The following is a 552,724-nucleotide window of genomic DNA, read 5'->3' as shown; positions in this document are numbered from 1 at the left end:
TCTTTAGTGATTTTACGGGCAAAGCACTGTTATGGTCAAATTTTTCTTCAAAAATGATGAAAAAAAAAGTAAATGAAAAAAAAAAAATTAACGGGGTAAATGTCAAGGTACACTACATGAAAAGAAATGATCTTTGGTTTTATAACCCTTTAAATACAAGTTGGGTCTGTTTTGTCCATTTCTTTCATAACCCCTCATCTTAGCTTACGTTATATCCTTTAAAAATTTATTTTGATTGAATGTGAATACTGAAATTAGAGAATAATGAATTGAACTAAGACAGGTTTACCAGTGAATTGTTTGGGATTTTGATCCAAATGTTACTAATAAATTGATGGTAAAAGAGAAATAAAAAGATAAAAAGAAAAAGATGTGTAAAAAAAATACAAAGAAAAGAGAAAAAAAAGAAAACTTAAACTAAAAACCTAAAAAAGCGGTTTAAGTAAAAATAAAAACTTGAAAAGATAACTTCATGTGGGGATCCCATGAATAAAGATGATATTGATGAAATGTGTTTTTGAAAGATGCTTCTAAATTGGAGTTTAAAATTATCTGAACAGTTATTATTTTGGATGTTGATATCCTATTTATACAATTACAGCATTTTGTTTTCATTTATCTTTGAATTATTCTTGACTATACTTTTTTTGATAATGAAGAACCATTTTTCTTATTCTTCACCCAATGTACATCCCCTAAATGAATCGAGAAATTGTATCATGTTTATCATGAATTTGAATGATGATTAGTGAATGAATGATGATGTTTATAAAAGATTTTTCATTCTTTTAAAAGAAATTTAAGATGACAGAAACTTGAGAAAATGATGTGGAAAGGGTGAATAACGTGATCCGAGGATAAATACAATGATTGATCAACATAACCTGTGAGTTAGGACTGGATGAAAAAAATAATATGGATCAAATGATGGGATTTGCTTTGAGATCGTTAATATTGAAAAGCTAAGAAAGAATATATAAGATGGTGGAGTCTTGAGAACCTTGTTACCATAATTGAAATTTCATGGCATTGATTTAGTAATATTTACATTACATGCATTGTGTTTAAATCCATGATAATCGCATTTGCATCATGATTAGAGCATGCATGTGGAGCACATTTGAATCATTGTCTGACACTTGCATTTGCATCATTTAGTGAGAATTTGGATTGTTGCATATAGAAGGTATTTGCATTATTAGCATGACATTTGTTTTGTTGGGAGAAAATATTTCACCTTTGATTCTTCAAATGAGGAAAATCTTTCCTTTTTAAACAAGGAAAAATTTCCAAACTTTTAAAGTTCTAGAACCTTGGTTTAAAGGAGCTTTTTGAATGTGAATCCAAAAATTTTTTTAAGTGAGAATCTTTGAAACTTTGGATGGGAATTCCTAAAATTTTTCAGATGAAAATTTTTAAAATTTTGGTTGTGAAATGTTAAAGTTTATGAAGGTGAATTTTGAAATTTTCGATGTGAATCTCTCTTTTAAATAAAAATCTTTAACTTTTGAATGTGAATTTATAAAATTTTCAAATATAAATTTTGGATGTGAATCCTTAAAATTTTCAAATAAAATCTTTAACTTTTGGGTGTGAATTTAAAAAATTTTCGAATAAGAATCTTTGAATTTTGGAGGTGTGCCCTGAAATTTTTGATGTGAATCCATAAATTTGTTTTTATGAAACTTTAAATCTTTTGAATGCAAATCTTTGAATATTGTATGTTAATTACAATTTACGAATCTTTACAATGATAAAAATTCTTGCGAAACATAAATTCTTACGAACCTGAAGTTCTTGTTAATTTGAAATTCTTATGAACCTTAAATTATTACGAACTTGAAACTTTTCCGAATATGAAATTCTTACAAACCTAAAACTCTTACGAATATATAGTTTTTATGAATTTGAAGTTCTTACAAATCTGAAACCCTTACGAATTTCTTATGAATATTTGAATTCTTACAAACTTGAAACTATTGTGAAAATTAGAATTCTTGTAAACTTTTGTGAATCTTGACCTTTTGTGAATTTTAAAATTTTTGTGAATTTTTTGTAAAACTTGAAATTCTTGCAAACATTTATGAATCCTGACTTTTTGCGAATTTTGAAATCTTTGTGAATTTTTTGCGAAACTTAAAATCTTTCAACTTTGTTATGGAACCTTGCAAATCTATGAATTTTCAAATTGTGAATCTTTAGATTTCAAGCTGAAATTTAATTTTTTGACCTGTAGTTTAATCTTGGTTCAATCTGGATCATTTATTTTTTTGATGTACGGTTCAATCCCCTTTACTTATCTTCGATCTTGGTTCAATCTACATCATTTATTTTTCTAATTCGTGGTTCAATCTTGACATTCATCTTCAATCTTGATTCAATCCAAATCATTTATTTTTTGACTCGCGGTTCATTTTTAGTCACTTGCTTCTAATCTCGGCTCGGTCCAGATGATTTTATTTTTCTGATACATTGTTCTTTCCTGGTCACTCATTTTTTATCTTGGCTCAGTCCAAATCATTTTATTTTTCTGACTCATGGTTCGATCTCGGTCACTCATTTTTAACCTCGAATTGGTTCAGATCATTTTTATTTTTTGACTTACGGATCAATCCTGGTCAATCACTTATTATCTTGTTCAATCTAGACCATTAAATTTTTTGACTTGTGGTTCAATCTTGGCCATTTTCATTTTTGTATTTTGACATACCTCAATTATTTTTTACGTTGACTTAGTTTAGCTATTTTCACATCCTGATTCGACTTCTGTTTTCAGGCCCAAATAAAAATGATGTCTAGATCTTTGTATCATCTCTGTTTTATAGGAAAGTGCAAAGAGAGGCAACTATAGACACTCGTTTTTATCCAAGATGTGATCAATTTTTTGAGTAGCTACAGGCCCCATTTTTGCCTGAGGTGAGATTTATTTGGCCCAATTATTATTATTATTATTATTATTATTATTATTATTATTATTATGTTTGTTTTTACTTTTAATTTTATTTTTCTTTTATTTCTTTCTTTCATTTACTTTCTAAGAAAGAAACTGAAGGAATAGAAAAAAAAGAAAAATCAAATCAATTTTCTGGAATTGGGTAACAAATGTTTTGGGATCTATTTATGTAAATTTAGGAACCAAATCAAATAAGATTTAAGCCTAAGATCAATCGCCCAAATCAAGCAGAGTAAATCCTAGGATTCAAACCTAGATTAAATCTATTTAGACCCTAAAATTATTGCTGAAACAAGCAATAAATTGAACGTTAATTCACAGGGGAAGGGGAGGTGTTTTTTTTTTTTTTTTTTATCTTTCTGGGTTTGGGTTCTTACCACGATTGAGAATAGTTTGGGTTTCTGGTATTTGAATTGTTAGGATTCTCATGTTTAGGTTTATGGAAATCTATTGCAATTGGTTGAAGTTCTGGATGAATTCTAGGAAATTTTAATTTTAAAAAATTTTTTGGGTTAGAGTTTGAATTTTTCAACCAAGGTCACGGTGGTCGGAGGGTGTCTAAGGTGGTCAAAATCTAGGTTCATCATTATTTCTGAAAAATTTTAAAGATTTCGACAGTCAATTGAATTTTTTGATACCAGAATCTAGGAAATTTGGTTAGTGTTTTTGGCTAGTTGAATTTTTTGTTGAATTCTAGAGAGAAGCTAGAGAAAACTTCAGCTAAAGAGAGGGGGGCTGAGGCAGGTCTGAGAAAAAACATAGGACCTTGCCTTTTATACCTATGCAAAATGATGCCGTTTTGAAAAAGCTTTAACCCACGTTCGACCCATGTGTATGCCCGCCTTTGAATCTGACCCTATCATAGGTTTTTCTTTTTTCATTTTATTTTTCATTTATTTTATATATTTTAGATTTTCTTTTATTTTACCTATTATTATTATTTATTTATTTATTTTTAATTATTATGTTAATTTCCTTTTGAATTTTATTTTATTTATTTATTTTATAAAGAAATGCTTTTAAAATAAATTCATGAATCCTATCAAACTATTAGAGGATTTTTCATGAATTTAAACTTTTATGAATTTTACCAAATTATTAGAGAATTTCATAAATCGATTTTATAAAAAGTTATTACTAATAAAATATTTTCTTTTGATCTTATCAAACTATTAAAAAATTTGCATCTTAAATTAAATCTTACCAAACTATTGGAAGATTTAATACATTTTTTAAAAATGAATCTACAAGGAAATCTCACGAAATTATTAGAAAATTTACATCAAAATAAATCTTACTAAATTATTGAAAGATTTTACTAATTATTTTCTTGAATAAAAATATGTTAATGAATCTGACGACGGAGCTATTGGGATAGTTCACATATGAGTAAAGAATCTCAAATCACTAGAAAATGTGAATGAGATGTCTTATATATACATGGAGAATCCAAGAACCTAATAGTTTAAGCTTTTGAGCTCAAATGATGTCTAACATGTATGTATGGGTCTTCTAGTGTGCTCCTGTAGGCTCTAAGTGTGACTTATCTCCCCATCAACTAGTATTAGAGTGAAGGTTTGACTTAGACGCAATGAATGTGTGGAATCAAAACACCTTAGAAGGCAATGTACTGAGTCAATCTGTGATAGAGTGCAAGGTTAAGGTCGTGATTAATTGCCAAGCTTGAAAGACACTAAGACAACGTAGGTAGTAAGGTTGTGTGTTATTATTAAGTCCACGCTTGAGAGGCACTGAGACAACCTAGGCAGCAAAGTTGTGTGTTATGATTGAGTTTAAGCTTAAGGGGTATTAAGACAACCTAGATCCACATAAAGGCAAGGTTGAATGCTAGGCTTAAGGTGCACTGAGACCATCAAGATGTGAGGTTGCTTAATCCAAAAAGAAGTGTTGCTAGGACTTACTTGCATAGGGGAGCTAAGGTGAAACTTAATTAGAACTCACAAGTGAATGGGAGAGATTGTTGGGATAGTTCACATGTAAGTAAATAATCCTATATCATTAGAAAATGTGAATGAGATGTCTTATATATACATAGAGGACCTAAAAATCTAATAGCTTAAGCTTTTGAGCTCAAATGATGTCCAACATATATGTATGGGCTCTCTAGTGTGCTCCCACGGCTTCAAGTGTGGCAAATCTCTCAACAACTAGTATTAGAACCAAAGCCATGGGTTTGAGTCCCAGTAGTGTTACTGAAGGAGAAATTATTGGTAGATCGAAAGTTGACTACATCCATCAACGTCATGTGCTCGAACACCATTATCAGAATGAAAGGTTTGACTTGGATGCAACGAATATATGATAATCTGCAAAAGCGAAACACCCAAGTGGACGATGTATTGAGTCAACCTGAAGTGCAGGCTTGAAGAGGCACTGAGACAACGTAAGTTGTAAGGTTGAATGTTGGGCCTAAGGTGCATTGAGACCATCCAAGACGTGAGGTTGCTTGACCCAAAAGGAAATGTTGCTAGGACTTACTTGCACAGGAGAATTGAGGTGAGACTTGATCAAAACTCACAAGTGAAAGGGGGAGATTGTTGGGATGGTTCACATATGAGTAAATAATCCCACATCACTAGAAAATGTGAATAAGATGTTCTATATATACATAAAGAACCTAAAAACCTAATAGCTTAAACTTTTGGGTTTAAATAGTGTCCAACATGTATGTATAAGCTCTCTAGTGTGCTTCCATAGCTCAAAGTGTGACAAATCTCCTATTCAGAATGGGACACTAATCTCCATAAATACTTTTAAAGTGAGAATATTATCTTAAATTGCTACCAAACTATTGAAGTAATTTTAAGATCAATTTTTAATATTAAATATTTTGATAAATTATAAATATGATTAAGGTTTAGATAATTTGAAATCAAACTGGTACCATCCTTTGGATGAGCATGCTACAACTAGGGTGGGCAAAATCACCCGAACCCGTCGGGTTTCGACCCGACCCCTTAGGGTCGATTTTTTTTTTTGAAAATCGAGTATCGGATCGGGTAGGGTCGGGTAGAGTAAAAAAATTTTTGGGTTCGGGTCGGGGTCGGGTTTTGAGCAAACCCGACCCTACCCGACCCGATATATATAAAAAAATTATTTTTTTAATTTTATATTTAATTATATATATTTTTATATATATTTAATTTTATATTTATATTTAAAATAATATTTTATTAATTTCGGGTCGGGTCGGGTCGAATTTGATTTTATACAATGTCGGGTCGGGTCGGGTATTAAAAATGAAAAAATTATCGGGTCGGGTACAGGTTCGGATATTGCATATTTAAAATCGGGTCGGGTTCGGGGCGAGCAAAAACCCGCCCCGCCCCGACCCGTTGCCATCACTAGCTACAACCTTCTTAATACGTAACTGTACTCTCAAATTTAAAATATAGTTTCGTGGACTAAAATATACTATTTAAAGATACCTAAATCAATTTTGAGACTGCTTTTTAAATAAGATAAATTCAATCAGGTGACTAATCACACCTTAATAAAAAAGATTGATGGTGACTTCCTAAAATCTATGTTTAGTGATAAATCAACGGATCTATACGTTATAACAGCTACAATAATTAAATTATTAATATACTTCTATATAGGAGCCAAATATGGTTGAAGTTTATTAACAAGCTAGCACCTATACTTTGGCAGGCTACAATCAATAGTTATATAAGCATTTCCAGGGTTTTAGAGAGGTGAACTTAGGCCGTTGCTGTTTGAATTATTTGTCATTTCCTGTACTCTTCCATGCAATGGGAACAAGAGAAAATACTGTTTAGTGTTATTTTTACAACGGGCTGCCCGATAGGACAGCTCATTTATATATATAGGATTAACAATTGAACATAACTCCTGAATTTTTGTCCATCCCAGTAGATGGTAAGTGCAGCTAGTATAATTTCTTGATGGAACCAGCTGTAGGTTTCACAATCTTTTAAGGGCCAGCATATCTGATAACAAATAAGAACCAGCACACTACAAATGGAAGGTACTGGAGAAACTGGAATTTCACATTTCATCAGCAGTCATCATCACTCAGCTATTCAATGCTATTAGATGCAAATTTACATATATTGATTCTGAATCTGATAGTTGAGTAGCGTGCAATAATTATATGCCTTCTGTCAATATAATTATATTAGTAAAGTTAAAACTTGTTGTTAGAACTGTCAGCTTTTGACAAGAATCACTTGTTTATAATCTTCTGTTTGGATTAATGTGGGAAACATTAGACATAGATGGAATTCCTTTAATCATTTTCATTAATGTTTTCAATAAACCCTAGAATATCACCGTTTGAGGATCTAGATCATAGAATCCCCTATGATTATATCATTTACCTCAAAGTTTGTTTCCTTGAAAATTATAGCAACATTATATCTATTTCTTACTCTTCTATCTATAAAATGCTGCTATAAAATTTAAATCAACTTTTTTTTCCTTGAAAAGTGCTATACATCATTATTATTTGAACCATAATATTTTGCATATTATCAAACCAAGGAAAAAAAGACAGTTCCAAAGAAACATGCATAATTTGTTACTCTATATATGATGACGTACAATTCAAGAGAAACTCTAGTTATTGTACTCTATATTGAGACGCATTTCAGACACCCATACAAATTTTTACATTTTTTTTTTGTTTCACTTGCTTTTAATTGAGTTTGAAGCAGATATATGGATACTGGACAAGAACAAAATATAGCAAGGATGTCAAATCTCTATTGCAAAACCTGGCTTTATCTTACAACGAGTGTTTGAAATGTTATTTGTTACAAATAAATTGAAAAAAAAAAAAAGAAGAAAAGAACGTTCACCAATATTTCAATGTTCTTTGTTGCACATAAATTCCTGTTATATATTTGGAAATAAGATTTGAGAAGAAGAAGATGCCATTGCAAAACACATAATCAAATATATCACTAGAATTTGATAACTCAACTCTGAACAGGTAAACACTAAATAAATGAAGAAATTGGAAAAAATAATAATACAATCATAAAATGTTTATGACTAAATATTAATATGCATAATCATCATCCAACAATTAAAAAAAATAACAAAGGGAGGAAAAAAATAAGTACCATGATATTTTTTTGAAGTTAAAAGAACTTTATGGTAGTCATTGTTGGCGATGAATCCTGAGGTTCAGAACCCAGTCTAAGTTCAAGGTCCAACTCCGACCCTGATGAGCCCTGCCTTGACGACAAGCCTTTTTCACTGCCCCCTTGAACTTGACTGCTTGGATTTTGATCTGTTATTGATGGTTTTTTATCAAACAAAGGCAGTTGCCTGATTTCTGATCCAACAAGGCAGGTTTTGTCTCTTTCTTTAACATCATCATCCTGAATAACCCAAGGCCACTTTCCGGAACTATTTCTTTCTTGACTAGACTTAGAATCCGCTATAGGCTGTGTTGTGGAGCTCCGATGATTCGGAGAATACGAGGGGATAATCATAGGGATGTCCAAAGATTGTTGAGTAGTTTCAGTTGGTGAAGCTTGTTTGGACTTGGCTTTGTCTCTACGATGAATATTCATGTGGCCTCCCAGGGCTTGTGAATTGGAGAAACCTCTCTTGCAAAAAGTGCAGTCATAGGACCTTGCAGCTGCAGGGCTTGTTCCTTGTTCATCGGAGGATACCTGGTTTGGGTTTTCCGGTGCAGGCTGATCAGTCTCCATTCAATTTAGCCCCTTGTAAGAAAGATAGGGAGAGACGTGGTCAACTGGAAGATAGTGAAGGCGTTTTTATATATAGAGGCCTGCTATTCCCTGGAACTACAACTGAAATGATCTGTAACTTCCTGGATTTGGACAACAATACCAAAATACAAACGTAAAATAATTTTTTTTTATATATTTTATCTTGGAAGGAAAGATTGGGCAGCGGTTAGTCTTTCTTTAATAAATTTGTTTAGACAATATCTTTTTGGGACTATTTCAATTATATTTTGAACAACATGATTTATATATCGGTGGATAAACCTGAGAGATATTCGTTATATAAGATTGGTCCAATAACTTGAGAATCCAAGCAATGTTTGACTAGCTGCTACTACATTTTTATGGTAAAGAATCTATGATGATTTTGTTGCGAGTTGAAAACGAGTTGGAATTATGATATGTTACAATTTTGATTAATTAATATATAATTTAAAAAAAAAGAATTATAAATTTAAAGAACATATATATATATATAAATCAAAGTAATGCAGTCACTGACAAATTAAATATGGAGATGTGATTTTGGCTACCAATATTGGGTTGCCATTATAAAATTTTCTATTTTCATGATAGAAGATGACGATTATGGCTGCATTTGAAATTAACAATAACTCTCGTTGCAATTGAAATTTATGTCAATCTATACGTAAATATCTTTTTGGATTGCACTGAACGGTTCAAATGGTGTTGTATGTCGGCCATTTGTTCATTTTTTCTTTCACGTTTTTTTCTTTTAATTTTTATTGTAAATACAAAAATACTCTTACACTTTAATATTTTTATTTTTTTATTAAATTTTAATTATTTACTATTATAATTATTTTTTATTATAAAATTAATTGAATAAAATTTTAATTATTTATTAATTTTATAAATATTAAATAACTTGAAATTTATATATATAATTTTTAATCTAATATTTTTAATGAATTCTTTTCATTGTAATTTATTAATTAACACAATTACTTTTACATTTAAATATGTATTTTTTTATTAATTTTAATTTTATTATTATAATAACTAATTTTATTTTTATTATTATTTTAAATTTTATCAAATTATCGTTCATCCAAATAAAGTAATCTTATTATTCATCGCATTAATTTTTCTATTTCCACGGTATGTAGAAGATGACGATGCTTTTCTTACATTAATTACTTGTCAGGATAGGAACTATTGACGTTCTTTCTCTTTTCTTTTTCTTTTCTGCTCAAATAAAATACTATTTTCCACAAAAAAAATTCCTTCTCATTGGCACCAAACAAGCTTTTGTTGGCTACATGAATTTGAACAATTCAACATTTTTTCTTGCATAATTAAATTTGGCCTTTCGTGTTGCCAATGCATACGTATGTGCTTACCCTTGTTTGGATAGAGCAACAGCCAACATAGATGGAAGCAGCTGGCTGAGGTAAGATTAATCTATAAAACCATCCGTTCTCTCTTTGCCATGTGGATACCTGAGAGGTCACCTATGTTATGTATATCCAATTTGCAACGGCTAAATTCATAAAAAATGAGCAAATAAAAGAGTGATCATTTTGCTAATGAGAAAGTATATTAAGAATTTTACAAAAAATCATATTACGAATATTTATTCTTGAATTAAAGAGTGTTTAATTTTCTTCAATAAAACCTCCAAGTTTTATTTCTATATATGTTTTTCATGTATTATGTCCTGAGGGATGACATTTAGAAAGACATCAAGTAAACTCCAAATATGCACCTCCTTTGTGTGACCAAGACTTTATTTTAAGGATAGTGGAACTGTCACGTTGACTTGGTAAGTTTAGTTGAAAAACATCTGCCAAACAACATTTTGTAATATGAGAAAGTCAAATAAAAGAAGAACAGCCAAGTTTATTTTGTTGGTAGTACACTAGTACTGTTATATATATGATCAAGGATATATAGAAGCAAATAAGAATGGTCTATGGAGCAGCAGCTCCAATGCTCCAATGGAAGAAATACAAAGTAAATTACGATCAAAATCTTTGTTCTTATGCAGATTATTTGTCTTTTCCTAGACTGGTGTCTTGATGTTCAAAATTTGCATTATCAGTTTTGTAAGTGTCAAAAGATACATCCTTTTCAAATAAAGGAAGAACACCCAAAACCCGTTTTTATTTCCTTTAAACCCCAGCTTAACACATTACAGGAGATTAGGTTTTTAGTGAGATTTTTTTTTCATATTTAGTAGTGTTTATAAACGTTACTAAAAGATTAACGAAAAATGTCAGTAAGAGTGTCAGCTATACTTGTATTGTGAAAAATAGTGACATTTTTAGAAAAATATTGCTAAATTAGTGATGTTTTTATTATAAAATACTGTTAAATTTAGTGGTGTTTATAATAAAAAGTATCGCTACATTAGCATTTAGTGATGTTTTTAAGCACAAACGCTACTAAATTAATAAATTTATTTTTTAAATTTTTTTTTTAATATTGATTATTATCATTGAATAAAAATATTAAAAGAAATAAAAACAAACTTAAATTTATAAACTGAATATTATAAATACATAATTTATTTCGATATGGCTGGAATACAAAGTTTAATACATGCAATAACATTCAAATTATTTTAGTATATTAACCAAAATTCTAAAATGAATGGAATTGATGACTACATAGATTTGAAACAATACTATTTGATGAAAGATTTTTTTCACCTTGGTCACTAGCGTGCTCAAGAACCTATTGACTTAATCTTCACTTTTGCATCAAACTTTTATCCATTTAATACTTACTACATTATCAGACCGAAATTATATAATTAAATTAGATGTCAATGAACTGTAACATATTTAATTATACTAAGTATTAAATAAAAAATAATAACAAGATGATATCAGAGATAACCTATTACAATGCAAAAAAAAAACGTATTGCGCGTCATGCATTGATATCATGTTTTTTAAACAATGCAAAAAAAGAATAGAGATAACATCAACAAAAAATTTATATAAATTTTAATCGAATATTCATACATCTAGAAACCTACAATGTAACAGAGGAAGATTAAGTATGTGACAAATACTTTACTTTACAGTATTCACAAATGACTATAAATGCCTTTTTTTGGTTCTCTATCTTCTGTTGTTGATGATTTTTATTACATCGAATCTTTTCAAGTAAGATTAAGTCGTTTTATCAAACATTATAATCTAGAAAAACAAACAAAACAAATGTCAAGATAAGATAAAAAAAACATAATAGATTATTTCAGAATGGTTTCCTAAGTATCTTGAATGATCAACAAATTCATATTAACAAGTAACAAGTTTTTAGTAATGTCAAAAATATTCTGTTGAAAAAAAAATTAAACTTAAAATTTCATTCGTGTTTATAACTAAATTCAATATTCAATTTCAAGTTTTTCAGAGAAAAATCTTATTTCTTTCACTTTTTGTTTTATCTTGAATTTTTCTCACCAACAAAATAAAACCAAACTTAAAACTGCAATAACAAAATAAATTGGCAAAAAAAGAAAAAAAATGGCCAAACATTGACAATTGCCAATATTGAAATGGTGCTTATCAATGGAGCTTGAACGGTGGCAAAAACGCAACAAATTAGATAGAAAGTTTAAGGATTTGACCCAAAATACAAAAAAGCTAACTTGAAATTTGCAAAAACGAAAGGAAAGAAGATGGAATTGACCCCAAAATCACTAAAACTTAAGCAAAAAATGAGAAGAAAGTGACTCAAAATGAGCAGAAATAAAAGAAATGAGTAGTAGAAAGAAAAGCAAAAAAGGGGTCTCGCAGCTTTAAGAAAAATTTAACAGTGAAAAAGTGTAATTATTCAAGGCATTTTTTTACCAAAAACGCATTCAATAATCCCTTTAAATTTTTTTTTAGGATTATTCAAAGCATTTTTGAAAAAAAAAAACGCCTTCAATAATCTCCACCAAATTTTTTTTGGATTATTTAAAGTGTTTTTGGCTAAAAACACTTTTAATAATCCTTTTTAATTTTTTTAGGGGATTATGCGAGGCGTTTTTAGCCAAAAATATATTGAATAATCTCCTTTCATTTTTTTGTGATTTTTCAATACGTTTTTTTTTTTATCAAAAACACCTTCAATAATCTCCTCTAATTTTTTTAGAATTATTTAAGAAATATAATGGCGTTTAGGTTAACAAACATAGTGACATTTTTAAATCTAAATGCCGTTATATAAAAATTTAGTGGTATTTTATAAAAAAATACCTCTAATATTATAAAAATACGGAACTTTGTAGTGTTTATTTAAAAAAAAAATGCCACTAAAAAACAGCCACTAAATCTCCATTTTCGTGTGGTTCCTCTCTTTTCAAACCCAAAATTTCCTTTTCAATTCGCTTGGGTGGTCTGATCTGTTTTATGCATTGAACCTTGGTACATCAGAACATCCTTCGTTGAACAAGTAATTTTCTTTTTCTCTCAGATCTTTTTTATAGTTTGCACTGAGTCCTGATTGTATTTTCACAGTAATACAGCTGGATTATGATTGTGATAGGCAATGACTTCCATTCTTTAGCGTAATAGCTTACATGCTTGTTTCCCTATTTAATATCTACTGTATTGTTAGATTGTTTTAAGTTAACATGCATAGCACCAACAGAGGTTTCATCCTTGGTGGCATTCCTTTGCCTGCCTGCATCATCTTACATAACCGGGTCAGATTATTTGTGTTGATGGTGACATGTCTGTAAATGGTTTCTACCAAAAAAATTACTAGAAACCGCCAGTTAGCCTAACATGTTTAGTTTGTCTTGTTCCTCTCTATCTTCCTATTTTATGTCAAACCAACCGCTGTTAAATTTAAAATTAAAAAGCTTCACATTATCCTGATTTCCACTGGATTTTGTTGGCAATCCCTTGCTCATTCTTTCACATTTGAACAAGAACTTCTACCCTTCTAAACTTTCTTGTGCTATAATAGTTTTTGGCTTTCCTTAGCTTATCACTTGTTTTTCTTTCACTGGTATAACATAATTTCCTTCAGTTTTCTTATTTGGATTATAGCCACTGTTGTGTAATCATAATGGCATGGGTAAATTCTTTCAAAATTCTGCCATGGAAATGGCTATTTGACCGGCATAGAAGATGTGTTATTTCCCATGTTTGCATTTGCGTCCTAGCTGTCTCTTTTTCTTTTTATTGAATTCTTCCCTAAGCGTTCTCTTTCCCTCACTTATTTTTTGGATATATTAGCTTGAAATGATTATATTAGATATTTAATCTCAAGTGTGGATAATTACCATAAAAAAATTAAATTTCAAAATGTTTGGTAAGTATTATTATAAGTAGAATGGATTTAAACCCTTACTATTAGACACCAATAATTGAAACCTAACTTTGAATTAGTAATCTCTAATTATAAAGTTTAATGGATAAAAATAAGTTATTGTTATGTGTCTATTAAAAACTAGTAAAATTCATTCAAAATTTAGAAACTAATGTGATCCATTGTGTGGAGAGGATGAGTTTTTATACTCTTAATGAGTTTAAAATGTATAAAGCAATGAGATATAATGGAAACTCCATTTATATAAATATAGAAGTGGTGTCGCTTCAACAAGAAGAATTAGAGTTTCTTTTGTAAATATTTATGAATAGGATAAGCACATGGTCATAATAATGCTAAAAGTGGTTATAAACCTCTGACAGAAGAATAAATAAGTATTATGTGTGTTATATCTTTAATTTTAATACTAAGAGTTAATGTTTAATCTGTGGACACCATCAATTTCATTAGAATTTTAAGATATATATGCTAATTGAAGGTTTAAATCGAGAGATACATTTTTGTATTCATAATATTTATTTGTGTGAAAGGTAAAAATTAAGCACCAACATTTCAAACTAGTGGAAGACTGTTGGTAGTTTAGAATATAACGTATCCACATTGGATAGAAAATTTAATTATTGATGAATAAAATTAATTTTTATATTAATTTTATTCATATTTTAAATAATTATGTTCGAATAGAAACAAGTATCATATGAAAAATGATCTTAATTATTTGAATATAAATAAATTATTATTCATGAAAGTCATGATTATGCAGAAAGTCATAATCATCTGAATAAAAATTTATATTTGTTCATTCATTATAAACAAAATTTTCAGTATAACTATTTTCACTAATTTTGATTTGAGAGTTTGAGACTTTGTTGTATCTTAAATAATAATTACCTTTAAGAAAATGTTCTTCACGTTTCAAAACTAAAATTCTTTTCTATTTTTTCTCTTCTCTTATTTAGTTTTTCTATCATATTTCACATCTCCGCTCCAAATGCATCAGCACTTACATCAATTGCTTCTACCCCAATGCATACAAAGATGTAATACAACACAGAATCTTGCCCTCACATTTTGGCATCATGTATACATATATATATATATATATATATATATATAAAGTAATGAACGCAATCCCCGCTCGAGCAAATGATCTTAATTATGTAGGTTTCTACCAACTCATTATTAATATTAAGGAGTGGCAGGGCAAAATAAAGAACCCCTCTAACCCTCTCCCCTCCAATAATTGAAGCCAATAGATCAAAAGAAGGAAGGGCTAACTAGGTAGAAAAAACAAGTAAGAACAGCTGAGGCAACAGATGGAAGGAGTAGCAGGAAAAACAGATGGTCACTTCATGGTATGACTGCTCTTGTCACTGGTGGAACCAAAGGAATAGGGTAATACGTGGTTTCTCCTTCTCTCTCTTTTTCATGTTATTATGGTTTTGTGAAATATTACAAAATTCAAATCTCAAACATTTACAAGTTTATAAAGAAAAAATCTTCAAACTCAAATATTGTAATGTACGCTGCTAATGATCTACCATAAGAAAAATAAATTAACAAGAAATTAAATTAGAATGATACAAAAATGATAAAAACTAAATTATATACTAAAACCAAGACAACCAGAAAGGACTTTGACTCTAGAGGAAGTTGATAATTTGACTGATCATAAAAACTGCAATGATCAGGTATGCTATGGTAGAGGAATTAGCTGAACTTGGCGCAAGAATACACACATGCTCCAGGACTGAAACTGACCTCAATAAATGCCTACTTGACTGGGAAGCAAAGGGTTTCCAGGTTACTGGTTCAGTCTGTAATGTATAATCTAAGGCCCAAAAAAAGAAGCTAATAAACACTGTCTTCTCTGAATTTGATCGAATCTTAACATCCTTGTGAGTTAACATATCAATTATGTTTCTTTCTTCTGTACTGACTAATAACTGCTATTTTGCATTAACTCCTAGAGTTTTCTGTAAGTAAGTGAGTTATTATTAATTTATGATTTTAATTTAATAAAATTGATTGATAGATTTAGTCATAATACAAGATAAGTATAAGAGCTCAATTAATTTAATATGATTATTTAAGTGTGAGTTTTACATATCTAGTTTAGTGTGGTATAACAGTTGTGTAGGCTTTTAACTTGATAAGCTTTTAATGGAGAGATTACTATGGTTATTTAATTAATAAGGTTAAAGTCCCTTCTTCACTTCTCATATACAGTAATTACCTATTAAGAAACTGCTAACAAGAAAAAAGCGAAGGGAAAGACCATAGTCAATTCAGAAATCACATTGTTTCCACGATTTCACAATTATTGCCCAAATATGTAAACCTAATCTCTTTTATTCATATATGGTGTTTTAATTTTCATACAATGATCTTAGGTTAGGACTTACATTAATGCATCCCGAGTTGTTGCTAATGAGAAACTTATGGTTCCAATACGCCAAATTGAAATGGTGTGGCTTTAAATTAACAATGTGGGGACAACTTTCTTGAAGCCGACTTCAGAAGTGACAAATGAAGATTTCTCATTTCTCATGGGGACCAATTTTGAGTCTGCTTACAACTTCTGCCAACTTGCATATCCTCTTTTGAAAGCTTCTGGGGCTGGAAACATTGTGTTTCTGTCTTCAGTTGCTGGCGTGGTATCACTAAATGTTGGATCTGTATATGGAGCAACAATAGGTATAGTATTCTTTTGTTCTAGCCAAATAAAACCTCTACTGCATGCATACTTGAGTGATTTTTACTTTGAAGATTGAATTGAGATGTGATTAGTTCCATTGTTTTCAGTAGCCATGAAACAAGTTGCAAAATACTTGGCATATGAGTGGGCAAAGGACAATATAAGGGTTAACTCTGTTGCACCTTGGTTCATCCGAACTCCCCTTACAGAATCTGTAAAAATATTTGTTTCGCCATGTTTTCTCTATGTTTATATCAGCATGATACCATTCAGATCAATGATCAACAAGGATATTCAAAGAGAATATTGATTGTTTATATTTTAAGATAATTAAAAGGTACATATTTTGGACCACTATGGCAAGATTCCATAAATAAATTGCATAGGTTACAATTCATTAGAGCATGCAATTCTGTTCCCCAAACTGTATAATACTTTCAATGTTGCAAGTAATTGTTTTCCTCTGGTTGAAATATCTCAGTTATTGTTGGTTTCATTCTCCTTTCTTGCAGTTCATTGAGAATTTCTAGGAAGCTATCATCTCCCGAACTCCGATGGGACGGGTTGGAGAGCCAGAGGAAATCTCATCCTTGGTGGGATTCCTGTGCCTAACAGCGGCTTCTTTTATGACAGGGCAGACTATTTGCATCGATGAGGGGATGACAGTGAATTGCTTCCTCTATCCTGGAATGTTTCAAGAAAACAGCACCCAGGCCCATTCCCAATCTTAAAATGATGCATAAGATCACTTCGGCAAAAATAAATAAATAAATAGAAATGATGCATAAGGCACCTCAACTACATGGTCAGCCTCTTCATAACAGGACAGATTATTTGTGTTGACGGAGGGGTGACAGTGAATAGCATCTCCTTCCAAAGAACATGATAAACCATGCATTACAAGGCTGAATTATTGTCCAGGTGGACAGCTTTAACACTTGTCTCTATAAATCATGTTGTCATTTTCAAGTTTGAGAGACCTGTATTTTCCCATTCAACATGTACAACAGGGTTGATATAGTGCTTGGAACATTGAGATCATATTCTGCTATGTGGATTTAACAGAGGAAATCTATCAATCTGTTCTCTTGCAGTGTTCGGTGAAATTATTGAAAACGAATTTGAGTTGATCTCTCTCTTTTATCTTCTAGCCACCTAATGCATTAATATTCGTTTTCTTTAGCTACTTGAGCTGTGTTGAAAACTTGGAATAAAAGTAACCAAATCTTTAACCCTTCAAATAGGACAAAAAGAAATGGATTTACATGACAACTCGCACATAAAAACCTGAAAATACGGATCTAGATGTTTTCAGTACACATGAAAGTTTGCGTGTTGAAAAAAAAGAACCTAGCTAATAGTTGTATACGAATGTACATTCTTAATTTTAATGATTAAAATTTTAATTTTAATAATTTATATAAATTTTTTTTAAATTTTAAATAATTTATTAATAAAATATTAATTTTTTAATTTTAATAATAAATTTTAAATTATAATACTTGCAAATAAAAAATTACTTGTATACAAAAATCTATTAATACTGATAAAATTTTGAAAATCCATTTAAATTCGACTAGCATTAATTTCAACATAACAACTCAAATACGGGCCAGAACTAAAATTTTTTATTAGCATTCATTTCGACATGACAACACTATCAAGGACGAAACTACAATTTTTAGTTGGGGGTGAAAGTCTGACGTAAATTAAAGATTAAATAAATTTTTTAATAAACAGAGTAAAAAACAAATGATAAACAATAGTGACAACCATTAATATGTTAATTAAAAAAGTCGATGATCAAATGATGAAAACCATGAAATTCAATTCCCAATTTAACAAGAAAGAACAGAAAATATTTTGCTTAAAAATTGCAATTAAATTGGGGGTGACATTATAATCTTGGTCTTTCCTTATCCCTAGCTCTGTCCTTGTGGACTATACATGAAACTTAAATTTGATTAATTGCAATTATAAAACATTATTTTCTTTTTTATATTATTATTATTTGATTTCTACAATGAATATTAATAAAATTTATTTGATTTAATTCTGTAAATCATAGTATATTAATTCAAAGCTTAACGAATATCACCGATTAACAGGTGAAAGTCATAAAAAATGAAAGTCATCAATTTAAAAAAAAAAAAAAAGCATTTTGGTTACTATACATAAAAACAAGTGAAATATCAATACATATTTACTTTGAGGACAATGTAACAATTTACTATCATAATTGTAATTTAATTTCATGGAATGATATTTATAAAATTATTATTATTTAATTGCAAGAAATAACAAAGAAAAAGGACGACTTGACTATTAAACATCATAGAAGTCAAAATAAAAAATTTAAATTTTTAGTGGAAATAAATGAAAAGCAACAGCTTGAATGAGTTGAAAGACAATTGATTACCCCAAAATTCATAAAATTGAAGACCAATATTACTTAATTCTAAATAAAAAATCAAAATAGAAGGATTAGATATTTATTTCTCTTTTGGACCTTTATTTTTAGATTTTTTTATATTGGTTTGCTTTTTGAATTTTAGTTTAGCTTTTCAATTTAATTTAATATCATGACTATTATTTTATTTTTATAATTATTAAAAATATAATAATAATAATAATAATTTCATTATATTATAATGCACATATATTAAAAGGAGGAAAGAGATAACATAACTAATAAGATTAAAATATATAAAATACAATCTATTTTACAACTATAAAAACATATAATTGATGATTTTAACTATCATAACTTTGGGTCTTCACAAGAAAAAAACTATCAATTTTTTTTGGATAATTAAGAGTCCATTTAGATAGATAGAGAGATTAATTCTGGTTAGATTAAAATAACAGTGAAAATAATATTTATTATTGTAATAGTAAAATTAAAATTAATGGTAAAATATATATATTTGAATATAAAAATAGATGTGACAATGAAGTGAATTATTATGAGAAAAAATTACTATTAAAAATATTAGATTAAAATTTTGATATCATAAATTTATTTAAACTTTGAAAAATAATAACTTTTATATTTAATGTTCTTAATAATCATTAAAGTAAAGTTATTTACTCATATTAAATTAAAAATTAACAGTATTTATGTACTTTATTATTTATTTAGTTATTTATTTTAATTAATCACTTAATTATAAACATGCTTATTTATTAATTTGTTGTAATAAAATTTATTTATTATATTAAAAATCATTAAAATTAATTAAAAAATTTTTAATAAAAAAGAAAAAAGAAAAAATATAAAATAAACCAAGTACACTATACATTAAGCATAAAAAAAGTATGAGTAATACTGGAAAATATGGCTATGGTGGAAAATTTAATCTAAAAGCTCTAGTGACAAGATAAGTTTTGACGCAATAAAAGTAAGGTCCATTTGGATTGACGATGAGATTAGCTCCGATGAGATTAAAAATTGTAGTGGTAATGAGATTAGTTATTATAGCGATGAAATTGAGTACTGTAACGGTGAGATTAAAATCAATGGTAAGATATGTGTTTGGATGCAAAAGTAGTAGTAACGGTGAGATGAAGTATAATAAAAATATTTATGTACTTTATTATTTATTTAGTTATTTATTTTAATTAATCACTTAATTATAAACATGCTTATTTATTAATTTGTTGTAATAAAATTTATTTATTACATTAAAAATCATTAAAATTAATTAAAAAAATTTTAATAAAAAAGAAAAAATATAAAATATAAAATAAACCAAGTACACTATACATTAAGCATAAAAAAAGTATGAGTAATACCAGAAAATATGACTATGGTGGAAAATTTAATCTAAAAGCTCTAGTGACAAGATAGGTTTTGACGCAATAGAAGGAGGGTCCATTTGAATTGGCGGTGAGATTGGCTCCGATGAGATTAAAAATTGTAGTGGTAATGAGATTAGTTACTATAGATGTGAGATTGAGTACTGTAACGGTGAGATTAAAATCAATGGTGAGATATATGTTTGGATGCAAAAGCAGTAGTAATGGTGAGATGAAGTATAATAAAAATAAAAAATTACCATTAAGGACATTATATTAAAATTTATGTATAACAAATTTATAATATATGTTTAATATTTTTAAATTAATAAATAATTACAAAAATTTAATTATTTAATATCAAATAATATTTTTGTTAATAAGTTAAAAATTAGTAAAGCTATTTTTATATCAAATAATACTTTGATTATTAAATATTGAGAAATATTGTTATGTATATATGTTAATGTTATTTAACATTTAAAATCTAAAAATTTTATTTAATAAATAGCAAATTTTTTTTGAGATTAAAATAGTATATTAAAGTTAAGAAATATTAAAATTATTATTAAAATTTGCTCTAAATTGATGTATTTATATACACTTTCAATATCATATTTATAATAATGATTTTATTTCTCAAATGTTTTACTACAATTAAGAAATTTGATTACATAAACATAATTATTTATTAAAATTTGAAATAAATACTAAAATGAAGAAAAAAAAATTAGAAATCATCATTTAAAAATTCCAATTTATAAAACAATGGACTTGCAACATAATGACGGCTCATTTTCAATTTATAAAAGTCTAAAAATATATAAAATATTACAAAAAAAATCCATTTCCTTTTTTCATGTATAAGTGAAAATTTATCTTGAATATTTATGTAATTATAGCAAGTCAAGAAAACAACAAAGATTACTACAAAAGTACAACCATTAAAATATTTTTAGAGTTTTACTTGAATAGTTTTTCTAATATAATAAAACAAATTAACTTTATAAAACATACAAAGTTTTATTAGAATTATGTCATAGACTAGGGTGCATGGGAAGACAAACCCATTAGACTAGCGCTATTCTTTCTTTTAACATTGTAATTTCATGATCACTTTCTCTACAATTAACAAAACTAGATTCACCTTGATCAAAATTATTTGTAAAAGTTGGCATGTTAGGCATAATGTCAAATTCTCTAAAATCTTCATCACTTGATCCAGCTTGTCTTTGAATATAATTATGCAAAGCCATTGTTGCATTTACGATTAGAACTTGCTTCTCAAATGAATAACTTGGAATATCTTGCAAAATTGGCCATTTTTTCTTCCATACTCCAAATGTTCGTTCAATCATAAAACATAATGAAAAATGTGCATGATTAAAAATTTCTTTTTTATTTGATATACAACGATTACCTCGACGAAAATCAGGCAAATGATATCATTCCCCTTTGTATGGTCTTAAAAAACCAACCATTTGTGGATATCCTATATCCACAAGATAATATTTACCTACAAAAAATGCCAATTACAAAAATTATATATATTTTAAACAAAAATAAATTTGAACATAAAATTATATACAAAAATAATATAAATTTATTTTAAGTAATTGGTAAATAATATAAAACATTTAACCAGGTGGAAGGTATGGAAAATTCAAGTTTTGCCTTTTAAGTGCTTGAAAAAAAAATTCGACTATCATGTGTTGTACCTTTCCAACTAGGATATGAAAAAATGAAGCACTTATTAAAGTCACAAGCTGCCATAATATTTTGTGTTGGTTCACCTTTCCGACAATGTAAGGTATTTGTTGGGATGGAGAAATACAAGTTTTTATATGAGTTCCATCTATAACTCCAATGCAATCCTACAATCAAATAGAAATAATAAGAATAAAATCATTAATAGCTTTTATCTCAAATTTATTTCAAATCTCTAAATTTTACTTTAAAGTGTGGCCAATATCTATATCATTTCGAATGTGAGATGGTACTTTCACAAGTTAACCTTCAATTGGTTTAATCATATCTATTCCTATTTGAGCATATATATTCAACATATAAGAAAAAATTCGACTAATAGTTTCACCAGATCGTTGAAATTGCTCTCTTATGTTAAAATTTGTTTGCCTATGTCCAAGAATGCATAATGATAATGCTAAACTTCTCTAGTACAGATATATTCCCATGTTTCAAACCATAACTTATTAGCAAATCATGCAACAAACTATAAAATCTATTCTTTAGTATCCTAAAACTGGTCATACAACCATTATTATGCCCATTTAATATCTCTCTCACGCATTTTTCTCCAATAAAATTTGAATTCATACATGGTTGTTTTGTAAAATAAGTTTCATGATGCACCACTATGCCACAATTCCATTATCTTCCACACCATAATAATTATTTTGCTCAACTTGTGCAACAATTGTGGTTATTCTTTGTTGATGATCTTCATTTAATTCAATGTTATCATGATTCATCACAAAATTCTCATACAAATTATTAAAGTCATCCATAACCTAAAAAAAAAACATATTCACATATTATAACATTGCATCATAAATAACCCATAATATGACATATATACACTAATATATAATATAAGATACCTTAACAAAAGCAAATTACCACGTTTCATTTGGGTTCAAGTTAAAGTAACCATACATCAAAAGAAACATACAACATACTTATACATACATATATTCACAATAACTCAAAATATCATAATACCATATTTTGATAGTTCTTAAACCAAAGAATATAATCACTTGCTTTAATTTCACAGTAATGACCCATGAGAACCAGATGAATATGGTAGTGGTGGTAGATGTGTTTGTTGGAATGGTTGAAAGCCACATGAAGGTGTTGTTAGCAAGGAAGAAAAACGTGCAGTAGCATTTTGTTCATTATACTCACATTGAAGCCACCAAGCCCTAAGATTTGGATCTAAATTCAAGAGCACCTCTTGCTTTACCGAAACTTGAAATATTTTGGTGCCAAAAACATATAGATAACTATTTCTTGGATTTCATTTTTCATAGCTCATAATGTATCCATTACATCTGAAATAGAATATGGGGAATGAGGAAAGATAATTTTATTTACTGATCTTCTTTGGTTACTCATATTATCACATAATTTTGTCAATTTGAGTAGTCAATGTCTTTTCTATAGATGTTTTCATTAGAACTTATTTTTTACCTTTATTTTGTACTATTCTAAGAACCCGTTTGCCTCAATTAGAAGTGTCAAAAAAGGTATTTTCATCTATGTCATCATCGGTTGCAACCTCAATATCATGTTCATCTGAATCTCCAGCCCTTTTATAGGTGTAGCATCCTCCCTGAAAGCTCCACCTGGAAAAACATCTGATGAAAGTGCCTATACATGCTTTCCAGTGGCCATAGTGTCACCAAACATTTGCCACATCAATTCATTCAATTGTGGCTCAATTCCTCTCTTCTTAAATACTTTATAATTGTTAGTTTCTTACATAATTTTCTAATGTCTAAAGGTTATCTCCAAAATTTCAAAGATGACTATCAATAAGAATTTTAACTAACTTAATGCATTATAATATTGAAATAAGTAACACTAACCTGCATTTTTTTCAGCCCACCATTCCTCAGTTGCATCAATTGTTTTCTTAAAAGGACACCATCCTAAACCTAAAGAATTTTTAAGTAACTCAGTATATAATCTCCACTTTTTTTTAATGTGTCCTATTTATTTTTTAATTGAGATTTTCCATAACTTTTTTGTGTCCTAGATCTAAAAAAGGAAATAACATTTTCCTACCCTTTAGATTTCAGATGAGTTGTTAATCTATTACTAGTATTTACTTCATTCACACAAAGTTCACAAAATATCATTGTGAGCTCGTCATCCCAAGTAGCTTTGGTTACTAAGATAGTATCACCCTTGACATTGTTTCTTCTCTTCACCATCTATTATTATTTCAAATTTAATAAATTATTGATCAAAGTATTTCAAACATAATATATTAGTAGGAAATAAACTAATATCAAGTTCAAAAAAGAAAGATAGAACCAACATATAATGAAAAAAGTGGTTTATATTCATAAAGTAAAGAGAACACTTTTTTTAATGCATTCATAAAAACAAAAGCAACATAAGAAGAACTTTGAACTATATTCTTTCTACTGCTGGTTGGGATAAATTTTGCATTTCGATTTGTTCTTTATTTGTTGCAGGGGATGGTTTTTTGTGCTATGTTTTATTCTAGTTTGGCTTTTCAAAATCAAGTTGTATCTTGGTTTGATGATTGGGATGAGACTAAGAATATATACTCTATTCCATGTGTTATAATCTCCTAATGAATAAAATTTTGGTTTTAATGATTAACAATACTTATTTGATTTTGAAATATTTTAAATCCTATGAAATTTCAGATTTTAATCGAGTTACAATTTAGTCTTGCTCATATAAAAAAATAAGCAAAATAATTAAATTAAATTTATTCATGAAAGATCTTGACGTTTCATCTTTTTCTTATGCTACAAAATATAGATGATAAAATATTTGAATGCAAAAATAGTGGACAGTGGTATTTCGTGAACAAACAAAACCTAATTGAGATAAATAGATAATAAAAAGTAGCAGAGAGCAATAAAAAACCAAGAAGATATACATAATGATACTTTTTTATCTCTCTGATTAGGATTTACTTAGTTTAAAATGTCTTAGTAAAGGAAATAAGTTTAAAAGTACCTTTTTTTGGTAAAAAAGTTTTTAAATTATTCTTGTTTAGGAAAAAACTCTTACACTAAATATTCATATTTCTTAAAAAGTATAAAACTCTTTTTCACTGATAGAATTAAATAAAAAAATCGAAAGCAATCTTGATTTTAGGTAAAAAAGCAAAAGAATCATACCTTTCAATGCTTACAACCCTGTTCGTCAAACAGCTTGAAACCAACTACAGTTTCGATGGAAGTTTAAAGAGGCAAGAAAACGGAACAAGTGATAGAGGCAAGGGGAAATGGAGCAAGTGACAATAGCAAAGGGTGGCAATATGAAAGAGGAGGCAATTTATGGTTAAAAATTTAGGATGGTGACAAAAAATGAAAAGAGAGAAAAATAAGTGAGAAAAAACATATTTTAAGTTTTTTTTTTAAATAAAAACTCATTTAAAGGCATGATAGGAATGTAAAAAAAAATAATGGGGATAAAAAAGACTTGTTGAGATATCAGTTATCCACTGAACCCCTAAAAGTCCAGTCTTCAACTGATGTATCAATGTGATTCAGGCTAGCAAACTCATCATCATTGATGTTATCCAAATAAGAATCATGGTGAGATTGAAGGGAAAAAGTAATAAAACGTAACACACTGGAGCTTTAATTAAATCCAAATGAGGCTGTAGTCCATCCATGCCTTACTGTTTGGTCATTTGGATTTTACCTTGATTTTTTGATGGCTTTTTAGTTGCTAATTGCATATTGGCATCAAAATCAAGCCTGAAAGCTTTATTCCCCAAATCCATAGAAGTCAAATGAGTGGTTAACAGTTATGGTAACAACAGAGGTTTCATCATTGGTGGCAATCCTTTGCTGGCCCGCATCATCTTGCATAATCAAGTCAAATTATTTATCTTAATGGTGAAATGTCTTGTTCTTTTCTATCTTCTTATTTTATGTCAAACCAATCGTTGTTAAATTTAAAATTAAAAATTTTCACATTATCTTGATTTCCACTAGATTTTGTTGGCAATCCCCTACTCATTCTTTCATGTTTGAACAAGAACTTTTACCCTGCTAAAATTTCTTGTGCTATAATAGTTTTTGGCTTTCCTTAGCTTATCACTTGTTTTTCTTTCATGGTTCTAACATAATTTCCTTTAGTATTCTTATTTGGATTATAGCCATTGTCGTGTAATCATAATGACATGGGTAACTTCTTTCAAAATTCTACCATGGAAATGGCTATTTGATCAGCATAGAAAAGGAGTTATTTCCCATGTTTGCATTTGTGTATTGTCTCCATTTCTTGTTATTGAATTATTCCTTAATAGTGTGTTCGGATTGAGGAGAAAGGAAAGAAAAAAAAGTAAAGTAATGAAAAGTAAAAGAAACAAAACCTTCTCTTTTTGTTTACATAAATTTTTAATTTAAAGAAAGTGAAAGAGGTGAAAACCAAATAATCTTTGGTTTCTCTTATAAATCCAATTTTTTTAATATCTCAATTTAGAGGAAAAGCAAGGGAAAGGAAAGTTAAAAAAAAAAATTATAAAAAGATTATTATATCCATCTTTTTATTAATATTAAAAAATTAATAAAAAAATCTAACTAGATTACAATCATCCTATAATTTTTTTAAAGCCATCTCTTTTTTCAAATAAGTTTCATATATCTCTTTCACTATAAAAATTTTTTATAATTTTTTGGTAATTTGATTTTGATGAGTGATTGAATATGAATAAATATATTTTTTTGGTTTATGAAATGTTAGACTAACTCAAAATTTTTTATTTTTTATATGTAGTATATTATAATTATAATTTAAGTATATTATATAAAACACCTTTCTATTTCACTTAATTAAAAACAATTGATATAGTAGCAATTGTGAGATCAGATAAGATAACAAATATATTATAGTTTATAAGTATTCTAAAATTACAAGTAATGAAAAGTTATAGTTAAAAAAATTATTATAATGAATCATTTTTTTTTTACTTTTTATCCAAATAAAAATTTTTAAAATTTTTTTATTAATTTTAATTATCCAAATAATAGTTACTGTATTATTTTTTTTCTTTAAAAATTTTTTCTTTATTAATATTTGTCCAAATATGATGTAAGCATTCGCTTTCCTTACTTGTTATTTGTTTTCCAATACTTTGAAATTTTATTGGCTCTTGACAAAAAATAGGCCTATTGAATCCAAATGAATCGGTTGATTTTTTGTTTTTTTTATTAAGTAAATTTTGTGAGAAAGAATTAATTGAGGTATTTACGAGTCATAATTGAGATCCAACAATTCTTGTTATCTACTTTTTTTTGCATACCTCAAGCTTTTGGCCCGAGAGAGAGAGAGAGAGAGAGAGAGAGAGAGAGTTATCATGGCAAGGGATGCAACTTCAAGTTTAAGGCAATGGTCTCTCAAAGGAGCAACTGCTCTTATTACTGGTGGAACCAAAAGAATCGGGTAAGGGGACTTTACTTCCCCTCTCTGTATAGTTCATGAGATTGTTCTTTCACTTAAAATGTTTCTGTTAATTTTTGCAATATATATATTTTTTGTTGTTAAATTGTGTTTTAGGCTTGCTGTTGTGGAAGAATTGGCAGCACTTGTGGCAATAGTTTATACATGTTCGCGCAACGAAGATCAGCTGAATGAGTGCTTGAAAGAATGGAAGATGAAGGGTTTACAAGTTCTTGGTTCAGTCTGTGATGTAACCTCTCCAGCTGAAAGACAAAGGCTGATGAACAAAGTTTCCTCTCTGTTCAGTGGGAAACTTAACATTCTTGTAAGTTTCGTTATCTCTGGTAGGAAGCATCAATTTGTGTTAAGAAAATGGGATCCAGTCCCATGAAGTGGTTTTGGACCAAGTAAAGGCCATGGGCCTTGATCTTTTATTTTACACAGAGCCCTAGCTATTTAATAAAAAAAAGGTGGAGTTGTTTTAAGTGTGTGTCGAAAACCAAGCAGAGAAAGAAGAAAAGCTAAGAAAAGCAGAGAGAGAAAAATGAGAAGAGATAGTTGGTTGAACGAAAGTCGATCCGTGATCCGATTGAGTTAGAACCTTGTCAGGAGGTTTATGATTCAGAGTTCTACATTCTGAATGGTGAAGATCGGGTTTAAAACTCTCTAGAAACAAATCCAGGTTGTATATGTTGAGTCACTTATTTGATGAGATTTCTTCAATTGTTTTTCTAGTTGTTGATTAGCTCTAGTTTTAGCTAGAGAAGAACTTTGTATAACTATTATTTTGTGGCCCGTGATTTTTTTTGTGGCCCGTGATTTTTTTCCTCTACATTGGAGGGTTTTTCACGTAAATCTTGGTGTGCTTTATTTCTTGTGCGTATTTGATTATTGATTGTTGTCTATTGCTTTTGTATTGTTGTGATTATTGCTTCAGGTGCAACAAGTGGTATCAGAGCCAGCCCTAAACCGTTCGATCCACGCCAAGCACCTCGAGGGAAGTAGGCAGGGTGGCCATCCTCTGTGACGAGGGCGTCACGAGGTTGGGTGCGAGAGAATATCACGGACCTAAGGGGGAGTCCTGAATCCCACATCGAACATAATAGGAGGGTCACTGGGGTATATAAGGGTTCACACCATCTCCGCCTTGTGAGGCACCTTTTGTAGGATAAAATCGTGAGGCCAAAGTGGGCCAGAGCGGACAATACCTCACAAGGGTGTGAACCGTGACGGAAGGTTGATTTGGGATGTCGAAAGGGTGAATTTTCGGGTCTTGGAACCACACGGGTTCAGAGCTTAAGTCTCGACCCGTGACAAGTGGTATCAGAGCCAGCCCTATATCGTTCGATCCACGCCAAGCACCTCGAGGGAGGTAGGCAGTGTGGTTAGCCTCCGTGATGAGGGCATCACAAGATTGGGTGCGGGAGAATGTCACGGACCTAAGGAAGAGTCTTAAATCTCACATCGAACATAATAGGAGAGTCACTGGGGTATAAAAGGATTTACACCACCTCTGCTTATTGAGGCACCTTTTGTAGGATAAAACCGTGAGACCAAAGGGGTCAGAGCGGATAATACCTCACAAGGATGTGAACCGTGACAGAAAGGCTAATCTGGGATACTGAAAGGGTGAATGCCCTAGTCTCGAAACCGCACGAGTTTGGAGCTTAAGTCTCGACCCGTGACAAGTGGTATCAGAGTGAGGGTTATTTTAAGACATCTATACAGAAGTAACCCAGGATAGAAGTAAATTCTGTTTGAGATCATGAAGGGTGATACAGGTTTCATGATAAAATTGACAGCATCGAATTATTCAATTTGAAAACCTATGATGGAGGATCATCTATACTGTAAAGATTTGTATGAGTCAGTATTGGGTGATTCAGCTAAACCAGTAGATATGAAAGATGAAAGCTGAAAGAAGCTAGGTAAAAAGACGCTAGCTATAATCAAAAAATAGGTTGATATCAGCGTGTTCCATCATGTAACGTAGGAGTCAGATGCTCACATTGTTTGAGAAAAATTGGTAACATTGTATGAGAGAAAAACATGTATGAATAAAGTTATGCTTGTTAAAAAGATTACAATTTTACAGTACATGGATGGACGATCTGTTACAGAGCACTTGAGTGATTTTCAAGATATATTTAATCGGATGACTACTATGAAGCTTAAGATGGATGATGAAATGAAGGCGTTATTTTTTTTTGGGTTCATTGTCAGACAGTTGGAATACTCTAGTTGTGACTGTTCTTAATTCAACTCCTGATTATAAGATGACATTGGAGATGGTAAAGGACAATATGTTTAATGAAAAAACAAGGTGAAAAGATGTAGACCCTGGGAATCAAGCTCTAGTCACAGAGAACAGGGGTAGAAACATTGACAGAGGTCAGGACTCAAAAGGTCGTGGTAAGTCTAAACATAGATCCAAGTCTAGAGGTAAAGTGAAGTGTTTCCATTGTGGTAAGACGGGTCATATAAAATGAAACTGTAAAATCTTGAAGCAAGAGCGAAAAGATGAGAAAGGCAAGAGTTCAGATGATAGCAATGTTGCAGCAATGAATTCAGATAGTGATTCAGTTACTTTGATTTGTACACATGGTGATTGCAATCATGTTAGCGATCCCGACATTGAGTGGATAGTTGACACAAGAACGGCATATCATTATGTTCCTAAGAGAGAGTTGTTTACAACTTACAAAGCAGGAGACTTTGGTTGTACCAAAATGGGAAACAAGAATGTGTCGCAGATTGTTGGGATTGGTGATATTATTGTACAAACTAGTACAGGCTGCATGTTGACTTTGAGAGATGTCAAACACATTTCAGATATGAGAATGAACTTGCTTGCTATTAATGTCTTTGATAAGGAGGGTTATGAAAGTCGATAAAAGAATGGACAATAGAAGCTTCTCAAATGATCTATGGTAGTTACAAGGGGAAAACTATGCTGCACAATATATAAGACATAGATGCAATTGAACGGTAACCAGGTAAATACCGTTGAAAATGATGCTTCAGCAAACTTGTGGCACAGGAGGCTGGCACACATGAGTGAAAAAGGGTTACAGGTTTTGGCAAGACAGTCTCTCATTCCCTTGACCAAAGGTATGTCTCTCGATTCATGTAATTATTGTTTGTTTGGTAAGTATTATAAAGTTTATTTTCGTGAAAGTTCTTAGAGAAAAGAAAATAGATTGGAATTAATTTATTCTGACGTATGTGATCCCATTAAGGTTGAGTCATTAGGTGGTAGTAGATATTTTGTTACTTTTATTGATGATATTTCACGTAAGACTTGGGTGTATATGTTGAAATACAAAAGTCAGGTACTACAGTATTTTCAAAAATTTCATGCCATGATTGAGAGGATGACAGGGTTACCCTTGAAGTGTATTCGAACTGATAGTGGTGGGAAATACACATCTAAAGGCTTTTGAAGAGTATTGCTCAAAGCATGGGATCAGGCATGAGAGGACAGAACCTGGAACACCGCAGCATAATGGTATAGCTGAAAGAATGAATCGTACCATTATGGAAAAAGTCAGATGTATGTTGAGAATGGCAAAATTACCAAAGCCATTCTGGGATGAAGCAGTCAACACAACTTCTTATTTACTTAACAGGTCACCATCAGTTCCTTTGGGCTTTGACATTCCAAAAAGAGTGTGGATAGGGAAAGATACTTCATACTCTCACTTAAAAGTTTTTGGGTGTAAAGCATTCATGCATGTGCCGAAAGAGCAGAGATCAAAGCTTGACAGTAAAACTACACAGTGTGTGTTTGTAGGATATGGTGATGAAGAATTTGGCTACAGGGTATGAGATCCAGTAAAGAGAAAGACAGTCAGAAGCAGGGATGTGGTCTTTCATGAAAAAAAAACCATAGCAGACTTTGAGAAAAATGAGAAGACTACAGGTTACTGTTGAGTGTGATGTTTCAACACCAACAGGGATTCCACAGGAAAGAGCCACAGATGGTGAAAATGAGCAAGAAACAAAACTTGAGGATATGAATAAGCCAGCTACAGTTGGTGATGAGCCAGATGCTATTAGTTTTGAGTAGGGAGAGCAATCCTCTCTACCTGAGAGTGTTGAGTAGGAGGAGCTACCTTCGGCATCAAGTGGTGTAGAGTCTCAGCCCAGGAGATCTACTAGAGAGTGCAGGCCATCTACTAGGTATCCAAGTTCAAATTTTATTTTAGTTACTAGTGAAGGGGAGCCAGAAAGCTTTCAAGATGTGCAGGCTACTCCGAATAGAGAGCACTGGTTAAAAGCAATGAAAGAAGAGATAGAGTCATTGCGAAAGAATGGTACTTATGATCTTGTTAAACTTCCTAAGGAAAAGCTTGAGCTTTGCAGTAACTTGGCTGGAATGAGTTCTCTGGCCAAGGTAAGTTCCAAATGAAACTGCTATGGTGATGAATCTCCTCCTAATGGGGCTGGAGAGGGAGATTGTTAGGAAAATGAGGTCCAGTCCCATGTAAGTGATTTTGGACCAAGTAAAGGTCATGGGCCTTGATCTTTTATTTTACACAGAGCCCTAGCTACTTAATAAAAAAGAGGTGGAGTTGTTTTAAGTGTGTGTCGAAAACCAAGCAGAGAAAGAAGAAAAGCCAGGAAAAGCAGATAGAGAAAAAAGAGAAGGGAGAGTTGGTTGAACGGAAGTCGATCCGTGGTCCGATTGAGTTAGAACCTTGTTAGGAGGTTTATGATTTAGAGTTCTACATTCTGAACGGTGAAGATCGGGTTTGAAGCTCTCTAGGAACAAATCCATGGTGTATTTGTTGAGTCATTTATTTGGTGAGATTTCTCCAATTGTTTCTCTAGTTGTTGATTAGCTCTAGTTTTAGCTAGAGAAGAACTTTGCATAACTATTATTTGATAGTGAAAATTTTTCTGGTGGCCCGTGGTTTTTTCCCTCTACACTGGAGGGTTTTTCACGTAAATCTTGGTGTGCTTTATTTTTCCTGCATATTTGATTATTGATTGTTATCTATTGCTTCTGTATTGTTGTGATTATTGCTTCAGGTGCAACAATTTGATCATGATATGATAAAATTATTTTGTATTTTCAACAGAAAACAGAGTAGTCACATGGCTAGAATCTGGTTTCTTTAAAACTTTCAAAGGATATATAGTACTTAACTGAGCAGATGATTGAGTTGAGCTGAACATTTGAAGAATTTTTGTGTAAAAATTTTGATTGTTATAGATAAACAATGTTGGGACAAACGTTTGGAAAGCAACCATCGATTTCACAAGTGAAGAACTATCAAATCTGTTAAGAACCAATTTTGAATCGGCTTTCCACTTCTGCCAACTTGCTTATCCCCTTCTCAAAGCATCAGGAGCTGGAAGCATTGTTTTTGTTTCTTCTGTTGCTGGTGTGCTCTCACTCAATGTTGGATCTATCTATGGGTCAACTAAAGGTACCTATTTAAAAATGATATAAATCTTAGTTATTTTGAATTTTTATGTTACTCCAACTCTTCATTTTTTCTCAAAGTACTTATATCTAACACATTTAACAGACTTGGGTATGGAGTTCTGATCTTTCATATATACAAAAAAAAAAAAAAAAGGCCTTCAAAGAAATTGAACATACCGGTGTTTGGACACACATCCGTATCTCATACTCACCCTGAATCCGAGCAACTTTGTTAAATTTTAATGCTGTTGAAATTTTTTTGGTGGAGAAGTGTAATTAAATTTTGTGCAATATTTTTAAACAGGAGCAATGAACCAATTGACAAAGGATTTGGCATGTGAGTGGGCAAAAGATAATATCAGGAGCAATTGTGTTGCACCTTGGTTCATCAGAACCCCACTTGTTGAACCAGTATCTCTTCAGCATGCTTTTTTTTTGTGAATTATAGTTTCCTCTTGATGAATTAACAAATTCTGAATATATAGTGATATTGAATTACTTTTCCAAATTTTTTTTCAGATTTTAAGTAGCAATAAATTCTTGGAAGCTCTAAACTCTCGAACTCCACTGGGTCGCCCTGGACAGCCAGAAGAGGTTGCGCATTTGGTAGCATTCCTATGCCTTCCAGCGTCCTCTTATATCACGGGCCAAATTATTTGCGTTGATGGTGGGGTGACAGCAAATGGTTTTTTCTTCCCAAGGACAAGACTTTGAAAACTAATGAAAGAAAGAGAAGCACTGTTTGTTTTCTTTCTTTTTAATTTACTGCGTTCCAGAAAGGATTTTAATTTCTTTCAATAATTTGACAAGACATTAATTATATTTTATTTAAACTTCACTTTAATCAATGTCAATCAGCACGAAATAGTATTTTTCTATTTGAGATTGGTTACTCTGTTTAATTAATAGTACCAAACGTATTGTCATTTGTCAAAAGTGTTTTATGTTATTAGTACTACTATATTTTTTTTATTTGGTGCCGGTGGGACCGAGTTATCTTGACGAAGGCTGAAACTTAAAATTACAAAATGGAAAGTCGGTTAATAGCAAAAGTCTTAAGGTTTTTATGGTATTTGTATTTTAATATTTAAATTAGTGCTTGAAAAGAAAATAAAGAAGAAAGAGAATTTGAAAATAGATATAAAAACTGAATTGATTTAATAGTATTTGAGAGAGGCTATTTGTATGGTGAAAGCATTTGGTCTAGATGGACTGAACTTCAAATGACAGAATTAAGATTGATATTATTAGTTCGATCTAAATCAACAGTCAATAACTTAATTAAAAAATAATAAATAATATTTTTATGTGTCTTTTGACTATCAACTAATGTGGAATTTTTTTCTTAGAAACAAGATTTTAAAAATTAAAAAGCGATAGAGAAATACTATTTGTTTTCTTTCTTTCGACTTTTTTAGGCTCCAGAAAAAAGATTTTAATCGTTTTCAGACAATACATTAATTATATTTTTTCTTTAAATATCACTTTAATTCATGTTATTAAACACGATTCAATATTTTTCTATTTGAGATTGGTTACGTTGTTTAAGTAATTACTAGGGTTTAGTTAATGGCACCAAATTGCCATTAATTCAAAGTTATTGTCATTTGTCAAAAAGATTTGAAAGATTGTAAGCTTTTTTATTTTGTACTACTATATATATTTTTATTTGGTGCATATTTGATAAAATCCTTTCGAAATACAACTTATAGGTTTAAGTTATGCAAATTTTATCAGCTTTTTATTTAGCAAATTTTACCCTTTCTTCTCTTTAATTCACCTCCAAAAAGAAAAGAAATTGAATAATAAAAAAGACCAATCTCCTCAGGATATCCTTGAAGAAAATAATGACAATTGTTGTGTTCTTTAGATGCTTACCAACTATTTAATTATATGATATAGACACCCTATTTTATTTGAAAATTTTTAAAATTTATTGAGCTTCAAATTTTAATTTTGATTGTGCAATTAGATCTTAATTGAAAAAGTAAATTTTAGGCTTAAAGATTAAGCCTTAAATTTTATTTGTATTTTATTTTAATTTTTTTAGTCAAAAGAGTCAAAATCAATTGATAAAAAAATTATAAAAAAGGTAAAAATAAAAAAAATACGAGATTTTGCATGAAAAATTTTGCATTCAATTTAACTCTTAGAATCTATATCATATTTTAACTTTAATGGTTGAATAATTTTGGAAAGACTTGAGACTCAATCTATTGAAAAAAGGGAAGATTACATAGAGAATAAAATTTGAAGAGAAATCTTAGATTCAGTTGAATTAATTTCTTCTAAATCGAAAAAATTCAATCCTTATACAAGAACCCTGAATCTCAGATAAAAAAGAGGATGTCACAACAATTCACTTTAAGATCAACTAGAGATTATTGAAAAAGGAGAAAATTTAGGTAAAGTTTTGAACCAACAAGAAAGAAGCAATCAAGCAAGAAAATTTTTGCAAGAATATCTAGTTAAAATTTTTTGAAGGAAGGCTAAGATTGATAGTAGGAAGCATCAATTTTTGAAAGGTAAAAAATTGTCAGAACTTGTGATCTATTGAGGTAATGTTTGCTTTCTTTTTTTTTTTATGATTTTTGCATAACTTTTATATATGTAATTGCATATTTTGCATGGTTTATATATTATTATTTACATGATTGCATTATTTATATATTATTATTTGCATGATTTATGTATTATTTGTTGCACAATTATATATTAATTGCATGTTTATTTGCATGATTAATATATTACTATTTGCATGATTATATATTTAATTGCCTATTTATTTGCATAGTTTATATATTTTTAGTTACATGATTATATATTTAATTGCATGGTTATTAATATTATTATTGCATGATTATATTTTTATTTGCATGTCTAACTATATGATTATTAATTTATTTATTTATATGATTGCATGATTATATATTTAATTGTATATTTATTTACATGGTTTATATATTTAATTGCATGTTTATTTGCATGACTTACGTTGTTAATTGCAATTGTTTATATATTTAATTACATGATTATTAATTTATTTATTTTTGTGATTGTAATGTTATTAATATATTTATGTGCATAGTTATTTATTTATTATTATTATTGTAGATTTATATTTATTGCATGATATGATATTATATGTTATTGCATGATTAATATTATTTTTGAATGATATTTAATTGTATGTTTCTATGTTTATTGTGTGCATAATTGTATGATTATACATAATTACTAATATGATTATATATTTGCATGGTATTTTATATTGTTGCATGGCATTTTATATTATTGTATGATAATTAATATATTTGCATAATATTATATATTTACATGATTGTTATTATTGCATGATAATCAACATATTTGCATGACATTCTTGCATGAATATTTTAGCATGATTTAGGAATGATATTATCACATGACATTTGATATGATTTATAATATATTTACATGATAATTTTTGCATGGTATGATTCAAGATTTATTGCATGATTGCTTGATATTTTGATATAATTTTTGTACCACCATGCTTTGTAAATAAATAAAAGGATTGGAATTAATTTTGATTTACATGATAAAATCATCTTTGATTAAGGCTTAGGCAAGATAACACATAATTAATTTGATACCAATTTTGGGCATAAAAGGGGTGCCAATACCTTTCTTGCATGTAACTGACTTCTGAACCTTAGTTTTATTGATGTAAACCAAAACTTATTCTTTTTAAAGACTCTTAGCTTAGGCTTAAGGTAACTTTAAAAAAGATAGATTCACATAGATGGCCAATCACACCTAGCTAAAAAAGATTAGTGACGACTTTATGATTTTTGTGTCTTATGAGTAGGTTTTTCAATCTAAATATTATGACAGTTTGGCAACTCCATTGGAGATATTAAAGAGTTAAGTCATTAGTTAGTTAATTATTTTCTTCTGCCTTACTTTGATATTTTTTATTATATAATTATTTATGTGGACTAACCTATTTGTTTTTGGTTTCCTATTTGTTTGTTTTGTAGATATTATTTTTTATTCACACCCACCTATTTGATTACTCGGCATGCCCCTTTACACACACCACACTTACATTTTTATATAAGCTTTATACTTGAGCTTTATCCTTTATTAGGAGAGAGCAAGCACCTACACTCTCGTGAGGTGATAACTTTCGTGTGAGTTAGTGAAAACTCTTCTTCAAATTGGACTTTTTCCATTTTATGGCTATAATGGTGGGTGAGGATTAGGGTGCCTTACTATTCTATAATGGACGATGCTGTAAGGAATAATTTGAGAGCCTTTGGATTGTTAAGCCTTTGAACCTAGCATTTACATAAACCCTAAGGATCCAAACCTAGGCTAGAGCCTTACCTTCTTTGTAATTAAAAAAAAAACCTAAATAGGACACACGATGGGATAGTTATTATTGTTATAAATTTATGTTATTCCTTGTATATATTTTTGCATACTAACCTTTTATATTTTGTTATTCCTTCTATATATTATATTATGTTAAATAACCTTTTTTCTCTCTCTATTTTATTGTGCATTCATGCATCATTGAGATTTACATAATGAGTGATTGTCACAAAATAATTTTAACAAAAAAAATTTTAATTACATCCATGAAGAGCTTATCAAAGTTTCTTATGTGCTTGAGAATGAAGTCCAAAGAAGCTCAGCTTAAAGGAGGTGATTGTTTGCCAACCAATTATGTAACTACTCTACCTGCCAAAATCCATCTCAATCTCAAACGAAATGATCTTAGCGATTCGATTAGTATTTGGAACCAATTGAGAGTCACTACCAAGAAGACTTTTCAAAAGAAATTTAGGGATCTTATATTATTTCTTTCAGTCCCTGTTGGTGATTACCTTATTAGGGCTACGATTTAGTTTGGGGATCTTTCATATCACTGCTTTGTGTTCAACGAGATTTATATGGTGCCAACTATTGAAGAATATTCAACTCTCTTCCGTTTGGATCTGTCCAATCTTGATAATGTATATTGAAAAAATAGAAAAGACTGGTTACCAAAAAAAGCTTGCTCAAATGATGGTTGTAGATGTCCAAATAGTTGATAATTGAATAAAAGGAAAAGGAAAAAATGTTGGTGTTCCTTAGTCCATTGTTTGTGACTTTATATATAAATATTTTGGCACTAAAAAAGGAATGGATTTGATGTCATCGGCTCTATATAGGATAATAGTATTTCCAAAAGTAATTGGTTATATTGATGTTACAATGATGGATTTATTTGATCAATTTGATTACCAAATCAACCCTATTCTTGCAATTTTGGCTGAAACTATTCAATCTTTAAATCATTATCACCGAATGGAAAGGATTGTTCTACTGGATGTGTTTGATTGTTAACCATTTAGATGAAAAGTCATATAAAAAATAGTGGTGATAAATTTTGCAAGTTATATTTCACTGTAAGTTCTCCTATCAAAGAATTTTGCAAAAATGAAAAGCCTACCCAAAAATCCAAGGAAGTATGGATTTTATTTCTATACAAGCTCACTAGCCAAGATGTGATATGTAAAACTTTTTGGATGCTTTATGGACCAATGTTGTATGGTTATGAAGATAAGCTTTGGGTTTCTCACTTAGGCCTTTGGGGTGCAGTGAGTTATTCTCCCATCATGGTACAAAGATAATATGGTTATAAATAGTTTATCCAACCACTTTTAGACTTAGTAAAATGGAGTTCTCATATGTTAAAATTGATGCCTCCATAAAGATAGCCAAAGCACTACAAGCTTGGAATTTACTTCAAAGGGAATATAAGAGGAAATGTTCAAATAAGGTTACCTTGAGTACTTTGTATGGCACATTGGGTAAGATAAAAGCATTAGAATCCTTGAAGAAGCAATTCCAAATGGCTCAATGAAAACACCCCATTTTGATTTCCTATTGGTAGTGAAAACTGTTAAAAGAAAGCTTCAAGTTGAAAAAGATGAATTGGAGCTAAAAAACAAAAGGCTAAAAAGAAAGCTAAAAGGAAGAATGAACCAAAAGGTTCAAGCACTTAGACAAGAAAGAGATGAATGAAAGAATCTTTTTTCTGATCTCAGCATCACACAGTCATCCACTAATCATTTTTTAACTTAAACGTCATAGTAGTTTGGTAATTCTACTGGGGATATTAAAGAGTCAAGTCATTAGTTAGTTATCTTAAGCCTTACTTTGATAGTTTTTTATTATGTAATTATTTGTGTGAACTAACCTATTTGTTTGTGGTTTCTTAGTTATTTATTTTACAGATATTATTTTTTATTCACACATATCTATTTGATTACTCGACATGTCCTTTTACACACACCACACTTGCTTTTTTGCATAAGCTTTGTACCTAAACTTTATCTTTTATTAGGAGAGAGCAAGTACTTATACTCTTGTGAGGTGATAACTCCCACTCAAATTGGACCACTTCTATTTGATGGCTATAATGATGTGAGGATTAGGGTGCCTTACTAGTCTATAACAGAAGATAATGTAAAGAACAATTTGAGAGCCTTTGGATTGTCAAGCCTTGTAACCCAGCATACACATAAACCTTAAAGATCCAAACCTAGGCTAGAGCCCTGTCTTCTTTTTAGTTAAAAAAAAAAAAAAAACCTAAATAGGACATATGATGGGATAGTTATTATTCTTATAAATTATGTTATTCCTTGTATATATTTTTGCATACTAACCTTTTATATTTTGTTATTCCTTCTATATATTATATTATGTTAACTAGCATTTTTTTTTCTTTTTACTTTATTGTGCATACATGTATCATTAAGATTTACATAAAGAGTGATTGTCACAAAACAATCTTAACAAAAAAAATATTAATTACATCCATGAAGAGCTTACTAAAGCTTCCTATGTGCCTAAGAATAAAGTCTGAAGAAACTCGACATAAAGAAGGTGATTGTTTGCCAACCAATTATGTAACTACACTGCCTACCAAAATCTATCTCAATCTCAAATGAAATGATCTTAGCAATTTGATCAGTATTTGGAATCAATTGTGTGTCACTGCTAAGAAGACTTCCCAAAAGAAGTTTAGGGATCTTGCATTGTTTCTTTCAGTCCCTGTTGATGATTACCTTATTAAGGCCATGATTTAGTTTAGGGATCCTACATATCACTGCTTTGTGTTCAATGAGATTAATATGGTACCAACTATTGAAGAATATTTAACTTTCTTTCGTTTGGATCTCTCCAATCCTAATAAGGTATATTGGAAAAATAAAAAGGCTAGTTACCAAAAAAAGTTTGCTCAAATGATGGTCGTAGATGTCTAAATAGTTGATAATTGGGTAAAAGGAAAAGGTGAAACTATTCCTATTCCTTGGTCCATTATTTGCGACTTTATATACAAATATTTTGGCATTAAAGAAAGAATGGATTTAAGAGCATTGGCTCTATATGAGATAATGGTATTTCCAAAAGTAATTGGTTATATTAATGTTACAATGGTAGATTTCTTTGATAACTTGATTACCAAATCAACCCTATTCCTACAATTTTGGCTGAGACTATTAAATCTTTAAATCATTATCATCAAAATAGAGAGAGTCGTTTTACTATATGTGCTCTTTTGTTAACCAATTAGATGAAAAGTAATATAAAAAAAATGGTGGTAAATTTTGCATGTCATATTTCACTATAAGCACTCCCATTAAGGAATTCAATGAAAATGAACAGCCTACATAAAAATCCAAGGAAGCATGAATTTTATTTCTACACAAGCTTACTAGCTAATATGTGATATGAAAAACTCTTTGGATGCTTTATGGACCAGTGTTGTATGGTTGTGAAGATAAGTTTTGGGTTCCTCACTTAAGCCTTTGGGGTGCAATGAGTTATTCTTCCATCATGGTGTAAAGATAATATGGCTATAAATAGTTTATTTCAGCCATTTTCAGACTTAGTAAAATTAAATTCTCATATGTTGAAATTGATGCCTTCATAAAGATAGCTAAAGCCCTACAAGCTTGGAATTTACTTCAAAGGGAATATAGGATGAGACACTCAAATGAGGTTACCCCTGAGTACTTTGTATAGTACATTAGGTAAGGTAAAGACATTAGAATCTCTAAAGAAACAACTCCAAATGGCCCAATGAAAACAACCCCTCTTGATTTCTTATTGGTAGTGGAAACCACTAAAAAAAAGCTTCAAGTTGAAAAAGATGCATTGGAGCTTGAAAATAAAAGGCTAAAAAAAGAGCTAAGGAAGAAGGAACCAAATGGTTTAAGTATTCAAACAACATAGGGATGAATGGAAGGATATTTTTTCTGATCTTAACATCACATAGTCATCTACCAATCGTGAGTTAGCTTGATTTTTGAAAGAAAATAGATAATTACCAGTAAAGATGCAAGAAAAACCTAAAGCACTCACCAAAACACAAAAGTACATCTAAATGCTCAATAGGGTAGTGGTCAAAATTGAAACACAAATAGGTGTTCTGAATGAAGAGGGTGAACAAGCCAAGGAAGCATATGTGAGAAAGCATAACTAATTGGAGTGTATACTTGACCAACTCACTATAGCTATCTATAAAGCTAATGACATGGTAAAAAGTTGAAAAATAGAAGACAAAGGTACCACTAGTGGGAACACATAGCCAAGAGCTATTAGTTTTCCTTAACGAAGTGCAAGTCCAATATCGATAAATTAAAGATTTCTTTTCACAATAAATTTTAGATTTTTTATGGATGTAATATTGGATTTGGTTATAAATAACTTTTAATTCAATAAAGATTTTATTTGTTAACAATTGTTATGTGGTGAATCCTCCTTATTGAATTCATACATAAATATCTTTCCAAGTGCATGATAATAAGTCATCATAATTCTTAAAACTTGTGAAAAATCAAGGTTTAAGGATAGTTCAATCTTTAAAATAATTTAAGGCACTACAATACTAGATATTAAGCATGGATCATGGAAGAAGAAACACTCTTTGCCTCCAAAAGCTAGAAAAAGTACAAGAAAAATTAAAAGAGTAGTTGAAAACTATTACTGAGTTGCTAAAGAACATGAACAAAGGAAATAAAGTGGTGGAAAAGGTATTGATAAAAAATAAGATCGATCCATTATATCCCTTTGGTTTTGATCCATATTTAGCACATACATCTTAAGAAGCCCAGCACTAAATACCATTTATTACAAACTATCCTTATATGTAGATTGATATGCCAACAACTACTACTTTTGTTGCTATTACCCCTATTCTTGACATCAAAACATTTAATTCTACATAAGTTTCAAATCTTGATGATCCTAAAGAGTAAGAAAAACTGAAGATTAGCCTTGTTGAAACTAAAAAAAGCTTTGAAACCCAAAAGATGGATAACATTTAAGAAAGGTTTAAAAGCTATTGAAGGGGTAGATTTTTAGGAGTCAATGGATGCTACTAGACTCTACTTAATCCCTGATGTGGTGATTTTATCAAAGTTTAAAGTGCCTATATTTGAGAAGTATGATGGGACCAAATACCCTATTACACATGTTAAGATGTATAGTCATAAAATCGTTGCATATGGCGATAATAAGAAGTTACTCATCCATGTTTTTTAAGATAGTCTTATTAATTTAGCAGCTAAGTGGTATATGTAACTAGATAAATCTCGTGTCCATAGATGAAGAGAACTTGTAAGGGCTTTCATTGTACAATACAAACACATTATAGATTTGACACCAAATTGTATGTCTCTACAAAGCATAGAAAAAAAGATGCTGAAAGTTTCAAAGAATATGCCTAGAGATGGAGGGATATTACTACCTAAGATCAACCACTACTCACTAAAAATGATACCACAATCCTGTTTGTTAATACTCTCAAAGCTCCTTACTATGAAATGATAATTGAAAATGCAATTAAAAATTTCAATGATATGATAATTTTTAAAAAGATCATTAAAAATGCCATCAATAATGGAAAACTTGAAGGTGGTGATACAAAGAAAAGGGTTATGCTAAAAAAAAAGAAGAAAATACTTAAGCAATAATTCATGAAGGGCAATAGGTTAAAGGCTTCACCCTATATTCTCTTTACCCAATGTACAACCTTATTATCCAACCATCAACAACGTCTCCCCAAGTCCTTATGCTCATCAACTAGTCATATAATTACCTAACTCTTGGTCAGTTGCTTAACCTAAAAATTTGGTGAAAAAAAAAAGAGCTTTTATAGATCTAATTCCTATGATATATTCTAAGCTACTCTCTTAACTTATTGAAAACTATTTGGTTGTACCAATTTATTCAGAACCTATGAAGCTTTTTTACCTCAAATAGTATGATGCTAATGCTACTTGTGACTATCATATTGGGATGCTGACTATTCTATAAAAAATTACACAGTATTAAAGTATAAAGCATAAAGTTTGGTAAAAAATAAATTGGTGAATTTTGATCAAAAAACAGGGATATGTGTCATTAAGAACCTTTTGCTTAACCATACTAAGACATAATTTTGAAGGATTTTTTATAGATGTCTGTCATCTTAGGAACTTTAAAAAATAATGTAAGTTTGGAACATTTGAGTCTTTTATATTAATTTTTTATTTATCTTTCATCATTTTAATAAAGTAACAAATGCATTTTCATTACATTTTCTCATTTGTTTCATTGCTTTTATACACATGCCTTTCATATTTTACCCACTACCATGTTTTAAATAATGAATATTCAGACAATCATGATAATAATTTAAGATTCAATTTTGAAAGCATCACTCATATTGATGGAATTGATAAGTTAAGACTCTTAATTTGTTGAGATCATTGAAGAAAAAGAAGACAAATTTCACGAAATGAAACTAATATGGGATTTTGCTTATTCATAAACAAAAGTGATGTAATGTGTGGTTTTTTTATGATGGTTCGCTTACAAGTTTGCTTTTAGTCAATAAATTTTTTTCATTAAGAGTATTCATATTTGAAATGAGAAATGACCATATTTCTTCTACCTTTCACACAAAGAGTAAAATTATCCATTTGCTATCCCATTTGACCTTATTAAATTTTTTTTGGAAAAAATTCTAACAAAGGATCACTTTCCACACTAGCGACAAAGTTTGAAAAAAGCTTGATCACAAAGAAAAAAACAAAGAAAAAGAAAGTAAAGGTCCATAATGACTTCAGGGGCAAAAAAAAAAACCCTCTTTGGTACTTAGATCTTTTCTAAAAAAGGATGAAAAGTGCAAATAAAAAAATGTAAAGAAAAAAAAAAACAAAGAGAGAATTAATGAAGAATGAGGAAAAAAACCAAGTTGCTCTATATGATAATAAATTATCTTTTGGTTTATAACCTTTGGAATTAATTTTGGGCCTACTTTATCCATTTTTTTTCATAATCCCTCACCCTAGCCTATGTTACGTCCTTTAAAAGTTTATTTTAATTAAATATGAATGCCCAAAATAAAGAATCATAAATTGAACTAAAACAAATTTGTAATGAAAATATTAAAAATTTTGATTAAAATGTCACTGATAGATTAAGGGGAAAATAGAAACAAAAAGGAAAGAATGTGAAAAAAATGTGCAAAAAAATAAAAACAAAAAAAAACAAAAAGAAGGTAGAAGAAAAACTTTAACTGAAAACTCAAAAGGGTGATTTAAGTAACAAAAAGAAATTTGAAAAGACAATTTTAATGAAGATTCCCAAGAAATGGGATAATGCTTAAATTGATGAAAGATCAAGAAAATCAATAAAATGAGCTTTTTAAAAAGAATTTAGAATTAATTTATTAGCTTAGATGTTACTTACCCTTCCCAGTATTTATCTTGATAATTCATCATGAAATGATTTCTTTACCTATTTATTCTTTACTAGAGTTGTTCTTATAATAAACACCCTTTCTTTGATTTTGCTTATTCCTCAGCATTTATTTCTTCCCATTTTGAATTAAAGAAATGTGATGGATTACATTTGGCATTGAATTGAAATGATGATGAACAAATAAATGACTGTTATGAAATATCTTTATATTATTTTGAAAAAGTTGAAAATGACTGGGGCATATTGAAAATGAAATGTGAAAGATGAAATAAGTTTAAAATGATGTTTATTCTTGTGGCCTACAAATGAAAAGAAACATTCCAAATGTTGAAATCAAATGATAAAGCTAATGAAGAGGAATTTTGGGTCATAAATTAGTTGATACATTTGTTGGCTAGTTCCAAAGAAGTTGAAGAAAAACATGATAAGAAGTAAAAAAGAAAACATGAAAAAAAGTCTCAAGATCCCATTGAAAAAAAGAAACTTTGGATTGTGATGATATAATGGATGAGATTACTTGATGAGGTATGATAACTCATGTTGAAAACCATAAGTGTTGATGAGTTAAAAGGAGTGAGAAGATAAATCAAGAGTTTTGAGAACCCTTTGATTTATGACAATTGAAAAGATAAATGAATTGCATAGCATACATTGCATTCACCATATACATTACATGCATGCATTATACTGAGAATATTGCACTCATTCATGGCATTCATCATGCATATTTGAAAAAAAAAAAGTCTAAAGCTTGAAATTGGGTAGGAATTTGAATTCATGCGTTGTATTCACTACATTCATTACATGTTGCATATATCATAGCATTTATTGCACTCATGCACTTCATGTTTGGAAAAGAAGGATCAAAGTTTAGCTTGTGAAATTAGGATAGAATTTTGAAAAATATTTAGCTCATGCATTCATTGTATGTATACATTGTGTTTATCATATTTATCCCATGCATCATGCATGTTTGAAAGGAAAAAAAATTAAAGTTTGAATCTTGAAATTGAATTTGAGAATTGTGAAAAATCTTTTCATTCATTGCATATGTTTGGAAAGCAAAAAGAAAAAACTAGATGAAAAAATAATTTTGAGAAGAGACATTAGAAGGTAATCAATGATAATTCAGAAGAGATACATAAACTTAATTTAAGGTAGAATTTTTTAAAGTTTCAATGCCTATTAGGGAAGAGCTTTTTCGAAGGTAAGAATGATATTATTTTATTTTTTCAAAGTTTCAAATCCTCGATTATGGGGGAGCATTTTATTTTTCAAAGTTTCAAAGTCTCAGTTGTGGGGTAGCATTTTATTTTTCAAAAGTTCTAAGTTGAAGCCTCGGTGGATGAGTTTTTTATTTTTTCAAAGTTGAAGCCTTGGTGGATAAGTACTTTATTTTTCAAAGTTGAAGCTTTGGTGAAGGAGTTCTTTATTTTTCAAGTTGAAACCTTGGTGAAGGAGTTCTTTATTTTTCAAAGTTGAAGCCTTGGTGGAGGAATACTTTATTTTCTCAAGTTTAAGCTTCGATAGAGGGGTACTTTTATTTAAAGTTTCAAAACCTCAGTTGTGAGTTAGCATTTTTCAAAAAATAAAAAAAGTTTCAAACCTTTGAGGAAGAGCTTTTGCAATTTTCATTTTTGATTTTTCTAAACTTAGACAAAATGGATGCCTTTTGTTTTTGTCTATTTTATAACAAATGCACAAAGAGGGACAATTGTAAACATCTTATTTTGTTTGAGGTTTTTTTAAAATTCATTAGGTTTCAAATTTTAATTTTGATTGTACAATTACGCTTTAATTGGAAGAATTAATTTTTGGCTCAAAGATTAAGCACTAAATTTTATTTGTATTTAAATTTTTTAGTTTAATTTTTGGTTTAATTTTTTATTTTTTTATTCAAAAAAGTAAAAGTCAATTGATAAAAAAATTTAAAAAAAGGGTAAAAATAAAAAAGAAAAAAATATGGGATTTTGCATGAAAAATCTTGGATTCAATTCAACTCTTGGATTCTATATCAGATTTTTAACTTTATAGTTGAATAATTTTGAAAAGACTTGGTGTTCAATTTATTCATAAAAAGAAGATTACATAGAGAATAAAATTTGGAGAGAAATTCTAAATTTGGTTGAATTAATTTCTTCCAAATCGAAAGAGATTCAATCCCTATATAAAGACCTTGAATCTAAAATCAAAAGGGGGGGCCTCATAGCAATTAACTTCAAGATCAAATAAAGATTATCGAAAAGAGAGAAAATTTGGGCAAAGTTTTGAACTAATAAGGAAGAACCAATCAAGCAAAAAAATTTTGCAAGAAGATCTAGTCGGAGTTTTTAAAAGTAAGGATAAGATTTATAGTAGGAAATATCAGTTTTTAAAAGGTGAAAAATTGTTGGAACTTGTGATCCATTAAGGTAATGTTTGGTTTCTCTTTTTTTTTTTTTTTGCATAACTTTTATATATTTAATTGCACATGTTGTATGGTTTATATATTATTAGTTACATGATTGTCTGATTTATATATTATTATTTGCATGATTTATGTATTATTAGTTGCATGATTATATATTTAATTGCATGGTTTATATATTTTTGTTGCATACTTATATATTTAGTTGCATGTTTATTTGTATGATTATTAATATCATTAATTACATGATTATATATTTAATTGCTTGTCTAATTGCGTGATTATTAATTTATTTATTTGTGTGATTGCATGATTATATATTTAATTGTATATTTATTTACATGGTTTATATATTTAATTGTATTTTATTTGCATGGTTTATATATTTAATTACATGTTTATTTGCATGATTTACATTGTTAATTGCATGATTATATATTTAATTACATGATTATTAATTTTTTTATTTATGTGATTGTATGATTATTAATATATTTATTCGCATAGTTATTTATTTATTTATTATTGTTGCATGATTTTATATTTATTGTATGATATGATATTATATATTATTGCATGATTAATATTATATTTCTTGAAGCCACTTCAAAGTGATAAATGAAAATCTCTCATTTCTCGTAGGGACCAATTTTGAGTCTGCTTACAACTTCTGCCAACTTGCATATCCTCTTTTGAAAGCTTCTAGGGCTAGAAACATTGTGTTTCTGTCTTCAGCTGTGGTGTGGTATCACTAAATGTTGGATCTATATATAGAGCAACAAAAGGTATAGTATTCTTTTGTTCTAGCCAAATAAAACCTTTACTGCATACATATAGTTGAGTGATTTTATCTTTGAAGATTGATTTGAGATGTGATTAATTCCATTACTTGCAAGAGCCATGAACCAACTTGCAAAATACTTGGCATCTGAGTAGGCAAAAGATAATATAAGGGTTAACTCTGTTGCACCTTGATTCATCTGATCTCCCATTGCAGAACCTATAAAAATATACTTTTCCCCATGTTTACTCTCTTTATGTTTATATCAACATGATACCATTTAGATCAGTGATCAATAAGGATATTCAAAGAGAATATTGATTGTTTATATTTTTAGATAATTAAAAAATATATATTTATGACCATTATGGCAAGATTCCATAAATAAATTGCAAAGATTACAATGCATTAGAGCACGCAATTCTATTCCCCAAAATGTATAATACTTTCAATGTTGCAAGTAATTGTTTTTCTTGGGTTGAAATATCTTAGTTATTGTTGGTTTCATTCTCTTTTCTTGCAGTTCACTGAGAATTTCTTGAAAGCTATCATTTCTCAAACTCCGTTGGGATTATTAAGAATAGTGACTCAAATCTCATAACATATTTATTTGAGATTAGCTAGATATTACTTAATAGACAATAAGATTTACAGAAAAAGAATTTTAAAAGGAAAAAGATTCTTGATAGGCAAGTTTGTATGGTTATAAATAGGTGAAGTGTCTACATGATTAGGTATGAGAAAAAGATGTAATAGAGTTGTAGGATTTTATGGAATAGACACCTCATAGGAGTACTGAAAATTTAAGTCTTATGAGTGTGTATGATTGAATATTTGTGAGTGGACTAAAAGAGACTAGGATAGTCCATATAGATATGATACATGAGAGAAACTATGTATGAGTTTGTTTGGGTCAAGAATACTCCATAGGACTATAGGAGATTAAAAGGGTCTATGAGTATTGGTTATAAGTGAGATTGATTTGATGTATATTTGTAATTTTTTATAACTAGTGAATCTTATTTCTTATCTGTAGATGTAGGTCGATTGGATCGAATCACGTTAAATTACTATCTCTTATGTGATTGATTGATTATTTGATTTCGTTTCCGTTGATGTGATTGGATTGAAGCTATTTGGCCTAACAAGTGATATCAGAGCTGAAGGTTCAAGATATCGAAAGAGCTAAAGATTCAAGATATAAGAAGAGGCAAGTCTAAAAGAGCTCGACTCAAGGAAAAAGTTCAAGTTCGTGTTTTAAAGATTGATTTGCGTGAAGCGTGAAAACATATAAGAGAAGATGATTGTGATACTTTCATTACAGGTGAAGCCAAGCATGTCTAGCATGAAGACCAATGATTTAATAAAATTTGAGTCAAGGTAAAAGATTGTTAAAAATAGTAACTCAAATCCTATAACAGATTTATTTAGGATTTGCTAGATATTACTTAATTGACAAAAAAACTTATAGGAAATGAATTCTAAGAAGAAAAGGATTCTTGATAGGTAAGTTTGTATGGTTATAAACAGATAACGTCTTTATATGATTAAATATGTCAAGGTGAAGATAGTTGAGAATAGTAACTCAAATCCCATAATAAATTTGCTTGAGATTGGCTAGATATTACTTGATGGATTAAAAGACTTGCAAAAGAAGAATTATAAGAAGAAAAAGATTATAGGAAAGTTTTTGTGGTTATAAATAGGTGAAATCTCTACATGATTAGGGTCCACATAGTTATGGTGTATGTGAGTGGACTAAAAGAGATTGAGATGGTCCACATAGATATGATGCATGAGTGCATATGGGTATATGTTTGTTTGAATCGAGAATACTCTATAGGACTAGAGAAAATTGAGAAGGTCTATGGGTATTGGTTATGAGTGAGATTGATTTTATATATGTTTGTAATTCTCTACAATTAATAGACCTTATTTCTCATATGTGGACATAGGTTTATTGTACCAAACCATATTAAATTATTGTCTTTTGTATGATTGATTGATTATTTGATTTAACTTCTTTTGATGTGATTGGATTGTGACTATTTAGCCTAACAGGGACAGATTGGAGAGCCACAGGAAGTCTCATCCTTGGTAGGATTCCTGTTCCTACCAGCAGCTTCTTGTATGAGAGCGCAAACTATTTGCATTGATGGGGGGATGACAGTGAATCGCTTCCTTTTTCCTGGCATGTTCAGCACCCACGCCCATTCCCAATCTTAAAATGATGCATAAGTTCACTTCGGCAAAAATAAATTAATTAATTAATAGAAATGATGCATAAGGCACCTCAACTACATGGTCAGCCTCTTTCATAACAGGGCAGATTATTTCCTTCCAAAGAACGTGCATGATAAACCATGCATTACAAAGGCTGAATTACTGTCCAGGTGGACAGCTTTAATACTTGTCTCTATATACCATGTTCTCATTTTCAAGTTTGAGAGACCTGTTTTTTCCCATTCAACATGTATGATAGGGTTGATACAGTGCTTGGAACATGGAGATCATATTCTTCTATATGGATTTAACAGAGGAAATCTATCAATCTGTTCTTTTGCAGTGTTCTGTGAAATTATTGAAAACGAATTTGAATTGATCTCTCTTTTATCTTCTGGCTACCTAATGCATTAATATTCGTTTTCATTAGCTGCGGCAGAAAATGTTATAATTTGAGATGGAAGATGCTGTGTTTAAACAAAAGTAACATAATCTTTAACCCTTCAAATAGGACAAAAAGAATTCGATTTACATGACAACTTGCACACGAAAAAGGATAAGATTTTCAATTACAGTAATCAAAATTTGAATTATGATAATATCAAATACAAAAAGTTATTTGTTTTCGAAAGCTTGCAAATACCGATAAGATTTTGAGAATTCATTTGAATTCGACTAGCATTAATTTCAACGTGACAACTCAAATATGGGCTACCAAGGAAGGAACTAGAATTTTTAGTGAGCAGTCATTTCAACATGACAACACTATCGAGTACGAAACAAGAAATTTTAGTTGGGCGTGAAAATCTGACGTAAATTAAAGATTAATTTTTAATAAACAAGGTAAAAAACAAATGATAAACGATGATGATAATCATTAATATATTAATTTAAAAAGTCGTATGATGAAATGATGAAAACCATGAAATTTCAATTCTCAATTTAACAAGAAAGAACAGAAAACATTTTGCTTACAAATTGCAATTAAATTTGGGGTGTCAAATTATAATCTTGTTCTTTCCTTATCCCTAGCTCTGTCCTCCTGGACTATATGTACATGAAACTTAAATTTGATTAATTTCAATTCAAAAACATCATCTTCATTTTTATATTGTTATTTGCTTTCTACAATAAATACTAATAAATTTATTTGATTTAATTCTGAAAATCATTGTATATTAATTCAAAGCATAACGAATATCAATAATAAAGAGGTGAAAGTCATAAAAAATGAAAGTCATCGATTAAAAAAAAAAGCATTTTAATTACTTTACATAAAACAAGTGAAATATCAATATGAATTAAGTACTTTGAAGACAATGTAACAATTTATTAACATAATTTTAATTTAATTTCATGGAATGATATTTACAAAATTATTTTATTTAATTGCAAGAAACAACAAAGAAAAAGGACAACCTTGACTATTACAACAAAGAAAAAAAGACAATCAATTACCTCAAAAATTAATAAAATTGAAGATCAATATATCTTAATTCTAAATAAAAAAATAGAAGGGTTAGATATTTATTTCTCTTTTGGAACTTTATTTTCAGATTTTTTATATTTATCTGCTTTTTGAATTTTAGTTTAGCTTTTCAATTTAATTTAATATCATGACTATTATTTTATTTCTATAATAATAATAATAATAATAATAATAATAATAATAATAATAATAATAATTTTATTATATTATAACGCACATGTCATTAAAAGAAAGAAAGAGATAACATAAGTAATAAGATTAAAATATATAAAATACAATCTATTTTACATCTATAAAAACATATAATTGATGATTTAAACTATCATAACTTTAGGTCTTTACAAGAAAAACATTATTAATTTTTTTAGATAATTAAGAGTCAATTTGAATATTCAATGAAATTAATTTTGATGAAATTAAAAATAACAATAAAAATGATATTCATTATTGCAATGGTGAAATTTAAACTAATGGTAAAATATATTTTGGATATAAAAATAGAGGTGATGATGAAATGATTTGTTATAAGAAAAAAATTATTATTAAAAATATTAGATTAAAATTTTGATATAATAAATTTATTTAAACTTTAAAAAAATATAATGTAAACCAAGAACACTGTACATTAAGCATAAAAAAAGTGTGAGTAATATTCGAAAATATGACTACGGTGGAAAATTTAATCTAAAAGCTCTAGTGACAAGATAAGTTTCGACGCAATAGATGTAGTCTAACCATACCTCTCGTTTGGTCATTTGAATTTTACCTTGATTTTTTGGTGGCTTTTTGGTTGCTAATTATACCTCGGCATCAAAATCAAGCCTGAAAGCTTTTTTCCCCAAATCCCAAGAAGTCAAACGAGTTAGCTAAAAAAATAATAACAGCAAGACAGCCAAAAAGAAATAATGAAGACGTACAGTAATGAAGACAAGCCCACTTGATCATTTATGGTAATTGTGGAGGTTTCAACCAACTCATTATTAATATTGAGTGACGGGGCAAAATAAAAAACCCCTCCAACCCCCTCCCCTCCAATAACTGAAGCCAACAGATCAAGAGAAGGGAGAACTAACTAGGTAGAAAAAACCGGTGAGAATGGCCGAGGCAGCAGATAGAAGGAGTAGCAGGAAAAACAGATGGTCACTTCATGGCATGACTGCTCTTGTCACTGGTGGAACCAAAGGAATCGGGTAATACTTTGTTTCTCCTTCTCTCTCTTTTTTTCATGTTATTATGGTTTTCTGAAATTAAGTGTTCGATACGATTTGATTAAATTGACATCTTAATAATCTTGATTCTCATCAAACCACAATATAATTTATATTAAAATTAAATATTACAAAATTCAAATCACAAACATTTAAAAAACTGCAATGATCAGGTATGCTATCGTAGAGGAATTAGCTGAACTTGGCGCAAGAATACACACATGCTCCAGGACTGAAACTGAACTCAACAAATGCTTACTTGACTGGGAAGCAAAAGGTTTCCAGGTTACTGGTTCAGTCTGTGATGTATCATCCAAGGCCCAAAGAGAGAAGCTAATAAACACTGTTTCGTCTGAATTTGATGGGAAACTCAACATCCTTGTAAGTAAAAATATCCATTATGTTTCTTTCTTCTGGTAATGACTAATAACTGCCAAACCGCACTAATATGCACTGAGTTTTTGCTAATGAGAAATTTATGGTTCTAATACGCCAAATTGAAATGGAGTGGTTCTAGATTAACAATGTGGGGACAACTTTCTCGAAGCCGACTTCAGAGGTGACAAATGAAGATTTCTCATTTCTCATGGGGACAAATTTTGAGTCTGCTTACAACTTCTGCCAACTTGCATATCCTCTTTTGAAAGCTTCTGGGGCAGGAAATATTGTTTTTCTGTCTTCAGTTGCTGGTGTGGTATCAGTAAATATTGGATCTGTATATGGAGCAACAAAAGGTGTAGTATTCTTTTATTCTTGTCAAATAAAACCTTTACTGCATGCATATAGTTGAGTGATTTTATCTTTGAAGATTGATTTGAGATGTGATTAATTCCATTGTTTTCAGGAGCCATGAACCAACTTGCAAAATACTTGGCATGTGAGTGGGCAAAGGACAATATAAGGGTTAACTCTGTTGCACCTTGGTGCATCCGAACTCCCCTTGCAGAACCTGTAAAAATATATATATTTTTTCCCCATGTTTACTCTCTTTATGTTTATATCAGCATTATCATACCATTCAGATCAGTGATCAACAAGGATATTCAAAGCGAATATTGATTGTTTATATTTTCAGATAATTAAAAAGTATATATTTAGGACCACTATGGCTAGATTCCATAAATAAATTGGAAAGGTTACAATCCATTAAAGCATGCAATTCTGTTCCTCAAACTGTAAAATACTCACTGTTATAAGTAATTGTTTTCCTCGGTTTGAAATATCTCAGTTATTGTTGGTTTCATTCTCCTTTCTTGCAGCTCATTGAGAATTTCTCGGAAGCTATCATCGCCCGAACTCCGATGGGACGGGTTGGAAAGCCAGAAGAAGTCTCATCCTTGGTGGGATTCCTGTGCCTACCAGCAGCCTCTTATATGACAGGGCAGACTATTTGCATTGATGGGGGGATGACAGTGAATTGCTTCCTCTATCCTGGAATGTTCAGCACCCACGCCCATTCCCAATCTTAAAATGATGCATAAGATCACTTAGGCAAAATTAAATAAATAAATAGAAATGAAGCATAAGGCACCTCAACTACATGGTCAGCTTCCTAGTTGTTGGTCGTCTTTCTCTTTCTTTCCCCTCTTAATTTTCCGTCTAAAAAACTCCAAATTGCTGCCCTTGCTTGAATATGGATTTTATTTCTGTTGTCTACCAAAATAAACCAAAAGCAGCTTCTTGATTTTGGCTATAACATTTCAACTATTCTTATCATCACAAGTTGATATTAACAACAAAAATAGCCTATTAGTAGTATACGATTAAATCCAAAGATAAATAAGAAATCAATCAAAAAATTAAAACAAGTGAAGTACTAATGTTTTAGATTGATCTTCCAAGCTAGTAATTTACAATCTAAGCATACAACCTTCACCAACTACATGGGCAGTTGTTTTAATACAAAATGAGCAACCAACATTCAAAGCTCCAAAAATGCAATGTTTGCGTCTGCATGGGCACGCAGTAAGATACGAAATGCCCATATGACCGGTTCGTACAAAAATCAAATTATTAATTACACAGGAAGTATGGAATGATTAATATTTATTTCAGTAAGTTGATTAATTATTTTAATAATAATCAACTGACTTAAGAAAGCATAAATATATGTCATGATTTAAATAAAATATTGACATGCGGAGTAATAGTTTCAAAATTTCTCGTGAGAATTAACGACAAAGAATTTTGAGAGTAAATTATTTTTGCATGCAATTATATTGTATGTTGTGCTATATACAATAGCGAATCTAAGATTTTAAGTCACGAGATTAAATTAAACAACAACTGTAATTTGAAACTTTTCATGTAGCATATAATATGTTATTATTTGATTAAAAGTTACAAAAGTTGCAGGTGAAATATGATATTTCATAATGTAACTATAAATAGGAGACATAAAAAATTCAAATATTGAAATAAAAAATATATAACTATTAAAATAAGTAGAAACTCAAATAATTTTATTTCAAAGTGTGTACGACAGTCTTTCATATTAGACTAGAAAGTTTTAACAAATTTTCTCTTAATGTAGAAAAAAGATTAAGATTTTCTCTTAATAAATATTGATAATTTTTTTAAAATTTAAAATTAAAAAAACTTATAATTTAATATTAATAACTTCAAACTTAGAAGACAAAAATGCAATGGTCTTATTATGAAAGAAATTTTAATTATCCTTTGTACTATATTGAAATTGGCTCTCTACAAAAACAAGAATAGACCTTTTGTAATAACTATAAAAATTTGGTGCTGGTTTAAGTTTTTGAAGAATAAGATATAATGGTGAGTTCAGATTTTTAGGGAATAATATTTGTCTCTTTTTGTTTTAGTAATCTCACCATTTTTATTTTTTTGTTCAACTTTTTTTAATAATTATAACATTTTAATATGGGTCATATTTAAAAAATACATTTATTTTTTTATTTTTTAATGAAAATTAAACTATAAATTTTAATGCTTTTACAAATGAATTGGACTTTGAGATTTGAATGTTTTATCTTAATTTTTTTAAAATTAAAAATACAAATTATAATAATAATCAAGTATTACATAATTGAATAATCAAATAAATAAACTAATTAACAAATTTGAGAATAACTAAATAAATCTAATATAAAATTAAAATAAATTTATATGTTTGAACTTAAAATCTTGAGATTCTAAATATTTATAATCACAAAAAATAATAATTTAAGGGGTCATTTATACTTGTCATGGCAGTATTTGACTGAAGAAATAATTTTGAGCGATATGTACAATTGGAAAGCTTGAGCTTTGGTCAAATTGAATTCACGTGCCTTGCATTTAATTATTTAATTATAATTAAAAGTTTTTTATTTTTTGTTCGACATGCACAAGCATCTTTAAATAATAAATTTTAATTTATAAAAAAAATTTTGTCATCATATTCATTTAAAGTTTATTTAAAAAAATAATTAATAAAATTTTTTAATAATATGATAAGATTTTATTTTGATATATATCTCTCAATAATTTGATAAATTTTTTTTATAAATTTATTTTTTAAAAAAATTTAAATTTTTAATAATTTGATAAAATTTAAATTAAAATACAAATTTTTTAATAGTTTGATAAAATCAAAATAAAATAAAAAAAATTATAAAAATTGATTTATAGGATTCTTCAATAATTTGATAAAATATATAAAAATTAATTTATAGGATTCTTCAATAATTTGATAAAATATATAAAAATTTAAATTTATAAAAAAAATTTTAATAATTTGATAAGATTCATGAATCTATTTAAAAAAAATTTTTATTTTATATTTTACTTTTAAATAAATAAAATAAAATTCATACAATAATGTATTTACTTCATTTAAAATAATAAATAATAATAAAAGATAAAATAATACTAAACAAAAGAAAGATATATACATAATAATAAAATGAAAATAAAATCAAAAATTAAAATCAAAATAGAAAATAAAATAAAATAAAATTATTTGTGATCAGGTGGGGTTATGCAAGTGGATCATGTGCAGATTCAAGGCAGGTTCAAGCGGGTCCTGTATTGCACGAAACGGCGTCGTAAGCAATTTGTTTTTTCCTCGTATTGCCGGAACCCTTTCTCTCTTGGTTTTTTCTTTGCCTTCTCTCTAGAGGCAAATGAACTTCGGCCAACTGATTCATCGGATTCTGGGAATCTCCACCAGAATCTAGGTTATGCGTCGAAAACTTCAATCTTTGGCTGAGAAAATCAACGAAAAATTTAAATATTCAACCTAATTTTTCATATTTTCCCAAAATTTTTCAAAAAATCAGAACTTCTTCAAAGAACAAAAAAAATACCGAAAATCAAACAAATCAGGACACAATTACAGAAGCATATTCTTTACCACAAAAAAAAATCCCATCCCAAATCTCTTCCAAAGCGAAAATCCCATCAAACTTTTCATGCAAAGAAAATCCCAGAACAAAAAAAGTGTCACGCCAGAAAAAAAATCCTCCTCCCATACCAAAAAACTTTCACGCCAAAAAAAAACTGAAAAACTCCTCTTTTCTGAGTGATTTAGGGTTTTAACCTATGATTTTGTTTCCCAATTCAACTTCCAGCGAGCATGATTTCAAGGTTGACCCAAAAAACTGATTTCATTCCCTTATCCTTTTTTGTTTTTTATTACCCATCAATTTCTTTCATCTTTATTAAAACAATAAAATAAAAATAAACACTAAATGGACCAAATTTGGACTAAAGCCCAAAATCGATTTAACATCCAGCCAAAATGACCCAATTTAAAAACTAATAGGCCTTTCGAAAGCCCACCAATTCCAAGAAAATCAGAACTGAGAACTTGCATGCCTAGAACGAAATGGGATGTCCACACCTATGTTATGTATATGCAATTTGCAACTGCTAAATTCATCAAAAATTAACAAATAAAAGAGTGATTTTGCTAATGAGAAAATATATTAAAAATTTTAAAAAAAATTATATAATGATTATTTATTCTTGAATTAAGCAGTATTTAATTTTCTTAAATAAAACTTCCAAAGTTTTATTTCTATGTATGTTTTCATGTATCATGTCCTGAGGGGTGACATTAGGAAAGACATCAAGTAAACTCCAAATATGCACCTCCTTTCTGTGACCAAGATTTTATTTTAAGGATAACGGACTATCACGTTGACTTGGTAAATTTAGTTGAAAACATCTGCCAAACAACATTTTTGTAATATGAAAAAGTCAAATAAAGGAAGAACAGCCAAGTTTATTTTGTTGGTAGTACTGTTATATGTATGATCAAGTATATATAGAAGCAAATAAGAATGGCCTATGCAGCAGCAGCTTCAATGGAAGAAATACAAAATAAATTATGATGGAAATCTTTGTTCTTATGCAGATTGTTTGTCTTTTGCTAGACTGGTGTCTTGATTTTCAAATTTTGCGTTATGGGTTTTGTAAGTGTCATGCAAAAGATGCATCCTTTTCAAATAAAGGAAGAACACCCAAAACCCTTTTTTGTTTCATTTAAACCCCAGCTTAACACCCATTTAATCCTCTCTTTCAAACCCATAACTTCCTTTTCAATTCACTTGGGTGGTCTGATGTGTTTTTATGCATTGAACCTTGGTACATCAGAACCTATCCTTCGTTGAACAAGTAATTTACTTTTTCTCACAGATCTTTTTTATAGTTTGCACCGAGTTCTGATTGTATTTTCACAGTGATGCAGCTGGATTATGGTTGTGATAGGCAATGACTTCCATTCTCTAGCATAATAGCATATATGCTTGTTTCCCATGTTTATCATCTACTTTATTATTAGATTGTTTTAAGTTAACATTTATGGTAACAACAGAGGTTTCATCCTTGGTGGCATTCCTTTGCCTGCCTGCATCATCTTACATAACCGGGTCAGATTATTTATCTTGATGGTGACATGTCTTGTTCCTCTCTATCTTCCTATTTTATGTCAAACCAACTGCTGTTAAATTTAAAATTAAAAAATTTCACATTATCTGATTTCCACTAGATTTTGTTGGCAATCCCCTGCTCATTCTTTCATATTTGAACAAGAACTTCTACCCTGCTACAATTTATTGTGCTATAATAGTTTCTGGCTTTCCTTAGCTTATCACTTGTTTTTCTTTCACTGTTCTAACATAATTTCCTTCAGTATTCTTATTTGGATTATAGCCATTGTTGTGTAATCATAATGACATGGGTAACTTCTTTCAAAATTCTGCCATGGAAATCGCTATTTGACCAGCATAGAAGAGGAGTCATTTCCCATGTTTGCATTTGTGTACTAGCTGTCTCCATTTCTTGCTATTGAATTCTTCCCTAAGCATTCTCTCTCCCTTACTTGTTATTTGTTTTCCAGTACTTTGAGATTTTATTGGCTCTTGACTAAAAATAGACCTATTGAATCCAAATGAATCGCTTGATTTTTTGTTTTTATTTTTTATTAAATAAATTTTGTGAGAAAAAATTAATTGAAGTATTTACGTGTCACTCTAAGATCCAACATTCCTTGTTATGGACTTTTTTTCCATACCTCAAGCTTTTGGCCCTTGAGAGAGTGAATTACAGAGAAAGAGAGTTATCGTGGCAAGGGATGCAACTTCAAGTTTAAGGCAATGGTCTTTCAAAGAAGCAACTGCTCTTGTTACCGATGGAACCAAAGGAATCGGGTAAGGTAACTATACTTCCCTTCTCCGTATGGTTCATCAGATTGTTCTTTCACTTAAAATGTTTCTGTTAATTTCTGCAATATATATATATATATATATTTTTTTTTGGTTAAATTGTGTTTTAGGCTTGCTGTTGTGGAAGAATTGGCAGCACTTGGGGCAACAGTTTATACATGCTTGCGCAACGAAGATCAGCTGAATGAGTGCTTGAAAGAATGGAAGATGAAGGGTTTACAAGTTCTTGGTTCAGTCTGTGATGTAGCCTCTCCAGCTGAAAGACAAAGGCTGATGAACAAAGTTTCCTCTCTGTTCAGTGGGAAACTTAACATTCTTGTAAGTTTCATTATCTTTGGTAGGAAGAAGCATCAATTTTATCATGATATTAATAAAATTATTTTGTATTTTCATCAGAAATCAGAGTAATCACATGGCTGAAATTATAGAATCTGGTTTCTTTAAAACTTTCAAAGGATATATAGTCCTTAACTGAGCAGATGATTGAGTTGAGCTGAGCATTTGAAGAATTTTTGTGTTAAAAATTTTGATTGTTAGAGATAAACAATATTGGGACAAACGTTTGGAAAGCAACCATCGATTGCACGAGTGAAGAACTGTCAAATCTGATAAGAACCAATTTTGAATCGGCTTTCCACTTCTGCCAACTTGCTTATCCCCTTCTCAAAGCATCAGGAGCTGGAAGCATTGTTTTTGTTTCTTCTGTTGCCTGTGTGCTCTCACTCAATGTTGGATCTATCTATGGGTCAACTAAAGGTACCTATTTGAAAGTGATAAAAATCTTAGTTAATTTGAATTTTTATGTTACTCCAACTCTTCATTTTTTCTCAAAGTACTTATATCTAACACATATTTAACAGACTTGGGTATGGAGTTCTGATCTTTCATATATACCAAAAAAAAGCCTTCAAAAAATTTGAACATATCCGTGTTTGGACACACATCCGTATCTCTTACTTACCCTGAATCCGAGTAACTTCGTTAAATTTTAGTGCTGTTGAAATTTTTTTGGTGTAGAAGTGTAATTAAATTTGGTGCAATATTTTTAAACAGGGGCAATGAACCAATTGACAAAGGATTTGGCATGCGAGTGGGCAAAAGATAATATCAGAAGCAATTGTGTAGCACCTTGGTTCATCAGAACCCCCACCTGTTGAACCAGTATCTCTTCAGCATGCCTTCTTTTTTTTTTTTTTTTGTGAATTATAGTTTCCTCCTGATGATTTAACAAATTCTGAATGTACAGTGATATTGAATTTCTCAGTAGCAATAAATTCTTGGAAGCTCTAAACTCTCGAACTCCACTGGGTCGCCCTGGACAGCCAGAAGAGGTTGCCCATTTGATAGCATTCCTATGTCCTCTTACATAACGGGCCAAATTATTCGTGTTGATGGTGGGGTGACAGCAAATGGGATTTTTTCCGAAGAACAAGACTTTGAAAACTAATGAAAGAAAGAGGAACACTGTTTGTTATCTTTCTTTTTAATCTACTGGGTTCCAGAAAGTATTTTTAATTTTTAATTTCTTTCAATAATTTGACAAGACATTAATTATATTTTATTTAAATATCACTTTAATCAATGTTACTCAGTACGATTTAGTATTTTTCTATTTGAGATTGGTTACTCTGTTTAACTAATTACTAGGGTTTAATTAATGGTACCATTGTCATTTGTCAAAAGGGTTCTATGTTATTTTGTACTAATATATTTTTTATTTGGTGCTGGTCGAACCGAGTTATCTTGATGAAGGCCGAAGCTTAAAATTACAAAGTGGAAAGTCGGTTAATAGCAAAAGTCTAAGGTTTTTTTGGTATTTGCATTTTAATAATTATATTAGTGCTTGAAAAGAAAGTTAAAAAAGAGAAAATTTGAAAGTAGATATGAAAACTGAACTGATTTAATAGTATTCGAGAGAGGTTATTTGTACAGTGAAAGCATTAAGTCCATATGATTCGAATTTCAAATGACAATTAAGATTAACATTATTAATTTGATCTAAGCTAACAGTCAATAATTTAATTAAAAAATAATAAATCAATATTTTTGTGTGTCGATCAACTAATGTGGAATTTTCTTCCCAAGAACAAGACTTTAAAAACTAAAAAACGATAGAAAAACTTTGTTTATTTTCTTTTTTCCTAGTTTATTAGGCTCGATGAAAGATTTTAATTGTTTTCAGACAATACATTAATTATATTTTTTCTTTAAATATCACTTTAATTCATATTATTAAACATGATTTAATATTTTTCTATTTGAGATTGGTTACGTTGTTTAACTAATTACTAAGTAATTACTAGGGTTTTGTTAATGGTACCAAATTGCCATTAATTCAAAGGTATTGTCATTTGTCAAAAAGATTTGAAAGATTGAAAGCTATTTTATTTTGTACTACTATATCTATTTTTATTTGGTGCATATTTGATAAAATCCTTTCAAATTATCGCTTATAAGTTTAAGTTATGTAATTTTTGTCAGCTTTTTATTCAGCAAATTTTACCCTTTCTTCTCTTTATCTCATCACCGAAAAGAAAAGAAATTGAATAATTAAAAAGAACAATCTCTCGAGGATATCCTTGAAGAAAATAATGACAATTGTTGTAATCTTTAGGTGTTCACCAAGTATTTAATTATATGGTGTAGATACATTATTTTGTTAAGAGATTTTTTTAAATTTATTGGGTTTTGAATTTTAATTTTAATTGTGTAATTAGATGTTAATTGAAAAGGTGAATTTTGGGTTCAAAGATTAAGCTTTAAATTATGTTTATATTTTATTTTTTTAGTTTAATTTTTTATTTATTTTTTATTTTTTTATTTATAAGAGTCAAAATCAATTGGTAAAAAAATTTTAAAAAAAGGTAAAAATAAAAAAAAATTTTGCATGAAAAATCTTAGATTCAATTCAACTATTGAATTCTATATTAGATTTTAACTTTAATGGTTGAATAATTTTAAAAAGATTTGAGAATCAATCTATTAAAAAAAGAAAAATTACATAGAGAATAAATTTTGAAGAGAAATCTTAAATTTGATTGAATTAATTTCTTCCAAATCAAAAGAAATTCAATCCCTATAAAAGAACCTTGAATCTAAAATCAAAAGGGGGCCTCACAGCAATTCATTTCAAAATCAAATAGAAATTATTGAAAAGAGAAAAAATTTGAGTAAAGTTTTGAACCAACAAGGAATAAGCAAATAGGCAAAAATTTTTGCAAGAAGATCAAATTAAAGGTTTTGGAAGGAAGGCTACGTTTATAATAGGAAGCATTAGTTTTTGAAAGGTGAAAAATTATTGGAACCCGTGATCCATTGAGGTAATTTTTTCTTTTCCTTTTTTGTGATTTTTGCATAACTTTTATATATTTAATTGTATATTTTGCATGGTTTCTATATTATTATTATTTACATGATTGCATGATTTATATATTATTATTTGCATGATTTATGTATTATTAGTTGCATGATTATATATTTAATTTCATGTTTATTCGCATGATTAATATATTACTATTTGCATGATTATATATTTATTGCATATTTATTTGCATGGTTTATATATTTTTAGTTGCATGATTATATATTTAATTGCATGTTTATTTGCATGATTATTAATATTATTATTGCATGATTATATATTTAATTGCATGTCTAATTATATGATTATTAATTTATTTATTTGTGTGATTGCATGATTACATATTTAATTGTATATTTATTTACATGGTTTATACATTTAATTACATGTTTATTTGCATGATTTATGCTGTTAATTGCATGATTATATATTTAATTACATGATTATTAATTTATTTATTTGTGTGATTGTATTATTATTAATATATTTATTTGCATAGTTATTTATTTATTTATTATTATTGTACGATTTATATTTATTGCATGATATGATATTATATGTTATTGCATGATTAATATTATGTTTGAATGATATTTAATTGTATGTTTCTATATTTATTGTGTGCATAATTGCATGATTATACATAATTACTTATATATTTGTGTGATTATATTGATTTCATAATTATATATTTGCATGGTATTTTATATTGTCGCATGGCATTTTATATTATTGCATGATAATTAATATATTTGCATAATAATATTATATATTTACATTATTGTTATTATTGCATGATTATTAACATATTTGCATGACATTCTTGCATGAATATTTTAGCATGATCTAGGCATGATATTATCACATGACATTTGGTATGGTTTATAATATATTTACATGATAATTTTTGCATGGTATGATTTAAGATTTATTACATGATTGCATGATTGCTTGATATTTTGATAAAATTTTTGTACCACCATGTTTTGTAAATAAATAAAAAGGATTTGAATTGATTTTGATTTACATGACAAAATCATCTTTGATTAAGGCTTAGGGAAGATAACACATAATTAATTTAATATTAATTTTGGGCGTAAAGGGGTGCTAATACCTTCCCTGCACGTAATCGACTTTTGAATCTTAGTTCTGTTGATATAAATCATAACCTATTCTTTTTAAAGACTCTTAACTTAGGCTTAGCATAACATTAAAAAGGATAGATTCACATAGGTGGCCAATCACACCTAACTAAAAAATATTAGTGGTGACTCCATTATTTTTGTGTCAAATGGGTAGGTTTTCCAACCTAAACGTTATAACAGTTTGACAACTTCACTGGGGATATTAGAAAGTCAAGTCATTACTTAGTTATGTGTTATCTTTAGCCTTACTTTGATAGTTTTTTATTATATAATTATTTATATGGACTAACCTATTTGTTTGTGGTTTCTTATTTGTTTATTTTGCAGATATTATTTTTTATTTACACCTATCTGTTTGATTACTCAACATGTCCCTTTACACACACCATACTTGCATTTCTGTATATGCTCTATACCTAAGCTTTATCCTTTATTAAGAGAAAGTAAGTACCTACTCTCTCGTGAGGTGATAACCTCTATGTAAGCTAACGAAAACTCTTATTCAAATTGGACGTTTTCTATTTGATGGCTATAATGATAGATGAGGATTGAGATGCCTTACTAGTCTATAATGGATGATGATATAATGAACAATTTGAGAGCCTTTGGATTGTTAAGCCTTTGAACTCAACATATACATAAACCCTAAGAATCAAAACCTAAGCTAGAGCCCTACCTTTTTTTTAATTAAAAAAAAACCTAAATAGGACACATGATGGGATAATTATTATTCTTATAAATTTATGTTATTCTTTATATATATTTTTGCATACCAACCTTTTATATTTTGTTATTCCTTCTATATATTATATTATTTTAAATAACATTTTTTCTTTCTCTACTTTATTGTGCATCCATGCATCATTGAGATTTACATAATGAGTGATTGTCACAAAATAATCTTAGTAAAAAGAATCCTAATTACATCTATGAAGAGCTTATGAAGTTTCTTATATGCCTGAGAATAAAGTCTGAAGAAGCTCGACTTAAATGAGGTGATTGTTTGCCAACCAATTATGTAACTACTATATCTGTCAAAATCCATCTCAATCTCAAACGAAATGATCTTAGCAATTTGATTAGTATTTGGAACCAATTGTGTGTCACTACTAAGAAGACTTTCCAAAAGAAGTTTGAGGATCTTGCATTATTTTTTTCAGTCCCTATAGATGATTACCTTATTAGGGCCATGATTTAGTTTGGGGACCCTTTATATCATTATTTTGTGTTCAATAAGGTTGTCATGGTGCCAACTATTGAAGAATATTCAACTCTTCTTCATTTAGATCTCCTCAATCTTAATAAGGTATATTAGAAAAATAAAACGACTAGTTAACAAAAAAAGCTTACTCAAATGATAGTCGTAAATGTTCAAACAGTTGATAATTGGGTAAAAGGAAAAGGTGAAAGTGTTGGTATTCTTTGGTCCATTTTTTGTGACTTTATATATAAATATTTTGGCACTAAAAGAAGCATGGATTTTATGGCATCGGCTCTATATGGCATAATAGTACTTTTAAAAGTAATTGGTTATATTGATGTTATAGTGGTGGATTTTTTTGATCAACTTGATTACCAAATCAACCCTATTCCTATAATTTTAGCTGAGACTATTAGATCTTTAAATCATTGTCGCGTAAATGGAGAGGAGTCGTTTTACTGGATATGCTCAATTATTAACCATTTGGATGAAAAGTCATATAAAAAATAGTGGTGGTAAATTTTGCAAGTCATATTTCATTACAAGCACTCTCATTAAAAAATTATGTGAAAATGAATGGCCTACACAAAAATTCAAAGAAGTACAGATTTTATTTCTACGCTAGCTCACTAGCCAAGATGTGATATAGAAAACTCCTTGGATGCTTTATGGATCAATGTTGTATGGTTGTGAAGATAAGCTTTGGGTTTCTCACTTAGGCCTTTGGGGTATAATGAGTTATTCTCCCATCATGGTGCAAAAATTATATGGCTATAAACAGTTTATCCAGCCACTTTCAAACTTAGTAAAATGGAGTTCTCATATGTTTAAATTGATGCCTCCATAAAGATAGCCAAAATCCTGTAAGCTTGAAATTTACTTCAAAAAGAATATAAGAGGAGACGCTCAAATGAGGTTACCCTTAAATACTTTATGTGGCACATTAGGCAAGGTAAAAACATTAGCATCCCTGAAGAAGCAACTCCAAATGACCCAATGAAATCATCTTTTTTTATTTTTTATTGGTAGTGAAAACTGCTAAAAGAAAGCTCAAAGTTGAAAAAGATGAATTTGAGCTAGAAAACAAAAAGCTAAAAAAATAGCTAAAGGGAAGAATAAACCAAAAGATTCAAGCACTTAGATAAGAAAAGGATGAATGGAAGAATATTTTTTCTGATCTCAACACACACAGTCATCCACCAATCATTTCCTAACCTAAACATTATGATAGTTTGGCAATTTCACTAGGATATTAGAAAATCAAGTCATTAGTTAGTTATGTGTTATCTTAAGCCTTATTTTGATAATTTTTTATTATGTAAATTATTTATGTGGACTAACCTATTTGTTTATGATTTCTTATTTCTTATTTGATTGTTTTGTAAATATTATTTTTTATTCACACCTATCTATTTGATTACTCGGCATGTCCCTTTACACACACCACACTTGCATTTCTGCATAAGTTTTATACCCAAACTTTATCCTTTATTAGGAGAGAGTAAGTACCTACACTCTCATGAGTTGATAACTCTTACTCAAATTAGACCATTTCCATTTGATGGCTATAATGACAGTGATGATTGAGGTGCTTTACTAGTCTATAATGGATTATGATGTAATGAATAATTTGAGAGCCTTTAGATTGTCAAACCTTTTAACCCAGCATATACATAAACCCTAACATCCAAATCTAGGCTAGAGCTCTACCTTCTTTTTAATTAGAAAAAAAAATCTAAATAAGACACATGATGGGATAATTATTAGTCTTATAAATTATGTTATTCCTTGTATATATTTTTGCATACTAACATTTTATATTTTGTTATTCCTTCTATATACTATATTATGTTAACTAACTTTTTTTTCTCTCTTTACTTTATTGTGCATGCATGCATTATTGAGATTTACATAAAGGGTGATTTTCATAAAACACTCTTAATAAAAAGAATCTTAATTACATCCATAGAGAGCCTATCAAAGTTTGCTATGTGCCTAAAAATAAAGTTCAAAGAAGCTTGGCTTAAAAGAGGTGATTGTTTGCCAACCAATTATATAACTACTCTACCTACCAAAATCCATCTCAATCTCAAACGAAATGATCTAGTGATTTGATCAATATTTGGAACCATTGTGTGTCACTGACAAGAAGACTTTCTAAAAAAAGTTTGGGGATTTTGCATTATTTATTTTCAGTCCTTGTTGATAATTAGCTTATTAGGGTCATGATTTAGTTTGAGGATCCTTCATATCACTACTTTGTGTTTAATAAGATTGACATGGTGCCAATTATTGAAGAATATTCAACTCTCATTTGCTTGGATCTCTCTAATCTTAATAAGGTATATTGGAAAAATAAAAAGGTTGATTATTGAAAAAAGCTTGCTTAAATGATGATCATATATGTCTAAACAATTAATAATTGGGTAAAAGGAAAAGGTGAAAATATTCATATTCCTTGGTCCATTGTTTGTGAATTTATATACAAATATTTTGGCACTAAAAAAAAATGGATTTGATGGCATTATCTCTATAAGGGATAATGATATTTCCAAAACTAATTGGTTATATTGATATTACAGTGGTGGATTTCTTTGATCAACTTGATTACCAAATCAACCCTATTCCTACTATTTTGGTTGAGACTATTAGATCTTTAAATCATTGTCATCAAAATGGAGAGGGCCGTTTTACTGGATGAGCTCAATTGTTAACCATTTAGATGAAAAGTCAAATAAAAAATAGTGGCGATAAATTTTGCAAGCCATATTTCACTACAAGCACTCATATTAAAGAATTCTGTGAAAATGAATGGCCTACATAAAAATCCAAGGAAGCATAGATTTTATTTCTACACAAGCTCACTAGCCAAGATATGATATGGAGAGCTCTTTGGATGCTTTATGGACCAATGTTGTATGATTGTGAAGATAAACTTTAGGTTCATCACTTAAGCTTTTGGGGTGTAGTAGTGAGTTATTCTCTCATCATTGTGCAAAGATAATATAGCTATAAATAGTTTATCCCTACCACTTTCAAACTTAGTAAAATGGAATTCTCATATGTTGAAATTGATGCCTTCATACAGATAGCCAAAGCCCCGTAAGCTTGGAATTTACTTCAAATTGAATATAAGATGAGATGCTCAAATGAGGTTACCCCTAAGTACTTTGTGTGACACATTAGGTAAGGTAAAGACATTAGAATCCCTGAAGAAGCAACTCCAAATGGCCCAATGAAAACACCCTATCTTGATTTCCTATTAGTAATGAAAAATGCTAAAAGAAAGCTCCAAGTTGAAAAAGATGTATTAGAGCTTGAAAACAAAAGGTAAAAAGGGAGCTAAGGGAAGAATGAACCAAAAGGTTCAAGCACTCAGACAAGAAAAAGATGAATGGAAAAAAAAATTTTATCTTAACGTCACACAGTCATCCACCAATAATGAATTAGCCCGATTTTTGAAAAAAAATTAACAATTGTAAGTAAACATGTAAGAAAAAGATAAAGCACTCACCGAAACACAAAAGCACATCCAAATGCTCAATTGGGTAGTGGTCAAAATTGAAACACAAATGGGTGTTATGAATGAAAAAGGTGAACAAGCCAATGAAGCATATGTGAGAAAGCATAACTAATTGGAGTGTATACTTGATCAAATCATTGTGGCTACCTATAAAGCTAAGGACATGGTAGAAAAAGTTGAAGAATGGAAGACAAAGATAACACTAGTGGGAACACATAGCCAAGAGCTATTAGTTTTCCTTAATGAAGTGCAAGTTCAATATTGATAAATTAAAAAAAACATTTCACGATAAATTTTAGATTTTTCATAAACGTAATAGTGGATTTAATTAGAAATAACTTTTAATTTAATAAAGATTTTATTTGTTAACAATTGTTATGTGGTGAATCCTCTTTATTGCATTCAAACATCCATGCATTCATATATAAATATCTTTCAAGTGCATGATAATAAGTCATCCTAATTCTTAAAACTTGTGAAAAATCAAAGTTTGTGGATAGCTCAATCTAAAAACAATTTGAGGTGCTACAACACTAGATATCAAGCATGGATCATGGAAGAAAAAAACACTCTTCGCCTCTAAAAGCTAGAAAAAGTACAAAAAAAATTGAAGGAACAGCTAGAAACTATTACTGAGTTGCTAAAGAACATGAACAAAGGAAAAAAATAGCAGAAAAGGTAGTGATAAAAAATGAGATTGATCCATTATATCCTCTTGGTTTTGATCCATATTCAACATACATCTCAAGAAGCCCAACACCAAATACCATTCATTGTAAACTATTCTTATATGCAGACTAATATGCTAACAATTGCTACTTCTGCTCCTATTACCCCTGTTCTTGACATCAAAATATTTAATTCTACATAAGTTTCAAATCTTGAAGATCCTAAAAAGTAAAAAAAATTGAAGATTAGCATTGTTGAAACTAAAGAAAGCTCTGAAACCTAAAATATGGATATCATTTAAGAAAAGTTTAGAGCTATTGATGGGACAGATTTTTATGAGTCAATGAATGCTACTAGACTCTACTTAGTCCCTGATATGGTGATTCCATCAAAATTTAAAGTGCATGTGTTCAAGAAGTATGATGGGACCAAATACCCTATTACACATGTTAAGATGGATAGTCGCAGAATGGTTGCATATGGCTATAATAAGAAGTTACTCATCCATATTTTTCAAGATAGTATTATTGGTTCAACAGCTAGGTGGTATATGTAACTAGATAAATCTCGTGTCCGTAGATAAAAAAAATTTGCAAGGGCTTTCATTGTACAACACAAACACATTATAGATCTAGCACCAGATTGCATGTTTTTATAAAGTATAAAAAAATGATACTAAAAGTTTCAAAGAATATGCCCAGAGATGGAAGGATATTACTACTTAAGTTCAACCACTATTCACTAAAAATGAAACCATAATCTAATTTTTCAATACTCTCAAAGCTCCTTACTATGAAATGATAATTAAAAATGCCACTAAAAATTTCAATGATATGGTAATTTTTAAAGAGATCATTAAAAATGCCATTAAGAATGGAAAGCTTAAAAGTGGTGATGTAAAAAAAATGGTTGTGCTAAAAAAAAAAGATACTCAAGCTATAATTCATGAGGGGCAATAGGTTAGAGGCTTTACCCTATATTCTCCTTACCCAATGTACAACCTTACCACTTAAACATCAACAATGTCTCATCAAGTCCTTATACTCATTAACAAGTCATACGATCACTTAACTTTTGGCCAGTTGCTTAACCTAAAAATCGAGTGAAAAGAGAAAGAGCTCCTATAGATTTAATTCCTATGATATATACTGAGCTACTCCTTTAATTTGTTGAGAACTATTTGATCGTACCAAATTTAGAACCTATGAAGCCTCTTTACTCGAAGTAGTATAATGCTAATGCTACTTATGACTATCATTTTGGGATTGCTGGCTATTCTATAAAAAATTAAATAGCATTAAAGTACAAAATGCAAAGTTTGGTAAAAAAATGGATTAGTGAATTTTGATAAAAAAAACAAGGATATATGTCATTAAGAACCCTTTGCTTAACCATACTAGGACATGATTTTGAAGAAGTTTTTATAGATGTTTGTCACCTTAGAAACTTTAAAAAATAATGCAAGTTTTGAACATTTGAGTCTTTTATATCAGTATTTTATTTATCTTTCATTATTTCAATAAAATGACAAACGCATTTTCATTATATTTTCTCATTTGTTTCATTGCTTTTATATACATGCCTTTTATATTTCACCCACTACCACGTTCTGAATAGTGAATGTTCGGACAATCATAACAATAATTCAAGATTCAATTTTGAAAGCATCATTCATATTGAAAGAATTGATAAGTTAAGACTTCTAATCTATTAGGATCATTGAAGTAAAAGAAGATAAGTTTCATGAAATGAAACTAACATGGGATTTTACTTATTCATAGATAGAAATGATGTAATGTGTAGTTTTTTATGATGGTTCGCTTACAAGTTTGCTTTTAGTCAATAAATTTTTTTCATTGAGAGTATTCATATTTAAAATAAAAAATGACAATATTTCTTCTACTTTTCACACAATGAGTAAAATTATCCATTTACTATCCCATTTAAAAAAATTTTTTGAAAGAAATCTTAACCAAAGATCACCTTCTACACTAGCAACAAAGTTTGAAAAAAGCTTGATCACAGAGAGAAAAACAAAGAAAAAAGAAAGTAAAGGTCCATAATAACTTCAAGGGTAAAAAAAAAAAAAAAAACCTTATTTGGTACTCAAATCTTTCCTAAAAAATGATGAATAGTACAAATCAAAAAAATGTGAAGAAAAAAAAAAAGAGAATTGATGAAGAATGGGGTAAAAAACTAAGTTGTTTTATATGATAATAAATTATCTTTTGGTTTATAACACTTCGAATTCATTTTAGGCCAACTTTATCCATTTCTTTCATAATTCCTTACCATAGCCTACGTTACATTCTTTAAAAGTCCATTTTGATTGAATGTAAATGCCCGAAGCAGAGAATCATGAATTGGACTAAAACAAATTTGTAATGAAAATGTTGAAAAATTTTATCGAAATGTTATTGATGGATTAAGAGAAAAATAGAAATAAGAAGGAAAGTATGTGCAAAAAAATGTGCAAAAAAAAGCAAAAAATAAAAACAAAAAGAAGGAAGAAGAAAAACTTTAACTAAAAACTTGAAAGACGATTTAAGTAAAAAAAAAAACTTGAAAAAACAACTTTAGTGAAAATCCCCAAGAAATAGAGATAATGTTTAAATTGATTAAAGATAAAAAAAAAAATCAATGAAATGAGCTTTTGAAAAAGAATTTAGAATTAATTTATCTAGAATTATCTGAATATTCATTATCTTAGACGTTACTTACCCTTCTCAGTATTTATCTTGATAATTCATCCTGAAATTATTTCTTTACTAATTTATTCTTTACCAAACTTGTTCTTATAATAATTATCTTTTTTTTTATTTTTCTTATTCCTCACCATTTATTTCTTCCCATGATGAATTAAAGAAATGCAATGGATTACATTTGGCATTAAATTGAAATAATGATGAACAAATAAATGCCTGTTATGAAAAGAAATGGCGTTGTATTCACTACTTTAATTACATGTTGCATATATCATGGCATTTATTGCACTCATGCACTTCATGTTTAGAAAAGAAAGATCAAAGTTTAGCTTGTGAAATTATGATAGAATTTTGAAAAATCTTTAGCTCATGCATTCATTGTTTGCATACATTACATTTATCATATTTATCTCATGCATCATGCATGTTTGAAAGAAAGAAAAATTAAAGTTCGAATCTTGAAATTGAATTTGAGAATTGTGAAAAGTCTTTTCATTCATTGCATGTATTCATTACATATGTTTGGAAAGCAAAAAAGAAAAACTAGATGAGGAAATAATTTCGAGAAGAGACATTGGAAGATAGTCAATGATGATTAAGAAAAGATGCAGAAACTTAATTTTAGGTAGAATTTTTTAAAGTTTCAATACCTCTATCAGGGAAGAGCTTTTTTCAAGGTAAAAATGATTTCATTTTATTTTTTCAAAGTTTCAAATCCTCAATTATGGGGCAGCATTTTATTTTTTAAAGTTTTAAAGTCTCAGTTGTGGGGTAGCATTTTATTTTTCAAAAGTTCAAAGTTAAAGCCTCAGTGGATGAGTTTTTTATTTTTTCAAAGTTGAAGCCTCGATGGAGGAGTACTTTATTTTTCAAAGTTAAAGCTTCGGTGGAGAAGTTCTTTATTTTTCAAGTTGAAGCCTTGGTGAAGAAGTTCTTTATTTTTCAAAGTTGAAATCTCGGTGAAGGAGTACTTTATTTTCTCAAAGTTAAAGGGGTACTTTTATTTAAAGTTTCAAAACCTCAGTTGTAGGGGAGTATTTTTCAAAAAAAAAAAAAAAGTTTCAAACCTTTGAGGAAGAGCTTTTGCAATTTTCTTTTTAGATTTTTCTAAACTCAGACAAAATGGATGCCTTTTGTCTTTGTACAATTCCTATTTCACAAAAAATGCATAAAAAAGGGCAACCGTAAACATTTTATTTTGTTTGCGGATTTTTGAAATTCATTGGGTTTCAAATTTTAATTTTGATTGTGTAATTAGGCCTTAATTGGGAAAGTTAATTTTGGGCTCAAAGATTATGCCCTAAATTTTATTTGTATTTTAATTTTTTTAGTTTAATTTTTGGTTTAATTTTTTTTTGTCAAAAGAGTCAAAGTCTATTAATAAAAAAAAAAATTTAAAAAGGGTAAAAATAAAAAGGAAAAAAATAGGATTTTGCATGAAAAATCTTATATTCAATTCAACTCTTGGATTATACATCAGATTTTTAACTTTAATGGTTGAATAATTTTGAAAAGACTTGGGGCTCAATTTATTAATAAAAGGGATATTACACAGAGAATAAAATTTAGAGAGAAATCTTAATTTGGTTGAATTAATTTCTTCCAAATCGAAAGAGATTTAATCCCTATATAAGGACCTTGAATCAAAAATCAAAAGAGGGCCTCATAGCAATTAACTTCAAGATCAAATAAAGATTATCGAAAATAGAGAAAATTTGGGCAAAGTTTTGAACTAATAAGGAATAAGCAATCAAGCAAAAAAATTTTCCAAGAAGATCCAGTTGGAGTTTTTAGAAGAAAAGCTAAGATTTGTAGTAAGAAATATCAGTTTTTGAAAGGTGAAAAATTGTTAGAACCTGTGATCCATTAAAGTAATGTTTGCTTTCTTTTTTTTTTATGATTTTTGCATAACTTTTATATATTTAATTGCATATGTTGCATGGTTTATATATTATTAGTTACATGATTGCATGATTTATATATTATTATTTGCATGATTTATGTATTATTAGTTGCATGATTATATATTTAATTGCATGTTTATTTGCATGATTAATATATTACTATTGGCATGATTATATATTTAATTGCATATTTATTTGCATGGTATATATATTTTTTGTTGCATACTTACATATTTAGTTACATGTTTATTTGTATGATTATTAATAATATTATTTTCATGATTATATATTTAATTGCTTGTCTAATTGCATGATTATTAATTTATTTATTTCTATGATTGCATGATTATATATTTAATTGTATATTTACTTGCATGGTTTATATATTTAATTACATGTTTATCTGCATGATTTACATTGTTAATTGCATGATTATATATTTAATTACATGATTATTAATTTTTTTATTTATGTGATTATATGATTATTAATATATTTATTTGCATAGTTATTTATTTATTTATTATTTTGCATAATTTTATATTTATTGCATGATATGATATTATATATTATTGCATGACTAATATTACATTTCTTGAAGTTGACTTCAAAAGTGACAAATGAAGATTTCTCATTTCTCATGGGGACCAATTTTGAGTCTACTTACAATTTCTACCAACTTGCATATCCTCTTTTGAAAGCTTCTAGGGCTAGAAACATTGTTTCTGTCTTTAGTTGCTAATGTGGTATCACTAAATGTTGGATCTATATATGGAGCAACAAAAGGTATAGTATTCTTTTGTTCTAGCCAAATAAAACCTCTACTGCATGCATACTTGAGTGATTTTATCTTTGAAGATTGAATTGAGATATGATTAGTTCCATTGTTTTCAAGAGCCATGAACCAACTTGCAAAATACTTGGAATGTGAGTGGGCAAAGGACAATATAAAGGTTAACTCTGTTGCACCTTGGTTCATCCGAACTCCTCTTACAGAATATGTAAAAATATTTTTTTCACCATGTTTACTCTCTTTATGTTTATATCAGCATGATACCATTCAAATCAATGATCAACAAGGATATTTAAAGAGAATATTGATTGTTTATATTTTCAGATAATTAAAAAATATATATTTAGGACTACTATGGCAAGATTCCATAAATAAATTGCAAAGATTACAATGCATTAGAGCATGCAATTCTGTTCCCCAAACTGTATAATACTTTTAATGTTGCAAGTAATTGTTTTCCTTGGGTTAGAATATCTTAGTTATTGTTTGTTTCATTCTCTTTTCTTGCAGTTCATTGAGAATTTCTTAGAAGCTATCATTTCTCAAACTCCGATGGGACTATTAAGAATAGTGATTCAAATCTCATAACATATTTGTTTGGAATTGGCTAGATATTACTTATGGACAAAAAGACTTGCAGAAAAAAATTTCTAAGAGAAAAAAAATTCGTAATAGGCAAGTTTGTATGGTTATAAAGAGGTAAAGTCTCCACATGATTAGGTATGAGAAAAAAATGTAAGAGAATTGTAAGATTTTATGAGATAGACACCCCATAGGAGTACTGAAGATTTACTTGTTATGAGTGTGTATGATTAAATGTTTGTGAGTGGACTAGAAGAGATTAAGAGGGTCCACATAGTTATGATGCATGTGAATGGACTAAAAGAGACTGAAATGGTCCACATAAGTATGATGCATGGGTGTATATGGGTATGAGTTTGTTTGAGTTGAGAATACTCCATAGGAATAGAAGAAATTAAAAGTGTTTATGAGTATTGGTTATGAGTGAGATTCATTTTATATATATTTGTAATTCTTTATAACTAGTGGATCTTATTTCTCATCCATAAATATAAATCGATTGGATCAAATCACGTTAAATTATTGTCTCTTATATAATTGATTGATTATTTTGCGTTTGCATGGGCACCCACTAAGATACAAAATGCCCACATGGTCGAGTCATACAAAAATCAAATTATTTATTGTACATTTAAGAAAGTATATAATGATTAGTATTTATTTCAGTAGGTTCATTAATTATTTTAATAATAATCAACTGACTTAACAAAGCATAAATATATCTCATGATTTAAATAAAATATTGACACATGGAGCATGGTTTAAAAGTCCTCGTGAGAATGATAAAGAATTTTGAGAGTAAAATATTTTTGCATGCAATTATATACAATGGCGGGGAATTCAAGATTTTAAGTCATGGGATCAAATTAAATAATAACTATAATTTAAAAATTTTTTATTTAGCATATAATATGTCATTATTTGATTAAAAGTTATAAAAATTTTAGGTAAAGTATGGTATTTCATAATATAATCATAAATAAGATATATGAAAAATTCAAATATTGAAATAAAAAATATATAACTATTAAAAATAAAAGAAACTCAAATAATTTTATTTAAAAATGTGAAAATTATTAAATTGGAAAGTTTTAACAAATTTTCTCTTAGTTTAGAGAATAAAATTAAGATTTTCTTTTGATAAATATTAATAATTTTTTATTTAAAATTCAAAAAAACTTATAATTTACTATTAATGATTTAAAAATCAAAAGATAAAGATGAAATGGTCTTATTATGGAAGAAGTTTTAATTATCTTTCGTACCATCCTTGTAATTAACTCTTTGAGAAAATAAGAATAGACCTTTTATAGTAACTACAACGATTTTGTGTTGGTTTAAGCTTTTAAAGAATAAGACTTGATAGTAGGTTTAGACTTTTAGGAAATAATATTTGTGCCTCTTTTTGATCTATTAACTCATCTTTTTTTTTTTTTGTTAAATTTTTTTGAATAGTTTTGACATTTTAATATGAGTCATATTTAAATAATACATTTATTTTTAATTTGTTAATAAGAACTAAACTATAAGTTTTAATACTTTTACAAATGAATTGAACTTTGAGATTTGAATTTTTTGTCTTAAATTTTTTTTAAATTACAAATATAAATTATAATCATAATCAAATATTACATAACTGAATAATTAAATAAATAAATTGATTAATAAATTTGAGTATAACTAAATAAATCTAATATAAATTTGAAATAAATTCATATACAATAAAACTTGAACATAAATCTTGAGATTCTAAATATTTATAATCACAAAAAAAAAATTTAAAATTTTTTTAGAGGGGTCACTTCTACTTCTTAAAAGGAATACTTGTACATTATATACCTTATGTACATGTAGAGGGCTTGAAAAATCTTGGGGTATGCGCCCTCTGGTTCCAACGTCGCTCCACCACTGGCTATATATGTGGTAGGACTAGTCAGGTTCTGTCCATTGCCACAATGATTTCGTATCGGATAAACATTAGTCACCAATGGCCTATATGGGGAGGAATATATCATCCACATACACAAAATATCTGTAAATGGCAGCAGAGAGAGAGAGAGAGAGGCTGAGGCAGAGAAGTGAGAATATGGCTCAAGCAGATAACTCTTACAGATGGAGTCTTCAAGGCATGACTGCACTTGTTACTGGTGGAACCAAAGGAATCGGGTAATTTTTCCTCTCTCTTTCTTTTTTGGCCTTCAATTAATTATCTGCAACTTGTTACCATCTGCTTTTGCAAATTTGATAATCTAATATTAAAAAAAGATTTTGTACTTTTCCAAATTTGACACCAATTACTGCAATTAGGCATGCTGTCGTAGAGGAATTGGCAGGACTAGGAGCTAGAGTACATACATGCTCCCGAACTGAAACTGACCTCAACAAATGCTTACTTGAATGGAAAGCAAGGGGTTTCCAAGTTACAGGTTCGGTCTGTGATGTTTCATCTCAGGCCCAAAGGGAGAAGCTACTGAACACAGTCTCCTCTGAATTTGAGGGGAAACTTAACATCTTGGTAAGCAACATCGACTTAGGTAATGTGAAATTCATGTTTCTGATAATCGTTGGTACTGCAGATAAACAATGTTGGGACGAATGTTGTGAAACTGGTTTCGGAGTACACAGCGGAAGAATTTTCATTTCTTATGAGTACCAATTATGAGTCAGCTCATTACGTGAGCCTACTTGCACATCCTCTTTTGAAAGCTTCAGAAGCAGGAAGCATTGTGTTTCTCTCTTCGGTTGGTGGCCTAACTCCAGTAAGATTTGCGTCTATATACGGAGCAACAAAAGGTAACGTTACTTCAAGTATATTGAAGATTGACATTAGCGCTTACCCCAAAAAACAAAAATCTTATACCATTTTGTTTCAGGGGCCATGAACCAGCTTGCAAAACTCTTGGCATGTGAATGGGCTGGAGATAATATTCGGGTTAATGTTGTTGCACCATGGGTGATCAGAACTCGCCTCAGTGAAAGCGTAAAAATTTTCCTTAACAGCGTTCAGCATGATCATAATTGGGCTTAGCCATCATGAATACTGTTATAACATTCATGTTTTCATTCTCCTTAAATTGCAGGTTTTTCAATATGAAAAATCAATTGAGGCTGTCATCAATCTAACTCCGATGGGACGCACTGGAGAGCCAAAGGAAGTGTCGGCGATGGTGGCATTCCTGTGTTTACCTGCAGCTTCTTATATAACAGGGCAGATTATTTATGTTGATGGAGGGATGACATTGAACGGCGTCTTCTTCCCAACACTGAAAACACATCTGTTCCCACGTCCCAACCCAAAATTGTAGTTTTGTAATGTAAAGGTTTCATGGACTGGGCCAAGATGGGCTATGGCTCGAGCCTTGGAAGCTAGTCAAGCCCACTTATAAGCCCAAACTTTGGTAATAATAATAGCACTTTTTTATATACTGTGAGTAAAATTTTATTTAATTAAATTAAAATATATTACTTATTTAACCATATAAAATCTTATACCTTAGGCTTTGCTTCAAATAATGAAAAAGTAGAATTAAATTAAAATATATTACTTCTTTAACAAATCAAAAGAATCCTTGATGATTTTGAGCTAAGTCGGTGCCTCATCGTTCTTTGATGGGGCCAATGGAGGGGGAACCCAGACTGTATCTGCTCCTTAAAAGTTGAAAGAGATCATTCAGCTGTTCACATGTTCCACCATTTTTAGGGCAACATGATGATGCTGTCTGAGCTCAGAAAGTGACCATTCCAGTTTCATAGAATAGAATATGAGAAGGATTAACATTAAACGCCAGACACAAAGTAATTCTAAAATTTGACATGCTGGAAGAAATCTGATTAGGAAAGGAAAACCTAACCAAACCAGAAACTTGGTGCCATGTCACACACGCAAGAAACAGATCACTTGTCCAATAAATGATGGTTGAAAAATTGAATCCTGTGACGATAAACCTCGTGCCACTTTGGATCCACTTTGGATAAGATAGGCCACTCTCCGGGGCTGTTTCTTTCTGGACTAGACCTAGAATCCGCTATAGGCCGTGTTATGGAGCTCGGATGATTCGGAGATGATTCGGAGAATACGAGGGGATAATCATAGGGATGTCCAAAGATTGTTGAATAGCTTCAGTTGGTGAAGCTTTTTTGGACTTGGCTTTGTCTCTACGATGAATAATCATGTGGCCTTCCGGAGCTTGTGCATTGGAGAAACCTCTCTTGCAAATGATGAATTTTAAGAAGAAGAAAGAACTATAGGATCTCACTGAGTTTTTTGTGAGTCCTTAAAAACTTGTCATTCCTTTATATAGAAAATATACTACAACACAAATGTTAGTTTCCTTGATAGAATTGGAAACTATGATAAAGAATTAAATATAATATATGTGAGTTTACAATAATCAAGGGATGTGAAATCTGTCCTGAGGACCTTTAGGCTACTATTGCTCCATTTATTTTGTTGACCGTTGGACATGAGAGCTCCATCTTTGGCTACTGTTTGTCTTGATTGTTTGTTGAATATTATGCTCTGTTTCCTCCTTCCACACTTTATTATTTGAGTTAATTGGGGCAGAGATGATGGGAGTATCTCTTTCTACACTCCCCCTCAAATTGGACACGGGAAGACTCCATAGTCCAAGTTGGACTCACAAATCCTCGAAAGAGGCTCGAGAGAAAGGCTTAGTAAAAATGTCTGCTACTTGCTTGCTTGAAGAAACAAACCGGGTTACAAGAGAGCCTAATGCCACCTTCTCACGTAGAAAGTGATTATCAATCTCAATATGTTTCCTCCGAGCATGAAAGACAGGATTAATAGTCATATGAAGCGCTGACATATTGTCACACAAGAGTGTTGCTGGTTGTTGCATGTAAAGACCAGTATCTCGAAGAATAAAAGAAATCCAAGTTCAGCGCTAGTGCAGGCTAAAGCGCGATATTCTGCTTCTGCACTAGAACGAGCCACCCTAGGTTGTTTTTTTGAACTCCGAGTAATGCAATTTCCACTAAGAAAAGTACAATATCCAAAAGATGATCGCCTAGTAAGTCGACAGCCTGCCCAATCAGCATCAGAAAAAGCATACAGTTCAAGTGTAGTAGCAGATAAAAGTCGAATACCAAATGTAATAGTTCCTTTGACATAACGTAAAATTCTTTTAACAAGCTGGAAGTGAAACTTTGTGGGAGAATGCATGAATTGTGAGACATAATTGACACTATAGGTGATGTCTGGCCTAGTAAATGTCAAGTATTGTAAGCCACCAACAATGCTACGATAATGATGAGCATCTTGAAATAGTTAATCGGAAGCTGTACGAAGCTTAGCAACCATAGGGGTGGATATTGGCTTGCAATCAATCATTTTTTCCTTTTCAAGCAACTCAGTTGCATATTTTGCTTGGTTGAGAAAAAAGGCTTGAGAGAATCGATGTTGAGCGAAAAGTCTCCAATCCAATTATATCAGCGAAAGTAAAATCAAATAATAAATCAAACACACAAGAGATAATAATTTAATATGGTGCGGTCTAACTGATCTATATCTACGGATGAAAAACAAGATCCACTAGTTGTAGAGAATTACAAACTTACATTAAATCATCAATCTCACTTAACAATCAATACTCATAACAAACTTTCAATCTCCTCTAGTCTTATGAAGTATTACAATCCAAACAAACACAAACTCAAACCCTTATGCACCCTTTCAACATAACCAAATACATACCCATATGCTCCCATACATCGTATCTATATAGATTCTCTCAGTCTCCTCTAGTCCATTCACAAACAAACATACACATCCATAAGACATAGAGCTCCAATCTCCTATGAGGTGTCTATCTCATAAAATCTTACAACTCTCTTACATTTTTTTCTCATACCTAATCCTGTAAAGACTTCACATATTTATAATCATATTTTGCTACTGTTACTGGTGGAACCAAAGGAATCGGGTGAGGGGACTATACTTCCCTTCTCTGTATGGTTCATGAGATTGTTCTTTCACTTAAAATGTTTCTGTTAATTTCTGCAATATATATATTTCTTGTTGTTAAATTGTGTTGTAGGCTTGCTGTTGTGGAAGAATTGGCAGTACTTGGGGCAACAGTTTATACATGCTCGCGCAACGAAGATCAGCTGAACGAGTGCTTGAAAGAATGGAGGATGAAGGGTTTACAAGTTCTTGGTTCAGTCTGTGATGTAACCTCCCCAGCTGAAAGACAAAGGCTGGTGAACAAAGTTTCCTGTCTGTTCAGTGGGAAACTTAACATTCTTGTAAGTTTCATTATCTTTGGTAGGAAGCATCAATTTTATCACGATATTAATAAAATTATTTTGTACTTTCATCAGAAAACAGAGTAGTCACATGGCTGAAATTATAGAATCTGGTTTCTTTTAAACTTTCAAAGGATATGTAGTCCTCAACTGAGCAGATGATTGAGTTGAGCCGAACATTTGAAGAATTTTTGTGTAAATTGTTATAGATAAACAATGTTGGGACAAACGTTTGGAAAGCAACCATCGATTTCACAAGTGAAGAACTGTCAAATCTGATAAGAACCAATTTTGAATCGGCTTTCCACTTCTGCCAACTTGCTTATCCCCTTCTCAAAGCATCAGGAGCTGGAAGCATTGTTTTTGTTTCTTCTGTTGCCGGTGTGCTCTCACTCAATGTTGGATCTATCTATGGGTCAACTAAAGGTACCTATTTGAAAATGATATAAATCTTAGTTATTTTGAATTTTTATGTTCCTCAAACTCTGCTTTTTTTTTTTTTTTTCTGAATGTACTTATATCTAACACATATTTATCGGATATGGGTATGAAATTTTGATCTTTCATATATACAAAAAAGATTGAACATAACAGTGTTTGGACACCCACTTGTATCTCATACTCACTCCGGATCCGAGTAATTATGTTAAATTTTAATAGTGTTAAAAATTTTGTGGTGGAGAACTGTAATTAAATTTTATGCAATATTTTTAAACAGGAGCAATGAACCAATTGACAAAGGATTTGGCATGTGAGTGGGCAAAAGACAATATCAGGAGCAATTGTGTTGCACCTTGGTTCATCAGAACCCCACTTGTTGAACCAGTATCTCTTCAGCATGCTTCTTTTTTTTTTTTTTTTGTGAATTATAGTTTCCTCTCGATGAATTAACAAATTCTGAAAGTACTCTGATATTGAATTCTTTTTCCTATTTTTTTTTCAGATTCTCAGTAGCAATAAATTCTTGGAAGCTCTAAACTTTCGAACTCCACTGGGTCGCCCTGGACAGCCGGAAGAGGTTGCCCATTTGGTAGCATTCCTATGCCTTCCAGCGTCCTCTTACATAACGGGCCAAATTATTTGCGTTGATGGTGGGGTGACAGCAAATGGGTTTTTCTTCCCAAGAACAAGACTTTGAAAACTAATGAAAGAAAGAGAAACAGTGTTTGTTTTCTTTCTTCCTACTTTATTGGATTCGAGAAAAGATTCTAATTGCTTTCACCAATATGACAAGACATTAATTATATTTTATTTAAATATCACTTTAATCAATGTTATTAAGCACGATTCAGTTATTTTCTATTAATGGAAACTTGGTACCCTTTAAAACAGAATTATTTTCTATTTAAACTAACAGTCAATAATCCAATAAAAAAATAATAAATTAATATTTTTATATCCTAGTTGATAATCAATCAAGAAGGATTTTTTTTTCAAGATTTTGAAAACTAAAGAAGGTAAGAGAAACTTTGTTTGTTTTCTTTTTTTTTTTTTTGTTTTATTGGGTTGGAGAAAATATTTTAATTATTTTCATCAATTTGACAATACATTAATTATATTTTTTTAAATATCACTTTAATTAATATTATTAAACTTGATTTAATATTTTTCTATTAGAGATTGTTTACGTTATTTAACTAATTACTAGGGTTTAGTTAATGGTACCAAATTGCCGTTAATTGAAAGCTATTGTCATTTGTCAAAAAGATTTGAAAGGTTGTAAGCTATTTTATTTTGTACTACTATATATATATATTTTTTATTTGGTGCATATTTGATAAACTCCTCTCAAAATACTGCTTATAAGTTTAAGTTATGCAAATTTTATCAGCTTTTTATTCAGCAAAATTTACCCTTTCTTCTCTTTAATTCATCACCAAAAAGAAAAGAAATTGAATAATAAAAAAGAACAGTCTCTTGAGGATATCCTTGAAGAAAATAATGACAATTCTTGTATTGTTTAGATGCTCACCAAGCGTTTAATTATATGGCCCCATTGCCAAGTCTTCCAAATATTATAACGTGAAGCAATAATATAATAGAGGAATAGAAGATTTAAAGGGAGATTTCGTGGGAACAATGGAAGCTCCAATCGCAGTTGTTAAGTAAAACCAGGAAACGCTTATGCTAATTATTAGAAAATAATTTTGTTTTTCCTTGATGATAATATCATTATTATGATATAATCGATTAAAAATTACAATCTATTGAATAATATGAATAACCATGTTTAATTACCTAAAACTTGCAAATGCGCAAGCACTTACATCAACTGCTTCAATTTTTATTTCTTTGATTTTTGACGCCTCTACACCAGAAGCTTCAAGCTTTTGTTCTTTTCTTTCCTTGTGGTGGCCTTGGGTTTTTCATCTTCCTGTCTTTTCTTTCTTCTCCAAAACTGATGAACAAAGATTTTACTTTCCCGATGAACTTTTTGGTGATCATTTTCGGGTTCATAGCACTCGATTGCAGGAAATTTCAGCAGTAGGCTTGCTGTCTGTGCTTTAGCTTTGGGACAAATAACAGTCTTTCTAACTATTATCACTTCATTTTTCATGTAGGTATGCCATTGTAGAGGAATTGGCAACGTTTGGGAGCAGAATACATACATGCTCTCGAAATGAAACCCAGCTTAAACAATGTTTAAGTGAATGGGAGAAGAAGGGCTTCGAAGTCACTGGCTCAGTCATTGATGTATCATCCCCAGCCGAACGAGAAAAGCTAGTGAACACAGACTCCTCTCTTTTCAGTCACAAACTTGACATTCTTGTAAGTCCAACTAGATCGATTTGCTCAGATAGTTAAAAAAAAAAACCATTTACATGATGGAATTAGATACTTGTGTGCCTAATTTCTGACTCTAGGTAAACAACGTCGGAGTAAATTTATGGAAGCCAACCGTGGAATTCACTGCTGAAGAGTTCTCAACTCTAACGACTACAAATTTCGAATCTGCATATCATCTTTGCCAACTTTCACATCTATTTAGAAAGCTTCGGGTCCAGGAAACATTGTTTTCATATCTTCAGTTGCTGGGATTGTATCAGTAAATATAGGTGGATCCTCGTATAGTGCATATAAAGGTGATTTTTTTTTCCTTACACATCATAATTTTACACCTGCTATCGAAAAAAAATGCCTTAAAATGATGTGATCTTTGGTTTCATATATTTGCATTGAACCAACTGACAAAGAGTTTGGCATGCGAATGGGCAAAAGACAATATAAGGACTAATTCTGTTGCGCCTGGTTTCATCAGAACTATTGAGATTTGCTTTGAATCTTATAATCCCATTGAAAGTTATAAGAGCTTTGAGTTTGTTTTGTATCCCACATCGAGATTTTAGTAAAGGTATAAGTGGTTTCACCCTTATAAATAAGATATTTTGGTTTTGGTTTGATAGTCTCAGACAGTTAGACACCAAGAGAATAGCTAGGTGAGTAAGTTATTAAAATGGTGTAATTGAATTTTGTGTTAAGTTTTGAGTAAGGAGTTTTTGGAGGTTTTTCTCATTCTAAAAGTCTCACAGTTGTAAAGTTTTATTTGTTATTGGATTGGGTTTGAAGTATGTCATTTTGAGTTGGGCCGACACAAATATATTTGTGTTTGATTTGAGTTGACTATTTTGTGTGTGGATGCTGCATGTGCGTGTTGATTTTTTCAACAAGTGGTATCAGAGCGAGGTTCAAGATTTAAGGTTCATGGGCCCAAGAGATCATGAAGCAGTGTTTGAAGATGTCTGAAGAAGATATGTCTTAAGTTTGAGATTTTGTTATTTGATGGAAAGAGTCATTTCATATTATGGTAAAGTACGATTCAAGATCTGTTAGTACAACAAGGGTTGGATTAGGCATTAGAGAGTAGTAAGCCTGAGAGAATGTCTGACGCTAATTGGAATAAGATTCAGAAGAGAGCTGTTAGTAATATTAGATTAACACTAGCTCCAGAGGTAAAGTACAGTGTGTTGACTAAGAGTACTTCGAAGAGTTTGTGGGATAAGCTTGAAGGTATTTATGCTTTGAAGTCGTTGACTAATATATTATGTTTGAAGATAGATCTGTATTCTCTGAAGATGGAAGAAGGTATGAATCTTTATAATCACCTGAATAAATTTAATAGATTGGTTTTTCAATTATTGGTAATTTCTGTTGATGAGTTAAAAGATAAAGAGAAGGCTTTAATTTTGTTGTCATCTTTGCCTAAGTCTTATACACCTTTAGTTCAGACTTTATTGGTGGGTAAGTCTACTTTGAAGTTGAATGATATGATTATCCTGTTACGTGAGAACAAAAGGTTTATGGGAGCACATTACTCATCACTTGGGGAGAGTACATTAGGTGCAGAGAGTTTTTTCGAGAAAGGACTAAAAAAAAATTAATGGATCAAGAGAGAGATCTAAGTCAAGAAACAAAAATTACAATGGCATAAAATGTTATTATTGTGGTAAAAAAAGACATATCCAAGTGCGCTGTAGGAAGCTGAAAAGGGATATGACTGCTTTCAAAAAGGCAAATGATGAGAAAAAATCAGATGAAGAAAAGAGTGATACTGCTGCCATCATGTTTGATGATGATGATGTTTTGACAACTTGTGTGGATGAGACTCAGATTTTTAAAGATGATAAAGGTTGAATTTTAGATTCAATTGCTACAGTTCATGTTTGCAATATAGGAGTTATTTTGTAGAGTTGGATGAGAATGAGAAGTATGAAGATATTGTAGTTGCCAACAACAAAAAGATACAGATTCAAGACATTGGGAGTATTCACCTTAGATCTCACAATAATTTTGTTAGGATGCTTCGTCATGTAAGATATGTACCGAGTTATAGAAACAATTTAATTACTTTGGGTGAATTAGCTTCTTGAAGGTACACATATTATGATAATAATGATTGGTTGAAAGTGTACAAGAATGGTAGTGTGATTTTAAAAGAGAATAGGATCAAAAATCACTTGTACATGCTTGATGGAGGCTCAGTTGCTGGGATCCCTGCAATGAAAGAAAAGAAGAAAGGTAAGCGTGTTAGCTTGATAAATACTATTGAAATAATTGTAGATTCAAGTCAAGGAAGGATTTGTTGGGATTTATCTTGAATCTTATAATCCCACATTGAAAGTTATAAGAGCTTTGAGTTTGTCTTGTATCCCACATCAAGAGTTTAGTAAAGGTATAAGGGGTTTCACCCTTATAAATAAGATATTTTAGTTTTAATTTGATAATCTCAGACAGTTAGATACCAAGAAAATAGCTAGGTGAGTAGGCTATTAAAATGGTATAGTTTGGTTTTAGGTTAAGTTTTGTGTAAGGAGTTTTTGGAAACTTTTCTCATTCTAAAAATCTCTCACAGTTGTAAATATTTATTTGTTATTGGATTGAGTTTGGAGTAGGTTATTTTGAGTTGAGCCGAAACAAATATATTTGTGTGTTTTTATATTTGATTTGAGCTTATTATTTTATGTGTGGATGCTGCGTGTGTGTATTGATTTTTTCAACAAGAACTCCTCTTACTGAAGTTGTAAGATCATTTTTCTAACGTCTATGAAGCATAAATCAGGCTATTATTATTTAGCTATAATCATAATTTTGTTTTTCTTCCTCGCAGGATTTTCAAGAAGAAAATTTGTTGAAAGCTGTCATCTCACGAACTCTTTTGGGACGTAGATGAGAGCCTGAAGAAATCTCTTCCTTGGTGGCATTCCTATGCCTGCTGTCAGCCTCGTTCATTACAAGACATATTATTTGTGTTGATGGAAGGGTGACAGTGAATAGCTTCTCGTTCCAAAGAACATGATAAACTATGCATTACAAGGCTGAATTATTGTCCAGGGGGACAACTTTAATACCTATCTCTATATATCATGTTCTCATTTTCAAGTTTGAGCGACCAAGTTTTTCCCATTCAACATGTATAATAGGGTTGATATAGTGCCTAGATCATTGAGATCGTATTCTTCTAACTGGATTTAACAGAGGAAATCTATCAATCTGTTCACTTGCAGTGTTCTGTGAAATTATTGAAAACGAATTTGAATTGATCTCTCTCTTAATGCGTTAATATTCGTTTTCTTTAGCTACGGAAGAAAATGTTATAATTTGATATGGAAGATGCTGTATTGAAATAAAAGTACCCAAATCTTTAAACCTTCAAATAGGACAAAAAGAATTAGATTTACATGACAACTTGTACATAAAAACCTGAAAACACTAATAAGATTTTGCCATTTTAGATTATCTAGATGTTTTAATTTTACATGGAAGTTTCTGTGTTGAAATAATAGAACTAGCCAACAGCTGTGTACTCGTTTGATACTGTTAGGATATGTTCAATGTATAGGATCATGATAAGATATAATAAAATGATATTACGAATAAAATTAAATTAAATAATATTATTTTATCTTGTATTTAATACATGTAAGGATTAAAATATAATAATTTTATTTATTGATCAAAATTATTTTTTTTAAGTTTATATAATTTAAATTATTGATATAATTTTTAAAGGTATAATGAGACATGTAAATTCAATTCTATAGATTAAAAATAATTCTCTCCACTTAAAAAAAATTAGATCATCCTATACTAAAAAGATGATTTATCCTTTTCACAATCATATCATTTTTTTTAGATAGAAATCAAAAATGATACAAAATAATTATAATTATATCCTATTTACCATCCTCTGCATCAAAAATGATTTTAAACTTTTAATTTCAGTAATCAATATTTAAATTCTAACAATTTCGAATATAATAAAAATCAAAATTTTAATGATTTAATGACAAAGTATTAAATTTTTAATTTCAGTTATCAAAATTCAAATTATGAGTACTTCAAATATAAAACATTTGCACAAGAAAACCAAAATATACCTATAAGATTTTGCCAATCTATTTGAATTCAACTAGCATTAATAGCAAAGTCTTCCAAATATTATAAGGCGAAGCAATAATATAATAGAGGAAGATTTAAAAGGGAGATGTCTTGGGTACAACAAAAACTCTGATAGCGGTTGTTAAGAAAAACGAGAACACACTTATACTAATTATTAGAAAATATTTTTATTTTTCCTTAACAATAATACCATTAATATGATATAATCAATTATTTTTCTACTTCAATGTAGTAAACATTTTATGATGAAATGATATGCGGAAATATAACTTGGGCTATAAATGATCTGAATATGAATAAACAAACATATATTTATGATTTATTCATTTATTTTTAGAAGTGTTGGGACTCGATTCGTATTATTGTGTCTACCAGCAGGTTCTTATATGACAGGGCAGACTATTTGGATCGATGGGGGATGACAGTGAATTGCTTACTCTATCCTGCAATGGTCAGCACCCACGCCATTCCCAATCTTAAAATGATGCATAAGATCACTTCGGCAAAATTAAATAAATAAATAGAAATGATGCATAAGGCACCTCAACTACATGGTCAACTTCCTAGTTGTTGGTCGTCTTTCTCTTTCTTTCCCCTCTTAATTTGTCACTCTGAAAAACTCTAAATTGCAGCTCTTGCTTGAATATGGATTTTATTTCTGTTGTCTACCAAAATAAACTAAAAAATGCTTCTTGATTTTGGCTGCAAAATTTCTGCTATTCTTGTCATCACTAGTTGATATTAAGAACAAAAATGGCCTATTAGTAGTATACGATTAAATCCAAAGATAAATAAGAAATCAATCGAAAAATTAAAACAAGTGAAGTACAAATGTTTTAGATTGATCTTCCAAGCTAGTAATTTACAATATAAGCATGCAACATTCACCAACCACATGGGCAATTGTTTTAATACAAAATGAGTAACCAACATTCAAAGCTCCAAAAATGCAGTGTTTGCGTTTGCATGGGCACCCACTAAGATACAACATGCCCATATGGCCGGGTCATACAAAAATCAAATTATTTGTTACACATTTAAGAAAGCATCTAATGATTAGTATTTATTTCAGTAAGTTCATTAATTATTTTAATAATAATCAACTGACTTAACAAAACATAAATATATCTCATGATTTAAATAAAATATTGACACGTGGAGTAATAGTTTATAAATCCTCGTGAGAATGATAAAGAATTTTGAGAGTAAAATATTTTTGCATGCAGTTATATACAATGGGGTGGAATTCAAGATTTTAAGTCATGGGATCAAATTAAATAATAACTATAATTTAAAATTTTTTATTTAACATATAATATGTTATTATTTGATTAAAAGTTATAAAAACTTTAGGTAAAATATGGTATTTCATAATATAACCATAAATAAGATAAATGAAAAATTCAAATATTGAAATAAAAAATATATAATTATTAAAAATAAAAGAAACTCAAATAATTTTATTTAAAAATGTGCACAATGATCTTTCATAAAAAAAAATTATTAAATTGAAAAGTTTTAACAAATTTTCTCTTAGTGTAGAGAATAAAATTAAGATTTTCTTTTGATAAATATTAATAATTTTTTTATTTAAAATTAAAAAAATATATAATTTATTATTAATGATTTCAAAATCAAAAGACAAAGATGAATGGTCTCCTTGTAACATCATTGTAATTAACTCTATGAGAAAATAAGAATAAACCTTTTATAGTAGCTATAACGATTTTGTGTTGGTTTAAGCTTTTAAAGGATAAGACTTAATAGTGGGTTTAGACTTTTAAGAAATAATATTTGTGTCTTTTTTTGTTCTATTAACTCTTTTTTTTTTTTTGGTTAAATTTTTTTGAATAGTTTTGACATTTTAATATGAGTCATATTTAAATAATACATTTATTTTTAATTTGTTAATAAGAACTAAACTATAAATTTTAATACTTTTATAAATGAATTGAACTTTGAGATTTGAATTTTTTGTATTAAAATTTTTTTAAAATTATAAATACAAATTATGATCATAATCAAGTATTACATAATTGAATAATCAAATAATAAATTAAATAACAAATTTGAGTATAACTAAATAAATCTAATATAAAATTAAAATAAATTCGTATATAATAAAACTTGAACATAAATATTGAGATTTTAAATATTTATAATCACAAAAAATTATTTATCAAATTTTTTTTTAGAGGGGTCACTTTTACTTCGTTAAAGGAATACTTATAAATTAGATGCATTATGTACATGTAGAGGGCTGGAAAAATCTTGGGGTAGGCCCCCTTTTGTTCCAACGTGGCTCCACCACTGGCTATATATGTGGTAGAACTAATCAAGGCTGTCCTTTTCCACAATAATTTCGTATCGGATCAACATTAGTCACCAGTGGCCTAGATGGGGACGAGTATATCATCCACATACACAAAATATATCTAAATGGCAGCAGAGAGAGAGAGAGAGAGAGAGGCTGAGGCAGAGAAGTGAGAATATGGCTCAAGCAGATAACTCTAACAGATGGAGACTTCATGGCATGACTGCACTTGTTACTGGTGGAACCAAAGGAATCGGGTAATTTTTCCTCTCTTCTTCTTCTCCCTCTTTCTCTCTTGCTCATTTTTTTAGCCTGTAATTAATTATCTGCTTTTGTAAATTTGATAATCTAATATTAGAAAAAGATTTTGTACTTTTCCAAATTTGACACCTATTACTGCAATTAGGCATGCTATCGTAGAGGAATTGGCAGGACTAGGAGCTAGAGTTCATACATGCTCCCGAACTGAAACTGACCTCAACAAATGCTTACTTGAATGGAAAGCAAAGGGTTTCCAAGTTACAGGTTCGGTCTGTGATGTTTCATTTCAGGCCCAAAGGGAGAAGCTACTAAACACAGTCTCCTCTGAATTTGAGGGGAAACTTAACATCTGGTAAGCAACATCGACTTAGGTAATGTGAAACTCATGTTTTTGATCATCGTTGGTACTGCAGATAAACAATGTTGGGACGAATGTTATGAAACTGGTTTCGGAGTACACAGCGGAAGAATTTTCATTTCTTATGAGTACCAATTATGAGTCAGCTCATTACGTGAGCCTACTTGCACATCCTCTTTTGAAAGCTTCAGGAGCAGGAAGCATTGTGTTTCTCTCTTCAGTTGCTGGCCTAACTCCAGTAAGATATGCGTCTATATATGGAGCCGCAAAAGGTAACTTTACTTCAAGTATATTGAAGATTGACATTAACTCTTACCCCAAAAAACAAAAATCTAGTACCATTTTGTTTCAGGGGCCATAAACCAGCTTGCAAAACTCTTGGCATGTGAATGGGCTGGAGATAATATTCGGGTTAATGTTGTTGCGCCATTTGTGATCAGAACTCCCCTCACTGAAAGTGTAAAAATTTTCCTTTAACAGCTTTCAGCATGATCATAATTGGGCTTAGCCATCATGAATAGTATTATATTATTCACGTTTTCGTTCTTCTCAATTTGCAGGTTATTCAAGATGAAAAATCAATTGAGGCCATCATCAATCTAATTCCGATGGGACGCATTGCAGAGCCAAAGGATGCGTCGGCGACGGTGGCATTCCTGTGCTTACCTGCAGCTTCTTATATAACAGGGCAGATTATTTGCGTTGATGGAGGGGTGACATTGAGAGGCGTCTTCTTCCCAAGAAACATACCCTGAAAACACAACTGTTCCCAAGTCCCAGCCCAAATTTGTAGTTTTGCAACGCATAAGACACTTTTGAACTAGAGGTTGCATGGACTGGGCCAAGATGGGCTATGGCTCGAGCCTCGGGAAGCTAGTGAGCCCATTTACAAGCCCAAACTTTGGTAATAATAATAGCACTTTTTTATATATTGTGAGTAAATTTTAATTTAATTAAATTAATATATATTACTTATTTAACCATATAAAATCTTATATCTTAGGCTTTGCTTCAAATAGTGAAAAAGTAGAATTAAATTAAAATATATTAGTTGTTTAACAAATCACGGGAATCCTTGATGATTTCGAGCTAAGTGGGTGCCTTATCGTGTTCTTTGATGGGGTCCAATGGAGGGGGAACCCGATTGTCTCTGTTCCTTAAAAGTTGAAAGAGATCATTCAGCTGTTCACATGTTCCACCATTTTTAGGACAACATGGATGACGCTGTCTGAGCTCAGAAAGTGACTATTTGACGTGGAAACTTGTAATCCAGTTTCATAGAATAAAATATGAGAAGGATTAAAGTTAAACGCCAGACAAAATGTAATTCTAAAATTTGACATCCTGGAAGAAATCTGACTAGGAAAGGAAAACCTGACCAAACCAGAAACTTGGTACCATGTAACACACGCAATAAACAGATCACTTGTCCAATCCTGGATTGTGACTCTTGAGGTGTTTGTGCTGGTTTTAAACCGAATCTCTCTGACTTGAGAATTTGTTAACAAGAATTAACATCTGTTTGATGGGGAGTGGTGTTGGATAGACAAACAAACCAAACTCTTAACAGCCAAGTTTTCCATATTTCTCATACCATAAAACCCAATCAAAATAGGAAAATATTATAATCTATAGACAAATCAGTAGAGAACAAAATGTTGGTTGAAAAATTGAATCGTGTGACGATGAACCTCGTGCCATTCATCAATATATGACCAAATATAGTATTAGGCAAGACTGAAAAAATCAAAATCGAGGAATACCTTGATTCCAATCTCCAAATATTTCTCAAATATTAATTATGAACAGGGTAATAAGATGATTCATGTGATATTTTATCACGTTGATTAATAAATTTATACATAAATTGAGTTATTTATCCGGTTCATAAATTTAATCCTATTCAAATAGATAAAAATTTTTGGATTTAATATGAGATTATTAAATTTTAATAAAAATATTTTTTAATTAAAAAATAAAATTGATATATTTTTCAAAATATAATATTTTTCGATCTAACAAACTAAATTCAATCTTAAACAACGCTTCTAAAAGATTACTCGAACCTAACCCCACTTTATCAAGACACTTATATTAATGAAATACTAATAATTAATGACTATATAAGCTTTTTGTTTTTTTGGCTTGAAAAGATGTAAATTGATTAAGTAGTGATATAAGTTGAATTCGGCTCCAAACCTTTAATTTAATAATTAAAAATATTTAAAAATATATTAAAATTTTGAATTTAAATCAATTTTTTTTTATTAAAATTTTATTTTTTATGTAACTTTTAAAAAAATATACATAAGTTGGATCCATTTTAACAATGCTAGTACGTTCTTAAATTATCTTGATGTAAGTGTCATGAATCTAAAAAAAAATTTTGAATCTTACATTGAACATAATAAGATGATCATTGAGATATAAAATGATTCACATACACTTTTATCTTGTGAGATGATTTTTATAAGATAAAATTATGATATCATAAATCATGATATCAAAAATTAAAACGAACAATACCTTATAAGAATATGAATCGTGATAAAAAATTGATTTAAAATATTACATGAATAAATATTCAAATCTTAAAATCGTATAAATTCAAAGTTTAAATTTCAACACGTGACATAAAAACTCATCACTTTCGCAAGAAAATCATTAACATACCTTTCGGGTACATAAAATATTCATTCGGATTTGCTCTTTCACGAAGTATTACATTAATTAATTAAGCGTTTAGCATCGTTCAGTCCAAAACTCCAAAATCCACATTCCAAATGCATGATCACATCTCACAGAAAAGTGTAATTAATGAACAGAAACATTAGATAAAATTAGTAGTATATTTTACTTTTAGCACTTTTTTGAATAAAATAATTAATTAAAATTTTGTCCATAAGTCCTTTTTTCTCCTTATTCTTTCTCGTGATTGTATGAAGCTTGGTAAGTGCAGCTTTGCCTACTAAAAGGGGAAAAAAGACAAACACCATTTCTTTAAAAGTCCAAGAGAAAAAGTGTCATTAGTCATTACTACCATCAATATATGATCTCAAAACACTAATTTCCTTGACCTTTAAACTCTGATAAATTAAAAAAAAAAATCAAAATCCTCTAATCCCTTTAACTTAAATCCCCTGTTATAGGCTGCCAAGATACAACCTGCAACCAGACTTAGGTGTCAATTGGAAACCATCTTTTTCTGGAAACTTAAATCCCCTGTTCTACCCATGCGTGGTTATGTCACCGCGCCTAATGTAATCAAAACCATGCACTGAAAACCACGCCCACACGCAATCTGCCCAACATGCACTAAAACACCGTCACCACGTAGCCTGCCCCCCTCCCCTTGAATTTCCCTTACTTCAACCGGTCAAATTTCTTTTTTTTTTTTTTTAATCAAACCAAACATCCCATACCTGCCCCCTTTTTCCGTTTCCGCCCTATACGTGTCATGTTCGTCAATCCACGTACCCATTGCCCTTTACCCTTTTGGCCACGCGTCACTTCTATACGTTCCCCAAGAGAAAGAAGCATCTCGTTTTCGACACCCGATCCTTTACAGGAAACAATTTCCTTTCTTTCTCTCCCTTTCCTCCGTTGTGGATTGTGGCCCTGGTTTCCTTCAAATGGAAAAAGAGTTTGGTAGTGTTTCATTTCCAAAGCAGAAGAAGATCAAGATGAAACGAAAACCAACCTAACTAACCAGACATTCCACAACTCCGGTTAAAGCAGTCTAGTCTGGTCCTCAATTTTCACTAGCCTTTAGTTTTTATCACTCCCAAAAATCACGTGGCAACCTTAACCTTTTTTTCCTCCGATGTGTCGGCTGCATACAACCCCCGTCGGTTACTACAAGTTTTGCTTGCCAGCATGATTTTACACGTGTACCTTTCTCTACGGGGTCTGTCACCCGTGGCCCCACTTTTCCCGTACTTTCCTATCAGTCAATTCAGAGTTGTCCAATATAACAAATCCACGTGTCCTGCAGAATCCAGTCCGTGTGATTTTGTTGCTGCTTACCTGAAAATATGCTCTTCCCTTTCATAATTGTGTACGGTAAAGGGCCTAGAGGGGCCTTCAGCTTCCTTGGGGGGCCAAACTGTAAAAATAATAAATTTTGTGGGGCAATGTTTTAAATTAATGTCCAGCGACGGATTACCTGACTCGGGTCCGATTAGACACGTGTTCCAGAGTGAGGACCGAGGGACTCTGGATATATTTTCTATTTATAAGTGTCAACGATGTGGGCGTGGAGACCCACAAGTGAGTAATTGATACGTAGACGAATTTGATTGGGCCACGATACCTTAAGCAGAATAATTTTGAAATTTTAAGATGGAAAAAAAATTGTGGCGTAATCTCGTATTCCACGTTAGACACGTGGACAACAACTCGAAAAAAAAAAAGGAAAATGTTTTTTCCTTTTTTTTTCTCATTTCAAAAATAGTTCAAAATAATTAAAAAAAACAACAACCTGCGGGTGGACCACATGCGTGTCAGGAAAGGAAGTCCCTCCTATAGCGGTGTTGAAATCTGATTGGATCACGTAAGAGGGAACCTGACTAGAGGAAACACGTGGTGGATATGCAAGGGAAGAGAGATGTGAGATTAACGGTGGAGATGAGTTTATTTTGATAATTTTAAACACAAAATTAACATCATTTAAATTTTTAATAAAAGATATTTTATGATTATATATATACTAATTTTTATGTAATATTTTTTTTATTTTTATTTATTTAATATGATAGAAATAAAATAAAATATAAATATAAATATTATCACAATTAATTTAAAAAAAAGCACCACATTCGATGGTACAAATAGAGTACTACATTGAACTAAAAAATCGATTTAAAATGGTAACATTATGTTTGGATTAATTTGTTTATATTCCATTCGGTTTTGATTATATTTAATATTTTAATTTGATAATCATGAATAAAAATAAAATATTTTAATCAACTTAAAATTTTTTTATTATTATATATTAAAAATTATATAAAAATGTTAATAAAAATTAAAAAATATTTTTTTAAAAAAAGGTAAATTGAACGAAATGAAATCGATAAAATCCGATGAATTCGATTTCGAAATTAATTTTCAAAATTCAAAATATCACAAATTAATCGAATTAACTAAAATGAATTTTATCACTAGTACTAGACGGGCAGCCTGCCCGTTGCGACCTAGAAAAGAGCATCCCGAACCGAAAACTACTTCATTTTAAAAGCCTCATTAGACGGAGCGCGCGAGCGGTTGTTATTTTCATTTCATTTTCGTATTTGATTGTGCAGTTTTTTTATTACATTTTAAGTTACGACTTTAAGAGTGTTAAAGATTTATTTCTGGAAATTTTGATGATATTAATCGGGTGGTTTTGTTGTTGTGACGGCGGAGATCTACTGCGGAGTGGTGAGCGAAGGTGAAGAATCAACACCGTGCGAGCCGAGTTCGCGTGCAGCCGGGAGATGTAGAATGGAGTTTAGACGAATTAAATTCGTGGACGTGGCTCCATCGGAGGCTGAGAACGGCCGGAAACGCCAGAAGCTCCAAGTTTACGCAGACTCATTTGCTCTAGACTGTAAAAGAGAAGAAGATAATTCTGTCTCCGTTGAAGAGGGGAACAAACTAACGGTAAAACTTAAAAATGGTAGATCGAAAAAGAAAGGAACCATAGTGAAAAACCATTCGAGTCCATCGCTTTTGATTCCTGTAATCGATTCAGAGTTGTATCCTAAATTCGGCATCTCTTCGGTTTGTGGAAGGCGAAGAGACATGGAAGACGCCGTCGCTATTTACCCGTCCTTTCACCGCCAAGGCCATGACTCTGCCGCCATTGGCTTCCATTATTTTGGCGTCTACGATGGCCACGGTTGCTCTCACGTACGAATCTTAAAATTTTAAAATAAAAATAAAGATCAGCTATTCCTTATCTTATCTGAAGAAATTGAAAATTTTTTGGCGGTTTTGGTTGTTACTGTTTGTTAGGTGGCGATGAGGTGCAGGGAGCGGTTACATGAGCTGGTGAAAGAAGAATTGGAGAGTGAGGAAGAAGCATGGAAAGGTGCGATGGAGCGTAGCTTCACGCGCATGGATAAGGAAGTGATCAAGTGGAACGAGAGCGTGGTTGGAGCTAATTGCCGATGCGAGTTACAGACTCCCGAGTGCGATGCCGTTGGATCTACCGCCGTTGTCGCTGTCATAACGCCTGATAAAATTGTTGTTGCTAACTGTGGTGATTCGAGAGCTGTTTTGTGTCGTAATGGCAAGCCCGTTCCTTTATCGTCTGATCACAAGGTTAGCACTTCGTTGTTAGTTCTCTCTTATTTAAGGAAAAAAATTACGATTGTTTGTAGCCTGTTTGGCTCCTGAGACAATGCTGCCAACAAAAGAGAAAATGTTCGTTTTATCTTTTACCATATTTCTTAATCATGTGATTTGTTTTTGGCCAATTAATCATTTGATTAATCGGTTTGGTGCATTTCTTCATGCATATCATGTGGAAACGATGAGATCATCTGAATCCAACGGCTGAGACTTGTTTTGGCGGCTTTAATAACGATGTTTTGAAAATAAATTTTTGAATATCTTTTATTAATACCATGATAAAAAAAAATTAAGCTCCTCGTGTGTTTTTTTTTTTTTTTTTAAATTTTTGAAACATGTTAACAGCCGGATCGTCCGGATGAGCTGAACCGGATCCAAGAAGCGGGTGGTCGGGTCATTTACTGGGACGGACCTCGGGTCCTCGGAGTCCTCGCAATGTCCAGAGCGATAGGTAAAATTCGAAACACTGAACTAAACTTAACACTCTCTTTCTCAAACGGAGCATGATAGCACCATCTCCTTATCCTACGTCGCTTACTTGAAAACATTTGTCTACGCCACAGGTGATAACTACTTGAAACCTTATGTGAGCTGTGAGCCGGAGGTTACAATTTCGGATCGGACTGCAGACGACGAATGTTTGATTTTGGCGAGTGACGGTTTATGGGACGTGGTGTCAAATGATACCGCGTGCGTGGTGGCGCGCACGTGTTTGAGGGGAAAGGGTGATATACAGGCGCCGACACGTACGCCGCCGAAAGGAATGGTAGCAGAGGCGGTCGTAGGGTCCACGACGGGACGGGGCGTAGGAGAGATCTCGGACACGGCGTGCACTGACGCGTCCGTGTTGCTGACAAAGCTGGCGTTGGCCAGGCATAGTACGGACAATGTTAGTGTAGTGGTGGTGGATTTAAGGAGAGCCGCGTAGGCATTTAAGTTTCAATCTTGTTCTCTCTCTATTCTCTTCTTATTGGTTTTTTAACAAGGCTAGCTAGTTTATGGGGGGCGTGAAAACTGAAAAAAAATTGGGTTTTTTCGATATTTTATTTTTAGCCCTTTTTTGAAGGAGAACAGAGAGAGGGATGAAAGTAGTGGGGGTGAAAAATGGGGAAATTTGAATACAAAAATATACAGTCAAAATGAACATTAGACCAGCTTTCGTTGGTTGGTTCGTTTTCAAGAAATGAAAATCTTTTACCATACTTAACGAAAAGAGTTTAAGAATAGGACAGCAACTTCATTCATGCATGGTATGAAACAGAAGGGTGGCAAAATTGTCCAAAGAAATCTTTCCAATGATTCCACATTAGCACATGCTATAAAGCATGAACCATCAATTAAACACGAAAATGGTGGACTGCTGCCCCAAGATGCAAGGATATAATGAGACCTATTCAAACATCCCGTTTTATCAGGATCCAAACTAATTTCCTCCATTATGTCAAAGCCCTCCAACCTAATTTCCTCCGTTATGTTTGCTTGGCGTCATCTTCGACTCCTTTGTGCTTTAAGTGCTTTCAATTTTCTATAGCCCTTATCAGTTCCAAATATCCTGAGAGAATTTACACGGTGGTCACCCGTAGTCGGTATGACGGGAAAGAATATCCATATAAATTCATCTGCTTCTCAAAATGTCACATATTTAGTGGCAACCACTATAACCTACAACCTGACCATGGAAAACATGCTAATCTTCAAAAAATAAATGTCAAAAACTCACCAGTCCATGTAAACAAACGTAGATGAGTAGTTGCCAGATTTGGTATAAAGCAATCGATGATGATAGTCATGAAAATCAGAACTGGAACAGTGAAAATATGAACGATTACTTCACCGCTGATGGATGTAAGATAAATATAGAACTACATAGACTCATGAAGCAAAGCAATAAGTGAATTCGGAACTTACCCCCCATATAAAGGTAGAAAGTTTGAGAGGCTCCATGGAAAATGGTAACCACAATGTGCCTCAACTGTCTCCAGGACTCTAAGAACCATCCACAACCAGAGAGTAATCAGATGTGGGCCCGTGACGGCAGGACCAATAATTGTAGCAAAGCCAAGGAACAATATCTCAGTAGGGTGAGCATACTCAGATGTCAGTCCAAATGGTGTAGCATATCTGTATAATATATATGATTAACAGATAAGCACATACAAAAGAACCTAGCAAGAACAGCATTGTTCATAGTTTTAACTAGTAAAAGCACCTAATATTAAGACTTACTCATGATGGACATTGTGCACATGCTTGTACAGCCATTTTGTATGTAAAATACGATGTCCCCAGTAAAACACAAAATCCTCCAGGATGAAGTAGAATATTATTTGTGATAGAACCACTTTCCTGCAGAACCAAAAAAAAGATATACCTAATTAGAGCTCCAAAATAAAGAATTTAATTGCATGCAGGTAAATCTATGGAGGATATATTCCAGATTAAGTAATATAATACAAGGCTATTATGTCAGAATGGGGTAAAAATGGAGGAAAACAAGCTCTAGCATATAAAGGACCTGAAAATACCAGGATGGCAATGGTAGACTACTTTTCATGCCCATGAATCTGAAGACAGGATAAGAGACAATCATAAGCGGTAGGTTGACACTAATATGATACAGAAGTAGGTGGGTGATACATTTTTCCTGTGCAGCAGGGCTGTTGTTTTTTGTCTGCATAGAAACATAAATTACAAATGAAACTAATTTACTATGAATTCTGCTAGACAAAGGCACAGAAAGGATATTTTTTCCATCACTAACACCCCTCCCTCCCTCTCTCCCTCCCTCCTGCCAAATTTTATGTTAACAAAGTAATAACAGTTGATAACAATAACGGCAAAAAAGATGTAGTCAACCTGAATCTTGTATTTGCTCAGCAATCCAGCTCTTTCCAGATATATAAATGGAAGTCCGGATAAGAAAAAAACACTTTCATGAAGAAAGAAACTTCCCAGACTTGCTAGTTGGAAGTCACTGAAATGTGTGATCAGACACTGCATGGTGGACAAAGAAGGATTTCAGGGTGAATATCTTATATCTCATGATAAAACTATGCATCCAGAGGTGAAATCAATAAATAAAATTAGATAAATTTTCCTTCACTTTGAAAAAGGGAAAAGGGTTGAAAAAACAATTCAAAGATTCGTTGAAGATCCTTTGCCAGAGACCAATAAAATATAGGATGATCACTTGCAAGCAACACATACTCAACATTGGCAAACAAGGTGCTCTAGTCTGGATTCCATTTTCAGGTATTTGTTAATGTAAACCAATTCTCTTCATGAGCTAATGAAGTAGCCCAATCTAACAAAAACCTATAGTGAAGCAGTAACGTGGATTCGAAACCCAAACCAATCTCTATTCTGCCGCTACCATCATCCCATTTATGAAACCACAACAGTCATTTGCAAGACTTAGAAACAAAATCTGTTAAAATATTCAAACTATGCAGGCAAAATGCATTTCAGTTTTTAACAAAGAGCATTATTCAATCAAATCATGCTTTGTAAAAATCAAATATCATCCAGTCATCCAGTCATCCATCATCTACAATCTAAATTTACCTTGAATGTCACCATCCGAAGAAAAACAGCTAAAAAACTAAAACTTTCAAATAAAATAACCATCACCCAACCAACCCAAACTTGAAACAGATCCAAAACAAGCAATGGGCAGTTCCTAAAAAACTCAAAAAGGAACAAGAAATAACAAAAAGAAAGGAACTTTACCAGCCAGCCAGATTCAATAATGGAAGCCATGAGAGCTTGGAAATGAAAAGAAGCTATTGATCTACACAACGGTTTTTTAATGAAAACAAAATCTTTTGAGCGGTTGGGGGAGAGAGTGAAGTGAAGAGATGGAGAGTGAGTATTTAGAGAAGCAAAGGCCACGAGATGAGTATACACTGTCAAAAGGAATCTGGGCTTCATCAATGGGCCCCTTTTTCATACCAATTCATCAGCAGTAAAAACTAACTAAATATATAGGGAAAAAAACTAAAAAAAATGAGAGCTTTGCAAAAAACGCCAACTGGCGGAGCGGAGAAATTTTCAACTTTTAATTGCCATTGAAAAAAACACATTTTTTTTTTTAGTTTTCACCCATTAGCTGAGCCACAACAATTAGGCCAAAAAATTAAATACTACTACTATATAGGCTTTTTTCAAGTTGGGGTTTTGGAATTTCAAAATGGGTAAAATATCTTTAATAAATTTTAATATATCTTGCATAAGTCTAATTGATTGCATTTACTCATGACTAATCCAAAAAAAAAACTCTTTCATGGGCAAATTGAGCATATGAGCAATGAACTTCATGAATATTGAAGATTAAAAGTTTTTGAGAAAAAATCTTTCAAGCAACATACAATTTCCAGCGAAAATAATTTAACAATGGGACTCCTACCACCATGTAAATGATTAATTTAGAAATAAAATTAATTTTTATAAATAAATAAATCAATTAAATACGAATATGACACAACTGTCAAATATATGAAATATTAAAATTTATAAAAAAAATATATTTACATAGCAATATAGATGAAAATAAAATAAATTATACTTACAAATATAAAGTTAAAACTTTTAACTTGATTTATTGATTTAAAATACAACTTTCTTTCTATCAAGAAGAATGTTGTAGAGTACTAACCTTTGTATATTGTTGTGTATAACATCAACCCGAATATTGATATCTGTAGGCAAACCGAAAGTACACTTTTCATTAAAGAAATGATAGTGACTCACACTATCATCATGTAACGTGTTGGTCCATCTAATAGTATAAACAAATGATAGTGCTTAATACTATCATTGTGTTATTACACCTTTCATTAGGTAATACTAGTATCTCAGGCAACATGTGGTGCAGAGGAATATGATCCCATGAAATTTGAGTTGTTTTGTGCTTGGTCTTCTCTTTTATCTTTGACAGGTTTCACTACCAGACATTGAGAGGGTCTAGAGAGTCACTCAAGTATCAGTTTCTTAGACCCTGTACGAAGTTCAATTTCCAAACTGACGATTGAATCAAGAAAATGCAGATTCCAACCAATGGCACGGCAGAATCAAACAAACAAAGGTATGTTTTGATCTTGGAATGTGAAAATGAAACATCAACCACCTTACACCCTTCACTAAGATGACATTAAGAAATCGATAATTCATATTTGGTAATGTTTGGTGAATTATTTTAAACATGGACAGTTTGTAATGAGCTCTCGATTTAGGCAGTAAGAGGTGGACTTTCTACCAAAATATACTCCTATTTCGTCTATTTATTAACCATTTGAGGTAATTTCCCCGAGCTGAAGATATCTCTCTCCCTTTTCCATTATCTCTTTTTCTTATGGAGGGTCTCATTCCTTTCATATACAGGGTCATCATTCAGTATAGAAATGGTGAGCAGCCAACCACAGAAGGATCCTTGTTCAATGAACCACATCCTGGACCGTACGCAAGACTTCCTGGTGATTCAGGACGTTTCAAAGTGCCACCAGAAAATGGCTCTTCCTTCTCCATGAATAGTCCTTCCACCAGCTCTCACCTCATTGTCTCCAAAGGTATCAGATCCCCACTTCACCTTTCTGCTCCTCGCCCATATTTTTGTGATGAGAACAATGTCACCAGTGCTTTAATGACTAGACAGAACACAAGACTTCACCAATGTATTTCTGGCCAAAGAAACTGCATCAAAAACTAGCCCTGTATTCTGTTGTTACAAGTAGTTCTATGAATAAGAGCAAGCCGCCAAAAGGAGCTTGCGCTTTTGTGCAATTGATGCAATAGCTGACAAAAAAGTACAAGAATTTTAATGAAAATTTTAAAATGAAATTTAAGTATTTTATGTTCATACATAAAAGTAAAATTAATATATTGCTATTAACATTATATTAATTAATTTCAAATATCATAATTGTTTATTGTTAAAACGTTAATTAAAGTTATATAAACTGGTTGATTGATTACATTTATAAACTACTAAGTTAGTCTTCATGTTAAGACATCTTCAGTTAATGTCAAAATGATCTACTAGTATATCTTTCTCTCCCTTTTCTATACCTTTCTCATGGAGGGTCTCATTCCTTATACAGGGTCATCAACCAGTCTAGAACTGGTGAGCGGCCAACCACCGAAGCATCTGCACCTTATGCAAAAATTCTTGGTGATTCAGGACGTTTCAAACTGACACCAGAAAACGGCTCTTCCTTCTCCATGAATTGTCCTTCCACCAGCTCTCACCTCAACTGTCCCTAAAGGTATCAGATCCCCCCACCACACCTTTCTGCTCCTCTCCATATTTTTGGGATGAAGAATGATGCCACCAGAGCATTTCAGACTGAAGAAACTCCATCAAACTAGCCCTGTTTTATGTTCTTACTAGTAGTTTTTATGACTTACAGCAAGCCACCAAAGGGGTTTGCACTTTTGTGCAGTTGATGCAATAGCTGACAAAGAGTAAATCACTTTATTGAAAATAACATCGACTTCCTGGAAAAATTGATTCCCAGAAAAGCTATAATGAGCTTTCACTAAACTAGATAGATCGCAATCTATGGTCCAAGATTAACTTGAAGAGAAATATGAACAGGTGAAAAGAATAACAACTGCATTATCAAATCAAAGCCAATAGTAAATGCTAACCACATCATATTAGATAAGAAAAAGAAGAATACACAGCAAGTCAGATACAATTAGAAGTTAGCTAACTAGAACACAAAATCTTAAACAGGCATGGATATATCTAAGGAAATCTAAACATTGAAAGGATCAAGAACCGGCCAAAATTTTTATTTAGTAATAAAACCTAAATTAAAAACACAATCTAGTTTGTCCTAGGTGTAGCCCATTCAACTCTCAAGATGAGATTGTCATAACCATAGCCATTCAGTTTGTTTATAGCCCTCTGGGCATCTTCCTTGTTCACAAAGTTAACAAAACCAAAACCTCTACTCATGCCTGTCTTCTGATCAACAGCAACATAAACTCGACTTACTGCACCAAATGGCCGGAAAAGCTCAAGCAAGTCAGGTTCCCGAGTATCCTCAGAGAGGTTAGTGACTCGGACCGAGTTCTCATCATTTCTGCGTCTCATATCAGTTCCACTTCTCTCCGCTCCTGCTCTCATACCTGGAGGAACATATGTACTCTTGCCTGAGCCAGTAGCAGCAGTTGCAGTTTCAGATACTGCAGGCTTATCGAGGAATCCCTCAGCCTGTGGAGCAAGATCCTTGTATGGGCACCTTGATGTCCAGTGATCACCCTTCTTACCACATGTCCTACACACCATAAGAACTGCACCGCCTTTCCCTAGTTGAGCCAAGGAATCTCCAGAAACCTTTGTTTCTTCTACTTTGCTACCTGTAGGCAGCTCCAAAATTGATCTTAGTAAGAACAATTGCCGTAATAAAACTAAACAAGGCATTTTACCCCCAACTAATTTGTTCAAATGATTCTAAGCTATGAACAAGCCAATTTTTTTTACAAAAAATTTCATAAATTAAGCTCAATTTTGATTCACCAATTCACAAACACCCAAGTTATCATAGCCAAAAATAGAAAAGACTCAAACTTTAATCTTTTCAACTACCCAAAATTCCATACAATTCAGTAATTCAAATAAAAAAATTAGGCAAAATGTTTTTTTACATAAACTGAAATAAAATACAATTTATAAACACCAAAATTAACAAAGAAAATATTCGTAAATTTAAAAGAGAAAAACATATATTTAAACAAAAACACAAAATTTCATCTTTTCAACCACATATGATCCCATAAATTTAGTAAAAAAAATCCAAATTTTTCCCAAAAAAATTAAGAGAAAACCCAGAAAAAGAAACAAACCAGGGGCTCTAGGTCGTTCAAGAAGGATCTCTTCAGTGGAAACCATAGTGAGTCGGCTACCAACATCTTCCCTCACAGCATCCCCAAACTTGGGCCAAGACCTTCGCTCCACCGCTCGTTTACTGAGTCGAGCATTGGCGAGCTTTCGGACCCGGGTAGTCGTCGTAATTTTAACCTTGTTTCCCTCATCGTTGAACTTGTACTCTATCACTTTCTTGATCCCGTTCTCGTCGGGTCCGATTACTTGCTTTGGTGGTAACAAGAAATCTAAATCCCCCGTGTCGTCTTCGTCTAATTCCCCCCATCGTAGCTTCGTTTGCTGAGTCGGATTCTGGGTCGCTCCGGTGGCCATCGTACTCGAATTACCAAAAATAAAAAATAATAATTTAGGGTTTACACTATGCGGGAAAGAGGAACATAAATAGGGAAAAAAAAAGTTCAGGCGGTGATTGAGACGGCGTCGTTTAAATGAAGAGTATTTTGAGAACGACGTAGTGTAGTGTTTTTTTTTGACATACTTACCATAGTCCATATATTATTATAATTTCTTTTTTTCAGCGATTGCTAAAAAGAGTAATAATAAAGGCTTAAAAAAAATTAAAAAAATTCTTTGTATTTTGTTGAAAATTAATTATAGAAAAAATAACATGATATAAAGTTTATATTTTTCATGAATAATTGAAACGAGACTTAATTTAATTAATTTGTATATTAATTTTTAAAAAATAATAGTAAATAAATTTAAAATTAAATCTCAATTTTTGCATTCTTTTTCATTATCTTTAAATTAAAACTTTTTTATATTAAAAAATTACAAATCAATATTAACATTTTATATTAGGATAATTTATTATAAAAAGGCCTAAATTTAAGTGTTAAATTTTAGTACCTCTGCGCTTTTCTCAATAATAATTTAATAATATTACAATTAACATTTCAGTAAAAAAATTAATTTGAATCCCCTTTTTTCCAAAATATAAAATTTAAATTTTAAAAAAATTTTTTGAGTTGAAAAATTTTAAAAGCATTTCATCATTACATGTACAAAGTCTTGTATTCAACATTCTTTATTTGATGCCATTGCATTAGTTCTCATTTAAAAAGTAATATTTTTCCAAAAATTATTGCTTTATTCAATGTAATTAAATTATATCAAAACTATGATAATTTAAAACACGATAAAAATGATATCTTCGCACGCATACACTCTTGTTAATTGTCACTCTCAAAACCCAATAGGTTCAACCACTAGAATACTTGCCAATAACTTTGGCCCATGATATGGGGCAATGGGGCAAAGCAAATGACACCAGAACCAGACTGAACAAGTTGGAGGTGCCATTGCCAACCACAGAAGCCAACCTGCAACACCTTCCTTATCAAGCAAAAGGTTCCTTTCCCCACTAACTTATTCGACTATATAATATAATTTATTTTTTTCTTTCGTTAGTTACATCAAATAATCATTCGAGATAATGTTTAATAAATATAAAATTTAAATTTCAAAATCTGCAACTTTTTACCTATCCAAAGAAGAAAATATTTTAGAAAAAGCTCAAACGGTTGTGAATCTTATTTTTAAACAAGAAATAATACACACAAAAGGCAAATAAAAACCAGTAATGCAAACACAGGTGTCGACTAGTCTGCAAAGCTTCACCAAGCTGTAGACAGATTCCACCAAAAACACCAAAAATATAAAGATGAAAATCCATCAACAAAGTAAACAAAAAACAGCTCTCCATCCCACTTGCATACAAGATAAAAATCAGTATGAGAAGATGGCCAAAAGCCAAAAACAATATACCAGCTGCTTTCAATAGTATCAGCCACCACCATCCCCTCCACCGCCGCCACCTCCATGAGAACTACCACAACCACTTCCTTCCATGGCAGAGGCATGTGCTACTGTAGCACCCACCGCTACAGCAGCAGCCATTCCAGCATCAGCACTGGCCGTTGTAGCAGTAGTAGCAGTAGTAGCAGCACCCTGATTGCTCCCTTGATCAGCGTCATCTACATGATCTCCTTTCTTTTTCCCACTCCGATGAGACTTTTTATGGGATTTTTCTTTGTTAGAAGAACTATCTGAATCTTCTTTCTTGGCTTCTTTCTTTGATCCTGGGATGCAAAAACAAAAGCTTCTGCAGCTCATGGCTGCAAAAACAAACCCTCAAATCAAACTATTGACTTGAGTATACCTGAGCAAGGAAAATATAAGAACTGGCAACACACCCAATCATTATTTATTTAGCTTTGATTCCTTAGCTAACAAGTATTTTCAAGATACAAACACCGTACAAACGAATCGAGTGTTTATCACCACTTTTTCTTTTTCTTTTTCTTTACTTATTATTGGGTCATATGCCTTTTCATGAGTATAAAGCCACAGATAAATATCTAAAATAGGATTTTATACGAGGTTGATTGAAAAATCAGAAAAGCAAAGCTGTAAAGCTTGGGATATTGGGTGTCATATCTATGAATAATAACCAAGGTAGAGATTCCTTTTAATCCTATGGTAGAAAATTAACCCATAATTCATCCGTTTTAAACTGATATAAGAAGCATTTTAGACTATAGAGAAGGCTTATATCACGGAAAATTAACTATTGCTGATTGATAGAATGCAAAATCCATGAATGGAAAATGAAGTTACATCAATAATTTATAGACAGGCTGTTGGCAAATCATCATAGCCCATCATTCTTTTTCTACCTTAAATATGGAGAGAGGTCAGTCTTGCCACTTGAGCTCAGGACAAGAGGAATTTAGCTTTTTACTTAAACAAAATTGAAGTGGTTTTTTCACATGGAGTATAGCATGTGTTTTAAATTACCTCTTCATCTGTTACATCTGAAGGATTGACATTGAAAGAAATTAAAAGATGTCTGGATATGGGTTCAGACCGGGGGCCTCCAGTGTGTGAGACTACCGTGATAACCAACTACACCACCCAGACAACAATTCCTTGTTCTTTGAGATTCACAAGAAATTTATTATGAAAATTTACTCAGTTTTTTTGGATGCCCTCCAATTTCTTTTGAAGAACCGTTAAAGATTTCCTTTCATTCTTCACATAGCAATAATTCTCTGCTTTCAAGGAAAACAAATAAAAATAAAGCAGAAAGATTATCACAAAAGACCACCTACTATTTCTAACGTTAACCTCAATTAAAAAAAAAAAAAATTATCCAAAGCACTCTTTTATCTGCTTCATTTGCTGCAATATACTCATCTTTTGTGCTTAATAAAACAACACACGTCTGCAGTTTAAACGACCAAAATACAGCTCTCTCGCAAAAGTGAATAAATATATTAAAGTAAAATTTTTACTATTAGAATCACCTGTCATATCTGCATCACTTAACCCTTCTAAAATTGATCATGTAATTCGATAACTCAACCACATCTATGAAATAGTCAAATATCTGAAGATACATTTTCATTGCAGTGAATGCAATGAAATGAAATATAAAATGAAAGCAGTGACTTCACTGTGCAATGAATGCAATGAGCAATTTTGTGTGGTGTGATTTGCTTATGAATTCTGCGGCACCAGTTCTTGCGCAGAGTTTAGTTTCTGCAGGCATTTTTACTTATTTGAAATGATTGCTAAAGTGAAAATCGAGTAGTTTGTGTACCATTGTAATCGAGAGTTGAACTTTGAGGCCTTTGGAATCAATTCTACCAGAATTGGTGATCAAGAACAGCTATTCTTTATTTCACAACAAAGTCGATAAATAAAATTTGTCTTTTGCAGAAAGTTTGGACAACTAGGAAAGCCCTGGTCATGACTTGTGAGTTGAAGCAAAAAAGGAAAATTTAATGCCAATGTAAAGCAAATATGTTATCCGAATTCATAGTATAAAATTATGGGAAAAAGACATAACAATGAAAAACCAATTAAACTTGGTTTCTGTACATCTGTGAATATCTCTATGGTCTTATGATAAAAGATTATTTCCCCCAAAGTCCTATTTTCCAAAACTTAAAATGACAAGAAAGGGGGGGGGGGGGGGTTCATATTACTACCAATAATCCCCACAAGAACAAACTCCATTCTGGAAATGGTGAATGCGATTCACATCACGAACCAGAATCTCTTTGTTTGCAAACTTGGAAATGAACTTTGTAAATGAATGGCAGTCTTCACATAACCGCAAATTCTTTGTTATCCGAATGGTCTCCCCTTTATTAGCATTGATAAGTCCAAATGCTAATGCACGTTTTTCACTGTGACCCAATAGAATCTGTTCCTTCTCTCCTTCATCGAGATCATAGAGCACAACTTTAGTTTGCGGCATATATCCCTTCTCCTTCATCTCAGCAGACAGTTTAATCAAGAAAGATTGGATCTGTTCGACCTGAGGGTTGAGCTCTTCAACAGAAACAAATGAATAGATTTTCCTTTTGAGTTCGATCCAACTTCTGCCCGGAATTTTTTGCAGCGAGCGAGTTTCTAGCAGCTTCCTCACTCTCTTTACCTCATCCCACATCTTAGCTTCTGCATAAATATCAGCCAGAAGTACATAATTCCCAGCATTTGTGGGTTCAAGTTGGAATAGCCTACTGCTAGCTCTCTCTGCTAACTCTACGTTACAATGAATCCTACATGAGCCAAGAAGTGAACCCCAAACCTTAGCTCCAGGTTCAATCCGCATTTCATCTATAATCTTAGCAGCCTCTTCTAACCTATTGGCACGACCAAGAAGATCAACCATACAAGCATAGTGCTCAACACTAGGATATATTCCATGTTCTTTACGCATTGACTCAAACAACCTTTTCCCCTCTTCAACGAGACCTGCATGGCTGCAAGCTCCTAAAACACTGACAAAAGTTACAGGACTTGGCGAAACACCTTGATCAATCATCTCTTGGAAAATTTGCATTGCTTTCTTCCCAAATCCATGAACACCATAACTCGAAATCAACGAATTCCATGACACAACATCTCTTTTCTCCATCCGATAAAAAATCCGTTGCCCCAATTCAAGTTTACCACATCGCGAATACATTGTAATAAGAGTATTTATAACTGGCAAAACTGAATCAAGCCCTCTCCTAAGAATATAAGCATGAATCAACTTCCCTTGCTCCAAAGCAGCCAGAGCTGCACAAGCTTGAAGAACACTAACCATAGTAACCGAATTTGGAAAGGAATCATGAGTCTCAACCATCATGTCCCTAAAAAGCTCCAATGCCTCAAACGCCTTCCCATTTTTGGCATAACACGCAATCATTGCACTCCAAGAAACCACATTCCTGACAGGCATCTTCCCAAAAACAAAACTCGCATGTGAAACGCAACCAAACATGGCATACATATTCACCAAAGTAGTCATAATATAAACATGTGCTTCGAACCCATGTCTTAAAATATGAGCATGAATCTCTTTTCCTTTCTTTAAAAGCGAAACTAAACACTCAGAAGCAACACAAGCTTTAAGCACGTAAGTATAAGTAAATCTATCCGACGGGATTCCAGTTCTATTCATTTTTCTATATAAACCAAAAACTTCTTCTCCAGAACTAGCCAAAGTAAGCGCTCGAAAAAGCGCATTCCAGACGAAAATCGTTCTCTTACGCGTTTTATCGAACACCTTGCGAGCATCGTCAAGGGAATCCAAAGCAGCATACATAGAAATTAGTTTGGTAGCCAAGAAAGGATCTTGGTCAAACCCATTTTCGGATATATGGGAATGAAGGGATTGGGCAAGGGAGAGGGAGTTTTGGTGGGCGCAAGAAAGTATAAGGAGTTCGTAGGTTCTTTGAGAAGGGTCGGGTTCTTGGGAAAGGAGCTTGAAGGCTTGTTTAAAGTTGCCTTGTTTGCATAAGGATTGGATTAGTTGATTGTTGTTGTGCGTTGAGGTGGAGATCGAGGGGTTTAAGGTAAGAGAAGAGGAAGGGAGCTTAGGAGGAGTACGAGGCGGGTTGAACAGTGACGGTGGTTGCGTTGGCGGGGGAGTGTTAAACGCCCACATCGGTCACAAACGAAAGCACACTTCACTTCTATTTGTCTTTTGGGAACTGATCTCAGATTGATGTCTGGTTGTTGAACTTCCATGTTCTCCTTTTAAAGTCAGATTTTTTGTCTCACGTGCATAGCACGTGCCAATTTTGTACAAAAATTTTCTCGAATTAGTTCTTTTTTTAATTAAAAAGATTCAAATCTCTACAATTTTAAATATATATCTAAAAAATATTCCTAAATTATTATAACACAAATGTACCAAACCCGATATGTAGTTCGACAGCAAAATTCATGTCCATGGAAATATATACAAGAGAACCATACAACAGTTACAAGGTAGTGGGAAACAAAAATTTCCATGAAACAGAACATATCCCACATCTGACTAAGCTGTTGTGGGATCATTGATCACACCTAAGAAATCGTCCTTTATGGTACCAATACATAACTGCAAGGAAAATATCATTAATATTAGGTGAGACGGATGAAATGAAAAGTTTTAAACCTTAACAAGTAAAAAGAACACAGAGTAGCCTGATTTTCTAATATTGACTTGAATTTTGATAATCTTTCATCTCATAACCACAGCTCAACCATATACAGATGTGAATTTTCACAATGCATAACACGGGTTTTAAATCATACGGTTCTAAAAGCGCGTAATAAGAGGCTTACAAAGTAAAGAATAAAGATCAATAATAAGATTGCGATAATTGCATCACTAAGAAACTTGATTGCCAATGCAATCTAGTGAAAGGGAGAGCCTGTTTAATGGTCCATGAACCGGAAACATAACTCCCCCTAGCACCAACTATCCTCTAGGCAACTTATTATTTGACTGCTCACCAGTTCCAATAATCAGTTACTGGTTGCATTAAGGAATGCTTGAAATTCCTAGTGAAAACAGCTCTTCATCAGCTTGGTATCTAAATCTCAAAGTGAATCAAACCCTTAAGCTGACAAGATTGTGATTCATTATTCTATTATGATATTCTATTCAAATAGGAAGAAGTGACACAAATAATTATAAAACTATGAGTGAGATAGTAATTGGGAGGAAGAAAGGGTCAAGTTTATACTATTTCAGTAGTATCAACTCGAGTTCCAATTATCTTCAACCGTACTTTGCTATCCTTATGAATCTTAACCAGTAAAAACATAAATGATAAAGTCAAAAACAAAACTTCTACAACAGAAAATTAACAATTACTTGCCTTAAAATGAACTGGAGTATACCGATCCATCAGAGGTAGTATAATTTGGCATATCTCCAGACTGAAACTCCATATCATCTGGAATCAACTGGAAAACACAAAATTTCTATTACACACTAGCAAGAGATATAATAAAAAAGGGAATTTATGAGCCAATCCAGTAATTCAAAATGATAGAATATGGCAAAGATACTATTTTTGACAAAGAAACTTCACCACAATTAGCAAGTCAAATATGCAAATATGTAATCAAGTATAAATACCACCAATATACAAAAGTTTCCAAAATTTGATTGAAGTCATTCGTGAAACATATCCAAGCAGGCATGCTTACAGTAAAGCAGCCACTTCTTCCTCTCTCACCCATTAATTGTCACCCAGATTGCTAACGTGGAAGACAAAGAATCTCAAAAAAGAAAACTCAAGTTCTCTCCTATGTGTCATCAAAATAGAAAATCTCTCCCTGACAAAGAAAATAGATCAGTAAAGCCAATCAAATAGGATAACTTCAATTCTTCTTGTTCAAATACAGAAAATGCTAGATTAAATCATTTAAATACTTTACATTTCTTATAATCTCTACTTTATCTTAAGATGCAAAAATATAATTTATCAAATAATTATGCCGACCACATAACTTCCAGAGAGAAAGGAAAATTTGAACTTTGGAAACATTGTATACAAGAAAATACAATCAAAGCCAAGCTACATGTAGGACAGAATTCTAAAAGGGATTACGTTAAACAATTCCATGATAAACAGCGATGGATCTTGACATTTGGCTTTGGGAGGGCTAACTAAAACTATATTTATTTATTCATTTAAGGTATCTCATTATATTTATATTAAAACAATATACTCCTAAAAAATAACAAGCTCATATAATTATAAGTTTTATCAATTTATAAACATTAGTATAAAGAAACAAAATACATCAAATAAATAAATAAGAGGCTTTCAAAATTTTTGGCCCCTAGGCTCTAACTAGGGTCCACCTCCATAAAAGACATGTAATTCCCTAACAAATGACATAATGTAAAGGAAAAAAGACTTACATGATTAGAAACAAAAATTTAAACAGGCCCAGCTTCCGTAAAGAATCCCATCTGTATGGAAACCACAAATCTAGTTACAAGCATAAAAAATGGCAGAAATCTAATAATCCAATTAACAAAAAAAAATAAGACTGGGTGAAAAAAAGAAAAAGGAGTGCATGCCTCGTTGTAACAAAAGCTTCCAAGATCTCCCCCTTAAGTGGTCTAAACACAACACATTGATACTTCACAGGGAATGTCACAAACCCTGTCCTATCTCGAATCAAAACTTTCCCAATTACCAGTTATCGCCACCACAAAACCATGTCTACCAGTGCAAAGTTACCGATTTACACGATTCAGCCATGTTTGCCCCTAGATTATTTTAGATCCTTTAAACCAATCAACTAATCAAAACCCATTCACCCACTACTACGACTAAGCTTTTAGGAAAGTTAAAGGGAGCCATAGCCCATAGAAGTTAGAACCCCAATCAACTGATGTATAAAACTACAGCTTAAAAAAGCTACCCATTTTAATCTTACATTTTCTGCCTCTTTAAGCTAGAGAATCACCTCAAAAAAATCAAACAAACTTGAATTGAATTAAAAAAAAAAACAGAACCCAAGACAAGCAAGAACATGACTTTTGGTCACAACCCTGTTGAAATTGTGAATGAAACGAAAGAAAAGAAGAACCTGCAAGTGCCCTCAACATCTTCCATGAGCTTGGATACGAGGTTTTCCCGTAGATTACGACCGAAGTGGCGCGGATGCAACTGCATATTCCTCTCCAATACTATGTCAAAAAACATGTCTTTTTTCTCCTTTGGTCTATCCAATGAGATTGAGAACAGAGTTTTCCCTGTCTAAAAGGTCAAGAGGTTGAAGCTGCGAAATGGGATTTGGTTCGTTTCTTTCTTTTCCTTCTTGGGCCTCCAGATGGCTTTGATTTTGGCCTTTAGGGCCCTGGATTCATTTTTTGTTTCATGGGCTTGAGCTAGTTGACCTTTTGCTGGGTTTCCGAATGCCACCATGTTTTGGGCTTTTGGCCTGAAATTTATTCAACTTCTTGTTTTTATAGTTCCACAGGCTCTTCATCTGTAGGATGAAACCGGTAGCCAATGGGCATCGTGATCCCTCCATTTACAACAAAGTTTTGACTTTCCATGCTTAAAAATTATCAGAAACCTCCTCAACCAACTAGCTCAAGCCTTTTATCTTTTACTTCTCTGATCTCTCAAGTCTCAACCAACCAAACTTGATCTAGCTTAGCCGATTGGAATCAAGCAAATCTTCAATGTACATGATGAAGAAGAAACCTTGCAATTCACCCAAAGTGAAGTGCGACCCTTTTGTGTCCTAACCCTTCAAGTTGATGAGGTAAAGATTTTTTGTTACATTTTTGTTTTGGTTACCTGTTTGTGTCAAAACCCTTCAACTTGATCATACATATGGATATGGTTGTTCCTTGTTACCGTAGTGTAATTGCAAGATTTTGGCTTAAAATCAAAGGTTATGCCGACTACAAAGCTTAGAAGTGTGTTTTTAGTCCCCAACTACTAGATTTGTTTGATAATTTTGTTGGTTAGATTTTTGGTTCGGAATGTTATCATTTATCTTTTGACTTTTCCATCTTTTACATCAAGGATAACCTTAAGTTGGTGGTGGAGGGTATCTAGATGGTGGTAGATGGCCTCGAGTGGGTGGCGAGTACTGCCTTGGAGGTGGATGACCTTGAGTAGGTGGAGGGTATAGGGTATCTAGATGGTGGCGTGTACCTTTGTGGTGGTGCGTGGGCTTGAGTAGGTGGTGGTTGACCCTGAGTGGGTGGACCGACTAGGTGGTGGATGACCTCTAGTTGGTGGAGGGTATTGGCTATGTGGTGGACCACGTTGAGTGGGTAGTGGGTATTGGCTTGGAGGAGGATGCCTATGAATAGGTGGTGAATAACCGTGAGAGGATGGTGGATGGCCTTGAGTTGATGGTGGATAACTTTGAGATGGTGGCAGATATCGGATAGTTGGTGGACTTTGAGGAGGCAGACGCACACGAGAGGGTGGGGAATAGCCACCGGAGGGAGGGGCATACTTATACGTTGGCGGTGACTGGCCATAGTCTATTCCCTTTTTCGAGAGTATAGATTCACGAGCAGTGGCATGTTCTGCATTGCCAGGAGCTTGATCTCTAGGATGATCACTGGAAACGGTGGCAAATGAAAGGGCACTGCTCTGAGCTGCGAGCACTAGCAGCAATATTTGTGCAAGCAAAGCAAGCATCCTCACTCTAGTAAATGGAAGAGTGTTTTGGTTCAGTGAAGAGTGGCAAATTCGGTGCATAAATAGCCTCTAGAACTGGCGATACTACCCACCAACAAGCAAATGATCTGTTGGTGTGTCAATTAGCTTCGACGTTTACCCCATATGTTAAAAGCTAATGCATGAACTTTCTAAATATGGTAAAAGCATTGGATTTTAGTCACAGGCAAAGTTCGACATTTAAATATGAAAAAGGGGCGTCATTCGATTGACTCTTTTAACATGGTTTGCTTTGTCTTACTGCTAGGCGTCTGTTTGAGGTTCATCTGCTGACATTATACGAGACAATTGGCACAATTTTGGTTCAAGGAACCGAAATAGATAAATGCTTTGAGGTAGTGAAGCAAGAAATCTATCTCGGGCAACTTTTCATTTGAAACAAAATTCATCAAAATCCATTCAGATTTGAGCAATAAATAAGCTAAAACAACATTTCAAGGGAAAAAAAAGCTACAAGAAGGAAACCCCTTGTGCCCATCCAAAATTCAAGAAATGAAGTTCTTTTATAAGGGAAGTGCAGACATAAACACTAAACAGAACCTTCATTTGCAGTCAAACGAATCTGTTCTGACTTATAGTATTAAGCTGATAATCGGTAAATTACCGGCTCAGACAGGCTGTGAACTTCTATTCAATTCAATTGAAGCAACAAAACTCATCATGCTAGGTTTACAACAACCTCTTGTGATTTAAGAAAGTCCTCCTGTGGAATCCATATTTCACAAAAATCCTGTAAATCTTTAATTGAAAAGAATGATAATGGTGGCCTTTGTTATTATAGCCTAAGATACTCAAAGGTTGTCTCCTAGAATACAACTCATAAAAGGCCCTTGCAGTGGGTCATTTTTTTTCCAGTACGATAGACAAATATTTTTTTGTTTTTCTCTATATTACGAGCACGAGTTATAATTTTTAAGAAACAAATAAAAATTCAATGAATGATAAGAAAACAATAATTCTTTTTTTTTCCTTCTCTTTTTACCTTTAACCCAATTTTTGTGTTTTTAGTTTTATCTTTATTGTCCATTTTTATTATTATTTTTTTCACATTCTTTTTCTTCTTCCTTTTCTCTCCTAATCCCTCATTCTTTCCTTCAACTCTTCTCCCTCTCTCTCCTCACTTCCTAGGTGCCAAAAAATTTTAAATAAAATAAAAGAAAATATCGAAAATGCCTTTGGTACTAAAAAATGGAAAAAAAAAATCAAAGGATGCCATGTGTCAAACATTGGTTGAGCTCAGTGTCAACCACGTCTTGTCTTTTGATTTCATATGGTTATAAATACTTTAAACAGATAACCTGTACCCTTAACATGGTGGAGGAAATGGTTATATCTCTTATCACAGATCTTCAAGGAGCTCCAACACCAGCATCCTAATCTTTGAAGGTTGCTTCTCGAATCCCAAGTGGACTGCAAGAAATATGTCAGAATCAACAAAGACGAAAATAGAAATTAGGTTCACAAATGAGAAAGATAATCAAAAGTTTACAGGGTTAGAAACCAGCAATCATAAAAGTTACCATGGATGTATGGGACAAATGATAAGTCACAAGAAATGATAAAAACAGCTTTTGAAGCCTTTACAAGTTTTAACTAAATATTTCATGCTTGTTAAGACATACTATAAACTGACAAACAACATAAAATATGTGTAAAATTCTATAAGAATTCCCAAAAAAATGTATATAAACACAAGAAATGATGGCTGACGATAAGAAATAAAAATGCACAGTTTGCAACTTGTAAGCATAGGAATCTGTGATCTAGGTGATCTATGTGACAAGTCTTTGTGGGTAGAATTACATAATACAGTTAACAAAATACTGAAAGGAACACAAAATTTCGGGTCCATTAACATTTCCCTGCTACAAAATAGGATGAGCAGATATAATTAAAGCTCAAGGGCTCTCAGCATGTCCATAACCAGAAAAAATAATGTCTAAACCAAAATTATGAAAACATAACAATTCAGCATTTAACCTATAACATTGGTTTAATCATCATTAAAAACTGAGTACGTAACCACCGATGCAGAGGTGGTAGTTTCATGCTAGAGATTGTAAAATCATCATTAAAACTAAGTAAAACAGAGTCGACTTATGCTACAATGATGATATTTTCTGTACTTGGGTAAACTATGGAAGCTTTTCTTCACTGACATATTTTGCTTCACCACTAAATCAGTAGTAAAACAGAGTCGACTTATGCTACAATGATGATATTTTCTGTACTTGGGTAAACTATGGAAGCTTTTCTTCACTGACATATTTTGCTTCACCACTAAATCAGTACTTACTTTAATGCGGGTTTCTTCTCAAATCACTAGTTAAAGTTTCAAAGAAGAAGAAGTGATAGAGGGCAAGTCATGATGCTAATTAAAGCACAAAGGTCAAAGTCAAAATTCAATGTTGTTCCATAGGATGAATTTAACTCAAATCTGTGTCTAGACTGGATGAATAGGTGATTTTGTTTCTTGAACGTAACTTATTTATGTGCACAGTTTTACAAATTACAATGTTTCTCTCATGAGGTCTCTAAGAGTTCCACAAATTACAAAAACCAGGTCTATTAGAATCCATCCAGCAGAACTCAGTTGTCTGTGATAATACTTTGCACCAAAACTGTTTTTCCTTTTTAACATTTTGGTTCATGTAGAGTCAAATCAGAGGAAACTATGGCAATCCCTAAAACAATTTCAACATAAACAAATGAAAATCAGCAACAACCAACATAAAGAACAACATTTCAAACTCTCTAAAATAGATCATTAACCATACTATGGTTACCAGGTTATGTAATAAAAGTGATGGATTAGAACTTACATAGGCAATTCAAAATAGGAACAGAGGCATCAGTCATCATGTCCCTCAAATGAACTTGGACCTTTTATCTGCTGGCTTAAGAATTTGGAAAGAGCACATTAAGCTTTCATCAACACTCATCATTGCCCCAGCATTATCAAATTCACCACAATAATTGGGAGCAGAAAATATTGTAACAAGCTTTCTGTCAGCAAAGAACTCATATCCATCTTCAACAACCTGAAAGAAGCATTTGTTAGCTGCTAAGCTTACACACTCACACACTAAAGAAGGGGAAAAAAAAAGAGCAAATGACCCTAACCTGATGGGCACGGCAAACAAGGTCCATATCATTTTTCATTAAGAAATCAGAGACTCTATCTGGGCCAAAGGTGAATGACACTCCTCGATCATTCATACCCCAGCCTTTGATATCCCTACCAGGATCTGACCAAAGTAAATCACAAAGCAAACCAGAATCTGGAACATCAGTTGGGCGGGTTAGACTCCTAATTTGATCCAAATTTGTTAGATCAGGGGAAAGGCCACCATGCATGCACAATATTTTGTCATCTATTAGGGCAGCCACTGGAAGACAGTTAAAACAATCAGTAAAAATTTTCCAAAGTCTCACATTGAACCTTCGTTTGCATTCATCATAAAATCCATATATCCGATTAATAGAAGCACATTCATGATTCCCTCTCAAAAGAAAGAAGTTCTCAGGATATTTGATCTTATAGGCTAGCAAAAGGCATATTGTTTCCAGACTTTGCTTGCCACGATCAACATAGTCCCCTAGGAATAAATAATTGGCATTAGGAGGGAAACCCCCATATTCAAAAAGCCGCAGAAGATCAGCGTACTGCCCATGAATGTCGCCTGGAAGAAAAAAAAAACAGAAGAACACAGACTATTGAAATTTCTTTTAAAAAGTTAAAACCAATTGTCAAAATTAGGAAGATAGATTTCCAGAAATAATGTTCAAAATAGTATGTGAGAAATTAAACTGTATTCCATGTTTCTTCACTTCACCATTTTGATATAGTTGCCACCTCCACATAAATTGAAAGTGAAGTTAGTTTAATTAAAACTATGAATAGTTCCAATATGCGGAACTATCAGCAGCATATTTCCAATATTTCTTTAGGTGAGTTGCCTTACCTATTCATAATTGGAATTACCAAGTAGTACCAAAAAAGTATTATTTCATCAGTTTTTGGTACTATGGTGGAAGCAATCTTTTAAAGAAAATTAGGACTAAAATGAATTAAAAAAGAGGAGCAATCACTTAGTTCTATGTACTTATAATAGAATCTGTCACAACATTATAAAGGATTCTTCACCATTGATTTTCATAAAAATTGTATTTAGCTTTCTAACAATATCTAAGAACTTCATAGTTGCTCAATCAAACAACCAATATTAGTTTTCTTATAGAAGCCATTGACAAAGCCCCATGCATATAACATAGAGAAATAAAATGCAACAGAGAAAAACGGAAAATATCAAGCTAGCAAGGGGGATATTCGCATTATTGCATAGAATTGACAAATCTCCAAAGCACAGAAATTCTATAAAGGAAATGTAATTGAATAAGGTGTTTGCTTCCAAGTAGTTATTTTAACTCATTTAAAGGGCATATATTAATCCATTTTGTCCTCCCAAAAAGGGAAACCTGCCCATCAATTTAATCATCCAACCAAATTGATAAAACCTGACAAATATCATGTTTATAGCATAAATCTTAGCAACAATCTTCTCAAACCCTCCCAAGAAAAGAGATTATTCCAGTGAAGAACATCGATGATAACATAACTTTTAACTTATTTTCTTTTCTCAGACCTCATGATTGTGCAAGTCTAAGATAAAGGCTTCCCTTATAGTGAAGGACTGAAGGCTTCAATAATGCTAGGGCTCGTTACTTTTTATGTGGTTCTATCATTTACATGATCTTCTCTTTGTCCATCATCTACAAAGCTACTAATAAATGGTTTCCACTCTAAACAATTAACAATCCTTAGAGTAGTGGTAGATGATTAACATAAATATTCAGCCTTCCCTATCCATTCCTCTGCAATAGCTGACTTTTCTCCACCAAACAGTCTTTCCAGCCAACCCACGGCATCCTCAAGTAACTAAGATAAAAAGAAGCAGCTCACCCAATTTAAAACACCCTTATATCTAGACTGTAGCTCCCCCCACCCCCATCCCCACCCCACCTATAGCATTAAAATCCCACCAAAATCTAAAAGATGCAATGCATCAAGACGGTTACAATTTCATACCATCAATCTCTAGTCAAATTCAGATTATGTGCAATTATGCATACTAGAGTCCATCAATAGCTAAGAAACTACGTACTCAGCCTCATTTTCTATCTATTCTATACCGCAATTAATCCCATACTTTCATTTTTCAAATTAAAAGAAAAAAATATGGATAAGAAACCAACCATACCAAGAACAACAACATCAATTTTCAATCAATTCAATTTAAGCAAGAAATCAAGTATACCCTCAAATTAAATGCAGCAGCAGCCCCTAAGGACATACATAATTAAACAAAAAGCAAAAACAAACATTTCCTTCAAAAATTTTAACTCTTCCATCATCTAATCAAATTCCCAAAGAAAAAAAAGAAAGAACATTTCTTCAACGTTTTCAATTTTTCCCTTATACAATCAAAACTCAAACACCCAAAGCGGAAAACTAGATATCCAAAAACCCAAGACATGAATTTCCAGTATTTTCAATAAAAAAAAATAATATACAAAAATAAAGGCGTACCACAGATCTTGATGGGAGCTTCAAGTTCAAGAAGATTAGGCTGTTGAAGAAAGATTTCTCTTGCAACAGTGCAAAGCTGACGGATCTCACCTTCCATCAGGTGCACTTGCTTCCCTGGCCTGGCTTGCTTAAACTCCAATAAACGACATATTATATCATCCAAAACGGCAGGGTCCATTGAAACAGATCCCATAACTTGGTCAAACAATCAAATCTTTCCAACAAAAAACACTCAAGTTTCCCTCTTCTGGGTTTCTTTAACTGAGTGTTATTTTGGGTTCTTTTAAAAAAAAAGAGGCGGTGAAGAACGTGGCTGGGCTTTTCTTTTGTTCTTTTTTTTTATTTATTAATATTGTTTGTGTGGAACAAAATAATCCTACTAATAATATATAAAAAAGATTAAAAAAACTTAAAAATTTTAAATTAAAGGCGGTGGTGACTGCAACTCCGGTGCGGCGGAGAAGCCTATTTGTTTATATCTATGAATCAAATTTTTCTTGGGTAAATACCACTGTTTTTGTTTTCTTCATCATCATAATAATTAAGTGATAAGGATGAAAATTTGGAGAAGTTTGGAGATGTTTTTATGGCCGTTAACCGAAAAGCCAATTAAACTAACAAGAGCTATCCATCATCAATCTATCCAATTAGAAACGACAAGGACAACAACCAAACAAAAAATCTGAGTGACGCATAAGCTTGGTTTGGGTGGTGAAGGCATTAAGATGGCTTGTCCAAACTTGCTAGGCATGTGCATTAAATGTCAAATCAATGAAATTTATTTTTCTCTCATATGTAAATTTGATATATTTTGAATTTTATTTTCCATTTAAATTTATGCTAAATTTGTGAATTTAAATGTAATAGGAATAGAACATAGTAATACAAGAAATTTTAATGAAAGTAAATTAAAAGAATTTGAATTCTAAAAATTTTATAAAAAAATTATATTTTCAATATAATTTATTGAAAAACAAAATAGAAGACAAAGATAAAAAAATCAAGACAGAGTTTTGATTTTTGTTTATTTTGTTCTTTTATTTTTAACATGTGACAACAGTTTGGTCAACAAAATTCTTTCCAATCGCTTTTGGGCGCGTGCCAATTACACTATCAGAGGAAACGGCGGCGTTCCATCTTCTGTGGAACTGAAAACTCTTGAAACAGAGTAAACACGCTTCTTATAATAAGTTGTCTTTAACGAAGACAGATAAACGCTCAAAATCTGCCGTCTGGTGGGGTGAAAATTTGTTCATAAAAAATACATGGGAAACTCCAAATTATAATTCTTGATATGTTTCCTTGTCTAGATCATAGTGGCTGATTCCCATGTCATATCTATCCCTTTATAAACTTTGACCCAACCCAATTGACGAGGTGATCTCCATTCAAATTCAAAGTTCTCCCTTTTCTATTCTTCCTTCAGCTCTGGTTCTCAGGTAAATTTGTCATTTTTTACTCTTTTCTGCTGTTGTTTTTATGTGTTTTGGGTTTCTGTTGAGGTTTCCTGAAATGGTTATTTGATTTCTTGTGAAAATACGGTGTTTTCTTTTTTCTTGTATTTGAAAAAGGAATACTTTACCCTGAAATGGGTAAATGTATGTGGTGTTAGCTTTATTTAGTAGATTCTGAGTTTTGTGGCCTGCTGCTGTTTGTGCTTTTATACTGAAATGTTGAACTGTCAATGAAGCAATTTTGTGCCTTCAATGTACCAATTTCATGCTTGAGGTTTATCTGAGGTTTGTGCATTGACTTGGGGTTCAATAAATGATTGCTGTTGAGAAGAAGGAGGTTCAGAGGCATCAGAAATCATACAAGAGTAGACAAGAAAATTTTGGGCAGCATTTAGGACTATATGCAACAATTCCCCTTTGGAATTTTGGTTAGCTATGTTGAATAATGAAGACTGCACAAAGAGGAGAAGATGGTCCTCCAGTGTGGTTCTATTATGTTGAGTTGCGAAGTTGAAAGGAGCAATGTTTTAACTAAATTTTACATGGCAAGAGGGATGAATAAGTAACAGCTTCTCCCGGTGAGTATAGACATGGTCGTATCAATATGTTATGATATTTCAAAGGTGTGACTTCTGAAGAATCTGAAGGGTGAAAGTAGATCTGCCGGGCTGATCCCTTGTGCCTTGTAGGTGGATATTGATATCAGTAGCGTTTTCAGTTTAGTTTGTGAACTATCATGTGTAAAGCATGATATATGCCTTTTCGTTTAGAAGAGATATGGGATGATGTATTGTATATTAATTCTTAGGCTGTTCAGTCCTGTTGATTTTAAAGTTTTGGTTGTGCTTTAAGGCAGGAGAAATTGCCCATCTACTCCCAATTTAAAAACTACTGCTGTGTCATGAAAAATGAAAAGCTATGTCCTTGTTTTTTAATTTAAAATCACCATACTCATGTGAATTGAGTGATTGCTCCAAGCTTTTATTGATGCCCTTGATCTTGGCAAGTTAATTTATCACACATGGCCTTTTCTAGCCTAACCCGTAGAACTCCTGATTTGGCTGTTTGAAATTATTGTTTCTTTACGAGGTGTCTTACTCTCATCTGTTTTGTTTGTTTGACTTAATTAATGGTCCTGCTGTCCAGGGAGATGGAACATGACGAAGTCTCCATTTTGAGATCCAAGGATCAGAAGAAAATTGAAATGACAATGCTCTCTAAAGGAAATAATGTCATTTTAATGCCACAGTCAACATGCTGCTCTGTTTGTGCGTTTTCCAGGCAAGAAAATACTATTGTGGAATCAAATCAACGATGGAAGTCACTGACCAAACTTTCGGGGCTCATCATTTTCTACCTTATGGTTATGTTAGTAGAGATTGTTGGTGGAGTGAAAGCCAACAGCCTTGCAGTTATGACAGATGCAGCCCACTTGCTCACTGATGTTGCTGGATTCTCCATATCTCTTTTTACAGTCTGGGCTTCAGCATGGAAGCCAACATCAGACCATTCTTTTGGATTCAATCGTCTTGAAGTCCTTGGTGCTCTTTTATCTGTGCAGCTCATATGGCTTGTATCTGCAGTCTTATTTTATGAAGCACTTGACAGAATTCTACACAAAAAGAAAGAGGTAAATGGAGCACTCATGTTTGCAATTGCTGCATTTGGATTTATTATCAACTTAGTAATGGTCCTTTGGCTGGGTCATGACCACACTCACCATGCTTGTGGGGACATTGACGACGACCACCATCACCACCACCACCACCATCATCATCATCATCATCATCATGACCACGAGAGGAGGAAACCTTGTGATTTAACTGAAGAAGAGGAGACTAGTTTGGTGCCGAGTAGTCTAGAGAAGACCAAGATCTTGAACATAAATCTACAAGGAGCTTACTTGCATGTCATGGCTGACCTAATTCAATCTGTTGGGGTGATGATTGCCGGATCCGTTATTTGGATAAAACCAAAGTGGTTGATAGTTGATCTTCTCTGCACCCTTGTCTTCTCTACTTTTGCTCTGAGCACCACTCTACCTATGCTTAGAGATATTTTTGGCATATTGATGGAAAGGACACCAAGAGACATTAATATTGATGTGCTGGAAAGTGGTATCAAGGGTATCAACGGAGTCCAAAATATTCATGACCTCCATGTATGGGCTATAACTGTTGGGAAACTTGTACTGTCCTGCCATGTAGTAGCTGAGCCTGGAGTCAGCTCTAATGAAATACTTGGTAAGATCCAGGATTACTGTGAAGAAACATACAAAATTCATCACATAACTGTACAAATCGAGTAGTCTTTTACTGATACCTTTATATTTTCTTTTCTACATATTTAAAACATCCAAGATTGCCGACCAACTGTTCTATACCAAATTCATGAACCTTGCTGTTGCTTTGGTACAAATGATATATTATCGAGTCAAATGACATGGAAACGCTCGGCTTGTGTGTGGTCCTGCAATATGCATGCTTATCGGCTACTTGGTTTTATTCCCCTTTAGCAGCTGTCAAAGACAATGGACAGCACGTTCGGGATGGTTATGCCCTGTTTGTTCCTGCAGATACTAACCAAGAAGCAACCTCCAAGTCACCATCTTCCCGGTTTTAATATCCTCCAACATTATACTTTTCTTTGTTGACCTTTTTTATTTCCATTTGAATAAGTTAATTTTCTCGATCTCTCGTTTGGTAACGTACAGGCCCAGATTAACCAGCTATTGAATTCAGACAAAGGCTTATCCGTACCTTTCAATTCTCACAACCAGAAACTTTAAATAAGCCATACATTGTCCTGGCAGACCCAGCCATACTGAAAAGTATAGGAAGAGTAAAAGTCAAAATGGAGACACTTTTATTACAAGTTAGTGGCTGATCAAATAAAACAAATTATGCTTCTCTGTTTCAAATAGCAACTTCCACTTTTAAGCGAAACATGTTAAGAAAAGAGCAAAGTAAAAGCAGACCTTTCCATGCTGCTAACAACATTGTTGTTTAAAATATCACAATCTTCCTTGTCACAATTACAACTAAGTAAAAATACGTATTCTACATGTGTTTCTCTTAGCCAAAAATTGACCAAAAAAAAAAAAGGATGGGAAAAGAAGAGAAAATAAAAAGACAAGTAAAAAGGAAAAAAAAAAAAAAGAAAAAGAAAAGAAAAGGCCTGCATGCTAGCAAATATTATACCTTCTCAAATATAACCTATCACCTTTTTAAGTAGAACAGCATCCTTTTTTAGCGTTCCCTGATGCATCAGCAACGTTAATGGTGGTTCCTTGGCTTGGAAGCGTGGTATTAGCAGCTGCTTCCTGAGCAGCCAATGCCTTTTTGCTTATGATATGGTAGATCTCATTCAATATGGTTTGGAATGCCTTCTCGATGTTGGTTGCTTCCAGCGCTGATGTCTCGAGAAATGAAAGACCTTCCCTCTCAGCCAGAGCATGGCCATCTTCCTCAGAAACAGCTCTGAGATGATTCAAGTCAGATTTATTTCCGGCCATCATGATGACAATGTTAGAATCCGCATGGTCCCTCAATTCGCGCAGCCACCTTTGAACATTATCAAAGGTTTGCCTCTTTGTTATGTCATAGACAAGAAGTGCACCAACAGCTCCTCTGTAGTAAGCACTAGTGATAGCTCGATATCTCTCCTGACCAGCCGTATCCCAAATCTGTGCCTTAACAGTCTTTCCCTCAACCTATATCATATAAAACAATGAAATTAATAACAAAATACAAAACCAACAATTTACCAAACTGCATAACCATGACTGATAATTAACAAAGAATCAAAACAAGGTTCCAATAAATCTAATATGACAAGCTGGCAAACACAAGAAAAGGTTGTTGTTTCATAATCAAATACTCAATTATGTCATGGGCCTATAAAAAAAAAAAAAAGGATGTTCCCTATCATTACAAATGAGACTAGAACAGCCTAATAACAGCTTGGATTAATATAATAACTTAATTTTCAATTCAATAAAATAATCTGCCGACAGACAAGAACCTTCCCATCCTTCCAACTTAGTATCTTTGATAAATAAAATAGTCAGAAACAGGAAAAAAGAAAACCCTTTGAATTGATCAACTTTCCACCATTTCTTACATAACTATATGGTTTTAGTGTTAAGAACTAAAACGAAAGAGCCTTCAACGATCACCACTATCTGATTATCTTTTTTTTCTAACCTCACTATAAACCATTCAAAATGAACTTCCAAGTTAAAATCAGAGTGCAAGAGAAGGCAATCAGATTCGTCATATAATATTATTGAGATGACTTTTTTATACACTAATTATCCAATTAATTAGCAAAAGATTTCACAGACAACTTAATCATGCAAATTTTCCGAAACTAAATCAGATCAGTTTTAAAATATCAAAGGCGAAGAGAATGATCAGATAAAAATTCCAGAAACTTCGAGAACCATTCATTTTCAGCAGAAAAACAAAAGAAAAAAAAAACACATACATAAAGATGAATCAAAGGGGAGTTGATTGAATAGATGAAAAACCTGGAGAGTTCTGGTAGCGAACTCGACGCCAATAGTGGATTTAGATTCCAAACAAAACTCGTTTCTGGTGAACCTAGAGAGAATATTCGATTTTCCAACTCCAGAATCGCCGATCAACACGATCTTGAAAAGGTAATCGTATTCGTGATCTACTCTATGCGCCATTTTCCCCTCTCCTCTCTCAACCTGGAAGATCTAAAAATCAATCAATCAAAATAGAAAAAAAAAAAAAAAGAAAAAAAAAGGGAGAGAGATCTGGAAACGATTGAACTTACCCGAACAGGATAGATCGAGAAGAGAAAATTCCAAAAATGGAAAATCAATAATTTTGGAGAAATTATACGAAAATATTTATAAAAAATTGAATTATCGAATAGAGGAAACGGAGAAAACGATGACTATTGGAAAGGAAGTGGCAAAGGGGGCCGGGGGAGGGGGCTCTGATTTTTATTTTTGAAACGGGCGAGATTATATATAGATTTTCTATTTTATTGCGGTTTTCGACTTTTTGCGGAAAACGGTGTCGGTCGGGTGGCAATTTTGTGAAAAAGACAAATTTAAAAGGTCAAAATATGAGTAGCAGCAGGCTGGCAGGGTGATTGGAGTGACACATGAATATATCATCCCGCATTTGTCCTTTTCTTGAGCTTTAATCTGGTGCGGTCAGAATTACAATCTCCAATATTTTTGTCAATTGCTTCCTGTTATGAACATCGTGCGATTGAATCATGATCGGTTTCATATTTCTGATGTATCGATTCATTGGATGATTTTTGGTCAAACATTGAAAGACGGGTTGTAGAATATAATTTTGTGTCATTATACCCCTACCTTAATTTTTTTTTTGTTTTATTTTAATCATGTGATGAATGGCACAAGATTCTTCTATCATATGATTGGGAAATAAAAAAGAGCTTTAATTTTTAATAGGTCAATATGCAATTATCCTTTTTTGAAAGATGTACTCACTACCATTTTACACCAAATTTATGCCATTCAAAAAATAATTATGCTAAATGGAGGTTTTTTTTTTAAGCCAATTGAGGATTAATTCTATTTAAATTTTAATATTTATTTTTTTTTTATTTTCAAAGTTCAAATTGTGATATTTTTTGTAAAACCAAAATTATATTAATTAATAAAAAATACTATTATTAATAATTTTAAATTTGTTTTTATTTAATCTTGTATGTCAAGGAGTTAATTTTTATATGTGCAAACACACATGCAGACATGTGTGTGTTAATTTATGAAATTAACACCATAATTAGAAGTTTTAATAATTTGCCTTATGATTCCAATGACTAGTTATTTTCATTACCATGGGAAGGCCATTTTTTTTTTTAAGTCAACTATAGCTAGAGTTATCACGAATCAATATCAAATTGAAGTCAATGATAAAATGATTAAAACCATTCTCACCTTTGATTCAAGAAAATTAGATAAATAAAAGTATAAATAATTAAATTTTATATTCGATAAAAAGTTGATATTTAACTTTTAGGATATAATTTATAAAATGAAATCCTTAAACGGTTTTAATTTGGTAATATTAATCCATTTAATAATTAAATATGTTGTTTGCGTTGATTATGTTGATATGTTATCAATAAAAATTTAATTTTAAATTGATTTAAATTATTTGAAATCTAAAATAATTTATTCAAAATAAAGTTTAAATTTTAAAATTTGACTTATGCTGGCATGATGTAAAATCAAAAAAAATATATATATATATATTGTTAATTTCCGATGCGAAGATACTAAATTAGTAAAGCAAATTATTAATATAAATATAATTACATAATAATAATGAATAATGAAGTATGAACTAACATGATAGGCACCATAAAAGGTGCTGGATGATTGCGATTTCCATTACTTGTTGGTAGTATTATGCTTTTTTTTTTCTTATATATTTTTTAAAGTAAAACATAAAAATTTATTGAAAAAAAATTTAATATAAAATAAAAACAAAATTTTAAACCCATAAATGGTAGGATTATTTTCGCGTTTATGAATCATTAATTATAAAAATTTATATTTAATATATATTAATATATAAAATTTATATATCATCATTAAAATAATATAATGTTATCTCATTAATAAAAAATAAAAAAAATTAAATTTTTATATATTCATTTAAAAAATTTATATTTATTTCTCATTAAAATGATATTATACATACGTTAATAATATATAAAATATTTACTTTACCTGGTAAGGATCCGAAATTCGAATAATTAGTCAGCAGTTAGTTTATCCTATCCATGATTCTGCTAAGTTAGGTAGAAGTAAACCCGCTAACCAAACACCTTCCTCCAACGATCTTAGTACGTGCAAAACACGCCCGACAACTGAGAGGATTTTAAATCTAACTCCCCTGAAACTATAAAAAAATGTAAGAAAGGTGAAAAAAACAAAAAAGAAACCGGTTAATACCGAATGAAGAAGTTTCAATTTCCGAAGAAGTCATCATCGGCCCCAAAAACTAGAGCCCAAATTCCTGATAACCGGAAAGTCACCGACAATTGACAAACTCTCTCGCGATCTCACTCAGATTGCAGATAATCGGAGAGAGAAAAAGATGAAGAAAGAAGAAACAGTGAAACTCATCAGCGCTGAAGGGATCGAATTTGTTATTGACAAGGAAGCTGCCATGGTTTCTCAAACTATCCGTAACATGCTTACTTCTCCAGGTGTTTATATCTCTTCGATCTTTTGTTATTCGTTCTTTTTGGAAATTTTGGTTTCTGGGTTTCTCTGGGTTCTTAGTTGTTTTTTGATTGGAAATGTCAATTTTTTTTTGTTTTTTGGTTGATGATGAAGGTGGTTTTGCGGAGACGGAGCATGGTGAGGTGACTTTTCCGGAGATAAGTGCTGTGATTCTTGAGAAGATCTGTCAGTATTTTTATTGGTCTCTTCAATATTCCAGGTTTGTGGATTTTTTATATTTGATTATTCATTCAGTTTTATAACCTGTTTCTTTCAATCAGACTTTGTTTTGTGTCATTTGGAAAGAATTCTATGAATGCTGTGGATATATTTGAAGTTGTAACTGGAATTGTAGCTTTATGAGAGTGAATATGTTGATAAACGGTATGTGAATGAAGCCCATGTTGGTTGTTGTGTTTCTCTAGGAGAGCTCTGTCTGAAGTTTATAATTGCTTACACGCGTACACGTACAAAATAAGTCTTACCTTGAAGAAGAAAGTGAGAGAGTAAGAGAGGGGGATAAACATTTAGTTCATTGCTAAATTCATTTGTTGGAAAGACTTGAAAAAGTAAAAGAACGTTCAACAGAATTTATATCACTGTTCCAAGTAATAGCTTTTCCAGGCACCAAGATGGGTAAGTAATTGGCGAATGATGGTCCTAATGAGGTGAAAGTGGAAGCGAGGCCAACCAAAATCTTCAAATAATAAGATAAAACTTTTTTTAGTAAGGCGTATGTGAGGAACAAGTATAGAATTAACAAGCCTCATGCAAAGATAGAACAGGTAGAAGGAATTTTGGTTTCAGGCTAATTTTTTGGATTTCTTTCATGCTTGAATGGGTTTCAAGAACTGTTTCTCTATGGTTGAATTTGTCAAAAATACTGCTTGAATTTGTCAAGGTACATTTTTTGAAATATTCCGGTTGTTTCATGAACTGTAGTTGGAATCTCTGAGAAAAATTTTTATCATCTGAATATAAGCACTAGTTCTAGATGAAACTAGAATACACTTTGGTGTGAAATTATGGAATGGGCTGTGGGTGTGGGATCATTGGGCATGGTTCTCTCTTCCCATGTGATAGTTTACTCCCACATAGATGAGTATAGATATTAGATACTTGCCAAAAGATAGAGAGTGTTTGGTATATCCTTTTGCTTTGCCATTTGATTTTTTTTACAACTATACAATTTCTCAAACTTATCAAACATATTTTTTATGCGATAACTATCAACCGACTTGTTTACTTTTGTTGATTGCTTGAATCACCACTGTTTCTATGTATGAGTTATGTTTATGAGTTCTTCCTATTTTCGTTTTAGACTGATAAAAAAGTTACTATTTTGGCAGGGGTAAAGATACCGAGTTCCACATTGAACCTGAACTGACTCTGGAGCTGATGATGGCTGCTAATTATCTCCATACTTAGCCAATTACTTTCTTTGCTTATTAGGTGAGATGTTCTGTTCAGAATTTTAAAGCTTTTTGCTACACAAGTATGTGTTATCTCTTTTGATTTTTTTCTTATTTTCTTGTGAGTGTCACTATCAAGTTACCATCTTTCTCTTTTGTGTCTACCTTGCAGAATTACTCCGGGGTGGTATTCTTGCCCAAGAGGAGTATCTGTGTCATGTATTTTAGCTCTCTGCTGCGCTGCATAGTGGTGTATTTACAATAATCTTATGTGATTGTTTTGACTTAGAACATAGACTTGTCTAGGCAAATGAATGCAGTTATTGCAAGATGTATCATTGCTACAATACAGTATGCACTGAAATAACTTGAGCACAATCTTAAAATGCAACTGTTTATGGACTAATTGTAGTTAATTTGATATCTTTCCTTGCATTATCGTAACCTCATATTTCTTCCATAGGATACCAAAAGACCTGTTATATAGTAGAGACCTTTATAATACAACGTTCCAGGACTCTGCTAGCACTAAAGCCTGTTAAAAGTCTGCTAGAACCTGGATATAGAAGATCTTTGCAACTGTGTGTTGCCAAGCTTGCACATTCAGACCTTGTTTTTAGAACCTTTCCACACAGTTGTGCTACAGTGCATGGCTTTATTGCTGCTTGGATTGTGGGGTTAAGGCTTCTGAAAGGTTATAGGGAATTTACCCGCACACTACATGGGGTCACAAACTATACAAAAGGATATGTTGCATTGGGCATGTGACACTAGCCTCGCCATAACAATGCCAGTTATGTGATCAAAATGATATAATTAGCTCAATTAACTGATTCAAGTAATTGTAGGAAGAACCACCTCTGATGCAGAGTGCAACCATCTCCAAATTTTCCAAGCTTAATTTACAAAGCAAAAATCAGCATAAGTTACCAGATCACTATCAGTGTAAGGCCTGATATTCTCTCTTTCAGTTCAAGTTACCAGATCACCATCAGTGTAAGGCCTGATATTCTCTCTTTCAGTTCCTTGCATGAGAAGAAATCTTTTATTGCGACTGTTTCAGGAAGAGAACTGGAAAAAGTGGCATCAGCCTCACTCGTTTGGTCTGATTGTATTCATAGTGTCCATAGCCCTATAATTGTATACACAGAATTAGAATCATCACCTGATAATTAGGTTGTTTATGTTACATTATACCCTAAGCAAGAATAATCTAGCTTCTGCAACTTCAGTTGCTTCAGCTTCCTGTTCAAATCATTAAACTTTTTAATGCCATACTGGCCAAAGGGGGAAAAATATGGCCAAATGGGGGGGCGGGTCAACAAGTTCAGGATTTTGTTTTCTTGGTACATAAAAAATTCAAGATTTTAAATTGACTTACATGGAGCTAATGAAACATCCTAGAGATAAAACAGATTCATATTATAATAAATATACAGACTTAATCCAAGGACACACATGATTATAAAAGAGTTTAAATCGGATTTTACTTTGTGATGTCATACATGTATGTCATGTCTTGTTTCTTTATTTGTTTATCCTTTTGATCAAGTTCAAGGGAATGGCCATCCATACCTGGCTTTTTAAACAGGAAATGCATGCATACATATCTTCATTTTTTCTTTTCTATCTGGCTGGTCTGTACTGCATCCAATGGTATATCAGATATGCTTATCCTGTGAAAACTCAATTGACAGTAGAATGTATATGTTGATAAGTTATGAAAGAATCTTCCTTTTTCGACTTTTACAAGTTGCAACTATTTATGGTATAAAAAATTGATAACAACTTATATCTTGTTTGGTCATTTAAAAACCAGTTTTTCTAGATGAATTGAGGTCACTCAGAAGCTGGAATTTGGTTATCTTGGCTTAAATGGAAAAACTGGCAATTAAAGTTCAGCAATTAGTCAATATACAAGGAGCAAAGCATTCAATGGGAAAAATTATTACAGATACATAATAAGGAATATACCAAAACCCATGCTTTGTACTTTACACAGGAGCATTACATGGATTTTAATTCATAATCTCATATAGCTTCATAATTAATGTTGTGTTTGTCTTTATATCATAACTGCTGCCTGTTCCTCACTCTTTGGTTTCATTGCTTGCCATTACAAAAAAATCTGACAGGTCTTTATTGGAATATCATGTCCCGTATATGTACTTATCCTATGAAAACTGATATTCTACGTTTCCTAGTGAAGTTATGTAATTACAGGAAACTAGTCGACACAGAGGAAGAAAGGAAATCACTTAATATCAGATGTTGAATTATTACAGTTAAAAAGAGTTAAAGACAGGATTTCCCTACAAGGAAGTTAATCAAATTATGATTTATTTGAACATTCACAAGTGACTGCTATCTAAACAAATTTTCCATACTTTTGTATGCATATTTTGGCTATTTACAGATCTTTGATTTGGTAAATTTGATGATTTTGGCTCCTTTGTTAGCTTTGGATGGAGAGCTAGCTTTTGAAAAACCTGAAATTCATCCATTTTTAAATTTTCTTTTACTTATATGGAAGGATATTTCATTCCTTAATTGGCCATAAATTCCCCTTAAGGACATATACTTATTTCTTGTCTGTAGCTCTTAAGATGAGTTGGTATCTTAACATAGAATATCTGGAATACTTAATACCAGTCCTAAACCCATATAAAATAACATCAACCAACCTGCCATTTTATGCATAGAAAATAATGGCCAATTACAGGTTCCTGCTGTTTCTTGACATTTTCCTCATCCTAATGGTTGGCATGAGCCTATCATCCATAGCAACCAACAATGATAGAAATGCAAGTATACTATCTTTGTAGCTTAACAATGAATTTATATGTGAAGAATGATGATTTGTGATTATATATGAAGATAATGATCACAATGGTGATGCAGGCCTACATTGTTTATATGGGATCGCTTCCTGTGGGGGAATATTTACCCACTTCTAACCATCATAGTATACTTCAACAAGTTATCAAGGACAGGTAGTTTTTAACTCTTACTTGACCACAATCTTTGAAAATATCATTTAAAAAAAAAAACTTTCTCTTCAGTTCCACGGCGGATACCTTGATCAGAAGTTACAAAAGGAGTTTCAATGGATTTGTTGCCAAGCTCACTGATGAGGAGGTAAAAAAGCTGGCCAGTAAGTGTTGCAATGTGCTTTTTGCTGCTTTTTTTTATTTTTTATTTTTTTATAGAGGTTATGTTTAAAATGGATTTTAAGACTTGTTTAAGTTAAAACTGCTTGATATATGCAGGCATGAAAGAAGTACTGTCCATTTTTCCTAACCAAATTCTCCACCTTCATACAACAAGATCTTGGGATTTCATGGGTTTTAATAATACTGCTAGACGCAATCCAACCATTGAGAGCAATGTCATTATTGGTGTCATTGACACTGGAATCTGGCCTGAGTCACCAAGCTTTAGTGATGAAGGTTTTGGTCCTGCTCCTAAAAATTGGAAGGGTGCTTGCAGAGGTGGCAAAAATTTCACTTGTAACAAGTAAAAATCCCAGATTTCTCACTTTGTTAGATTCTTCCTTCAGGGATTTGAGAAGCTTGTATAATTATCTTTCATTTTAATGTTATATGAACTGATATTTCATAATTTTGATGCTTCAAATGCTATGATCTTACTGAACATGCTTTGTCCTGCAGCAAGATTATTGGTGCTCGATTTTACCAGTCATCAACATCTTCAGGAGGGTCTGCAAGAGATGAGGTGGGTCATGGAAGCCATACTGCATCTACAGCAGCAGGGAATGAGGTAAAGGATGTTAGTTTCTTTGGACTTGCCCAAGGTACTACAAGAGGAGGGGTTCCCTCTGCAAGGATTGCGGCATATAAAGTTTGTGGTCCGGATCGCACGTGTGCTTCAGCGGATATCTTGGCAGGTTTTGATGATGCTATTGCTGATGGAGTTGATATTTTAACAGTGTCACTTGGAGCAAGTGGATCAGTTGTTTTTTTTAATGATGTCATAGCCATTGGTTCTTTTCATGCAATGGAGAAAGGAATACTTACCCTAAATTCTGCAGGCAATGATGGTGCAGCAGGAGTACTTAGGGTGTCAAGTGTAGCACCATGGATGCTTGCTGTAGCAGCAAGTACCACAGATCGCAAATTTATTGACAAGGTTGTTCTCGGGAATGGCGAGACTCTAACTGTAAGTATCATAAACTCAACCTTGTTTCTTATGAATACCATAGACTTTGTATGTATGCTTGTGCATATGCTTTATGATTCTAGCATATATATATATATATATATATATATATAAATAGATACCTTAACATTTATCTTTGCTCAATATTCTAGTGATTATCTTTGTGCCAACAGGGGTTTTCAGTTAATTCCTTCACTTCCAAGGGAAAAAAGCTGCCTATAGTATATGGAAATGATGTTTCAAGAAACTGTTCTGAACTTTCTGCTGGGTTGGTTCAACGTGACAAACATTTTGATTCATTTGTTCCATATAAAAGAATCAGTGAAATAACCAAAAAGTTCCATTGCTGTTTCCCTTACAGGTTGTGTCTTGAATCATGTGTAGACAGTCATCTAGTGAAAGGAAAGATTACAATGTGTGATCAATTTGTAGGCAATTTTGTAGCTGATGATGCCGGTGCTGGAGGGTCAATTGTGCTAAATGACCAATTTGATAATGTTTCTTTTGTTACGCCACTACCTGCAGTTGCTTTAAATGTTAGAAACTATATTTTGGTCAAGTCCTACGTGAATTCCACCAAGTATGTAGCATGCTACAATATATTTTTAGGTGTGGCTGCAGCCCTTTCAGGCTTGGTTGAATGACTTGATTTCCATATCTTATGTTGTAGGAATCCTGTAGCAGAAATATTGAGTAGTGAAACCATTAAAGATTTGTATTCCCCGGTGGTTGCTCAATTCTCTTCACTTGGGCCAAATTTTATTGCGCCAGATATTCTCAAGGTATGCATTTTCAATAACACTCTGTTCTCTCTTTTTATGCACATGTTTTCCTTATTTCATTTTGTTCATGTACTGCTCTTCCTTCTGCACAGCCAGATATAACTGCCCCAGGAGTCGACATCTTAGCAGCATATTCACCAATTGCTCCACCCAGTGAGACATCTGGAGACAAAAGGCAACTCAAATATAGTGTCTTGTCTGGAACCTCAATGTCTTGCCCTCATGTCGCTGGTGTAGCCGCATATGTCAAAACATTTCACTCTGATTGGTCTCCTTCAGCCATCAAATCTGCTCTCATGACTACTGGTATAATCTTCTTGGTTCACATCCCTGTTTTAATATAGCTGGCTTGGTTAAAAGTAATCTTTCTTTCTAAATCTATATTTCTATCTCACCAAAATTTTCTTTGCCGGTAGCTTGGCCAATGGATAGATCCAAAAACCCAAGTGGTGAAATTTCTTATGGATCTGGGCATGTCAACCCGGTAAAAGCTATTCATCCTGGACTTGTATATGAAGCTTTCAAGGAAGATTACATAAAACTGATGTGCAGCATGGGATACAGCCCAGATAATATTAAACAAGTTTCAGGGGACAACAGCCCTTGCCCCAAAAGTTCTGAAAATGTACCACCTAGGGATCTGAATTATCCTTCACTGACAGCTTCAGTTCCAGCAAACAAGTCCTTCACAGTTAGTTTTCATAGAACAGTAAAAAATGTTGGGCTAGCAAACTCCACTTACAAGGCACGAGTCTCTCCGAACCCAAAATTTAAAGTTAAAGTGGTTCCGGCGGTGCTCTCCTTTAAGGCATTGAAGGAGAAGAAATCTTTTAATTTGACTGTTAGTGGTGGAGGCTTAAAAGAGGAGTCTATATTGTCTACAACATTGATCTGGTCGGATGGCACCCATATTGTAAGAAGTCCAGTTGTTGTACATACGTATCCTAGCATTAGGTTAAATGTTTGAAACTTCAATTAGATTTCTTGTCAGATTGTCATCATGTCGCGTTGAAATAATGATTCTTTTATGAATTCACATTCTACTTCTAATCTGATCATATTTTAATATTTATTTCGAGTCCTGAATCTCGTGATAACTTTTAACCAAGTTGATTTTAAGCACCAATTCCTGATAATAAAACATCCTAGTGATAAAATAATTTCAGATTCATATAATAAATATACAGATTTAATCCACAGATGCACCTGATTTTAAAGAAAGAGTTCTAATTGGATTTAAATTTGCTATGTCATACATGTATGTCATGTCTTGTTTCTATATTTGTTTTTCCTTTTGATCATGAACAACTTAACCCAGAATTTTAAACAGGGAATGCATGCATACAGATACACATCTTCATTTTTTTTCCCCTTTTCTATCTAATTGGTCTGTACTGGATCCAACGGTATATCAGATTCAGGTATACTTGTCCTGTGAAATCTCATGACAATGGCATCTTGTTCATGTTGCCAAGTCAAGAAAGAATCGTACAAGTTAAAACTATTTCTGGTATAACAAATTGAGGGCCATGTTTGGCCATTTAAAAACTAGTTTTTCTAAAATGTAATAAGGGCATGAAAACTTAGGATTTGTACTTAACAAAGGAGCTTTGCATGGATTTTATTTCATAATCTCAAATAGCAATAGTAGTCGAGGTTCTGCATATCTTTATTTCATAACTGCTGCCTGCTCCTCGCTCTTTTGTTTCATTGCCTGGCGTTACATCAAAATCTGATTGGAATATCTTGTCCAATGTATATACTTATCCTATGGAAATCTGAAGGGGGAATCTCTTGATATAGGATGTTGAATTCTTACAGTTAAAAGGAGTTAAAGACAGGATTTGGCTGTAGCAGAATTAATCAAATTATGCTTTATACGAACTTTCACTATTGACTGCTATTTAAACGAATTTATGCGTACTTCTGTAGGCATTTTTTGGCCATTTACAGCAGCAGATCTTTGATTTAATAACCTGATGATTTTGGCTCCTTGGTCAGGTTCGGATAGAGAGCTAGCTGTTCTAAGATATTCATGCGTTTTAGAATTTCTTTTACTTCTATGGAAGGCCATTTCCTTCCTTAACTGGCCATAAATTTCCCTTAACCATCCATTGGATATATACTTAATACTTGGCTGTAGATCTTAAGATGTTGGATATTCACATAGAAAATCTGGGATATTTAATACCAGGATCATGTCCTGAACCCCATATAAACAAATATCAGCCCATCTGCAATATTGTGCATGGAAAACAATGGCCAATTACAGGTCCCTGCTGTTTCTTGACATTTCCTTAATCCTCATGCTTGGCATAAGCCTATCATCCATAGCCACTAACAAAGATAGAAAGGCAAGTACTATCTTTGTAGATTAACAATGGATTTATACGCGATGAATGGTGACCTGTGATTATATAGGATGAAGATAATGATCATAATGGTGATGCAGGCTTACATTGTTTATATGGGATCGCTTCCTGAGGGGGAATATTTACTAACTTCTAACCATCATAGTATACTTCAACAAGTTATCAAGGACAGGTAATATTTTACTTCTGGCTTAGAGATTAGTCTTAACTCTTACTTGACCATATTCTTTTGAAAATTATTTAAAAGAAAAAACTCTTTCTCGTCAGTTCTGTGGCGGATTCCTTGATCAGAAGTTACAAAAGGAGTTTCAATGGATTTGCTGCCAAGCTCACTGATGAGGAGGCAAAAGAACTGGCCAGTAAGTGGTGCAATGTGCTTTTCACTGCTGTTGTTGATACAGGATATGATTGAAATGGATTGTAAGACCTGTTTAAGTTAAAACTACTATGATATCTGCAGGCATGAAAGAAGTAGTCTCCATTTTTCCTAACCGAATTCTCCACCTTCATACAACAAGATCTTGGGATTTTATCGGTTTTAATAATACAGTTAGACACAATCCTACCATTGAGAGCAATGTCATTATTGGTGTCATTGACAGTGGAATCTGGCCTGAGTCACCAAGCTTCAGTGATGAAGGTTTTGGTCCAGCTCCTAAAAAATGGAAGGGTGCTTGCAGAGGTGGCAGAAATTTCACTTGTAACAAGTACATACCCCAGATTTCTTTATTAAATTCTTCCATTAAGGGATTTTAGAAGCTTGTATAATTCTTTTATTTTCATGTAATATTAACTGATAATTTCACAATTTTGATGCTTAAATTGCTATATATGATCTTATTGAACATGCATTATGCTGCAGCAAGATTATTGGCGCTCGGTTTTACCAGTCACCATCATCTTCAAAAGGGTCTGCAAGAGACGAGGTAGGTCATGGAAGCCATACTGCATCTACAGCGGCCGGGAACGAGGTAAAGGATGTTAGTTTCTTTGGACTTGCACAAGGTACTGCAAGAGGAGGGGTTCCCTCTGCAAGGATTGCTGCATATAAGGTTTGTGGTCCAGATGGCGGGTGTGCATCAGTGGACATCTTGGCAGCTTTTGATGATGCTATTGCTGATGGAGTTGATATTTTAACAGTGTCACTTGGAGCAAGTGATTCGTTTGACTTTTTCAATGACGTCATAGCCATCGGTTCTTTTCATGCGATGGAGAAAGGAATACTTACCCTAAATTCTGCAGGCAATGATGGTGCAGCAGGAGTACTTGGGGTGTCAAGTGTAGCACCATGGATGCTTGCTGTAGCAGCAAGTACCACAGATCGCAAATTCCTTAACAAGGTTGTTCTCGGGAATGGAAAGACCTTAACTGTAAGTATCATAAACTCAACCGTGTTTCTTATTAATACCACAGACTATGGGTACTTGTGCATATGCTTTATGATTCTAGCAGATATAAAGATACACCTTAACACATATCTTTGCTCAATATTCTGATGATTATCTTTGTGCCATCAGGGGTTTTCAGTTAATTCCTTCACTTCCAAGGGAAAAAAGCTGCCTATAGTATATGGACGTGATGTTTCAAGAAACTGCTCTGAACTTTCTGCTGGGTTGGTTCAACTTGACAAACATTTTGATTCATTTGTTCCATATAAAAGAATCAGTGAAATAACCAAAAAGTTCCATTGCTGTTTCCCTTACAGGTTGTGTCTTGAATCATGTGTAGACAGTCATCTAGTGAAAGGAAAGATTACAATGTGTGATCAATTTGTAGGCAATTTTGTAGCTGCTAATGCCGGTGCTGGAGGGTCAATTGTGCTAAATGACCAATATGATAATGTTTCTTTTGTTACGCCATTACCTGCAGTTGCTTTAAACGTTAGAAACTATATTTTGGTCAAGTCCTACGTGAATTCCACAAAGTATGTAGCATGCTACAATTTATTTTTAGGTGTGGCTGCAGCCCTTTCAGGCTTGGTTGAATGACTTTCTTTCCATGTCTTATGTTATAGGAATCCTGTAGCAGAAATATTGAGTAGTGAAACCATTATAGATTTGTATTCTCCGGTGGTTGCTCAATTCTCTTCACTTGGGCCAAATTTTATTGTGCCAGATATTCTCAAGGCATGCGTTTTCTATAACACTCAGTTCTCTCTTTTTATGCACATATTTTCTTCATTTTGTTCATGTACTGCTCTTCATTCCGCGCAGCCAGATATAACTGCCCCAGGAGTCGACATCTTAGCAGCATATTCACCAATTGCTCTGCCCAGTGAGACACCTGGAGACAAAAGGCAACTCAAATATAATGTATTGTCTGGAACCTCGATGTCTTGCCCTCATGTCGCTGGTGTAGCCGCATATGTCAAAACATTTCACTCCGATTGGTCTCCTACAGCCATCAAATCTGCTCTCATGACTACTGGTATAATCTTCTTGGAACACATCCCTGTTTTAATATAGCTGGCTTGGTTAAAAGTAATCTGCCTTTCTAAATCTATATTTCTATCACATCAAATCTTTCTTTGCTGGTAGCTTGGCCAATGGATAGATCCAAAAACCCAAGTGGTGAAATTTCGTATGGATCTGGGCATGTCAACCCGGTAAAAGCTATTCATCCTGGACTTGTATATGAAGCTTTCAAGGAAGATTACATAAAACTGATGTGCAGCTTGGGATACAGCCCAGATAATATTAAACAAGTTTCAGGAGACAACAGCTCTTGCCCCAAAAGTTCTGAAAATGTACCCCCTAGGGATCTGAATTATCCTTCACTGACAGCCTCAGTTCTAGCTAACGATTCTTTCACAGTTAGTTTTCATAGAACAGTAAAAAATGTTGGGCTTCCAAACTCCACTTACAAGGCAAAGGTCTCTCGAAACCCAAAACTGGAAGTTAAAGTGCTGCCTGAGGTTTTATCCTTCAAGGCATTGAAGGAGAAGAAATCTTTTACTGTGACTGTTAATGGTGGAGGTTTAAGAAAGGAGTCTATGCTGTCTACAACATTAATCTGGTCGGATGGAACTCATATTGTGAGGAGTCCAATTGTTGTACATACATATCCTAGTATTAGATCCAATGTTCGATACTTTGATTAGATTTCTTGTGGGCTTGTCATCATGTCAGTCTTCAATGCATTGTAATAATGATTCCTTTACGAATTTCACTTTCTAGTTTTGAACATATTCTAGTTCATTTATCTATTGAAATCTTTTAACCAAGATGATTTTAAGCATAAGCCATTATGTTATAACCAACATTTAATTTTTATTAGATCTCATAATTTAAAATATGATATAATGATATAATATAAATGTATTACAAAAATAAAATATAAAAATAATATAATTTAAAATTTTAATAATAATTATATATAAATTTAATAAAATTAAAATTATTTTATTTTATATTTTATATCAATAAAAATTATGACACATAATTTTTATATAAAATATTATACAAATATATAAATTTTAATATTTTATAAAATGTAAATATACGAATTTTCATATCTAAGATATGCAGTTTCCATAGAACACCAGGGAATGAAGGAACTCAATTCCAGTGAATATTATTTTTTAGATGGGAGGCTTATTAGTAAAAAGTATCATTAACCTCAAATAATTTACTTTACATTGAGTTAAAACGCACCGTTTTGTCCCTTGCTTGGATTTCGGAGCATTTTTCTTCACCAAAAGCCCTCCTCATTCTGTTATTCTACCGGCTCTAATGGCTAATCGCGCCTTTTCGAAATCAAAGTTCCCAACTTTAACTTCAGTCCTCCTTCAAAACCTCACAAAAAACCATATAAGGAGGTCCCCATTTCGTCTTAGCCCTCATTCCACCTCTATAACCCGATTCTCATAAACCCATTTCAGGGTTTAAGCAATATCATGATGGGAGGCCAAGGGGTCCCCTTTGGAAAGGTAAAAAGCTGATTGGGAAAGAAGCTCTTTTTGTAATATTGGGTGTAAAGAGATTTAAGGATGATGAAGACAAAATTCAGAAATTTATCAAGACCCATGTTTTAAGGCTATTGAAGATGGATTTGATTGCGGTTCTTTCAGAGCTTGAACGCCAAGAGGAGACTGCTCTGGCTGTAAAGGTACTCGCATTTTCACTGCTGTTAATTCTTTTTAATGTTTGCTCAATTGGGTTTTTCTTAATGTTTTGGATTCTGTGTTTTTGATTGAAATAAAGAGTGAAATCAGTTTGCTTTTGTTTTGTTTGATCAAATGCTTGAAAGGAAATGTTATATCTTGTAGAGCATTGATTTCGGGTACTTAGATTGAGAATCTTAATGGGTTTTCGTGTTAGTAGTTATAAAAGAGAATCATTCAGCTTTGTCCACTGAAATGGTATTTGTCTGAGAGCACTACTATATGGCTGGTTCTAGAGAATGAGAATAGGTCTTGTTAGTGTTACATACAAAGAGAATTAATCTAATTTAGTCCTTAATAAAGTAGATAAGGTTGCTTCTGAGTTGTAATATCTTCTGCTTGATATTTGTATCTTGTTATTTCAGGTTTTCGAGGTGATTCAAAAGTAAAACTGGTATAAGCCTGATGTCTATTTGTATAAGGACTTGATTACTGCATTAGCAAGATGGGCAAAATGGATGAAGCAATGAAGTTATGGGAATCTATGAGAAACTAAGATCTGTTCCCTGATTCTCAGACATACACCGAGATCATTAGAGGCTTTCTGAGGGATGGATCTCCTGCTGATGCAATGAACATATATGAGGATATGATAAAGTCTCCGGATCCACCAGAGGAGTTGCCATTCAGGATTTTATTAAAGGGGCTTCTACCACACCCTCTTTTGAGAAACAGAGTTAAGAAAGATTTTGAGGAGCTCTTTCCGGAAAAGCATGCTTACGATCCTCCAGAAGAAATTTTTGGCAAAAGCTGAGGTTTGCATAGTGAACTTTTTTCTTTCCTCTTTTTCTAGTTTACTTGCTTTTTCCTTCTTTTTTTTTAAAGAAATAACAACAATAGCTAGTGAAAAGGAATTGACATTTTTTTAGCGTAGTTTGGTTCTTGATTAACAAAAGGTTTAGATATGCAAGCAGCTAATTTAACCAAGTCAATTCTGAAATTATCAACTTGAACTTACCAGGGTTTGGCATCAACCATCACCTCTGTTGAACCATTGCTTCTTGTGCACTCAAATGTATTATTAGGCCAATTTTTCTATTATGATGACACTGTGTCCTAGCGCTTGGCTGCATGGATTTTTAAGGATCATCTTGATCTATATCTGTTTCTGTTAGAACCAAAACTTGTGAATTCTGATGTTTCATTCATGGTTTTGTTCGTTAAATGTTATAAATTGATACTTGATGCTTGTAATCATTTGAAAAAGAACTAGTAATGCAGTTTTTCATTTGACAAATAAAGGGATATAGATCAAAACTTGCACAAGAATGAATTGCACTCATTTACTTTATGAAATTTATTTCCTTCTTTAATTCAAACTTCATTATTTCAGGGTTTCAAATGATTGATCTCATTCATGTAGGAGTGATAGAAACTGACAGCGTAAGACAGCAATGTACCTTAAAGAGGAAGCAAGAATGAGCTATTCCATTGGAGAAGATCCTATATTGCAGATAATCTTCCTGTTCAGAGCTTGAATAGTTGGCATTTGCCCATGTTAATGAGGAGTTCTTTCAACTTAGAACTGTAATGTACCTTACTCACTCACATAAAACTAGTTTTACCTGATTCTTAGAGCTTGTTCCACTGTCTAAATTTGTCCGTGATGTATGTGAGGTTGCACAGGGAAGATAATAGGTAAGATTGCTTGATATTGGCTCTTTCTTTTTACCACCATTTCCCTAGCATGTTGCTTAAACAATGATGCCCTTTCAGCATCTTATTACTGCCAATTAATGACCATAAAATCCTGGTATTGCTGTAAATTAAATAAAAGACTTAAAACTTTGTATAAAAATGTATTCTTAATTTAACGAATTCATTATTATCTCGAAAGAAGGGAAAAGAATGCAGAAAAAAGGTGATAAATGGTTCTGGGGGCATGGTATTTCATTAAAATGGATTTATTAGGTTCATGATGACGCAGTAAACAACAAAGTGGGCGTGCCGGAGTGGTTATCGGGCATGACTAGAAATCATGTGGGCTTTGCCCGCGCAGGTTCGAATCCTGCCGCCCACGCTTTTCCTTTTTATACTATAAGTATAGTGTTGTTGTTGTTGTTTTTTTTTATTTTTTATTTTTTTATTTATTAAAATCAAACATATCCACAGAATTTCCCAAATTTGACCATGTATTGTAGTCACATATCTCTGGACATATAGCTTTGTTTTCTATTTATGGACTTTCGTTTTTAGGAATATCAAGAAAAGAAATAAAGGAAAAGGAGGATATGATTCTGAAACTATTATTTTAAACCTTCAACATGTTAAAAAGTAGTTTGTTTCAAGCTACTGCTACTATTATGGATTCCCTAACAAGGCGCACGAATGTTGCTCAATATTGGTGAACTGATTAGGATCAATTTTCATCTTGATTTTACTTAGTATTATCTCACAACTCAGCATTTCACAAATTGGATATATAGTGCATCGACGGATGGATTCCAAAAAAATCGATGGAGTTCAAACATGTAGCAAGAGATAGGACAAATGAGTGATGACACGATCCTTTTCAACATGATGAGACCTAAGAAAGATTCAAGCTCTTATCAAGCAAAATCACAGCATGCTTTCTCAACCATAATTTCCCAAGACGAAATCATCATGTGAAAATGACCACAACATTATCCTAGGATATTTGCCAGGAAAATTTAGTCAAACTATTCGATTGGGTGAGCTGACACTCCAATTTGCTCCACCTCACATGATAGCAAACCCCAATTGGAAACCCATTCCTCGAAAAGCAATGGGATTTGGATAAGTTGAAATGTGGGTAGGAGAGTGTTTATTTCTGATGGAAAAACTCAACCATTTCTCAATTTCTCTTCAGTGAACCCATTTAGTGTCAGACAGCAAAAAAGGAAAGCAGAAGATCAGGGTAAAGGCCAAAGGGTATTCGATGATTCATTTTAGTATCTTCTTCATGACAAAACATAGACAGTATGATCAGCTAGGTAGCTTCAGGCATAATATAAATGGTATCATTTTCATGGTATTTTAGTATCAACTTGGGTATTTGAAAGACAATAATTAAGGTCAACTATTAACGGCACATAAAAGAAAAGAAAAAAAAATGTTGAGTGGGGAAACCACCTTATCTAGTTATCTTGTTGTGGGATCTCTTTCACTCAAACCCTCTTGAAGCTATATCCCAAAGAAAATCATTCCCATGAAGGGTCATTAGCCAAAGGTCAAGAAAAATAGTTAACTCGAGTTTCTTTTTTTTTTTTTTTTGACCCTATAGATCCAAGAGAAGCTGCATTTATCCATTAGAGGACAGATGGCACTGAATGGCGCGCCACTTGGGATGCCAAGTGGACCCCCCGTGGCGCTTATCCGTTATGTTTAGTTGAAAAAGAAGTAAGAGTGTATTATATGCAGGGAACCAAATGTGAATGAGAGGAAACTGCAGAGAAATTTTTCTTCAAATTATCTTTGATTTTAAAAGGAAAAGAGAGAAAAAGAAGAGAAAATTATTACCATAAAATATTGTCATAGGGCACCTTTTTGTTGATGATGATGGGCACATATGCTGCACTGCCAATGGCAATTAAATTTGCGTATATATTTGATGGTTGTTGAGACAGTTTTAGATACATCCTCCCATGTACTGTGATCTTCACGAGCACTCCTGTTTCCCTTTGTATCTTCTCTGCAAATCTTATCTGTTTTTTTTTCTTTTTTAAACTGGGGTAGTCTTTCTTGAAAGGTGTTTATACATAGAATTTGAGTAGTTGTTTGACAAAGAAGAAAAAGGAAATGGAGGATAAGAGACAAGTTGATTCTTCTTCCTCATTTACTGCTGATCTTTTTGGCTCCAAGGAACCATCATCATCATCATCACCATCAAAAGGGATTTTTAGTTCCATTTTTCCTCCTCCATCCATGGTATATACACTGTTTTTATATTGGGACTGCATTTCTTCTGGTTTAATTTTTTCAGCTCCTTTCTTGCTTCTCTTTTTATAGATTGGATTCTGCTGATTGGACATACTTCATTATTTTTTGTTTGGCCAAAGACATACTTTAGTTCATATCTGATGTTTTAATTCAATTTTTATACCACTAGTTTTGTCTAAATAGAGTATGAACTTTTTATAGTGTTTGACATGCTCTAGTATTTTTCCTTTTTCTGAAATATGACTTTTAAAATATAAATCAGAACTCTTTAACCTGAAGCTGAAAAGTGAAAAGTCCCATATCCAACAGCTTTTGTATTTTAGAAATTCAATCAAAGGCTGAAAGTGCCAGTTCTGGTTTGATGATGGATTGACTGTTTCCTACGTATTTATTAGATCTCTTCATTCTGCTCATTACTAAATCTTTTGTTCTGGAACACAAGGAGAAACTGTGGACTAATTTCTTTAATCAGATTTATAATCTGATAGGGAACTTTCTTTATTTGAAATTTCAGGTGGCAGGGAGGAACGCCTCGGGCTCTAAGGTTTTAGAATCTTGGCCAAAACAGCCAGAAGGTTCAGCTTGGAGACATGGAATGCAAGGTTGTTGATCAGAATATTTTGTTTTCTTATAATTTCAGTTCATTTCTTCCCTCAGCCCTTAGGTGAAGACCTTCCATATTGCTTGAATTGTGCAGGAAAACAAATTCCAAGTCTATTTGCTTGTCAACTCAAGTACTTTTGTGTCAATAGGAGCATATCCTCAGAATTTTTCTGTATTCAGTAAGAGTCATCTGAGGACCTATTATCAATTGTTCTTTGCACTGCTTCCTTTGAAGCAGTGTTCATGGACTGTTAATATTGATTTCCCCCATTTTTTCAAAATTATTGTCCTCATTTTGTGAAAAATTTACTACTTCTTGCTTGACAATGTAAAACTAGTGTCCTGATAATATTGTCTGATTAGTTTGTTTTTTTCTTGTTTTGCTCATATAATGTAGCTCCACTTGCCGGGGGTGCAACCTATAACATACCAAACAAGGAGAGGAACTCTGTTTTTCAGGAAGAAAGGGTGGAACCATGCCATTTAAGTTCATCCCTTTACTATGGTGGCCAAGACATATATTCCCATTCCTCGAGTAGCCAAACTTCTACATCATATCCTATTGTGAGTCTTGACTGGTCGACTCTGATACAAAAACTACTTTCTGCTAGATGTATGAAAGTAATTGTTCTATATATTTTGTGAATGAATAGTTTAAGAAAGATGGAGGAGAAGATGACCCAAATGGAAACAATTCACAGGATGCTTCTAGAGGTAATTGGTGGCAAGGTACTGATATTCTAGATGAAGCTTCAAATGGATAATTAATGCAACTATGAATTCAGACTATACCAGTATCTCAAAACTTGACTTGGATTTCTGCAGGTTCGCTTTATTATTAGAGCCTAGCCTTCCAATGCATATGAATTCTCCATCAGTTTTCCAAGGTATTTCATTTACAAAACTTTACTACTTTTCTTTCTTAACCAAACCCTTTCACTGCAATACCTATACAGTTTCTGAAACCAAATTGCATTGTTCCATATGAACCAAGAAACTAGCAAATATAAAAATGATCAAACTTATGATATCTGCATGGCGAAGAAAATGTGCACTTGTTTATCCCAAGACAAGAGTTATAGCATCTGCTATATTTCTTTGAACAAACTTCTGAAGATTTCAGTTCGGTTTCTTATATACTCTTTGTTAATCTCGGCATTTGCAGGAATTCATAAAGCAAGCAAATAATCATGGAAGACATGAATTATAAACAAATTTGTGACATGGACAAAGCCTAATTTGGATTCTGTAATATGATATATTTTTCATGATTTTATCTGGAAATGAAGGTTGAGAAGTCCTCCACTACATCATATACTCTGCTCTTGGACAAGTTTTCTTTGGCTGAGGAGAGTGGAATATGTTTAGATGTTCTCACTCCCCCCTGATGTGTGAAAGGGCTGACAAATGATAGATAATTTAGGCTTTCCTTTTTAAATGTCATTATCGATGCTTGAGATTCTGTATCGAAAATGCCATGTCTTTGCTATGTATGAAAGTTGCACAACAAAAGTTAAAATACAAGCAATATCCTTTTCCACTATCATACATAAGGATTCCCCTTTCAAGGATTAAAAAAAATTAAAAGCAAGATAAGTGCAGTGTAAATAGAATATCAACAGAACTTCCAGTGGCAGTGAGCAAGAAAGCTATTTCCACTGCTATAATTTTACTGACCGTGTCTGGATGCAAAAGCACATGGTTCCAAGTGCAGATATGAGATATCCCATTTTTCTTAAAGATGTTTGCAAATAAATATGTAACGCACGTTGCATACCATCCCACTTGCATTTCTTGCCAAAATTTACCAAGAATTTATAGATCCACAACATGTGGCTGCCAAAAGTAACCATGCTATGAACATGCCATGTGATCTTTGTATGTGTCTAGCTGAAAGAGATTATAGCCATTAAATTCAAAAACCAGAAGAATTTGATTGAAAAGTTTTCCTTAAAATATGTAAATTACCTCCATGTCAGTGACCATTAAGAATCGGCACCTGGAATGATCAGTGATACTATTGTCTTCATCCTGGTAACCCTTGGCTATAACAGCCTTCAGGCAATGAAGCAGTTTGGTTCTGTTCAACTTTCTTGACTTAAGGTGACTTTTGACAGGAACTTTGTTAATTACCTCGCCTGCTGCCGCAATTGCAGAAAGATTTGTTGTACAACTCTTCCCCTGGTCTCAGGACGGTCATAACTATCAATGAGGTAGCGATCAAAGAAATCCACCAAGTCTTAAAAGAGATGCAACATTAACGAGAATATTATTGATTCTTGCACCACTTGCTGTGACCAACATTGCTATGTTAATTAATTGGATTTTGGTATTTACAATATTCTTCCCTTGACATGCAGAGAAATAGTCTTTCATATGCAGTTGTCATTTTGGTGGCGGTGAACAACTGCAACCCTCTTTGTCTAGCAGCCTTGCCTTTCTTCTCCAAAACCTCTCTGCCATCATTCCAAACCCTATAGAGAGCCTTCTTTAAGGATCCCACACTAGGTGAGAAAGTGTAACCCACTTCTGGTCCGATGATTACCGACCCTGTGATGCTGGCAAGTCTTGTAGCCATTACTGGTTTCCCAGTGAGCATTGCTTCTAACAAAGTATGATCCAATCCTTGAGCTCGGAAAGTTGGATTCACAAAAATATCTATTGCATTATAAAACCTTGCTAATTGAGCTTGTTCCAATGAACCTAAAACAAGTATATTTGCCCCAAGATCTCTGTATCTAGCACCCCAAGGACCATCACCAGCAACAAGAACAACAATACCTTCTCGGAATTTGTTGTTTTCCATAAATATTTGCTTCAAAGCTTCAAAAATCAAAGGGTGCCCTTTGTCTTTCACCAGCCTCCCAGCGATTCCCAATATCAAAGATCTACTTTTTAAGATTCCAAACTTCTCTTTAAAATCATTTCCTTGCAAGAAATCAGGTTTGAAAGTCTCTTCATCTACTCCATTAAGAATGATGTGGACTCGTTCTTCTGGGATCATGTAAATCCTTTTCAGGACATCTCCAGCATGATCACTTGTAGCAACATGGTGAGAATATCTAGGAAAAAACCTCACCTCTTCAACAACTTTCATAGCTCTTTCAGTCAGCACGTAAGCCTGTTGTTCTTCAGGAGTCCGCAGAAGCTCTTGAATGATATCAGAATGAATGGTTTCATATGCAATTCCATGCCAAGTAACAGCTAGATTTGTCAGGTTCTTTGCTCGAGTATGCAAAAGTCCAACGCTTTCTGTGTGGACCACATCAAATGGTCTTCCAGTTGAGTTTTGAGTTTGAAATTGCTTCCAGACCACGGCCTGCTCCAGATAACCAGCAGCTGTTGGCTTTGAAAGGTGAAAAATTAAATTGCTAATTGGATATCTTGGAAAAGAGGAATTTGGAGAGGAAGTAGTGAAAATGTGCAGCTCATGACCCCTTTTCGCAAGGGCAAGATGTAGAGTCAAGGCATGCCGTTCAAGTCCTCCTGCATGTGATCGATGAGGCCATTTCTTGACAAAAAGGGCAATTTTAAGGATTTTAGGAGGAGGGTCAGAAGGGAAAGAAAGAAGATTCCAGGCAGAAGGGAATGTTAGTAGATCAATGTCTTCCTTTGGCTTTTGCATCATTATTTGGTTTATGGAATAGCAATTGCTGGAAAAGTGACACCAATAAAAGATTGAGATGAAAGAAAATGCAGAAAGGATTGCAATTATGCAGCAGAAATAATGGAACCTGAAGATAGTAGTAATCTGCTCCCTTGCCATGAAACTCAGAGACTTATTTGGATTACATGAGAACTTTCAACAAAATTTCCCTAGCAAAACCTTTGAATCAAGATGCAGAACATGAGTCTAAAATACCTGGGGATCAGTTTTGACAAGTTATTATACTAAATAGTTTCTGATTCAAGTTACTAGCACATGGTCTTTACTTGCATAAGAGAAGCAAAATCCAGGAAATGAGCCATTTCCAATGGACTGCCTTTTCAAGAGTAAATAAATCAGCTTCAGCAATAGCAAGTTATCATTGAAAAATTCATTGACTCGAGTCTCGATGGGTTAGTTTAACCTATTATCCTAGTTTATAAGTCCTATTATTTCTATAAACAAAAAGGGAATCTGGAAATGTTGCATTGCCAACTGCTCAATCACAGCATTTAATATAAGAAAACCCCAAGTCCCAACACAATCAATTAAAATATTCAACACTGCAAACCTACCAAATTATGCTCCTATGCCACTAGATCGTCTAATGAGTTAGTGTCAAACTGTGAAATAAATTTGTAAGACACATCAGAGACACATGCATGTAGTTTAGATATAATTCAAAGTAGTTGAATTTCCATGTTCTAAGTAAAAGTGAAATTTAAGGCTGAAATGTTTTATTAGTAGCAAAACTCTTGAGAATCTAAATGAAGGACAAAGAATTCCATAATGTTTATACATCCATTATTTCTAGCGAGTGAAGGCATAAAAAACAATACAAACATAGACACCAAGAGCCAAAGGGACCAAAACTACCAAAGGACCAATGGCAGCAAAACTGTAAAGACTCCCACAGCTCAAGTCCCCAACTTAATCTGAACCATAGCTATCAAAGCCATCGTCAAAAACCCATATCCAAAAATCGAACCAAAACCTGAAACCAACGTCCCAACCCTTAAAGCAATCAAGTTCACATCCACAGCACTGGCGCTAACTCCATTCTCTGTCACTTCCTTGCTATCTTTGCTTATTTTTATGGCTTGTTTGATGGCTGATGCAATCAGGCTAGAGAAGAGGAAAGAGCTGAAGGAGTACACGTGGCATGCAATGAGGTTCTCGGCGACGTTGGAGGCAGCCGCGCAGGCAGGGGAGCTGGCGGAGTCTATGAGGGTGGGGGTGGGGTACCATGTAAGGCCAAGGAATAAAGCGAAGGTGAACAGTGAGTTGACGTTGACTATCCCGTCTAGTGCCATCACGTGGATGGTGGTGGTGCCGATCATGTGGCGGTGGACGGAGGATGTCGGCGGAGATGGGGCGGAGGGACGTGGAGGAGAAAAGAGGAATTTCAGCGGAAACATTCTTGGGTTTTGGAACTGACGATTGCTTTGGAGGTTCAAATAAAAATTGAAGGAAAAGTGAAGGAAACTTTTGAGACTTGTTTTTCCGTTTGCGTGGATTTCCCGCCATGGAAAGGTACTTGCAGTTTTGGTAAAAAACAAAGATATAATAAAAACCGCCGTTGCCGGGGATCGAACCCGGGTCGCCCGCGTGACAGGCGGGAATACTCACCACTATACTACAACGACTTGGTTGAAAGGTTAAAGCAAATAATACTACATAACTGTTTGTTGTTATTCGTAAAAACGTTATTCAACATGATCACCTTTGAAGGAGTGTCTTCAACATTTGTCAGCGGTACTAATTAAAAATACTACTGAACATTTGATTACTTGGTTTATAGGTCATGATTCTTAGTACAAGCTAAGCTATAATATGTTAGAACAAACTTTTAAAAATATGAAATTACTGCTTTGATAAATTTGAAATTTGGAGAAAAAGTTTTAAAACGTATAAGAATGTAATTTTTTTAAAATTTTATTTATTTTTATTGTATTATTTATTTAATAAGTGTGTAAAAATGTTACAAGTGATAAATTTTAAGAATATAATGAAATTTACTAATTAATTATATTTTAAATTGATAAAATTAATTCACTAAATAATCATTGACATATTACAAGATTATCGAATTTTTATAAAAAAAATTTTGTAATAAAATTTTAAAAAAAGTTTATGAAGTTTATTGAAGAAGGAAAAGTTTTGAAATTATTTTTTTATTTTTTTAGAAAACCAAAGGAGCTTATATAAACAATTAAGTGCCCTTTTATTTTACAAATATAATTATTTATTTTAAATAAGTAAAAGTTGTTTATTTTTTAACAATCATAACTATCAATTTGAACAGATTCATCTGTTATTTTATACAAACTTAACTAATTATTCTTATTTGTCTATCTATTTTTAGATAAATTTAATTAATCAAATGCTTAAGTAAACTTTAAATTAAAATAAAATAATATTTTATTTATTGTATGTGCCAAGTGTCATTAATTAAAAATTAATAAATATTAATTATTTAATTAATTCAAGACCAACAAAGCTTGAAAATCCAAACTCATAATCCATTAACCATTTAAGTCCAATTATAATAAACTTTTACTCCTTAATTTAAATGATTATCTTATTCGTTTCTTTTTCAATGTAAGACTATTTTCCATCCACTATTTTGAAAATATCTAACATAATCAATAATATTATTTAAGGATAGCAAGTATGCATATCAGATCAAATATTGATCACAATCATTTCATCGATTGTTAATTAATTTAGAAGACAAAATTCATAACATAATTGAAAGACTAAAACCATGGTGTTATAAGTTGTATCTCTAAACACAAATTAAATTAAGTTTCTTTTAAAAATGACCCTTTCATTCATTTTGTGAGGGCATTTAAAATTTTAAATTTCAACACACGTTGAAAATTGAGAGCAAAGAAGTCAGCATCAGTCTCCAATCAACTAATCAGTGCCAATGAACCGTTACCACCATCCTTATTTTGTGCCGTAAATCATGGAGATATAGACTTGGTAGATATACAAATATAGATTCTTCTAGCTAATCCAAAACTAGAGCATACAAATCGTGCTATTAATCTTTATTTTGTCTTTCAATGTCATCCACTTAGACTGCATTGTGCAATTCAAGGGGCTGAGATTCTAGTGGTTTAACTGTGAGATTTTTTGATGGCTGAGATTCATACAATGATCTCTTCATGTTACAGGAATGTTGGAATTGTATCAGCTATAAAAGAGAACCAATTTTAACAGGGAATAAGGCAAAAGAAGCAGTGAAGTAGTGAATTATTTTTAGTTAATTTCACTTCAAACTGTACCAAACTATGGCTGATGAAGTGAAGCTATTTGGCATGTGGGCAAGCCCTTATAGTATCAGGGTTGAACTAGCCCTGAAACTTAAGGGAATACCATACGAATACATGGAAGAAGACCTATCCAACAAGAGTTCGTTGCTTCTCAAGTATAATCCTGTTCATAAAAAAATTCCTGTTCTTGTTCATAATGAAAAGCCAATTGCAGAATCATTAGTCATTCTTGAGTACATCGACGAGACCTGGAGAAACAATCCTGTTTTACCTCAGGATCCTTATGACAGAGCCATGGCTCGCTTCTGGGCTAAGTTTATAGACGAAAAGGTATAGTCAACTCAACCTTCTGTTATTCTCTTTTGAAAATGAATATAATCTGTTTCCGGGGTCCTTTCTTTGCAGCTTTTGGTTACAACAAGGAAGGTCAGTTTTACCGCAGGGAAGGAACAAGAGCAGGCTATTGAAGAAATAACTGAGCAGCTGAAACAGCTAGAGAATGAGCTCCAAGGGAAGGAATTTTTTTCAGGTCATAGTATTGGATACCTGGATATTGTTGCCAATGTTTTGGTATCCTGGTTTGGAAACGTGCAAGAGGCTTTGGGAGTTGATATGTTCACAGAAGAGAAATTTCCGATTTTATTTGATTGGATTGGAAAGGTGGTTAAAATTGATATTGTCAATGAATGCCGGATCCCAAAAGAGAAACATCTTGATTATATCAGAAGCCGCCTGGAAGCCTTGAAGTCTGCATCCAAGTAAAAGCCTTCCGAATGACCCTATCATATGGTATATTCTGCTATAGAAGAGAATAATAACTTTTGTATAAGTGAAAATTTATGTACCTCTGGAAAGTGCAGCTGCAGATAAAATTTGCTGATGAACAAACAAGTGCTGCAAAAGAAAAATCTACATCTATAAAACTATATTTATTCAGGGGTAGATTTGAAGCTAAATGTTCTGAATGAATTTTCATAATTTTAGATCTCCTAATATTTTGTTATAACTCCCACAATTGCATAAGGAATGCTGTATTTTTGCGATATAATTATAACAAAGAGTCATCTGTGTCAACAAGATTAAAACGTTTACATATGTACACAAACAGTTACTTTCATGCGTCCAATTTTCTAGTTAATAGCAAATTCATGGGCATGTTGATTGAGAATAAACGTATACACAAATGGTGTCACCTAGAAAGTATCGAAAGCAGTATGGTAACGACAAATCAAAAAAACTATATCGTATTGGTATCATCTATATGTGTCATTAACTTTGTTACCGTCTGGCTATTCTTGGATGATTGTTAGGTAGTATCTTGTGCAGTCCTAGGTATTGAAAAGTCCAATTTTTGGATGGATGAGGTTTGGAATCATTCAAGGATCGATTTATGCTAAAGGAATATTGAGCTATAAGAGGAACCATGTTAACTGGAAGATGAAGGAAAAGAGTAAACCATTTATCCCATAGCCCTTCAAAACCGCAAAAAACTATGGCCGAAGTGAAGCTATTTGGCTTTTGGGCAAGCCCTTTCTCCCGCAGAGTTGAACTAGCCCTGAAACTCAAAGGAATATCCTATGAATACATTGAAGAAGACCTATCCAATAAGAGTCCTTCAGTTCTTAAGTATAATCCCATCCATAAGAAGGTCCCTATTCTTGTGCACAAGGAAAAACCGCTAGCAGAATCATTAGTAATTCTTGAGTACCTTGACGAGACCTGGAAAAGCAATCCTATTTTGCCTCAAGATCCCTACGAAAGAGCCACGGCTCGCTTCTGGGGTAAATTCATAGACGAAATGGTATACTAAATTCAACCCTTCTGTCATTCTTTTTTGAACAATCAGTTTACCATGATGATGCCACTTTTCTGTTTGCAGCTCTTGCCAACAGCAACGAGGGCTAATCGTAGCACAGGGAAGGAACAAGAGCAGGCTAAAGAAGAAGTTCATCAGCAGCTGAAAATTCTGGAGGATGAGCTCAAGGGGAAGGAATTTTTTTCAGGTCAGAGAATTGGGTACCTGGATATTGTTGCAAATATTTTATTCTGGTTTGAATATCCAGAAGAGGTTACGGTAGGAAAAGTACTAACTCCAGAGAAATTTCCAATTATCTATGAATGGATTCAAAAGCTCAAAAAAGTTGATGTTGTCAATGAATGCCGGGTCCAAAAAGAGAAATATCAAGATTTTATTAAATCTATCTCCGTCGTGAAGCCTTAAATTCTGCTTCCAACTAAAGTCCTGTTGAAACTCCTCTACTACAACAAAGATTATGTGCTTTGAACTTCTGTTTATGATGTATTCCATAAACTTGTTGAGGATAACGTATAACATAGATAAATAAAAGCTCATTTAATTGAACTGAGACTAGTGTACCGTTTGAAAGGTTCTGCTGCAGAGAGATTTGCTGAGAGCAGAAGATTTCTTTGTTTGTAGTTATATAGGTATATTTTTCATGGATAGAAAGTGAATCTAAAGAACTATGTAAGATGTTCTGCATGAATTTCAGGATTCCGCATCTTCCAATATGTTCTATAACTCTCACCACTGCATTTGAACTAAACTGGCACTGGGAACTACTACAGTTTTCATGACTAACCTTGAAATACAATTACATTCAATAGTCGCCTCTAAAGCTATTATCAGTGGTATGCTGATGTTTTTGAATAACTAGAATTGAAGCATTGGTGTTGAAATCTGAAGAAGCCAAAAAATCCCCTACTGTCCCGAGCTCCGGACACTCCTCCCAGTCACTCAAAGTTGTTATTGATGAATGCCGTTGTCCACCCCTTCCTACCATAAATAATGAATACGAGTCCCTTAATTCTCTCAAAGCTGTCACGGTTTCTGCCCCACTGCTAACATGCTTCTCCGTGTAATTAGCTTGACCTGAAGTAATATACCTAATTATGGAACAAAAAACAAAAAGATTGCAATGTCAAATTTGTCCCTCAAATAATCATGGAGGGGGAACAAGAGGAACTGAAAATTTTTATTAATGTAAGGCTACCTGTTGTAGAACTCCACCAGAGAGGTATTGTCTATCACATGCTCAGTACCATTAGTTGGTTCAGCCAACATAACCTCATTGTCCTGGTTATGATTTCTTGAAATCTGTTCACTCACTTGGAGGAATCTGATGAGTGTCAACTTAACTTGAGGATGACTGCTGATCCATTTAGAACATGCCAATGCCTCTCGATCATCGGGGCCTCCAAAGAACAAAATTGCTATATGTTGCACTGAGTTAGAGCAATGTGGTTGCTGGAATCCGGTTACTGTTCGGTCCACTAGGATCCCTAGTGAGCACGGAGCATGGCGAAGAACCCTCTGGTTAGTTGTCCTAATTCCCTCCTTGTCAATCTCCATGTTTCCATCAATGCGTTGATGCTTGTGAAATGGGAGGAATATAATAGATATACGCCTGTCCTCAGCACCAGTACACACATCCTCATACAAGGTTGCAGAAGATGATACAACCTTAACAATGTTGATCAAAATTTTTGTCTCAGATGTAAAGACGTCCACAGCATCATTTATCTCAACAACATCATCTCCACCATAGTCATCTTCGTCACTGTACTGATCACCCTCGGCAAGTTGGTGGTATAACAAATTGGTTTTACGTTTCTCAGGGAGTTCAACCAGGTGCATCAAGTAAGGGGTGACTATTGCTCTTTTTGATCCACTCAAAGCTGAAATTAGCCCGAGAGCTCCTAAGGAATGCCTTGGGAAATACACGCAAGCCAGAATTCGGAGTTCAGACTCCAGATCATGCAATTCAAGTGAGGTTTGTTTGTGAGCTAAGGATTTTTCTTCTCGTTTTACTGTAAAAGCAACTATGATCCCTGCAATAATTGTGTCGAACACCACTATGGACAAGAGCACACTTCGGACACCTGGATTCCACCATAACTGCAGCAATAGTGAAGAAAACAGACAATAAGCCTACCAAAATGCAACAAATTAGTTATTTCTTTTGAGAGTTCAAGCTATAGTCATATCATCAGGTAAAGGAAGTTTACCACGGAGTTTGGTGGTACATTGATAAGTTGAAGATCAAAATGGCCTTTCAAGCTGAGTATCAAAGCGAACATGACTCCTTCATTCAGTGGGATCTTCAAGTAATGGCAAGCTGCCAAGGTGCTAACAAGTTTGCCCCCAAAGTTCAATAGGATCATAACAACAATTGTAACGATGGTAGGAATACTCTTCAAATAATTTATATCAAACTGAAACCCAATATATCCGAAATAAATTGGAAGTAAGAAGTTGTGAACAGGGTAACTGAGTTTGGACAAAAGTGTCCTGCATGTTTTTCCTTTTCTAGGAAACATCAAGCCAACTAAAAAACAAGACAATGTGCTGCTATATCCGCATGATTCAATAACAAATGACAACACCAGAATCAGGAAAAAAATAAATGAAACATACGCGTTGCTCACATATTTGCTTTCCCTGTCTGACTTGTTAATCCATCTGGCCAAGTGCCGGTTTAAAGTAATAAGTGATCCGGTAAGAAGAAATGAAAGAAATAAGTATGAAAAACTTTCCCATGAACTGACAGCGTAAAGCAGAGAAGCTATGAGAACACATGACATTTCATTGACCAAAGAAGTAGTTGCCGCCAATCTTCCTACATCTGAAGTGTCGAGTTTCAAATCTGCCACTAATCGAATTACAACAGGAGACGCTGAGTTTGCTAAGATCATCATGACAACGATTGCAAATTCTACCTTTTTGTCAGGGATTTTCAGTAGTTTGATGAAAAGTGGGGACAAAGCTGCTCCAAGGATGCAATTTAAGATAAAACCACTATAAGCAATAATGCTTGCTACAGACAAGTTGCGGTTTGAAAAAGATATATCCGTCTCCAAACCGATCAAGAACATAAACATAATCTCAAACAAGTGTGAGAAAAACTGATAGTAACCAGCGGAAGTAGGCTGGATGAAGAATTCCCTAATGTCTTCAATACGGGACAGCGACGATGGGCCTAGGACTGCTCCAGCCTGATACATAAGAGATAATAAAACCACATAAAATGTCTAGCTTGAGACATGTTGTAATAACTGAATCCTGCAATTTTTTTTTTCCGGAGGGGTGAAGTTTTCTTACAAGAACTTGTGCAACTGGTCCAGGTTGTCCCACTGGCTTGAGAAGAAGGTGGAAGAAATGGGAAATGGCAAGAATGCAAGATGTTTGCATCAGTGATGTGACCAAAGGGTTGAATGAATAGTTATTAAGGCACCAACGTTTGTGCATGATATCCATGTTGGTTTAAGAATACCAGTAAAGAATAGAATATCAATCAAGTTGAAAGCAGAGAAACATTTAAGGAATGAAAAGAAAGTTAAAAACCAGATTGAAAAGTGTTTTCGAAGTTTAGTCAAAGTGAAACGGTAGAGGTAAGAGAAAATCAGGTTTGACGACCCTTGCTTTTCTCTCTTCCCCTTTATTTCCTTGAAAATCTCTCTCCCACTCTCTTTATCTTTCCCTCCATAACTGCCAGTGGTTTTTTTTTTTTCCTTCTTTTTTTACATTTTAATATTGTTGTGTGTGTGAACATGTTGGATTTGAATCATATTTTCTAATGGAAAAAAACATACACCTTCGAGTGAGTCAATCAAATCAAATGCCTAGTTACGAATGGTTGAAAATGCTAAATGATATGCTTTCATGTATATTCTAGCCATTATTGTTGATAAGTCATGCAAAATATTCCAAATTGCCATTAACAAATTCCGAAATTCTACTGCACGTTAAAATCAAATTAAACCTATTTTTTGTACTAGCAGTTATGAAATTAAGAGTTCAACAATTTACCAACCAAATATAACAAGGGTACACCTTAAATCAAATTTCACAAAATCTTGTAATTGTGGCACCTTTTTAACAAATAATACAAAGGTCAATATTAATTAGTCATTTCTAAAAGTCGAATAATTCTTTGTTTGGTTCTAGTCTTGAAGCAAGGCTTTTTGTGTGTGTGGTATTCAAGCTAAAAAGCCTTACTAATCAAGTCTTTGGATGTCTCGACTAAAAGCTGATAAGCAATCCCAGAAACGCTACACTAAATAGATACATCGTTAGACAGCCTCCTGCTGTTGCTACTTGGAACTTAAGCCAAGGCCTAAACAACTAATTTTGCCATGTTTTGCAGTTACGGCATAACTTCAAGTTGCATGCCTCTTTCCCTATAAACCAGTGCACCAATATCTATCTTCTGCAAGTTCTGCAGCTGTGACCTGCATAGAGAAAACTTATGATTGGTCTTAGATAATTACTTCATTATAAATCCATAACTGAAAAGTATTATTGATGTTATGGCTGCCATTTTGATGTTCTTGCTTTCTTGCCACTTCAAAGAGACAAGTTACAAAATCAGATGTGAATCAGGAAATTCATCATTGGTACAATGCTGCTCATTCCTTTCTGAAACCAAGATTATTTCCAAAAATTTTAAGCCCCCAGAGGATAAATGAAGAAATGATAACAGATGTGATAAAGTTCTTTGAGGTTTAATAAAAGTGTCAGGAACCACAACATAATCCATTGCTATCGGAAATAGTTCAATCAAGTGAAGTAAAAAGTATAAAGGGGAGATAAACCAGAAACCTCCAGTTGCTGTGCACTTAAAAAGTCAGATGGTCAGTAGTCTCTAGTTCACGAAGAAATCAATCACACCATTCAACATTCATAGCTGAAAGGTGGGAGTCATACCTTACTTCTCCTTAGAGACATGCTTGTCCAGAAATGCTTTGGCCAGATTACTGAAGCTTACATTTATAGTTTGAGCTGCAGCATACCTCTCAATGACATCAACCACTTCAGGCTTCAGAATCTCCTCCCTGTTAGACTTGTTACAAAGATAATAAAGGGCCCCCAGAGCATAATTCACCTGACAATCAATTGTCTCTAAGATGTGTATACATGTAACATAGTTAAACACAAGCAGATTTAATATATTGAATTCCCACATTACATCATATAAGGTAAAATAGATGCAGTTCCCTACTATGACCAGGCATCAGGGAGTTCCCTACTCACTTATGTAAAAGTTAGATGCTAGTTCGGTGTGTTATAAGCTAAACTCCCAAGTACCAAGTTCTGTCCTACATATGATCTTTGAGAGGGAGAGAGAGAGAGGTTACATTCAATTGAGTATAATCCATCCCAAGTTCTATCTCTAGGAACTTGAAGCAATTAGAAGGGGGGAAAAAAAAGAAGAAACAACCAAGAATATAAGTTCTCACTCACTGTGTTTCTTACTGGGCTTGATAAACACTGAATGACAAGAGGGATTCCACCACACTGAGTAATAATAGCAGCATTTGCTGGATCTGCAAAGGAAAAAGAAGTACTAATCATGCAAGGGTCAGCATAGAGAAAGAAAACCATAATTTTAGAATTAAAAGCCCATATCACTTACCTACACAAGAATTGCAAACACCTCCGACACCAAATTCCATGAGTTTCTCATTTGATTCTGTTATGCAATCTAGGAAGAGTTCCAACACATTGAGCTGGTTAGAAAGAAATAAGACGTTAATGTGGCAGAAAAGTACATGAAAAACATTATTCAAATTTGAGGACAAATTATTTCACAAAAAATTGGGTTTTGAACCTGGCGCAAAAATGAATAATTATATGAGTCATAAGCAAAGTTTGCCAAGTTTGCAGCAATCTTCTCCTTTGTTTCTGTGGAAACAAGTACCAATCAGTTAAGAAAATTTGAAAACTGACAGAGGTCTTGGTACAATAAAACCAAGTTGGAAGACGCTGAATCAGACAAGTCAGGAATTATTGACATTCTATGCACTTGTACATTCTAAACAAACTATCTAAGCAGCATACAGAAACCAAAAAAAATCAGATTTTGCTTTCACTCATTTCAGAAAAGAAATTAAACCCGAACTCCCCAAGTATGTAACATGACTGAAAAATCTAGTAACATCTCTTACAATAGAGTGAATTAGTCTACACAAAGATTATTAACAAAGGACTTCTCAGATCATTAAAAATATAAGCAATGCAGGAAATAACTTTATTATAAAAGATGCAGCGTACCTTCATCAGTTGTGTTCTGAAACTGACTCACCAGTTCCTAGAGTGAAATGGGTAAACAAGTATTAATGAATTATTCTCCTACATGCTCTTTTAACATGAAATTCTATACCCATAAACCATGGTGTATAAAATACAGATACCCAAAACAAAGTCGGGAAAGAAAAGGGTATAAACATTACCTGAAGATATTGAAGCCTTGAAGTTCCATATTTTCCAGTTCTTTCTGCCTGCCTTTGATCATTGGTAAACATGTGGCCTGCTTATACGAATCTACATACAATGGATTGCAACTTTACATAGAAAAAGGTCAAAGTTGGCCAATTTTTTAACAAGTTGATTTGGAGACGTGGGTAAAAGGGTAAACTCAAAAGGCTCAAAAGATTGAAATTTTGGGGCTTTTTGAGGATGGCTTTGCTGGGTTTTGATTGTCGTAAGATTCCACAAAATTACAAGAAGCGAGATGGGAACGAGAAAAAGAAGGTAGAAGAAAATGCATAAAACAATAATTTTTATTTTTATCCGATGTGGGAATACATAAACCGAGAACAGTAAAGCATAACTAGGGAGTATTATTTAAAAAATAACTTAAGAAGGCATTTTCAATTTTTTTTATTAGTTACTCTCTCCGTGCACTGAAAATATAATCAAATTTATTATTTGAAATAAATATTTATTAAAATAATAAAAATTTATTTTTAATAAAAATAATAATAAATTATTTTAATGTAAAGAGAGTGTATATCAGTAATTATTCATCAATTAATTATTAAAAAAATTAGAAAATTTGAAACAAAAGACTTCTTACATAACCACTAAATATATAAATTATGCTAGTAATTTATAATAAATAAATGTGTGATAAAGATTTCTTAATCCTATTTATAAACTTTAAAATTTTCACTAAGAATATAAACTAAAAAATAATAGTTTATTGTGTTCCTAATAAAATTCCAAAAAAAAAAAGGATATTGAAATTTTATGTAATTATCCCTAAAGTTTGTAACAAAAAGAAATTAATTATTTCTAAAGTTATAATTTTTTTAAGTCAAATTGACTATTTTAGTTTCTTAATTGTACAGATAAAACTTAATTAGATTCATGATAAGCACGACAAGAAACCTAGGAAATTCATGCTAAGGTGTCACCAGGCACTTATTTATCCATAATACAGCTATGAACTATTTGTATTTTGTTCTTTGGTAGGATATGTTATGGACTCATTAGAACAGAAAAAAAAAATTTATAGGTTGCCGACCTTTATTTTATAACCCAATGTTTCCAAGAAATCCTTTCTTAAAATTCAACAATTCCAAACCATTTGCTCCTCATTCCTCCATAAGAGCAGATCTGAAATGGCTGAAGAAGTGAAGTTATTTGGCATGTGGGCAAGTTCTTATAATCTTAGAATTGAACTAGCCCTGAAGCTGAAAGGGATGCCTTATGAATACATTGAAGAAGACCTTTCCAACAAGAGTAACGTGCTTCTACAACTCAATTCTGTCCACGAGAAAATCCCTGTGCTTGTACACAATGGAAAACCAATCATGGAGTCACTTGTTATTCTTGAGTACATAGATGAGACCTGGAAAAATAACCCTCTTTTGCCTCAGGATCCTTATGAAAGAGCCACGGCACGCTTTTGGGCAAAGTTCATAGATGAAAAGGTAGATTGATTTGATTCCGCTGAGTTTCATATTATAATTTCTGATGTGTTTTGTTTCTTGTTTGTAGATCCAGCCAACAGCTAGGAATGTTAACTTGGCTGAAGGGAAGGAACAAGAGGAGGCGGTGGAAGAATGTTGTCAGCAGCTGAAGAGGCTTGAGAATGAGCTCAAAGGGAAGTCTTTCTTTGGAAGTGATACAGTTGGGTACTTGGATATTGCTGCACTTGTTATAGCATTCTGGTTTGAAGTGGTTCGAGAAGTTGTGGGACTAGAGTTGGTCACTGAAGAGAGGTTTCCAATTTTATGCAAATGGATTGGAAAGTTGCAAAATATTGATGCGGTCAATGAATGTGCTGCGGTCAATGAATGCAGACCTCCTAAAGAGGAACATTTCAACAACATTCGAACTCGCTTTGAAGCCGCAAAAGCTGATTCCAAATAAAGACCGAGATGATGATCTGAATCCCATGTTTTGATCTCTTCATTCATCAAATAAATGAGATTGTTTTCCTATATCATAATCTCAACATAATTTGATGAAGATTTGGAAGGATAAAATTCCATATGATCAGAGGGAGTCAATCATATGACACCTTCTTCACTATATTCAAGCTAGTCAGAGTAGCATCTTCTTTATTAAGGCGGCAGACAAACAATTCAACAGGAAATCCCACCAGCCTTTTTCTCTTCCTCCCAAGAACACACAGAATCACAGAAACAAGACTTTAACAGGTTCAGGAGTCCTATAAATAATAATAACAGAAAGCAAAAGTTTGTCATTAAATACAACCATGAACAATGTCCATGTACATACAAAGTTTAATTACAGCAACAACATCGAACTGATCTAAGCAATCTCAGGATCTCAGCAGAACCTGAGAATCAAGATATCCATACATCCCCCTAGAGACACAAGATGACAAGTTATTTTCAAAGATACAATACTTAGCAGAAAACTAAATCAGACTTCCAGATCAAAATCCATGAGCACTAGGGACCTTGACAATTGTTACGGAGCAAGTTGCATTTACCATCACATAGTTGCTCACACTTCCAATCAGTACCCTATTTCAATCAAAATCAGAAACCGTCAATTTGTTTATTTCCCTGTGAATGATTTGAACCAAAATAGTTCACCCTTCAAAAGATAAAGATTTACCTTTGGATGGTGCCAAGGCCTCTGCTACCTATGACCATACAGTCAAGCTTCAAATCTCCAACAGCTTCACATAGTCCGTCCCTGGCATCGCCCCAGTAAATTTTTGCGACAATAGTCACCTGTAATGAGTTTGGGGCAAAATCAGATCCAAGATCAACAAATAATGACCAAAAAGAAAAGGAGAAATACACATAGAACTGCCAGGGAAACCTGCTTCTGCCTGGAAGCAGTATCAACCAAGTCCAAAACCTCAGGATCAAGGTCAACCTCATAATTATGCATCACCTCCTTCTCTCGAAACTCCGCCAAAGGAATCAAAGCTACACAAGCAAGATGATCAAGTCAAACATCGTCGAATACAAATGATCATAGCATAAAATTGGATCACAAATGAAACTGAATTGTGCAGTGACTTACGTGAGCCAGTGGTAGACCAAAGAAGGTTGCGAGACTCATCACCCGGATGGGCCTTGACATGGATGAGATAGAGAGTATCACCTTTGTCTATCAGATGGTCAATTGCCCATTTGAGAGCTAATTTGCTTCCCTTAGAAAAGTCCACAGCTACACCAATTTTCCTATCTTTTGTCATCTTTTTTCTTTAAGAATTCAAACCCAGAAAGAATAATGAAATCTGATCACAGGAACAAGGTCTCTAAGTCCAAGCACACAGTTTCGAGGACACTTACGGGAAGCTATGAGATGTTACTGTTTAACTTAGTTGAAGTTGAGGTAGGCTTAAACTGTAGTTGAACTTTAGGTAGGCCTTTCATATTTCTTTTTCTTTCGTGTTTCTTACATTGTCAAGGCCAACTACTGGCCAAGGCATGGAGTTAAAGTCTCGCGGACATCGAATCTTAAGTTTAAAAGCCGTACGATTTTGAGATTCGAATATTTATTTATTTATTCATTCGATATTTTAAATTAATTTATTTATTATAATTCATATTTTTTTAAGATATTATTCTATTCGAATATAATATAAATTTTTTTATATCTTAATAATTTTTTTTTATGTTTGATATAAGATTCATGATTCGATTCGTAATATTTTTTTTCATCTAATCTCGTAATATTTTCGTCATAAAGACTGATCATCATGTCTATTTTTCTCGATGTACGTACTTAACGTAGATCAAACGATATAAAATTGATTCTGATATCACTTATCACGATTCGAGATTTAAGCTTCGAATCCGTGTGACTCAAATATCCAAACATCTACACATTAGATATTTCAAATCAATATGATCATCACAATTCACATTTTTATGAGATATTATTCATTCTAATCATCTGATCTCATAATTTTATTTTATAAAAAATATTTCATAAAATAAAAATAATATTAATTTTTTTATATCTCAACAATCCTCCGACACGACACGAGATTTAGAAATTCTCTTTAGGTCTTTGACAAAAGATCGTCCCTGCTATTGCTGCCGGGCTCTTTTTCGATTTGGAGAGTTTCGGTTCAGGCGTTAGAATTTGGCCCAAAAATAAACTTCAAGCTTAGGTCTTGACTCTATGATCCAATGCAAGCCTTCCAACTTTTAAAAAACAACCCAATTGAAGCTATTGGGCTGAATAGGAACATGCCAATTAACATTTTTCCTTCTTTACTCAAATGCTTAAGGTAGAGATGAAGTTGACTTAGTTTCGGCCAATCACTAAAATAGCTTTTATTTTTTCTGAGATTAGCATCTGCTTGGGATCTAATATTTGATCTTTTCTCTGTTGTTGGAGAATAATTTATGGAAAAGAAATGTGAGGGGAGGTTTTGATAGCATATCCATACCATTAACATCTGGAAGCTAAAGTTGATTTTCCAAAACAAATATAGTTTCGTTTTCTTTCTGATCATTTCTCAATCATCATTTCGGCTAACTCCAAATTTCAATACCAAAACTATCCAACCAAAATCTAAAATCAGTGCACTACATTCAGTCTCACCCAATCCATTAATCAACTGATTTTTGTTGACTAATAGCTAAACCTTAGGAAAATAAAATAAAGGAGAAAGAACAAATAAAAGCTCAAAAAAATCATAAAATAAACCAACTTTTTTTTAAAACAAAATTCAGTTAGTACAAACTGATCCAGTCTTTTTTTAATGGCTAACTTTTTAATAATCTTTGCCTTTGTTTTAGATGACAAATGGAATAAATGGTTCTGTTAATACTCTTCAATGTCAAGACAGAAGAGAAGTAATCATCAGTCAACCACATTACCCGTTCTTTTCTTCGTGGAAACAACAATCCCTTGAGCTCAAATTTGTACCTTCTTCGACGACTCAAATTTAATTTGCAAAAAACCCCATTTGAACACCAACCCCCTGACTACTCCAATCCTCGAATTGTTAGTTTACCCAGACTGCAACTCCCTAACAAATGGCAGGTGAGTTTGCGTAGCTGGACAAGTGTACGGTCCAACCTACGAGATAGAGCCTACATATAACACAAACACAGAGCCTAAAAAACACTCTACGGGTCTTTCTTAGACCTGGTCATCCATGTCCTCGACTCAGCTTGTCTTGTTTATTTAATCTTTGTCTTGGAAAAAAAAAAAAGAACATATTCCATTGTTCCATTACTTATAACTTCAGTTAAAGTCCCACCGGACTCTCTCTCTCTCTTTTTTTTTTCTTTTGTTTTTGTACATGCGTGAAAGACCAGGTAATAATTGTATCTTGCTGAACCAGCAACATCCATAATAGCAAATCATCAACCCACTTACCTGATTTCTGTTCACTTCACAGTGCAAAGCTTGTAATTTCATTTATGATGGCTGTTGACCTACACAACTGTGAGTTATTGTTTCCGTCTCAGTTTTTCACTCCTCAAGATCGCCTTGATGGTCTTTCAGTGGACAACAGCAACTGCAGTAGCAGCAAAAACAAAGAGAACAAGAACAAACCCATCAACCAAAACGCGTCTTACTTATTTGACTTATCTGATTCTGGTTCCGAGTTTAGTTCACTTATTGGCTCTGATCAGCTGAGTTTAAGCTCAACAGAGAGCAGTGGAGAGGAAGACAATTACATTGGTGAGTTGACTCGCCGGATGGCTCAATACATGCTTCAAGATGAAGATGAACATGAAAAGGTATATTTCCTCTTCTTGATCATGTTAACAAGTATTCAATTTTAGCTTCAGGTTGAAAAAAACTGATCCTTTTTTTTTTTTTTTGCTTTTGGTTTTTAGTCCTGGGGTTTGTCTGGTTCACCAAAATCAACGCTGTGGTCACAGCTTGGCTCGAATCTTGATAGTCCTGTTGGACCATCTAGGGGGCCATCTCCTCCATTAACACCTATGATTGGGAATTTCGAAAAGATGAAGATAAATGAAGAAACAGCCACATATAACCAAGGTGGGAGATTTATAAGTAAATCAACCTCAACCCAAGAATCCAGGATTAACCCGAATGATGGATTTCAATCAAAGCAAGCCCTGATTGATGATAAAATAAGAGTTATCCAGGTAAGCTTGGATATAAACCATTAGTTTTTATTATTTATGACTTATTTACAAAGGAAATTGCACTGATTTTACTTCTTATAATTTATAGTTTTACAGGCTTAAACAAGAGCAAGCTATGAAGCAAATGGAACAAAAGCCAAGGATTAAGCATCATCAAAGCAAAGGAAGAGTCTTTAGTGAGTTTAACAATGGCCAAAAGGTTGCCCCTAACTCTTATAATCCCTGGTATACGCTGCAGCAGCAACAACAACAAAGCAACCAACAAGCTGGTTCAAATATGAGGGCGGTTTTCCTTAATGCATCCGGTTCAAGGAATGGTTCTTGTGGAACCGGTGTGTTCTTGCCTCGTGGAATAGGAACTACATGCGAGTCACGCAAGAAACAAGGTTAAAAAAAGTACCCTTTTCGATTTTTATTTTTTATTTTTGGTTCTAAGAGTAATTGTAAGTTTACTTTTATGTAACTTTGGGGTCGCTTTAGGATTTAGCCATTTAAGCAAAAGTTTGGTTTGGTTTGTTGGGGTGGTTAGGAGTTCAGTGGACGATCAGTTATCCCATATGCCGATTAGGATTGCAGTGTTTGGGTTTCCAAGTTTTGACTCTGGATTCTGGTAAATGGTTTTATTCCCATGTTCCGAGATTCCTTTTCATCAACTAATCTTTTCTCGTTTGCTAGTGTCCAAGATTTGATAAGTGTGAAATGGAATCTTCTCTTTCTCGTGGCCCACCTAGTTTAGTCCATTTGCATGTTGCTTCCAACAGGACTAGTATTTTTATTACCCTGGTAGATTTAGATTTGCTAGTCATTGTATAAAGGTATCCCTTGCCGGATGAGATATTTACCTGGATTCTATTTTGATCAGGATGTGCCACAGTTCTGATTCCTGCAAGAGTGGTTCAGGCCCTGAAGCTCCACTTTGAGAAAACAGGTGTTCCATCAAGGTTCAATAGTGGTTTTCCTCTGGAACATGGTAGTTAACTGATAATCGACCAAAAAATTTTTCTTTCGCTTTTTCGGATTTGTCTTCACCCTTTAGCCTGTCAATTTAAAAACTTTTCCTGATTCCATGCAGATGCTTCTGTGACTGGAAGGAATAGCATGTATTCACAGCAAAAGCGTCAGTCCAGGACGGTGCCGGCTATGAACCATCAAGAAATGGGTCTACCTCAAGAATGGACATATTAAAAAAAGAACCCTCTCTCCAGCACATGGGGTTGTTTGTCACTTCTAATTTTTCAATTAAGCTAAATGGAGGGAAAAATGCAAGTTCAGGGCAGAATAAAGAGGAAGAAAAAGGACAGAGTGTTCAAATTGTAGGGAATCTACAGAGAATATGACAAATTAATACTAAAAAGGTTAAGAATACGTATTTTTCTTTCCTTTTTTTCCTCAATTTTAGGGTTGAAGTTAGATGGGCAAATAAAATAAATGTGCTATGAAAAGATGGGTACAGTCTTTTGTACCTTCCTCTGGCTGGCTGGCTGGCTCAAGTCTTTGTAAGTTTGTTGAGGATGTGTTTTGTAAAATCCTTGTAATAAAATCAGCTATTACTAATATGGACTTCCTTTGGTTTCCATTGCCATCAATGTTTTTTTCCCTATACATATCTAAATCTTTTCATGTCATCAGATTTTGACAAATAATGGAAATTGATTGGTTTTTCATAGGTAAAAGTCTTTGATTTTTCACATCTTAACTGCACAATATTAAGTGGAATAATCATGACATGAATTTCTATTTTCTACCCTTTACTGCAACAATACTGAACTTCTTTGTGTTAGTTCTGCAAGGGATATCAATGAAAATGAATGGCTGAAGATCAAGTGATAAAATTAAGATTAGCCCCTTCTCCCTTTCATAAATGTTCTATTCAAGTTTGTTGTGCACCTTATTTTATAGTTATGAACATTAACTTAATAAAGCTCTAGGGCAGAGAGGGCTACAACAACAACTGCAACAGCCCAGAAACCAAATTCGTGCCTTTCACTCAAATACCATAAAGGAGAAGACCCACTTGGTCCACTTTGGAACCGTACATCAGAGACAAATACGACCAGAAAACTAATCCATTTGGGTCCACTCCATCTCTGTAAGCTTGAAAATTGCTTTAAAGTTTCACCTGATTTTCCAAGCTACTTCGATGAAAAGACTGTCCTTTAGCCTTTTTATGTTCTTGCCAATGGTAAGACAGGGTATTTTTCAGATCTGCCAGCACCCGGAAGCTGCGTGCACCCTTTTGTCTGTTTCGCTGTGTTTTTCGTTTATCTAACGCTCATGGTCTACGCCCTTTAGACTACTCGTGCGGGCGAAGTTGGTTGAGGGACCTTCTTCTCTGAATCTTCCATGTGGAATTATGTGTTTGCTTCGGTTTTGTGGGGGTCAGATTCTTCCATTACAAGATCTAATGACTAGTCCAAATCATGTCCTCTTATATGCTGGATCGAATAACCATGTCGGTATATCACTTTTACTTTTCTAAATATGCTCTTGTTTTTACGGCTGATGTAAAATTAATGGAAGACATGTTTTCTCAAATTTTAAACAAAATTTGCAGTACCAAGAAAAATATAAATGTATTGAAGTGATTCATTCATCATAATTCCGATGAAGTTACTCATTTGTTTTCACATTAAATCAGGCAAAGGAACATGAGAAAGATGAAATTGTTACCTTTCCCCCAAATAATTAGTTTTGCCAAGTGAATCAGTGATCTATTAAACCATTTCTCTTCAGGAAAAATGGATTTGGTGCATTGTTATATTTTGCAATGATGAAAGTGATCGATCGGGCATTCATTTGCTTTTTTCAAGTGCTTTGATCGCTCAAGGAGAGCAAATTTTTATGGCTAATTGTGGATTTTTCCGCTTCAAATATTCCCAGCAAGTTTGGTGATGGGGTTTGATTTGTTATCACTTATCAGCACATATTGATGTATACTGCAAAACAACTTACACAGAGGAAACCTGACCCTTGACTTGTAACCTGGGCTGTATTTTTGTTAAAATTCAATTTCATAGCTAAATTCAATACCGTGCAATTTGGGAACGGAGGGGATTGGTTGAAGAGAGCAGTTAGAAACTTTAGCTTCAGCTTTGATAGTTGTAGTGTTTGTCAACGTCAGGAGAGAAGTAAATGGGGGTAGGCAGCTAGAGGATCGGAAATGAATATTCTTACCAAGTTATGTCCTTGATTGTCTTTGATTTATGACAGTTTTTCTATCAAAAAAATAACATTCAAGCCCATATATTAATCTGTGGACATGGTATTACGCTTACAAATATATTACAAATATATGCATGCAGGATCCATCAAAATAGTGATTGATAGTAACTTTCCTGTTTGAAAAGTCAATGACAACCTAATTCTCCTTGACTACTACTTGGCAATTGACGGGGACGAACTGCAGGCGGAGCAGGAGCCCGTCAATTGGGAAATAACATTACAAACAGTGATTTTTAAGAAGAAAAACAAGGCCCTCCGTGATATCTGGCGGTTTCAGATGCATGTACTTGATGGATGGATACGAGCTGGGATTTCTTGATTAATAGCAGTTTGCACTTTGCACAAGGCAGTAATAATAAAGGGACCACTGCCTCTAATTATGGATATATGGGGACAATAAAACAGGCCAACTGACCCTGGTTGGAAACCTGGAAAGACAGCTGGAAATTGTTCCGGTCTTGTTATCTTAATTGGGAAGAAGCTGAAGAAGATTCTGAGATGACTCAATGGATCTACTGCTAATCCCATGTGCAGATGAGCTATCAAAGTTCTAATTAGATACCAAGCAAAACTACAAGTGGCAGGCAGCAACATGCTCTCAGGTTCCAAGAGAATCCTCCCTTTGTCACAGTCTAGAAATTAAGATAAAAGCTAGTCGATATCTCATTCTCATGGGATCGATTCAAATTCAGATCATCCAATTAGGGCTGTGTAACTTTAGCTTTTTACTTTTGCCTTTCAGTGGTAAATATTCTTTTGGGTATAGTAATTTTATCTTGACCCTGTAATAACCATTTTTGTTTTTTTCTTTTTTTTTTTTGTGAACGATGCACTTTAATTAGGCCTTAATGTCGAATTCAGGGGAATTCTATTAGTCAACGTTAAATACATACTGGAATGAGTTAGACAAAGAGAGGGCAGTCTCTATTTCCAACTTTGATATATCAATTTATTGTTACGAAAATCTAAAATTTAATTAAATTAATTCATATAATTATTATTAAATGATAATATTTAATATTTGTATTCGAATTTCATAATCATTTTTTTTATCTCAAACCGCAATTTTTAATGTAAAAAAAAAATCATTGTCACGGAAAGGCCTAGCTATTTGTTTTACAGGGGCCTACACAAAGTATATATTTCTAAATCTCAGCAAGCTACTTTAGGAGGTAAAGCTGAAAATTCATACTTGTTTATTATACCCTGTAAAATGAGAGAATTTGTAGGATATCAATTACTCTCAAGATTACTGTGTAAAATTAACATATCATTGTATTTTTCATTTATCTATGTAGAGTCCATCTCCAATGGCACCTAAAAAAAAAGCAAGTAACAATATAATATCAGATTTTTTGATGTTTCTGAGATTTTTTTTTTAATATATTTATGAGAAATAATTAATTCATGATTGATTATCCAAATATGCCATTCAAAAGCACCAAAGTCGTAATTCTATTCATGAATGATGAGGGTTCTTTATGTAGATGTTATAATGTGTCGTGGGAGAGAGAGCGAAGAGTAAAAGGAAGATTTTGTGCTCAACTTTTTTCTATGACAAATAACGTATATCAATAGGCCCAAAAGTCCCAACATTTTTTCAAAGAATAAGGGTGAATTCACCTTAATTGAAGCTTGTAGGCCCTATTGGCTATAGTTTTGAGGCTCTTGAACCACCCTGCAAAAGTTGTTGAGCCGTTGTAGAACCTTAAATTCTCCACAATTTGGTTGCCGGCATAAATTAAACCGATGCAATCCGCTGGTGGAGCCTAGACGGAGAACAAAAGGCTAATGCCTAATGAAAAATTTTACTTAAAATAGAGGCTGTTGGGATTGAACTAATAATGCATATATATATATATATATATAATAATTAATACCGTATCCAAAATTTTCAAGGAAAAATAATTTTTGTGGGGACAGAAGCAGATAATGGACCCAAGAAACAAAATTCTTAATTGGCATTGACACCTCTCGAAGGCTAAAATTAATAAATTTAGGTTTACAAGTTATTGTAAAATTTAATTGGTTTTATGATCATGTCTGTCAAAGATGGGCAAAAAAAAAAAAATCATGTCTGTCAATGCTAACTTTACATAAATGGTCACTGTAGGACAAAAGGCAAAGCCCTTGCTTTTGCTGGGAAAAATAATTAATTCCTAGCTCAATCTCATATATGAAGAAAATAGAAAAAAAAATTATTTGATTAAAATGCTTGATTAGGATTCATACTTTGAACATGGTAAATTATGCTCCCAATAAGCCAAACCATTCTATTATTCCTTTTCTTGAGGAACTGAGAAAAGAAAAAAGGATGCAGAATCCAATCCTCATGCAATAGAAAAGAAACATAAAGGTTTTTTTCTTGATAATTTTGGTTCTCAATTGATGACAAAAATCATTCCGTAAGCAACACATAGGAGGAAGATCAGAGGTTTTTTCATAAGACAACATTTCTGTGTTTCTCTTGAAAACCCTATTACCAACAACAAAAGGCCCATGGTATGACCAGCAACGGACACAAGAAACACCAAAGACATGACAGCAAGCATTACCAAATAAGCAAGACCGACCCTCAACGTTTGCACAAGACCAGCTGAGACATTGCTTGATCCTGGTTTGATTAGCCGAGAATAAGAGATCCGTTCAACAAGAAAAGCAAGAACAAAGATGAATATCAAGGCTAATGCATACATGCCGACACGCGTCCTGGGCCAGCCTGAGAAGAGGATCTCGGCGTTCCTCCCCCAGAAGAAGACCATATGCATCATCATCATCATCTTGTGGTGGCGCATCCCAGAGGTGTCATTGGTTTACTGTGGTGGTGGTGGTGGTGGTGCCATGCCTCCATGCCATGATCATGATTCATTGTAGCTATGATAAGTATTGTAAAATTTTATTTTGATGGATATATGATGGAAATTTGTCTCAAGTTTAGATTAAGGTTTTGGGTGGAAATTAGTGTTGGATTTAAGAAGACAATGATGATGATGATTGGGGTTTTTAAATGATTAATTGTATAGTACATTAATCCCCTATTGTACCATTAAAATTTGCACTAATCTTTAATTTTGATTGTCCTGATCCCTACATATATGGCAAGTTCCATTTACAATTTGTTTTTCCAAAGATTAAATCCAAATTAAAAAAAAAATTAAATGATTAAAAATCCATCCTTATATATGCATATTAAGACCATGGCATGAGAAGAAGACTGACAATATTGGAGTTTTCAGCTTTTCTTTTTCTTTTTTTTTTAATCAAGGAATAGTGTCTATTACACATTGTACTGCCCTTAGAAAATGCCAGAAAATGTTTACTTACATGTTATTTATTTAAATTTTTCCTTTTTTTTTTCTCTCTCGACATATATGCCACCATCAAACTAGATTATTTGTTATATATGCTTTTATCTGTTAAAATCGATCCTTCATTTCCCTCGTTTAGAATGCTTTGACATTTTAATCTCTTGTTACTGGCTGCTGTCAATGACGAGTACTGACGACAGATCACATTTATAATGCAATGACAGTCGCCTTAAAGAATGTTGCTCTTACCCAATCATTTTCACTGTTCATGCATATATATAATTCAAATTAATTAATACATATCAATGAGTTATTATTTCAAGATTGAAAGTATGGAATTGGAACTTCAATCATAAGTCAAAAGATTAAAAAAATTAATTAATAAATCTCACAAAATATAGATAGTAATGTAAGTGTCTGTGTGTTTTGAAAACTATTATAAAAAAATATGAATCCGAATTAAATCTAGACCTATCTTAAAACTCATGAAGCAAGCAAAAAAATAAACTCCGTTAATTTTAATTAGCTAGACTCCAATTATTTCACCTTTAAAAATAATTAAATGATTCATCCATTTCCTTTAAAAGCTAGTGGGTTTCAATAAAAAAAAAATTATTTCAACTGCTGGGTTTTAATAATTAATTAAAGGGGCTAACAAATAGCAATTAATATTGGAGCACATAGATTTATGGAATCACTGCTAAAAACCTGACCCTTCCCTCTACTCGAAAGAAAATTAATTGATAATCTAGCACTTCTAAAGAAGTCAACTATCTGGAATTTGGCTTGTCACATAGGCAATGTGTTGTGATCATGCATCAGCCAGAGAGGGATCGAGGAGAGGATGGATACATAGCTAGGAACCATTAATTTTTTGCCTGTTTCTCATATAATGAAAGGCAATAAGGCATGTTCCTTGCCTTCCCTGAGAGAGATTTTTCCATGGGACGTGTGGCTGATAGGGTCAAATATCGTCGCCATCTTATCAATTCTCAAAGTTTCTCTAGAAAATATACAAGTGGAGAAATGTAACCCCTAAAAAAATACAGATGTAAAGATTCTTTATTGATTGCTTTTTCGATATATAGGAAAAGTGGTTTTGATTGATGGGATAGCTTGAAGTACCTTTTTTATTTTCATTTCAGACAGAAATTAGTTTTGCAATTCATATATATTGCGTTGTAAATTGTAATTACTAAGAGACGATGCCATTTGCATGCAAGCTCATATCGGAAGCATGAATAAAGTACAAGTTCATTATGCATCTTCTGCTGAAATTTAAAATTGTGTAAGTATAGGGATTGTCAGAATGAACTTTAAATCACTTGATCAAAGATTTTGATTTTGATCAAATAATATTATTCACATTCATATAAGTTTCATGCAGAACAAAAATCTAACATTTGCATTCAAAAACAAGGAATACCCTACAAATTTTGTACAAATTTCAACAATCTTTTAGAGGAGTTTTACAATACTTTAATACATGACAAGTTTGCAATCATTCCTGTCTAAAAGACAGTACAACTGCATTCCAACTAGAAAACACGCACAGCTAGTAATAATCCAAGGATTGTGGTGGGATGGCCACTGCTAATTGCAAACATCTGTTTGAGAAAGAACTTAAATGGAATTGTGTGAAGGTGAATGGAGAAACAGGGGAATCCACCAGGGCCAAATCCTGGGTGCTTTGTACCCTTTAACAATGACATGACATGCAACTTCCTGGTTGCCTTGATGAAATCACATCCTTAGGAATAAGATTGCAGACTTGTATAGTCAATCATCAAACCCCACATTCATTAGGCATAAATGTTGAATGGACTCTTACATTGTGATTCATAGTACTTAATCTGGTAATAGCCTGGAAAAATCACCAAATTTTCATCCTAATAGGCCAAAAGATATCAACGGGCAAAAAAATCCATATTTTTTCAGCAATCTATAGATTCCATTTTTTGTCAATTGAAAAGCAAATATAGAGCAAAGCATAGATTAAGATTAAGAATCCAACTTGAAGAAAAAAAATAAAACATAAGTTGTACATAGCTTTCAAAGATCACTAGGAACAAGTCCGAACACCAGCAAGAACTGAAATCAAATCTTGTATTCAACAACTCATGGGAGGAAGATCAGATGTTTTTCCAGGAACAGGGGCAGATGATTTCTTGAAAACTCTACTGCCAAATAACAAGAACCCCAGAGCATGCCCAGCCACAGCAGCCAAGAAAACACCTCCATTGAAAGACATGATAGCCAACATCACCAAATATGCAAGACCAACCCTCAAAGCATGCAACAAAGTCTGAACAAGACCAGCAGCCACATGGCGTGTTGAGCCAGGCTTGATCAATTGGGAGTGAGAGATCCATTCAACCATGAAAGCAAGCAGAAAGACAACTATCAGGGCTAAAACGTACATGCCTGTTCTTGTTCCTGGCCACCCTGAGAAGAGAATCTCAGCGTTCTTGCCCCAAAAGAAGGTCATGTGCATCATCATCCTGTGACGGTGCATCATCCCGCCAGATGATTGGTTGTTCATGCCATGCATGTGGTCATGATTCATATTCTCCATGGCTCTTTCCCAATTTCCTCTCCCTCTTGAGTGTGGGTCTGGAAACTGTGGAGTTTAAGTTGTGAAATGTGAGGTTTTTGATGAGGTGGCAACTTCAGAATCTCTAGTATTTTGCTTGGTTTATAATAGGAGGCTGCTGTTGTGGGGAGCTGATAGTACATTGGAAGTTAAGTGTAGTACTTGTCGGACGAAAAACAATAGCACCGCTGTATCTTAAAATTTAATTTGGAAAAAATCAATTAATATTATGTTTTATTTTTTAAAAAATTTATTTTATATAAAAAATTAAAAATTAAAAAAATTATATTAATTTAAAATTTTATATGCATGTTTGATATAAATAAATTATTAAATATAATAATTGATTTGTAAAAATATTAATTTTATAAAAATAATATAAAATAATTTATGTACATCAATATAACTTAATCCTTTCTCAAATATGTATATATATATATAAACAATATACTAATAAAAATAATATACACAAAATTGTAAAATAAAAAATATTACTATGATAATATTAAACTTTTAAAAATAACAAGACTTTTAATAACACAAATTTTTTATTTTTTGATAATTTAAAATTAAAATAAACAAATAAACAAATCAATCTCAAGTAACATTATAATCCTCCTCTATATATATATATACCAAGAAACTTTAATGCTCCATATATTTCAAATTTATAAAAAATGAGATAAAATTGATTGAAAATGTTTTAGATTCATGGAAAATTTTAAAATAAATTTTTTATTTAGAAATTGAAATAAATTTTATTAGAGATTAATTTTTTTAAAAAATTCATAACTTAAGAATAAAAAATTATGAATATTGAAATTTTAAAAAGTCTTAAAAATTAAAAAAAAAATTTACCAAAAAAGAGTATTTTGTTGGGGGGGGGGGTTCAAGACCTGCAATGGAATACAGAAAGAAGAGACAAGCCAGACAATAAGCCAAAGTTAATGCCAATGCTAAAATAAATAATATTAAAAATAAAAATTATAGACAAACTCGTATTTGAGACTCAATTTTATATCGCTGTTAAAAATAACTTTTGTATTTAAAATTTATTATTTAATTTTAATATTAAATAATAAAATATATAACTTTTTAATTAAAAAATCCAACTTACAAAATCAAATAAAAACTCTTTAATAGATACTTTTGGTGTGGATGAAAATACAAATTATATGTACATACTTATTGTTATCCAACAAAATTACTGAGTTATCGAAAGATGACTCTATTAGTATTATGCCACTTGGATGATGCAAAAGTGAGCTAAGATTTGGATAGATATTTATAGTGGCAGCAATGAGTAGGGTATAAATAATTAAAATATTTTTTTATTTTAAATTTTTTTATTATATTTATATTTATATATATTTAATAAATATTTTAAATTTATTTTTACCTTCATCTTTATTTTTTTTATATTTAATCGATATAAATAATTTTCATAATCATAATTTATATAACACTCCATCCAAAAAAGTTTTAAAAAAATCGTATTTTGATCCAAGTATTGAAACCCACAGATGTAGACCCAAATCCATTAGCATGAAACTTTTTTTTTTTCAAGTAAGGAGTGAAAAAGTGCTTTTGTAAATGTGGAATCAAAAGCTTTCGTATTTTAATATATGTATTTAATTTATTCAAAGTGGGATTCACTTTTTAGAGAATATTAGTTGAAGCAACAATAAAAATATTTTGTAAGGATATTTGAAGTTTTGTTATAATATATAAGTAGAAGTTTAAATTTAAATTTATGACATATTTTTTATGAGATAGAATTGTATAATTTTGAGTTAAAACAAATAATAACTCACAGGTTTGATGTAAATCTCTATAAATGGTATCAAAGTTATCACTAATCAAACATGAGATAAATGCTATGTGGTGAGAATCATTTTTAGAATCTTAACATCTGATATTATCTTGGATCTATGTGTACTTTGTGTTGAGCTTACTCAACATTTAATATGATTCAATAGATCTGTGTGTTTGTATTTTATTATTATATATGTAAAAATTTAAACCTAAATTGTGAGGTATCTTTTGAAAGATTAAACCATGAGATTTTCGGATCAAAACAGATAATATCTCGTAGGTTGGATGTAAGTTTTCACAAATGGTATAAGAGTGATCAACAGTCGGACGAGTATTAAGTACTATATCGTAGAAACCACCTCTAAAATCTTATGAAAGTTAATTACTACATGATGAGAATCACTTTTAGAATCTCAATGTCTAGTTTGATGTTGTGATCTATGTATACTTTATGTTGGGTTTACCTAACATTTGGTGTGTTTTGTATTACGTTTGATAGAGACATCAAGCTTTAATAAAGGAGTTTATAACACATTAATCCCACATCAAAATAATTTAAAGTTACGCTGTAATATATATGTTGAGATTTAATTCTAAATTAGTGAGATATTTTTATGAGATAAAATCATAAAATTTTTGAATTAAAACAAATAATACTTCACAAATCGAGTATGAACCTTCACATATTTATATGTAGAACATCTTTGGATTCACTAAAATTTAGTTCACAAAATCGTACTTTTAATAATAGAAATATTTTTATAAGATTAATTTGGATAAAGTAAATTTTGGTTATATATCATCAAAATCAATTTAAGTGCTCCTTTTAATTACAGCTTAGGGGTCTAAATTTCAATTGTAATAATTGTTAATCAAATTTAAATTATTTAACCATATAATAGAAAATTAACTTAATTAATTTATATAATTATTTTTTAAATATAACATCCAATAATTTAAAATAAAAATACCAATACATATACCATATTTGTAAAAAAAAAAAAATTGAATCATTGAAATATAATCTTGACCGTAAAAAATTATTATACTTTTCATACTATTTAAATAGTCATATTTATTTAATATATAATATAAAATTTAAATAACCAAATTTGAATTATAATCTTACAAAAAAAATCAAGAGCACCAAATATCACATGAAAGGTGATAAAATTTAAAGCGAATATATGACATAACCTATAAAGTATTTAGTGAATTATCTTGAAAACAAAGAATAGTAAGAAGAAACCATTGCTTAGCTACAACTAGCAAGTGAAAGAAAGTGTAAGTTTCGGATTTAGATGCTGAATCTAAAGTTGCATTTCTTGATTCCTTAACCATTTCCTTGCCATTAGGCAATTAACTACAAAACACATTTGATTATCATCATTATCATCTTCTTTCATTGAAGATTTGGAATACCTATTTTGTTAGAAAATCAACACATACACGTAGTATACATGAACAAAATAATAAGCTTAAATTAAGAATAAGAACACATAAATATATTTGTTTCAGTCCAACTCAAAATGACCTACTCTAAACTTAATCCACTATCAAATAAATATTTACAATTGAAAAATTTTTGGAATGAAAAAAGTTTAACAAAAACTCCTTACTCAAAACTTAACCCAAAACCTAATTATATCATTTTAATAGCCCACTCTCCTAGCTATTCTCTTGATGTCTAACTATCTGAGATTACTAATAAAACTAAAACATTTTATTCATAAGGGTGAAATTCCTTATATCTTTACTAAACTTTCGGTGTGGGATACAAGATAATTCAAACTCTTATAACTTCACTTTAACTTTTGATGTAAGATTTTCAAGGCAAAACCTAACAAATCCTCCCTTAACTTGAATCTCCAAACACTTTAACTGTATCTGCAAAGTTGACATGCTTGCCTTTTTTTTTTCTTTCGTTATAAGAATCCTAACAATTGAGCCTCCATTAAGCACATACAAGTGATTTTTGAGCCTATTCTCTTATAGAATCACATTATCATTCTTATACACTTTCAATGAATCATTACGACCATAGTATGTGTATCCCCGATAAGTTAACTCGCCTATAGCAATCAAATTATAGCTATAACTCATACATACCTTACATGATGAAGTGTCCTAACAACACCATTGCGAGATCTAAGGTGAACACTCTCAATGCCTTGAATTTGTATCTTTTTGTTGTTGGCAACCATAATAGCCCCACATTTTTCATTCTCTTTTAATTCTATAAAACAACTCCTATCATTGCAAACATGAATTGTAGCAGCTGAATCTAAAACCCAACTTTTATCACCTTTCAAAGTTTGAGTCTTATTCACACAAGTCGTCAAAATGACATTAGCATCATTAGACACGACAATAATAGTATAACTTTTTCCTTTATTCGATTTTTTTTTATCATTCGTCTTTTAAAGTAACCATATCCCTTATCAACTTCTTGCAATGTACTTGGATATATCCCTTTTCACCACAATAATAACATTTTATGTCACTATAATATCTGTATCTTAACTTAGATCTCTTTCTTGATTCATCAATCCTCTTTTGAATCCTCTCTCGATCAAAACCCTCTACAGCTAGTGTATTCCCTCTAGGTGATGAGTTTTGTGTTTCATAAATATTTCGTTCTCATGTAATAGGACAGTCACATCATCTAACTTCAAAGTAAACCTACTCACTAACAAAGTCTGAACTAAAGGCCCATAGGACTTGTGTAAAGATAACAGCAAAATTAAAACTTTCTCTTCATTTTTTAACTCATCAACAGAAATCACCAGCAATTGAGAAACTAATTTATTAAATTCATTCAGGTGATTGTGAAGACTCGTATATTCTTTCATCTTCAGAGAATACAGATCTATTTTCAAACATAATCTATTAATCAACGACTTCAATGCATAAATACCCTCAAGCTTATCCCACAAACTATTTGAAGTACTTTCAGTTAACACACTATACTTTATCTCTGGGACTAACACCAATATAATAATACTAATAACTTTCTTTTAAATTTTATTCTAATTATTACTAGACATTCCTTCAGGCTTACTATTTTCTAATGCCTGATCTAACCCTTGTTATCTAACAAATCTTAAACCGTACTTTGCTATAACATAAAATTATTTCTTTTTATTAAACAACAAAATCTCAAACTTAGGCATAGGCATACTAGATATATCTTTTTCAAACATTTTGAAATACTTACTTTATGATCTCATGGGCCCACCTCTCTTCTTCTCGAAACCTCAAACCTTAAACTTTGTTCTGATACTACTTGTTAAAGATCACCACAACTCTAACACCATTTATTTAAAAATTAACATGCATACGTAGCACACACAAACAAAATAGCAAGCTCAAATCAGGAATAAAAACACACAAATATATTTATTTCGATCGAACTCCAAATGACCTACTTCAAATCTAATTCATTATCAAATAAATCTTTATAATCGAAAAACTTTTAAAACGAAAAAAATCATCAAAAACTTCTTACTCAAAATTTAACTAAAAACTTAATTACATATTTTTAATAGTCTAGTCACCTAATTATTCTCTTAATATCTAATTATATGAGATTATTAAATTAAAATTAAAATATCTTATTTATAAAGATGAAACTTTTTATATATTTATTAAACCTTTGATATGAGATATAAGATAACTTAAATTTTTATAATTTTATTTTAACTGTTGACGCGAAATTATAAAATTTAAAGTAAAACCTAACATGTTTTTCAATGAACATGGAGTTTGAAAACAATGGTGTTTTTTTTTTTTCTTTCTTTTTTTATTTGGCTGATCGTTTTCTACAATTAGAAGAGACCACAGGAAAAAATTGCCGAAAGCCGAAAGTAAGATGGCATTATTGGCAATCGCTGCAGCCATGCCAATCATATCAAACACGCGATGAGGTCTATTTGCCTCTCAAATCAAAGAAGATTTGAGCCGTCATTGACTATAGAAAAATTAAATTGGAAAAACTAGATGAATCCAAGAACGCAGCTTTTATCTGAAAAAGTCAAATTTGACGGCTAAAAACAATCATTTTTATTGTTAATATCCACGCATCTCATCTAAATTCCACTAAATTATCTGACTCCATTGGCCTGGGAGTCTTCAGTTTCATTTTTCTTTAACTTGACCAAGACTTGCTACACCAGAAGTCCGGAGAAGCAGAAAGAGCAATGGCAAAACAACAGAAGTCTGGTCATTTGGTGCTTGTTATGTTTCCATTTCAAGGCCACATAACTCCCATGCTCCAGCTAGCCACTATCTTACACTCCAAAGGCTATACAATCACTATAGTTCACCCTGAATTGAACTCTCCAACCCCTTCAAACCACCCTGAATTCACCTTCATATCAATACCAGATAAGCTAACGGAATCCGAGGTCTTAGATGGAGATGCTGCCAATCTCATGTTGAGTCTCAACAAGAACTGTGCTATACCGTTACAGCAATGCATGAAAAAGATATTGCATCAAAAAGATTCACATGATCATATAATTCATATTACCGCCATCATCTATGATACACTCATGTTTTGTTCTCAAACTATTGCTGATGATCTGAGGCTGCCTGGGATAAATGTGCGTACAAGTTCAGCTGCAACATTGTTACTCTATGCTCTGTTTCCTCATCTTGATGGGAAAGGTATACTTCTTTTCATGTTATGAGTGAATAAATTAATTAATGTTTTTGCTTCTCTCCTTGTGTCACTAACCGCATCAAATTCTATGCATGATGATCATCCTTTGGAAGTTAAAGTTTTTGCTGCACAATACTTTCTTTGGAATAATTTCTATAACATTGTTATTAAGTTATAACACAAGCCTGAAGGCATCACAAGGGTCAATAAGCTTGCACACTAGGAAAAATATATTCAAGTTCAGCAGTACAGCAATTATTCTCAGTGACACATTCAATATCCTATACTCTTTAAATTTGTGTTACAGATTCTACTTTGGAAAATGAGATACCAGAGCTTCAATCCCTTCAGCTTCAGCACATTCGTGCATTACTATCACAGAATCCAACAGATGCGATGCTAGAGGTGAGAAATGCATTCACAGAAGGAGTGAGGAGCTCGTCAGCTGTAATTGTGAACACAATGGACTTCCTAGAACAAGCGGCACTGTCAAAGATCAAAGAACACTTCCCTGCTCCAATTTTCACCATAGGGCCACTTCACAAATTAGCTCCAACCATTTGCAGCTCATTATTAATAGAAGATGCTAAATGTATCTCTTGGCTTAACAAACAAGCCCCGAAATCTGTCATCTACGTAAGCTTTGGTAGCTTGGCCAGCATCGGTGAGCAAGAACTAATTGAGACAGCTTGGGGACTAGCTAACAGTAAACAACCCTTCTTGTGGGTGATTAGGCCTGGTTTGGTTCGTGGTTCGGAATGGATTGAGTCATTGCCAAATGGATTCCAGGAGGGTGTGGGAGAAAGAGGTTTCATTGTGAAATGGGCACCTCAAAAGGAAGTGTTGGCGCATGCTGCAGTGGGTGGATTCTGGAGTCACTGTGGATGGAATTCAACCATTGAGAGTATTTGTGAAGGGGTACCAATTCTATGCAAGCCTTTCTTTGGAGACCAAAACTTGAACTCTAATTATATCTGTAATGTTTGGAAAGTAGGCCTGCAATTGCAGAATAAGTTGGAAAGAGGAAATATAGAAGCAGCTATAAAAAGACTGATAGTGGATATTGAGGGAGAGGAAATCAGAAAGAAAGCTATGGATTTCAAGAAGAAAGCAAGTCTTTGTCTACAGGAGGGCGGATCATCATGCTGTTCTTTCAATGAATTAACAAGGCATATATCATCAGTTTGAATCAAAGACATAAAACTAGGATCCTTGTACCTTCAGTCCATGGTATGGCATCTGTGCCGCTTATTATTAAGCTTGGTGGATAATAAGCATAATGTAGTTCTTTCAAAGGATTGGCGAAGAAGAAATTGTCAGTTATATTGAAACATTTTACATTAGTAGCTAAAACTTTATAATACTACAAACATTTTCTCAACAATCCCAAATTAGGCATAAATCAAATTTTATGTTTTTAACATAGAAGGCGGCCTCTCAAACGTAAGAAACAAAACGCTTTACTACTCTTAACCAGAAATCTCAATGGCTTTGACATCAGGTTTTTTCACTTCCGCCTTAGGAACAGTAACAGTAAGAACCCCATTTTCCATGGAAGCCTTAATCTGATCCGTCTTGGCATTCTCAGGCAATCTGAATATCCTCACGAAATTCCCACTGCTACGTTCAATCCGGTGCCAGGTGTCGTTCTTGTCTTCCTGCTCAACGTGCCTCTTTCCGCTGATTTGAAGCACCCTGTCATCTTCAATCTCCACTTTCACTTCCTCTTTCTTCAGCCCTGGAAGATCAGCCTTGAAGACGTGAGCTTCTGGGGTTTCGTTCCAGTCGATCCGGGTGTTAACAAAAGCAGAGGTTTCTGGGGTATGGGTGGCGAGCGAAGAAGAAGAAGAAAAAGAGAAAGGGAAGTCCTTGAAAGGATCCCAAACGTCAAGACAGAAAGGATCGAAGATGCTGCTCCTTCGGTTGCCAAGGAAACTTGGGATCATCGCCATTTTTCCTTCTTTTTTTCTATAAGAAAAAAAAGATTGATGAAGAATTAGTTCGTCAGAAATCTTTAGTCGCTGACTAGATATTCCAAACTCTGTTACTCTTTCGATGATGCCCATAGAACAGAACATGTTGCGTATATATAAGAAACTGAAGAGCAATATAGCAGTGTCTAGTACTTTGTGATTGGGCCCCGAGAAAACTTTGACTTCTCTCATTGTTCACGAATGTTTGGGAATTTACATGATTGGTCTAGACTCTTTTGCAATCAATTTGACGTCAATGCTAATGAAATGGGATGCACTTTGTTTTCTACGCTCCATTTGGCCTGGTATTCCTAACTCTGCCTTTCTCACCTTGTCAAGTTCCTCAGTTTCATTTTACACAAAAAGAGAACCCCCTCTTATTGTGATTATATATTTTCCATCTATTTATGAAAAAAAATCAAAAATAAAATTAAATAAGAAATATTTGAGAATATAATTCTGCAAATGAGCTATGATTATTCTGCAAGACAAAATGATTTTTTCAAGAATGATAATTAAATGTTATATTAATATTTTTTGTATTTATAGTTGTTAGAGTTTTAATTCTTAATATAAATTGATATTTGATCTCTCACCTAATACCAAATTATAATATTTATTTTGTATAATATAATTTATAATTTTTTTACATAAACGCAAATATAATGTATTTAAATATTCTTAATTCTATCTTTATAATACATGGTTTGAAAATTATTGACGTGAAACAACTCCTAACACAACACTAGTTGTCCATAAAAAAACTAACCTATAAACTGTTGAAAGAATAATTGTTTTCATTAGACTGAAGAAAATTTATTATTCAACATAAAAAAAAAATAAATCCATGCGGCCTAGAGTTGCATAACGTTTAACTTCTTAGAGGTTTCAACCAGGCAATAGCTGGGCCCAATTGGAAGATTACATTTGCAAACACTAGATAGAAGTCCAGATCATTCAAGTTAGTTCTTTAACGTTCGTGAATTACGAAAAAGGTTTTGAGGCCCAAAAGTTTAAAGTTCGAGAAAATACTAGATCTCCTTCAGCCTGCTATAAAATACCCGACATGTCTTAGCTTTGCAGTGTAGGAAGACAGAATCACAACAAACAAACACTTTTAATTTAACTTTTCAAGTGTCTGATTAATCCTGGTTTCATCATAAAAAGGAAATGGCGATGATCCCGAGTTTCTTTGGCAACCGAAGGAGCAGCATCTTCGATCCTTTCTCTCTTGATGTTTGGGACCCATTCAAGGACTTCCCTTTCCCATCTTCATTCACCACGCATACCCCTGAAACCTCAGCTTTTGCCAACACCCGAATTGACTGGAAGGAAACTCCAGAAGCGCATGTCTTCAAGGCTGATCTTCCAGGGCTTAAGAAAGAAGAAGTCAAAGTTGAGGTAGAAGATGACAGGCTACTTCGAATCAGTGGAGAGAGGAAAACAGAAAAGGAAGACAAGAATGACACATGGCACCGTGTGGAGCGGAGTAGTGGGAAGTTTTCGAGGAGGTTTAGGTTGCCTGAGAATGTGAAGATGGATCAAGTTAAAGCTTCCATGGAAAATGGGGTTCTTACTGTTACTGTTCCTAAGGTGGAAGTGAAGAATCCTGATGTCAAAGCCATTGAGATTTCTGGTTAAAGGCTCAAAGAGCTTGAAGGGTTTTGTTGTTAATATGCCAAAGCTGCTTATATGATACTCTCGTCTATCTGCTTGTCTTTTTTTGTGCTTGGTGGATTGATGTTAAAAGTTAAATTTTGGTTTGTAATACTATTAAGTTCTCATCTTGCTGTCCCCCCCCCCCCCCCCCCCAATAAATTGCAGGCATTAAACTGTTCCTTTGTCTTCTTTATTTTCTCTTTCTGGATTCAACTTCTCTTTTCAAGTCATCTCCTTTAACCAATTTCAAAATTCGTTTTGGTAATAAAGGTACATTAAAAAATGCTTCTATTTCTATGTTGCAATTTTGGCATATAAGTCGCAAGAATGATACAATTGTTCGCCTTGGTTTATCTATTTGCAGTTTTCACTATTGGTTGCCTTTCAACATAAAGGATAAACTTTTCATCAGAAAATCTTTAATGGCTGTTTTATGCTCTCATTTCTTATCTGTGCTTAGGAAAAAAAAAAAAAAAAAAACGAAGTCCAGATTTTTTGTTGCCTTAAAAAGCAGATTGGATTTCTTCAGGCAGGTGGATAAGTACTATTGACTTAAGGCTGTTAAGCTACTTTAATTCCAAACAAGTTTTGAATGACTGGTGCTGGTTCCTTGCCCTGGATCCAATGCATTAGCTAGGTATATCATTCATAGTTGGCTCCTCAAACTAACATTGCAATTTGCACACGGCAAATTCAACTCCCCTCTCAAAATTTCCATCGACTTCTCCTTCTGCCAATATCGAACGACCTATTTGATGTTGACTACTCGTTTATGCATTTCTTTCTTTATTAGTATTACTTTGTTTTTTATGGATAAGCTAAACCTTTGCATAGATGTCATATCACAAATGCCCCGTTCAAGATGTCACCAATCAAGATTACAGAAAAGGAGGAAGAGCGTTACCATATGCTTCCTTGTATTTTGCAGACTGTGGCACATCAACTGGAGCTTCCAAGCATTGAGCAACTAGATTAAGGCCATAATATAATGCTAATGTTGAAAGCAGAAGTTAGAAGAGTTTGCTTCAAGACACAGGGTAACAAATCTGACATAGAAGATTGAACTTGCAGTCTTATCCTGCAAAATGCTTAAAACCATCATAGTCATCAGTAGTCAAAATCCCTTTCCACTTCAAGTACATTTTGGTAAATTGTGGCTATTATAGAAATATGAAATATCTCCTTCCAAGGTTAATTATGGGATGTAACTCCAATGAAATTATTGGAGAAAGAGGCTTAATTGTGAAATGAGCACCCCAATAGTGGGGATCGGCTCATAAGGCAATAGGAGGTTTCGGAGCCATTCTGGCTGGAACTCGTCCCCTAAAAAGTATTTGTGCTAGATATGTCAACCGTGTATCGGAGATCAAATAGTGAGTGAAAGACTTGTGACCTATGTCTGGAAAATAGGTATGGAGATGGACAACAGCTTGGAAAGCATAGAGACACAAAAGGCCATACGAAGGCTTATGCTGTTTGTAGAAGGGCATGATTAAGGCGTAGGGTGATCTAGTTGAAAGAGAAAATGGAACTTATGCACCCAGGAAGGTGCTGCTTTCTACAATTTATTGAGTGAGTTGGGTAATGTATCTCATCATGCTAAATGAATAAAGTTAAACCATTAGTAGTTAAAATTCCTTTGAAGTTTCAACTATCCGCAAGATGTTTATAATATTGTGTATGATTCCTGATAATAAACATCTCAACTATCTACTTCCAAACGATATAACTCACTCTTGTCTGACTCTAAAAAATAACCGTTGTAATTGGCAATGGAATATGCTCTAGCCGTAAGGAACAGCGTGCGGGGTCATCTGGCATCAGCTTATAAAAACGACTAAACCAGACTCCGGTTTTGTTCTTTGTCAAGGATAACGGAGTCAACAAAGATCTGAGTTCAGATCCAATATTGCTTCAATAATTAAAAGTATCTATTTACAACTGAAAATCATGTCATGAAAACTCATAAAAGTTCATGCTGCCCAAACCCACATCATAGATGAAACTAGAACCAAGTCAAATTTATAAAGATCCAACCAATTCATAAACAGGGAAGAAGAGTGAACTCATGTATTAACAAGAGTGGTTTTATTTTCTACATAGGAAAGTTCAAAAGCAAACAAACTATATACAAGAATATAGCAGCAGTAATAGTAGTAGTATTACTTATTTAATCTCCCACAGTCATAACAAAACCTCATCTGACAGAGATAAAGACACTCACTTCCTGACTCACAAGCATCTTTTTTATTGAAGTGGTTATTTTGAGTAATCTGTCACCGGAGACAAGACGGCTTAAAAACTCAACTTCGATTTTTTACCCAGAAATCTCAATCGCCTTGACATCAGGCTTTTTCACTTCCAATTTCGGAACAGTCACAGTAAGAACCCCATTTTCCATGGAAGCCTTGATCTGATCCGGCTTGGCGTTCTCAGGCAATCTGAATCTCCTCATGAACTTGCCACTGCTACGTTCCACGCGATGCCAAGTGTCGTTCTTGTCTTCTTTCTCTATGTTACTCTCTCCGCTTATCTGAAGCACCCTGTCATCTTCAACTTCCACTTTCACTTCTTCTTTCTTTAGCCCTGGAACATCTGCCTTGAACACGTGAGCTTCTGGGGTTTCCTTCCAGTCGATTCGAGCGTTGACAAAACCTGAGGTTTCAGGGAAACGTGTGGTAAGTGAAGAAGAAAAAGGGAAGTCCTTGAAAGGATCCCAAATGTCCAGAGAAAAAGGATCAAAGACGTTGCTGCGTCGGTTGCCAAAGAAGCTTGGAATCAGAGACATTTTCAGTAATGAAAAAAGGAATTAGTAGAAAACTTTGGTTGTTGGGAAAACTACGAGAGCTACTCGGATTTTCTATGCTTTGCTAATTAGGGTGTTGAAAGAACCTGGAATGGAATTTTATAGGATTTGTTGATGATTCTAGTATTCGGAAGATTTTTCTAGTTTTTTTTAGATTTAAGTCATTTCCCGGAACCTTATCCAGAGGCTTGTGCGGGGCCAATGACAAAGACACTTCATTCTAGGACACTCCGGAACACTCATAATCTATATGGGCTTTGTACAAAGATAAGTGGACTTAAGGCCCATTGAAAACTGAAGTGGACAAGTTAATAAGAGAATTTCATTCATTTTCATAGTTGATTCATATGATCTCATATGAAATCTACTAAATTGATCGAAGAGGCCAGAAAATTTTGATTGAAGAAAACTTCATGGCATGCTTAGAACATTATGCCTTTGTCATGTCTAATTAACCTACTGGATTTGAGGTTACCTGCCTGATTTACCAAAACCCGAAAGGTAATTACTTGGTGAGATTTTGCTGGTTTTATTATGATTATTGGTCAAAGAATACTTTTGATGATATGAAAACTTACGTATTCATATATAAGCTGTTGAATTATGTGGGAAGAACGAAACTGTGTCCAACTCTTGAAGGGGTAGAAATACCAATTGTTTGTTTTGTTTAAAAGAAGAACCTATATAGATTTTCTTCCCATTGACTGAGCTTCATTTGATTTTGTGCCAAATTTCAGATTGTCATCCGTATCAAAGTCGATAGAAGAGAATCCTGCCATTGGCTGATCCCCTATCATATCCTTGTCCTTACGTCATTTTGATCAGAGATTCTTTGATGAAGCAAGGCTGCAGGAACAGCTAGTCTATCCTTGACTATATTGTGGCCTAACCAGTCTCAAAAGTCACAACCACCTTGAGGGGTATCCTCGACTATTATATATCAGAGCTTCAGACGCAAGTATATTGTGGCCTAACCACTCTCACAAGTCATTACCACCTAGAATGCTGTCCCAATACAATAACAATGCGTATGGACATGTGGCAGGGGCAAGTTTTCACGGATTGCATGAGTTATGGTTTCTCTCATAGGCCTTTGTCTATATTTTGATACTCTGATGAAACTGTTTCTAGAGACGAGCTCTAAATCAAGTACTTATTGCAAATATTAGCCTATTTTTTATTCTGATTTAGTTGACATTGGTCATGTTTACAACACAAGAATTTGCAAGTCCTGAATATCTCAAGTACTTTCCCTTTGCCTCAGATTGCGACTGGCCATAACTATAAAAAGATTATTTAACAACAGTTTATTAAAACAACAACTCACAATTTCATTATTAGAATTCTGATGACTTTATTACATCTTTTTGACCCACATAGTAATTACATTAGTACTATTTATAGTATTTTTCAAGTTTCAGACATTTGAAACTTCAACCAGAAATCTGGATAATCTTAACATCAGGCTTCTTCAATTCAACCTTAGGAACCGTAACGGTGAGAACCCCATTTTCCATAGAAGCTTTAACTTGATCCATCTTCACATTCTCAGGCAACCTAAACCTCCTCGAGAACTTGCCGCTGCTCCTCTCCACGCGATGCCACGTGTCATTCTTGTCTTCCTTCTCAACATTCCTCTCCCCGCTGATTTGAAGAACCCTGTCATCTTCAATCTCCACCTTCACTTCCTCTTTCTTCAGCCCTGGAAGGTCGGCCTTGAACACATGAGCTTCTGGTGTCTCTTTCCAGTCAACACGAGTGTTGACGAAGGCTGAGTTTTCTTCGGAAAGTAATGGGAAATTCTTGAACGGATCCCATACGTCGACAGAGAATGGATCAAAGCCGTTGCCTCGTCGGTTGCCGAAGAAACTTGGGATCAGAGACATTTTCTATTTCAATCTCCTGGAATTGCTTCTAAGTTGGTAGGGATTATGAGAAACAGAGCCTGCTTGTTGTTTTCTTGCTGTGCTTTTTGTATTCCTTGAATCGTGAAGGCGGGGTTAGCATTGGTATTTAAAGGATTCAACGGAAGATTCTAGTACGTTCTGGGGTAAACAGTTTTGGGCCTAGATGGAAGAAGTTTCTAGTAAACTCAAGGGCCTTCAAGGCTTCTCTCGATTTCAAATGGACCGAGCCTAGCCCTCCTACAAGAAGAAATAACACCAAGTGGTGAACGTAATCCCATCAGCAGAACAGCAATAAAATATCAAGCGAGCCCGCTATTTGATCCACAATTTCTTCCCTTCTTTCTGTTCTGCCTTTTGTTTTCTCATAATTTCCTAGTTATCTATAACTAGAACATAGTATTACTTAGTTCATCAAATCAGCCATTGATCAGCACAAGAATCGGCCAGAACGTCCAGAGCAATTGGAGACCACAATGGGATTCTTTTTCTTGGGCCGGTTTTTAGCTTTTGCCAGGGTGACAGTGAGCGGACCATTGTCGATTGCAGTCTTTGTTTGTCTCACATTATCACTTTCTGGCAGAGGGCAGCTCTTAATTTTACGTTCATAGCTTCGACCCTCACGTATTATTGGGTAAATTCTCCTGTCTCTGATCTCTATTTTTACTTCTTCACTCCTCAGCCCGTGCACTGGCGCAGTATTGCAGTAAGCACCAGAGCTGTTTCTTGCCAGTACATCTAAAATTAGTTTAGTATAGCTGAAGGATCAATATAATATTACCCTAGTTAAAACTGTAATAAAAATAACTCTCTTAAGAGGTGGATAAATTACTAACAGTGAAAGAGAATATTGGATTCATAACTGAAGCTGCTTGCAATAAACATATCTGGCATGCAAATGATGTTGATTGTTAGTAAACTTAATGGAGATGAGTGAAAAACCAGATAGTGGTGAGAGAGAGGGAACTCAACAATTTATAACTAGAGTTTTGATGAACCATTTTAAGCATGATCTGTTACATATTAATTTCTCTGTTCATAGACAACATTTGGAGATGAAAGAACTTGATTTTTCTTTTTTACTAACTTATTATTACTATGGTAAGTATAATATCATAAAATGATTGATGCTAAAATAACTGCTAACATTTGTACATTAATAGCAGTGCAAATGATCAGTTTCTCCCAGCTCAGAAATCAGAAGAAAAGGTGAGAACAGAACTGAATTAATGCATAGACTTTTTAGGTTTTAAGTCAAAGAGTTAATGTATTTGGGGCAGGTGGTTTTCAATAGAACAGCATCAGTAATGGCTTTGAAATTGGAAAAGAGTATTGGGTGAATCTGTTTCCTCTCCACATGCTGATTAACTTCGTGAAAAAAACCCAAAGTACAACAGAAATTTTGAAGCCAACTATACAACACCATAGTTACAGTATCCAAACCTGAACTGTTTTTCCCTCGGTTAAATGACAAAAGACAAAAACACAATCCAAGTAGAGAGCAAAACCTACTCTTTGAACTTTGAAAATTTTGTACCCATTCACGTTCTCTTTTCTTTCACGGTTTGGCAGATTCACGTGTTGCAGATAGTGTCAAGGAAATTAAACAAGTTTCTGTTCTTCAGATTGATCAATGAATCACTTTTACTTCTTTCACTTTAAATCGTGGGTTTGGTGTATTAGTTAAAAATCATTCCATTATTGCTTGTGTTCATGGAGGAAATTGAAGGAAAGAAAGTTAATATGAGGTACGCTTCAACTTCTTGTTGCAACCAAATTCAATCCCCTTCATGCCAGCTTAAATTTTGTTTCTTTCCTGCTTTTTGAAATGATTAATTCATTTGACATGATCGTTGGTCGGTAGATGGTAAAAGTTAAGGTTTCCAGGAGTCGCTATCAATCATTGTTTTGTATATATTCCTACAATGCCAATGGTTTAGCAACTAAAAATAAACAATTTGACTAATTCTCTGTCTTCACTTTTCAAACAGTTTTTGGACAATTTCATTTCACCAGAGACATAAGAAATGTTTAGCCATTACCAAACTTTTCCATGTCCTTACTGACGCTGCAAATTGTTTAATAAATTATTTTGTGTTTGATGGGTTTTCACTTTCCAGGAAAATGGAATAATATGGAGTAATATTCAGCCGTACAAATGGCGATGATCCTTGTCTTTTTCACACTGTTTCTCGTCCTAAGCGGTGAAAGATCAGCTTGCCTTGATTTTCGAAACACATGGGCCAGTGTCGGTGATTTTCTTTTCAATGGTGGCCTAACATTTTTTCAGAGATTCACATGAAAATTGATCACCAGTACCAAGAAAAATACACGATCTCAATCGACAATCCCAAGCTTATTACTATTTAATTATTTTTTATTTATAATTTTCATTAACAAAATTTTTTTAAGCTATCATATTAAAATATCTCACTTTTTTTCTTGCACTGAAATTATCACAGTTAATCATTAATTATTGCATTTTTTTAGCTCCATAATTATCTCCATGACTGCAAAAAATGGGTGATGTGGGAATAATTTCTACTTTACAAAGAAAAGATGTTACAAGGTTTTATTAAAGTTAGTGTGATGAGTGGGCAATTAAAGACCACATGTGCACACCAATAAGGAATTTTAACATGGTTGGTTGAACAAATATTGATAATGTTCTGCAAAATTGGTAATCATATCTTAGAATTCATGGCTCAAAGTTTATGTTTCCCTACCTAAATCAATGACAATCTTCATTCAGATTGAAATGAAAAATAAACATAAGATTCGAGATAGTTGAGAGGATTAATTATTTTATATTATATAACTCAAAATCATATAAAAACATTATTTCGGATTCTTTAAATTCTTTTTCCTTCTCAACCCAACTATTAAACTTTAATTTAGATAAAGTTTAGATTTCATCACATTTTCGGTATGATATGATTAAATTTATCGTATTATTAATTAAATCTAATTGCTAGTCTCAATGAAATCCATTTATTATAAAATTTTTATTGATTTTTTTCAATCACAATTACAATAATTTTTACTGTTATTTTCAATCTCGTCATCTATTTGAATGAAATTGAAAAAAACATATATAAAAAACATAAAAACAAGCTAAATTGGATACATGGTTATGAAATTTTCATACTAAATTAAATATAATGTAAATTACTTTTCCTTAAAAAAAAAAAACTTATTTTATTTATTCAAATCAAGGTTTAATTCAAAACTAGCATGACTATTTTTCCTTCTATTGTTCAGTCGATTTTGGTGTATCCTCCTTATCTCCAAGGGCAAGCAAAACCAAAAGGAACTGGATCTGATCATCGTCAATATAGAATATTAAAGCGGGTCATCTCCGAACATATATAATATAACAATGAAGATAGAATTATTGGTGACGTTAACATCCAGAAATAGAAGAAAAGGTCAAAGGATTCATGTGGCTGGAATTTCCTAGTTTTTTTTTTTTTTTGGATTGACAAGATAAGCAAGTGGATGAAACGATATATAATTTGGGTATCTCTTTGTCAACTTAGGATGTTTTAATCACAATAATTGAATGTTTGATAAGATAGAATATGCATATAAATATATGATTATACAAATAATTGAGCTATAAATAGGATAAACTTGTTTATCTATCGAATTATTTATTTAATTTGATTTAAATCGAATTTTTAAAAAATTTTAGGGTTCGGATTCAATTTCATTCAAAATATTCAAATTTATTAATAAAAATTTTTAATTTTTTTGAAAAAATTTTTAGAAGATTGATAGAATACAATCCGGTTTTATCCGATCTATAAAAACCTTTATATCGGCGTCAGTCGGCAAATAAGAAGTTAGAGGTGTTGGATGTGCCTAATTTTCTACCAGTCAATTTGGGCCATGAAGGTTGACATTTGAAAGACGGTTTGCGTTTGTAATTTTGTGTCTATCAGCATCAGCCAGCAACTATGAAGTTGAAGGTTGATCCATTAGTTGAACATGTCTTTAATTTTGTATAACTTAAGCTTGACAAATTTTTACATTTTAATTAAAAAAAAAAAAAAACAAAAGCTTATGGGTTTTAAGTTCCAGCTTAATCCTTCCAAGCCATTAACCCCTGAAATTGTTAGATAATTTTTTAGAATTACTATGCTTTGGACGATAAAAGGGGAGGATTGTGGCACTTTGGCTATAGAAAAACTATGGCTAAATGTTCCATAACCAGATAAAAAAAATTGATTCATGTTTCTATATTTGTTAAAAAAAAAAAAATCCAAAACCACTAGCGCGTTAAGTTTGAGATTTTATTTTTAAGATTTCGAGTTTTAAATGGTGAAAGAATGATATTGAATCTATAAGATGAATGTAAACTATTTTTTTAGAATCTCATAGTTTTGGATATTTAATGTAAATAAATAAATAAATATATATATATATATATATATATATATATTAAAAGAAGAATCCATTTGGGAATCCAGTAAAAGAAATTTTCATTACACGATGATATTATTTTATGATTAAAATTTCTAAAATTTAATTATTAAATAATATTATTACACAATAATCATGCAAAGGCGAATCCAAAGAGGGAAAGCATGGATTATGAACCTCTGAAAATTTTTTTTTACAACATTGTAATATAATGATTCAATTAACCAAATATCATTTTCGACTATTTTTTTCATTAACTTCACTATTTAATTTCTTTTTTACTTTATATTTGGCTTCACCCTTGATATCGTGTCAATTACTTGGCTATTGACTGTCGTGTAACAAGTGATTTTGAAATTAATAGTAGCAAATCAAACTAGAAAATTTTCTTAATAATTATCAATCAACATTAATCATAAACCCTTCTCCTTTTCTTCACTTCTTTTCCTATATTGTCTTTTGCATATTCCTCTTTCACTTTCTGTTTTCTTTTACTCATTTTTTGCTTTGAACTGAAAGTGGAGACTTTTGATGTATCAGGAGCGCGCTCAAAAGCATGCCATCTTTTTTTTTTTTTTTTTATTGACCATATTTTGGTATGAATAAAGTGGATAATATTTGCATGTTTCAATTTATTTAACATAAAAAGATTAAGATAGTGACTGTTGGGACCTCATATTATAAGGAATCCCATGCTATATTCCTTAAAAATACACTTTTTCAAGCTTTTAAAATGTTTCACTAGCTTCAGAAATTGTAAATTTTTTTGTGTGAACAAGTAAATAAATTTTTTTTTATATTGCGCATTGCTTCATATATATTATATATGAAGAGCAATGAACTATAGATTATTTAAGAATTAAAAAAAAAATAAAAGAACAAGTGTATGAACTGATTAAAGAATTGTTAGGGTTCGATTACATAGATTGTATTCGATTATTGTTAATTCAATCAACAAAATTTTGTGTGATGCATGAAATATAGATAAAGTTATATTGCATAATAGTTAGAATATGATTTGATTGTATATATGGAGTGTATGTACTGTAGTAATTTTATTGCTTCTTTTGGATAAATAAAATATAACTTATCAAAAAAAATTTTTTTTAACAAAATTATATTATTAAAACTTGAAATTCAAATTTTAATTTAAAGATTATGAAGTTAAATGTTAAGATAAAACATGAGATTTATCAAAATATGAAAAACTATCCGTAATAAAAAATAAATTTAAATTTAAAATTTAATTCAATTAATTTATATAATTGTAACATTGAATCAATTTAAAATTTAAGTTTTAATACTTACAATTTATTTTTTTTTATTTTTTAAATTTGCACATACTTCATAAAAAAAATTAAAATGCCAAAATTTGTCTTTCTACATAAAAAAATGGCTGCATAACATTTATATAATGCCAAAGCTACATAATAAAAAAATTAAACTTCAAAATTACTCATTCAAATCATACCATTTTTTTTTAAATGACAACTTAATCATTTTCTCAGTATCGTATTCATAATGACACCATAAGCCGGTTGTTAAAAGAATCAAAGAATCAGACAACTTATAGCTAAATAAGTATTTAACCTATAATATTTAATTATTGTTGATTTAAATATTAAAAAATTATTAAATTATTTTACTTTTTAGTAATTTTTTATACTTTATTGTGTTAAAATAAAATTTTATTTTTAATTCTTATTCAAATAAAATTTTATTTTTAATAAAAATTTTTAACAACAAAGTATTTAATGTAAAAACTATATTGTATTAGTAGTAAATTAAACGAAACATAGTAAAAAAAACCTTCACAATCGAAAGAGCATTGAAAGACAGTTAGAATCGTGAGGAACTGCCAGTATATCCCGACGATCAACACTCCATCAGACCGTTCATCCATCAGTAGTGGACCCAATCACATAATACAGATCTGATTTAGAGCGGGCCCACCACATGATCAAACATCTTTTTAGCAAGGCCCTAGAGTAGGGACCACCCGAATATAACCTTACCGTCCCGCGTCTTTCTGATCTGATGTGACCACTTTTGATTTACCCCTTTCTGTTAAATCTTCCATTCTCAACCGTCCGATCACAAAACCATTTTTCTTGTTAAACAATGGTGCATCCTGAATCAGATTATTTTAAACGCCATGCCTTAATATAAATATATATATAAAAACATATGATTAAATATAAAAATCTAATATTATAATATATTAATTTTTACATTTTATTTGACTCTCTTCACTGCATGCAAAACTTGAAAATTAAAAAAAAAAGGAAATGAGCTTAAGGCTTCAGCCATTAAATTGAATAATAAAAAAACGCTTTCTTTTTCTCTTTCTTCAGAGCTTTTCTTTATCACTCGCTCTCCGACTGCGGTTTTGAGCTTTGGGATTTTGGAAGAAGTAAAAGTTTTGTTACAAAAAAAGCTAGAGAGGTTGGGATTTGGGAATTTTTTTTTTGAAAGTGATTTTCGCGACGAGTTTCATCATTGCTTCTCTCTTTTTGGAGCTCTTAACTTTCCTTTTTTTTTTTTTTGCCTCTGATTTTCTGTTATTTCGCCAGTTTTTTTCACTGTCCAATGCGCCGCCTACACGTGGTGCTTCTTCCCCGAGTTGTTCGTGTTTGCTGTTACCGTTACTGACCGCCGTTTCGTTCTGCATTTACTGTACCAGACTGGTACGCTTCTTTTTTCTCTCTCGCTTGACAAAGGATTTTCTGCTTGATTCTCTGGAAAATTTTGGAAGGTGGTGAAAAATAACAAGCGTTTCTTTCTTTTTTTTTTTTAAATTTTTTTAAAAAATCCTAACAATTATGCATTATACAGTATTTAGATTCTGGAAAGAGAAAAAAGATAGAGGTGAAAATTTTGAAGTAATTTATTTTATCTTAAAAAGATATTATTTTTAATTTAATTTGGTGATATAAACGAGGTTTTTATTGTTTTGAAATTTGAAAAAATGATTGCGCCTGTTCGTTTGAATAAGTTTATGCCGATCTTGTCGTTTCCGTTAAACTTAAGGGGATTCGATCATGACGCTTCATTTGTACCTTATCTGAATAACTAATTTCAATCTCTTTTGTTTTATTTTTTCTTATGGGCCACTCACTCTCGATTCTTTGCAAACCATACATCAAGATTCTCTGGTTTCGTTTTCAATTCTTTCTTCACCACCACCTGTCAATTTCTCAACTTTGAGCTCTGAAAAAGTTGAAAATTTTCATTTTTGTGAAGAAATTGTTCACTGGAGGTCTATTTAGCAGTAAATTTGTTAACTTTGACGTGGTTTGAACTGTGTTAGTTCTGAATTAGTACTTGATGTATAATCTGGAAAATTTTGAAAAAAAAAATGCATGGTTTTTATTGTATAGTTAGGAATCATGGGAATTCGCTGTTGATTTAAGGGTACTTGGAAGGAAACGAATTTGATTCAACCAATAGTTGTATTTCACTTAAAATAATAGTAATTTGATAACTACTGTGCTTACTGGGTTAGGAGATGTTACTTGTGAAATAAGTTTTATTGGTTTAACTGGTTTGTTGCAATCTTTAGTTTAGGCATTTGCAGCTCTACCTTCTATTAGTGCTTTCTTAAGTATTGATGGGCATGCAGGATATTAAAGTAGGATGGTGTATTGTAATAATTATAGAAAGAAAAAAGCTTGTAGTTTTTGACCCTTTTTATGTTGAATAATGTTTAGCAATTGAATGGTAAGGACTAGCTGAAAATATGGGTACAAAAGAGATTGCTGCTTATGTGGGGATACCTCACAACTTCATCATAGGTTAAGAGAATCAATTCTTGTTGCTTTGGGAGTTGTGTTAACCTTAAGCTCTCATTTATTTCAAGAACCTTATGCAACTATGCATGTGATACTCTTGCGTTTTGAATTTCATATGATTTTAATATTGTTTTCCAATTTATCTCCACAGTGGTCTGCACCAATGTGAATCGAGTCAAAAGTGTTCAGCTGAAGAGGATCTGTAGTGATTAAGACCTATCCAGTCTATGGAATGCCATTTAGAGCTTAGAAGGAATTCAAGAGATTAATCCTTTGGAACTTCTGTAAAGACCATGCTGCCCCAAGCAAGCCAGATGGCAAGTATGCAAGGCATGTTTAAACCTGAAAAGCCTAATTTGTCATATGCTGATCTTCATCAAGAAATTACGAAAGTTGGAAAAGAGGTCTCACCCAAATCTTCATGGAAGCATAAAAAACTACATGCTGATGATACCAAGGCAAACGAAGAAGAGGAGCTTGTGAAGTATATGTCAAATTTACCAAGTTATCTGGAGAGAGGGGCAAACCCCCAAGAAAAAGTTTTAAATGTTGGGGTCCTTGAGTGGGGGCGTCTTGAAAAATGGCAGTGTAACCATAAACAGATCTTACATAGAAGTAGTATCTCTTCACTGTCCAGCAGCAACACATCTTCCTTGTTTTCAACAGATGAATCATCTGCACATTCGAGCAGAGGTCACAGTTGCTCTCCTGCTCGTCAAAGGTTACAACGTCCTTCACTGCAATCTCATATGATGTCAGTCCCCATAGAAGGCCATTTGCCATTTGTCAAGCCTTTTAGGGAAAGTGTTGGCAAGTTTCAAGATCTCAAGGCTGCCCGGAGCAACGCTGTCACTGCTCAGGGGAAATTCATGAGAGAGGATAAATCTTTTTGCAAAAATAATTCACAAATCAAGCTGGAACAGTGCAAGAGAAGAGAAATGCACCCAAAGATTGATTCAGGAAGTGCAGCTGTGTCAAATGGGGTAAAAGATAATGTGACATCATGTGACAAGGTGAGAATGAAGAACCAAGTTGGTGAATTTATGAAGAAAGCTGACAAGTTTCAAGAAGTTATTCCTAAAGGGGCTAACCAAGATGTCACTGAAAAAAGAAACACAGTTGTCCTCCTTCTGCCAAGAGATTTGCCCAAAACAAATCATTCAGGAGCAGCCAACCTTTCTGATTTAAGAACAAAGTCAAGTAAAAAGGAAGCTGAAGCTAGTCAGAGGACCTTCCCTGAAACATCGGAAGAGGTTCACCATGCAGAGCTCAGCTCCAATTTCCATCATTCAGGCCCATTGCCTTGTGAACTTGATGGCAGCAAACATTTACGGATTAAAGCCATGGGTTCTGTAGATGCAAATGGTAATGACTTTACATCAGAAAGATCTTGCTCTGTACCTCGTGTGGCAAATATAGAAATTAATTCTTCCAGAAGCAGAAATCTAGAGGAGAGAAGGCTAAATGCAACACCTGTAATGTCTGCTGCAAATGAGGCTTGCAAAGAATCAGACCCAAAAGTAAGTAAGGTTGCATCTGAAAAAGCACGAAGTTCTTCACCTTTCCGTCGTTTTAGCTTTAGCATGGGTAAGACAGGCAAAAGTTCCGGCTCCAAAGAGGGTTCTTCTATACCTCAGGTGACCTCAACATTGAGTTCTGCCAAAACTGATTCAGAGAACCCCGTTGCTTGTGGTGTTGATACTTCTTGTGGTGATAAACTCAATGCTAAAGGCAGAGCCAGGTCCAGCCCTTTGAGAAGACTGTTAGACCCACTTCTGAAACCAAAGGCTGTTAACTGTCGCAATTTTACCAACCAATTACAGGACTCAATCTTAACAGAAGGTGCCTGTAAATCATCAGAACGGCTAAGACATTCAACTGTGACCGTGCAGTCAGCAAAAATGAAATCAGATTCAATTGACCATTGCACAATCAATGTAAATGAATCAGCACAGAACAAAAAGTATGGATCTTCTGCTGTTCAAGCTCTTTTCAGAGTTCAAGTTAAGAATGGGTTGCCGCTGTTCACGTTCGCCGTTGATAATGAGAGTAATATTCTTGCAGCTATGGTGAAGATGTTAAGTGCCTCAGGAAAGGGTGATTATGGATGCATTTACACATTCTTTGACATTCAAGAAGTCAGGAAAAAGAATGGAAGGTGGATAAATCAAGTAGGGAAAGGCAAAGGTCAGGATTATGTCCCTAATGTTGTTGCCCAGATGAAGGTTTCTGGTTCTGAATTTTCTCATTTGTCCAGGCCAAACCATGTGGCTCAATTTAGCATTAGAGAATTTGTTCTTCTTACCTTGGATGTACGACAGGCAAATTCTCAAGCATCTGATTTCCAGCCAAATGATGAGCAGGCAGCTATTGTTGTCAAGATCCCAAAAAGGAACAGAAGTTCATTCAGAGACGGGTATCTGATTGATAAGCGTAATAACTTGCCTGAGGCTGCATTGAAAGAGCATCTGCCTGAGGTAAAACTTGAATTTGATGCTTGGAAAAAGGGTCCTTTTATGGGTGGTCAAGACATTGGTGCTACAGTCATACTTCCAAGTGGTGTACATAGCCTGCCAAATAAAGGTGAACCTTCATCACTGATCCAACGATGGAAATCAGGTGGAGCATGTGACTGTGGTGGTTGGGATTTGGGTTGCAAACTTAGGATTCTTTCTAACAAGAGCCAATTCAGCGAGCAATCTAGTTCATTGAAAGGTTCTTCAATTCCTAATCAATTTGAACTTTTCTTTCAGGTATGATTGTGGATCTTACACTAATCAAACTAAAATGTTCACTGTAGTATATTGAAAATGTCAACTGAATTCTCTCTTTGTTTTAATTATAACTAACAGGGAGGAGTAGAAGACAACATGCATTTCTTCAGCTTGGCCCCTTTCAAGGATGGTATCTATTCAGTTGAGTTCAATTCATCGCTTTCGCTTATGCAAGCATTTTCAATTTGTATAGCAGTTTTGGATAGTAGAAAACACAGTGAGCTTTCAGAATCAATTGCCTCTTTTGAGGAAAGAACCTTGGGGGAAACCGAATTAAATGACAGAACAAGTGCTCTGAATCCTATTGAAGGAGAGGCTCCTGCTAGATATGCCCAATATCCACCCGTTTCCCCGGTTGGAAGGGTCTAATTTCACACAACAAATGATATTGATGTAATCAAGTGATAAAGACATAATTATATGGTTTGTTGGATGGGCAATGCTCAGTGATTTATCTATCACCAGCATGGGTCGCCCAAAGGAAAATAAGGTTAAGAAGTAATGAACAAGGCTTGTTTGTAATAGCCAGGGACAGGTTCCCCTCGAGCTTTGGATCATTGTATTTTGATTTACTTTTCGACAACAGAAGCAATACTGGCTGTAGAATGAGCAAATGTTTTCATGAATGTAAGTGTGCATATAATCAAGTGATTATGTCTGCTTTTCTCCTATCCCTGGAACTTCAACATGCTTGGTGGTTATGGTGCATTTATAGATGTCCACAAAGACAGGGAAAGTTCTCCAATTTACAGAACAGTTATTGGTTATTGAATATGTTGTTTTTAGTTTTTCAGCGGTTACCCGTTTTACAGGCCAGACATTCCCATGCAATTAAGAATCTCATGAGCCATGTTTGCTAAAAAATCTGCTTTTTTGTACACGTGTAAGGGAACAAATGCAGTCATTGCAGTCATGAATTCCTTGAAAGAAAGGAGTTTCTGAACAGCTAACAAAGGATCTGATTCAGCAATCCCTCACCAATATACCGTTATAGATAGCAAAATTTTTTGCTTTAGTGATGGAATCCTGGCAAAAATTTCTAGCCTTTGGTTTGTGTTGAATTTTGCAATAGTTTGGTTACTGATAAGGAAAGACAGACACCTGTAGCTTCCCTATGATCCTGTTCGATAATGAATCTGTAGAGCTTCATTAATAAACTAGCTATATTTTGCTGCCAAAGTTTTGATTTGGTAAGATAGATGATTATTATTTGCCAATCCAGCATCACCATCCATGCTTTTCGGCTACTCCTAAATTCTTCAAATTCAATACTTCAAGACTTGTCCACATTATTGCAACTTCTTTCTTTTCTTTTCCTATTCTATTCTACTTTTTTCTTTGTTTAGGCCAACCACCAACTTTATTATTCTAAGCTGTAAAAACATTATATATATATATATAATTATCTGTTCATAATGAAAAATAAGAGGAAAACCAAATATATATATTTTTGTAATGGAATCGCAACTTAAGAAAGAGAAAAAAATTGTAAGTATTAGTAAATGTATTTGTTAAGTGTGATTTCATGTATTTCTATTATGTATTAAATATGTATAAAATATAAAAATTATTTGTTATAATTTGTATTTATACACTAATTATGAAAATTTTTTTGTCAAACTCATTTAAAATTATCAAAATTTTAAATTTTAAATTTTATAATTTTTATATATTTTTTTTATTATTTTCATGTGATGTTTAAAATTAGTAGACAACTTACCTTGGAAAATTTTAAAAACAGAATTTTCACATTTTTTTATACGGCCCATCAAGAAGCTCATTTAATTGGGTCACCACTAAAAATAGCAGGGTTGCTGATCGGACAATCGATCCTCCATCATCTTAACATTACAATAAATGGACCATCAAATCAATAAACTTTAATTAATCCCTACTTAAATTTTAAAAAGAACCAATCCAAAATCTTTATTGAATCTTTTTGAAAAAAAATTATTTTTCTCTTAGAGAAAAAATTACATAGAAATATTCTGAATTAGAATTTGAATTAGGTGAATCATGGGCGGTTTGGTTGGATAATTATCCATAAATCTATTTTTAAGTATTTTTTTTATTCATTTAGTTCAACTCTTCGTATCTGTCGAATCTAAAAGAAAATCCCAAATTCAAAATTTATATTCTTTGAACCGTTAATGATGATATTTAAACGTTCTCAAGTTATTGAATTTTGCTTTAATTGATGTCAAACTTTAATCTTCAAATTCCAACAAAATGCCGCTTTACGTTGATCGTGAGGCTCCTAAGGTTTCTTTTCCCTTTGAATTTTGTTTAACATGGTCTTTGTTTTTGTTTTTCTGGGTTTTGATTAATTCTTTGGTTTTTTTTTTTTTTATAATGTGAACAAGCTATGGAGGAAGATTTACTCAGAGGCTTTGATTGAGATTTCCCTTCTTGCAGAGAATTGGAAGCTTATTCTTGCTGGACTTGTTTTTCAGGTTCTGTTTTCCACCCTGTTATTAAAATTTTGATTCGTTGAATTCAAACCCTTTCAATGAGCATTGGCTACTTTAGGCCATTTACTTAAATGGGTTCTCTTTTTCCTAGAAAAATTTTGCTGATTTATATTACTCTGTAAATTATGTTTTGATTCAAATGTGTTTGGATGATAAGAATTTATTTATAATTTTATATTGCCTATATATCAATTCCTTTGAAAAGTAGACTGTTTGGGTCTTTGTAGTTAATTGCTTGTTCTTTGAAATTTTCTTCATCTTATCAAGAGATGATTAAGGTTATTACTTGTGTTGCACCTCTAGGTGATTGTAATCCGTTTTGAAGCTTCAAAGTTTAGACTGCTTGAATAAATTGAGTAACTGGTGGAGTTCTCTTTTATTTTTTTCTCAGTACATTCATGGATTGGCTGCCCATGGAATTCATTACCTACACCGGCCAGGACAAACACTTCAGGATGCTGGATTTTTTCTTCTTCCTGTGGGTACCGACTTTGGCTTCTAATTTTTTGGTTCTATGATCCTTTACCTGAAATTGTAACTTAGTTTAGTAATATTATGTTCTTTTTCTAATTTAGGAACTTGGTCAAGACAAATTTTATATCAGCGAGACTTTATTCACCTTCATTTTTGGTTCCTTTGTTTTGGTAAGTTTTTTAGTTATTTTTTATACTTTGTATGTTTTTCTTGTTGTGCACATAATTAATGCCTTGATGGAGATTTTGGAAAGGTGTTATTTATTTTTGTATCTAGGAAAATGCATGTTTACCTTGTATAAGCAAATGCACATCATCAATAGTTGTTTATTAGCTATTTTACATAACAGGATATGTAAATCCTTTAATTTTATCTAACACTATATTTTGAAGCATCTAGAGGATTTTTGTTTTTCATACTCCATTTCTTGGTTATATCATGGAACTAAATAAGTTACATTCAAGGCATCCGTAATGGATTATTGTCTTTGATTACACTACTCTCATACTTTCTGAAGTTTATTAACCTCGTAGTAGAATGATGCTAATGTAAAAGTTTTGTTTTTGATTGGTTGTCTAATATAGTATTTATCTGTTGCAGTGGACTTTCCATCCCTTTATGTTCCAGAGCAAAAGAATATACACTGTTCTGATATGGTGTAGGATTCTTGCTTATTTAGTTGTCAGTACCATTCTGTGCTATTTTTTATGTTTTGAGGAGCTTACAACTGTTCTTTAGAAAGAAGAGAATGCTATCTGATATTGGCATGCTTTATTAGTCTCTGATTCATTTATGTATTATTTGTAATTTCTTCTTGTAGGTTTGTCAGTGTCTGCGCATTGTAACCTTCTATTCAACTCAGCTTCCTGGTCCAAACTATCATTGTCGTGAGGTAAACTTGATAAAGCATGTGCATGATTTTTATCTTTTGTTTGATTTGATCTTAAAACCTTGACACTGATAATATTATGGAAGGTTATTTGGCCCTTGTTATTAGTTGTGATATTATAATTAAAGAAATGTCATACAATCAGGTACAACTGTCTCTTTCAGGGCTCAAAACTTGCCAGGTTACCCCCTCCAGAGAGTGTTCTTGAAGTCTTCTTGATCAACTGTTAGTTCTAGAGTGTTTCAACTTCTTTATATTCTGGTTTTTCCGTCACAATATCAACATTATGATACTCTTTTATTATCTGTACCAATTTGCAGTTCCCCAAGGTGTTATATATGGCTGTGGTGATTTGATTTTTTCGTCACACATGATTTTCACCTTAGTATTTGTCCGTACATATCAAAAATATGGCATGAGAAGGTAATGGATTACTGTAGACTGTTACGGCATACAGTTTAAGTTAATCTTAGGTGAAGTTCTCTGTGTTTCCTTTTTGTGAGTAGTAATGTAAACAGTAAAATCAGGCAACTATTGCTGTTTGCATAAGGAGGAACATAAGAGGGTTTTGTGTTATTCTTTTTACAAATTTTTTTAATTCTCTTTGTCTGTTGGCTTCATCTTGCAGATGCATAAAACAATTTGCTTGGCTACTAGCAGTGGTTCAGAGCCTCTTGATTATAGCATCTCGCAAACATTATACAGTTGACATTGTTGTTGCATGGTGAATAAGGGAAAAAAACGGAAAAAAATATTTGGCTCTTACCGTGAAATCTTTAGAAACACAACTATTTCATGAACCATAACCAAGAGTAATTGATCTGTATGCAGGTATACTGTAAATTTGGTGGCATTCTTTCTTGACAGGAAATTGCCAGGTTAGCATCAAAATGTCTTCTCAATGTTTGCATTGGCATAATTTGTTCGACAAGCTATTTGATGCTATATGCATTATAAACTGTTAAATCAATTTGATGAAATCTTAACATTTCATCTTGTTTAATTGATCCTATGTTGGCACAATGCTACCTGTGGCATGATTTTCATTAGCATTTTCTGAAATATTCTTGAGAGTACTTTTAAAAAAGTGCCTTTTCCCTTGATTGAGTGTTGTTAATGCACAACAATTGCCAAATGACATAAAGAAAGGTGCTCTCTCAGTATATTAACTGTGCAAGTATGGTTACCTTGATATCTAACAGAATTGCCTGACCGATCAAGTGGATCTACTGCTCCACCTCTACTTCCATTAAGCACTAGAAATAAGGATGGCAAGAACAAGGAAGAACACCAGAAATTACTGAATGGGAATTCTTCAGCAACTACAAGCTCAGTTTGAAATACAACAGCAAAGACTTGTGGTTATATACGGGGTGGCTAGACACTTTTATCAGGTCGTATAAAGTAGAATTCCGTATACAGAAATAGGTTACAACAAATGAATCACAAGATTCAAGTTAGTTACATTGATAAATGGCAATTAGATGTCAGCACAAGCTGAAGATAGCTTGTCAGCACAAGCTGAAGATAGCTTGATGCTGTTGCATGATTGGGCTTGTGAACAAATTTCAAGTCCAAAAACAATGCATGCATTCTCATCGTTCTTACAAATACCAATAATCCTTGATGTAAATATCCTATTTGAAATGGAATGAAGTTTTTCAAATTTGATATGAGTTCTTCTCATTTATTTGCTTCATTTACAGTATTCATCTGTTTATTTGAGGCCATGGGAAAAACAGGTTACATGACAAACTTTTTCCTTGTTCTTCTCCTTGAAAAAAACAAAAGTATATGGGATTATATATGTGTATGGATACTCACAGAAAAAGAGTGAAAAACAGAAGCCATTTATAAACAATAAGATTGTCATACTCAAAGACAAAAAAATGCTCTAATTTTCATCCAGAGAATTGATGAACTGATTGAGCTGTGCGAGACTGAAAGCAGGAAAGCTGAAAGATTTACAGGGGCCATGGGTACTTTGAAGGCCACATTCAGGGCTTTGAACTTTTTGAATACAGTGACAAGATTAGGGAGCATGTGATGGCTTTCTTTTTGGCGATAGGAAGGTGGCATGAACCAATGATTCAATTGAATAATGCTTCTTGTCTGATGTCCCACCATTGCCACCACCACCACCACCTCCCCTTACTTTACAACTGCTTTTTTTTTTTTTTTTTTCCTTTTAACCTTGTATATTCTTTTCCCCAAGGATATGAAATTGGAGACAGCACTTGTTACATCACATGCTTTCACCATCAAAGCACCTGTTAAATGTTGTTTGCTTGCCCTGCCATTGTCAAATTTTCTCTTGAAGTGGAGATTACTGCAGTTGCTTGCACTTTTCTTTCTGAACTGTTTTGGAGCAATTGCAGCCTTAAAAGCCTGTGCTATGTTGTTTGCAGCAAATTCAGAACATTTTACATTGTTGCTTTAGCCATCAGGCAGCTACCAGACAGCAGAGATTAAAAGTCCAACATCAAAGATAAAGACTGGAAACAAGAAATTCAAGCATACATGATTTAATACTGCCCAAAACCAAAGCAAACTTTGCTATGATTTAAACATTCCACTGGAAATATGGCTACTAATCAAAATTGGTACTACTAATGCTTCATTTGAATGGACAATAGGAGGAATTTTCACCGCATTAACAGCATTGTTTTTGCCACTGGACACATAAATCAGGACCTCATCTTCTTGGAATGGCCTATTTAAATAAAACTAATAAGCAATTGGTCTCTAATATGATCTTCTAAACCACAAGGCACAAAATCAAGATTCAAGCCTTCACAACAAAATGCCATTAGACATTAGTAAAGGAAAAACAATGAAAAAGTGTTGGTACCTCTTATTACATGACCAAGTCAGTGAATCACTGGCAAATTGTATCTATTTTGGGATCCTAAGTATACTTTAACACCCCCAAAACCTTACATTTGTAGAAAAAAGTATGCCTTTTTGGTTCTCATTTCCAATTTGGTTCTGTTCTTATTAATGTTGAACCTACCTCGTAAATAATGAATGAGGAAAGGTCAGCAATAAAGTACATAAATGGCTAGGAGAGGACATTTTTCCTGTTGAACATGTTATTATGTTCATTATTCAAGTGGTCCTATGAATAAACATGGTTTTCTTTCTTTTAAAAAATTCTGCTTCGGATTCATCAAAAGTTAAAAAGGAACTGATCTTTGCTCTCATGGTTCCCAACTCCAAGAAACCACCCTGTTGCCAAACAGATCCTGGAGAGGATCTTTTGTGTCTGTGCTGAAAGTTTAGCAGAAAAACTAATATTAAAACTTGGGCTCTGCCCATTTCCAAGCTACACTTGCTCCCCATGTGGGCTTTTCTTCCCTATATTTTTCTTTCTTGTTCTTTGAAGTGGGAGACCACAGTGTTTATCAGCTTTGACTGGAAAAGTTGGTCAAGATTCAAGAACAACCTGACTACTTTAAGGTTGAATGGTTGTTTTTTTTCTTCATTATTTGAAGCATGTCATGCTAGAGACCTCCATTATTCTTCACCTCAATTTTGTATCATTATTTTTATTATCTTATAATAAAAAAACTTTCTTCTATATCCAAAACAACTTGACTGGAATCTTTCATGCTATGATTGACATGGCATAGACTTTGATTACTGAATGTATATTTGTTATCAAAAGGTTGCATTGTTTTCTTATTAATAGACATTTTGATTTTTTCCCCCCTTAAAAGCAGCTTTTAATATTTTAAACACAATTTGCAAAAGGACAAAGGGTTCTCTGCTGCCAGGATTTAGCCACAAGCTGAAGAAGGTCCTTGAGCAACAAAATTTTAGACAATATTCAGTTTACTTTTGCTTCAAATTCAAGACCCTTTTTATATGATTCATCATTTTCATTTTCCATTCATCACTTTATAATTTTCAACAAGAAAATATTGATCAAAATATGTAGAGAAATGTATCAATAATGATATATTTATATTTCTACTCCAAAAGCTTATCATCAAGGAAATACTAACAATTTTCCATCAAACAATAAATAATTCTACAATCATCTTCCAATTATGAAAAATTAGTAAAAATTGATTCATTGGTTTTTAAAAGGTTGTAAAAAAATCAGATTTAATCTAATTAATTTATGTAGTTAAATAAAAGAATAATATTTAATAAATTTAAATTTTAAAATTTTTTATAAAAAATATTATTATTATATTATTTTACAATCATATAATTTATTAGATTATTAAAATTTTAATTTTAATAATCATTATTCTTTCCTTCACAACCTTACTCTAAAAATTTCCAAAAAAACCATGAATGATTAGGGGACCAACAAACCATATCTCATGTTGACGTCAACATCATAAATAGGCAATTAGGTAATGGAATTTCCAGCTTTTAATCCAAACAATTATTCACACAAATTGTGACCCAAACCCTAACCCCCTTTTCCCCCCTCCCATCAGCCCCCAATTTTTTAATTTTATTTAATACATGTAATTATCAAATCCCATAACTTCTAAAAAATTATTTTTTCATTCTCTTAGATTTTATGACAAAGACGGTCACTTTCTTAAAATAGTAATGTATAAAAATAAAAAAGTCTATAAATAAAAATTTAATAATTTTTAAAATTTACTATAATTAATCAAATATTGAATATTTTATTGAATTTAATTAAATTTTTAAATATTTATTTTATTTAATTAAAATTGTAAATATCTATTTTTATTCAATTTAATTCTCAATTAAATGATAATATTAATTTTTTTAATAAAAATTCAATTGAAAAAAATAAATATTAAAAAATTTAATTAATGATAAAAGAAAAAAATTTGGCTGATTATTAAATTTTAGTTCAAAATTTCTTTATTCTTTTGCGAAAAATTAATTATTATTGAAAAATTTTATCTAAAACATAAATATATGTTTTTTTATATTTAATTTCCTTTCATCTAATTTCCTCTTTGACTTTGACTCCATATCCCATTCCTTTCCTTTAAATTATCCACCCACGTGACTTTTTTGGCTAATTTCATTGGACTGTGCAATCCACGCGATGAAGTAAAGACTGTGTTTAGGATAAGGAGATAAAAGAAGACAAATTTTGACTTCAAGAACAAAAAGAAACTAAAAATAAATATTAAACGGATGGAAATGAGAGAATGGTGGTGAAAAAAAAAAAAAGGTGAAAGAGAAGAAAAAGAAATTTGGATCCAAAAAGTTGAAAGATTCTTCTTGTTTTTTTAATTTTCTCTTACTTTCTCACTTCCCAAACACTCTCCTTCCTCTTTAGCACTAGCATTGCTCTTGGTCACTTTCAATCCTCAAATATCCGTCAAAGCTCAAAGCAAAGAAAATCGAAAAAAAACCAACTTTTTGTTTGTTTTTTTAGTTTGGTTGAAATTTTAGGTTTAAGCCAATGGGAGCTCGTTGCTCCAAACTATCACTTTGCTGGTGGCCGTCAAATATCAAGTCAAACCTTAAGGACTCTTCCGATCTCGGTTAGTTAGTTGACTTGTTTCCATCACTTTCTCGAGAAAATTTCACTCTTTGGTTATAAATTTTAAATTTTTCTTTGGTTTGTTACATCAGAGAATGGGAAGGAAGCGTTACCTGGATTCAGCGAGTACAGCTTGGAACAATTAAGAGCTGCCACCTCAGGTTTCTGTACAGACAACATTGTATCGGAGCATGGAGAGAAAGCTCCGAATGTAGTTTACCGAGGGACGCTCGACGAGGATCTTTTCATCGCCGTTAAACGCTTCAATAGATCGGCTTGGCCTGATCCTCGACAGTTCCTTGTATATTTATAATAATATATATTTACTTTTCCATTTCTTGGTTGATTTGTAATTATTGAGTTTTGTTTTTGGCGTTATTTTAGGAGGAAGCGAGGGCGGTTGGACAGTTAAGAAGCGAGCGATTGGCCAATTTGATTGGTTGTTGCTATGAAGGAGATGAAAGATTGTTAGTTGCTGAGTTTATGCCTAATGAAACTCTCTCTAAGCATCTTTTTCACTGTAATTTTCACTTTTTCCTTCAATTTATTTTCCTGTTTCTAATTCACATTCCAGTTTATAAAAACCCATAGTTTGATTTGATTTGATTACAGTCTAGGAAATAAGTAATTAGTTGATGTAGTCGTATAGAATCTTCATATCCTTTTAGTACATTGAACGAATGTGCTGGTAATGAATATCTTACTAATTCTAAGAATTGTTTTGTATTTGGTTGAAATGGTAATGGTGTAGGGGAGAATCAGCATATGAAATGGGCGATGAGGCTGAGAGTGGCGCTATATCTAGCGCAAGCGCTTGAATATTGCAGTAGTAGAGGGAGGGCTTTATACCATGACCTTAATGCTTATAGAATCTTGTTTGATCAGGTAATTTTAATCTTTATCATCCATGTTTGAACTATTATGTTACTGTTAATGCTTACTTTGAACTTCATATTTTATATCTTACAGTGGGTTATTTTTTGACAGGACTGTAATCCCAGACTCTCTAGCTTTGGCCTTATGAAGAATAGCAGAGATGGAAAAAGTTACAGTACAAACTTGGCTTTCACCCCTCCGGAGTACCTAAGGACGGGTAATACTATGCTAACAGATAAAGTTTATGGAACTCTTGTACAGATTGCAACAGTCTGTCTATATTATGTATGCATACATATGTATATTGGGGAAAAGGGTATGTGAATTTAGCTTTGGGTACGTTAGGTTCTCATGCAACATGTTGCTGTCTCTTTACCTGAGCTAATTTATATACCTCCTTAACATGGTAGGAAGGGTTATTCCGGAGAGTGTGGTTTACAGTTTTGGCACCCTATTACTTGATCTTCTCAGCGGCAAGCATATACCACCAAGCCATGTAAGTTCCCTCTTCTTGTCTTAACCTTCATTAAGCGAAGTCTTGTCTGTAATATTTCCTCATAGCAATTTAAGAAATTATTCAAATTACGGATATATAAACTGCATCATAGGATGTCCTTAGGAGATAATTCAAATGCTTAAATGTTGGATTGTTATCATCATTGCAGGCACTTGACCTAATACGTGGAAAAAACTTTCTGATGCTAATGGACTCATGTCTGGAGGGTCATTTTTCAAATGACGATGGAACTGAATTAGTGCGACTAGCTTCACGCTGTCTGCAATATGAACCTCGTGAGAGGCCAAATGTAAAGTCTCTTGTAACTGCTCTTACTCCGCTTCAGAAGGAAACTGAGGTATGGTCACCTTATTCCCCCTATCTTCTCTTCTTTATTATCTGCAACTTTTATTTTAGAAAGTCCATACCAAAATATTTTTAGCTTCTAATAGAAACCAATCTATGCCCTGTTACTGCAAGTGAGCTCTTTTAGATTTTGCCAAGAGTGGAGTTTCTGTGGCAGATATGACCATCATTCGTAGTTTTTTTATGGCATTTACTTACTAGTAGCTTGAAGCTTTATGATAGGAGTAAAAAGGTGCAACTTTTCTTTAATGTTCTGAAACAGTGGGTGCTGGACTCAGTTTCATTATTCTGCTATTCACAAGTATTTGATTAGTTAAATTATCTTTTATCTATGACAAAAGTCTATGTTACCCTTTTTACCTGTATTACTTAACAGGTTCCATCACATGTTTTGATGGGCATTCCACATGGAACAGCATCCTCAAAGCAAACAATGTTACTAACGCCTTTGGGAGAAGCATGCTCAAGAATGGATCTTACCGCAATACATGAACTTTTAGAGAAAATAGGATACAAAGATGACGAGGGAATTGCAAATGAGGTCGGCAATCTAGATTTTTTATGTTGTTTCAATTCTGAGTCAAAAAGAATTAAAAATCAAAAGAAGGCTTTAACTTATGCTTTGGTAGTGTAGAACAAAAGCTAGCTGATGCCTCATTGGTACATTTACAGAAACACTTGAGTTAATAAGACAAGAGCTCCATAAACATAATGTTCTTATTGTCTTTTTTGCTGACAGCTTCATCCTTCAAACTGCTAGAAGATCAGAACTGCTTTAATTACTTTCTTAGCATTAATTCCAGAATCATCTAAGCACTTTTGACGTGGATCCTTTTATAAAATTGCCTTATGCTAAGTGGTGTTGAATGTTTCTGCTTTGCAGCTTTCTTTCCAATTGTGGACAGATCAGATACAGGAGACTCTGAATTCAAAAAAGCGTGGGGATACTGCTTTCCGAGTAAAAGACTTTGGAACAGCCATTGAATGTTACACTCATGTAAGTCCTTTGTTTACAATTTGGCAATTTGCAGAACCATTTATTGTCCACAATCAAAATGCTCAGTACCCCTAGATTAAGATTTCAGCCCTTCATATGCTTAATGGCTTAATACCTTGCCTTGTGAATAGTTTATTGATGGTGGGACGATGGTATCACCAACTGTGTTTGCCAGACGCGGCTTATGCTACTTGATAAATGACATGCCACAAGAAGCGCTTGGTGATGCAATGCAAGCCCAGGTAATATCTCCTGAGTGGCCCACAGCATTCTATCTCCAAGCAGCTGCTCTGTTTAGCCTTGGGATGGACAACGATGGGCAGGAAACCCTCAAAGATGGTACAAACTTGGAAGCCAAAAAACATAGAAACTAAAAGTGTATAGCCCTTTTTTTTTCCTTTCACTTTTTAAATATATCTTCCTGTCTTATTTCCCCCTTTCGCATTATTTATGTTTCCTCAGCACCACAGAGTAATTGTAACCTTTAATATTCTGGTTATGGTGTTTGTTCTCTTTTATTCTCATCCTGAACACTATATTTTAAGATGATAGCAAGAATGAAATTTTCATTTTTGAGTTTGACATCAAGAAGATCTACCTATCAATCATGTGCCCCTATATATACAGATTGATTAAAGATTAGTGCAATGTAGTTGAGTGTTTTTTTTTTTTTACAAAGAAGACCAGATAAAAGAAAGAATTGTAATTATTGAAATTTAAACTTGGATCCATTGATTTTACCTTTTAAAAGTAATTATGTAAATTAATTGAATTAAGCTTTGAGTTCATAGATGAGATAATTTTATGGATAAAAGCTCCAACTATAAGAATCCGAGGAATTGGGTGAGTTCAATTGATAAGCGAATATTTTCATTAACAAGCAGTAATTCATGTAATAAAATTCCTGAAGCATAGTGCATAAGAGTCGTATGGAACTTCTGATTTAGCACCAGAATCTTTATTGTGTTGAAACCAATTCAAAACAGCCACAAACATTGTGTCAGAATAAAATGTAATTTCGGGTGACGTTAAAAACATCTGTTGTGCTTAATTTCAGTCACCGCCTTTCCACAACAGCAAGACTAGCCATGGTTTACATGTAAAATAGAATTCAGAATGAAGGATGGCAATATTTAAATTGGAGGCCGACCACCAGCACTGAGCATCTGGCCAATCATGCCATTCACCTAGACAATACAAAAGGTCGTACGTATAAGAATCAAATGTCAGCCATCAATAAGAAATAAGATTCAAAGATGGAAAACATCAAAGGTATCAGAATCAAGAATGAAAGCTGAATAATAGAAAATTTTGCCAACCAATGTGCAGTATGCAGCTTGTAGCCTTCTATATATATCATTCGGAAGGTAAAAACTTAACACTATTCCTACAATTTGTATATTAACTTGAGAATAAGACCAGAGAATGCAGTTATATAAAACAAGTACAAGACATGCTGACAGCTTTAATATAACACAAATTAGAATAATTAAGAATACTTTGAAACCTAAGCCTACCTGCCAATACTTTGAAACACAGCGATCAATGCAACTATTTTCACCCATGTTTAGCTCAGACTCCTTGTACCTAAAGCAGAAAGATATTATCATTGACACCATTTCTTTAGGAAAAAAAAGTAACCATATACCATGTGAAAATCTCTTGAATAGGTTGAAAGAAACAATATGAAGGGAGGGTGTTGGGGCTTCTCATACCTTTTGTCAACACACTTGTTGAAACACGTTTGTGCAAGCCTAAGCGAAAACCATAAAAAACAAGCTTAATTCAGGAACTTGAGTATTGGTAATAAAAACTTGCAAGTAATGGAAAAAATAGTCACACTATTCAAAACCAAGAAGCATGTCAGGCCAATTTCAACTTCCGAACAGAAATTTTCATTTCTTGCATACAGGGTGTTTAAGAGGCTAAACATAATTAACATGTCTGTCTGATGCCAATCTTGACATTTATTGTGTACTATAAACATGTTAAAATTTGACAATCCTATCTTACCTGTTAAAGAGTTCTACCCTATATTCCATCTCTGTTTCCGCCATGCCAAAGGCCTGCCAAGTGTTCAAAACAGAGTGGTAAAAGGCAAAATAAATAAAATTACAATCAACCAAACTCCAAAAGGAAATAAATTTCAAAAACTATTTCCAGTCAGTTCATAACAAACACCTTAATCCAATGAAACTAGAAACCCAATATTACTTAAACAGTCCAAACTCAATAAAACAAAAAAAAGATATCAAGTTTTTTTTTTCAATCCCAGAGAATTAATTAACCCAAAACTACTGTTCATGAACTAAGTAAAACAAAGTAAAAATAGCCAACCTGCTCTTTGTCTATTCCAGCTGGGGTGTTATTGGCAGCCATTAGAGCCCTGAGCTACAAACAATATCGATCAAAAACAAACCAGAAACCTCATGGAAAACATTTTAATAAAAAAAAAAAAGAGGTTTTTATAAAATCTTACTTAAGATTTTTCTCTGATCGAAGAAAAGCCTTTTTTTGGTTAGGGTTTAAGGATTTGCCGAAAACAGGGAAATGGCGAAGAAACCTCTTTACCAGGTTCTTTATATTGGAATTAGGGTTTTAGGGGAAACTCTACGGTGTAATTAGATGTGGGTTGAAAACCGAATAGTTACACGCCACGTAATACAAGTCACCGCATACATTGAGTCAAGGGCTAAATTTGTAATTTGAAAATGATTCTATTCTCACTTCTTTATATTCTTTCAGAGGAAAAAACTTGAGCAAAGGGCTAAATTTGTAATTTGGAAATACTTCTTTTCTCTCTGCTTTATATTCCTTCAGAGGAAAAAACTTAGTTCAAGTTATAGGGTTTTGCAGTCAGAATAATCAGGTAATCTAGATTTTCTGCTACACCTATTTTCTTTTCCTACCATGATTATTTGGGGATATATTTATATTGTTTTTCCTGTTTTTGCAGCTTATTTATATATAAATCAGGGTGTTTGGGAGATTTTGAATTTGGATAAAGAAATAATGGAACATGGGTCCTTCACTGATAATAGTGCTGCAACTTTTTCTTTAACAGAAGAGGATCATACTCTGGCTAATGCTGTTAGATTCACCTTGAATCAAGAGTCAGTTCAATCACCTTTTTTTTTTCTGGATTATTATTGCTACGGTAATGTTGGGTTTGCTTTCTTGAAAGATTTTTTGTGTGATTATGTTGAAGGTAGTGCTATCATTTTTAATTGTGCAGCCCAAGGGTTACATTTTCTGGGTACAGTATTCCTCATCCTTCGGATGCTCGAGTTAATATTAGAGTTCAGACCACTGGTAACTCAATATTAGTCTCTTCTTTCATGCTATACTGATTCATTGTTTATGATTAACTGTTTTGAAATTTTCTCTTTAACATGTTATTTAAAAAGTGTGAATTTTTGCTACTTGTTTCTTGTTTTTTCATCAAGCAAGTTGTTTTCCTAGTACTCTAGTTGGGCGATTTGATTCATTTGTCTGCCTTTTGATTCCTGGAAATCATCATGTTGTATGGGTTCAATTTGTAGTGTTCTGTAAACATCCAAGTCCTCAGCCGTTGTCAATTGGCTATTAACCGATTGATGTTTGGAATAATATTCATGGATATTGACCTCAAGCCCCTCCTACCGTGTTGGGTTTGCTTTCCTCAATTGACATCTTTGGCACATTGTTCAGCTTCTGTGATGAATTTGATCTTTAGTGTAGCCTTGCATCCATGGAATTTTTCTTCCTGTTTTTATTTTTTCTGTTGTGAAAATTTTTTTTGGTATGAAATTTTGCAGGTGATCCAGCAAGAGAGGTACTGAAAGATGCATGTCAGGATCTAATGCTGACGTGCAGGCATGTAAGGAGCACTTTTGACAAGGCTGTTGAAGATTTTAAAGCAAGCAATGCTGTGAAGGCCATGAATATTGATTCACAAGACAGTGATTCAGAAGAGAGTGATTGAAATTAGTATATTTCCATTTTTTTCTTTGACATCTTTGTTCAAACCATGGTGTGCTCAATATTATTATCTCAATCTCAAAGTAGTGCTTTTGTTGTCTTGTTGAAGATTTGCATAGGATTAACTAGCTTTGTCAGATTTGCAGACAATCGTTGCCTATTTTTTGGGTACTTGAAGTAGTCAAACTAAAAAGTTAGGTACTCTACCTCAAGTTGTCTTTGTAATGCATAAGATTGACCAACTGGACAGTTCACGTTTGACGTTATAGTGAATTAAGCATAAAAGTCTGCTCGTTACATTCACAAAAAAATGGCAGGAGGAATGTACAGCTATACTTGCTCAATGATCCCAGGCCTCGCATTCCATACGTATAAATACTTTGTAGTAATAACTAGCATAAGAGGAGGAAACTGATCGAAACTGTTATTCTGCAACCAACCAACATTCAACTTCTTGCACAAAGCATACAACCGTAAAAGACATTGAAGCCCTGTATCAACAGGTCTATCTAAAATTTTTTATATGATGATACCAACCTTCATTTCCATGTCTTTCTGGCAACCTTAATCACGATTAATGTTCCTATTACACTCTTTGGTTTCTAAGGATGAGAACTAACTTGGTAATATTGCCGGATCAAGTGACATTTAAGACCATTTGACAGTTCATGGATTGTCAATGGTCATTAAAACCAAATACAAGACATGCACAAGCGTCGAAGCAGGCAACTTAGCAGAATGCCACTTCAAACAAAAGAAAACTTTTAAAATAAATGTAACTCGTTCACAAAACTTTTAGTTTCTAACTAAAGATTTCCCATTTGTGCCATTAAAAATTGAGTGTTTCAAAGCACGGAGTTGATAGTACATGAAAACTCTAAGTGCATCCAGATATAAATTGTAAAGCACTACCAAATCTGAAAATAACTATATGCCTATGGAATGCAAAGAAATGAGCTGAGGACAATACAATAGCATGTTACTAGCATCCATAATTTAAGGCAATGCATCAAGCTACTTGAGCTTCAGGCTTTGGGGCATTTTCTGTTGGTTTCACCAAGGTCGAAGTGGTCTCTCCAGGTTTTGACAAATGTGGAATGTATCTCCAACAGCGCTTGTGAACTCCACTTATTTTCTTTGGAGCATCTGCAGCTGGCAAGCCTGCAGTAGGCATCAATAACAACAACTAAACCACCATAACAGATAATCGCAGATAGAGAAATCTAATCAGATGGTGAAAACTGTTAAATGCAGAAATAACATCTATCCTTCATGAGTTGTCATCGCCTAGGAAAATTAATTCAGGAATTACCCATTTCTTCTACCATGGGTGGACGCTGCATATGCTACATCAGAATAAAATATAACAATATGCAGTATGATAGCCCATTCAATCTCCTTATGCATATTTCCACAAATACCATTGGTGTGTACCTTTTACAAATAAACAAGAAGCACGCTATCAAGGCACTTGGATCTTTGAAACTAACAGAGACTTATGCAAACTTCTATTTCAGGCCATATAATTTGTAAAAGGCTAAGAGCCTAAGACATCTAGTCTCCTCTGAACTGTTTCCCACACAAACTAGACCATTTCCCACCTTCTACATTGACATTAAGCTTGCCTTACCATAGCAATCAATAGGGTTTAAACCAAAAGTAAACGATACAATTGACTTCTTCTGATCTTAGCCAATATGTGGCACAATGTTTAAGTTTAAGCAACTTCTTGCTTTTTACCTATTAGTGCCTTTACTGCTTTCTAGAACCTCTGAAGTATGTGTTCAACATTATTTAGCTCACTGCTTCACCTCTCTCTTTCCCTAGCAAATCAGTATGCATTTATTTCTACCATTGGCTAACTCAGCAAAAATCAGCATTTCAGGGATCAGAAGTGTCAAGCGAAACAAACTTTATAGATATGGCAAGGGCCAAAAAAAGGCATGAGAATAGACAAGGAAATCAGAAGCTCATAGAAAACTACATTTAAGGATGCATTGAGCATGAGATTGGACAAAAAAAAAAAAAACCAAAAAGGCAATATCACCAGAATTAAGTGACACCAATGAGCAGAATAATACAAAAAGCTTAAACCCTAAAATTCTAACCAATATCAGAAGAACCCCTTTGTGATAATTACAGCAAATCAGTTACTAACCATCTTTGTGAACAATTCCCCAAGCCTTGCCATGCCTTCCATCCTGCAAACAATCTCAAACCTCATAAACCCTAAAACTCTTAAACCCTAAGAAAAGAACCAAAAATAACAAAAATTGCATAATCTACCAAATCCCTAAAATTTTCACCAATAAAATTAACAAAAAAATAAGAAAACAAATCAAAGATTAAAAACCAATACATTTTGCTCGTAAGATCGTACACAACCATTTAGCTCCATCAACTCATCACATTTTCAGGAAACACAAAAAAAAAAAAAAAAAGCCAATTATTTGAAAATCAATTTTCCGACAAAAAAGAATCCAAAAGACCAAACTAAAGAAACCCAAACCAAAAGAAATCCGTATCTTTTTTTTTCTTTGGACTGAAAGAGGAAGAAAGAGAGGACCTTGTAAAGATTGATCTTGGTGATCTGATACGAAACATCAGTCCAATGAGTTTTGGCCATGTGGTAACCAAGCCCCCAGTTGGGTAAGAACTGAGCTACCTCGAACAGGTTCTTCTTCCTTTTTCTCTTGGGCTTTTTGGAATCTGAAGAGGAGGCGCCAGGTTTTTGAGTCGAAGTGGCAGTGGAAAGGTTTCTCAAGAAGTTGAATGACAGTCTCAATAGCCCAATACTTTGATTTTGGGCAGCTCTGCTTGCGAGTGTTGTCGCCATTTCTGGTTTTGCTTTTGTTTCTCTTCTTTAGTCTGTGAAGGCTACCGGGAGGGAATGGGAATGAATCAGATTAAGGACTAAGGACCAGCAAGAGAGGGTTTTTAGTGAAAAAAAAAAAGTTTGGAGAAGAGAATTAGCATTAGTAAAACGCTGTCGTTTTTGTGTGATTATTTATTTCCCTATTTTCAAAGGCATAAGGATAAAAAAAAAACTTTCAAGCAAAAATTTAATACTCATTTAAAATTTAAATTTTTTATTTCAAATAAATTAAATCTTTAAACATTTATTTTTACTTAATTAAACCCATATTTATTTTCACTCAATTAAACATTGATTAACTAAAAATAATTAATTATCTTTTCTATAATAAAAATTTAATTGATGAAAATAAATATTTGAAAGTTTAATTGATTAAAAAAATAATAAAATTGTAATTGATTATTAAATTTTAGTTTAAAGATTTTTTTTACCCTTTTACCATTTTTAAAAGTATCACCTAAATTTTGCATAAAAGAAAAAACATAAGTAAACAATAGTAACAATAGTAACAATACTTATAACTTATAAGGATTAATAGATTTTACATAGTTTAAAATCCAAAAATAAAAAACAGAGGGGAATTCAACATTGCTTTGAACGCTCTGCCTTCGTTGTAGTTGAATCTTAAAAACCTGGAATTTCTAGCAAGCATTAAGTGAGGACTGTTTTTATGAAAAAAAATTTGGTTTTAAATCAACTCATTCAATCTTTTTTCCTTTTATAAATTATAAAAGATCAAGGCGGATGTTATACTATTATTAGAGAACAAATGCAACAAAAAAGTTTGTTTTAGAAAGTTAAAGGAGAAGGGTACATAGTCTGCTTGCCTTGCTAAAACAGCAAGCAAGCATTGAGCATGAAAATATCAAGAACAGCTACTGCAAGGGATCCCAGCGAAATTCAACACATAAACGCAACAACAGTTACAGCAAATGACTAATTCTTTCACATTAAAGAAAACCAGCAAATGGAAGTTGAGATTTGAATTGCCAAAATAGCAATAAGTTTCCTCCTCGTTACATTAGTCCTCATATTCGGGTTCCTCTTCCTCATACTCTTCATCATCAGCTGTTGCATCTTGGTACTGCTGATACTCTGAGACCAGATCATTCATGTTGCTCTCTGCCTCAGTAAACTCCATCTCATCCATGCCTTCCCCTGTATACCAATGCAAGAAGGCCTTCCTCCTAAACATAGCTGTAAACTGCTCACTCACACGCCTAAACATCTCCTGTATGGATGTTGAATTGCCGATAAATGTGGCTGCCAGCTTGAGGCCATTGGGTGGGATGTCACAAACTGTTGACTTCACATTGTTAGGAATCCACTCAACAAAGTAGGATGAGTTCTTGTTCTGAACATTCAGCATCTGCTCATCCACTTCCTTGGTGCTCATTTTACCACGGAACATAGCTGATGCAGTCAGGTAACGGCCATGTCGTGGATCAGCTGCACACATCATGTTCTTTGCATCCCACATTTGCTGAGTGAGCTCAGGAACTGTTAGAGCTCGGTACTGTTGGGATCCTCTTGAAGTGAGAGGTGCAAAACCCACCATAAAAAAGTGAAGGCGAGGAAATGGAATGAGATTCACAGCGAGTTTCCTAAGATCAGAGTTAAGCTGACCAGGGAATCGTAAGCAGCATGTAACTCCAGACATTGTTGCAGATATCAAATGATTCAGGTCACCAACTGTCAAAGATGAAAAAAGGAAACAACAGAGATGTAAGATCCCCAAGCCAAAAAAATAGATCTAAGTTCTTACTAATTGATTTTACTTTTCTGAAAACTATTGGTATTTATAGAGAGAGAAAGCCCACAACAGCACAGAATGACCATTATTAAACGTTGAAATTCCACAAGATATTTCTAAATCACACCAAACCAAGAAGGCTTCTTGATGAATCTTAGCTACTGAATTAGAACTAGTACATCAAACTCCAATCAACAATTCAATCGAAAAGAATGGCTCTATTGATAGTATAAACTAAGTATAAATCAGGGGAATACTTACAGCTGGGAGTGGTGAGCTTAAGTGTTCGGAAACAAATGTCATACAAGGCCTCATTGTCAAGAACCATACACTCATCAGCATTTTCAACCAACTGATGAACAGACAAAGTGGCATTATAAGGCTCGACGACTGTATCAGAGACCTTAGGAGATGGGAAAACTGAGAAAGTCAACATCATCCTATCTGGGTATTCCTCCCTTATCTTCGATATCAGCAGTGTCCCCATTCCAGATCCAGTTCCTCCTCCCAAAGAATGACAAACCTGAAACCCTACAAAAAAGAAAAAAAAAACAGTTATTATACAAGCACAACTTACACAAGTTTGCTTAGATCTTTGTTCTTTTTTTTTTATTGGTCAGGTTTCTAAGCACACTTACCTTGAAGGCAATCGCAATTTTCAGCCTCTTTACGAACAACATCAAGAACAGAGTCGATTAACTCAGCACCTTCAGTGTAATGACCTTTAGCCCAGTTGTTACCAGCACCAGACTGACCAAAAACAAAGTTATCAGGTCTAAAGATCTGACCAACAGGACCAGATCTAATGCTGTCCATGGTTCCAGGTTCAAGATCCATGAGAACAGCACGAGGGACAAATTTACCACTACTGGCTTCATTGTAGTAGACATTGATTCTCTCAAGTTGAAGATCCAGGTCTCCTTGGTAACGCCCGGTCGGATCTATACCATGCTCAGCACAAATAACTTCCCAGAACTTGGCTCCAATTTGGTTGCCGCATTGGCCACCTTGAATATGAAGGATCTCGCGCATTTTGGGGAATTGGGTTGGAGAAGAGAAAGCGGAACAAAAGGAGGTATTAAGAGATAAGGTACTTGGCGAGGGTGAAGTGAAAAAGGGGAGATGAGAGGTTTTATATTCAGATCTGGAGAGGAGCGGAGATGGTTTTTTTAATTATTTTTTGTACCGCACAGATTTTTTTTTTTTTTTGAATCATTGGTTATTTCAGTTTTGGAGGCTGAAAATAGGGCCACAGATTTCACAACGGCAAAACTGAGATGTAATCGTAAAAGGCCAAAAAGGAAAGTTTTTTAAAATTCAAAATAGCAGAGACAGCTGGATACGATTGTCGGCTAGCTGAACAGTCGTATAGAAAGGAGCCGTCTAGTCTAGGGTTCAATTAAACGACACTAACATCTAGTCGTGTTGTATTTTCTTTTCTTTTTCTTTTCTATTTGGTTTATTTATTTGCATACGTATTTTTCTAGTATTATAATAATAATAATAATACTATTAACTTTTATTTACAAATATTATATTTTAAGGTCTTGGAGGGTCCTTGTAATTCTTAAGCAACTCTTATCAAAGTATCAATAATAGAACTATAGAAGTAATGCAACAGTTTAAAATCTTTCTCTTTTTTCTTTTTTATATTCTCATTGCTTAATACATATGCAAACAAACGTACGCAGTAAAGAAATAAAAGAAAAAAGAATACTTGAATAATAAAGTGGTGGAATCAGAGTAGAAATGATCATAAAAGTGTTAATAGAACAAGGAAATGTAAAATTATAGTGGCACTCTTCCCTCTAACCTTCAACAAACTAATGTTCTATTCTTCCCTTTACAAAGATTTGATGGCTTCACGGAACGGAATTGAAATCACCCCTATCTCTCTAACATTTTTTTATAACAACCTTAGTCCTCCGCATATAACAAAGCAACCCCTCCCTCAAGAATCAACAATCAATCAGCTTCCTTATGCTCTACAAGACAGCCAAACACTTAAAACAGGTATTAGCACTTCACACTTTCACTCACGGCATATCTTCCGCCAACATTTGAAAAGCATAAGTCAATAGCCCTGGAAATACGTTGTCCTTTGTATGAAACATGCTATCTTCAAATGCATAATTAAAAAAAAAAAAAAAAAAGACCAATAAGTTGCCGGGAAAAAGGTCTGATTGCCCCATTTCAAGTTTTAGCCAAATTAATCAAATATACTGTCATGAAAAGGGGGATTCCACCGCACACTAGACAAGTCATTAAGCCATGAGGCCCAATAATAAACGGTAAGCATAAAATAGGAGCAGAGAAAATACAAGGGAGAAAACATGGGCTGAATCCATGAATAATATTCTCCATGATTTATAATTCTTTTTTTTTTTTTTATCCCTGTAGCTACCCAACAATTCTCTCTTGCACTGACCAAGTATATACTTTAACATAAAGGTTTAATCTATTTACCCAATCGACACTAATTTACACATGCACCACATGTGGAAGTATTTATTCGAGTTTTGTTGTGCGGGTCGTTTTTAGTAATTTTATGTTTAGCTAGGAAGAGCCTTGTTTTTGTGGCTCATTGGATGAGTCTAGCTACTCAATTAGGGCTTATGATGTGGTCCTAAATTTATGTAAGATGGGATTATCTCTAAATCTAAAAACATTTAGAATTCCAAGTCCAATTATGATATAAAAAAAAAAAAGTGTCTGCCTGTCTTTGGACTTAGAAGAAATGGTTTTAATAGATATTTTACTGAACGAAATGTTCAAGAACTTTATCATTGTTGATTCACCTCGCCACGTTATTTGTTATCCTTTCTCAAGGTTCTGTTGCCACTGTTCACAAGACAACAGTACCCATGATGCTCTAGTCTTGCCAAATGCAGCCACACAACACTCTTTCTCATAGTAGTATTAAAACCCTAAATAGCTTTTCATTTTCCAATCAGTTCCCACCAATTTGACCCTACATTTGTATCATTATCTCAATGCTCACTGTTTCCAGTAGTAGCATGCAACTAGAATCATCAAGTCGAACCAACATTTTTGAATTTTTTTTATCTTAAACTCCAATCAAATCAATTGTTAACCCTAAAAGCCTCTCTCTATAACCATAAAAAAAAAAAAAGAAGAAACCATTACTTCATAACTCATTAATTCTAAGCCCCAAACCTATTGTACATTGAACCACCGATTAAGACTGCACCCTGCTTGATTATATAAAAGACAGCCACTAGCCATTGCTTTAACTAGAACCCAATTGGTAAATTCAAAACCAACACTGGTGAAAGATCTTTGTCTAGTATAGTACACTACCTAATATCGCTTCCAAATTTGACCTTCGTTCGACTCACTCCAAGAAAAAGCAACATTGACATAATAAGAAAGAGAGAGGTGAAAGACTTAAGATCTTAAAATCAAAAAGGAGAACAAGCAAAAAGAACTACCATATGAGGTTGCAGATTCAACCACATAATGATCAAGAATAAAATCACAAACCTGGTCAGAAACACAATGAAAGATACGGGATATGCAGTTCAGAATTGCCATCCAACATTGAAAAGAGGCTGCCCAGCTTCAAAGAAGTAGAAATTTTGCAAATATGGAAGTCTTATGAGGCATTAACCATTAAGCATTTCCCAAAGTATTCATGATGAAAATTCAACCAAAGTCAAAAAATAGTAGGGAAACAGAAAGAATTGCTTAATTAGCCTCCTGCCAATTATCATTTATGTAACCTCTTGATCATAGAACTAGTATTATGAGTATTAAAGCACCAAAGTTTTAAATTTGAAATTTCACTTTGAATGATTTAGACAGGCAACAAACATCCTATAGTATGATTAACTTAAGTGTTATAAAGGTTCAAAAACTAAGAACTATATTCTTGAACTATAGAGATCTAACTTTATGTTAACTTGGAAGTCAAAGGCTCATAAAATAATGCCTAGAAAAACAATTCAACATTGGTCATCTTCTAAATGATAGTTATTTGTATGTCTCAGATTTATGTCTATCATTAATTACTTTATACTTAATACTTTATTATATCTCATTTTATAGAGCAGATACAAATGAAGTTTTTGCACCTTAAAAAATTGAAGATCACAAATGAATGGAAGTCATTTAGAATTGTAGGAAAATAAACATATTATTAGCCCAATTGTGCATTTACTTGGAATATCTCAGGCATGACAGAGCAACTGAACATAGAAACAAACAATGTTTAAAATATGAAACATAGTCGATAAATTAATAAAGGTCAACGAGAATGTTAGATTAACACCTCTACAATCATACATCAAATATAACAGCATGAGTCTTAAGGAAAAGCAGACTGATCCACACGCATAATATCAGGACAGAAAGGAAGGCAATGCAGCCACCAATATAGGCATAACTTGTCCGATCCTATTATTGAAACACCAAAGGACCAAGAAAGAAATGTTAAAGTAACAAGACTAACACTGTCTTTTCTAAGGAATGTCATTTAGGTTCGACATGCACAACTATGAAAGATGGATCCTAGCAGAATATAACATTCTAAACAGAAGTCTTATTTGACATGAAAGATAGTAGGCCTTCCTTGTCCATCCTAACATATAGAACAAGCGCCAGGAGTCCAGGACAACCCTTGCCTGAAGCAAGTACATCCTAACATGCAAGCCTACTAGGACTCTTGGCCTAAGCTTTAAATCCCTTTAACAAGGGGATGAGGCATTGCTAAACTAAAAAGGAGAGGTAGTCAACAACCTAGCTCAATCCAAGTATTCAACAAAAGGGCCTTGTTTCAGAACTGCCCTAAACTGATACCCTGCAGTTGGCAAACAATTCTAACTTACGTTTCACTTATTAAAAAAAGAAAATAAAGTATTTCTAGCATACATTTTAAGAAATAACTTACACTCTAAGTAACACTTTTATCAGCCTCTCAATTCTAAGATCTCTCAGACTACCACAAATTTCCCACAACTGAGCATTTAACTTAAAAGAAAATATAAAACAAAAACAGTGTGGCAATAAAGCAACATATATAATACCCCGCAGTTAGCCAATTTCAAAGAAAAACAAAAGCAATATTACAAAGCAAAAGTTTACCGCTACTGTGAACACAATCTTACCACATCTAAAAAAGATGAGTGTCAAAACCTTCCCACTGTACTTTCAGCCATTATGTTGTCTGCTTCGCCGAAAAAAGAGAGGTCGAATTGAAAAAATCTATTATAGAAAAAAAGAAATTCCACCAGTATAAAAATCGATTCTATCAAGTTTAAAAGAATTTTGATAGTATTAAGCATTGGACCCGAAAAATATTAAAAGATAACTAAAGGAAATTATTTTACTATTAGAACTAATGGAACCAAGAACCTAAATGGCAATAACTTGGATAAAAATTTTCTTGGAATTCTAGCTAGAAGAAACATAAATTCTTTAAGGCAGGGATATTGAATCTATAATAGTATCATGAATTCAGAGGTTGAAAACAATCCACCAAAGGATGGAGACAGTTTCATCCTCGCTAGTTATGAGCTGTTCAATAGTCTTAACCAAGAGCTTATTCATTACGCCAAGAATGCTTATCCTACACAGAGCAAGATCTCTCATAGCCTAACTAAGTCTTCAAAGTTCATTCCCTTTTAAAAGTTACCATATAAAAGCTACTGAGTATAAAAGCCAACAACCTTCGGTTTATGCTTCTAATTTTTCTGTTTCTGAATTTCATTTGAATGACGTGAAGGTCCCACTTTGATGTCCATGCCATTTTAATAATCTTTTCCACTGGTCAAAGGACGGGTAGATCCTCAAATTGAATTTATACCCTAGACTAGCCAAGATGACGGAGATCAAATGCTTTGGGCCCTTAGGTTTAGCAATCTATAGCACAATCATCTCCTAGCACATAATACATTGCATTAAAGAATCCTAGTTACATATATGTCAAGGAACTAGTAACACCCATAATCCTTAACTTGTTGCACAATTAATATTTTTTGGCATTAAAAAGTTCTATTGATTACCTGTAACCTGGTATAAATGTCAAACTATTGTAACAAAAACCATTGCCCCCTTTATTTATTAATGGACTACATGCAGAAGTAGACAGCCGTTTCATTACAGAAATTAATATTGAGCACTAAAATTTATATGAGACCACAGTACTTGAAGTTTAGTCTAAGAAGAAGCATATTTCAAAATAATTAAATTTCAAAAGCAACTTTTATAACTATACAACTTAGAAATTAATTATTGAAAGCATATGAAGCCACAATTAGACTGATTGCTTACAGCAATTTAAGAACAAAAGTCCAAATAAACTTCACCACAATATGTACACTTGTTCTATCATCTACAGCTGACTCATAATACTTTGTAAACATTTTAAAATTCCAGTACAACTTATATTTTCTTCCTTTGAATATTCAAGAGGCAAGAAAGGTTGATAGAGTAAGAACATCTGGCCAACAAAGAGATAGTTGGACAGATGCCAATGGATAATCAACAACCTTTTGTCATAGAAGAAAAACAAAAATGGCAAAGGTTGCGTGCTGAATTCAACAATAGTTCAGGAAGGAAAACAGTTTGTTCAGTTAAATCCCCCACAGTGTCACAAAAGGACTCTAATCTAAAATTAAATAAGATTGAGACAGCAGGTGATTGAAGAGAGCACACAAAAGCTTATTTATTGGATCTATGTATGGTTCAACCTAAAAAACCTAGGGATAAGAAACACAATATTGATACATATATACTTAAATATACCATCTCAACAAGCAAAATAAGCACTACTTCAAAACATCCTGATGTAATAAAAACATTTTTAACTAGATAATGCTGAAGTTGACACAAAATATTAAAGTTCTAAAAGCAACAGATATTATATTAAAAAAAATAAAAACCAACAAACTTAACTGCCACTGAACTCCAGTTCCAAAAACCATCTCCATTAACATGGCAGCAACCTGAATGACAGGATCAGCATAAACCACCCAGAAGTAGAAAAGAGGCATCAAGGGTGAGTGACCTACATCACTAAGTTCCAAATACCAAACCAACAAATTCAATCCCAAGCCAGCAAGTGAACAACCACAATCCATATGACAGCGCATATCAAGACTCAATGCTTATTCACACGGCCTTCAAATTTTGTGTTCTTTGATTTGCTTGAATCATTGTGTATGGAGTGATCACCGGAGGTTCTACAAAACAAAGCAACACAAAAAATAGATATTTTTTACCCGTAAGCAAAGTAAGTTTTGGATAACACCATGGATTATATAGAAACAGAAAACTTACAACTTCTGTTTCTTTGCATTTTGTTTGATGGTAACAACCATATCCATAGCCATCTTCTGGTGCTCCCTTGTTTGTGAGTGCAGGTCCAAGCCTTCAACAGTTTCGCAGTCCACTTTACAAATGCGGCACCAACCCATGCTCACCGGTTTTCTCTTTCTCAAATTTTCAAATGAATCCATATCACCCTGAATACACGAATCAAAAATAGGGCAGGAGCAGAAACACATGGAACTCAATGATATATACTTCCAAGCATACATAGATCATATTTATACAAACATGAAGAATGAGCAGTATTTTTGCATAACATAATTGCAAAAAATTAGAACAAGACCAACACTTAACTGTATAGATTCCACCATCATTAGGAAATTCTCGAAGTGAAAAGCTGCTTCTAAATCCTGGCTCACCAAGTCGTGGGTGACGGAAGTTTCCAGGCCCACCAAATTCTCCCATTCGTTCATGGCTAGAAAAATCACCAAAGCCAATGGGTTCTCCCATCAGCAAATGACCAGGCATGTTAGGATGACCCAAATGTTCACCCATTCTAAAGTGCGGAGGCCGAATATCTGGACCAATCATATCACGACTCCTCAAATGCTCCACCATGTGATCAGAACTCTCAACTCCACCTCTATGTAGATGTCCAGGCAAACCAGAAAACCTATCATTGAATCGGCGTTCCCTGGCATCTATCTCGTCACCAGGATGCCCTCTAAATCCACGTGGGGATATGCCTGGATATTCTCTGCCTGGACTTCTAGAAACAAAACCATCCATACGATGCCGACCATAGCTAGGAACCGTTCCACGAAAATTTGTCCTGCCTAGAGTATCTTCAGGAAGACCAACTGGCCTTTCTCCTGCATCATGATATGGTGGCAAGAATTGAGAAGGACCAGAGCCAATCATAGGATCAAAATTCAAACCATGAGGTTCCTTCTCATGAGCCCTTGGTCCCATATCCGTGCCAAAATCATGAGGACCTCTAACAAGGGGTCTGGATGAGGAAAAGTAGCTTCCAAATTTCGGAACAGGCTCAGCATCCAAATGAGAAGGCCTAGGAAATTGTTTAAGATCTTCATCAAATTGTCCTCGATCACCAACACGATGAGCATGATCCAAAGGAAATGGATTCAAATGCTCATCTTGTGCAGGCTTTAACCTTTCACCATGCAAGCTGAATGTTGATGTGGAATCAACACCTGAGGCCCTAGGATCTAGCTGTCTATTATCAGCATGATAGTCCATGTTTGCAGATCGCTGCTGAACCGAATGACCTTCAGGGCCATATGGCAGTGCACCGTGCAAGTCAAAAGCATTAAGAGGTGGTGTACCAAATGGTGGGCGTACAAGAGTTTCACCTAGAGATATCCTAGGAGCAGCAGAAACAGGACCTTGAATATAAGGCCCTTGAGGACCATAATTACTTGGTCCTCTACCAAAGGAACCAGGAACTAAATTTTCAGGTGGAACTAAAGTCCGTCCTGGGCCCTGAGGCCTAAATTGATTGGGAGGAAGTCCTGTTGTTTGTGCATGTGAAGGCAGCCCTGGTGGAGGTGTTTGTAACATTGCAGAAGCAGCAGGTCTTTGTTGGTTATTATTAGACCCATAAGGCATCTGTAGGGGTTGGTGCCTTCCCTGATCAATAATTGGAACGGAATGAGAAGGCTGCAGAAAGCCTCCAGGCTGAACCTGACTGGATGGAGGGATGCCTCTAAATCCATTGCCTGCAGGACCTTTAGAAGTAACCTGATCTTGAGGTAGAATTTTTTCTTTCTGCATCTTTCCATTCTGTTCTTCACCAAGCTTAGCCTCCTGCAGTGGGGGAGTTTTCAGCAAAGGGCCATCCTTAATTTTATTTTCCTCTACCTTGCGCTCACCATTGTCAACATATTTCAGGTCTTCAGTAGCCTCACCCTTGACCGTATTCTTAGAAACAGGATCTCTATGTGGTTCAAGGTCTGTCGTTCTAGATTCTGGTGTTTCCTTATCATATCCACTACTATTATCTCCAACATCACCAGGAGGTTTTTCATCTACAGATTTCAAATCAGCATTGGATTTTGAGGCATTAGTTTCATCCACATCAGCTCCAAGACTAGATGCCACATCCAACTCATTACCTTTCTTCTTAGCAATTCCCTGGGAGGATGAATCCGCTTCTTGCTCAGCCACATTTTTGTCAGTACCATGATCTCCTGGCACCTCACACATTGGTTGTGAATTTACCCCAGATTGGTTGTTGGTCCTGAACACATTACTCTGATAAGAAGATGGCAGGTTTGCACCAAGTTGCATAGGCTTAACCAGCATACCAGCTGCAGACTGTGGATATGGCTGTGGTTGTACAACATGATTCGGTGTCATAGGTCTCCCAACAAGATTATGAGATGAATGGGGATGCACAATATGAGACCCTGCAACATTTTGCTGTGGTTGTGGATAGGCATGAGGAGGTTGCTGAAAGGAATGAGGGGGGCCTGGGGGCCACAACTGAGACTGTGACGACTGTTGTTGCTGCACAAAAGGACCTTGCTGATGCATTTGAGGCTGAACCAAGCCCACCGGTTGAGTTGACAGAGGTTGCTGCTGCACATACTGCTGAGACATGGGTGATGCAGGAGGCTGCATAGTTGGACGTTGTTGAACTGAAAGTGTAGGTCGAAGAGAATTTGGATGAACTTGTTGCAGCATAGGACCAGGTAAAGGCAACAAACCAGGCTGCTGTTGGTTTGGAATTGTAGCATGAGATTGGGGTGGGCGCATCAAGGGAGGTTGCTGAGGGTATGAATTCTGCATTTCAGCAGGGTGCTGCTGTGGATGAAGGCCACCTTGAGCATGCATATGCAAGGGATTTTGTGGTGTTACCAGCTGTATTTGCTGGTGAGTCTGCGATTGTGGATAAGACTGATGACCAGTCACGGCATGGGCTGCAGGGTGCTGCATCTGAGGTATCAAATTTGGATTCAAGGGCTGGCTTTGCAGAGGATGTGGCTGCAGCTGGGGCTGGGGCAGAGGCTGAGGCTGAGACTGAGGCTGAAGCTGTGCCTCAGGCTGAGCTTGAGGAGCAGGATGAAGCTGGGGCTGTGGTTGTTGCATCTGGGAATGATGCTGCTGATACTGAGGCATTTGCCCATGTTGCAGATGAGGCTGAATAGTTTGGACCTGTGGATGAGGCTGAGCTTGAGGAAATGGCTGAACCTGAGGCTGGGAATGGCCCTGGGCGGTTGGATAAGTTTGTGATGGAATTTGAGAGTGAGGTGGTATCATAAGGTGAATTTGCTGCTGTTGGTTGACTTGTGCTTGGTTCTGAGGTTGAGAAGCCACCGGAGCCTGAACAGATAAGTGTGACTGAGGCTGGGCCTGTGGTTGAGGCTGTACTTGAGACTGAAGCTGTGGTTGGGGCTGCACCTGCGGTTGAGGTTGGGGCTGTGTCTGCATGTACACTGAATGCTGGCCAGCCATGTGTGATGCATTAACTTGCAAAGGCTGCTGCTGGTATTGTGGAACTGCCTGCTGTTGAAAAGGGTAGTATTGCTGATAATATGGGTCATATCCAGAATATTGCTGGTAGTATTGCTGATACTGTTGCTGCTGTTGTTGATACCACTGCTCTGACATCACCACAGCAGCCTGGGAGACAGCTTGAGACTGGGAATTTGGGTTGGCATGCTGATTCGGGTCTTGTACAGGTGTACTGGATGTTGTAGTTTGAGATGCGAGGGTCTGAGAAATAGCTGTTTCTGCCTGAGAAGCAACCTGGGTCTGACCAGCAGTAGCTGTGGTGCCTGAGACTGCAGTTTCCTGACCACCAGCAGCTTGCTGTGCTTGAGGCTGCACACTCTGTCATTAAAAGTATGTATAAAAGTCAAACTAACCAAAAAAGCTACATAAAACATGGGCTGACATTAATAAAGTGATTCAATGCACTCACAGGGCAATTTTGTGCATGTTCTTGAACTTGACGATGCACAATCTGAATGCCACACCTATTACATACAACAGGAGAATTGCCAAATGCACACCCAGAACAATGAGCTGTACATTCAGAAAGTGGACCCTGCCACGTGCAGCCACTCCTATGGTATAGACAATGAACTGTGATTTTCCCAATGGTGTCGGCAAGTGCCTTATTCGACTCAACAAGCGGCTATAATTTGAGAGGGGGAAAGGTCAATAAGAAGAAAATAATAATATTAATAATACAAGAAGAACTAGCACAGTGTAAGACATGTACCTTAGAATCCGCTTCTGTTACCAAGTAACCATCATAAGGACAAGCTCGGGTAGTACCGACAACGTAGGTTAAACATGGTTTGCAGTAAAGATGGGTGCATTGTGACTGTAATGCTTCATTTGGGTAGACAAGTAGACGACAAACAGGACAGAAGAACTCGCCGGCCAGAGATTGGATATTCAGTATGCACTCGTTATCAAACCCCATTCTGTCCAAGAAATTTGCCTTCAGCTCCCAATGAGCATCAATTTAATTAGCCTTTAAAAACAAAAAGAAAGGAAAATTCACCATTTCTAGACTAGCACCATTAGTAAAATCAACAACGTGGCTATTAGCAAAACAACAATGCAATTAGGATGACAAATCAGAGAATCAAAATCAACAAATTAAATCAACATTAATATTCCTGCTTATATGACTCGGAAATAGAAATTTCCGACATGCAAAACAAAATTATGCAAAGAAAAACAAACATTTTCCTGTTTATTTTTCATTTTTGCACATTTTCTCAGCAGCCAAACAGGATATGGAAGATCGTATACCTGAAATTTATCTCAGAATTTGATTCAACCTCTCTTTAAACCCTAACTCCAATTGCACCAACAAATCTGTGATAAAGAAAAAAAGAATAGATAAATTTAGGGTTTTTGAAAGGATCGGAGAATAATAATAATAATAATAAGGTAGAGTGAAATAAACGCGGATGATTTAAGGCATTGATAAGAATCTTACGGGATGGAGAAGGCGTAGCAGCGGAGAGAGCGTACGAGAGACGAACAAAGGAAGTAAAATGCAAAGACTAAGGAGAAGGCAAGTACGGTTTTATATTTAGTCAGTTTATTTAAGAAAATAAATAAATAAAAACAGTAGACAAATTAAAGAAAAAAAATGTTTTAATTCGTTTTATCACGGAGAAATGTGACGGACTGGCGGTCTTAAGGCTTTAAGCCCTAACAGCTACTGACGGCAACTTGTAATTACGAAACTGTCCTCTGCAAAAGACCTCTTGCAAGGCTATTTTAGTACTTGTCCTCTCTATAAACAAAAACTTTTATTAAAAATGATCTCTCAGTGGGGTTTTTACATGTCACTAATAATGATACATACAATTAAGATATAATTAAAAATAAATAAATTATACATCAATCGTTTATTAAATTAAAATTTTTTTATAATGAATAAAAGTTATACACGAGGGAAAAAAATGTAACATGTTGAGGAAGTAATGCCTCTTTGAATTTCCCTGATGTAACTAATTTTTTCTATTGAAAGTTGAGATATTTGGCTTTAATTTTATGATGATTTTGCCTTTAGGATTCCATGAGGCAAAGTTAAATTCCTTCTAGGTTGGATTTTGAAGATTAACAAGAGTTTGGTTTATATTCCATCAAAAAGAATTTATCTCCCAACTATATAGCACACATTTTAGGAATACTAAATTTAATCTAAAAGTAATAATAAAGAGGTAATATTTTTATTTCAATTTAAAAAAAAAAAAACTTTGAAATGTTTTCAATTTTTTTAAAAGATGATAACATAAAAATTTTGGTTCAGCAAATGAATTTGGTTAGGAATAAAAATGCAGTGGTCCATTACTAAAGAACAAAGGTATCATATTCATTTGGTGGGTCCTTTAAGATGCATACTTTTTGTTTAAGTTTACTGCAATGGAAAAACAAAGAAGAAGACTTATGGGTCTAAGTCAATCTTGTGAGTTATAACTGTACGTTTCTTCTCAGGTAAGGAACTTTAATTATGATTAAAGCCATTGGTCTTTTTTAAAAAAATATTTCCTGGGTGGACACTTCCTGCACTAAAAGTTCCTTCTTACTTCCCATCATCATCAACTGCAAAGCAGCTTTCTGCTCACTTCTATTTTCAGGTAACATTGTTCAAAAACCAGTGATAATCAGATGCTTGAACTTCCTGTAATATGTAGAAGGTTTAATCTGTAGAGTTTAGTTTATTGATGTCTTGTCAGTTAACTCTGTGATGTGATTATCTTTAAACATGTTTGGACTGTCAGCAGATGATTGAGTTCATACTGTCTCTATTCTTGGGTTTTTTTGTTGCTTTCATGGCAATGAAAAGCATTAGTGCCTTCTTTGGTACTTGAATGATTAGTGGGATGTGAACATGTCATAATTCATCTTGTTTTACTGGTTTGCTTGCATTTAGACTGGCCAATTTAAGAAAATTTTTAGGCCTTCTTGGGTTCAGTACCCTTGCAGGGGTCATGTTAGGATCAGTGTTTATGCTTAACATTTTGTTTGTTTGTTTGTTTGTTTTTATGACTCTGAATTCATCTTTCCTTTAGACTTTAAAACTTCATTTGCATTCGGTTAAGTGGACAATGAGCTTTGTCGTTTTGTGCAGTGTTAATTTATAATTTCAATGGAAGGCAAACTTGTAAAAGGTTTAAGCTTGAAGGCATCAATTGATGTCGATAAAAACAGAGTTATCTTTGTTGAATCTGATGAGGATTTCATTGATATCCTATTGAGCTTCTTGACAATGCCAATAGGATCAATCATCAGGCTCGTCCGATACCAACCACCACCGGTGGAGATAGGTTGCATGAACAACTTGTATGGAAGTGTTGAGAATTTTGATGTGCAGCTCTTTCAAACTGAAGCTTGCAAAAGCATGTTGCTGCATCCGCGAAATGGAGCCGCTGCTCAATCTGAGAGCCTAAAATTGACAGTTGATGACTTTGAGCCACTGCAATACTTCTGTTGTGAATCTTGGGAGTGCACTGCTTCAAAGTATAAGCTATTGAGTCATTACAGAAATGCAATTTGCAGTTGTGGAAAACTAATGAACCGTGAGGTTGATCTGTTGGAGAAAGAAAATAAGCAAATGTCATTTGATGCACGAGATAGAGGAGTGTTTGTTAAAGGATTGGCACGAATGTTAGTATCTGATGAATTGAAAATAATGCCCCCATTAACTGCAACTAGCTTCTCTTTACTTTCAAAGCTTGGTCTCACTGATGGAAGCACCATTGAAGAGAAGACTTTCGATGTAGGAGTAGATGAGGTAACTGGCAAAGTGATCTGTTGTCACACCAATGGGCTAGGTTCTTATTTTCATGTGAAGCTTATTACCTCATTTTCTTTTTCAGGTTTGGAATCTGCTCAAATTCTCATTGGTATCAAGAATACCTTTGACAGAAACTCTATTGAGGAAATCACCTGAGTTGAACAATGAACACTATGACCAGGGAAGCTTTACTAATTTTGATCAAGGAAGGTTCCCGAAATCTCACAGCATAGAAACATCAAACAAGTACAAAAGGATTTATGTTCAGCTTATTGTAAGCAAATCCAGGAAGATGGTTTGTTATGCTGAAGCCGGCGAAGACTTTGTTGATTTGCTCTTCAGTTTCCTCACTGTTCCCTTGGGCCATGTTGCGAAAGAAATGAAAAACGATACTTCAAGAGGATGTATTAATCACCTTTTCAACAGCATCCAGGATCTTGATACTGAGCGATACCTGAAGTCAAATGATCACAGGGCAATGCTAGCTAGTCCCAAACTTGCATGGGGATATAAACTTGGGAACCAACCATTAGGTGTTGAGGAATGCAAGCATCAGCAACGCTTCTACTATCATATAGATCTGACAGGGATGTTTCCCACACCAGTACTGTGTTCTGATGAAAAACTTCTGCCTTCTAGTAATTCAGTTCAGGTCTCACTCCTAAGTGTTATGGATCCAAAATCGCACTACAAGGATGCTAAAAGCAGTGGAGGCTTTGTCAAAGGACCGGCATTGTTCACAGTAACTGACAATCTTAGCATAACACCTATATCACCAGTGTCAAGTCTCTCTGTTCTAAGCAAATTGAAGGTACCTTTCAATGATATAGAGGAGCGCGTTGTGCATGTGGGCAAAGAAGAAGTAAGTTCGATTCCACAATGAACTTCTGGTAAAACAAAATTGAATGGGTTTTGATAATAACTTTAGAACTGACAGCTGCATTACTTCATAGTGAGGCAAGGATATCATCAGTTAAAATTTCCATACCAGGTTCTTCATAAACTCCATCAAACCTGACTACTCTGACATGTATCAGTAATCAAATCCTGGACACTCTAGACCTCTGAACTTGTACTACTCACCTTTCCAAGCTAGGTCCCAATGACTGTCTTATCATCTGGTTATATCTTATGGTAGTTTGGCTCCAAACCAAACTTCTGATTCCCATCATATATAGAAAGGAACTTATATTTCACAAAGGGAAACTTTGCTACAATATCACCAAGACTTGGACTGTCTCACTGTGGTAACATATGAATCCTCCTCAGTAGAAATTTCTCGTGAATCTGTTTTCTGTTGCAGGCTTCTCGACTACTGATGGCTGCTTTTGTCACCAAATCTGCTTTAACCAATGCGTTTATCTACGAAGAGCCAAAGCAAGAATTCAAAGGACGAAATTATGGTTATTACTGAGGGAAAAAATGATATAAATTTGTGTATATATCTATGTTGGTTATTGGAAAACAATGCTTATGAGCTTGAAAATTTCTGCTTTTCACTTTATTGTTGATGTTATTAATTAAGGGTAAACTTTATGACTTTGTTGGCCTTTATAGTACCATAGATGTAATCATATCTTGTGCCTAATTCAGACTATAGTATTAAATAAAAAGGCTGTTTTTTAGTACTAGCATTTCATTTTGTGGAAATTGAGTAATTTTTTATTCATTAGCAGTTATTTTTTTTTAATTTTATGAATGAAATTAAAAAATTATTACGTGTATTTTTTAATATATTTTAAAAAATACATATAATTTTATCGGTTTCACTTACAAAATATAAAAATTTTATCATCGTTATGTAAGATTAAATAAGATGTCAAATATATGTGTATATATATATATATATATGTGTATGTAACTTAAAATCAAAATTAAGTTTTTTTATCATATTATATGTCAAAATTTCTCTGTAACTATCTTAAATGAACTTTGCCATACCATTTTTAGGATTATTAAAAAAAAAAATGTAGTACTAGGAAATTAGGGTAAAAAAAAGTGTAATTATCCCCTGTTTTACCTCCACCTTCTTATTTTACCTATCTATTTTTCTCGCCATTTTTGCTAAGCTTATATAAACACCACTCCTTGTTCTTCGCCTGCCTTCTCCTAAACTGATCATATTCTCTTCCGGTTTTCCCTGCAACCAAAGCTTCAAGCCTGGATAATTGGGTCACTCGTTTCTTCTGGTACCCCATTTCCATGTTTTTACTCTTTTATTTTCTTGCTTTTCTTAGACTCCATGCTTTTTGATATCTGGTAAAGGTTCCTTTCTATTCATTCCAAAAAAAAAAAAAAACAAAAACTTTACATTTTGAAGAAGGATAGAGATACGGTTATTGAGCGTTGAAAGGTGTAATGCTCTGAATGTAAATAATATTTTGGATTTTGGACCTTCTCCTGAAGTAGTTGTTAGTTTCACGCTTCGATTTTTTTCTCATTTGTTGGTACTTGACAACCATTTGTTTGCATATTTAATCGACAAAATTAAGTACTACTTACTGTAAATGGGGAAACTTTAGCAAATAATATGTTTAAGGGGAGGGATGCATGGTCCATGTGTAGCTTTAGTGTCTGGACATTGAAATATCATCACCTGATACATGCATAACAGCAAAAGCAAACCTGATGCTCGTTTATTGATTGAATTCTGGAAGCCAAACTCAATTGTGTCATTCCAATAAGAAGCCTTACTACAATCATAAATGAGTAAGGTTTGAACCATCTCTGGCTTTCGTCTATCAGAAGGGTATATTAAGATCAGATGTAATTCTAATTCATAAAATGTTAATCAGCCATTATTTGAACTTTGTATCTGATTCGTTTTAACTTAATTTACATTTAGGCTCAAATGTAGCTGGTGGTAAATTTTGTCAGATCTTATCTTGCTATACTAAAGACGGATTAAGCACTGAGTTTGGGGGTAATTGGTTGCAAGAAAAGGTAGGAAGCCAAACTAACATCACCGCGTTTTTGCTATCCATGCCCTAATAACTTTGAAGGCCTTGGTGAACAAGACAAACAATAGTCATTTTTGCTGAATCCAACGAGGATTTTGTTGATATTCTCTTCAGTTTCTTCACGTTACCCATGGGAAAAATAATCAAGCTTACTGGTAATCAATCACCAGCAGCGAGTGTAGGTTGCATGAACAATTTATATAAAAGTGTTAGAAAACTTGAGGTACCACGTTTTGAAACTGAAACATGCAAGAGCATGTTGCTAAATCCGCGAAGTGTGACAGCTGCTCTGTGTGAGAATCTAAAACTGAAATTAGATAAAGATGAGCGCCTGACGTATTTTCGCTGCATTGGCAGCTGTGGAAGTTCAAATTTCAAGCTATTAAGTCATTACGCTAATGCTATTTGTGCTTGTGGAAAGCGCATGGCATATGGGATGAATCTGGTCATCAAAAAAGATTTCGATGCTGAAGATGGACTCTTTGTCAAAGGGTTGACACGACTGATAGTAAACGATGAATTACGAGTAGTTACCTCCTCAAGTGCTGCAAGCTTTTCTATACTTTCCAAGCTTGGGATCATGGATGGAAGTGCAATTGAAGTGAGGTCCTTCATCATAGGAGTAGATCAGGTAATTAGAAGAGTTATGGATTCTCACCTATCACATCAATGACTAGTTTTGATAAATACTCGTGAAGAATTAATAACATGATGTCTTCTCTCAGGCTTTGAAATTGCTCAAGTGCTCGCTAGTATCAAAGACACCATTGACTGAAGTTCTTTTGGAAAACAGCCTGGTACCTGAGCTAAGTGAAAATGATTTTGAGCATGGGAAGATGGAAGAAGGTGGTTTTCTATGCTGAAGCAGGGGAAGAATTTTTTGATTTGCTCTTCAGTTTCCTGACTGTTCCACTTGGGTTTATAGTCAAAGAAATGCAAGGTGGCAATTCAAAGGGATGCATAAATCACCTGTATGATAGTATTCAGGGTCTTGATGCTGAGCAATACCTAAAATCACAGAAAAGAAGGCAATGCTACTCAGCCCCATGCTTTACCCTGGTTTTAGCTATGAGAATCAACTGTTAGGCATTGAAGAAGATACACATCCACAATATTACTATTCTGCTGTATCAGAACTGGATGACATGCTAGTTTCTGATGAAAAGCTTCTTCCTTCTGACAGCTCACAGACAGTTTCAGTTGTAACTGTCATGGATCCCAAGTCTCATCATAAAGATAAGAAAAGTGGTCGAGGATTTTCAAGGGGACCAGCATTGTTCACTACAACGGATGATCTTATGATAACAGCTATATCCTCAATCTCAAGTCTTTCTGTTTTGAGCAAATTGAAGGTACCTTTTGGTGATATAGAAGAGCGCAGTGTGCATGTGGGTGAAAAGGAGGTAATTTCCAATTACTACCTTCTGCTACAAAACTTTGATAACATATCAACTGATTTTCAACTTTCAAGCAGCAATATTTTCAAAAATTTTAAAGGCTTAATGAATGGGTTTAGAATTATCATTTAAATTCATTCCCTCCTTTATTTTTTTTCTCTTTTTTTTTCTTTTTTCTCCTTGTCCACTTGGTCTTGCCTAATAGGACATAATGAATGACATAATTATGCTTTTAATGGTTTGAATGATGATGTATTACAAATTAATTCAAATGTATCTAGGGAGATCACAGGGTTTATTACAAATTGATTGGAAATGCATCTAGGAAGATCATGTCTTTGATGTTCTAATTTGCAATATGATCTAATTTGAGGAAAAAGCTCTTGCACTTGGTTTCTTGTTGTTGAAAATTTTTCCCTTGTTGTTTAGGCATGGATAGCCTCTTCAGCTTCATAGTGGGGTGATAGAAATTGTTTTATTTACAACTTTTAACTGAACTGCTCTTTCTAGTTCCTCAAACCTGTTTAATGTTCCTGATCGCCAGAATCTACAATTACATTTGATTTTCATAATTCTTGTCATGTTTCATAAATTGATGAAGATTCATTAATTTATCATAAAAAGCTTGTCGTATGATAAAAAGCACCTCAGGAGGTTCTTACTAGCTTAGTGGGTGAAATCTTTTGATGACTGCATGAAGGTCAAATAAGGTCGAATCTTGCCTTCACGAGGAGCAGGGAGGTCTATAGGAAGGGGAAGGACTAGCAGCGGCATAAGCCCAACCACTGAACCAAAAATAGGAAAAGAAAAAAAGACCTCAATAATGCCTGGCTGCAGAGATAGCATCTGCCTAGTTTTAAAATTTTGGCATAAAACTTGAATGATACCTACCATAACAACATATCTGACAGTAATTTCTGACGTATTGTAATATTTGGCATTTTCTTGTGTTGCAGGCGTTGAGTCTATTGGTATCTTCTTTTACCTTAAAATCTGCTCTAACCAATGCCTTTCTACTGAAGGAGCCATAGCAAGAATTTTGAGGAGACTTGATTTTTGAGTGGTTAATAGATGTCAGCATTATCCATCAGAAGTCCAGTTACTTGATGTGAATTTTGTGGTGATACTTAGGATTAATGCATATATAATATATATTATATGGAGGATGTCAATTATGAATATATATGGCTAAGGGATTTACATGTTACAGATGTAATCTTGTGTTTGCTTTAGAATGTCATCCTATAATATTTTAAGTAAAAAGCTTTGGTCATCTGAGTACTTGTTTCTTTTGGACAAGAAAAAAAGGATAATGGAAAATTGCAGTCTAAGAGGTTTGGATTCAGCTGCACCTTCAGTGTAATATAATTAAGTTTATCGTATTATCAGTTAAATTCAAATATCAACTGTAATTAATCTATTCGATATAAATTTTTTTATAATTTTTTTTAATCATAATTACAGTAATTTTTAATAATATTTTTAATTTCACAATAATTAATTTTACTACTCATCCAAATAAATCTTAAATTTCACTAGGAACAGTTGGAACCGTTTTAAATATATCCTTTCCTTGTAATTAATTTAACTAATATTAAAAGAAAAAAAAAAGCACGCACAAGCTACAAGATTAATTTAACTGAAATATTAGAGTAGTGGGCTCATTACAGACTTTATGTAGTTGTGTTTCATTTAAGACAAGGCAGTGAACTGATATCTGGGTATCAGACATCTGATTCTGATTCTTATGCATTTGTAATTAACAATGTTTTTCCGAAACTTGTAAATTCCAGAAGTGGTGCACGAACCACGTCCCCTCCCTTGATTTTTGTCAACCTATATATAGTTAAAAAAAAAAAAAATCAGGCTGTCTAAAAAGCATATCTAAAACCAACAATAGATGAAGACAATTTTTATGGTATAGTATATATAAAGTACCTGTATTTGGTGACCCAGACATGTAAAAAGACAGCCACTAGAACCTTGCTGAACTCTGCTCCTGCACATGTCCTATTCCCTCCTCCAAATGGTATGAAGTTCTTTGCCATTGTAGTGCCTCCAATGTTCTTCATTAATTTAAACATCAATTACCAGACCATATATATATGAGAAATTTAACATACAATTACTACTTTAAAACTTAAAAAGTCAGTGTCCCAAACTTTAACATCTTGGGTTTTTTTTTTCCCCTTTAGTAATTTTAGAGATATTCTCGAATTTTGTCTGATATACCTTCCATCTCGATGGATTGAAGCGAAGAGGATTTTTGTATATATCAGGATTAAAATGAAGAGGTGTGGGCGCAACCAAGAGGATCCAACCTTTTGGAATAGTATATCCTGCAAGTTAAATTTAAAGGATTGTAATTACTTATAATCATGTAGTAATAAACAAATTGTTTATCAAATTAAGAATTACATACCGTCAACGTGAATGTCAGTTATAGTTCTTCTTAAGATCCCAGGAAGATTATTTCCTAGCCTAAGTGATTCATTGATGACCTAATAATAACCAACACAAAAGCATGAATAATTGAACATTGGCCTAATTGTTTAAGCAAATGATTTTTTTTTTAATTGAAAAGGTCGGCATAAGCATAACTCACGTAATGAGTAAAAGTCATGGATTTGTATTCAGTCCACAAAAGTCCAGAATTGTCATCTTCTCTTTGCTTAAGAATTCCCTCATGCTCCTCCTACTCAAAACCAGTTAAATATATATATATATATATATATTTAATGCTCTTTTCTAGCAAGTTCCTCATCAACTTTAATGCTTTTCTTTGCTTCGGCATATATATGCACAGTACATCTTTTAAAGATTTTATAATTTGGCAGGACATTGAACTTAAAGGTTGTTTTTGCAAGGGCCTAATTGATTAATACAGCTTTTTTTCTTTTTTTTTTTTACCTTTATACATCTGTAGAAAGCAGTCCCAGGGATATATAAAGGAAACGTCATGAGTCCTTGCAATATGCTGCTTAAATCTTCACCTAAATTTTCTTCTAGTTCACAACTCATCAGAATCTTTGATGCCAAGTCAAATAACATCTGCAAATGCCCAAATAAAGAATATTTATATTGGGAAATTATTACTATATATATTTATAATTCTATTATGAGTGATTTTGTTATACTGGAATTATTACTTACGGAAGCAGTTTGGTGTCTAACATCAACCTCTGGCTGCTTGGTCCACTCATGCAATTCATGGTTTATGGCATCCTCAAAATGAGACAAGAGCTTCTGTTTAAGAGCCTCGTGTCCAAAATGACTCAGAATCACGCGCCTCACAAACTTGTGTAAGTAGCCACCTAGTTTGTTCATGTTATCTTGGTGAACCAGCTTGGCAAAGGAATCCATGTAATATAGTTCAACAAGTTTTTCTTCTTGTTGCAGCACGTAATAGTTGAAATCAGGATCTAATGATACCACCACTGGCCGACCTGCTATACTTGTCTTGAACAATGGACCGTATCTAAAGCCATTTGGAAAAAAATTAAATTAAAAAAGAAGATGCATGGTTTAACTGGCAATTACATACATATTGAGGATTGTGTTCTTACCTTTTTATTCTTTCGTTAATGAAGGGATGGATGCCAATGGACTTGGAAGTGACAAACTAAGGGTCTCTCCTATAAATGGGAATCCCATGGAACCTGGAGGGAGTCTGCCCTTACATTTAGGGTTCCTCCACCTATGAACCCAGTTGGCCAAACTTGCACCAATGAAAAAGATGACAAAAACCCAAACATACCACACCTCCATTCTCGTACAAGTAGGAGAAATCCTCAAGGAGGAAAAGAGAGAAAAGATGGCACAATTCGTTGCTAGTGCTTTGAGTTGATTTTTTTGTGAAGAGAATGTCACAATTTATATTGAGAAGGGCCGGTCACCAATTTGGATATTGTAAATAGGATTTATATTTATGCACCATTGGTGTATAATATTATCATACACGATCAATGAATTATACAATAACATTTTATTGAAAAATAATTTTAAAAATATTTTTAGAATTAAATATATTTATTTTTTAAAATTTTAAAATTAATTTATATGAGGTATCATTTGTGTGATTTACGATAACACATTAAATATAAATTTTTATAAATAAATATTAACGTGTTAAGCAATTTGAATATAGAAATATACACAAATTTTAAAGATTAAAATATAATAGTTAGTATTTGGAATATGCTTTTAATTTTGACACGTTTAGTATTAATCGATCGATTAATTTTTTTTTAATTATGGATTAAAATTTAATAAAAAAATAGCTGAGTAAGGTTTGCTACTCATATATAATGAGAGTGAAAAATTTTAGCTTTGAATTAAATGATTTAATTAGGAGAAAGTATCCCATCCATCCGCTTTTAGTGAAAATTTTAAACTTTACAAATATGATTAGTATTGTAATATATATCCCATATTAAAGTTTTAATTAAAAAAAAGACATAAAACAATTTTTTTAAGTCTTTTTGTAAAACTAAAAAAAAAATCATAAATAAAAAATGAATTCTTTAATTACGTAACTAATTAGTACCTTAAATCAAAAGGGATTATTAATATGCCAGCAGAAACGTACTACTTTTATTAATTATATATAAAGTATTATCTTTACTTCATAATAGATCTTTGATTTTTTTTTTTATAAAAAAAAGTCGTAATCTAAAGATAATGATTTTGATTTTGATTTTGTGAAGAGTTTGAAAAACTTTAAATTAAAATTTTATTTTTATTAATTATATATTTTTATAAAATTACTCTTAATTTGAAAAATAAAAAAAGGAAAGTTATAATTTTTTTTAGAGAAATGGAAAGTTATGGTTAAAGATAATATAAAAAATGTAAATTTTTAAAATTTTCAAACCAAACATTAATTTAAGACAATTAAAAAAAATGTAAATAACATAATCTTTATAAGACATTGGTAGCATATAGTTTCTCGATATAAAATATAATAAAATCGTAACTTTTAACTAAAAGTGTTATGATATGTGATTTTAATTTCAATAATCAAAATTTAAATTTATACACCAATAAAAGTTATACGAATGATTAAACTTAAGATTTGAGATACTTTATATTTAGGTTCGAATTCTCATAATCTTTTATTGATAAAAAATTTACAAATTTGAAAAAAATTTATAAAAAAATTCTTAAATATTTGTATGAATTGATAGTTTACTCTAAATTATACTCTACTCTTAAACTTATTTCTGATAAAAAAAAATTAAATTTGTACAATCTTAACTATAAAAATAATAATAATAATAACTCTTTGGGACTCAATTTCAAAGTGGACAATTTCCTCTGGGCTTCAATGGGTGTTTTTTTTTTTTTAGCTAGTTGGCTGCAATGGTTTAGTATGTTACGGAAAAAAGGACAAAATTTTAAATGGGTCAATTAATTTCAACGTTAGGTTGGTAGGGGTTGGCCATTGGTGTATGGGAACGGTCATAATGGACCGGACGGTATGGGCATTCTAGGCTTGGAGCTAGCCTAATAAGCAGGCAACCATTATCAAATAAAGAAACAAAAAACAAAATAGCGGCCACGTTATCCTTTGAATTAATTGATATATTATTTATATTAATATTTAAAAATTACGAATTTATAAAAACTTAAGCACATAATATTATTTTATATAATAAAAAAAATTTAAGAATAAAATAAGAATTAAAAAAATAAAAACAAAAACAATGAAATTAACATTTAATTAAATGAAAACTTAGCAATAAAAGAAATGGAACTTGGAATCCTTTAATTACTAATATCATATTAGGTTTTGAATAAAAATTTTTATTTGGTCAATTCAATTAATTTTAAATTAAATTATTTAAAACTAAATTAAATTAATTAAATTAAATTATTTTAATTTTGTTAACCAAATTAAATTTATACATTTTTAAAAAGAATTGATCGAAGTTAATTTGGTTAATTTAGTTAATTTTTTAATTAATCAAATAATAAATTTATTTAAATTAAATTATATTTTAAACACTTAATTTTTTATATTTTAAATAAATTAAATAAAATTATCAAACAAAATATTTAAATATCAAAGTATTATGTTAAAAAATCAAACAACTTACGAAATTAAATGATCTATTTTATATATTTTTTATTTTATATTTTGATTATGTTATATTTCAAATAAAATTTTGGTTCATTCGATCAATTCAATTTTTTAAATCAAATTAACAAAAATTAAAATTTTTTAAAAATTATTTTCATTAATCAATCAAAACTAATTCAATTATTTATCGATTAATTGAATTAAATCTATTCAGTTTAATTAATTCTCTAAATTATGAACACCCTTTGAACATTGTGATTTGAGCATTATTGAAAATAAATTAATCTCAAGTGTTGGTAATTGGTAAACTAGGTAGATAATCTTTACTTTAAATACAATTAGAATGAAACGCGTGAATTATTTTTAAAAAAGTTTATTTATATTAAATTAAATAATATTACAAATAATAATATTTATTAAAAATACTAATAGTAATAATAATTAAGATGATTTTTTAAAATATCGATTTTTAAGTTTTAAAATTAATAAGATTTAATTTATTAAATGAATAATTTTATTTATTTTGTATTATTAACTTTTTTTTTAATGTGATTTGAAAATTTTAATTCATGCATAAAATTTAAAATTAAAATGACCAAAAAAAAAAAAACGCCTCATAATTTAGCATATATTCGTTTACTTTTGGTTGCTGATCAGATCCGTCAAGTATGGATCTAAGCTTAGTTTTTTATTTAAGTTGCAATTTTTTTTTATAATATCTCGCGCCTCAGAGCAACCTTATTTAATTTTCCTAAAAACTTTAAGCAATTTTTTTTTTTAATTTCTTAACTAACACTCGTGGATTTTCCGAACGATACGGGTTTTAATTTCTATAACTGAAAACATTGTAATTAGTATTTAATTGTTAAAATTAAGCAAAGCAAACGAAGCAATTGCATTTGATATTTTATTCTAGTTAAATATAAATTTTTATGAAGATATTTATTCATGTTCAATATTTGAACTTAAAATTTTTTAATTAAGTTGTACGTTTAAAGTTCAAACAGAATATTAAATTAAAATTAAAACTAAAAGGAAACTAAATATGATAAATATTTACTGGATCAAAGCTTGGAACTTGCTCAATCCGTTGTCATTCAAAATAAAAAATGATTTTGATCATTTTTTTATGTTAAAAAAATTTAATATGAAATGATTAAAATTTAAAATAATTTAAACTCGAAATGCTTTGGTCGAAAATGTTTTGATAGGAAATGATGAATTTTAGAAATATCAACTTATCTAAATTATTATTAATTGTATCATGTCATTATTATTTACTTGTACAATTAAATGTGTATGGTGCAAATAAATATATAGTGATACGATTTCTAAATTAGTCATACTTGAAATTTTTTTATTTTTTATTTTAAATATTTATATATTTTTTCATATTATTTAATATTTTTTATTTTTATTTTTTCTATATTCCATTTTTTTTTATTTTTTTAAGTTAACCTACTATATTATTCATATTTTAAAATTTTTGTTTAAAAACATGGCAGAATAAGTTGCCTAAAAATTTCTATTTTTAAGAAACTTTTAACAACCAATTTTATTATGATTATTATTTAAGAAATAAAAATTTTATTAATTTAACTTGAAAGGTAGAATGAAACATAATAAATTAATAATTAAAAAAAAAAGGATTGGAAATTATTTCTTTGAAATGGTGTTACTGGAGGATAGTTAATGAGTAGAGCAATTTACTGTGTCAAAACAAAAAGTATTGAGTGAGGTCTGAGTTTGCACACTCTAACATTTTAAAATATTACATAATGATAACAAAATTACATAATTTAAAATAATAATAATAATTATATAGAAATTTAAAATTTAAAAATAAAATATTTAAATCAAACTTAATTAAAATTGACAATTTATAAAAAATTCTGATAAAGAAAGAGCAACACCAAAAGTATTGGGCTCGCTGAGTGATATGATAGCTAAAACTTTGAGTTGGCTTTAGAAAACTGTATATCATAATTTCAGCTAACATACTTTGGTCATTGTTCTAATCGTTTCATACATTTGATTCTAGTTCCAAGCCCATTTGTGCTTGGATCATCAAAATCCCCAAATCCTATTCTTCGCCTTAATGGCTAAATCTTTGCTTTTTTGGCGTAACCCTTCAGGTTTTAGTAGTCTTTGACTCGGACAGGATAGATAAAAACAATGAAATATTGGATTATAGCCTTTAGTTTTGTAACATAATCATTGACGAAAATAAGTCTATTTTCGTCTTTCTACATTTATTTCATATTCACCTTACTAAACAAAACCTTCCCATTAATTTGTTGTCGGCATGTAAAAACAAAATCCCAACTTAAATAATCTTAATAAGATTACATCTACATGATTAAATCATGATTTCCAATCACGAACATTTCATGTGGATCAAAAAGAATATTGAATTGAAATTTAATTTAATTAATTTATAATTATTTTTTAATAATAATATTTAATAAATTTATTATTCAAATTTTAATTTTTACAATTTTTTTTACCTCAAACTACAATTTTTTATTAAAAAGAAAACTAAAAATGTTATATATGGTAAGTACTATTCTACAAGATTAGGTTAGCAAAATCTGTGGCCCAAAATTTCCACTATCGGAATATTTTAGTAACACAAAAAAAATTAAAAATAATACAGCCGACAGCCCTCCACTTGGTCACATCTACTTATTTACATATTGTCTTAATCTAGAAAAACATTAAACGGATTAATTAATTCAAAAATATAATTTCGAAAAAGAAAAATAGTGGAAAACACCTTTATAACAACAACTTCCCCACTTCTGTACATGAACAAACAAAATTATTTACCATCAAAAAGTGAAAACCATCGCGGTTAGCAAGCCTTATAACCGCGGTAACTCCATATTTTCAATGCCGTGCAATTTGCAAGGTGCTCTCTTTTTTACACGTGTCCTCATCTTTTTACGAAACTTCATCAACTATGCTGGACTTTCAGCCTTTATCAGCTATCGGAGAACAAAGACGGATGACGAAACAGATCGTAAGGGGCCCACAAGGAATCCAGCGGACAAGGTTTTTTAGAGTCGATTCTAAGCCAAGGCTTTCCCTTGCCGCTCCAATGCAACAAGCTAACCGGACCGGGGTGTAGCGCACGACATAAGCCTTCCAAGTTGTCCCCACCGAGCCCATGTTGGTTCCAGCGGTGCTCCATCCCTTCCACGTCACCGGCGAAAACTAACAAAAAGGGCGGCAAAGAGCCAAGCTCGTAAATACGGTACCGTTTCTGAATCCTCATCCAGTTTTCTAATTTCTCTGTGTATTTTCCTTCTCTCCATTTCCACAAATCGATTACCATAACGCCAGTGTTGAAGTAACAAGGGTTCCTCGATCTTGCCTTAAAAGGCGCCATAAATAACGGATTGGACCAGAATTTGGAGGTGAAGTAGTTGGTGAAGTTGGCGTGACAATACTCGGGAGCTCCCAACACGTGGCTTCCTAAATTGATGCTCCATAGCTTGATGACGTCATCGACGACGATGAGGTCAGAGTCAAAGTAGATGATACGCCGGACGCCAGCTGGCAGCAGATCAGCTAAGTACATACGCGCATAATTCAACGGTTGATCCAACGCGCGCCGGATGGAGGAAGAGATCTTTCCCTTTACCAGATTAGTGTCGAAGTGGTAGAGGTGGAAGTTGAGGTAAGGGAAGGTGGAGGTAATGGTGCGCGTGAGTTCAGCGCCGCGGCGGTGCGTGGAGATGAAATGGAAGACGATATTTTCAGGACAAGTAGCGTGGTAGAGAACAGAGAAGACTCCGGCGATGGAGCCACGGAGGTAAGCGGTGTCTAAGGTCATGGCGATGTGGATAATGGAAGGATTGTGGATTTTCTTGTCGAGGGACGACCATGTCGTTTTGGGACATTCTCTACCGTTTCGAAATGCCGGCGCTTCTCGAAAAGAAGGTAACTCGGCGAAGCAGAGATGGACCATCACCGTTAAAATTAAAAACAGATTGAGAGGTTTAGATTGAGGCATGGTGGTTGTGGAAATGAGGGACAGTGATCTGAGAGAGTGATGGCAGAAAGAGGGAGAGATAATCAAAGAATGTTTTGGTTTTTTGGGTTTGTTTAGGGTATTTCGGGAACTTTGGCTTTTTTTCGGTTGTGGCGAGGAGTGGGGGCCAACTAGGGACTATGCCAGGCTGGCAAGACGCGTCTCTTGTCTGCCCGACTACTTGATTTGATTTTGTATATAGTGGAAGGTCAGAAGGGGGAGTGATCTTGTGGTTCTGATTCACGGTACGAACTGGTGGAACCATACAAGTTAATTTACATCAAACGGAAAAGATTTTGTTTTTATCTGGGACCAAGATTGTTGTTTTACAGTGAAGGGACCGCATGAGAACCAACAATTTTGACGTATAAATAGGTTATTATTTCATATTATTGATGAAATTTTATAATTTTTGTTATATATGCTTTTTTTTTTTTCAAATATTAGTACGTTTTAATAGAATATATTAGAGTAATGTTTAATTTTATTAAATAAATTTTGAAATTTGATTATTAAATAGTTTTTATATTATTTTTTGAAAAAGGGGTTTATATTTTATTGTGGGAGGTAGATAGTAATTAGTAGTAGTAATAATTAATAATTACTGCTTTTTCTTCAGCTATTGTTGGCTGATGGAGTTGCGTTATTGTTGTTCGATAAAATTTTGTGCTTGTGACATAAAAAGACTTTTAGGTAATTCTAGTTAATATTCACATAATTGTTAGTATAATGTGTGTTTTTTTCATGACACCGTGTCATGTTATTTTTTTATGTATAAAAAACAGTAAAATGAGAATAAAATAAAATTATAAATATCAAAATTAAAATTTATTATATATTATATTTTAAAGGTATAAATTAATTTAATTAAACACTAATTCATCTCCAACTATACTTTTGTGTCAAGCTAATCCTGGTTGCGACCAGCGACCCTTGATTCTGCTGGGGTTTTCTTAGTAAGCCAAAAGCAAGTCGATCCATCTTGAATTTAGTTTCCAATCCGAGCTTTTCTTGGTAAGACCTCTATCGCGTACTTCAACCGGGGTTCTTTTTTTTTAGTTTTACCTTGATTGGTGGCATGATTAAGACGCAGATTGCAAGGCTATCTAGCACCAGAACCAGCATAGCCTAGGCGGGGCAGTTAATTTAAGGTTCAAAAATAACATCAGGATTTATTACTTACACGGGAAATGCTGGTTAGCACACGTATATTGTTGAAATTGAATTTCAATCTCTGCAAACCTGCATTTGCTGAAATAAAGTAATCTGAACGTGCACGTGCGTTCCCCGTAGGCATTCATTTTTCATCATTGTTGTGGTGACAGGTGGTGAGCCCAGACCCCGGAGCCAGGCCAGGTAAAAGTAATCTTTATTGCTGGGACTGCATGTCTGCATATTCTACAACCACAACCTATTCTCTTGCTTGCGGCATAAACTGTATATACTTTTTGCTTGCTTCCTCTCCATTTTGGATTGTGAAATTTATGACCCTTTCAGCTGGCCACGAGCTGGCTGCTCATGAAAGCCCACTTTCTATGGTTTCTTGAGGTGTAATTGGGCAAGTTGTGTTGAATACTTGTATTTAAGCAAACACGATTTCCTTCTAATTTTGGGCCTTTCTCTATGAATGGACTGCATGGTAAATGGGTTGGATATTTAGGATTTTGAGTACTTCAAATTAAGTCATTTTGGTATTAAATATATTTGAGCGGGAATTATTTTAAATTTAAATGATTGAGTTTTAAAATTAAATTAATTTAAATTCAAAATGATTTGGATTGCACAAGTTCATATTATTCATTTTTTTAGTCAAATTATGTTGGATTCAGAGGCGTTTTTGGGTAGATATATGACTATCCCAAAAACTTTTAATGGCATTATAATATAATAACTCATCCCATCTAATATTAATATCGATTTTCTCTTTTTCATTAACTTTAGTGTTTGGTTCTTCTTTGTCTTATGTGGCTTTGTTCCTGATTGGATTGTATTCGAATTTGAACGTATTATAAGTTTGAGTTATTTTTACCAGATTTTGCTTTTGTTGCTTTTCCTTAATTTTGAAATCCATTTCTTCCTCTCGACTGTTGAATGGAAATGACTAGCTAATGCTTTGTTTCTTGTTTTAAAATCCTATAAAATACGTTCATATTTAATTTTAATTCAGTTTTTTTTTTTTTAATATTTAAGCCTTCATTTAAGCAGTAGAATGGTTAGAAATAAATGCACTTGCCATGGGCGATGCCCATTCTAGTATCAATGGCTTAGTGCAGGACAGCCGACAGTGAATCTTCAAATCCTATTAAATTATCCAAATTGATTGACTGTATTATTGTATTATCTTAATAATTTGATGGATTTATGCTTGTTACCGATGCTGTCCAGTGGCCACCGCATTGGATCGATATCCAACGGATCCTTGGCTTTTTTGCTTCTACTCCTTGCTATCAGGGAACAAATATTAACAGACAAATTTTACGTTTTAGAATTGAAAATTCTCAGTCCTTGTGCCAGGTTATGTCGTATGATTGTATAGAAGAGCTAAACTTTCCTGCATGTAGTTGAGAATTATGCTCAGAGGCTGGCTAGATCAGCTTTGGAAACATCAGAAGCCTCTCTATATTGGTGCCAGGATTTAAACAAAACTCAGCTCCACAGGCCCCAATGTCCTCGGTGCAACTTACCCAGAGTCCGAGAGAGGGTTGAGAAGGATGCAGAGTAGGCTTTGCATGCATTAGGTAATTCATCCGAGTCTGGTTACAAAATGCATCAATGAAAACCCTTTTCAATCCGACGCTGCCTTATTAAATTCCATGGCCTCCAGGCTCATGCTTTGCTAGATCAGATCATTTTTTATTTCTCTTTTCACAAAAGTCAAATTTACTGAGCAGCTGAATATGACTCTGATAGGCATGTATGGGAACATTTGAATTCTGCGCTATTATTTTTATGTCACAAACAAGTGCCAGGCCAACCAGGATTTGAGCCAGGACCAGGGATCGATGGTGATTTTTCTTGTCTGATGCAAAGTTTAGCAAATGTTTCCTCATGGCAATTTGTTTTTGAATAACATTTTCCCATTGCTGCTCGTTTGATATTTGACGTCTGAAGTGAGAAAGCGATCCGCCTATTGGCGTCTCTGCTTGTCACAAACTATTTTTTAGGCTGGAAACTATTATTTCTCTCTCAGGCATTTGAATCGTGAAGTTCATGGTTTTGCTTATGGTTTGAGAGGTGGGGGCTTTGGCACCTATGCTGTCGGTTTGCAAATGTATCAACTTTCCATTTACGCAAAAGAATATGTTCAAATTGAAATGAGAGTGTTGTCTGTGTTCATGTTTGTGTTCGTGTGAAGCTACTTATCCAATAAGAAATGCATTCCTACAAGGGCTGATTTACTAGTAAAATAATACTTTAGAATTTGTTTCCAAAATTTAGTTCAAAATGCCAAACTTTTTACAGCATTAAAATTAAAAAATATATATATTATTACTTCAACAGAAAGGGCATTGTTAAACTTATAAAAACCGAAAAGGAGTTGACTTTCGTAAATAAACAGATCTTGATCCCCGGAATCAGAGGAAAAGATCCGAAATCCAAGTTCACATAGAAAAAATCTGAATCCTTAATTTAAACAACTTCAAACCTAGCAGCACAGACATCATGTGCACCCCAACAGTTCCCCACAACTAAGTTCCAAAAACTAAACTTGAAAACTCGCAAAGCTGTAACAAACAACGGTATCAACAGTCATCATTGATTACCGTTCAAAGCAACCACTTTAAGTTTCCTTAGTTCTTAGTTTGACTCTCTTTAAGTATCATAGCCTACCAACCTCTCTCTCTCTCTCTCCCTCTTCACATACAAATTATCAGAGAAGCTGAGATCAATCTTTACTCTCAATTGAAAGGTATTTTTTTTCCATTTTTTATTGTGGGTATTTGTTTAATCATTTGGAACTTCTTGATTCTTGTGCTAAAAAGTGATTATCGAATTCCAGTTTTTCAATGGGTTTTCTTCGAAAGTTGTTTTAACTGATTGTTGCTTATTGAACCTGCTAAGTTCGAGAATAGATAATTATTTTATCAGGTAATTTAGTTGTTTGGGATTTGATTTATTGGATGAAATAATGATGTCGATGATCAGCAAGTTTTCACTGTCGTTGGATATGTCAAGATGGTTATTTTTTACATTTTGCTTGAAGCTTTAGGTTTGATGTTGCTTTCTTGATATAATGACAAGTTTTTATATTTAGAATTAAATGGAATAGGAATAGGGGGGACAAAATCATGGATTAAAGCAGTTTTTGGATCATACAAAATGCAAATGATTGTTATATATTTTATTTATTTCTGGTGTCTTCAGTTTGATCAATGGAAATTTGTTGGTTTTATGCAAGTGGTTTACTAATTTCAGACAATTTATAAGGATTCTTTGAAGCTAAATATATGAGAAATTTTGGCCATCTATAATTTTGACTAATGCTTGGCTTTCCATAAAAAAATCCGTTGACATGTTATTGTCTTTGATGAAGGAAAATGAACTAAGTGCTGCTTGGTGTACTTGTCGGGTTCATGATGGAGTTACTTGCTTCTATTGGTTGTTATTTTCGGAGTCCTTTGAGAACTATTTGGTTATGGATATCTCTGGTACTTGTGCTGCAATATAGTAAAACAGTACACTCAGATTCCAACTATTTAATCGGGCTTGGAAGCTATGACATTACTGGACCTGCAGCCGATGTTAATATGATGGGATATGCTTACACAGAACAAATTGCTTCCGGGATTCACTTCAGGCTGCGAGCTCGTTCATTTATTGTGGCAGAGCCGCAGGGGAAACGAGTAGTATTTGTTAATCTTGATGCTTGCATGGCTTCACAATTAGTGACAATTAAAGTGCTTGAGAGATTGAAAACAAGGTAGTTATTATCACAGCATGTTATGCCTGGAGATCTGCCTTTTGTTTTTAACATATAAAAGTTAAATCCTGATGGAAGTTTATGCGATTATCTATTTGAAGTAAATCATTTGTGCATCAGAAAAACAGAACTTATTCAACTGCAAAACTCGTTCAGCTTGATCTTTTGAAATTAAGATATAGTATCCGTCTTTGACCTTTTTATTTTTAGAAAAAATGTTATTTCAACAAAGATTGAGACAGAACCAAAGACACCTGAGCCTTTGAAATAGATGAAATTGGATACTTGTTCACATGGGTTTTAGTTTGATATGCATTTATGGTTGGTATTTTAACTTTTGACTTGTCTACCCTCATATAATTGCTTCTTATACTCGCAGATATGGGGACTTATATACTGAACAGAATGTTGCTATCAGTGGTATTCACAGCCATGCTGGTCCTGGGGGTTATCTCCAATATGTGGTGTATCTCGTGACATCTCTTGGATTTGTTCGTCAGTCATTTGATGTCCTGGTAGATGGCATTGAGAAAAGTATTGTACAAGCTCACGAAAATCTCCGACCTGGATCAACTTTTGTGAACAAGGGTAAGGAACAGGAAATATTCAGTTGCTACTTTCTATTTGTATATTTACTTGTTATCAATCTTGTTGAGCAGAAATAATATGAAGGGAGAATCTTCCTTGATTCTGATGATCTTTGTTCTGAGGTCTAAAGTTTTCTGAAATTATTGTACATACTTGATTTTTTACCTATTTGGTTTTATCTTGCTGTGCATTTCACTCTGTTTTGTATATTGGAGGTGTACACATTTATTTGTGCTCAAAGATTCTGGGTTTTCAACAGGAGAACTATTAGATGCTGGTGTAAACCGTAGTCCCAGTGCCTATCTCAATAATCCTGTGTCAGAGCGGAGCAAATATAAATATGATGTTGATAAAGAAATGACCCTTTTAAAGTTTGTAGACGACCAGTGGGGTCCAGTGGGTAGCTTCAACTGGTTTGCAACTCATGGAACATCAATGAGTCGTACAAACTCACTGATCAGTGGGGATAATAAGGGCGCAGCAGCACGATTTATGGAAGACTGGTTTGAGCAGAATGGCGTTAAAAGTTCACAAATTAATGAATTGGTCGCTGATGGAATACCTCGAAGAGTCTCAAACATCATCCCCAACATTCAGGATAATCGTAAGTTTTGTGCTTTCAATTTCTGTCACTGAATTAATTTGAAAAATATGTACAAAGAGCAATTGGAAAAATAGCTTCATTACTCGATATTATCTTCAGTCTATAACATAAATTAGTCGTCAGATCCATACTATGTAGTTGGAACTCCTTGATGTGCTGGGTCCATGCAATATTTCTTTTAATATCCTTTTGATGTAGACCATGAGTTGCTGGAGCTTGCTGCATCCTTCCAGTCTCGTCCTGGTAGGCCTGCAACCAGGACTCTGAGTGTTGCTAGACGTGTCAGGGGTGCTCTTAGACAGGCTGATAAGCCTGGATTTGTGTCTGCATTTTGCCAAACAAATTGCGGCGATGTTAGTCCCAATGTACTTGGTGCATTTTGCATTGACACTGGTCTTCCTTGTGACTTCAATCATAGTACCTGTGGTGGAAAGAATGAACTATGCTATGGCCGAGGACCAGGGTACTATTCCTCTTCCTGCTATGCACTTTTTTCTCATGCCATACATATATATTGTGTCAGAAGACTAAAATGCATTGTGTGTTTCACTTGGAAGCTATCCTGATGAATTTGAAAGTACACGTATTATTGGAGAGAGACAATTCAGAAAAGCTGTGGATCTGTTTAACAAAGCATCTGAGCAATTAAAAGGAAAGGTTGATTATCGCCACACTTACCTAGACTTTTCCCAGCTTGAGGTAACACTTCCTAAAGAAGGAGGAGGTTCTGAGGTAGTTAAAACATGTCCTGCTGCAATGGGATTTGCATTTGCTGCAGGAACAACTGATGGACCTGGGGCATTTGATTTTAAGCAAGGAGATAACAAGGTGATCTAAGACTGCACTCATCATATGTGCACATTTTTGTTTTTTGTGCCATATGCTTGTCTGCTTTTTATGATTAATGTTGTTGCAATGTTATATCAGGGAAATCCTTTCTGGAGGCTTGTGCGCAACTTACTTAAAACTCCAGATAAAAAACAAGTTGATTGCCAGCACCCAAAGCCCATTTTGCTAGATACTGGTGAAATGAAGCAACCATATGATTGGGCGGTAAGTTGCAACTATATCTTAGGAGACGTAAAAGTCGAACTGAGTCTTCATAAAGTGAAAGTCATGCCATAACATGAGCTTTACTTGGATGCTTGATAAATGATTTCAATCGTTTGATCCGTAGACTCCTTTAATGACATATTATCTTCTGTTATTTCTAAGTAGTCTTAATTTTCTCAAATAAAAAATGCTTGCGACTCCTTTTCCGCTAAAATGAGTTAACTGATGATATGCTTGTTCATGATCATGGCAGCCTTCAATACTTCCAATCCAGATCCTTCGGATAGGGCAGCTAGTCATTCTCAGTGTACCTGGAGGTAGTAGCTTTTTTCCTTTTGTATCTTCACTTTTCAGTTTGCATTGAATATTACTCCTGTCATTTCTTAATCATCACATCTTGCACTACCATGTGTTGAGGTTACCTTCTGAGTCCTATATTTCTTTGTTCACTCTATGCAATGATAACCATGGATTCTCACCATTTTGATTCAAGCAGAATTTACAACAATGTCTGGAAGGCGTCTTTGTGATGCTGTGAAGGCAGTGCTTACAAGCAGTGGTAATGGAGAATTTGGTAGTAACATTCATGTTGTTATAGCTGGGTTGACTAATACATATTCACAGTATGTTACAACCTTGGAGGAGTACCAGGTGCAGAGATATGAGGTCAGTGCCAAATAGACAAAACTTGTGTGGATAATTATCCAAATATTGCCAATTATTGGCTATAAAAAACAACCAAGTGATAATTTACAATATTTTTTATTTGCAGCTTTCCTCTCACTTCAGTAAGTTTGTTGATTAACCATAATTGACTACTTGACAGTTTCCTTGCTTAAATGGAGAGTTTATGCCTTGAACTTGCGACAATATGGCTTGTGCCACACATAAAATTGGCATTGAATCACCAAATATTTTGTTTATTATGTGTTGTATCTTTACTCTCTACAATTTGTTCTTAGTTTATAGAGTAGTGGCCAGTTTCACCGTTTGAGTCGAGAGCTTTAGAACTTGAACTTACTATAGCTTGTGCCATTCATGAATTGGCATTGAATTCGCATCTAGTTTCTTCTGTTATGGCTATTTGGTCATACATACACATGCGTATTAAGAACATGTGAACATTTGGAATGGTGTCATTTCACATGCGTATTAAGTTTTCTTTTTCGTTTGTTTCCTAGGGTGCCTCCACGCTGTATGGTCCACACACACTCAGTGCCTACATTCAGGAGTTCCAGAAGCTTGCAAGTGCTCTTATCAAAGGCCAACCAGTTGAACCTGGACCCCAACCTCCAAATCTTCTAACGAAGCAAATAAGCTTACTCACTCCTGTTGTAATGGACTCTACCCCTGCTGGTATAAATTTTGGGGATGTCAGCTCCGATGTTCCTGCTAACTCAACCTTCAAGAGAGGTAGCAATGTGACTGTTGTCTTCTGGTCAGCTTGCCCCAGGAATGATCTCTTGACAGAGGGTACATTCGCCCTTGTTGAGATATTCCAAGGGAAGGATACATGGATCCCAACTTACGATGATGATGATTTCTGCCTTCGCTTTATATGGTCAAGACCTTCGAAGCTAAGTCCCCGAAGTCAGGCAACCATTGAATGGACGATTCCTCAATCTGCCTTGCCAGGAGTATACAGAATAAGACATTTCGGTGCTGCAAAGGGGCTTATGGGATCAATCCGGCATTTCACTGGTTCATCGAGTGCTTTCGTGGTAGCTTGAGAAAAATGCACAGGCTATTTGTATGCATATGGCACCTTCAAAGTTTAATTATTTGCTCTATGTATGTAATGAGTAGCCAAAATGTTATGTTACTTTTAACACGGTAAATCCAAAAATGTACCTGTAATGCTGAACTCATGTCGCTTATTTGATTTCCAGTGCAAAAGATGAAAATTCCTCACATCTCATTCTCTGTTACCGATAGATCGGTTACAATTGAACTGTAATTCAGAAGAATATCACTTTTCCCAGCATAAGTTTTAGATTGAGCTCAGTTTCAGCTGAAGACCGTTCTGCTGAACCATTTCAGTTTTTTACTTAATCTACCAGCGAAAGATGAAAAGTCTTGTGTAGGTGTGGAAATAATACATAAGTGTTTTTAGTTCGATTTGAATAAAATTTGAATTCAATTCGATCATTGTTAACTTGAGCTTGAACTTTAACAATTCAATTTATTGAGTAAGTCGAGTTTAAGTATCATAATATCCGATTCAAATAGTTTACGAGTTTAATCGAATTTTTATATTTTAATTAAAAAATTATTATTTTACTCATATATATTTATTAATTTAAGTTTAAATTCGAATTGGAATACAAATAATCGAATTTAAAGTTGAGTATAAAAATTAAGTTTTTTTTTTATTTGATAAATGAATTTAATCGAACGAATTCAAATAATTTAATTTTTATCTCAAGTTGAGTTTGAACTTGAAAATAAAAAATCAATCGAGTTCAAATCAAGTTTTAAATAATAAATTTTAAGTCAATCTCGAACTCGAAATTTTTACTATATTGACTCAATTTGATTCGATTTTATAGATATCTTGACCCAACAAATGATAATCTTAAAATGAGTGTCACGGTCCACACTAATTTATGAGATATTATCTGATTTGATTATTTTGAGCTCACAATTTTATCTTATAAACTTATATCCCAATATCAACTCTAGTCCACACTAACTTATGAGATATTATCTGATTTGACCTTTCTGATCATGATTTTATCCTATAAACTTATATCCCAATATCAACTCTAATACACAGTCGATGTGAGATTCATATTGAAAAATAAAAACTTTTTTTTTTTTTATATATATAAAAAAGTAAATAGAAAAATATTCGAAGTAGATTTCTCGACCCGTGAAATGAAAAAATATACTTTGAAGTTTTTTTTTTTTTGTTTTATATTCATTTGAAGGAAATATGAGAAAGAAAACAATAAAATAAATAAAAGAAATAATATATATCATACTATAGTAATTTAATACACATATAAATTAGAAGAATACAAAAAAATATTGATTTTTATCAATCTCACGAACAAGATCCAAGAATAAGGTTAGTTGATGGAGGGAGAAAGATTCATGATTCCTCTCTAGGATCATAACATATTCTATAACATCTTCTCTAACTCCGTCTTTGGTGATACATTGCTGACATCACAATCCAACACTAACTTGTGATGTTTTGACTTAGTTGATCTTATTATTTTATCATACAAAAAAGTACATTACAAGTTAAAAGTGATGTGAGCCTTATATTTTAAGATCAATTCTAGTACATTATCAATATGAAATTCATGGCAGGATCAAGGATCCTGTGTTATCTAACTGGGCCTGGGCCTATGTCAGAGTTTAATCAAAGCATGAAACGGGCTGAACACTGAGATCCATTCCACCAACAATACCTCCACGCCGGCCCCTTCTCATGTGGACCCTATCGGCCCAAACAACAACTCTCCCAAAAAAATAAAGAAAAAAAATGGCTCTCTGAAAACCGGAATTGGGTTATTGGACGAAGCGGAAAAAGATGGGAAGACGAGAACGACTGTGAAAGAGAGAGGTGTTTTTCAAAGGTAGAAAATTCAAATGACAGGACAGTGATTGAGCTAAGCTTTCGATTGTTTAGAAATCAAGTGGAGCTGAGATCTCTTGTGAAATTCGAATATCTAAAAACTGTGAAGATTTTGGGGTAGAAAATCAAAGCATCTCCGTCAGACCTTTGCCACTGCACCGCACCAATTTCGCCGTCGAAAGGGGAATTTAGAAGAAAAATGTCGGTGCAAGAGTACCTTGACAAGCACGTGCTCTCTCGCAAGATCGAAGACGCCGTGAATGCCGCCGTCCGAGCTAAAACTCCCGATCCGGTCCTCTTCATTGTAATTCTCTCTCTCTCTTTCTATGCAAAATTTCGATTTGCTTCACTTTTCGTTTTGACGATGATTTAAAAAAAAATGAAATTGCAGTCTAGTCATATGAAAAAAGCGGTTCCTTCAGTGATAACGAAAGTAAAAGCTCGGCAGATTCTCGATAGCAGAGGAATTCCTACTGTTGAAGTTGATTTGTTCACTAACAAAGGAATGTTCCGTGCTTCTGTGCCTAGCGGTGACTCCACCGGAATGTAACTATTTTTTTCTCTTTTTTCTTCGTTTGAATTTTCTTATTTCTTGTTTTGTTTGTTTGCTGATGCAATGAAAATTATGACCTTTAGAATTACATTTTATGTTTTCATTTATTATAAATGAATCAAAATTTTCCTTTATGTTGAGAATTTGAATCAAAATTATTTAGTTTTGCAGATAAAAAGAAAAAAAGTGAGAAACAACTGAAAGGTTATTCAGTTTCTTTCGGAATTTAGAAATGACCTGAACTGATATATTTAATTTTAATTCATACGGAAATGCATAGTTATAAATTGAATAATTTTACTAGTTATTGTTTCAATTTTGTATTTTAATTCATATGGCAATGCATAGTTATAAATTGACTAATTTTACTAGTTATTATTTCATATTTGGGAGGTCTTATTATGCTCGAACTCTTGTTTATCATTATCGGAAAGTTATTTTGATCAAGAATTGGAATACTATGATAATGTTTTAATTTTGACAATTTCAACTCAGGTATGAGGCTGTTGAACTGAGAGATGGGGACAAGGGAACGTATCTTGGAAATGCTGTGACAAAAGCTGTTAAGAATATCAATGAGAAAATATCTGAAGCATTGGTTGGTATGGATCCAACTCTTCAGCCTCAAATTGATCAGGCCATGATAGACTTGGACAAGACAGAAAAGAAGGTACATTGTTTCTTTCTTTCTCAAAATATTGAGGTCTAGTTGTTGTTCACTTTGTGTATGTTTTAAAAACCAAAGCATTTTAATAGTAGGTTTGGGTTGGGACCTAGAGATTGTTTTAAATGCTTGCCCGTCAGCATCTGGACAAGGTCAACTTGAGAGAAGTGGGACAATTTCTTTGTATGAGGAGAAAAATAAAGAGAATAGGAACAAATTATTGTGCCAATCTCTTCCTTACCACTTTTTAGATCTCTTTGTTTTGAATTTTAGGTTGGATTATTCACATTATAACTACAATTCACGGAATTTGTTGCATTATGGTTCTTTTTCTGAATATTATTATCCCAGAGTGAACTTGGAGCAAATGCTATATTAGCTGTGTCAATTGCTGCATGCAGAGCTGGGGCTGCGGAAAAGGAGGTACATTACCTTGTCAATATTTTTTCCAATTCCCATTTATATGCTAGAAAATATTGAGTTATATTCAAAATGTTCTAACCAAAATAAAAATCAGGTTCCTCTTTACAAACACATAGCTGATCTTTCTGGTAAAACCAACTCAATCCTTCCTGTCCCTGCCTTCACAGTTATCAGTGGTGGAAAACATTCTGGGAATAGTATGCCTATTCAGGTAAATAACCATCTTCTTTAGGTTTAAATTCTAAATATTTGCTTGCTGTATTTTGTAAATGATCTTTTGCTTGATATTAATCAAAAGCATTTTGGAGGCCCATAATCTAAGCATTTTTTATGATTTTGATTTCTGGATTTTACTCCATCCTCTGCTTCTGGTAAAATGCCCCACACCTGACGGCTTGCTGCTTTTCATCCTTTTCTACCTGAAATCTTTCTAGTATCTGTATGACCTGATTTGTGTAATGCTGCTATCAGGACATCATGATTCTCCCAACAGGAGCAGGCAGATTTGAGGAAGCCTTACAAATGGGCTCTGAGATATATCATCACTTGAAGGTGATTGTTTAGCCTGTGGATTTAGTTTTAAGTTACTTGCTCATTACACGCATATTAAATGGACCTGATTGGTCTATGTGTAAGATTTTCTAAAAGTTCCTGATTGAGAATGGATCTGATTATATACACAAACATAAGCATACACCTGTGTTTCTTTTAGAAATAAAGATTAAGTTTTAGTTGTATTTAGTTGCTTGAAAATGATTTCAAAAGGTTGCTTGTGAATTATTTTACTCAATCAGTTTATGGGTAGACAAATACAATGAAATACCATTCAGTCTAATCATCTGTAGAAACTTTAAATTGGTCAACCTTAATATTTTTGTGGTACACTATCTTAAAAGCAATTTGCTCTGGAAATGTCATGCGTATACTCATTCTTCTATTATAATTGTTGATTGGTTGTTCGTAAGAACAGGCTGTTATTACAGAAAAATATGGCGCAAATGAATGTAATGTTGGTGAAGATGGTGGCTTCACTCCTAACATCTCCAGGCAAGTGTTAGTCTGACTATCATCATTTTTCACATTATTGATGATTGCACTCTGTTTGTCACCCTTAAGGGGAATGAGATTTATCACTGGGGTGGAATTTTGTTTGATTTTCTCCTATTTCTCTTGGCAGTGTTAGAGAAGGATTGGATATTGTCCTTGAAGCTATCAGCAGAACAGGGTATAATGAGAGAATAAAGATAGGAATTGATGTTGCTGCTACTGATTTTTGCATAGGTGATGCTCATTTCCCCTTAATTAATCAATTATCATTCTGAAGCATTGGGGACATGTTTTGGGCAGAAACTGCTGCTCTACTGTTCATTTAGAGATGTTGGCATCATCATTGAACAGCTATTACATTACATTCCATTAGTAGGATATAAGATACTAAACTGAATGTATGATTTAGGGGTGCTGTACTATACAGTTGAAGGCAGAAACAAAAGCTTATTTTATCCTAGTCAGATTGCATGTTTCTTCCATTTAAGAATCTAATTTTGGGTCGCAGGATGTTCTTTCATGTGTAGACAGGGCTTGCTCATAATAACTGGGAGTTGCTTTTCTTGCTCCTTCATACAGGTACGAAGTACGACTTAGAATTCAAATCTCCAAATAAATCTGGGCAAAATTTCAAGTCAGGAGAGGATATGGTTCAGATGTACAGAGAACTTTGCAGTGGTATGTCAGTTTTTCTGTACAGGCTTCTGTTTGTTTTTTCCTGCTTTGTTCTTTCAACTATAATTTAATGCTGTTCCATTCCTTTTTCTTCTTTTCTGGTGTATTAGGTTACCCAATTGCATCTATTGAAGATCCCTTTGACAAGGAAGATTGGGAACATAGCAAACGTTTTTGCAGTCTTGGACTATGTCAGGTTTGGTTTTTTGTTAACATACTACTGATGCTTAGGTCTGTGGAATGGTGTTTACATTGTATTTAACATGTACAACTAAAGCCAAGGATAGAGTTAATATTCCCACATTTGGAGGTAGATGGAAGATAACCAACTGCATTATACTTTCTCTTTTGAATTTCCTTTGTAAATGATTAAATTCTTATACTTCAAATTCTGTTGGGTTTTTATCTACATACCTTGTTTTACAAAATGTTTTAATTGTTGGCTTTTGGTGCACCTAGAGATAAATTGGATCTGACTTGCATGATAATGTACATTGATGTACTTATTGGGTACTTCAACAATTTGTTTGGATCTCATTTCTGCTCTATATTTGATCAGCTGTAACTTAAGGTGAGATGGCTTTGCAGGTGGTTGGGGATGACTTGTTGATGTCAAATCCAAAGCGCATTGAGAGAGCAATACATGAATCTGCTTGCAACTCTCTTCTTCTCAAGGTATCTACAGGATTGTTGGATGATCATGACTATTTCTATTTGCTGATAATATGTCAAGTTAGCTGAATTGCCCTCTTTTTATTTTATTTCTCTATGATATCTATGCCAATGCAACAAAATACTATCAATATTATCTGAAGCTGGAAAAAGGATGAATTTTGTGCCAAAAGAATGTTTTCAGAATTTTTTGTTTAATCCTCTATTGGAACTTCAAGTTCTAATAACTCTATGTTCTGAATCAGATAAATCAGATTGGAACTGTGACAGACACTGTTGAAGTGGTAAAGATGGCAAAGGAAGCCCACTGGGGAGTGGTGGTGTCTCATAGATGTGGGGAAACTGATGATTCTTTTATTGCAGATTTAGCAGTTGCCCTTGGTGCAGGTCAGATCAAAGCAGGTGCTCCTTGCAGAGGAGAGCGGTTGGCTAAGTACAACCAGGTTTGTGTATATATTTGTAAAGCTATGCTTTTTGTGCAACTGCATGGCTCACAACTTAGAAAATAAAGAAGACATTAATTATACCAAAAACTATCTTCATGAAGACAGAGCTTATAGGTCTTCAACTGTGTAATGTCTAATTACTACGGCTAAGTGAAAAGATACAATATGCTAATATCAACAGGTTTTAAGTTTTGAAATACGAGGTAATTTTTTTGGTAGCTTGTGAGCTACTTTGCCAATTACTATATTTCATGAGTTCTTATTTATGGTAGGCTTTCTGTTCTCACTGATGCACATCATCAAACTAGTTTAAGGACACGATCGCTTATATATAAATATATATATATATATATTTATTACATATCCTGCTAGGACAATCACCCTGAGATTTACCAGACAACCCACACGAGGCTGCAGTTGTGATTGTAGTTCATGTTTCTTGTTCATCTTGTTGCATCTTATAGTACCTTATTTAGTAATCCCTAGATCTCCTACCTGTATTTCCCACCATGCACTGGTGTGGGTATTCTATTCTGGTCCATTTTTCTTTACTCATACGGTATGCCTGTTCCTTCCTTTCTCTTAGCTGATGAGTTAGCCTGAGATAAACAAAGATATATACGATGCGTTTGGTGCACAAAATTATAAATAGAATAGTATAAAATAAGATTATGGATAGAATTGGATTAGCTAATATCGTGCTCTCTTATCCTTTAGCTTGTACACCAAACACAATGTCTGTTAATAATGCTGTTTGCTTCGGAAAATTTGCATAAAATAACAATAGTAGACAAATAGAAAGCTCAGAGTCTAGCGTAATCCATGGATGTCACAAATCTATAGCACAATGTTAATCATGACAAAAGTCGAGAAAAGACTATTAATGGGAAAAAAAATCCTTTTGCAGTTGCTTCGAATCGAGGAAGAGCTCGGGGATCAAGCAGTGTATGCTGGGGAAGACTGGAGACCGTCATGTTGATTGCTCTTATGGGGTTTATCTGGCATTTTCTTTTCCTTTCATTATTTGAGCCTTCGAAATATTTTACCCTATGTATTAAACAATTTGCTTTTCTTTCGCAGTTTTCTACACTATTTGGTGTTCCCCCATTCCCCCCCTCCCCCCTTTTTTTTTATTCCTACATCAAGCCTCAAGATTTTTAATAGTACTACTTTAATTTGTTGTGGAAATTTTTATAAAACTTTGGCTTTATTTTTGTCTAGTGAAAATTAAAAAATACCTTGAATTTATATACCATTAACTCAGGTGGTTCTTAAATTTTTTTTTCATTTTTTGTCGAGGGAATCTAGTGGTCATTTTTAGAATTTTTGCTCCAAAGATAATAGCATTAATTGGTTACTAATGTCGTTTAGTTCTTATAGCAATAAACATGGCAGAAGGGAGAACTACTGTTACATCTGTTTGGTTAAATTGGTAGTGACTACATTAAAGTTATCGTATCGCTACCATTTGCTACCTCGGATAATAGCATTCCTACAAAATAGTAGCAATGCTGCTATTATCCAAGTTAAACTGAACCAATACAGGGACCTGTATATTTAAGTTGATTTCACCTTTATATTACCTCAAGTAGAACTCTTAGGGAAGCGTTAATGATACAAACATCAAACACATTCTAGTGAACAAGGAAACAGGATCCATTTCAAAATCATATTAAACTTGTGGCTTAGTCTCATCCTCATCCTCTTCTATCTTGGGTGCCAAGTAGAACCTGATATAGCCCATCTCAGCTATCTTGTACTCAACCACAACAGGCAGTTCTGAAGACAAGCTGATTGTCACTGTATTGGACAACGGAGTAGCCTTTGTAAATGAATTCAAGTACCTCAATGCAAATGTCAATGATACTGGCTCGTTCATCTCTATAATTGTTGCTTCTTCTGGCTGCAAATGATTATTCAGAAATCAATAAAACCATCAAATTAATCACGTTACATAACTTGTAAACAGGGCATAGCATCATGTAAATAACCATGTTTAAACAAATTACAGTCCTTGCAGCAAAAAAATAATAATAATAAGATAGGCCCAAAGGGCATACTTTATCTACAGTGGTATTTTACCTGAGAACAATATTTGCAGTTCCAATATCACCTCTTGCGGAAAACTTCACACCTTCCTTGGTAACAAAGATAACAACTGCAACCACATCAAGCTAGAGTTAAAATTTTCACAAGTGAATAAGCTCAAGTAAAAAGATGGAAGAAAAGCCAAAGAATCTATAATCAATAAATTTCAACAGTACCTGTATCACCAATGCTAGCAAGATCTTTACAAATCATTGCAAACTCTGCTGAAGGCATCCTAACAATAGCCTGGTACTCTGCCTCTGGAATTCCAAGGTGCTCACTATCGATATCCATCAGCTTCATCTCAAAATCTGATATCTTGTCTTGTGCTTTAATCCATAAGTCCGGGCGTAAACAAACACACAAAATGTCAGTTCAAACGTATATTAACAACAAATTAGCAAGTCTTTGACACAAAAAAGAAAAAAAATGGAAAGAGTCTAATGGCAATCCAATTGAATCAGCACAAAGAATTGTCATCTTGAATAAGAGTTAGGACAAAGAATTTAAAAAGCATCAAAATCTTTTAACATTTCCATGGCTTAGTTTTCTTTACAAACAAACAGTTTATCAATCACTTCAATTACAGCAAATAAACAATCTTTTTACAGTTTTTACAGTATTCTTTAGCTTTCCATCATTTTCCCAGCAACCAAACAGATGAAAAAGGTTCCAAAATAATCATCCAACAGATACAAAATTGAAATCAAACATGCATAAACACAAATTTCCAATAAATCACGTATCCCTAAACCCAAAAACCCTAATTACCCCCAAAATCACCAAAATACCCCAGGAAAACGGTAAACTTACTAGGGCTCTCGAACATGAAAGTAACAGTATCGCTGCCGTCATCAGCCTTGATTTACCGGCGCACTTTAGCATCTTGGACATGTTATTGAGATTCATCCCCATGGAAATGTTCCTATCGCAGCGGTAGTGTTCGAACCCTTCCGATCTCAGTAACAGAGCCACCAGTGCCACGTGGCTCGAATCCATGGCCTGCAAAGAGAATCCCGTCGCCGAGCAGTCGAAGTTCGCATCGTTGACCAAGTCCTTTATCACTTCCAAGACTTTCTTTAGAAGCGAACCTTGAACTAGCCTAAGCTCAAGCATTTTTGAGGTCTTTTTTTTTTTTTTAGCTTTTCTTGGCAGCGAAAGGTTTGAAATTTAGGGGAAAATGAGGGTTGAATTGGCGGGATTGCAGAAATTTGGTTAGGTCTATTTATTTTCATTAAACCAGAATTTTAATTTGTTTAAATATTTTACCCCAGAATGTAATTAGCCCTTTATATTTTTCTCGTGCTGTTTCTAAATATATCATTATTTTTGCTTTTCACATCCTAAAAATTTTTTAAAAAATTTTCAAGTGAAATTTTTTAATTATTTTTTTATAAATTTTTGGATATTTATATCAATCAATTTTATAATTTTTTTAAAAATTTATTTTTTAAATATTATATAATTTATTGAAAATAATTTTTTTAAAAATTATAATACTTTTTAAAAATTTATTTTGTTGGGAATCAAAATTTTAAAAAAATTACAAAATAATAAAAATAATTTTATGAATCAGTATAATAAAAAATTATTGTTAAAAATTATAAAATTTAAAATTAATAAAAAATTATTTTTATTTTTTATTTAAAAGAAATAAAATGTTATGAGCCCTAAATTTTATAAAAAAAATTTAAATTTTAATATTAAATATATTAAAATTAAAACTTATTTAAAATTTATAAAATAATTTGAGAAAAAATATTAATTTTTTTTATTAATTTTTCATTAATATATTGTGTGATATATTAATTATATACAAGTGAACTTTTAGTGACAAATAGCGTATGAAATAACTACATGAACTTCTTTTGGATCACACAATTAAATTAAATAATTTTTAATTAAGCAATAAATTAACTGATTAACTAAACAATCAAACCCATTTTATAAATATAAAATAACAATAAAATTATAAATATAGAAATAAGTGAGATATAAAAAACAAAGAGAGAGACAACCCCAAAAAACCATGTACATGTGAAGCAAAACGAACATGTTAGCGTTAAGGAAAAGATTAATGAAAACAAGCAAGAAGATGCGAGGGAGTGAAAACCCAGTTGCACAACCTTCTATGGTTGCCAATGAAGGCGTTTTTTGATTACTTTCTTTCTCCCATTCATCAAATTCCTATATATATTTCTTTCATTTTCTTTGATTGTTCCACTGTCACCCAACCAACTTCTTTCCTTTTATTGCCCGAAATCTCTGCTATCCGTTTTTCATTTTCCGTTACCAATGGCAGATCTCAAGTTCTCTTTCGCTGAAAGTTTTATTTGCAGTGCTTTTGCTGCTTGTTTTGCTGAGGTATTCACGATCTATTAGATATAAATTTGCACTTGCACTTCTTTTTTTGTCCTTTTGTTTGCTAATTGTGATTATTTTCATCTTGATTGCTAGGTTATTGGAGAAAGGTTAAATTTTGCATATATATGCTTTTTCATGTTTTATTTGAAGCTCATTGCTTGGTTCTATGCTTGCTTTTTTTACATTTGTTTAATTTTCTGATGATGGTTCAGTTTTTGTCCTTGGCATTAGCTTCTTGTTTCTGGGTCTTTTATATTTTATCTGTTCTCCTACAATGTTAAATATTTTGAATGAAAGTTAAAGTTTTGGATTCTAGTAAATCATGAATCTTTGTTAGGATTAGGAGAGGGTCCTTTGGTAGTAGCTCGGCGAGATTTTAGATGCTTGGCCATTTTATAAGAAATATATGTTCAATTCTCCATATGGTTGAAGATGCTCTCAGTAAGAATTCATGTAGTGATTTGTCCGTGGATATATATCCCAAATCTGCTTTTGATACCCTGTTTTGTTAAACAATTATTGTTTAATCAAGATCACAGGAAGCATTGCTTGATATGGGAACTTTTATATGGAACGATATGGAAATGGGATGCTTATTTCTACATGACTGGTATACTGTATAGCATCATAAATGCTTCGAGTATAAGTTGAACCATTCTTGTTAAATAAGCTTCACATTGTTTGCTCTGCATTCGGGAGAGGCGTTTCCCATACTTGCTTTTATTTCCTTTTATGCTTAACACTCTTCTTTTACTTAAACATTTTGCTCATGGTTTTGCAGTTCTGTACCATCCCTTTGGACACTGCCAAAGTCAGGCTCCAGCTCCAAACGAAAGCAGTTGGTGATGAAGTTAATTTACCTAAATATAGGGGCTTGTTGGGTACTATTGCTAAGGAAGAAGGTTTATTAGCACTTTGGAAAGGAATAATTGCTGGATTACATCGCCAATGCATATATGGAGGTTTAAGGATTGGGTTATATGAACCTGTAAGGCCATGATAGGGCTCAAATTAGCTTGTTTTGTCCTCTTTTTTTTTTTTTTCCAATAAACTTGCGTATATGTGTAAATGGACAGGTCAAAACACTTTTAGTTGGCAGTGATTACATTGGAGATATTCCTTTGTACCAAAAAATTCTAGCAGCTTTTTTGACCGGTGAGTTAATGGTAACTACTCTGTTGTAGTAAACTGTGTGCATCTTCCATATTTAGTTCTACACGACTATACCTTGTTTTGTCAGTTTGTAGGTGCTGCACTTATAATCAATGTCTGCCTTCTGCTTTATTAAAAGGATGCTGTTTTGCAATAAACTCATATAATAGCCATTCACATCAAACAGGTGCTCTAGCTATTGCAGTTGCTAATCCAACTGATCTTGTCAAAGTTTGGCTACAAGCTGAAGGAAAATTTCCAGTTGGGGTTGCTAGGCGTTATTATGGAACACTGGATGCTTACTACACCATAGTTAGACAAGATAGTTTTCTTAGAATAATACTATACTTCTTTTATTGAGAAATCATAAAGAATTTTTAATAATCAGGAAGGACTTGGGGCACCGTGGACTGGGCTTGGACCTAACATTGCAGGAAATGCCATTTTAAATGCTGCTGAACTAGCCAATTATGATCAAGTGAAACAGGTGAATTTTAACTTTTAAGTCAACTAAGTTGAAATTACTTATTTTGATAAAGTTGATATCATGCTTGGCTAGTAGGGTTTTTCTGGTGATGTTCTAACTTCTAATGTCTTTGTATTCATGCAGACAATTTTGAAAATTCCAGGATTCTCAGACAATGTTCTAACTCATCTTCTAGTGGGTCTTGGTGCAGGGTTCTTTGCAGTCTGTATTGGTTCTCCCATTGATGTGGTAGGTATCTGATCTTGACTTCATCATCCGCTATGCTTAAAAAAATTATAAGATTGATAACTTTTGATTATTTGTTATCTCTATCATAATTTTTGTCCTATAGCTTTGTGCTTATATTTTAGTAAGTGGTTCAAACCTAGAATGAGTGTCTGTTGCTTATCTCTGTCACCTGCATTGTTAAATATGATTAGAATCATGCCTTTTTGTTTATGCTTCAATGCTTTGCTTCTGTTAAACCAGCATTTTTCTGAAAACCCAGTGATATTGGTTTGTGGAATTGTTTTGATCAGTGCTAAAAGTTTTAGACTGAAAAACTTGAGTTGAGCCTTTATTTAGTGATTAAGCACCACTGGATATGCAGAACCACAGTGCCATTATGTACTGCTCTGGATTGGAATTGTGAAAGAGGATTATGTGCCATAGCCATGCTTGATACAGTTTAAATTATGACTCTTTCTCCATGTTGATACTTTAAGTTTTAGTCTAATTTGTCTTCTAAGCATCAGAGGCAATGACAAGACTATGTTTCTAGAAGATGATGGATCTCTGTATCATGTAGACTGATTTTATAAAACTTATGTTGGGTGGGTGGGTCTGCTTGTTATGTTCCAGGTAAAATCTAGAATGATGGGAGACTCTGGCTACAAAAACACTCTTGATTGTTTTGTTAAGACTTTGAAGAATGAGGTATATTGATTCTGTGCTTGTTTTATCTGCATCTCATCAAGGTTTCTCTAGAATCAATGCATGTCTTTTTGGTTACACTCTGTGTTCTTGGTACTACTGGAAGGTCAAAATTGGAACCAGAACTATAGATTTTTCGATGTTCCATGGCTGAAAAATTTTACCCTTATCATTATTACTATTCCTTTGTTTAGTTAAGTGCAAGCATCAGAAAGTTGTTGGCTTTTGTAGTTTCATTACATATTTATCTTAAATCCTTTCTCGAAGATGCAACTTTTGACAGTTAGTCTTGATAGGCACTGACTTTTGACAGAAAAGCATTATTATGATGAGTAGTGACATTTTGACTGTTGATGCATCGCAGGGATTCTTTGCCTTCTATAAGGCGTTTCTTCCAAATTTCAGTCGCCTGGGATCTTGGAATGTGGTTATGTTTTTGACTCTTGAGCAAGTAAGACCTGTTTTTTAGATTTGATGCTTTCTACTTTCTTTGGTAATCTTTTTCTAATATATGTATGCATGTGCATTCCAATCTCATATTTTCTATTTCACAATAAGATTCCAGTTTTGAATCTGCATATAGGCTAAACGCATCACAATGCAACATCTGGATTTGGAAAACTGCCATGTTTATTGGGCTCAAGCTCAACCTTAGTAGTGAGTGCTATGTTGTGTCTGTACTATTATACATGCCTTTGCCAACATTTAACCTATATTCCATATAGATTTATTTATATATCTATTTTAAATTTTTAATGTTTTTTCTTTTTTTTCCCAAAAAGATGGGAAGATTTTTTCTATTTCTTGTGATTTAAACGCAGAGACTGTTTCTATTCAAAGCTTTGAATTTTCTTGGCCTACTTGTAAATCTTAAGAAAGCCTTTATATTTGCTACCAATGATGAATATGCTAACCTTCGTCGTTACGATGATTGCAGGCCAAGAAAGTTTTCCGGGGAGAATTATATTATGATTGATTTAGATTGCAGCCAGGAATACAAGGCTTTTGCTTGTTGTCCCTTCGATTCTTGAACAAATATTTTTGAACAAAGAGTAAGGTAGGCATCTTTTATAACTCTTCATTTGTCTTACATAAATAAGTGTCATTTAACCATTAGCAAACGTTTAAGTTACTAATTAGATATCTTTTAGAAGGAATTATTACCGTACACTTCTGTGGGAGTACAAGCTGTCTGTTTGTCTCCTCCCAACTAAACTGAAATTGGAAAATATTTGCCACGTTGTATTTGGAACCATGTAATACCTACATTTGTGGGACATTCAACACATATTGCTTATTCTTGAACTAAACATGAGAAATTTAAGTTGCATGTACTGATGTGCCCTGCATTGCCCTGTTTGTTAGTGCAAGGAAACTTGGTTGAAGGTGGAAACAATACTGTGCTCTTGTTCAATCATTATGCCTCCCTTTGGCTTGTATCTTATTGTATTCTTCCTTTGAGTCTTTGACCTTGTCCCTTCCTTATCGGGGTAACAACTAATAACTGTAGGCTGAGAATTGGCTTTTAGTGTCAACCATTGTATAAAGTATTTACCATGTAAATGTTATAGTTTGGTAAGTACTCAGCCAGATGTTATACAACGTATAATCTTCTTACCTTTGCTTCTAGTTCCAAGTATACCTGAGCAGGCACATTCTTTGTTGAATAACAAATGATTGAATGGCCTTTTAGCCTGTCATTCTGTTCCTCCAAACTTTAATAATAGTTTCTGGAAAGTCGAAACTTAAACCGAGGTGATTGAAAGTTTAATCTCATCATAATTTTGTAGATAAATTTTGAGTATGCTGGAAATACAGGGCTCGAGAAAGGCAAGGATCTGATAAAACAAACTGACCAAGTAACCGAAGACTGAAACATCTATGAAGTTCAATCCAAACTCTTAAAGAGCAAATGCTCAGGTAACATGCAGCTCAAGAGTAATGATCTAATAATCCTAACATCAGTAGTCTAATAATAATATTCCAGAAGTTCCTCCCAAGTGTTGTCCATAAACAGCAACAGCAAGGTAAACCGAATAGCAACAAGTGTAAATCCTAAAACCTGTCCAAGCAGATACAAGAAGTCTGACCATAATTACTTCAAGTCCTAGCCACAAGGTAAACCCTTGCCTTGACAACAGATCCATTTCCTAGCTTGAACCCAGGGCTAACTGGGAATCCCACGATCTGACCTGCAGGCACCCGCCCACCTGCAATTTTGACCACGCTTTCCATATAATGTGGATGAAACTCTGCTCCCCTACTCGCCTCAAACTGACTTGGTGATGGGTCAAGCGAGAATGCGAGCAAATGAAGCAACCAAATTGCCTTGGCCAGCCCCAAGAACTCCCCATAAAACTGACTCCTAGGATGATTTCCAGCCATTACTTGGCTGCGCTGCTCCAGGTCTCCTAACAAGGATTCTTCCATCTTAGGATGAACAATGGCAAGGTACTTCTTGGAGCAGAACTTGCCAAAATGGCAAGTAGGCAAGATTCCAAGAAGTTCAACCGGGTCCATTGCCTTCATGTCACGGTATTGAGTGAAGCACTCCCGACGGTACTGATCCGGATTAAGCAGGGAAGAGAGGCTACCATCCATGTAGAATGTCTCGTGGTCGAAGCCTTGAAAAATTTTGCGTGAAACATATGACTCAAGCGCATACTTGGCATGGTGATTTGCGATGACAGAGGGAGTGATCATGGTGGTATAGGTTGAGTTATCAGGAGTGGCGGTGGCGGCTTCAATAGATCGGACTGCGGCGGCGATATCCCAGCGAGCCTCACGCATGAGGGAAAGGAGGAGACATGTGAAGGACTTTGATGCCTCCTTCACCTGACTCATTGTGGCCTCAAACAGCTCTGGTGCTGGTGCAGCTGTAAGTACTGCCACCAGGAACAAGCAAAGAACTTAAAACTGACATGATCTCCCTAAATATGCCATAAAATTTTAACACCAAAGATTAATCCTTATTCAAACCTTAAAATTCCCATAATAATTTGCCAAGAGACTAATGGTTTCCTAGTTATTTGAACAAGAAAGACTGAATAGTTGGTTTGACTATGACTACCTGGTGACGTAGAATGATGCCATTAGTCAGGAACAATATTTCCAGCCTTGTTTGCATCTTGTCTACTTCTCATAATTACCAATGTAACCCCAAATTTCATCAAATGAGATACAAATGTAAAAGCAAAAAGGTTTTCAAAGACAAGTCTACAAAGGTCATTTCAAAGAAAATTACCTTGACTGCAGCTGACTTTCCTCCTGGAAAGACCCCGTCCTCTCTTTCCAACATTGGAAAGGCAAGTAACAGTATTCAGCTTCTCTTTCAAGTTCTCAATCTCCACCACCTTAACCTTCACTTCCTTCTTCAACTCCTCCACCGCCGCCTCATACGGCGCCACCACTTCCCTCAGCATAGACACGTGTCTTTTCCCAGCACCACTACCACTACCATGTGTCCCTCGTCTAAACCTTTCCCTCAATACCCCAAGCCTCCTCAACTCCCCCACCACCGCCACATCAGCCGCCCTCATCCTCTCCGGGTCCCACGGACAATGTGCCTCCTGTAACCTGACGTAAGCCTTCTTCATTTCCGCCACCGCATCGAAAACCTCCTCCATTAACATCACCATTTCCTTCATTTTCTCTCCATTATTGTTCCAAAACCCCCCTATTCTCCTCGACTTTTCCACGTCTTTAACTCCATTTTCTTTCTCTTCATCCTCACTCGAATTATTATACTCGTAATATTCTTCTTCATCCGGGTCCTCCTCAATGACGGCGTGAGTCACCTCGTCTACGTCGCCGTACTCTCGTCTACCGGCGGCGAGCGGGTGCAACAAACAAGAAGCTGCAACTCGTTGTATCAGATCCGAAAAGTTCGATACTTTGCTCGCCATTTCTCCTTTCTTCTTTGCCTTCACCGTTGCTCCGTGTCTGAAACAACCAAAGTTAGATGAGCAGGGAGCTCGGTGAGTTAAAAAGTTTTGAGCCTTTTCGAGCAAAGTTAGAAACTTTTGTCTTCAATGAGGATGCGCAGGATAAACGGTAACACCAATCCAATTGAAGGTAGCAAAAACCAATGTCAAGAACAAGAAAAAAGAAAGTTTTTTTTTTTTTTAATTCGGACAGGTGGCTGACCTGGAAACGTGAGAATTATCAGATCTTAAACAGAATCTTGACGGCGACTGATTCTGAGACGGATCTCTGTTAAACGTAACGGAATACCAAAAGTCAAGGTCTTTGGCTTCAGTTTCCAGGCTATCCCGGTTGCCTTTCTTCTTCCTGGGAACACAAAAAATTAACCCATGGTAAAGCTTTTCACTACATAGATGGTTTACAGGTATGCTTGTCTACGTTGTATTTACAAAAATACCCTCTTGAGACACGTGTATGGTGTAGATTTCAGTTTGATTTTTTTGGTGTGATTAAGATAAGGGTGGAGTTAAAGAGAAAGGAGTGGCTGGCATAGGTGATGGTGCTTTCTTCCATGTTTGGTCTTGGATATTCAAGATTGAAGGAGAGGTCCCTCAATGGAAGGAGAAAAAAAAAACACATAGAAAATTCATGAATTTCACAGTTGCTTGAGTTTTGGCATATCTTGCTATCTAAGTTTTGCCTTTGTAATATAATTCCCTCCAAGTTTTGAAGAAAATGTTAGTTTTGTAAATGACCCAAAATTTTAAATATTTTATATTAAATTCACTTATGATTAGTGCGATTTATAAAATAATTTTTATTTTTTATATATTTTTTTGTAAAAAAAATTACGACCAAACAAGAAATTAAGTTGGTTAGGCATGAAATTCCTAGAAGAAGAGTTTCTTGTGGATATGAAAATCAAATCACAAATCCTCCGCTACAAGAGATTAGCCCTAGTCATAACTTCAAAAAGAAAAACAAAACTGTTACTCTATGAAAAGAAACATTTGATTAGTGAATTTGAAGTGAGAGATTTGAAGAAGTTTTCTTGGGCAAAATTTATGAAGTTGATGTTTTCACCTTGCTTTGTATTCAAGTAATCAAGTCAAGTTGATTTAGACAAAGGTCGAAGAAGCAAATTGTTTCACTTTCCCTTTTTTTTTTTATATATTTAAATTATTTGTTTCACTTTCAACCTAAATATCAAGAAAAAAAAATGAAAAATGATTGATCTATAATTGAAATGGACTGCCTCTCATTTCAGAGCTTATCTAGTAGCGTAAATGGGTTCATGATTCTTGTATCTTCTAAACTAAAGCTGTCCAAAACTAACCAAAAAAGGCAGACAATCGAAAGGAAAGGACATTTTACAAATTAAAAACTGTAAAAAAAAAATGTCAATATTCCCGTGTTTATGCCTTGTGAAAGTTTCCAAGGCATATTTTCATCGAGAAGAAAGATCTATATAGTATTATTATAGTGAAGGTGAGTCATTTTCCGATCGAGAAATTCCTAGTTGGATACACTTACCAATTTGAAATAATAGAGTCCCACAAGAAAAGAAACCGTATTTGTTTTGGTTAATATATAAAATCATATTTTTACTTCAGAATTTCCCAATATCCATCCCTTAATATCAGCTCAGTCCTTGGAGCAAAATCCCTGCAGAAGGCATGGCACTGGCCGCTTAAAGCTTTCTCAGTATGGTTTATATGTTAGCTCCGGTATCTAATGTCGTCTCTTCAATTTTCTTTAAATATCCGTATCTGGCACTTTTGATGTGCATGAATATGGATATGGGTACAGAAATCCAATCTTTCAAATATGAAAAAAATATTAGAAAAATTTAAGAATATCCGTATCAAATACATACCCGAATCAGAGTAACAGAGTATACAAGCTATTAATTACCAAATCTTCCTTAATGTTCTCTTCATGAATTTATATTTATGTTTAATTAGGCATTGTCAATTGTTGATTTCTTGTAACTTTTTCAATACTTTTCATACAATATTATTTTCTCTACTCAATTTCTAAGGTGAAATTTTTGAAAGACGATAACTCAAGCTAGGTTCAACAAGGAAAATGTAGCTAAAAGGAACAATTCTTGAGTACAAATATAAACTTTGAAACATGGATGATAGCCATGGATGAGCAATTGTAAAGTACCAAAAGTAAGGTATAAAGTTCAACAAAGAGATAATAATTACCTTGAGAAGTTTGGTCGACGCATGGAACAAAGCAAGCTACTGGGAAACATTGTCTCCACAAAAACACACAGGCAAGCAAACAGCAATGGAAAAGAAGGTGATGAAAATGAGAGAAGGGGAGAGACTCAAATTGTATGCATGAAAAAAAAAAATTATTGCTAGAAGCTTGGGTATTTAATAACTTTTCAAAAGCTAGCTGCTATTGTTGTATACGATAATAGTATTACATAATGGAGCTAACCAAGAAACAAGACAAAAGAAAGATGTTCGATTTCATATGAATCCATGCATCTATCATGGCTCATGTTTTATAATTTTTTTAAGTCTCTTGTCTCAATCAAAATTCATGGAATTTGGAACATAATTACCTAATTCGTGTCTAGGGAAATTCTATATAATTTTTTTTAGAGATTAATAAGCAAAGCGGCCAAATACAAAGAATAGATCATAATCCTTACTTTTCTTCCTAAAATAGAAACTAAAGAGAAATTATATTGATCTTAAAAACTATATGAACAATATTTTAATTAGGTGTTACTATTTTTTTTCTCTGAAAAATAATGCATGATAAAATTTGGTGTTTGCTGTGTTATGCTTGGATTTGTTGCTTTTCCCCTGTATGTTTCTGTATTCCTGTGTTTGTAGGGATGAAACCATTTCTCTTTTATTATTAAAATGAGACATTGTTTAGTCAATTTTCACTTTAATGCTTATAGATATTTTTTCATAAATAACTTTCTTGAAGATCACTTTAAACATTATCTCTCCAAGTTCCATTCGCTTCCTTCATTTATATGAATTGTATAATCAATTAGTGATCATATCCATGCATAGTAATTTTAATTTTTATTAGTTCTAATTAAACACATTGATAATATTTTTTGGGATATTTGAAATTGCAAGATTTTGATATTCGGTCACTAGAATTAAGAATCCGATACTATCAACAAATCACATAAATGAAATTAACCCTAAATGAAATACCGAAACTTTTTATTATGACTATTAAGATCATAATGACCTTAAATTATTTTCTTTGAAATGTTATATGAAACTTATTGGAATTATATAGTTAAAGCTTACTTAAAAGCTTCTTATTGATCATTTTACTTTGTTATATGGAACAAAACAAGAAATCGACATTTCCAGGCATGCCATATGGATATGCATGCATCGCAAAGTGATTTTTTTTTTTTTTTTATGTACTAATTTGCTAGCTGGCTTAAAGCAAAAGGCTAAAATGTATATTGTTCCTTCTTTTAGGGGGGATGTTTTTTGCACAAGATACTTTTAGAAATGGGTTTTTGATATTTTTCCCCTTTCTTGCCTCAAAGAGATAGCCAAAATTTTTTTCTCATATCAATATTTTTAATCTAATAAAAAATTCATCTTATTCTTTTATTTAAAAAAAATATTATTACAAAATAGTTATATATTTATATGTGTATGTTTCTTATGTTTATATAGCATTATCCATATAAAAAAACAAACACTACTTTCATTGATGTATCAATATAAATCAATGATAGAAAGTTTTGCTCATTGATATTTGTCTTCACTTTGTTAAAATGTTATATGTATTTTTCTTTTTCATCTCTTTAGGCAGGTGGTGTGAAATGAAATTTTTTTGGCAAAAAATTTTGAGTAAAAATCAAGGTAAAATAATTTATAAATATTTTTTAAAATTTTTTAAATTTATAAATCATTTATCAATAAAAAATTTATGAAATTTCAAACTTAAATGATTTATATTTAAATCACAAATCTTATCTACTTGCATCAATTTTTATTGACGTGAAATGGACCTAAAAAGCACTCTTACTGTACCATCATTTCGTACTAAACGTTCCTTAATTTTGAAAGTTACTTTTTTTTTTTTTCCAATAAGGAAAGTGCTATTAATGTTCTCACAAAAAAAGAAAGATAAAAGGTGACCTAATAATTGATAAAATCCAAATCGTTTATCCTAAAGAAGCTAGTTGATCTTTATTGGTGTTTGGTTAATTTAGGGTGACTGAAAAGGCTTGTTTTCCATTATTTTGGCTCAAAGTGTTTGGAAGTGAATGGTTAATTATGATCATAGACATAGAGTGTGATATTTTGTTAGGCAATCATATTTTTAGTTTTGGCTGTGGTATTTGGAGTGAACCGGCCTTGTCAGCTAGCCGATAGTAAGGATTAATTTTGCTTGAGTGGGGCTGTGTCGGGGGAAGAAGCTTTCAGTGTTTATCAAATTTGGAAATTCAATTTACCATAATCAAAAGATTAGATTTTTCATCTTAAAATATTATTTTTATATAAACGAGACCACGATATAAGGATAACAAAATAAAATTGTAAGTATTAAAATTTAATTTAAACGTGAACATATAAATTAATAGAATTAAGTCTGTATTCTTTAAAATATTTCTTAAAAATACAATATTTTTTATTTAAAAAAAAACACATCAATCTACTATTAAATTTTTAAAATACCCTTTAACCTTAGAGGTGAGCAAAAGTCAATTTAAATCGATTAAATCGATCGAAATCAAGTGAATTCAATTAAATCAATTAGGTTTATTCGGTTGAATCAGTTAAATTTATTTGATTTTAGTTATAATCAATTTTTTAAATTAGTTAAATTAATTAATTCGATTGATTTTTAATTTTTAAAATTGATAATTAAACTGATCGAAATAACCATCTAATAAGTTAAAGTAAAAAAAATTGACATAAATATTTTTATTTTTTTTTTTTTGTAAAATATTATTAAAATTATTAAATTTTTTAGTCATTTAGTTTGAATGATACTTGAGTTTGAATTTTATTGAATTGAATTTGTAGTTAAATAATTATTTATAATTAAAAAAATGATTAAAAAGTTTATTATTTAACCGAATTAATTGAATCGAACCGATTTTGATTGATTCGTTTATGGTAAGAATATTCGATCGATTCAATTATTTGTTAAATAAAAATCGGTTAAATCGATTATTAATTTTTACAAACCGAATCAACTGATTACTCATCCCTATTTAACCTTAATAAGTGTTTTTAAGGATTTTTTTTTTAAGATTCGTAAAAAAATTAATGTTTTTAAAGAGTGTATATAGCAGTCTCATTCCATTTTTATTAACTAATACAACTAGTCCTTTTCCTTTTTCTTGTATAAAAGTGGATATGTTTTGAATTTGATCATTTAGGTTTTGAGTTAAACCAAAAGAACTATATATTTTAACCTCTTATCGTCATCCCATGCATGAATATCGCATTTCTCACTTCATTTCGAAACTTGGAAACTTTCTAGTTGTAGGGTTTAAATTATTTATTCATATATAGATGTTTTACATGCATACTTGATTTCCAACTGAGCCAAAGCCTGTTCTAAGTGACATAGTGAAGCTGCTGGGTGTTATTGAGCAGAAAAAATTCAGTTTAATTAGAAGAAAAGCCAATGAGAACGCTGACTGGATAGCTACTCAATATACAAGGAGGGGATGTGCACAAGTGGATGGCTAAGGCAGCCACCTTATTCTCTGGTGTAATAAGTAGAGATGGTCTTCCTGCACCACCATAGGAGGTTGTAATTTTTAGTCTCTCAAAGAATGAATCCCTGTGTGTAGGTCTCGAATTGTCTAGCAGAGTAGTGGTTTGTAATTTGATGAGAGACTAAAAATTTAATCCTTTCAAAATTTAATTAGATTGGTAATTATTAAACCTTTCAAGAAAAAATGAATGCCACTTATTAAATTTATTTAAAAGCATAAGTATAGATACCCATTTTATTCGGGGTCTAAAATTTAATTTAATTTATTTATTATTTATTTATCTTTTCAGTAAAAAAAAAAAAAGAAATATCAAAGACTTGGTTGATAAAAAATTGCTTGGTTGGATAAAAGGTTTTTTAAAAAATAAAATTCAATCTTAATCCAGATAAATTTTTTAAAAAATTTAATCTTAATTAAAATACTGTTTGGACTTGAATTTTTATCTATAAATTAGTTTTAATATACACAAAAAAAAATCATAGAAAAAACAATTAGCAGAGAAAATCATAAGAGTGGAGCATAATAAAGGGGAAAAAAAATAGGAACACAAATCAGAAAGAAAGAAGGAAGGTAGAAATAATCGAGAGAGAAAACAGGCTTTTAAGGCATTATTTGGTTTGGAATCAATAGGATCTGAGGGAAGCAGTAGAAAGAATCAGAAGCAGGCAGTGGCCTAGAGATTTTTAGAGGAGGATTATGATATTGTTGGAAGGTTACAGTACAGTTGAAAGAATAATAAATGAGATGAGCTTTGGGATGAGAAAGCATTAGATTTCATAAAGCTAAATAGAAGACAAAACAAAAGCAAAACTATGGGCAAGGCCCCCACCATGACACGTGACCCATTGACCACCTAAACTTTTGTTGGATAAATTAGCCCCTGTTGGATTTCTTCTCCATCTTGGGTTTAACTCAAAATTTTTAGGTAATCTGTTGTTATTTCTACTTCATTTATTTTATTTTTCTTTTATGGCATATTTAAATTTATAATGTGTTAAAAATTGAAGATTTGTGGGTAAAATAATAATAATAATAATAATAATAATTTGTAATTTTAATTTATTTTATATAATTAAGATTTTATTTACATTGTGTAATTTAATAAAATTCTCTTTATGATGAAATTAAGAGAGAATTCGAATGTGGCTATTTTAGGAAAATTTTAGGAGAGAGGTTTTTCTTAAATTTGAGCCAAATGAAAGAAAATTTAGATAAAATTTTAATAATAATAATTAATATTTATTTTTAAAAAAATAAAAAAATCTAAATAAATATAATAAATTTTGGGAATGAATTAAAAATTATTTAAGGATAAGAATCTTAAAAATTTTAAATAATAAATTTTTTAAAAAATTTTTAGATGAGGAATTTTCTTTAGATTTTATCCAAATTATGAAATAATTTAGATAAAATTTTAATAAAAGTTATTATATTCTTTTTCAAATTAAAAATTAAAAATTTAGGTGAAAATATTTGATAATTATCTAATGATAAAATCTTAAGAAAAATCACAAATTGTTGAATTTTCATAAAATTTTTAGGTAAAAAATTAACTCAAATGGTAGTAGAATTTAGAAGAGATTTCAAAAATAATTGTCTTATTATTTTCTTTATAAGGGTTAAGAAACTAACAAGAGTAGATTCTAAATTTAGCCTAAATGATAAAAAATTTAATAGTAGATAAAGAAATTTTTCTAAATAAACTCAAATGATAAAAAATTTAGAAATAAAACTTGTAAAATAAAAAATAAATTTCGATGATTAAATTTTTAATAATCGTAAATAAATTATTATTTAAAATATTTTTAGGTGAGAAAATATTTTTAATTTTGACCAAAATGATGGATCTTTTATATATTTTTTCAATAAAATAAAAATTTAACAAAAAAAAAATGATTAAGTTTTTTCGACGATAGACTCTCTTCAAGAAAAACAAATAAGATCTTTAAATACTCTTTAAGGTGATGATGTATTTTTAAAAATTTTACCAAATTAATGAAAAAATATTAAGAATTATCTTCAATATTTAAATATCAAAATTAAGATCATTAGAACAACAAACTGTAAGATAATTTAAAATAAAATGATATTATCATTTAAATGAACTTGTAAGGATGTTATAATCATTTTTATATATGATAAAACTCCTGAATTTTTTTTATTAATAAATCATAATTTATTTTTAAAAAACTCTTAATTAAATTAAAAAGTTTTTTAAAATGATAGATTCATTAAGTAATTAATTATATCTAAATAAAAAATTGATGATAAATCCTTATTTATTAATTAAGTGTAGATATCCATTTTATCCTATGTTTAAAATTTAATTTAATTTAATTTATTTATTTATTTTTTCAATAAAAAAAAAGAAATATGAAAGATTTTGTTGAAGACAAATTGTTTGGTTGGATGAAAGATTTTTTAAAAATAAAATTCAATCTTAATCTAATTATTAGATAGACTTTTTGAAGAGTTTAGCTGTAGTCAAAATATTATTTGAATTTGAATTTTTATCTATAAATTAATTCTAATGTACACAAAAAAAAAAATCACTGAGAAAACAATTAGTAGAGAAAATCATAGAAGTGGAGCATAATAATCGATTTGGAATCAACAGGATCTAAGGGAAGCAGTAGAAAGAATCAGAAGCAAGCAATGGCTTGGAGATTTTCAGAGGAGGATTATGACATTGCTGGATGGTTACAGTACAGTTGAAAGAATAAAAGATGAGATAAGCTTTGGGATGAGAAAGCATTAGATTTCATAAAGCTAAATAGAAGACAAAATAAAAGCAAAATTATTGGCAAGGCCCCCACCATGACACGTGACCCATTGACCACCTAAACTTTTGTTGGATAAATTAGCCCCCGTTGGATTTCTTCTCCATCTTGGGTTTAACTCAAGTTTTTTAGGTAATCTGTTGTTATTTCTACTTTATTTATTTTATTTTTCTATTATGGCATGTTTGAATTTATAATGTGTTAAAAGTTAAAGATTTGTAGGTAAAATAATAATAATAATAATTTGTAATTTTAATTTACTTTGTCTAATTAAGATTTTATTTACATTGTGTAATTTAATAAAATTTTTCTTATGATGAAATTAAAAGAGAATACGAATGTAGCTATTTTAAGAAATTTTAGGGGAGAGGTTTTTTTTTTAATTTGATCTAAATAGAGGAAATTTTAAATAAAATAAAATAATAATAATTAGTATTTATTTTTTAAAAATAAATAAATATAATAAATTTTGGGAATAAATTAAAATTTATTTAAGGATAAGAATTTTAAAAATTTTAAATGGTAAATTTTTAAAAAAATCTTTAAATAAAGAATTTCTTTAGATTTAACCCAAATGGTGGAATAATTTATATGAATTTTAATAAAAGTTATTGTATTCTTTTTCAAATGAAAATTTTAAAAATTAAAAATTAAAAATATAAATTAAAATTTTTGATGAAAATATTTGACAATTATCTAATAATGAAATCCTAAGAAAAATCACAAATGGTTGAATTTTCATAAGATTTTTAAGTGAAAAGTTAACCTAAATAGTGAAAGAATTTACAGAAAATTTAAAAAATAATTGTCTTATTATTTTCTTTATAAAGATTAAGAAACTAACAAGAGTAGATTTTAAAATTATCTCAAATGATGAAAATTTTAATAGCAGATAAAGAAAATTTTTTAAATAAACTCAAATGATAAAAAATAAAATTTGATGATGAAATTTTTAATAATCATAAATGAATAATTATTTAAAATATTTTTAGGTAAAAAAATATTTTTAATTTCGGTCAAAATGGTAGATCCTTTAGATATATTTTCAATAAAACAAAAAATTAAAAAAAAAGAATAATTTTTTTTTATGATGGAGTCTCTTAAAAAACAATAAATGATATCTTTAAATATTCTTTGAGGTGATGATGTATTTTTAAAAACTTTACCAAATTAATGAAAAAATATTAAGAATTATTTTTAATATTTAAATATCAAAATTAAGATCATTAGAATAACAAACTTTAAGATAATTTAAAATAAAATGATACTCATTTAAATAAATTTGTGAAGATGTTATAATTTTTTTTATATATAACAAAACTCTCAATTTTTTTTTAATTAGTAGATTAAAATTTATTTTTAAAAAATTCTTAATTAAATTTAAAAAATTTTAAAATAAAAAATTTATTAAATAATTAATTATATCTAAATAAAAAATTGACATGAATCCTTAAATTGTATCTAAATATAATTATGTCTAATTATAAGCCAAAGAGACAAAGAGTTAATTTCCTGACGCTCATGAAGCTAGAGCCACGATATACATAGAATGAAAGACAGTCTAGCTATAAGTCTATAACAATGGATATAGAGTCTCGAAAGTGGCGGCAAATTCCACCACCACCACGTGAATAAACATAACGTCTATCGTCCGATAGGGGGGCTTTATTTTTTTAATTTGCCAGTGGGAATTATTGTTATACGTGTCCGCTGCATATTCGACTTGTTCATTGCCCGTACTTTCGGGAATCCTTGTCAGGAATCAGGACAAGGAAAAAGCCAAAAGGAATTCCTTTCATGAAACTGGCGATGATCTTCCTTGCATGTACATGGTTTTGGTTAGAAAACAACAACGGCCGACGTACGACTGATCGATGAAGATATTCATGGTCGGGGTGAGTATACAATACTTTGACGCTTTTGTCCTCCTCAGCATGTGATCATCCGTGAAACCTAGTTTAGAAACATAGGATTTAGGATGCTGGCTATTTGCATTCGTTTTCCACTTGGCTTATTAGGCTGACATCTGAATTATGGGAGGAACGAATCTTATGATTGATTATTGGAGAGAGTAAAAATGCATGCTTGGAATTAAAATATAAATTTATATTTAATTTATTATTAATATATAAAATTTATATATTATTAATAAATAAAATAATATTATTTTATTAATAAAATTAATTAAATGATATTATCTTATTAATGAATAAATTTTTAAAAAAAATATTAATTTTTATTCGTTAATGAAGGTAATGAAATATATCATTTGATTTATTAATAATATATAAAATTTATATATTAATAATATATCAAATATAAATTCTTAAAATATATTTAGTGCCGACCCATTTTCAAAGACATAACCCATGAGAAATTGAAACCTTTTGTCATGTCTTTGCTTCTTGTTTTGAGGAAGTCTATGGATGGGAAAGTTATTACTAAACGGTTGGTCAAAAGTGATTCATATTGGATGGTGCCAATAGTATTTTGGTGTATAAAATATGGTTATTTACTTAATTTGGTGTATAAAGTATGATCAAAGGCATTGTCTAGTTCTTTTGGGCCAATGAGGTATTATCTACTTCATTGCATGGAAATTGCTCGATTCCACTTGACAAGTTTACCCGAAATCTAGAGTCTTCTTCGTTACACCGGCATGTTTGAAATGGATCGGAAACATGACTCTGTATTTTAAGAAAGCGAACATTAAAATTACTCAAATAAACACCATAGTTAGCTTGAGATTTGTTAATTGAAGTTAATTGCTTGGATTATATCTTCTGACCAGAGCCTCGAGGTCTATCGAGATCGATTTGAATGAACTATGTAAACAAATTAAATATGACCGATAAAAAAATTTATTTTAAATGCATATATTCAGAAAAAATATTGAATTAAAAATAAATATATATTTAATTTTTTTTTAAAATTTTTTTTTCTCTCTTTGTTTCATAATCTCAAATATTGAACTCTCTAACTTTAGAAACAAGTTTCTCTTTTTTATACTTCTATTTATATATATAAAAGAAATTGTTTTCTTTTTATAGCATATAAATGTGGGCACATGAAAAATAAAAAAAGAGAACTTTCAGCCCAATGGTTGGGCTTTAACTTGAATCTCATGCACTTCTTGGATCCTTTCATAGGATTGGGCTTTAGCTTGAAGCCCATGATATCATATATTCACTAGCTTAACCAAGAATCATTAGGCTTAATGATCCCATGATGTTATACATGCACTCAGCGGGACTTTTCCATCGGAAAGTGGAAGCTTATGGGTCCAAATTCATTCCCTTTTAGGTTTGGTAAAAAAAATCTTGAATCTGCCACCTAGCATGTACTATAAAATTTCAAGAATGGACCAAACCAAATGAATGGATAAGGTTCTCAAGATTTTTTTTGATCCCAAGGGTAGTTGATATTTTGATCCAACTTACCGTACAAAAATCAAAGCTGTAATAATATCAAGCAATCATTAAGCAGACACCCAAAAGAAAATATCTTCCATTGCCAATAAAACGCTAGCCATCTGTTGAAAAGAAGTAAGAGGTAAACAGGGTTTGGAAGTAAAGAAGAAGAAAAAATGGAGTGCTGTAGGAGGCCTAACAGGAGTGATGTGCATTTATCAGTGGAAGAAGAGGCCAAATTGGAGGAGAAAACGAGGGAATACTTTGATGAAAAAGCACCTAAACGTCACACTAAGCCTCAACGAAGCGAGTATTATTCCAAGTACGATGATGCACTCGCCGACGGTAACAACAACGACTCCACTATCCCAGAATACGTTGAGTTCCAACGTCTGGAAAATGATCCCGAGGTTAGTTTAAAAGAAATTATACATATAAAAGATAAAATTATATGCGTTTGCCGGGAGTCGAACCCGGGTCTATTGCTTGGAAGGCAATTATCCTAACCGTTGGACTACAAACGCAGTTTTTGAAACCTGTTTTTCTTTTTCTCTTGACAGGTCTAAAGCATTTTTAGTATATGATTTGTGTATTAAGTGGTAATACTTGGATTTATTATATTGTGGTTCCATCGATTTATGTCATGCTAGTTTGGTACTATAGTTCTTTTTTTTTCTCCCAGTTATCTGATTTTCTTTTTCCATTAAAATTTGAAACCAGAAAATAGTTTACAATGGAAATGAAATGAGAGAGGAATATGTGGAGACTGAGTATTATAAGGATCTCAATTGCGTTGACAAGCAGCACCACACGGTACAGAGAGATCTTCCAGGAAATTTTCTTGTTATTATTCTCTTCAATTATAATGATAAAGAAAATAATTTTGATTGGCAATGGTGTGGGTTTCCATTCCAGACAGGAACAGGGTTCATCAAGGTGGAGAACGCCAATGGAAGAAGCTTCAGCCTGGAACCAGATTCAGATACCAGCTGCCATGCCTCCTGCAAGGGAAATCCAGCAACAAACGACTGGATTCCAGCTGCTTCGGATGCGGTAAACCAACAAATCTGGGTTCATTTCATTAGCATTTAAGTAACAGGATGTAGTTTTGATTGGCCTACATTGTTTACACTATCTCTTTTGATTTCCAGGCTTATTTTGGTTCAGACAAGCCTAACAGGAGTGACCATTGAATTTGAAGAACCAGCTGTATTGTTTAGTCGTCCATGTCACTTTTCACGTGTTCCTAAATTGTAATGTTGAGAATAATTTCAGAACAAATATTATGCCATTCCTGCGTAAATTATTAGTTATTTGAAATTAGGATTTCACCACTCTATTAATCAAAAGTTTTAATTTTTTTTAATAAAAGGATCGAGAATAAAAAAAAAAATTTAAAATTTAATATTGTCGAAGGTAAAAAAAAAAAAAATCAGATTCGTTGAAGCGTATGTATGATTCAATTAAACTTTAAATATTTTCAAAAGCTTTAATTTGAATAATCAAGCAGCTTTCTTCATAAAATAACAATATTAATAATAATGAAATCAGCAATAATCGAACTTCAAATAGTCAAGATTTCACTAATTATGTTTAAAGCACTTTTTATTGATAATATTAATAATAATGGAATTAGCAATAGTTTAATTGCAAATAATCAAGATTCCACTAATTATGATTAAAGCATTTGTTATTGTGCACATTAAACAAAGCCCAAATTTATGGTGGACGCGAGAAATTGATAAATGATGCATAGAGAACTTTTGACAAAAGTCTCTTGTTGGGTAAAAAAAAAATCGAAAAAATGGTTAGTTTAAGTGATAAAAAATTTTATTTTTTTTCATTATTTGGATTTGAATCAATTTAGAGACTTTGAGAGAATAATTTATCATAAATATAATATAAATAACCTCTTTGAATCGGTCCAAAAAATAAATGTATTAGAGAAAAATTATTACCTTTTATCATTAAAAAAAACTCCAAATTTTAAAACATACAGGTCTTAGGCCCAAAAAACTCAATGCAGGGCTCAAGCCGGGTTTGGCCTGTTGAGTGGTAATCACTTACAAGTCAAACCCAGAAGAGAGAGAGAGAGAGAGAGAGAAAAAAAAAAAAAAATAAAGGGGAAAAAAATCCAATTCAGCTTTTTCAGTTCTTGGATCTTTCATCATTTTTCTCTTCATCTTCAACACCGTTTGACGGAAATCTCGAAACCAGGGGGTTTTAGGTTGACTTTAATTTAGGGTACAATTACTCCCCTCTTTTTTTTTTTTTTTTTAATTTTATTCTATTGTTTATAAGATTTTGATAATCCACCTTTTTTTTTTTTTTTTTAAATCTCTTACACTTTACTTTTCATTCGAATTTAAAAGAAACAGAGAGATAAATTCTTCAAGGCTTTTACAAAAATGGCGCATAGATTATTAAGAGATCACGACGCAGATGGGTGGGAGCGCTCTGATTTCCCTATTATTTGCGAGTCATGTCTTGGTGACAACCCTTATGTTCGAATGGTAACTACATTATTTAAATTTCAAAATTTTCGTTCTTTTTTTTTTTTTTAAATCAATGCTGAAATTCACCTTTACATTTTGCACAGACTCGAGCTGATTATGATAAGGAATGCAAGATTTGTACACGGCCATTCACCGTTTTTAGATGGAGGCCTGGCCGCGATGCTAGGTATAAGAAAACTGAGATTTGTCAAACGTGTAGTAAGTTGAAAAACGTTTGTCAAGTTTGCCTTTTGGACCTCGAATATGGGTTACCGGTTCAAGTTCGCGATACTGCTCTTAGTATAAGTTCCCATGATGCCATTCCAAGGAGTGATGTTAATAGAGAGTATTTTGCTGAGGAGCATGACCGTAGGGTATGTTTGTTTGCGCTTGATGATTAATAGCTCTGATTTTGTTATTGCTTTATGAAGTAACTAAAGTTATTTGAACTTTAAATTAGAACTGTTTTCTTTTATGCTGTGAATTGCCATTGGACTAATTGAAGGATAGGTTGTAACATTTCTTAAATGATGTGCATGTTGCCTGTTAGTAGCATTGCCACTTAATCATCGGTGTAATATGTTGCTCTTGCAAAGTTGTTCGTCTTCTGTACGAGCTTGGATTTCTTGTCTAGATCAATTGGCTTTGTTATGTGTTAGCTATGTGTCTAGTGCTTTTATAGATCAAGGGATAATGGTAACTGTCTTGTGTTTTATGACTTTTATATGTGTAAATTAATGATATGTGTTGCCATTCTTTCATGGGATCACATCTTTTTGAAGAGTGAAATTGTTTAATGATGTGTGGATTTTGATATCGTTACTTCATTGAAAAAGAGAGTCTGATGTGTTTGTTTGCCAAATACCATGCCTACCCCATCTCTTCAATTAATTCCTGCGTACTGGTATAAAATCTCCTCTTTCTCTTGCATCTCCTATATGTTTTGATCTTCCCGTTGTTTCTGTTTCAAATAGTTTCTTTTGGTAGGAGTGGTGGTTTATGAAATGGTGCTAATTGATTTATGTAGTAACGATGAATTCATTTTTCTTGGTTGGATAGCCCACCTACAAGGTTAGAGTGAGAGTTTAAGTTTGGTTTGGACAATATTAGGAATTGTTATGGATTTGTGGTACTTGTAATGAGACCCTACTCTGGATTATGTAAGAACTGCTGTCATGTTTCTTGAATTTTGAATGCGAGTATGGTTTCATGCTGTTTGATTGCTTTCTGGCGGGGTATTTAGCTTCTTTCTCCTTTTGAGGTTGATTTACTTGACGTATTCAGCTTTTAGAATAATCTTCTGCATACATCATCTGGTTGTAAACTAAAACCATACCAAGTATTTGAATAAATTCTAGGTTTTAGTTTTTGTTAAACCCCACAACTGAGGACTCTGTACTTCACTATTTCTCCTTTTACCCCTCCACCCACCCATTCCCTCAATTTATATTTGTATAAACCTTTTAGCCCATTCAATTGTCTATCTTGAATTAAATATCTCGTTGATGTAGCATCAATGAGATGGGCATTGAAGGTTTAAGGTGTATATAACTTATGTGTTCTATTTGATTGCCATAATTACCTCTATCTTATTTTTCTTCATTTAACCTCTTTGCATTATACCTAAAATAATACATGGACTGCAGGCCAGAGCTGGTTTTGATTATGAATCCTCTTATGGAAAAGTACGACCAAGTGACACAATCCTGAAGCTGCAAAGAACAACACCTTATTATAAAAGAAACCGAGCACATATTTGCAGTTTCTATGTGCGGGGTGAATGCATAAGAGGTGCTGAGTGCCCTTATAGGCATGAGATGCCTGAAACTGGGGAGTTGTCACAGCAAAATATAAAAGATCGTTACTATGGGTAAGTCCAATTCTTGATGATATATATATTTTGCTGGTCTGTGCATTAATGGTGTTCACCGTGCATTGGTTGTAGGCAGAGTCTGGTACTTAACTAAGCAATAGGCATTGCTCATATACGGCTGATGCTGACTATTATCTATTGTACTGGCCAAAAAAAAAGAAAAAAAGAAAAAGACTTATCTATTGCTGGTGCCTTTTGCTTAGTTAATGTGTCGCCAATGACATTCTTCATTTAGTTTTGTACTTTTGTACATGAGATAATTGGTTTAATTATAGTGCTTTTCGTAAAATAAACTGATAATCCCATCGACCTCTTTTCCTTCTTGTGCTTATATAAACTTCAGCACTTGGTCAATATTCTTATAAATGTTCTTGGTGATTGCTGTAGCATGAAAACAAACTTAAATTGTCATTTAACAGATGTATGCCAACCACTGAGCAATGTAAAAACTCGCGCTTGGCATGTGTGATTCGTTTGGAGCTTGTTATTAACCCATTGCCTTGCTTTTTTTCTTAACTCTAAATATCTTAGGGTGAATGATCCGGTGGCACTAAAGCTGCTCAACAAGGCTGGCGAGATGCCTTCTTTGGAACCTCCTGAGGATGAAAGCATAAGAACCCTCTATGTGGGTGGACTTGATAAAAGGGTCACTGAGCAGGATTTAAGGGACAACTTCTATGCCCATGGTGAAATTGAGTCCATAAAGATGGTGCTTGACAAAGCATGTGCTTTTGTAACCTACACAACCAGAGAAGGTGCAGAGAAGGCTGCAGAAGAGCTCTCTAATAAACTGGTTATAAAGGGTCTGAGGCTGAAGCTTATGTGGGGTAAACCACAGGCACCTAAACCTGAGTCAGAAACCTCTGAGGGAGCAAGGCAGCAGGCAGCTGTAGCTCATAGTGGAATGTTACCAAGAGCAGTTATATCTCAGCAACAGAACCAGTTTCAACCATCTGGCAGTCAGGACCAGCCGCCACCAATGCACTACTTCAATATCCCACCCCCACCTCAGCAAGAGAGAACCTTCTACCCATCAATGGATCCTCAAAGAATGGGTGCACTTGTACCATCCCAAGATGGGGAAAACAAAACTGGACCAGAAAAACCACAAGAAGGCCAGCGTTATACTTATCAGGCCATGCCACCATCACTACATGGGCAGTATCCTCATCAGCTTTATCCATCATATGGGTATATGCCACCAATGCCACCTTACCAACATTATCCTCCATATCATTCTGCAATGCCACCACCTTCTCAGGCCCCACCGACAGCCCAACTGTATCAACAATCTGGGACACCAATGCCTCCAGCCATTGTGAATGCACCCCCTGCGAGTAGACCATCAGTATCCACTCCATCTGGCTCTGCACCTTCAGGTGCACCCTTGGCTTCAGCTACATCTGGGTCAACCCTGCAGTAAAGGTGTACCTTATTGCTGTCTGGTCTTTTAATGTCTCTATCCAGTTTAGCTTCAAGCTGATCTTGCATGTGTACTCAGATCATGCCTCATCGTTTGGTTAGACTAGCATTCTACATGCCTTAGGTTGTAGGTCATACTAAGGCCTAGATCCTAATAGATGTTGCTAGTGTGGAGTGTTCCACAGTTTCATTGATTCGCTTCCTTGTATTATTTTATTTACGGGCTTGTGGATTGCCTTTATCCTTTTTAATTTGGTACAAGTATTGCCTTCATCAATATTGGGAATAGTGGATTGAAACGTGATAAAATTCTAAAACACATCTGAAAATAAACCTTTTACTTCTATAAAGCTCAATTTTGGGGAATAATATTAATGATTTTTATTAGGGATGTATGCGAATAGAATATAAACTGATTTTGTCACATATGTAATTTGTTCCTTGAAACGTGTTTTGCAATCATTTATTAAGTTTAATCAAACAAAAATTAAATTTATTTTAAGAATTATTCATTAAATATTTTGTTTATTATACTTTTGGATAGAGATGAATCAATGAATATTTTTATGTTTGTAATTTTTTTGTTTAATTAATAAATCTTAAAATATTATTTATGATTATTTGTTAAATTTAATAACTAATATAAATAAAAAAAAATTAAACATGATGGTCGATTTTCTGTTTATTTACACTTCTAATTTTTATTTTTTGCAGACATTGTTTGTGGGCTGATACCAAATTCGCATTCATGGGCCAGCTTGCAACTTAAAAAATGAAGAAGTTGTGGATCTCCACTGGAATTTGGCCCTATACAATTGGTATCTGTAAAGGATCCGATTTACGAAGGTAATTTTCCAATCACAACAAATCCATTTTTCCATTAACCACTAAATATCAAATACGTGTCGTCCCATTACTGGCCATTTTTTTATCCTTTCATAATAACACCACAATCTATGGCGGAAAGTCTAACTTAGTTTCTGTCCGTTGGATTCTCCGAAGTCCATCACGTTTCTATTCACAACTCGCCACGTCAATTATCAATTCCTTTTTTGTCACTTCATTCCTTGTTAACTCATCTTTCCCTTCATGTATCCTCCCCTTTACCAATCCCCACGTTCGCCACACGCGTCACGCTTTGGTTGCCTCAACTCAAACCTAAAAGCGCCGAAACAGATAAGGATCCTATTGGAATGACAAAAAAGCCCACGGCCACGGACCTGAATGGGAAGAATTCAGCCGAAATTTAATGCACTCTTCACGTCCGCATCTCCAGAAACTTCCGTCAGACGCCCTTTACTATAAATAAAACTAAAATCTTTTTGACCTATCAAAACTAAACAAAACAAATCTTAGCTACAAAGAAAGAGAGACGAAAGAGATCTCAGCAACTCGATCTTCAGCGTTTTACTGTTCATTCGTTCAAAGGTGAGTTATAGATTTTAATTGATTTATCTCCTTGAATTTCAATTAAATTCTATATATTGTTTCCTAAATCGATCTGTCATTCTCAGTAGGAGATTAATTAAAAAAACAATAAATTAGTACTCCGGATTTGAATTTTGTTCGATTAATTCGAATTTGTCTTGGTTTTATGATGCGTAATAGGTCTAGCCTTAAATTTAAATCTTCTATCTTAGTTGCTAATATATGAGAGTTTATTTGAATCTTGTTTTCTCAAATAACAAAGTTAAAAAAAAAGAAAAACAAGTATTTATATGTTTAATAAAATAAGCAGCAACAATTGGTTAGTTTGTCATTTGTCGATATAATTAAAAGACGTAATTACGTAAATGAATTTGTAGTTTTCAATTTAATTTTTAAGGAAATCGTGGGTCTTGAATTTCTAATCAATTGGCTATATAAATATTAAATTGAAGATTTAATTGTGAACAGTTGTTTCGGAATATGATGGATAGTTGTTCTTTTGAGTTAAGAAAATGGTTTTCTTCTTTAGTCACTGGAAATACTTTTAAATATGAATAAATTGTGTATTAAGATTATATAGGAGAGGCTGTTATTAAAGATTGCTGTTTAGGAATTAGGTACTGAACTGTATGTTATATTCTTTTTGCCAGATGTCGTACTCGAGGAGTTCAATGTATTCTCGTTCTCCTTCCCCGTACAAGCGATACGGCAGGTCTGTCTCAAGATCTTTGTCCAGGTCAAGGAGTCGGTCAAGGTATTGTGTATTCTTCCAGTTCTGCCTTTCTGCTGCTTATTGTGTTTTTGTGTCTTAAAATTTTGATATGTGGTTCCCTGTTGAATTTTTTATTGGTAGGAGTGCTGAAAGCGATGTTGAAAATCCTGGGAACAATTTGTATGTGACAGGCTTGTCACCTCGGATCACCAAGAGAGAGTTGGAGAAGCATTTTGCAAGTGAGGGAAATGTATGGATGAGTATGACTTTAATTAGGTGTAATGTTAAGTTCAAACTTCATGGTTTTTGGCTACCAAAAAGAAGTTCATTTTTCATTCACAAGTGTTATATCAATCAACCATTTTCATATGGTCAAGTGATATCTATATTTGCTTTCTGAGTGCTTACAATGAGAAAGTTGATGTATAGGTGATTGATGTTCATCTTGTGGTCGATCCATGGACAAGGGAATCTCGTGGCTTTGGGTTTGTTACAATGGCGACCAACCAAGAAGCTGAAAGCTGCATTAAAAATTTGAACCGCTCTGTTCTTGAAGGACGTGTCATCACAGTCGAGAAGGTAAAAGACTCAGAATTCATTTTCATGTTATCGGTGGCTGCTTTGATAGTTTTTAGTATTTGTTCCTTGCTTAAAATTGCATAAGAATTATGGATGGTCAGTTCTATGACTTTGAAAGTTGTTTGCTTCTTTCCACTTGAAGTTTTTGTGCCAGCAGGTTAGCTGTGTGTAGCAGCTCTTCACCAAACTCCAAAAGTCTTACAACTAACCAAACAAATCAAACACAACAACAAGAATCAGACTGTTAGGGTTGTATGCCCTGAATTTCTCTCTTTATTTAGCTGTTATGTATCTTGCTTTGTCATTTGTACTGCACGGTGATTTAAATTTATCATAACTATTTGGGGAAAAAGAACAAGAAAAAATAAAACAGCTATTCTCTCTCCCAACATGTCTTATTTCTGGATTCCTTGGTAATTTTACAATCTCATGATTCGAGTTTTGTTTACTGTAGGCTAAGAGGCGGAGGGGGAGAACCCCTACTCCAGGAAGGTATTTGGGTTTGAGATCCGTTCGTGGTATGACTCCTTTCTATCAGTTTTGTAATTGATAAATGTCTGAGTTGTCTGGATTACCTTTAATATTTTCGAGCCAACTAGCTTATGTCTTATAATTTTCTCTGCATGAAGTGCCTCGTCGATCACCAAGCTACTCACCTCGTAGATCTCCAAGCTATACTTCTTATCCAAGGAGCCGGAGTCAGTCGCCTCGTTATTCATCTGATAGGAGTAGGAGCAGATCTTACTCCCCTCGGCATAGGTCATACTCACGTTCTCACACCCCTGGCAGATCACCAAGTGACCGCTACTATAGGAGGCGTGACCACTCCTACTCTCCTGATGATCGATACTACAGAAGGCATGATAGGTTCTACTCGCCAGATGGCCGACACTACCATGGGCGGGACCGTTCCTACTCACCTGATGATAGATACTACAGAAGGTGGGAACGTTCATACTCACCAGAAGATCATTGCAGTAGGAGGCGTGACAGGCCCTATTCTCCATATGACTCTAGGTATGATTCAGGGGATGATCAACACTATAGAAGTCACCGTTACCGTTCTGTTTCTCGAAGCCCCATGTCACCTCGGTCAAAGAGAGTTTCTCGGAGGAGCTACTCACGAAGTGTCAGCCCTAAGCGAAAGACCAGCACAAAGAGGAGTTACTCACGTAGCACTTCCCCTGTAGAGAGGAGGTCAAGGAGGAGCTACTCACGAAGCATTTCTCCAACACTTAGGAGAAGGTCCAGGGAGGAAGGGTCTCATGATAGCTGCTCTAGAAGTAGAAGTGCAAGTCCGATTTCCAGATCTGTTTCAAGATCAGTTACTCCTAGGTCTGATTCTGCATCCTGAAGGATAGGGAAGGATCTCTATGCTGCTCCGGTTCTTCGCGAACCTTAATGTATATTTAACGAATGCCCTATGCTGTCTTGTAGTTTCAAGTGAACTTGACCTCTATAATAATTGGCTTTGTTTGCTATGCGGATTGTTTATGATACTGGTTCATCTTGAGAACTCATTAATTAAATATTACTAGGAGTTTGGTCAACCTCTTTACGGTCTGATTTAATGAGTTGCCTCCCAAATGTTTACCTGTTTGGCTCGAAAACTGAAGGCTTCTCGGGTAGAATTTCGTGTATGCAAAAGAGCAAGGAAAAATTCTACGAACAACCGAGCTGATGTCCCATGCAAATGATTGAAGCATCAGCCCGTGTCGAGCTTAAGCTTAATATCCATGTGGTCTTAGGCTGAAACTTTGGTTTAGAGCTTTCACACGGCCCGTGACACTTACATGTAGTAGTTTTCATGGAGTCAAGTGAATCCCAAAGGTGGTATGAGCCTACATGTAGCAGTTTCCATTGAGTCAAGTCAATCCCAAAAGTAATTATTATATGGTTTGTATTACTTAAGCTTAAAAGTTGATTTTAAGGATAATACTTCCCAAAAAAAGTAGTGTATTCCTCTTAAATTATGCTATATAAACTTTTCTTTTACAATGATAATAGGATTTTTGAAAGTTATAATAAAAATTTTTTTTGTTAGAGATTGAATTTTAATAGTTAAAATTAAAAATTTAGCACTTCAATAGATAATATAATTGTTGACATAAGTGTTTTCAACTTGAATAAGATTGGTGCCACAAGCGAACCTAAACTACAACTTCAAACTTTGTTGAATGACAACAAAAAAAAAAAAAAAAAGGAAAAGAACAAAGAAAGAAAGACGGAAAAATAGCATTCTGTAACCAAAATACAGATAGATTGCTATTGGGTTCGTTTAAACAAACAACAGTAAAAGCTAAGCGCAACAGAGTCTAGTTTATCACATGTATGGTGAAAATCAAGAAGCAGGGCTTCTGGCTTATTGTTGTCTGCTAAAGACAAATGATTTTGGGAATGTGAATCCTATTTTTCTTTCTCCTTATATGCTTAGCTTTCAATATTACGTAAACCTGAACAGTGGGACTGGTAGGAACTACGGCACGCGGCATTCCTCTATGTTCCAGATTTCCTTGGCATACTGAGCAATGGTTCGATCGCTGCTGAACTTGCCACAGCCAGCAGTGCTTAGTATAGACATCTTTAGCCACCTCTTACGATCCCTGAAGATGTGATATATGATACACATATCATTTCCAGTAACATGATATTAAAGGTCATTTAAATTAAGAACATTCAGATTTAAAAAGGTTTAAAAAGATCACCAAAATCTTACTTGTAAGCTTCATCTACTCGTGCTTGAGCATCCATGTAACTTGGGAAGTCATGACCAACAAGGAAATAATCACCTTAACCTGAGTTACCCTCTAGAGAGTCAAGAAGTGGGTAGTAGTCATAACATCCAAATGCTCCACTTCGCTTGGCCTCTTCAACCCGAGGATCAGGTTTGAACTGTTGGATAGGTAAAAAAAATAATATCAGACAAGGGTAAAATAATGCAATTACTAGATCACAGTAGAAGTTGCTCTTAAATAATTAACAAGACCAGCCATAATAGTTTTAGGCAAAATAATATTGTTTAATGCTCATTTGAGGCGGTTAATTTCAACTAAAAGGGCTGAAAAGTTCACAATTTTGCAAGCAGCTTTATTTTTGATAGTTGCAATACTGAACATACTGACATAATACCATGAAGCTATGCATATTTTTGGCAAGCTGATTTTGAAATGTGTTTGGTGTGCATGTATCTCAAATGATTGGACTACATTGCGATCTTCTGCAATTTTTGGCTTCACATATGAAAAATATATGGATAGATATATAAATCAAATTCTTACCAATCCATCTTCTCTTTCTTTGCGCAACCTAGGGACTTCATCTGCTCTTGCACCAAAAAGAAAGAAATTCTCCTCTCCTATATCCTCTCTGATTTCCACATTAGCCCCATCTAGTGTTCCTACTATGAGGCAGCCATTCAATGCAAATTTCATGTTGCTTGTCCCACTAGCCTCCATGCCTGCAGTACTAATATGCTGGGAAAGCTCACTTCCTGGGATAAGCATTTCAGCTACAGATACATTATAGTTTGGAACAAATACCACCTGAAAATTTTCCATTAGTAGAAGAATGAAAGAATGATGAGTACAGAACATACTATTTTGTAGCAAGAATCCAACATTATTGGAATAAATGAAGGAGAGATCAAAACATGTACCAAATGTTCTGTGCAGTGGTAACAGTTTATAATTTCGTTTTTAAATCAATTGGATAAAGATTTATGATTCCCTATTTTAAGTACAAGCAGACAACAGCATATGGGGAATGAAGCAGCCTACATGCTTTTTCTTTTTTTAGTGAAAATTATATCCTACATACTTCAAACGGTAATGAAGTTTAATCGCTTGTCAACCCTTGTTGAAGCCTTAGTTTTAAAGAATCATGTTCCCAATTTGTCAATTTCTATTGCATCCATGCAGCAATTTTATCACCAGATATGTCTGAGTTTTCTACTTTTGTTGTGTGCAACTTTCCATTTCCATTTTCAGCCAATTATGTCAATTGCCCTTGTTGCATTGCTAAATAATGTCTTCAGAGTTCCACAGATATGATACAACTGCTTGATGTAGGAAAAAAGGATTTCTGATTGAAAAAAAAAAAAAAAAGGGTACAAAGGACTTCGAAAGATAGAGAAATACATGTTACATCCATGGACAATAAAAGATCTCAACGAGTTGATCGAAGAGTGAAAAATAATTAATTTACCTTCAAATAACTATTGACTTCAGGATCATTGTTGACTACTGCACCAACATCATTCACCAATTTGACTATTCTTTTAGCATTTGTATATGTAGCAAATGCTTTCCCTCCAATCATAACAGTGCGGGGAGTTGTGTTCTTTCGCCGCTGAGGATTCATCTCCTACCATAAATTAGTTTCAGGAAAGTTAAGAAATTTCAGTGAATAAATCTTGCCACATCAAAATGTAAAGTTTAAATTAAGGTAGCTTTTTATAGACATTATTTGATAATTGACTTTGAGTTGACATAAAAAATTAAGAACCAAAAACTCAAATATCTAAATCAATGTGATGAATGAAAACTGACATATATCACAGCTTGATTACATCGAGGATACAATTAGTTTGGCATTCTTATGTTTTATCTTAAGTTGTTTTAACACCATAATTTGATTAATAGTGATGAACAGTGAATGTTATACATATGGAGACAGCAATCAGATTGAAAAATTATGCACACACACAATAGCAACAGAACTTGTAATGTAGATACATGAATGATGATGACTTTCGAATTCAGATGAACACAATATATACTACATTGGCTCAAATGCCAGTAAATGAAATTTCATTAAGCAAACAAAATGCCAAGATCAACCAGTATGCTTTGATACCTTTAACTTCTTGTACCTATAGATTGCACCCAAAATATTCAGCAGTTGTCTCTTGTATTCATGGATACGCTTGACTTGTATGTCAAATAAACTATTTGGGTCAATGCTTACTCCTGTTACATGCAATATGTACTGTGCTAAACGTTGTTTATTAGCCATCTTAGCGGATGCCCATTCATTTTGAAAATCCGCATTATCGGCAAACTGTTGGAGAAGCATAAGTTCATAAGCAGCATTATTGCAATTATAGGAACAGGTTTACAAAAAAAAAAGAAGAAAGAATTCATACTCCAGAGAATCATTCGGATACATACATTTCGAAGACCGGAAAGCAGGTCAAGGTTGGTCACCCAATGGTCAGTTTCTAACCACTTGGTGATTATGTTACTGAGCTCTGGACTGCCAAACCGAAGCCATCGACGAGGAGTAATGCCATTCGTCTTGTTTTGGAACTTGGTGGGCCATATAGAGACATAATCTGCAAATAACTCAGCCTTTAAGATATCACTGTGCAGCTGGGCTACACCATTCACCTGAAAGGAGGTCAGCAACATAAAGTTACTTTGAGGATCATGCAAAAATTTGCTAAACTGCTCAAAAGAAGTACTTTTGATTCATCAAAGAACAAAAAAATATTATATATTTTTTATGTTTCTCTTCTTTTTCATAAGGATAAAGATGACAAAAAAAACTAAAAAAACTTTAGGAAAAATGGATAAGTAACATGTGACAAAGCAAGATGTATGTTTGAACCATTAGGAGTTCAGTTCAATGACAGGTCTATTTTAAAAACCTTTCCTCAAAAGCATTTCAAGCCATTGCAGTGGCTGACAGTTTCACAAAAAACAGGACAAAGAAAAAAACATGTGTGTGTGTGTATATGTCCAGGGTGTATTATTTCATCAGAATACAGTTGATGACTATTCATAGTTTTAATAAAAAATTTTATGAACCTTGGTGAATTTTTGGGAAGAACCTGGAGCTGAATTAATGATCTGAAAATAACTATTTACTTAAAAATGTTTTATTAGAATGGCTTACTTACCGTATGAGCAGATACCACACATAAGTTTGCCATCCTCACAACAGGCTTCTGGGGATTATGATCCAAGATGCGCATGCTAGCAAGTTTATGCTCAAGGTCAGGACAGGTGGCATTTATTATTGCAAGAAACTGCAAACACCTAAAATTTGATATTAGAATGCAGACTCAAACATATAGAAAGGAAAAGAAAAGTGAATTACCCTCTTGTCAATTTCTTCTATGATTTCCATGTGGCGAGGAAGAAGCTTCCACATTACAGGTTGTGACCACTTCTCAAGTGCTTCAGGAAGGACAGTGTGATTGGTATAAGCAATTGTCCTGTTCGGTTATTGACATTTAATTCTTGCTATGTCAACAAAATGTTGATCCCATCATGGCAATGTGTGCCAGAAAGCAAAAGAAGCTACTATAACACACTCTTAGAAAGTAGAACTAGGCACCTTGTCGTTACATCCCAAGCCTCATCCCACCCAAGTCCTTCATCATCCATTAATAAGCGCATCAGCTCAGGAATTGCAAGCGTAGGATGAGTATCATTCAGTTGTACAGCAACTTTGCTGGGAAACTCAGACCATTGCCATGAGCCCTTTCCACTTCTTCGCTCCTTGAATCTGAGAATAATGTCCTATAATAATTCCAACATTGAGGCCAATATAATAAATTCAAGCAGAAAAAATAAACACACATGACACTGTTCAATTTGGGACAATTAACTCAGTAAGAATTATTTCTACAACTAAAATTGGGTTGGCATTCTTGACTGCAGATTTTAGCAGAAAACTCCCTCTTGGAACCATGACCAATAAATGTTTACGCCTCTATATTTTTCTTTGATTTCAAATTAACCTGTATGTAGGTTCTTGAATACGGATTAGTTCATAATTTAATTCTATAAAGCAAGCACTAATATTTTCATGTTGTATTAACCTCTATCGTATAATATTTATTTAAATTTGTTCTTAGCTTTCAAAAGGTAAATCTACAAAAGCAAAGAAACCTTGGTGTTGAAAAAAGAACACCGAGACTAAAGAATTCCATTTTCAGGCAAACACAATCTGTTGCAGCAACATAGCAAGTCCTCAAGCATACAAGAGCGCAGTAATACAGAGAGGCCAGTAACAACAGAAAAATAAGGGAATAGAAGAATCAAGGAAACAAAAACTGAATCAACTTACTAACCTGCAATGATGCACTGCAGAGGAAAAATTGTTGTTTCAGACGTAAAAGCTTCCCATTTTCAGTAGCATCTCCAGGATATAAAACAGCACATATCTGCAAGCAAAAAGTTGATGGATGTTAAGCTCCAAGAAAACTTGCAATGGGAAGTGTAACGAAATGTAGCCGAAAATTTTCAGGAGCTTATATATACTAATCAACAGAACCATTTAGAAGTTCAGTGATTAATATCATTTTGTACCCAGAAATCAACCATTTAATTAATCAAGTTATCTTTCCAAAATTAGCACTGTTGGTTCCTTCTAATATGAAGGATTTCCAGACCACCCTTCCATTAAGGGTTCTTCATAATTCACCTGTTGAGCTCCACAATGAAGTTGTGCAGCAGATTCATACTGTCCATCATTAAACTAAAACAGATTGAAATCCTCAGAACAAGCTTTTGCTTCCCAGAGGCGAAGACTAATTGTATTCTTTGTTTTGTATCCTGGAATTGGAACATCATAAGCCAGAGGTTGCACTACCTCTCCTTCAACCCATTTTCGACTGCAATGCATTTAAATCAAATAACATAACTTAATGAAATCTATATTTATATAAAAACTGAAGCTGTAGATAATGACATTCGGACTAGAAAAACACCAACAGAATACAGTACTACGCCTTAATTTAGTTGTTTCTTTTGCCACTTGCCTTTTGTTGTTGGAAGCTAAAATGGAAAAAAGAGCATCGGAGACAACCATAACATTTTTGAAGAACTACAAACTAAAAATCGAACTTTTTTTAATTAAAAATGCATGATTTAACTTAGCAACTCTTAAGGAAGAATATCAACCAAACAGCGCATATTATGTCTAAATTAACACTTACGATCCATCTGGATTAACGTCAACGCGACCAAAGAATCTGACAGGAAACACTATATCATGCCTAACAACTTCCCAAGGGCTAAACTTCTGCAAAAATTCCCAATCAAAACAGAAGCATCAGTGTATATTCCTGGGAGGTCTACGCAAGATTTTGAAAAACCTCAAGGTGAATTGAAACTAAACCAACCTCAAGCCAATCCTCAGCAATTTCTTCTTGTCCTTGTTTGGTGATCCGCTGCTTGAAAAGCCCATATTTATACCTTAAACCGTATCCCCAAGCAGGCAAATTCAGTGTAGCCATGGAATCGAGAAACAAGAAGCAAGCCTTCCCAAACCACCATTTCCAAGTGCAGCATCTTTCTCCTATAAATTTTGCAGTCACCAAAACAATGCACGTTAAAACTAAAATTTTAAAAAGAATAAAAAAAAATCACCTTTCTGTAAATTGGAGTTAAGGTGCTATAAAAAAAAATTCCGCTTCTTTCTGAACATAATTATTTCATATAAAAATAAAATCTTGCATGTTATTATTACTATTATTACTACCATTAAAATGTTTTTTTTTATTATTTAAATTAAGAAGCAACAAAATCGATGACTAAATTGATTTACGAATCACCTGCTCAACAATCTCTTCGAGTTCATGTCCTAACTCGTTCAAAGCATCGGCATAAGCATTTTGAATGCTGAGATTGCCAATCGCATTCGTCAAAGCACGTCCTTGAAGATATTCCATTGATAAGTAATAAGTTTGTTTCGGATCAACTTTGTGAAAGTGAAGGAAAGTTTCATTCCATTGCTTCGCAAAAATTTAAAAAAAAAAAAAGTTTCATAATTACCAGGAAAATTAATAAAGACAAAAAAAAAGAAGAAATCATTAAATACTTTGATGAGACGATCACGAACGCTCTCGGCTGTAGCAAAGAAGGCTTGCTCCGGCTCAAACTTGAACGGCGAGAAATGAGGATTGAACTTCGCATGGTAATTGATATTCGATGCGATTTCTGTCGGCTTTTCGCTTAAGGGATTCGCAACCGCCGGTACTTTTCCGTAGCAGCGCCGCCGTTTTCCGCCATCTGCAAATTTCCTTAATAATAATAATAATAATAATAATACAACGAAAAATGCGAGAAAAATGCGAGAAACACTTGAGTGAATGTAAAGAGAGTAGTTTAGTGAGTGGTGAGTGGCGACTCACTCTCTGAGTCTTTTATATTGTTTCAAGCGAAAGTTCCAAAATTTTTTCCAAAGCCAGTATGCGGAATGAAGATATTTTTTTACAGGAAGTGAGCAACGGCAAGCCACGATTGTTGGCTTATTTTGATCGATTTGGCGTAGGAAAGACGGGGGACACGTGGCGAGATTGAAGGGAAAGCGCGCACAACAAGATGACTTAACCAACGGATCTGAAAACAGAATGGGTCAATATCACGGGTTCCTTGTCTTTATGAGCTTTTTGAGTGATTGGGACCCAAGCCCATATCAGGAAATCCGAAAATAATTTTCTTTTATAAAATTAATGGAAATATATGAGTTGTCCTTATTAAAAAATTTTAATTCCATAAATAAATTTAAAAAATTAACATATATTTTATTTTTAAATTTTTTTTATTATATTCTACATTAGAATTTAAAAATTTATTTCCAATAAATATATGATAATTTCTCAATATATAAAACTTTTACTTCATTTCCTTTTTTGTAAGGTTTTTTTTGGGATTATTTATAATGTAGAAAGGAAAAGAAAAATATGGAGTTTTATATTAATATTAATCAATTTCTAAATAAAAAATATATATCAATTTTCATTAACAGTGATTTAGATATTTTCATATTTCTTGTCCATTTTTGTATTTTATTTATTATTTGTCTTCATCATTGCTTGTATGAGTAAGAGGGGCAATTAAGGGTGATCAGGTGCTATGTTTGGTATAAACTCTAAAATATTCATCATGATTATTTGTTAAATTTTATAAATAAACAAAAGTCAAACTTTATTTATATCCCTACGATAAAGGCCTTATCATTAGTAGAAGATTAACATCTAACATGCAAATTAGAAATAAAATGAAGTACATTCATTTGGGGCATAGCACAAAAAAATTTAGATTAGGAAAGGCAAGAGGCAAAGCTTTGAAAAATTAGGAAAGATTTTCTACAAGTTGCAGAAAAATGTTGCACAAGCTGTAAGGGGGAGTGGTCTTTTGTTTACAATCTTGCTTCATTTCATTTGAGATTAGGACTCAATGAAATTCACAGATAGAAAAGAATGGAAAAAAATATCATGAAATCACACTTTACTTTATGCAGAAATAAATCCATAGCTCTCATCCTCTTCTATTCCAAATAAATACCTGTTAGCCTTTGCATCTCTACCAGGAAAATTTGCAGAAAAGTGAGAGGTAGAAGAAGAGGAGGCTTTTTCTTTGAAATCTTTACGGATTCCCCATAAAACCTCTGCACACGTCTTCATGGATGGTCTGGATTGTCTCACTGGTGCAAGGCATTGTTGAGCCAGTTTTAGGACTTCCTCCACCACCATGGTTGATGCTGGACTTCTCCTTAGCCTTGGGTCCATGGCAATTACAAATTCTCCTTCCTTTAATCTCTTCATTGCCTGCACAAACAGAAAGCTCTCGGTCTCGGAGAACATCCTATGTCTGCTACTAATCAGTGAACATGCATTGCATGTCTAGCTAGTCCAGAAATTAATGAGTTTCCAGTGTGATAATCATTTAACATGTTCTTCTGCATGATATGATGCAGTATAATGACTTCCTTTATGGACTAACATGCACAGGCTTGAATTTCGCATGAAACAAGAAATACAGACCATTCTTTCATGCAACTTGAGGAATATACAATCAATGAAATTTCTGGAATCATATTTCCAGAATTCAACATTAAGGTAGAGGATATGATCTTCCTTTATCAATACTTTCCATCTATGCTTTCTAGATATTATACATTTGCTCACTAGCAATGTAACAGCCCCAGTGTTTCCCAACAAAGATAATATCATACACCAACACTTGCATTGGAGTTGGAACATCATTTCAATCCCCAAAAATTGGCCATACTACAGGGGAACAAGCCACATAATGAGGATGTGACAAGCAACTGAAATTGTACGCCTTCATGTGAACATTGTGCTGGATTGATGTTTCATATGCAAATACCAGAAAGAAACTTTCTATTTTTGTCTTAGAGAGCTGAGATGACATCATTCTTGTTTTAAGTAAAATATCATCATGTGCGAGTCCAGATTAAATAGAATACCCTCCATCCAACTTCTTTATCTCTAATTAGTAAGATAAACTGTATAATGGATACAATTAGCTACGAGTTGCTTTGGTTTTTTTTACTAGACTTTTATTCGTTTGACTTACCATTACCAAAATAAGTTGTACATTTGGAAACAATTTAGGTTGTTGTAGATTGATTAAAATCTTATAATTTTCAATGCAGGATCAAGATTACAAGCCTAAGCAAAGGAACTTGGTTACAAATGAATTTGAACCAGCATTTATTAGACATATGCTACTTTAAACCTAATTTCATGAGTAGGAGAGGATGCAGAGTAATGGGATTTTTATCTTGCAACTACTGGTATGCTCTTTTTACATCACAGCACACACACAAAGAGCACTGTGTCTGTGTGAATGTAATGGAAACACTGCTTATTTCGACTATGCTTTTTTCTTTTTGATAAAAATCTCAGAAAAAGCTTCATAAAGGCTAAACAGCATCATGGGAATCAATTTTCCTAGTATGGGACACTAAAATGAGAAGCTAAATTACTGTCTTTGTTTGTTTATTAACATGCATGGATTGATGTCTTTGATGTTAGAACCGATATTGAGATACAATCATGTTACCATAAAAGCTACATATACTCAACAAAAAAAAAAAAACAAAAACAAAAATCTCAATTAACTGCAAATCTGAAGCATCTGTCTGAAGAACCAGTATTTTTGTTTGTACTTATAGCCTATTGGGGAAGGAGGAAACACTCACCCATCGTATGGTTACTCTTTCTTTAACTGATCTATTTGATTCTATCGGATATCTTCCGGTCATTAACTCCACAAGCAATACACCAAAGGAGTATACATCACTTTTGTGAGTGAGCTGATATGTTCTGGTGTATTCAGGATCCACATAGCCTGCAGTACCTTTGACTTCAGTAGAGATGTGGGTTGCAGTGGGATCCTCTGTAGCAAGTCGTGCAAATCCAAAGTCTGCCACTTTGGCCCGAAGTTTTTCTGTGATAAGGATATTCGATGCTTTTATGTCTCTATGGATTATAGGAGGATCTGTCAATTAAAAAAAGAAAATAAAAAGAATTCAGCATCTTCAAAGCCTTTATTATCCAGATACATTGTCACAAAAAGTCATGTAATCCAATCATTATTTGAGGTGTAAATGTGTTGAAACTGGCCGGCTGACCTTACAAAAACAATCAACTATTTCCAGATTATAACAAGAAGGATCCAGAACATTCCCAAGGTGCTACAATTTGACTACGAACTTCAACAGCTCATACCATTTCATTTGGTAGACACTAAAATATCAACTCTTTGAATCATTTTACAGACAAGGAAATGCCTAATGTCAGATAAACTGGAAAGGTAAAAGTAATACCTGTGTATGTATGAAGATAGGTAATTGCATGGGCGACATCAATAGCAATATCCAGACGTTCTGCAATTTCAAGCCCATTTCCCTTTACACCTTCATTAACAGAAGATTTCTTACTGGTTAATGTAATATTAAGCTATATTGTGCACTCATCTATTTGCTCTTCTATTTGATTCAAAATCAACTCCATCAATTTTCATATTAACAGTTGTCCTTTAGCTTCCTATTCTCAGTCATGAATTACAGCCTATAAATCAGTACTTAACTTCCCAAAAGTATCTGTCTCCTGTTTCTACTTCCCCTGAATCTAGTTTTGGTACTCTAAGAGTGTGAAACTTGTTCCTTACCATCAAGATGTTCTCGAAGATTTCCATTTCCAACATATTCAACCACGATAATCTGCTCATCCCTGTGCTCTAGAAATCCAAATAACCTTACTAAATTCAGATGTTCTATCTTCGATAGTGTAAGTATTTCATTCTTGAACTGCAGAGGTAAGCCTTGGTCATACTTGTCCTGTCAGAGATTAAATTATTAAATGCACAAGTACTAAATTGTTGAGCATCTACTTTTCCAAGGCTATCAGCATATAAATTTTGAAGGATCCCCACATGTTCTTAAAATTTGTTGCTGTTTTATATCCAAACCACACTCTAGCGAATAAATATACAAGCAAAGCTTGATAATGTTACTGTAATTCATTATATAAGATCAAACAACATATGCACATATATTTTTATACCTTTTTAGCACGCTTTACAGCAACAAGAGATCCATCCTTGAGCTTCCCTTTATAAACTATTCCAAACCCACCTTCCCCAATTTTATTTCCTGGAGAAAAATTTCCAGTTGCCTTACAAATATCTTCAAAGGAGAAATCGGGTGTTGGGATATTTCCACTGACGGAACTGGAAGAACCATATGAACCAAAGGACTTGAACCTTGCTGAGCTCCTAACATCACTTCCTGTTGAATGATCTGTTGAAGTCGAACCTGCATAACATAATAAAGGTTATGATGATAAAGATCAACTTTCTTAGACTAGCCAAGTCATTTTAATCTGTCTTACAGGATATATATTCATTTTACACAACTTTTATGCAACATATAGCCATTGAATTAACAGCTGAGAGATCATTAGTTATTCATGCTTTGTGTTCATTTGTTCAACAAGAAGTGAAATCAGAAAAACTTACAGGAAATTCTTTTGACTTCGTTGTTCTTCTTGTTGACTTCAGCAATAACCTTTTTGCTTTTCCTAAATAGTAATATTGCGAAAACTCCAGCTAGTTTCTTGGATGCAGCTTTGAAGTAGTCCCGAACAGTGTGAGTCTTATGTTGATTCTTGTCAGAGATTTTGTCAGGCAGATCATAACGAAAACTGGAGTCTTGTTTTCCTCCACATGATTGGAGCATACTTGGATGTGGTGTTTTCTCCATTTGCGGAGGTTATGGCCTTTTCCTGAGTCAGTTTTGATTTTTTCCGTTGCCAAAAGTTGAAGGTCACTATTGCCTCCCTCTTTTGTCCAGGACTTGGACTTTATGGACTTTATTTTATGGCAGGGCGAGACCACTTCAAGCTCATAAATTTCATTTTTTCTGTGGAGCCGGCCAGCAATGCAAGTTGAATCTAAATATCAAAAAAATATTAATACAAGTAACAATCATTCATAGCTATGGTCCATACGGTTCACGGCATCAGTACAATGCTATGGCAGTCAAACAGCCCAAGCCCAACTCAAAGATTCGACTCAGTCCATTTCTACAGAAACGGTTACTGTCTTTCTTTCTTCTTTAGGAAGGTTGAAGAGTGAATATAAATGAGTGTTTCAGAGGAAATTATAGGGGAATTTGAAGCGTAATAATCCTGCTGAAAATGCGCTGATCAAATTTTGAGAAGAATGGTTTGGGTTGAGCAAGAGGAAATTGTTGTAGAAAGAGTGTACTGATATTTGGTTGGCATGAAAGGGTATCACCAGAGCTGTTGCTTTAATTTCAGTCAAGGTCCGCAGTCAGCGATCAATACTCAGTAATTCATAGCTAAAACGCTGATGGGTATTTCACCATTAAAACGAATGGTAGGCACTTTCACGTTCATTTCAAAGCAATTAATTGCCAGATTTAAACTCAACGAGTCAACTCACATGCTAAAGACTACATGCCATTGATGATGTTCCTCATCTTCCATCCAGCAGCAATTTATTTTTGAGATTTTGCATTACAGGTCAACCCCTTGTTTAGGAGAAAGATAACATAATTCATGACTGAATGAAAACATATAGACAGATGAAAGCTTCCAGCATTTATCACTTCCCTTCAACATTATATATATATATCCAGTTAAACCTGAATGCATGGAAAATCAGATTGTCTGTACAGTGTACACTACGCAGTAAAAATCACGTACTCTACATTTCTTTCGCTTTTTACAGGAAATTAACAGGATCTACTGCTCAGCATTCTCTATGACTCAGGCAACTTTGCTCCAATGATTCCACAGTCCACACTCGAGGCATCAACTAAGATTTTTGACGATAAGTCTCAAAACTTGTTCATGAAACTGCTGACCACAAATTAGGAATGGTAACCGATTAGCAAAATAAAGAGGTGGAGGGTAGAAATAAACTAAGCAAAGCAACCAGTCAGCTAATCACACATTTTATAAAGATGCATATGAAAACTTACTTTCTCTTTATAGCTGTTAATAGTCAGTTAGTTTTTATATCTTATAGTTTAAGCACCCAAAACCAATTGCAAATAGACTTGGCAATTTGTGTTTCCATGTTGTATTTCGTGTCATGTTTGACACATATAATGATAAAACTATTAAAACACGACACGACACGAATTATAAAATATATTTAAATCCTAAACATGAATATAACACGTTTAATATATGTGTTATATGCAACACGAGACGATTAATACGTATACAATTGATTTGTTTAAACACGATACGAATAATACGAATATATACGAATAAACATGACTAATACAGATATACACGAATAGATACGACTAACACGAATATATACAAGAACACAACTAAAATAATAAATAACTATAAACTATCCATCATTTACAACTTAATAAATTTAGCATATTAATAATATAAAAAAGTACTTATATATTAAAAAAATAAAAAAATTTAATACTCATTTAATATGTATTTAATATGCATATTTTAATTTTAATTTATATTACATAACTACATTTATTTTTAGTATTAAATTCAAAATAATAAACTATTAAAAATTAAAAAATAAAATAATAATATATAGAACTAATATTAATATTTATATTGCATTTATATTATTAATATAAAAAATAATTTATAATAATTATTAAATGAGTATCGTAATTAAATGTTTAATATAATTTTTATATGATATTAAATAACTAATTAAGTATCATAATTAAAAGATTAAAAATTAAAATAATCTTTATATGTTTATATTAAATTAAAATAAATATAAAGATGTATTAAACGTATTAAACATATTAAACGTATACTCATATGGCAAGATTGAATTAAACATGTTATTCGTGTCGTGTCACGTGTTTAGACGAGTCAACACGTATACAACACAAATTGTTTCGTGTTAAAATTCATATTGATACAAATAAACACGAAACACGTTTTTTTAAAACACATAATTTTTTCAATGTCAATTTCGTGTCATATCACTATGTCGTGTCTAATATGGATTCATGTCATGTCATGTATTTATATTTACCATCTGGTATGGATTAAGTAATCATAGCACTGACTTCAATAATGCAGAATAAATTAAGACCTTAGTACTGGATTGAAGAGTTTGGGGGTTTATTGGTATGGCTTTGTCAAATTAAGTTAAAGAAAAAGCAAACTAAAGAATCATTAGAACAACTGGCTATGATACTGACCTGATGAAGTTTCATCAAAATTGACTCTCTCTCCAGTGGAAAAGATATTGTAGAAAAGAGCCGCAAGAAAGTATAAAACTGACGTGAGCAACAAAAATCCTTGGAATGATCCCACCAATTCGACAAAGAAACCAACTCCAACTGTTCCCATAATAGCAGCAAATGTTCCGGCAGTATTTGACAACCCTAAGGTCAGAAATAAAGGGATCATTATTGTTGCCAATAAATAATACTAAAAGTCCATGCACCAAGATAGTATAGAAAAGCAAACTAAATAATAATAGAAGGCCATGCACCAAGATAATTTTTTGAACATTAACAATTTACTTTTTTGTCAATAAACATAGGCAATGCACTCATATACGCAAATTCTACCAGGCAACGCGCATAACACATCATATGCAGGAGTTACCATCTACATCAAGAGCATAAGAATAAGTGTTCAAAGCAGTGATATAATCTGGTGGACAAATTCAAAATGGACCATTTCAATTGTAGCATGAAGTCTATCACTTAAGGCAGCTTCCTCTTAAACTTTTCACTTCAAGAAAGCAATCAAACAAAATTACATGATGATACAAACGAATCACCATACCATGTAAAACACCAGAATAATGTGGAGCAATCTCCTGGTAACAGAAGCAAAAGGGAGAAAGTTAGATGAATGAGAAAAACTCATTCAATATTACAATTTAACTTTGCTAATTATTCAGTAATCTGACCTGAAGGTTGACAAGGAAGCCACTATGACTGAATGCTTTCAACCCAACAGCTAAACTAAGCCAAGCAGATGCCACTGATGGACTTTTTGCAGCAGTTAAACCAATCACAGCAATCGCAGGACCAATAAAACCAATGGACTGCAGATAAGACACAGATTGGATGCTTAATGAGCAGAAAGGAAGCTCAGAAGCAAATTAAGACAAGCAAACAACCACCACAAGAAAAGGAGCTAAAAGAACAGTGAAACATGGTATACATGACCATTTTTTTAAAGTTAATAGTATCATTTTCTTCCAAAATTACCTGCATGATCTTGCGAGTCAAAGTGATACTGGTACCATTCCGTATCAACGTGTCTGACCATAAACCAGCGAAGTATCCTGTCAATGCCATCATGCTCCATGGTACAGCACTAAACCATGCTGCTTGTCTAAGATCAACATGATGAACCTATGCCAAAATGTTCATTATTTGCACCTTGTAATAAGACTACATTCATTCACGTCACAAACAGAACAGCTCCTAATTAAGTTTTTGGCCTTACCGAGTTAAAGTAGATAGGCATCCAAGAAAGAATAACAAAAAAGCCCTGCAAAAATAATTTTGTAAAAAGGTTAGAGAATTTGCAAATATGTAAAACTAAGGAACCGGATGCATATACTTTATGAGAATTTTCCGTTGTTAGAGAACCATTTGCCCCATCAATTAATATGATTTCAGCCTTTAATGCATCCAATTCCTACAAATGTTCACATTGACAGAAAATAGGGACCAAAAAGGCAAAATCTATTAAATTCCTTTCTGTTACGAGAGGGGATGTATTGTGGTTATGTAGGCACATAAAGCAAGGAAACATCATTTTTTTTTTCAACTTGGAAAAAGGCTGATGGTAGAATGGTCAGAGAGCATATTTGGAAAATTATTAACATAATCACATAATATGCTACAGGGAAAGGAATGTACGTTACCCAGCTATGCATGGCATTTGCAACAATCAGGGACCATGTTGGCATTTTTGAAAGCAATCTTCCAAATGGAGGGATCATTTTGGTCTTGAGATTGTTCTCCACTGCCTGAGAGTTCTGTCTCTTGTTCATTATGTAGTCCAGCTCATATTTTGATATCTGGGGACTTTGGTCAGGAGTACTTGATGTTGCAGATAACCATACTAAAACCCAAAGAAATCCGCACAATCCAAAGATCACAAACGGTCCAAAAATACCACCTTGGGACATGAGAATTGGGGACAAAGTGAGTCCTATTGCATTTCCAAGCTGAAATCCAGCCATTGCAATTGCGACAGCCCTGGCACGTTCTGTTGGTGGAAACCATCTAAAAGAAAAAAGTTTGCACAATTTCTTAAAAAATTTGGTTTCACCATATTGTTACTATGACAATGAACTTGCTCGAAGGCGTATGATGTATATCATCAATTAATGGTGATCATCATCAAACAGTAAAATAATCAGACCATCAATACCTTGCTACCATGTTGTTCATGCAAGGAAGAGCCACACCTTCTGCAACACCAAGCATAGCTCTTGTAAAAAGTAATGCCAATAAAGAGTTTTCAGCAGCCCATGGTGTAAGAAATGTAGCTAATGACCACAGTGACACTCCCCATGCCATTACTACCTTGCCACCATAATAGTCCACTAACGTCCCTCCTGCTATCGGTGAAATCAAGTATCCCCACAGAAAAGATGACTGCAACAAATTTTAACAAGCAACTGAGAAGCTGTCACTTAGTTTTAAAACGTTATTCTAACAAAAACCACTATTTGCCCAAGTTTTATGATGCAATTAAAAACCAATTGAACTCATTCCCCATCAAATACAATTCCTTTTCCTTCCAAATTCAAATACTTTTCAGTTTCCTTAGCACAAGAACCAAAAATTTAATCAAGAAAAGCACAACAAATGCATTCAAAGAGCCACCTGAATAATGCCGGCAAATGATCGGCTCCAGCCATGAGCAAGCGACAACGGCACAATCGCCACTGACATCACGACTCTATCCGCGTTACAAAGCGCCAGAGCTAAAGCCAGCATCGCCACCACTTTAACACGCTCGGACGTGATAAACTCAACGAAACTCGACGACTCAGCGCCTCCTTTGTTAGGCAACGAACCGAACTGAGCATCGTTGGATGAAACCCTAATTCGACGAGATAGAATCCTCCTCGACTCACTCGAGTCATCTCGAAACCGCTGCAGAACACTCACACCGGTCCTCGAATTTAAATTTCCCAAACATTTAAGTTTTGAAGACTCGACCAAATGAGATTGTAATTGAAGTTTAAATTGCTTAGCTTCGATAAATTTTGGGCTTTTAAAGCCATTCAGAGTATAATTGAAAACCGGTCGATTTAAACAAAGCGTTGAGTTCATCGTTGAAGTAACCGCCGATTGCTGACATGTGAAGCTGAAGCCGCCTTCATTATATACTGTTCTTTTTCCAAAATGACTTAACTACCCCTCCTTTTCCTTGAGTGTTAATGGTAGATTTGTAAATTAGGGGAATGATAGGGATAAAGTTGGAAGTTTGGTAAATTGTTTGGCATTCTTATGATCTTATTAAACGAAATCAGATTAGGCAAGCTTTCTCATATCCTCTTATCATTTGACAGACTCAAATTATTTCTTGATCAACGGATTGGGATTAGTTTGATCAAGGTTCCATTTTTTCGACAATGATTCGGAAACGATATCAGGAAACCAAAACAGGTAAATTCCAATGTCAAATATAAGCAATTTTATATTTGTATATGTATATTTTTTTTCAATTGTTTGGACGCAACCTGTTCGAAGAAATGGCTGAATGAAACTAGTTTTTCAAATTTTCAGGTTACGAGTGGTTGAAATCGATAGATGCGGACAAGTATTTGAAGAAGATAGGATTAGGCAAAGAAGACCATTACTTTTGGAAACAAGTTGGGAAGGCATTGCTATGCACGTACACGCTCTTCGGCGTTGCCTGGCTTTACAACGAAACATCCCCGCTGGGTTGGTGGACGTTGAAGCCTAGGCCAAAGGAAGAAAGAGAGCTAGCCCATTTATATGAGCGGAGAGAGTTTCCTTATCCTGGTGATGCTGAGGCAATGGAAGAATTTGTTGCTAAGGGAGGCATGATTGGAACTACAATTGGCCCAAAAGGGATCATTGAAACGGATAAAGATTCGTTTAATTATCAGAAGGAGATGCAGAAGAAGAAGTTTGAGCAGGAAGCAATGAAGCTGTGGCTCCGGATGAGGAATGAGGTTATTTCGGAGCTTCAGGAGAAAGGGTATGATGTTGAGTGAGTTCTTTCTGCTATAGTATTTAAGTTGTTAAGTGTTTTGCTTAGTGAATATTTGGGGTTTTTCCATGGATTTCTTTGTATCTTGTTTGAAGATTGACTTTCCTGGATCATCTAAGTTGTCTTTATTTATCCATGTTTTCCTGCTCGAATTAGATGCTTCATGTGACTAAACTAAGATCTCTACCAATATTTCATCTCATTTTTATGAGTTAATTAAAATGGGCATGAAGTGAAGGTGTTTTGTGCTTGTCTTGTTCACTTTTACACTTTACACTGTAATTTTTCCATTGGCATTATCCTTCACTGGAATGTATTTCTCTTTTGGAAATTTGCTAAGGGAAACAATTTTCATGGCAAAAAAGTTATCAGAACTCAACATGAATGTGGACAGCTTGCATGTGGAAATATACAAGTTGAAAGCTATGACAGATATGTGGTGTTGTAATCGGATTTGTCTATTGCTGAAGGCATATTTCATTGGATAGACGAATATCATTGACCTTGGTATTTGGGGAGTCCCTAGACTGGTCCTTTTCAGGAAAGAGATCTTTATAGAGAAAGGCATTTTTCTTATCTGCTTTGTTTTTTTTTGGGACATCAAAAAAGGTGTTAGCCATCAAAGGTTTTTTGTTTTACATGTGAGAACTAAGCATTGCAAAGCGATGCTTCATTTGTCTAAAACAAGTCCATCTTAAGAGATCAAGGGGAACTTTTGATATGCCTAGTCCAAGTGAGATAGAATATGGGTGCTTAGTGGATCGGGTATTCATGTATCAAAGTAAGTAGATAGAGCAGGAATCTATAATGGGTATTCATCTAGTCTCTGTGCTCTAATCAGTATAGACCTAAATTCATGGAAAGCTGCCCTGCAGATGGATGGAGCACAGCATAGCTAAATATATTCCAAGAGACAGAAAATCTGAGTCAGAAATTTCTAAGAACCAGGTAAATCGTAGGTATTTCAAGTCTCCAATACAACATGGCAATGACCAATGAATTAAGTTGATATGAATTATGAAGTAACGTACATTTTGGTGTAATTAAGGCTGCATGAGGTCACTTTTGTGAAAATGCTAAAATAGGTATCTATGCCTACAAGGAAGGCCATCTTTGTCCAATATCCTACAGGCAACTCCATTTTTGCTACAGTTGAGTATGACAGCTCCACTAACACATACCAGATTCAGTAGAAATCTAATTAGTCAAGAAGTCAATGCAGTGTTCCCCGCTTTTCACTGTGCATGAAATCAAAAGAAAAGTAGACTTAAAGACGCACAACTTCATCAAAACTAATGCAGAAGACAACACGAAAAGCCTTGATGTCCCTGTGCAAAAACATAGGTTATCCAAGTTATCCTTCTCAGCCTTGCACGATCAAAGTTGACAAGCAATTATCCAATTGAACAAGCAAGGATCAAAAAGGGAAAAATAAATGTACTTGCTATCACTGAGAAAAAGGGGAAACAGATCTTAACAAAGTGATCTCATTTCTGCAATAATTCTCAGTATACTAACAATATGAAGATACTGTTCCATTTTTTTTCATTGCAGCGTTATTAGAATAACATATGCTTAGCATAAGAAAGATGACCATATGATGTGGTTTTTTTAATCTATAGAACAAGGAGAAACACATTCATACACGTTTTTACAACATTATATCATGCTCATAACAAATCTAAGCGCCATTACAGTACACTCCCACCTATAGAGTTTGAGTTGCTTAGCCTGTTTCTTCCAGATTTGATTCTTCTATAACTCCTCAATGGCGTCAAGTAGAACCGCAATAGCCCATTATCAAGGTTGTTAGGAGAATACCTGACACTCCTATTCTGCTGCATCATAAAATTATCCCTTCTCTTCTCACCATCACCTTTGGACTCAGTCACGCTCATTCCATAAAAGGATGATCCATCTACCGAATTCCGAGCACTAACACTATAACTCCGCATAAGCTTCTGGCTTACAACACTCCCATTTGAATCTCCATTGGCCACCCTTCTTAACTTGTGCAAAGACTCTGCTAGTGTTCCATCAGCCACATTTCCTCGTATACTTTTACCTTCATCTCCATTAGCCAACCTCCTCAATTTCAGCAATGACTCCGCCAGTGTTCCTTCACCTACATTTCCTCTAATACCTCTATCTTCATCTCCATTTGCCACCCTCCTAAGCTTCTGCAACGACTCTGCTAGCCTCCCATCACCCATGTCTCCTTCAATGTTCCTCTCCTCATCTCCAAATTCACTCTTTTTTCGCCTCTGCATTAAACCCCAGATACTCCAAACATTTTGCCACCCCCTTGCTTTCTTCAAATTAAACCCTTTTTGACCAACCCCAGAAGCAACAAACTCAACATCCTTAGAACCAGATTCCACATTAGAATACCAATTGGAATCTCTCAATTCCTTCTCGGTAACCAATAGTTTCGCCCCATGAAACAACCCAACAGTCTCAGGAGACACTTTAGCATTCGAAATCGAAGATTTAACTTCCTCAGCTTCCCCCAAACTTATCTTCCTATTTGAAGCTGACCGATCAAAGCTTCTTCTCCTTCTAGTCAAAGAATCCGCATAATAATCTCTCGTTTGAGCCGACCCACCAGGGCTACTCTTTTCTTCCTCTTTTACCACACTCAATCTCTCTTCCCCAACATTTCCTTCCTCGTTAACCTTTGATTTCTGTTTCCCGATCAAATAACCGTCCCAAGAAGCCCTTGGCTCATCAAAGGAAAACCTTGAATCATCAAAGGATAAACCACCAATATCAACTGATAATCTTGGATCAGTATCACAAGATCTTCTCCCAAACAACCCATATTCCCCGATCTCTGACTGAGTCTCTGTTAATCCCCTTCTGTTTGCCTTCTCAAGAACCAAACCCTCATTTTTCTCCTTCTTTGTGCTCTGTTTTTTTCTCCATTTCCTCAATTTCTTGCTAAAAACCGAAGCTGCTTCCCATAAAGATTTCCCTGAAGCTTTTTTGCTACCCCAATCGAGATCTATGAATTCCTTCATCGTTTTCAACTCTCCTTCTACTTCTTCTTCTTCAAAGCCTTGAAAAGCTTCAACTTTTGACGGACGGTGGTTGAGATTGAGGGTTTTTATTTTGTCATCAATGGCGAAAAGATCGTGTAGGGTATTGCGAGCCCTTACGTCACAAGATTTACGTCGGGGCTCGGAGGCGGCAGAGGAGGAGGATGGGTTAGGGCCACCGGAACAGGATTTGGAGCGGCAGAGCTGGGAGGTCGAGCAAGTAGAGGGAGGGGGGGTTGTGGTGGGAGAGCTATTTTGGATGCCAGCGAGGCGTTCCCGGAGACATGATGCGCAGAACCCAGTAACAGGTGTGGTGGTTGGGTGGCGGTGGCAGGTGGATAGACGGTGGCTTTGGTGGCGCTGGGGCTGGTGCTGCAGAGTCATGGCTTGAGGAGAGGCAATGAGCTCATGCTCACAGAAAAAAAAAAGGGATAAAATGTACTACCCTGGAGCTTAAGATTTGAAGAGAAATGGAAAACCCTGGTTAAACCCTTTCTATTTTGGGTTTTATTGTCTAATTACTACTTTAATATTGGGTTTTTCTTAATTATCTTGTTTCCATTTATATTCTTTTCCTCCAAATTATAATATTTATTTTTTGGATAAATAAAAATTATAATACTTGCAATCTTATACATACAAAATCAATAATGGACCTTCAAAATATTGGTTGTAATCTAATCATATGACACCAATTTTTTTTTTTTTTTTTTCACAACAATAAATGTTATTCATCACATAAATATAAAAAAAAATTTATTGATTTTCTTGGTGTAGGGACAAAATAATGGATCTTCGAAAACAAAACAAACAAATAATGACAAAAGAAAAATTATACTGTTGGTTTTTATAATGGTATTACATATTTTTTAGAAAATAATATAATTAATATTAAGAATTCATTTTTATATACAAACAATAAAAATTTTTAATTTTATAAATGAAATTAAAATGTTATCACATATTTTTAATTATTTTTTTATTTTTATAATATCTTAATATAATAATAACAAATTAAATTTTATATTAGATCAATTATATGAAAATTTTAAAAAAATCAAGTTAAATCATAATTTTATAATATCTTAATAATTATGTTATTTTTGCAAATTATAAAATATAAAAGCTTTATCACTTGTAAATAGATCTAATAATTTAAAATATTATATGATAATAAAATACGAATACGATATAAAAAAGACACGAAAATAATAAAATTTAAAATTTTAATAATAATTATATATAAATTTAGTAAAACTAAAAATATATATTTAATATTTTCATATTAATACAAAATATGATATGTAATTTTTATATAAAATATGATATTAATACATGTATTTTAATATTTTATAAAATATAAATATATTAATTGTCATATTTACGTGTAAATATGATAATTTCTTTATAACAATTTAATTCTCTAACTTCAAGACTTTGGTTTAAGATTTTTCTTTTATTAGTAATATTTTTAAGGGAGGAAGATTTGGGAGATTTGTTCTCTACATGCGATTCTTCGAGAATAGAGTCCAAAAACTGCTTTGGGTTTTGGTTAATTTATGGGAAATGCCCATGCGCACAAAGATGCTTCCAATTGCCACTTCTTCATGTCTCTTAAATTTTGGAAGTCAACTCTTCCAAGGCTGATCAATTAGCATTGAAATTTGAAATCACACATTTGTTTTCTTCTCATAATGTGTGTTTTTATACAATCCAGACAAGGTGTGTTTTTAAAATAAAAAATATCAAAAAATTTTCAATTTAAAAATTATTATAATCAAAATTTAGGAGAAAGGGATGGTTGGTGCTTTTCTCTGGTACCGAACAAGCCTAACCAAGACATTCTTTAAGACCCATACCGTTTTTCTGGTCTCCATTTGGCTGAATGCGCTTCAAAGATAAGCCAGATGGACTAAAATGAAGTGCAAGACCGATCCGCTTGGCTCCCATGTCCAAGTCCAGGTCCAATCCAACCCAACCTGATTGAATAACCAGTGATTGGCAACGACTTTTAACGGTCTGATATCTTAATCTCAGCTGGAGAGTCAAGAAAATCGAACATGGAAAAAGTCAAAGAATTCCTGGAACTAAACAAAGAAGAAGCAGAGAGCGTGTCACTGCTCACTGTTCACCCTCACCAAGTCGGTTTCCAGTTGAAGATTTCGCCTTACGTGGCTTCCATGTCGACAGGGTCGAGCCTTGCTTCGTTTCCTGCACTCTCAAAGTCCCTCCTCGCCTCACAGTAAGCTATCCCAAAACCGCATCTCAAATTCCATAGAATTAGATTTACATGAGATTTGGGTTGATTCTTTTTATTTTCTTTTTGAATAATTTAACTTTGGCAGGATAAAAATGGAAATTTAGCAACAGCTGCTGTTGCAAATCTTGTTGGTGAAGCTGGTGGGGCTGTTGTCTATGTCGAAGGTCTTCCTATGAATGTTTCAGCCGACATGTCCATCTCGTTTCTCGGAACTGCTAAGCTCAATGTGAGTCAGCTTTGTTACGAGTAGTTCACTTTAAGAATATCTTTGTCCTTTAACTTTTTCTTGTTTTTTGGCATGCTTTTTGCGGCTAGATTCTATTATTCAGTTTGATCATGAATTTAAGTCTATTGGGTTTTTCACTACCTGAATTTGGACTGATTGAAAGGTACATTACTATGAAGTTGTAACGGGGATGTGAGATTGAATCTAGCCCTTTTTTGAGGATTTGGGTATTTAGAGGTGGAATAGAAACTATCACATGCCTCCTGTTGTGAAGCTGAAGGGAGAAATGATACCATATATTTCTATAATCCTACTGGTATTTGATAATCAGTTCAGTTCAGTCCAAGATCATAATACTTGGCAGACAAGTGAAGGTCCTGAAGGATCGGCTATTGTTTGTTCTTTCTCCTTTCAGACTGGTTACTGGCTGTTAGAGAATTTTCAGGATGAGTTAGAGATTACTTCAAAGGTTTTAGGACGGAAAGGAAGTTATTCAGGAATAATTGTTCTTGTCAGAAACAAAGTAACAGCGGAGTTAATTGCTGAAGGTTGCCATTCATTGTTTGGCAAAAAAGCTAGCAAACTCTAGTTCCATTCCAAGTTTCTGTAAGAAAATCCTTCTAGGGCACCGGTGGATGTTGTTGTTACAAGTACTACCTATTGAATTGCTTTCATGTAAGTATATTATGTGATTTTGGACCTAATAAAGATTCTGCATTGTGGCAAATATTGTACAAGTTCCAAAACTTCTGGCATAATTTTTCTTTCATTTTTGGTCTACCGTTTGCGGATAGTCAGAATGTTAAGCTCAAGTTGGCAAATGAAATAGAGGGGCAAAACTAAAATTGTGTTTCCATTATTGCTTCAAAGAGCAATAGGAGACACATGAGCTATGGCATTGTGTCATCCATCTTTCTTACCCTGTTTCATTGTTCATTAAATAATTTAGAAACACAGACATGAGGAAGCCTTTTAACTGTATACATAATAAGGGGGAGGAAATGGGGGACATACTACAATCTAAGCAGGCGAAAAATTGTTTACAGTCACTTCAGCACGTAAAGTGGAAATTATAAAATCAACGAAGAGTCCCCACTGGACTTTTATATGTGTACCATTTTGCAATCAAGAGAAATGCCCCAAAATTTAGCACACTCAGCAATGCCAAGAGCCAGAAGAAGTAATGAATATGGCCATAATTTAAGTTGTCTGGTATCCACCCGAGCTTTCCGTTCCTAGCGGTTATACTTGAAACAATAGTCACAAGCAGGGAGCTCAAGTAGTTACCAAGTGCAATGATGGTGAGTTGTAGAGCTGAGCAGAGGCTCCTCATAGCATCAGGGGCTTGCGCATAGAAAAAGTCCAATTGTCCAATGATTGTGAAAACCTCTGCACACCCTATGAGGAAATATTGTGGAACTTGCCAAAATATTGTCATTGGCATTTCCTTAAGCTCATAGTAATTGTGCTTCCTCACTATTCGGAGTCTTTCAAGTTCCAGAATTGCAGCAAATATCATGACAAATATTGATATTAATAGACCAATGCCCATCCGCTGAAGTTGAGTTAGGCCATTCTTGTGACCAGTGAATTTTCTTGTCACTGGGACAATGATTCTGTCATAGATTGGCACCCAAAAGATAACACTAAGGGTGTCAAAGATCGAAAGTGATGCTGGTGGTATCTTGAAGGCAGAATTCCCAACATGAGTATTCATTCTTTCCCCTTGCAACAGAAAAAAATTGCTCATCTGACTGCACACAGCAGCAAAGACGATTCCAGTTGCCCATATGGGGAGTAAGCGAATGATAGCTTTTAGCTCCTCAACTTGAGTAACTGTGCAAAGTCTCCATGGGTTTACAGTACCCTTTATGTGGTCTGATTCAGTTTCCACAGCCGCTTTGTCAAAGAAACTGAATATTGGATCAGCTATCTTAGAGTTTGAACGTTGAATTAATAGAAAAATGAACTTGACAGTAAGTCTATCTACCTACATGCACTGAGCATGGTGAAAATCTTAAGTTTAAATTAAGTAGAATTTAGAGAGGAAGTTTGCAAATTGAATCACATGAATATGAATTATTATAATTCTTGTCAATATGCATACAACATTTAGCCTATGTGCCTAACGGCTATGAGGAAATATCAAGATATGTTCATAGCTTCAAAAGCTGTTCAAGATTGTAGGTAGTGCTTCTGGATTGACTTGTTTAGATATCGATGAAGAATTAATGAAACTGTATGATGTTAATGAAGAATGAATAATTTTTTCCCAATAATTAGACGTGACTGTAACCCAGTTGCAAGTTTGAGATTGATGTTCAGGCACTAACCTAAGATCTTCTGTGTGCTCAATCTTCCGGCTTCCTCTGATATTGGATTCAGCATCTGCAATCTCGTACAGAAGAGACTTATCAGCAGGTACTGCCAATCGGAATTTCCTGAAGGTTGCTACCAGCACCTGACAGAGGCGTGTGAGAGGGCTACCTCCAGGCTTCTGGTTGCGGTACAAACGAGTACCTAAAAAGAAAAATGTAACAGCCACTGCCATAGCAATGGCAGGAATTCCAAAACCCCATCCCCAACTCACATTATCCTGTACCCAGACCAGCACAGAAAAAGCAACAAGAGCACCAATATTTATGGAAAAGTAAAACCAATTGAAGAAAGAGCTCCTATGTTTCTTCTCAGTCTCATCGGTGTCATCAAACTGATCTGCTCCATATGATGAGACACAAGGCTTAATTCCTCCTGTTCCCAGTGCAACCATGTAAAGTGCTACAAAGAACACTGCACTTTGCATAACTGTTGGATTGCAGTTATCCTCCGAGTAACACCTTGGCCTGATGCCATGTACGGTTGCAGAAAATGCTAAAAGTGTCATTCCCTGTGAAATTATAAATGATTTTATAATATTTAAGAAGATACAGATTTCATGAAAAGTTTGCTTCAAAATCCCATGTCAAAAGCTTTTAACTTTGGTACTGAACAAAATTGGTGATTGGATTGGACTAAGCTCATCCGGGATACCATTTTTCTTTCAATTCTTCCATTGATAGGAGTAGTTGTCAATATTTAACTGATAAATTTAATCTATTCTTCAAGAGTTTTGCTGTCACGCCCTGAGATCAAGACATAACACGGTCGTATTACCTTGAAAAAAATTCTAAAGTAATACGGAGCTTTCTTTCTTAAATATTCTAAAATTCTTCAATAAAACAATCTACCAAGTAAAATCCATATGTTTAATCCATCTGATAATACATCTTTATATATCTAAATACAAATCATATAAAATACAAAACTATCTCTTAAGATCTCATTGGCCAACATATTCTTCGACGACTAAGTAATCTTTTCCATTTTATCTTCTAGCTTCACACAAGACTAACCAAACTTATCACTTAGTCATTTGTAAAGAAAAAGTAAAAGGAAAATAAACAAACCACAGCTCAGTAAGTATAGGCTCACACACCTTACCAGATCAAGCATCGTTTTCTTACACATCATATAGATCATTCAAAACATTCATCAAATCATACTATCAAAACATTTCAAGATCATCGTTTTGTCAAATATTTCATAAATTCATAAATCAATGTCAAAATATGTCACTTCATAAATCATTGTAAAATATGCTATCATTCAAATATCATAATCAAACCAAATCATGGATCAATCATTAAAATTATCATAAATCATCATTATCATTCATTAATCGTTAGCTACGATCACTGCTATAACTCGTGACATTGATCGTATCGACAATTTCATTCTCATGATTATTGCTAACTATTATAACCCGTTAGCCAGGGTTTATGCTAACTACTATTACCCGTTAGCCGGGGTCGTATGATCATGCATTTGCTAACTACTATTACCCGTTAGCCAAGGTCGTAGAACTAAGTTCTGGTGTCGATGATCCCACTTCCCAGGGATATAAAAACGTAGCCATCATAAAATCATTCTTTAAACATAAATCATTTTCTCATTTCATTCATAAGCATGATCCATCATTTATGTAGAGAAACACAAAATAATCATATGCTTGATCCTATTTTCATACATTGAAAATAAAGAAATAAAACATTCTTTCATTTAGAAACACATATATATACATAGATTCGAAAACAAGCAAAGTGTGTAAAATTCTACTTACTTCCAGTCGATTCCACCACTTAGTTTTTCCCCCAAAATAATTAATGGCCTATCCAAGATCATTTCAATAGATCAAAATTTAATCAACCCTTTTTGAGACCATTTATACAAAAATCAACTAAGTTACACAAAGGGTTAACTTAATTAATTAATACTGACAGCTTGACCTCTTTTCATTAAAACAGTCATATCTCAATATATCAAAATCAAAATTATGATCTCTTTAATGCGTTAGAAACTAGACTTAATAAGCTTTCTAACCATATATGGCACACCTCGTAATTCCTTGTAGATTAATTATAACAATTTTTGAAATTCACGTCATATACTGCTGCCAAACAGCCTGTACACCTTCTAATAAAAATTATATATTTATTCACATGAAACTTCAAATTCAATTCCGCTTGTTTCATTGAAAAATAGACTCAATAAGCTTTCCAAACATATATGGCTTAATCTGTAAATCCTTGTATACAAATTAAGAAGAATTTCGTAATTCAACCCTAATGTTGTTATCTTATAGCCTGCATATCTTTAAGTTAAAATTAGACAACTCTTCATATAAAACTCAAATTTGACTTTCGTTTATTTCATTAGAAACTAGATTCAACATGCTTTCCAATGATATATAATAATCACAACAATAATATATCCATTAATATAAAATTCTATTTTAATTCATTATTATAGATCACAACATCTCATTCAAAAACAGAATTTATCCTTCAATCTTTAAAAACTCAAATCCTTACTTTCAGTCTTCAAACTCCATTCAATAAATCTTAAGAACATGAAATAAACAAAGCTCAATAATTTACCCAAATAGATCATCAAGATTAATGAATGATTTCATGATTTTTCTTGGTTTTTCTCTCAAAACTTCAACTCCAAATAATAGCAATCAATTTGATATTTCTTTTCAAATAAAAAGAGGGCATGTACTCACCTTTAAGGGATTAACTTGATTGTAGCATCTGATTGTGAATCTCCAACTTGATTTTTCATATTCTCTAACCTTAAGAAAGATGATGAAGAAGAATTCTATTTTCTTTCTGTTTCACGATAGTTAAGTTTTCTTTCATCTAATACTTCAGTCCTTTTTTTTTTACTAAATAATGTCTAATAAATTGATGGGCTTTAGTATTAGTCTAGCCCAATTATTAGTTGGACTGGGGTATTACATTCTCCCCTCCTTATAAGAAGTTTCGTCCTCGAAACTTGATTTACATTCATATCTCATTCCTTTAGTTTTGCAATCATATCTCTTGTTGTATGATTGTTTCATTGAACTTTGAAAAAAAATAATCATCTTGCCTCAAAACTTGTTCTTTCTAATCAACTATTCGAAAAAAAAAATATTTCAATATGTTAAAACTCATATCATCTTGAATTTCTAAATACTCATATCCAATCACATAACTTTTACTAAGATATCTTCTTAACATAGATTCATCATATACACTAAACATCAAAGGTGACAATATTCTTTATTTATTAAAGATTCATCACTTTCTCAACTAATAATAGCATAACAATTTAGAACTTAAAATCAACTCAAGCTTCCACTGCGCACTCTGATATTTCTTTCCAATAAAATTCAAACAAATTAACTTTCATAACATCATTTTGTAACAAGAAAAGCATGTGTCCACAAAATTCCTTGTAATATGCTTCACACCATGTTTTCATAACCATAACAACCTTGAATAACAATATCAACAAATCATTTTGTTACCAAAAAGATATCACATAGTTCTTTAATTTTTTTTTTATTTTCCACCGACAACATAAAATTTTCTATCAATTAACCACTAGAATACATATGACATGAATGCAATAGATCATATCCATAAATTTATACCATATAAATTCAAACATAAATCTTTGGTTACCTAAGTTGTCTTCAATTTCGAATATTGTTCTTTTTAATATACCAATTATCATATAACAATTGATTCTTCATAATCCCCACAAACATCATAATGTCTTAAATTCTCTTTTTACCAAATATATTGCTATCATCTTCACGTCAAAGTTAAAAACTATGCATCATAATCCATAAAAAAAAATTATTTTATAAAGTTTGAACCAATAAGAACTCCAAACACTTGAATTCACACCAAAAGTATAATTATGAACAATAGCCAAATGCATCACATTATTTCAAAAGTTCTATCAAACCTCTCTAAAATTGAATAGATGCTCAGCATCACCAAGTACACAAAATCATCACTTATAAGATTTCAACCAATCTTTTACCCTTGTAAACTTCAAACAATCATTCTTAACCAAAACATATATATATATTTTTTTCGAAAATCGATTACTCCTTTAAAACTAACTTCTTTACTAAATCATTTGGATAACCACAATTTTAATCACTTTAGCCATTAAAAATATCAGTACACCTTAAATAGGAATTTAATGATCAAACTTTAAATTAACTATACAAACATTAAACTCGCATGATTAAACCTTAAATACTTTCTTAATAAAAATGTAGAATCAAATCAAGTGAACATCCTTCTTTACATATATAAAGCTATTTACCACAATTATAACATTTTGGACTAAATCCATCAAGATAAATTCTCAAACATTATAACCCATAAATAATTACTTCAAAATTTCAACATATCATTTCATTCCAACTTCAATATTCTATACTTTTAATTCCAACAATGTACATTCCTATTCTAATCTTCATCCTTGATCAATGATTCACTTAACACTTGTCAAATAATTTCAAAACCTCATTAAGTCAAAAGTCTTTTCTCAAACCCATAGAATCTCCAACGACCAAATTGTTCTTTTAAATAATCCTTTAACTTATAAAATATATCTCATTACAAGTGGCGTCAAAAATTTTTTCAACTTATAAAATCGTACTATATCAAAGTAATTACACTTTCTCTTAACTACAAGATCCAAAAGTAATATATAAACATTAACAAAATAACTACACCAAGAATCCATTGAATCATTGATTTCTCAAAATTCATTAAAACTTTAACTACTTCAAAATTCATCGAATCATTTACTTATACTCACCACTATAGTCTATGGACCAAAGTTATGTCCTTGAAAAATTATCACATTATCTAGAGATTATAATCTAATTCTTAAAAATCTTTACATAATATATAGATTGTAACCATACTCATAGAATATCTCTTTCAATCTAAGGATCATAAACTATATTCTTTGAAAATCATCGATAATCTACTTATCATAAATTAACTTCTTAAAAATCTCCAAAGATTATAATCATAGTTCTTAGAAAATCCTCAAAATCATATTATAAGCTCCTTAACATCTCACATAATTTAAGGATCATAACCTGAACTCTTAGAAAATCTCCAAGAAACATAACTTAAGCTTTTAAAGAAAATCTCAACACAATATACAAATCATAATCTACCTCTTAAAATTCTTCAAAGATCATAACTTAAACTCTGATACCACTTTTGTCACGTCCCGAGATCAAGACGTAAGATGATTGTATTACCTTGAAGAAAATTCTAAAGTAATACGAAGCCTTCTTTCTTAAACATTCTAAAATTCTTCAATAAAATAATCTACCAAGTAAAATCCATATGTTTAATCCATCTGATAATACATCTTTATATATCCAAATACAAACCATATAAAATACAAAACTATTCTAGTAAGATCTCATTGGCCAACATATTCTTCGACGACTAAGTAATCTTTTTCATTTCATCTTCTAGCTTCACACAAGACTAACCAAACTTATCACTTAGTCATTTGTAAAGAAAAAGTAAAAGGAAAATAAGCAAACCACAGCTCAGTAAGTATAGGCTCACACACCTTACCAGTAGTGATGGCAACGGGTCGGGTCGGGGCGGGTTTTTGCTCGCCCCGAACCCGACCCGATTTTAAATATGTAATACCCGAACCCGTACCCGACCCAATAATTTTTTCATTTTTAATACACGAACCCGACCCGACCCGACATCGCATAAAATCAAATCCGACCCGACCCGACCCGAAATTAATAAAATATTATTTTAAATATAAATATAAAATTAAATATATATAAAAATATATAAAATTAAATATAAAATTAAAAAAATAATTTTTTTATATATATCGGGTCGGGTAGGGTCGGGTTTGCTCAAAACCCGACCCCGACCCGACCCCGAAAATTTTTTTACTCTACCCGACCCGATACCCGATTTTCAAAAAAAAAAAACCGACCCTAAGGGGTCGGGTCGGGTCGAAACCCGACGGGTTCGGGTGATTTTGCCCACCCTACTTACCAGATCAAGCATCGTTTTTTTACACATCATATAGATCATTCAAAACATTCATCAAATCATAATATCAAAACATTTCAAGATCATCGTTTTGTCAAATATTTCATAAATTCATAAATCAATGTCAAAATATGTCACTTCATAAATCATTGTAAAATATGCTATCATTCAAATATCATAATCAAACCAAATCATAGATCAATCATTAAAATCATCATTATCATTCATTAATCGTTAGCTACGGTCACTGCTATAACTCGTGACATTGACCGTATCGACAATTTCATTCTCATGATCATTGTTAATTATTATAACCCGTTAGCCAGGGCTTTCGCTAACTACTATTACCCGTTAGCCAGGGTCGTAGAACTAAGTTCTGCTGTCGATGATCCCACTTCCCAGGGATATAAAAACGTAGCCATCATAAAATCATTCTTTAAACATAAATCATTTTCTCATTTCATTCATAAGCATGATCCATCATTTATGTAGAGAAACACAAAATAATCATATGCTTGATCCTATTTTCATACATTGAAAATAAAGAAATAAAACATTCTTTCATTTAGAAACACATATATATACATAGATTCGAAAACAAGCAAAGTGTGTGAGATTCTACTTACTTCCATTCGATTCCACCACTTAGTTTTTCCTCCAAAATAATTAATGGCCTATCCAAGATCATTTCGATAGATCAGAATTTAATCAACCCTTTTTGAGACCATTTATACAAAAATCAACTAAGTTACACAAAGGGTTAACTTAACTAATTAATACTGACAGCCTGACCTCTTTTCATTAAAACAGTCATATCTCAATATATAAAAATCGAAATTATGATCTCTTTAATGTGTTAGAAACTAGACTTAATAAGCTTTCTAACCATATATGGCACACCTCGTAATTCCTTGTAGATTAATTATAACAATTTTTGAAATTCACGTCATATACTGCTGCCAAACAGCCTGTATACCTTCTAATAAAAATTATATATTTATTTACAGGAAACTCCAAATTCAATTCTGCTTATTTCATTGGAAAATAGACTCAATAAGCTTTCTAAACATATATGGCTTAATCTGTAAATCCTTGTATACAAATTTAAAAAAATTTCGTAATTCAACCCTGATGCTGTTATCTTACAGCCTGCATATCCTTAAGTTAAAATTAGACAACTCTTCATATAAAACTCAAATTTGACTTTCGTTTGTTTTATTAGAAATTAGATTCAACATGCTTTCCAATGATATATAATAATCACAACAATAATCTATCCATTAATACAAAATTTTATTTTAATTCATTATTACAGATCACAATATCTCATTCAAAAACAGAATTTCTCCTTCAATCTTTAAAAACTCAAATCCTTACTTTCAGTCTTCAAACTCCATTCAATAATCATCAATAAATCTTAAAAACATGAAATAAACAAAGCCCAGTAATTTACCAAAATAGATCATCAAGATTAATGAATGATTTCATGATTTTTCTTGGTTTTTCTCTCAAAACTTCAACTCCAAATAATAGCAATCAATTTGATATTTCTTTTCAAATAAAAAGAGGGCATGTACTCACCTTTAAGGGATTAACTTGAATGTAGCCTCTGATTGTGAATCTTTAACTTGATTTTTCATATTCTCTAACCTTAAGGAAGATGAAGAAGAAGAACTCTATTTCTTTTCTGTTTCACGATAGTTAGGTTTTCTTTCATCTAATACTTCAGTTTTTTTTTTTTTTTTTACTAAATAATGTCTTAATAAACTGATGAACTTTAGTATTAATCTAATCCAATTATTAGTTGGGCTGAGGTATTACATCTGCAGTACAAGCTTTTGTATAAAATGCAATTATAAGCAAACTATCTCCTTTTCATGTGAATAGAACTTACTAAGACATAAATGATTGAGAAAAAGGCAATTGTCCAATATCTTCCCAGGAAAGCATCCGCAAGAACTGCTCCGATCAATGATGTGATATAGCATGTTCCACTCCAGTTCTGGTTATTTCTAGTAGCAACAGAACTATGCTGATGGAGTCGATGCTTGAAGTAAAGCACCAGATTGCTGCTCATCCCATAGTAGGCCAACCTTTCACAACATTCATTTCCTGTTAATTAATGCTAAACTGATAAGCATCCATCTTTGATTACCCATTACCAAATATAACTGGTTGTTTTTACAATTACCAATGATAAAGGGACATGCTTTCCATGTTCCAGTCTTCTTTTTATTGGCAGGGTTTCCCTGGTAATCCACTGTTCCATCATTCGTGTAAAAGTCATCCTCAGCCATGACTTTCAAGAAATTTATCTTACCCTGCGTATTCTTGGCTGAATTCACTCAAGCAGAAGGAAGGAGAATTAGCAAATGTGTCATGAAACCAGGAATAGCAGAATTAGCATTTAGCACTAGGAAAGGATAGGAACACTAGAATAAATATCTTACTCAATCGTGATCAAGTTGCAGCAGCCACCTAAAATGGATCCAACTAAGTTCTATTCTCTCCTAGCCAGCTTTCGTGTGTAAATTTTTATAAAGATTCAAAGGGAGCATGACTTGAATAGTTGAAAAAGAATAAGATGAGGGGGTGAGAGGGAGGTGTTGTTAATATACATAGTACTGAAGAGAGGGTGAGACTGGGTGTTGTTGAAAGTGAAAGATCCTAGAGCGCATTACAAAGATATTTTAGTCTAATCAGCCTCCTAGTGTCATGATCCTGCTTTATGAGCCTCAAGATTCCTATCTTTGGGTATAAAATTTTTCTTGGTTTGACACCTGGGCCTAGCTCTGATAGTTTTAACTGCCGTATAAAAGGCGAACCCAGCAATATCTGTGGAATTGTAGAGAAAAACTAGAATCGTGGAGCAATGGCTCGTATGAGACAAATTTAGGTTATATTTTGGTGCCACTGAGGCCAGCCCAAGAAAAACTTGGGCCAGGCTAAAATTGAAATCTGAGGGTAATAATCCTACTCCAAACTGCCATGGGTGGAAAAGAGGAAATGAAGAGATTTTTGCTTTGTCATAACATAGCTCTCCTTTTTCACCATGTTTCCTTGTATATTACATGAAGAGACTGTATGTCATACATAATAATAAAAGGGGGGGGGGGGGGGGGGGGGGGGAATTCTCTAATTCTTCTTTAGCAGGCGAGAGAATAATTTACAGTTGATTCAACAAGCCAATCAACGAAGAGTACCCACTGCCCTTTTATATGTGTACCATTTGGCAATCCAGAGATAAACGACTAAATTTAGCACGCTCAACACTGCCAAGAGCCAGAAGAAGTAATCAACGTGACCATAATTTAGGTTGTCTGGTATCCACCCGGGCTTCCCATTCTTAGCAGTCACGCTGGTGACAATGGTTACAAGTAGAGAGCTCAAGTAGCTACCAAGAGCAACAGTGGTGAGTGATAGAGCAGAGCAGAAACTCCTCATTGCATCAGGTGCTTGTTCATAGAAAAACTCCAACTGTCCGATGAATGTGAAAACCTCTGCACACCCTATGAGGAAATACTGTGGAACTTGCCAAAAGATGGTCAAAGGCATTTCCTTTAGCTCATAGTAGTTGTGCCTCTTGATTATTTTCAGTCTTTCCTGCTCCAGAATTGCTGCAGCTACCATGGCAAATATTGATATGAAGAGGCCGATTCCCATCCGCTGAAGTTGAGTTAGGCCATTCTTGTGACCGGTGAATTTTCTTGTCACCGGGACAATGATTCTGTCATAGACTGGCACCCAAAAGATCACACTGAGAGTGTCGAAGATGGAAAGTGATGCTGGTGGGATCCTGAAGTTAGAGTGACCAACGCGAGTATCCATTCTTTCACCTTGCAACACAAATAAGTTGCCCATCTGACTGTAAACTGTAGAAAAGATGATCCCAGAGGCCCATATGGGAAGCAACCGAATTATAGCTTTCAGCTCCTCAACCTGTGTAACTGTGCAAAGTCTCCACGGATTTACTAAGCCCTTTAATTGGTCTGTTTGAATTTCCACAGCGGCTTTGTCAAAGAAACTGAAGATCACGGCCATAGCCCAGAGGTAAGGAACTAAAGCAACAGTTTGAATATGTAACCAAACAATTATTTAATCTATGGCGACTGCATTCTTATTTAAACTCAGACAAGCTAATGAGTTCATATTTCCTACCTTATTTCACTTAATTAATAAATGAACAAATTTTTCTTCAATTCTTTTAAGTGATTGGCTCTAATTCATTTCCAAATTTAAGATTAAAGTCCAGACGCTGACCTGAGATCATTTGTGTGGTCAATCTTGCGGCTTCCTTTGATATTGGATTCTGCATCTGCTGTCTCATACAAAAGAGACTTATCAGCAGGTACTGCAACTTTATATTTCCTGATGGATGGCACCAATACCTGACACAGGCGTGTGAGAGGGCTGCCTCCAGGCTTTTGGTTTCGATACAAACGAGTACCTGAAAAGAAAAAGCAGACAGCTATTGCCATGGCTATAGCAGGGATGCCAAAACCCCATCCCCAGCTCACATTATCTTGTACCCAGACAAGCACAGAAGCCGCAATAAGAGCACCAATGTTTATAGAAAGATAGAACCAATTGAAGAAAGAACTCTTGTGTTTCTTCTCCTTTTCGTCTGTGTCATCAAACTGATCAGCTCCATATGATGAAACACAAGGCTTAATTCCTCCTGTTCCTAGTGCTATCAGGTAAAGCGCTAGAAAGGCCATAGCGCTTTGTGTTTCTGTTGGATTGCAGTTATCTTCTGCATAACATCTTGGCTTTATGCCGCGGACTGATGCAGACAATGCTAAAAGTGTCATTCCCTGTTCATAACGTAAAATAATTTTGTCTCAAATACCAAGGTACAGATTTCACAGAAAATGTCGCTTAAAAAACTTAGGCCAAATTTTCTTTTCCGGCAATTTCAGTTGGTTTTTATGTTGTGATTCTGGTAGTACAAAATTCTTTAAGAGATGCAATTACAAGTATATAATAAGAATCAGATGAGTCAAACGTACAATTATATAGATGATTGAGAAACCAGCAATTGTCCAATATCTTCCTAGATAAGAATCAGCCAGAAATGCTCCAATTAATGGTGTAATGTAGCATGTGCCACCCCAGTTCTGGTTATTTTTAGTGGCAACTGCACTATGCTGATTTAGCCGATGCTTGAAATAAAGCACCAGATTGGTACTCATCCCATAGTATGCCAATCTTTCACAGCCTTCATTTCCTGTTGATAAATGCCAAAGTAAGCTTTAATTTCTAATTTCAACTACTAGCTTCTATGATTACCTATGATAAATGGGCAGGCTCTCCAGGTTCCAGTTTCCTTCTTATTAGCAGGATTTCCCTTGTAATCCACAGTCCCATCTTTTGTGTAGATATCATCTTCTTCCATTGCTTTCCAGAAATTTATCTAAGCCTGCTTACACGTGGTTTTGGAATCCGCTGAGAAACAGAAAGACTCAGAACTTGAGATTGAAGCCTATATTATAAAGGAATCATGGTTGTACTTAGCCAACAAACTCCAGAGAAAGTCAGCATACAGAGACTCAATAAATGCATACCTACTAATATTTCTAAAAAAAAAACTTTTTTGCTAAATCCCAGCTATTGAGATTCAAGACCAAGAAGGCCTAAACCAATACATCAATTTAACCTAATATCCTTGAAATAACAGTGAAATGAGTATATCAATACCTCAAAAATCAAGAAGATTAATACTGTAAAAGAGAAGATAAAGTTCAAACATCCACACACCAAGTTTCACTTCACCATAGAGCAGATCTGAAGCTCCTAAGCATCACGCAATATTGCTTCCTGAGAAGCTGTCTGCCTCGTGATTTCAGGGGCAATAGAATTTGCTCTTGAATATTAAAACTTGGATCAAGCTATTATTAAAATGTCGTGGGGTTGTGATCACATCTGCTGGGCCCCACTATAGTCTATACTTTCCTAGTCTACTTTAAAATGTGAAAACTCTGCATAAAGAGCAAAGGATGACTTAACGATGAGAGGGTAGATTCATTTCACAGTGGGAATATGCACAAAAAGACATACATGTCCAGAAAGCAAATGTGCTGGCTCCAAGAATTTGACGATGGTTTTCAAAGTAGACTTTGAGGAACATCACGAAGCAGCCCTCAAGTCCACCCTTTTGCTAAGTCCACCTTTTCGCTTTCACAAGAAAAACAGATGGACCGCAATATGGTCCATCTGATGTGACAAATTTAAATACGTAACAGTAGTCTAGTGGACTTGTTCATAGTCCAAAAAAATAAAATTGGCCAGCTAAAACTTAGAGCTTGGCCAATCATGGCAGTTTTTCCTACAATAGAAAAATCAGTCAAGCACGTGAAAGAACAAAAACATACAGTGCAGCCTGCAGTAGTACTTAATTACCTTAAGTTTCAAACAACCTGGAACAATGGTTTATTATGGCTCAAGTCTTGTGAAATAAACGAGGCTTAATTTCGGCGAATCTTTCTTCTATGACGGAAAGACTGGAGCAGGTAGCTTTGTTTTCGATGGGAAAGCCTTGTGTTCATCAAGGAATTGTCTCCACTCCTAACTACCTCTCTCTCTATATATATGCTTCCAAATGCCATTGCCCACAGCTCATGAACTTTGACTTTGCTTCAATTCCAATATAATTTATTCCACATAAATTGATTAAAATTCTGTTTCTAAAGCTTTCACTTATTACATCTCCGTCACGTTGGGAAAGTTATATAAATCGCTTTCGGTTTCTTCTCAGAACCAATTAAAGATTCTTTCCATGAATCATTGCTCCAATTAATTACAATATGAACATATTTGGACTGACTTCACAAACAAATATTAGTGAGAACAAAATAGCAGTCCCAAGCCACTACTTTGATTTTCTCTCCAAAATGACAAGCTTGATGTATGTACAAATTTTCTATCAAAGAAACCAATTATTCATCACAAAATGCCATATACGCTCATTCACTCAATATATAAATATTTAAAATTTTAGTACTTTTCATTTAACTTTTTAATGAAAAAATAAATGCCTGAAATTTTTATCAATGACATGAAAGCTACATACACACGTACACACTGGACATAGCTAGCCTTTCACACTAAAATGCCATCTAGGAGATGAGGAGAACGGCTTAAATTTGGATATTTGCATGAGATATAAATAAGATTTTTTTAGGTAACATAGGCTAATTGTCTTGCAACATTTTGTCTAGCTAGGCGAGTCTTTTTCCAACATAACTTGCAAAACTCAAACATTGATCAATACCATATTTCACTTCCAATAATTTTTTCTTTCTTTTTTTTTTATGTTTGATTATAGAATTATAGACAGAAAATGATATTTGATCTCCAACCCTGCAAGTAACCCTTCCGTTTATGTTTCTTCAAATAATGATGATGATAATCATGATAGAAAAATATCAATTTTAATTGAATTTATTTAATACAATTTCAGGACATGAAATGAAATATAATTTCTTCAATTTTTATCTATTAAATAATATTTAAGTATTTAAAATTTTATTTTAAATTGTTAAGATGCAAATATTTCGCAAAAGATAAAAATGATGAAATTTGCAATTTAAGGTGTTATTCCTAAAAAACCTAATAAATTTTTAATTAGAGTTAGAGGTTTTTTTAATTGATTATTTTATCATATTGTGATATTTTGCATCGATGAATGGACCGTATGAAAATAATTAAATGATAATAAAATTATCAAAGATTGGGATTCGGGTTAGCCATTTTATATTTCAAGAAAAAATTTTAATTTAATGCATTGTGTTCATCAATTTCAAAAGAACACAACTCATTAATTATAATTTTTTTTTTCTTAAATTTCACGTTGCCATTAGTCACTAGTTAACACTTCCCTTAGTTCCCAATGATAAATGCAATATGGTTAGCCCTTTTAAAATTTTTCTAGTTATAAAATTGGAATAATATTTATCTCCAAATGTCCGTTTAAAAATTTTTATTTATTTACTAATCTAAATTATGAAATTACCCATGTCGACTAATTACATTATTATAAGAAATAAAATTTTAAATTCTGGTTTTTCTTTTTTAAATAACTAGTATTAAAAACTGATTTAAACTTTTCTAGGGTGTTGGCAGAAAAAAAAATAAAGTTTAGGGCCTAATAAAAAATTTAATGTGGCAAAGGTATTGGTCCTTTATAAAAAGAGGTCTAGTTCATTCAAAATGGGCCTGCTCAACTTGACCTTTTTCAAAAGCCTTTTGCAATTGCCAATTAAAAATAATAAAAAATGAAAACATATCTGATTTTGGTTTTTAATTCTTAATTATTGTTTTTTGAAATCCGATTCAATAGAAGAATAATAAAAGAAAGATCAGCCAGACTTTTCTTCAATGATCTTGAATGTCTAACAAAACAATATAATATTTTAAATTCAACAAATTTTGCTACAATTAGATTATTTTTTAAATTAAGTGGTATTTAAAAATTATCTGTTCAAGAGAATTTATACACGTAATACTTTTTTTAATCAAAAAAATAATAGGGTAAAATTTTTTTAAATAAATTAAAAATTAAAAAAATTATGCTACAAAAATAATATTAAGAAAGAAATCATTATTTTTTCCTATTAATTTAGTATAAGCAAGAAATACAAATATAATTAAGCTTAGTTTAGAAAACATTTATATATATATATGGCTGCGGAATGTGATTAATAAATTATGTTAGGGGAATATTTTAAAGTAAACAAAGGTTGGATGAGCTGTTGCCACTGACCTCTAAGCATCAGAAGCTTTAGCCTTTGGAAAACAAAGTCCAGTCAATGAAAGGCATCCCTAACTAAAGTGTTTTGTTGGGTTAACCATTTTTTTTTATCTGTCAACTACCCACCCTTTCCCACTTACTTTCCTTCTCCATGGCCAAGGGGTTCATCGAATTCATGGAAAATAACCTAATTACGAATTTTACATTGAAAAAAATAGCTGAAGTGACAATTATCCAATTTTCAACACACTAATTTATATATTTTTATTTTTATTTATCCAAATCTCCTCTAGCTTTCAACATATCATAGTGCATGCTGTTACAGTTCTAAAGAGATGTAATAATCATTTATTTTTTCAGATGTCATCGTGTCTATAATTTACAATATAAAAGTTTTACGATTTTATTTTGATAAAAATATCTCACAAGTATTAATTTAAATACCTATATATATCGTAACGAATTTTTATAATATTTCAAAATAGCGTTAAAGCCTTATAGATATGAAAATTTTTAAAACAAATTTCGAAAATGCATTTTTAAATAGGAAAATTTTGATTTTATTTTGAGTTGAAAAAATTATTTACAGTAAGTGTAGACAATAATGCTTAAAAACACAGCTGATCTTTTACTCATAATCCTTGTTAATTTGGACAATATTTTTTTCTCAGTTTGGAAGTGGTCCAACATTTGATCACTTTGTTTCTCCTTAAAATTCTTATTCTATCACCAAATAGTTCTAAAGGATGTTGGCCGCTTGCCCTCCGCCACTCCCCATTAAAAAAAAAATAGGAAAAGATATGCAAACTTTGCCTTAAAAAGAGAACAATTATAATGCATGTTATAAAATTTTATGCCTAAGTGATGCTAACAATAATTTAAACATGTTCCATGGTTTCAATTATAACAAAGGGAAAAAGTAAAAAAGATATGCAATGTTGTCCTTTTAGAGTAAACTTTTGCCTAATGTTTTTTTTTTTTTTTTAATTATGCAGCATCATTGCCAAGAAAAAAAAAACCCAAAAAATAAGAAACTCCAATGAAATCTCAGTTTTGTGGTGGTGATATTCAACTATTATTCATACCTCACATCATATTTGATAAAAGCTTCTCATCATAATAGACTAGTGGCAATGACTCAATGAAGGCTAATCTTACTAGTATTCGGAGATTTCTGTTATACTAATCTGCCAATCAAATGCTTAAATTTTTTACTGATTAATGATCACAAAAGGGTAAAAAGCCAAAGCAAAAAATGAAAAGAACAAGCAGGTTTTCTGTTTTGCTTGTTGCTTTTGTCGTATGCTTTACCTCAATGGGGTTGAAAATCTATCAACATTGTGGTTGAGATCGGGTGTACTTTACCCCATACGGTTGGACCAACCCATGGCTGACCACCAAGTCAATTGAAAAATGGCATCAGGTGCTCAACTAGCTTAGCTTCAAAATGTGTCTTAGTTTGATAGGTAACTACTTTGGGTGATACACAAGAAATCTCTCAGAACTTTCTGCCTATATCTTCAATTCGTACATTGCCCCCTTCCCTCTCAAGCATTCTTCATTTCCACCTAACTAAGTAAAAACGACTTGGCAGCAGAGGCCAGACTCGGATTTTGCCTCTTTATAAGTTTGAGTTTGTCTTCAATGCCTGAGTGCACCAATTAGATAAAAAAAAAATAGTAATTTGGGCTTGGCATTGAGAGAGAGGTAGAGACAACTATTGGAGATGGCAACATGGATTAGAATCCTAATGCTTTTAGCTTGCTTATGGTTTCCAGCATCAGTCGAGTGCATGGTTCGGCACTACAAGTTGAATGTAAGTTGTACTTAATTTTCTCAATGGTATAGCGTCCCTTTGAGTGCATAGCTAGCAGCTTCCAGGAGCGGTAAAGGACATAGTGGTCTCTGTTAGCTTATCCTCCATCATTGCTAATGGTATAATTTCTAGCTAGTTAATAGACATGGAATAGGCTGACCGCTGATGGCCCTAGAGAAATTTTCTGTACAGAGATTTGATATGTGAGGCTTGCATGAATTAATACAGTTAAAACTGCTTCAGAAAAACAAAATTCAAACTGATTTCTTAGAGGGAAGTCAAGCTTAAATTCCTCTAACATTGGTGTTTTGATCTGATATAATGCGCATACGCATTGGTTTACGATGAAACATTTTTCAGTGCAAATATTTGAAAATACCCACCAATATTCTTCAATCTCCATGGCATGAAAAGATGATGAATAATTAAAGATCAAGTACTTCTGCCACAAATTCGAGTTTTTTTCTTGATTAGCAACTAAATTGGCGTTCTCACGTGGTATATATTTCAGGTCGAAAGTCTTGTCAACTTTACTGATCATTTTCATGTGTTTTAATTCTGAATTGTATGCTCATGCATGTTTTGCTCTTCAATGATTAGTATTCATCTTTTTTGTTTTTTTGTTAATTATTATCGTGCTTAACGTGCTAATTTTAAAATTTCCAAGTGCGGATTTTCTACGTGCTAAGACGATTAACCAACCACACACTGAAAACATATTATCTTGTCTTAGACGACAGCCGAAAGCTATCAAAACAAAGCACACCTGCGATGATTTTCCACCAAAAAAAACCAATAAAAGCACTTCTCTTTAATTAGTGAATGAAATTAAATTGCTTTTGATCTAGAGTTTGTATAAATTATAACAGAAGAAAATTCATCATCAAAGAGTTTTGATCAGAACTAACAAATGATCTTGATTGAACGGCAAAGCAAAGAAAGTAAATGTTGGCGATATTGTAGCCACCAAGTTTGGCGTCCGTAACCACCGTAAACAATTCCAATTTCAACAAATTATCTCATTGATTATTGTTATGCAAAAATGTGCAGGTGGTGTTGAAAAATACAACAAGATTGTGCTCAACCAAGCCTATTGTCACTGTGAACGGAGGCTACCCTGGTCCCACTTTAGTTGCTAGAGAGGATGATACAATTCTTGTCAAAGTGGTGAACCATGTCAAATACAATGTCTCGATCCACTGGTAAGTTCAAACTTCCTAGTTCCTACCATTGACCAATTCTCGAGATCAATGATTTATTCATGGCTTCGGACTTGATTTCCTGTGCGGAGCAGGCATGGGATTAGGCAAATACGTACCGGTTGGGCAGATGGGCCTGCATATATAACCCAGTGCCCGATTCAACCAGGGCAGAGCTTTGTGTACAACTTCACCATCACTGGCCAAAGGGGCACACTTTGGTGGCACGCACATATCCTATGGCTAAGGGCCACTGTCCATGGTGTAATAGTTATCTTGCCCAAGCGTGGTGTTCCTTATCCTTTCCCAAAACCCCACAAGGAAGAGATTGTTATCTTAGGTAATTAGCAAGAAAAGAAACATTAATAGTGCTCCTTTTCATAAACAAATCGCTTAAATTCTTAGGACAAGCTTTGATAATGACTTGAATATTCTCCTTCATTATGTTTACTTATGCATATATTCAATTTTTTGTGTGCAGGTGAATGGTGGAAATCAGATGTCGAAGCCGTTATTAATGAAGCTTTGAAATCTGGCCTAGCCCCGAATGTGTCTGATGCTCACACCATTAATGGCCACCCAGGACCTATCTCAAGATGCCCTTCACAGGGTAAAAACCTCAGCTACAAGAGACTTGCATATTAAATTAACACTTCAAGCTGGACCATCAATAATTTCATTTTCAATTCCCCTATATTTCTCTCAATTTGCAGGAGGATATACATTGGCAGTTAAACCAGGAAAGACATACATGCTTCGAATCATCAACGCTGCACTGAATGAAGAACTCTTCTTCAAGATTGCCGGCCATCAACTCACTGTTGTCGAAGTTGATGCCACATATGTGAAACCCTTCAAAACAGACACCATTGTTATAGCCCCAGGGCAGACCACAAATGTCCTCCTAAAAGCCCACCGTAGTGCAGGAAAGTATTTGGTTGCAGCCTCACCTTTCATGGACGCACCCATTGCAGTAGATAACGTGACTGCCACTGCCACCTTACATTACTCCGGTTCTCTTACCAGTACTGCCACCACTCTCACATCAACCCCGCCCAAAAATGCTACCTCTGTGGCAACAAATTTTACAAATGCACTTCGAAGCCTGAATTCTAAACAATATCCTGCTAATGTCCCTTTAAAGATTGACCATTCCCTTCTCTTCACCGTTGGCCTTGGCATTAAGCTTTGTTCTACATGTGTTAATGGAAGCCGTGTTGTGGCTTCCGTTAACAATGTTACTTTTGTTATGCCAAAAATCGCTCTACTTCAAGCCCATTTCTTCAACATAAATGGAGTTTTCACTAGTGATTTCCCTGGCAATCCTCCTATTCCATTTAACTATACAAGCACACAACTAACAAACTTTGCGACCAAACAAGGAACAAAACTGTACAGACTTGCTTATAACGACACCGTGCAGCTAGTCTTGCAAGATACAGGGATGATTGTCCCCGAGAACCACCCTGTTCATTTGCATGGATTCAATTTCTTTGAGGTTGGAAGGGGATTGGGGAATTTCAACCCCAAAAAGGATCCTAAAAACTTCAATCTTGTTGATCCTGTTGAGAGGAACACAGTTGGAGTTCCATCTGGTGGATGGACTGCTATAAGGTTCAGGGCAGACAATCCAGGTTGGAAGGTCATGTTTTAATTTTCTAGTAGGATCCAGGTGAAAAAAAAGTACTTCCTAAATAAATTTTCTCTTGTTTTGCAGGAGTTTGGTTCATGCATTGCCATTTGGAAGTGCACACGACTTGGGGACTTAAAATGGCATTTGTTGTGGACAACGGCAAAGGCCCAAATGAATCTCTCCTACCACCTCCTACTGACCTCCCTAAGTGCTAGAAAAATCCCAAAACAAAAACGACGAGGAGTGGAGATATAGCAGAAGAAATAAAGAAATGGAGAATTTATAGAGCGGCTGAAAGCTAATAATTACTACTAATAAGAAGAGTTCTTTTGAGCAAGCCAAGAAAAGTTGCACTAATTATATAAAACACGGCCGAAATTCCTTTTTTTTTTTTTTAATTTTCGTTTCCATAAATATGGCCTACAAGTTTGAGCTCTACAGTTTGTGCAAATGCTGTATTTACAAATCCTGTTTGAAGTGAAAATTTTTTTTATTTTTTGTCTTTTTAGCTATCTCCATTTAGCATAAAAAGAGAGAAAGCTAATATTAGTTTTACTAATGAAAGCTCTTGGGCACCAAAAGTTTGGGCTTTGTGGTGAACTGATCTGGGTATTCGGCTAAGCACTGCAGAATGAAGGCAAGACTCTTAAACCTCAAGCCCAATAAAGGAAACGCGGGCTCTCATAAACGACGTAAGCCTTTGGTTAGTGGGCTTCGCTGCACTGATGATAGGAATGTAAACGAATCGAATATGAACGAATTAATATATATTTATAATTTATTCATTTATTTTTAAAATTATTTTTGTTTAATTCATGTTCAAAAAAAGTTTTTTGTTCGTTGTTTAAATAATAAATTATTTATATAAAATTTAATTAAGTTAAACGAGTTTATTTGTAAACATTAAATGAATATGTATATAAATATATATAAATAAATATGATCATAAATAATAAAAAAATTATAATCAAATAAATTTAAATAAATAAATTTTAAACGAATACAAACAAACATAAATAAAACTTAAATAGAATTCAAAAAAATATAAAAATATAATTTTAACAATACTATTATAAACAAATAGTAAACAAATAACAAATAAATAATAAATAAATGAGTTTTAAATTAATTTTAAAAAATTTTATTTACAAATATAAATGAATCAAACATATCTCTATTTATAATCAATTCATTTAATAAATAAATATAAAAATATTATTTAAAATTATTTATTAAATTTAATAAATAAATCTAAACAAATAAAAATTAAATATATTCACAAATAATTCATTAAAAATTTTATTTTTACGTCATTCGATTGAGTTTTCGTGGCAGTGGACCAGCAGCATAGACTCGTGGAGATGACCCTGTTTCACATAGTACCATATTTTCAGCATTTGGCTCTTATCTTTCATTTAGGAACTATACTATCTAATATGCATAGAGTTATGCATATGAATAATATCATCTTTGAAAATAATAGCACATAATCAATTCATTACTTTGAATTTTGAACAAAAAAATCAATTCATAGTTATTTTTTTTCTCGTCCTTCTTAGACTGCAAAATTATTGCAAGTTGAAAGCAGCGGCACGAGGCCTAGATCGGACACTGCCAGTATTGAGGCCACTGCCCTCAAAATCTCAATTCTCAATCACACTTGTCTCACTTTTGGACTTTTATGAAACAACAAATTGAGAAGGAATCTTTCCCTTAATGGAAAGCAAATACTGTTGGTGGTTTCAATTATTATTATATCACATAAATATTTTGCAGTCGCTTTCTCCCCCTCGCCACCATTATCATTGATCCCTTTCCAACACCCACCTCCTAATTTCATCGAAGGGTCAATGTGCCTTTTATTTTTCAAGTTTAAGGGCACTCAGCTTATCATATGAATAAAAGAAAGATAAAACTTGAGATTTAATTCATTACTTCATATAATCACAATAATTAATAAGTTTAAATTTTAAATTTTAATATATGCAAAGTTTATTTGAATAGATAATAAAATTGATTTCAATGAAATTAAAAATAATAATAATTATAATTATAATTAAAAAAAATTTAATGAAAATTTTATATTGAATGAATATCATTATAATTAATATTTGAATTTATATGATAACAATTGAAATTTAATTGTACCTCTATGAATGTACAATGCATTCAAATGTCACCATAATTATTTTTTATTTTTGAACTACAATAATATATATATATAAGACAAATGGGAATTGATGAATTATTTGTGCACTTTACACTGGAGTTGCTGTCGTTGAATATGAATGAAATTGGTTTAAACTCTTGTTAACAATGGGGATGAAGCAAAGTACTGAGACAAAATGTTGTTCAACACCCAAAAAGGAAATATTTTTAGTATTTTATAGTAGTAGAAGATTTTGATTTAAGCATCAAAGCCAAAATTTTGGTGCCACTCATTTAGAAAAGTGAACAGAGAACCAGCCAACTTGTTATATTATTGCGACATCAGAAATTATATCTAACAAATTAAAAAAAAAAACACTTTTTTAAGTGAATTAAGTTTTCTGCTGTTTCCAACAATGTGTGTATGCAATCTTCATAGAAAATTTAAATATGTAGAGAATAAGTGACAGAAGCAACTTCAAAAATATTTTATATATTACAATTTGACTTAAATTTAGAAATTAAAAATATGGACACCCCTGCTTAAATTATACTATATATAATGAGTCATTGAGGTTTATTCTAAATAGAGAAGACAGTTCAATTTGTATTTAATGGGTTTTAATTTAATTTAATTTTTTAAAGTTGTTTTTTTTTTTTCCGAAAATTGGGTTATGAGTAGGAAAATAGTAAAAAATTTGGTGTCGGATTTTAGACAAACTCATCTCGATCCGATATATAAAAATTAATTTTAATTAATTATTTAATTTAATATATATTTTATATTTATATTTAAAAATAATATTTTATCAAATTTAAGTCGAGTTGAATTAAATCAAATATAATTTTATATAATATTAAATCAACTAATGTTCAATTATTATATATATAAAATCAAATCGAATTCAATGCAAGCAAAAATTCGACCTATTGTTATTATTAATCTTAAACTCTCACATGTTCTTAGTGAATGGCTTAATATTAAAAGATTGTTATTAAACCATTTTTTAATTAAAATGGTCTAACTTTTTAAAAGTTAATGGTGAATCTTTCCTTGTTGTTTGGAGCTCTTAATATTGAATTAGTGATTAATCCATTGCATAACAAAATTTTGTCTTTATTATAGACTACCCACAACAAAAGCATTTATTTTATAAAATATTTCGTAATTTGAAAATAAAAAATATAAATACTTAAATTTAATCTTCAAACTTATTAATTTTTTAAAAATAATTATATAAAATTATCGAATTCAACGTCTATTTTTTTTTTTTTTTTTGGTTATCAACACAACTTCAAACCTTTAAGCACTTGCTAAATCTTTTCTGCGTTTTTTTTTTTTTTAAATAAAGACAAGTTTAGTTTGTTGGTGATTGTTGACATATATAATATTTTAAATTAGTATTTAAATTTACCCTACCAACCATTGGAGGAAATTTCAATATCTTTAATAAATAGTAGTAAAAAGAAGGAAAAATAGAAAAAAAAAATTTATCACATTTTGGATTAGACCTTTTTTGGTTGTTATTTCTGTTATTAATTTTTTATTTTTATACATATAAAAAATATAACATGAATGGGTTATTTATTTCTACTATTTATTCAATTTTAATAAAACTACAAATTTACTTTTTTCCTCTACATATTTATTTCATAATAAAATTTAAAGAAAAAAATCAAATAGTAAATATAAATATCAAGCTTTAAAAAAATCTTAAAATTTTCTTTTTGTTTTTTTAAATAATATAAAATTTTCACTTGCTGAAAAAAAAATCCCATCTGGAATTGTAGTTCAAAAGAAACACGTATTTGGTTTTCTCTTCTAACGTCTGTCCTTTTTTTTAATTATAGAATTGACATTTTTCAGCATGGAATCTGAATTATGAGAGGGCAAATTGTTGTGTTTTTGACAAGTCGATGGACACGTTTTATCATTGAATTTGGTGCGAAATTCGAGGTGCCATTATAAAGGATGATGATGTGGCCCGGCCCCACCTAAGTAGCCACCCAAAATCACAAAATCTTACACGTGGCACGCTAAATCAATGCCACCGGATCGATGGCAATAACCTTATTACTTTTTTAAAAGGTTAAAAACGCTTTTTAATTATAATTAAAATTGTATTTAAATTTATTTTTATGGGAATTAATCAATTTATTTTCATTTGTAATCAATTAATCTTTTTAACATTTATTTATATTTAGTAAACTCTTATTTTGATTAAAAATAATATAATTAATTTTTTATTCATTATCTTAAAATTTCATTTGACATTAATAAAATAAATTAAAATTTAATAAGTGATGCAATTAGTATAGCTAAAATTAATAAAATAATTTGAGCTTTAAAAATAATAATTTTTAAAATAAAATTTTAAATATATCAAATCAAGATGTAAAATAAACTTTTAAAATTATTTGAAAAAAAATTCAATTTAAACAAAATTCAAGAATAATTTTGATCATATTATCAATTTATATATATAGGTCTTAAATAAATTTTAAAACTATAATACAATTCTTTACATTTTGTTTTCAAAGTTAAAATTTTCTCCTAAAGAATTTAAAAGAATGTGGAAGAGTAAAATAGAAGAAGGATAGGGATGGATCAATGAGAAATGCATGCATGTGGGATTCATTCAAGAATCTATTCAACCACACTGGAATTCCTTGAAGTTGTAAAGAAATTTAGAAATCTAAAGTCAAAATTAGCACACAATAAAAAAAAAAAAAGATGGATGCCACTATTTCTTTATCCATTTTGTTGTTTTCGAGTGCATATTTCAAACAATTGTGTCTAAATATTCTTAAACGATTAGCAACAACCTGTCACTTTCTGTCCTCTTCCAATGTTTCTTTACAATGCTATTTTTTTCTTCAACAATTTTAAGTTTAGTTAGACTTTTTTTTTTTTCTATAAAACCACATTTTTCATCTAATGAAAACCATCTCCTCAACAGTTTCTTCTTACAAAATTAAAGAGTTTTCATATTATTATTTTTAAATATATTAATTTAAAGATAAAAAATATTAAATTATTAAAATTATTAAATATCACCATTTAAAGATGTTTTTATAAACTCATTGACTAAATTAATAAGTGACGACATATCTTGATGATTTCGTTGAATATTATTGAAAAATATTTAATGAGAAATGAGGAATCTAAATTTCCAAATGAAATCTAGCCACCAATAATGCACCACCGATGCTTTGATAATCCAAGCTCTCCAATTATTAAGGACAATTAAAAGCTAATTCGTGGAGGGGAACAAAGAAATAAGAAAGGTACGTACTACCAAATACACCCCCATTCACAAATAAAGCTAATAATCATTTAAGTTTTAATTGTAATTAACCTGCAAATCCCCTACATTTTTATGGGCTTAGCGTTTTAGGCCCACTTGAAAGTCTAATTTGGGAAAAGTATGGGCCACAAGCATGTGAAAAAAATAATCAAAGTACCAGAATACCCTTACTAGAGTTAAATTTTAGGCTAAATAAAAATACTTTTAAAATTTATTATTTTATTTAAATAAAATTTTATTTTGTTGCTAATAACTTTTATATTTTACTTGCATTCAAATAAAAATTTGATTTTAAATTACATTAAAAAATAATTAATTTTTAATTTATTTTTAAATAACCACTTAATTTTAATTTGAATCTAAATAACTTTGAACATAAATAATTTTTTGAAATAATAATTTATTTAAATATAAATTAAATAATAAAACTTAATATAATAAAAATATAAAAGTTTATTTAAAAAATAAATATTTCATGGGTTTTTTAATTTTTAACCTAAATTTTATTGTGAATTAAGAAGGGTAGAATGGGTAAAAAAGGGAGAGGAATTTTTTTAGAGGTCTTATTCTAACAATGACCGATGGGATGGTAGGCTCGACAAAAAGACAATAGCAGTGGAGCAGTTGGTCACATCTGAAGGGGACCGCTTCGGTTGTATTGGTTAAGCGCTCGTAGGAGAGAGGATGGAGGTGAAAAATAAAAAATAATTGGGCAGAACCGACATTGTTAGCGCGTCATCCACGCGCCATGTGGAGATTTCTACTTAGTTTTGGCATGATTTTTTTTTTTCCATCAAGTTATATTCATATTTTTTAAGTTTATAAATTAGAAAAAAAAATTAAACTAAACGATTATAAATTGTTTTTATAATGCATTAAATTAACCCATTAAGTAATCGACATTACAAAAAAATAAATTAATTTAAAATATGATATAATAATATAATATAAATAATAAATATAAATAATAAAATTTAAAATTTTAATAATTATTATATATATTTAATAAAATAAAAAATAAATTTTATATTTTTATGTAAATATAAATTTTATATACAATATTAAAAAAATACATAAATTTTAATATTTTAATCACACAAAGACATAAATTATCCTATCACTGTTGCAACTAATCTCCTGCGATTGCTCCTACTAGTTACACTTTCTAACTTCCTACGTGGATCCAGCTCATTGTATCGATTTCGACCTTGGTTACTTACGACTTGGCGTACATGATACCTTGCATTAACCAATCGTATAGTCCCACCTGTCACAATCAGCTTCTGATGTCGGTGGGTACCGGTTTCTCCCTTCTTGAGATTGTAACCTGTACAAATATGTGGGAGACTGCCGAATGAAAGTGTTGTAACCTTGCTAGGGCCCACTAATCAAGTAGCCATATGTAATTTCACCGTTGATCCGATCGTTCTTTTGGCGGCTACCCATTGAAGCTGACCATAGCCCCCACCATTTCTTTTCCGTCCTTTTTGTTTTATTATTTATTGGGTAATATGAAATTTTGCTCTTTTTCGGGTAAAATTTTAATTTGTCTTACAAGATAAATACTGTTTCATGTCTGTTATTTACATTTTTTTCTTAAAATATGTTATTATTTAGTTAAAGTTGTGCATATAAATAAAAATTCATTTAGATTTGGTCTGATGAATAGTTTTATTTTTTATTTACTTTTAAATAAAGTTTGCTATTAAATGTATTTTTTTTTAACTTTCTACTATTTGATTGATTTGTATGTAAATAGGCAGCCAACACCATGTTCGGCATCATAAAAAAATAGGAAAAAAAATAAAAGTAATGCTGATTTTGAATTTTTAGGAGATATTCATTTATAATATAAAAAAATATTATAACGGATTTATTAATTTTAATATTAAAAAAATTTAAAGAAAACTTTGAAATATCTTGAAAAAAATAAAATTTTTAATTTTTAAAAGTATTTAAAAAAATTTTACATTATTTTTTATTTTTTAATTTTAAAATGCCACAAGCCTATTTACATTCATTTTTTTTATAAAAGTTACATAATTTAAAATTAATAAAATCATATATATATATTAAAATATATATTATATTTAAACATAAATTATAATATAAAAATTTTGTATTTTATATATATTTAATATCGATCAAATATAACATAAATATAGGAACTATCGTAAGTATTACGTAAGAAAGTTCAAACTCAACTTTTACAAAATTGAAATGAGAATAAATTTTAGTAACAAAAGCAAAACTGGTTTTGGAAGTGCAGTGTGTTGTGGAATTAATAGTTGGGCAGACAGGTGGTCTTCAATGATTAATCCTACCCTGTTTTGACTTTTTTTACACCTGAATAGTTAAAAGAGAACTTTGATTTTTTGGTTAACTGATTAAAAAAAAATTTCAGAACACACGAAAGTTTTAATCATATTTCTCCGTCTCCAAAATATTTATCATATGAAATTAATATTTTTATTTTAATATATTTAATATTAAATTTTAAATATTTTATAAAATTAAAATTTTTTATTTTTTAATATAAAAAATAAAAAATCATAAAAATAATTTTAAAATATAAAAATAAAACTTTTAAATATTAAAAAAATATAATTTTGAGATATCTCAAAAAATAAGATGAACAAAAAAAATAGAGAGATTTTTAGTCTTATCTCTTATCTGATGAAAAAAATAAAAATTGTGATTTAATTTAATTAATTTATATAATTATATTTAAAAAATTAAATTTAATAATTTTAAAATTTTATATTTTTAAATTGAGATATCATTTATATAAAAAAAACAGAATAAAAAAAGGAGATGACGTTTAAAATTGAAAATTAAAAAATAAAATAAAATAAAAAGTGAAGATATTTTTAAATCTTTTTTCATAGCATAAAATATTGGAATATTTATAATGTAACAGAAAAAAAAATTAAAGAGCAAAGAGAGAGAATGTGTATTGTCTATTTTAATAAGAACTTTTCATGAGTTGAAGTATCCAATAACCCCATACTCTCCAATCACAGACCACCACCTTCTCCCTCTGCTTTTTTCTGTTTCTCTTCCTAATTTGGTTCTTCTCTCTCTTCCCCCAAAGATTTTAACAAATTTTAGATTCATTCCTTGAAGCTTGGTAGCTTTGCTTTTTGAGCTTGGTTTGCCCTTTTTTTTTTCCTTCGCTTCTTTCTTCTCTATTGTTCATTCCTCAGTGTAAAAGGAAGAAACAACAGATCTTTTCTCAGCTTTCCTCGGTGCTTCTCTATTCGATTCAGTTTTTTTTTTTTCCCAATTGGGTTTTCATTTCCAGGCTTTTTTTTGGGTTCACCTGATCAGCTTCTCACTTTTTGCCTAATGGGGTTACCAAGGAAGTTCAAGTTCAGTGTTAGTTTTCAGTTATAAACTACTCAGTATAGCAAAAGAAAAAAAAGTTATTAAGAAAATATTTTCTCATTTCTGTTATAAAATATAGAGAGTTCATATTCCAGTTTCCTTCAATTATTCCTGGGTATTTGCTCTTTTAGTCTTTTACATTTCTTTTGTTGGTAGTTTTGGAAATTCACTGTTTTAGATCTTAATTTGAGTGTTTTTACTTTGAATGGCACTTGATTTTGTAGATTTTCTTTGAAATTCTTGTTTTCTTTTGGAAGTGGGTCTTTTCTAGATTCCTCAGGGATTGCCTACACACTGAAAAAAAGTATTCTGATTCCTTGCAAATGCTTCCTGATTTAACGCAGATATTTTTCCTTTGATGCCCCCTACCCCTCTGCATTTTCCCTTGTCGTTTCTTTCTCTGTTTTTGCCCTGTTTTCAATGCTATAACCGAAATTCCATTCTCAAAGTGATCAATCATCTGAAACGATCAGTGAATTCGGAACTTTGTTTGAATAAAACTTTCATGTTTTGGTAGTATTTTGTGCTTAAATTTGATGTTATGAAGTGGGAAATGGAAATTCTGTCGCCGACATCTTATCTCTCTAGCACAAATTGGTTTATTGAAGAGGGTAAGAGCACGAAATGGACATCAGCAGAGAACAAGATATTCGAGAATGCCTTGGCGGTCTACGATAAGGATACTCCTGATCGCTGGCAGAAAGTGGCTGCGATGATCCCGGGAAAGACGGTAGGAGATGTAATCAAGCAGTATAGAGACTTAGAAGCTGATGTTAGCAGTATAGAAGCTGGGCTGGTTCCAATTCCTGGATACAACACCTCTCCATTCACATTGGATTGGGTGAATAGCCATGGCTATGATGGATTGAAACAGTCATATGTACTTGGTGGAAAGAGATCTTCATCAGGCAGGCCTGTGGAGCAGGAGAGGAAGAAGGGGGTTCCTTGGACAGAAGAGGAGCATAAGTATGTTTTTGCCTTGAAATTTGTTCTGCTTATATTATTGATTTAAATGCTGTTCAATGACAGTGAAAAATTCTAGCAATTTATGACAAATTATAATTGTACTAATTCTTTTAATGACCTTCATTTTCTGTTTGTATCAGCCATACTTTCAGTTTTATATGTAACATGTAATAAATCTATTATAGCGATTTTAGTTGAGATGTTTGAGTGATAATTTGCTTAATTAATTTATGTTTAACTTGCATTTTATTGACAAGAGTGTTCATGGATTTTTCACAGATTGTTTCTAATGGGCCTAAAGAAATATGGCAAAGGGGATTGGAGAAATATCTCCCGCAATTTTGTTGTCACTAGAACACCGACTCAAGTGGCTAGTCATGCTCAGAAGTATTTCATCAGGCAGCTTTCAGGAGGGAAGGATAAGAGAAGAGCTAGCATTCATGACATAACAACTGTCAATCTCAATGACACAAGGACTCCGTCACCGGACAATAAGGGAGCTCCTTCACCGGAGCAGTCTTCAGTGCTCATTCAGCAGCCCAATTCTGCTGCCATGCCCAGAACACATTTTCAATGGAATCAGCCTTGCAGTGGGGCAACAATGGCTTTCAATTCAACGCAAGGAAATATGTTAATGTCCTCTCCTTATGGGATTCCCTCCTATGGATTAAAAATGCGGGGGCAGAGTCTGCACAGAAGTGTTGCTCATGAGTCTTATTTTGGACCTCAAAATTTGGTTTTTCAGATGCAGTCGGCACAGCAATATCCTCAAGGATGAGACAACAACTGTTCCGAATTTCTCTTGGCTAGATAAGCCATGTCTTCCTTAAGTCGATTAGTATTAGCTGTCTTTTGTGCTTTTTTACATGGCTGTCTTTTGTGCATGGTTTTATGTGAATATATTATCAAGAACTCGAGTTTAGTCCTTAACCTTCAAACCCGAGGGGATAGGATTGAGTTTTGCTAGGAATTTAGACTGTGAAATATGAAACTTTGAAGGAGATTCTCAAACATGAATTTCCCTTGTATTTAAGATTCTGTAGTTGAATCTGATTGTCCTTTGATCAAATTGCTATGTTATGTGGTGATAGTGGTGAGCTCAGAAGAACAAGCTGGATATTTGTTATGAATAAAGTTGTCTTAGAGTCTAGGAATATGATTTGAAGCATAAGAGAAGATTACCCAAAGATAATATTGGAGTCCATGATATATGCATCACCAAGTACGGTTGGAACTTGAAATTGCAGGCTCACATGAAGAATGAAGTTAACGAATAAGCATCTACAATCAGAAGTTGAAAGTTTCGACTGTTTTAGGCATGACTGGTTGTAAATATTTTAGAAATGTTTGTTTTCACGTTTTTAGATGTTAATCAATCTAGTTGTTGACTTTTGGCAGCTCCATGTTGTAAATCTTGGTCATTAGATTCAAACCAATGATTCCAAATTTCCAAGAGTACATGAAACTTCAAAATTTACTGCTATGCCTGAAATCAAGGGCAAAAGTTATAATCTATAAGTTGCAAGGTTTTCAAGGTAGGTAACTGCACATTTTTGAACTGGTTTAGATACTCCATTATTTTAGTGAACAAAAGTTAAATATAGCCCACTGGATACTCGAACTCAAATTGGCTTGAGTCATAGGGCACTTGTTTTGGAATTTCATAGTATAAGATTGCCCGCTTCACTATTCAAACTTCTTTAGACTATTGCACTACCCCATTTTCGTACACTTCGGATGGCCTACTTGACTGTTCCTAACCTACAAATCTTAGTCGAGGCTGACTCCGATTTCCACTAACTTAAGCATCATATTCTTGAATACTTCTTTCATTCTTGGTAACCCAATGAGATCTTTATTAAGAGATCCTTTTCCATAAGAGGAAGGTTCCTGCTTAAAGTATATATTATTGGTTACACTAGGAGAATATAGCGTATAAAAGCAAGATTCAGGTCAGATTACCCTGTTGATTTCCTAGCTTATTTATATAATTTGTGGTTCATCTTTTGTTGTAAAACCCTTTTAAAGTATGCTATTTAAGATATCTCTTTCCTTTGATCTTCCATTTGCTCAACCTATAAAGCACAGACATGCATAATCGCGTGACCTTTTCGATATGTCGAATACATATTGAATTTAGTCAAATGAGACAAAAAAAAAAAAACAATTCTTATGCAGATAATGATATTTTATGTTATTTTATTATCGTGTTTATCGTCAGTTTTTCTTCACTTAATGTTGCTCATATAATTTTTAGCAAATGATTATAATATATAAAATATTTTTTATTGTCATAGCCGTGATCTAATTTTCTAAAAATTACTACGTTCTCGCATTCATATGGTGTAGAATTCATATATCGTGTATGTGTCTATGATTCATAGAGCTCAACTGATCTTGTTAAGCCTATGAAATCATCATGATTTTGTGATACTAAGCGTACGGATGAAATCAACTTGATTAATAAAATAAAGATTCCACTTGTTTCTAAATCTTAAGCTCAAATTATGAGCTCCTTCGTGGAGACAAACCATTAAAGCTTTTCGTCAGGTAGAAAACAGTTTCTTCACCTTTTCCCTTAATCACAATAAAAGATTCCTTTTATAGTGGAAATTCCATTGACCTCAAAATTTTCTTTCATTCTTTGAGAAAAGAAAAGGAATCTTCTCCCTAATCAAGTGCTGATTTGAACTAATGATTTTGATCATTTAGTAAGACAAAGCAACAATGATGATGAACTAATACATCCATAAAGTTCATTGAAGTAACCCCATTTCCCTTCATCTAATCAAGTTGGGTTTAAACTCCTTTTTCTCTCAGTGAAACATAAAAAATCTGCTTATGAATCAATTGTGGCATTGAACGGAGTTCAAAACAACAATGATGATGGATCAATCAAAAGTAACTTAATTATAAATGTCAATAAACATTCAACTTATTAGTTGCCTCCATGGCCATGATTGTTTAACTTTACATTTCTTTTTCCCTTCCCATCTGTGTTCACACACGCACACAGATACTCCGCACTGACATGCAGTGACACTGTCGCCATATCTGATTGTGGGTTTAATCATGTGACTATTTGTATGTAGGGCATTACTGCAAGTTCTTGTAGCTCTTTATTTTGTTCATGTGTTTGTATTTCAACATAAATGACAAATGGTAAAATCAAAGTTCAATTCCGTGTGCTATTCCCATTCCTCATACCTTTTCTTTAAGTTGTCATTTAGTGTTTTGTTAGTACTAGCTTCTGTTTTTTACTATGCAGAAGGCACCCACCCAAAGTGGCTGGCATATTGTAATATTCAGACCCACACAACAAGCAAAGAATACAGGGAGGACATGACCCAAGATGGTCGTCCCCTTGCTTGGCACAGGGAAAGGAACTATAAGGGCTAGTATTTGAATTCTAGAATTGAATGTATAAATCAATTAAGTTAAATTTGAGGTTTTTTAAAGTTGGATTGACTAAACTGAGATTCATCTTTTTTTAAAGGAAAAGTCTTTCTGCAAGTTGATGGGGGAAAAAAAAAGCACCTTATGACCACATATTATGTCATAACTTAACACTATCGGTTGATCTTGTTTCTATTGTTTTCTGAACATTATTCTGATTCTTCTATTATAATGCTTCTGCTTGGGAAATAAAACTAAAACAACTGATGTTTGTAAGTGTAGCTCTTATCTGCAGCTACATTGACAGGAGGGTATTTATCTAAGCTGGCCCACAACTGATCTGTAATGATGGGGTTTTTTGTTACATTTCAAAGAAAGAAAAAATATGATGGAGGGAAAAAAAAAATCAGATGTAATACTTAGATCTCAGTACCATTAATCAGTGCAGTCAAACCTTACAAGATTGTATACTGTTTCAGGTGAAACAAATTAGAATACAACAATGTATTTTGAGGCATCTTAGGACAATAGAAAATGATAAAACAGAAGGGACATTTATATACCATTGGACATTACCCATTAGTATTATTAGATGGAGTATGGGATTTGGTTAAGAATCTGAGGCGGCATCAGTTCTGTTCCAGAGATTTCTCGTTATTAGGTAAGACCCAAAAATACCCTTTCTTTTGGATCAATTCCATCCTGAGAAATGCATCCACGCATTCTAAGATGTCAACTTGATTTATGCTACTGAAAACACCATAAATCAACATCAAGAAAAAGGAGAGACAGGCCCCCAGACATCATTCACATAATTGTGACTTGGAAACTGTGACAGATTGAAGTGCAACAACAATTTGGTTGAGTTCATTGATGGGCAGCCTTTCAGGACAAGTCCAAAATGGCAAAATCAGGGATGAAATTTGCTCATGGACCAAATGATTTTGCCCTTATTGTTAAAAAAAAAAAAAAAAGAGCAGGCACTGCTGGGCTGGGCCATGAAATCATTTAGCCTAAGGTTTCTCCTTGCTGCATGTCAATCCAAAGCCAAGGGGAAACGATGGATCATATGAATTGTTTCCAGTACTGCTTATTGGCAGCTGTTTGATTGTCCTAAATTGGTAATTGACCCTCAAATTCATAGTCTCCAAAAACTACATCAGTTATTCCCCTACCCTCTGTTCCGGGTAACCAAGCAGCAACCAGAGCATCCACTTTTTCCAAAAGCCATGGCTCTATAACCAAAGGTCTTCCAGATATCAGGATTGCCAATGTGGGGATTCTGTCAGCAACACTACTTAGTAACTCACTTCCATTTAAGGGGATTATTAGCTCCGAATTGTCTCCCGCAGACTCTGCATATGGTTCTTCACCAACAGCTACAATGGCGAAAGAAAAGTTCTGCCCAGCAAAGGTGTCTGGCGAAGGATACTTTTCATAAATCACCTCTGTTTTGTCTCCCATGACTTCTCTGAATGCATCCAAAATTGTTGTGCCTAAAAAGAAATAGAACCATATATTCTTTTTAAAGTAGTGGTATCAGATCAAACCTTGGAGTTAAAATTCGAACAAACAAAGATGTTGAACATTTAAAAGAGAACTCCACATGTTTTCCATTTTTCTCTTTTGTTTTGGGGGATTGGATATGGCGAAGGGGAGCCAAAGTTATTGAAAATAGTATCTAACTTCCTTAAACTGATCAAAACTAGAGTTTCCAAACCAATTACTCAACTGTACTGGGGAGTTAAGGGGGTGGGGTTTAGTAGAGGAGAAGAAAATATGGTTGAGATAATTGCTTACCAATTGTAATCCTGCCACTGCTTCCCTGCCAGTAACGTGTCCACCCCCCACACTGGTATCCGAGATTGTCAGCATGTGTTCCTGCAATAAGAACCCTTTTAACATTTTTCTCCAATGGAAGGAAGGCCTTTCCTGGGTTCTTTCCATTCTTCAATAGAACTAAGGACTTGCGAACGGCTTCACGGGCTAGTTCCCTGTGCAGCTGCAGGAAAATCATCGAGGTGACGGTGAATCTATAAAAGGTTAGAAAATCAACTAAGTGAATCTACAAAAGGTAGAAAATCAACAAAGATTTTTACAAATACTGTAGTATTAGATAAGACATTCAGTATCTACAGCAGCTGACAGCAATAAAATTTGCATTTAAAAGGTCAAACAACTGCAGCCACTTATTGCTCTAGATAATTGGGATCCCCATGGCCGCCTAGTTTAGATGTAGGGAGAGGTGGAGATCCTAGGTTTGGGTCCAAGTGCTCAATAATGGGATACCTTACCCCTATTACCATAAAGGTTTTTGAGCACCCTGAGATCCAGCATTTTCGTCATTGCGTCCTCTTTGAACTTTTCCTCCACACTCAATGATCCTTATTCTAATAGGTTCATGTTTATGTCATTTTATTTCATCAAAGAAAACAAACATAAAACAAATTATTGGAAAATTAATTGGGCAATTGATTTATATACCAATTCTTAAAAAACAAATTCTTGGTATATTTTTAGAACTAGAAAACAATCAATTATATTCCAAGAAATTCAGTGTGGTGAGACATTGGAGAAACTTTTCATAGTCCAAGAAGAGCATATCAATTATGATTGAGGCTAATAACTTAAATGCCGAATTCTAAAAATACTACCTTGCAGCCAACCGTATCTAGCAGAGATCTGTCAGAGAAGGGATATTCAAAAAGACCAGCAACATACTTCACTCTCAGTATTCTTTCAACAGCATCATCTATCCTGGACATTTGTATCTCCCCTGATTCCACCAGGGATGTCAAATCCTCAATAAATTGCTTATATCTAAGAGGCACCATCACCTGCATATGTTTTAGTCAGTTGAGAGTAAATAAAGATATGAATCCAAGAAAGACTCCTTTTTGTTTGGCTCCAAATTATACCATGTCAATTCCAGCATTAATGGCAGTATAAACACAATGGCGATAGTTTGAGCCTCTAGGTTCGCTAAGTCTGTCAAGTGCTTTCCAATCCGAAATCACAAAACCCTGCCACAGAAATTTCCCAAAAGTTTATCTAGATATAAATAAAATTTCCCTATGTGCATGCAATGCAACCTTAGCAAGACTGAAACCAAGTATCACTTATTTAACTGAGCTATTACTCAACCATTTTAACTAAAGATTCTTCATCTATGTGGAACAATTTCAATTCCAGACTTACATAAGTGTAAGTGGATTGCCTCTTCCTCCTCTCTAGAACAATAAGAAAAGAAGAAAACTCCCATTCCAATAAAAAAAAAATGGTGATCGCTGAGGTGGCTAATAGCAACTGAAATGCTATTTAGGATATAGTACAAATAAATTCTCTACCTTAAAACCTAGTTTGTCTTTCAAAATTTCTGTCAAGAGGAAATGATGAACATGAAGTTTACATCCATTCCAACTAGAATAAGATGCCATAACTGTTGAAACTCCCTGATAAAGACAGTCGAGATAAGGTGCCATGTGGATCGTCTCTAAATCATTGTATGATGATATGGTATTTCCCTCATTTATACCCTTTTCTGTACCTCCATCTCCAACAAAATGCTTGGCACATGCAATAACATTGTATCTGGAATCAAATAAGTAAATCATTAAGTTCCAATGATATTGCATATGTTAGATAAGTGCTAAACAGGAATTTATTAGAAATATATATTGTGCATGACAGGCAGAGGTGAAAAGATGATTAAAGATCCTGCCAAGTTCTTATGAAAACGAAACTGTAAACCGACACAGTATATTATAAAATGATGTGACAAGGGAAAGACCTTGATTCATACATGCTTTAGTTGAAATGAAATGCTTTATTGCCCATGCTTTGATGGCATCTGTTGAACAGATATTTTTAGATTTTCCTTAATCTCTAACAAGTCTAAGACTCTAAAATTTAGCAAGATTTATAATGGAAATATTTTGTTTTTGAAACTAATCAAATTGAAAATGAGTAGGCAAAACCTTCCAGCTACAAAAGGATAGCCCTTGGGATGTCCCACCGGTGGCTGTCCCTGTAAACCTGAAATAATGGAAGTCATCTTTCTAACAATGTTAGTGTCTTCACTGAAACTCTCATAGCATCTTCCCCATCTAGGATCTCTGCATACCTGTCACAACCCAATGAACAAAACTGCTCAGACAAATTGGTTTTCTAGAGTCAAAATAAAGCTTCAGATAAAAGAATATAATGAACAGATAATCCAATATTACATGGAACTTGTAATTTGAGCACTAATATGATATCAAATATCCAGTTAAGAGTCACAAACAAGCATTTGGTTCATCTGATTTTCAATTAAGACATGATTGATTATTGAAATGTTCAAGTATGCACCAAGACTGAGCTTCAGAAGGCTAAAACATTACTATCATTCCTTATAGGAAATAACTTGGAAAATTGAAAGCAAATATGATATTTCATGGCAGTAAAAGGAGCTACAGCAACTTAAAGCAGGGAAAAAAGTTTCCTTTACTATTCATATTTTTGCAATACGGACAAAAGAAGTTTAATTGTCATTATTGAAGTAAATTATTGGTATTCTATTCGATTTCACATCAGAAGTCAATTTAAGGAATGCAACCACTTCAAAAAAAAGAAGATTTGACCAATTACATTTATAACGACTTACAGCGACACAGGGAGCAAAGCTAAAGTGAATGCCACTTGCCCTGACTTCAAGAGCTACTGCAGCTCCAATCCTTTGAACCAAATCTGCATCTCTATTGCAATTTTCAAAAACTAATTAGAAATTTAGGAAATATTGATACCATATTTTTATTAGTCCCTACCTTTTCTTCAAATTAACCGGTATTTGCTGTTAAAAGGAGACATAAAAAGAAAGTTAAATGTATTCTTCTGATAAGTGATTAGTCTAGTTTATTTTAGATCGAAACTCTTTTTCCTCCCCCTTCCCCCTCCATTTTCCTATATGACTTGGGGAAATTTGTATCAAAATCTTCATGTCTTTGGTTTTATCAGCATTGTGATTGATAAAAACAGAATGGTTATTCATAATTCAACTTTGGGGTTAAAGATGCAACTTACCTCGTGGCTCCAAGGCCAATATTGTGAGGAAATATAGTGGCACCATAGAATCTGTTATTACCATGAACCGCATCAATCCCATATATAAGGGGTATTCTAAGCCTTGAATCAAGTGCAGCCTGCTGAAACCTGTCAACCTTATCTGCCCAATCGGATGGCATTGCTTTCTCTAAAGGCCCTTTTCCTGCACCACTGATCATACCGCCTACAAAATATATAGTCCACCAATCATTGCATGAAAAAGAAAAAAACCTGAAAAGAACATAGAAATAGATGTTAGGAAAATGGGGTCCAGTCCCATGTAAGTGGTTTTGGACCAAGTAAAGGTCATTGGCCTTGATCTTTTACTTTACACAGAACCCTAGCTACTTAATAAAAAGAGGTGGGGTTGTTTAAGGTGTGTGTCGACAACCAAGCAGAGAAAGAAGAAAAGCCAGGAAAAGCAGAGAGAGAAAAAGGAGAAGGGAGAGTTGGTTAAACGGAAGTCGATCCGTGGTCCGATTGAGTTGAAACCTTGTCAGGAGGTTTATGATTCAGAGTTATACATTCTGAACGGTGAAGATCGGGTTTGAAGCTCTCTAGGAAAAAATCCAGGGTGTATTTGTTGAGTCACTTATTTGGTGAGATTTCTCCAATTGTTTCTCTAGTTGTTGATTAACTCTAGTTTTAGCTAGAGAAGAATTTTGTATAACTATTATTTGATAGTGAAGATTTTTCTGGTGGCCCGTGATTTTTTCCTCTACACTGGAGGGTTTTTCACGTAAATCTTGGTGTGCTTTATTTTTCCTGCGCATTTGATTATTGATTATTGTCTATTGCTTCTGTATTGTTGTGATTATTGCTTCAGGCGCAACAAGTGGTATCAGAGCGAGAGTTATTTTGAGACATCGATACAGAAGCAACCCAGGATAGAAGTAAATTCTGTTTGAGATCATGGAGGGTGATACAGGTTCCATGATAAAATTGACAGCATCAAATTATTCAATTTGGAAGCCTATGATGGAAGATCATCTATACTGCAAAGATTTGTATGAGCCAGTATTGGGTGATTCGACTAAACCAACAGATATGAAAGATGAAAGCTGGAAAAAGCTAGGTAGAAAGACGCTGGCTACAATCAGAAAATGGGTTGATATCAGCATGTTTCATCATGTAGCGCAGGAGTCAGATGCTCACATTGTTTGGGAAAAATTGGCAGCATTGTATGAGAGAAAAACAGGTATGAATAAAGTTATGCTTGTCAAGAAGATTGCAACTTTACAGTACAGGGATGGACGATCTGTTACAGAGCACTTGAGTGATTTTCAAGATATATTTAATCGGATGACTACTATGGAACTTAAGATGGATGATGAAATGAAGGCATTATTTCTTTTGGGTTCATTGCCAGACAGCTGGAATACTCTAGTTGTGATTGTTCTTAATTCAGCTCCTGATTATAAGGTGACATTGGAGATGGTAAAGGACAGTATGCTTAATGAAGAAGCGAGGCGAAAAGATGTAGACCCTGAGAATCAAGCTCTGGTCACAGAGAACAGGGGTAGAAACATCGACAGAGGTCAGGACTCAAAAGGCCGTGGTAAGTCTAAACATAGATCCAAGTCTAGAGGTAAAGTGAAGTGTTTCCATTATGGTAAGGCGGGTCATATAAAATGAAATTGTAGAATCTTAAAGCAAGAGCGAAAAGATGAGAAAGGCAAGAGTTCAGATGATGGCAATGTTGCAGCAGTGAATTCAGATAGTGATTCAATTACTTTGATTTGTACACATGGTGATTGTAATCATGTTAGTGATCCCGGTATTGAGTGGATAGTTGACACAGGAGCGGCATATCATTGTGTTCCTAAGAGAGAGTTGTTTACAACTTACAAAGCAGGAGACTTTGGTTGTACCAAGATGAGAAACAAGAGTGTGTCACAGATTATTGGGATTGGTGATATTGTTGTACAAACCAGTACAGGCTGCATGTTGACTTTGAGGGATGTCAGACACATTCCAGATATGAGAATGAACTTGTTTGCTATTAATGTCCTTGATAAGGAGGGATATGAAAGTCGACAAAAGAATGGACAGTGGAAGCTTCTCAAAGGATCTATGGTAGTTGCAAGGGGAAAATTATGCTGCACAATGTATAAGACATGGATGCAATTGAACGGTAACCAGGTAAATACCGTTGAAAATGATGCTTCAGCAAACTTGTGGCACAGGAGGCTGGCACATATGAGTGAAAAAGGGTTACAGGTTTTGGCAAGGCACTCTCTCATTCCCTTGACCAAAGGTATGTCTCTCGATTCATGTGATTATTGTTTGTTTGGTAAGCATCATAGAGTTTCTTTTCGTAAAAGTTCTCAGAGAAAAGAAAATAGATTGGAATTAATTTATTCTGACGTATGTGGTCCCATTGAAGTTGAGTCATTAGGTGGTAGCAGATATTTTGTTACTTTTATTGATGATGCTTCACGTAAGACTTGGGTGTATATGTTGAAATATAAAAGTCAGGTACTGCAGTATTTTCAAAAATTTCATGCCATAGTTGAAAGGATGACAGGGTTACCCTTGAAGTGTATTCGAACTGATAATGGTGGGGAATACACATCTAAAAGCTTTGAAGAGTATTGCTCAAAGCATGGGATCAGGCATGAGATGACAGAACCTGGAACACCGCAGCATAATGGTATAGCTGAAAGAATGAATCGCACCATTGTGGAAAAAGTCAGATGTATGTTGAGGATGGCAAAATTACCAAAGCCATTCTGGGGTAAAGCAGTCAACACAGCTTGTTATTTACTTAACAGGTCACCATCAGTTCCTTTGGGCTTTGACATTCCAGAAAGAGTGTGGACAGGAAAAGATGCTTCATACTCTCACTTAAAAATTTTTGGGTGTAAAGCATTCATGCATGTGTCGAAAGAGCAGAGATCAAAGCTTGACAGTAAAGCTACACAGTGTGTGTTTGTAGGATATGGTGATGAGGAATTTAGCTACAGGGTATGGGATCCAGTAAAGAGAAAGACAGTCAGAAGCAGAGATGTGATCTTTCATGAAAAAGAAACCATAGCAGATCTTGAGAAAAATGAGAAGACTACACGAGTTACTGTTGAGTGTGATGTTTCAACACCGACAGGGATTTCACAGGAAAGAGCCACAGATGGTGAAAATGAGCCAGAAACAGAACTTGGGGATATGGATGAGCCAGCTACAGTTGGTGATGAGCCAGATGCTATTAGTTTTGAGCAGGGAGAGCAATCCTCTCTACCTGAGAGTGTTGAGCAGGGGGAGCTACCTTCGGCATCAAGTGATGTAGAGTCTCAGCCTAGGAGATCTACTAGAGAGCGCAGACCATCTACCAGGTATCCAAGTTCAGATTTTATTTTAGTTACCAGTGAAGGGGAGCCAGAAAGCTTTCAAGATGTGCAGGCTACTCCGGATAGAGAGCACTGATTAAAAGTAATGAAAGAAGAGATGGAGTCATTGCGAAAGAATGGTACTTATGATCTTGTTAAACTTCCAACAGGAAAGAGGCCATTAAAGAATAAATGGGTGTTCAAGTTGAAAAAGGATGGTGACAAACTAGTGAGGTACAAAGCTCGATTGGTAGTAAAAGGTTTTTCTCAGAAATCAGGCATCGATTTTGATGAGATTTTTGCTCCAGTTGTAAAAATGAGTTCTATTCGAGTGGTACTGGGATTGGCAGCTAGTTTGAATCTTGAGCTTGAGCAACTTGATGTTAAAACTGTATTTTTGCATGGTGATTTGCAGGAGGACATTTATATGAATCAGCCTGAGGGTTTTGAAGTGAAAGGGAAAGAGTACTTAGTTTGCAAATTGAAGAAAAGCTTGTATGGCTTGAAACAAGCTCCGCGACAGTGGTACAAAAAGTTTGATTCTTTTATGGTGAGTCATAGCTATAAAAGAACAGCAGCGGATTCTTGTGTGTATATTAAATAATTCTCTAATGGTAACTTCATTATCCTATTATTATATGTTGATGATATGTTGATTGTAGGACAAGATGCTAGTATAGTTTGCAGGTTGAAAGAACAATTGTCTAAGTCCTTTGATATGAAGGATTTAGGTCCAGCAAAGCAGATTCTTGGTATGGATATTATCCGAGATAGGAGAGCTGAAAAGCTGTGGTTGTCACAGGAAAAATATGTTGAACGAGTGCTTGGTAGATTCAACATGCAACATGCTAAATCAGTTAGCAGTTCACTTACCAACCATTTTCATCTAAGTAAGAAATCTTGTCCAGTGTCTAAGGAAGAGCAACTAGCTATGTCTAGTATTCTTTATTCTTCTGCAGTCGGTTCTTTAATGTATCTTATGGTTTGTACAAGGCCTGACATTGCTCATGCAGTTGGTGTAGTGAGCAAATTTCTTTCTAATCCAGGGAAGGTTCACTGGGAAGCAGTAAAATGGATTTTTAGATATTTGAGGGGTACCTCAAAAATGTGTTTGACTTATGGAGTTTCACAACCAATTCTAGAAGGGTTTACTGATGCTGACATGGCAGGCGATCTTGATGATAGAAAATCTACTTCAGGGTATTTGTTCACTTTTGCAGGAGGAGCTGTATCTTGGCAGTCTAAGTTACAGAAGTGTGTTGCTTTGTCAACTATAGAAGCTGATTATATTGCAGCAACTGAAGCATGTAAAGAAATGCTTTGGATGAAACGTTTTCTTTTTGAATTGGGGTTGAATCAGAAAGAGTATGTGGTATTTTGTGATAGCCAGAGTGCTTTAGATTTGAGTAAGAATACCATGTACCATGCTAGAACAAAGCACATTGATGTTAGATATCATTGGTTACGTTTAGTGATTGAAGAACAGCAGATGCTATTGAAGAAAGTCCATACTGATAAAAATGTGGCAGATATGTTGACTAAGATACTTCCCAGGGAAAAGCTTGAGCTTTGCAGTAACTTGGCCGGAATGAGTTCCCTGGCCAAGGTAAGTTCCAAATGAAATTGTTATGGTGATGAATCTCCTTCTAATGGGACTGGAGGGGGAGATTGTTAGGAAAATGGGGTCCAGTCCCATGTAAGTGGTTTTGGACCAAGTAAAGGCCATTGGCCTTGATCTTTTACTTTACACAGAGCCCTAGCTACTTAATAAAAAGAGGTGGGGTTGTTTAAGGTGTGTGTCGACAACCAAGTAGAGAAAGAAGAAAAGCCAGGAAAAGCAGAGAGAGAAAAAGGAGAAGGGAGAGTTGGTTAAACGGAAGTCGATCCGTGGTCCGATTGAGTTGGAACCTTGTCAGGAGGTTTATGATTCAGAGTTATACATTTTGAACGGTGAAGATCGGGTTTGAAGCTCTCTAGGAACAAATCCAGGGTGTATTTGTTGAGTCACTTATTTGGTGAGATTTCTCCAATTGTTTCTCTAGTTGTTGATTAGCTCTAGTTTTAGCTAGAGAAGAACTTTGTATAACTATTATTTGATAGTGAAGATTTTTCTGGTGGTCCGTGGTTTTTCCCTCTACACTGGAGGGTTTTTCACGTAAATCTTGGTGTGCTTTATTTTTCCTGCGCATTTGATTATTGATTGTTGTCTATTGCTTCTGTATTGTTGTGATTATTGCTTCAAGCGCAACAATAAAAGCATATGCCTTAAGGTTAGAGTGAAATTATCTTATTTCAGGATGAATTGGGATTTGAGTAGTAACACATGTAGAGTTTGAACTTTTGGCTTTTAAGAAGTGTCTAGCATGTAATTTGCATGGATCATGTTCATGTAAAAGTAGGTGAGGATAGTACCGATGGAGAGGTCTCTAACATCAGAGAAAGTAGCAACACAGAGCTCGATTTGGGTCATTTGACCAATCTTTTCTTGCAGGGTCATCCGAGTAACAAGGTCTTTGATTCGATCTTCTATTGGGGCATTTGGGTTCTTGTAAATGCAACTTGTCTCCTCTACTCCATTCACCTCTACCGACTACGCTCTAAGGCAAAAGCAGACAGAACTGGAAATGGAAGTGAAAGCAGATGAGAAGAAATGTTTCTATGCTTTGACTTGTATTGGGTGGTTTTTAAATAAAAATTATTGAAATGTGGAAGATGGCAAGAGATTTACGCAAAGGCCAATATGAGTTTGGTGACATGCTAATTCTATTAAGTATAAAATTAAAAAAAAAAAAGAAAAAAGCGAGAAATCGACAAATGGTGGTAGTTATAAATATATGGGGAAATAGCAATTTGGTACCTCAATTTTCAATAAATAAAAATTTTGGCTCTCGAATTAATAATTTATTCAAGTTTTGCCATTTGAACTTTTCATTTACTAACATCCTTGTTTATACCATAATAGTTAGCATTAGTTGGAGTCTGGATTTGGTTACGACCTGAAGAGGCAGTGATTTTATGCCTTGAGATCTCTATTTATGACGGGACCTGGAACAACCCTCCATTTTTATCAATTCCATTCGGCAAACACCCCTTAAATCACCATCAACATCACTGGTGTAATTATGATTTTGGAAACAGAAGAGGAGAATTCAGGTGGAATGACAATGTGGTTGAGCACACTTATTTGCAGCATTATACAGAGGAAGTCCAAAAGCATATAATAACTTTACTAAATGGATGTTTCTTCCTTAATTATTGATAAGATACACACCATTGGCATGCCATGAAGTTATTTAGTCAACAGGTTTCTCCTTATTGCATGTCAATCCAAAACCGAGAGGAAACAAAGGGTCATAAGAATTCTGTCCGGCATTGATTGGAAGCTGTTTGATGCTTCTGAACCATGTCATTGGCAGTCGACCCTCATTCAAAATCTCCGAATACGACATCTGTTATTCCCCTTCCTTCACTTCCAGGCAACCAAGCAGCAACTAAAGCATCCACTTTTTCCAGAACTGACGGCTCTAAAACTACAGGTCTTCCAGATATCAGGATTGCCAATATGGGGATTCTGTCAGCAACTGAACTGATTATGTCACTTCCATTGAAGGGGATTACAAGCTGTGGGTTGTCACCAAAGGTTTCAGCATAAGGTGTTTCACCTACAACTACAATGGCAAAAGAGAAGTTCTGTCCTGCTAAGGAGTCTGGTGAGGGATATTGAGCATAGATCACCTCTGTTTTGTCCCCTACAGCTTCTCTAATAGCATCCAAGATGGTAGTGCCTAAAAATATAAACCCATCAATACAATGCCTACATAAACTGAGAATACAAATCATATTGCTTGTTGCAGCTAGGTTATTATCAGTTGGAAGATACAAAAGCAAGCATAATAAATTCATGCAATCCTTTTATCAAATATTTTATGTGAGTGAAAACTGAGTATCAAGAGTCTATGCATGCATTTTGTTGACAAATGGAATGGCTGCGGTTATGACAGATGATCGACTAATCTACTATCAGAAAGCAAAGAGAAGAGAAAAAATAGAAAGAAAACAGAAAGCACAAGATGAGAAAATTCTGGGGTGGGAGGTCTGGTATGAACATATGGGCCATATAACTGCTTACCAATTGTAATTCTGCCACTGCCTCCATACCAAGTACCTGTCCATCCTCCACACTGGTAGCCAAGATCATCAGCATGTGTTCCAGCAACAAGAATTCTTTGAGCATTTCTATCTAATGGAAGAAAAGGATTTTCTGGGCACTTTCCATTTTTCAATAGAACCAAGGACTTGCGAACTGCTTCATGTGCTATTTCCCTGTGTTGCTGCAGGAAAAAAAGAGTTGGTACTCAATGTCCTGTCATCCTTTCTCGACTATAAAATCAACAAGGATTTATACAAATAAAGTAGAACTAGGTAACCAAAGGCATTTGGCTTTTTAAAAATAACTAGAGGTAAATAACCTGAAAATATTTACAGTAGACCAGATAAAATATAGAAATGGAATCTTCTTCAGAACATCTATGTAATATATAAATTAGGAAACAGGTTCCAGAATAGCAAATATGCCAAATCTTGGAAAACCTGCTGTGTACTCTACGGTACTAATCCATACACACAAACATAAAATAAATTCTTGGAAAATGTTGAGAAACCACCCTTCAAAAGCTAGAAAATAATCAATTATGTTCCAATAGTTCAGTTTGTTGAGACACTGTAGGACTCTCTGAGTTAGGTGAATACATCAGATGCTGAATTCTTCAAAATTTTCCTTTCAGCCAACAATATCTAGCAGAGATCTATTGGAGAGGGGATATTCAAAAAGACCAGAAACAAACTTCACTCTCAATAATCGTTCAACAGCATCATCTATCCTGGACATCTGTATCTCCCCTGATTCAATCAGAAATGTTAAATCCTCCATGAATTGTTTATATCTGTGAGGAACCATCACCTGAACATTTTCTCAGTCAGTGAATGAAGATATGAATCAAAGAAGATAATTTAATACTAGACTAAAACCATACCATGTCAATTCCAGCATTAACAGCAGTAGAAATGCGGTAACAAGAGTTTGAGCCTCGAGGTTCACAGAGTCGGTCAATTGCTTCCCAATCAGAAATCACAAAACCCTGAACAGAACATTCCCCTGAAATTTAAATATGCTAAATACACTTTCCAACTGAATGCCTTATTATAATAGACACTTCAGGATAAACCTATAGGTCATTTAGGATAGAAAGAATACAATTATGACTCCCTACCTTAAAACCTAGCTCATCTTTCAAAATTTCTGTTAAGAGGAAATGGTCAGCATGAAGTTTACGTCCATTCCAACTGGAATATGATGCCATAATGGTGGAAAACCCCTGAGAAATGCAGTCCAGATATGGTGCCATGTGGATCCTCTCTAAATCATCATATGATAATGTGGTATTCCCCTCATTTATACCCTTTTCTGTTCCCCCATCTCCAACAAAATGCTTGGCACATGCAATAACATTGTTTCTGGAATCAAGCAAAACAAAAAAGTGTATTCCAACAAGTTCCTAATAATGTATACGGCTGTTAATACAGAACAGCAATACAAATATATCTACCTGCCAGCTACAAAAGGATAGCCCTTCGGGTGTCCAACTGGTGGCTGTCCCTGCAAACCTGTAATAATGGAAGTCATTTTTCTAACAATGTCGGTGTCTTCACTATAACTCTCAAAACATCATCCCCATCTGGGATCTCTGCATACCTGTTATAATCCATTAAAACAAATTGTTCAGGAAAACTGCTATTTTGAACTTAACTGAAGTGTCGAGACAAACAGTATAAGGTATAGATACAAAAACAAGAACAGAAGATGTCCTATAGTCACATGGAACTATCATTTTAATGCTTCTGTGATATAGCATATTCCTGTAATAGGGACACATGAAATTTGATGATCAGTGAAGTTGCATTCCTTGTTTAGACTGGTAATTATTGAATCAGGCAAAAACAGTAGAATAGAAGAACGTTTGACCAATTATGTTTATAATGACTTACAGTCACACAGGGAGCAAAGGTATAGTGAATGCCGCTTGCCCTAACTTCAAGAGCAGTTGCAGCCCCAATTCTTTGAGCCAAATCTGCATCTCTATCATATATTTGGAATAATTAGAGATACTGTTACCATATATTAAATAATCTTCCATGAGTCTTTTATTGTCAAAAATTGGAGGAAATAAAGAAGGCTAAGTACAAAAATACCTAGTTCCTTCTAGTTTAACAAATTTTTTTTTAATTTTTTTTTCTGTTTCTTTTTCATTCTAATGGACTTTAAGATTTGGGGAAAATTTATACCAGAATCTTCATTTCTTTTCATTTATCAGCACTGTCATTGATCAAAAACATTAAAATTACCACAACAAAATTTTTTTTTTGGGAGGGGGAGGTGGTCAAAGAAGGAACAAACCTAGTGGCTCCAAGGCCAACATTGTGAGGAAATATAGTGGCACCATAAACACTATTGTTACCATGAACTGCATCAATTCCATATATAAGCGGTATTCCGAGCGGTGACTCAAGTGGTGCCTGCTGCAACCTGTCCACCATATCAGCCCAATCAGATGACAATGCTTTCTCAAACGGCACACTTCCTCCAGCACTCAGTATACTCCCTGCCAAAAAAAGGGCCAATCATTGTTTTCCAATTTTCATAATTGTCAACAAACTACTCGAGAAAATGCCTAAGAGAAAGTATACCAATGGACAGGTCTTTGAGAACAGAGGGAGTGGCGACACTTCTTTCAATCTGTGTCATTTGACCAATCTTTTCTTGTAGAGTCATTCGAGAAAGAAGGTCTTTGACTCGATCCTCTACGGGTACATTTGGGTTCTTGTAAATGCAATCCATTGATGCAATTTGGTTGAACAGAGATGGGTTCAACCAAAAGGAAGAGATGGGATGAGGAAATCTTTCTTTGGCTTTGGCTTAATGGGAAGGTTTCAAATTAGCTAAAAAGCTTGGAATGGGAAGGATTCAGCTGCCTGGGAATATTTAAAATAGTTGCAAATATTGGTATTTATTGGAGTGTGTGGTTCTCCATTCCCTTCCACTGTTCTTGAAAGGTATAGTTTACCTAACCTGTAAATGTTCGGTGTCCTCAGCAATAAACAATTGCAGTTAGTCCGAGTGAAGAGTAAAAGATACTATAACAAATATGCTAACGAAGCCAATGCAAATAGAAAGCAAGACTATGAAATAAATTTCTTGAAGCCTTTCAATTCTGAAAGTCAAAGAAAAACAAAACTACAGATGACATAATGTCTAAAGAATAAAGACTTATCTATGGCTTTCTCAATTGTCTCTCCCTTACCTATCTTATTATGAAATACAAATACTAGAAACCAAATACATATATATATAATATATTGGCAGAACATGAATTGAAAGGTATACAAATGATTCAACCGATTGGCTTTTCCTTTTGCTGAAGCTGGACTGATTGTTTTGGTTTTTCAATGTCAGCTGACTTGTAAAACCTTTTCCAAAACCAGTGCTGCATCCATGCTTTTTCAAGCATTTCATCAATTGGGATACCCTTTGTCTCAGGGAGCATGGCTATGACTGAAACGGTCATTGTGACAAGCCAGGCAGCGAAGAAGAAGAAGATGTAAGCTCGCATATGGCAAAGCATGGTCAGGAATGCTTGAGCTATAATGAAAGTGCAGAGCATATTGGTGGCAACGGAAAAGAAATAACCGGCATTTCGAGTCTCCAGTGGGAAGATTTCACTTGATATTAGCCACCCCAATGGACCCCATGACCATGCAAATCCATTTACAAATACGCAGATCAAAACCACCACAAGTTTGGCTATGGTACCAGATACTTTGTTTGTTGATTTCAAATACTGAAGCAGAATTCCCCCAATTATGCACTGCAAAACAAGGAAATCATAATCTTAATTTGTTTGAAAGCTTTGAATAACTAAAAAAAGCCTATCTTTAACCATAATCTTTGTTTTCTTTCTGAGTTATATAAAGAAGTCTATGCACTAAAATTTCTATCAACTTTTTGTAGTAAATTGAACCCTTGATCAGCCATTGAATCAAAGTGGACCCTTAATTTTTTTCATAATAGTGAATAGATTAAATAATTTAAAACATCACCTGTGCAGCCACCATGATCAGAGCTCCATAAATGAGTAGTTTTTTCCTTCCAGCTTTATCTACACTGAAGATAGCAATAAGTGTAGACAATGAATTGACAGTACCGGTGATCACAGCCGATAAAAGCGACGCATCGGACCCAAATCCCATAGTTTGAAACAACACCGGAGCATAAAACATGACCACATTGATCCCTGTAAACTGCTGGAAAATATGAATAATGGTGCCACAAATCAATGGAGGAATAGTAGGCCGCTTCAATACTTCCCTGTAAGGGTGCTTAATCCTATTGGCAAATTCAGTTGCTCGAATGATTTCTTCAAACTCTTTCTCAACATTATCTACACCCCTGATTTTCTTTAGAGTTTTTAAACCTTCTTCTTTCTTTCCTCTTTCTATCAGACTTGCGGGGGTCTCCACAATTATGAGAGAGCCAGCAAGGAGAATTACGGCTGGTACAGCAGCACCACCCAAAGAAAGCCTCCAACCATATTTTTTTATATTTGCAGTGAAATAATTGACCAGATTTGCAACCAGGATGCCAACAGTGATGAGCAACTGAAAGCAAATATTGAGTCCTCCTCTATATTTTGCTGGTGCAATTTCAGATATGAATAGTGGTACTGCCTGTTTGAACCATGAGATTAATTATAATATATATATATATATATATGTATGTATGTACGTGCTGAAAGGATTGATATTTGATGAGGTTTGAGGCCTTGATGGCTTTACCTGGTTACCGGCTCCGACACCAGCCCCAAGAAAAAGCCTTCCAATAATCAACATAGGGAGGTTCAAGGCTCCAACGTTGAAAAGGGCTCCAAAGAAAAAGAAGACAGAGGCAACTTGCATTGTTAGTTTTCGACCATAACTCCTGCAAAAGACGGATGCAAGACCGCTGGCAACGATGGCAGCGAGGTAGAGGGAGGACGTGAAGAGTTGAAGATAAACGTCATCGAATTTGCAGTAGTTGTTTTCTTTCACGTGGTGCTTTTTAGTGTAAACATTCGGGAAAAACTTTAAAAGGAAATCGTCCATTGATGTTACTCCCCCTGTATATATAGTCACAACAAAATCTTAATAAATGGAAATCTGTGTACAATGTTTAAAACCTATCAAAGTCATGTCGATGTTGCATTCATTAAGAAATCAATCATAAGTTTATTTTGTTTTATTTTTTTGGTTTGACATTAAAAGCGATTAAGATCCAATATTCTATATCACGTTGTTGGTTTATTGATTAAATGAAACAGCATTTGATCTGTTACTGTAATTTACGTCCAAGTTCAAACGAAACCATGTACCTGAAATTCCAATATCATAGCCAAACATGAAGCCACCAAATGCAGCTATGGTGGTGCAAACAAGCACTTGCCAAGTGAGCTTAGCGGGGAATTCCTGACCGCCACCAGAATCAGCCATGACCATGCCACCCGGCATTGTGGAAAAGTACTGAAAACTAGACCTTTAACAAAGGGTTTCAAGGAGCAGGAGAATTCTAAGGGAAATTGCAGAGATATTCAACTTCAGCCAACAACCAAAGCAAATAAAATGAAAATCATTCCGGGATATATATATATATATATATATATATATAATTAGTTAGTACAGAATCAATCCAATCGGATAATAACGATAAATTGTAAATATATCCAATTTGAAACTATAAACTATCAGATTTTTTGCTGACTTCAAATCTTAACAAACTCTAGTAGATAACAAACTCTACTAAATGATGATTATCAGGAACTTTAGTTTTCACTACTTGGGGCTGAATTCTAGGGGAGCTGGCGGAGACCTATCCTTTGGCTTCTTAGAGTTCTATTAATTTTTAATCTTGCTTGTTTTAAGAAAGGGGAATATATTGTTTTGGCCCCTTAAATTTTATACTTTGCCAATTTCTCACTTGTATGTTCAATTTTGATCTCTTTTATTTTTGGATTTATATGATTAATTTGACTGTGGCCTCCCTTTGGCTTCTTAAAGTTTCATTAATCCTTAATCTTTCACATTTAAAAAAATGGAAAAAAATAATAGTTTGGCTTCTTTGATTTATATTCCTAATTGGACCTTAATCCCATGGCTTCTTAAAGTTTTAATCTAAATTTCACATTTAAAAAGAGGGGAGAATACTTTTGGTCCCTCTAAAATTTATAGTTTGCCCACTTCCCACTTTTATGATAAATTTAATAAGTTAATAATACTTTTACTCATAGTTATCGTAACTACATCAAATATTAAATTATTTAAAATTTAAGTCATTCGATTAATGATTCAATCATCGAGTCAATCGGATCAATTATCAATTTAATAAAAAATATTATAAAAAATATAAATATTTTAAAATTTTTGCTCAAGTTATAATTTAATAATTTAACCACAAACTACAAATTTTAAAATATAAAATTCATAGAACAATTAATTACTAATTAGAAATGAAATTACTTAATATTTTATTAAAATCATATTTTATATCTTAATAGTTAGAAATAATATTTATATTTTAATAAATATAATAAATAATAACTAATAAATAATTATAAATAATAATTATTATTTATATTTATTAATGAATAATAATTATTCTTTATATAATAATAAAGAATACTTATTAATTATTTTCGATTATGATCAAATAATTAATCATTTTTATTAATATTTTATTTTTTTATTAATTTTATATATTTTTATTTTTATAATTATTTTTACTTACGGTATCAATTAATACAATTTTTTATTAGATCATTTTTTAAATTATTTATTTTTACATATATCTAATTTTTTTACAATATCATTATTTATATATTTCAAAATATGTCCACATATCATTAATTTATGAGATGCAAAAGTTTTGCATAGTAAAAAATAATAGTTGAGAGATTTATTTATATGAAATAATGATATAAAAGTTTAATTAGATTATTTTTAAAAAGATTTTTTTATATTTTATCTAAATTTATTAGTTGATATTGAATTAATCTGATTTAACAAAAATCACCTGATTTATTAATTTATTACATAATAGTTTAAAAATGTTTAATAGTAAAATTGATCTAATTATAAAATCGAATCAATTTTAACTTTGATTTACCGATTCAATTGATTGAACCGATGATTCAATCCGATTATGATAACTAAAATTTTTAGATTGTTCCGATTAAAGTGTTTTTTTTTTTCAAAGTTTGCTGAGATTTATTATTATCTCATTCTATTTTTTGTTAAAACAATTTTTTTGTATTGATAAAATAATAATTAAAAATGTTCAAATTGCTATATATTTTGCGCATATACTATTAGTTAATATTTTCTTTTATTTTTATTTCCCTTTTATTTATTTATCTAAGTTCATAATTTTTTAAAGTTATGTGATTTTTTTTCTTTTTTTTTTTTATAAAAAATTATTAGTTCATGTATGCAATACTAATTATGATATTTAATAGCTATATTTTTAAACTCTCCTTTAAAGCATAGTTTTTTTATACTAATTATTTTAGCACAATTGTATCATTTTTAATATTATTAAATTACTATTTCATCTTTTAATTAAAAGAAAAAATATAACATAATAAAAAATCAAAATATATGAAAATTAAAAACAAAAAAACAAACAGCCTTGCAAATCAGATCCGGAAAAAAAACAATTTGTTAAAAAAATCAGAACCTACGACCTATCCAGGAAAAAAAAAAGGAAAAAAATAAAAAAAAAATCCTCATCAAACAAAAAAATCAGATCCGTAAATCAGATTTGAAAAAAATAAATCTGCAAAAAAAAAATCTACAACCTACTCTAAAATAAAATAAAAAAAAGAAAAACAATAAAAAACAACATCGTCCTCATCAAGAGGAAGTCACACAAAAAGCACACAATAAAAACAAAAATCAAAAAGAGGTTTCGATTTGAGATTTTTTAGGGGTTTCAGGACATCTAATTTGGCGATGAGGGAGGTAGGGTTTAGACAAAGAACATCCTAGGAGTTGAAGACATTTTGAACGGTAGAGATGGGTTTTTTGAGGAAGGTCGCAGATTGTGGGTTATGATTTAGAACAATCTATTGGGTTTTTAGAAAAATTAGCTGGAAAAGTGAAAAGATGAGTACAAAAGGAGGATTTGAGTGACTTTTGATGAGAGACCGCTTCCAACGAGTGGCGACCGACGGCGAAAAACATGGCAGCAGCGACGAAAACAGTCGGAATTTGGATCTGTAATAAATTTCGGCTGATTTGTTACAGAGAGGGAGAGAGTTTTTAATATTAGAAATAGAGAGACAGGAATGTGAAATATAAAATTAGAAAAACTTTTTATTATTTATAGACGCGCAAAACGCAACGTTTAAGGAGTGCAAAAAAACTTAACCCCGGCATAATGGTGCAAAACACACCATTAAAAGCTCGAGGAAGGGCAACTTATAAGTAAACAACTTATTAAGTAATAGAAAGAAAACAAACCCAAATGATTTCTTTTTTTTTTTTTTTTGGAAATAACATATAAACTATAGTTTTTTTTTTTTTAATAAAAGAAACAAAAATACAACCAGAACATGAATTGAAGATATATGTCAAAGTAAATGTTTAAGCAACCGGGCTTTGGCTGTTCTTTTCAAGCTCAACTTCCTTTGTTTGGGCATATTTCGCTTCCATCTGTTCAAAGTTACCAGTAGCTTTGTGATAAAACCTTTTCCAAAACCAGTGTTGCTTCCATGCTTTTTCAGCCATTTCATCAATTAGGATGCCCTTTGTTTCAGGGAGCATGGTATAAACTGAGACGGTCATTGCGAGGAGCCACGCAGCAAAGAAGAAGAAGAGAGAGGAATGCATACTGCAAAGCATGGTTAGGAATGTTTGAGCAATGATGAAGGTGCAGAGCATGTTGATGGCGACGGCACAGAAATAACCGGCGTTTCGAGTCTCCAGTGGGAATGTTTCACTCGCTACTAGCCATCCAAGGGGACCCCACGACCATGCAAATGCACTTACGAACAGGCAGATGAAGATCACCACAACTATGGAAATTCCATGAGATACTGCGTTTGTTGATTTTAATTTCACATGCAAAATTCCCCCAACAACACACTGCAAAAAAAAAGAAAGAAAAGAAAAGAATCAATTTCATAATCTTTGTTAGCAATATTATTGAAAATCATAATCTCTTACTTTAATGGATCATTAACTGACCTGGCCAAGCAACATGGTTAGAGCTCCAGCAACGAGCAGCCATCTTCTTCCAACTTTATCCACACTGAAAATAGAAACAACGGTGGACAAGCAATTCACTACACCAGTGATGGCAGCTGACAATAACGCAGCTTTTCCCCCAAACCCCATGGTTTGAAAGAGCACCGGAGCATAAAACATGATCACATTCATTCCTGTAAACTGTTGGAAGATATGAATAGCCACGGAAGAAAAGAGTGGAGGCCAGTTATTCCTATTCATGAGCAATTCCAAGTAAGGGTGTTTAACTCTATTGGCAACTTCAGTGGCTTGAACGATTTCTTCAAACTCTCTTTCCACATCATCTACACCCCTGATTTTCTTTAGAGTATTTAGACCTTCTTCTTTCTTCCCTCTTTCTATAAGACTGGATGGGGAATCCACAATTATGAAAGAGCAAACAAGGAGAAGTAAAGCCGGCACAGCAGCACCACCCAAAGAATACCTCCAATCAGAGTTCCAATAATTAATGAGATTTGCAACCAGGATGCCAACCGTGATCAACAACTGGAACAAAATATTCAGTCCTCCTCTGTACTCTGCTGGTGCAATTTCTGATATGAACAATGGTATTGTCTGTTTTGTTTCATATATAGTTAGCAAATAATACAATTTTATTACTAAATTTATTCTATCAATTTCTATATATATAGGAAATTTGATGATTGTTACTGACCTGGTTACCGAATCCAAGACCCCACCCGAGAAAGATCCTTCCAACAATCAACACGCCGAGGTTCTTGGCAGAAAAATTTACAATGGCACCAATAAGAAAAAAGACAGAGGATAATGTGATAGTGAGTTTTCGACCACACTTCCTAGAAAAGAAGGATGCTACAAAACTAGCGGCAATGGCTGCCAAGTAGAGAGAGGACGTGAAGAGCTGAAGGTAAGCGTCGTTAAATTTGCAGTAGTTGTTCTCTTTTGCTTGATGCTTCTTGGAGTAAACTCTCGGGAAGAACTTCATGAGGAAATCGTCCATTGATGTTACTCCCCCTATAAACATAATGCCATGCATTAATAATATTCCATGTGAACCAAAACAAAGGGTTTTTTAGATCAGTAATCTTTAATCATGGTGAATCAAAATATGATAAAAACTAATTACGTTGGAGATTGTAGCAAGCATACCTGAAATTCCTATGTCATAGCCAAACAATAAGCCACCCAAGGATGCTATGACGGAGCAAAGAAAGACTTTCCACGTGACCCTGGAGAAGAAGCCACCAAAGGATGCTATGGAAGTGCAAAGAGCGACTTTCCCCGTAATCTTAGAGGATAAGTGGCCTCCGCCTCCGTGGAAGGAATCAGCAAATGCAGCATCCGGCATGTTTTAAGAATTAAAACTGTCACAGGCTCTCAAAGGAACAGAAGAATCAGCTTATGAAAGAACATGCAAAATAGGGGTGATAGAGCTCTATATTTATAGTTGTTGGTTTTACTCGTGTCCTGATCCTATTGTAACCTTGCAAGCTGACTAGACTTTAATTCTATCTGAATAGGATTTAAGTTCGAGTACGTTTCAAAGATTAATTGACTCTAAATCCTTTTCAAACTCTAATAATTTAATTGGTTCTTATTACTTATTGCAATACTTTATTTCTAATTTGACAATAAAAATATTTTTATTATATAGTATTAATTAATTCTTGTTATTATAAAAATAAAAAATTATTACATCCACTGATTTTTACTGTAAATTAGTAAGATGACACGTATATTTTATAACATAATTAAAAAATTAAAAAAAATATATGTAATCGTCTTTTAATCCTACTTGTAAGATTAAAAAGTTTTACATCAATGTATCAAAAGCAACAAAAAAATTAAAAGGATGAGTTTGATTACAAGTTCACTTCCTTTTTAACGAGGATATCTCTTTGATTATTTCTACTATATATGTACTATTAATTTTAGTTTTTTTGTTGTCTACTATATGTACATACTATTATTATTATTATTATTTATTTATTTATTTATTTATTTTGAAAAAGGATGAGTTAATTTGACTAGAAGTTCAATTCCTTTTTAACAAGTTCTGAAGACTTCTAATTAAACATAATATTTGGGTAGAAATTGTAATTAATTGTTTTAAATGCAAAACTAATTTTTTATTTAAAGGTAATTAGTGCAAGTACAACTTTAGTTCTAATAAAATTCAATACATTAATGCTGGTATGATTGCACAACCCTAATTAAAAGGTCAAATTATAGTTTTAAAATTATATTTGAAGATTAATAAAATATATATGCCAGAAAACTATGTTTTAATCTATTTACCAACACAATTACTTCGTTGTTGTAGCTGTAATTTTTGTTAATTTCAATTAATTTAAGATTAACAATTGTTTATATGTAAGGTATAGGTAGTATGCTTTTGTATTTCCTTTGGTTCAAAAAATTGGAAGACTGCCAAAGATTTTTGAGGACCAACATTTAAGATGTAATTAGGCAATGTTTTGGTAAGACACCAACATTACAGGTTCACGAGTTGCAATGACTTTTGTGAAATAGTACACATACTGTTCAAAATTCAAATATCAACTTTTCAATGTACAAAATACATCATACTGTTTTAATATATTAACTTTTAATCAAAGCACAGGTACATCAAACTTAAAAGCAGAAATGGAGAATCTACAGGCACAGTGGGCTAAGTAACTTTTCAAGCTCTCCAGTCAAGCTACATATAGTGGCATTGTCACGGTGGAGAGAGCTCAGGTGTTGCTTGGGTAAAATGAAGAAGAAATTTACAATATCTTCTTCTGAACTGTAGCATCCAGTGCATGATGCAATGAAACTAGAACATTAACTTCAAAATAAATGGGTTAATTAGTATTTTAATTTGACTATCTGCAGTTCTACTTTATGTAACCTAGTATTGTCGAAATTGATATGTTCAAGATTACTGCAGCTGATTGCTAGATTGATTCAAGGATGGAAGAGTTTCAGCTTTTGAAAGTAGCTCACCATAGCTGATGATGCTGCCTCCAAACTGATGGTTCATAGATTAGCCAATATTACGAATACTGCCTTATTTTGCCGCTGCATTGCTATCATTTTCCTCAGTGTTGACAGCCTTGACTTCAGATTCTGTTGGTTTTGATGCTTCCTCTGCAATCTTATGGTCGATTAATGTACTCGTCGTGCTATTACCTACAGCTGAGATGCTTTCAATGGCCTTGAGATTATCCTCACCTGAATGTGGTGCATCTGATACACCTTCTTGACCTGTCAAATTTTGTATCTCTTCACCATTTTTAATGTTATTCAAGCTGCTGTTACTTTCTCCTGCTGAAGTTGATAGGCCAGCATTGAATTCAGCTTCGGTTAATCTTTTGGATTCATGTTCAGTATCTTCAACAGATCCGGCACTAGTTGCCCCGGTGGTCTTTGATGGTTCTATGACAGCCTCTTGTCTACTTGATGTTTGGGGCTCACCTTCACCGTCAAGAACATGGTTCAAGATCTCTTTGTCGGTTAAATTATCAGCTAATGAGTCATTCACGTCGCCAATGCCATTAACTTCTGCTGTAGACTTCTGAGAAAGGTTCCAGCTTAATGTAAGTAAAGACTATTATAAATGCGGTACGTGTGGAAATTTTCAAAATAGCTAGGAAAACAGTAGAAGGAAGCATAGCTGTGTGAAATTAACTGTAGGCAAAACATAATCAGAAGTATAACGGAAACTGTTCTTCGTGAAGGAGCAGATAGGAGTCTTCCAGACAACAACAAATTCAATAGTTCACAGCTATTTGTTATGTCAGTGGTGCTTTTGAATTGGTAGTTCTTTTAAAAATATGGATGTTTTACTTTATAATATTATATTACCTCTTCTTCTCTTGCAGTTGCAGGAATGCTTGTATTACCGCCTTCATTTGCTTCTGTTTTGAGCACATCAGATTCATGTTCATTTGATTTTTCAGGTCCATTGATGTCCTCCGGTCGGATTGAGAATTGGGATTCACCTTCATCGGTTGTCAAGTTCTTCCCTTCTTCCTTCTCATTGACTTCTGAATTATTAATATTTATGACAATGTTGCCTTCCTCAATGACCTTCCTTGGAGAATTTGTTGGTTCCTGTACAATTTATTACAAAAAGATGCACCGAGGACATTTCATGAATAAGAAGCATAAATGAGAAACAATAACCTAGTGCTAAAAATGACTAATTCAAAAGCTGAAAGGATACTGTATTGTTGTTGTAATTCAGTGACAACTGAATGAAACTGAATGAAGCAAGTATAGAGATCTTTTGCCAAAATTAAGTGGTGGGATTACCTCTTCTCTCGCCATTGTTTTAGGATCATTTGATTTAGCATTTTCCTCTTCTGATTTTGATGGATCAATTCCAGTGTCATATTCGATCAGATTTTCTGATCCTCCTTCAAGATGCTCAATAGAACCAGGACTACTTTCACTGGATGGTTTTGATAATTCTTTAGCATCCTTTAAACTCATCAACGTTTCTGATTCAACTTCACTGGATTTTATAGAAGAATCTTCCTTGTCATGTGTGTCTTCTAACACAAGTTCATTCATATTATGGGCAGTGCTATCATTAGTACTCTTCTCTATCATGTTAGATGATCCCTGTTCAAGATTAGGTAAATATGTGAGTCAAAACATGCTCAAAGGTGTGCTTTAAGTTTCCACGCACAATCACACACGGGGTGAGGGGCAAGAATGGGGGTGGTTGCCACAAAAGAAATGGCAAAAGTACTTCAAAATGAAGGAACTTGTACTCCATTTTATGAACTTGTTTCCACACTTGAATTCATAAGCCTCAAACATCTATATGATTTCAAGATCTGTTAAATGTAATAAAAGTTGAAGATGAGTTACTGATGCTGTCATACTGACCTCCAATGTTCCAATACTGCAATTAATGGATGAGTGATCAGCAGAATTCTCAACCAATTGCTGTGCAATTAGGGGCATGTTAAAATCTAAGTTTTCATGTGGTTGGTCCTCTGCTAAATTGTCACTTGCTATGTCTTCCACGACAGAATGTGGCATATCTGTTTGTGTTCGTTGCTCAACATCTGATATAGGTATTTGATCTTCCAGGATGTTTTGTGGTAACACAGACCTTGGAGATGAATATGAGTCGATAGAAATTTGTTCAATCACCAATCTTCGATTTAGAGTCATTGCAATAGGACCACCAAATCTTTGTTTCACTCCAGAAACATTATCCTCGGCAACATTTTGATCAACCATATTATATGGAACAGACTTCAAGTCGTCTCTGCTTTGAACTGCATTCGGTGCATCCTCAGTGTTATGCTCAGTTAAGTTTTGAGTATCTTCTTCAATATTCTTTGAAGGTTGTTCTCTGCTTTGAACTGCATTTGGTGCATCCCCAGTGTCATGCTCCGTTAGGTTATGAGTGTCTTCTTCAATATACTTTGAAGGTTGACTTTCCTGCGTCTCCTCTTCAGATTCCATAATTCTTTTTGACTCATAAGATGTTTCTAAATTGCCATGCCTGTGCTCGCTGGAATCTAAGTTGATTGCCTCAGCTGGTTTTCTCATCTCCCCTAAAGCTGGAGGTTCAATCAATATTTGGACTCCATTCTCTCCATTTTCAGATGATTTCGAGTCTAAAGTGTCAGCATCTCCTTGAGTTGTCAGCTTCACATTACCAATTATGTTCAACTCTTCTGTAGGCTTCTGTTGAGGTTCAATTAATATATGTTGGATAGCCAAAAGTTGCAATAGGTTAGTTTAATATCATTTTCCTGGTATTCTAGAAATCAGCCAATAAAGTTAGAAAAATATGTCATAACATCTATAAATGAGATAATAGATTTTCAATTTTCTATAAATTTGCAAATAAAGAAAGTAAGCCTAGGTATGTAAACAAGGAGGGAAAACTTGATCTCATTTCATTTGAACCACTCAAAGTTCAAATTGTTATTTTTGCTTTCATTTTACCAAAAATGAAATAACTAACTGACCTCTGGCTTCTCGAAACAAGATTCGGAAGGTGAATGAACCACTGACTTCTCCATCAAATGCATGGTTTTCCCAGGAGATTCAGGTGATAAAGTGTCAGAAACATTGAAAGTCTTGCATCCCTCAACTTCTTCATCCATTTTTTTGACTTCTTCGTGAGTTTCAAGGTTTGTATATGTTGGATGCGAAGCACCGTTCTCAGGTATATCTATTCTTGAAGATAGCGAACTTGTGCTATTCAAATTTTGCTTGGCTTCCTGTTCAGATGGAGAGATTGGAGCAATTGGCTCCTCAGGTTTCCTGTTTAAACTTGAAAAGTTTACAGAATCCTCTTCAATAATATCATCTAATTCTCTTAGTTTTTCTTGATTTGCCTCTGATCTTGATAGGTTAAATGAACCTCCCCACAGTTCTTCACTGTCAGAAGCGATATCCCTATCAACATCTGCATCATATGTAACTGAATCACCATCAACAGATGAAACTGTTCCATCGGTTGTTAGTGGAGGTGAACCAACTTCTGAGACCTCAACTTGCAAGTCAGAAGCTATGGAGCAGGTTGGAGTATGACACTGTCGCCTATATGTAGTGTAAAATAAATTAAACTCTGTTGTCCTACGCCTTTCAGATGGAGATGGACTGGAATCGTAGGGAAGTCTATTCACAGTTCTCCCCTTAGGAGGAATTGAAAGATTAAAGGCCTTTTGCACTTGATCAGTACGTATCTCTGGAGATTTACTTGTTTGATCTAAGACCGATTCACTAGCTTCGGATGAAGATGAGTCACACGAATCATTGTTTTTTATTGAATCTGTCTCCATTTTGACTTCACTTCCAATTAATCCTGGCTCCAGGTCATGAGTGTTTTCCTTCTTCTTTCCTTCTGTTTCAATCCTATCATTCTCACTTTCTGTAATCTTTTCGTTTTTCCCTTCCGATGAGTTCATTGCCTTATTGTGATTGGAGTCTTGTGGTTCAACAAGATCAATATCACTTCCTAAACCAGAGGAATTATGCTGGTGGTGACCTCCTTTATCTGATGAAAAGGGGAAATGTTAAATTATTCCATTAGAAAATAGCACACTTCAAAAGGAAAAAGACAGAATCTGGAATAGTTCCATTGATTCAGTAACTGCCATACTGATAGATGATGGTTTTAAAGGCTATGGAGTTCAACTGCACCTTTAAAATTATTGTCCTGAATATATTCATTCCCTTATCTCTAGTTTAAAATCATTTTCTTAAGTACTTGTTTTTAACGAAGTTTCAGGAAATTCTTTCCTTATAATTGGTATCCACAGAATTTCATAGTTGCTCTATTGTATCTTGGAAGGTGAATGAAGGGAGAAAAATGGCTTAAATAATTTGATTATGTGCCTCAAAGCTTAGAAACATTCTGTCATATTTCTCCTGTCAACTTGAATGAACATTTTGGTTCAGGTTTTAATATGAAACACCTTCAGCTTTCTTCAATTATGGATAAGAAAAGCAAGGAACTATGAATAACAAGGATCTACAGCTTATCCAAAAAACAAAATACAGGGATCTTGACAATGGAAAATATACTGAAGTTTTTATCTTGTGCTTACCTGGCAGCCTTTTGAATCTAGCAACTGCTGGACCCTCTGCAAGCCTTCTCTCGGTACCATAATAGGGGTTAAAGTGAGCATCATTTGGTTCTTGAGTGGTTTCCAACGTAAACAAAGGTCCACGACAGAAGCTTTCATGCCTGCAGAAGAGCATTTCCTTTTGGTTGGCTGCCATGAATTCTTGGTGAAAACTATCTCCCATAAGATTTGGTTTTTCTTCAAGTGGATCATAAGGTAGGTCAAATGGATTCTGTGTAGGCAACAAGATGGAAGGGGCAGAACCAGGCATTTGCAATTCTTCTTCATTGGGATTACTGGAAACACCAAGAATGTTGTTTTTAACAATTAGAATGGGAGCAATTTGAGTAGGGGGAACACTATCCATGTCCATCAGGCTTTTCTCAACTGCTATTTTGAACATCCTTTTGGCTCTACGTTTGGCTATTAAACTTTCCAGCCTTTTGTTTCTTTCCAACTCAGAAAACCCAAGATCCATAAGATTCTTCTGATCATTCTCCGTCCATTCAACAGCCTTATTATTCCCATCTTCCTGCACCTCTTCTTCCTCCTCATCCTCCCCTTCTTCCAAGCTTTCTATGTCTACCTCGCCACCACCGCCACCGCCACCACCACCATCAGGATCTTTTCCTGACTGCCCTTGAAAGCTATCACCGGAGACACTATGAGGTTTTGATGTCTCCTTATCCAAGAGCAGATTCAGGTCATCAAATGCTCGATCATTTCCTCCAGTCTCATTCTGGGAAGAACTCTCTCCATGTTCCATATTAGAACTTCCCTTCACATCGAAGATCAACTTCGAATTTTCTTCCAGAAAATTAATTTTACTAGACAGACTATTATAAGGATTTGTCGGAAAAAGCGTGTCCCTTTCCGGGCTATCTTTTCTATCCCATTCTACGACCTCCTTCCTAGCATTTCTTCTTACACTTTTCTGGGTTCGTAACAAAGTCTCGTTCGGTCTATTTACATCAGCAGATGATCTCTCATCACTGTCTTTTTTCTTAATCCATTGGACATCAGGTTTTTTGGTTTTCAAATAAAATCGGATGGAAACAGCAGTGCAGACAAGAATAGGAGAAGAGTACATCAAAAGGTAGAAAACAGAAGGAAAACAAATGTAAAGGAAGAAAACAAAGATCAAAAGACCTGACACAACTGGATATTTTCTTACAAATCTATAGCAACAACTTCCAGAAAATCTAATAATTCTCCAGAGAAGAAGTCCAATGCCCTTTGCATCAACACCCATTTTTATTTTCCTAACAAACAAACTGGGTATAAAAAATCCTCTATACCCACACAAATGTCAAGAAAATGACTGAAGAATTCAGCTCAAACCTGCATTTCCAACTAATGAAAATCAATTTCCTTTTTATTCATTAAAAACAAAAACATGTAAAAGAGAGGTCAGGGAGTGATTTTGGATGTGGGGTTTTCATTTTTTTTAGTAATTGTCAGATCCTCCAATTTAGGACTTCCTCTGCCATTTCTTTTCTCTTCTTCCCTTGATTCATGGTACAATATTGGACAAAATAGAAAACAGGTATGGGAGGAAGTGACGGTTAATATTGCAGTCTATTTTAGTCATATGACCTTGGATTTCTACATAATTACTCGAGTCACCTTTATTTTCTTGTATTTGCAACATTACCCAAGTACTTTTTTGGTTTCCGGGGGCCAAATATAGTCACAGATACAATTTTCATTTTTTCAAAATGATCCACTGTATTTACATTTATCTAGTTGAAAGTGGTTTTCATGCAAGTAAATTTTTTTAAATTTATAATTTTTAAACATTAACGGCAATAATATATTGATTAATTTAAAGATTAATTTACAAAATTATCGTCTTAATATAAGATAATTTTATAATTAATTATACAGAGATTGTGACTTGACTTGAATGTATATATTTGTTGTTTATATGACAAGATAAAAAAAAAATTTTAATAAAAAAATTAAGATATTAACTTTACTACTCTACAATGTATTATTTCTATCTAATTCTCACTTTCAAAAATATCCATAAAGATCCATTGGGTAAAGATAAAATTTATAAAAACAATGGATTAAAATAAGGATAATGTCTCAAAACAACCTCATGATACAAATAGAGAAGCCAGGCCATTTGATAAGAATAGAAAAACTAAGTCCAACCTTTTTTTTTTAAAGTCAAGCATCGGATAATGTGTTGATTTATCTCTTATCTCTTACATTATCTTAAGCTAGAAAGTTATCCTATTCTTTATATAAATTTATAGCTATTATGTTAAATAAATAGTGAAATGCACAAAGTTGAATCTTGTACCCTCTTAATTTAGTTATTTTTTTATGTATTTTATTAATCAAGATTAAATCAACAAATTTAAAGTAAATTTATTATTTAGATGATTTATTAATTTATAATATATCAATAACAAGTAATACAACACCTAACGTATACCCTAATTCTATTACTTGAGCCTTACCACCTTATATCAACTCAAATAGCTAGATTTTTTTTAATAATTTCTTTTATATATCATTAAAAAAACTTTTCTTTTATAAAAAAAAAAAAAGAAGGACTCAAATCATTTGAAAGCTCCCTAGAAAAGACACAACCTTATTTATTGTGAAGTTACAAATGCATGGAAAAGAAAAAAAAATCTATAAAAAAAGGTCCTATAGATTAAGTATCCCTCTATTAATGTGATGAAAATCACTCCCACCGCACCATAGCATCATTTTGTAATTAAAATTTTAAAACTGATTAATTTAATCATTAAATGTTATTGTGATGCGAAAAAATCTGTCACAATGCTACCGAAAAAACCTTTAAATCCGAGATGCTAAACAATTTTTTATGGGGCCAACACTCTAGGACATAGCCCTATCCTTATTTGTTTTGATTGGACCAGAATCCAACAATCCTAATAACAGACCAAAGTCGAAGGCCAAAGTAAAAACCGAAAACAAAAAATCCAAAGCTACGGCCCTAGCGTAACCAAGCGTGTGGTTACCAATTAGCTCCAAACATGTGGTCACCGCTCAATCTTTTTCACCTTCCAACCCATTCATTCCACGTGTTACATATGACAAAAACCCTATGTAATCCTCGAAAGATCCAATCTTTTCCCCTTTTGCTCCTGTCCTGATATATAATCCCAAAATGGAATCTCGACGGCTAAAAGCCCATCGTTTCTTCTAATCCAAAGGCCCAAATTATCCCATAATTATCTCTTTCGCCAAAAGCTCTCTCCCTCTCTCTCTCTCTCTCTCTCTCAAAGTCTGCACACAAAAAACGGGGCTAAAAAAAAAAATCAAAACTTTCACATATAAATAATTCCCGTTTTCAATTTAGATTTAGCTTTTTAAAAAAATTTTCTAGGGTTTCGCAAATGTTATCGATTGAATTTCTACGAGCGACGACAACAATCCACAGTAAATTCAGTACAAATTCTTACTTTAATCTTCTTTATCTGCATGGATTAAACTTCTCCCCCAATCGGTTTAGGGTTTTGCAACAAAGCACGAATCGTTTCATCCCCAATTCAATCACTGTACCTCTACGTAAGGTCGCCGTTTTGGGAAACCACGAAAGGTTCAATCTTTACGGAGGAGGTAAATTAAGGTTCAAGGAGAGTAAAATTTTGGCCAATTGTACAGATAACAGCGATTCGAAGGCGAGTTCCAGCGATAAAAATGAAGGCGAAGGTGGGCAAGGAGTGAAGCAGAAACAGAATTCGACAAATTCGGGCGGTTCGACCGATCAGAGACGAGAAAAGAGCGGAAAAAGCGGGCTTTGGTGGTCCAAAGGAAAGAAATGGCAGTGGCAACCGATAATTCCAGCTCAAGAAATCGGTGTTTTGCTTCTACAGTTAGGTATTGTTATGTTCGTTATGCGGTTGCTTCGACCAGGGATTCCGTTACCCGGGTCCGAGCCCAGGACTCCAACGACTTTCGTCAGCGTTCCTTACAGTGACTTTTTGAGTAAGATTAATGGTAACCAAGTTCAAAAGGTGGAGGTTGATGGGGTTCATATAATGTTTAAATTGAAGAACGAAGGTAGCGTTCAAGAGAGTGAAATTGGTGGTGTTAGTAATAGTAAGTTTCAAGAATCGGAGTCATTGTTGAGGAGCGTGGCGCCTACGAAGAGAATTGTGTATACAACCACTCGGCCGAGTGATATCAAGACTCCATATGAGAAGATGCTGGAAAATGATGTGGAGTTTGGGTCTCCTGATAAGAGGTCCGGTGGCTTCTTGAACTCTGCATTGGTAAGTTGGGTTTTTTTTTTTTTTTGTCATGAATTTAAGTGAAACTAATTTTAATTTGCTTCTTTTTTAATGCTTAGTAATAACCATATAAATGTCTTGGTTATGTTGGAGACTTAGTTTATTTTGGTAAGCTGCCTGCTCAATAGAATATAATTTAGATTTAGATGAGGGTATCTTCTCTTTCCTTCTTTGGCTCTCAAATGGTGATCTGATGTGCCCTCTACTATTGAGAATCTTATTCCCTCTTGAGGTGGCTGGAATGTAAAGGCTGTAGTTTGTGGAACTAAGATTGGTTATAATTTGGGACAAAAATATTTTCAGTTACTTAAAAATTGACGAATTAGAAGAAAATTAAATAGAGGCTGTTCATGGTGGCACCAAATAAGATATTAAAAACATCTGGATGTCTTATTGCTGGACATCCAATACCTAGAAATATAATGCCCTGTCTTTAATTCCTCAAACCATATGTAGCGTAGGTGTTGGTTTGCTCGGGTTAGGCTACTTAATGGTGACCGGTGAAGGATGATATTTATGATAAATGTTGGTGTTTAAAAAGGGCTAAGCATGCCATAGCCTTGGTTAAAATGGTTGTCAGAGGGAATATGAGAGCCAGTCCTCGAAGAATTTCTAAACTTTGCCATAAAGACACCAATCTTCACATTGTTTTTTCTAAATCATGGCTCTTATACATATGAGATGTGAAGTTTTATATATTTGACTTACTCTTTATTGCAGATAGCTTTGTTCTATGTTGCTGTCCTTGCGGGACTTCTCCATCGATTCCCAGTGAGCTTTTCTCAGGTGTGAACTTGCTTGAAAGTCTTTGAGTACTTTAATGTGTATGTTGTGTTGATAGGTTCTGATTCAGTCATGCATGCATGCAGCATACAGCTGGTCAGATTAGGAATCGGAAGTCTGGGGGTGCTGGAGGTTCAAAAATGTCTGAACAGGGTGAAACAATTACTTTTGCTGATGTTGCTGGTGTTGATGAGGCCAAGGAGGAGCTAGAAGAAATTGTGGTATCTAAAAACTTCTCTAATTCATATGCTACCAGCAATTGATAGTTTGCAGTAAATGCTCCTATGAGTTCAAGCTATAGTCTTTACATGCATATGTTTACTGCCCAGGAATTTCTTAGAAATCCAGACAGGTATATACGACTTGGTGCTCGTCCTCCCCGAGGAGTTCTCCTGGTGAGTTGATATCAGAGACAATTAAGCATATTAAGCATTCTGGCCTTTCAAAAGAAAGTAGTTGAAACTTTACTTCTTGATGTTAAAGAAGCTTTTAGTTAAGGAAGTAATGGGCTACATGCAAAACTTTATTAATTTTGGAAAATTGTTTTGTTAGGATAATTAGTTTTGCTAATTCTGTCCCTTACTCGTAGAATATCATCTCCACCGAAAACTTTTGGTCTTCTAAAGTTTTCTGCTTGTCATTCTTGTTATTAAAAGTTCAATAAGTTTCTGAATGTAACCATTCAGTGCTTAGATGCTAGTAGGATATGATGGTTTCTTTGCATTATTACCCTCTTTTGTATAATTGGAAGTATGGTTGGTATTTATGGTTTTACTTGTGTTACAGGTGGGTCTTCCTGGGACAGGTAAGACTCTTTTAGCGAAAGCTGTGGCTGGCGAAGCAGAAGTTCCATTCATAAGTTGTTCTGCCAGTGAGTTTGTAGAGTTATATGTTGGCATGGGTGCCTCTCGAGTTAGAGATCTCTTTGCACGAGCAAAGAAGGAGGCACCATCAATAATTTTTATTGATGAGGTCAATCTGTTGGTTTTACATTTTTATTCGAACAATCTGTTCAACTTTTTGATTTCCAGTGGAATTTTCTGACATCTTTCCTCATGCACAGATAGATGCTGTGGCAAAAAGTCGTGATGGTAAGTTTCGCATTGTTAGCAATGATGAACGAGAGCAAACTTTGAACCAATTGCTCACTGTAAGTTCCCTACATCATGGTTCTGCTGCTTGGACCTCTTGCACATACCCTGTGAAGCTAATAATTTGGAACTACATTGCAGGAGATGGATGGATTTGACAGCAATTCTGCAGTGATTGTTCTTGGAGCTACAAATCGTTCTGATGTCTTGGATCCTGCCCTTCGTCGACCTGGGAGATTTGATCGTGTTGTTATGGTTTGTATGATGAGTTGTATTTAATTAGTTCCTGAATGTTGAAATGTGCTATATAAACTAGTTCCCTGTTGCATAATAGTTGTCTCAAGGTTATCATGTCTCATATAATTTACAGGTAGAGACTCCTGACAGGATTGGAAGAGAAGCTATTTTGAACGTACATGTTTCTAAGAAGGAACTTCCCCTTGGGGAGGATGTTGATCTTGGTGACATTGCCACTATGACTACTGGTTTTACTGGGTATTTTCTATTTTACTTCATCACATTTAAATGCCACTGCTTCCCCATCCTCCTTTAGCCCTCCTTTCTACTTCTTCAACTCGAATTTATTCTTGATGAAGTGGGAATAACTATATAATCTTTTATATTTTGCAGGGCTGACCTCGCAAATCTGGTAAATGAAGCTGCCTTGCTCGCTGGAAGAAATAACAAAGTTGTTGTAGAGAGAATTGATTTCATTCATGCAGTAGAGCGATCAATAGCTGTAACTCTCTCTTCCTCTCTCTCTCTCTCTCTCTCTCAGCACAATTTTAGGTGCATTTCCTACAGTTTCCTGTAGTTGTTGTTTATTCACATTCACTGTGTTTGATCATTTCCTTCCCCCATGTTTCTAAAGAATTTGTATCTCATTTGTCCTTGCTTTGAAAGTTTAGTTTTAATTATTACTTGCTTTATCCAATGATGTTATGCAATCTTCTCATTCTAGTTCCAGGCTTTAGTCGTTGGTTTTACTATATGTGTGTTATAGATTACCTTATAATCACAAAGTAAAATTGATAATTGGAGGCAAAAGATATTAGCATGCAATGCATTTATATTACATTTTGATCTTTCTGATGAGACTATCATTAGGGATTTAGGATTTTGACCAATCTACTATGATTTGGGCAATTCCGTCTTAGACATACATGTAACAAGATGTGTAATTATACTAAAGAAGTATGAGTAGACATTGAATTGCAAGTTGAGTGACTAAAAGGATTTACATTTCATAGGGCATAGAGAAGAAAACTGCCAAGTTGAAAGGAAGTGAGAAGGCTGTAGTAGCAAGGCATGAAGCTGGCCATGCAGTAGTAGGTACGGCTGTTGCAAACCTTCTTCCTGGACAGCCACATGTTGAGGTAAATTACAGCAATATTTTACGGAATGTTCTCAGTTTCATTTCTTTATTTGTTTATTTATATGTTCTTGTTACATCAGTGTGAAATTTGAATGGAATTCTAAACCACAGCTGTATAGAATTTGTGTAGGGGACTGCATGCACTGTTCATGTTGTGTACCAGAAAGATGGTAACAGTTTTAGTCATTTTTATTTAGTCTTTATTTCGGAGATGATTGGCCTGTTTAGTTATTGCCCTTCCTAATTGTTAGTTTCTCTTTTGATACTTGGGAAGGTAAGGTAAGACATAGAGGAAAAGGCCTGACCAATTAGTGCTCCAGGATGAATCAACTTTGACCTCCAGTTATGGATGTCAAAAATGGAATTTCTAGCATGTGGTGCCTGAGTTTAATTTCAATTGAGAAACTTGGAATATTTTAAAAGACCTGATTTTTTGTCCAACCTTTTTTTTTTCTTTTTGGTGTGGGAAATTGTGAAGTTAGTACGCGATACCAACTTAAACTGTAGTATACCACTTTCAAGCTTTCAAGCAATAATTCTAAATATTAAAAAAAGAAATTGGAGTATAAGGTTTGTTTACATGTATGATTTTTCTTTTTTCTATCTTTTTTGGTACATGTGAAGGTCCACTTTGCCTTGTCCTACACAGGGAATTCTGAATTATAAGTTTCAACTTATTAAGTTGGGTTTTTCCATGGAGGAGCAATTGTCATAGAATGGACTTAAATCATCCAACTGCTTCTGTTCGTATGAAACGGATAAGATGGTAATTAATCAACTCGTTTGTGTGGGCAGAAATTGAGCATATTGCCAAGATCAGGAGGAGCACTGGGCTTTACTTATACTCCTCCTACCAATGAGGATAGATATTTACTCTTCATTGATGAGTTACGTGGCCGTTTGGTTACTCTTCTTGGTGGACGTGCTGCAGAGGAAGTTGTTTATTCAGGTCGAGTTTCTACCGGTGCCCTTGATGATATTCGGCGGGCAACAGACATGGCATACAAGGCAGTTGCTGAATATGGTCTTAATCAGACTATAGGCCCTCTGTCTTTAGCTACGCTTTCTGGTGGAGGCATGGATGAATCTGGAGGTGCAGTTCCTTGGGGACGGGATCAGGTTCTTTTATACTCTTTAATTGATTTAGTTTGTCCTTTTGTGTTTTCAATCTCTACACTATCTGTAATGAAGACTGATCCAGAGTGAAACATGCAGGGACATCTTGTTGATCTTGTTCAAAGAGAGGTGAAAGCATTATTGCAGTCTGCCCTTGAAGTAGCCCTCTCTGTTGTTCGTGCTAATCCGACTGTTTTGGAAGGGCTTGGTGCCCACCTGGAAGGTAATCTGCAGCATGTCGCTTCCTGCTTCCACTAAAATTCCTGTATATCTTATTCCTTGTTCATTTCTATCTGGTATATGTTCTTGTTTCATAATGGACATTGGCATAATTTTCTGACAATAAAATCTAATGGAAACTTATAGGGGATAGATTGGGGATTGCCAAAAAATGGTATTTTGTAAAGGCATCCTACCATGAAGCTGTATTAGTGCTTTACTGATACCATTTTATGGTTTTCTGTTTTGGGAACTATACAGAAAACTTTTAACTGTTATTTTTCTTCCAACTTATGTTGCAATCTTGTGAGGGTTGTGTAATGAGTTTAAAATCAAACCTGTGTCACTGTATGATGAATATGTATTGCCATTTCCACAATGTTCCCTGACAGACTATTTGGTTGTGCTTGTTAAATCTTTAATGCTATTATCCATTGTTTCGGTTAGAATACTGGTTATACACCGTTTTAGTATCTTGGGACTTTTGTATCCTAGTGCAGATAAGATGCACACTTTTAAACAGTTTAAACCTAGTTGTGAAGTAGATGTTCTGTCTCTTTAAAAAGAGGAAGGGAAAATAAATTATTTGCGACACTGCATATTGTGATCTGGCACTTGCTTTTATTCAGAACATGAGAAAGTAGAAGGCGAAGAGCTACAAGAATGGTTGAAATTGGTTGTTGCACCAAAGGAACTAACAATCTTCATTGGAGGAAAGCAAGAGTCTCTTCTGCCAGTGCAAGTGAGCTCTGTATAAGCGGTTTTGCTCATTGCTTGTCAACATTGAGCATAACATGGAGTTAATTAAAGCTTTCTTCATGCCTTGACGGCTTGACCTTATCAGTGAGCATGTCTTGGTTACTGGCATCAGCTCCCTTGCACATTTTTGTATATTTCAGCAAGGTGAATTTTGGCTTTATTTTTAATACTACCAAGTCTTTTCATTGTTTTATTCTCACTACACTTACAGAGGAAATGTAGAGCAAGAAGTGGTAAAGCTGAAGAACTATTTCCTCAAAGAGCCTTCAAGCTTGTCTCACCGTACTTGACATTATGTTGACAAGTGCAGGTTGGTCTCCAACTTCTGTTCTGTTGTACATTGACTATTATTTCTGTCGAAAAAGTTTGTGGTCGTTGGCAAGTGTAACAGTAATTGAGTTGCGCACATAATTATTCTGTGAAATATATAGTTATTGCACATAAACATGTTGTCTTGAGAAGAACATTGTACATATTTTTGCTATAAGAAAATACATGCTGTTAATAATAGTTTCCCCAACATTGAACATGGAAGCATCCTTTTGGAGCAATGACGCGAGACTGGAAGTGTAATTTCCTATATCCAAGGGTTCATAACTGATTTAATCTGATTTTTACACAGGGAGTGCATTTCTTCATAGTTGCCGATGAAAGTCGCTGAAATGTTTGTGTCATTTCCTCTAATATTTATTTTCTTGGGATTTGAGAAAAAGAAAGAAGTTAATAAGTGTTCTGCAAATGACAGGGAAAGGGTGACTTGTAGTTGAAACATTAGCTGTTGAGAAGAATGAAGGGTGGTACTGAGTTGAGATTCGATATTTTAGAATCGTACTGAGTTGAGATTTGATATTTTAGAAGGAAACCCAAAATATCGGTGTTGCTTTCAGATAAAAACTCTCCCCTGCGTCCTCTTTCTGGGGAAACAAACAATTGCAAATGACCTGTCACCATTTCTCTCATTTGGACGACAGCTCAATCATCCGTTGATTGATGACCCTATATCTGCCTCAAATTCCCTATCCTTAGTTACGTACTATAATGAATATTAATATAATTGGAGATAAAAATGAATTTATTTTTATATATTATTAATATAATTTATTAATTTTACAAACAAAATTAAAAGATTGCAAGATGAGTTATTTTTTAAAAATTTTATATTATATCTAAAATAATATCTTGTAAAAAAATGCTAAAAAAATCTACATAATTGGCTGATTACTAATGACCAAGCACCAAAAGTTTACACGCAAGACTAAATATCAAAGGGAAACGACCTTACGAGATCTCAGCCGGTAATAAAGTTGACCAGTTACATCATGAGACACGTGAATTAGGCTGCTCTAATCTCGTGCGTGGGATAACTGCTGTCCTTATTCAGAAAGAAAATAAAAATCTAACAGGGGCCAGGTAAGGATGCGCTTTTTGAGTACTTGGGAAAAAAGTTTCTGTTTTCTCTCTATATATGGAAGAAGCCAGTGAAGATCGAGTCCTCGATTGGTAATCAGAGAGCTGTCTCCACTCTACAGATTCTTGAAAAAAGATAAGATCAAATCCTTTTCTTCCAGGTCCTTACTCCCTCTCTCCCTCTCTCTCTCTCTCTCTCTCTCTCTCTCTCTCTTCACATTCTGCTTCACTGTCTTTCCTTTCTTCTGTTTGGCTGGTGAGAATATTAAATGAAATAAAAAAAATTCCGGTTCATTTGTAGTTGATTTTACTTGTTTTTCCTTTTATGCTTTATATTTCTCTGTTATATTTCTATGGTAAAAAAAAGTTTCAAATACATTTTTTTCTTCTAAATTTTGCTTTTTTTTTCATCATTTTTGCGATTCTAGTTAGTCAAGTTTAGCATAAACAATAAATCTACGTAAAGATTATTACGTGGTTATTATTTTAATGGACCAAGTGTTGTAATTCTTTGTGCTTATTGATTTTGATTTACCCAAAATGATGTTCTAATTACTTTAGTTCCGACGGAATTTAAATTTTATTTTTTAGATATATGAAGAGTAATGTTGGCTTCTACAAAATATTAAATATTACACATTTTCTTTTATCATTTTAGATGAATTTACGCCCAGAATACTGAAGCAGGAAACTTTTGTATGTCACCTGTCAAAGCTCTAGTCGACATTTCATAAAAATTTATGATTTTTACCAAAGTTCATAGCAGTTTGTAGAGTTCTTAAATCATATTTAGGTCCATTGTGGTGTCCTTTAGGATATTAGAAACTCTAGTGTTCTGTTTATCTGATGGAAATTTTGTGAAGTTTGATATGTTGTTAATATTTTATTATTCCTACTAATTCTGCATTTATCTATCATGTTTGTTGTGGATGTTGCATATGTAGTTAATTATTTGATGGTTGTTTGGTCATGATTTATTGATAACTTACCACATGCTGGCTCAATCCAGATATGGCATCGGTTTATGCCAGCTTCACATCAGTTGTATGCAAGAATGGCAACCATTCTGCTCCTACAAGGTTTCCAAGTACAACCTTCTTACCTGGCTTCGATGTGGTTGGGCGTGTTTCAAATGCTTGTAAGAAGGAAATATGTCCTCCCGCCATGAGTTCAGGTCCTAAAGCCACATTAACTTTTGATCCTCCAACAACCAATTCAGACAGAAGCAAACAGAGGAAGCATACCATCGATCCTGCTTCCCCTGATTTTATGCCGCTTCCATCCTTTGAAGAATGCTTCCCAAAGAGCTCAAAAGAATGCAGGTTAATTTGGTTATATATATGTAGCTTGTTGGTTCTGTTTTCTTTCCTTTTGGTCAAAATGATTTTTTATGCATGATCTATCTTTCAGGGAAGTTATTCATGAGCAATCTGGCCATGCACTCAAGGTTCCCTTTCGAAGGGTCCATTTGAGTGGAGATGAGCCAAACTTTGACACATATGACACTAGTGGTCCGCAAAACATCAATCCACGCATCGGTAGGGAGCTCAAGTTTATTTTTACCTTCTTGCTTTTGTTTGAAGGCTTTAATATTATCTCCTTTTTCGTTTTGTTTTGGTTATCCAACTGCCCTCTTTTCTCTTCTTGATAATTCTTGATTGTTTGTTTGGGTCTTTACTCTGGTCTGATTCTTTTTTAGTTAGTCCATCAATCTAATCCTCTTCATATATTGGATCTCCTAATATGGTTATAGTATTCATGTCTATGTTTAAGTTAATTGCCAAGTCTTGTGCATGACATCTCTAAACAGGACTGCCTAAACTGCGCAAGGACTGGGTTGACAGACGGGAAAGGCTGGGTGCACCAAGATACACTCAGATGTACTATGCTAAGCAGGGAAGTATTACTGAGGAAATGTTATATTGTGCTACTCGTGAGAAGCTTGACCCAGAATTTGTAAGGTCAGAGGTTGCCCGTGGAAGGGCAATCATTCCTTCCAACAAAAAGCACTTAGAGCTGGAACCAATGATAGTTGGACGAAACTTTTTGGTCAAAGTAAACGCAAATATTGGAAATTCAGCTGTTGCAAGTTCCATTGAGGAGGAAGTTTATAAGGTTCAATGGGCAACAATGTGGGGTGCTGATACTGTTATGGATCTCTCAACTGGACGCCACATTCATGAAACCCGGGAGTGGATCCTACGTAACTCTGCTGTGCCAGTTGGGACTGTGCCCATCTATCAAGCACTTGAAAAAGTGAATGGAATTGCTGAAAATCTTAGTTGGGAAGTCTTCAGGGACACCCTGATCGAGCAAGCTGAGCAGGGTGTAGATTACTTCACAATCCATGCTGGGGTACTGCTGCGATACATTCCTTTAACAGCAAAGCGCATGACAGGAATCGTTTCTCGTGGAGGATCGATTCATGCAAAATGGTGCTTGGCGTACCATAAGGAGAACTTTGCTTATGAGCATTGGGATGACATACTTGATATATGCAACCAATATGATGTGGCCCTTTCAATCGGGGATGGACTAAGACCTGGGTCTATATATGATGCCAATGACACTGCTCAGTTTGCTGAGCTTTTAACCCAAGGGGAACTGACCCGTAGGGCATGGGAAAAGGATGTACAGGTATCTCATTGCAACCTATACAAGAGCCCTTTTTGCATTCTGTTTATGACAATGTTTGGCAGTTGTGCTCAATTTGAGCATATTACTGGTTTTGCATGGTTTTGGTTTTCTTATAACATCTGCATTAAATTTCTACAATGCTGATATCAGGTTGTGAATTTCAATCACTGTTTCAAATGAAAATGTTTCATGCAATTTCACATAATTGGCAATCTCATTTCAGGATATGTCAATTGTCAAACCAAACAAAATGCTAGCTGTATTCTTAAATAAGCTATACCCTAGCATATCCTATTTTTTCATCACTATGCATTTGTTATTACAATTACGGTTCTTTCGATTTCTACAAAATTGCCTTAAGTTACATCTATAGCTTGCAATACAAGGTTTTGATTTTTGCACTTTTCAGGTAATGAATGAAGGACCCGGTCACATCCCAATGCACAAGATTCCTGAAAATATGCAAAAGCAGCTGGAGTGGTGTAATGAAGCACCTTTCTATACCCTTGGTCCTTTGACAACTGATATCGCTCCTGGATATGACCATATCACTTCTGCAATTGGTGCAGCCAACATTGGGGCTCTTGGCACGGCACTTCTTTGTTATGTAACTCCAAAGGAGCACCTTGGGTTGCCAAACAGAGATGATGTAAAGGCTGGAGTGATAGCATATAAGATAGCTGCTCATGCTGCTGATTTAGCCAAAGGTCATCCACATGCTCAGGCATGGGATGATGCATTAAGCAAGGCTAGATTTGAGTTCAGATGGAGGGACCAGTTTGCTTTGTCACTTGACCCCATGACTGCCATGTCCTTCCATGATGAAACCCTTCCATCTGAAGGTGCCAAAGTGGCTCACTTTTGCTCCATGTGTGGACCAAAGTTTTGCTCAATGAAGATAACAGAGGATGTTCGGAAGTATGCTGAGGAGCATGGTTATGGGAGCCCTGAGGAAGCTGTGCGACAAGGGATGGATGCTATGAGTGCTGAATTCCTGGCTGCCAAGAAAACTGTTAGCGGTGAGCAACATGGTGAAGTTGGTGGAGAAATCTACTTACCAGCCAGTTATGTCACCTCCTCTGACAGGTGAAGGTCAGTTTATTGGAGTTGTTCTTTGTTATTGAAATTCTAGAAGGTGTTACATGCTGCACTGAAAATGTTACTCTTGAGTAAAGATTGAAAAAGTAATCCTGTGATTTCTAATGAAATCAGTTCATGGTAAAATAAGTCAAATCCTATAAAATAGTTTTTTTTTTTTTTTAAGGAAAAAATTGAGCACATAATTTATCTCATGGACAATAGACTGTTAGGCCAATGTAAGATGATTAATCACCCACAGGTTTATTTTGTCCTATAATTATCAGCATGCAGTCTCACCTCTTTTTAAAGTTTTCACTTAATGCAACTAAGGGTTGTGCATGCAGCATGTACTATGATTATTTATAAGAACTCAGACCAGTTAATCATAAGTGCACTTAGTTAATATTCACTAGATAATCCATGGTTAATCATAATCTTTCTTACTCAAACTCAGGAATAGGTTATGATTTTTTTCTTTATTCACGTATGTATCCTCTTTTTCTGCCTTTATGTCCCAGTCATTATTTTCTTCCTTATGCGATATGTCTCATAGGGATTTCCTTGCAGGGTCATATGAGTAAGGGGAATTGCTGCAGAAATCCTCGGAGCCTTAATGCATCATTAGCTCACTAATAACAGTTATATATGCAGTCTTTTACTATCATGCTTTAGGTGAGTACCAGTTTAGTTTGTTGAGTAGCTCTTAAGACATCTATATTTGTTCTGCTTTATCTATTGTGAGTCTTAATAATAAAATGTTTCCCCTACAACTTCCATGCACATCGTATTTATATTTTTGATGTTGTATTGACATAAAAACGCACCGGGGGTGTCTGTATCTGCTTTTAGCTCTGGGCAATTTTGCCAGGATGCTGGCAGATGAGGCTGAGAAAGTCCCTTTGAACCTGAACAGGATAATGCCTGCGTAGGGAGTGTGCATTTTCTTTTCCTTTGTTTCTGTGGCTTGTACAGGAAAGGAGCTCCCATGTCCCATCGATGGTTTGGGCTGTGTGATCGACGAGGGTAGATACAGCTTTATGGCCTGAATTGGCAATTTTGCAAAATTTTCATGCTTCGGGTGCATTTGGCTCCACTCACTACATCAAGATTTCATAGAAAAATTGTATTTGCCTATAAAATTAAATAATAGTTTTTTTAAAATAATAATTTAAACTACAATTTTCTAAGATAGCAAAATTTATTAGATTTGCTTTCAAAGTGTTCTTGGATTTACACAGCTTTGAAGTTCTATCGTGGGTAGTTTTGAAAATGCAAGCATGCAATGAGTTCTTTGGATTTGTGTTATTCCATAAGCCAAGCTTTCCTATAAATTTGGAACTGTGATAGCCAAATTACAAAAACAACTCAAGTTTGATCATGCAAGGAAGAAAAATGAAGAAAGCTTGTAGGCCAACATATAATTAAGAAAGCCAGGATCGCGAAAAAATGATCTTTGCTTTTTCTAATTGATTAAATCGTTTTTCATCTCCTCAAAATCCAACGTTTTTTCAATCTCAAATCATTTACATCTCTTGCGATCATTTCGAGTAAAAGCTTTAATTGATTAAATCATATATCAGATCACTAACTCTCACCAGTTTCAGTTGGTGGTTTGAGCGAATATATTTTCAACCCATAGATCGGCCGCGATAAAGAGCCTTGGGCCTGTTTGTCGTTGTCCAACGGTTAGCGACTGTCCCAACACAAAAAATTCAGTGGATAATGTAGCACTCTTTCCAAATTTTCTCTTTTCTTTCTCTTCTTTCCCGTTATCCAAACAAGAAGAAATGGCGACTTCAGCTCCAGTACCCACTTCACTTTCCTTCTTCTCATCCTCCCTTTTCCTCTCCTCTTCTTCCACCAAACTCCTCACCCGCTTTTCCATCTCCTTCAAATCCTCGTCGAAACCCAAACTCTCCATTTCTTCCCAACTTTCCACTCTTCCCATTTTATCCTTTACGGGTGAAAAAATCGGCGAAACCTATCTCGACCTCAAGTCGGCCCCACCCGAAACCGCTCGAGCCGTTGTTCACCGAGCAATCATCACGGACCAACAAAACAAGCGACGTGGCACCGCCTCCACACTCACCCGCAGCGAAGTTCGAGGTGGCGGGAGAAAACCTTATCCCCAAAAGAAAACCGGCCGCGCACGTCGTGGGTCCATGCGCACCCCGCTCCGACGCGGCGGTGGTGTAATCTTCGGACCCAAACCCAGAGACTGGTCAATTAAAATCAACAAGAAAGAGAAAAGATTGGCGATTTCGACAGCATTATCCAGTGCAGCCGAGAACACGATAGTTGTTGAGGAATTCGGGGATAAATTCGAGAAACCGAAGACGAAAGATTTCATTGAGGCATTGAAGAGGTGGGGATTGGACCCAAAGCAGAAATCGATGTTTTTGATGATGGAAGTGCCGGAGAATGTGAGTAAATCAAGCCGAAATATCGGGACTTTGAGAATGTTGACGCCGAGGACGCTTAATTTGTTTGATATTTTGAATTGCGATAATCTGGTGTTGACTCCGGATGCTGTGGATTATTTGAATGGAAGGTACGGAGAAGATTATGAGGGTGACACTGATGATGATGATGATGATGATGATGATGAAGGAGAAGAAGAAGGCGGTGAAGGTAACGTCTTTTAGTTCTTGTTATTAGAGAATTATTGTTAATAATGGTGCTTTAATGTCATGTTTTGTTGCATTATTGTTTTTAATGTGAATGTGACATGTTTACTTTTGGAAGATGGTACTTGTGGGAGATTTAATTATAGAAGAAGGTGTATCTAAAGATGCTTAGTTCATAAGAATGTCTTTAGTAGGATTTGAAAATGGAAATGCAAAGTTGGTGTTGGTTTGAAATGATGTTTGATGGAGAATTATACAATGGAAATATAGGGACTGTGTACATTGAACATGTGTAAAGATGCAAAGAGAGTAGTAGGAAGTTTATTCTTAGGAAGAGATTTTTTTGCATTATATTCGATATATGAATAATTCATAATGAATAGTTGCAAAATGCAAAAACGTCTATGTGTAACAAGTATTACATATGACTTCTGATATGTTGTTGTTGATCAGTTATTTTGCATTTGTTGGCCTGCAGAGATGATAGGATGCCCCTAACTATAATTTGTCTTGTAAATCCTTTGAATTGCCATTTTCCCTTTCATCTAAGGGATGCTAACTGGAAACAAGAATTCAATGGGCCTTCTTTTCAGATATCATCTTTCTTATTTTTTTTCTTTCTCTACATTTGCAGAGGCAGATGAGAATGATGATGCAGCACAATGACCTCTTACCACAGTTATTCTATAAGCCATTGCATTCACATAGCCTGAAGAAATTCTCTGCTATTCATAAGTCAACATTGCTGCAGGCTAGTTTTGGTAAATTTTTTTAGTCCATTATTTTTGTATCTTTGCACATGTTTAAAAATTTGTATCTATTTAGTTCATCCGTGTGCTAACATATCCCAAGCATTACTTCCTGTTTTCTTCTCCCTTTATTTGCGTATTGCTTTTTGTATTCATTACTTTTAGTAAGATTAATATGCTTGGTTGCAATGGAAATGCAATATTGGGGTTCAAGTTATAGCATTATGATGTTCTAACCTGAATTAAAAGGGGAATAATGGATATTATGTTGGGAGATGGACAATGCAAATAAACTAAAATTGGTATAAGTCACTGGTTTGGCCTTTAGAAATTGGGATAGCTGTTATCTAAGGAATTAGTTCTGACCTGATCAACAAGCATAAGTAAAATTGTCTTGAAACAGCTAGTGATTATTTGGAGGTGAATAAAAAACTCCAGGCATCTACTTTTATTCTTTGGTGCACCAGTCTTGGTAGTGAATTATTTTGAGATATTACTATGGCTTTCTGCAAGTTTAGGAGACTGAAATTATTGGAAGTTCATAGTACGAACAGAAGGATCAATTGTAGGTAAGAAAAACCTGAAAAAGTTCCTGTTATAGAAACCATTTGTCAGAATGTATTCTGGTTTCACTAAGGAATTTTACCTTATATTTATGGAAGTCTTTGAACTTAGTGAAGCATATATTAAGAAAGATAAAGAAATCTTGAAGTAGATGTGGAATGGAAATTGAAAGACATGGAAGTGTGTAATGTAAAATGCCTTTTTATGTATGATCAAGAGAAGACTTGCAATTAACCAACAGATTTTGGCCCATGGTGTTTTTGTTCCCCCCTTTAGGGTAAGCTGACCTGCAGGTTCCACGGTCATATTTTGTTAGTTCTTGGTAACAGAAATTGGAATGACAAAATAGCTGAGGCTTATGGCATCGGAATAGTCAGGTCTGGATGGAAATTGAGGTTGAGTTAGCTAAGAACATGTCATTTTGCTGCTACTCGTAGCTATAAAAACTCGTATCAGGACATGGCTACGAGAATTTGGAGGTTAATTGACTTCTTGTTTTTTGGCAAGTATATGATATTTTGACAGAAACAGGAAATGTTGCTACATTCTACCTCTAGGTGGAGCCTATTTGATGCTGGCTGCATATATCTGTAACTGTTCGTTGCAAATTGGGAACTCTTGATTTAGCCACATTGTATACAATTAGACAAATAAGGGGTCCCTTGGATGGTTGGTGAGAGGATTACTATCGGGTTGTGGGTGGAGTTAGATATAAACCGACACCCATAGTGCATTGAAGTTTCTTTTCACCTGCATCCAAACAGAGCAGAAGTAAATGAATATAGGGGCTCTTTATCATCAAGTAAGCTGGATTCAAGTCCAAAATGGAGCAAGTGTTCTCTTGTGGCTGCTACCAAGTAAAAGCCTGTGCATTCTATTAAAAAAGTTGACGTGTTTTAAATCCTCAAGTTATTAGATTAATGTCAATAGCTCTAAATTGTAGAAAGACAAAATGGAATTTACCATATATTCGTTTAATTCGTGAACTCTCCGCCTTAATCCAAAAATATATATAAGCAACTTAAGGACAAAGTTGAGCTTCTAATCAAAATCCTGAACCCTTGAATTTGACGACTGAATCAGCTATTAGTGTCCCTTTGCAAGAATCAAATTTCAACAATCTTTAATTCATGGCAAGCGAGCAGAAGCAAATCTATCACGAAAGGCAAAGATTACAATTTTGCCTTCCCTCGACAATCTCTACCGGGTACCTTGACTCTCTTTCCTAGTATGTTCTTGTGAATGGGTTTCTATTAATAATTTGTAATATTTTGTTGTAATTCAGCAAAAGGATGCATTTACACGAGCAAGTTTGAATTCAGTCGCTGAAAAACTCGTTCTTGATGACCCAAAAATGGAAATTTGGACACCCTTTTCTTTAGTCTTCAAGCCTCACCATAATTCAGTTACTGGAAACTATGATGTAAATGTTTTAAGTGCTGCACTTGAAGGAAAAGGGAAGACTGTGATTTGGCATGATCGTCGAAATGGGGCATCAGCTATTGACCTTAATGATGGAATGTTGATGGGAATTGAGATTAATGTTCCTGTTAAACGGGATGGTGGGCTTTGGAAAGGTGGGCATTGGATTGCATTGAGAAAGATTGATGGGGCTTGGTATAATTTGGATAGTGACCTTCAGGCACCTCAGTGTTTTAAGGATTGTGGAGAAGTTTGGGAATTCTTGGATTTTATCATTGCTCATGATGGACAGGTTTTGCTTGTAAAAAATGAGACACAGTGAGTTGTCTTTACTTTGAATTACAGGAATGTGAAAAAAGGAAAAAAAAAAAAAAGCTCTGTATTCTATTGACGAATTCAATTTATTGATCTGTTTTAACTTTTTGTTGAGAAACCAGTGGTTATAACTAAGGAAATGGTTAGACCTTTTGGCCTGGGAGGAGGTGAGTGGAGACATTCATGTGATGCCTGTGCTCTGATGCCATGTTAAAGTCTTACAAAGGTGAAAGAAAAACGCACTCACTTCTAGTGAGGAGTGGATTATATATTTATAGGCAAATCATTGTGCAAGAGATAAAATAAAAACAATTGAATTCAAGATACAAGAAATCTTAATCTTGAACCACAATGAAATGAAGATTGCAAGTTGATGTCATCTGCATTCATGAGATTAAATACTATCATATAGTATTTGTCTATGAGGCATGTTTGACAATGATCTTAAGCTGTATACAGAAGCAGAGGATAAAAAAAAAGCAATACAACAGAAAGAGCAGTCTCTGTTTAATCACTGTTGCATGAAATGTTGCCATTCACAGTCACTTTTTTTGCAGACAAATGTATCACATACAGTATATCAAATATGCCATTCACTTTTCCTCGTTTTGTTCTGATGTTTTAAAGCTGACAAGCACATAAATTCACAACCTAAACTGTTATGAGCCTTTCATCCAAAAATCTCATCAGGAACTGACCAAAAACAGTAAATACAAACATCTAACTTCAAATGAATTCGTAATATATGATAAAGAAATTAAAAAGTAGTGTGCATTGAAGGAAATTAATAACAGCTTAATGTTGAAGAATAAATAAAGGTTCATAATATTGAAGATACAAAAAGGGAATTCCAAACCAATGAGACCCCCCCGGAGATGATTGGATGATTATAGTTACTTTCATTTCTTGGCGAAAAGTCCTCCAAAGCCACCACCCTTCTTCTTCTGAGGGACAGTAACAGAGTTCTTGCGGCCATTAGCACTGCCACCACCACTCTTTTCTTCAGCCTTATTGAGGATAGGATCAGTTTCATAAAACTGGTCCTCCTTCTGCAAATTCCCAAGAATCCAATCAAAAAGCCCTTTCTCTTCTTTGCTTCCACCTTCACCTTTCGCAGCTGTTGTTGCAAAAACCCTTGTTGTAGAAGGAGCAAAGGAAAATATTGGCAGGGAAGCCATTGTCACTTAATTTGCTCAGACAAGTTGAATTTTTTTTCTTCTTATGAAATGATGATGGAGGAGCAAAGGAGATTATGTTACTGTGGGAATATATTTCATTTTTTTTTATGGGGTTTGGGTTTGCAGTGAATTTTGGACCGTTGGATGGGATTAAGATCATGAGTTGGAAGAATGGGGGAGTGCTTATACCACGAGCTCTCCACAACTGTCTTATCTTCGTTGCTGGATTTTTAAGTTTATTTATTTAATTGGATTTGTGATTTTTAATTTTTGAGAGGAGGAAAAATAAGGGAAGGGAATTGATCTTAGCAGGTTATGGAGATGGGATTGACACGTGGCAAAATCGTAACCTTTGCACTTTGCTTGGAGTTTTAGCTGCGGCTTACCTCAATGAGCCAAGCCAGAGGGCCATGTCTAATTTCCAAAATATAGTCAATTTTTTTTTTTTTTTAGGAAAATGAATATTTATCCCATTCAAGCTTGATAGAAAATATATTTATCCTTTTTAAAATTTGATGAAAAATATTTAATTCATTTTTTATTAGGTTAATTTTAAATAAAAATAAATAAACCCTTTTATTAATTGCTAATTATTTATTTATATATGATATTATTGACACAATAAGGGGATTAATGTTTTATAAATTAACAGATGAAGTTTTGTGTTTTTACAAAATATATCAGTTACACATTAGGTAATTTTGAAACATAGGTCTGAATGAAAGCAAATAAATATTTTTGGAAACAAAAATAACCTAGGAGAGATGTACACCACAGCGCTTAGACTGTTTTAAGGGCTAACATCATCATATATACATTATTCTAAAGAATAAATCTAGAAGCTTATAATTAATCACAACACGATTAAAATTAAATATTATTCATATCGAGACCGGTATGTTGCGAAAATTCAAGGTTAATGAGAGTGTGATTACTAAGATTAAATCTTTTTTTTTTTTTTTGCAAAGAAGTTGTAATTTTAGAGAAAATAATTTCAGATGTTCAATTTAAACTACAAGTGAAAATCATTTTATAAAAATGATTACATAAATTAAATTTCAAATTCATTAAATTATCTCTTACAAACTAAAAAAAAAAAAAAAAAACAAGCTAAACATCTTAAGAAAAGTAACGTAACAATGATACTGGCAAACCAGTAATATTTCTTCCACAAGTTTAAGAATCTTGCCGGAAATTGAACAAATTCGATCAATTAGAATGAAAATTTTAACCAATTAGAGTTGATAAATGATCAAAATGACACATAACACACTTCTCAGTTGATGGCTGCGATTAATTAGTCTTTGCATTCTCTACATACATACATACATACGAACTTGAGCTTATAGATTTAGATGATTTGTTATATATTCATGCACACATGTAACTGTGGCACATAAGAAGCTAAGTGTTTGAGAGATTCCTAGCAGAGAACAACAAAGTTTTTGAGAGAAAAAGCCAATGAAATTGCAAAATTGATTTGTTAGGATTGAATATTAACAATTATAGAAATTACAAGCTGTGGTGTTTACTATACAAATAAATTGTTCTTCCTCCAATGACACCTCTTAGAGCTATTGATAATTTTGGATTCTCAATAATTTGGCACTCCTTTGCCTGGCATGAAGAAAATGGCCAGTAGTTGAAGTCCAAAATTGACTCAATGCTTTTCATCGTTTGTCTTCATTCCGTCAATTGAACTCTCTTAATTACCTCAAGCGTGTGGGGGCTTGAGCCGCCTCATGCTGAACATCTAAATGATGGTCGAGTCAGTCCAGTATTTTCTCACCAGTTGAAAAGAGGTTCCAGACCACAGTTCCAACCAGGTATAGCCCAACTGAAACCTTGAAGACATCATCCCAAGAACCTGAGAATGGCCAATACAAAGAGAACAAAAAAAGCCTAGGCATCAGCAAATGTAAAGATTCAATTACCATTATGGGGGGAAAGGGAAATGGAATCATCACAAGATTTCACGGGAAGTATAAAGCACTAAATACGACATCATATGAACTTTAAGTAAAAAAGACTTGATCAACTTAACCAAACATGAGGCCAAAGGTGGTATTATGTAGGAGCAACTCTGCCCATTTATTGTCAGATTCATCAGTAAGTAAATTTCCAGAGCCAAAGGTGAGTTAAAATTTCTTTCAGCAAATTCTATGCCATATAGGCCATCATTCAGTTCAAGTGAGCACATTCCTCTAGTTCATATAAACCAGGAACTAGAAAAATCAAGGAGTGACCTCTTACCATGTTGCAGGATGTAACCGGTCGCTGCAGTTCCAAACACCCCTGCCAGTACTCCAGCAGTGTTGGATAAACCAAGTAATACTCCCTGCAAAGAATAAATTGAAAATAAAAGGTAAAATCATCACTTCTCCAAACAAGGTTAAGAGGAAAGCAATGTTAAGAGCCCAACAAAACCCACTCATATGGCAGTGTTTGAGATTAAAATGCCATTACAACAACAAACACTGGTTATTAGCTGAAGCTTATTTGGAACAAAACAAATTCTATCCTCAGCCAATTGATGTAAGCTTCCTTTGTAACAAAGTATGCTCTTGGAGAACAGAACCTAGGGCATCGACTAGTTATGCTAAAGAACTAAAACTTACAGAATATCGAGGGGCAATATCTTGATGGTTCGAATACAGGCCAGACTGTGAAAATGCATCAGTTCCCTATTTAAGAAAACAAAACTGAAATTAGCTCTGCCAATTGCGTATAGTTGATTCAAACAAATTGTTTTATTTCAATTATAATGGAGGAAAATTCCAAATTGAATTTCACCATAAGCCTGCCTAGATAGGTCAGAAAAAGAATTCTACAAAAGACTCAACCTTGACTTAATATTTACAAACTATCTAAAAATCTAGTAGGCTTAAAGATATTGACATCAATAAAGACCCAGTAACGGAGAACAAATTAGAGAGAGGGATCTTATCAAACCCATCATGTATATCAGTTCCATCAAATGAAAACTGTTGGTAGAGTAACTAAGATAGCAATGCTTAAGTGGAATTTTGAGGAAAAAAAAAGAAGGTAGGATAACTGAAACAAAAGCAATATTAAGTCTACGTTTCGAAGTTCTGTAAGAAGCAAACCTGACTGCATGCCATACACAAAACGGCCATAGCAGGGGAATTGACATGGCTCAGCTGAGTTAGGAAGAAAGCAGGGCCAAGAAATCCAATTGATTGCATAATCTATAATACATAGTAACAATAAAGTGATAAACATCCTGTTTGATATGGAAAATTCAGCTCAACATTATAGCAACAGAACCAAAGTTTATCTGATGAAAGAGCACGCATGTGTCACGTGGCCATTACCCTCTCCCCTCAAAACCGGCTTATCAGGGTGTGCAGCGCCAACGTTTCTTTTTTTTTATACCCCAGTGATCCCCCTTTTGTGTCCAATGTGGGATTAGAGCACCTGCCTACTCCCTTTGGAGCGCTCGGTGTGACATTCTCCCCCACCCAACCTCGTGATGCCCTCATCACAAAGCTGGTCATCCTGCTTACCTCGCTCGAGGCACTTGGCATGGGTCAAACGGTCTAGGGTCTGCTCTAATACCACTTGTCCTACGGCCATTACCCTCTCCCCTCAAAACCGGCTTATCAGGGTGTGCAGTGCCAACGTTTTTTTTTTTATACCCCAGTGATCCCCCTTTTATGTCCGATGTGGGATTGGAGTACCCTGCCTACTCCCCATGGAGCACTTGGCATGAGACATGCACACACACATGGGTGCGTGAAAGAGATTACTGAATATGTAACAGAACAAAAGTTGTTAGTTCATTGAAATAAAAAATCATGATGTGCATCACTCTTGATAGATGTATATATGACTCAAAAGGAAAGTATATTTGGAGAAATCTGCACGATCAAAGAAGAAAGAACAATGAAAATTCTCAAAATAGGCATTATCAGAATTTGTATGAGGAAAAGGAAAATTAGTTATACCTTGCGAACAGTTGTCACGGATAAACCTTTGCTCACAAGTGTATCTGCAATCCACCCTCCAAGATTAGCAGAAAACGCCATTGTAAGCCAGGGCAAAACACAAAAGAGCCCAGATTCTGTGAGGTTGAACTTCAGGACCTATAGATGTATATCAAAATAATTTCTTAATAACATGATGGGAAGGAGAAACATTTATACTTTAACAATTGTTAGAAGGAGCATCAGAAAATAATGCTGTGAGTGCTTCAGTTCAGGTTTCAAAACATGGGAACAGAAAAAAAAATGTTTTGCGAAACGACGTCAACAACAAGCCACAATGCAGTCAAGGCACAAAGATTGTAGATTTCAACAATTTGAGGAAATGTCATGGAATCATCTGAATTGATAAACAATAAAACCAGAACTCATATGCTAGTTTCTTAGCCAACTGATGAGTCATAAGAATCTCCCTAACTATTAAAGAGCACATTATTTCCCCATATGAAATATTGGCATTGGATACCAAAATAAGGGGATAGTGTAAGACACTACTCTTTAATAATTTACCAGGAACTTAATATCAAAGGTTTTTGTTGACTCTTCCACATTTAGGATGATTATTAAGCGTTTTGAATGCTATGGTGGCAAGAATGACAGAACAGTGTGCATTTCAATGATGAAATCGCTTACTTGATTATAGTATGTTGGCATCCATGTTAAAAGAATAAATGTTCCCCAATTGTGACAGAAATGAGATGCTATTAGGGCCCATACAGGTGGTTTTGACAAGATTAACCTCCAAGGTATTGTTTTAACTGGCTGCTTGGAAATACAATTGGTAACAATAAGCTTCTTCTCTTGGGGCTGAAGTTGAGTATCCTCAAGAGGTGAACTGTGAGCCTACGAAACAAAGAAGAAAAAAAAAAGATTTGGAAGATATTTTCAAATAAAATCAAACACTTGTATCTGAACCTTCTTGTTGACATACAACTGAACACTTCAAACAAAAATAAAACTTAAATTATTCAAAATAAGAGGTGTGCTTCATTTCCATATAATACTAATTTATTTAGGATTTGAGCAATTTTAGACTGTAAAACCAACCATGTCAAGGGCAGCATTTACCTTATTTAGCCATAAAGCAAACCAGACCGTCCCTAGAGAACCAAAGGAGTAAAACACTGATGGCCATCCAAACTGATGTATCAAAAATGGTGAAAATGCCAGGCCAGTAACAGAGCCAAGATACATTCCACTATACACCAATGCTAATGATCTACTCCTTTCAGCAACAGGGACCCATTTTGACAGTATATTATTCATGGCAGGCATAGCAACACCCTGAAAACAAAATCAAACTAAATCAATACCTTGGCCTTATTTATACAGTACAAAAAGTTATAGATTTCTAAGAAAAAATTTCAAGCTATTCTTACATCTACAAAACATCAATTTTTGATAGAATAACAGTAATAAAGGAACCCACCTCGCCAACTCCCATGAAAGCACGAACGACAAGGAGAAATGGCAACCCGAGTTTAGCAGCAACAGGAGTAAGAGCTGTAGCAATGGACCACCAAACTACCCCAAATCCCAACACCGACTTGCCACCTACAGTGTCTGCCCATATGCCACCGGCAATCTGTCATTTACTACAACTTTATTAGTAACAAAACCCACAAAAAAATCTACTTTAGATTAACAGAAACCAAGATTTCATCCCATAACTAGACCATTAAAAAAAAGGGGAAAAAATAAGAAGAAGAAGAAGAAGAAGGAATCTATTACCTGAGTGAGGAGATAACCCCAGAAAAAAGATGACTGTATTAAACCAACAGTCGCTGGGTTCCAATTGAATTCAGCTGACATTGGAAGTATAGCAATGCTCATATTGACCTGCCAAGCAAAATCTGTTCAAAAATTGATAATGCAAAGAATAACACAATTTTAGCTGAATTAAGCTAATCCTAATTGTTATAGTTATGAAACTAATGGTCATTTTCAATGCTCTTAAAAAGAAATCTGCTTTTCTCCAAGAATCAAAGAAAGGCTTACTCTATCCATGTTACACAGCAAAAAGGCTGAAAAACACAAAAGAACGATAACCCAACGTTTAGGGAACTGTTCCCACCAAGGAACCGAACTATCCAAAACCTCCTCACTCGAAACGACATCGTTTAATGCATCTTTGAACTTAACCGATTTTCTTATCGACTCGGGGATTTTTCTAACGTCTGCATGTACTTTCCAGCTTCTTCTTCTTCTTCTTCTTCTCTCACGGGAGTTATCACTAACTGAAACACGGAAAAGACGGGAGCAATGGGAGGAATTGACCCGGACACGGAAGATGGATCGGGATGGGTTGGGCTTCTTCCGGGTGGAGATACTGTCGGGTGGTGATATGGGGACATTTGGAGAGAAGAGAAGAGCTCTGAAGCTCATGGTCACCCTTTTTGTTTCACCACTTAACAAACAGACGGAGAGAGAGGAAGATTTTTTTTAAAGCCACCTGGAGAGAGAAAATGGCAGCGATATTTATGGGGGTTGGTCCTAAATTTGACACGTGTAATTTGGATTAACAGAAAACGGATTTTGGATTCCAATTTTTTCGTTTTTATTCTTATTAGATTGGACTTGTCAAAGTTCAATGAGCGGAGGCCCGTAAGGCATGGAAACTCTGATAGGCTCAAGTTCATCCAGCTTGCTTTGTGGGCTAATGAGTGTTCGGATAAAGACACTCAGATCCAATGTGTTTAGGTTTTGCCGTTTTGGGCTAGGCATTCTCCAATCTAGTTTTGCTTTTATTTATTTACTCTTTTTTCAATTTTGTAAGACAAATTTTAAGTAAAATTATTTAATAATTAATACACAATCACTGATTTTTTAAATTAAATCAACAGGCTTAGAGTGTTGTCTCGTATCTCATCGGAATATATCTTAAAAATTAATAAATTAATATTATAAATAATGGGAAATTTAATAATATTTTAATTCTATTTATGAAATTTAAAATTTTACAAATATTATATAAAATAATCATCTAAAATTTAAATATTTTTACATTTGAGAAATAAAGATCATTATTTTTTTATAATATCGTAATTCAATCTCAACAATAATTTAATGACCTCCAATTTTGTGGTTTCAAGATTTTATCCTCAAAATCGAGTTTAACATGGACAAATAAGCCTATTAGATGTCGTTTAATACGAGGAACAAATCTCATAATTTAGAATAAGATATCAATAGATAAAGTATAAGGAAGGTAGAGTATTTTTTTTTTAAAAAAAAAATTTTTATATTATCTCTATTTAATGTATTCATATTTAATAAATTTATCTCTTATTTTCATCTTCATAAATATTTAATGGGTATGAATAATTTTCATACTTGTAATTTTAAAAAAAATATAAAAATAAAAATAAAAATTTATTTTTTTAATTTTTAATTTATATATTTAGATAATTTTTTATAAATATATATTAATACATATTAATAAAAATATATTATTTTTAATTAATTTAAAATAATAATTAAATTATTTAATAAAAATTTTATTTATTAATTATATATAAATATATATATATAAAGTACTAATACGATATAAATATTATATTATCATTCTTTATATTCATACCCAATAAAAATTTAAAATTATACATATTTTTATTTTTATATTTATAATATAATATCAATCTTTATTTTTATTCAAATAAAAAATCAAAATTTTTATTAAATATTAATAAAATTAACATCTTTAATTCATAATCAATCAAACTTAGTTAACTTCATATCCAGTTATCTACCAAAAAAGGTGGCAATAAATGTTTACATTAAATAAGAGGAAGAAGACAACTGAAAAAGTAGAATAGTCTGAAGTATGCAGCTTAATTAGTTAGAAGAGCCTAGAGCCTACATTCATATCTAATTAGCTGGTCTGACCATCACCGATGCCACCACAATTATGCAAGCTTTGAACAGTATTACTTTATAGATTCTTCTTTCTTTATCGTTCCTTATCGAAAGCGGCAATTATGTTCACTCACATAAATTGAGCCACAGCAGGGCAAGACCGACCCTCCCTCTGTGGGTCAGTGCATCACTCTACCAGCAAAACTACCTCTCTTAAAGCTGCACCATTAACGAAGCCAAATGGTTTCACTAATACTCTATCACATCACCCTCTTCGCATCCGAAAGGGCATACTTGATCAGTTGATATTTAAAAATTTTAAATTCAAGTCTTAAATTTGATGAAAAAAATTAAAATTTAATTTAATTAATTTATACAATTATTTTTAAAAAATAACATCAATACATTTTAAATTTCAATTTCAATATTTTTAATTTTTTATTCTTATATTATGATCTCTTTTATTAAAAAAATAAGACGAATAAATTTATACAATGACATAAAAATATCTTTCATTGTGTAATTTTACAGCTTTCCATTTCAAAGGATGATCAAATTAAAAGGAGATTAAATTAAAAACAAAAAAAAAAAAAAACAATGCCCTTACATTGCATAGATGTCTTAATTGAAGAGTTTCTAATACAAGTACAAACTATAATTGTTGGTCATATGGGTTGAGCTATAATTAATTTTAGTCAGCTATCAAACCAGACAGAAACTTTAGTCTTTAGCTCACTGGACCACCCTATTATCATTCACTTCTATCAAAATTTCCATTTCTATATGTAATCATTTAAAAAGTAGAAGCTATAGGTGAATTTGGATGTACCCAAAAGGTTTTTTTATCACACACTTTTGGTCAGATTTCACATTTCAGCACAGTTCAATAATGAGATTCAGAAGACTTGATGCTCAAGATAAACTGCTAGCTGAATGCCACAGGTTCAATCTGCCAATGCCTTCATAATTGGCGGTAAAAATTTTATAAAAAAAATGCATAATGTACAATCTCTTATTTTACTTTTTGATGATTTCACTTGTTTTTTTCTTTTAATTATAAAATAAAATTGAATGTAACCAAAGGAAAATTAATTGGTTAAATCATCATTAAATTTTAAAAAGGAAATGAAGATCAGGAGCATACCTGAATGCTGATGGCCAATTAGGCATCAATCCCAACCCCATGTGTTACTTAACCACTGGACTAGAGGAAGATATATGTATGCATCAAGTGGCTAATCCCCACTTTCCCACAACTTCAATTTAATTATCCTTTGATTTAGGTAAAGTAATGAACTTTTAATTTTAATAATCAAAATTTAATAAGTATAAAAAAAAATTATTTAAGGCTCATCCAAAAGCTTCCATTTCAATGATTTTATACCCTTATTTAATAAAAATAATGAATTGGGTGTTCTCCATTGTTAGCCATGCGGAGCTTGAAGACGAAGACCATGAAAAAAAAAAAACAAGGCAAAAAAGGATAGAGGAAAGAAAAGCACAAATTTTGGTATAATCAAAGGCAAATTGCTTGTCGTTACGGGCTAAGTAATTTAATTAATTTTAATTATAAATTAGAATTATATTTGATGTCATCGGTGATATAGTTGTTTTTTAAGTGTTTTCATATCCTCATGTATTATTCTATTCATCAATTGTTATTAATTATTATTATAATAATGTTAAAAAAGATTACAGTTACTCCTAATATTGATTCATTTAATATTTTAATAATATTCATAATGTATTTGTTCATATCGATTAAAATCTTCTTTGTTTCTTTTTTCATAAAATATACTCTTTATTTATTATATTAATTTATTAATTATTTATTTCAGATTTTATTTGAATGGGTAATGAGATTAATTGTAATGATATTAAAAATAATAATAAAATTTATTGTAGTTATAATTAAAAAAAATATTACAATTGCGATTAAAAAATTTTAATAAAAAATTTATGTTGATTTGATTTAATTAAAATTAATATTTAAATTTAATTGAAAATATGATGAATTTAATCACGTTATATTAAAAATATGATAGAATCTAAACGGGGACTCAGTCTATTTGGTATAGGGCTCCCAATGATAAACGATGTGTCACCAGTTTCATATTATATGTCCCATTGTGCCGATGGCAATATGGCGATTTCATCAAAATTTCAGATCTTCTATTAAATTGCCCACCAACACACAAAAAATAATAGCAGCGAGCTATCTCAATGTTGGGAGAGTAAATTAATGAAAAACTGTCGGCAGCTTTCTTACATTTCAAGGGACAGCAAAAAAAGGAAATGACAGCAAAGTTCAAAGGGAATCGATGTCCCAAAGTGAAAAGAAGCCTGCCCGCTTGCCTGATCACTTTTGTTTACACTTCATTAAAACCAGGGCTCATTTCAGTCAAAGCCAATGCCCTCGTTGACTTGCTTTTACAGATGGAAGTATAACAATGTCATCCAAATTGATCACATGTCGCAACATCTGTAATCCCAATTTCCCAATTTCAATTTTTTGATAAAGATTTATCATCAAATTATATATAGAATAAAGAGTATATATGTATGTGGCATTGTGGATTAACACAAACATATAAGGTCTGAAAAGCTGTGATTAAATTGTAAGACAAAAGGGTGTTAATAATTAATCAGTTGATGAAAATGAAGGGGAGACACGTAGGGGACACGGGAGATCTTCAGAAATTTGTCATGAACAGTTAAGATGATGCTCATAAACATGAAATGGCATTCACAGTTACTTTCGGTTAAAGGTGACTTCAAACTGACATTGTTCAAACCATATATATACGTGAAATTAAAATCATGTAATCAAGTAATAATTTCTCAGAAATTGAATCACTGTTTATAAGAATGTCATCTTATAAAGATATCAAATGCCAATGTGCCATGAAGTTACACCTACTTCTACATCTTTATTCTTCCATGCCCCCACTCTTACAACATCATCTTCCTCTTTTGCTTTCTTCCTTTCCCTTTGTTTAATCTGCTCTGTCCTTTCATCATTCCCTCCAACTCTTATCTTTCCCTCTCTTTCTGTCTCTCCCTAGCAACGTGATTGACTGCTTGATAATGGTCTGAAACTAGAACTAGAAGCTAGCTCAACCTGAAAAGCTTTTTTATTCAAGCTCCCTCTCTCTGTCTATCAATGGCAAAAACGAATATTGGGTCATTCTTCAACAAGTTCCTTTCTCTTTTCATCCTTCTTCTCCACCTTGGTTGCTTCATTTTCACCGCCAACCAAAAACCAACCAAGAAACGCAAAGCCTCGCCTCTTTCTCCTTCTCATAAACCCCACAAAGCTCTTTCCTCAACCTGGTCTTATCTCAAACGCATCTTTTCTACCTCTAAATCCAACTTCAAAAACACCATCCAAACACACCCTACAACAGCAGCAACCACACCAGCGTTAACCTCTGCAAGGAACTCCCAACAATCCCTTGTCTCCATGGTTATCCCACCTGAAACTCATTTATCAGACAGTCCTCCTCTGCATTCCGAGTCTTGTCCAGAATCCGACATCTCATCCGACAACCCGTTCTTCCCTCTACGTAATGATATCTTCCCCTGCACAGCTTGCGGTGAGATTTTCCAAAAACCCCATTTTCTTGAGCAACACCAAGCAAGCAAACACGCCGTATCCGAACTCATTGATGGTGATTCTGGGAAGAATATAGTTCGGATCATATTCAAAACAGGTTGGACCAACAAAGTTAAGAACCCCGAAATCCACCGTATTTTGAAGATCCATAACAGCCCAAAGATTCTTGCAAGGTTCGAAGAATACAGAGAGCTTGTCAAAGCGAAAGCAGAGAGAAATGGTTCTGTAGGGAAACGAGACGAGAGGTGCATAGCTGATGGGAACGAGCTGTTGAGATTTTACTGTTCAACTTTCATGTGTGATTTGGGACTTAATGGGAGTTCCAGCATTTGCAATCAACAGTATTGTAGCATCTGTGGGATAATCAAGTCTGGCTTTTCACCCAAGATGGATGGAATCTCCACGCTATCTTCGAGCTGGAGAGCACACGAGGCCATCCCTGACGATATAGAGGAAGAGTTCAAGTTCATGAATGTGAAACGGGCAATGCTTGTCTGCCGGGTCGTGGCGGGTAGGGTCGGATCAGAAGGGGAAGAAATAAACAAGGAAGATGGTGGGTTTGATTCGGTGATAGGGAGGGGAGGAGGGAGTGTGGCACATACCAAGGTTGACGAGGAAGAGCTGTTGGTTTTCAATCCACGGGCTGTGCTCCCTTGCTTTGTGATTGTATACACTGTTTGAGTGTGAGATCCTATGTACATAATCTTTTTCTGCTCTTTATTTTTCCCTAACCTTGACTTTCCTTTTTTTTTTTTTACCTTTTAATCCCATATAATCACTTGGGGTAGTGAAAATGTCGTAAGATGTGGTGATGTTGGTGGTGATGATGATGATGCTTAATTTATGATGTTTTGTTTTTACAGGTTTTTACGTCTCTGCCTGTGACCTAAAAAAATGGGTTGCGGCTAAAATTGACCATATGATCATGGAGAGTACTGTGATGGCTGTGTTAATCAGGATAACTTGTGTATTGAAGAATGTGATGTAAATTTTCTGTTTGGATCAAAGACTAGTAAATTTTTTCTCTCTCTTTCTGTATTTATATAAAACAGTTGTTGTATGATGGTAGATCTAATTTCAAGCTTATTATCTGCATTTTTCACAGTTTGATATAATTTAAAAGAGTAGATTTGAACTTTGAACTCAGAACCAAGCTGCTCTGTGAACTTGCTAATGTAAATGTTCTATACACAGATAAACCCTTCATAAACTTGTTTCATTTCATAAAACTTAAAACTCCTGCAAATTGCTATATATAATTTGATCACCAAGTTATAACTGGTGTAATTATTTTTTCCAGTCCTTTTAGCCACAATGAAATCTGATGATCAAATGTTTAATTATATGCAACATTAGTAATTCCATTTATTTCAGACAACCAAAAAAGAATGTGGGGTGCTAGTTGAAAAACAAGACAATACCATGGCAGAAACAGCTAGCTGCGGTGGTAAGAAAATATCAGTAGCTGTTCTTCTATCTTCTTGCAGAAGTTTAGTAGGGAAATGGGCCAGTACCTGGCCATAACCTGCATTCTGCATTCTTTTTCTTGGTCCTACAACTTAAGGGCAATGATTTGTATATATAGAGGGAAACATTAATCAGTTCATCTGGACCCCATCAAGGTTTTCTAGAGAAGATTGCCGCCAAGTGTGTTACTGAGTTAGACCTCCAAAGATAAAAAAGAAAATGCCAATATATATATATATATCAATTAAGTTACGAGGTCGTTTATTTACAACTTTTAACGAGTATACCTTAATAAGGGTGAAAATCAATTAAGCAACTTATGAACTCAGATTTGATTCAATGAATTGACAAGACTATTTTATTGCACCTTGCTCTCCAGCTGGGAGCCCGAGCTCCTAAATGGGAATTTTTGGGCCTTCCGAGCTCAATGCTGCCATAACTATATTTGGGCTTTTTTGCATGATCAAGCATTCAAGCGCCACTATTTTGGGCCGGGAGGGCCAACTAAAGTTGTTCTTGGGCTTAAAATGGAGAACCCGGGAACCCGACCCACCTCCATTTTCCCTGCCAAAAAGCAAGGCATATATTCCGCGCAAAACAAAACAAGTTCAAAGGACTAAAAAAACCATCAGCAACGCCTTCAAGGCTTCAATTAAAATAAATCCATCATCCAAGTTAAACTTAGTTGCTTGTTCAGTTTAATGGCGAAATTCAGACAACATTTGACTTTGGAAACCTCGGGACTTGTTTCAAGATCCATTATTCAAGTTCTTACATTCCTGGAACCTCGCTCTCTGTTTGCCTCTTCCAACCTTCATTCCACGATGCGTTTAAACTGCCAACTCGCCACAACTTTAAGAACTTTTCTTTCTCTTTACTTTTGGATTTCTCTTTTAGCTTTCCCTTTGCGTGCCATCTAAAAAGAATTTGATTTTCAGTTTTCACGTTTTTTGCGTGATCCTCTGTCTCTGGGGTTGCTTTCTCTTTCATTTCCAAGGCGTTTGATTGAACTCTGATCATTTCATTTTTTCTATAGTTCTCTTTCAATTCAGGGGTCCGCTCTTTAATTTGTCCCTAAGTTGGGGGATATTAAATTGAAGCTTGAAGGGCACCAATCAAATTGGTAACTTCCTCTTGTTTTTGGGTTATGTTAAAAATATTACTTTTCTTATTTGTTTGCCAATTATTTCATAAAATCTTGGCAAAAACGCAAAAATGGAAATCTTTATCTTATTTCTGACAGAGGTTTTTAGTTGAATTGACTGATTGTAAATGTTTTGGCTCAATTTCCCTTAGTTGCAATTTTTTTTTCTATTTGAACTTTGGAAGGTCAAAATTATAGCGACAAAAGCAGAGCAACTTCTTATTTCTCAAATCTCAACTTATATATCTAAATATTGATTGAGTTAGCAATATAATTTGCTCGAAAGCTTCTACTTTTGGCACTATTGCTTCATTGAAGTTGCACAAATTTACTAATTTTGGGGCATTAACTTACTTTCCACTCTATTATATATATCTTTTGTTCATGCTTCAGAATTCTTTCACTTCATTGGCAAATGGTCATTTGAAGTTTTGGCAATGTCAATTTGGAGCTGAAAAGTTTGGCTGATTATTCCAAATCTAATGTTTCTTTTCGTTTTGTCTTTTCTTATATTCAGGTAAGTGATATGTCGAATATCAAGTTAGATCAGGTTGTTTGCCATGATTCTGAGGAATCAGATTTAAGGTGTTGGAATGGGAAAGTGACATCAGATGAAAAGGTTAATAGAGTATACGAGATCCTAAATAGTATCCATAAGCAAGGGCAGAGGTCAATCAGTGGTATCAAAGCAAATGCTGAGTATGGAACATTGACTGATAGGTAGAATTTCCAAAAAAGTTCCAACTTCTAATGGTTCACATGAATTTGATTTGTTTTCTTTGCCATGTGTATTTTGAAAAATTTTCCCATTGCTTACTAACTTTACATGTCCAAGTTTGAAAGACAAGAAATTGGCTTGTTTCAGATAAATTGCACAACAATGAGCACAGTTGATACATTTCTCGTCTTGTTGTTTTTAAATATTTTAAACTTCAGTACTCTGTACAAAAAGTTCTGTTCTGGAGATTGATTTTTTGGTTTTTTGCATTTTTGAAATTTTGAGTCTATGATTGTCTCCTAATCTGTGTACAATTAAACTACTAATTAATCTGTTTGTAATATGATACAGAATTATATGATCAAAGTTACCGTTTTAAAAGTGACATTTGTCTGGTCAATTTGACGTATGTATCACTCTTTCTTCAATAAAATGTGTAAAATCCATTTACTTTCTTCGATCAGGTTTTTTAAAGGGAATAGAGCAGCACTTGGTGACAGTTTCAATCTTCCATTTGATGGGGATGAAAAACCTGCACATATATTTGGAAGAAAATCTGGACCTCTTCTGTCAGGAACAGCCTACTGCATTTCTTCGTGCAGCATGATACTGTTGAATAAAGTTGTCCTCTCAAGTTACAATTTCAATGCAGGAGTATCATTGATTGTTTATCAAGTATGTAACTGTATCTCGATACCAGTATAATAGCGTTCAAAGTATGCTAAAATGTATTGTCATGAGTGTGATAATAATTTCTTTCTGTTGTATTCTGTTATTAAACTGCAACTGAAAAGCATGCAGAATTCTTTAGTCATCTTTGACCATTTCCTTGGCAGCACTATTCCTGTCTGTGATCTCCACCTTTCAATGTCTTATTCCATGAGAACAGTTAATACTTTGCCAATGTGGAACTTCATTATTTTTCCTGTATTGCACTGCAGAATCTGATAAGTTGTCTAGTTGTTGCCATATTGGGTCTCTGTAGAGCTGTTTCAGTTGAAAAGCTCAATTGGAAGCTGATCAAGGTTTGGATCCCTGTGAATATAATCTTTGTTGGCATGCTTGTATCAGGCATGTATAGGTAAGTTATAGGCTTCACCTTTAGGAATTCCTCTTATGTTATTTAGATGAAAAGTGAAGAGAAGTAGGCTCCTAACTATACATTTTGTGTGTTTTTTTATTTCAGTTTGAAATACATAAATATAGCAATGGTGACCATTCTGAAGAACATGACAAATATATTAACAGCAATTGGAGAATATTATGTTTTTCGAAAACGCCAAAATCAGAAAGTGTGGACAGCTATGTTTATGATGGTAAATTTACTCCTTGGGTTATCAGATTCAGGAAAAACACCAATTACTTTACTTTGAGTTCTGTCTGAACTGTATGCTAGTTTCTTACTGTCCCTGGAATTCGAGTGGTTGTCTTGTTGCATGCAACAGGAACCAACTTGAGTACTAGTTTGTTCTTGGAATCTTAAAAATTAATCGAGTCAACACTCTTCATAAATATAAATTCCCTAAAAAAACAAAAAGCAACCCTCTTATAGTGAATGTAGACACCCAATCAGGTCCGGGCCCGGATCAATTGGGCCTGACCCGGATCAATTGGGCCTGACCCAGATCATTTGGGCCTGGCCCAAATGGGCAAGGCCCAATTGAATTTTTACCCGTATTTTTTATTTTTATTTTTATTTTTATTTTATTTTTTTTTTCTCTCTTGTGTATTTTATTATTTATTATTATGTATTAATATATGTATATATATATATATATATTTTTTTTTTCTCATTAGAATAGATTTATATGTATATAGTTATATATTATTATTATATTATTATTCTTATCTTTTTTTTAATTATCTGTTCTGATTTTTTCTGATTTTCAGATATTATTTGAAAATTTTTTATCTTTTGATTTATCTTTCCAATTATCTAGATTTTTTTTTTAATTTTATTTTAATTTTTATTTTGGAGGGCTAGGATTCAAAGTTGAAGACTCCCACTCTGAAGGGGAATTCAATCAGAAGAGTCCAATTGGATTCAAAGACTGAATTCCCGTCCAAAGAGGAATTGGGATTGATCAGAAACTCCTGATCAATCCCTATAAAAGGGACCCCCCTGGAACAGTCAAGAACACACAGAGAAAACAGTAAGCAAGCTACTGATTTGAGAGAATAGGGGTGTTTAGAGAGCTAAGGAAAAGTTTAGGAGTGTTCTGGCAGTGAGAAAAATTTTTTAGAAAAATTTGACGAAAAAATTTTCTGGAAATTTCTGGGAAATTTCCAGATTCCGGCGAAAATTCCGGCGACTTTTGAATTTTCCGGCGACAATTTCGGCGAACTTTGAAGTCTCCGGCGACAGACCCAGTTTCCGGCGGAGAATCCCAGAAACCGGTGACCATCCGGCCAACTTCCGGCCAATTTCCGGCGAAATTCCCAGATTCCGGCGAAATTTCCAGAATCCGGCACCGACGTTCTTCAAATTCTAGAGAGAAGGCAGAGAAGAAGGGAAGAAGAGAGAGAGAGGGGAGGAACGGTCTGCTGAAAAACGGAGGAAGGTGCCTTTTATACCCTCCCAAAACGACGTCGTTTTGGCTTTAAGTTAATAAGAGGATCCGCGCGTTTTGCCGAACCCGACCTGACCCGAAGCGTCGACCCGCTTTTTGACCCGCGCGTTTCAGCCCCTCCGAGCCGAGCCGAGCCGAGCCGAGCCGCACCAAGCCGAGCCGCGATCCGAGCCGCTCCAGGTTTTTTTTTTTTTTTTTTTTTTTGTTTTTTTGTTTTTTGTTTTTTTGAATTTTTTGAATTTTTTTTTTTATTTGACTTTGATTTTGATCTTGATTTTTTTTTCTTTTTTCTTTAATTAATCCGACGACAGAGCCTCTACAAGTAAAAACAGTAGTTTTTCTTGCATACTCCTGAGGTGAGGGAATTTTCTCAATTTTCTGCTAAAAGTATTAGAGTCAATTGAGAATAATTTCCGATAATTAATTACTTGGCTGATTTTGATTTTTTTTTCTTTAATTAATCCGACGACGGAGCCTCTGCAAGTGAAACAGTAGTTTTTCTTGCATACTCCTGAGGTGAGGAAATTTTCTCAATTTTCTGCTAAAAGTATTAGAGTCAATTGAGAATAATTTTCGATAATTAATTAATTGGTTGATCTTGATTTTTCTTTAAATAATCCGACGACGGAGCCTCTGCAAGTGAAACAGTAGTTTTTCTTGCATACTCTTGAGGTGAGGGAATTTTCTCAATTTTCTGCTAAAAGTATTAGAGTCAATTGAGAATAATTTTCAACAACTAACTACTTGGTAAAATTTTAAGGCTTTTGGATAACACAAATTCAAGCTGGTACCATCTTTTGATGGGCGTTGTGAGGGTGCTATAACCTTCCTCACACGTAACCGAACTCCCGAACTCTGTTCTGGTTAAGCAGACCCGAACCTATTCTTTTAGGGACCCTTAAGCTTAGGTGTTCCCTAAAAGGGCAGATTCCTTAGGTGGCCAATCACACCTGGATAAAAAAAGATTGGTGGCGACTCCCTAAAGTCAATGTCTGGCGATAGATCCCCGGATCTAGACGTTATGACAGCTTGGCGACTCCACTGGGGACTTTGAGAGTCAGGCCAACAAATAATTTGTGTTATCCAAAAGCCTAGTAAAATTGAACCATTTTTGTATATATGTGTTATTATTCATTCCTGTTTATTTATCTTGTTAATTATGTCATTCATGTGCATGTGCATAACATGAGCTCTATACCCGAGCTCCGTCCCTCTAGGAGGGAGTAAAGTACCTATTGCTTTCGTGAGGTCTAATGCCTCCGCAGTGGCTAGCGAAATACTCCCACTCAAATTGAACCTTTTCCGCTTGTAGCCTGTAATGGGTGAGGATTAGGGTGCCTTACTAGTCTGTGATGGACAAGGATGTAAGGAGCAATTTGGGAACCTTTAGATTTTGACCTTAAACCACATATAGTGAACCTTAAGAGTGCCTAAACCTAGGATAGAGCCCTTTCTACCCAATGATAGATATACCCTGAAATTAAGACACAAAAAGGGTGTTTATCTAATCATTTTGATTGCTTAACTTTGTGTATTATTTTTATCATATGTAACACTATGCATCAGCATCACTTTCATTTCATCCATGGAACTAACTATGTTGTTTGTCTGATTGTATGCATCTGTATTATTTTCATGATCATGTTTTAACATAATCATTTGCATTCATTTCATACTAGATTTCATTCAAAAAAATGTACATTTCATTTGTGTATCAAAGCATCATATATAAAGCATAGCATAACATTTCTAATCATAAATATGGTACTCAAGATCCAAGGATAGCTCCGTCTAGTGAGAACCCTGCTCATCCATACAACACAAGATCCAGAGCAAGGCAAATGGAGGAAGAAAGTTCTCATAGATTTGAAAAGCTAGAAAAAGCTCAAGAGAAGATTGAAAGTGAACTAAGCAAGATTCTGGAGGCTCTTAATAACATGAACAAAGGAAAAAGAGTTGAAGGAAATACAAGCCAGCAAGATGTGGCTGACCCTTTGTACCCTTCAGGTTTTGGCCCACCTCAGGCCCAGCCTGCTCAAGAGGTCCCACCATATTCTGGAATGCCATTAGCTTTCAACCCAGGGCAGTATAACAGCTATATAAATCCTGTCTTCACTGAAAAGGCAGCAGAACCAATTCCTGATCTAGAAGAGAAGGAGAAGGAAAAGATGAGAGTAGAGGCTGAGGAAAGTTTCAAGATTAGCATGTTAGAGCAGAGGCTACGGGCTGTAGAAGGATTTAACTTTTATGGGTCAGTTGATGCTGCTGGGCTCTGCTTAGTTCCTGATGTGGTTATCCCCTATAAATTCAAAGTATCGAAATTTGAAAAATATGACGGTACAAAGTGCCCCAAAACCCACATCACTATGTATTGCAGAAAGATGGCAGCTCATGCACATGATGAAAAACTCTTGATGCATGTTTTCCAGGACAGTCTTACTGGCTCTGCCGCCAGATGGTATGTTCAGTTGGATAGGACTCGTATTCGCTCTTGGAGTGATATGGCACATGACTTCATCAGTCAATATCGACACATCATCGATTTGGCCCCTGATCGTTTATCTTTGCAAAATCTGGAGAAAAAGTCAAATGAGTCTTTTAAAGAATACGCCCAGAGATGGAGGGATATTGCTTCACAGGTACAACCTCCACTGACAGAGAAAGAGACCACAGTGCTGTTTGTTAGCACTTTAAAGCCTCCCTATTATGAAAAGATGATAGGAAATGCAACAAAGAATTTTGCTGACATGGTAATCTCTGGAGAAATTATTGAAAGTGCCATAAAAAATGGCAAGTTGAGAGGAGGAGAAACCAAGAAGACATCAGAAAAGAAAGAAGCTGAAACTAAAGCTGTGAGCTTTGATAGACAACAATTCAGAGGTTATCAACCCTATCCATCCCAAGGTTACTCTCCATACTATCCTGCTGTGAATAACGCCTCATCCTACCCATACCAGCTAGCCCCACAACCATCTTATTCATCCACTTACCGCCTCAACATTCAAGCTCCTGCAAGAACCCAAATTCGTCCTACTAACCCAACAAGTGGCTCACGAGAACAACGGACTACTCGAGAAAAACCTGTATTTGATCCAATCCCTATGACTTATACAGAGTTATATCGAGAACTCTATAATAGCCACTTGATTGCCCCCAGCCATGTGGAACCACTTAAACCACCCTATCCAAAGTGGTATGATCCTACAGCCCATTGTGACTATCATTATGGAATTACTGGCCATTCTACTGAAAATTGCACTGCTTTAAAGTATAAGGTGCAACGGTTGATCAATGATGGAATGGTAAGTTTTGATCAAGGAAAAGCAACAGCACCTAATGTTAGTGTACTGAGCGAAAGTCAAGAACAGAAAGGATCCGGAGATTCACAATGAATTGAGGGGCAAGATGTCAATGGAGATAAGGCTGGTTGAAGGTTTCTTCTGTCATTTTGGGATTTCTTTTCAAAAATGTTAGATTTTTTTTAATATGACTTCACTTGTTATCATTTTAATAAAGGCAAGTCAATGCATTTCATTACATTTTTCTCTTTCACTTTACCATTATTCCATGCCTTGTTACCTTCCATAACTTCACACTCCCATTCTTAAATTTCAGATGATGAATATTTAGACAATGATAACAATAATTATGGAATTTAATTTTGAGAACTCATTCACAGAGGAGATGATCTGAGCGAAAATAAAGAGGGTAAGCCATTACCAGAGATGAAAGAGATATATCTTGAAGGTGTGCAATCTTTTATACAAGTTCATGAGCTTTGTTCAATAGATGATGTTCAAGAAAGGTATTCACAATTGAGATGAAAAATGGCCATCTTTCTTTTACCATTTGAAAAACCATTTATTGTTACCCCTTTGAGCTTATCATTTTTTTTGAAGAACCCCAACCAAGGATCACCCTCTACACTGGAGGGTAATTTTTGAAAAAAAAAAAAAAAAAAAAAAAAAACCACAAAAGGTCTCAAAGATGAAAAGAGAAAGAAAAGTAAAAGAAAAAATAAATGCCACACATGTCTTGGGGCAAAGTAATGAGAATCCTTTGTGTGAGAAAAGAAAAAATAGTGAAATGATGTGGGGCAAAATGCCAAGCTGCATCAAATGATCCTTCGGTCTTGAACCTTTTTAATACATGTTTTGAGCCTATTATATCCATTTTTTTTATGACCCTTCACCTTGACCTACATTACAACCTTGAAAAGTCCATTTGGATCAAGTGTGAATACTCAACTTGAATGATCATATGTTGAGCGAAGGCATGCTCATGATGAAGCGATGGAATCATGCTACATTACCTTAAAAGTTTGATGTATGAAGGATGTCAATAATAGGTGAAGAATGAGAAAAAAAGATGATGAAAAAAAGAAAAAGAAAAAGAAAGAAAGAAGAAAAAATGAAAAAATGAAAAAATAAAAAAAGAGATCCAAATTGAAAACCTGAAAGGGTGATTTTGGTACCCAAAAAAAAAAAAAAAAAGATCCAGGTCAAATGGCTCACATGAATGAAAGTTCAAAGACATCTGAAGATTCCTCAAAGACTGGGGCAGAGTTCGCCAAGCTCAAGATGACTTCAACAGTAAATGAATGAGTTTTTGAAAAAGAATCCTAGATTAATGTTGAAAATTGTCTGAATATTCATCATTTGGACATACCATTTACCTCAATGACATCCAATTTATTTCCTTTCCCATTTATTTTCTACCAAAATAGATCTCCATTGATTATCTTTACCATAATTCACTTTCTGTCCTCTTATTGTTACACCCTTAGAATGAATTGAGAAAATGCTTGATTGCATTGTATTTGTCAAAATTTGAAATGATAATGAATGAATGAACATGTACTTAAAAGAATCTTACATTCATTTGAAAAGAAATCTAAGATGATGAAGAAATGGTAGAAACCTAAAAGAGATGATGGGGCAAATCTGGAAAAGTGATGAATTGATCGATATGACTTGCAAGTTATGATTAAATGATGAAGACAATCAGTGGACAGAGTTTGTTTTTGAATGGTTAATGCTGAGACAGAGTAATGACCCAATGATGGTGGATGAAACTTGTTTTGAAAATTTGTTATTGCTGAGAAATTCATTGAATGATGGTCAAGTGATGATCGATTGATGAAACTTATTCCAAAGTATTGAAAAACAGAACAAGGAAGAATCTAAGTGGAAGAGACAATTAAGAGCTACACTGGTTCGATCTTAGAAGAGCAGTGCAATTGGATCCTTAAGGAATCAAAGGGCTTGACACCCAAGAAAGAAAAAAAGAGCTTGAGAAACTTGAGTACCATACATTGAACAGGAATTAATTGGCCAACATTTACATGGCATGCATTGAAATTCATATGCATTGCACAGCATACACTACTTTCAGGAGAATATAGTGTACAAATTCAAGAAGCAAGGGTGTTCCAACATCCCACATGAAAAAGACAGATATAAAAAGACTTTGCAAGTTTGAGAAGAAACTTGTCAGGTAAGTTCCTAATCCTCGAAATAGGATGTCTCTTGGTATCAGGGTTGATTTATAAGACCTTTGGGCATAATCTCCTGAAATCCCTTCAAACACAACTTTCAACTCCTTCGGACATGATTGTCTAGGAGTATTTACTTTCCAAAGTTCGTTGCCTCTGTTTAGAGGAGCAATTTATTTTTCCAAAGTCGTGGTACCTCTGTTGAGAGGAGCAATTTACTTTTCAAAGTTCGTTGCCTCTGTTTAGAGGAGCAATTTATTTTTCCAAAGTCGTGGTACCTCTGTTGAGAGGAGCAATTTACTTTCCAAAGTTCGTTGCCTCTGTTTAGAGGAGCAATTTACTTTCCAAAGTTCGTTACCTCTATTTAGAGGAGCAATTTATCTTTCCAAAGTCGTGGTGCCTCTGTTTAGAGGAGCAATTTATTTTTCAAAGTCGTAGAGCCTCTGTCAAGAGGAGCTAAAAAAAGCTAAAAAAAAAAAAAAAAAAAAAAATGAAAATGTCGAGTCGGGTCTTGACTGGGTGTCTACGTCTTTGCGCAATTTCTGTTTCACCGAAAATACGCAAAGAGGGGCAGCTGTAGACACCCAATCAGGTCCGGGCCCGGATCAATTGGGCCTGACCCGGATCAATTGGGCCTGACCCAGATCATTTGGGCCTGGCCCAAATGGGCAAGGCCCAATTGAATTTTTACCCGTATTTTTTATTTTTATTTTTATTTTTATTTTATTTTATTTTATTTTCTCTCTTGTGTATTTTATTATTTATTATTATGTATTAATATATGTATATATATATATATATATTTTTTTCTCATTAGAATAGATTTATATGTATATAGTTATATATTATTATTATATTATTATTCTTATCTTTTTTTTAATTATCTGTTCTGATTTTTTTTGATTTTCAAATATTATTTGAAAATTTTTTATCTTTTGATTTATCTTTCCAATTATCTAGATTTTTTTTTTAATTTTATTTTAATTTTTATTTTGGAGGGCTAGGATTCAAAGTTGAAGACTCCCACTCTGAAGGGGAATTCAATCAGAAGAGTCCAATTGGATTCAAAGACTGAATTCCCGTCCAAAGAGGAATTGGGATTGATCAGAAACTCCTGATCAATCCCTATAAAAGGGACCCCCCTGGAACAGTCAAGAACACACAGAGAAAACAGTAAGCAAGCTACTGATTTGAGAGAATAGGGGTGTTTAGAGAGCTAAGGAAAAGTTTAGGAGTGTTCTGGCAGTGAGAAAAATTTTTTAGAAAAATTTGGCGAAAAAATTTTCTGGAAATTTCTGGGAAATTTCCAGATTCCGGCGAAAATTCCGGCGACTTTTGAATTTTCCGGCGACAATTCCGGCAAACTTTGAAGTCTCCGGCGACAGACCCAGTTTCCGGCGGAGAATCCCAGAAACCGGTGACCATCCGGCCAACTTCCGGCCAATTTCCGGCGAAATTCCCAGATTCCGGCGAAATTTCCAGAATCCGGCACCGGCGTTCTTCAAATTCTAGAGAGAAGGCAGAGAAGAAGGGAAGAAGAGAGAGAGAGGGGAGGAACGGTCTGCTGAAAAACGGAGGAAGGTGCCTTTTATACCCTCCCAAAACGACGTCGTTTTGGCTTTAAGTTAATAAGAGGATCCGCGCGTTTTGCCGAACCCGACCTGACCCGAAGCGTCGACCCGCTTTCTGACCCGCGCGTTTCAGCCCCTCCGAGCCGAGCCGAGCCGCACCAAGCCGAGCCGCGATCCGAGCCGCTCCAGGTTTTTTTTTTTTTGTTTTTTTTGTTTTTTTGTTTTTTGTTTTTTTGAATTTTTTGAATTTTTTTTTTTATTTGACTTTGATTTTGATCTTGATTTTTTTTTCTTTTTTCTTTAATTAATCCGACGACAGAGCCTCTACAAGTAAAAACAGTAGTTTTTCTTGCATACTCCTGAGGTGAGGAAATTTTCTCAATTTTCTGCTAAAAGTATTAGAGTCAATTGAGAATAATTTTCGATAATTAATTAATTGGTTGATCTTGATTTTTCTTTAAATAATCCGACGACGGAGCCTCTGCAAGTGAAACAGTAGTTTTTCTTGCATACTCTTGAGGTGAGGGAATTTTCTCAATTTTCTGCTAAAAGTATTAGAGTCAATTGAGAATAATTTTCAACAACTAACTACTTGGTAAAATTTTAAGGCTTTTGGATAACACAAATTCAAGCTGGTACCATCTTTTGATGGGCGTTGTGAGGGTGCTATAACCTTCCTCACACGTAATCGAACTCCCGAACTCTGTTCTGGTTAAGCAGACCCGAACCTATTCTTTTAGGGACCCTTAAGCTTAGGTGTTCCCTAAAAGGGCAGATTCCTTAGGTGGCCAATCACACCTGGATAAAAAAAGATTGGTGGCGACTCCCTAAAGTCAATGTCTGGCGATAGATCCCCGGATCTAGACGTTATGACAGTGAAGAAAGTAAATTTTCCTTTCTTCAGAAATTTAAGTTTATCATTACAGAGATTATGTTTCATTGTCCTGCAGATTATCTCTGCTGTCAGTGGTGGTATTACAGATCTCTCATTTGATGCCACAGGATATACATGGCAGATTTTGAATTGTATCTTAACTGCTGGCTACTCGGTATGCCTTGAACTCATGATTTTGAGATCTGTAATTTCTAGCTTAGACTATGAAAACCAGGTTTTGGTGCAGATCTCTTTATATTTTTATGGCTACTAAATGAGCTATATTTTCAATTTGCGACAGCTTACTCTGCGGCATGTGATGGACAAAGCTAAGCAGGCAACAAAATCAGGATCACTCAATGAAGTGTCCATGGTTTTGCTGAATAATTTGTTGTCTATACCCTTTGCCATGTTCTTGATTTTCGTTTTGAACGAATGGGAGTACGTAATAAATGTGTAAGTGAACAACTTAAGTTGCAGTCAGTCACAGTCATGCAAGTTTTTTATCATGCAAGTAGTATCTTCTGTAATCTGACAAATGCAGTTTTTTTTTTTTTTTGCAGCAATGTGATTAAATTGCCAATGTTTTGGGTTTTTGCAACAGCTAGTGGATTGCTTGGACTTGCCATTAGCTTCACTTCCATGTGGTTTTTGCATCAAACTGGACCAACCACTTACAGGTATTGGGTTTTGTGTATGATTAAACTCAAAAGTGTTAGACAACTACTCTTTAGAAGGTTTATGCCAGTTAACTAGGTTTTATGTCAAAGAGACTGGTTCTTGGATTTTATGGAATGGTAAGGAGCTAGAATGAAATTACAATATATATGGCTAATTCTGCTAATGTTCTTTATGCTCATATATATAATTAGAGATTTAATCCTCTTTTATTGTGAAAATTTTTCTACTTTGTTAACAAAGCAAATGACTGCTATCTGTGTTAATCCATAGCAACAATCTAGTTCACTTTGGTACGAGGAAGTACGTAGTTGTTGATTAAAATCCATTAGGCCAGCAATGATTTCTTTTTAAGTAATGGTTGATACAAAGAACCTTGTAATTTTCAAATTACTTGTATACAGATGTCATAATTTATTAGTCTCTATTTCCTCCATTTGCATGCTGTCTCGTCTTCAATTCTGTAGTGTATCCTTTGTTTGTGCCTGAATATGGCAATCATATTACCACTGACATCGTATTCTTGTTTTACAGCCTCGTAGGTTCCTTGAACAAGATTCCTATCTCTATAGCCGGTATCATGTTGTTCAAAGTTCCACTAAGTGTACCAAACATGTTCAGCATACTTTTTGGTACTGAAATGAATTGACTCTGCATTTACTATGAATGAATGCTTATAAAACGTAGATTTTCATCTTATGACCAATTGCTGCATGCTTCTTCCAGGTCTGTTTGCTGGAATATTCTTTGCCAAAGCCAAAATGTCATGATCCAAGACCGAACCATTTGCGAATGAGATTAAGCAAACATATATATATATATATATATATATATATATATATATACACACATACATGTTAAATGGCCAGATAGCTTCTCCTGGTGGAAGGGTCATCTAAATCTTGTTTGAACTCCCAACTGCATGCTTCTGTCACACTTGGAAAATGCAAAAGCTTTCAAGGACATAGAAGACAAAATTTGATTGCAATCTTCAAGGGGTAAACATATATAATACCAATGCCTTAAAATCACAAGTTCATATATATATACAGCTCGGAAAGGTCATAGTAAGCAGAATAATTTTTATTTTTTATTCTCTTCAATTTTTGTTCTGGTTTATAACTTTTGAATATATAAATGGAAAGTATTATTTTTATGATATTATTTTGAATATATCCGTTACTTAATTATACGTATGAGGAAGTGTAACCGATTCTCATAGCTAGCGGGGCTCCTTGTTTTTGTTCTTTCCCTGTTTCACTCGTTAAATTCCTCTTTGTTGGTTTAAATTAGATGTAAAACTATTTTCTCACTTGATATGATAAAAATTTGTTGGCTATATATTAATTACCAATGAGGTCAACTAGTGATTAGGAAAATGGGATGATGAGACAATAATGAAAATAAAATATTTACTTACAAACCGATTGGTTAATTTGATGATAAAACAATGTTTGATTTGGAAAAATCAAATGAAAACTTACATATACATGTACGTAGGTATGTATGTATTGATATGTGTGTTGTCTTCTATATATATGAAATGGTGCAATAACAATTTTACATGCACACATACATATACATACATATATATGTGTATTTAATTTTTTTAAAAAAATTAAATTCTCATAATTTAGTCCTTTTGTTGTACTTAAGACAAGTTTGGACTACCGCACTAATGCATCATACTAACAGTTATATCCAAATATCGATTTTAATGAGATTAATTCAATATAAATTTTTCATTAAGTTTTTTTTTTAATCACAGTTACAATAACTTTTATTATTATTCTTAATTTTATCAAAATCAATCTTATCTTTCATCTATTTGAAGTCTCAATAACAAATAATGATATTGTCATGTTGGGTTATGGAATACATGGTAAGAAAGTATAAATTATTCATATCTCGACTCTCAAAATCAAAATACTATCATCCTGACATTGAAAAGTAATTATAATAATCAAATAGAGACAAAGAAAAAAAAAAGCCTTGAAATGTGAAGGGAATATAACAATACAATGAGAATATAGCTAGGTAGAAAAATTCTGTTGCATATGGCAATGGAATGCATGCATCAAGAATAATAAGCTGGCAATTTACGAATTCCATGTCAAAGCATCAACCAACTTAATTTCGTCAAACATAGAACCCGTCAAAGAATTTCATTGAGAAAAGTAAACAAAGAGACGAATGAAATAGAAGAGAACACAACCATTAATTTTTGGTAGAATTATATATGATTGCAGTCCACCAAACCAACCGAAAAACAAGCACTATGACTAAGATCAATATTCATATCAAAGCTTAAAGTGGAAAACAACCAACCCCATTAGCAAAGCTGCTTGCTAGTACTTTTTATGGTTGAATCCTTTAAGAACTAGGATTGTTCTTAACTAAGATAGCATAAAATGAAATAGACTCAAAAGAGCAAAATATGTTGCTACGGGCAGAATTGAGAGGAAGAAATCATCTCAATCAAGTCCATCTCTTTTCTTCCATCTGAAGAAGCTTGCTCCGACAAGGGGTTCGTGTTCATATTGGTACTGTAGCCCTGGCCAGTGCAAAATGAAGAAGTAGTTGCTCCAATATTCAACAGACGAGACAGGTAGAGATCAGAAAACAGATAGGTGGTTCGAGGCTCTTTTTCTTCAAGGCTATTTGTAAAGAAGTTTGGGTCTATAATGGAAGAGGAGAAGCCACAATGATCAGCTGGATTAGGCCACTGCTGAACACCATTTACCTCATAATTAAATCTGGGGCAGTTAATGGTTGAAGAACCATTGCTTAGGTTATGATCAGCAAGGATTGACTTCACCTCAGTTGGACTTCTGGTTTGGCAATAATCAACGGACGCCTGAGTATTATTGTTATTATCTGAAAAGAAGTTTTGCATGAAAAGCAGTTCTTCATCATATGTTTGAGCAATCAAAGGCTGAGAATCATAGGATTCGGATGGTTCTTCAAGGAGAAAATATTTGAATTGACTAGACAAGTCTTCAGAGAATGTGGAGCTAGAAGGGGTGGTGGAAGTAGTAGAGCAGTTGATCGAGGGGATGTTCGTGGTGCGGTTGTTGCTATTCAGATTTTGGCTTCTAATGTAGTCTTGAAGAATAGATGATTGAGCTTTGCCATTTTTATTATCATTTTGTTTATTCTTCTTCCTTGAGTTTTGCCTCCTTTTTGTAGCATTCCAGTGGTTTTTTATGGCATTTTCAGTTCTACCAGGGATGAACTTTGCAATCTCGGCCCATCGGTTGCCAACCTTGCCATGAGCTTCAACTAATATTCTCTCTTCTTCTTCACTCCAGCTATCTTTCTGAAACCAAGACACCAGAAACAAGAAATGGGCAAATTTGCATTTCCAAAGGAAAATATAAAATAAAAGCGATGAAAATGTTTTCTCATTGAAAGACCAAACGCAAGCCCCTTTTATGACGAAATTAGTGCCTTGTTAGCATAAAAAGTTTCCAAAATCACATGAAAATGAACACTGAACTAAAGGTGGAACAAAATGAGAGAGATGCTGCAAAACGGCTCTGAAACCCGCCATATGATTTGCATGTCAAGGTACTTATAGTTATAGATAAAAACAAAGGCCTTTAAACCTTAATTTTAACAGATTCTTGAAAAAGAAAAAGGAGTTTTCATACGCATGAAAGAGAAAAACCCTAAACATGGAAAACGAAATATTCTTCAATGTCAGATCCTTCATGTCCTGTCTTTAGCATATCTTTCGGGGTTGAGAAAATCTCTGATATTTGAATAAGCATAGGTTTTCTGACAAAATCAGTTAAGGCAACGTCCTATGATCAATCCTAATACCGACATAAAAAATCTATTTAAAAAAATCCAAGTTGCTGGTTTCCGATATGTTTATCTAAATCAAATCTATGAGTCCATATATGATAACCTGAAATCGTGGTTATTTTGAAGAACCAAGACGACAAAACCAGGTAAAAGTAATCAAGAAACCCAGTTTGATTATTCAAACTGAAAAAAAAAAAATTATACTGAAAAATAGAAAAAGATTAAGAAAAAGAAACCTTGATATTAGGCCGTAAATGATTATGCCATCTCTCTCGACACTGTTTTCCGGCTCTACCAACCAAATTCTCAGCTATCTGTGCCCATTTCCTCACTCCATATTGCTTCACCAGTCTTATCAGTTTCCTATAAATATATATCAACCAAAACAAAAACCCTAGAATATTTCAGTATCATTGATTTGCACCAAAAACTAGTACAAGAAACAAAACCCAAATCTTTTAGAAAAAGAATGAGATGGAAAAATGAAGAAAATAAACTGTTTTATATATCACCTGTCTTCATCATCTGTCCACTGACCCTTGACCAAAGCTGCAGAAGCAACTTTCTTGTTTCTCTCCCCCACCCCTTTAGGGAAACTCTTCATTGAAACTTTCAATTCTTTCATTTCCATGTTAGGGTTTTTATCATCTGTCAAAGCAAGGCTGTCCCCATCTACTAAAAGACCATCAACGAAGCTTTCCTCAAGGTTACTTTGCCATGAAACCCCAGCTAAATAGCCACCAATTGCCACACTAGAGAAGGAGAAACCGCGCAGCAACCCATCGGTAGTTGATGAACCAAGTACTGTTCCTTTGCTGATCTTCATGTCGTTTTGCGTTGAATACTGCTGATCATGATGAGAAGAGTGGTTTTGACCCCCTAAAAACCTGTCTATAGCAGATAACGGAGGACTAGGTTTATAAACAGAAGACTTATTATTGCACAGTAAATTCCCATAACCAAAAGCTCCCCCTCCACCTCGTACTCCTTCCATGAAAAGAGACCTAATCAATATTTAAAAAGGAAAGAGACGTAAGAGTCTTTTTTTGGTTTCCTTTTCTAAATTTTTCTAGTTGGAAGAAAACCCCATAACAGAAGCTTTAGACAGAAGAGAATTTAGCTTATAGCAAGGCTTGGAAAAAGCCACATGGAGAAATAAATATTGATGAACTGGTGATATCAATCCAACGATTGAGAATTGCTGCTGGGTGTAACTCCTGAGCTTCTTCTCTCAGACAAAATTGTTAAAAGGAGAGAGATGGAGAGATTAGTGGGTTCGTTTTAAACCGACAATTTATTACATGACTAATTAATTAATCATTTTTTCTTAAAATTTTGCAAAATACTAAATGTTTGAATGAAAAATAGATGGTCATTATAGCTAAGAGAAAATTTTCCTATTCCTTAGTATGGATAAGAATGATGCCATCATTATATTCATATAAGACAATTGTAACCCTACTTGTTTAAGCATTTTGCCAATGCAATTATGGGTGATTTTTGGGTTAAATTCCACAAGCAAAATTAGTAAAATGATAGATAACTCTTATAATATATTAAAAAAGTAAAATGTGTAAATTTCTTAATTTCATTTGTAAAATTAAAAAAATTTCACCATAGAATTTTAATTAACAATGCCGTGACAAAAATGGAAGGTCTCAAAAGAGTAGAAAACCTTGGTGCCCTGCCCAAGTGAAATATTAAAACTAAATAATACTATGAACTATTGTTAGGGGGTAAGGAAATCGGGGAGAACTTGAAGCCCTTGGTTTTTAATCCTCCTTTGGATGGCTTCTAATTGGTTATTATTATTAAAATTAATTTTTAGGAATTATAAGTAATTAAATAATTAATTGATGTGTTTGAAGAAATTAATTGTTCTTTTTATATATGAGAGAAATGGAAATGGCTGCACATCCGGACTGACAAAGCTGAGACTGGTGTATTGACCATTGAGATGCTAGATTGTAGCCACATCGGGAGGATTGCGGACTTGGTGCATGTGGGGATGGCTTGTTAAACTTCTTAAATGAAGGAGAATTAGAAAGGAAGATAGGTCACATTTGTTTTCTTGATTAGTCACTTTGTTTTTAGTAGAAAAGATGAAATCCTAATTTAACAAAAATATAAATGGAGTTTGTTGCCCATTTGAGTTTAAATAAAAAAAATTTAGACGAAATTATAAATTAAAACTTCTCCAAAAAAAAGTTAATATTTAAGATTTGTATCTTATATGGGAAGTTCATTTTGAGTCTTTAGATGAACTCATAAATAAAAATTCTCCTAAAAGTGTTAATGTTTTAATAACAAATATTTAGTGAATTTTTTTTTTTTACATTCTCAATATCATACCCTCCATAATTCATAAAAATATAAGATTTCATATTTTTTATTTGGTCTCATTTTTCTATTGATTTGATTATTTGTTAATTAAAAAATATTTTATTTATTTTTTCTCTTAAAAAGCTTGTGATTTATTTTAATAAAATTGATTATTTCAATTTTTATCTAATAAAAATATACTAAAAATATTATAAAATAATTTTTAATATTCTATAATATTTTTTCATAAAATTTTTCAGACACTATTTTAACTTCTTTATGCTACGCTTTTAAAGCAACTCAACTTAAGCAACAACTTTTTTGGGCCGGACTTAGGAAGAAGCCTTACCAGATTCATCGGCCCAACCAAGTAATTTATCAAGGATCTAAATGGGATGGGATTCATAGCTCATTGAAAAGGCCTACTCGACTTGTTTAGAAACCCATGTTAGAGGGGCTATTAAGAAGCCCATGCTGAAATATGAGCTACAATTTTTTAGTTTTTATTTACCACAGAAAAGCGTTTTTGAGGCTAAATAAAAAGAGAACAGAGAAACAATTCAAGTGTAGTCTCTTGTTTTTTTTTTTTTTTTTCTTGGTACATTGAAGGAAAGTATCAAGAGAGAAACGGGGGATTTAAACCCCTTCTCATGAAGGTGAACTAGTAAAGTTTAGTTCCTAACTTGAATTTAATTTCACCACATTCTTAATTTCCTGGACATCTCTAAATGCAATAAAAGGACGATGTTTCATAAGAGTTCAATTCATTCGAAAAGGAGAAAAGATTCAGAAAATCAATTAGAGATCAATTATTATTTTTCTTTTTTAAAAATGTCACAATTTGGAGGTAAATTTTATTTTTTAAAAAAAAATTTATAAATTTAAAAAAGTGTTAAAATTTAAATTTTAACATTATTAGATATCACTTAACAATGATTACGTGAATTTACTAAACTAAATTAAATTATAAATTTTTTAAATAATTCTAAATTTCAATATATATTCATTCCAAAAAAAAAAGATATATTAATATACTTGTTTTTCTCCCTCTCATAAGATATAAAATTTCAAATTTCTATAATAAATCATAAATTTTTTTATTTTTTTCACTTAAGTCTCTAAATAAAAAGTGAGTGGGTGGAATGAGTGCATATCTCACCATCGATTCATACAAATTGGAAAAAAAAAAAAAAAAGTAGTCACCCCATGGATGTGACAATTAATTATTAATTAGATTCATGCATATATATTTTTTTTAACTATTCAACCCAGAAGATTAAAGTGGATATTCTTTCTCTTTTCTTTGAATTTGGTAATAAAAATAGTTAATGAAATAAGAATAAAAAATCAAGAGAGGAAGATAGAGGTTGGTTGAAAGAGGATGGGGCAGCCGGGCAGTAGTAAAAGGGTAGATATTGGGGATAGGAGTAGCTTAACTATCACCGTCTCTTCACGTGAAAAAACCATCAGTTTCTGCTTGGCCAAACTCAAACCCAAGAATGAGTGAGAAAAAAAAAAAAAAGAAGGGAAAGGAAAGGACCTCCATAATGTGCATTGCTTTTCCGTGTGTTTAGAAGAATGGTTTATTAATGCTATGTTCATTCGTATTAATTCATATTTGAATTTTTTCCCCTTCTTCGTACTACAATACTTGAACAACTTTTGATTTGCCCTTTTGGCTCAATGATATTTTAAGAACAACAAGAAGGACAAGAAGAACATTACAACCCTCAACAGTTACTTGGACAACAGTATGAAAACATTTGCATGTGCATGGCCAATCGGCCTTAACCTCTGCCAATTTGTCAATCAACTCAATTCGTTTGGTCGCTACTTGATCAACCTTTTACTCGATAAATATCAAAAAGGCTGTGTGGATTCGACAAGATTTTCATAATTTCTGAAGAATTTAGTTTGGTTACCCTGCTTGACAAAAGAAACAATTCGAAAGGCAATAATCAATCGGTAGCTAGCATTCTATAGCTAAGAGTGTTGTGTAAATCAACCAGTATCTTCTAATGTTATAAATCAACTTAGTTATGACGTTATAAGTTGAATTAATGTTGAAACTTCTTTTTGTTCTTTCCGATGCATACTTGATCTGCCAAGCATGAAATTACTCTTGGCCAGTAGACTTGTTGATCAGGTATACAGCAAAATCCAATTCATCTTGTGCTCTTAGCATGAAGGTCACTAGCACTTTAAACTTATATATTTGTTTTCCGCAATAATAACTCTAATTTCAAGTCAAGGTCTAATCAGAACTGTTCAAGGATAGACCCTTTACAATTATCACTTGTAAAAGCAAAAATGATGAAAGATCTGTAATATCAGACAAAAGCAGTCAGTTCATTCTGCAATTAACTATTCCCTTCTTCTGCCAGCCACGCACCGGATACAACTAGCTTATATTATTAGTTAAATAATTTCCTTCTATATTATTGCAAACAAAACCAAGATGTTTAATTAATTAATCAAAATTAAGCTTGCAAAATATGTACGGACCTCATAAGAAGCATGTGTTTCTATGGCGGATTTGATATTCGTAGATTCAATCCAGCATTTTAAAACAAAGATGATAATATAACTAAAAAAATTTTAAATGGTTCTTATATTAACAAGAAATACTAATTACAAATCGTCATGTGGTTTGGCGTAAACCAAAGAAAAAGAAAGACAAATAAGTTTAAGCTGTGCAAAATAGGTTAATAAAGCTTCATGCCTCCTCCAATGATCCATTCCTCCAAGTCCAATCTCCAAAGTTCCCAATGGGTCCGTAGATCTCGAGTGTCAACCTGCCTACTCCAGTCCAGTACTCCTACATAGGACACCGCACAGTGCTTATTAAGTTTCCCATTGTCGCCACCTTCCTCACGTGAAACCCTGCTTCCAAAAACCTCAAATTGCCCGCCCTTATCGAAATAGCCTCACCACGATCTCACCGCTTAAAAGGAAATATTCGTATTAAAAGAGTAACGCAAGTTTCTAAAACAAGGAATTCTTTTCTTTTCTTCCCTTTACTTTGTAAAAAAGATTCCGAAAGATAAGGGAACAAACAAGAGGGGCGGTGACTATATGATTTCCTCAATGGGTAATGCATCTGTTTTTTCTTCTTCTTTTTTTTTTGCCTTTTTCTTTTAAATTTAAGCTTCTTGGCTAGTCTCTGGAGAGTCAAGAGGGAAACAAGTATCCTCCCCACCAGTATTCCATAGAAAATGGGCATAGTTTGCCGCGTAATGAGCGTTACTAGGATCTGCTGAAATGGCTTCCAAGAAAGTTTCTTCAGCTGCCCATAAATCATTTCTCACTCTCCATAAAAAGCTCGCGTATTTACTGTATGCTTCCGCGTCCGCTGGTTCCACTTCTATTGCTGTTTTGAAGTACTCTTCCGCTCTGTTTCAATGCAATAAAACAATCGATCAAGCAAAACCCTTAGTCAAAACAGCTGTAATCTCTATCATCTGAAGTAAAGTTTAACTAACTTACATGCGCAATTGGAAAAATCTTTCTTCCTTAAGTCAAAAAGTCTAATATTCAACAACTACTTCTAAAGGCTCTAGAGCACGCGGAGGAGGGGGTGATATTTTGCTGTTAAGCACGTGAAAGTCACGTGCACAAAGGTGATATATTGGGATATTTTCATATTTGCCATGAAAGCGAAACACTGAGAATCTGTACCACACAGTCGGCGCTATCAAAGATTCAAGAAAAACCCATCCCAAGTATGGGCAAAACGACAAGGTTGATAACATTCTAAAGGGTTTATAAATTATTTCTGCGCAGTCAGATGCAAAAGGCCAAGAAATAGATATTATTGCAGTTCCTACTTCAGCTGAATCAGCTCAGTGCTTGAATCGGTGTTTATTTTCACCTTGAATCTAGACAACCAATAGTACCATGCTATCGTGATGAAGTGAAAAAGCTAACTTAAAATAGAGCAAAATATGTGGAAATAAAGGAAATTTAATGAAAAGATGGCAAAGATTCTGTACCTGTCATAATCATGTGCAACAAGGTAGAGAAACTGAGCATAATTGGCAAGAAGGAGAGAGTTGTTAGGCTCTTCTGACAACCCTGTTTGGTAAAGAAGCTCTGTTCTGAAATAATCTTCATAATCACCATCAGGTTCGATCTTTGCAATCACAGGCGAAATAAATCTCTGAATTGTTTCATGATCGAGAGTTTCATCTCTAAATAATTCTTGCATTTTCAAAGCTTCATCAACAAATGAGTTCCAAAGAATGAGTTCTTCTTCTGCAGCTACTCGCCTTGGTGTTGACTCTCTTTGTGCTTCTCCTGTTGTTGCTGGAGATGATAACTGGGAAGTACCATCAGGAACAATGGTTCTGAATTGGTCAGCTCTATCAAACCATCCGTCACCGTCATTCCCCGAAGCAACCGGCCTCACTTTTCCGCCACCGCCATTGTTTCCGCCAATCGAAGTAGTTTTTCCGCTCGATGACGACGCTGAAAACGACTTTATTGACGAAGAATCAAACGTTGGATGCTTCTGATCTTGAACTTCAACAACATAAGATGCCGGTGTCTGATTCGCTGCTGCTGCTGCCAGAGCCGCGTTGCTTCCCATAGAATGAACCGAATAATTCGCTAACAGGATCATCACGTAAACCATCAAAGTCGGTGTATGAGAAAACACCTGTTGGAACAACCAAACAAACGAAGCGTGCATCTCTTTTTGAACTCTAACAAGAATCCCTTGCAAATCTTCATAGAACAAAAGCTCTCGCATTTGCAAAGTGTAACTATGAAGCTCGCGAATTATAAAAACCATCGAAGAAAACGCCTTCTTCATTGAACAATAAGCCGATTCCCCTGCTTCTCGAAACCCTTCTTGCCATTGTAATTTCCTCTGTATAATTCGAAGCGAAAGCGGAAGATCAACGCTGTTGGCTTTTCGTTCAATGCTTGATGGGATTATTTCTTCTCCTCGTTCTAACCATGACGGTTGTTCGTTAAATTTCAAAGATTCTGTTTCGGAATCAGAAACGGTTTCCGTTTCGCTTTCAGAATTCAAGGAATTCTTGTTACTTTTGCTCCGGGTATTATCATTGTCGTCTGATAATTGGAATCTGAGAGCCAATTCTTGAATTTTTTTTGAAAATTCTTCGTCGGAGAAGGCGTCTAAACTAGCGCTGCAAACTTTTCTTAAAGTTCTGGGTCTTGGTTTGAGCAACTCGAAAGAATGGGACCGTTGGATGCTGGTGGAGTGAGAACCAAACAGAGCAGATCGGTTAAGTCTTTGAACCGACTTCAAACTAAGAGCGGCCTCGCTACGGCAGCGTTTCAGCATGGAAGGTGAAGAGATTGACGAGGCTAAAGCTTGAGGGGAAGATGGAGGTTGCGGAAGAATTGGGCTTGACCATTGTAAACCTGCCGTTGCTGCTACTTTCACTACCATTTGTTAAAGCTTGGTGGTGAAAATTAAGGCTTGTCGAAAGAGGCTGCCGAACACAAACTTTAGTAAACTGAAAAGCTTGCTGGAAAACTCTCTTTCAAATAGGAATCTCCTCACTCATAGCTTCATCCTTTAATAAGAACCTGGAAAATTAAAAAAAAAAAATGTCTTTTCGTTGAAATCACCCTCCCTGAAATTCAAAACAAGAAATAATAATTACAATAAGTCAACAAAATTTTGAAACAAAATCCTCAAAAAAGTGAGAAACTGGGATCTATAAAAGCACATTTGCTACCATGAAAATCGGATCTCGAAACTCGGAAACCGATGAAATTCGAGATTCCTAAGAAACTTAGTTTAGTCTTTTTGGTTCGGACTTCAATGAAATTAACAAATTAAAAAAAAAGAATTTTTTTGCCGACCGATTAAAAGCTCCAGCGAAGCCCGAAATCAAAGCTTATCAGAAAACAGAGAAAGAGCCCCAAGCATTCCTCCTCTTTTATACAACAAGCTCTTTGGCTTTGGCTCTCCCAATATGAACTGAAAAAGGAAGAACGAATAAAATATATAATTTAAAAAACCAGGAAAAAGGAAAAAAGACATCTAACGGACTATGCCGGTTAAAACAGCGTAAAGAATTCATTCATCAATTGTCTATAAACAGAAACCATGATGTATTCCACAGGTAGATCCGGTTAACGGTTTGTTGAGATTTTATTTTCTTTTTTGGCTTCTTTATTTACTTTCATGTATTTGGCGGAGTCCGGGTCAGACGCCACCATGCAAGGGGCCAACTCCAAATTGAGATTTTCTTCTTCTTTTTTTTCTTTTTTTTCGCAAATTTTCATTTCTACGCGGCTCTTTTCACGGACGAAGGCGGAGATGATCTAGCCGTTTAAATGCGACACGTGTCTATACTACCACCGCCTTTGACGTGAGAAAGATCAGAGAAACCGTGATCATTCCACCGACCTTTCCTTTTTCGACACGTGTCCTTTCCATACCTTCGCTTTTATGGAATTTTCAATTTTGATGGTTTTTATCTGATTTTTAATAGTTTATAATATGTTTTATTTTGTTGGTCCGTTTGTAAAATGCACAAATTTTATAAAATAATTTATTTATTTGAGAATAATAACAAAAATTGCATCCAATCTTTAAATTTTACTTCATAATATTATAATTTTGTTTTAAAACTTTTAATTTATATTAAAAAAAAGCTTTTTCAATTTCATCTTTTATTCATCCAATTTAGAATACGATTTTATACATAAATTAAATGTTTTAAAGATTAAACACGTTTGAATAATGTTTTTATTTGAGAAATGTTCTCTATCTTTTTAGAAAAAAAGTCACTAAGACTGAAGTTTAACTGGTTAACAATCATTGAAAAAGGAATGTGCCTTTTAATCTATTTTTGAAATGTCAAACATGACCCTAACTTCTCGTAATTATTGGAAAAAAATATCTTTTATGCAGTGAAATTTAGTCAATGAAGCAAATATATCTCAAATATCAAGGAATTTAAAGCAAGTTTCCAAATTAAACAAATTTTTGGTTAGGTTGTTTCTTTGTAAATTTCATTCACTACAAGGGTTTAAGCTTTTAGTAATTTTTTTTTAATGTTTAGTGACATTTACTAAAAATATTTATGTGGTTTACAAAAAATATCACTAACAGTGTCGACTATACAAACGTCGAGAAAAATAGTGATATTTTATAAAAAATATCGTTAATTTAATAACATTTGTATCAAAAAAATACTACTATTTTGGTGGTATTTATGTAAAAAAATGTCACTAATTATAAAAAAAATACCATTAATTTAGTGATATTTGTATCATAAAATACCTCTCTATTTAGCGGCATTGGTATCGAAAAACATAACTAAGTTAGTAGCGTTTATATCATAAAAATGTCATTAAATTAGTGACATTTGTATAGAAAAGTGCTAATAAATTTAATTGTATTTTATGATACAAATGCTACTAAATTTAGAATTTAGCGATATTTTTTCATACAAACGTCGCGAAATTAAGAAATTTACTTTTTAAAAAAATTTCTTTTAATATTCATTATTATCATTAAGTAAAAATGTTAAAAGAAATAAAAATGAACTTAAATTCATAAACTAAATATTATAAATACATAACTTGTTCAAATATGCATGTAATACAAAGTTTGATAATTAGTATAATAACGTTCAAATTATTTTAGTATATTAACCAAAAAATTTATAATGTATTAAATTGATGACTGTATAAATTTGGAATACTGTCATTTGATTAAATATTTTTTTAACCTTTGTCACTAGCATGCTCAAGAACCTGCTGAATAATATCAATAAGTTTTAACACTTAATAATAAGCTATTTTTATATTAAAAATATAAATATTTACTAAATATAATACCTAAGTTGGTGGATCACCTAGAGTAGTTCTTGAAAATTGTTGTTGCACAAAATTTATAAGAGTATCATATTGATCATGCAACTACTAAAATTTTACATGCTCTTGGTCTATTTTAGCACGTTCTTCTTCAATTTTAGCACACTCATGTTCTCTTTTTACTTCCATTTACTGAAAATGTTATTGCATAGTTTGTAACTCCTTTCTCAATATGAAAATATCTCGCGAAAATTGATTTGTTGAGAATGTAAATTGCTGAGAGCTACATCTATAGTAGCTAGATAGTGTCGGACCCAATCCAAGGCCTTAGACCTGTTCATGTCTTTTTTTTCTAGTAATTTTTATGAAAATCTAATTTTTCAATTCTTGCATGTTGACAGAACCATCTGATGCTACTTTAATCTCAGCAACTATTTTTTTTTCCTTTTTTTTTATAAATTAATCATATAAAACTATCAAGTTTAATGATTAATTCATAATATGTTTAAAATAAAAAATATTTACTTTTTATATAAAACAAATGTAACAAATTATCACAATTTCTTGTATTTTAACATTTAGGTAAGATTCATATTTTTTTGTATAGGTTAAACTAAAAAGTTTCATACATCTAATTTTTTCACCCATTTCAATCTTCTATATAAAAACATATATTATTGTTAAATACATATTAACCACAACTTATTCATGCATATCAAGTTGTCAATCAAGTTCAAAAATTTAAACAAGTTTAATATCATGTATTTAATCTATCTAAATTGTTAGAATAGAAGTATGACTATAAAATTATATTTTTACCCTTTAACAACACAAAAGTCTTAAACAAATGTAAACATTAAAAGCATGTTGGCCTTTCACACATATCAATTATGAAAACCAAATTCAATCATTTGAACAAATTTAATATCATGTATTGAAGCTATCCAAGCTGTTAAAATAGAATAATAACAGCAACTTTGTATTTTTGCCTTTTAATGGTAAAAAAAATCTTAAACAAAGGTAAACAACAACTTTTTCACATATATCAACTGTGAGAACTAAGTTCAATCATTTGAAAAAATTTAATATCATGTATTAAAGTTATCTAAATTATTAAAATAGAACAATAACAGTAAATTTATATTTTTACCTTTTAATGGCTCGAAAAATCTTAAATAGAGGTAAACAACAACTTTTTCACATATATCAACAGCAAAAACCAAGTTCAATTATTCAAAAAAGTTTAATATTATGTATTGAAGCATCCAAACTGTTAAAATAGAATAATAATAGCAAATTTATATTTTTGCCTTTTAACGACAGAAATAGTCATAAATAAACGTAAACAATAACTTTTTCACAAATATCAACAATAGAAATCAAGTTCAATCATTCAGATAAATTTATTATCATGTATTAAAGTTATCTAAACTGTTAAAATAGAACAATAATATCAATTTTGCATTTTGCCTTTTAACGGCATAAAAAGTCCTACACTAACGTAAATGTTAGCTTTTTCACACATATCAAATGTGAAAACCAAATTTAATTATTTCGACAAGTTTAATATCATGTATTGAAGTTATGCAAATTGTTAAAATAGAACAACAAATTTGCATGTTTGCCTCTTAACAGCACAAAAAGCTTTAAACAGACATAAATGATAACTTTTTTACACATATCAATTACGAAAACTAAGTTCAATCATTCCAATAAGTTTATTATCTTGTATTGGAGCTATTCAAACTGTTAAAATAGAACAATAATGGTAAATTTATATTTTTACCTATTAACGGCATAAAAAGTCCAAAGTAGATATAAACAATAACTTTTTTTATATATATCAATCATAGAAACTAAGTTTAATAATTTGGATAAGTTTAATATCATGTATTGAAATTATCAAAACTATTAAAATAAAACAATAATTACAAATTTGTATTTTTACCTTGTAACAACATAAAAACTTGAAAATAGACATAAATTGTAAATTATAATACGTATATTAACAATTAAAATCAAGTTCAATAATTCGAATAAGTTTAATATTATAAACTTACTATTTCTTTTTGTTTTCTTGCAAAACTTTTTAATCCACTTGTGTGGTTATATTTCTGTTGCTTTCTACTACCAATCCTAATTTGTTCTCTTTTCTGTCATAAAAAATAATTACGTATATGGTAGAAATATAAATATTACCAACTTAAATCATAAAATACCTTTATTATTAAAATTAATATTAAAAGTTATAAATTAGTGCATCTTCTTTTCTTAAAAATCAAAATTTAACTAATTATTCATATTGCCACTAATCACATTATGGGGTAGATTTTTGTTGTGGCTTCTACAAGTAGTATTTTGATCAAAATATTTTTTCTTCAAATTATGCTTATAGTCTTTCAATTTCTTTCCCATTGACTTAAGCACAAATGAAAGTGGTATTTTAAATACAAATCTTGACTTTAATAATACAAAAAAAAGTTTTAATCAATAAATCAAAATTAAAATAATTAAATTTTTATATGTAATTAATTATACTAATACCTCGATAAAGTTTAAAGCATCGACCTTAACTTCTGCTAGAATTTTATGCCATTTTTTGTAATGAATAGGCAATTTCATTCCATTATGGGCAATCATGCCTAGAAATTCAGCCAACAGTTGAGACTCTTCACCAATTAATTGCCTATCAGAATTTATAGACATTGCAATATGCTCATTCGGAGGTAGTGCAAATAATTTCTTCAAAGTTGTTTGAACTCTGGTCTTCCATTGACTATTATTATCAACTGTAAAAAATAAAAAATAAATTTGTAAATTACCAATACTTTAATCATTATAATCAAAATCTAAATATGGGTTTATGATACTTGCACTCAAATTAAAAGTAGAATTAATTAATAAGATACTATCTAAACCTGGACCTCCCATATTATCAGATCCAATATCAGTTGAAGAGTTAGAAGTAACTGAGTTAGAACCGACAGTACATACATTTTTCTTCAAAGGATTCAATCCATAGCCAAGATCAACTGGTGCCATAGATGGTTCTGAACTAATATCTCTAATATGTATTCATTTCAATCCACTTATCCACATTATAGCTTAGCTGCATCATAAAAGTGAATATATAAAAAACATATGTAAAGAACATATCGATTGAATTGAATTAAAAGATAATGTATGATTTATAATACAATAAATATAGAAAAGCGAATGCGACATAAATTACATACAAGCATTTATTATACTATGTTTTAAATACTCGAATTACAAAATATGATTGATCCATTATGGTTTATAAATGTCTTTATTAACATCTTCGCGAACTCACTGAGCAGAGTTGCTGGAGATATTTTCATTCAAGTTTTGTTTAGCAAAATGAAAACTTTCAATTCCATGTTTAACATCATCTCTGGTATCTGATCCCATATCAAATAAATCTTTAAGTGTGTTTCGAAGAACAACAACTAACCTAATTCTTTGCGATTTTTAGAATAAAAAACTTGTTTGACTTAAGAGAAAAAAAATATAAGGTTCATTGATGAATTGTTGTCTGGTGTGAATTAATCGATAAAAATTTATAATTATAAATCCAAATTGATCTTTCTTAATACCTCTCATACTATTCACATTAATCAAATCACACAAAAATATGATAACTTTTCACTTGCTATAATAATCCAACTTAATGACGTCATTAATCATGTCATAATAATTAATATTTTCCTCTAAAGGGTTTATGTCATTAGCACTAACATAACTAGTAGTTGATGAAATAACAACAACTTTTGAATTTTGTGTACTTTTAAATCTCTCACGGGATTTAGTGTGGAATCTAAATCCATTGATGATGAAACCTTTATATCGTTTCACAATCTTGTTCGGCCCTTATGAAAGACGCTTCACTTCTTCACTAACAAGCTTTCCACTCTAAACCTAGAAAGGTGGAATAAATATATATATGTTATTAATTTTATTTATACCCGAAGCATTCTATGTAGATTTCTCATAATGAAAAGTATGGCCTTACTTACAGTTACTCCTAACCATTCATAAAAATTTTTGATGAACAATTTATCAAGCTCTTAAGGGATTGATCATCGATAATATGCATGATCTCTCAAATTATTTCTATACTCATTACAAAACATCATGATAAAGTATTAACAACAAGAAAAATACAATAACTTATGCTTAATGGAATGAATTATTTCATTGCAAGAAAATTACGTATGAAACAATTCAATTGAATCATGATAGAAAAGAACATATTGATGTACTTGTACCTAAGATTTATCATCTAACTCCACCATTTCAGTTTTACCTATTGGTTGTTCAAAACTTTAAAAAAGATAACTGTAGGCAAAGTCAGTATGCTGTATACTAACATTTTTGGGTGCTCTATTAAATCTCATTTCAACATCTTCTAAATAACGAAAATAAAATGTCATACAATTTTTTGCTAAATATCCTTCAGTAATAAAACTTTTTAGATAGTGTTTATTACGACAATAAGACTTTAACCTCATCAAAAATCTAAGGCATAAAACATTTGTCATATACTTTTTTAACTAGAGTGATATGATCAACACTAACAACCTAATAAAACTACTAACAAATAATACCTTTCACTAGGATACATCAATCGATAATAAATTGGTTGACTAACTTTTACTTCATATGAAAGGTAGATAACCAAATGCATCATAATAGTGAAGAAGTTTAAAAAAAAATATTTTTTAAACGGTATAAAGTAATCGCCGCTCAATTTTCAAGTTTGTTAAGCTCTTCCACATTTAAAACTTTTTCATATAGAGCTTTAAATATTTTACTCAATTCAATTATCACTGAAGTGACTTGCTTTGATAGTAATGAATGTAAAGTAAAAAAAAAATAAGTCTTGTATCAAAATGTGATAATCATATGACTTTAATGAAAAATATTTTCGCTCATTCAGATTCATACATTTTGATATATTTGACACATAGCCATATGAAACTTTTATATTTTTTAAAACCTTACAAAACACATTTTTCTCAGCTTTAGAAATCTCAAAATAGGTAGGAAGCAATTGATATTTACCATTAGGAAGTAACTTCTAATGAAGGTTAGGGCGAATCCCTATATCAACTAGGTTAAGTTGATTCTTTAAGTCATTCTTTGATTTTTTATTCACATTAAAAATTATTCCGATAAAATTTTCATAAACATTATTCTCTATGTGCATCAAATTAAAGTTATGACGTAATAAATTATATTCCTAATAAGGCAACTTAAAAAATATACTTTTTTTATAACTCAGACTCATTAGGGTCATCTTTTTCATTTTTTTCTTCATCAGTTTGAACATCAAGATCACCAACTTCAGTATCAGTATCACCAACTTCAGTAATAGGAGGTCAGACACTTTCAAAGATCTCTTTCACTCTTTTCTTTGATTAAGTTTTTTTTTATAAGTGAAATTGATATATTTTAACTTTAACAAGATATTAAACCCATTAATTGATAAAGGCGATCTCTTCAACTCTTTAGTTTTATCAAAAAGATATTTTTGGAATCTAATTGATGATTATCATCTAACCATCGATGATGTGTCATATAACTGAACTTTTTATCATTATGTAATCACTTTGAACATGTCTGCATAGCATAACATGGACAAGCATAATGATTTTTTTTCATTTATTAATATATATATTTTTATTCATTCGACCGTAACCTTAGTCATCCAAGCACTAAGAGATTGCATGTATGGCATTTATGCATAGTTTGGGTAAAATATTATGGTTTACTGAATGATATTGTGAAAATTGTATGTATTTTTTTACTCATAATTCATTTTGCATGAAACTTTTATTTAAGGTGAGAATCACAGTATGGCTTGTACTCATAAAATGATTTATGTGTATTGGTATTGTAACTGTAGTACGATATAGTTGTATTTTATTATGTACTATATGAAATTTAGAGAGACAATTTGGTATATTTCGTATAATTATGATTAAAATCACAGGTATTATGAAATTCAAACAACATACTTCTTCTGCTACTGAACATGAAAAAGACACACCTGAAGGCCAAAAAAAAAAAATTGGATGAAATAAATAAATTCAAGTGACTAACATAAAAATTCACATAAACTTCAATCAAAATGGGTAACCTATGTTTGACGGTGCTAGCAAGTTGACTACTCATATTAAAGTGGTTATCTGTAGTAGCATTTCAATTACATATTATAATTGACAATAAGTTTCTGATGATCTAAATATCATATATGAGAGTCCATTGTAGTATGTTTATTCAACTATTTCATAAAATTTGGTAAATGATCATTTAATTAAAATTCAATGTGTTCATACTAATTGTGTTAAATTTTTAATAATGATTTGATGTCCTAATTAAATGTAAAAAGCTTGTGTTACAATTGGCTAAAAAAATTTTCAGAGATTTTAAAAGTAAATTAACAACCTAACATATTTTACCGCTCGTTGATCATGGTGATGTATTGGTTGTTCCACCTACATTATATACAGATGTTATAAGTTATAATGATTAGATAATTTTTGTTTGAGATCGGTTATCAGAAGATTTTTTGATACGCATACCCATCACAAAATATTGTTTATAAGATTTTATGTAATACATTCGATATCTTAATATATGATTTACGTAATTTTTTTATTTTTTAGAAAATCAAAGAATAACAAAAGAATATTCGAACCAAACAAGTATATCACCACTGACATTGAGAAAGAGTTATGCAAATGTCAAGTATGAGCTTGTAAGTATTGTCACACTTATTTTATACTCATAAATGAATATTTATGAACATTCATTTACTAGATTTTGATTCTTATATTGTGATAATTTATTAAGAATCAACTAGCTCTGGTACCAAAGTTTTTAGATAGGATGTATGGAAATAATAATATTTGTAAAAAGATGGATCATTTGTAGATGAAGCACCCTAAGAAATGGTTAAAAAGATTGTATGTATAACTACTCATTATATCACATATGATTGACTTTGTGCTTGTATACATGACTCTATACTTGTATAGATTTATTGTTACGACTTATCTTATATTATCTTTTAGGATGATTATATTACTAAATTTAAATTCGATGAATTGGCAACCAACTATGGCGAAAATCCATTGTCTTTAGCATTGGGAGTGAAAGAATGATATGGTCAAGTTCATAGGGTTGGTAAATTTGTGTTGCCATCAAAGTTTTTCAGTAATCAGTCCAAAACCCCTTAAATGACAAATGTGCAATATAAAGTAATCATTGAGTAACAATAGCAAAGACTTAATGACTAAGAGCAATGCTTGAATGAGTAATAACAATGACTCGCAGCTTTAGAGGCGATGTTGGCAATAATGCAGCCTAGCATGCCTGCAAGCTAGTTGGATAACATCATTCACCTAGGATAAACTTTCGTTGCAAGCCAGGCAGGAAACCCAACCTTCGGTACCAGCCATGAAGTATGATTTTATTTATTTACTTAATATTTATTTGTTTATTATATTTATTGATTTGATTTTAATACTTATATTTTGTTATATATTGTAAAAGGAGAGTATGACCCTTGCTCGGACTGCCATTGATGAGTTATTTAATTATTCAGCTGATCATTTATCCGAAGAAAACTGCATTAACGTTGAGTCTGAGGATGGATTATTTGATCAACCATCAGTTTTTTACATTGATGGCAATGAGGTTAAGGAATTTTGTAACTTGGATGAAATATCAATTGCTGATATTGTTGCTTATATGAGGCTAATTTATAAATATAAATATGTAAAGTCAATAAGTATTAATCTATACTATAGTGTATTACTAACTAGTATTATTGATTGTTATTATGCAGTTTCCTACATAAAGAGGTTTAAGACGAGACAAATGACCTATAGATTCAGATTTGTTGACCTAAATTTCATTAGTGAGCCGAGTGGTACAATCATTTTTCGTACTCATCATATGATTGAATGCATAAAAAAATAGGCTGACTATTATTTGCTCCTGTATAATGCTGAATAAGTTATATTCATACAAAAAATTATTTCAACCTTACCCAAATATGATATGATGTCTAATCTGAGTATATCATTCTTAGTATTTTGTAGTCGTCATTGACGGCTTATTGTGATTGATACCAATTCATTTACGTCATACTTATTTAATTTCGCTCAACCAATGACGATGCCTAACTGTGATATTAAAATTTTATAAACAGATATTACATGATATTACATTATCTTCTATTTCTTCATAATTACTTATATTTTTGTATTAAGTAATTTTTTTCTTTTCAATTTAGGGTAATATCTACATTTGATAAGAAAGTAAAGATAAATTATGTGTCATTACTGGTAAATGTGAAATTTATTCTTTTATGCTGAATTTGTTTAGATAAATGTTTTTTAAACTCACTAAATTTATTTTTCAGGTACCTCATTAACTAGGATATACTAAATGTATACATTATATCCTTTATTTTATAAGAGGGATAGTATTATATGATTTTATGACCACACCATTTAATGTTAGTATTAATTTCATAAAATCATTATATCTTGCAAAAAGAAAACTAAATTATGTTTTCGTTTATTAAGATTTACTTTTGATTTTTTTTTAGTGAGAGAATAAATGAAGCTTCATGATAAAGGAACTCGATGAAGTCCATAAAGAGTGGTGTGAGTATGTATTATCGTTTGCAAAACTTTGGGTTGAAGATTGTTGGTTTGGTGTAAATATATGCATTTCATTTGTTATAATGTTTTTAACATACCATGTTGAATAGATAATTTGGTTTAATATTATTGGCATATATTTGTTTTATATCAATTAGCAGCTTATATGAATACACATATATTGAGTATGATTTTTTGAAAAAAAAATATTTATATGGCAAAGTTATCAGCTTTAAATTTGGATGTGTGATCAATTTATTAAAATACTACAATGTTCGTAATGTAAATTCTAAAAGATAATTCGTAGTATTATATATATAAATCAAATTCTGGGCATAAATGCTTTCAATAATCCCTTTAAATTTTGATAAGAGATTATTAAGGTGTTTAAAACATTTTTTTACTAAAAAACACCTTCAATGATTCCCTCTAATTTTAAAAAAAAATTATTAAAGGTATTTTTTTTTACAAAAAACACATTCAATAATCACATTTATTTTTTATGAGATGATTATTCAATGTGTTGTATACAAAAAATGCCTTTAATAATCCCCTTAAATTTTGACTAGGATATTATTGAATGTATTTTTGACAAAAAACGCCTTCAATAATCTCATCTAATTTTTTAGGAGAATTATTGAAGGAGTTTTTGACAGAAAATATCTTCAATAATCACTTCTATTTTTATGAGGGGATTATTCAAGGTGTTATTTGTAAAAAACGTATTCAATAATCCCTTATCCATTTTTTATGAGGGTATTATTCAAGAAGTTTATAGCAAAAAATGCCTTCAATAATCCTTTTAAATTTTGATGATGAGATTATTGAAGATATTTTTGACAGAAAACACCTTCAATAATTACCTTCATTTTTTATTAGGGGATAATTCAAGATATTTTATGCTAAAAACGCCTTCAATAATCATTTCAAATTTTTAGAGAAGATTATTCAAGACGTTTTAGTTGATAAATGCTGTTAATTTCTATCTTTAGTGACGTTTATAAGTATAAACATCGCTATTTAAATAATTAGTGACGTTTTGATAAAAAACATCTTAAGTTTTATTAAAACATAAAAGTTAGTAGCGGTTTTTAGTAAACACTACAATAAAACTGTCACTAATATTTTATTTTCTTGTAATGATTTACAAATTTGCAAGAATTTAACAACTTTGAAATTATATTGAAAGAAATAGTAAATAACTTTCTTCCAATATTTTCTTACTAAATAATAGTTATAGCGTTTTAAACTTTCTAAATATAATTTTTGTATTTATGTGAAACTGGCAAATTTAATAAGAAATTCCCAATTGTTTAAGTCAATATAATAGTAATTATCCTCCAAAAAAGGTGGTAGGTACGATCTAATCCGGTAACTAAGACTCAATATATTTATCAGATTATTTTTAGTTTTTTTTTTTAATTATTAAAAGCTAAGACACAAATAAGTTTAAATTGGTTCTAAACTAATTTTTGTGATAAAAATGAAATTTAATATTTAATTTAATTAATTCGTATAATCATTCTTAAAAAATAATATCTAATAATTTTAAATTTTAATATTTATAATTTCTTTTATTTTTCGATTAGTCTTTTATATATAAAAAAAAATCTCAGTGCATAAATACCTCGTTTTGCAAAGATTAAGTTGAAGGTTTATAATACGTAATTTTTTTTTTTTATAATTTTTTAAAAAAGTTGCTTTAAAAACTCGAACTTATGACTTTCTAAGTACAAAAAAGTAATTTTATGATTGCTTTAAAACCTGCCCTTAAAATGATAGGATGCTATACGAGAAAATTTCAGTAAATAACTCATCTTAATACTACTACTCTAGTCGAAACATGCTTAATTACCAAATTTTAATAGAATCCGTATGATCGCACCAATTATAGTCTTTTATATAAAAAATGAAAAATGGGATCAGGGTACTTTGGTTCGTTGATGCATAAAATGACATGTGCTCAAATTTGTCTCAAAGCAGAAGACAATTGTGCAATAAATTTTATATCTTATATATATATATATATATGTCTAAGACCATTATTAAATTATAAAAATACACTTAACTCATCAACGAATAAAACATATGATATTGCAACAAGCTGTATTTTGTTTATTTATTTATTTTTGTCATTTTCTTTATTCCTCTTTTTTTTTTCTTTTTTAAGAAAATGGAATGTCCCAGTAGTCATCATTTTCCGTCTATTTATTTTAAAAAATTCACTAATTTTTAATATATAAAAAATGGACAAAAATTATAAAAAATAAAATACTAGCTGGGGAGCCTTGCTTAGGTGATGAGAAACCAACGGTCCAAAATGAAGAGCACGGATGACAGAGAGAACGCAATGTTGAGGCAAGTTGCTTAACCCTTATATGATGACGGCATATAAAAATCATCAGCCAAAATATTACCTTGGAGATCTTTTGAACGGTTGATATTGATTCTTTGACATGTCTTTTCATTTCATGGATTTGTACCGTATTCTTGCACCTTATGGTATCGATATTACTTTTATTAATAATTTATACATATCTTTATTTCGGCTCCAACTATTTCAGGCATGTTCAACAGAGAAAGTTTAGGCCTTCGGCGGTGAATGCTCATAAATATTGAGTTGTCCATCATGATGTGATCATTGTTCACAATCTTATGTTCCATGAAATTAGGTTGTGATGCCCTTTTTCTTTTTTTACTGGAACGTGGATTAAAGTTGTTTTTTTTTTTTTCTTTTGTTAAGGAAAGTTTAGGAAATTAAGAACACGAACATTATCTCATTTTTAAAGTTAACATAAGTCAATTTATAAATCACCTATCAATAAAAATTATAAAATTTAAAATCTAAATATTTTATATTCAAATTCTAAATTTTAACCACGTGTATGGTATCCGGATTAAAGTCGTTCTAGAATATTTGAAGGGCGCCATACAGAAGCCATATCACTCCACTCCATGGATCTGGCTGGAAGAGGACGCCCACCATTCACACAGCCTGTCTCGTCCAGTCCTTGGTACTGTTGTTGTCCACTCTCCAGACTCGAGATATAATTTTTTTTATAACCCCATTAACAAATCTGTTTATTTGTTTTGTTTGAATTTACATGCTAACGGTATCAAATGCGATGCTACATCAAATCGAGTCTAAGATTGGAAACTGTGCTGACAAATTGGTCTCTGCAATGGGTCCAAGCCGAAATTGTCACCAACTTGATGAGCTTTTGTTGCATTTTCAAAGCCTCAACTCTATGTACTTGGTTTGTATCCATGGCATCTTTCTTAAATCTTCTTTTTTATTGGTTAAAGTGTTCAATTTGCGAGATGATTTTGCATTTGAAACCAAGAAAACTGGCATAATGACATGAATTGGCTGTGACTATTTTAGATATAAAATTGATAACATAAGATATTATAATATAATCATAAATCATAAATTAAATTATTTTTTATTTAAATTTAAATCATTTGATTTATATAATTATTTTAAAAATATAATATTCAATAAATTTATAATTTAAATTTTAATACCGACTCTAATTTTATCCATAAAATACAATCTCATTAAAAAAAAAAATTGCACTGTTTTGTATAAAATTTTCAGCTAGTATATGCAATGTCTAACCATGAAAAACACATTTAGCAGCCTCAAGCACGTTTTCTTCAAAGTTGTAATTAATTACGGAGCTCATTGAACGTAGACAGGTTGCCATTTTTTGGCCCGCCAAAATTAAACCATATATGGTTGGAAGAGTGCGCATAATTTATATATATCATCGTCGACCATCTATAAAAGAAACAGTAAATGGCACTAATTATGGAGAAGGTCGACGAAATTGGGGCCCACTACACTATTTAGGTAAGACAAACAAGACTTGTGTAAAAGAAAAGGCCAAATTGGATACTAGTTTGAAGACATTGCAAGGAGAAAGAACCAATGAAGAAACAGGTGGAAGATGGTAGTGTGCTGTAATGCCATATCTAACTCGATCAATCTAGCTAGCTAGGCTATACCTCTCTCTTTTCAGTTTTCACTTTCAACCAAGTAAACCCTATCATAATAAACAGTAAATGACACCAATGAAAATCTCCATCTACCTGAAAATGTTACTAATTTATAACCAACTAGGTCCAATGATTCTGGTTGGGATGGCTAGAATTTGCCAGGTAATGACTAACAGTTAACCAAAAATGGGCCATATAGAAAAGGAATTTGGCAGTGTTCTATTGTTATTTATGTATTTATACTGAAGCATGATCAGAAACAGCTTCGCATGCTTTTCTTTCTTCTCATGGAGTATCAAAGTGCAATTAATTCTTTGTATTTGCTGTTGTTTCTGCATTAATTAGGGATAAACATTGTTGGAACTGAGCCCGGTTATGTGAGGGGCATAATGTGAACATCCATTTAAGTGGCGGGAAAACGAAGAGGAAAGAATGAGACAAGCAGCAGTAATACAGCGTGCAATATATAAGTGCAGTGCTTTTATTGCTTTTTGCATTCAGATTGGAGTAAGAACAGAAGCCAAAAGAAGAAATAGTCAGGGCATGCAAAACCATAAGTGTGGAAAACCCCAAACATTATATTTCTCAAATTGGCGTGGGAACTGGTTTTATATTTGGCCTTACCAACCAGTAACCACCATCCCCTCCGAAGAAAATTCTATCTGATCTCAATCATGATGTTCGGAACTACGATGTTGGCAACAACTTTGATGATCAGTATCACTTAAAACTGTGGGGTCTCCATAATAGCCAATGGTACAATCACTGCTTACATGGTTATTGCTTGGTGGTGTCAAAATCTCCCCATGTGGAGTTACTCTGACGATTAGGGCATTGTTTGGTAGTATGAAAATTATGGTCCATGAATCAAGTTCGAACCCTCCCCCCCACCCCCCCCCCCCCCCCCCCAAAAAAAAAAAAGCCTTTTCATACGAAAAGTTATACGAATGGTATGAACATGATGGAAGAACAACGTATATAGAAGGACACACATGCCGTCTTTTATGCGTAAAATTCAGATTATTCTTTCGGAATATGATGTGTGAGGCTGCATATATATATGGCAAATCGTAAATGCATGTGCTGCTCTTTAATTTCTAGTCGTTTAATCCTCTACCGATCCAAATCCTAGCTAGAAATACAATGTTGAACTTGCCAATTAACATGAGTATTTTCTAATTAACTAGCTAGGCCTTTTAACTTTTTCAAAGCTCAATATATATATATATATATATATTAATTTGGTTACTTTTATGTTGAAGAAAAAAAAAATCAATGAAAACCTGATGTTTCGACTTCCAAGAGATTGTGAATACGTTTGAACACATACAGGCCATCTTCGCAAAAGTTTTCGTTGTTTTTTATACATGTTTGAGTGGATATATATGCAAAGAAGTCAATCTACAAGGCATATTTGTCGAAGCTTCTTATCTTTTTGAAAGAAATTTTCATTTCTTGAAAAAAATCTTTCATGAAAATGAAATCATTGTCCTTAATTTCTACAAAGCATTAAAATATTTTGTTTCTCGGAAAATCCTTCAAAATGTTTAGGCCATGTTATAAGAAGTGGACCTCTTGATAAGGTATAGGGTTTTGAAATTTGACAAAAATCTCGTTGTTGATAGTGATCATTTTTTGAACTGCAAGAAAAACTCAGCATTTAGCTATAGATCTTCGAAGATAAAGAACATTCAAGTGGACGATGGAAAGTCTTTGGTTTAGCCATATCTAATCAAGCTAACGAGGGGAAGAAATCGAAAGATGGATTGATGTTTGCTTTAGGAGAATAGTAGTTAATTATAGAGACTTACAGATAACTTAAGATATATTGTTCATCTTAATTCGAAAATCTCACGATTTTATTTTATAAATATATCATATCATATTTTTATTTTTTTCAAATGTGAGATTAAAGTCATTATACTAACAGACGGGAGAAACATTGCGGATACGATCCTCACATTTCGCATTTGCGGTTCAATGATTAGACAGGGATATGTAGACGCCAATGCGACGCCAATCTCCTTATCTCTTCTTCTACACATTGAGTCTTGTCTCCTTTCCTTTCCCACCCAATAGAAGAAAAGAGTTCGATAGTTCCATCTTTCCTTTTAGCTCTTGGTTTTCATTTTCAGCCCAAAATGATTACAATACCACCACAACCTTTTGTAAAAGCCAATATAATTAAGCATTTGACATATGAAATCAATTGATAATAAATAAAAAAAATTCAAAATTATCATATAAAATCGGAAATAACATGAGATATTATTATATATTCACCATATGCAAATTAAGCAAACTAATTATTTCAAGGATTGACTTGAAATTTAAGACACAATATAAAAACAAGAGGATATATCAAACTTTTTATATTTTTTACTTTCCATTTTTAGCTTTACGTTGTGGGTATGGCAAGTGAAACTATGTTGGAATTGATAGGTCATTTTCGACATACATGGGGTCGCTTTCGCCCTATGTCCCTAGAGGGGGTGCATTTTATTTGATGTTATGTAATTTGAAATTATTCCAATTATTTCCCATTATTAAACCATTGAGTAGTACCCTAATTAGCACCTTTGTCCATTCAAGTCCATACAAAATAAAAATCCCAAAATCTTTTATGATTAAGTCGAACTTGAGATTTAATTCAATTAATTAATATAATTATCTTTAAAAAATAACATACAGTAAGTTTAAAATTAAAATTCCAACATTTATAACCTTTATTTTCCTTATAGTTTATGGCTACTGTTTTATTTATATATATATATATATATATAAAACTACAATTAAGTCCTAAATTTGAAATATAATTTCATATCTTCACTACTGAGTGCTTTTATGTACTCATTATTTAGATTTTATCTTTAAAAAAAAAGGAACATTATGATTATTATTGCCTATTGGATAGTGGAATTCCAAAAGACATTTCACTTTTTTTTTTTTTAAATTATCTATATATAATGGATTAGTATATGAGGAAGATATGCGATAAGGATATGTATATTTTTAATAATTTATAACAAATAATGGCTTTGTGACAAAAAAATTTGCTATAAACAGTGCACAAAAATACATATATATATATATATATATATGTGCTTTTGCCTTATATACAGCTTATGATGCCTCATCTGGATAGAGTAGGGATTTTCAACAACATTTGTCGTTTTTGCAATGTTTTTTATATAGAGGACAAGATTTTATTTATTTGATTAATAAAATATATTAAATTTATAAATAAAAATTTTAATTCAAATGCAAGATGTATGATAAAAAAAATTAGTAAAAATAAAAATTTAATTAAATTAATTTTTATTTCAATGACAATTGGACCTTCACCTTAAGAAACATTTTGGTTGGGCCAGTGTTTGCTTTAAATTTTGGACCCATTGGATTTATTGGGCTTAGCCCATATTATGAACAGAGTAATTAACCGGAGGGGCTTCAAAAATATCCGGACACAAGGCGGGAGATGAAAATTGTTACATTTCCCGCTCCTTATTTCATATTTTTTAATAATGTTTTTTTCCTTTTATATACCTCCAATATTTTCTTGCTCTCTCGTGAATCGAATCGAAATCCCTATAATTTTTTTTGTTGCCAATTTATCTACCCGATAATTTTTTTTTATTCAACAATGCCTGCAATTGCCGATCGCAATTCATCTCCTTTCAAGGAGATGGTGGCCACCAGGAGCGGCGACATCGCTAGATTCAACGGCTGTTGCACTCCTCAGAAACGAAGTTTAAGGTCCAATGCGGCAGCGGCGAAGGAGAGTCCAGTGTCGACGCCAATGAAACTCAAATCGCCTCGCCGTCGCCTAAACTCAAATCCAAACAGCCCTGCAAATGTGAGCCAATACTATTAAAGCTTTACTGCTTTGATTATTGTATGGTAGCTTTAGTTAAATTAGTCCTAGAATTTATTATTAATTTTAGATAAGTAAGTAAAATGAAATTAATAGGAAACTTAATTGGTTTTTTGACAAATTAAAAAAAAAAAAAACAGATATTTATACCTTTGTTTCTTTTTAGTGTTTGATGAAATTCATGGTCTATAGAAGACGAGATGAGGTTTAAAAGATTGTTAATATTGTTTAATTTTATATGTTTACAGGGAATTAAGGGAGATTTTAATGAAAAACCAATGAAGAAAAATTGGAATCCTAAAGGTAATTTTATAATAATAATTATTATTATTTTTGGCTTTTAGTTTTAGCAATCAATGTTTAACTTTGAGTTCGTTTTGGTTTATTTTAAGATTTTGAGCAAATGAGGGCAGTTAAGGAAGCACTACATGTTTCAACAGCTCCATCAACTGTTGTGTGCAGACAATATGAACAAAAAAGGGTTTTGGAGTTTTGCAAGGTATGTGTAGCACAAGAGAAAGCTGGGAGTTTGTATGTATGTGGATGTCCTGGGACTGGGAAGTCGTTATCTATGGAGAAAGTAAAACAGCAGGTTATTGAATGGGCAACAATGGTAGGTTCATTGCTTATTATCCCTTTGTCTTGGGATGCTATTGAAATGGGTTGTCATTTTCAATTATTATTATTATTATTATTTTGAATCAGGAAGGTTTGCAGTCACCTGAAGTATTAGCAATGAATTGTAATTCTTTAGCAAACACATCTGATATTTTTAGTAAGGTATTGTTATTAAGACTTTATTAACATAAAAGTTTGAATTCTGCAAATGTTTACCTGATGGTTACCTTGGCAGATTCTTGGGAAGCACCAGCCAAAGAAGAAACTTACTGGCTCAACATCACCTTCACAACATCTACAGAACCTGTATTCTAGTAAGCAGTCACTGTCTGGCTCAAAGATGATGTGAGAAATTTCCCCTCAACTAGGTTGAATCATCTTTATTCCCCTCTCGTTTTGCTTTTATCAAAATTATGAATTTTTGCAGGTTAATTATTGCTGATGAGTTGGATTATTTGATTACGAAGGACAGGGCAGTGCTTCATGATCTTTTCATGCTTACAACATTTCCATTCTCTAAATGCATATTGCTAGGTACCATTCATTCACTACCATGTAATTGTTTTGATTGCGAAGTGTTCTTCTTATTTTCTTGATTGATGCAATTATTCACTCATGAATGCTATCCTTGTTTTGCTTTTCCAGGGATAGCAAATTCCATTGACCTAGCTGATAGGTTTCTTCCAAGACTCCAGTCTTTGAATTGTGAGCTCTTTACTTCCGTTACATTGGTCAACAATGATATTAAGCTTGATTTTATGAATTTATCTTTTGAAAGCATTTCTTGTGTCTTTGAGATTCTTGAAGCTTATCATTGCTTTTGATCAACTATAATTTTTTATTGTCCTGATTATTGTGCAACTATAAAATCGTGGATTGTCATCTAGTATCTTCCTGGTTCGCTTACCTAAGCAAGCAAAAAAATGAAAGCACCTTCAGTGCAGTCTTATATTTTACTAGCCGAGGGTTATGGATTTGTGCCTTAGTACTTACTAGTCTAATATTTTCAGAATTTTTGTTCCTTTAGTTTATTTCTCTACTGATATTAACTTCAACCAAAGCTTTTTATTCCCTTTCTGTAGTGGTGGCAACTTGCAATGATGCAATTTGGATGCTTGGTTGTTTTGAAGGTTATACTAACTTATTATGCTACCACATCTCTGTTTTAGGCAAGCCTATGGTTGTAACCTTCCGTGCTTACTCTAAGGATCAAATTCTTTCAATACTTCAAGAGAGGCTCTCGGTAATCACTACATTCCACTTTCACTCTTTGTACGGAATTACTTTGAATTTGATTTGTGTGGCAAATTCATGTTATTGAGTTTTAATGACTTTGCATTCTAACAGGTACTTCCATATATTGTCTTCCAGCAGCAAGCATTAGAACTTTGCGCCAGGGTGAGTCGATCAGTGATCTTATTTTGAAAACCTTTTCCTGTCTTCAATTGATCTACTATCAATAGATACTGACAGCTTGAATTTTAACAGAAAGTTGCGGCTGCGTCTGGAGATATGCGGAAAGCTCTTTGTGTTTGTAGGTCAGTGTTTCATTGCTGTTGTTGCTGCAAACTATGGCCTGAAGTATAAAATTGTTAAGTTTTAACCAATTAGACCGTAGAAGTGACATTACAACTGATATTAGTGAAAATTGACAACAGATGCAGCAATTTAATGTTGTTTAGTTTTGCCTTGCAAGGCTTATTTGATTATAATAAATGTACTTAAATTCTATGGGTGTCAAGGCATTCTATTTTTGTTGTTTAAACTATTTTGCCAAAAGAATACTACAAAAAAAGTGTTTGGTCTCTAATGTCTGTTGGATGCATAATCTTCAAATTCCTAAATTATTCATTTTCTTTTTTCATCTCTTATACATCAACATTGTAGATAGTTTGTTTCCCAATGAATAATATCTTCCTTTCTTTGACTACAGTAGTCACTTTAAATTGTTGGCTAACATTCTTCAGTTTGATCCAGGAGTGCGGCGGAAATTCATGAAGCAGAATTAAGAGAATGTGCAAGCAACCTGAGTTTGACATCAGTAGAAGGGGAGTTCATTAGTCAGCAGACAGCTCCTGCTCTAGAAATCTTCCAATCACAAGAAAATAATACTGTAAGTGGTCATCAATAGCTTAATATTACCTCTTCCAAGCTTGAGCTTGTTACATTAGTGTTAGACTACCGAGCTATCTATTACAGCCCCTACTGTTGCTTACACATAATGGTGTATTTCAGGTGAGGATTGATCATATGGCTCTTGCATTGTCAAAGGCATTCAGATCACCTATAGTTGACACTATACAGTCTCTTCCTCAGCATCAACAAGTAAGTTTGATCATAAATATAAATTTTGCTGCTATGGTAACATAGCCCATTATAAATACAACCGACCAATCGTTAAATCTAAAACTCATGTCTCCTGCTGCTTCATCTTCTCTCATGCTGTTAAGTTTGACTGCAGATTATACTTTGCTCTGCTGTGAAGTTTTTCCGTGGTGGAAAGAAGGATACAACTGTTGGGGAGGTGTGTTTTTCTTAATGCTTGACGATGATAAGTTGAAACATTTAGCAGTTGCATAATTGATTTATAAGGGTGTTACATTGGTGCAGTTAAATAAATCTTATATTGACATCTGCAAATCATCACTGATACCTCCAGTTGGGATTTTGGAATTTTTAAGTATCTTGAGAGTGCTAAATGACCAGGTAACTAAAGTATACCTATTCTTCTGTTTGAGCTCAACTCAATAACCTAGCTTTAAATGATGGCAGTAACTGTTTTTCAGAGATGCATTAACTATCTAACAGGACCAAATCTAGAAGGGGAAGTTTGACATGATTCAGTGTACAGGGTCTTTTCAAATTAGGTCAGTCTCGTGATGATAAATCAAAGAGAGTAACACTAAAAGTTGATGAAGCTGACATCTCCTTTGCACTGCAGGTACAGATTTATCATTTGAGAAGGACAGCATTTTATCTTGAGTATTAATTTGTTTCGTAACGATAACCATTTATCTGGAACAGGGAGTTCGATTCTTTAGGAACTGTCTTCAGTAATTCTGCATAAACGAATTACAGAAGGACTTGTGATAGCTTTAATATGGTGGCGGTCTCGAATTCATCGGCTTGCCTGCTCCTGACTTAAGGTCCAGAGCCACTGTTTTCTACAATTATTTCTAAATATGCTACTTGATTATGCATGTGATTGTTCTTCCACAGTTCAAATTTTATTTGATGGTGTTGATCAGATGTTCAATGGTTATTACGATGCTGATATAGGTTTACGAATCTTTTATTAAATGCCATTGTTGTAGTTCTTAGTTAAGATTATTCATGCACATGGATGGACACATCAAAAGTATAGATTAAACTACAAATTATAGCTTTCTGCCGAGGACAAGACAGGACACGATTGTTTGATATAAAATTTATTAGTGCCAATCAATTGTTGTGTTATAAATTCGTACCTGCAAGAGTGCATTTAATCAAATCTTTTCTTTAAGTTGGTCTGAGTTTTATTATGAAACTGTTTCCTTTCACTTTCAGAGAGTGTTATTACAATTGAGTGAGGTTGTCACTTTTATTGGCATAATTATTTATTGAACATTAACTTAAATCACATTTCCTCGCAGGCATGCCTTTGTAAGCTTGCATGGCAAACCTGGAGTCAAAGATTATTCTACTTCAGCATTACAAGTCAACAATATTGAGGGGAATGGCATGATGGAACCCACTGGCCACTGCTTTCTTCCAGTAATGTTAGAGAACTTACAATTGTTGACAATTTGATACAAACTGCAAATTTCAAACCTAGGATTTTTTTCCCTTTTTTGTGCCAGAAACTTTCGAAAATATATAAATTCTTGTGCAATTTTTTGATGGGATTCTTGAGTAATATTGGTTCTTTTATTTTTTAATAAAACTATTTTAAAAATCTTTTTAACAATGACCGTCTCAGGTGTAGAATATGTAAATCTTTTTCGTTCTTGCCAAATAGTACCACGTATAATCTCATGTCCCCATTGAGAGAACTCAAATGAGTTTCTACAGCTACAACCTCACTCGACAGTCGTACCACAGTCAGAACAGAGGAAAAGTAATAAAAAGGATACAAGCAAAATGAAATTGTGGATATACATCAATATAGAATATCCATAAACCGGAAGTTATAATGCAAAAAGTTGAAAAGCTGAACAGTGTAGCAAAGAAAACCACGTCATCCAACACTAACATCAGTTCAAAATAAAATCTCAAACGTGTTTTTAATATCACGTTGAGACTTAAATTTTGAATCTATGTAGTTAAGAGATTTTGACATTCATTTTTTTGATGTTTCAGATTAATTTTTTTGTCACGGATCACATTTTTGTGAGGTATTGTTCGTTTTGATCTTTTTAACCTCACGATTTTATCTTACAAAAGGTGCTTCATAAAAAAAAAAAGTGTAAATCTTTTTATACTCTAGTGATCTTTCTATTATAGAAGATATGAGATTCAGGACTCTTCTTTAGGTTTGTGATATTCTTTTCCACCCAACCTCGTGACGCCCTCGTTACAGAGGCTGGTCACTCTGTCTACTTTTCTCGAAGTGTTTGACGTGGATCGAATGGTTTAGGGTTGATTTGATACCATTTGTTATGGGTTGAGATTTAAGCTCCGAACTCGCGCGGCTCCGAGATCCGAGCATTCATCCTTCCGACATCTCAGATCAGTTTTCTTGTCACGGTTCACACCCTTGTGAGGTATTGTTCACTTTGATATTTGACCACACGATTTTATCCTACAAAAAGTACCTTACAAGGAAGAGAGGATGTGAACCCTTTTATATCCCAATAATTTTTTTATTATGTTCGATGTGAGATTCATGATTTTTTTTTATGTCCGTGACATTAGTTCTATCCTACTTTCTCGTCCAATTGCCAACTAGATTTAGTCAAAAAGACCACCAACCAGGTCCTCATCTGACTCCTCTTCAACCTCCTTGGGCTCCACGCACTGCTCTATCTGCTCTTTGTTGGCAGCACCGGAAGCTGGAACAGCTGCAGAAGCAGCAACTGCAAACTTGCTTGGATCCTATAGTTTAATCATCAAATCACTTCAATTTTAGTAAGCAACAATATTAATAAGAGATAAAACAAATTAAGCAATGCCTTGTCAATCAACCTTTAGGTATTCTTTGACTTTCTCAGCCTGAGGGAAGGAATAATCTGAGGCCACAGCAACAGAAAGGGCATTCTTGTAGGCATTCACAAACATATGAGGTGCAGCGGCTAGAGTTGGGAATGAAATAGCCAGAGAAAGGGAAGCAACCATTGACAGTCCATTGGCAAACTTCACCATAAGATCATCTTCAGTTAGATCAAGCACCTCAGGGCTGAAGACAGATCCATTGTCATAAACAGATAAGAAAACAAGACCATAAGAGAATGGTCTTATCCCAAGCTTTGAAAGAAGGGCAGCCTCAGATGATCCAACCTTCTCACCCTTCTTAATGAGCTCCACAGCGGTGATGATTTCCACTGTACCTTTGTTGATCTTGGTCGGAATATTAAGCACCTGAGAGGTTCAAATGTGAGATTATAGCAAACATGAGAGCTCGTGAAAGCAAAACTCAAGTATATGTGAACCTGAAAGAAGGAAGTTTGAGAAGGATCAAGGCCAGTGTTGCCGGGGGGAACAACGACATCAATTGGAGCAAGAAGACCCACACGCGCTGGAGCCCCAACCTGCTCATGCCAAACCACATAATTATTAAAGATTAATGCAAATCAACATACAAAAGAAGCTAATGTTTTTCTGTAATACCCCAGCCCAAATAATAATTGGGCTAGATTAATACTAAAGCCCATCAGTTTATTAAGACATTATTTAGTAAAAGAAAAAAAGGTTGAAGTATTAGATGAAAGAAAACCTAACTATCGTGAAACAGAAAAGAAATAGAGTTCTTTCTCCTCATCTTCCTTAGGGTTAGAGAATATGAAAAATCAAGTTGGAGATTCACAATCAGAAGCTACAATTAAGTTAATCCCTTAAAGGTGAGTACATGCCCTCTTTTTATTTGAAAAGAAATATCAAGTTGATTGCTATTATTTGGAGTTAAAGTTTTGAGAGCAAAATCAAGAAAAATCATGAAATTTTTCATTAATCTTCATGATTTATTTGGGTGAATTACTGAACTTTGTTTATTTCATGTTCTTAAGATTTATTGATGATTATTGAATGGAGTTTGAATGCTGAAAGTAAGGATTTGAGTTTTTAAAGATTAAAGGAGAAATTCTATTTTTGGATGAGATGTTATGATCTGTAATAATGAATTAAAATAAAATTTTGTATTAATGGATAGATTATTGCTGTGATTATTATATATCATTGGAAAGCATGTTGAATCTAGTTTCTAATGAAACAAACGAAAGTCAAATCTGAGTTTTCTATGAAGAGTTGTCTAATTTTAACTTAAGGATATACAGGTTGTAAGACAGCAGCATCAGGTTGAATTACGAAATTTTCCTTAATTTGTATACAAGAATTTACAGATTAATCCATATATGTTTGGAAAGATTATTGAGTCTGCTTTCCAATGAAACAAGCGAAATTGAATTTGGAGTTTCCTGTGAATAAATATATAATTTTTATTAGAAGGTATACAGGCTGTTTGGCAACAGTATATGACGTGGATTTCAAAAATTGTTATAATTAATCTACAAGGAATTACAAGGTGTGCCATATATGGTTAGAAAGCTTATCAAGTCTACTTTCTAACGCATTAAAGAGATCATAATTCCGATTTGGATATATTGAGATATGACTGTTTTAATGAAAAGAGGTTAGGCTGCCAATATTAATTAGTTAAGTTAACTCTTTGTGTAACTTAGTTGATTTTTGTATAAATGGTCTCAAAAAGGGTTGATTAAATTATGATCTGTTGAAATGATCTTGGATAGGCAATTAATTATTTTGGAGGAAAAACTAAGTGGTGGAATCGAATGGAGGTAAGTAGAATCTCACACACTTTATTTGTTTTCGAACTTATGTATATATTTATGTTTCTAAATGAATGAATGTTTTATTTCTTTATTTTTGATATATGAAAATGGGATCAAGCATATGATTATTTTGTGTTTTTGCTATGTAAATGATGGATCATGCTTATGAATGAAATGAAAAAAATAATTTATGTTTAAAGAATGATTTTGTGATAGCTACGTTTTTATATCCCTAAAAAGTGGGATCATCGACATCAGAACTAGTTCTACGACCCTGGCTAACGGGTAATAATAGTTAGTAAAGACATGATCATACGACCTTGACTAACGGGTAATAGTAGTTAGCGTAAGCTCTGGCTAACGGGTTATAATAGTTAGCAATAATCATGAGAATGAAATTGTCGATACGGCTAATGTCACGGGTTATAACAGTGACTGTAGCTAATGATTTGAATGATAATGATGATTTGGTTTGATAATGATGATTTATGATAATTTTAATGATTGATCCATGATTTGGTTTGATTATGATATTTGAATGATAACATATTTTACAATGATTTATGAAGTGACATATTTTGACATTGATTTATGAATTTATGAAATATTTGACAAAACGATGATCTTGAAATGTTTTGATATTATGATTTGATGAATGTTTTGAATGATTTATTTGATGTATAAGAAAACGATGCTTGATTTGATAAGGTTTGTGAGCCTATACTTACTGAGCTGTGGTTTACTCATTTTTCTTTTTTACTTACTCATTTTTCTTTTTTACTTTTTCTTTACAGATGACTAAGTGATAAGTTTGGTTAGTCTTGTGTGAAGCTAGAAGAGGAAATAGGAAAGATTACTTAGTCGTTGAAGAATATGTTAGCCAATGAGATCTTAAGAGATAGTTTTATATTTTATATGATTTGTATTTGGATAAATAAAGATGTATCATCAGTTGGATTAAAGATATGAATTTTACTTGGTAGATTGTTTTATTGAAGAATTTTAGAATGATTAAGAAAAAGGCTTCGTATTACTTTGAGATTTTTTTCAAGGTAATACGATCGTGTTATGTCTTGATTCGGAGCGTGATATTTTTTGTATCTTCATTTTTGTTTACGTATCCATGTTCTGACATACGCCCCAAACCTCAAAGTAGACATTAGTATAGAGAATCAACCTTTAAAATATAGCAAAAATTTCAGAACACCACATGCCAAATCCTAAGTCCAAGCAACATATGCCAAAAGAGCAGATATACTGTAGTTAAGCATAAAACTAAAAGAATATTTGACATGAACTCAGATACAAATCCGAAGCACAGATTTTTTCATCATAAAGTGGCCAAAAGTCATAAAAAGATTATAATATTGGACTAACAGCCACTTGCTGAGGTATATATTAGCAAAATTGGTACAGGATCATCAAAGATAATTTCTTGAATTGCAAGAAAAAGAAAAAGAAGAGGTAAACTTTTAATTTTTACAAACTAGCTAGGCAGCTAACAAATGGTAATCAAGACATGGGTAAATAACTGAGACAGTCAAAGTAAAATCATGAGGTTAAAACATCTTTCAAAAGTGAATAATCAAGAATGCAAAACAGATCATTCTACCATAAATATGTTGTAAAAATTTCAATCAATACATTTACCTTGTATTTAGCAATTTCTTCACGAACTTCCTTCAAATCACCCTTGGTGAAGATCAACCCCACATTACCCTGGTATAAGCAACGGGACTAGTAATCAACCATAAAAGGCATCAACTTAAAAATAAACAAAAAAGCCAAATATTTTCTCAAAAAAGATGACAAAAAAATTGCTCATTAGTCATATATATTTCAGAAAAAAAAAAAACCAACAATATTAAAAAAGTTTCTATAAAATAAGAAAAAGCGTAGGAAAAAGAAAGACCAAATATATACCGCAAGCAAAGGAATGAGGCTTCTGATAGCATTATTGCTGGTACTGTCAGCATGAATCCTGATGGACCTCTTCATCATAGTATTCTTTCCCATGAGAACAATGGAGTCACCCCTCAAACCTTTCCTGATGTTCTGCATTTGAGTCGAGCCAACATTATCAGCAGCCACGACCAAGATCTGCGAGTACTCATCAAGGAGACCACACAGTTTCTTGTCGTACTGACCCTTCTTCTCTCTCTTCACTAGGTTCAAAACCATGTTTGCTTGGCTTCAATCAAAAGAAACAAAGTGAAAACCCTAAAACAGGTTGCAGCTCCTGCGTGATCATGCATATGGACGGCAATTCAACCCGTCTTTGACGGGTTGCGATATGACCCAACCTTATGAAATCGAATTTTTGTTTTTAAATTCGAATTTCGGGTTTATCGGATCAATCGAGATCGGATCAGATTCGAATTTTAGATAAATCTGATCTGATTGGATATTATATTAAAAAATTATTTTTTAATTAATTATTTAATTTTTTATTTATGTAATGATATTTTTAAATATTTATATTTAAAAAATAATATTTTATATATTTTAAAAATAATATTTTATTAATTTCGGATCTGATCGGGTTTGATTTATATAATATCGGATTGATATCAAGTTCGAATATAAAAAAACAAAAAAATTTTAAAATAAAATCAAATTCGAATTTAATAAAACATAAATCAGATTCGGAACGAGCAAAACTCGTCCTAAACCCGACCTGATGACAACTTTAATCATGCATCTATACAAGGGGTTGGATCTTTTGGGCTCTGTAACTGGGTTTAATATTGGATACTGGGCCCACAAAACTGAGTTGTACCGTACGAGGAATCTTACTTCCATTAAAATATTTCACCTGCCTTGCACTTTTTTGGTCCCACTTATCTTAATTTGTTCACGTGGATAACGTTTTTTTTGTTTATTTTTTTTCATCCTTATATCTCGAAATCAGAGTGAACCCAAGCCCACTGCCAAACTAAAACCCGACCCGAGTCCAACGTAACAGTACGATTGACGGCTCAAACCGATTTTCTCTCTCTTTTACAATTCCCCGTCCATTCATTCCAAGCAGCAGTTCGACGTTTTTGAAAAAAAAGACAATTGCAGCAATGGCCGCCATGGAAACCCTAGCCGTTACTCCCCTTCAGCCTCCGTCAACTCCCATCCGTTTCTCTCCGTCCGTCTCCGTTAACTTCAACCTCAGATTCTCAGCCTCCCGTTCCAGGTCCATTTCCCTTCTCAGCTCCGCTTCCAGCGTCCGTACACTCAAATGCTTTGCTCTGTCATCATCTACGGGTACTCTCACTTTCACTTTGACCTAAAAAAAAGAAAATTTTTTTTTGATATTTGAATATTCTGTTTGATTCCCTAGTAGAAAAAGTATAGAAAATGGTGTCACTTCCGTTCTAATTTTGATTAAAATTACTAATCTTAAAGCGGCTAAGCGGTTAATTTATGTTCATATTTACTTACAAGAAATGCATGGCAAAAGGAAAATGAAATTAATTAAAAAGAAAAGTTCTTTTAAAAAAAAATCTTAATCAATTCAAAAATTGAATGTTTTAGTTCTTATTTTTTTCAGTAAATTAAATAATTATATGAAAAATTTTTAATTTTTTTATTTGCTTCTATGGATCTAAATTGTGTACCAGTTGACCAGTCAGTGAAATTTAAAGAAGCTTCAAAGAATGGGAATTTAGTTCCTCTTTACCGGTGTATATTCTCGGATCACTTAACGCCGGTCATGGCATATCGATGTTTAGTTAAGGAAGATGATAGGGATGCTCCAAGCTTTCTGTTTGAGTCTGTTGAGCCCGGTCTGCAGGTTTCCAGCATCGTAAGTTCCTTCTTCGTGTGCCTCTTATATGTTTATAGGCTATGGTTAAGTAATGATTATGCTCTTTGGGGTTAATTTTTGTTAGGGAAGGTATAGTGTGGTTGGAGCTCAGCCAAGCATTGAAATCGTGGCAAAAGAAAATATGGTTACAATTATGAACCATGAGGAGGGGCGTAGGATAGAAGAGATTGTGGATGATCCAATGACTGTTCCGCAGAGAATTATGGAGGGATGGAACCCGCAACGTGTTGATGAGCTTCCGGAAGTATTTTGTGGTGAGTGATATGGACTAACAGCTTTTCCCTTGTCTTTATGATTCCTCTCTTGTGGATTTTTGTTTAAAGGTTTTACATTTACTTGATAGTTTGCAGTTACAGAGTTAATTTTGATCTTGTTTATTTTTCATTTTTTTTATTCTATTCCTGAAAGAACTAGTCTAGCCGATTCCAGAGTTATGGGATATAAGGCTTAGTTTTTTGTTGTTATTGTTGTTGTAGGAGCTAGTCTGGAAAAATTGTTTATCACACTGGAGTTGTGTTACTACTTAGTTTCACATCTCCTTGTTGTTGGACTTTTTCTTCTGTTTTGGATGTCATTTCTGCAACGATTTAGGAGTCACATCATTTTCTAATGGATGAAATAGAAGAATGGTGGGGTTTTTTAAGACATTAAATTAATGTGTAATGGTACAATGTCCTTGAGCAGGTGGCTGGGTTGGTTATTTCTCATATGATACAGTGCGCTACGTAGAAAAGAAGAAGCTGCCTTTCCCTAGTGCTCCTCTGGATGACAGAAACCTTCCAGATGTTCATCTAGGCCTCTATGATGATGTGATTGTATTTGACCATGTTGAGAAGGTATTTTACATTTGGCCTATAGGCTATATATAATTCATTTTTTTGGTGCATCTACATATGTTTTGCTTGCAAGGTTGAATATATGCATCTTTAAGTGTAATCTCTTATTTCTTTCGGGTGTTTCACAAATTTAAGTGGAGAAATTGTGTACCACTTACGTAATCTGCTTTCAAAACCCAAGGCTGTTTCAAAGGCCATTATGGTGATGCCAAGATTCATGTGATTTACACATCTTTCTATTTTTTTTATGAATGTACGTTACTCATCTTGATAAGAGGTTTTCTTTTTTAACATTTTCTTTGTAATTTTGTTAGCTTGTTTTACTAGATCTTGATTTTAAATTTTAGTTGGATATTGTGGCTACCTTTGAGAATATAATTTTCTCTTTGATTTCTTAACTTTTTTTACCACAGAAAGCATTTGTGATTCATTGGGTGCGATTAGATCAATATTCTTCAGTTGATGACGCCTATAATGATGGCATGAAACGGTTGGAAAGTTTAGTGTCTAGAGTACATGATATAGATCTGTGAGTGATTGTTTTTTTAATGATTCCACACCTCTCTTTTAACATCTTTTTCTCTCTATAGATCAGTCGCAGTTTTTCTGATTTAATTGTCTAGTTCAGCCCAAAGCTTCCTGCAGGTTCAATAAAGTTGTATACTCGTTTTTTTGGCCCTAAATTGGAGATTTCAAGCATGACAAGTGATGCATACAAGGAGGCCGTGTTGCAGGCTAAAGAGCATATTCTGGCTGGTGATATTTTCCAGATTGTCTTAAGTCAGCGTTTTGAGCGGAGAACGTTTGCTGACCCATTTGAAATATACAGAGCCCTAAGGATTGTTAATCCGAGCCCGTACATGACGTATTTGCAGGTTTTGCCTCCTAATCCTGGTTGGAAATGCTTGCTTAATGTTGAAATTCTAACTGTTGTGCACGTTTTTCTTCTGATCAGGCTAGAGGGTGTATACTTGTTGCGTCGAGTCCAGAAATTCTTACACGTGTAAAGAAGGTAATTGTTGCAGCAATCCAAAGAATAATTAGAATGAGCATTTTGATGTAATAATATTTTAAGTATAATTCCTTTCTATCTTCTGGTTTGCTATTGACGTTCCCTGTTTTCTTGCCCCTCCCTTGTTAAAGGTGTTATTGCGTTAAATTGCTGTAATTGGAATTTATCACATATTTATATCTTGTTGACAGGGAAGGATTACTAATCGACCTCTTGCTGGGACCATTAGAAGAGGGAAGACACCTAAGGAAGATTTAATGTTGGAAAAAGAACTTTTGGCTGATGAAAAGCAGTGTGCAGAGCACATTATGCTAGTTGACTTGGGAAGGAATGATGTTGGAAAGGTTTACTTTCTTTTATTGAACTCTATTAATTTTCATTCAGTAAGTGCAGAATGTCTAATGTATGGTTTAATCAAAACCATGCTGCTCATTCACTCGCAGGATTGCATTGGCAAATATAGAATATCGCTGCTTTGTTAACATGTTCTTTTTTGTGAATAATTGCATGGAGACAATTATGCTGGCAACATACACTATTAAAGCTCTGATGATATTTTCTACTCCTATACATCTGGCTGTGAGTCTGTTCTTAAAACTGGTTGTTCACACAGGTTTCCAAGCCAGGATCTGTTAAGGTTGAAAAGCTGATGAATATCGAACGATATTCCCATGTTATGCACATCAGCTCGACGGTATGGTCCCCTTTCTAGAAGTTCATGTATGATTCTGATGGAGGGAGATGTAAACTTTAAGTTTACATTCTGCCATTATTTAAACTACCGTCCAATGCTTACTATGATCGTGTTCATAGTGACAAAGTCTACTTGAAATCTGCAGATCACGGGGGAATCGCTAGATGGTCTAACTAGCTGGGATGCTTTGCGTGCGGCATTGCCTGTTGGAACTGTTAGCGGGGCACCAAAGGTTTTCCCTGTCACCACCCTCTTTCTACTTCTAATGTCGGTTTTTCTTTTACTGGTTTGTCATGGTTTTGCAGTTTAAAATAATGCTAATAGTCGTGTGGCCTCTTCATAGAGTATTGGACTTTTAGTTCCCAGGGTTTAGTCTTGGTAGCTTCAAATATATATATATATATATATATATATATATATATATATACAAGGTTTAAAATAATAAAACATCTATATGATAAGAAACCGAACCCTGTGTGTTTCTTTTAATCCATATAGAATGATTGAATACTCTTTGCTTCCTCCTAGTGTATATGGTTTGACTTTTTGGTGCTTTCCCATTTTCTTAACCCCGCAATACAGGTGAAAGCAATGGAGTTGATTGATCAGCTAGAAGTTACGAGACGAGGACCATACAGTGGTGGGTTTGGAGGCATTTCATTCTCCGGTGATATGGACATTGCCCTTGCACTGAGAACCATTGTTTTTCCAACTGCCACTCGTTATGACACCATGTATTCCTACAAGGATGTGAACAATCGTCGAGAATGGGTTGCTCACCTCCAAGCAGGGGCCGGAATTGTGGCGGACAGTGTCCCTGCTGATGAACAGAGAGAGTGTGAAAACAAAGCTGCCGCTCTTGACCGTGCCATTGATCTTGCGGAGTCCTCATTTGTTGAGAAATAATTCAATCTCTTCTCTATAATTGCAGCTAATAGTCGCTGGTTTTTGTAAAGAGGGAGTGGCTTTCTTGTTTCTTTCATATATGTGCAATACACAAATACATATAAGAACTAAATGTTCAAAGCGTTTTCTCTTTTTTCTTTGCCAATTTCTACCCCAAAGAGACGTGATATATCATATATGGTTCTTCATCAATGTTTCAGGACTCTTGTTTTGGATAGTTTGTGGGAAAAAAAAACTTTTTATTCTCATCTAGTTGGCTTCAGCAAAATACAAAATGTTCATTTTTTTTTTCATTTCATTTTGTTCGAACAAAAAGATATTGACATATAAACAAACAAAGGTTTATACAAAAGATTTACATAGTTAAATTGTCTTCCTCATAGAGAAAGTAGCAGCTAGTAAGTCGATGATAAGATTTAGTTTGCGATAAGAATTCTTTTATATATATATATATATATATATATATATATATAAACCAGTTACAATTGTATATATTAAGATTTAAATTTTAAAATTTAATTCTTTTACATAAAAAATCAGAGTTTAAAGGAAAAATAAAAATTATAAATATTAAAATTAAAATTTAAAATGTACATCAAGATTGCTTGTATAATTTAGCTAACCTTTTGGAAACGTGAAAGCTAACTACAAGAACAGAAAAAAACAAACACTTAATTTGCCACGTTAGTAAGGTTATCTGATACAATATTGTATATCTTCTTTGTAGACAAGCCAAACCCGCCAGCCTAAAACTACTTTAGAGTTTCGACCTTAGCCAAAAGCCTCATTATCTGTTTCTCCTGGCTCACATTGTTCTCTCTTCTTACAAGTACTTCCGTAAGTTCCGTCTCCTTCAACATAAGGTAACATATCTCAACTTCTTTTCGTTCCATTTTTCATTCAATTTATCTGTCTATCCATGTTGATGCGCAAGAGTTTCTGCTTAAAGAAGGTGTTAAAGAGGCTTGTAACTGATTCTGGGTTTCTCTGCATTTTGCATTAATTGGATTGTTATCTTTCTGAATGATTTATTTCCAATTACTTAATATTCTGTTTTAATTCTTGATGGCTTTGGAATTTCTTGGATAAAATATTGTGAAGATGACGCAGCTTTCCCGTTGCTATATATATGTATTTTTGGAATATTCAACCATGAATCACTTTAAGAATGCTGTTTTGATTGTTTTAGTAAAATAGCCATGGACAAATAGGTTACCTGTATTTGTGATGCATCTGTTTTCTGTCTGGGTGGTTGTAAAATCTACCTACTGATATGGAGTTGGATGGTTTAATTATTGCTTTTAGGAGACGGATGTCCAAGGCGTTTTCGTACTTTTGATTTCTTAGCTATGCCTGACAAACCTATAATTAAGGATTTAGAATTGTGACATTTGCCTGATTTGTCTTCAACAATTCACTGCATTTATTTTTATTATGGGTTTTGACTTTTGAGGGTAAATTGTGTGTGCAAAAGAAAGTTATACAAATTCCTAGTAATCTTTTAAGTAATTTCAAGTGTTGATGATAATTCGATAGTTTTGATTTAGTTTTCCCAGTATTGTTGAATTGGTCATACAGGCATAAGCAGTTGGTGTGTCAAGGTCAAACGTCCAGCCCAATTGCAGATATGGCTAAAGCCAAGTTGTACATAGTGTGAGTACTGATCCCTTGACCAATGTGCATGAATACACACATCTTTACTTGAAATTTGCTATAAATTATTACTATATTTACCTGTCCCTGAATATTATGGTACTGCCTTGGATAGGTATTACTCGTTATATGGTCATGTTGAGACTATGGCAAGGGAAGTGCAACGGGGGGCTAATGCAGTTCAAGGTGTTGAAGCAACACTTTGGCAGGTAGTTTTATTATGGTAAGAATCAGTAATTATCAAATGAGAAATGGGACCGCTTAAAGAAAAATGGCCTTTTGATATTATTAAATTAGACTTCGTTGATTCAACAGGTACCTGAAACAATATCCAATGTAATACTGCAAAAGATGAAGGCACCTGCTAAAGCAGATGATGTACCAGAGATTAGGCCAGAACAGCTTATAGATGCTGATGGTTTTCTCTTTGGGTTTCCTTCTCGTTTTGGTGTCATGGCAGCTCAGTTCAAGGCTTTCTTTGATGCTACTAGTGAGCTGTGGGAACGCCAAGCACTTGCTGGAAAGCCTGCTGGCATCTTCTGGAGTACCGGTTTCCATGGGGGAGGTCAGGAGCTTACAGCGTAAGTTCCTTCTTTTCAATTTTAGATATTCTCAGAGCTATATCAGTTCATATATAATATGTGTGTAAAAATGAAGATTTTGTAATTCTTGTTAATCTATCCAATTGTCCTAATTAAAATTTGACAAAGAGGTTAATTATGCTATGTCAAGTAGAACTAGTATGAAAAACTGTTACGAGCACTTTGAGCACTGCATAATTGTGTTATGTGTAACATTCAATCTCTCTCTTTTTTCTACCTGATATGCAGATTAACTGCTGTGACACAGCTAGCACATCATGGTATGATATTTGTCCCTCTTGGATACACTTTCGGCAGTGGCATGTTTGAGATGAATGAGGTAAAGGGTGGCTCCTCTTATGGAGCTGGCACTTATGCAGCCGACGGATCCCGTGAACCCACCGAGCTAGAGCTCCAACAGGCCTTTCACCAAGGCAAATATGTTGCAGAAATAGCCAAGAAACTCAAGAACAAGCCCCTTTCAGCATAAAACACAACTTCAAGAAGAAGTAGAATCTCAGAATGCAAAGACAATGTGAAGAATATTTCCGCACAGGCTAACAAAAGAAAAGACAGCTACTACTTAACTAAAGATGATGGATTTTGCAGCTTGAGCTTGCATTATAGCGTCCGGATCCAATAATAAATATATATATATATGCAGCATCGAATCATATATCTTCTGGTTTGATTGTTTTAATGTTTTTGTGTGTGTGTGTGTGTGTGTGTATGTGTGTGTATGTGTGTGTTTGGGTTCAAATCTAGCCAAGAAGCTGACATGCCTACTGCCAAATGGTAATAAGATTCCCCAACCTCATCAAGTTTTCTGATCAATCTTTCTTGTTGCCATCCCTCAGGCCTCAAGGGAAATGAACATGTTATCAACCTCGATTACGTCTGCCATGTTGAATAACTTATCCAAGAAATTGAACTAGTGGAAGATGATGTTGTAGGATGCCTTTCTTTATTGCTTCACCGAATATTCAATCACTCAAAGTTCTTGATATTATTCCTTTAACACGTGCCCTTACCTTTTTTTGGGATGATAATGATTTAGATTGAATTGTATTTGATTTAATTTTTTTATTATTATATAATATTATAAATTTTTAAAATTTGATTTAAATTCAAATAAAATTTTCATACAATTCGGACCAAATTAAATATAATTTTATCAATTTGATTTGTTTTGAATATTCTAAATTTTAATTATATATATTGTTTTAATATAAAATTTTAATATATTTAAATAGATTTTGATATAAAATTATTATTTTTATTTTATAAAAATTTAAACATATATAAAAATTAAAAATTATATATAATTCGATTCATTTGAATTTTTTTTAATTTTTTCATCTTTTGATTCAAAATTTGATTCAAATTTAATATACAAATTTAATAATTCAAATTAATTCATACCGAATAAAAAAAATCAATCTAGGTTAAACTAAACACTACATTTTTTAATCAATTTTTGTTTTTTTTTTTTCACCCGTAACTCTTTCTTGTCACCGCTCATCTATATAAATTTTCTTGCTAGTGTCTATTCAAGTTTTTTTGGAGTAATATTTATTTTTGGCTGATTTTAAAAATATAATTTTTTCATATCAATTTAGTATATTAAAAATTTTACTTTAAAAAATTTGGTTTAGATCAATTTGATTCGTATAATTATTTTTAAAATATAATATTTAATAAATTTAAATTTAAAATATTAATATTTAAAATTTATTTTTTATTTTCAAACTATAACCTTTTTGTATTAAAAAAAAATTAGTTTTAAATGTTGACGAGAAAAAATAAATTTGGATTGAACTGATATTTGTGGATAATTTTAAGGCGTTCCTGTCCCTAATTTCTTTAAAAAATTAAAATTACGTGAAATCTTATTGGTTTCAAATTAAGTTAGACATAAAGCTAATTTCGAATTTATTGTTTCTGCTTATTCTCCTATCAACATCATCAAAACGGCGCCGTTTATTTCGAATGCCGAAGGCATCTCCAAGTTCAGTAAAAACTGCCAAAGAACTGCCAAGTAAAGACACAAACTAATTTCCTTGCCCAAACACCAACTCTATATCTCTCTCTCGTTAAACAACACGGAGAATCTATGGCGAGCGGCAACGGGTCAGGACCCGAATCCGGATGACTACAAAGGTATCGAGTTCTGGAGCGGGCCCGAACGAGGCGGTTGGCTAACTAAACAAGGTGATTACATCAAGAACTGGCGACGCCGCTGGTTCGTCTTGAAGCAAGGAAAGCTGTTATGGTTCAAGGACCCGGCTTCCGTCACCCGCGGCTCCACTCCACGTGGCGTGGTATCGGTGGGCCCTTGCCTCACAGTCAAGGAAGCCGAGGATATCGTGAACAAGGCCTTCGCTTTCAAGCTCTCCACTCGAGATTCCACCATGTGTTTCATCGCCGATACGGAGAAAGAGAAAGAGGATTGGATCAATTCCATTGGTCGGTCCATCGTCCAACATTCACGGTCCATTACCGATTCCGAGGTTGTCGATTACGATAGCAAGAGCCGGTGATTTCACTGAAATTCTCTTTTAATTCTAATTTCTCGTTTTTGTAATATAAAAATTTGGCTTTGAACGAATAAAATCAAATAGTTGCGTTTGCTTTAATCTTCGTTGTGCTTTGATTTTCAGTATAATAACAAGTTTAGTTGTGTCTTTGGTTTAGAAAAATTTTACTTTTATTAGAATTCAGGAAGTTTTATTGAGAAAAACAAGTAGTATTGTTTTTGGCTACAACAAGAAAAAACAATCAAACTCCATTCTAAACACGTGCTTCTCTTTGTGTCCGGATTCCGGTCCGTAGAAATTTGTCCCTGATAGAATGCAGTTGCTTGGCTGCATCGACACTGTCCATGCGATCTTTGGGTGATTCAACAGAACAAGAAATTCCAACTTCCAAGATGGAAACCAGGCACTCTTTCTTTTTGGTTTCTTTCATGTGTACTCTCCTTTGGTTTCTACTGCTATTTGCATTCTCTTCTTCCTTATCCCCATCTAGAAGTAATGGATCCACAACTTCAAGTACTTGATCGGGCAATGCCATCTTTGCGAAATGATGAAGTGTTAGATCATCTTTGAATATGTCATCGGTGGGTCTCTTACCCGTGAACATTTCCAGCAGGAGTATTCCAAAGCTGTACATGTCCCCGCTTGTTGTTGCCTCTGTTCCAATGCCATACTCTGCCAAACATAGGAATTTATGGCCTTTTAAATCTTGCTGCCCAACAAATCATTATGAAAGAATTACATTTTAAGATTAAGAGCATTAGTTACCAGCTTCTACCCCTTTTTGGCTGGGGGTTGTTATTATAAGAAGTAGATAAATTAATGTACCTGGTGCAGCATAACCAACAGTTCCCTTTAGGCCAAGAGTGCTTGCAGAATTTCCACAAGAATTGTTGATGGATTTTGGGGAAAACCTGGCTAGTCCGAAGTCTCCTACATGAGCAACCATGTCATGGTCAAGCAGAATGTTACTTGGCTTCAAATCACAATGAACTACAGGCACCTCGCAGTGATGATGGAGGTAATCAAGTGCTGAGGCCACATCAATTGCAATGTTTAGTCTTTGAGGAAAGTTTAAGATCTTTGGTTCTCCATGTTCAATGGTATTTGCTTCTTTTGGTGCATGCAACCATCCTTCTAAACTTCCATTGGGCATGAACTCATACATAAGGGCTTTGAAAGGATTGCCTTGAAAATCAATACCAGAGCAAGCAGATATTATCCTGACAAGATTACGATGCCTGACATTTCTCAATGTTTTACATTCTTTGAGGAAGCTCTTGGAAGAACCTTGTTCTTGCAGATTCATCACCTTCACTGCAATTACATTTTGCTCCTGGTTTTGATCTAAAATTCCTCTGTACACGCGGCCAAAGCTTCCTTCACCAATTAAGTTGGCTGAAGCGAATCCATCAGTAGCTTTGAGGAGTTGTTGAAAAGAAACCAGCAAAAATGAATTTCCTAAGCGGAAAGTCGATGAAGGCTCTGGTTCCATTTCTCTTTTCTTCAACCAACAGAAAAGGAGTGATGATAGCAGAAGAATTCCAACAACCCCGCAAATAATCAAGATTAGTTTGAGTGGAACATTTCTTCCTTGTTCCTTGGGCTCGTTGTAGTGGCATAATGGCAGATGCAATTCAGCAATACCCCCACAAAGGTTGTCATTCCCAGTTAGTGCGATCGCCGTTGCGTTACTGAAAACTCCTTTCGTTGGCACTTGTCCTTCAAAGTGATTGTAGGAGAGATTTAAGTATATCAAGAAGGATAATTTCTCAAGATACACTGGAATTTGACCAGACAAATTGTTATCTGACAGATCTAGCTCAGCAATGCTTCTCAAGGAGCTCAAAGAGGCTGGGATACTTCCATAAAAATGGTTTTTCCCCAAAGAAAGAGTCACCAAGCTCGAACAACTACTTAGAGTAGCAGGAATCTGACCGGAGAACTTGTTTCCTGATATATTCAGTTTTACCAAAGTTTTCAAGTTTCCTACTTCTGAAGGAAGGGAGCCTGTTAGAAGGTTATTGGACAGATCTAGGTAAACTGAGAGTGTTACTATGCTAAATATCTCTTTGGGAATTAGACCTGTTAGCCTATTGGACTTTAATGTCATCAGCATCAAATTTTGACATTTTTCAAACCCAGCAGGTATGCTACCCTCTAAGAGGTTTTCTTCTAAACCAATCCTGCTTAGCAGTGAAAGATTTCCTATTGAGGTAGGGATTCTCCCAGTTAAAGCATTTCTACCGAAGGTTACTGATTGCAGGTTTTTAAGCTTACCAAGGGAATCAGGAATAGTGCCAGTCAGTTGGTTCTGCTCCAAACCAATTCCTATTAGATTTACGAGGTTTGTTATCCCCAAAGGTATGGTGCCGGTTATTTGATTAAAACCTAGGTATATAATTCTAATTGTTGTCGAAAGGTTTGTTATGGAATTTGGTAGCAAGCCACCAAATTGATTAACAGCTATGCTAAAACTTTGCAATCTGCTACAATTAGTTAAGGTGGTTAAAAAATCTAAATCCCCTGCGGCACCACTTCCCAGATTATTTATTTCCATATTTAGCCAATAAAGATTCTTGGCGTTTTGAAAATTAATGGACACTTTGCCACTGAAATGATTCCTGGAAACATCAAATGCTTCCAACTTTGAAGCATTGGATAATGACTCTGGCAGAGTCCCAGAGAAACTATTATTATCAATATAAATTTTTCGAACGTTTAGAAGTGTGAAGCCTATGTGGTCAGGGAGGCTCCCATGGAATCGATTATATGCTAGACCGAATATCTCTAGAGAAGAGATGTTATAAATTGAAGAAGGAACTAAGCCAAAGAAATTATTCTCGTCCAGTGAAAGATTGACTAACCTTTTAAGCTGGCCCAACGTATCAGGAATTCTCCCTTGTAAGCTATTCCTACCTACATTAAGCAGATGTAGACAGGAAAGGTTCCCCAATGAAACTGGGAGTTGCCCAGTTAGAAAGTTGGCATAAATTCGTAGTTTCTCTAGCTTCAATAAATTGCCAAACTCAGCTGGGATATTTCCAACAAGGTTGTTCCAGCTGGCAACAAACTGAATGAGGTAAGAACAATGGGTCAAATTGGCTGGTATTGTTCCTCCAAAGGAATTATTTTGTAAAATTAAACTTTCAAGCCTCTTAAGTCGACCAATTTCAGCGGGGATGACACCATAGAAATTGTTCTCCAAAAGGTTAATGAACCTAAGGAAGCTGAGGTTCCCTACATAGGGAGATAAGGTACCTTCCAACCGTTGCTGGCTTAAGTCCAACTTGGTGATCCTTTGATGCCTACGGCCACAAGTTATTCCTTTCCACTGGCACAAGGCTACAGAGTCGTTCCATGAGCTTGTGACTCCAAGTGGATCATGATTAATTTGTGACCTTATGGCAAGCAATGCTTCGCGATCTCTCTCATGTCCATTGATTGTGATTCCAGTAATAGCGGTTGCAAACGATCCTACAAGCAACAAACCGGCACACCATAACACGGTGGCTACACTGCTGAATGAAGAACTGATGCTTTGAGACGCCATTTTTGTAGGACAAGATAATGATAATTTCTAAGGATATATCGTGATTATTTCTTTCTCCGGCCCATAAATTTGTTATCAAAGAATTTGGTTGAATTGAATGACCAACATGATTGGCAGACTAGTAACTCCCCGAGACAAACGCAATACACTTGAGAGTGACATCCAACTACCAATTTTAGTCAAGTTGCTTATAACTCCTGGTCCATCGCTCGTCGCATCCTAGCATTTTCCAGGAATATTCAACACCAGAAGTATGTAAAAATGTTATTCTGGACAATCCAATAGGAAGAGGAGTCTGACCATTTTTTAACTTAATTACTATTTAATTATCCTGTGAAGCATTGGCTTAAATTCAAAGAAAAAGCCCTAGAACTTGATTTTCTAATTCAAGTTTCACTATTTGTGGTTTAATTGTTTAATTATATTATAATTTATTATTTAATTATTCAATAATTTTAACTTAATTATTATAAAATAATTGATTATTAATTGATTATATTGATGTGATATTTGATTATGTTTGTGGCTTTTAAAAAAATTGCATCAAATATAAAATGTTCATATATATATCTTATCTCATTGATTTGGAGTTTCTTCTTCTAAAAAATATTAATATTTAACATATAAAAACATAAGATAAATTTTGTGGTGCTTGCTTAATTAGTGTTTCTGTTACCATGTATTTCTGAATTTTTTCGGTCCTCAAGAATGTGCAAAACTTAATATGGGAGGCTTACTCAAAGGTAGTGTTTGGTATAGGGTAATTATTTTAAAATTTATAATGATTTATATATGATAATTAAATCATTATGTTTGGTAAACACTTGATGATTTTATATGACGATGATTTTTGCTCACCGAGAATAATTAGATCATTATCTTGAAATGTAATTTAATTCTTCTACAAAAATGTGAGAAACTTTTATTATGAGGTGAAGTGAAATATAAAATTAATAATAGTCCATTTTACTTATTTAATATGTGAATTAAAATCTTATTACATCTTAAAATTATAATTATTTTATATTATAAATTTTAATATTTTCAAACTAATTCATTATAACAAGTTTAAAATCATGTGTATATATATATTTATTATTTTTAATATTTTATATATAATGTAATTTTTTATTTTTTTATTATGAATTTAATAGAATGGTTTCATTTTGTAATTTGATATTTATTTTAATAATTTATATTATAAAAATAAATTTACTTATTAATAAATATATTTATTAATTTAATAATTTATTATAAAATAAATAAATATTATTAATATTTTAAAAATTATTATCTTTAAACAACTATAAAATTATTAATTTATGTAACTATTAATGTATGGTTATTTTCATATTTTTAAATAAAATAATGTTTGATTTTTAGTAATATCAAACATAATAATTTTTAATTTTTAAAAATTAATTATTATTAACTAAACAAAATAATTTCAAATCATGAACGTTATGATTATCTTAATAATAAAATTATCTCAATAATTATATTATCACAATAATCTTATAAAAAATAGCAAACGTTACCAAAAAAGAAATTAAGCACAGCATGTCTTCCACCATCATTAATCTCTCCTACGCAAGTCCTGCTCAAGCTAAATTGCGTGCATGACCATGAGTACGACCAATGCTAGCCGTGGTGGAGTCAAAATCTCCCACAAAGATTAAACAGCTGGTTCACCTCGAAACCGAAAAGAATAAGAAATGAAATCAATTTAATTTTGAAAGGATTGATTTGAGTTGTATAAATAACAAATGACTACTATTCACAATTTCTTTTCTCTTTTTTTTTTTCTTTTAATTCTAACTTCCTGTTTTTAATATAAATTTGGTTTTCAATAGCATGTTTTTTTGGTCAATTCAGTATATGTTTGATGGACTAAGATTGACTTAAGATATTGATGATTAATCATTCAGAATTTCTTTTCTATAACATTTTTTTCTCTCTTACCAATTTTAAGTTTCATTTTCTTTCTCCTACCAACCAAAACCTAATTAATTATTTGTTTGACCGAAACGATAGGAAAAATAAGCTGTGAGTTAAGAAAGAAAGGAAAGGCAAGGAGAATAAGGGAAAAAAAAATGAAAGAATGATGAGAAAAAAAGAATAAATGGTCATATATTGTGTAATATCTTAGTTTAAATGATAATTGAGTTAGATTATTACTAAAATTCATTAGTTTATTAAGAAATTAATTACTAAAAAAAAGTGGTAGAAGCATTTTAGGAGAGAAAATCTAATTATCGTGAAACAAGAAAGAAAATGTGAGTTTTTATTTTCATCTTTCTTAAGATTAGAAAGCATGAAAAATCAAGTCAATATTTAAAATCGGAGATTACAATCGAGTTAATCTTCTAAATGTAAGCATATGTCATCTTTTTTTTTAAGAAAAATATTATATTAGTTGTTATTATTATGAGTTGAAGTTTTGAGAGAAAAATAAAAAAAATTATGAAATCTTTCATTAATTTTCATGATCTATTTTGATAAATTATTGAACTTTGTTTACTTCATATTATTAAGATCTAATGATGATTTTTGAGTGAATTTTAAAGGTTAAAGGTAGATATTTGAGTTTTTAAAGATTGAAAGAAATTTTTTTTTTTGATGAGATACTATTATCTACAATAGTGAATTTTAATAAAATTTTGTATTAATGGATAGATTATTACTATAAATATTATATATTATTAGAAAGTTTGTTGAATCTACTGAGTTTCACCTTATACTTTGGATGCATTTTAGCACATATGCATATAAGGATCTATATTTAATACATTATTAATGTATAAATTTTATATACTATTAATAAATTAAATATAAATTTTATATTTCAAAAAATAAATATATTTATTAATAATTAAGTGTTTTAGGTTTTTAAAAATAATTATATATAATTAGATTTCCAATAATAAATATAGAAGTAAACATTATAATCCTTGCCATAGCACATACACGAAAAATTTTCCCTTTATATATATATATATATATTTATGATAGGGCTGATTTGCTAGTACTCATCTTCATTGAGAATTGAACTGCTTCTTTAGACTATGATTTAATATAAATTGTAGCAGTGATTTTATTTGATTTGAACAAATAAAATTAAATAGTTGCGTTTGCTTTAATCTTCGTTGTGCTTTGATTGAGTATAATAATAATTTTAATTGTCTTTGGTTTAGAAAAATTTTACTGTAGTTTACGAATTTCTCAATTTGATTGCAAGTTTTGATGACAGAACTTTCAAAATTATTAGAATTCGGGAAGTTTTACTGAGAAAAACAAGTAGTAATGTTTTTGGCTACAACACAAAATAACCAAACTCCATTCTAAATACGTGTTTCTCTGTGTCCGGATTCCGGTCCCTAGAAATTTGTCCCTGATAGAATGCAGTAGCTTGGACGCATTGACACTGTCCATGCGATCTTTGAGTGATTCAACGGAACAAGCAATTCCAACTCCCAAGATGGAAATCAGGTACTCTTTCTTTTTGGTTTCTTCCATGTTTGCTCTCCTTGGATTTCTGCTGCTACACGCATTCTCTTCTTCGTTATCTCCAGCTAGAAGTAATGGATCCACAACTTCAAGTACTTGATCAGGCAATGCTATCTTTGTGAAATGGTGAAGTGTTAGACTATCTTTGAACATATCATCGGTGGGTCTCTTACCTGTGAACATTTCCTGCAGGTGTATTCCAAAGCTGTACATGTCCTTGCTTGTTGTTGCCACTGTTCCAATGCCATACTCTGCCCAAAAATAGGAATTATTACCAATTTAAATCTTGCTGCCCAACAAATCGTTATGAAAGATTTACATTTTAAGATTAAGAGCATTAGTTTTCCAGCTTCTATCCCACTTTGGCTCAGGGTTATTATAAGTAGATATATTAATTTAACTGGTGCAGCATAACTCACGGTTCCCTTTAGACCAAGAGTGCTTGTAGAATTTCCACAAGAATTGTTGATGGATTTTGGGGAAAACCTGGCTAGTCCGAAGTCTCCTACATGAGCAACCATGTCATGGTCAAGCAGAATGTTACTTGGCTTCAAATCACAATGAACTACAGGCACCTCGCAGTGATGATGGAGGTAATCAAGTGCTGAGGCCACATCAATTGCAATGTTTAGTCTTTGAGGAAAGTTTAAGATCTTTGGTTCTCCATGTTCAATGGTATTTGCTTCTTTTGTTGCATGCAACCATCCTTCTAAACTTCCATTGGGCATGAACTCATACATAAGGGATTTGAAAGGATTGCCTTGAAAATCAATACCAGAGCAAGCAGATATTATCCTGACAAGATTACGATGCCTGACATTTCTCAATGTTTTACATTCTTTGAGGAAGCTCTTGGAACCACCTTGTTCTAGTAGATTCATCACCTTCACCGCAATTACATTTCGCTCCTGGTTTTGATCTAAAATTCCTCGGTAAACGCGCCCAAAGCATCCTTCGCCAATTAAGTTGGCTGAAGCGAATCCATCAGTAGCTTTGAGGAGTTCCTGAAAAGAAACCATCAAAATTGAATTTCCCACGCGGAAGCCGATGAAGGCTCTGCTTTTATTACTCCTCTTTTCCTCAACCAACAGAAAATGAGTGATGATAGCAAAAGAATTCCAAGAACCCCACAAACAATCAAGATTAGTTTGAGTGGAACAGTTCCTTTTTGTTTCTTGGGCTCGTTAAAGTGGCATATTGGCAGATTCAATTCAGCAATTCCCCCACAAAGCCTATCATTACCAGTTAGTGCAATTGCTGTTGCATTACTGAAAACTCCTTTCGTTGGCACTTGTCCTTCAAAGTGATTGTGAGAGAGATTCAAGTATATCAAGAAGGATAATTTCTCAAGATACACTGGGATTTGACCAGACAAATTGTTGTTTGACAGATCCAGCTCAGCAATGCTTCTCAAGGAGCTCAAACAGGCTGGGATACTTCCATAAAAATGATTTTTCCCCAAATAAAGAGTCTCCAAGCTTGTACAACTACTTAGAGTAGGAGGAATTTGACCAGAGAACTTGTTTCCTGATATATCTAGTTGTACCAAAGTTTTCAAGTTCCCTACTTCTAAAGGAAAGGAGCCTGTTAGAAGGTTATTGGACAGATCTAGGTAAACTGAGAGTGTTTCTATGTTACATATCTCTTTGGGAACCGGACCTGTTAACCTATTGGAGTTTAATGTCATCATCATCAAATTTTGACATTTTTCAAACCCAACAGGAATGCTACCCTCTAAGAGGTTATCTTCTAAACCAATCACGTTTAGCAGTGAAAGATTTCCTACAGAGGTAGGGATTCTCCCAGTTAAAGCATTTCCATCGAAGGCTATCAATTGCAGGTTTTTAAGCTTACCAAGGGAATCAGGTCATATTTAGCCAAGAAAGATTCTTGACGTTTTGAAAATTAATGGAGACTTTGCCACTGAAATGATTCACTGAAACATCAGATCTTTCCAACTTTGAAGCATTGGATAATGACTCTGGTAGATTCCCACTAAGAGTATCAGCTGATATAACAAATTCTTATAGGTTTGGCAAATTTGTGTCTAAGTTAAGTGGGAGGCTTCTATGGAGTTGATTGCCTCCTAGAGTTAAGACTTCAAGAGACGAGATGTTATAAAATGAAGGAGGAATCAAGCCAGAGAAATTGTTAATATCTAGCTGAAGCAAGACTAACCTCTTTAGAAGGCCTAGCGGCGCATCAAGCAATCCACCCTGCAAGTTGTTCACAGTTAAGAAGATTTCTTGAAGAGTGGATACGTTCCCAAGAGAAGTCGGCAGTTGTCCTGTTAGATTCTTGCAACCAATATGCAATTTCTCAAGCTTCAACAAATTGCCAAGCTCAGCTGGGATATTCCCAACATGGTTGTTCCGGCTGGCAATAAACTGAATGAGGTTAGAACAATGGGTCAAATTGACTGGTATTGTTCCTCCAAAGGAATTGTTTTTTAAAATTAAACTTTCAAGCCCCGAAAGTCGACCAATTTCAGAGGGGATGACACCATAGAAATTGTTGTCCTGAAGGTTGATGAACCTTAGGAAGCTGAGGTTCCCTACATAGGGAGATAAGGTACCTCCCAACCGTTGCTGGCTTAAGTCCAACTTGGTGATCCTTTGATGCCTACGTTCACAAGTTATTCCTTTCCACTGGCACAAGGCTACAGAGTCGTTCCATGAGCTTGTGACTTCAAGTAGATTATGATTAATTTGTGACTTTATGGCAAGCAATGCTTCGCGATCTCTGCCATGTCCCTTGATTGTGATTCCAGTAATAGCGGTTGGAAACAATCCTACAAGCAACAAATCGGCACACCATAACACAGTGGCTACACTGCTGATTGAAGAACTGATGCTTCGAGACCCCATTTTAGTCAGTGATTTTTTTCTTTCCCCAGCCCATCTATTTATGAGGTTTATATTTGATGCACTAGTTTATACATTGTCAGTGAATTAAATAATATTATCTCATTAATAAATAAATTTTTTAAAAAATATTAAATCTTTATACATTTTTTTAAAGGTTGATATTTACTCGTTAATGAGTTTGAAGGTTTAATTGTCTAATCTGCTTTCATATTTTGGTGACACAATTGGTTTTGTTTTCTGGGGTTTTTGGATGGAACCTTCTGTGCTTGGAAAGCCAGCGGGGCCGAAACATAGTTACTAAACAACCTAGCTTTTCCTTGTCGTCCAGATTTTAGGTTTGCTATAGTCTAATGGAAGAGAAAAGACGTAAAATTCTAAGTTCATAGACAACAAAACAAGATTTACTTAGTTCAAATATGCTGAATGCAAATGTTGACACTTTCTAAACAGATTAAACTTTGGAAAATCGTCATGAAAGTGTTGACATGTTGCATAAACACATTATTATCTTTGTCTTTTTTATAAAATAGCATTGTATTATTAAATTTTAGGAGGAGAACGCTTGCCATAAACCACCAATAGCTGTAATGGAAAATGTGGAATGCATGAACGAAAGAATGTGCCAATCAACTCTGATGAATTTTAGAGGAATGTCTAGTTAGGTGAAATTGTTGAGTGATAAAATTTAAAATTTAATTCAGTTAGTGCATATAATTATCTTAAAAAGTAATATTTAATATGTCTCCTTCAAAACTTAACATATATTACCTCTTCCATATTCTTAGTTCTATTTTGTATAAAAAATTGTGAAGTGATTAATCCTTGTAATTTTCATCTTTTCTTATTATAGTCATCCTCTTCAGTATATAAACTTGAATTTATAAAGTTGAATTACGTTAATTTTTCTGTTCTTAATGGATGAATAATTACTTTATTTCCATGAAGTTGATTAAAATCTTAATAAAATACTTGGAGTTGGGTTATTGACTTTAAAAATCTTTAGATGACTTATTTTTCTTTCTCCTAATCTTCAAATGAGAGGTGTTTAACGTATATTTGCAGTTGTCAGCACTAAAAAAGTCTTTTAAATTGTCTTATAATTGACGGCTTGTGCTTCTGGATTATATTTTAAACTTTCTTAATGTTAATTGTTTATGTTTATAAATTATCTTCTGAATTTCCTTAATGATTAACAACTTATCTTTTTAGCTTGCATTCTAAATTTACTTATGTTCATTTTGACAGATTTTAATTTATAAACCTTAGATCCGACTCACATAAACGAGATAGATACACTTTTATTTTTGAAAAAACAAATCGATCTCGGGCGATGCTGGGAATCATTTCTAGTTATCATCTAATTTTGCTTGCAAGAGAGTTTTCGTCCAACACCTGTGTACTTTATGACATAAAAGGAATTTTACATTTTGTTGAGAGAATTTTTGAATTTTTTTTGTTAAAAAATCTGAAAAGATAAAAGAAACTTACGGAGAAAGGAGAATGAAATAGAGGAAAGTGAGAGAATATGGAAAGGGCGGAGGGAGAGACCACGCGAGGAAAAAAAAGAGTGAGAAAGAGAAAAATAGAAAAAGGTTTGAAAGAGTAATTAGAGAAAATGAACTAAAAGCTCATTGCATTCATTTCTATGAAAAAAGACAAGGAAAGAATTTTATCAATTGTTGAAATTGTTGACTTTTGGCAAAAAAAAAATTAGGGTTTAATTGAAAGTAGGCAATTAGGCAAAGAGATGGAGAAAAAACAAAAGGGAGAAATCAATGAGATGAGAGAAGAGAAACAGATGGTCATTGAAAGCCAAACTCAACCAATATCAAGTTGTTTTTGTGAATGCAAAGGCCGAAGTTGGCATTCACTAAATTTTTTTTTTTTTTTAAAATTCTTTTGAGAGTGGCCACAAGGTCATTTTCGGCCATAGGAAAGTCGAATATGGCTTTTTTCATTTTTGAATTTTTAAAAAATTGATCTTGTAAAAATTTTTTAAAAATTTATTTTGATTATAATATATGTGTGAGGTTTGGCCAAAAGTCAACATCAACCTCAACAATTGATATAATTCTTTTCTTGACTTTTTTCATAGAAATGATTACAGTAACTCTGTAGTTCATTTGCTATAATGGCTCTTTCAAACATTCTTTTATTTTTCTCTCTTTCTCTTTTTTTTTTTTTTTTTAACTTGCTTGTCTCTCCTTTCACCCTTTCCATCTTCATTCTCTCTTGCTTTCCTCTTTCATTTCCCCTTCTCCGTAAGTATCTTTTATCTTTTCAGATTTTTTAACAAAGAAACTGCAAAAATTCTCTCGACAAAATGCATAATTCCTTTTATGTCATAAAGTGCACAAGTGTTGGACGGATACTTCCTTGCAGACAATTAAACGATAGTTAGATTGGATTTCAAATAATATATGTATTTATTAATCATTAGGTGTTTTATTTTTTAAAAAATAATTATATATATATAGATTCATGGATCTATTGTTAAATATAGATTAGAGAAGTTGTCACTAATATTTTTTTTATTTAAGTGTGATTAGTCATCTGATTGAATCTATCCTATTTTAAAGAAAAGTCTTAAGATTGACTTGGGTGTCTTTAAATAGTAAATTTTGATATATAAAATCATCGTTTAAATTCGAGAATGTGATTATATGTGGAGAAGGTTATAGCACCCTAACAACACCTATTCAAAAGGTGGTATCGATTTGATTTCAGATTATTCAAGCCTTGATCATATTTTTAATTTACCGAATTATTTAATATTGAAAATTTTCTTAAAATTGTCCTAATAGTTTGGTAGTAATTTAAGATAATTCTCTCATCTTAGAAGTATTCATAGAGACTAGTGTTCCACTTTTAAGAAGTTCCGTCATTAGATTTATTAAGAAAAAATCAATAAAGTCTCATAATAATTTAGTGCGACTTATTTTGAAATAGATCTCCTAATAATTTGGTGAGATTTTATTTGTAAAAATATTTAGAACAATTTTATTTATTATTATTATTATTATTTTTAGAAAAAATTATTTATTTTTAGAAAATTCATTAGATCTTCCAATAGTTTGGTATAACTTATTTTGAAGTAGATCTCCTAATAATTTGGTGAGATTTTATTGTAAAAATATTTAGAACAATTTTATTTATTATTATTATTTTTAAAAAATTCATTAAATCTTCCAATAGTTTGGTATAACTTAATTTAAAAGGCAATTCTACAATAGTTTAGAAGATAAAATTATTTTTTATTATTATTATTTTTAGAAAAAATTATTTATGAAATTTTTCAATAGTTTGGTGGATTCCATTTAAAAAATAAATCCATAAAAATTCTCCAATAGTTTGGTAGAATTCATGAATTTATTTTGTAAGGATTTTTATTTGAAAAAGATTTTTTTATTATTTTTATATTTTGATTTTTTTAAACTTATTTGAAAAGGTTTTTTATTTATTTTTATTTATTATTCCTTTTGTTTTCCAAAAAAAAAAAAATAAACATCGTATTACTAAATGCAAATAAACAAAAACTAATAAAATAAAATAAAATAAAATAAATAAAATCAAAAAATAAAATGAAAATGGAAAAAGAAACCTGTGATTTGGGTTGAGTCAACGTGCAGGCCAGTGAATGGGTCAGCGGGTTATGCACAGATCTTGGGTTTTTACTCAGAACCCCCTGTTTTTCCTCTCTCTTGACTGAGAAACTCTAACTTCCCTCTAAAAATTCTTTAAGAATATTGCCAGAGATTCAATCAAAAACTAAAAAAAACCCATCAATTTCTGAGAAAGTCACTAAAAAATTTAATCGAAAACTAAAAAATCCATCAATTTCTAGAAAAGTCGCTAGGATCTCATAGAAAAATTCAACCTCACTGGAAAATTCAAAAGAAAAATTCAAATACTCATTAAAAAATTCATCCAAACCTAGATTTTTCTAGAAAAATCTTAAATTTTATTAGATTTTCCTAGATTTCTTCAAAAATTCTCCAAAACCCTAATCCAAACTTCATAATCTCAAATCCAATCCAAAAACTTCAAATCGAACTTAGGATTCCCAAAATCATAATCCCAGAAAATCCCTTATTGCCCAAAAAATTTTCAAAACAACAATAACCAAAATTTTCTCCAATGTCCACTTTGTCTCCCAAAAAATTAACTGTGTTTGTTCTCTGTAATGTTAGTTCAATTTATAGGCAGACTTAGAACAAACTTTAAAAAATGGATAGAATCAATCCCAGGCTTGAATCCTGGGATTGGATTTTGCCTAAGCAAGATTTGAGGTTAAGTTTTAGCAATCTGTTTGGATTGAATCTAAAACCCCTCTGATTTTCTGTTTCATTGACCAAGTGGATTAAACTCTAGATTTTCATTTCTATGCTTAATCATAGCATCGAAAAAAAGAAAAAAAAATAAAAAAAATAAAAAAATAGTAACAACAACAACAACAACAACAATAATAATAATAAAAGTAATAATAGTAGTAATAATATAATATACTATATAATATAATATATTAATACACTATACTATGATAATATGACAATATAATATAATATAATATAATAATAGTACACAAACTATAATAATAGTAGTAATAATATAATATACTATATAATATATTAATACACTATACTATGATAATATGACAATATAATATAATATAATATAATATAATATAATAATAGTACACAAACTAAAATAATATACTATGTTATATTATAATACAATACTGGTAGTAAAAATCGACACCAATTGATCCCGAACACAAATGGGTGTTTATAATTGCTCATTTTTGTACATCTTTATTAGATAGGGATGATGCAAAGATCTAGACACCCACTCTGTTTTAAGAGTCAAATTGGTAAGAAAAAATAACTGGGATCGAACCACAAGTTAGAAAAATGATCAAAACTTAATCGAGATCAAATAATTGAGAAAATGATTTAGATTGAGCCAAGATTGAAAAGTAAAGAAGATGACCTGGACTGAGCCGAGATTGAAGAATCAAAAAGATGATCTGGATCGAACCAAGATTGAGTGATCGAGACGAAATCGTGAGTAAGAAAAATGATTTGGACTAAGTTGAGATCGAATGATTGGGATAAAATCGTAAGTTCAAAAGTGACCAAGACTGAGTCAAGGTTGAAGATGAATGATCGTGACAAAATCATAAGTCAGAAAAATAATCTAGACTGAGCTAAGATTGGATGACCAGGATAAAATCGCGAGTCTAAAATTAAAATGATCAAAATTGAATCGAAGTCAAAGATGAATGACCAGGATGAAATTATGAGTTTAAAAATAAAGTGACTATGACTGAGTTGAGATCGAAGATGAATAACTAGAATGAAATCGTAAGTCAAGAAAATAATCTAGATCGAGTTGAGATCGTATGATTGGGATAAAATCACGAGTCTAAAAATACAACGATCAAGACTGAGTTGAGGTCAAAGATGAATAATTAAGATGAAATCATGAGTTAAGAAAATGATTGGATTGAGCCAAAATCAAATGATCAGGATAAAATCGCAAGTCTAAAGATAAAACGACCAAGACTGAGTCGAAGTAAAAAATGAATGATCAAATTGAAATCGCGAATTAAAAAAATGATCTAGATTGAGTTAAGATCAGAATGAGTGATAATGCGAAGATGCAAATGTATATCCTATCTAGGATGCAAATGTGAACACAATATATATAATGCTAATTCATGAAATTTCAATTATGGTGACAAGATTCTCAAGATTTCACTAGTTCTTCTTAGCTTTTCAGTATAAACAATCTTAGAACAAGTTCTGTCAACTAATCTATATCATTCCCCTCATCCAGTCATAACTCATAGGTCATGTCAATTAATCTATCACTGAATTTATTACTGGGTCATCTTGTTTACCCTATTTTCAATCATTTTCTCTAGCTTTTTTTTTTTGAAAAAATCTTTTACGAACAATGTCATTCATTTATTTACCATTATTCTAATTCATAAAAAAATATGATACATTTTTTTGATTCATGCAAGAGATGTACATTTGGTAAAAAATAAGAAAAATGGATCTTTGTTATTGAAAAGAAATATGGCTAATAACAAATAAAAAATGAACAAAGGTAGAATACTATAATTGTTCAAATGGGATATCAACATTTAAAATAATGATTGTTCAGATAATTTTGAACTTCAACTCAAAATTCTTTTTAAAAAACACATCCCATCAGTATCATTAGTCTTCGAGCTAAGCATCTTTGTTCTTGGGACCCTCACATGATGTTGTTCCTTCAAATTTTTATCTTTGCTTAAATTATCTTTTTGGGTTTTCAGTTTAAGTCTTTATTTTTTTATTTTTTTTACTTTTTTGTTTTATTTTTTTGCTTCTTTTCTCAATTTTTGCTATTGTTTTTCTCTTTTTTTTTGGCACACCTCTTTCCCATTTATCTTTTGATCCACCAGTGATACTTTAATCAAAACTTCACACAATCCAATGGTAAACCCGCCTTAATTCAATTCATGATTTTTCAAATCGAGTATTTATATTTGATCAAAATAGACTTTTAAGAGATGTAACGAAAGTTAGGGTAAAGGTTGCTAAAGAAATGGATAAAATAAGTCTAAATTGTATTTACAGCGTAATTAAACTAGGGATCATTTCTTCATATGGAGCATATTAACATTTTAACCAATCAATTTTTCTTCTCTTTTTTTTTCTTTTTTTTAAGGAACACATTAGCATTTTGCCTCATTAATTTTTCTTTTTCCTTTTTTTTTTCTTTTTTTTTCTTTTACCAAGAAAACTTGATTACAAAAAAGGCTTTGCCTTTAAAGATAAACAAAATTTTCAAACTTTGCTCCCCGGTTTAAGGTGATCCTTTGTTAGGGTTCCTAAAAAATTTTTTTTAACAAGTTCAAATGGGGTAGCGAAGGATACTTTTTCTTTTTTTTCAAGGATAAAAGAAAGATGTTCATTTTTCATTTCGTATATGAATACTCTTAATGGAGAATTTTTATTGACTAAAAGCAAACTTGTAAACAATTGTAAAGATCATGTTTTACGTTATTTTTAAAATTTTTTCCTAGATTTGTTCCTTTATTCAGCAGTCCCAATAGGCCAATAATCTCAAATTTATCAATCAAATCATCATGAATGGTGTTTTTAAGGTCAAATCCTAAATTATCATCATGATCGTCTAAACATTCATTACTCAAAATAAAAAAATGGGTATAGAAAAATGTATGAAAAGGTAAAAGTAAATAATGGATATTCACACAAAAGAAGAATGTCATGAAAATGCATCAAGCATGTCACTTTATTAAAATGATAAAAGATAAGATGAAATCCAAGTACATAAAAAAAGATCCATATTCTCAAGAAGTTCAAGATAATAAGTAGTTCTAATCAACCTCCTCAAAATTACACCTCTAGATGATTGGGCAACGGGTTACTACTGATATTGGATGCCATATTTCTATCGATATCAAAATTTATCTGCCCTTCCTTAATCAGACTTTGCACCATATGTTTCAAAAGGATACAATTTTCGATAAAGTGGTCTGTCACCCTAAAATGGTAGTCACAGTGAGTAGTGGAGTCATACCATTTGGGATAGAGGGTACAAGTTATTTTGTAAGAATAAGAGCAATCAAATGGTTCTTGTAAAGCTCTTGGTATAAATCTATGTGCTCATAAAAATATGATCAAATGTAGGCTTTTCTCGATTATGTGATTCTCGTACACCACTTGTTAAGGTATTTAGACGAATAGATGGCCCAAGTGTGGATGGATAAGAAAGTCGTGGAGTTGATTGGTAAATTGTAGTTGAAGCATAACTTGCAAAAAAATGATATGTGGATAGATTGGCTGAGGGTAGTTTTTGAATTACTGCCTGTCGAAACACACATCTTGAGTTTCACTTTTTTTTTTTGGGTATTTTTTTAGTAGCAGATGATTCTCCTTCTTTTAGATTGCTGTTCTTGATTGTATTTTTGATGATCTCTCTTAAAATCATGATATTGTCAAAATTTATAGTCGCATTCCTATCATTTTTTTTAGTACAATGATTTTAGAGTGTTTACAAATAGCACTATCATCTCCTTCTCTATTAGGAAAAGTTATGCTTAGACAACGATATCTTGTCATCTTTGGACATATTTTTTGAAAGACTTAGATGTTTTCTTCTTCATATCCTGTAACGAAAGGCAATTAAAAACTATGTCTATGATGTGACGGTATTGATTGATAAAGGCTTTGTTTAAATCTTTTCACGACTTAATGTGAATCCTATCCAATTGAACATACCATCTTGCAACAGATCGTCAAGCTATCTTAAAACATATGCATGAGTATTTTTTTGTTACTTGTGTGTGCTGTCATCTTACGATAATACATCGTGATATAGATAATGCAGCACTTAGTATCATCGTACTTTTTAAATTTTGGTACTTTAAACTTTGGAGGAATCACTACATCTGGCACTAAATAAAGGTTGGCAGCATCCATGGATCCATAGAAATCAATGCCTTTTACAACCTACAATCTTTCTTTAATCATGCTCATAGCTTGATCGATCTTAAAATCTTTCGAAGACGCAGCCATCTATAACTTCACCTCTTCTTTGGTTTTATCCATTTTGGGAATTTGGATGGGCTTATCTACCTTTTCAGTGAAGAAAGAATTGGTATAGCTCTGAACATTCCCTTGATTGTAATTTGGGAATGTGGTTTGCTTTGCTGAAAGTTTAGATTGGTTTAGGCCTGATGTGGAGCGAAACTTGAAGGACACTGTGGCTCAATATCTTTATATGAGATGTTTTCTTCTACTGCTTTCCCTTTGTTTATCTTTTTTAAATATTTAAAGATCTTATTTAGCTTCTCCTCAATTATTTCTTGGGCTTTTTCTAACCTCTCAAACCTATCCATATTATCTTACTTTATCTTCCTGGCTCTAGATTGAATGTAGTACTGATGTTGAACCTTGATTTCTCATAATGTGCAAATTTAAAATGATGTCCATGGAACTTTCAAATTATACATGAGAATGATTATTAAAACAAAATGCTTGAATGCAATGAGAAAAATTTATCATATAGCAATCGTTATCAAAGAAAAGCTTTATTGAATTAAAAGTTATTTTTAATCAAAGCTAATATTAGATCTATGAAAAGTCTAGAACTATTGGGAAAAGAAACCCATGGCTCGTCGATATTGGCTTTACACTTCATTAAGGAAATCTATCAATATTTTACCATGTACTTCTACTGGTGGCACCCTTATTTTCCATTTTTCAATCCTTTTTATCATGTCCTTGGCTTTGTAAATGGCCACAATAATTCGGTCAAGTAAAGCCTTCAACTGATTATGCTTTTTCATATATGTTTTTTTCATTTGCTCATATTCTTCAGTTACAACCTTCATTTACGCTCTGATTCCCATCATCACTTCATTTAGCATTTGGATGTGCTTTGGTGCTTCAAAGAGCATTGCATCATTTTCTTGTAATTTTGCTTGCAGTTGTCTATTTTCTTGCAAAAGTTAGGCCAATTCCTAATTAGTAGATGACCTTGTTGTATTAAAGTCAATGCATAAATTCCTCCATCCATCATTTTCTTGCTCCAGTGTTTGAACTTTTTCTTTTAGCCTTTTTTTTTTCTTACTAACTGAGGTTTTTCTTGTTAAAAATTATTTTATGGTAAATATTCCTTATGATGAATCTAATAATATGAATGCATGATAAAAGAAAAGAGTTAGTAAAAATAATATACAAATACCAACATACAATGTTAGCAAACATATACAAGAAGAAAAGACAATACATAGCCTTACAAGTAAAACAACATCTAATCATGTGTATTGTTAAGGATTCTCTAATACAGGGGAAGGCATGACTTTACCTAGGTTCGGACCCTTAGGGTTAACTATATACGGCTCGAATTACTTCTAAAAGGTTCTCAAATTATTTTTTACATTATTGTCTATTACATAGTAGTAAGGTTTTCCGATCTTTACCTATTATAGGCTACAAGCGAAAGGGGTTCAATTTGAGTAGAAGTATTTATAGGCCCATACGGAGACATGAAATCTCATAAGGGCATATGTATTTAACTCCCTCCTTAGGGTAGAGCTCGAGTAGAGAGCATTATGTTATGCACATATAAATGAATGATAGATATATACAATAAATAAATGGATAACTAAGTAAATATAAGCAATGAAAATAAATAAATAAAAAGAAAATAATCTCAAATTTATTAAACAAGGCTTGGGTAATAAGAAATCGTTTACTGGCCTAACTCTCAATGTCCCTAGTAAAGTCACTAAATTGTCATAAAGTATAGATCTGTGGACCTACCCCTAGATATGGGTTAGAGGAGTCATCACCATTTTTTTTTTGTTTAGGTGTGATTGGCCACCTGATTGAATCTGTTTCATTTAAAGAGGAGTCATAATATTGACTTGGGTGATTTAAATAGCAGATTCTGATCTACAAAATCAAAGTTTAGCTTTGAAAATATGGTTATGCATGAGAAATGTTATAGCACCCCTATAACACTCATCCAAAGGATGGTACCAGTTTGATTCTAAATTATTCAAGCCTTGATCATATTTGTAATTTATCGAATTATTTAATATTATAAATTATTTTTAAAATTGTCATAATAGTTTGATATCAATTTAAGATAATTCTCCCATCTCACGAGTATTCATGAAGATTAGTGTCATACTCTGAAGAGGCTCTATTATCGGATTTATTAAGAAAAAATTAGTAAAGTCTCCCGATAGTTTGGTAGGACTTACTTTGAAGCAAATTTCTTAATAGTTTGATGAGATTTTATTACAAAAATATTTAGAAAAATTTTATTTATTATTATTACTTTTAGAAAATTTATTAAATCTCTTAATAGTTTGGTAAGACTTAATTTAAAAAGCGATCCTCCAATAGTTTAGAGAATAAAGTTATTTATTATTATTATTATTATTTTTTAAAACTGATTTACAAAATTTTTTGATAGTTTGGTGGATTCCATTTAAAAAATAAATCCACAAAAAATTTTCAATAGTTTGATTGAATTTATGAATTTGTTTTATAAGGATTTTTATTTAAAAAAGATTTTTTTATTATTTTTATATATTTTTTTAAACTTATTTGAAAAGGTTTTTATTTATTTATTTATATTTATTATTCCTTTTGTTTTCCAAAAAGAAAAGATTTTTTAAAAAATAAATATCGAATTACTAAATGCAAATAAATAAAAACAAAAATAAAATAAAATAAAATAAATTAAAAATAAAATGAAAATAGAAAACGGAAACCTGCGATTTGGGTCAGGTCAACGCATGGGTCGACGCGGGTCAACTGGTCATGTGTGGATCCTAGGTTGTCCAAAATAGCATCATTTTGGCCCCCTATAAAAGTCACATTTTTACGTTTTTGCTCAGAACCCTTTACTTTCTCTCTCTAGATTGAGAAGCTCTGACTTCTCTCTAAAAATTCTCCAAGAATATCGTCGGAGATTCAATCGAAAACTAGGAAAACCTACCAGTTTTTGGGAAAGTCATCGACAAATTTAACCAAAAATTGAAAAATCCACCGGTTTCTGGAAAAGCCGTCGGAATCTCACCAAAAAATTTGACCTTGCTAAAAAATTCAACTGAAAAATTTAAATACTCATAAAAAAATTCATCCAAACCTAGATTTTTTCAAAAAAATTTCAAATTTTCCTAGATTTGCCCAGATTTCTTAAAAATTCTCCAGAACCCTAATCCAAACATCAAAAACCCAAATCTAATCCAAAAACTTCAAATCGAACTTAGGATTCCTAAAATTATAATCCCAGAAAATCCCTTACTGCCCAAAAAATTTTTAGAATTGCAACAACCAAAATTTTCCTCAATTTTCATTGTGTCTCTCCAAAAATCAATTGTGTCTGTTCTCTGTAATGTTAGTTCAATTTATAGGCAAACTTAGAACAAACTTTAGGAAACAAATAGAATCAATCTCAAGCTTAAATCCTAGCATTAGATTATACTCGAGTAAGATTTGAGACTAAGTTTTAGCAATCTGTCTGGATTGAATCTGAAACCCCTCTAATTATGAATTAAACGCGTTGACCATGTGAATTGAACTTTAGATTTCCATTTCCAAGCTTAATCACAGCTTAAAAAAAAAATAAATAAATAAAGAAAATAACAACAACAACTACAACAACAATAATAGTAGTAATAATAATAATAATAATAATAATAATAATAATAATATATTAATACATTATACTATGATAATAATATAATATAATATAATATAATATAATATAATATAATATAATAATAGTACACCAACTAAAATAATGTACTATGCTATATTATAATACAATATTGGTAATAAAAATCAACTCCAATTGACCTCGGCCGTATCTACATATATAATTAAATTTTGAATAATAAATTCGGATGCAAATATTGTAATCCTTGCCACAGCTCATACCGGAAAAATTTCCAGGTATTCATCTTCATTTGGAACTGAGCTGCCTCTTTAGACTATGATTGAATGCAATTGGTAGCAGTGTGAAACCACCTTTAAATGTGTTAGTTCAGTGGCTAGTGGGACTGGGGTCCCCTGTAAACTTTGTAACAGGTTTTTGTGATCAGGTTCATCCCCTGTAAACTTTCTAACAGTCCGTTGCCGATTCCGAGGTTGTCGATTACGGTAGCAAGAGCCGGTGATTTTACTGAAAATTTCTTTTAATTCTGTAATATAAAAATTTGGCTTTGAACAAATGAAATCAAATTTTTGCGTTTGCTTTAATATTCGTTGTGCTTTGATTTTGTGTCTCATATTATTGTGTTTGATTTAGAAAAATTTTACCGTAGTTTTCGAATTTCTCAATCTGATTGCAAGTTTTGATGACAAAACTTTCTAAATTATTAGAATTCAGTAAGTTCTACCGAGAAAAACAAGCGGTAATGGTTTTTAGCTAGAAGAATAAATACGACCAAAACTCCATTCTAAATACGTGCTTCCCTTTGTGTCCGGATTCCGGTCCCTAGAAATTTGTCCCTGATAGAAAGCAATTCCTTGGCTGCATCGCAACTGTCCATGCGATCTTTGGGCGATTCAACGGAACAAGCAATTCCAGCTCCCAAGATGGAAATCAGGCAATCTTTCATTTTGGTTTCTTGCAAGTGTTTTTTCCTGGGGTTTCTACTGCTATTTGCATTCTCTTCTTCGTTATCCCCAGCGAGAAGTAATGGATCCACAACTTCAAGTACTTGATCGGGCAATGCCATCTTTGCGAAATGATGAAGTGTTAGACCATCTTTGAACATGTTATCGGTGGGTCTCTTCCTTGTGAACATTTCCAGCAGGAGTATGCCAAAGCTGTACATGTCACCGCTTGTTGTTGTCTCTGTTCCAATGCCATACTCTGCCAAACATAGGAATTTATTGCCTATTAAATGTTGCTGCAAACAAAATATTATGAAAGAATTACAGTTTTAAGATGAAGAGCATTAATAATCAAGCTTGCAACTCTTTTTGGCTGAGGGTTTTTATTATGAGAAGTATATATATTAATTTACCTGGTGCAGCATAGCCAACGGTTCCCTTTAGCTCAAGAGTGCTTGTAGAATTTCCACAAGAATTGTTGATGGATGTTGGGGAAAACCTGGCTAGTCCAAAGTCTCCTACAAAACTACCGGATAGCAACAAACATATGCACCATTATAGAATGGCCACCCTGCTGATTGAGAAATGGGTGCTTCGAATCCCCATCTAACTGACAAGAAAAAGAATGCTGTTATTGATTGCGTCAAACTGCATAAGAAAAAAAAACTATGGGTCATTAATTATTTGAATTCTGTGGTTTGATCGAGTGAATAATGGTGCTATAAATTTATCTCTTCGCTTGGAAAACTTTATAGATAGTTAGAGTTTAGCCATAGTCAGGAATACCTACAACATATTTTCTGCAATAGCCACTGGTATGAATGGAAGCACTGATGGTAGGAGCTTGAGAATTGCTTAAAAGTGGTCTTAGAAATGATTCATGGACCAATTGTTTCAAGTTACGTACTGTTAATGGACTTGAAGATTTAATTGTCAAATCTGGTTCATATTTAGGTGAAATAATTGGTTTCGTTCTCTGGTTTTGGATGCATGGAACCTTCTGTGCTTGGAAAGCCACTGGGGTCCAAACGAAATTGCCAAACAACCTGACTTTTCCTTGTTGTCGAGATTTTTGGCTTTGCTATTATTGTCTAATGGAAGAGAAAAGACATAAAATTCTAAGTTCATATACAACAAAACAGGAGTTACGTAGTTCAAATATGTCGTTTATATAGATTGAAATTTAATTTAGTTAGTTATAATCACCTTAAAATATGATATTCAATATATTTAAGATTTAAATCTCAATATTTGCTATTTTTATCATATTCTTAAATTATGATCTATTTTCTATAAAAAACTATTGAGTGATTAATTCTTGTAATTTTCATCTTTTCTTATTATAGTGAAATATTGTTGCGTCATCCTCTTCGATAAACTTGAATTTATAAAGTTGAATTATGTTAATTCTTTTGTTTTTATTGGATGAATAATTACTATATTTCTTTGAAGTCGATTAAATCTTAATAAACTACTTGGAGTTGGATTATTGACTTTAAAAAAAATCTTTAGATGACTTATTTTTCTTTCTCCTAATGTTCAAATGAGAGCAATAAATTTATTGGTCTTACTAATTAAAATTTTATATCAAAACTCAGTTAAGACTTTATTTGGTAAAAAAAAAAAAGAGAAAGATAATTTTTGTTTTAATTCAATAAATTTACCAAGTAAATAAATATTATGAGACTTAACTATTATATTATATTAAAAAATTTTCCCTCGAATAAAATCTCAAAGATAACATAATTTTTTTTTTTTTGGATAAGCCAATAAAAGATAACATAATTATTACATTATATTATATTATTTTTTTATAAATTTATTAAATTTGATATAAATAAATCTACTAAAAATATGTGAAGCTTAAAAATCTCAATCGCTCACAAAAAATCTAAAAGATCCATGGAAGATAAGTTTGTTGACCGAGCATTGATTTGTAGATTTTGTTGATCATTGACGTGAAGATGGTGAAGCAGTCTAAGGAACCTTGTTCCAATCTATCAATCACCAAACTTTCACCTAAGTCAGGCTAATGTGAAACTGAATAATGGACTTGGACTTGTTCGGCAACTTGTCTACCACTTCAATAACATGTCTTTTGGTTGCTTCATTACATGTTTGATAGACTAAGATTCACTTAAGACATTAATAATTAATCATTTTAAATTTTTTTTGTAACATTTTTTCTTTCTCTTACCAATTATAACTTTCATTTTCTTTTTCCTACCAAACAAAATTTAATTAAGATTTTGTTTGTTTCATAAAAAATAATTTTTATATTTTTTAGTTCTTTCCCCCTAAATTCGTAATCAAAGAATTTGGTTGACTTGACTGACCAAGAAGAAAAGCAGACTAGTGACCTTTTGACCCCGAGACATGCGCAATAAACTTGGCAGTGACGTCCAACTAACAATTTTAGTCAAGCTGCTTGGAATTCCTGGCCCATCGGTCGTCCCATCCTAGCACCCTGAGCATTTTCCAGGAAAATTCAACACCAGATGTAAAAATGTCTTTCTGGACAATCCGATAGGAAAAGCAGGATTTTGACCATATTTCAACTTAATTATGTGCTTAATTATCCTATGTGGCACGGCAAGAAGAAAACTTTAAAAGTTAAGGTTTTAATTCAAGTCTCAGTGTTTGTAAATTTGATTATTTAGTTATATTATAGTTTGTTAGTTGATCATTTAATAATTAAATTTAATTACTATATAATAATTAATTATTCAGTTGATTATAAAGATATGATATTTGATTATGGTCGTAATTTTTTAAAAAATGATCCTATATAATTCATCGACAATGTGTAGTATTTGATAGTACATTAAATATAAACTGTTCATGCATATTTTATATCATTGATTTTGGATTTCTTTTTCCAAAAAATATAATTAATATTTGATATATCAAAATATAAGATAAATTTTGCAGTGCTTGCTCAACTAGTGTTAATGTTAGTGTGAACTTCTGAATTTTTTGGGTCCTCAAAAATGTGCAAAACGTAAACGTGAGGCTTACCCAAAGGAGAACTTAAGCACAGCAAGTCCTCCACTATCATTAATAATCTCTTCTTCGCAAGTACTGGTCAAGCTAAATTGCGTGCATGACCATGAGTCCATGACCAACGCCAGCAGTGGTGGAGTCAAAATCTCCCACAAAGGTAAAACAGCTGGCGCACCTCGAAACTGAAATGAATAAGAAATGAAATCATTTTAATTTTGCAAGGATTGATTTTAGTTTGTGTGGATAACAAATGACAACTACTCACATTTTCTTTTCTCTTATTTTTTTCTTTTAATTCTAACTTCCTGTTTTTAATATAAATTTGGCTTTCAATAACATGGTTTTTTGGTCACTTCAGTACATGTTTGATGGACTAAGATTGATTTAAGATTAGGATTTGCAATGGATTGGGTCGGGACGGGTTTTTGTTCACCCCGAACTTGATCCGATTTCATAACCATAAAACTCGAAACCAATCCAACCCAAAATTTTTTTTATTTTTTTATACTCGAATCCGATCCGATCAAATATTGTATAAATCGTACCTTACTCCATCCGAAATTAATAAAATATTATTTTTTAAAATATAAAACATTATTTTTTAAATATAAATATATAATTATATATAAATACAAAATTAAAAAAATAATTAAAAATTAATTTTTAATATAATATCGGTAGGTTGGATTTACTTAAAACTCGAATCCGATTATTTTTAATAATACATGACCCGATCCGAAATTCGATTTAAAAAAAAAAAATCGACCATGAGATCAAATCGAGTTGAGTTGAAACCTGTCAGACTCAGATTGAGCTGCCAACCCTACTTAAGATATTGATAATTAATCATTTAGAATTTCTTTTCTATAACATTTTTTCTATCTCTTACCAATTATAAGTTTCATTTTCTTTCTCCTACCAACCAAAACCTAATTAATTATTTGTTTGTCCGAAAGGATAGAAAAAAGAAGTTGTGCGTTAAGAAAGAAAGGAAAGGCAAGGGAAAAAAATGAAAGAATGATGAGAAAAAATAATAAATGGTCATATATTGTGCCCTTGTTGAGAATTGAATAGGGCAAAACTTTTAGAGCTGCGTGAATATAGCGGCCAAAGAAAGAGAGGAAAGGAAGAAAGGAAAATAAATGACTTTCACCTTCTAATTTTGACTCATTTTAGCACACGTGCATATAAAGATTTATATTTGATAAATTATTAATATATATAAAATTGATATATTATCAATGAATTAAATATAAATTTTATATTTTGAAAAATAAATATATTTATTAATAGTTAAGTGTTTTAGGTTTTTAAAAATAATTATTTATAATTAGATTTCCAATAATAAATATAGAAGTAAACATTATAATCCTTGCCATAGCTCAAACATGAAAATTTTTCCCTGTATATTTTTTTTTATGATAGCGCTGATTTGCTAGTACTCATCTTCATTGAGAATTGAACTGCTTCTTTAGACTATGATTTAATGCATTTGGTGGCAGTGTGATTTTATTTGATTTGAACAAATAAAATCAAATAGTTGCGTTCGCTTTAATCTTCGTTGCGCCTTGATTTTGAGTATAATAATAATTTTAATTGTGTCTTTGGTTTAGAAAAATTTTACTTTTATTAGAATTCAGGAAGTTTTACTGAGAAAAACAAGTAGTAATGTTTTTGGCTAGAACAACAAAAAACAACCAAACTCTATTCTAAACACGTGCTTCTCTATGTGTCCGGATCCTGGTCCCTAGAAATTTGTCCCCGATAGAACGCAGTTGCGTGGCTGCATCGACACTGTCCATCTGACCTTTGGGTGATTCAACGGAGCAAGCAATTCCAACACCCAAGATGGAAATCAGGCACTCTATCTTTCTGGTTTCTTGCATGCGTGTTCTCCTGGGGTTTCTACCGCAATTTGCATTCTCTTCTTCGTTATCCCCAGCTAGAAGTAATGGATCCACAACTTCAAGTACTTGATCAGACAATGCCATCTTTGTGGAATGGTGAAGTGTTAGATCATCTTTGAACATGTCATCGGTGGGTCTCTTACCTGTGAACATTTCCAGCAGGAGTATTCCAAAGCTGTACATGTCCCCGCTTGTTGTTGCCTCTGTTCCAATGCCATACTCTGCCAAACATAGGAATTTATTGCCTATTAGATCTTGCTGCAAAAAAAATATTATGAAAGAATTACATTTTAAGATGGAGAGCATTAATGATCGAGCTTCCATCCCTTTTTGCCTGAGGGTTGTTATTACAACTAGATACATTAATATACTTGGTGCAGCATAACCAACGGTTCCCTTTAGACCAAGAGAGCTTGTAGAATTTCCGCAAGAATTGTTGATGGATTTTGGGGAAAACCTGGCCAGTCCAGAGTCTCCTACATGAGCAACCGTGTCATGGTCAAGCAAAATGTTGCTTGGCTTCAAATCACAATGAACTACAGGCACCTCGCAGTGATGATGGAGGTAATCAAGTGCTGAGGCCACATCAATTGCAATGTTTAGTCTTTGAGGAAAGTTTAGGATCTTTGGTTCTCCAGGTTCAATGGCATTTGCTTCTTTTGGTGCATGCAACCATCCTTCTAAACTTCTATTGGGCATGAACTCATAGATAAGGGCTTTGAAAGGATTGCCTTGAAAATCAATACCAGAGCAAGCAGATATTCTCTTGACAAGATTACGACGCCTGACATTTCTCAATGTTTTACATTCTTTGAGGAAGCTCTTGGAACCAACTTGTTCTAGTAGATTCATCACCTTCACCGCAATTACATTTCGCTGCTGGTTTTGATCTAAAATTCCTCGGTACACGCGGCCAAAGCATCCTTCGCCAATTAAGTTGGCTGAAGCGAATCCATCAGTAGCTTTGAGGAGTTCCTGAAAAGAAACCATCAAAATTGAATTTCCCAAGCGGAAGCCGATGAAGGCTCTGCTTTTGTTACTCCTCTGTTCCTCAACCAACAGAAAATGAGTGATGATAGGAAAAGAATTCCAAGAACCCCACAAACAATCAAGATTAGTTTGAGTGGAACAGTTCCTTTTTGTTTCTTGGGCTCGTTAAAGTGGCATATTGGCAGATGCAATTCAGCAATTCCCCCACAAAGCCTATCATTACCAGTTAGTGCAATTGCTGTTGCATTACTGAAAACTCCTTTCGTTGGCACTTGTCCTTCAAAGTGATTGTGAGAGAGATTCAAGCATTTCAAGAAGGATAATTTCCCAACATACACTGGAATTTGACCAGACAAATTGTTGTTTGACAGATCCAGCTCAGCAATGCTTCTCAAGGAGCTCAAAGAGGCTGGGATACTTCTATAAAACTGATTTTTCCCCAAAAAAAGAGTCTCCAAGCTTGTACAACTACTTAGAGTAGGAGGAATCTGACCAGAGAACTTGTTTCCTGATATATCTAGTTGTACCAAAGTTTTCAAGTTCCCTACTTCTAAAGGAAAGGAGCCTGTTAGAAGGTTATTGGACAGATCTAGGTAAACTAAGAGTGTTTCTATGTTACATATCTCTTTGGGAACCGGACCTGTTAGCCTATTGGAGTTTAATGTCATCATCATCAAATTTTGACATTTTTCAAACCCAGCAGGTATGCTACCCTCTAAGAGGTTATCTTCTAAACCAATCACGTTTAGCAGTGAAAGATTTCCTACAGAGGTAGGGATTCTCCCAGTTAAAGCATTTCCATCGAAGGCTATCAAGTGCAGGTTTTTAAGCTTACCAAGGGAATCAGGTCATATTTAGCCAAGAAAGATTCTTGACGTTTTGAAAATTAATGGAGACTTTGCCACTGAAATGATTCACTGAAACATCAGATCTTTCCAACTTTGAAGCATTGGATAATGACTCTGGTAGATTCCCACTAAGAGTATCAGCTGATATAACAAATTCTTATAGGTTTGGCAAATTTGTGCCTGAGTTAAGTGGGAGGCTTCTATGGAGTTGATTGCCTCCTAGAGTTAAGACTTCAAGAGATGAGATGTTATAAAATGAAGGAGGAATCAAGCCAGAGAAATTGTTAATATCTAGCTGAAGCAAGACTAACCTCTTTAGAAGGCCTAGCGGCGCATCAAGCAATCCACCCTGCAAGTTGTTCACAGTTAAGAAGATTTCTTGAAGAGTGGAAACGTTCCCAAGAGAAGTCGGCAGTTGTCCTGTTTGATTGTTGTAACCAATGTGCAGTTTCTCGAGCTTCAACAAATTGCCAAGCTCAGCTGGGATATTCCCAACATGGTTGTTCCGGCTGGCAATAAACTGAATGAGGTTAGAACAATGGGTCAAATTGACTGGAATTGTTCCTCCAAAGGAATTGTTTTTTAAAATTAAACTTTCAAGCCCCGAAAGTCGACCAATTTCAGTGGGGATGACACCATAGAAATTGTTGTCCTGAAGGTTGATGAACCTTAGGAAGCTGAGGTTCCCTACATAGGGAGATAAGGTACCTTCCAACCGTTGCTGGCTTAAGTCCAACTTGGTGATCCTCTGATGCCTACGTTCACAAGTTTTTCCTTTTCACTGGCACAAGGCTACAGAGTCGTTCCATGAGCTTGTGACTCCAAGTGGATTATGATTAATTTATGACTTTATGGCAAGCAGTGCTTCGCGATCTCTCTCATGTCCCTTGACTGTGATTCCAGTAATAGCGGTTGGAAACAATCCTACAAGCAACAAACCGGCACACCATAACACAGTGGCTACACTGCTGATTGAAGAACTGATGCTTTGAGACCCAATTTTTGTTGGACAAGAAAATGATAGTTTCTCAGTGATTTTTTTCTTTCCCCGGCCCATCTATTTATAAGGTTTATATTTGATGCACTAATTTATATATTATCAGTGAATTAAATAATATTATCTCATTAATAAATAAAATTTTTTAAAAAATTAAATTTTTATGTATTTACTTTAAAAGTTGAGATTTATTCGTTAATAAGTTTGAAAATTTAATTGTCAAATCTGCTTTCATATTTTGGTGACACAATTGGTTTTGTTTTCTGGGGTTTTTAGATGGAACCTTGTGTGCTTGGAAAGCCACCGGGGCCCAAACATAGTAGCTAAACAACCTAACTTTTCCTGTCGTCGAGATTTTAGCTTTGCTATTGTCTGACGGAAGAGAAAAGTCGTAAAATTCTAAGTTCATATACAACCAAACAAAATTTACTTAGTTCAAATATGCCGTTTATACGTATGGAAAAAAATGCAAATGTTGACGCTTTCTAAACAGATTAAACTTGAAGTTATTGGAAAATCATCATGAAAGTGTTGACATTTTTCATAAAAACATTATTATCTGTCTTTTTTATAAAATAGCATTGTATTATTAAATTTCAGGAGGAGAACGCTTGCCATAAACCACCACTAGCCGTTATGGAAAATGTGGAATGCGTGAATGAAAGAATGTGCCAATCAACTCTGATGAATTTTAGAGGAATGTCTAGTTAGGTGAAATTGTTGAGTGATAAAATTTAAAATTTAATTCAGTTAGTGCATATAATTATGTAATATTTAATATGTCTCATTCAAATCTTAACATATATTACCTCTTTCATATTCTTACTTCTATTTTGTATAAAAAATTGTTAAGTGATTATTCCTTGTAATTTTCATCTTTTCTTATTATAGTGAAATATTGTCGCGTCATCCTCTTCGATATATAATCTTGAATTTATAAAGTTGAATTACGTTAATTTTTCTGTTCTTATTGGATGAATAATTACTTTATTTCCATGAAGTTGATTAAATCTTAATAAAATACTTGGAGTTGGGTTATTGACTTTAAAAATCTTTAGATGACTTATTTTTCTCTCCTAATTTCCAAATGAGAGCTGTTTAGCGTATATTTGCAATTGTCAGCACTAAAAAAGTCTTTTAAATTGTCTTAAAATTGATTGCTTATGCTTCTGGATTATATTTTAAATGTTCTTAATGTTAATTGTTTATGTTTATAAATTATCTTTTGAATTTCCTTAACGATTAACAACTTTTCTTTTTAGCTTGCATTTTAAATTTATTTATGTTCATTTTGACAGATTTTATAAACCTTAGACCCCATGTAATACTCTCAATCTCACATCGGAAGAATGTGTGGATAAAGAATGATATATATGTAGAGATCTAAACTCAAAACTTGTGAGGAACCTTTTGTGGGATAAAACCATAAGACTTTCGGGTCAAAGCGGATAATACCTTGTAGGTTGGGTGCAGGTCTCTACAAATACTTGTCACGGTTCAAGACTCAATTTCTATGCCTGCGCAGCTCCAGGACTCGAATATCCACTCATTTGGTGTCTTAGATTAGCCTACCTACCATGGTTTATACCCTTATGAGGTATTGTTCGCTCCAGTCTCTCTGGCCTCACAGTTTTGTCCCATGAAAGGCACCTCACAAGGAAAGAAATATACGAACCCTTATATCCCATGGCTAACTCTAGTACACAACTAATATGGCATTCATGACTCATCTTTAGGTCTGTGACATCCTCTTCCACTCCAACGAGGGCCCATCGTCCTCGGTGGCACATCGTTAGTACTCTCAAAGCTGGTTCTGATACCACTTATAAAAATACTTAAAATAGTCCTTTTTTTATGGGTATTACATTCTCCCCAACTTATAAAAAGTTTCATCCTCGAAACTTGATTTACCTTCATTTTTTAATAACTGAGGATGTCGTTTCTTTATATCATCTTCCATTTCCCTAGTTGCTTCTCTTGGTGTATAATTGTTCCATTGAACTTTTATAAATGGAATAGTTCTGTGCCTCAAGACTTGCTCTTTCTGATCAATTATTGAATAGGATATTCCAAGTATGTTAAATCTTCTTAAACTTCTAAAGGTTCATATTCTACCACATGGCTTGGGTTAGAGACATATTTTCTTAACATGGACACATGAAAAAATATTGTGCACACCAAATAGCTGAGGTGGTAAGGCTATCCTATATGTAACTTCTCCCACCTTATCGAGAATTTCAAATGATCCTATATAACATGGGCTTAACTTTTCTCGCTTCCCAAATTGCATAACACCTTTTGTGGGTGACACTTTTAAAAAGATATAATCTCCTTGTTGAAATTCTAACTCCTTTTTCTTTTTATCTGCCCAATTCTTTTGACGATCTTATGCTGCTTTAAGTCTCTCCTTAATCACCTTGATCTTTTCTATAGTCAATTGCACTATTTTTGACCCCAGAAGTTTTCTCTCCCCAACATTATCCCAATATAAAGGGAATCTACATTTTCTACCATACAAGGCTTCAAAAGGAGCCATCCCAATGTTGGATTGGTAACTGTTATTATAAGCAAACTCTGCTAAAGGTAAGTAATCATCCCAACTACTTTTTAAATCAATTACACATGCTCGACGCATATATTCCAGAATCTGATTTATTCTCTCCGTTTGTCTATCCGTCTGAAGGTGAAAGGCTATATTCAATTTCAAATTTGTTCCTATAGCTCATTACAAGCTTACCCAAAACTTAAAGACAAATCTAGAATCTTTATTTGACACAATGCTTACTGAAACTCCATGCAATCGGACAATTTCATCCATGTACAATTGTGCTAGTTTATCAAGTGGAGTAACGACTTGATAGGTAGAAAATAGGCTGATTCAGTGAGTTTATCAACAACTACACACACTGCATTATTCCCTTTAGATGACCTACGTAATCTCATCATGAAATCCATAAAGATGTGCTCCCACTTTTATTCTGATATCTCTAATGGTCTTTGGTGTTCAGTCTTAACTTGCTAACACACTAGACAATGGGACACATACTGAGCTATTTCACGTTTCATGTTATTCCACCAAAAATTTTCTTTTAAATCCTTATACATCTTAGTGCCTCTAAGATGTATAGTAAATCGAGACCCATGTGTTTCCTCCAAGATCTCTCGTTTTAGCTCAAGATCATTTGGTACACAGAATCTATTTCTAAAATATAATGTACCATCCTTGTGAAGCTTAAACTCTAGCCGCAAACCATTCTACACAACTTCTTTGATTCTGTTTAGCTCACTATCTTCTTTTTGTGCCAATTTTATCTTTTCAATCAAACTTGGTTGAACTAATAAACTAGCCATAACAACACCTTTTCTCTGTATAATCACTTCGATTTGGTGCACATCAAGTTTCTCCAACAATTTTGATTGCGAAGTAGTCAAAGCAGTTATACTCCCAATAGGCTTTTTACTAAGAGCATCAGCAACTACATTGGCTTTGCCTGGATGATAATTGATGGTTAAATCATAATATTTGATTAGTTCCAACAATCTCTTCTGTCTCATGTTCAACTTTTTCTACGTGAATAGATACTTTAAACTTTTATGGTCTGTATAAATTGCACAAGGCTCTCCATACAAATAATGTTTCCATATTTTCAAAGCAAACACAATGGTAGCCAACTCCAAGTCATGAGTCGGATAATTCTGTTCATAAAATTTTAATTGTCTAGAAACATAAGCAATTATCTTATCATTCTGCATTAACACACAACCTAACCCTTTCTTGGAAGCATCACTATAAATGGTAAAACTACCATTATTAGAAGGTAAGGTAAGGACAGGTGCTGACACCAGTCACTACTTTAGCTCTTAAAAACTCTGTTCACATTTTTTAGTCCATTCAAATTTTGCTTGCTTTTGAGTTAAACGAGTAAATGACACAGCAATTTGAGAAAAGCTCTCAACAAATCTTCTATAATAACCTGCCAAGCCTATAAAACTTATTACTTCTATCATATTTATTGGGCGAGGCCAATTCACCACTACGTCAATCTTTTTCGGATCAACTAAAATCCTATCTTCAGAAATAACATGGCCAAAAAAAATAACACTTGTCAACCAAAATTCACATTTGCTAAATTTTAGAAAGAGTTGTTTATCCCGTAAGATCTGTAATACAATCCTTAAGTGTTTTTTATGTTCCCTATCACTTTTAGAATAAACCAAAATGTCATCAATACAAACAACAAACTGATCTAGATACTGTTTAAAAATTTTATTCATTAAGTCCATGAATGCAGCAGGTGCATTTGTTAATCCAAAAGGCATAACCAAAGATTTATAATGGCTATACCTAGTTTGAAAAGCAGTCTTGGGTACATCACCTGCCTTAATCTTTAGCTGATGATATCCAGATCGTAAATCAATCTTTAAAAAGACCTTTGCTCCTTGTAACTGATCAAATAAGTCATCAATTCGAGGAAAAAGATATTTGTTCTTTACAATCACTTTATTTAACTCTCTATAATCAATGCATAAGTGCAAACTCCCATATTTCTTTATAACAAACAATACGGTAGCTCCCTAAGATGACACACTAGGACAAATGACTTTTTCTCTAACAGTCTTGAAATTGTACTTTTAGTTCATGTAACTCAGATTGAGCTATATGATAAGAAAGCTTAGGTATTGGTCCAATTTCAAGGATAAGATCGATTTCAAATTCAATTTCCCTATTAGGAGGTAGGCCAGACAAGTCCTTAGAAAAGACATCAGAAAAATTCCTAACAACTGAAATATCTTCTAATTGTGAGCCTACATTCATTTGAGTGTCTTTCACATAGGCGAGGTAGCCTAGACACCCTTTCTTTAAAGATTGCATGGCACTTAAGATTGACACAATCTGACATGAAGAGTTCAAATGATCACCTTCATATATAAGTTCTGGTTATCCTAGACATTAAAACACTACTTTTTTTCTGTAGCAATCAATAAATGCATGATGTACAGATAACCAATTCATCCCTAAGATCACATCAAATTCTAGTATCTTTAACTACACCAAGTCCACTAGTAGTTCACAACCCCCTATGTCTACAACACAATTCTTATAAACAGTATTAGCACACATAATTTTTTCTATAGGAGTAGCAACATATAAAGGCTCATTCAACTTTTCTGGTTCAATACTCAAAGATGCGGCAAACTAGACAGATACAAAGCTATGAGAGGCACCAGAATCAAACATAACATTAGCATGTACATGATTAATAGGAACAATACTTGCCACCACATTGTCACTTGCATTAGCATCCTGACGAGTCAAAGTGAAAACTCGAGCATTTACCTTTTGTGGTTGTTCCGTCGATTTAGCTTTAACAACATCATTCTTCTTGTTTGGGCAATTTTAAGCAATATGCCAATATTTCTCACATTTAAAGCAAACTCCTACTTTTCTAAGATATGGTCTAGAATGAAATTGCTTACAAAAATCAAATTTCTCGAGCTTAGTACTAGATTTTATCCTCTATTTCTTACCTATGTTTCCTCTGACATTCTTTTGGTGATTACTCTGATCTCTCTCAAACCTTGGGCATTTCTTATCACCCATCTCTTGCTCATATATTTTCATGTTTGACTCAATCTTCAGTGCTCACTGTAACACATCTTTATAACTATCAATTATGAGAGAAAACAAATGAGATAGAATACTTGGCTTCAACCCATGCTCAAATCATATTGCCTTATTCTTGTTTGAGTCAATGATGCGAGTGCAGAAATGTCCCAGCTCATTAAACTTGTTGGCATACTCTAACACAGACATATCATGCTTTTGTTGCAACTACAAAAACCCATTCTCCTTCTCCACTTTCACTGACTCTGGCAAATATTGATCAAAGAAAATCTCTTTAAACTTTCTCCAAGTTAGAAGCTCACCTGAATTTTCAAATGTGAGATTTATAGTATCCCACCAATACTTAGCATTTCTCATTAGTTAAATGACAGCCAAGTTCAATTTAAAATCCTCAGAGATTTGCATCACCTTAAAGAGTTTTTTTAACTCTTTAACACAAGCTTCTGCAACCAAAAGATCAGGGACGCCTTCAAACTAAGGCGGGTTAACCCTTTGAAATCGTTCATAACTTGTCTCACGTTGTTACAGATTTTTTTGTGTTTACTGCTATTATTGTATCAAATTAGACACCACCTGACACACTCTGGCTAAATCATCCTGCATCATTAGAGCATTAGGAGCATTTCCAATATCAATTTGCTTATCTCGAACATTGGTGGCTTCAGATTTATCCCTTCTCCTGTCAATTATTTTCCTTCAACCAACAAGGTCTGCCAATGTCTCATTTCTACTACTCATTCTCACCTAAATTAATATTAACAAAATAGTTTGTAAGTGATCAAAATGAAATAATCGAATCTTATTTGTGTAAATGTTAAGAATACTTAAGTTCTACACTAATTATAACATAATTATTTCCTTTCCTCGATCTTAAACTTGGTCTGATGTCACTTTATGTCACGTGCAGGGACTCAATCTCCACACCCGCGTGGCTCCAAGACTCGGACATCCACTCATCCTACGTTCCAGATCAGCCTACTTATCATGGTTTACACCATTGTAAGGTATTATCTGCTCTGGCCCCTTTGACCTCACAGTTTTATCTCACAAAAGACGCCTCACAAAAAAAAAAATGTGTGGACCCTTATATCTCATGGCTAACTCTAGTACACAACTGATGTGAGATCCAAGATTCCTTTTTAAGTCTATGACATCCTCTACCACTTTAACGAGGATCCACCATCTTCGGTGATATAATGCTAGTACCCTCAAAATTGGCTATGATACCACTTATAAAAATATTAAAAAAAATCTTTTTTTTATGGGTATTACACCCTACTTACATAAACGAGATAGATACATTTTTTATTTTTGAAAAAACAAATTGATCTCAGGCGATGCTAGGAATCATTTCTAGTTATCATCTATTTGTTTGCAAGAGAATTTTCGTCCAACTCCTATGTACTTTATGAAATAAAAAGAATTTTGCATTTTGTTGAGAGAATTTTTTAATTTTTATTGTTAAAAAATCTGAAAAGATAAAAGAAACTTATGGAGAAAGGAAAATGAAATAGAGGAAAGTGAGAGAATATGGAAAGGATGGAGGGAGAGACAACGCGAGGAAAAAAAGTGTGAGAAAGAGAAAAATAGAAAAAGGTTTGAAAGAGTAATCATAGAAAATGAACTAAAAGCTCATTGCATTCATTTCTATGAAAAAAGACAAGGAAAGAATTATATCAATTGTTGAAATTGTTGACTTTTGGTAAAAAAATTTAGGATTTTATTGAAAGTTGGCAATTGGGCAAAAGAGATGGAGAAAAAACAAAAGGGAGAAATTGATGAGATGAGAGAAGAGAAACAGATGGCCATAGAAAGCCAAACTCAACCAATATCAAGTTGTTTTTGCGAATACAAAGGCCGAAGTTGGCATTCACTAATTTTTTTTTTTTAAAATTCTTTTAAGAGTGGCCACAAGGTCATTTTTGGCCATAGGCAAGTCGAATATGGCTTTTTTTCATTTTTGAATTTTTTAAAAATTGATCTTGTAAATTTTTTTTTTAATTTATTTTGGTTATAATATATGTGTGAAGTTTGGCCAAAAGTCAACATCAACCTCAACAATTGATATAATTCTTTTCTTGACTTTTTTCATAGAAATGATTACAGTATCTCTGTAGTTCATTTGCTATAATGGCTCTTTCAAACATTCTTTTATTTTTATCTCTCTTTTTTTTTTTTTTTTTTTTTTAACTTGCTTGGTCTCTCCTTTCACCCTTTCCATCGTCATTCTCTCTTGCTTTCCTCTTTCATTTCCCCTTCCCCGTAAGTATCTTTTATCTTTTCAGATTTTTTAACAATGGAACTCCAAAAATTCTCTCAACAAAATGCGTAATTCCTTTCATGTTATAAAGTGCACAAGTGTTGGACGGATGCTCGCTTGCAGACAATTATATGATAGGTAGATTGGATTTCAAATAATAAATGTATTTATTAGTAATAAAGAGTCTTAAATTTTTTAAAAATAATTATATATATAATTAGATTTTGAATAGTAAATTCGTATGCAAATATTGTAATCCTTGCCACAGCTCATACAGAAAAATTTTCCAGGTATTCATCTTCATTTAGAACTGAGCTGCCTCTTTAGACTATGATTGAATGCAATTGGTAGCAGTGTGAAACCACCTTTAAATGTGTTAGTTCAGTGGCTAGTGGGACTGGGGTCCCCAGTAAACTTTCTAACAGGATTTTGTGATCAGGTTCATCCCCTGTAAACTTTCTAACGGTCCGTTACTAATTCCGAGGTTGTCGATTACGGTAGCAAGAGCCGGTGATTTTACTGAAATTTTCTTTTAACTCTGTGATATAAAAATTTGGCTTTGAACAAATAAAATCAAATTGTTGCGTTTGCTTTAATATTCGTTGTGCTTTGATTTTGTGTATAATAATTTTAATTCTGTTTGATTTAGAAAAATTTTACTGTAGTTTTCGAATTTCTCAATCTGATTGCAAGTTTTGAGGACAAAACTTTCTAAATTATTAGAATTCAGTAAGTTCTACCGTGAAAAACAAGCAGTAATGGTTTTTAGCTCGAAGAATAAAAACAACCAAAACTCCATTCTAAATACGCGCTTCCCTTTGTGTCCAGATTCCGGTCCCTAGAAATTTGTCCCTGATAGAAAGCAGTTCCTTGGCTGCATCGCCACTGTCCATGCGATCTTTGGGCGATTCAACGGAACAAGCAATTCCAACTCCCAAGATGGAAATCAGGCAATCTTTCATTTTGGTTTCTTGCAAGTGTTTTTCCCTTGGGTTTCTACTGCTATTTGCATTCTCTTCTTCGTTATCCGCAGCTAGAAGTAATGGATCCACAACTTCAAGTACTTGATCGGGTAATGCCATCTTTGCGAAATGATGAAGTGTTAGACTATCTTTGAACATGTCATCGGTGGGTCTCTTCCTTGTGAACATTTCCAGCAGGAGTATGCCAAAGCTGTACATGTCGCCGCTTGTTGTTGTCTCTGCTCCAATGCCATACTCTGCCAAACATAGGAATTTATTGCCTATTAAATCTTGCTGCAAACAAAATATTATGAAAGAATTACAGTTTTAAGATGAACAGCATTAATAATCGAGCTTGTAACTCTTTTTGGCAGAGGGTTGCTATTATAAGAAGTATATATAAATATATATATATATATATAAATTTACCTGGTGCAGCATAGCCAACGGTTCCCTTTAGACCAAGAGTGCTTGTAGAATTTCCACAAGAATTGTTGATGGATTTCGGGGAAAACCTGGCGAGTCCAAAGTCTCCTACATGGGCAACCATGTCATGGTCAAGCAGAATGTTGCTTGGCTTCAAATCACAATGAACTACAGGCACCTCACAGTGATGATGGAGGTAATCAAGTGCTGAGGCCACATCAATTGCAATATTTAGTCTTTGAGGAAAGTTTAAGATCTTTGGTTCTCCATGTTCAATGGCATTTACTTCTTTTGTTGCATGCAACCATCCTTCCAAACTTCCATTGGGCATGAACTCATAGATAAGGGCTTTGAAAGGATTGCCTTGAAAATCAATGCTAGAGCAAGCAGATATTATCTTGACAAGATTACGATGCCTGACATTTCTCAATGTTTTACATTCTTTGATAAAACTCATGGAAGCACCTTGTTCTTGCAGATTCATCACCTTCACTGCAATTACATTTCGCTCCTGGTTTTGATCTAAAAATCCTCGGTACACGCGGCTAAAGCTTCCTTCGCCTATTAAGTTGCCTGAAGCGAATCCATCTGTAGCTTTGAGGAGTTCCTGAAAAGAAACCATCAAAATTGAATTTCCCAAGCGGAAGGCCGATGAAGGCTCCGCTTTTATTACTCCTCTGTTCTTCATCCAACAGAAAATGAGTGATGATAGCGAAAGAATTCCAAGAACGCCGCAAACAATCAAGATTAGCTTGAGTGGAACAGTTCTCTTTTGTTTCCTGGGCTCGTTGAAGTGACATATTGGCAGATGCAATTCAGCAATTCCCCCACAAAGCCTATCATTCCCAGTTAGTGCAATTGCTGTTGCATTACTGAAAACTCCTTTCCTTGGCACTTGTCCTTCAAAGTGATTGTAGGAGAGATTTAAGTATATCAAGAAGGATAATTTCTCAAGATACACTGGAATTTGACCAGACAAATTGTTGATTGACAGATCTAGCTCAGCAATGCTTCTCAAGGAGCTCAAAGAGGCTGGGATACTTCCATAAAAATGATTTTTCCCCAAATAAAGAGTCTCCAAGCTTGTACAACTACTTAGAGTAGGAGGAATCTGACCAGAGAACTTGTTTCCTGATATATCCAGTTTTACCAAAGTTTTCAAGTTTCCTACTTCTAAAGGTACGGAGCCTGTTAGGAGGTTATTGGACAGATCTAGGTAAACTGAGAGTGTTACTATGCTAAATATCTCTTTGGGAACCAGACCTGTTAGCCTATTGGAGCGTAATGTCATCTTTATTAAATGTTGACATTTTCCTAACTCAGCAGGTATGCTACCCTCTAAGAGGTTTTCTTCTAAACCAATCCCGTTTAGCAGTGAAAGATTTCCTACAGAGGTAGGGATTCTTCCAGTTAAAGCATTTCCATCGAAGGCTACCAATTGCAGGTTTTTAAGCTTACCAAGGGAATCAGGGATAGAGCCAGTCAGTTGGTTGTACTCCAAACCAATTCCTATTAGATTTACGAGGTTTGTTATCCCCAAAGGTATGGTGCCGGTTATTTGATTTAAACCTAGGTATATAATTCTAATTGTTGTCGAAAGGTTTGTTATGGAATTTGGTAGCAAGCCACCAAATTGATTAGCAGCTATGCTAAAAATTTGCAATCTGCTACAATTAGTTAAGGCGGTTAAAAAGTCTAAATCCCCAGCGGCACCACTTCCCAGATTATTCATTTCCATATTTAGCCAATAAAGATTCTTGGCACTTTGAAAATTAATGAACACTTTGCCACTGAAATGATTCACGGAAACATCAAATACTTCCAACTTTGAAGCATTGGATAATGACGCCGGCAGAGTCCCAGAGAAATTATTATTATCAATATAAAATTTTCGAACGTTTAGAAGTGTGAAGCCTATGTCGTCAGGGAGGCTCCCATGGAATCGATTATATGCTAGACCGAATATCTCTAGAGAAGAGATGTTATAAATTGAAGAAGGAACTAAGCCAAAGAAATTATTCTCGTCCAGTGAAAGATTGACTAACCTTTTAAGCTGGCCTAACGTATCAGGAATTCTCCCTTGTAAGCTATTCCTACCTACATTAAGCACATGTAGACAGGAAAGGTTCCCCAATGAAACTGGGAGTTGCCCAGTTAGAAAGTTGGCATAAATTCGTAGTTTCTCTAGCTTCAATAAATTGCCAAACTCAGCTGGGATATTTCCAACAAGGTTGTTCCAGCTGGCAACAAACTGAATGAGGTAAGAACAATGGGTCAAATTGGCTGGTATTGTTCCTCCAAAGGAATTATTTTGTAAAATTAAACTTTCAAGCCTCTTAAGTCGACCAATTTCAGGGGGGATGACACCATAGAAATTGTTGCCCTGAAGGTTGATGAACCTAAGGAAGCTGAGGTTCCCTACATAGGGAGATAAGGTACCTCGCAACCGTTGCTGGCTTAAGTCCAACTTGGTGATCCTCTGATGCCTACGGCCACATGTTATTCCTTTCCACTGACATAAGGCTACAGTGTCGTTCCATGAGCTTGTGACTCCAAGTGGATCATGATTAATTTGTGACTTTATGGCAAGCAATGCTTCGCGATCTCTCTCATGTCCCTTGATTGTGATTCCAGTAATAGCGGTTGGAAACAATCCTACAAGCAACAAACCGGCACACCATAACACAGTGGCTACACTGCTGATTGGAGAACTGAGGCTTTCAGACGCCATTTTTGTAGGACAAGAAAATGATACTCTTAGTGATTTTTTCTTTCCCCTGCCCATCAATTTATAATCAAAGAATTTGGCTGAATTGACTGACCAAGAAGAAAAGCACACTAGTGACTTTTTAACCACGAGCCACGCGCAATACACTTGAGAGTGATGTCACCAACTACCAATTTTAGTCAAACTGCTTGCAACTCCTGGCCCATCGGTCGTCGCATCCTAGCACCCTGAGCATTTTCCAAGAACATTCAACATCAGTAGTATGAAAAATGTCATTCTGGGCAATCCAATAGGAAGAGCAGGATTTTGATAATTTTTGGACTTAATTATGTATTTAATTATCTTGTAAGGTATTGGCTTAATGTCAAAGAAAAAGCTTTAGAACTTGATATTGTAGTTCAAATCTCACTGTTTGTAGTGTGATTGTTTTAGTATATTTAAATTTGTTAATTGATTATTCAGTGATCATATGAATGTGATATTTGATTATTCAATTGATTATATGAATGTAATACTTGATTATGATTATAACTTCAAAAAAAAAATGTTCTTTGATGCTTGCTTAATTAGTGTTTCTGCCAGTGTGGACTTCTGAATTTTTTGGGTCCTCAAGAACGTGCAAAGCGCAAAAGTGAGGCTTACCTAAAGGGGAAATTAAGCACAGCAAGTCCTCCACTATCATTAATCTCCTCTTCACAAGTCCTGGTCAAGCTAAATTGCGTGCATGACCATGAGTCCACGACCGGCGTCAGCCCTGGTGGAGTCAAAATCTCCCACTAGCTCCCGAGTCCCCGCCTCCACCTCTTTAACAAAGGTTAAACCGGTGCACCTCTTTAGTTAGAGTTTAGCCATGGTCGGGAACACCTACAACATATTTTCTGCAATAGCCACTGGTATGAATGCAAGCACTGATGGTAGGAGCTTGAGAATTGCTTAAAAGTGGTCTTAGAAATGATTCATGGACCAATTGTTTCAAGTTACGTACTGTTAATGGACTTGAAGATTTAATTGTCAAACCTGCTTTCATATTTAGGTGAAATAATTGGTTTCGTTCTCCTGTTTTGGATGGAACCTTCTGTGCTTGGAAAGCCACAGGGGCCCAAACGAAATTGCCAAACAACCTGACTTGTCCTTGTTGTCGAGATTTTGGCTTTGCTATTATTGTCCAATGGAAGAGAAAAGACAGAAAATTCTAAGTTCATATACAACAAAACAGGAGTTACTTAGTTCAAATATGTTGTTTATATAGATTGAAATTTAATTTAGTTAGTTATAATCATTTTAAAATATGATATTCAATATATTTAAGATTTAAATCTTAATATTTGTTTCTTTTTTTTTTCGTATTCTTAAATTATGATCTATTTTGTATAAAAAAAAACTATTGAGTGATTAATTCTTGTAATTTTCATCTTTTCTTATTATAGTGAAATATTGTTGCGTCATCCTCTTCAATAAACTTGAATTTATAAAGTTGAATTATGTTAATTTTTTTGTTTTTTATTGGATGAATAATTACTATATTTTTTTGAAGTTGATTAAATCTTAATAAACTACTTGGACTTGGATTATTGACTTTAAAAAAAATCTTTAGATGACTTATTTTTCTTTCTCCTAAGGTTCACATGAGAGCAATAAATTTATTGGTCTTACTAATTAAAATTTTATATCAAAACTCAGTTAAGATTATATTTGGTTAAAAAAAAAAGAGAAGCATAATTTTTGTTTTAATTCAATAAACTTACCAAGTAAATAAATATTATGAAACTTAACTATTATATTATATTAAAAAAATTTCCCTCGAATAAAATCTACAAGATAACATAATTTTTTTGGATAAGCTAATAAAAGATAACATAGTTATTACATTATATTATTTTAATTTTTTTTATAAATTTATTAAATTTGATATAAATAAATCTACTAAAAAATGTGAAGCTTAAAAATCTCAATCGTTCAAAAAAAATCTAAAAGATCCATGGAAAATAAGTTTGTTGACCGAGTATTGACTTGTATATTTTGTTGATCATTGACGCGAAGATGGTGAAGCAGTCTAAGGAACCTTGTTCCAATCTGTCAATCACCAAACTTTGACCTAAGTCAGGCTAATGTGAAACTGAGTAATGGACTTGGACTTGTTCGGCAACTTGTCTACCACTTCAATAACATGTCTTTTGGTCACTTCATTACATGTTTGATGGACTAAGATTCACTTAAGACATTAATAATTAATCATTTAAAAAAAATTTTGTAATATTTTTTCTCTCTCTTACCAAATATAAGTTTCTTTTTCTTTTTCCTACCAACCAAAACTTAATTAAGATTTTGTTTGTTACATAAAAAATAATTTTTGTATTTTTTAGAATTTTTGTATTTTTTAGTTCTTTCCTTTGCCCATAAATTTGTAATCAAAGAATTTGGTTGAATCGATTGACCAAGAAGAAAAGTAGACTAGTGACTTTTTGACCCCGAGGCATGCGCAATAAACTTGGCAGTGATGTCCAGCTACCAATTTTAGTCAAGGTGCTTGTAACTCCTGGCCCATCGGTCGTCCCAACCTAGCACCCTGAGCATTTTCCAGGAACATTCATCACCACAAGTATGTAAAAATGTCTTTCTGGACAATCCCATAGGAAGAGCAGGATTTTGACCATTTTTCAACTTAATTATGTGCTTAATTATCGTGTGTGGCACGGCAAGGAGAAAACTTTAGAACTTAAGGTTTTAATTCAAGTCTCACTATTTGTGGATTTGATTATTTAATTATGTTATGATTTATTAATTGATCATTTAATAATTATAATTTACTTACTATATAATAATTGATTATATAGATATGATATTTAATTATGATTGTAATTTTAAAAATAATGATCTTATATGATTTATTAATAATATATAATATTTAATATGCATTAAATATAAACTATTCATGCATATCTTATCTCATTGATTTTGGATTTCTTCTTTCAAAAAATATAATTAATATTTAATATATAAAAACATAAAATAAATTTTGCCGTGCTTGCTCAATTAGTGTTAATGTTAGTGTGGACTTCTGAATTTTTTGGGTAATAAAAAATGTGCAAAACGTAAACGTGAGGCTTACCCAAAGGAGAAATTAAGCACAGCAAGTCCTCCACTATCATTTATAGTCTCTTCTTCGCAATTCCTGGTCAAGCTAAATTGCGTGCATGACCATGAGTCCATGACCAACGCCAGCCGTGGTGGAGTCAAAATCTCCCACAAAGGTAAAACAGCCGGTACACCTCGAAACTGAAAAGAATAAGAAATGAAATCATTTTAATTTTGAAAGGATTGATTTTAGTTGTGTGGATAACAAATGACAACTACTCACATTTTCTTTTCTCTTATTTTTTTTTCTTTTAATTTTAACTTTCGATTTTTAATATAAATTTGGTTTTCAATAACATGTTTTTTTGTCACTTCAGTACATGTTTGATGGACTAAGATTGACTTATGATATTGATAATTAATCATTCAGAATTTCTTTTCTATAACATTTTTTCTATCTCTTACCAATTATAAGATTCATTTTCTTTCTCCTACCAACTAAAACCTAATTAATTATTTGTTTGTCCTAAAGGCTAGAAAAATAAGTTGTGCGTTGAGAAAGAAAGGAAAGGTAAGGAGAATAAGGGGAAAAAAAATGAAAGAATGATTGAGAAAAAAGAATAAATGATCATATATTGTGCTCTTGTTGAGAAATGAATAGGACAGAACTTTTAGAGCTGCGTGATGATAGTGGCCAAAGAAAGAGAAGAAAGGAAATTGAAAGCAAAACCTTCTACTTTTGACACGTTTTAGCACACAGTGCACATAAAGATCTATATTTGTCACATTATTAATGTATAAATTTTATAGATTATCAATAAATTAAATATAAACTTTATTTATTATTATATTTTGAAAAATAAATATATTTATTAATAGTTAAGTTTTTTAGGTTTTTAAAAATAATTATAAATAATTAGACTTCCAAAAATAAATATAGAAGTAAACATTATAATCCTTGCCATAGCTCATACATGAAAAATTTTCCCTGTAATTTTTTTTTTTTTTTTTATGATAGGCCTGATTTGCTAGTACTCATCTTCATTGAGAATTGACTGCTTGTTTAGACTATGATTTAAAGCATTTGATAGCAGTGTGATTTTATTTGATTTGAACAAATAAAATCAAATTGTTGCGTTCGCTTTAATCTTCGTTGTGCTTTGATCGAGTATAATAATATTTTTAATTGTCTTTGGTTAAGAAAAATTTTACTGTAGTTTTCGAATTTCTCAATTTGATTGCAAGTTTTTATGACAAAACTTTCAAAATTATTAGAATTCAGGAAGTTTTACTGAGAAAAACAAGTAGTAATGTTATTGGGTACAACATCAAAAAACAACCAAACTCCATTCTAATTACTTGCTTCTCTTTTTGTCCGGATTCCGGTCCCTAGAAATTTGTCCCTGATAGAATGCAGTTCCTTGGCTGCATCGACGCTGTCCATGCGATCTTTGGGTGATTCAACGGAACAGGCAATTCCAACTCCCAAGATGGAAATCAGGCACTCTTTCTTTCCGGTTTCTTGCATGTGTGTTTTCCTTGGGTTTCTACTGCTATTTGCATTCTCTTCTTCGTTATCCCCAGCTGGAAATAATGGATCCACAACTTCAAGTACTTGATCGGGCAATGCCATCTTTGCGAAATGATGAAGTGTTAGACCATCTTTGAACATGTCATCGGTGGGTCTCTTCCTTGTGAACATTTCCAGCAGTAGTATGCCAAAGCTGTACATGTCACCACTTGTTGTTGCCCTTGTTCCAATGCCATACTCTGCCAAAAATAGGAGCCAAACAAAATATTATGAAAGAATTAACAGTTTTAAGATGGAGAGCATTAATATTACAGCTTCTATCCTATTGTGGCCGAGGGTTGCTATTATAAGAAGTAGATACATTAATTTACCTGGTGCAGCATAACCAACGGTTCCCTTTAGACCAATAGTGCTTGTAGAATTTCCACAATAATTGTTGATGGACTTTGGGGAAAACCTGGCTAGTCCAAAGTCTCCTACATGGGCAACCATGTCATGGTCAAGCAGAATGTTGCTTGGCTTCAAATCACAATGAACTACAGGCACCTCACAGTGATGATGGAGGTAATCAAGTGCTGAGGCCACATCAATTGCAATATTTAGTCTTTGAGGAAAGTTTAAGATCTTTGGCTCTCCATGTTCAATGGCATTTGCTTCTTTTGGTGCATGCAACCATCCTTCTAAACTTCCATTGGGCATGAACTCATAGATAAGGGCTTTGAAAGTATTGCCTTGAAAATCAATACTAGAGCAAGCAGATATTATCTTGACAAGATTACGATGCCTAACATTTCTCAATGTTTTACATTCTTTGTTGAAGCTCTTGGCAGCACCTTGTTCAAGTAGATTCATCACCTTCACTGCAATTACATTTCGCTCCTGGTTTTGATCTAAAATTCCTCGGTACACGCGGCCAAAGCTTCCTTCGCCAATTAAGTTGGCTGAAGCGAATCCATCGGTAGCTTTGAGGAGTTCCTGAAAAGAAACCATCAAAATTGGATTTCCCAAGCGAGTGGCCGATGAAGGTTCCGCTTTTACTCCTCTGTTCCTCAGCCAACAGAAAAGGAGTGACGATAGCAAAAGAATTCCAAGAACCCCGCAAACAATCAAGATTAGTTTGAGTGGAACAGTTCTTTTTTGTTTCTTGGGCTCGTTGAAGTGGCATATTGGCAGATGCAATTCAGCAATTCCCCCACAAAGCCTATCATTCCCAGTAATTGCAATTGCTGTTGCATTACTGAAAACTCCTTTCGTTGGCACTTGTCCTTCGAAGTGATTGTTAGAGAGATTCAAGTATTTCAAGAAGGATAATTTCTCCAGATACTCAGGAATTTGACCAGACAAATTGTTGTTTGACAGATCTAGCTTTGCAATGCTTCTCAAGGATCTCAAAGAGGATGGGATACTTCCATAAAAATGATTCTTCCCCAAATAAAGAGCGTCCAAGCTTGTACAACTACTTAGAGTAGCAGGAATCAGACCAGAGAACTTGTTTCCAGATATATCCAGTTCTACCAAAGTTTTCAAGTTTCCTATTTCTGAAGGAAAGGATCCTGTTAGAAGGTTATTGGATAGATCAAGGTCAACTGAGAGTGTTACGATGTTAAATATCTCTTTGGGAACTGGACCTGTTAGGCTGTTGGACTTTAATATCATCAACATCAAATTTTGACATTTTTCAAACCCAGCAGGTATGCTACCCTCTAAGAGGTTATCTTCTAAACTAATCGCGTTTAGCAGTGAAAGATTGCCTACAGAGATAGGGATTCTCCCAGTTAAAGCATTTCCACCGAAGGCTACAGATTGCAGGTTTTTAAGCTTACCAAGGGAATCAGGAATAATGCCAGTCAGTTGGTTGTACTCCAAACCAATTCCCATTAGATTTGTAAGGTTTGTTATCCCCAAAGGTATGGTGCCGGTTATTTGATTAACACCTAGGTATAAAACTCTAATTGTTCTCGAAAGGTTTGCTATGGAATTTGGTAGCAAGCCACCAAACTGATTATTAGTTATGCTAAACGCTTGCAATCTCCTACAATTAGTTAAGGTTGTTAAAAAATCTAAATCCCCAGCAGCACCACTTCCCAGATTATTACTTTCCATATTCAGCCATGAAAGATTTTTGGCGTTTTGAAAATTAATGGACACTTTGCCACTGAAATGATTCCTGGAAACATCAAATATTTCCAACATTGAAGCATTGGATAATGACTCTGGTAGAGTCCCAGAGAAACTATTAATCCCAAAATAAATTTGTTGAACTTTTGGAAGTGTGAAGCCTATGTCGTCAGGGAGGCTCCCATGGAATCGATTAATTACTAGACTGAATATCTCTAGAGAAGAGATGTTATAAATCGAAGAAGGAACTAAGCCAAAGAAATTATTCTCGTCCAGTGTAAGATTGACTAACCTTTTAAGCTGGCCGAATGTTTCAGGAATTCTCCCTTGCAAGCTATTGCTACCTACATGAAGCAGCTGTAGACTGGAAAGGTTCCCCAATAAAACTGGGAGTTGCCCAGTTAGAGAGTTGATATCAATTTTTAGTTTCTCTAACTTCAATAAATTACCAAACTCGGCAGGGATATTTCCAACAAGGTTGTTCTGGGTGGCGATAAACTGAATGAGGTTGGAACAATGGGTCAAATTGGCTGGTATTGTTCCTCCAAAGGAATTGTTTTTTAAAATTAAACTTTCAACCCTCGAAAGTCTACCAATTTCAGGGGGGATGACACCATAGAAATTGTTGCCCTGAAGGTTGATGAACCTAAGGAAGCTGAGGTTCCCTACATAGGGAGATAAGGTACCTCGCAACCGTTGCTGGCTTAAGTCCAACTTGGTGATCCTCTGATGCCTACGGCCACATGTTATTCCTTTCCACTGACATAAGGCTACAGTGTCGTTCCATGAGCTTGTGACTCCAAGTGGATCATGATTAATTTGTGACTTTATGGCAAGCAATGCTTCGCGATCTCTCTCATGTCCCTTGATTGTGATTCCAGTAATAGCGGTTGGAAACAATCCTACAAGCAACAAACCGGCACACCATAACACAGTGGCTACACTGCTGATTGGAGAACTGAGGCTTTCAGACGCCATTTTTGTAGGACAAGAAAATGATACTCTTAGTGATTTTTTCTTTCCCCTGCCCATCAATTTATAATCAAAGAATTTGGCTGAATTGACTGACCAAGAAGAAAAGCACACTAGTGACTTATTGCCATACCCCAGCAAAATAATAATTAGGCTAGACTATTACCAAAGCCTATTTAATTAATTAAGAAACTAATTACTAAGTAAAAATGATTGAGGTATTATATGAAAGAAAACTTACCATTGTGAAGCAAAAAAAAAATAGGAGTTCTTCTTCCTCATCTTTTTTAGAGTTAGAGTGTTGGACCTGAAGCAATAAACACAATGCAGAAGCAATATAACGTAATAAACCCACAATAATAGACAATAATCAGCAATCAACAACACAGAAAAAATAAAGTACACCAAGATTTACTTAAAAAACCCTTTAGTGTAGGGAGAAAAATCATGGACCACCAAAAAATTTTTTACTTTCAAATAATAGATATACAAAGTTCTTTTCCAACTAAAACTAAAGCTAATCAACAACTAAAAAAACAATTGAAGAAATCTCACCAAATTGGTGACTCAACAAATACACCATAGATTTGTTTCTAGAGAGCTTCAAACCCAATCTTTATCGTTCATAATGTAAAACTCTAAATCATAAATCTATTGACAAAGTTTCAGCTCAATCGAATTATGGATCGACTTCCATTCAACCAACTCTTCTTTTTTCTTTTTTTTTTTATTTTTCTGGCTTTTCTTCTTTCTCTTCTTGGTTTGCGACACCACTTTAAAACAAGCTCACCTCTTTTTATTAAGTAGTTAGGACTCTATGTAGAAAAAAAATTAAAGGCCCATAGCCTTTGATTAGTCCAAAAACAATTACATAGGATTGGACCCCATTTTCCTAACAATATCCCTTTCCAACCCCATTAGAAGGAGATTTATTACCATAGCAATTTCATTTGAAACTTACCTTGGCCAAAGAACTCATTCCGATCAAGTTACTGCAAAGCTTAAGCTTCTTTTTAGAAAATATCTTAGTCAACATATCTGCTACATTCTCATCAGTATAAACTTTCTTCAACAGCATCTGTTGTTCCTCAATCACTAAACATAACCAGTGATATCTAACATTAATGTACTTTATTATAGCATGGTACATGACGTTCTTACTCAAATCTAAATCACTCATGCTATTATAAAACACCACATACTCTTTCTGATTCAACCTCAATTCAAGAAAAAAAATGTTTCATCCAAAGTATTTCTTTACCTGTTTCAATTGCTGTAATATATCCAGCCTCTATAGTTGACAAAGCAACACACTTTTGTAACTTAGACTGTCAAGACACAGCTTCTCTTGCAAAAGTGAACAAATACCTTGAAGTAAATTTTTTACTGTCAAGATCGCCTATCATGTCAACATTAGTAAACTGTTCTAAAACTGGTTGTGAAACTCCATAACTTAAATATATTTTTTAGGTGCCCCTCAAATATCTAAAAATTTATTTTACTACTTTCCAGTGAACCTTTCTTGGATTAGAAAGAAATCTGGTCATTACACCAACTGCATGAGGAATGTCAGGCCGTGTACAAACCATAAGATATATTAAAGAACCAACTGCAGAAGAATAAAGAATACTAGACATAGCTAGTTATTTTTTCTTAGACACTGGATAAGATTTCTTACTCAGATGAAAATGATTGATAAGTAGGCTGCTAACTGATTTATCATGTTGTATGTTGAATCTACTAAGCACTCGTTCAACATGTTTTTCTTGTGACAACTATCACTTTTCAGCTCTCCTATCTCGGATAATGTCCATACCAAGAATTTACTTTTGCTGGACCTAAATCTTTTATGTAACTTAGACAATTATTCTTTCAATCTACAAACCATACCAGCATCTTGTCCTACAATCAACATATCATTAACATAAAATAAGAGAATGATAATGTTACTATTAAAAAATTTTTTGACATACACACAAGGATCCGCTGCCATTCTTTTAAAGCTATGGCTCACTATAAAAGAATCAAACTTCTTGTATCACTGTCATAAAGTTTGTTTCAAGCCATACAAGCTTTTCTTTAGTTTATAAACTAAGTGCTCTTTCCCTTTTACTTTAAAACCCTTAGGCTGATTCATATAATGTCCTTCTGTAAGTCACCATGCAAGAATTCGGTGTTGATATTAAGTTATTCAAGCTCAAAATTCAAATTACTTGCTAATCTTAGTACCACTCGAATGGAACTCATCTTTACAACTCGAGAAAAGATCTCATTAAAATCAATACATGGTTTTTGAGAAAAATATTTTATCACTAATCGAGCTTTGTATCTCACTAGTTTGTCACCATCTTTTTTTAACTTGAATACCAATTTATTTTTCAATGATCTATTCTCTTTTGAAAGTTTAACAAGATCATACATACAATTTTTCATAATGACTCAATCTCTTTTTTCATTATTTTTAACTAGTGCTCTCTATCCGAAGTGGTCTGCACATTTTAGAAGCTTTCTGGCTCTCCCTCACTGGTAACTAAAATAAAATCTAAACTTGGATACCTAATAGATGGCCTGCACTCTCCAGTAGATCTCATAAGCTAAGATTTTACATCACCTGATGCCAAAGGTAGCTCCTTTACTCAACACTTTCAAGTAGAAAGAATTGTTCCCCTTACTCAAAACTTATTGCATTTGGCTTATCATTAACTTTGGCTGGGTCATTTATATCCCCAAATTCTATTTTTTGCTCATTTCCACCATCTGTAACTTTTTCTTGTGGAACTCCTATTAGTGTTGAAACATCACACTCAACAATAACTAATGTAATTTTTTCATTTTTCTTAAAGTCTGCTGTAGCTTTTTTTTTGTATGAAAGACCACATCTTTGCTTTTAACTACCTTTCTCTTCACTGGATTCCATACTTTGTAGCCAAATTTTTTATCACTATATCCCACAAACATAAACTATGTGGCTTTACTATTAAGCTTTGACCTTTGCTCTTTTGGCACATGCATGAATATTTTACACCTAAAAATTTTTAAATGAGAGTATGGAATATCTTTTCTTGTCCACACTCTTTCTGCAATGTCAAAACTTAAAGAAACTAATGATGATCTGTTAAACAAATAATAAATTGTGTTGACTATTTCACCTCAGAATAGCTTTGGTAATTTTGTAATCCTCAATATGCATCTGACTTTTTTCATAATGATACAATTCATCCTTTTAGTTACACTATTATGTTGCGATGTTCCTGGTTCTATCATTTCATGCTTAATCTCATACTTTGAATAATACTTTTTAAAGTCTTTGGATGTGTATTCTCTATCATTATTAGTCTAAATACACTTCAAAGGTAACTCTGTCATTCTTTTCATCTTGGCATAAAATTTTTTAAAATATTATAGTACCTAACTTTTGTATTTCATATATACACCTAAGTCTTTCATGAAGCATCTTCAATAAAAGTAACAAAATACCTACTACCACCTAATGATTTAATTTCAATGGGATCACATACATCAAAATAAATTAATTTTAATCTATTTTCTTTTCTCTAAGAACTTTTACGAAAAAAAAACTCTACAATGCTAAACAAACAATAATCATATGAATCGAGAGATATACCTTTGGTCAAGGGAATGAGAAATTATCTTGCCAAAATCTGTAACCCCTTATTCATATATGGCAGCCTCTTATGCCACAAGTTTGTTGAAGTATTATCCTCAATGGCATTTATGTGGTTGTCATTCAATTGCATCTATGTTTTATATATTGTCCAACATAGTTTTTCCCTTGCAACTATTATGGATCTTTTAAGAAGCTTCTACTGCTCATTCTTTTGTTGATTTTTATATCCTTCATTATCAAGGATATTAATAGCAAGCAAGTTTATTCTTATATCTGAAATGTATCTGACATCCCTTAAAGTTAACATGCAGTCTGTATTATTTGTACAACAATATCACTAATCCCAACAATCTACTACACACTCTTATTTTTTATCTTGGTGTAACCAAAGTCTTTTACTTTGTAAGTTGTAAACAACTCTCTCTTAGGAATGCAATGATATGCCACTCCTGTGTCAACTATCCATTTAATGTTAAGATCATCAACATGATTACAATTACCATGTGTACAAATCAAAGTAACTGAATTATTATCTGAATTAGTACTGTAATATTACCATCATCTGAACTCTTACCTTTCTCATCTTTTTATTCTTACTTCAAGATTTTACAGTATCATTTTATATGACCTGCTTTACCATAATGAAAATACTTTACTTTATCTCTAGACTTAGATTTATGTTTAGACTTACTATAGCCTTTTGAGTTCTGACCTCTATCGATGTTTTTACTTCTGTTCTTTGTTACCAGAGCTTGATTCCCAAGGTTTACATATTTTCACCTTGCTTCTTCATTAAGCATACTATTCTTTACTATTTTCAATGTTACCTTGTAATCAAGAGCTGAATTAAGAACAGTTATAATTAGAGTATTTCAAATGTCTGACAATGAACCCAAAAGAAATAATACATTCATTTCATCATCCATCTTAAGCTCCATAATAGTCATTCAATTAAATATGTCTTAAAAATCATTCAAGTGCTTTGTAATTGATCGTTCATCTTTATACTGTAAAGTTGTAAACTTTTTAACAAGCATAACTTTATTCATACTTGTTTTTCTCTCATACAAATTTATAAATTTTTTTGAAACAATGTGGGCATCTACCTCTTACGTTACATGATGAAACACACTAATATCAACCTATTTTTTTGTTGTAACCAATACTTTCTGCCTAACTTTTTTTAGTTTTCGTCTTTCATATCTACTTGTTTAACTGAATCACCTAATATCAACTTATACAAATTTTTATAGTATAAATGATCTTCTATCATAGGCTTTCAAATTGAATAATTTGATGCTGTCAATTTTATCATGAAATCTATATCACCCTCTATGATCTCAAACAGAATTTACTTCTATCATAAGCTACTTCTATATTATTGTCTCAAAAATAACCCTCATTCTGATACCACTTATTGGGCCTGAAGTAATAAACATAATAACGCCAAAGTAATATAATGCAACAAACCTACAGTAATAGACAACAATCAATAATCAATAACATAGGAAAAATAAAGCATATCAAGATTTATGTGAAAATCCTACAATATAAAAGGAAAAACCATGAACCACCAAAAAAATTTTTACTCTCAAATAATGGATGTACAAAGTTTTTCTTTAGCAAAAACTGGAGTTAATCAATAATTAGAAAGACAATTGGAGAAATTTCATCAAATAGGTGACTCAATAAATAAACCGTTGATTTGTTTATAGAGAGTTTCAAACCCAATCTTCACCATTAGAATGTAGAACTCTGAATCATAAATCCGCTGACAAAGTTTCAGCTCAATCGGACCATGAATCAACTTCTGTTCAACCAACTCTCTTTTTTTTTCTTTTTTTTTTTGACTTTTTTTTCTCTTCTTGGTTTGTGACACTACTTTAAAACAGCACCACTTCTTTTTATTAAGTAGCTAGGGCTCTATGTAAAAAGAAAGACCAAGGCCCATGGCCTTTGATTGGTCTAAAACCAATTATATAGGGCTGGATCCCATTTTTCTAACATAAAGAGCATAAAAAATCAAGTTGGAGATTCAGAATCAGAGGCTACAATCGAGTTAATCTTATAAAAATGATTGTATGCCATCTTTTTATTTAAAAAAAATATCATGTTGATTGCTATTATTTAGAGTTAAATTTCTGAAAGAAAAATAAAAAAAAATTATGAAATCCTTCATTAATCTTCATGATCAATTTAGGTAAATTATTGAGTTTTATTTACTTCATGTTATTATGATTTGATGATGATTATTAAGTGAATTTTAAAGGATTAAAGTGAGAATTTGGATTTTTAAATGTTAAAAGAAAATTTCTGTTCTTGAATAAGATATTATTATCTATAATAGTAGATTAAAATAATATTCTATATCAAGGAATTAGATATTACTATGATTATCATATATCGTTAGAAAGCATGTTAAATCTACTTTCTAATGAAATAAATGGTAGTCGAATTTAAGTTTTTTATAAAGAGTTATCTAATTTTTAATTAAAGATATATAGGCTGTATGGCAGCATTATTAGGGTTAAATTTTAAAAATTATCTTAAATTTTATACAAGGAATTAAGAATTGAACCATATATGTTTGAAGGTTATTAAGGCTACTTTCTAACGAAATAAACGGAATTGAATTTGAAGTCTCCTACGAATAAATATGTAATTTTTATTAGAAGGTATATATGTTGTCTAGCATCAGCATATGACATGGATTGCAAAATTTATTATAATTACTTTACAAGGAATTATGAAGTGAGCCATATATGGTTAGAAATCTTATCAAGTCTAGTTTCTAATGCATTAAAGAGATCTTAATTCTGATTTGAATATATTGAGATATGGTCATTTTAATGAAAAGAGGTTAGGCTGCCAATATTAGTTAGTTGAGTTAACTTTTGTATAATTTAGTTGTTTTAGTATATGTGGTATTAAAAAGAGTTTATTAATTTCTAATGTGTTGAAATGATCTTGAATAGGTCATTAATTATTTTAAAGGAAAAACTAAGTGGTGGAATTGAAATGAGATAAGTAGAATCTCACACATTTTACTTATTTTTGAACCTATGTGTATATGTATATTTCTAAATGAATAAATGTTTTGTTTCTTTATTTTTGATATATGAAAATAGGATTAAGCATATGATTAGTTTGTGGTTTTGCTATGTAAATGATAGCTCATGCTTATGAATAAAATGAGAAAATGATTTATGTTTAAGAAACGATTTTATGATAGATATGTTTTTACATCCCTAGAAAGTGAGATCATCAACACAAGAACTAGTTTTATGGTCCTAGCTAATAAGTAATAGTAGTTAGTGTAAAGCCCTAGCTAATGAGTTATAAACGTTAGCAATGATTATAAGGATAAAATTGTCAATACGACTAATATCATAGGTTATAGCAGTGATTGTAGCTAATAATAAAATAATGATAATGATGATTTATAATGATGATGATGATTTTTTAAAGATTGATCCATGATTTGGTTTGATTGCGATATTTGAATTGCATCATATTTTGTAATGATTTATAAATTGACATGTTTTTATATTGATTTATGATCTATAAAATGTTTGACATAATGGTAATTTTTGAAATATTTTGACATTATGATTTGATGAATGTTTTGAATGATCTATATATATATATATGAAAATGATATTTGATTAGATAAGGTGTGTGAACGTATATTTTTTGAGTTGTAGTTCGCTTATTCTCCTTTTCTTTTCTCCTTACAGATGAGTAAATGATAAGTTTGGTTAGTCTTGTGAGAAGCTAGAAGATTAAAATGAGAAAGATCACTTAGTCGTCAAAAATAATGTTAACCAATGAGAAATTATTAATGGTTTTGTATTTTATAGTTTGTATTTGGACATATATAGAGATTTATCATTAGTTGGATTAAAGATATGAATTTTACTTAGCAGATTATTTTATTAAAAAATTTTAGAATGGTTAAGAAAAAATGCTTCATATTTTTTTAAGGTTTTACTTTTAGGTAATATGGTCGTGTTACATCTTGGTCTTGTGATGTGACATAAAGTGGTATCAAAGCCAAGTTGTGATCTTTAAAGAATTTTTAAGAGTTAAATTATGATTTGTAGATTATGATAATATTTTCTTTAAAAACCTAAGTTATGTTTCTGGAAGATTTTCTAAGAGTTTCAGTGATGATCTTTAAACTATGTGAGATATTAAAAAGCTTATATTATGATTTTAAATATTTTTTAAGAACTACAATTATGATCTTTGAAGATTTCTAAGAAGTTAAATTATGATAACTAGATTAATGGTGATTTTCTAAAAATGAAAGTTATAATCTTTAGAGTAAAAAAGATTTTCTAAGAGCATGAGTTATGCTCTATATACTATGTGAAGACTTTCAAAGACTTAAATGATGATCTTTGGATTATGTAATGATTTTCTAAGGGCTTAAGTTTGATCCATAGACTAAATTCGTGAGAATAAGTAAATGATTCGATAAATTTTTTGAGTAGTTAAAGTTTCAATGAAGATTGAGGAATTAATGATTCAATGAATTCATAGAGTAATTATTTTGGTTGATAATTACATATTGCTTTTGAGATTTTGTAGTTAAGAGAAAGTCTAATTACTTTGATATAGTGCGATTTTATAAGTTGAAGAGATTTTCAATGCGACTTACAATGAAACATATTTTATGAGTTAAAATAATTATAAAAAAGAATGATTTGATTTTTGGAGGTTCTATGGGTTGAGAAAAGACAATTGATTTAATAAGATTTCGAAGTTATTTGTTGAGTGTTACATGATGGAATTAAAAGTACAAAATATTGGCATTAGTATAAAATGACATTTTGAAATTTTGAAGTAATTAATTATGGATCATAATGTTTAAGAATTTATTTTGATGGATTTAGTCCGAAATACTATAATTGTGATAAATAGTTTTATATTCATAAAAGAAGATATTTACTTGATTTGGTTCTAAATTTTATTAATAAAGTATTTAAGGTTTGATCATGTGAGTTAGAAGTTTATATAGTTAATTTTAAATTTCTATTTAGAGTGTAAAGAATTTTCTCAATTTTCAAAGTGATTATTTGTAGTTATAGTTTCTAATTGAAGTATAATATTGATTCTTTCGAATTTTATATTTATAAAAAATATTTCCTATTGTGGAATAAGGTTGTGTACTTAGTAAAGAATTAAATTTGTGAATAAAAATTAAAGTTGTGGTTATCTAGATGATTTAATAAGGAAGTTGTTTTGAATGAGTCATAGATTTACAAAAAAATATATATGTTTTGATTAATAATTGTTTAAAATCTTACAAGTGCAAAAGATTGTTCATTTTACGATTAGGTCTTAATATTTAGTGATGATTTTGTGCATTTGGTAATACTGAGCATGAATTCAATTTTAAAGAAATTTGAAAATTTTTTTGAAATAATGTGATGCATTTAGTTATTGTTCATAACTTATATTTTCGGCATGAATTCAACTATTTGGAGTTTTTATTATTTAAATTCTTATGATACATAGGTTTCGACTTTGACATGAAAATGATAGCAATATATTTGGTAAAAAAAAAAAATTGAGACATTATGATATTGGTAGGGATTATGAAGAATCAACTATTGTATGATAATTGATCTATTAAATTAGAAAAAAAAATATTCGAAATTAGAGATAACTTGGGTAACCATAGATTTATGTTTGAATTTACATAGTATAAATTTATGGATATGATTTATTGTATCGATTTAATATGTTTTATAACAATTAATTGATAGAAAATTTCATATTGTCAATGGAGAAATAAAGAAAATTAAAATACTATGTGATATCTTTTTAGTGACTAAAGGATTTGTTAATGTTATTATTTAACTTTAAGGTTGTATATGGTTATAAATACCCCGTATAAAGTGAATTACATAAAATTTTGTGGACATATGTTTTTCTTGTCATGAAATAATGTTATGAAAGTTAATTTGTTATTTTAGAGTTTTATTAGAAGAAAGTATCAGAGTATGCAACAAAAGCTTGATTTGGTTTAGGTTATAAATTTTTAAGCTATTTTAAGTTGAGAAAGTGATGAATATTTAATAAATAAAGATTAATGGATTTTGGGTATCAATGTTTTGGATAAGAATATTTTGTGTTCCTTCTAGTTTTGGAGGTTCTATCAATGGTAGACATTTTTAAGAAGTGCTTACGTCATAACTTGAAGATAAACTTTTTATAACAATAGTTGTAAGACAAAACATTTAATGATTCATTTTGAGTTTTGTATGAAAGTAGATCTAAATCTTAAATTTATTGGGATAAAAACAAGTAAAAAGAAACTTTTATTTCTTAAATTTATAGATCAAATAGTTGATAAATGTTAGTTCATTAAGGAATGATTTGCAGCCAAAGTTTAAGCTTTACGAGGATGGCACATTATGTTTTGGGAATAGGTTGTGCGTACCAAATAATTGTGAAATGAAACAAAAGATCTTGGATGAAGCACATAGGTCTCAATTCACTATACATCCTGGAGGCACTAAGATGTACAAGGATTTGAAAGAAAGTTTTTAGTGGAATAACATGAAATGAGAAATAGCTTAGTTTGTGTCCTAATGTTTAGTGTGTTAACAAGTTAAGGCTAAACAACAAAGACCATTAGGGTTGTTGCAACTGTTGGAGATACTGAAATGAAAGACAAAGCACATCTCTATGGATTTTGTAATGAGATTGCCTAGGTCATCGAAAGGGAATAATGCAATGTGGCTCGTTATTGATAGACTTACTAAATTAGCTCATTCTACCTATCAAGGTAACTATTCCACTTGATAAACTAGCACAATTGTATATGGATGAAACTATCTGATTGCATAAAGTTTTAGTAAATATTGTGTCAGATAAAGATTTTAGATTTGTCTTTAAATTTTGACAAGCTTGCAATGAGCTATGGGGACAAATTTGAAATTGAGTACGACCTTTCACCCTCAGACGGATAGGCAAACAGAGAGAACAAATCAGATTCTAGAAGATATACTTTGAGCATATGTGATTAATCTAAAAGGTAGTTAGGATGATTAATTACCTTTAGCAGAGTTTGCTTATAATAACATTACCAATCCAGCATTAGGATGGCTCTTTTCGAAGCCTTGTACTGTAGGAAATGTGGATCCTCTTTTATGTTGGGATGATGTTGGAGAGAGAACTTTAAGGGTTGAAAATGGTGTAACTGATTATGAAAGATCAAGGTGATTAAGGAGAAATTTAAAGCAGCACAAGATAGTAAAAAAAAGCTAAGTAGATAAGAAGAAAAATGAGTTGGAGTTTCAATAAGGGGACTATGTTTTTTTAAATGTGTCACCCATAAAAGATGTTATGCAATTTGAAAAGTGAAGAAGGTTAAGTCCATATTATATAAAGCTGTTTAAAATTCTCGATAAGGTGGAAAAAGTTACATATAAGACAACCTTGCCACCTCAGCTATCTAGCGTGCGTAATGTGTTTTATGTGTCAATGTTAAGAAAATATGTCTTTAACTTGAGTCATATGGTAGAGTATAAACCTTTAAAAGTTTGAAAGAATTTAACATACTTAGAATATCCTATATGAATAGTTGATCGAAAAATGCAGGTTTTGAGGTATAGAACTATTGCCTTTGTAAAAGTTCAATAAAGCAATCACACACCAAAGGAAGCAACTTGAGAAATGAAAAATGATATAAAGAAACGACATTCTCAATTATTTGAAAATGAATGTAAATTAAATTTTGAAGATGAAATTTTTTATAAAGAAAGGGAAATGTAATACCCCAGCCAAAATGATAATTAGGCTAGATTATTACTAAAGCCCATTAAGTTAATTAAGAGGTTAATCATTAAAGAAAAAAGATTGAGGTATTATATGAAAGAAAACCTATTATTTGAAGTAGAAAGAAAATGAAAGTTCTTTTTCTTCATCTTTCTTAGGGTTAGAAAGCATGTAAAATCAAGCTAGAGATTCAAAATCAGAAGCTACAATCGAGTTAATTTTCTAAAAATGAGTATATATCATCTTTTTATTTAAGAAAAAAATCATGTTAGTTGCTATTATTTGAAGTTGAAATTCTAAGAGAAAAATAAAAAAAATTATGAAATCTTTCATTAAACTTCATGATCAATTTGGGTAAATTATTGGGTTTTATTTGCTTCATGTTATTAAGATTTGATGATGATTATTGAGTAGATTTTAAAAGTTGAAAATGGAGATTTGGAATTTTAAAAGTTAAAGGAGAAATTATGTTTTTAGATAAGATGCTAGTATCTATAACAGTGGATTAAAATAATATTCTATATCAAAAGATTAGATATTGCTATGATTATCATATATCGTTGGAAAACATGTTGAATCTACTTTCTAATAAAATAAACAGAAGTCGAATCCGAGTTTTTTTATGAAGAGTTATCTAATTTTTAATTAATGATATGTAGGTTATATGGTAGCATCATTAGGATTGAAATACGAAAATTGTCTTAAATTATATACAAAGAATTAAGAATAAAAACCATACATATTTGAAAGATTATTAAGTCTACTTTTTAACTAAACAAGCATAATTGAATTTGGAGTCTTCTATGAATAAATATGTAATTTTTATTAGAAGATATATATGCTATCTGATAACAGCATATGGTGTGAATTTTAAAATTTAATATAATTGATCTACAAAGAATTACAATGTGAGCCATATATAGTGAGAAATCTTATCAAGTCTAGTTTCTAATGCATTAAAGAGATCTTAATTTCAATTTGGATATATTGAGATATGGTCATTTTAATGAAAAGAGGTTAGGCTACTAGTATTAGTTAGTTAATTTTTGTATAATTAGTTATTTTAGTATATATGATGTCAAAAAGAGTTTATTGATTTTTGATGTGGTGAAATGATCTTGAATAGGCCATTAATTATTTTAAGAAAAAATTAAATGGTGAAATCAAAATGAGATAAGTAGAATTTAATGTACTTTACTTATTTTCAAACCTATATGTATATATATATTTTTAAATCAGTAAATGTTTTATTTCTTTAGTTTCGATATATAAAAATAAGATCAAGCATATGATTATTTTATGTTTTTGCTATACAAATGATGGATCATGTTTATGAATGAAATGAGAAAATGATTTATATTTAAAGAATGATTTTATGATAGCTACATTTTTACATCCATGGGAAGTATAATTATCAACATCAAAACTAGTTTTATAACCCTGACTAACGGATAATAGTAGTTAGCATAAACATGGTTATATGATTTTGTTAACAGGTTATAATAATTAGAGCAAGGCTCTGACTAGCGGGTTATAATAGTTTGCAATGATCATAATGATGAAATTGTCGATATGTCCAATGTCACTGAGTTATAACAGTGACCATAACTAACGATAAACTAATAATAATAATGATTTATGATGATGATGATTTTTAAAGATTGATCTATGATTGGGTTTGACTACAATATTTGAATGACATTATATTTTGTAATGATTTATGAATTGACATTTTTAATATTAATTTATGATTTATGAAATATTTGATGTAATGATAATTTTTGAATTATTTTGATATTATAATTTGATGAATGTTTTGAATTATCTATATGTATTTATGAAAATGATACTTAATCTAGTAAGGTGTGGGAGTGTATACTTACTGAACTGTAGTTTGCTCATTTTTTTTCTTTCTTCTTATAAATGAGTAAATAATAAGTTTGATTAGTTTTACGAGAAGTTAAAAGATCAAAATATAAAAGATTATTTAGTCTCCTA

The 552,724-nt window shown here is 33.1% G+C and overlaps 82 protein-coding genes, 2 long non-coding RNA genes, 3 other non-coding genes and 16 pseudogenes across 153 annotated transcripts; 52 read left to right on the top strand and 51 right to left on the bottom strand.

Moving 5' to 3' along the window:
• Positions 1-7,718: 7,718 nt before the first annotated feature.
• On the bottom strand, positions 7,719-9,034 carry LOC111286001 (uncharacterized). The gene has a single exon (XM_022875754.2). The coding sequence runs from the start codon at positions 8,659-8,661 to the stop codon at positions 8,083-8,085; it is 579 nt and encodes a 192-aa protein (XP_022731489.2). The 5' UTR covers positions 8,662-9,034; the 3' UTR covers positions 7,719-8,082.
• Positions 9,035-15,355: 6,321 nt separating this feature from the next.
• On the top strand, positions 15,356-17,006 carry LOC111285656 (tropinone reductase homolog At2g29170-like). The gene is made up of 5 exons (XM_089761535.1): positions 15,356-15,393; positions 15,690-15,813; positions 16,392-16,466; positions 16,509-16,695; positions 16,804-17,006. Exons 1-5 carry the CDS (start codon positions 15,356-15,358, stop codon positions 17,004-17,006), a joined length of 627 nt encoding a protein of 208 aa, XP_089617661.1.
• A 223-nt stretch (positions 17,007-17,229) lies between these two features.
• On the top strand, positions 17,230-17,814 carry LOC149518326 (tropinone reductase homolog At1g07440 pseudogene; annotated as a pseudogene).
• Positions 17,815-27,558: 9,744 nt separating this feature from the next.
• Positions 27,559-34,023, top strand: LOC111285657 (tropinone reductase homolog At5g06060-like). Of its 4 annotated transcripts, none has more exons than XM_022875209.2 (5): positions 27,559-27,676; positions 27,791-27,998; positions 32,892-33,108; positions 33,412-33,518; positions 33,627-34,023. In XM_022875209.2, the coding sequence occupies exons 1-5, from the start codon at positions 27,591-27,593 to the stop codon at positions 33,819-33,821; spliced, it is 813 nt and encodes a 270-aa protein (XP_022730944.2). In that variant the 5' UTR covers positions 27,559-27,590; the 3' UTR covers positions 33,822-34,023. The 4 variants fall into 4 exon arrangements, with proteins under 4 accessions (XP_022730944.2, XP_089619427.1, XP_089619426.1 ...); XM_089763301.1 differs by having other exon boundaries at positions 33,412-33,544; positions 33,638-34,023; XM_089763300.1 differs by having other exon boundaries at positions 33,412-33,544; positions 33,635-34,023.
• Positions 34,024-52,797: 18,774 nt separating this feature from the next.
• Positions 52,798-54,721, top strand: LOC111285017 (tropinone reductase homolog At2g29290-like). The gene is made up of 5 exons (XM_022874225.2): positions 52,798-52,987; positions 53,179-53,386; positions 53,523-53,739; positions 53,850-53,956; positions 54,265-54,721. Exons 1-5 carry the CDS (start codon positions 52,893-52,895, stop codon positions 54,472-54,474), a joined length of 837 nt encoding a protein of 278 aa, XP_022729960.1. The 5' UTR covers positions 52,798-52,892; the 3' UTR covers positions 54,475-54,721.
• Positions 54,722-58,306: 3,585 nt separating this feature from the next.
• On the top strand, positions 58,307-61,129 carry LOC111285018 (tropinone reductase homolog At5g06060-like; annotated as a pseudogene).
• Positions 61,130-77,523: 16,394 nt separating this feature from the next.
• LOC111285323 (tropinone reductase homolog At2g29290-like) lies at positions 77,524-78,988 on the top strand. Its single transcript, XM_022874702.2, has 5 exons — positions 77,524-77,731; positions 77,873-78,080; positions 78,142-78,358; positions 78,439-78,545; positions 78,646-78,988. The coding sequence occupies exons 1-5, from the start codon at positions 77,604-77,606 to the stop codon at positions 78,868-78,870; spliced, it is 885 nt and encodes a 294-aa protein (XP_022730437.2). The 5' UTR covers positions 77,524-77,603; the 3' UTR covers positions 78,871-78,988.
• A 2,515-nt stretch (positions 78,989-81,503) lies between these two features.
• LOC111284212 (tropinone reductase homolog At5g06060-like) lies at positions 81,504-83,139 on the top strand. Its single transcript, XM_089761727.1, has 4 exons — positions 81,504-81,829; positions 82,039-82,255; positions 82,548-82,654; positions 82,773-83,139. The coding sequence occupies exons 1-4, from the start codon at positions 81,536-81,538 to the stop codon at positions 82,965-82,967; spliced, it is 813 nt and encodes a 270-aa protein (XP_089617853.1). The 5' UTR covers positions 81,504-81,535; the 3' UTR covers positions 82,968-83,139.
• Positions 83,140-84,055: 916 nt separating this feature from the next.
• Positions 84,056-87,960, top strand: LOC111284211 (uncharacterized; annotated as a pseudogene).
• A 3,257-nt stretch (positions 87,961-91,217) lies between these two features.
• Positions 91,218-91,657, top strand: LOC149518325 (tropinone reductase homolog At1g07440 pseudogene; annotated as a pseudogene).
• Positions 91,277-92,588, top strand: LOC111285342 (tropinone reductase homolog At2g29150-like). 2 transcript variants are annotated; one of them, XM_089761728.1, is made up of 5 exons: positions 91,277-91,297; positions 91,447-91,565; positions 91,715-91,931; positions 92,012-92,118; positions 92,220-92,588. In XM_089761728.1, the coding sequence occupies exons 3-5, from the start codon at positions 91,739-91,741 to the stop codon at positions 92,412-92,414; spliced, it is 495 nt and encodes a 164-aa protein (XP_089617854.1). In that variant the 5' UTR covers positions 91,277-91,297; positions 91,447-91,565; positions 91,715-91,738; the 3' UTR covers positions 92,415-92,588. The 2 variants fall into 2 exon arrangements, with proteins under 2 accessions (XP_089617854.1, XP_022730471.2); XM_022874736.2 differs by lacking the exon at positions 91,277-91,297 and having other exon boundaries at positions 91,516-91,653.
• A 4,330-nt stretch (positions 92,589-96,918) lies between these two features.
• On the top strand, positions 96,919-99,197 carry LOC111284524 (putative protein phosphatase 2C 24). The gene is made up of 4 exons (XM_022873195.2): positions 96,919-97,551; positions 97,657-97,965; positions 98,341-98,446; positions 98,559-99,197. Exons 1-4 carry the CDS (start codon positions 97,144-97,146, stop codon positions 98,921-98,923), a joined length of 1,188 nt encoding a protein of 395 aa, XP_022728930.1. The 5' UTR covers positions 96,919-97,143; the 3' UTR covers positions 98,924-99,197.
• A 267-nt stretch (positions 99,198-99,464) lies between these two features.
• On the bottom strand, positions 99,465-102,029 carry LOC111284526 (methylsterol monooxygenase 2-2-like; annotated as a pseudogene). Its single transcript, XR_016342653.1, has 7 exons — positions 101,725-102,029; positions 100,852-100,989; positions 100,521-100,666; positions 100,222-100,341; positions 99,904-100,116; positions 99,716-99,796; positions 99,465-99,547 (listed from the first exon to the last, which is right to left on the bottom strand). The product of XR_016342653.1 is annotated as a methylsterol monooxygenase 2-2-like (transcript).
• Positions 102,030-104,626: 2,597 nt separating this feature from the next.
• On the bottom strand, positions 104,627-106,278 carry LOC111284525 (uncharacterized). Its single transcript, XM_022873197.2, has 2 exons — positions 105,844-106,278; positions 104,627-105,357 (listed from the first exon to the last, which is right to left on the bottom strand). The coding sequence occupies exons 1-2, from the start codon at positions 106,193-106,195 to the stop codon at positions 104,822-104,824; spliced, it is 888 nt and encodes a 295-aa protein (XP_022728932.1). The 5' UTR covers positions 106,196-106,278; the 3' UTR covers positions 104,627-104,821.
• A 1,107-nt stretch (positions 106,279-107,385) lies between these two features.
• LOC149518324 (uncharacterized) lies at positions 107,386-108,187 on the bottom strand. Its single transcript, XM_089763299.1, has one exon. The coding sequence runs from the start codon at positions 107,996-107,998 to the stop codon at positions 107,669-107,671; it is 330 nt and encodes a 109-aa protein (XP_089619425.1). The 5' UTR covers positions 107,999-108,187; the 3' UTR covers positions 107,386-107,668.
• Positions 108,188-109,680: 1,493 nt separating this feature from the next.
• LOC111285673 (pentatricopeptide repeat-containing protein CRR2, chloroplastic-like) lies at positions 109,681-111,868 on the bottom strand. The gene has a single exon (XM_022875235.2). The coding sequence runs from the start codon at positions 111,828-111,830 to the stop codon at positions 109,875-109,877; it is 1,956 nt and encodes a 651-aa protein (XP_022730970.1). The 5' UTR covers positions 111,831-111,868; the 3' UTR covers positions 109,681-109,874.
• A 159-nt stretch (positions 111,869-112,027) lies between these two features.
• LOC149518323 (uncharacterized) lies at positions 112,028-115,017 on the bottom strand. Of its 3 annotated transcripts, none has more exons than XR_016342652.1 (5): positions 114,767-115,017; positions 114,090-114,140; positions 113,398-113,497; positions 113,035-113,122; positions 112,028-112,268 (listed from the first exon to the last, which is right to left on the bottom strand). It is a non-coding gene; the product is annotated as an uncharacterized LOC149518323 (long non-coding RNA). The 3 variants fall into 3 exon arrangements; XR_016342651.1 differs by having other exon boundaries at positions 113,369-113,497; positions 114,767-115,015; XR_016342650.1 differs by having other exon boundaries at positions 113,298-113,497; positions 114,767-115,010.
• A 2,529-nt stretch (positions 115,018-117,546) lies between these two features.
• LOC111285674 (serine/threonine-protein phosphatase PP1-like) lies at positions 117,547-122,656 on the bottom strand. The gene is made up of 4 exons (XM_022875236.2): positions 121,976-122,656; positions 119,509-120,068; positions 119,208-119,426; positions 117,547-117,795 (listed from the first exon to the last, which is right to left on the bottom strand). The coding sequence occupies exons 1-3, from the start codon at positions 122,166-122,168 to the stop codon at positions 119,253-119,255; spliced, it is 927 nt and encodes a 308-aa protein (XP_022730971.1). The 5' UTR covers positions 122,169-122,656; the 3' UTR covers positions 117,547-117,795; positions 119,208-119,252.
• Positions 122,657-122,975: 319 nt separating this feature from the next.
• Positions 122,976-125,944, top strand: LOC111285105 (metal tolerance protein B-like). 2 transcript variants are annotated; one of them, XM_089761721.1, is made up of 3 exons: positions 122,976-123,414; positions 124,576-125,672; positions 125,790-125,944. In XM_089761721.1, exons 2-3 carry the CDS (start codon positions 124,580-124,582, stop codon positions 125,942-125,944), a joined length of 1,248 nt encoding a protein of 415 aa, XP_089617847.1. In that variant the 5' UTR covers positions 122,976-123,414; positions 124,576-124,579. The 2 variants fall into 2 exon arrangements, with proteins under 2 accessions (XP_089617847.1, XP_089617848.1); XM_089761722.1 differs by lacking the exon at positions 125,790-125,944 and having other exon boundaries at positions 122,981-123,414; positions 124,576-125,772.
• Positions 124,635-128,415, bottom strand: LOC111285106 (ras-related protein Rab11C). 5 transcript variants are annotated; one of them, XR_016342649.1, is made up of 6 exons: positions 128,236-128,411; positions 127,961-128,146; positions 126,630-127,141; positions 126,189-126,252; positions 125,150-125,998; positions 124,635-125,041 (listed from the first exon to the last, which is right to left on the bottom strand). XR_016342649.1 is itself a non-coding variant. In XM_089761723.1 (4 exons), the coding sequence occupies exons 2-3, from the start codon at positions 128,123-128,125 to the stop codon at positions 126,656-126,658; spliced, it is 651 nt and encodes a 216-aa protein (XP_089617849.1). In that variant the 5' UTR covers positions 128,126-128,146; positions 128,236-128,411; the 3' UTR covers positions 124,635-126,252; positions 126,630-126,655. The 5 variants fall into 5 exon arrangements, 3 of the variants coding, with proteins under 3 accessions (XP_089617849.1, XP_022730085.1, XP_089617851.1); XR_016342648.1 differs by having other exon boundaries at positions 125,150-126,252; XM_089761723.1 differs by having other exon boundaries at positions 124,635-126,252.
• Positions 128,416-130,365: 1,950 nt separating this feature from the next.
• LOC111286284 (uncharacterized) lies at positions 130,366-132,506 on the top strand. The gene is made up of 4 exons (XM_022876171.2): positions 130,366-130,662; positions 130,793-130,898; positions 132,028-132,130; positions 132,263-132,506. The coding sequence occupies exons 1-3, from the start codon at positions 130,551-130,553 to the stop codon at positions 132,104-132,106; spliced, it is 297 nt and encodes a 98-aa protein (XP_022731906.1). The 5' UTR covers positions 130,366-130,550; the 3' UTR covers positions 132,107-132,130; positions 132,263-132,506.
• On the top strand, positions 132,028-138,123 carry LOC111286276 (subtilisin-like protease SBT4.3). Of its 4 annotated transcripts, none has more exons than XM_089761718.1 (10): positions 132,028-132,130; positions 134,992-135,083; positions 135,153-135,244; positions 135,360-135,606; positions 135,762-136,269; positions 136,443-136,537; positions 136,631-136,849; positions 136,940-137,051; positions 137,144-137,357; positions 137,468-138,123. In XM_089761718.1, the coding sequence occupies exons 2-10, from the start codon at positions 135,007-135,009 to the stop codon at positions 138,016-138,018; spliced, it is 2,115 nt and encodes a 704-aa protein (XP_089617844.1). In that variant the 5' UTR covers positions 132,028-132,130; positions 134,992-135,006; the 3' UTR covers positions 138,019-138,123. The 4 variants fall into 4 exon arrangements, with proteins under 4 accessions (XP_089617844.1, XP_089617843.1, XP_089617842.1 ...); XM_089761717.1 differs by lacking the exon at positions 132,028-132,130 and adding an exon at positions 132,645-133,035; XM_089761716.1 differs by lacking the exon at positions 132,028-132,130 and having other exon boundaries at positions 134,986-135,083.
• A 1,256-nt stretch (positions 138,124-139,379) lies between these two features.
• On the top strand, positions 139,380-142,663 carry LOC111286286 (subtilisin-like protease SBT4.3). 2 transcript variants are annotated; one of them, XM_022876174.2, is made up of 9 exons: positions 139,381-139,595; positions 139,691-139,782; positions 139,884-140,130; positions 140,286-140,793; positions 140,941-141,035; positions 141,129-141,347; positions 141,438-141,549; positions 141,637-141,850; positions 141,961-142,663. In XM_022876174.2, the coding sequence occupies exons 1-9, from the start codon at positions 139,474-139,476 to the stop codon at positions 142,521-142,523; spliced, it is 2,172 nt and encodes a 723-aa protein (XP_022731909.2). In that variant the 5' UTR covers positions 139,381-139,473; the 3' UTR covers positions 142,524-142,663. The 2 variants fall into 2 exon arrangements, with proteins under 2 accessions (XP_089617841.1, XP_022731909.2); XM_089761715.1 differs by having other exon boundaries at positions 139,380-139,595; positions 140,941-141,347.
• Positions 142,664-143,017: 354 nt separating this feature from the next.
• Positions 143,018-145,256, top strand: LOC111286281 (protein THYLAKOID ASSEMBLY 8-like, chloroplastic; annotated as a pseudogene). The gene is made up of 3 exons (XR_016343302.1): positions 143,018-143,530; positions 143,951-144,340; positions 144,919-145,256. The product of XR_016343302.1 is annotated as a protein THYLAKOID ASSEMBLY 8-like, chloroplastic (transcript).
• A 267-nt stretch (positions 145,257-145,523) lies between these two features.
• Positions 145,524-145,605, top strand: TRNAS-AGA (transfer RNA serine (anticodon AGA)). Its single transcript has one exon. It is a non-coding gene; the product is annotated as a tRNA-Ser (tRNA).
• A 1,209-nt stretch (positions 145,606-146,814) lies between these two features.
• Positions 146,815-149,641, top strand: LOC111286283 (uncharacterized). Of its 2 annotated transcripts, none has more exons than XM_022876169.2 (6): positions 146,815-147,473; positions 148,000-148,087; positions 148,486-148,652; positions 148,742-148,802; positions 148,914-148,975; positions 149,254-149,641. In XM_022876169.2, the coding sequence occupies exons 1-5, from the start codon at positions 147,345-147,347 to the stop codon at positions 148,928-148,930; spliced, it is 462 nt and encodes a 153-aa protein (XP_022731904.1). In that variant the 5' UTR covers positions 146,815-147,344; the 3' UTR covers positions 148,931-148,975; positions 149,254-149,641. The 2 variants fall into 2 exon arrangements, with proteins under 2 accessions (XP_022731904.1, XP_022731903.1); XM_022876168.2 differs by having other exon boundaries at positions 146,828-147,473; positions 148,742-148,817.
• Positions 149,552-152,355, bottom strand: LOC149518322 (UDP-Glycosyltransferase superfamily protein). Its single transcript, XM_089761711.1, has 2 exons — positions 150,057-152,355; positions 149,552-149,978 (listed from the first exon to the last, which is right to left on the bottom strand). The coding sequence occupies exon 1, from the start codon at positions 151,852-151,854 to the stop codon at positions 150,400-150,402; it is 1,455 nt and encodes a 484-aa protein (XP_089617837.1). The 5' UTR covers positions 151,855-152,355; the 3' UTR covers positions 149,552-149,978; positions 150,057-150,399.
• Positions 152,356-152,436: 81 nt separating this feature from the next.
• LOC111284205 (uncharacterized) lies at positions 152,437-153,273 on the bottom strand (annotated as a pseudogene).
• Positions 153,274-153,308: 35 nt separating this feature from the next.
• Positions 153,309-153,380, bottom strand: TRNAD-GUC (transfer RNA aspartic acid (anticodon GUC)). Its single transcript has one exon. It is a non-coding gene; the product is annotated as a tRNA-Asp (tRNA).
• A 1,491-nt stretch (positions 153,381-154,871) lies between these two features.
• Positions 154,872-156,008, top strand: LOC111284712 (glutathione S-transferase U7-like). Its single transcript, XM_022873579.2, has 2 exons — positions 154,872-155,345; positions 155,421-156,008. The coding sequence occupies exons 1-2, from the start codon at positions 155,034-155,036 to the stop codon at positions 155,775-155,777; spliced, it is 669 nt and encodes a 222-aa protein (XP_022729314.1). The 5' UTR covers positions 154,872-155,033; the 3' UTR covers positions 155,778-156,008.
• A 328-nt stretch (positions 156,009-156,336) lies between these two features.
• Positions 156,337-157,377, top strand: LOC111284713 (glutathione S-transferase U7-like; annotated as a pseudogene). Its single transcript, XR_016342647.1, has 2 exons — positions 156,337-156,816; positions 156,895-157,377. The product of XR_016342647.1 is annotated as a glutathione S-transferase U7-like (transcript).
• LOC111284710 (cation/H(+) antiporter 2-like) lies at positions 157,350-160,723 on the bottom strand. 3 transcript variants are annotated; one of them, XM_022873574.2, is made up of 4 exons: positions 160,135-160,723; positions 159,042-160,028; positions 158,027-158,964; positions 157,350-157,919 (listed from the first exon to the last, which is right to left on the bottom strand). In XM_022873574.2, exons 1-4 carry the CDS (start codon positions 160,288-160,290, stop codon positions 157,634-157,636), a joined length of 2,367 nt encoding a protein of 788 aa, XP_022729309.2. In that variant the 5' UTR covers positions 160,291-160,723; the 3' UTR covers positions 157,350-157,633. The 3 variants fall into 3 exon arrangements, with proteins under 3 accessions (XP_022729309.2, XP_022729311.2, XP_089617836.1); XM_022873576.2 differs by having other exon boundaries at positions 158,027-158,931; XM_089761710.1 differs by having other exon boundaries at positions 159,042-160,270.
• A 129-nt stretch (positions 160,724-160,852) lies between these two features.
• On the bottom strand, positions 160,853-163,622 carry LOC111284714 (ARM repeat superfamily protein). The gene is made up of 7 exons (XM_022873582.2): positions 163,266-163,622; positions 163,087-163,123; positions 162,644-162,717; positions 162,449-162,542; positions 162,277-162,359; positions 161,740-161,917; positions 160,853-161,264 (listed from the first exon to the last, which is right to left on the bottom strand). The coding sequence occupies exons 1-6, from the start codon at positions 163,335-163,337 to the stop codon at positions 161,741-161,743; spliced, it is 537 nt and encodes a 178-aa protein (XP_022729317.1). The 5' UTR covers positions 163,338-163,622; the 3' UTR covers positions 160,853-161,264; position 161,740.
• A 445-nt stretch (positions 163,623-164,067) lies between these two features.
• LOC111286454 (glutathione S-transferase U7-like) lies at positions 164,068-165,263 on the top strand. The gene is made up of 2 exons (XM_022876425.2): positions 164,068-164,750; positions 164,818-165,263. The coding sequence occupies exons 1-2, from the start codon at positions 164,439-164,441 to the stop codon at positions 165,190-165,192; spliced, it is 687 nt and encodes a 228-aa protein (XP_022732160.1). The 5' UTR covers positions 164,068-164,438; the 3' UTR covers positions 165,193-165,263.
• Positions 165,264-165,500: 237 nt separating this feature from the next.
• Positions 165,501-166,802, bottom strand: LOC111286455 (universal stress protein PHOS32-like). The gene is made up of 4 exons (XM_022876426.2): positions 166,327-166,802; positions 166,120-166,229; positions 165,910-166,028; positions 165,501-165,815 (listed from the first exon to the last, which is right to left on the bottom strand). The coding sequence occupies exons 1-4, from the start codon at positions 166,499-166,501 to the stop codon at positions 165,725-165,727; spliced, it is 495 nt and encodes a 164-aa protein (XP_022732161.1). The 5' UTR covers positions 166,502-166,802; the 3' UTR covers positions 165,501-165,724.
• A 1,406-nt stretch (positions 166,803-168,208) lies between these two features.
• Positions 168,209-170,948, top strand: LOC111285582 (uncharacterized). The gene is made up of 6 exons (XM_089761712.1): positions 168,209-168,584; positions 168,668-169,013; positions 169,113-169,388; positions 169,477-169,774; positions 170,251-170,358; positions 170,461-170,948. The coding sequence occupies exons 2-6, from the start codon at positions 168,690-168,692 to the stop codon at positions 170,571-170,573; spliced, it is 1,119 nt and encodes a 372-aa protein (XP_089617838.1). The 5' UTR covers positions 168,209-168,584; positions 168,668-168,689; the 3' UTR covers positions 170,574-170,948.
• Positions 170,949-174,689: 3,741 nt separating this feature from the next.
• On the bottom strand, positions 174,690-175,479 carry LOC111286204 (copper transporter 6 pseudogene; annotated as a pseudogene).
• Positions 175,480-177,825: 2,346 nt separating this feature from the next.
• LOC111285630 (copper transporter 1-like) lies at positions 177,826-178,601 on the bottom strand. The gene has a single exon (XM_022875165.2). The coding sequence runs from the start codon at positions 178,491-178,493 to the stop codon at positions 178,029-178,031; it is 465 nt and encodes a 154-aa protein (XP_022730900.1). The 5' UTR covers positions 178,494-178,601; the 3' UTR covers positions 177,826-178,028.
• Positions 178,602-184,139: 5,538 nt separating this feature from the next.
• LOC111285886 (UDP-glucose iridoid glucosyltransferase-like) lies at positions 184,140-186,716 on the top strand. The gene is made up of 3 exons (XM_022875537.2): positions 184,140-184,994; positions 185,297-186,219; positions 186,578-186,716. The coding sequence occupies exons 1-2, from the start codon at positions 184,526-184,528 to the stop codon at positions 186,175-186,177; spliced, it is 1,350 nt and encodes a 449-aa protein (XP_022731272.1). The 5' UTR covers positions 184,140-184,525; the 3' UTR covers positions 186,178-186,219; positions 186,578-186,716.
• LOC111285887 (17.3 kDa class I heat shock protein-like) lies at positions 186,292-187,363 on the bottom strand. Its single transcript, XM_089761708.1, has one exon. It carries the CDS (start codon positions 187,152-187,154, stop codon positions 186,459-186,461), a length of 696 nt encoding a protein of 231 aa, XP_089617834.1. The 5' UTR covers positions 187,155-187,363; the 3' UTR covers positions 186,292-186,458.
• A 698-nt stretch (positions 187,364-188,061) lies between these two features.
• Positions 188,062-188,746, top strand: LOC111285889 (17.3 kDa class I heat shock protein-like). Its single transcript, XM_022875540.2, has one exon. The coding sequence runs from the start codon at positions 188,133-188,135 to the stop codon at positions 188,601-188,603; it is 471 nt and encodes a 156-aa protein (XP_022731275.1). The 5' UTR covers positions 188,062-188,132; the 3' UTR covers positions 188,604-188,746.
• A 1,918-nt stretch (positions 188,747-190,664) lies between these two features.
• On the bottom strand, positions 190,665-191,551 carry LOC111285888 (17.3 kDa class I heat shock protein). The gene has a single exon (XM_022875539.2). It carries the CDS (start codon positions 191,407-191,409, stop codon positions 190,939-190,941), a length of 471 nt encoding a protein of 156 aa, XP_022731274.1. The 5' UTR covers positions 191,410-191,551; the 3' UTR covers positions 190,665-190,938.
• Positions 191,552-192,733: 1,182 nt separating this feature from the next.
• Positions 192,734-193,423, bottom strand: LOC111285890 (17.3 kDa class I heat shock protein-like). Its single transcript, XM_022875541.2, has one exon. The coding sequence runs from the start codon at positions 193,311-193,313 to the stop codon at positions 192,861-192,863; it is 453 nt and encodes a 150-aa protein (XP_022731276.2). The 5' UTR covers positions 193,314-193,423; the 3' UTR covers positions 192,734-192,860.
• Positions 193,424-193,586: 163 nt separating this feature from the next.
• LOC149518321 (uncharacterized) lies at positions 193,587-195,778 on the top strand. The gene is made up of 3 exons (XR_016342646.1): positions 193,587-193,965; positions 194,498-195,079; positions 195,452-195,778. It is a non-coding gene; the product is annotated as an uncharacterized LOC149518321 (long non-coding RNA).
• Positions 195,779-200,108: 4,330 nt separating this feature from the next.
• LOC111286031 (uncharacterized) lies at positions 200,109-205,088 on the top strand. Its single transcript, XM_089761707.1, has 4 exons — positions 200,109-200,201; positions 200,330-200,443; positions 201,699-204,300; positions 204,400-205,088. The coding sequence occupies exons 3-4, from the start codon at positions 201,841-201,843 to the stop codon at positions 204,688-204,690; spliced, it is 2,751 nt and encodes a 916-aa protein (XP_089617833.1). The 5' UTR covers positions 200,109-200,201; positions 200,330-200,443; positions 201,699-201,840; the 3' UTR covers positions 204,691-205,088.
• Positions 205,089-206,400: 1,312 nt separating this feature from the next.
• LOC111286032 (phosphatidylinositol:ceramide inositolphosphotransferase 3-like) lies at positions 206,401-209,828 on the top strand. Of its 3 annotated transcripts, none has more exons than XM_022875795.2 (11): positions 206,401-206,583; positions 206,685-206,774; positions 207,184-207,270; positions 207,368-207,436; positions 207,867-207,947; positions 208,087-208,158; positions 208,320-208,380; positions 208,476-208,578; positions 208,784-208,879; positions 208,987-209,033; positions 209,358-209,828. In XM_022875795.2, the coding sequence occupies exons 1-11, from the start codon at positions 206,551-206,553 to the stop codon at positions 209,492-209,494; spliced, it is 876 nt and encodes a 291-aa protein (XP_022731530.2). In that variant the 5' UTR covers positions 206,401-206,550; the 3' UTR covers positions 209,495-209,828. The 3 variants fall into 3 exon arrangements, with proteins under 3 accessions (XP_022731530.2, XP_089617831.1, XP_089617832.1); XM_089761706.1 differs by having other exon boundaries at positions 206,537-206,583; positions 207,184-207,274; positions 209,358-209,636; XM_089761705.1 differs by lacking the exon at positions 207,867-207,947 and having other exon boundaries at positions 209,358-209,636.
• Positions 209,829-213,304: 3,476 nt separating this feature from the next.
• On the top strand, positions 213,305-216,899 carry LOC111286508 (serine/threonine-protein kinase BSK5-like). Its single transcript, XM_022876513.2, has 10 exons — positions 213,305-213,647; positions 213,739-213,947; positions 214,031-214,166; positions 214,398-214,531; positions 214,634-214,739; positions 214,933-215,018; positions 215,188-215,376; positions 215,761-215,925; positions 216,268-216,381; positions 216,513-216,899. Exons 1-10 carry the CDS (start codon positions 213,566-213,568, stop codon positions 216,753-216,755), a joined length of 1,464 nt encoding a protein of 487 aa, XP_022732248.2. The 5' UTR covers positions 213,305-213,565; the 3' UTR covers positions 216,756-216,899.
• Positions 216,900-217,309: 410 nt separating this feature from the next.
• Positions 217,310-218,995, bottom strand: TIM10 (Tim10/DDP family zinc finger protein). Of its 2 annotated transcripts, none has more exons than XM_022876517.2 (6): positions 218,861-218,995; positions 218,719-218,772; positions 218,395-218,447; positions 218,097-218,135; positions 217,899-217,968; positions 217,310-217,568 (listed from the first exon to the last, which is right to left on the bottom strand). In XM_022876517.2, exons 2-6 carry the CDS (start codon positions 218,758-218,760, stop codon positions 217,515-217,517), a joined length of 258 nt encoding a protein of 85 aa, XP_022732252.1. In that variant the 5' UTR covers positions 218,761-218,772; positions 218,861-218,995; the 3' UTR covers positions 217,310-217,514. The 2 variants fall into 2 exon arrangements, with proteins under 2 accessions (XP_022732252.1, XP_022732253.1); XM_022876518.2 differs by having other exon boundaries at positions 218,719-218,767; positions 218,861-218,979.
• Positions 218,996-219,152: 157 nt separating this feature from the next.
• On the top strand, positions 219,153-220,449 carry LOC111286511 (uncharacterized). Its single transcript, XM_022876516.2, has 4 exons — positions 219,153-219,250; positions 219,338-219,494; positions 219,617-219,693; positions 220,179-220,449. Exons 2-4 carry the CDS (start codon positions 219,394-219,396, stop codon positions 220,343-220,345), a joined length of 345 nt encoding a protein of 114 aa, XP_022732251.2. The 5' UTR covers positions 219,153-219,250; positions 219,338-219,393; the 3' UTR covers positions 220,346-220,449.
• Positions 220,450-221,134: 685 nt separating this feature from the next.
• Positions 221,135-223,265, bottom strand: LOC111286510 (uncharacterized). Its single transcript, XM_022876515.2, has 3 exons — positions 222,908-223,265; positions 222,500-222,542; positions 221,135-221,502 (listed from the first exon to the last, which is right to left on the bottom strand). The coding sequence occupies exons 1-3, from the start codon at positions 223,175-223,177 to the stop codon at positions 221,351-221,353; spliced, it is 465 nt and encodes a 154-aa protein (XP_022732250.1). The 5' UTR covers positions 223,178-223,265; the 3' UTR covers positions 221,135-221,350.
• Positions 223,266-223,986: 721 nt separating this feature from the next.
• On the bottom strand, positions 223,987-226,074 carry LOC111286509 (tubulin beta-2 chain-like). The gene is made up of 3 exons (XM_022876514.2): positions 225,608-226,074; positions 225,231-225,500; positions 223,987-224,908 (listed from the first exon to the last, which is right to left on the bottom strand). The coding sequence occupies exons 1-3, from the start codon at positions 225,999-226,001 to the stop codon at positions 224,238-224,240; spliced, it is 1,335 nt and encodes a 444-aa protein (XP_022732249.1). The 5' UTR covers positions 226,002-226,074; the 3' UTR covers positions 223,987-224,237.
• Positions 226,075-226,668: 594 nt separating this feature from the next.
• LOC111286507 (uncharacterized) lies at positions 226,669-237,302 on the bottom strand. 12 transcript variants are annotated; one of them, XR_016342643.1, is made up of 10 exons: positions 237,241-237,302; positions 237,051-237,116; positions 236,509-236,766; positions 236,206-236,421; positions 232,614-236,114; positions 232,269-232,453; positions 231,885-232,171; positions 230,096-230,192; positions 228,474-228,549; positions 226,669-226,954 (listed from the first exon to the last, which is right to left on the bottom strand). XR_016342643.1 is itself a non-coding variant. In XM_022876511.2 (7 exons), exons 3-7 carry the CDS (start codon positions 236,713-236,715, stop codon positions 232,090-232,092), a joined length of 4,191 nt encoding a protein of 1,396 aa, XP_022732246.2. In that variant the 5' UTR covers positions 236,716-236,766; positions 237,051-237,116; positions 237,241-237,302; the 3' UTR covers positions 231,696-232,089. The 12 variants fall into 12 exon arrangements, 3 of the variants coding, with proteins under 3 accessions (XP_022732246.2, XP_089617827.1, XP_089617828.1); XR_002689835.2 differs by lacking the exon at positions 228,474-228,549 and having other exon boundaries at positions 226,669-227,088; XR_002689836.2 differs by lacking the exon at positions 228,474-228,549 and having other exon boundaries at positions 226,669-227,052.
• A 912-nt stretch (positions 237,303-238,214) lies between these two features.
• On the top strand, positions 238,215-241,177 carry LOC111285836 (uncharacterized). Of its 2 annotated transcripts, none has more exons than XM_022875458.2 (4): positions 238,215-238,390; positions 238,885-239,547; positions 239,633-240,412; positions 240,854-241,177. In XM_022875458.2, exons 2-4 carry the CDS (start codon positions 238,903-238,905, stop codon positions 240,962-240,964), a joined length of 1,536 nt encoding a protein of 511 aa, XP_022731193.1. In that variant the 5' UTR covers positions 238,215-238,390; positions 238,885-238,902; the 3' UTR covers positions 240,965-241,177. The 2 variants fall into 2 exon arrangements, with proteins under 2 accessions (XP_022731193.1, XP_089619424.1); XM_089763298.1 differs by having other exon boundaries at positions 238,217-238,390; positions 239,033-239,547.
• Positions 241,178-242,640: 1,463 nt separating this feature from the next.
• LOC111286691 (uncharacterized) lies at positions 242,641-243,373 on the top strand. The gene is made up of 2 exons (XM_089763285.1): positions 242,641-243,141; positions 243,236-243,373. Exons 1-2 carry the CDS (start codon positions 242,641-242,643, stop codon positions 243,371-243,373), a joined length of 639 nt encoding a protein of 212 aa, XP_089619411.1.
• Positions 243,374-243,395: 22 nt separating this feature from the next.
• On the top strand, positions 243,396-244,938 carry LOC149518320 (uncharacterized). Its single transcript, XM_089763284.1, has 2 exons — positions 243,396-243,913; positions 244,864-244,938. The coding sequence occupies exons 1-2, from the start codon at positions 243,542-243,544 to the stop codon at positions 244,936-244,938; spliced, it is 447 nt and encodes a 148-aa protein (XP_089619410.1). The 5' UTR covers positions 243,396-243,541.
• Positions 244,939-245,464: 526 nt separating this feature from the next.
• Positions 245,465-247,735, bottom strand: LOC111286692 (beta-amyrin 16-alpha-hydroxylase CYP87D16-like; annotated as a pseudogene). The gene is made up of 8 exons (XR_016343301.1): positions 247,474-247,735; positions 247,061-247,385; positions 246,818-246,958; positions 246,513-246,602; positions 246,330-246,408; positions 246,140-246,246; positions 245,846-245,973; positions 245,465-245,743 (listed from the first exon to the last, which is right to left on the bottom strand). The product of XR_016343301.1 is annotated as a beta-amyrin 16-alpha-hydroxylase CYP87D16-like (transcript).
• A 4,835-nt stretch (positions 247,736-252,570) lies between these two features.
• On the bottom strand, positions 252,571-254,507 carry GATL3 (galacturonosyltransferase-like 3). Its single transcript, XM_022874291.2, has one exon. It carries the CDS (start codon positions 254,005-254,007, stop codon positions 252,973-252,975), a length of 1,035 nt encoding a protein of 344 aa, XP_022730026.2. The 5' UTR covers positions 254,008-254,507; the 3' UTR covers positions 252,571-252,972.
• Positions 254,508-257,533: 3,026 nt separating this feature from the next.
• On the top strand, positions 257,534-263,102 carry LOC111285791 (neutral ceramidase 1-like). The gene is made up of 10 exons (XM_022875393.2): positions 257,534-257,935; positions 258,560-258,946; positions 259,326-259,534; positions 259,794-260,138; positions 260,337-260,601; positions 260,696-260,966; positions 261,066-261,191; positions 261,445-261,508; positions 261,688-261,857; positions 262,373-263,102. Exons 2-10 carry the CDS (start codon positions 258,600-258,602, stop codon positions 262,919-262,921), a joined length of 2,346 nt encoding a protein of 781 aa, XP_022731128.2. The 5' UTR covers positions 257,534-257,935; positions 258,560-258,599; the 3' UTR covers positions 262,922-263,102.
• Positions 263,103-264,701: 1,599 nt separating this feature from the next.
• LOC111285314 (cytosolic enolase 3-like) lies at positions 264,702-270,520 on the top strand. Its single transcript, XM_022874691.2, has 13 exons — positions 264,702-265,081; positions 265,169-265,323; positions 265,826-266,000; positions 266,346-266,417; positions 266,512-266,628; positions 266,889-266,969; positions 267,388-267,464; positions 267,595-267,698; positions 268,044-268,142; positions 268,250-268,335; positions 268,728-268,814; positions 269,057-269,254; positions 270,165-270,520. The coding sequence occupies exons 1-13, from the start codon at positions 264,977-264,979 to the stop codon at positions 270,234-270,236; spliced, it is 1,428 nt and encodes a 475-aa protein (XP_022730426.1). The 5' UTR covers positions 264,702-264,976; the 3' UTR covers positions 270,237-270,520.
• Positions 270,521-270,811: 291 nt separating this feature from the next.
• LOC111285315 (DNA sliding clamp PCNA-like) lies at positions 270,812-272,566 on the bottom strand (annotated as a pseudogene). The gene is made up of 4 exons (XR_016342642.1): positions 272,159-272,566; positions 271,522-271,674; positions 271,318-271,415; positions 270,812-271,160 (listed from the first exon to the last, which is right to left on the bottom strand). The product of XR_016342642.1 is annotated as a DNA sliding clamp PCNA-like (transcript).
• A 773-nt stretch (positions 272,567-273,339) lies between these two features.
• Positions 273,340-277,955, top strand: LOC111285848 (mitochondrial uncoupling protein 2-like). Of its 3 annotated transcripts, XR_016342641.1 has the most exons (10): positions 273,340-273,709; positions 274,491-274,697; positions 274,786-274,864; positions 275,049-275,173; positions 275,250-275,348; positions 275,472-275,576; positions 276,189-276,263; positions 276,625-276,711; positions 277,198-277,317; positions 277,626-277,955. XR_016342641.1 is itself a non-coding variant. In XM_022875480.2 (9 exons), the coding sequence occupies exons 1-9, from the start codon at positions 273,641-273,643 to the stop codon at positions 277,234-277,236; spliced, it is 885 nt and encodes a 294-aa protein (XP_022731215.2). In that variant the 5' UTR covers positions 273,340-273,640; the 3' UTR covers positions 277,237-277,570. The 3 variants fall into 3 exon arrangements, 2 of the variants coding, with proteins under 2 accessions (XP_022731215.2, XP_089617825.1); XM_022875480.2 differs by lacking the exon at positions 277,626-277,955 and having other exon boundaries at positions 277,198-277,570; XM_089761699.1 differs by lacking the exons at positions 276,189-276,263; positions 277,626-277,955 and having other exon boundaries at positions 277,198-277,570.
• A 78-nt stretch (positions 277,956-278,033) lies between these two features.
• LOC111285847 (protein GRAVITROPIC IN THE LIGHT 1-like) lies at positions 278,034-282,671 on the bottom strand. The gene is made up of 4 exons (XM_022875479.2): positions 282,398-282,671; positions 280,407-280,550; positions 279,505-280,202; positions 278,034-279,145 (listed from the first exon to the last, which is right to left on the bottom strand). The coding sequence occupies exons 1-4, from the start codon at positions 282,445-282,447 to the stop codon at positions 278,361-278,363; spliced, it is 1,677 nt and encodes a 558-aa protein (XP_022731214.2). The 5' UTR covers positions 282,448-282,671; the 3' UTR covers positions 278,034-278,360.
• Positions 282,672-292,214: 9,543 nt separating this feature from the next.
• Positions 292,215-293,408, top strand: LOC111286068 (uncharacterized). The gene is made up of 4 exons (XM_022875854.2): positions 292,215-292,527; positions 292,838-292,930; positions 293,033-293,170; positions 293,269-293,408. The coding sequence occupies exons 1-4, from the start codon at positions 292,294-292,296 to the stop codon at positions 293,308-293,310; spliced, it is 507 nt and encodes a 168-aa protein (XP_022731589.2). The 5' UTR covers positions 292,215-292,293; the 3' UTR covers positions 293,311-293,408.
• TRNAG-UCC (transfer RNA glycine (anticodon UCC)) lies at positions 292,570-292,641 on the bottom strand. The gene has a single exon. It is a non-coding gene; the product is annotated as a tRNA-Gly (tRNA).
• A 751-nt stretch (positions 293,409-294,159) lies between the features above and the next one.
• On the top strand, positions 294,160-298,184 carry LOC111285545 (zinc finger CCCH domain-containing protein 40-like). 2 transcript variants are annotated; one of them, XM_022875039.2, is made up of 5 exons: positions 294,160-294,361; positions 294,490-294,630; positions 294,717-294,986; positions 296,259-296,482; positions 297,017-298,184. In XM_022875039.2, exons 2-5 carry the CDS (start codon positions 294,526-294,528, stop codon positions 297,906-297,908), a joined length of 1,491 nt encoding a protein of 496 aa, XP_022730774.2. In that variant the 5' UTR covers positions 294,160-294,361; positions 294,490-294,525; the 3' UTR covers positions 297,909-298,184. The 2 variants fall into 2 exon arrangements, with proteins under 2 accessions (XP_022730774.2, XP_022730775.2); XM_022875040.2 differs by having other exon boundaries at positions 294,214-294,361; positions 294,496-294,630.
• Positions 298,185-299,239: 1,055 nt separating this feature from the next.
• On the top strand, positions 299,240-302,107 carry LOC111286717 (uncharacterized). The gene is made up of 6 exons (XM_022876858.2): positions 299,240-299,335; positions 299,986-300,089; positions 300,189-300,297; positions 300,477-300,626; positions 301,081-301,144; positions 301,256-302,107. The coding sequence occupies exons 2-6, from the start codon at positions 299,986-299,988 to the stop codon at positions 301,978-301,980; spliced, it is 1,152 nt and encodes a 383-aa protein (XP_022732593.2). The 5' UTR covers positions 299,240-299,335; the 3' UTR covers positions 301,981-302,107.
• Positions 302,108-302,841: 734 nt separating this feature from the next.
• On the bottom strand, positions 302,842-309,712 carry LOC111286715 (alpha-glucan phosphorylase, H isozyme-like; annotated as a pseudogene). Its single transcript, XR_016342640.1, has 15 exons — positions 309,456-309,712; positions 309,190-309,369; positions 308,758-308,933; positions 308,572-308,657; positions 308,058-308,247; positions 307,705-307,797; positions 306,966-307,150; positions 306,726-306,843; positions 306,526-306,654; positions 305,795-306,013; positions 305,481-305,684; positions 304,830-304,988; positions 303,905-304,168; positions 303,343-303,518; positions 302,842-303,229 (listed from the first exon to the last, which is right to left on the bottom strand). The product of XR_016342640.1 is annotated as an alpha-glucan phosphorylase, H isozyme-like (transcript).
• Positions 309,713-310,702: 990 nt separating this feature from the next.
• LOC111285035 (calmodulin-binding receptor-like cytoplasmic kinase 1) lies at positions 310,703-314,814 on the bottom strand. The gene is made up of 6 exons (XM_022874248.2): positions 314,408-314,814; positions 313,954-314,204; positions 313,559-313,727; positions 313,215-313,304; positions 312,588-312,886; positions 310,703-311,187 (listed from the first exon to the last, which is right to left on the bottom strand). The coding sequence occupies exons 1-6, from the start codon at positions 314,649-314,651 to the stop codon at positions 310,873-310,875; spliced, it is 1,368 nt and encodes a 455-aa protein (XP_022729983.2). The 5' UTR covers positions 314,652-314,814; the 3' UTR covers positions 310,703-310,872.
• A 678-nt stretch (positions 314,815-315,492) lies between these two features.
• LOC111285033 (putative anion transporter 4, chloroplastic) lies at positions 315,493-320,389 on the bottom strand. Its single transcript, XM_022874246.2, has 9 exons — positions 319,779-320,389; positions 319,321-319,547; positions 318,809-319,172; positions 318,385-318,429; positions 318,144-318,290; positions 317,840-317,977; positions 317,713-317,746; positions 317,118-317,303; positions 315,493-315,771 (listed from the first exon to the last, which is right to left on the bottom strand). The coding sequence occupies exons 1-9, from the start codon at positions 320,229-320,231 to the stop codon at positions 315,764-315,766; spliced, it is 1,602 nt and encodes a 533-aa protein (XP_022729981.2). The 5' UTR covers positions 320,232-320,389; the 3' UTR covers positions 315,493-315,763.
• A 39-nt stretch (positions 320,390-320,428) lies between these two features.
• On the top strand, positions 320,429-321,399 carry LOC111285936 (uncharacterized). The gene is made up of 2 exons (XM_022875644.2): positions 320,429-320,567; positions 320,688-321,399. Exons 1-2 carry the CDS (start codon positions 320,534-320,536, stop codon positions 321,140-321,142), a joined length of 489 nt encoding a protein of 162 aa, XP_022731379.1. The 5' UTR covers positions 320,429-320,533; the 3' UTR covers positions 321,143-321,399.
• A 1,072-nt stretch (positions 321,400-322,471) lies between these two features.
• LOC111285935 (protein OCTOPUS-like) lies at positions 322,472-324,653 on the bottom strand. Its single transcript, XM_022875643.2, has one exon. It carries the CDS (start codon positions 324,558-324,560, stop codon positions 322,830-322,832), a length of 1,731 nt encoding a protein of 576 aa, XP_022731378.2. The 5' UTR covers positions 324,561-324,653; the 3' UTR covers positions 322,472-322,829.
• Positions 324,654-325,656: 1,003 nt separating this feature from the next.
• LOC111284747 (uncharacterized) lies at positions 325,657-327,400 on the top strand (annotated as a pseudogene). The gene is made up of 3 exons (XR_016342639.1): positions 325,657-326,418; positions 326,522-326,662; positions 327,108-327,400. The product of XR_016342639.1 is annotated as an uncharacterized LOC111284747 (transcript).
• Positions 327,401-327,655: 255 nt separating this feature from the next.
• Positions 327,656-337,869, bottom strand: LOC149518319 (protein NRT1/ PTR FAMILY 8.1-like). Of its 4 annotated transcripts, none has more exons than XM_089761695.1 (6): positions 337,551-337,869; positions 337,292-337,435; positions 336,995-337,193; positions 335,727-335,774; positions 328,996-329,549; positions 327,656-328,575 (listed from the first exon to the last, which is right to left on the bottom strand). In XM_089761695.1, the coding sequence occupies exons 2-6, from the start codon at positions 337,315-337,317 to the stop codon at positions 327,741-327,743; spliced, it is 1,662 nt and encodes a 553-aa protein (XP_089617821.1). In that variant the 5' UTR covers positions 337,318-337,435; positions 337,551-337,869; the 3' UTR covers positions 327,656-327,740. The 4 variants fall into 4 exon arrangements, with proteins under 4 accessions (XP_089617821.1, XP_089617819.1, XP_089617820.1 ...); XM_089761693.1 differs by having other exon boundaries at positions 336,995-337,212; positions 337,551-337,837; XM_089761694.1 differs by lacking the exon at positions 335,727-335,774 and having other exon boundaries at positions 336,995-337,212; positions 337,551-337,837.
• Positions 337,870-338,093: 224 nt separating this feature from the next.
• LOC111284745 (protein NRT1/ PTR FAMILY 8.1-like) lies at positions 338,094-341,012 on the bottom strand. Of its 2 annotated transcripts, none has more exons than XM_022873642.2 (5): positions 340,858-341,012; positions 340,390-340,545; positions 340,110-340,327; positions 339,361-339,914; positions 338,094-339,124 (listed from the first exon to the last, which is right to left on the bottom strand). In XM_022873642.2, the coding sequence occupies exons 2-5, from the start codon at positions 340,493-340,495 to the stop codon at positions 338,290-338,292; spliced, it is 1,713 nt and encodes a 570-aa protein (XP_022729377.2). In that variant the 5' UTR covers positions 340,496-340,545; positions 340,858-341,012; the 3' UTR covers positions 338,094-338,289. The 2 variants fall into 2 exon arrangements, with proteins under 2 accessions (XP_022729377.2, XP_022729376.2); XM_022873641.2 differs by having other exon boundaries at positions 340,798-340,969.
• A 4,491-nt stretch (positions 341,013-345,503) lies between these two features.
• LOC111285250 (laccase-4-like) lies at positions 345,504-348,769 on the top strand. The gene is made up of 6 exons (XM_022874592.2): positions 345,504-345,665; positions 346,716-346,867; positions 346,960-347,204; positions 347,346-347,474; positions 347,578-348,498; positions 348,582-348,769. Exons 1-6 carry the CDS (start codon positions 345,576-345,578, stop codon positions 348,710-348,712), a joined length of 1,668 nt encoding a protein of 555 aa, XP_022730327.2. The 5' UTR covers positions 345,504-345,575; the 3' UTR covers positions 348,713-348,769.
• An 8,117-nt stretch (positions 348,770-356,886) lies between these two features.
• LOC111285197 (transcription factor DIVARICATA-like) lies at positions 356,887-359,703 on the top strand. Its single transcript, XM_022874504.2, has 2 exons — positions 356,887-358,306; positions 358,586-359,703. The coding sequence occupies exons 1-2, from the start codon at positions 357,882-357,884 to the stop codon at positions 359,082-359,084; spliced, it is 924 nt and encodes a 307-aa protein (XP_022730239.1). The 5' UTR covers positions 356,887-357,881; the 3' UTR covers positions 359,085-359,703.
• Positions 359,704-361,902: 2,199 nt separating this feature from the next.
• On the bottom strand, positions 361,903-373,324 carry LOC111285248 (uncharacterized; annotated as a pseudogene). The gene is made up of 10 exons (XR_016343298.1): positions 373,208-373,324; positions 372,520-372,697; positions 366,764-366,968; positions 366,348-366,438; positions 365,680-365,825; positions 365,050-365,293; positions 364,621-364,725; positions 364,357-364,539; positions 363,503-363,704; positions 361,903-363,198 (listed from the first exon to the last, which is right to left on the bottom strand). The product of XR_016343298.1 is annotated as an uncharacterized LOC111285248 (transcript).
• LOC111285699 (uncharacterized) lies at positions 373,256-377,144 on the bottom strand (annotated as a pseudogene). The gene is made up of 9 exons (XR_016342638.1): positions 376,852-377,144; positions 376,562-376,766; positions 376,153-376,243; positions 375,714-375,859; positions 375,378-375,621; positions 375,141-375,245; positions 374,881-375,067; positions 374,237-374,434; positions 373,256-373,892 (listed from the first exon to the last, which is right to left on the bottom strand). The product of XR_016342638.1 is annotated as an uncharacterized LOC111285699 (transcript).
• A 138-nt stretch (positions 377,145-377,282) lies between these two features.
• On the bottom strand, positions 377,283-380,112 carry LOC111286651 (sugar transport protein 2-like). The gene is made up of 4 exons (XM_022876733.2): positions 379,569-380,112; positions 378,997-379,316; positions 378,262-378,888; positions 377,283-378,029 (listed from the first exon to the last, which is right to left on the bottom strand). The coding sequence occupies exons 1-4, from the start codon at positions 379,702-379,704 to the stop codon at positions 377,556-377,558; spliced, it is 1,557 nt and encodes a 518-aa protein (XP_022732468.1). The 5' UTR covers positions 379,705-380,112; the 3' UTR covers positions 377,283-377,555.
• Positions 380,113-382,700: 2,588 nt separating this feature from the next.
• Positions 382,701-384,841, bottom strand: LOC111286649 (sugar transport protein 2-like). Its single transcript, XM_022876732.2, has 4 exons — positions 384,607-384,841; positions 384,152-384,471; positions 383,437-384,051; positions 382,701-383,334 (listed from the first exon to the last, which is right to left on the bottom strand). Exons 1-4 carry the CDS (start codon positions 384,803-384,805, stop codon positions 382,834-382,836), a joined length of 1,635 nt encoding a protein of 544 aa, XP_022732467.1. The 5' UTR covers positions 384,806-384,841; the 3' UTR covers positions 382,701-382,833.
• Positions 384,842-385,980: 1,139 nt separating this feature from the next.
• LOC111286642 (uncharacterized) lies at positions 385,981-392,439 on the bottom strand. Its single transcript, XM_089763296.1, has 6 exons — positions 391,026-392,439; positions 389,439-390,472; positions 388,339-389,151; positions 387,757-388,068; positions 387,307-387,555; positions 385,981-387,016 (listed from the first exon to the last, which is right to left on the bottom strand). The coding sequence occupies exons 1-6, from the start codon at positions 392,293-392,295 to the stop codon at positions 386,510-386,512; spliced, it is 4,185 nt and encodes a 1,394-aa protein (XP_089619422.1). The 5' UTR covers positions 392,296-392,439; the 3' UTR covers positions 385,981-386,509.
• Positions 392,440-394,390: 1,951 nt separating this feature from the next.
• Positions 394,391-401,183, top strand: LOC111284774 (ATP-dependent zinc metalloprotease FTSH 7, chloroplastic-like). Of its 2 annotated transcripts, none has more exons than XR_016342637.1 (13): positions 394,391-395,302; positions 396,041-396,106; positions 396,190-396,324; positions 396,433-396,498; positions 396,890-397,075; positions 397,167-397,253; positions 397,336-397,449; positions 397,565-397,689; positions 397,825-397,933; positions 398,445-398,570; positions 399,219-399,688; positions 399,785-399,908; positions 400,534-401,183. XR_016342637.1 is itself a non-coding variant. In XM_022873704.2 (13 exons), the coding sequence occupies exons 1-13, from the start codon at positions 394,424-394,426 to the stop codon at positions 400,659-400,661; spliced, it is 2,469 nt and encodes an 822-aa protein (XP_022729439.2). In that variant the 5' UTR covers positions 394,391-394,423; the 3' UTR covers positions 400,662-401,183. The 2 variants fall into 2 exon arrangements, 1 of the variants encoding a protein (XP_022729439.2); XM_022873704.2 differs by having other exon boundaries at positions 399,365-399,688.
• On the top strand, positions 400,834-407,092 carry THIC (thiaminC). 6 transcript variants are annotated; one of them, XM_089761687.1, is made up of 7 exons: positions 400,834-400,973; positions 403,080-403,392; positions 403,481-403,608; positions 403,881-404,707; positions 405,117-405,793; positions 406,355-406,459; positions 406,637-407,092. In XM_089761687.1, the coding sequence occupies exons 1-6, from the start codon at positions 400,958-400,960 to the stop codon at positions 406,362-406,364; spliced, it is 1,971 nt and encodes a 656-aa protein (XP_089617813.1). In that variant the 5' UTR covers positions 400,834-400,957; the 3' UTR covers positions 406,365-406,459; positions 406,637-407,092. The 6 variants fall into 6 exon arrangements, with proteins under 6 accessions (XP_089617813.1, XP_089617815.1, XP_089617814.1 ...); XM_089761689.1 differs by having other exon boundaries at positions 405,117-405,799; XM_022873710.2 differs by lacking the exon at positions 400,834-400,973 and adding an exon at positions 402,082-402,231.
• A 150-nt stretch (positions 407,093-407,242) lies between these two features.
• On the top strand, positions 407,243-409,380 carry RPL4 (ribosomal protein L4). The gene is made up of 2 exons (XM_022873712.2): positions 407,243-408,418; positions 409,049-409,380. The coding sequence occupies exons 1-2, from the start codon at positions 407,575-407,577 to the stop codon at positions 409,078-409,080; spliced, it is 876 nt and encodes a 291-aa protein (XP_022729447.2). The 5' UTR covers positions 407,243-407,574; the 3' UTR covers positions 409,081-409,380.
• A 1,335-nt stretch (positions 409,381-410,715) lies between these two features.
• Positions 410,716-411,582, top strand: LOC111286640 (josephin-like protein; annotated as a pseudogene).
• Positions 411,583-412,189: 607 nt separating this feature from the next.
• Positions 412,190-412,753, bottom strand: LOC111284777 (uncharacterized). Its single transcript, XM_022873713.2, has one exon. The coding sequence runs from the start codon at positions 412,640-412,642 to the stop codon at positions 412,364-412,366; it is 279 nt and encodes a 92-aa protein (XP_022729448.1). The 5' UTR covers positions 412,643-412,753; the 3' UTR covers positions 412,190-412,363.
• Positions 412,754-414,109: 1,356 nt separating this feature from the next.
• Positions 414,110-419,059, bottom strand: PHT4;1 (phosphate transporter 4;1). Of its 2 annotated transcripts, XM_022876464.2 has the most exons (10): positions 418,645-419,059; positions 418,378-418,485; positions 418,076-418,231; positions 417,715-417,930; positions 417,280-417,489; positions 416,611-416,748; positions 415,750-415,851; positions 415,261-415,326; positions 414,896-414,980; positions 414,110-414,509 (listed from the first exon to the last, which is right to left on the bottom strand). In XM_022876464.2, the coding sequence occupies exons 1-10, from the start codon at positions 419,029-419,031 to the stop codon at positions 414,412-414,414; spliced, it is 1,566 nt and encodes a 521-aa protein (XP_022732199.2). In that variant the 5' UTR covers positions 419,032-419,059; the 3' UTR covers positions 414,110-414,411. The 2 variants fall into 2 exon arrangements, with proteins under 2 accessions (XP_022732199.2, XP_022732201.2); XM_022876466.2 differs by lacking the exon at positions 415,750-415,851.
• Positions 419,060-423,383: 4,324 nt separating this feature from the next.
• On the top strand, positions 423,384-425,177 carry LOC111285738 (uncharacterized). 2 transcript variants are annotated; one of them, XM_022875326.2, is made up of 2 exons: positions 423,384-424,812; positions 424,981-425,177. In XM_022875326.2, the coding sequence occupies exon 1, from the start codon at positions 423,665-423,667 to the stop codon at positions 424,796-424,798; it is 1,134 nt and encodes a 377-aa protein (XP_022731061.2). In that variant the 5' UTR covers positions 423,384-423,664; the 3' UTR covers positions 424,799-424,812; positions 424,981-425,177. The 2 variants fall into 2 exon arrangements, with proteins under 2 accessions (XP_022731061.2, XP_022731060.2); XM_022875325.2 differs by having other exon boundaries at positions 423,387-424,800.
• A 1,085-nt stretch (positions 425,178-426,262) lies between these two features.
• Positions 426,263-439,794, top strand: LOC111285555 (GDP-mannose transporter GONST2-like). The gene is made up of 10 exons (XM_022875059.2): positions 426,263-426,707; positions 427,246-427,448; positions 427,911-428,121; positions 428,388-428,527; positions 428,633-428,762; positions 438,032-438,130; positions 438,257-438,411; positions 438,519-438,635; positions 439,168-439,265; positions 439,360-439,794. The coding sequence occupies exons 2-10, from the start codon at positions 427,255-427,257 to the stop codon at positions 439,401-439,403; spliced, it is 1,188 nt and encodes a 395-aa protein (XP_022730794.2). The 5' UTR covers positions 426,263-426,707; positions 427,246-427,254; the 3' UTR covers positions 439,404-439,794.
• A 1,150-nt stretch (positions 439,795-440,944) lies between these two features.
• LOC111286629 (transcription factor MYB64-like) lies at positions 440,945-443,490 on the bottom strand. Its single transcript, XM_022876696.2, has 3 exons — positions 442,956-443,490; positions 442,680-442,806; positions 440,945-441,952 (listed from the first exon to the last, which is right to left on the bottom strand). Exons 1-3 carry the CDS (start codon positions 443,435-443,437, stop codon positions 441,077-441,079), a joined length of 1,485 nt encoding a protein of 494 aa, XP_022732431.2. The 5' UTR covers positions 443,438-443,490; the 3' UTR covers positions 440,945-441,076.
• A 3,859-nt stretch (positions 443,491-447,349) lies between these two features.
• Positions 447,350-451,037, bottom strand: LOC111285945 (uncharacterized). Of its 2 annotated transcripts, none has more exons than XM_022875661.2 (3): positions 450,604-451,037; positions 448,758-450,371; positions 447,350-448,158 (listed from the first exon to the last, which is right to left on the bottom strand). In XM_022875661.2, the coding sequence occupies exons 2-3, from the start codon at positions 450,182-450,184 to the stop codon at positions 447,909-447,911; spliced, it is 1,677 nt and encodes a 558-aa protein (XP_022731396.2). In that variant the 5' UTR covers positions 450,185-450,371; positions 450,604-451,037; the 3' UTR covers positions 447,350-447,908. The 2 variants fall into 2 exon arrangements, with proteins under 2 accessions (XP_022731396.2, XP_022731394.2); XM_022875659.2 differs by having other exon boundaries at positions 450,477-451,017.
• Positions 451,038-468,823: 17,786 nt separating this feature from the next.
• Positions 468,824-473,639, top strand: LOC111285552 (DNA replication factor CDC6B-like). Its single transcript, XM_022875056.2, has 17 exons — positions 468,824-469,125; positions 469,392-469,446; positions 469,536-469,756; positions 469,849-469,923; positions 469,997-470,106; positions 470,189-470,295; positions 470,407-470,466; positions 470,931-471,004; positions 471,109-471,159; positions 471,250-471,299; positions 471,739-471,874; positions 471,997-472,086; positions 472,223-472,285; positions 472,372-472,467; positions 472,613-472,702; positions 472,786-472,907; positions 473,394-473,639. Exons 1-16 carry the CDS (start codon positions 468,913-468,915, stop codon positions 472,816-472,818), a joined length of 1,524 nt encoding a protein of 507 aa, XP_022730791.2. The 5' UTR covers positions 468,824-468,912; the 3' UTR covers positions 472,819-472,907; positions 473,394-473,639.
• Positions 473,640-474,665: 1,026 nt separating this feature from the next.
• On the bottom strand, positions 474,666-478,996 carry LOC111285737 (large ribosomal subunit protein uL10z-like). Its single transcript, XM_022875324.2, has 5 exons — positions 478,668-478,996; positions 478,395-478,463; positions 475,389-475,487; positions 474,925-475,317; positions 474,666-474,834 (listed from the first exon to the last, which is right to left on the bottom strand). Exons 1-5 carry the CDS (start codon positions 478,923-478,925, stop codon positions 474,691-474,693), a joined length of 963 nt encoding a protein of 320 aa, XP_022731059.2. The 5' UTR covers positions 478,926-478,996; the 3' UTR covers positions 474,666-474,690.
• A 674-nt stretch (positions 478,997-479,670) lies between these two features.
• LOC111284654 (anthranilate synthase alpha subunit 2, chloroplastic-like) lies at positions 479,671-484,154 on the top strand. Its single transcript, XM_022873456.2, has 11 exons — positions 479,671-479,999; positions 480,356-480,540; positions 480,626-480,815; positions 481,246-481,397; positions 481,811-481,926; positions 482,026-482,272; positions 482,353-482,409; positions 482,601-482,753; positions 483,023-483,103; positions 483,249-483,335; positions 483,686-484,154. The coding sequence occupies exons 1-11, from the start codon at positions 479,813-479,815 to the stop codon at positions 484,007-484,009; spliced, it is 1,779 nt and encodes a 592-aa protein (XP_022729191.2). The 5' UTR covers positions 479,671-479,812; the 3' UTR covers positions 484,010-484,154.
• A 559-nt stretch (positions 484,155-484,713) lies between these two features.
• On the top strand, positions 484,714-487,261 carry LOC111284655 (putative NAD(P)H dehydrogenase (quinone) FQR1-like 3). Of its 4 annotated transcripts, none has more exons than XM_022873459.2 (5): positions 484,714-484,872; positions 485,588-485,662; positions 485,778-485,871; positions 485,978-486,243; positions 486,493-487,261. In XM_022873459.2, exons 2-5 carry the CDS (start codon positions 485,637-485,639, stop codon positions 486,731-486,733), a joined length of 627 nt encoding a protein of 208 aa, XP_022729194.1. In that variant the 5' UTR covers positions 484,714-484,872; positions 485,588-485,636; the 3' UTR covers positions 486,734-487,261. The 4 variants fall into 4 exon arrangements, with proteins under 4 accessions (XP_022729194.1, XP_022729196.1, XP_022729198.1 ...); XM_022873461.2 differs by having other exon boundaries at positions 484,741-484,872; positions 485,566-485,662; XM_022873463.2 differs by having other exon boundaries at positions 484,753-484,872; positions 485,778-485,885; positions 486,493-486,919.
• Positions 486,983-488,879, top strand: LOC111286338 (pleckstrin homology domain-containing protein 1-like). The gene is made up of 4 exons (XM_089763283.1): positions 486,983-487,038; positions 487,197-487,264; positions 488,152-488,221; positions 488,288-488,879. Exons 1-4 carry the CDS (start codon positions 486,983-486,985, stop codon positions 488,781-488,783), a joined length of 690 nt encoding a protein of 229 aa, XP_089619409.1. The 3' UTR covers positions 488,784-488,879.
• Positions 488,880-488,927: 48 nt separating this feature from the next.
• Positions 488,928-492,466, bottom strand: LOC111286339 (uncharacterized). Its single transcript, XM_089761684.1, has 2 exons — positions 489,606-492,466; positions 488,928-489,452 (listed from the first exon to the last, which is right to left on the bottom strand). The coding sequence occupies exons 1-2, from the start codon at positions 492,328-492,330 to the stop codon at positions 489,034-489,036; spliced, it is 3,144 nt and encodes a 1,047-aa protein (XP_089617810.1). The 5' UTR covers positions 492,331-492,466; the 3' UTR covers positions 488,928-489,033.
• A 2,994-nt stretch (positions 492,467-495,460) lies between these two features.
• Positions 495,461-497,582, bottom strand: LOC111286560 (putative LRR receptor-like serine/threonine-protein kinase At3g47570). Of its 5 annotated transcripts, XM_089761682.1 has the most exons (4): positions 496,413-496,595; positions 496,257-496,342; positions 496,011-496,088; positions 495,461-495,902 (listed from the first exon to the last, which is right to left on the bottom strand). In XM_089761682.1, exons 1-4 carry the CDS (start codon positions 496,451-496,453, stop codon positions 495,595-495,597), a joined length of 513 nt encoding a protein of 170 aa, XP_089617808.1. In that variant the 5' UTR covers positions 496,454-496,595; the 3' UTR covers positions 495,461-495,594. The 5 variants fall into 5 exon arrangements, with proteins under 5 accessions (XP_089617808.1, XP_022732328.1, XP_089617806.1 ...); XM_022876593.2 differs by having other exon boundaries at positions 495,465-496,088; XM_089761680.1 differs by having other exon boundaries at positions 495,688-495,902; positions 496,257-497,582.
• On the bottom strand, positions 496,856-497,806 carry LOC111286614 (uncharacterized). The gene is made up of 2 exons (XM_022876669.2): positions 497,797-497,806; positions 496,856-497,664 (listed from the first exon to the last, which is right to left on the bottom strand). The coding sequence occupies exons 1-2, from the start codon at positions 497,804-497,806 to the stop codon at positions 496,856-496,858; spliced, it is 819 nt and encodes a 272-aa protein (XP_022732404.2).
• Positions 497,807-497,861: 55 nt separating this feature from the next.
• On the bottom strand, positions 497,862-498,717 carry LOC149518318 (uncharacterized). Its single transcript, XM_089761683.1, has one exon. It carries the CDS (start codon positions 498,702-498,704, stop codon positions 497,862-497,864), a length of 843 nt encoding a protein of 280 aa, XP_089617809.1. The 5' UTR covers positions 498,705-498,717.
• A 12,945-nt stretch (positions 498,718-511,662) lies between these two features.
• On the bottom strand, positions 511,663-519,659 carry LOC111286610 (putative LRR receptor-like serine/threonine-protein kinase At3g47570). Of its 2 annotated transcripts, none has more exons than XM_089761679.1 (2): positions 517,146-518,609; positions 511,663-512,123 (listed from the first exon to the last, which is right to left on the bottom strand). In XM_089761679.1, exons 1-2 carry the CDS (start codon positions 517,762-517,764, stop codon positions 511,705-511,707), a joined length of 1,038 nt encoding a protein of 345 aa, XP_089617805.1. In that variant the 5' UTR covers positions 517,765-518,609; the 3' UTR covers positions 511,663-511,704. The 2 variants fall into 2 exon arrangements, with proteins under 2 accessions (XP_089617805.1, XP_022732397.1); XM_022876662.2 differs by lacking the exon at positions 511,663-512,123 and adding an exon at positions 518,924-519,659 and having other exon boundaries at positions 516,479-517,749.
• An 8,190-nt stretch (positions 519,660-527,849) lies between these two features.
• Positions 527,850-531,792, bottom strand: LOC111285366 (putative receptor-like protein kinase At3g47110). Its single transcript, XM_089761678.1, has 2 exons — positions 528,887-531,792; positions 527,850-528,714 (listed from the first exon to the last, which is right to left on the bottom strand). Exons 1-2 carry the CDS (start codon positions 531,666-531,668, stop codon positions 528,296-528,298), a joined length of 3,201 nt encoding a protein of 1,066 aa, XP_089617804.1. The 5' UTR covers positions 531,669-531,792; the 3' UTR covers positions 527,850-528,295.
• Positions 531,793-535,929: 4,137 nt separating this feature from the next.
• On the bottom strand, positions 535,930-539,428 carry LOC149518317 (putative receptor-like protein kinase At3g47110). The gene is made up of 2 exons (XM_089763295.1): positions 536,589-539,428; positions 535,930-536,456 (listed from the first exon to the last, which is right to left on the bottom strand). The coding sequence occupies exons 1-2, from the start codon at positions 539,365-539,367 to the stop codon at positions 536,038-536,040; spliced, it is 3,198 nt and encodes a 1,065-aa protein (XP_089619421.1). The 5' UTR covers positions 539,368-539,428; the 3' UTR covers positions 535,930-536,037.
• Between the last annotated feature and the right edge of the window lie 13,296 nt (positions 539,429-552,724).

This window comes from Durio zibethinus, chromosome 6 (genome assembly GCF_047325235.1).
Source record: "Durio zibethinus cultivar Kanyao isolate XHJ-2024 chromosome 6, ASM4732523v1, whole genome shotgun sequence".
NCBI classification, from domain to species: domain Eukaryota; kingdom Viridiplantae; phylum Streptophyta; class Magnoliopsida; order Malvales; family Malvaceae; genus Durio; species Durio zibethinus.
The sequence above is the reverse complement of the archived record's forward strand: the minus strand, read 5'-3'. Positions and strand labels throughout refer to the sequence as shown.

Bases quoted from the DNA above. Each gene is read 5' to 3' on its own strand.
- LOC111285738 (XM_022875326.2), top strand. From the start codon at position 423,665: ATGGCAAAAACGAATATTGGGTCATTCTTCAACAAGTTCCTTTCTCTT.
- LOC111285656 (XM_089761535.1), top strand. From the start codon at position 15,356: ATGACTGCTCTTGTCACTGGTGGAACCAAAGGAATAGG. The intron at 15,394-15,689 runs GTAATACGTGGT...TGCAATGATCAG, and splicing joins GGTGGAACCAAAGGAATAGG to GTATGCTATGGTAGAGGAAT. The intron at 16,467-16,508 runs GTGTGGCTTTAA...ACTTTCTTGAAG, and splicing joins CAATACGCCAAATTGAAATG to CCGACTTCAGAAGTGACAAA.
- LOC111284774 (XM_022873704.2), top strand. From the start codon at position 394,424: ATGTTATCGATTGAATTTCTACGAGCGACGACAACAATCCACAGTAAA. The intron at 397,076-397,166 runs GTCAATCTGTTG...CCTCATGCACAG, and splicing joins CAATAATTTTTATTGATGAG to ATAGATGCTGTGGCAAAAAG. The intron at 397,690-397,824 runs GTATTTTCTATT...TATATTTTGCAG, and splicing joins ATGACTACTGGTTTTACTGG to GGCTGACCTCGCAAATCTGG.
- LOC111286691 (XM_089763285.1), top strand. From the start codon at position 242,641: ATGGGAAAAATAATCAAGCTTACTGGTAATCAATCACCAGCAGCGAGT. The intron at 243,142-243,235 runs GTAATTAGAAGA...GTCTTCTCTCAG, and splicing joins TCATCATAGGAGTAGATCAG to GCTTTGAAATTGCTCAAGTG.
- LOC149518318 (XM_089761683.1), bottom strand. From the start codon at position 498,704: ATGGGGTCTCGAAGCATCAGTTCTTCAATCAGCAGTGTAGCCACTGTG.
- LOC111284710 (XM_022873574.2), bottom strand. From the start codon at position 160,290: ATGGATATCATGCACAAACGTTGGTGCCTTAATAACTATTCATTCAAC. The intron at 160,029-160,134 runs GTAAGAAAACTT...CTTATGTATCAG, and splicing joins GACCAGTTGCACAAGTTCTT to GCTGGAGCAGTCCTAGGCCC. The intron at 157,920-158,026 runs GTAGCCTTACAT...TTCCATAATTAG, and splicing joins CTGGTGGAGTTCTACAACAG to GTATATTACTTCAGGTCAAG.
- LOC111286649 (XM_022876732.2), bottom strand. From the start codon at position 384,805: ATGCCGGATGCTGCATTTGCTGATTCCTTCCACGGAGGCGGAGGCCAC. The intron at 384,472-384,606 runs GTATGCTTGCTA...TTATGTTTATAG, and splicing joins CTATGACATAGGAATTTCAG to GGGGAGTAACATCAATGGAC. The intron at 383,335-383,436 runs GTCAGTTAATGA...TTTTTTTTGCAG, and splicing joins TAACCATGTTGCTTGGCCAG to TGTGTTGTTGGGGGAATTTT.
- LOC111285887 (XM_089761708.1), bottom strand. From the start codon at position 187,154: ATGAGAGAAGTCAAAGTTTTCTCGGGGCCCAATCACAAAGTACTAGAC.
- LOC111286455 (XM_022876426.2), bottom strand. From the start codon at position 166,501: ATGACAAAAGATAGGAAAATTGGTGTAGCTGTGGACTTTTCTAAGGGA. The intron at 166,230-166,326 runs GTAAGTCACTGC...TTGCTTGTGTAG, and splicing joins TTGGTCTACCACTGGCTCAC to CTTTGATTCCTTTGGCGGAG. The intron at 165,816-165,909 runs GTAAATCTTTAT...TGATTGAAATAG, and splicing joins GGCCTTGGCACCATCCAAAG to GGTACTGATTGGAAGTGTGA.
- LOC111286284 (XM_022876171.2), top strand. From the start codon at position 130,551: ATGAAGAAAGAAGAAACAGTGAAACTCATCAGCGCTGAAGGGATCGAA. The intron at 130,663-130,792 runs GTGTTTATATCT...TTGATGATGAAG, and splicing joins TAACATGCTTACTTCTCCAG to GTGGTTTTGCGGAGACGGAG. The intron at 130,899-132,027 runs GTTTGTGGATTT...CTATTTTGGCAG, and splicing joins TGGTCTCTTCAATATTCCAG to GGGTAAAGATACCGAGTTCC.
- LOC111285657 (XM_089763300.1), top strand. From the start codon at position 27,591: ATGGCAAGGGATGCAACTTCAAGTTTAAGGCAATGGTCTCTCAAAGGA. The intron at 27,999-32,891 runs GTAAGTTTCGTT...TGATTGTTATAG, and splicing joins GTGGGAAACTTAACATTCTT to ATAAACAATGTTGGGACAAA. The intron at 33,545-33,634 runs GTGAATTATAGT...TCAGATTTTAAG, and splicing joins CTTCAGCATGCTTTTTTTTT to TAGCAATAAATTCTTGGAAG.
- LOC111285314 (XM_022874691.2), top strand. From the start codon at position 264,977: ATGTCGGTGCAAGAGTACCTTGACAAGCACGTGCTCTCTCGCAAGATC. The intron at 266,001-266,345 runs GTACATTGTTTC...TTATTATCCCAG, and splicing joins TGGACAAGACAGAAAAGAAG to AGTGAACTTGGAGCAAATGC. The intron at 268,143-268,249 runs GTATGTCAGTTT...CTGGTGTATTAG, and splicing joins GTACAGAGAACTTTGCAGTG to GTTACCCAATTGCATCTATT.
- LOC111286507 (XM_022876511.2), bottom strand. From the start codon at position 236,715: ATGGGGTTTGATAACGAGTGCATACTGAATATCCAATCTCTGGCCGGC. The intron at 236,422-236,508 runs GTACATGTCTTA...CTCAAATTATAG, and splicing joins TAACAGAAGCGGATTCTAAG to CCGCTTGTTGAGTCGAATAA. The intron at 232,454-232,613 runs GTTAAGTGTTGG...TCGTGTATTCAG, and splicing joins ATGATGGTGGAATCTATACA to GGTGATATGGATTCATTTGA.
- LOC111284655 (XM_022873459.2), top strand. From the start codon at position 485,637: ATGGCTAAAGCCAAGTTGTACATAGT. The intron at 485,663-485,777 runs GTGAGTACTGAT...TGCCTTGGATAG, and splicing joins AAAGCCAAGTTGTACATAGT to GTATTACTCGTTATATGGTC. The intron at 485,872-485,977 runs GTAGTTTTATTA...TTGATTCAACAG, and splicing joins TTGAAGCAACACTTTGGCAG to GTACCTGAAACAATATCCAA.
- LOC149518322 (XM_089761711.1), bottom strand. From the start codon at position 151,854: ATGGCAAGGGAGCAGATTACTACTATCTTCAGGTTCCATTATTTCTGC.
- LOC111284712 (XM_022873579.2), top strand. From the start codon at position 155,034: ATGGCTGATGAAGTGAAGCTATTTGGCATGTGGGCAAGCCCTTATAGT. The intron at 155,346-155,420 runs GTATAGTCAACT...CTTTCTTTGCAG, and splicing joins CTAAGTTTATAGACGAAAAG to CTTTTGGTTACAACAAGGAA.
- LOC111285017 (XM_022874225.2), top strand. From the start codon at position 52,893: ATGGCCGAGGCAGCAGATAGAAGGAGTAGCAGGAAAAACAGATGGTCA. The intron at 53,387-53,522 runs GTAAGTAAAAAT...GAGTGGTTCTAG, and splicing joins ATGGGAAACTCAACATCCTT to ATTAACAATGTGGGGACAAC. The intron at 53,957-54,264 runs GTAAAAATATAT...CCTTTCTTGCAG, and splicing joins GAACTCCCCTTGCAGAACCT to CTCATTGAGAATTTCTCGGA.
- LOC111286511 (XM_022876516.2), top strand. From the start codon at position 219,394: ATGGAACATGGGTCCTTCACTGATAATAGTGCTGCAACTTTTTCTTTA. The intron at 219,495-219,616 runs GTCAGTTCAATC...TTAATTGTGCAG, and splicing joins AGATTCACCTTGAATCAAGA to CCCAAGGGTTACATTTTCTG. The intron at 219,694-220,178 runs GTAACTCAATAT...GAAATTTTGCAG, and splicing joins TATTAGAGTTCAGACCACTG to GTGATCCAGCAAGAGAGGTA.
- LOC149518319 (XM_089761693.1), bottom strand. From the start codon at position 337,397: ATGGCTGAGGATGACTTTTACACGAATGATGGAACAGTGGATTACCAG. The intron at 337,213-337,291 runs GTAATTGTAAAA...ATTAATTAACAG, and splicing joins AGCATGTCCCTTTATCATTG to GAAATGAATGTTGTGAAAGG. The intron at 328,576-328,995 runs GTTAGTGCCTGA...TCCAATATTCAG, and splicing joins GAGCACACAGAAGATCTTAG to TTTCTTTGACAAAGCGGCTG.
- LOC111286454 (XM_022876425.2), top strand. From the start codon at position 164,439: ATGGCTGAAGAAGTGAAGTTATTTGGCATGTGGGCAAGTTCTTATAAT. The intron at 164,751-164,817 runs GTAGATTGATTT...TCTTGTTTGTAG, and splicing joins CAAAGTTCATAGATGAAAAG to ATCCAGCCAACAGCTAGGAA.
- RPL4 (XM_022873712.2), top strand. From the start codon at position 407,575: ATGGCGACTTCAGCTCCAGTACCCACTTCACTTTCCTTCTTCTCATCC. The intron at 408,419-409,048 runs GTAACGTCTTTT...CTACATTTGCAG, and splicing joins AGAAGAAGAAGGCGGTGAAG to AGGCAGATGAGAATGATGAT.
- LOC149518324 (XM_089763299.1), bottom strand. From the start codon at position 107,998: ATGAGCTGCAGAAGCTTTTGTTTTTGCATCCCAGGATCAAAGAAAGAA.
- LOC111285366 (XM_089761678.1), bottom strand. From the start codon at position 531,668: ATGGGCAGGGGAAAGAAAAAATCACTAAGAGTATCATTTTCTTGTCCT. The intron at 528,715-528,886 runs GTAAATTTATAT...TATGTTTGGCAG, and splicing joins CGTTGGCTATGCTGCACCAG to AGTATGGCATTGGAGCAGAG.
- LOC111285848 (XM_022875480.2), top strand. From the start codon at position 273,641: ATGGCAGATCTCAAGTTCTCTTTCGCTGAAAGTTTTATTTGCAGTGCT. The intron at 274,865-275,048 runs GTGAGTTAATGG...CACATCAAACAG, and splicing joins TCTAGCAGCTTTTTTGACCG to GTGCTCTAGCTATTGCAGTT. The intron at 275,577-276,188 runs GTAGGTATCTGA...GTTATGTTCCAG, and splicing joins TTGGTTCTCCCATTGATGTG to GTAAAATCTAGAATGATGGG.
- LOC111286717 (XM_022876858.2), top strand. From the start codon at position 299,986: ATGTCGTACTCGAGGAGTTCAATGTATTCTCGTTCTCCTTCCCCGTAC. The intron at 300,298-300,476 runs GTATGGATGAGT...GTTGATGTATAG, and splicing joins ATTTTGCAAGTGAGGGAAAT to GTGATTGATGTTCATCTTGT. The intron at 300,627-301,080 runs GTAAAAGACTCA...TGTTTACTGTAG, and splicing joins GTGTCATCACAGTCGAGAAG to GCTAAGAGGCGGAGGGGGAG.
- LOC111284777 (XM_022873713.2), bottom strand. From the start codon at position 412,642: ATGGCTTCCCTGCCAATATTTTCCTTTGCTCCTTCTACAACAAGGGTT.
- LOC111285886 (XM_022875537.2), top strand. From the start codon at position 184,526: ATGGCAAAACAACAGAAGTCTGGTCATTTGGTGCTTGTTATGTTTCCA. The intron at 184,995-185,296 runs GTATACTTCTTT...TTTGTGTTACAG, and splicing joins TCCTCATCTTGATGGGAAAG to ATTCTACTTTGGAAAATGAG.
- LOC111285791 (XM_022875393.2), top strand. From the start codon at position 258,600: ATGATGGAGTTACTTGCTTCTATTGGTTGTTATTTTCGGAGTCCTTTG. The intron at 258,947-259,325 runs GTAGTTATTATC...TTATACTCGCAG, and splicing joins CTTGAGAGATTGAAAACAAG to ATATGGGGACTTATATACTG. The intron at 260,602-260,695 runs GTACTATTCCTC...TTCACTTGGAAG, and splicing joins TGCTATGGCCGAGGACCAGG to CTATCCTGATGAATTTGAAA.
- LOC111285582 (XM_089761712.1), top strand. From the start codon at position 168,690: ATGATGGCTGTTGACCTACACAACTGTGAGTTATTGTTTCCGTCTCAG. The intron at 169,014-169,112 runs GTATATTTCCTC...TTTGGTTTTTAG, and splicing joins ATGAAGATGAACATGAAAAG to TCCTGGGGTTTGTCTGGTTC. The intron at 169,775-170,250 runs GTTAAAAAAAGT...TATTTTGATCAG, and splicing joins CGAGTCACGCAAGAAACAAG to GATGTGCCACAGTTCTGATT.
- LOC111285250 (XM_022874592.2), top strand. From the start codon at position 345,576: ATGGCAACATGGATTAGAATCCTAATGCTTTTAGCTTGCTTATGGTTT. The intron at 347,205-347,345 runs GTAATTAGCAAG...TTTTGTGTGCAG, and splicing joins GGAAGAGATTGTTATCTTAG to GTGAATGGTGGAAATCAGAT. The intron at 347,475-347,577 runs GTAAAAACCTCA...CTCAATTTGCAG, and splicing joins CTCAAGATGCCCTTCACAGG to GAGGATATACATTGGCAGTT.
- LOC111285936 (XM_022875644.2), top strand. From the start codon at position 320,534: ATGATTCGGAAACGATATCAGGAAACCAAAACAG. The intron at 320,568-320,687 runs GTAAATTCCAAT...TCAAATTTTCAG, and splicing joins ATATCAGGAAACCAAAACAG to GTTACGAGTGGTTGAAATCG.
- LOC111285630 (XM_022875165.2), bottom strand. From the start codon at position 178,493: ATGGAGAATATGAATCATGACCACATGCATGGCATGAACAACCAATCA.
- LOC149518320 (XM_089763284.1), top strand. From the start codon at position 243,542: ATGCTACTCAGCCCCATGCTTTACCCTGGTTTTAGCTATGAGAATCAA. The intron at 243,914-244,863 runs GTAATTTCCAAT...CTTGTGTTGCAG, and splicing joins TGCATGTGGGTGAAAAGGAG to GCGTTGAGTCTATTGGTATC.
- LOC111286031 (XM_089761707.1), top strand. From the start codon at position 201,841: ATGCTGCCCCAAGCAAGCCAGATGGCAAGTATGCAAGGCATGTTTAAA. The intron at 204,301-204,399 runs GTATGATTGTGG...TATAACTAACAG, and splicing joins AATTTGAACTTTTCTTTCAG to GGAGGAGTAGAAGACAACAT.
- LOC111284745 (XM_022873642.2), bottom strand. From the start codon at position 340,495: ATGGAAGAAGATGATATCTACACAAAAGATGGGACTGTGGATTACAAG. The intron at 339,915-340,109 runs GTACGTTTGACT...CGTTATGAACAG, and splicing joins TCTCAATCATCTATATAATT to GGAATGACACTTTTAGCATT. The intron at 339,125-339,360 runs GTCAGCGTCTGG...CGTGATCTTCAG, and splicing joins GACCACACAAATGATCTCAG to TTTCTTTGACAAAGCCGCTG.
- LOC111286286 (XM_089761715.1), top strand. From the start codon at position 139,474: ATGAAGATAATGATCATAATGGTGATGCAGGCTTACATTGTTTATATG. The intron at 141,348-141,437 runs GTATGTAGCATG...CTTATGTTATAG, and splicing joins TCCTACGTGAATTCCACAAA to GAATCCTGTAGCAGAAATAT. The intron at 141,550-141,636 runs GCATGCGTTTTC...CATTCCGCGCAG, and splicing joins TTGTGCCAGATATTCTCAAG to CCAGATATAACTGCCCCAGG.
- LOC111286510 (XM_022876515.2), bottom strand. From the start codon at position 223,177: ATGGCGACAACACTCGCAAGCAGAGCTGCCCAAAATCAAAGTATTGGG. The intron at 222,543-222,907 runs GTCCTCTCTTTC...GATTGTTTGCAG, and splicing joins CCAAGATCAATCTTTACAAG to GATGGAAGGCATGGCAAGGC. The intron at 221,503-222,499 runs GTTAGTAACTGA...TGCCTACTGCAG, and splicing joins GGGAATTGTTCACAAAGATG to GCTTGCCAGCTGCAGATGCT.
- LOC111285836 (XM_022875458.2), top strand. From the start codon at position 238,903: ATGGAAGGCAAACTTGTAAAAGGTTTAAGCTTGAAGGCATCAATTGAT. The intron at 239,548-239,632 runs GTAACTGGCAAA...TTTCTTTTTCAG, and splicing joins TCGATGTAGGAGTAGATGAG to GTTTGGAATCTGCTCAAATT. The intron at 240,413-240,853 runs GTAAGTTCGATT...TTTCTGTTGCAG, and splicing joins TGCATGTGGGCAAAGAAGAA to GCTTCTCGACTACTGATGGC.
- LOC111284524 (XM_022873195.2), top strand. From the start codon at position 97,144: ATGGAGTTTAGACGAATTAAATTCGTGGACGTGGCTCCATCGGAGGCT. The intron at 97,552-97,656 runs GTACGAATCTTA...ACTGTTTGTTAG, and splicing joins ATGGCCACGGTTGCTCTCAC to GTGGCGATGAGGTGCAGGGA. The intron at 98,447-98,558 runs GTAAAATTCGAA...TCTACGCCACAG, and splicing joins CGCAATGTCCAGAGCGATAG to GTGATAACTACTTGAAACCT.
- LOC111286651 (XM_022876733.2), bottom strand. From the start codon at position 379,704: ATGCCGGGTGGCATGGTCATGGCTGATTCTGGTGGCGGTCAGGAATTC. The intron at 378,889-378,996 runs GTAAAGCCATCA...TGGTTCAAACAG, and splicing joins GTGTCGGAGCCGGTAACCAG to GCAGTACCACTATTCATATC. The intron at 378,030-378,261 runs GTGATGTTTTAA...CTTGTTTTGCAG, and splicing joins TGATCATGGTGGCTGCACAG to TGCATAATTGGGGGAATTCT.
- LOC111285888 (XM_022875539.2), bottom strand. From the start codon at position 191,409: ATGTCTCTGATTCCAAGCTTCTTTGGCAACCGACGCAGCAACGTCTTT.
- LOC111285106 (XM_022874350.2), bottom strand. From the start codon at position 128,125: ATGGCGCATAGAGTAGATCACGAATACGATTACCTTTTCAAGATCGTG. The intron at 127,142-127,960 runs GTTTTTCATCTA...TATATGATATAG, and splicing joins TCGCTACCAGAACTCTCCAG to GTTGAGGGAAAGACTGTTAA.
- LOC111286610 (XM_022876662.2), bottom strand. From the start codon at position 517,626: ATGAATCTACTAGAACAAGTTGGTTCCAAGAGCTTCCTCAAAGAATGT.
- LOC111286509 (XM_022876514.2), bottom strand. From the start codon at position 226,001: ATGCGCGAGATCCTTCATATTCAAGGTGGCCAATGCGGCAACCAAATT. The intron at 225,501-225,607 runs GTAAGTGTGCTT...TCTTTTTTGTAG, and splicing joins AAATTGCGATTGCCTTCAAG to GGTTTCAGGTTTGTCATTCT. The intron at 224,909-225,230 runs GTAAGTATTCCC...CATCTTTGACAG, and splicing joins TAAGCTCACCACTCCCAGCT to TTGGTGACCTGAATCATTTG.
- LOC111285342 (XM_089761728.1), top strand. From the start codon at position 91,739: ATGAAACTGGTTTCGGAGTACACAGCGGAAGAATTTTCATTTCTTATG. The intron at 91,932-92,011 runs GTAACTTTACTT...ATTTTGTTTCAG, and splicing joins TATATATGGAGCCGCAAAAG to GGGCCATAAACCAGCTTGCA. The intron at 92,119-92,219 runs GTAAAAATTTTC...CTCAATTTGCAG, and splicing joins GAACTCCCCTCACTGAAAGT to GTTATTCAAGATGAAAAATC.
- LOC111284714 (XM_022873582.2), bottom strand. From the start codon at position 163,337: ATGTTTACCAATGATCAAAGGCAGGCAGAAAGAACTGGAAAATATGGA. The intron at 162,718-163,086 runs GTACGCTGCATC...TTGTTTCCACAG, and splicing joins TCAGAACACAACTGATGAAG to AAACAAAGGAGAAGATTGCT. The intron at 161,918-162,276 runs GTGAGTGAGAAC...ATTGATTGTCAG, and splicing joins CAAGCCCAGTAAGAAACACA to GTGAATTATGCTCTGGGGGC.
- LOC111285847 (XM_022875479.2), bottom strand. From the start codon at position 282,447: ATGTTTCCCAGTAGCTTGCTTTGTTCCATGCGTCGACCAAACTTCTCA. The intron at 280,551-282,397 runs GTAATTATTATC...TTGTGTTCCCAG, and splicing joins CGTCGACCAAACTTCTCAAG to GAAGAAGAAAGGCAACCGGG. The intron at 280,203-280,406 runs GTCAGCCACCTG...TGGTTGTTTCAG, and splicing joins GATAATTCTCACGTTTCCAG to ACACGGAGCAACGGTGAAGG.
- LOC111284525 (XM_022873197.2), bottom strand. From the start codon at position 106,195: ATGGCCACCGGAGCGACCCAGAATCCGACTCAGCAAACGAAGCTACGA. The intron at 105,358-105,843 runs GTTTGTTTCTTT...AGCTGCCTACAG, and splicing joins TGAACGACCTAGAGCCCCTG to GTAGCAAAGTAGAAGAAACA.
- LOC111286508 (XM_022876513.2), top strand. From the start codon at position 213,566: ATGGGAGCTCGTTGCTCCAAACTATCACTTTGCTGGTGGCCGTCAAAT. The intron at 214,167-214,397 runs GTAATTTTCACT...GTAATGGTGTAG, and splicing joins CTCTAAGCATCTTTTTCACT to GGGAGAATCAGCATATGAAA. The intron at 215,019-215,187 runs GTAAGTTCCCTC...TCATCATTGCAG, and splicing joins AGCATATACCACCAAGCCAT to GCACTTGACCTAATACGTGG.
- LOC111286283 (XM_022876168.2), top strand. From the start codon at position 147,345: ATGGAGGATAAGAGACAAGTTGATTCTTCTTCCTCATTTACTGCTGAT. The intron at 147,474-147,999 runs GTATATACACTG...TTGAAATTTCAG, and splicing joins TTTTTCCTCCTCCATCCATG to GTGGCAGGGAGGAACGCCTC. The intron at 148,088-148,485 runs GTTGTTGATCAG...CATATAATGTAG, and splicing joins TTGGAGACATGGAATGCAAG to CTCCACTTGCCGGGGGTGCA.
- LOC111285737 (XM_022875324.2), bottom strand. From the start codon at position 478,925: ATGGTTTTGAACCTAGTGAAGAGAGAGAAGAAGGGTCAGTACGACAAG. The intron at 478,464-478,667 runs GTATATATTTGG...TGCTTATACCAG, and splicing joins GCCTCATTCCTTTGCTTGCG to GGTAATGTGGGGTTGATCTT. The intron at 474,835-474,924 runs GTTGATTGACAA...ATTAAACTATAG, and splicing joins AAGTCAAAGAATACCTAAAG to GATCCAAGCAAGTTTGCAGT.
- LOC111286339 (XM_089761684.1), bottom strand. From the start codon at position 492,330: ATGGCGTCTCAAAGCATCAGTTCTTCATTCAGCAGTGTAGCCACCGTG. The intron at 489,453-489,605 runs GTACATTAATTT...TATGTTTGGCAG, and splicing joins TGTTGGTTATGCTGCACCAG to AGTATGGCATTGGAACAGAG.
- LOC111286032 (XM_022875795.2), top strand. From the start codon at position 206,551: ATGCCGCTTTACGTTGATCGTGAGGCTCCTAAG. The intron at 206,584-206,684 runs GTTTCTTTTCCC...AATGTGAACAAG, and splicing joins TTGATCGTGAGGCTCCTAAG to CTATGGAGGAAGATTTACTC. The intron at 209,034-209,357 runs GTTAGCATCAAA...GATATCTAACAG, and splicing joins TCTTGACAGGAAATTGCCAG to AATTGCCTGACCGATCAAGT.
- LOC111285674 (XM_022875236.2), bottom strand. From the start codon at position 122,168: ATGGGATCTGTTTCAATGGACCCTGCCGTTTTGGATGATATAATATGT. The intron at 120,069-121,975 runs GTACGCCTTTAT...TTTTTCTTCCAG, and splicing joins AGCTCCCATCAAGATCTGTG to GCGACATTCATGGGCAGTAC. The intron at 119,427-119,508 runs GTTAGGGTCATT...TGCTTCTTTCAG, and splicing joins TTGTTTGCCGTGCCCATCAG to GTTGTTGAAGATGGATATGA.
- LOC111285323 (XM_022874702.2), top strand. From the start codon at position 77,604: ATGGCAGCAGAGAGAGAGAGAGAGAGGCTGAGGCAGAGAAGTGAGAAT. The intron at 77,732-77,872 runs GTAATTTTTCCT...TACTGCAATTAG, and splicing joins GGTGGAACCAAAGGAATCGG to GCATGCTGTCGTAGAGGAAT. The intron at 78,081-78,141 runs GTAAGCAACATC...TTGGTACTGCAG, and splicing joins AGGGGAAACTTAACATCTTG to ATAAACAATGTTGGGACGAA.
- LOC111285105 (XM_089761721.1), top strand. From the start codon at position 124,580: ATGGAACATGACGAAGTCTCCATTTTGAGATCCAAGGATCAGAAGAAA. The intron at 125,673-125,789 runs GTAAGATCCAGG...AAAACATCCAAG, and splicing joins CAGCTCTAATGAAATACTTG to ATTGCCGACCAACTGTTCTA.
- TIM10 (XM_022876517.2), bottom strand. From the start codon at position 218,760: ATGGCTGCCAATAACACCCCAGCTGGAATAGACAAAGAGCAG. The intron at 217,969-218,096 runs GTATGAGAAGCC...TTTCTGCTTTAG, and splicing joins AACAAGTGTGTTGACAAAAG to GTACAAGGAGTCTGAGCTAA. The intron at 217,569-217,898 runs GTAGGCTTAGGT...TGTATTGTCTAG, and splicing joins GTGTTTCAAAGTATTGGCAG to GTGAATGGCATGATTGGCCA.
- LOC111286338 (XM_089763283.1), top strand. From the start codon at position 486,983: ATGTGTGTGTTTGGGTTCAAATCTAGCCAAGAAGCTGACATGCCTACT. The intron at 487,039-487,196 runs GTAATAAGATTC...ATGATGTTGTAG, and splicing joins GACATGCCTACTGCCAAATG to GATGCCTTTCTTTATTGCTT. The intron at 487,265-488,151 runs GTGCCCTTACCT...TTTCAAATTAAG, and splicing joins TGATATTATTCCTTTAACAC to TTAGACATAAAGCTAATTTC.
- LOC111285890 (XM_022875541.2), bottom strand. From the start codon at position 193,313: ATGTCTCTGATCCCAAGTTTCTTCGGCAACCGACGAGGCAACGGCTTT.
- LOC111285197 (XM_022874504.2), top strand. From the start codon at position 357,882: ATGAAGTGGGAAATGGAAATTCTGTCGCCGACATCTTATCTCTCTAGC. The intron at 358,307-358,585 runs GTATGTTTTTGC...GATTTTTCACAG, and splicing joins TGGACAGAAGAGGAGCATAA to ATTGTTTCTAATGGGCCTAA.
- LOC111286068 (XM_022875854.2), top strand. From the start codon at position 292,294: ATGGAGTGCTGTAGGAGGCCTAACAGGAGTGATGTGCATTTATCAGTG. The intron at 292,931-293,032 runs GTACAGAGAGAT...TTTCCATTCCAG, and splicing joins TTGACAAGCAGCACCACACG to ACAGGAACAGGGTTCATCAA. The intron at 293,171-293,268 runs GTAAACCAACAA...TTTGATTTCCAG, and splicing joins TTCCAGCTGCTTCGGATGCG to GCTTATTTTGGTTCAGACAA.
- THIC (XM_089761687.1), top strand. The intron at 403,393-403,480 runs GTTAATTTGGTT...TCTATCTTTCAG, and splicing joins AAGAGCTCAAAAGAATGCAG to GGAAGTTATTCATGAGCAAT. The intron at 404,708-405,116 runs GTATCTCATTGC...TGCACTTTTCAG, and splicing joins CATGGGAAAAGGATGTACAG to GTAATGAATGAAGGACCCGG.
- LOC111285555 (XM_022875059.2), top strand. From the start codon at position 427,255: ATGTCGAATATCAAGTTAGATCAGGTTGTTTGCCATGATTCTGAGGAA. The intron at 427,449-427,910 runs GTAGAATTTCCA...TTCTTCGATCAG, and splicing joins TATGGAACATTGACTGATAG to GTTTTTTAAAGGGAATAGAG. The intron at 428,528-428,632 runs GTAAGTTATAGG...TTTTTATTTCAG, and splicing joins CTTGTATCAGGCATGTATAG to TTTGAAATACATAAATATAG.
- LOC111286276 (XM_089761716.1), top strand. From the start codon at position 134,986: ATGCAGGCCTACATTGTTTATATGGGATCGCTTCCTGTGGGGGAATAT. The intron at 137,052-137,143 runs GTATGCATTTTC...CCTTCTGCACAG, and splicing joins TTGCGCCAGATATTCTCAAG to CCAGATATAACTGCCCCAGG. The intron at 137,358-137,467 runs GTATAATCTTCT...CTTTGCCGGTAG, and splicing joins ATCTGCTCTCATGACTACTG to CTTGGCCAATGGATAGATCC.
- LOC111286001 (XM_022875754.2), bottom strand. From the start codon at position 8,661: ATGGAGACTGATCAGCCTGCACCGGAAAACCCAAACCAGGTATCCTCC.
- LOC111286642 (XM_089763296.1), bottom strand. From the start codon at position 392,295: ATGGGTGTTGATGCAAAGGGCATTGGACTTCTTCTCTGGAGAATTATT. The intron at 389,152-389,438 runs GTCAGTTAGTTA...GAACCTCAACAG, and splicing joins CTTGTTTCGAGAAGCCAGAG to AAGCCTACAGAAGAGTTGAA. The intron at 388,069-388,338 runs GTCAGTATGACA...AATCTTGAACAG, and splicing joins GCAGTATTGGAACATTGGAG to GGATCATCTAACATGATAGA.
- LOC111285035 (XM_022874248.2), bottom strand. From the start codon at position 314,651: ATGGAGAAAACACCACATCCAAGTATGCTCCAATCATGTGGAGGAAAA. The intron at 312,887-313,214 runs GTATTACTTTTA...TTTAATTGACAG, and splicing joins CTATCTTCATACATACACAG to ATCCTCCTATAATCCATAGA. The intron at 311,188-312,587 runs GTGAGTGTTTCC...CTGTTTGTGCAG, and splicing joins AAAGAGTAACCATACGATGG to GCAATGAAGAGATTAAAGGA.
- LOC111285935 (XM_022875643.2), bottom strand. From the start codon at position 324,560: ATGACTCTGCAGCACCAGCCCCAGCGCCACCAAAGCCACCGTCTATCC.
- LOC111285033 (XM_022874246.2), bottom strand. From the start codon at position 320,231: ATGAACTCAACGCTTTGTTTAAATCGACCGGTTTTCAATTATACTCTG. The intron at 319,548-319,778 runs GTGGCTCTTTGA...AATTTGTTGCAG, and splicing joins CATTTGCCGGCATTATTCAG to TCATCTTTTCTGTGGGGATA. The intron at 317,978-318,143 runs GTAATTTTGGAA...TCTTATCTGCAG, and splicing joins TGACTCGCAAGATCATGCAG to TCCATTGGTTTTATTGGTCC.
- LOC111284654 (XM_022873456.2), top strand. From the start codon at position 479,813: ATGGCCGCCATGGAAACCCTAGCCGTTACTCCCCTTCAGCCTCCGTCA. The intron at 480,000-480,355 runs GTACTCTCACTT...ATTGTGTACCAG, and splicing joins TGCTCTGTCATCATCTACGG to TTGACCAGTCAGTGAAATTT. The intron at 481,398-481,810 runs GTATTTTACATT...TTTTTACCACAG, and splicing joins TATTTGACCATGTTGAGAAG to AAAGCATTTGTGATTCATTG.
- LOC111285552 (XM_022875056.2), top strand. From the start codon at position 468,913: ATGCCTGCAATTGCCGATCGCAATTCATCTCCTTTCAAGGAGATGGTG. The intron at 469,126-469,391 runs GTGAGCCAATAC...ATATGTTTACAG, and splicing joins ATCCAAACAGCCCTGCAAAT to GGAATTAAGGGAGATTTTAA. The intron at 470,467-470,930 runs GTGAGCTCTTTA...TCTCTGTTTTAG, and splicing joins AAGACTCCAGTCTTTGAATT to GCAAGCCTATGGTTGTAACC.
- LOC149518317 (XM_089763295.1), bottom strand. From the start codon at position 539,367: ATGGGCAGGGGAAAGAAAAAATCACTAAGAGTATCATTTTCTTGTCCT. The intron at 536,457-536,588 runs GTAAATTAATGT...TATTTTTGGCAG, and splicing joins CGTTGGTTATGCTGCACCAG to AGTATGGCATTGGAACAAGG.
- LOC111285889 (XM_022875540.2), top strand. From the start codon at position 188,133: ATGGCGATGATCCCGAGTTTCTTTGGCAACCGAAGGAGCAGCATCTTC.
- LOC111285945 (XM_022875661.2), bottom strand. From the start codon at position 450,184: ATGGTAGTGAAAGTAGCAGCAACGGCAGGTTTACAATGGTCAAGCCCA. The intron at 448,159-448,757 runs GTACAGAATCTT...GCATTGAAACAG, and splicing joins GTTGCACATGATTATGACAG to AGCGGAAGAGTACTTCAAAA.
- LOC111286629 (XM_022876696.2), bottom strand. From the start codon at position 443,437: ATGGAAGGAGTACGAGGTGGAGGGGGAGCTTTTGGTTATGGGAATTTA. The intron at 442,807-442,955 runs GTGATATATAAA...ATATATTTATAG, and splicing joins TGGACAGATGATGAAGACAG to GAAACTGATAAGACTGGTGA. The intron at 441,953-442,679 runs GTTTCTTTTTCT...TCTTGGTTTCAG, and splicing joins ATTTACGGCCTAATATCAAG to AAAGATAGCTGGAGTGAAGA.
- LOC111286560 (XM_022876589.2), bottom strand. From the start codon at position 496,856: ATGGTTTCTTTTCAGGAACTCCTCAAAGCTACTGATGGATTCGCTTCA. The intron at 495,903-496,010 runs GTAAGAGACCCA...CATTACTTCTAG, and splicing joins CCTGCAGGAAATGTTCACAG to CTGGAGATAACGAAGAAGAG.
- LOC111285545 (XM_022875039.2), top strand. From the start codon at position 294,526: ATGGCGCATAGATTATTAAGAGATCACGACGCAGATGGGTGGGAGCGC. The intron at 294,987-296,258 runs GTATGTTTGTTT...CATGGACTGCAG, and splicing joins CTGAGGAGCATGACCGTAGG to GCCAGAGCTGGTTTTGATTA. The intron at 296,483-297,016 runs GTAAGTCCAATT...TAAATATCTTAG, and splicing joins ATAAAAGATCGTTACTATGG to GGTGAATGATCCGGTGGCAC.
- LOC111285673 (XM_022875235.2), bottom strand. From the start codon at position 111,830: ATGTGGGCGTTTAACACTCCCCCGCCAACGCAACCACCGTCACTGTTC.
- GATL3 (XM_022874291.2), bottom strand. From the start codon at position 254,007: ATGCCTCAATCTAAACCTCTCAATCTGTTTTTAATTTTAACGGTGATG.
- LOC111284212 (XM_089761727.1), top strand. From the start codon at position 81,536: ATGGTTCATGAGATTGTTCTTTCACTTAAAATGTTTCTGTTAATTTCT. The intron at 81,830-82,038 runs GTAAGTTTCATT...AAATTGTTATAG, and splicing joins GTGGGAAACTTAACATTCTT to ATAAACAATGTTGGGACAAA. The intron at 82,256-82,547 runs GTACCTATTTGA...ATTTTTAAACAG, and splicing joins TATCTATGGGTCAACTAAAG to GAGCAATGAACCAATTGACA.